The sequence below is a fragment of the Cygnus olor genome, chromosome 4 (genome assembly GCF_009769625.2).
Source record: "Cygnus olor isolate bCygOlo1 chromosome 4, bCygOlo1.pri.v2, whole genome shotgun sequence".
NCBI lineage: Eukaryota > Metazoa > Chordata > Aves > Anseriformes > Anatidae > Cygnus > Cygnus olor.
The window spans coordinates 29,840,851-30,417,566 of record NC_049172.1 but is presented as its reverse complement, the minus strand read 5'-3'; the positions used below and the strand labels follow the sequence as shown (position 1 = coordinate 30,417,566).

Sequence of the window (576,716 nt, the reverse complement as noted above, 5' to 3'; positions counted from 1 at the left end):
TTTTGCCAGTTCAATTTGTAATAAGATGTCTGTTAAACAGTTACTTGAAGCTTGGATACTTACCATGTTGATTTTTTGATTAGATGAATATCTATTAATTTTAAACATAAATAAATTATTTTAAAGCTCTTATCACTAAGTATCAGGCTAGAAAATCTGTACAATGATTTTTTATTTTTTTTTTTGAGATTAGGCTTGAGGTAGTTGGTTTTAGTGGCTGAAATATGAATTCTACCACATGGGGAAACAGCTCCAACTATCATGATGAGCACAGCAATGTCAGCCTGCATATGCTATTCACTTCATAGTTTCATAACATTTCAGGACAGAAGAAACATTAATTCATCTTATTTGACATGTAGATCATAGGTCATTGTACTTCACTTAAATAGAATTCAATAATTTTATTTAAACTATCATTTTTCAATCCTCCGAACATTTTGAATGACAGGTGGAGTGTAAAAGAACACAGTGCTTCATAAGCATAGCCTGACTCAGAAGTACATCAGGCCAGCTCAGGGAACAGCTTACTCACCACTGACAACCCATTTTTGCTTTTGATAAAGCCCTAGACCTTGAGAGAAATGTGAAAAACTTTTGGGCAATTGCACGTCATCCTGTGTGATCCAGGCCAGCAACCTTCTGCAGCACAAGACTTCCACAGCGATGCAGGCACCAGCAGTTTGCGGAAGCATCTTTTGTAAAAGCTTCTAAAGCTTCAGTGGTATAATTACAGTTAAAGAAAGAAAGAAAGAAAAAAAAAGGGGGGGGGGGGGGAGTTCCTAGTGGCAATGAAAATTGACAATCAAAAATATGGCATAAGATACAAAATGAATGAATACTACATAGAATCATAGAACCATAGAATGGTTTGGGTTGGAAGGGACCTTAAAGATTACGTGAAATTCCAACCCCCTGCCATGCGCAGGGACACCTCCCACCAGACCAGGTTGCCCAAAGCCCCATCCAGCCTGGCCTTGAACACCTCCAGGGATCGGGCATCTACAGCTTCTCTGGGCAACCTGTGCCAGGGCCTCACCACCCTCACAGTAAAGAATTTCTTCCTAATATCTAATTTAAATCTACCCTCTTTTAGTTTTAAGTCATTACTCCTTATCCTATTCTACACTCCCTGACCAAGAGTCCCTTCCAAGCTTTCCTGTAGTCCCCCTTTAGGTACTGGAAGGCCGCTATAAGGTCTCCGTGGAGCCTTCTCTTCTCCAGGCTGAACAATCCAATTCTCTCAGCCTGTCTTCATGGCAAAGGTGCTCCAGCCCTCTGACCATCCTCATGGTCCTCCCCTGGACTCACTCCAACAGGTCTGCATCCTTCTTATGTCAGGTGCCCCAGAGCTGAACACAACGTTCTAAGTGAGGTCTCACGAGCATAGAAGAGGGGGAGAATCACCTCCCTCAACCTGCTGGTCATGCTTCTTTAGATGCAGCCCAGGATATGGTTGGCTTTCTGGGATGTGGACAGTGCTGGCTGACAATGAGTTTGATGTGTCCTTGATATACCTTACTGCCAAGTATATTTTGCTCTCTTTGCTCAACAGAAGAAGACAAGAAGAAATAAACTCCATATTTCCATGCAGAACATACATTTGTGATATTTTTCTCATTATCAATCCAATTTCACACTTACAACCAGGTCTCATGCTGCAGAGAAACAAAAACTGGTGTTTTCCTGGCAGCTAGTTACAATTTCCTTCTTGCTGCAGATTGGAGAAGTTTGAGGGTTACCATTATGCCACAACCAATGTGGGAGAAGATTCCTGGTTCCCAGAGTTTATAGCTCCTTAAAGGAGAGGAAGAAAGAGAAGCAAAAATTAGGATCAGCAAGGAAGGCTCCTCATAGCTGTCACTGTACACTGAAGGAAAAAAAAAAAAAAAAAGAAAGAAAAAAGGCCTTGATGTCATTGCTCTGCTGGCTTACTGAGTACTCTAAACTCTAAATTTATTCTTTCCTGTTTGCATTGTCATACTCCAGTTTTGCTCCACTCCCAAAGTACTTGTCTCTATTTTTCTCTGAGTGTCTCTGTATTGCATATATATATATATAGTTGAAAATACAGCAACACTTTCAGCTCTCTTTTCTTTCTGTCAGAAAGAATTTATAGCTATTTACAACTTTCAATTCCTTATAATGCAGTTTTCTTTTTAAAAAGGCACCGATATTCATGGAAGAGCACCCCATTAACACTAATTGTTTTTAAATGACTAGTCTGTTTTAAAGCTCATGCAATTATTAAAACGTCAGTTCATTCTCTTGGATTATAGAGGGAAGACATTTTAACCACGCATACAAAATTCAGTACAATAAGCCACTGCTGCTTGATTCAATAATTTACGAAACATACGGAGTGCAAAGGTTTGCCAGGCTGACCAAAATTTTGGATCTGCATTTTGTGTTATACTATAAAATCTGCAGTCTATCCAACTTCTCATTAGGATAATTTGCTATCATTCCCTATACCCATGTACAGAGCTTTTATATAACGAAAATTTACTTGTTTACTTAGAAATATTACTGCCAAATTTAACTTCCTCTGTCAGAGTGAGTTCCTAGGTTTATGGATTATTTCTTTTTTTTTTTTTTTTCTCCTGGAAGAAGGTGCTTGCTTTTTAAAACGTTTTGCCTCAGATAAGCAATTTCTTTGTCCACAGTTAGCTTAAAACATGGGCCTTACCATTGCAATGATTTTAATGTTGCCATTACAGGGCATTTCAATAAGGGGTATAAAAACAAATTTTTGTTCAAGTTTCAACAGTGCTGAAAAATGTATCGGCCTTTCCTTGTTAATCAGCATGAAACATATACGTGCTAGGAAATGTTGCAAGTCTTTGCAAAATCTTTCCAGGCTCATAGATTTTCATAAGTCATTTTATCATCAGAGGAATGTTTAAGCAACTCTGGCAATATAGTGCTTGTTCACTTGCATAAGAAAATAGCTAAATAAAATCTAAATAAAATGGGATCTTTTCTAAAAATGCAGTTTAGCTGCCTTAATAGCTGTCAAACAAAAACATGAGCCATTTTCTATTGCCTTTTGTAGCCCATTTTGCCTGGAGCTGTACTATTAGTGATGCATGCACAAGATAGATTGTGTGCCTCATTAGGGGCAACTTTGCATCTCAGATTCAGACACTGATCTTGCCATATCAACCGCAGTTCCTTTCTTCTAAGAATGAGCTGCCTATGCTATTTCTCAAATAGTTCTTAACAGTGTTTGCTTGGTTGAGCAAATATCAAACAATATAATCTGTCTCTTGAGAGTTAAACAAATAAAACCGTGTTTAGGTATTGTCTGAAATAAGAAAGAGAACTTTTATCTCATGAGTAAATACTTCATAAATACTTCAATTAAGCATTGTACCTCCAAACCAAGAGGGTGTCTATCAAATTCTAGTGATCCCCATGTTCTTTGGCATTCCTCATGAATACCTCATGTAGGACCATGGCCACATATGACAGTTCAGCTCCATTCACAGATTAGAGCATCAGTTTTGCAACTGGGCCTTGATGCCTGGCAGAAGCTATAAGAGAGTTCATTCATTACATTAACAGTACTCTGTCAACAAGCTCTCTCTGCCTAAACTATATGCCATACAAAAGCTGCTTTTGGTTAGCTGGAGAAATGTTTACCTCACTTGCTTTTAAAAACACTTCTGATAGGGCAATTTTCACCCGCTGCACTCGTGTGGAAAAAAAAGTTCTGTTTCATGCCCATGAGGGAAATTTTACAAGGACCTAATGTCTATGAGAACAAAACTTTTCCTAGCCCTTTGGGCTCAGCAGGACATGGATGGCAGTTCCAGAGTCCTCTAAATATGTCTCAGGGCCCAGAGTTATCCAAACACGAAACTTTTACTTGTCTTTGAACCCCTGAGGTAGTAGGGTACCCCTAGTGGATCCATTTTCATTTGGCTTGTTCTGAAAGCTGACAGGCTTAACTGTGCCTCTCTCTAGCAAAGCAAGGAGTTCCTGATGACATAGTTAGAAAACAGAAAAATATGATAATAAAATGAAATTCTAGATTATACTTTAGAAGGTGTAACGATTTGATTTTCTGTGTTTCCTAGTCATCTATCTGCAGCTTCAATGGCTGACAAATCTGACACCTCCTTTTTCCCTTTAAGGCTCTCTCCACTTCTCCTCTATTCCCTCCCTCCCCGCCACCGCCCACGCCCCCAATTTACATTGAACTTCTCTTTCTTCGCCATGTTGTGACATCTTTAAGGCTGTTACCATATTTTCCAAGTCATATATCAAAAGAAGCATTTACTATTTACACACCTTTGGAAAGTCACAACCTATTAGCACACTTTTAGTTCCCATCCAGGGAGGCCGCATGTGACATCTGAACTGCACAGATGGAGATCTGTCATACTGCTCTGTTTAAACCACCTCTCCTCCTTTTGACCCGGCTGCGTCACATGCTTTCCCACTAAACTGTGTTTTTTTGACAGTCAAGATACTGCGAAATGCTAACAAAAGGTTGTGGGAAAAATGGGACAAAGTAGAGTCCAGAGCTCTACTCTTTTGTAGCCTAGAGGTACAACAAAATTGTGAGGAAAATGAGAGTCTTTCCCTTACAGAAGGGAATATCATCAGTGAGACATCAGACTGAACGAGAAAAAACTGTGTAAGGAAAATGGGGAAGGCACCTAACCTGATGAGGTTGGCTGCATCCAGAAAATACAGCCTAAATTTCCTCTGGGGTTAAAATTTCAGTTTACTTCTTACTCGCCCTACCCCTGTGTACCTATACAGCTGTGCACCTGCTGTTTCTGAACAGAAGGAAAGGAGAAATGACACCATAAGACAGTTTGCTTTTAATAAAACACTTCTGTTGTCATAACAAGAAAGTCTGTTCCAATGATATTTCCAAGTGTATTACAAAGCCACAGGGTTCACAACAAACATCAGGAAAAAAAAAAGAAAAGAATCAAGCATGATAATTGATTATTTGAAAATCAGATGAGGTATAAAAGAATAAATGCTACCTTTCTTTTTTGAAGTTGTTTAAATTTAGCCCTGTATTGTATATTATATAATACCAATACCAGTACAAATTTGAAGAAAAAAAAAATTAAATATCAGTAATTTTGCATGTGTTTGTGCTAAGAAATTCTGACTTTGTCCTACTTATAAAGCCACTTCAGATAAGGGTAGCCTACTTGCATCTTATTACTTTTCCAAAATGGCACAAAGAAAAAAAAAATAAAAATAAAAAATAAATAAAAGAAAAAGGACCAAATAGGAAATGGAATCTCTTTTCTCTTTCCTGGAAAATTAGTCCAAATGCAGATAGAAGGGAAAAAAAAAAAAAAAAAAGCACCTACCTAAGGAAGAATACCTGGATTCTAGAATTTCTTCTCTCACTCCAACAGTCTTACCTGCACCAGGTCTAGGGAAATAAATACAAGAAATTCCAGAGAAACTGTTGAATACAGAAACTTCAGAAATGATAACTACACATGGGAAATCCACGAAAGCTGACATTCTAAAATTACGTCAAACCGCACTAAACACCTTCTATAAATATGATTTATCTCCTCATGCTAGGTTTTCTTCGAGAAGGCCATAGCAATAGCCAAAGATTTCTTCTTCAAAGCACTGAGTTCTAATTCCTGAAAGAACATCTAGGAAATAAATATATGTTTTGTGTACTGCTATAAAGTCTCTTTACCCTGCTAACACTAAGATCACTTATGAGTAGCATTATCAGAAAGAGAAAAAAGATTTATTCTGATTTTTTAAAATAATTTCTCTACTAGATAAATGTATTTTCACAGTAATCTGTTAATTTGTCAGTCCCAAGACAGTGTGAGATGCAAAAATCAATTTAAGATGGCTAGTGGATGCAACAAGAATGTGGATTGTACAGAACAAGGGGGCACAGACTCTAGGGTGAATAGTTTGGTATGAGTACATTCATCTAATTCTTTCTGTGCTTCAGGTAGTTCACAGATAACATCCACTGAAAATTCAAGGCATTTGTCTTCTTTATTCAAGTAATGGATCACAGCCAAGCCAGATGTTTTCATACATGACTATTAAGATTATGGATTGTTTGTTTTGACCCAAACTGTATTAAGTTGATTAATTGACACTTCTGAATCAGTAAACCAGACCCCCTTAAAAGTTCAGCCACAGACAATAAACATTTTAAATGTTCACTAACGTTTTTTATTTTTTAAGTTTTTTTCCTATTTTGTTAATTAAAAATGAGATTTACCTTAAAGAAAGCAGTTTCTCAAAAAAATAGGAAATGATATTTAAATCAAATAGTTACATTTTTCTATAATTCCTTGTGATAAATGGCCTAGGAAGTAATAAATTTCTAATCAAACATATTTGGCTGAACTGAGTAAATTAATTTACAACTTGCTTCCTCTAAATAAATTTAGAAATCCTGAACTTCAGCTAAACATTTCTATCATAGTCGGGTAAGGAAAAAAAAATGTCTTCCTTATGCAGAGATGTTTTTCAGACAGAAAAACAGAGGAAAAAATCTATCTGTCTCATATAAATTTAATTTCTTTGGGGACATTTAAGCCATACGTGTAGAAAACAAAGTTTGATACATTCATTTCCTTCCCATATTCTTCATCACAGACCCAATTTTAATGCCATAATAAATATGATACAGCAACAATTCCATATAGGTATCCAGGAAAGACCATTTTTCCCTCAAGCACCTGATACAAGCATTAGACTTGCATAAGGAGAATGCATATCTAATTGAAGCATTCATGTTCACTGCCAGGGGGTGCTATTAGTCACCACAGTAAAAACAACCAGAGAAATTAAGGTCTGTATTAACACAGATAAGCTGTAAATCATCTCCAAAAGTCACTCATCCAAACTCTTCAGATCAGATTTTAGAGGGGCCTGAGGTTGTTGGTTTTCTGTGTTTTGTTTGTTTGTTTTTAACACCCCCAAAAAAAATCCTTAAATGGCGTGGGTCTGAAAGTACCCTGTAACTTTTAGTGCTCCTCAGTGCACTTTTGCAGAACCTCACGCTATTTACAACCCTGAGTAGGTACCTGCTTTACCACCACTATGCATAGAAAGGATGAAGTCCCATAAAATATCATTGCTCGTGTAAAGCAAACCAACCTTTACAAGAGCCAGCTAAGCTACACAGAATGCTGATAGGAGATGTGGTGTAAGTTCCACTACTCCCAAGGATTTAAGCATTGGTTCTGAAACAGGCTGTGAAACAACTGGTCTTTTTAAAGCATTGGACAATTGGATTTGCCTTCCATGTGGATGTGTAGGGTGAGGACCTTATGGTGGAAACACAGCCCTTCACTTCACCTCCCAGCTCACTCAGGTACCATTACCCTGGGGCTCCTTGCAGAGGGTGACCAGGGACGACCGCTGTGCCTGCTGCTGCCAAGGGCAGCATTGCAAGATGCCCCAGCAGACACACTGCTGGCCCACTCCAGCCAACGCTGCCCCCCTGGCAGAGAGGCTGGGTGCCAGCAGATATCTGGGCACCACGGGCTGCGAGAGGCTGCATATCTACAGTGCCAGCACGCAGGAGAGGGCAGGCTGCTGGGCTCAGGCTTGGGCCATAGACAATGACCAGTCACAACTCAGAGGCTGCTGGGCTTGCAGTTTATGAACATGCTTGTAGGAGCTTGTAAAGGAAGCACAGCCCCAACAGCACCCTTGCTGTGAGAAGGATGGTTACTAATGATCTCCCTGCATTTGACACCACTCACACGTTTTGCCTCTTTTTCTCTCACCCAGCGTGTCTGAATTAGTCAGACTCTGTCCTTTGGTATACTAGGCTAAAACAAAGGAACTCCAGAGATGATGAGAAGTTACTCCAGGTGGTATTTGAGGGCTAATAGAGTAAAATTTGCTTCTGTGCCTGCAGCTACTGCTACTCATCTGCTTAAGTAATAGAGCCTTAAACATTTAAGTGATGGATGTTAGTGCATGCCAGCTGCAAACCAACATAGCAAGCTGTAAACACATTTTACTTGTTTCTCTCTCTCTCTTTTTTCTTTCTTTCTTTTTTTTTTTTTTTAATGTGTTTTTTCTCATCTGAGATCCACTCGCCTCCCCAGCATTGTATCACACTGACATGAACAGGCCCAGCCAAGCAGGGTACAGAGGTACAGCCTAATATGACTCACAATGTTCAGCAAGTTTTAGTCATCAGGCTTATGGTGCAGCCACGGTGAGCACCCAGACTGCAGCATTTCACCCACTGCAAATTTCCTCAGCTGTTCCTTCAGCTGGAAAAAACCCCTATTGTGTATCTGCAGGATTTTTTCATTAAGCCTGCTCATGTGCGAACACTTGTAAGTTTACATATCTTTCAGTAACAACAGCAAGAGAAATGTGTTTCCAAAACAGTTAGATCTGAAAACTGAAGCTGCCACATTTGTGGAAGTGATTTGTTTTGGAGATTCAGGTATCTGCTTCCTCACGGGGCAGGACTTGAGCCATCAGAGCCATCCTGGCAAAGATCAATTTTCTGCCCTGTATTTGATGGGGTTGTATTCCAGAGATCTGACTGATTTCTGTTTACACAAATTGCTTCATCACTAAAAAACCACATTAGGTATGCTTAAACCAGGAGCATGGGGAAACTTTGCTGTTTTGGATTCCAGCTGTGCACTTAAATGACATCTCCAACATACAATCACCCAGGCCCTGACTTGAGTCTGTTTGTTCTCCCCCATATGTGGTTGTTTAATGGATAAAATACCTTGAGGCCCTGAGCTCTGCAAGAGGCCCTGATTGCCCTGAACAGCCTCACCTGCGGCTCCTACCCACACACCCTCTGCCGTAGGCCTTGGTCACCATTTAAGCTCAGGCCTGGGCCCTCATCCTTCCCTAAGCTATAGGGCTGGTGGTATTGTCCCATAGCTCTGCCTCTTTTCCATTTTTTGTTATTCCTGGCTGGACCCTGGGCGTGGTCCAACCCCTCTGCTTGTCTGAGGAGGCTGATGGGTGCTGTTATGACTCCTGGTGCTGCCTACCACCTGTAGATGTGGGGGACAGTGCCATGGGTGAAGGCTCTCAGCTTCCTGGTGTCTTAGGAAGCAGCTGGCCCTTACTGCACCCTGGCAAAAACAAAGCTGGCAAAGGACCCCAGGGACAGGCTGTGAAGGGCTGCAGGTAGGTTTGCTTTGTAATTGTAGCACTGTCTGTGCTGGTCCATCCTTCAGAGTAAGCTGTATGAACCTTGGAGGCAAGACTTGTTTTTCTGGGTAGCCATACATCTAAACAAGTGGTATGCCAGAGTGCCCAAGGTCTGTGTTCAGATGAAATGATGACAGCAAAATTCAAGCAAAATGGCTTAATTTCATTAAGCTAGTCCAACTAAACATCCATTAAAAGCAGATTTTTTCATCTTAACAGAATCTTCCGCAGATGCCCTTTACTGTTTTTATATACATTCTTCTTCATATGTATCTTTCAACTTCATACGTATCTTTCAACTGCTAACTTCCAAAATTAAAAAATGAAATCAATTTGTTGACAGGGTTAACTCCTGTGCAATTCTAGTGGTTCCTATCTACTTTGCTCTCTGCTTAAACTCTGAATTGCTTGTGGTGTGATAGGTTAGTTGAGTGTTGAGGTGTCTGATGCTTAACCACTCTCTCACTGGGATCCCAAAGTATAACAAAATTAATTCTAGTGCATCATCACTGGCATTTATGATTTCCCCTTCCTACATCTGCTCTTGAAGCTTTTCAGAGCTCTCTGCCCTGAAAGCTTCTGACTATCTGTAAATAAGGCTGGTAGCCTAGCAACATTGAGTGAATGCATTTCCCTTGCTGAATAACGCTGGGCATAATCAGATCAGCTTGTTATGCTATCTGCAGCATTAACACTGTAAGTTGGAGACAATTACAAATATTTTACGTACATGGACACTGTTTTGAACTAGAAAATTGTTTCTGATCCATCAAAGACCCATAAAGTGAATTAAAAATGCTCCGTTTAGTAGCAATTAAGACAGCTCCAGAACCAGATAAAATAGTCAAATTGAATTGATTGAATAACCTGACCCCTCAAGGAAACAGGAGACCATCTTTGAATGCTTGTACTAACCAGCACACAGAAGAAGATAATTTGATGCTACCTTAGATATCTGGCATACAGAGAACTGCATTATAGCACATAGAAATGACATTATTCTCCTAGGCAGGAAACAAGTCCATGTCATAAAAATTGAGCAAGCACCTCCAAAAACAGTCCATAGCTTGGTCTCTAGTCCATACAGTTGCCTTGCTCTGAAGGGAAAACTTGCACTGTCAAATTGCATTTAATGCAACATATTTCATGGGTGGAAGCAATGCATGTCTTCTCCCTACTGTCATCCTTACATGTGAGGAGCACTACTGACTCTGAAGGATATTGTCTCTTGCTCTTTCCATGCCTTGCAGTGTTATTCACCCTATTGTGAAGAAGGATGTCATAGGTGGTCTTTGGTCCCTGCATAATCAAAAAAGAGCATGAAAAGCTTATTTTTATACCAAAATGATGTCAAAACAAATTCTTCAATTTCTAGTGATCTATACAGACTTGCCATCTTCTTGAAGACTATTTTATTTGAGCAGAACTTTACATTTTCCAGCTGCTACATCTCTTCACTTCAGTACAAGGAAATCTTTCTTCTGCATCTTTAGCTGACCTTTTTAGTCTAAGCAAGTTTGATTGGGCAATGAATAAATGGTTCCAGCATAATGTTATCACAAGACAGAGTTTGTGATTCCAAGCACAAAATAGCTCTGGCTTTTTTCCTATTCTCCCCTTCTATCACTGATTAGCTCAGACATTAGTAGATAGCATGAAATCTGTTTTTATTTAGATTTTATAAGCTTGAGTACATTTTTTTCATTGGCAGGAAAGATACCTAACTCTGAAATAAAAGTAAGCAAGTGGATGAACCAGAGAAACTAAATCCCTTTCAGATAAGGTTCAAATAGAGAATTCATTCTGGTATTTTGAAAGATTATTTATCCTGATAAATAATTTCATGCAGCTTTGAATATGAAATTTTATTTCATATTGATATAAATATTGCTGAATCAAAATAACCTTTTTTTGTATTCAGTTCTAAGTAGCATATATTGCTGAAACGTTGCACAGAATGTGATTTACAGCCACAGTAAGAGTTTGGTTTGGTCTTCGCCACAAGTTTAAAGCACATGTAACTGCTTTCTTAACTTGGTACGCAGCCCAGTGTGAATGGAACTGAAGATCATAGGTTTGTAAGACAACTGCATTTATTTCCTGATACCTCGCTCCAGGAGCTAACACTGACTGCTGTAAGTAATTGTACTTGCCATCCCTTTTTCTCACAAGGTGGCAAAGCTTTTTCTGCTCAGTAAAATCACTGCTTGCCACCCAGAGACAGACCTAAGATTCAGGGGTGTGTATGGTCTGAGGTTGTTGCAACCTGGAAGCTAAAATGTGATCCTGTTACCTTGGATGAAATGGTTATTTGGAAGCAATTTCACAGAAACCCTAGGAGGTCTATCTGCCTGTTCCTCCCATTAGCACTGCAACCTGTTTTGCACCACAGTTCCAAGCACCTCTGAATGTTTACTTCTCTTGCTGTCAGCCACCCCTTACCTAATAACTGATGAGAGACCTAAGCAGAGTTATTAGGGGAGGACTGCAGACAGGCAACTCCTAAACAAAGGAAGATGCCTCTGACTTTAGGGGGATAAAAAAGGGGATGGGGGAGGGCACAAGGATGAGATCAAAAGTAATGACTTGATGTAGCTGGAGGATTAGAAATGGTAGGTGATGGTGAGACTCTAGCAAGCAAAAGGATTTGAGGGGTAAGGGAGAGTGGAATCCAGCAAAATGGAGGATGAAGGACAGAGCTGTAATGCAAGGGGAATAAGATGTAACAAGACTTAGAGCAATAACATGGAAAGTGACAGAATAGCAATATATTAACATCTGAGTGGAAGATAATTGAAGACTGGAGTTGCAAAGAAGTGTAAATGCTGTGAGTGGGAGTAAAAACAAGAGAGCTATATTCTTGATATATGTTCTGACTGCAAAGGTAGAATGCCATCACACCTACCACACCATCTCTGATTCGCTTCTGAGATTCACAGTGAAGATTTCTCTTAATCATCGTAAATATCCCCTTAAAAACATCCCGTTTTCACTACAGATAAGCTTTTCTTGGTTTCTGTTTCTATGCTGGTTTCTTAAGCAGGGAAGAGCTATCACCCCTAATGAGATTCTCTCCTTCCCTTCTCTGTGGAGAGATGTGGCTGCTCATAAAGAGCTAAAAGACTTGGCTGGAGGAGGGAGAAAAAAAAAAGTAGTGTGGTACCAGATTCTTTCAGGAAAATATTACTGAGCTAAATAAAGAATGACCTTATCAAGGTCTTTATTGTGGACAGACTGAATAATTGTAGAAAACTGAGGCCTGTTCCCCAGCCCACCTGGATGCAGTATTTCACGTGGTCATAATTAGCTGCCTATTGTTCATTAAAATCTCAAACATAGATATTTTTTATAATGTATTACACTATTTGCTTATTCAAAGAAAGTGTGTGTACTTGATAGGGAAACAGCACAGATCTGCAGCTACACAGCCTGCTTATATAGAGGTTTGCTGAGACCTTCAGAGGGCTGTGTAAAGCTGTAACCCTTCCAGCTGAAGGGGGACTGAGCAACACGGTAAGGAATGATCAAGTACTCTGCTGCTTTCTGACCCCCTAGCCCCTCCTTGTATCTGCAAACATTCATTATTTTCTGGAAAGTCCTTCGGAAGCACGTTTCTTTCTCAGTGCTGCAGTGCCCTCCAGTGCTCAGAGAACGTGCTGTGGCTGCCATTACCAGGAATCCAGAAGATACAAGACACCATTTTATATCTTGTAACAAGACTGAATTCTTCATGATACTTCAGATCAAACTCGACGTTGGTTTCCAAAGCATAAAGAAAATGCAGCAGCTCTATCTATCTACCTCTGTCTGGTGTTGCAGTCACTGTGATCCAGCCACAGTAACTACCCTCAGAAATACTGTGTTCGGTTTTGTGCCCCTCACTTCCAGGAGGATATCGAGTTGCTCCAATGTGTGCAGAGAAGAGCAACAAAGCTGGTGAAGGGACTAGAGAACACGATGTGAGAAGAGACTGAGGGAACTGAGGTGGTTTCATGTGGAGAAGAGGGCTGATGGGAGGCCACATCAACTTCCTGAGGAGGGTGTCAGTCTTTTTCCTCAGGTGGCAGCTGATAGGAAAGGAGGAAATGGTCTCAAGTTGCACCGAGTAAGGTTTAGATTGGGTATTAGTAAGAATTTCTTCACAGAGAGGGTGGTCTTTTCCAACCTAGCTGATTCTATGACAACTTCCTTCTCATTAGATACCTGCTCTAGAAGCTGCAGAACACCAGGCCTGAATCCACCTGCACTGCAGCCACAAAATATGGCAGCTGTTCTCTGCCTAGTGCATGTGGTTTGTCTCAATGACCTGGAGCATATGCCTTTCCTTCAGGGCCACGACCAGCACTGCCACCCACCAGCTTGCAATGGATTTTCTTTTCCAGGGCATCTCTTTTAATGCTTGAAATACTTTCCACCATAAAGAAAGCTGAGGTGACTTATTGTCATGCAAGTGATGCATTCCAAAAGAGGTTAAAATGCTCTTCTACCAAAAGTACTAACAGTGGTATACACACTGTAGTTCAAGGATGATGTTCAGAGTAGTTTTTTCCTAAACTTGAGGTTGCAGGTTATTTTAATGAAAAATCCTGATTAAGGATGAGTTAGCAAGGCAGAGTGCAAGCTTGTATCCTGTTAGTTATATGCTTATATATTTCTAGTGCAGAGATTTATTAAATTCCAGCACAGGTGCTTTCCTAAAAACAAGTGGGAGAATCTGTACTTCCAGAGCAGCTCAAAACAGACACCTGAGCAGGTTAAGTAAGAGCTGATCACAAAAAAAAAAAAAAAAAAAGTATATTCCAATAAATTAAGTTTAACAGGGTGAATCAGCTATGCATTCTATGTATTTTTCAGTCAAGATGACATCTTCTGAGAAATTGCCAGGTGGCCTAAATGTTATATATAATGATGTAATGATATCCCTCCCACTTTTTTTCATTTTCTTCCAGATGCGAAGTGTCTGGCCAGCACAAAACCAATGAACTTCGGGTTAATACAGCCACGTGCAGATCAAATATGCAGCTTTCTGCTGTGTGAGGTGAGTCAAATAAGAAACAGGAAAAGAGGGGGTGGCAGAGAAAGAAGTATGCACAAGGACATAACTAGAAGAAAGGAGGTCAGAGATGAAAATGAGTATGTATGCTCATGGGAGCGGTAAAGGATAAGGGAGGCTATTAAATGCTTTGCATTTTGAGACTACAATCTTCAATCTTCCTCTGCATTTTGTATTTGCAATAGTATTTTGTAATATTATGACCAAATAATAGGGGTCAAGTAAAAGTCTTGCAGGGAAAGATTTAAAAATTACTTTCCTCTCTGCAATTGTACCAGAAATTGAAAGCAAAAATATGAAGTTGAGTATCACTATTGGTCACCAGACCAGTACTGATAGGTTTGGGGACTAAGACTCTTTTCCCCAGCATTTGAGTGATTCTTATCCTAAGAAGTAGCTGTGCTTTCAAGGCACATTTTTTCAGCAGACTTAAATACCCTAAAGAGAGCCTAACATAAAGGGGCATGTTGGTGTTCACAGCTGATTAGGAGCAGATGCTTGAGATTTGTAATGGACTATATTTAGCAAGTAATTATGCTAGGCAGGCCCAAAACTTATAAATCAAGAAGAAAAAAAAAATGCATAGTCTGACCTCTAATTTGGGTTAGCACCTGGGTTATCCCCCAGTCTGCAAAACATCTTCTGTTAAGTGGCCTCACCTGGGTGCTGGGAGCTTGCATCAGGGCTGAGTTGTTAAGATTCTTTATATGGAGATGTGTGATTTTGACAGAGCTGATGGGTGTTTACAGGAGAATGCTCTCTGGCTACAGTTTTAAAGTACCATTCATGTGGCTCTGCCTGTACCAAATCTGCGAAGCAGTAAGGTTCCTGGTCAACTTAAAATAAAGTCTGCTCTGATCCAGACTTTCAAGGACAGTTTCAATTATGTTGCAGACCAAGCCCTGGCTCAACATGGCTGGTGAGTCACAAATAAAAGCTGAAAAGGTTTTAGTAGGAAAGACTGTTCCCCAAATGCAGATTTTCTTCAAATCTTTGAGCTTGAATAGCAATATAAAGGGTATGCTTATTCTGTTAGTAGCATATTGTATAGGTAAATTCCGCAGGCACTCTCATTTTCCTGCTGCAAGCATCCTTGTCAAATACTTTGTCCCAGGATGCATGTTGAAGGATCGGTTCTGAATTGTTATGGTAATCACATACATACCTGGGCACCATTGTACTGACAGATTGTTGTGCTCACTTCATAATCATCAAATTTAAACTAAGGTTACTTTAGTGACTCTTCTAACATAGTAATACCAAATTATCAATCATTTTATTGGATACCAAAAATACTTTGCAGAAAAATTCTTAGTCCAAATATTTTAGTTTTACACTGTTGAGATGAAGTGTATTGTTACATTTATAGTCTTCAGATTAGTTGCCAATAGCAAGAACATTTTATACAAAACTTGAGTCTGGAAGGGTTTAAGATTTATAATTCCAGTTTTTATAACGGGAATTAAAACTTATGGATGTAGTCTGGTCTTGTACTGTAGCAGGAAAGCTGTTACTATCACAGTAACTGAAAAAATATATTCACTGGACTCTTGTGCAAAGATAGACAAATGCTTCTAAAAATTAGGCTAGCTATCTTACCTAACAAATATTTTTTTATTTAATGTTTCGCTAAGCATCTCCACTGTATCTTTTTAGCTAGGGACCTGAGTCAAAAATTATTCTAGATTTAAAAGGGGTTCTCTTCCATATAGTGGTCCGTTCTTACTTTCCAAAAGTAGATGTTGATGCATGTTCAAAAAGAACTTGATAGCTGCCAAATACTGAACAGGCATTTTCCATCTCCAAAAGTTTTGGTGTGACTGGATGGCTTGTAGTCAGTCAACAAGCAGAGACAGTACACTGCAGAGCAAAATGTGAGGGACGTACCTCAAGTTTTATGAACAAAACTAATCACAGTAGGTGAACTTAAAATTTTAAAATGTTTTGACAAGACAGCCTCATTTTAGTTTAACCAGTAGGCAGTATATTTGGTGTTTGCTATTTCCATGTCCCCCAAATCTTGGGATGCTCCCAAATAACAATTTTTTTTCCAATAGCTCTGTTTAAAATAACAAAAAAAAAACCTGCATTCTAACATCCCTCTCCAGTCCACACTAAATGGTATTTCTTAGCGCACTGAAATAAACCAAAACTCAACATTAGGGTCCTGCAGTTACCACTTTCAAAGGACCTGCTGTGACAACAAGTAAGCTCCTGAATTTATTTAAAGCATCATTTAGTTAATCTTGCTCTGCAGAGTCTGCTGCAGAATAATGTACATGTATGTCCTTAGTTTATCTTCTAAAGCAATTCGTCAGCTAAAATGGTCATTTTTACAGATGGGAAGCAAAAATAAAGACACTAGGTGGCAGCAAACATCTTAAAACTGAGTTCTGTCTGTAGTCTGTCCCACATTTGACAGATGTAGGTGGGCGTCTATGTGGTAAATGCCTCTGGGGACTTCTTCCATGGTTCAGCGGCCTAACCAAAAAAAGCCCGTGTTTTCTCAAGCTCATGAAATACAAATTTAAAGTGGGTTATTTGCTGCTACTGCTTTCTGGATGGAAATACGAAATTCTCTTCCATCCCCACCCTATTTCCTCCCTATCATATACCTTAATTTTGTGTAAATTATATATAACTGAGTAGGACTGAGTTCAAATGTTATCTCTTGACAGACTAAGCTGTAAACAGATGTGGTGACTTGTGCTACTTGCCTGGTTGAAGTCCGTTTCACATTCAGTATCAGCTCACACTGTTCAGTATCATCACATTTGCATAGCACCCTATTTTCCCCACTGCAGCAGACTTAGGCACACTGAGTAAACACAAGCATTTTTCCAGAAATTTTTATCCGTCACTGCAGGTTTTCTGGTCAAGATGATTTCTAGTGCTTTATCAAAATGCTCCTATTTCAAGGTAACAAATACTACTTAAGCTACTGAAGAGGGAGTTAACCATAGACTTCCTACAGATTCTGGGAAGCCAGATGTTTCCTAAAGATTTGTTTTTTCTTTATTAGGAAAAAATGGATAATATAGGTTTTGTATGGGCCTTTGTAAAGTATTCTTTCATTGAACTGATTCATTAGGCAAACTTCTCAGAGGCTATTTTTATGTATGTGCAGCTGTAAACTAAGGACATGCAAGGTACAGGAGTGACTGTTTGCAGACCTTGAAATGTTTGAAGACTTTGCTTGCTTCATGAGGATGGAATTTGTGCATTAGCGTAGAGGCAGATATTGAAAAAGCACTGAAAGATAATCCGAACTCAGTTCCACAGAGCTTTTAAATCTGTATGTACTCACTTCAGACTTGGAACACAGATTCCTGCAGCCTACTGCACTACTATACTGCTCAAGTATATGCAGAAAAGTGTTCAGGCTCAGCTTTCATCATTGAAGACAGGTGAATCCATGAAATATCAAATCTTGTGTCTGGGTGATTCTTATTTCATGAGTTTTATGTTAATTGCCTTCTTAATAGGTAAAAATGGAGAGTCTTTAGCTTACATAGTCTAAAGAAAGTGTAGGCCTATGAAATGGGCAGAAAGGGTTTACAGGAGGAGTAAGACCTGAGCCAGGAGGCTGGGTATGAGCCCAATGGCTTGTTTTCCTGCTCCACAGGAGCATCATCCATGTTTCTGGCAGCTGAGACTTCAGCTTTTCATTGCTCAGCTCAATTCTGTTGGGAGCCTTTTCTCCCCTTCAGTTTTATTTCCCAAACACATTTTTTAGCTTTCCAGTCTCATATTTTTTCATGGGTCTTTTTTCTGCTCCTTAACGCTGCTCCCTTTTGGGTTAATCTTTCCCTCGTTCCAGTTATTTGACCTACTGGTTCTCTAACAATACAAAGCATTTTCCATCATTTTTCTTTCCTCCTCACTGGGATCTTATCCTGAAATATTCCCTTTTCCATGAAAAGAGGAGCACTTCATGAAAAGGGACTTGGGGGTGGTGTTTAAAAAAAAGTCTAGTTAAATTATTTTGTTGAAATTACCAAAGCTCTTAACCTCCAAAGAAACAAGACAATGTTTCATGCTATGTTATGACTGAATCTAGGCCTTGGGAATAGCTCTCAAGGAGTATGATGTCAAACATTTGTTAAACGTTTGAACAGTTACTTTGGGTCTAAATTCAGAGGCAATATCAATCAATGCAGTATACAACTTTTCAGCCCTTTTCTGCAAGTCGGTTGTTTCTAGAATTGCTGTTCTGGAAGAAATACTAGTCAGCTGCAGCAAATCAAAAATATTTTGTCAGACTATGCAATTAAGTATCATTTCTATTATCCTGTAAATATGTGTATAGAGTAACACCCGTTAGTAGACTGTATGCTTTCTTATAGCTGCAGTTCTTCCACTGTACCAATTTAGCTTACAGAAATAGTTTGTGATGCACTGAAGTCATAAATTACAAACTCTTTACATGGTTTGTTTGTTAACCATTATGAATGAACTTTATAGGGTCTGTGAAAGGAAGAATCCATTTCATGTTCAGCATTACCAACCAAAGATGTTTTTCTCCTCTGCTTAAGAGGAAAAAAGTAGCAATAATAAAAAAGACAACCTTGATTTTATCTGAATGTAGTGAAAGGTTGGAAACTGTTTGCCAAGTTAAGCTTGTTCCCTTACAAGGAAATGCGGTTTTGGGAACAAATAGCATTCCAATCTTTTCCCCAGTGGGCATTATGCCATTGTACTTACAGACATTGTGTCATGGAAATGTGCAAGAAGGCCTGAAACAGCTAAGAAATGCATTGCCTAGTTATGTATTTTCTACTACTTAGAAGCTACTGTCTAATCTTTACAACAGAAAAGGAGGCAAGCTGAGGCTTGTGAGTTACTTGTTTTCCTGTTCAATTGACTTGATATGAAAAGCCATCTTATAACTTTCTGAAACAGCTAATAAATGCAAAATTTGTTCTTGCTGAAATATTTTAACATTGATAGGATTTTTAAGCAGTTACTTCTGTAGGTGGCTTCCATGGTCAGAGTTGAACATTTTAGCATGAACAGGGAAATCCTTCCAAATTAAAAACCAAATCTTTTTTGCTACAATATATAATGAAAATATTTTTAGATACAATTTTAAAGAGACTTCTCTTTTAACACTCCCTGCTTTTAAAATACACTTGAGAAACTAATAGCAGCTGCTCATTGTTTCTGACTTTTAAGGTAACTGTCTTATTAGTGAGGTATATCTGTAATTAAAAGGGTTTTACAGTTACTACTGCTCTTAAATGAGTCTTTCATAGAAAAATACTTTTATAAATGTATGATTTCTGCTTGGGGACCTTTTTCTTCTGTGATACTACCCAGTAGAAACATGTTTTTGAGTCCACGTGAGCATTTTGGAAGTTCATTGTTTTCATTGGGCAAGATAGTTCTTTTAATGAAATACAAAATCCTTTATAGTCCTCTAACTTTTAGCAAGCAACAGAGGACATTAGTTCAAGTTTAGATCTTAAATTCTTTTTTCAGATTACTTCTCAGCAATGAACTGTTTCCTGCCTTTTCAAGAGTGCTCCTCTTTGCTTTTCCACTTGGGAAACAAATTTCCACATAAACAGGGTATTCCTAATGTCAGTATTCTCTGTCTTGCTTACAGATACATTGGAGATAAGGTCAAGAGTACCGGCTCACAGATAACTCCCATAACGCTCTTGTCCCACTTTCAGTGGAAGCATCCATATTTTCCAAGGCATGAAAGCCCACATCAGGAAGAAATTCTGTTCTGAAGTGTACTTGAAACTTCAGGATTCTTGGTACCAAAGGAGTATCACTCAGTGATATTTAAGTGAACGAAGAGAGTAGATTTGGTGAATTTTATGACATACAGTTTGTTTCCAAGTCAACTGTAAGAATGCATCAAATAAGCTTTGAGCAATATTTGAGAACCCTCAGAGGCATATATTTTTATTGCTTCAGGAAAGGATGATCTGTGCAAATATTACATTCCTATAATCACATCACATATTGCATTAAAGCTGAACTTATCTATGCATTCTATATGATTAATCAACAGTGCAATGCATGGTGATCCATGTGTGCATACATGAGTACAAAGCTTTAGCAAGTATTTGACCCTTCTCAAACAGGACTTCATACTGGCTATTGGAAAAAATTAAAGCACCAGCAAGAAATCACTGTACCTTCTCCACTACAAAATGTGCACAAACAGTATTTCACTGATAAGATGCATGTTAATTTATTTAATTATACTATCAAAGTCCTTGCACATTTTTCCTATTAATCCACATTTAAATGTGGATATGAGCTTTCCAATTCTTTAAAGTTTTGCCAAGAACAAAACAAGAATAGATGAAAGCTCACAAAATCCCATGGTTAAAGTTTACATTTTCAGTGCCCTGCTTTATGTGGCATTCAGAGCCTTTGCATGCTCAAGGGAAGAAGTGATGCTGGTGGACATTTCAATTGTCAGTACTATTTTCGGCTCAACTCTTGTAATGACTTGCAATTATAGCACAGCTTCCTTAGGAGGGATGTGAATGAACATGTTTCCTTTTCCTTAAGCTTAATATTCTCTTCAACATCATGGCATTTTTGTATATATTAAGACCAGTATTTTTAACTATTAGAGACATTCAGAAATTTTCCTCAGTTCAGCCCACAAGTTTCAATTCCATGAAGAAATAGCTCTGAAAGTGTTGCCACAGAAGCCAATACTTCACTTTTTTAATAACTGCTATTTGTTAGATAAGTGTTTTTACCCCCAGTTTCTTTTTTATGACAAGATGATTCTCATTCCACCTTAGTAGCTTGGCAAATAAAGAATGCAATTCAATTCATGCTGCTCTAATTGCATATAGTTTTCAGACTAGGCCCTCTGTGATATTATGTAAAGCAACTATGATGACTTTGCACAAGTTACTGAAGAGACAATTACAAAAGTGTTGCAATGTTCATAAGAAATTTCTCATCCTTTTTAGCTGAATTCATGTTGGCTTTACAGCCTGGCTTCTGACACCCAAATTCAGCCGATAATAGATATCAAGATAATCAAAGATGATCAAAGATGTTAATCCATTTTTCAGAGAAATATTTTGATTTCTGAGTCTCCACCTTCTGTTATCAGTAAAAGAGCTGAATTAAGAGAACTCGTGGAATAGTCCTTCTTACTAAGCTTTTCTAATAGAAATAATAGTAATTTATTATGGTAATTTGTACACTCAATGTCAACTACAACTTTCAGTATGTTATTTTTAATCTACAATGGCTTGTCTGAAGTTTATTTTTTTTAAATCAGCTGAAATTCTTATCTGTGCTGTCAAGCAACAAATAGGGTTTGTAGATGTTTGAAAAATGCATGTGATTGAAAATTTCCCTGCTCTCATAGGAAAGGAAATTAATGTAAGTTGCTGAATTACCATAGGATATACAAATGAAATTAATCAGAATAGAATAACAACCCTATTACAGATCCAGAACATCTCTTCTGGTGGCTGTTCAGTGACTATTTAACAACAACTTTACTGCACACACACGAAGAGTAAAGAACAGAAGCATTTATCCAACTGCTATATCTATTGTGAATCACTACGTTAAGTTTGTAAATTGCCTTTAGTGTGTTAAGGTTTGTGACACTTGTCGTTGTTGCCACTACTGAGTACAACAAAGGTTTAAAATGTCACCACCACAGCAGAATACCTTTTTTAGAAGGACGTTCTGTGTTTCCGTGAGTAAATGAGTATTTCCAGATCTGTCTTCTCAGTCATCACTCACAGCCAACGAATGTGTTGTCAGACGACAGCAGTCATTCAGTATCTAAACATAGTCTTGGGATCTTGCAAAGCTAAGTTTTCTCTTCCTTATGCGTGCCTAAAAGAGCTACATCAGTCCCTAGAGCTTAGATCCAAAAGCTGGGCCCTATATTAGGGGTGGGCCACACCCTGGGAACTAGCTGACAGAAAAATAGCAAGTTGTTGGCAGCCTTCTAAGTGTGAGCCTGGGAGGCAGGGTCACAGACTCTGCTTCACAGGCCTCATACACTCGATATAAAAGCTACTTTATAAATTCTTTCATTTTTAGCATTTAGGTCAGTAGCAATACTGATTAGCTACATGGTTGTGGACAGTAAGGCTGAAACCACTACTGAAGAATCAGGAAAGGCTATTTTTAGGCCATGTTTGAGGTGAGGAGAAGATGGTGCCAGCTCTCACATTCAAATAAAATGTTTTCATTCTTTGTCTCCTTTCTATTTCCCTTCCTACAATCTTGGTATAGTTTTTCCTACAGCAGAACTCTATCCTGACAGCTTTTCCTTTTTTTTTCTTCTCCAAAGTAATTGCTTTTATGGTTTCCATGGACAAGAAGCTTATCCATCAAAATTCAAGCACTCACAAATCCAGGGCTTTCTGCCTTCATAACTTTCCACAGCTTCAGGAAAGCAGAGCAGTCGGAGGGCTAACACTAACTTATTGCCTTAAGCGGGTGCTTATTTTGTCCCTGTAAGCGCCACAGGGAGCTCTGCATCAGCTCTCAGTCAGCATCACAGGTTCCCCATTCCTCTCCTAAGGCACTCTCACAGGTGCCTTAGCAGGCTTTTAGGCTGCCTCCAAATGTATCTGCAATATAATTATCAGTGCTGTCCTGCCTCCACTAATGGCTTGCATGCAAGTTAGGTGTATTTAAAGCCCTACAGGCAGTTTCTCAGGCAGTGTTCTGACCTGGCAAAGTAATATTATGAAAATTTCATAAATGTGATGAAAAATGTATCATCTTCATAGGCAGGTGAGCTCTTAAGATACAATTCACGAGGAAGGGTTATTTTTTCTTATGAATTTTCATGCTTATTTGTCAAAATTAGTTCATACTTATAGGCGCCTAATTCAGTATTTAATAGTTCATGCTCTTTTGCTTTTTCTTCTCTTGTCAATCCATCAGTAGTTCTTTCTAGCAGTTAAAAGATGAATTACTTCTGATAGGGAAGATGATTGCTCAGCAATTCAGCCTCATGCTGGGCCTGACAATAGTACATAAAGAAAATTTCTTGGAGCTCTTATGTGCTAGCTGAAGGGGAAAAAAAGCATATTTTAAAGTCTTGTCACAAGCATCTAAAAATAACATTGAGACTTCTAAACAAAAGATTTTGGGGGGGCTGAAAGTGAAGGGGACAAAGGAGTGGATAAAATGAGTGCAATTTTAAATTACATTTCTATCTTTTCTTTCACAGGTGTCCATTTCTAGAGTCTGAACTGCTTTCAGAGTATTTTCCCAGTGTCTGATTAAATGAACAGTGATCATAAAATAGAAAAGCCAGGGCTTCTATCCTGTGTATATACTTGGACATGATTTTCGTATCTGAGCACACTTCCTGCCTCCTCTGAGTCTTTCCAGCCACACCAGAGTAGGAAACACTGCAGTGGTGTCCAGATTTAGGACAGTAGTTTGTGTACTGTAAGCAGTCTCAATTCATTTACTGGCTGATTGGGTATGTCTCAAAAAAAAAAGAAAATGTGCAAACTGTATTTAGTTACAGGTTTCATAACATTATCTTCCCAATAATTTTCCAAGCAACCTGGCCTAAAACTGTTGATTGGCCAATGTAATACTCTTCTGCAGTAACATCACTTTGATCAAACACAGACCTGACATTGGCCACTTGCCTAATTTCTGTCAGCTTCCCTAACATATTCTTAAGGAATCTGACCTCATCAGCTTCCTATGAAGATATGATAAAGCTTCCTTCCTATCTACTTTGAAAACATTTCAGAACATAAATGTAAGATTAATGGCTCTTTCACTCTAATAATGTAAACCACATGACTTTTTAAATTAAAGTTAGTAGTAATCTGTGTATTCTTATGTTCAAGATCCGGAAACTGTTGTATCTGTCATCAAAATGTTAAAAACAAGTTGGACCTCTCAAAGCATTAACTGTTTTCAATGGAATGATTCCTATTGTATAAAGCCATAATGAAGTATACAAATATATTCAGTATCTTTATTAATTGTCAATATAATCAAGCAGTCCTTGCATTCTGAAACTCTGAAAAAAAATTGAGCAATCTTATTTCATAGCCTATCATAACTACTCTGAAATCTTTTTGCTGTATCATTCAATATGGGCAATTCAAAAATGGGAGGCATTATCAGTATGGACAGGTAGTCATTTTCATTTTCCATTAATTTGTAAACAAATGGGTGTCCAAAAGCTAACGTCTGAGAATTCAAACAACGTAATGTTATTCTTCCTATACCCTACATTTTTGTATGTTCCTATTGTAGCTTTACAAAAGTCTTCGGAGTAATAGATTATTCCCTCAGTTATACAGTTAGGAAACTGACAAACATTTTGGTGAATCTTTGATTTAAGACACCACTGGCCACAAAGGAAAACATCTTTATCTGCCAATTTTTGTTTCTTCATCTGAGAGATAAGCTAATATATTATTGGCGTTACATAAATCTCAGTCTCAACCAAGATGTATCAAGGTTAGTTATAGAATCTTGGGGAACAAAAACACATTCTTCATTGTCATAGCAAGACAAATTACCTGTAGATAGCACTGGTATGCTTTGATTACTTCAGAGGCAACCTTGTCGTTTTCTGTACTAGTCACATTTCTCTAAAAAGAGCACCTTAAAGTTTTATTTTTAAAGCAGTTCCAGTCTCTCTCTCTCCTGAATGGTGTTTTGTGTTGACAGTTTACAGTCAGCAAGTAAAGGACTTCCACATAAATCTCAGAAATATCAGCAGCAACTATTATTCATTCATCAGCAAAAAGTGAGTTCACTCTTCTGGAACACATCTACCTTTCTGTCAGAGGTTGCACTTGGACTGGTGGGTGGCGTGTTCAGTGCAGGTAGAGCTTATTCTGAGGCACTGTCTTCTGAAAATATTTAGTTCACGATCAGTAAATGATTTTTAAAATCACCTTTAGATATTACCAAATATGAAATATTGAGAGTAAATTCACTGCATACCTTATAGGTAGACTGAAGATATTCAATAAATACGTTTCAGTGCTGATTGCTGACATTTTTGAATCATGTTTGAAGATGCATGGTATAACTTATTTTATGGTATAATTATGGTATATAAGAAGCATGGTGTAATTTGTTTTTTAAAGTTCGAGAACTCAAGCAAGCTACAGAGGGTCAAGTATGTAGGACTTGTATTGCAACAGGATAGTTTAGGGAAATGAAACGGCACAGATTCACTTGCTCAGATGTGTGCCTCAGAGCCAGTACCATGCTTGCTCCTTACCTGTGCTGTGACTACATTTTTCAGCCTTTGCAGACAGTGCCAACATTGCACATGGGGGCAATCTCTGCCATCAGTTAACTGGTTTGGTTTCTTTAGGTGGAAGGATGGGGAAAGGGAAGACTTAAATATATTAAATTCCTCCTGACTTCTCTTCCAACATTCTTACCACAGCCTTACTCTAAGCACCTGTTTTTGTCAACAGGCTCTAAGGCTTTCCTTCTACAAATCTCTTGCACAATTTTGGTTGCATGAAGTATATGTTACATTAAGATTCTGTGGGACTAGAGGTCTGTACGGTATATAATCTACTGAGCCTGGATAAATGTGTCCAGGTAATACCTCTGCCTGGAATTTTCCATACCCCACAAACCTGGAATTGTTCTCATATCTTGAAGACTACACTGTAGGCTTCATTCTCAGAACTGTTGTGACAAAACATACCAGTATACCTACCAGGCCAGAATTATCTGATAACCAATTTGTAGTGAACTTTTCCAAAAGTTTCCCTCTTTGTACATCATTTCCTTTAGAACAGAGGTCAATGTGTCAATGTTTTAGACAAGTTTGCTTTTTCAAAGTGGTTTGAGAACGTTAGCAATGCAGCCTATAGACACTACATGTGGAGTCCCTGTAGTGCTTGACATCTTATACCACCTGATATCCTGCAGAAAAGACAGAATTTTTTCACAGGCCGGAATACATCCTCCAGAATGGCTCAAAGCAAAATCAAGAAGTGATTATTTTCTGTTTTCCTCAGTGGCCCTCATCCAAGTTTGCTGAATGCCCATCTCTTTCTGTTAGCCTCGACAGGCTTTCAAGCAGGTCTTCATGGACCAATGTGCAATAGCACTTAGGATTAGTTTCAGAGGACCAATTCAATTTCTTTCTACCTGATCGCACTGGTCTTAGTGCTTTAGAAATTGCAGCTACTCAATGTGTTGGTGCTGCTACAGCAGAATTTCCTGTGTCCTCACATCATTTGCAATGCTGTTAATACACTATAGTAAGACGGAATGGGATTTCAGGAACAGCTAGTGTTTACCCTTAAAAAAATTCATCCTGGATTAATACTGTCTGCTTCACTTCGCTATGCACAGCTAGCTCCTGGGAAGGACAGCAACAAAAAGCTCTGCTAAGATGAAAAGAACCCATAAGTAACCCAAGAACTGAAATAATTACAGAGTTTGTGCATCACTGCCCATAAGTATATAGGTCAAGATGCTCCCAAAACTGTTCTTTAAGTTGAACACTAGCTAAGCGTTGTAATAAGCAAGTTTTCAATCCATCTAATTTGTATAAACTCAAGTATGTATCTTATGTTGATAAAATTATTTTCTGCTTTGTAAAAGTGAAAGGTAGAAGCATGATCACAGCACGTTACCTATGTCAGAAAGACTCCTCTGTGTCAATTCTGAAGTATTGTCCCATTACCCCTCCCTCTTGTTTAAAATTTTTCTACCAAGTTGTATAGCTCCTTAGAAGTGCAATTAGCTAAACAGAGGTTTGAAAGCGACATGCATAAGGCACCACTATGGGTTTTTGTCCCCATACAGCATGGATCGATGCAGAGGTAGTGACCCTGAATTTTGAAAATTTACATCTTTCACTAAATGAAAAGAGATTATATGACTTTTATGAGAGATCTGAGAATGTTCTCTTTTTTTTTTTTGCCTGCACTGATTTATGAACCTTCTTATTTGTAACAGATGTGTCCAGCCACACAGGAAAAGTTTGACTTGTGAAAAGCATTTCTATTTTGATTTTTTTTAATGCTTCATATTTTTGCATACAGAGTGTGACCTCTGTATGAAAAGTTGCTAATAGTTTTCTTTTAAATGCATTTTTTGAGTGGAGTTGTCCCCACCACAAACTGTTATGCACTTTGGTAAAATACAAGAGCAGCAAAGGAATTACAGGATTTGATGAAAAAAATTGAAACAAAACAAAAAACTCTACATGTAGAGGGGACTTGGGTGAAGCTACAAATATTACATTGATTTCTGCTCTGTCATGTCAGCTATCTGCCCTGCTGACCCAGTCGCAGCGTTCACCCTTTGACATTTACCAAATGGTTGCTAAGCTGGCCAAATACCTAGAAGACTTCCAAGACATCTTCAGAAGATCATCGCTGATATAAATGATAAAGATACATTTGGGGAACATAATTCTAAGTTGAACTTATTCACTAATTAGAACTTTAAAAGTCTCAGAGCAGGGAACTAATAAAAGGGTTCTGTGTTCTGTTTGCTCGTATGAAGAGCCTTGTATTTCATATACTTAATTTAACCTTTAAATTAAGAAATTAGTTATGTTACCTGTAGGTTTGTGCATGCAGAAATCTGACAAATAATTCGTGATAATGTAAGAAATACAATACATTTACACATCAGAAAGGACTGAGATGGAAATGGCCTAAGGCAGCCCTCTAGCATATTTATTCAGCAGGACTGTAATGACTCTTCAGTCCCAAAAGTTTATCTGCAGTTAGGGCTGCAGGATCAGAGAAGTGTATACATTTAATGTGAAGCCATCATCTCAGAGTTATTTAATGTACTGGCATAGCTGATTTGTCTCTTTCTAATGAGTACTTATCCCATATCTGACCTCAGCTAGCATAATTAGCACCACATATAGCTAACAGTTATTGTTAAATGCTGTAAATTTCATTTCTGTTTTTCTTGGAATTGGTTGTTTGAAAGTAGACATACAAAGAGCCAGAAACAAATGCTCGATTCTAATAAATGTTGAAGCAGAAGCAAATCTTGAAGTCACAAAAGCCTTAATCTTGTGGTGAGCACTATTGGCAACATACAGTATGGATTAGACCGTAGTCCAGCTCTGCATGAGACCTGAACTCCAGGGCATTTTACACAGTCAGAAATCCTTTCAGCTATCATAGGCTCCCTGAAATGGAGCAAAATGAACTCTAGGAAACACAGTTTGTGAGAGACTTACTTGGACAACTGTTGGGAAGGCAAAAATATGTATGAGACCTCCAGGCTTTTCCAGTAGGATCAATTTAGAGTTAAAGGCAATGTTCCCTGTGTATGTAATTTTTCAAATTTAAGAATAGCTCTAGTTTTCTATTTTAAACAAGCTGTCTTGCCAAGCCTTTGGCTGTTTGCTACTGAGGCACTGTTTCTGTGCAGGGTAATCACATGAATTTCCAAGTCAAAAGGAGATATTCAATAACATTAGCAATAACTATCCATGTTAGAAATTTTAGGTGAATGTCACTGTGCTCTCCTGCTTTTGTTCTGAGAATGTTTCCAAGTCCTTAAGGGATTTTATCAGACGTTTGTGCCTCCAATCTCCACAGAAAAGTATTTTTAATCATCTTTCTTCTAGGATTGCATTTCCTAACATGCCAAAAGTTCTCTTTCCAGCCACAGAGCAGCAGTGGCTTTGTCAGCCAAATACTAACTGAAAAGTCTGCTAATGAGGTAAGATGGCAGATGTGCAGCACCATTTTATTGCCATCCGAGTCCCATTCACAGAGGTATATCTATTGCTTTGGGACAGCTCACTCAAGCCCAGGGGCCCAACTGCATGGTCTTACTGAAGACCCTGAAGTGTTACAGGCAGACTTGCATTCTGTGCATATAAATATTATACAGCCTAGGGGGCTATTTTAGACCGTGCATGTAAGTCATAAGGAATTAACTGAAACTAAGCCAGTGTGTCATGAACATGAATAGACTGCTGTGTCTGACGTGAAGCATAAACTTTACAGAAGTTCACACACATTAGTTTACTGCATTTAGTGCAGCTTGATGTATTGCCCCATGACACAAGAAGGGAATAGAATGCATACTATGACTACATCAGACATTCATTTAAACATCAGTTAACTATCATAAAGAAATTAGTACCGGAGGAATGGCACCATGGAGCATGAGCAAGTCACTAGTGTAGTTGAGTATCTAAGAATTCTGTCCAGAGAATAGTTTCAGAAATGGATATGCTCAAAGAAAGGAAGGCAAAAGTACAAAAGAGGTTCTACTCAAAAACTTTCATGACAGTGACTGAACCAAACAGTTTTTAACAGAAAGATGCATTGTGGGCTCTAACTAAGGTAGTGGGGAGGGGGGCTAATGCGTAATTAAAGAATTCCATGCTAATTCTAACATTGAAAGTGAACTGAATATTGGCCACCACATTTATTTTAAATGGCATTGTACTGCCCTATACCTTATACCATTTATTCTCTAGAAACATGGCTCTTGATATCCATGTGGAGGCAACAAAAAGTAGGGAAGAGACACATTGCTTCTCTCTGTCTCTCCATGACACAAGTTTGAAGTTTCTTGCAAGTCTGATAAAAATAGATCAAAGAACTTAGCACCTAATCAGATAAACATTAAACCTGACTTAAAAAATCAAAAACAATGAGACAATCTGATGGGCAAATTCACAGGAAAAAAGAACACTGAAATGAGATCAGAGTGGACTAATGATGTTTGTCTTAGATCTGTATTTTGAAGGTGAACCTTTGATAGAACTTCAAAAACTTTCATTTTCACCCAACACAAGTCTGAAAAAAAGACATTAATATTAAAGAGCCCAACATATTTAAGGTGTTATTTATCTACGTTGGAATTGTCTGTTCTAGTCTTTTTTGTGGTACTTCCTTTTGCAAATACCAGGGAGAATGGTCCATTCCTTATCTTTACCTTTTCAAAAACAGATGTTTTTAACTTTGATAAGTGGACATGTATCTGCTGACAAATCCTGTGCCATTTTTTCCACCACCTTAATACAGAACCTGTGATGATAAGTGACATACGTACAGCTAATTCAACAAAGTAATTTCTGATTTATACATGCCAGAGACAAGAATTCAGTGTCTTGATTTTACTATCTCTTTCCTGAATTGACCTATTTTAATTACAGAAACCCAAGCAAAATTAAAGTAATCCTACCTTGGTATGTGTCCTAGATGTCACAGAAGTCTAGATCCTCTTTGTCTAGGTGGAAGTGTTTTTACAAATTGTTATGGTATACTAAAAAAAGCAAAGTAGCACATGTAGCAAGTGAGATGTCCAAGCAAGGAAATAGGAAAAAGAAAAATAGGGAAAGTTTGATTTAGGGAATTATCTGTAGCTGGGTACTGTATTTTTTAAGATGGAGAGAAAGAAAAAAGAGAAAGTGTGACTTCATGCTAACTTCTAAGCTCACTTGAACATATGTAACTCTAAAAATGCCTTACTAAATTCAGAATGGATTTAACAGATATTAGGTAAACCCATACCCCTCCCTGGTCTTCATTTTCTGATAGTTAGAAGCAATACTCTGAAGTGTGTTTTATGTGCAGATTGTTCCTTTCACATACAGCAAATAATACAGTGTTTATATAAATGATATTATTGTGATTTTAGCTCAGTAAAGGGCAATAAACAGTGACATCCAAGTTCCCTCTGAAAGCATCATTATTTTTTATCTCATGCACTCAGTTTTGTATCTTCAGATCAAAACCTAGAAGACACAAAGTTTTTCTAAACTTGAAATTGGCACTCCCTAGTCATTCCTGAAAAATGCCATCATTTTGCTTTTCTTCCTGCTCATTAACTGAAGGTTACCTCAGAATGGTAATAGAAATGGCTAAGCAGTTTTTATAAAGTAAATAAGAGGAGGAAGCATACAGCAAGAGTGGATGTAGATATGAGGCCACTAGTAAGTGTCTGTAAAGTCACTGTCTCGTCACTTGACCTGCTCCTAAAATATTTACTAACATTGAAAGATATTTCCACTTTTATAAAGGGACAGCTCAGCATAAGGAAAATAACTTGCTGTTCATAGGAGCACAGCCAGGGAAGCAGCTACTTTGTTTAGAGTTACATGCCAGATGAGGGAGAAAATCCTTCTTACAGAACAGGCAAGGGGTACTAAATCCCCTAATATGCTGGGTAACCCAGTTAGCTCCATTTCCCCCTATCCCTCCAGTCTTTCATGCAGTAATAAGCATTTTGCTTAAGAAAAGCTTGTTATCCTAAAGCTTGCTCTTTCTACATTTGGATAAAATTCCCAATTCCCTACTTACCAGAAACAAACAAACAAAAAGATTTCAAAATGTTAACTCTTTCCTACTAATTCAGACTAGTTAGTCTGTTCCAGCAGCCTGTAAACAAGACAGTTTGCAATATGTCTCTAAAGACTATTCTACCTGTTAAGAACCATTACAGTACAGTAAGGGGTGAGTACCAATCCACAAGGGAAAGGCTTTATAACAGTCTCAGTCGAATCTGAGACTTCATAATTTAATGAAGCTGAATTTCCAAATGCCTTTTATAATATATATACTAATTGCTTCAGTTAAAAAGATTCTTTTATCCAGTCGTTATAGAAATATATATATTTTTTAAAGTGGTTAGAAAATAGAATTATTGTTTGCAGTCAGCTGATAACTTCAGCAAACACCAGTATTTTCCATGAAAGAATCCTGAGTTAGAAGGAAAACAGGCATACTAGCCTAACAGGGTTTCATTTCTGTGTATCATAGAACACTGCAGGAATCTCTTAGCTAATCTTTGCAAAACCACTGCTAAACACAAATGCTTCTATTGTAATACTACAGCTATTTTAATTATAGCAACTAACAAAGCTTTGTGTCTTCTGTGCAACCACCCAGTTCATATTTTCAGCAGAAGACATTTCAGTTCTGGAAAAGATAGCTTGATGTCAGGATTTTTAAAAATGTTCTGAAGTTATGAAGATTCCCTGTTATTTCTGTACATTTACAAAATTTATTAAGATATTCTGTGGCTTTATAGTTGTTAAAGCTAACAGTATTTGAACATTTGCTCTCGAAGTTATAAATATCTCTTAAGACAATCTCAAAAGCTTCTTTTTAATAATTAGAACATAATGTTTTCTTCTGGGTGGGTATGAATTTGTGTCAGCTTTCCTCTTTTGTTAGTTTGTAATGGCCAGTTGACTGATATCATAATCTATATTAAGTGTTCTAATTTAAGAAGCCATATATTTGAAATATCGGAAAACATATAAACTTTTAAATTCAAAGTGATGAATGAAAGACCAGTGGGATCTATAGAGTGCTTAGAGAAAAGGAGAGAGAAGACGTGTAGGCAGATGTCTGAAAATAATTTAGGAGACTAATTTAGAGCACTCCTAGGTTTGTATTTTAGACCCCTCTTTTTTAAAGAAAGTTTGCATCCACAACCATAACAAAATACAGTCGTGTTACCTGAACATTCAGGCTTAAACAAACAATGTATTTTAAAAAATTCTATTTTAGAAATGTCTTTTCTTCCTAACCTGCATTGAGTGTTGTCAAGTAATATTTATTGCTTTTTTAAGCTTGTTGTTGTTGATTTGAGTGACTTCTTTCATACATTTCCACCAGCCACTGCACTTCTAAGGCCTTAGGAAGGTCTTTAATCTTCTTAAAGAACCATCACAGGGTATTGTGAAGACTTACCTACCTAGAAGACTGAACTTGTGCACTTGTGCATGTAGTATAATAAACCTCAAGCAAATAGATTCCAGCTCTGTTTTACATAATAAATTTTCTCTTAATGGGTAGGAGTTATTTTAGGTATGTGTTATTCTGAACCTAGGGACTTATAAATCCAAATATCTTAACACTGTAATGATAGAAAAAGCACTGAAATATTTTTCCTCTATAAAGAGTAAACACAAAACACATTTCTAACTCTGCAGCTTCCTAATATCCCAAGAGAGATTTTCATCATTAGCACTGATACTACATTTCCAGCAGCTGTGGTAGGACAGGTAGAATGCACATTTGTTTCCAAAATCTCATTACTGCAGCTCTAGTAAAGCATTCTCTGATGGCCACAATTTTGAACTTCTACTAAATGATCAGTCATTATAAGAAGCCCTTTAATCAGAAGCAAATTACAACAATGATACTACTTAGCTCTTGTGTGTCCTTTCTGCCCCTTTCACCTCTTCCCCCAGCCACTAATATTCCCATGGTTTTCTTTGGCACATGCCATAGATACTTCATTATTTCCTGTTCTTCATTCCCCTGTAGACTTTGGGAAAAGCTCTCATTTACATTGCATGGATATAAAACAAACCACCAGCAGACAGGCAGTTATTGTCAGCAACCACTTGCATCTATATATTGAAATTTACACTTCTGTCTGAATTGTGCAATGGTTTAAAGTCAAAAGGGTATTCCTTTGGTCATTGCTACCGCCAAGGAAAAGTTTGTATTCTAATGTCTCAGAGCATTTTTCAATGAATTACAGAAAAGTTCTTTCATTAGGTAAACCTGAAGTTTCTACAGTCATTTTTTTTTCAATTCAGAAGTTTTGTGCAACAAATAAATGAATGAGCATTTAGAAAAAAAAAAAAAAGTGAAAATTTCCCGTTTCTTTCAAGCTTACTCATTCAATATAAGATAGGGAATTCACAACAGAGAGAGTGAAAAAATATCCACCAGCCATGGACCACACATGCAAACAACATATCCATCTAATGTAATCCAGCAATTTCACTTGCCTGTACCAGATTATCAGGGAGAAGGTATAGGAACTAGTTATACCTAAAATAATCTTGGTATAGCCTCCCATTTTCCAACTGCCAGCAATTTACGGACTTTTTGAGCAAGAGGCAGCATCCTGACTACGGTGTCAACCAGGCACCAGTGAGCCCACCCTACATGAGTGCATCTTACCCTTCAGCTACTTGATCTACAAGCTGGGCACAGAAGAGAAGACAGAGGATGGCAAAAGGGAAGATGAGTGCAATACAGAACTGCTTCCCAGAGAGACAGCTAAAGCTGGCAGGAGCTTTGGAGAGACATGGGAACACTACACTGATGTGAAAATTGGGAGCTACACAAGGTCTTCTTAGCCTTTAATCTCTGCTCTCTGTCAGCTTAACTTCAAAACTGTTTTATTTCCTGCACATGCAGGGTGGATGGCAGCCAGAGAGGAGGTACCAAAGGCCACTGAATCAAGGGTTGTGCTGATACAAACACAAAACAAGCAGGATTTAGGGTCCTCTGCTGAGGTCACATGAGACAGATGGAAACATGCGGGAAATAAAATCCTGAAGGAAGAGGATGCTAGTTAGTCACCAACTCCTTGCATTGTATTTTATCATCATATTCTGACCCATTACTTATCACTTTTAGGACTGTAGCATCTTATGAGACAGTCTCACTTTCATCCCCCTAGCCTAAATTTAGACCTTTAGGCTATCTCAAGTAAGCCCAGTCAGTAGACAATGGTACTGCTGTATCTGAGTCAACTGGTCTAATTATTTCTTATGGCTTAGCAGGGATTTCAGACATTCACAGCTGCTTACACAAGACATCGCCGTTTTAGTACAAGAAAACATAATGCTAAAATTCCACGTGATTATTTCAGCTCGGGCTGGTATGCTGCTGTTTTAAGACTGGTCACGTATTTGCAATTCACCTTGCCCTTCTGCATCCCTGTCCTCCTCATCCTAATCACTGCTGTTATAACTCATGTTGCTGTTTGCCCCAAAACTCAAAACACACCCAACTATATGGTCGGTATGTCTGTCAGCTGGAATTCAGGTATAAGCACCTCAGAAAAGATTTGCAACTACCTTTTGTAACAGCCACACTGTTCTTCAAATGCAGTTCAGCCTTGCTGTTCTCTCTGATTTAGGATTTTTCTTCACATCTTATTAACATAATTCTTTTCTTACTATATATGTAGATAAAACCCTTACAAAACTCCTCTTTTCTCCAAATAACTGATGTTAAAAATTCATAATTTTTATAAATATATTAGCCTACTTCTTTTCTACTTGGTAACATTATTTTCTGTTGGTGCTTGTTAGTCTTAGATTTTTGTGCATTTTCCTTGTCTTCATTGTTGTTTCCATTGCTTCCAATCATCATTTACATTTTAATTAATCAGGGGTTTTTTTGGATATTTTAATTTAGATCAACCATTACAAAATCCATTACATTTGAGAATTAAGTTACTGAATAGGAACATCTGGGAAGAATATAAAGCACATATAAATTATCCCCTCATTTGTCTTTCTGTTTTCAAAAGGGTAAAACTGCAGAAAGGATTCTCAAAACAAGGACTTTTAAGAACAGGATTACACTTTGCTTTCAAAGTATTAGCTCTGGATTTGTTCTTGAGATAATTAGGATTGGAGCAAAAAGTCCCAAAAGATTAAACAATACAATTATCAGTCTTTTCCTCTGTCCTAATAGCAACTAATGAGCAGTTTTCTGGGATAATAGCAACTCTTATACTAAACCCACAGCATAAAGTGGGAGTGAATGTTCCTGGTGAGCAGTTAAAAGGAGAATTAGATTAACAAAAAAAAAAAAAAAAAAAAGAAAAGAAAAGAAAAAAAGAAAAGAATTACCCTTGGGAGAATTTCTCCATTTAAGTATTGGGAGGAAATATGGAGTAGAATAGAATGGTAGAGATTCATATTTTTTTATTGTCCATGGCTGAAAAGGACACTCAGAGATTGGGAACTGATGCTGAGATGGAGGCAAATAGATGGAGTCAACTCTACAAAGCTAAAATTTGTTACCAACTCAGCATCCAACTATTTGCAATCTGAAAATTAATCTCTGCTGAAATGAGCGTGTTGTGAACAACTGTAAGTCACTGAAAGCATTTGTAAGTGTTCACACACTTCTGTTCATTAGAAAACAACACATAACCTGGTTACCCCAGCAGAATATGTCATGCTTTAAATGTATGCATAGAGGTGGAAAAGAGAAAGTTAAAACCCAGCATTTGGCCTTGCCTGTGTGGGAAAGCTTTCCCAGTATTTATTATGATATGACTTTACGTCAATAATTAAGGCAGGAAAACCATGTGGCTTGTGGCATGAACTGCCATATTTTGTTTTGGCTTACCCTGTGTCATTTCAAGAGGGGTTTTAGTATGCACAGCTGTGCACCTTGGCTCCAGTGGTAATTATGCTAGTATAACTGACAAACTTTTTCTTGCGGGCAAAACCTTGGTTTTCCTAGATCTAATTCGCTGGGAATAGCTATGATTTCATGCTGAAGCAGTCATCCCAATAGATCTTGCCTAAACAGCATTTTAAACTATCTGCTGGGACACGTTAACGTACCACTTGAATGTACTATTGTGACCATTCCAATCAAATCACAATAAAGTAATTCAGTGAATAGCGTTGGTGTGATGCCCTTCCGGTACTGCAGTCCTACTCTTCCTGTGGGCCTCAGCAGATTTGTGCCTGCTTGGATGAGCAGTGAGATTCCGCATGAGGGTGTGATACCTTGGTATTAACAAGTCCCCTTTTCCTCACAAAGAGGAAAAAAAACTCTCTCCATTTCTCTGGCAATTAAATGCCACTGCATATTTTTCTTATACATTCGATATCCATCGTTCAACTTTTCCAGGCTTTCCAATGTATTATACATGTTTCACTAGATCAGCCTCTGCTCTCTTGCTTTTGACATTTCAGCATAAAGAAAACGTCAGTTGTCAGCCTTAGCCTTCCTGTATTTTTTTTCTTCTCTGTGAGCAAGTCATTACAGTATGTCTGATTATTAGGAACAAGGAACAAACATTTCCCCTCTGTGAAGAACAGGAAACAATGTTTGGAGAACAATCAAGTCAATTCTCCATGGAAAAAAAATGTAGCAACAGGGGAGAGGCTTGACCTTTTTCCAATTAAAAAAAAAAAATTCATCTGAAGAAGAGGAAATCAGCTTATATATTTACCCAGTCTGACCTCTTTTCTGATGATGTATTTAATTATAAAGTATATTTAAATACCAAGTATATCAATGAAAGGAAACCAAAACACTAGGAGTTTTAGACTAAGTATCTTGCTTTCATCTTGTGAAATCCTTGTTTACATCTGTCTGCCATTGTAAATTAAGTTTTCAGCTGAACACGAAAAAATGCACAAGATGCTAAGAGAGGCCGTTCCCCTTCACAGAGCACACAGGAACATGCACTGCCACCTGCTCACAGCTGTAGCTTGCATGGGGGAGTTAGCCTGGGAAATAACATCAGCAAAAGCAAAGCGACTGCTCTGACCGCAGCCCAGCTGCGATCTTGTAAACATCAACAATTCTCTTCTCTGGTTAGAGGTTTTCATTTTCTTCTGTATTTTTTTGTTTATTAAAAATCAGAGGAAAAAAAGGGGAGAGGGGAGGCAGGGAAGAGAGGAAACATGCGCATGGCACTGGCACATGCTTTGGCCTATTCACTGATTTTCTTAATCTGATACAGTTTGTGGTCACACACGTATGTATGCCTCATGTCTCATCCTGTCGCATGTCATACTCCTGATTTTTGTCGTATCACATAGTGTTCCATTTAGACACATAACTAATTCTTCAGTGTGGGGCACTATGCAATTTTGTTGCCCCAGCAGCACGGAAGACAGAATATTGTTCCCATTTTGGCCCAAAGGGAGGAAGTAATAGATGCCAATTTCTAACTGATGAACAATACTTCCCTGTGTGTCAGCTCAGACATGTGGTTTGTGCATCTGGGAGCTAAGCACAAGGTTTGAATGTTCCCACTCGCACCCCACACACCAGAAATTTGATGGAAATTTTTCTCTGCTCTGTGCTGTACAACAGCTGCACTGACTCGCTCAATACTGCCATTAAAAGCCTTGGGTCAGCTCAGCGTGCCCTCTCTGGCCCCAGAACAAGTGCCATGAGGACACCATAGTCTCATAACATCACATTTCAAAAGAAAATGCAAGCTTACCAGTATATGCAGCAATGATTTTGCCAGAGCTAACAGTTCTAGTATCAGTTTTGCCAATTTTTGTTTATTTCCCAAGTCATTGAGCAAGAACAGTAACTCAAGGAAGGGATCATTCCCTTTTGTCTTGTGTTTTTAAAGCATATTCCTAGGTCTTTTGGCTAGGAAAAAGGGAGATAGAAAAAATGAAGCAACCACATTTGTTGGAGCACAGAAACAAGGGGCCATGGGAAAGAAGCAAATGTTTATCTGTCATGTTTTTGAATTCACTGTTTTCCATCTGAACTCATGATTTCCATGGACAAAGCCATGATTTTTAGAAAATGGCAAGTGCTCCTTGCAGTCTCTCTGCACATTTAAAGCTGACACATTTCCAATGTTCAGCTCCCAGACTCCAGGCTTGCTTGACAGGAGCAACGTAGCCCTTCTCACCTTGCCATGTCCAAAACCAAGACACTAAGAAAGGGCAGCAGGAATGATGAAAGACGAGACCTGCTCATTCTAAGGAGAGAAATGCACATGGCAAAGGCATATGCAATGAGTAGTGCCTGTCAGGTACAAATTCCTGCTCAGAACTCACAAAAGACTAAGGAAATGATATTCTTTAAAAGGCTGCACACTTTAAAATTGCCATGAACTGATAACCCATGAAACTCATTGCTCTTACATGCTACAGAGCTTATAACACATCAAGAAAAAGATTAGATGCATAGGGGGGAATTCAAACAGTGGCATGGGCAAGGACGCAAAGAAGGTGGGTAGAATTTGACCTGGTGAGTAGGGGGGGGCGAAGCAGTACCTGCAGTATGCAACAGTTATAGTTTTTCACACAGAAAATAATGCTTCATTGGTGCTTGCCAAAGGCACTCAGCCACCACCTGACATCTGGCTGAGAGCTCGTTGATTAATATGTGTAGAATAACCTTTCTGGCACATTTCTTTAAAATTACTGGTTGCACTGTAGCTGTGTTTCAGATTTTACTCCCTTTAGAACCAGACAGTCTGTCAAATGAGTTCAGCAAATAATATGTTTACTGAATTTCATGATGTATTAGAAAGCTATTATTCAAAGGAATGTTCTCAATGGTTCATTCAGCTCTGGTCAAGGCTCTGCCATATGCGCTGTTGTTCACCGAATTTGCAAATCCTCCTACACATGCAGCAAAATACCATGGCATCACAAGAACAAGTTGACTTTATAAATCTCACCACCTTTTCCCTTTCCTTGAAACACTGCTGCTATTGTCTTATTTGCAAAATTCCTCTTGGCATATAGTGATATTTAGTCCCAGCATACCACAGTGTTTTTTCAGTTTGTTTGCAAAATTAACATATATATAGCAATTAGGCTTAGAGTTAGTTCTCAAAATGTTTTTTGTCTCAGATTCTGGTGTCTGGGGGCTAATTTATACAATGCAAGGAGCAAGTTCTGTCAGTAGTTGTCTCACTGTTGAGCAAAAGACTGAAAACCTTATCTTAGAGATTTAGCTATACATTTATCATGAACTATGGGAATAGTCTAGCAAGCTATAATTAGCATTCATTAATCATGGAAATGGCTTAATTTCTCTTTTCACATTCCATCCAGGTTTTAATGCATATTATAGACTGGATTCCATGTACTTTGTGGATCTTTTCTGCTTTAACTCATTCCATTTGTACATTTAGAGTTAAATATATATATATATATATATATATACAAGTTGGCAATTGTATGTTCCTTCATAACTCCGTAGAAGTACTAAAGAAATTACGTATTACCCAAAAAGCTGACTTTCCACTGGCTGTGGAAAAGTATTTCTAAATTAACCTTACAGCAAAAGTCATTGTCATTCTATTTTACACTGTGAAGATTTACAGCTGGATGTGCAACCCTTTCAGACCAGCAGAATACTGAATCCACTGACCAAACCTATTTTTACAATAATGAGCCTTGTTCGTTCTGTACCTCCTGCCAAGTGTCAAATATATCTTGCCTCTTTGTACGGTACAGCATTAGGGCTATCTATTGACCTGCGTAAGAGGCAACCCTTAGTGAAAACAATATCAAAATGATAGTGACACAAACACTGTCACCGTTTCTAGTCTGTCAGTGTTTCCAGTCAGAGCCTGTTGATTTTGGCACTAACACATGATAGAATTTGTCACAGGAATACTCCATAAAAGGTCCTGATAGGGGAGACAGTGTTTGCATTTGGTGTGTTAGGGAATTGAAGGTTAGTAGTGAGATCCAAAGAGAGATAAAAGATCATAATCTTTGCTAGCAGTGTTATGAATGGCTGCAACATTGCAATTGGCTAGCACACCCCAGAGAAAAGGATGTTTCAGGACTCAGGACCTGATACGAGACTTGTAGAAAACACTTAGCTGTTGGTGGAAGTGAGAAGGCTAAGATGCTGAATGAAGATGCCTAAAGATGCTGAATGGAAGAATTTCAAAGGTAAATTTGACAGCGGAGTGGCAAGCCTGAGTGACAAGCTACCTATTGATGTTGTCTGCAGTGACAGACAAGTTGTCTGTGTGGATTCGAGAAAAAAGATAAAGATCTTCATTGAACTTTAACTGCTGGCAAGAAATCCATGAGATGGTATCAGAGAGAGAGGCCAGTCAAAACAAACTAGAGGCTTGGTGTTTCAAGCCAGTTTAGAAAATGCAGACAATAAGGAACTGTTTGAAACAATGGTGAACTTTCAGATTCTTTTTATAGTTTGTCTTGATTTTTTCCCAGAAGAACAGCATGAGATCTTGGTGTGAAAAGTGGCACACAGAAGTGAAAAATTCCTACATTTATGCATGTTCAAAGAACACAAAAGGGAAATGAATTCATATGTATTTGGTGCTAACTTCTAAGCAAGGATGACCCATCTCTAGAAGGAGTTATATTAAACACATTATGATTTCCTTCAGCCTCCTGTTGAATTCCTTCAGACGTGTAGTGTATCTAAATCTTAATATGTTTTACTATTTACTCACTATCATGACTGAAGATCCTTCTATAGCAAGAACGTTACTTCACCTTAGAAGCCTTTTGATAACAGCTGTTTCCAATATTTTTCTTGTTTTCCCTGCCTTTCCCCATCTTAGGTTTGACTTCAGTCCCATATCCTCATTTTGCTGTGCCAGGATATGTGAGGAAAAACATTTTATATAGGGCAGCTGGAGCAGAAGAGGAGATAGAGACAATAAAGGTCAACTGAAAGGCTGGGAGGGAAAAGAAAGCTTTATCTCCTAAATTCTTTTGCCTTAAAAAATTGCACCTCGAATTTGCCTTAAAGGAACTGCATCTCCAATTCCACTGGTGAGCATGACTGCCAACCACAAGCTGCTGTACCCCCTCTTGCCCCAATGCACGCACCCTTGAGCCTCCCCTCCACTCCTCCACAATGAACCCCAGTGTCCTCCCATTTCACTGCCTTCTCCCAGCAGAAACTTACAGACTTACGTGTTCTCCCTACCTAAACAAGCTTCCACTGGAGAATGACCTTGCCTGAGCTACACTGTGCGTATGCTATATTGTGTACACACTGTGCTTGGCCTTGCACTTGCCTGGTGACCATGTGGACTTGACTGGTGGTCACTGTGCTGCAGGCTGAACCTCGTTTCACTGGACCTGCTCTATCCCTCCTGGGGAGGGATGGGGACAGCACTCTACTCCCAGTGGCCACCCTCAGCTCATGGCTTGCCTCCACTTCCACAGCTCCCTGACAAATGGTTAGGATGGTCTAATCTTCCAGTGTTCCTCCGCATCGTTTTCCTTGTTCTTAGCAAATCAATTCTTTTTCTATAGCAGGTATTGGGGACCTGCCCTTCAACACAATGTATTCAACTGAGTTGTGTCAATACCCTTAATCTTGCTCTTTATGTTTTCTACTTGGTTCTATTTTTATGTTAACTCTATGAAAGTAGCCCAGCCTAAATAAACAATCCCATACATAATCCTTATCCTAAAAAAGATAATTGTTTCCCAGTTCCTTTGTGGCTGGATGGTTACACAGATGGTGTGAATGTCCTTCTGTATGTAGATTTTGGCTCTGGCACTGTTTGTCACAACTGAACACTCCTGTCCCACTATGTCTCCTTCTTTTACATGAAATTGTTCACTGGAATTACAAGGTCACGCATTCAGTGTCTCCTTCCTTTTCCAGAAGAGCAAGAGACTCAAGAAGCATTACTGATCACTTCTGCTTAAGCGAGGGAGTTTTCAAGGAGTTGCTTTATGGTGTTCTTTTTCCAGTTGCTGACTTGACTCACCATGCTCCATTAAGACAGTCTTGTGTCCTAAACGAGCCTCAGAAATGGAAAATTGTGTCTTACAGTAATTTAGACTCCCCCCAAAAGAGAAGATTAATTCCTATAGGATATGTGCTGGCACAGTTCCAAGCAGCTGGGCTTGCACAAAGCAGCCTTTTTTTCTTTGATAGATTCTGGCCAAGTTTTGTCCCTGTCCATAAAATTGCCTGTATTATCCTGAAAATAAAAGCTCGGGAATTGAGCCTTCCCTGACCTGATCTGGAGGAAACATTAAAAAGTTCATTTTGTTAAGAAACATAATTAATTAACGCTCTTAAAGATCATCAGAAAAACTTTGTTGAAAAGCATTTGAAAAAGCAAAGGAGGCCTCAAAAGTGCTGTTACTCACTGTCCACTGCATGGGTATTGCCTATTATGATTCTTTAGGAGTACTGTGCAAATCTGCTATGTGCAACAGTTGCACAAGAGTACTCAGTTACAGGATTTCCTAATATTCTCCAGCTTCATTCTGGAGAACTACTAAAAACACTGTTACTCTGATTTTCCAGGATACAAAGCTAGGTTTGTAGCATCATCACATTGCCTTTGGAAATGCTGGAACAGAAGCCAGGCTGCCCCGTGTCCTAAACAGAGATGCTCATCCTGCATTAGAAAGTTATTCTGCACCAAGGCTTATTTTTAAAAACAATCTCCCTTTGTTGAGTAATGAAAAGACTAAGGGTTAAGAGTTTATTTACTTTTCAGTTAAAGCTTTCATCCTCTTTTTTGTTTTGTTTTCACTGAGGTCAACTTGAAAATGTTTATAAAGTTAGCTTGGAAAGCTCAAACAGTGATTTCTGTAAGGCTGAATTACAGAAAAACAAATGAAACTAACAGAATCTACCATAGTTATCTATCTGTCCTCTTGTTTGCTGTTTGTTTTTAATAGCCTATCTTCAAATTATTGCTCTATTTTGAAGTGTACCTCTCTTTTGAGCAATGGATTTTTAATATCTATCAAACATTTGTTATATAAGATCACTAATTTTAATCTCAAAATTGTATATATTTCAATCCCCCACCAGCTCTATCTTTATTTGATGAAAATATGAACAATTGAGTTTAAGGACTGTAGAAGAAGAGGTTAAGGAAACAATCACAATGTAGAAAGAAGTATAAATATCAGACATATGGTTCCCATTATCATAGTAAGCATCTTGATTTTTGAGCAAAGCAGTTTACAGAAATAGGCAATAACTTTTAAGAAAATGTTTTTGCTTTTAAGAAAATGTTTGATAACATTTAGACAAATTGAAAAAATGGGCAGGAACTCTAATCATAACTGCAATGGTGCCTGCGCTGCAATTTCTAGTGTGATTATTCTTATCATAGCAAGGCAATGAGTAAGCAGGCAAAAGTCACCATTTTACTAGCTGTGAATCAAAGTACATAAGGAAATAGGTAAAGGCATGGCTATCCAAATGATATTCATAAGAATTAGACACTTAACTGATACATATGTGTGCTTTAGAGATCTGTTGCACAGAGATATTCAGGACACCTGAAGTGGAAGAGAGACCCAAATACTTGTACTTGAGATGGACAACCATTGCCACAAACCCATAACATAGTCAGGTCTTTCTGCCAAGATTTTGTATAAACATGCAATTATCTTGCACCCCGCTTTTGGGCAGTAGCAAAATGCTGTAGAACAATTGTCTAAAAAACAAAGCCAGACCTCAGACAAACTCTACGTGCAAACTGAATCCTAATCGGAGCTAAGGACTGTTTTGAAAGCTCTCATAAAAAACATCTAATTAAATGTAATTTTTAGAGTGCTCTGTTTTTTCAGTCCATCACATTTCATAAATGTTCTTTCATGTATGTGAAATGTTTTGGGTGTGTGAGAAATTTTATACATTTGAAGTTTGAAGCTGTATCAAAACCTCAGGAAACAGGCCCATTTAAGAGGAGATACTTCTGTGTAGGTGTAGATAAACCATCTGACAGACAAAATATCGGCAAATCGGGTGTTGGGCCTAAGCATTGATGTTCCTGATTTTTGAAACACACTTTTGTCTGCTTTCAGAGCTACAATAAAATATATTTGCTACGAGAAAGTTTCTGTCCCTAAAGATACAGGAGAAGAAACCCACAAAAAAAGTAGATGAAAGGGAAATTGATGTTGACCGGAGCCAGTGGAAGCACACAGGGCTTCGGTAACAGCCTTCTGGTCTTCTGGGGGCTTCGTTTCACAATCCGACACCCTCCCAACACAATGAGCTGGCAAGCATCACTGGTTCCAGAATTTGGCTCCAAATTAGAGTGGCGTAATTACTGATTAATGTTCTTTGCTGGAAATTAATAACTGCTTTGCATCTCTCAGAGAATGGATTGAAATCCTTTCATATTTTACAAGTAAATTAAAGCTGTCTAATTGGATTTCAACTTCAGGAATTGCAGGTATTCACCTGCACATCCTGTAATGATGATTTTAAAGCTGATTTGAGGCCATATTGTCGTATGTGGGCATATTGTCATCATCCCATTGATTCTCTTTCAAAGCTGTTATCAGATCCTGTCAGTCAGGTGTAAATCACAGAAATCTAGGAAATACTTTGCAGTAGTAACATTAGATTTATGAAATATCTTCTGATTAGTATTTTTTTAAAAAATATCACCCTCACAAAGTGAGAAGTTAAAGGGAATCCAACAGTTTCAGTGTGTCATACTTTTACAAAAATGAATCTAAAATGACAAGGTAAGTAATGCACATTTTAAGAACTTGCTTTTTGCATCATTTTCTAACTTACTTTATTTGATGAGATAGCTAAGACTATCTCTTCATTAAAACAGAAATCAAGCGAACTATAGGAAATGAACCCAGAAAGAAGTTTTATGAGGAGGCAGCATCAGATTTGATGCTCACTTCTGCCCTTTGTTTTTTTTTTTTGCTCTGTTGCACCAGGCAGAAATAATATGCATTTTAGAATTGAAAGAAGTTTGGCTCTCAGGACTCATCACGATGGTCACATACACGTTGTCTGTGTTGATTTCATAATAAGCAGGAAGAAAGCTTTCACTTTCCAGATCCAGTCTGATCACTCTGAAAAATTTTAATTGTTCAGTTTCCCAACATCTGTGTGTTGTAAGAAAACTGACCCATAGAAAACTGAGCTTTCTCCAAGAAAAATGACTAATTTCCAAATCTGTTTCATTCATTCATCTTTGTCATAATTACATTTAAATTCAGTTTGCTGCATTATTTTAAACATCTTTTTGTTTGTTTGTTTCATTTTATTTTTTGCTTTGATTGTCTACCCAGTGAATTTCTTAATGATATTATTCTACATTGGAAATCAGAGGACTAACACGCCATGCTGGGAAGCACAGATTATCCTGACTCTTGCATGCCTGAGCCAACAGTTACCATATTCCCTAGGATTGCTGCCACAAGGTCTTCAGGGATTATCCTTCCAGATTTTAAATGAGGAATAACCTTTAGTTAAAACAGAAGCATCCAAACAGATTAGATATCCTGTTTTACCTGGAAATGTATTCTAGGCCAAAATGATTTGGGGATCTTTGTTTTTTTTTTCTGACAAATATTCTGCTATACTTGTTCCTTATTACTTGGCATCTCAAAACTGCAGCTTTATGTAACAGCTAGCATGTCCAGTTTAGTAGATTTGGAATTGATCATGAAACCTGAATCACTAGAGAACTTTCCTCAGACAAAAATTCATGATAGTACATATTTGTGTGAATTCAGAGGTGAATTATTTATCAGAAAGCACTAATGTCCTTCCTGACAAACCATATTAGCAATTTCAAATCTATCATATCCTTCCACACAGGAGGCTGTTAAATTGGTTTTAATGTAAAAACAACTATTAAATTGTACTTGAAAATTGTGTGGGATAATACTTAGATTGCTTTCTAAATGAGAAGTATTGATAATATGACATGAACCACAAGTGAAAACTTCACGTGCAGATAAAGGTATGATTTGTTCATTAGTGCTTTTGCAAGACCCTTGGAGAGCATTCACAAAATGTCTCTGATGGGTAGGTTTTGTATCTGGCATTAATGGAAAGATGCGTCACACCATGTCCAGTCTAGAAGTTCATCATTATCTACTGTGCTTCTGGAAAGTTATTACTTATTTTAGCAAGTATAGAATATACTTAGGGATCATTAAACATGCTGAGGAGCTAAAGTTACTGTGAAGAATTTGCTTTTAAAAAAACACCAGTATAAATAAAAATCAGAAACCCATTAGGAATACATAAGAAGCTAATGCAGATAATTCAGAGTTTCCATCTTTTGTGAAGTCATCCCCAGGGGTGTATTTAAGCATTGTTAGTATTTAGGGAGGAGCTGGGTAAACGGAGAGAACCTAGATACAACCTCACATTACCTAATCTTCCATTAGCTATCTTCTTTCCAAATTAGCCCCTTCTTTCCCCATGATTCAAGGTGTGAGAGAGGTGCCACAAAACACAGCACGCTGACTGGGCAATCTCCTAACTTAGCCAGAAAGAAATGTTGAAAGCTGGACATCTTCATGTGGACTGGAGGAAACCACCTATTTCCATTGGGCTTTAACAGCTGCAAACTTCACCGAAGTGGTCCATTTCCAGAGAATCCTAATTACAGCACAACTGTGGGTTGAAAAAGCACCTGGACTGAAGTCCTCCTCTGTTAAACAGTATTTAGCACTAGATGTCCTACATATAGCTGTCCTCAACTCAAATAGGAACCACTACAACTGCGGGTTCCTAGTTTTTTGAAATAAATATTGCGGAATCTCTTTTTCTGAACCTGTTCCAACTGGCACTCAGAAAACTACCATTCACTAGAAAACTTTGTAGGTCAGAGCATGTCTTTGAAATGCAGAGAAATCAAGTTCTGGTCTCTATTATATTCGTCATCCGTATAAATACTTGGTTCCACTGGGCTGTAAACACAACTCAATAGCAGACTAAAGGCTTAGGTTTACGGAAATTTCTGTAAACAGAATAAGTTTTTTCTCCACTGAAAATTATCAAAGTTGCATAATACATGCTTCATTTCAGTCCAGAAGGCTTGAACAGATCTTGGTGGTAGCTCTACACCAAGCAAGAAGTCAAAAGCAAAGCTTGGGAATAGAATGAATAACTACAGAAGTTTCCCTGGAACTGGAGGTCAGGTTTGAGCTTTACTGGACTCAACCTTTGTTCCCATTAATGCCAGTAAGGACTTTGTTATGGACTGAAACATACTCAAGAACGGGGCAAAATCTAGCAAAATTAACCATAAAGGGTTCTGCAACATAATCATGTTGTGGCTCCAAGACTTGAGGCTGTTAGAGTGGTCCCCAGGGATGGAGTGCCGGGGAGAGGAGTTGGCCATGTGAGAAACGGTGGCCTCACTGGATCCAGCAGTGAAAGTCATCCAAAGTGCAGGACTTTTCCAGGCTTTTGTCATCATGTAGTGACAGGAAGGATGACAGCTCATAAAAACTTTTGTTTGAGGAAATTCTCTCGATTTTCGTAAACACTCATCCAGTCCCTTAACAGGACAATAGCCTTGATAGCGAGCTCCACAAGTTGTTTTTGTAAATCTGAATGAATATCAGATCACATTTTCAGATTTACACTCTATGGAGCACACTTTTCTCTGATGATTTGCAGTGCCTTCTAACAAGGCACATTTACATAGCTTTTGGCAGGACTTTCCCTGCCGAAGGGGAAAAGTGATTTATTTTTCCTTGCTAATTACACTTGTAACTATACTTAAAATCAGGGAAAGTGAACGGGCTGAAAAGTTGACCCTAAACTATATGTGGGAGGCAGGGTGCCAAGAAATATTGAAACACATGTGAGTTGTGTTTTCTTAGCAGGAAAGGCAGCAATTGTGAACGCTCGAGGATATCTCCACTGGGTGGTAAAGCTGACAGCAGAAAATCAAAGAAATCTTAGCACTAAGGCAACAGTGTAACAAAAAAATATGCAGCTCTCAATGGCCATGCAGATTATTGCTGAGATAAGACTGTGATAGAGGTTAAGAATTCTTTCCCAGTATGGTGTTGATATTGCAAAAGCTTTAATCTGTTGTTCTTTGCCTTTTGGATCTCTTGCTGCAGAACACAGACACTAACAAGTCGACAAAAGCTGTGTTTGCACATGATGGCCACTTGCAAACTAGCATTTTAAGTTCAAGTTTAGACATATGAGCATGCAAAGGAAAATGAAGTGGAAAGCTATGATTTTAATGGGGATTTAATCTCTTTTGTTCTTTGACCTTTTGTGGCTCTCAGAACGCATCAACACTTCTGTCGCATGAATTGCCTTGTTGGCTTAGTTCATGCTGATTCAGCCAAGCAGGCATTCAAGTGCATCTAGAAGTGTACATTTTGATGGCATTTTGTACTCTTCCTAGCAGCAAGCACTGCTTGATGGGGTATAAATCCTGTGAATCAGCACAGGCCCCAGCTGAGATCCCAAGCGCAGTGATCCCAGCAGCTGGGTGGAAAGAGCCTCATACCTCAGTCAGAAAGCAGCTTGAGAAAGCAGCCACTCAAATTGCTGGCAGTGCACTGAGTCTAGGGGAGCCACCAAGCCAGAGGAGCACCTTCTCTTCAGAAGGCCAAAAAAAGGCACTTGAGCAGAGCTATAACATCCCATAATAAAACCTTCCCAAATCTGATTTATAAGAAAATAACATACTGCAGTTTCTCTTATATAGGCATTTTTCACTCCTTAACAGGCATGCTTTACTTCTTCTTCCCTTTTATGCCATGAAGTCTGCTCAACCAACAGCCCTACAGTGGCAGTCTCCTAGTTAAAAGTGCAACAGAAGCTGAGTCACTGCAAAAGGAACCCTCCACAGAAGGCACAAGCTGGCTGAGGCCCTCTGCGATGGTGATCAGGCAAGGTGGAGCCAGCAGCAACTTGTGGATTAGCTGCGTGATGACAGGTCTCACATTCTCTCACACCAGACTCTTCAAAACAACCAGGTTTCTGGGATTTCTCATCACAGTCTATCTCCCTTCTGTGCCCTCCTCTCAAAAATTCAACAATGCCTTAATGATACACTAAAATAAATTAGGAGATTCTCTCCAGGCATTTGTGTATCCAAGCTGCAATTTCAGATCTGGCTATTAGCAGGGATATGTGCTATAACAAGAATATTATATAGAAGAAAAAGGTCTGGTAAGATAAAAATAGGTTAGTTTTGTATTTGAAAGCTGAAAGATGATTGGTACAAATGTTTCACATCACTGGAGATCACAAAAAAATAAAAAAATAAAAATAAAAAAAAGATGAGTGTTTACCAGCTTTAAAAAAGATTTACAGCTTGTAAGGTTCAGGTGCAAAACAAAAACTGCAGGTGTAGTCTTGAGAGTTTTTCATTTAAGTGGCTCAGCTCCAGAGGGAGGAAAGGTTAAATCTATTACATGGAAAGAATCAGCATGATTTAGGAATATCCTGCGTACAGAAACTTAGAGAGCTGTCTGAGTTCAGTAGCATTCGTGTCACAGGCCAGTGAGAGATGTGGGGGTAGAATTGTCCACGTGATGATGAAAAGAGGTAACAGAATGAGTGCATGGGGGGGGGTGGGGAGCTGTTACTGCCATGTGGGCCAGAGTATCCTACGTATGATAAAATGCCTTAGATGCTTTCCTCACATGGTGAAATTCTTAAGGCTAGATCTTATATTTAGCAGGACAAATCCTTTTATTCTCCTTCAGCATGATGCTTCTATAAGGCAGCTCCAACTTCTGTCTGGGTATCGCCACCTCCCCATGTTTACTGCAACTATGCCACAGCTGCCTTCAGAGCATGCTTTGGTCAGTTCTCATTTTAACTTTTTGACTGCCTGTTTCTTTTTATTTTATATTTTCAGAAGTACTGAGGCAGGAAAAAATTAGGTGACCAGAAAAGAGCCTATCTTAGGTATGTGATATACACACATCTATCTGAAAATTAAGACATATGACCTGCTGTTGTTTCGGAATTCCCAGGGCAGAGCAGCTCACTGGGCTGCCAGCTTTTGCCATCTGTCAGACATAGTTCTCACACTTCATAAGGCTGACTTTCACAGTGGTGCTATTTTCCTTAACAGTTAATAAATTCCGTCCAAATCTCAAAGTGTTTCACATAGTTAGCTGAAGAATACCTCTGATAAGGCATGCTTGTGTAGCTTAACAGACCTCCGAGGAATGAATGCCGTGCCAGCTTTTCCATTGAAGGAAATACAGATAATGATCCTGAACAGTGAATGCTGAAACCATGTGATTAAATAAATGAACGTACTGCAGAAGGCTAGAAAGGAAATAAGTACTGGAACTGAACTAATTTTTAGAGAATGTCAGCCACCTATTGCAAGTTGTATTTCACTTAAATAATTGGATTGGTATACGTAGTGTTAAATACAGATGGTACATCACAGTGGAAAAAAATCTGCATTTTGTGTGCATTTCATCTCTTGCAGAAGAACAAAATTCATGGAACTGCTGTTGGAAAACCATCATTAGGCACTAGAAGATTGCCATCTGTTTTCTTTCTTTTCTTCCAGTGAAGACAAAACATACTCACCACACCCAAGCATTTCCATCCTTCCAAATAAAGATAATTTTGTATATTCTTATACATAAGGAAAAGGCTTGAGTAGCCTACAAGATTGCAGGTTTCTCTCTGTTTGAATCACCTTCAAATATAAGAATACGTGGGATTCCCTTCTGGGTCACACCCATGGGCCACTTAGCCCAGTAGTACACCTTAGACTGTGGCAATGTGAGATGAGCATGTGAACCTGGGGCAATATCTGTAGTCCCTTTCCCAGCATCCAGAATTATTGTATTAGGAATGTTAGAGGATGAAGGCTTGCCTACTCCTTATAAAGTCCATGTATAGACTTGCTGTCCTTGAATTTGTCTAATCCCCTTTGACTTTCCTGATAGTGTTTCCACAGTTTCTTGTAGCAGCAAGCTCCAGAGTCGGAGTACCTGCTGTGTAAAGAACTTTCTTTCATCTGTTTCTTTAAAAGAGATACTGGTTTCACTGGGTGCTCCACACCTTTGGTATTGCAGGATTTGTTGAATGACACTTTCTGCACTCACCCCATTAATCATTTTCATGATTTTGTAAACCTGACTTACCAGCATCACAGCCTTCCCTTTCACAAACTGAAAAAACCCATCCCTCTCCTTACAAGACAGCCATTTCAGTCCTCTGATCATTTCACTTGCTCTTCCCTCAACTGACTTTAGCTTCTGGAGATGTTGAGACCAGGCTGCACACACAACCCAAGAAGTGGTCTCTCCAAGGTCAGCTAAGTGAAGCCTTTACATTAATCTATAGTGAAGCTCATCTCCCAAGTTTGACCCACTCAGTTTCATGACGTTCTTGCAGAGTTCTTCACAATTTCTCATTCTTCATATACCATGGAAAATTAATACCTTTAACAGTGTCATTTTTAAATATAGTTCATGTATTTCATGACAGACCAAAAGAAGATACTGCTGCACAGCTTATTTTATTTTGATTATTGGTCTCAAATGTTTTATTTGGCTAGGGTAGGGCTTCCCACAGAGATACAGGTGGAATAGGCTGATAATCTTCAGGAAAATCTTGTTGATCCTGCTTGGAGCTCACAGATGTTTGTTTAGAGAATTTACGTTCCAAGTTCTATATCTGTGCTATACCTCAGGCAACTCTTCATCTTAGTTGTTTGTCACTCTCCTTAGGTCTCCTTTTGACCTTAGGTCTCAGTCTTCCTGCCTCTGAGAATGTGGATTGACCTAACTGACCTAAACTGTTTTATCTGGAAATAGGACAACTCAGCAAAATTGTAATGAATTTACACAAATGTATCTGAGATTATTTAGCCTGAAGTATGCAGTAATGTGCACAATAAATAATGTTTTCATAAAACAAATCAAATTACTTTGTACAGGAAAGAATGTTTAAAAATGTTTCAACATCTTTGTGTTTCTCATTAGTCTCTCTTGGATCATGAAAAAAATGTAAACTTCAGAGACTAGAAGTTCTGAGGCTACTTTAACTCTGTGTGGGTCTCCATGCCACATAGATTTCAGTGTCCTTCTGCTACTTCTCTACTTGCTCGATGTCTGTTATAAAGTTTACTAGTCACTGATGAATACTTCTCTTCTGGCATCATAAATGGTCATGGCCTTTTCTGCTCAACGTCTGTGTAAGTTGACATTGTCACCATGGCTAAAGAATACAGTAATACTGCTGATGCAGAGATCAGAAGCTCCACAGTCACACAGAAACAGCTTAGTTAAAGTCTCGTGAGTAAACAGAAAATATTTCCACAGGAAGAGCTTCATACTATAACTTGGATTGTTTCTCTGAAGACGCAGTTTCAAGGCCATAGTTCTCTTTTAAAAGTATCTATTAATCCATGGAGTACTTTAATATGTATTACAGTTTTGTTGTTTCAGCTTAGAGATCTGATCTGAAAACATGATGAAGACACTATTTTATTTTGTATATTCCTGGCCATCATATGACAAAAGCAGCAGAAAGTCAAACAATCCATTACTTGTGATAATGCCTTTACTGTTACTATAAAAGGACAAACAAGTTGATTTTTAAAATGCACAAGTTTCAAATGGAAACTCAGTATGCAATGTAAAAGACATTAAAACCCCTCACATTTGCTATCACTCTGCTGTCTGGCAGTTTAATACAGATACAAACATATTGCTCTTTTTTGCTACAATTGTAAGCAGAAAACTTTTTATATTATATAGATGCATTAGCAAGGGAAGAGTTAATGCTTTGAGAACAAACGTTGCATCCATAATAAAGTTTTGTTTAAACTTCAACTTGCGTATACCCAAAATTGAATTTATGCTCACAAACAATAAAATTATACATGTAAACAGCAAATTGCATAAACAATTCACTCTGTATGACCCAAACTTAGCACTTTGTAGGAAAAAAAAAAAAACTAAAGTATATTATATACATATATATGTATGCTCATATTTGCATACACACACATGCAGGAAAGCGTTCCCAGAATTGCTACTGGAAGCTTGTCTTTTAATGTACCCTAAATATGTATTTCCATTTTTAAAACCATGGAATTTACCTTTCTTTAATACAGTGCATTATAGAATATAGAATATGTATATATAATATATATATATATATGTATAAAGAGGGAAGTTGCTCTCACAGTGCTCCACAAAAGTTTTCATGTCCTCAGCTTCTGAAACGTTTAGGATTATTAACTTGCTGGCAAGCTCCTGAGGAATTTCAAGGCATCTGTGCCTGCGCTACTTATTTTAAGCTCTGTCTTCCAATGTTATGAAATCAGCAAACCCTCTTGACTTTCTTAGTAATTCTATTTTATGTGGTTCTGGCTTTCAGGCAGATTCAAGAATGACATAATCTTCTTTTCCCACCCACAGATTTTGGACTGTTGCTGCTGGTTACACCCTTCCGAGTAATGTGCAACATGAATCTGTCTGATCCCATATGCCCATAAATGGAAGGCAGCCCAGCAAAGATGACTAAAACCCAGTTTCTTGGCTTTCTGTTGATCACCACCATAGGTAGAGCAAGGCCTCTTCATTTTTTTTCCTGTCTGTTAATATTATTTAGGTTTCTGTGCCGGAATGTCAGTCCGACGTCATGCTGTTTTAGAAGGAAATGGACTAATTTTTCAATACACTTTACTCCTGTTACCAAGGGGTGAGCAGGTATCTTGAATATAGTAGCAGCGAATAAACAAGCTATACAAAGTTCTTCTATTGCGTTTTTTACCGGAGCATTTACGTAAATGCACTCAAAAAGTAGAGAATTCTCCACTTGAGTAAAAAAAAAAAAATAGAACTTGGCTAGTATGTACTCACAAGCACTATAGCAATCATACTTTGTATTATTAGCAGTACTGGATTCAAGTACCAAGCTATGTAGCAACAGGATAAACATCATAAAGAAAAGGCACTTTCTGAAGTTTGTTATCAACATTATTGAATTCAAAACATTTTACAGTGCAGTCCCAATGCCAGTCTCAGCAAGCCTCTCCCGACTTCCTGAAGACAACAAGAGTGTTTGTAGGAGTAGGAAATACGTTTTTATACAGCAGAGACAGCAAAGCTTCCAGCTATGCATACCACAATGCTAAGACATGATCATAAGGTGAGAGCAGGATGCAGCATGCACAGAATGCCTTGTCCTAGACCCAAAGCCAGAGTTTCAGAGAAAGAAGTACTCCTTGGCCCTTGGAAAGGGCAACGTGTGCAGCACTGACACAGCTCAGCTTGCCCTGGTCATTCGCCCTGGGCTCATGGGTGCCTGCAGAAGTTCTGAGAAGACATTATATGCCTCTCTGGTCCGTATAGGATAGAGGGTGAGACACCTGTCCATCCCCTTGTACTTTCCACAAAATCTAGACATCATTCTGCCCTGCAGGTTAGCTCTAATTACAACTTGGTCTCTATGCCTCTGCCACAAAAAAAAAAAAAAAAAAAAAAAAAAACACCATTCCTTTCCAAAGGCAATTCATCTGCAGCATTCATCTCCACAAGATCTCGTCTTTACAACTATGTTTTTTCATAACTTGGTCATGCTCTTAAGGACAGCACCATAGTTACTTGGGCCTCTTAAGTTCAAGTCTACCAAAAAACTTTGCTCTAAGCATAGCTTCAGGGCAATTACTCACTCTGTGGCAATTACACTGTTGCTTTAAGAACTGACATTTACTGCCAGTCAAATAAAAAAAGTTCATATCATACTCAAGGAACACTAGTCCATGTCTAGAAGAAATAGAAAAGAACATATAACCTGAAAAGATAAACACTTGACTTCTTTCTACTCTTGGGTAATGTGTCAACTCTGAAAAAAAAATGGTTATTCTGAGTCAATGAGTTTGCATCAGGATCACAGAATCATAGAATGGTTTGGGTTGGAAGGGACCTTAAGGATCATCTAATTCCAACCCCTCTGCCATGGGCAGAGACATCTCCCACCAAATCAGGTCGCTAAAAGCCCCATCTAACCTGGCCTTGAGCACCTCCAGGGATGGGGCATCCACAGTTTCTTTGGGCAGCCTGTGCCAGGGCCTCACCACCCTCACAGTAAAGAATTTCTTCTTAATATTTAATCTAAGTCTACACTTATTTAGTTTAAAGCCCTTGTCCTATCACTACACTCCCTGTCAAAACTACTTGTTAAAACCCCTTGTTCTATTGCTACACTCCCTGACCAAGAGTCCCTCCCCAGCTTTCCTGTAGGCCCCCTTTAGGTACTGGAAGGTCGCTACAAAGTCTCCCTGAAGCCTTCTCTTCTTCAGGTTGAACAACCCCAATTCTCTCCGCCTGTCTTCATGGAAGAGGTGCTCCAGCCCTCTGAATGTGTAGTCTGAGATGCAGAAAAAGAGAAGGTAGAAGACAAAGTACTCATGGGACATTTTTCATGATCAGGTAGACTGCTACATCTTCCCTTGTTCCTCTTCTAAGTTCAGTGCAGGTGAAAGTCATGATTTTCACTCCCAGCAGTGTGTGATAATCCAATTGAACATGTATATAGCAGGAAGAAAACTGTGAGATAGGCTAGAAAATGGGACAAATTGATTGTAACAGTCACCAAAGACTGAAATTCATGATAAATACAACAGGAATTCCATGTGAAATGGGTTGAGAGAATTATTTCTTTCTCTAGGCTCAGGTCAAAATGCAAGCTACAGTAACATCTTTATTTCAGTGATAGAAATTACCTGGCTAATTTGTTACAACATTTTAAGAAAGGGATAATATGAAAACCCTATACGATTCTACTTTGGTGCAATCAAAAAGTCCAAGGCACTCTAAAAGATGGCCTCTCAAGGTAATTGGTAAGTTCTAGGAAGTTTTTACAAATGTATCTGCCCTTTACTGACAGAATAAAATAAAAGATTACTTAGATGGCCAAGCTCTTAATGAGATCTATTTCTTCTAGTAATGCAATTCTTGTTAATAGCTCTTTTGATACTAAGAATGAAAATCTGTTTTAGCAGCAGTGGAATTGTAGTTATTTAAGACATTAAATTCACCCAACCACATTAACATGAATATTAAACATTTTAGTTTCTCATAATGACAAACAATAATATTACACAAGCATTTTCAATAATATTTTTTAAATGTTATACACCTTATGGTTTTTTTTACTATACATGAAGACAAGAGTAGCTACGAAACCATTCAACTTCTGCCACCATCTCATGGCAAAAAGATAATATATATTCCTTTAGAAAGACAGTAAGAACTTTTTTAAACAGACAGGTAGAAAGTATATGTGAGGACAGACTATATCAGTTGATATTTTACTTTTGGAACAGAGTATTTGCTGGAACAGATTGAGGCTAAGAATCTAAAGTGCTTGTCCAAGCTTCTCTAACAACCTTACCTGTATGAAAACTTGGGGCAAGTCATCAGCTGGAATCATCACCCCACAATGGTCAATCTTAACAGAAAACCTGAGCCTGAATTGCTGGCAAGAGCTGAGCAAGGAGCACAAACAACATTTTCTGTTCTGATTTTAACAATGCTCACATCATTATTGCATCTGCCTTTCGTTAGTATTCTAAAAAATCATGTCAAGAACATTGCAAAACCAAAATGTGTATACTTACTTTAGCAACATATTTGCACAAAGCTAAAGCTAAATAGCTAAAAAAGAAATGGTAATACTAAAGGATGATTCTGTGAGTAACACCTAGCTAATCAATAGACAGAAATATCAGACAATCCATCCACACATCAAACCAATCCATACTGAAAATAGTACGTTGTAACAAATGACTCATGACAAAGTGTACTCCATACTGTACAGGGAAAAACTGCATTTGTCAAATTAATTATTATTGTTAAAGCCATGCTCTCCTCACTCTGAATCTAAATTTTATTCACATCCAATAGAAATATACCTGCATTTAAAAGAGTTGAATCTAGTCCTTAGATTTCAAAAGATCAAAATAAAATACATTGGGAAATGCTAGAATTTTAGTGTTCTTAATCAAAAAGATAAATTCCTGTACTAGGTATGTTTCAGTATGTAGATGTGATGGCAGTTTTCATCTGCGTTAAGTGCCTTAAATCTATGTTCCCATTTAAATTTGCAATAAAACTTTTACTGACTTGAATGATGAGAGTAAGAGTAATCCAGACTAACGTACTGAAAATACTGTTGCTAATTCTCAAACATATTAACAGAAGGAGTGTTCATGGTGTGTGCACATTACTACATCATTTATTGTACTATTTGACTTTTCATTTCATTTCATTTCACTGGTGACATAGAACCGCACTGTGTTGAGCTGCAGCTGACATTTAAATGATGCTTTTAAACCATGTAAAACTTCTTATTTAAAAATAAACTTGAAAGTTTGGAAAAATAAAAATTAAATAAGCCTATGAAGTAAATCAATTTTACTGTCAGTTTTTGCCTCACACAAAATTTTTTAAAGACTGTCCCTCAGAAGCTCATTCATTCATGGGCAGTACTTTGGCTCCATGTGCATTTATATAAGTAAGAAGAATTTTGGACCTCCTTTCTATTACATCAATAAGCTTTTCAATTCCTTTCCTGCCTCCTTGGCTCTCCCAGTATACTTTGTCAAGGAACAAAGACTGAAGCAACTTCTCCCGTAAACGCTGGCTCCTCAGCACTGAAACTGCAGATTCAGGGAATCTGGAAAAGCACAAAGAAAATCATCAGTTTTACCATCACTCTGAATTGCAATAATCATGTTGTGGTTTAGCAATTGATCTTATGAATATAGACTGCGACTCAGGAGAGGAAGTCCATGCATGACTAATCATATGCATGTTAATTGTATCTTTTACACAAGTAGAATTACTCATACATTTTTAGACATCCTGTAATTCACAAAATGCTTCATGGGCTGATGATATTTATTACAGTAACTTAGTGTCCCTTGCTTTTTGATTATAGTATGGTAACTCAGAGTAGTGCAAATTGCTTACAGAAGAGGTTTCCACAGAAACAAGTTTACATTAGTGGAGTTCAGACTTTCCTGTGTTACATCAGTCATGCCTTTATAGGTAAGGCACGAATCTGTTCTGTAAGGCCCTGGCAACTTGCAGATGCTACAGGTAATAAACTGAAAGTGTGTTTAGGGTAAACATAACTAAGCTTCACTGACAAATTAGATCTCCCCACAGACCTGGCAGAAGAAACCTGGAGTTAATGTAACACTGACACAGTAATAGTATCTGTCACACAGCTTAGGGAGCAGGACAAATCTCTTCTACACCAAGTACCCAGGCACCCTTTGTGAGCAGTACTTTATTCCTACTAAATGCTAAGGAGAGATTTTCCTTCCAACTGCAAAACCAGGAAGAAATTATCCATCTTTTTACAAAACTAATAACTTAAAACTTACTCATTGATTCCTTGCAGTATTTTGAAGTCAAGATTGTCCTCGCTTCTGTCAAAGAAACCATTATTGTCTATAAAGGCCAAATGCCTTCGGTCATGCCTTCTCTGCACTATGTGTGTCAGGTCGACAGCATCCTGATTGCTGCATTTCAGCGTCAGCCCTTGCTGCATGCAGGAATCTTCCTTCAGAGGTTTGAATCCGCAGCAGTTTCTGTCTAGCCGGTTATAGATCTAAAACCAAGCACAGCAGAGCGCCGACTGAAAACAACTTCAAACAATTTGGGGCACAGTGCCACTGTCAGACTTCGCTCACTAACCCAGCTGGCAGGAAAGCAAGCTCAGAACAAGCATAATTAAAGGGAGCAGTGAAATGGCATTAAAGACCTTGTCCCCAAATTTCATATACTGTTAGAAGCAATTTGTCAGGCTACATATTGTATCCATTTGATGGCCATGATTTGTTATGTCAGTAGACATTCCTTGAAAATAATGGAACAATAGGACTTTGTAACAAGATGGGGAATACAATTCAAGTTTTTACCAAAATGCTATAGCTTTTTTTTTTTTTTAAATTTTCTCTGTGAGCACAATAGAAATAGCACAACCTGACATGCACGAAGGGCCTCTATTTTGTAGACTTTATCAGACTTATACATGCAAAAAAAAAAAAAAATATATTGAAAAGATGAGCAAGGGGAACATTAAGTCAGTCACCAGAAGCTACCAAATGCAGGAATGAGGAGTGCATTTCTAAACACAGAGAAGCCTCCGTGAGCTGCCCTGTGGTGCATACTTCAATGACATCATGGCCCAGGCTATTGTTTCACACGCAAATGCTCGCTTATTCATCACACAGCACTTAGCTGGGAGGAATACATCTGGTCTAACTTTAGCGGTGTAAATGCTAAGCATCTCTCCTGACCTAGTCATTTCTGTTTCTTACGTAAACAATGACAAGTACTAGGCACCCCCAGTGCAAAGGATGCCATTTTAGGATAACTGTCTTGCATGGGAAGGATAAATCACTCTTTACAGGTACTTCTACCCTCTGGTGTGTAGATGAGAATAAATGCCCAGCATTTCCAGGGCCCTGAGTGCACAGATAGGCCTTAATTGGCCTAATCAGCCTCACCTGGGACCTCCACACCCACACCTACCCTCTCTCTGCCCATTGGCCCAGGAGCTCTATACAAGTTCAGGCTCAGGCCCTTAGTTCTCCTCTGGGCCTTGCTGTGGGAGCACCTGTTCCTCACCCTGTTACCTGGTGCTCCTGGATTGTTGCTCGGTGGCCTTGGAGCTGGATTGCCACCTTGTCTCTGCTTGATGCTCACTGAGCTACCAGAGGGACCCACTGTCATTCCTTCTGGGCTGCCTCTTGTGCCATGGGACCAGCCATGCTGTGTGGATGTCCTGCCCTGGCTTCCCCTGGGGAGCAGCCCTGTTCTTGCTCACAGGTGTTTACAGAGCAGAAGACAGGTAAGATGCCTCCAAGGCTTAATGAGTATTTAATTAATGTCTTTTTTTTTTTCCTCTCTTTGTTCACTGTGTGCTGCTAACTCTTAAAACTGCTCTAAGCATAAAAATAATAACACTCATGTACACATGAAACCTTCTAAAGTTAGTCTTATTTTTTGACACCCCACTGAAATGAAGTGTTGTGACCTCTTATGATTTAGAGCTGTGCTTAAAGTTAGAAAGGCCTCCTATTTTTTTCATCAGATGAAAGTCCAAGAGTTGTGTTCTCTTATGTAGCACTATTGCTACTGGTCTTGCTGGCAGTGTTTATTTTCAGCTGAGAAAATCCTGAGGAAAGGAATGGATTTCTCTCTCTTCCTTGCTGAGCAGCATTCAGCGTCTTCAAGCCCAAGAGCCCCTGTTGTTTGCAGTGTTGTAGCTCATTTCTCATTCAATCTATTCTAAGTTTTGCCAAAAAGTGAAGTAGAGATTTACAGACTCCTTTGATGCATAGCCGTAATTCGTCTTCACCACACCTCATTACATGCATTAAATAGATGAGGAGATCATGTTCTTGCAGACAGCCTCTTCATAATGCCTTCTGTTAGTGTTAAGGCAGAGCACTGGGATACTCTGGAGCTGATGTTGCAACCTTAACAGTTTAACACTGATTTCTGTTATATATTTATGTATGTACATGAGTGCTTCAAAACCCCATAATTAAAAAAATAACTTTTACTTTTAATGTCCTTACTTCACCTGAGTTCTTGAAGACAAGTAAAGGTCAAATACAAGCATTTTTCAGCTTGCTCCGATGTTTTATATTTGTTATTTGAATTCAGAAGATAGGAATCTCTTTAAGGGCACCAAAGCCATTCTGATGGAAGCATGTTTAACAGGGAATACTTCTCACCAGTACTCGTTCTGAAAAATTCATGAAGCAGTTTTTTTCAACGTTCTGTAGTTTACCACACTAGACTTTGCACTGTTAAAGTATTTTTATTGATATTAAGCTCAGTTTCTGCTATGATTAATTTCAGACTATTATAATCAATGTCCTCTGAATATCTTGAACACTATCTTGTTATCTTGATGTTTATGCTCCTCAAAGTCTAAGCTGTTTGGTTATCTTTGGACCACAGTCATGGTAAGCACATTGCAACATGTGTATTTTAATGGTTCTTTAAACTCTCTTTAGCTTTTTCTGCATCATTGATTCTGGTTCAATCTTATATGTGCATGACGAGAAAATTCACCTGCAGTAGTGTATTCATGTGGCTTTTCTGGGGGAACTGCAGATCCAGGTAGGTTCCATGGAGGTTCTAATTACCTTGCTGATGCAGGCAGCTTTTTAACAGGATATTGCAATTAAGACCTCCTGGAGCAAACTCCTAACTAAGAACTTTGATTTTTTTGTACATATGTCTGCACAAAACCGTACATAAGAAAGGTGTTAGGTTTTTTGGCTTTTTCCAGTCTAGAGGTGTGCAGATCAATATGGAAATAACTAGAGACAGGAAAACCTCTTGGTGCATAAAGCCACATATCCTTTACCATAACTGAAGACTGGAATCATTGAAAAGCTTGAAGTTTTCCACTCAAAACTAGCTACCTGGTGGTATAAAGCAGCCCAGGTTAGAAGGGTCCTCAAGAGATCATCAGGTCCAACATTAATATGTATGATAACAGTATAAACATTTGTACCCACAAGCAGCATTTGCAAGATAATTAGTCTATTAAACAAAGTTGCTTATTTATTTAGACTATTAAACAAAACTACTAGAATCCTGGCTTCTATTAGGGCTACACACCATAGCTTGGCATTTTAAACTTGGAAACCCTTCTTAGCATTTTTCATGTTAGAATGCTCTAATATGCTGATAGACTAAAGTCTGAGAGCATAGGTAAAACTTTAACCTTTGAACTGTAAGACCTTCTTTCACTCACTTTCTGGTATGTACAATCTTCTTTGGTATGCAACTGGAAGTATAAACTGATACCAGATACAACTGAGGGCAATTTATTTTGTGTACAGTTCTATCCTGTTGTACTTTATTTCAGCTGACCTTTCCTTCCTCATTAAGTCTAAACACTAAGTCACTGGTAAATTTTTTAAAAGGCAGAAAATTTACCACTACAACTATTGTCTTGATCCATATTTCAGTTGACTAAAACCAAGCAGCTGAACCCTTTCTCATCATGAGAACAGAGCTTTGCAGTTGTGAGCAGTCAAGGACCATATCCAGTGAAAGGAGTCAAGGAGAAACAGTATGCATGACTCAAAGGTGAAATAAAAACAAGATGTTTCAAGACAAAAGCCTTTACTTCCTCTTCTGGAAAATGAGTTGGTCAAGTTCCTGATCTTTCCATGATTACAAGCTGAGTTTTGAACATTTTAATCATAAATGACTTCAAATTGTGCAAATTCATCTTTCCCAAATCTTAAAACAAACTAAAATTACTTTTCTAAGAGTCCCGTGTGCTCATGTGACTTTTGAGGCAGATAACTGTGTTCTATAAATGTTTTACCTGCAGAAGAAAATCAAAGAGTGCCATCTTGGACCATTCATGATGGTGGATTTCAGTACAGCCCCACTCAACTTTGGGAACTTTACCATTCTGCCAGCATTTCTGCTTCAATAGTTGCTGATATCTCCCCCAGGTTAATCTCACTGAAGAATGGGTATTGTTATCTGTTGGACTCAGTGAGGAATCCCAGAGAATAACAGGACAGGCTTGACCGGCTGAAAAAGGAAAAACAAATAATTGCTATACTGGAGTACTGTCAGACTTGCTTGATCTTTCTTTAGACATTGCCTAAGCATCAATAATTATAGCATTTTACAGATGTGGCAGAAAAAAAATTGCCACAGACAAATAACTTGACTTCCTTTGGTTAATGTGGTCTTATTCCACATCTAAAACCAGCCACCACAGGAATGGACAAAGAACAGACATTGTAACTGCCTTCAGTGTACAGAAGGCTTTTTTCTCTTTGAAGCAGGAGATTAACGTAAGAAGTCACATATTAAACCAAACTATTACAAAGTTCATAAGTAGATTTAGAGCCTACAGTGCTGTTGTGAACCAATGCTACAGGTTTCCCTCACTGCAGTGAATTGATGATGGTTCACAAGAGCTGATAACTTCTCTCAAAGGGTGTTTTCCTGGGTAATGGGCATAAAAAGATTACAAATCCTATACTCAAAGTGGATTTATACTGTTTTCTTTTGGTATTGTATGCCTATAATGTATGATTTCACAATCCTGAAATGATGTATGAGAATACTGTAGAATATGAACTTAGCATGAATAAACACTTTGACAAGTATTTTTTTATTATACAACTATAACATGAGCTAGCTTTTTTCTACAATGATTATGGCCACATTCTTTAATTCTTTTTCTGTGTAAAGAATACTCCACTTTCTCCTGAAACTGGTAAGTCAAGTGTCTTAGCTTTGGTGAATTCAAGTGTTTGTAGTATTTAGTGGGAAGTAGCCTCTGCAAAGAATTTAAAATATGCTAAAATACATTTCACTCAATATCAAATAACAGGCATGTGTATCCTCTTTAGCAAAGTGGAACTTTCTATTTCATTGCTGACTCAATGCTTCTGTTGCTGCCTTAAGCAGTCAAGGATCCAGGACTGACTGCGGTTTGTACACACTTTAAAACAAAGAAAATATTTATATTTTTGGGTGTAGACAGAAGGCCAAGATACAATGTCTTGGTATGGACAGGAGGAACCATTCAACTGCAGAGCTGTTAGCTAATAAATAACAGGTGTTGGAACATGTGCAAAGCTTTAGAATTTATTTATATTTGTCTCGAATGTCAATAAACCTAAACACCACAGTTGTATAACTCATGGGATAGTTATATGCAGCCCGTAGAGAGACAAACTGTGTCTTCTGTATGCATTTGGACCCAAAGATGCATTTGAAAAGAAGCTCTCAATCTCCCATGAAAGCAATGAGCTTCACGGCAACTTCTCCAGAGGCAACCTGGACAGATGTCTGTACAGAGAAAATTGGCATCTGTGACAAACAGGAAGGTTTTAAAAAAAAAAAGCCAATGCAAATGTTCCATCTGTAAGCAGCATGAACTGCTGATGGATCTCCACTGAGTTGAATCAAAAAGCACTTTCTTCAATGGATGCAGACTGATCTGAAACAGGTAGGAAATTCTTTGCCCAGAATTAGCAGTGAATCATATGTGAAGATCTACCTTTTTGTTGCCAAAAAAAGCATGATAAGACCCCACATGCAGTCAAGCTCAAATGTGTTCTTTTTCATTAGTAAAAATAGAGAAAAGCAAAATCTTCTCAAACACTAGAATGTACTTGATGATCTTCTCTCTGACATGTGCATACAAGGTAGTTCTCAAACTAAACCAAGATGCAGCTATCCACCTCTTCAACTCCCCTCCCCATTGCCTGATGTTTCCTTAGGAACTCAGAAGGTGTCCTTTTGTTAGGAATATCAATCTCTTTCACTATGATCAGTACTTCCTTTATCAGCATTGTGCACCAGCATCTTTTCTCTGGGGGGGGGGGAAAAAGAGTGTTGAGCACTCCTGAAAAATCAGGCTCCTCTACTGAGATGCATGAATACGCATTTAGGAATTTAAATTCAGAAACCCTGGCCGCTTCCCAATCTCTCTCTCTAGCTCCATCACTGACATTGTAGATGACTTTAGCCAAGTCAGGTCAACTATTAGCTAAGCTACTCTTCCAAGCCAGTTGGAGAAAGCCTATACAAGCAATAGGAACTGCCACCAAAAAGCAAAGGACAGTGTCCTTCAGGACCAAATCTGATCTTTTATTTTTGTATCTCTGACAGCAGCTTATGTAACTACTTGCAAAATTTTTCCACAAGCCAAACACGTGAACTGTCTTCTAACAAAACAAACATCTCCTGTCTATCCAAAAGGGACATGATAAACAATAGTAATATAAATACTTGAAAAATATGAATAATATCTTGCCAGTTTCCATTAAGACACAAAAACAATTTTAAAAGACCAAGGCTAAATGCAGGAAATGTTTGCATTTCAGAGGAAATGGGAGCAGAAAAGATGAGCCAAAATAAAATCTTTCAACTCTGTAATATAAATTGAATTACAGGAATATGAAACAGCAGCTTCAGTAAAGAGCAGTGACTCAACTTTTTGACACTGGCAGGAAAAACATGAAGACGCTGAATTAAAGCAGATAAGGGGGTTGATTAATAGCTGCATGAATTGGCATGACCACAGCGAGGTAGGGAGAGTTGTTCTGCTTCAGACCTCCCAAGCGTGGGGCTGAAGTAAACTGAGCAATGGAAAGCAAGGCCTGACCAGGAGCTCCCAGTCTGACACAGCCAGAACTAAAGGGGTCCAGCACATGTCAGAATATGTCCAATTGTTCTGGGAGCGCCTCTTTCCTCTGCAGTTTTATATGGTAACACAGAAGGTTAATGCTTTGCTGCTGCTGCAGCTCCAACAACCAAGGATGCTACTGCTGCCTGTAACTGAAGGACCTGGGGTCTGAAATAACTTCTGATAAACCCACCATGAGAGAAGGAAATACTGTGATAGCGCTGGTGAAGCTTGACTTCAAAGCGGATTGACTTCATTTTCTTTTCATCTGCTGTTTTAGACCCATTTAACCAGTTGGCTACCTAAAGATGAAAAGATTTGCAAAATTTCACGGAAAAGTCTTTTGAAACTTGTATTGGAACCAGCTTCCTAGTAATTCATATGGATTTTTCAGCACCAAAATATTTCTAAAAATTTCTTTGGCCCTTAGGATCCACTGCGTCAGGGAATCCTGAGCTGAGTAAGCTAACACAAGGGAAACCTCAGGTTGCTGAGGCTAGACTGCCCCAAGGTGTTCAAACTACTTCATTCACAGTTAGGTAATGTACCCCGGCTTGGCTTCTGTATCAGTATCATCTTAGATATCCAGACACCATATCACTTTAAAAATGGTCTACATGCTTTTTAAGCATATTTGCATGGATACTCTTGCAAATGTTATCATACCATATTGTGTACTAACTTATATCCACAGCATTTTTTCCGACTTTGAAAGAAATACTTTCAAACATTCCCAAGAGAACTTCAATAAAGAAAGCAGGTCGTTCGTGAGGTGCTTAAAGCCCTTTCTCGAGCTCATCATTGTTTGCAGTGATGCAGTGCAGTTTACCACTGCCACACTTGAAAGGAACAATTTAGTTGCCCACATAGTATCAGGAAGGGATAATTTAGTGTAGAAAGCTGAGGGGGACTGACACAGAGCATTATTTGAACTTGAGAGTTTATTTTAGATTAAATTCTGAGAGCAAATGCAAAGGACAGAAGCAGGAAGAATGGAGAAGTTAGGCCATTTATTTTTTCCTCCCGCTGCACCTTACTTGCAATGTTTCTGTCCCATGTGCATATGGATGTCCAAATTAAGGAGTTCATGAAATCTGTTGATCTCTAGCCTACGGACTGCACTATTGCTTATACACAGCCTTCTCTACCCAACAAAATACTGGAAATATACCCGCTGGTACTCCTCTGAGAGGTACAGCATTATGGCATAAGTTGTTTGGGTGACGGGACAGACAAATTGAAGCGCTTTAGAGTATTCTGAATGCATAAAGCAATGCCAGATTTTTATTACTCCCTATTTTGCCTTAACATTAATGATTCATATTACCCTTACCTGCTTTTGCACAACTCATGGTGGGATGGCCAAGGCAGGCAGATAGTGCAGGGTATAACAGGAAAATCTATGGCTCTATTTATCACATGGAAGCCAATAAAGCAAAATGACAAGTGTACCCAGTAGAGCTGTCTATCAGTGTCATTCGTCTGTTTGCACTAAACTAACCACGAAGGGTGGTTACTCAAAGGAAGAGCTTCTTGCACTTTTCAGGAACAAAAAGTCCTGGCAAATAGTCAGCTCGATCCTCAGATAAGAAGCCCCACTGGACTGAATATAGCTGTGCTTGCTCCTCTCGGCACAGGATCAAACATAGCCACATTTACCATATCAGAAAACTGGGGGGGAAGAGGGGTGGTAATCGGCATGTGGTAGCTCAGGCCTTAAGCAAGAGATGCAACAAAACTGCAGCAGTTGCTGCGCTGTGTACCAAAAGCTGAGCAAAGACCTCAGCCTCATCACTAACGTGCAAGGAGCCCAAGTCCTCTCCCTTTGGTGGTGAGCTGCAGAAGAGGAGCAAACCCCTCCTCCTGTGTTACTTCATCAGTGACTCGTGCCCTGGCAAACCCTGGCATCGTCCTACGCTGCTGCTGAGCCAGAGGCAAGCTGTGCAGTCATTTTACTTTGCTTCTCTGCAAGGTGACCAAGGTTGGTCTGTGCCACTAAGCAAGGTCACTGAAGTCTCCTCTATTCCTTAGGTTAGGACCGTCAAATAATAAAGATTCTCCATCCTGTGTTATTAATGTGACCATACCAAAACTCATTCACACAAGAGCCATCCTCTGCTTTCTCCACAACAGATGGAGCTTTATGATAATTTTTGGTTGCTTTACAGGCTAATCCTTTTTGGTTTATAGGTGTTTTGGAGCTCACAGCATGTTCATACCTTGTAGTTAGCAATAGGAGTAATGAATATCTGCTTGTGTGCACCCAGACTCATGCTCTCTGCCTGTAAGACTGAACTTGCAAGGGCTTTGCTCACCTGTACTCCCCAGGCTATTTACGTTAGATTAATTAACTGCAAAAATATGAGGGAAAGAGTTACCATGCCCGATTTTTCCATCCATGATGGAAAAAGAATATAGACCATAAAAACATCCAGATAACACTGAGGAACGTTTACAATTAACTAGGAAAGAGAAGGGCAGTAGCCAGAGAAATTGCATACAGTATTTCGCTAGGCTTTTAAAGAAAACACATCAGTGAGGGAATTGTGGGAATAAAGGAAACAAAACCTCTACAGGGATTTACTAAGTGGTTCTTTGAAACTGCTCTGACAAGTGTATGACAGTTTTGAGAAGCTCATTTTTTAAGATTTTAATGCTACATCAAACATGTCCTGTTACATCACATCACAACTGAGGCAAGATAAAGGGAGGTGTCGTGGGGAGAGAGATGTCAGCCCAGAAGCTGTGTACATTTGTAGACACACAATCTCTACTCCTGCACTGCTCTCTTTCCCATATGAATAACCATGATTATCAGAAGCTGCTCTGCAAAAACCATTGGAGAGCCCACCTAATCTTAACCTAAACGCATGCAAGTAAGAGAAATAAGCTCACTAAGTGTTCATATTGCTCTTAGGAATATGCTTTTGTTCATTTTCTCAACACAAAGATGTTTTCAAGATTATGCTAAATACAAGCATGCAAATGCTTGTAATGGGCGCAAGTAGCTACTAGGCATCTGAGCTCCAGCATATTTTGAGGCTAAAGAAATGGAGAGAGACAAGGTACGGCAACTGTTCCAAATCCTCTGTTCACCCTTTAGCTGGAAAAAATGAAGTGGGACCAAAATAATGTTATTTCTCTTCTCATCACCTAGCAACACTCTTCTTGCTATAGGAACATAGCCAGTTATGTGGAAAAGAAAATTAAAATGAGCAGAATGACTCTCTCTGTCCCAGACAGTCCAAAACATGCTTCAAGGTGACAGACACCGGGCGACACAATGCACAATTAGCCTAATGGGTGCTCACAGGGGCTTGCGGTCTGTCAGCTCTGCAGCCACACCGGGCACAATTCCTCCAACCGAACTACCTTAACTCTTCCTGACAGCTCTAGAGCAATAAATCTCCTGCCTAAAAATAACCTAGGCATAATGTATCTTCCATGCTCTGCAAGTATGAATAATATTCAGAAGCCACCAAACTGTTATTCCTAGAGATTCATTCACACAGTTGCACAGGCTGCCAAAGGGAAGATTTACAAAGTAGGAACAAATCAGAGATCACTAGGTCCTCCTCCTGCTGTCAGATTTCAGAAAGTCATTCCTGAATTACTTGTTTGTTGTTTCTTTTTTTTTTTTTTTTGACAGATGGATTGATATAAAAATATTTCCTATAAGCTAATTTCAGCAGCAAGAAATGAACAGCAAAAACAAATAGCTGGCCACTTCAGCAATGATTCATTAAAATGCAACGTAGTCCTTTAGGGTTGTGATTTGCAACTGTACAAAAATAGCAGTTAGGCTGAAGACGTTTAACAAGATGGCTATGTTAGAAGTAAACTTCTAACTGACATTACGTCTGAAATCTATCTTTAATTTCACTATAGCATAGAAAGCAAAAATTTGCACTGAAAATTGTTTAAACCAATCATGTAACAGGCATACTGCGTTATTTCCTGTATATATTTCTGTCTGCATAATATATAATGAAGGTACGTGTAATGAGCCTCAAAATGTCAAGCTGGATTCACTGAGATGTAGTAATATTTTTTGAATTATCAGGGGAGAGGGAAGAATTTTTTTTTGAAAATTGACAGTTTCCAGAGTCAGTAGTAGCATTAAGCTTCTTCAGGAAGTCCCCTACTTCTCCAAGTAGGTTATCTGACAAAATACAAAACACCTTTCCTGCACCATCTGTTTGAGAGATTAATTCTTGTGCTCGCTTTCAATAATATCTTATTGAAGTCAAATCTAAGAGATGAGAAAACAAAACAAGACAAACAAAAAAACAGAAATGCTCATCGAATCACCAGGTAATCTTCTGGAATTTCTTTCACCTCTTTAGTCATTCTATACAATGCCATGTGATCTACAGATGACTCCCTCTCTTTTTTCGCATTCCATAGTCTCATGGACAGTGAATCGTTAGAGCAACTCAATTATTGTATTTATTCTAAATTTCAGGGTACAGTATCCTTTGGACGGGACAATTACATGGAAGAAGTTGCAGACAGATACCAGCTTTACTCCCCTGCAACGACTGGATTAGTTCTCAGACTAGCAAGAGTTAAAGGCTGCTGCTGTCCTGCAGTTAATGTGGGAAGGGGAAGGAAACCTCAGCACCCCATCTGGAAGCTGAAAATCATAGGAATGTGTTACCTTGGAAGAACTCCGATTTCCTGCTTACAGAAGGTAAACTCCTGTTTAGCCCCAAGATCCTATCCAAATGAAAGGCAAACACTTCGCTCATGTCAAGAGGTCGTTTGATGATGGCACAGTGCCCTCGATTACAAGCAGCTTCTGTGGTGCTGGGACCCCTCTCAAATACTACCAGGACTGCTTTCTGAGAAGGTACTTCTTGGATGCTCTCTATCGGAGAATCTGCCAGCATACGCATGCTTAGGATATCTTCTTTGCTCAGCCAAGAGGGAGAGCTCTCACTGTAAATCCTGATATTGCTCTCCTCAGCCTGGCGCTGTTCCTTTAGACCTCCAGAAATCCCCCCAGGTCTCTGGTGACCTCGCTTCCCGATTGCCATGTCTTTCTGCCTGTGTTCATCCAGGTGGTGCTTTCCTGCCTCAGGAGCTATTGCTGCTCCCTTTGCGCCTTCAGCACGCGTGGCCCTCCCCGGCTGCTGGACAAAGGTCTCTTCCTGGCCAGTGAAAGCGGCTTTCGGAAAGTGCTGCCCATAGGACAAAGGGATTGCATGTTTCTTCCTGCGCTTTGGCTTCACCGTGCCTCTGATGTTGGCAGGCTTGCTGCGCTTGGACCGCAGGGTGATATAAACTACGTTGGGTGGCACCGAGGTCCCATTGCCACCAAGCTGGGGTTCCTGGAAGCTGGGTGGTGACAGGGTGCCATCCAGTGGGATGCCCAGAAAAGGAGTTTGAGCTGCATCTTGGAGACTTCTGGAACTGATTTTTTGGTGTCCTCCTTTGTGCTGGGGTAAAACGTGACCCACTTGACTGACAAGGAATCCCAGGTAGATCACACAAGCAGTGCCCACCAGCACATTCCTCCTTGTCCTCGGTCGCCTGCAGGTCCACAGCCTCAGCACCCGTGGGGAGCAGAGGCAGCAAATAAACAAGTTTTTGATTTTACCTGGCTGATCAAAGAAGGTCATTTCTCTAGCAAATCCGCATGATGAAAACAGCATAAAGTCTTCCGTACATTCCAGCCAGGATGATGATGATGCATGATTTCCCTTCCCCGATTTCTATTTCTCCTTTTCCAAATAGCTTCCAGCATGGATGATGGACAGAGGCTACTGATATGCCTGGGAATGTGTTCAGTACTAAGGATCCAGACACTCCACCTCTACAAGCCGTTAAATACTTATCAGCCACCACGGGGCAAGTGATTGGCTTCAGAGAATGAATGGAGCCAGCTACGTAAGCAAAGTTTACTGACTTGTAGCCTAAAATATCTGAAGTTCTCCTTTGCAAACTGCAAAAAGAAAAGAGTTGAGCTGATAGTAGCATTTCATTTCATTACTCCTGTACTGTATCTGTGGTTCTATATTTTAAGAGACAAGTTCTAGGTGAGACAGTATACATAAATCCAGAAACATGCCAGAATACATCTTTCACTTTCTAATTATAATACAAATTAAACACCAAAATCATGAAATACAGGCTCAATTTGCAATCTCAGCTAGATGTATTCCATCATTAGAAGAAAAGCTTTTCAAACCCAGATCATTATCATCTTTTTCTTATGAGACAAGAGTCTTTACTAAAACCCATGTTATGGAAATGCTGTAAATTATAAAATATTAACCACCAATAACTATAGCAGTTAAATATGCACATATTCTCTAATACAAAAAGAAAGTAGCAGTGCCACATGTCTAGAGTTTAATAGGAATATAGTTCACATAATTCATAAGCCCCCATTAAAGAAGAAAGATGGTTAATTCTTTACACTCTCATGAAGCCATAAAATAGGATCTAGATATAGTTTTTCAAATAAAATGACAGTGGCTTATACATCCTTTCAAAGAAACAAAGATAGATTAAGTGCACACTGTATACTTACTGCTATAAAAATGTAAAATTTAAAATCTCTTACCTATTCAGCTTGACTCATCCTTTGTTCTGGTAAACTCCTTAGGTTAACAAAAATAACTTAGTAAAACTGACATTCTCAAAGTATGCTAGCACATATTTCATTTTTAAATATGGTCTACATGTAGGTATTTCATTACAAGCTAAATACTCTTTGGAGCCTAACTGTACTGAGAGGTTGTTTGCATGTGAACTGCTATAAACTTACATGAACCTCACGTTATAAAAAAAAAAAAAAAAAAAAAAAAAAAAGAACTTCTATTTTAAATTCTGTAATGAAAAGTCCTGTGAAGTATGTGCCTTCCAAAAGTGCATTCCATCCATTTCTAACTCCTGAGGGCCCTCTAGTGCACTGCAGGCAGATGTACTGAAGAAATTCCTGCTTTCCACGGTTTTCCCTTTTTAAAAAGAGGGCCTTCTGAATTTTAGATCATTTGAGAATTGTATGTTCTTGTGAGGAGAAATGAAAAACAGACCGTGGTTTTAAAATGCTGTTAACATGCTATTAAACAGGAGCATGTTTTCTATTTGTGCTTTCCAAAATGAGGCACAGCAGTCACTATGCAGATGGAAAAGTCAAGGCAGTAAGATGTTAACAGCTTGTGAAAAGTTAAGCAGTGAGACAATGGCGCAGCTATGACTTCTGACTCCTTGCCTAGTCCAAGTACAAAATAACAAAATCTCTGTTTACTGTAATTTAAACTAAAAGAGACATTCTCTGCTCCATTATTAATACTCTAAGGGGAACAGATTGTTTAAGGAAATGCTTTCTGTTTCAGATGGGTCTAATTTGAATTTATAAAAGTTTGTGAGTGGATTTTTTTCACTGACCTCACTTTTCTTTACTTTTTGTCTAAATATGTACTACCAAGTTAAGACGTCAAGATCCCTAGCCATTACTAGGAAAAGAGCTTTTTCCAAGTCTGAGTTCTTGGAGGAATGGAGATTATAAGAAATCTCTCTGGCTTTTAAGCTCTTCTCTCAATTTTTAGTTCAAATTCAACTGCAGGGATGTATCCCCACCCCCCCCCAAAAAAAAAAAAAAAAAAAAAAAAAAAAGACAGAGAGATTAATTGATTAATTTTAAAAGCTCCAGACAAGTGTATCAAAAATCTCAGTATAGATATGGCTACTGTTGCTTAGTATCCTTCACACTTTAAAGAAGTTCCCCAATGCAGACATTATTAGATCAGCCTTAGATGCTTGAGGGTCTTGCTGAAAGATGGATGGTTGTTAGCTAGAGTTATCAGCTTTGCAGCCCCTTTGGCCAACTGTGACCATAAATCACTTACAGTGAGGATAGCCTCCTATATTCCATTTAATATCAGTGCAAAATATCAGCAAATTATGCAGATAAAATCAGGGCATGGAGCATATTTACACATACACATGCAATCTTTTGAAATGCTTAAGATAGGCTTTCCCCTTTAAACATAAACAATGTAAAATAAACAGATCATTTAATTACACCTTTTGGATTTTGTTTTGACTTACTGGTGATTTTGAAAGCAGGCAATTCATCATGAAGCTTATAACCACTGCACATCTTCCAATTAATGCAAAATTTTATTATTATTTTTTTTAACTTGCATTGCTAATGGCACAGAGTTGCTTGAGTTGGTAATGTAACACACTGCAATAGCTAATTTTGAATGTCCAGTTCTTGCATGTAGACTGTACCATGACCTGTCCATGGCAATCAAGCAGTTCAGAAATACAGTCAATTTCAGTTACTAACAGCTTTCCTTTGGTATGGCATTTCTTTTAACTTTTGTAACCTATACAATCTTCCTACAGCAATTCTTTAAAGGTTATCTAGAGTAAAGTATAAAAGGATTCGGAGTATTTTTTTTCATTCCTGATTCCCTTTGTAGCCTAGAAATTGAAATGCAGTGTACCCACCAATGTACAGTGTTGACTGCTAAAGTTTTTTTTAGGCTTTAAGTGATTATAGCAATATAATTTCCTTTATTTTTTCATGTTCAGGAAAGAGAAGTCTTTTTCTAATGTCATCCTGTTAAATTCTTTGGAATGCCTTGTTGCAAGAATTCAACTAAATAGGATTTAATATCCTGTTAATTTAATAGATATTTGCCTCTAAAGTTCATATCTGGATCTTTAAAAGATAACATATTAAGACATTATTTTTTTCAGCTCTTGTGTACAGTTCCAGTGCCCTACTAGATTTCACAAAATAATCAAGACTGGAATTGCTATGGACTTGGTTGGAAAACAAACTCTTTGTTGTGTTTCAGGATCAACAAGGAAGTGTTTGCTGTTCAGGTTGGTAGTATTCTTTTTTCTTCATTTCTTACTAACCCAAAGCTGCAGCAGGGCACTAAAAGGGTGGATGGGTGGACCAAGCCAATGGCCACAAGTCACAAGCTCCCGCATCCTGACGCTGGTGTTGGCAACCACCAACAGCACCATCCAGTTTTTTTAATGCTCAGCTCCATTTTCAAAATGAGAAGACAAGGGTAACCCATTTTTTACGGAGATAACAAAAATTTACTAATTCACCTTGAAGTTCTCTAAACCTCCTGTTCACATGGTTTTACACATAAGTGATCCTCCCATATGCAATATCCTATAGCCTTTCACCTTTCTCATCCTTCCTAATTCTAGCAGTAAAACCTCTTCCTTCTCATCTGATGTATTATTCATACTATTTTTATATGACATCTTTCCTAGGTAGTCTTCTTTAATCTACACTAAATACAGCCCTTCACAGCAGTGAATACCATACCTGAAAAACTAAAAATAAGCACAAACTACTAAGAAAAACATTTGTAACAACAAAGCAATGCAATATTAATATTAACACAAAAAGCTTCTTAGTAGCTAGTGTGTTTCCCTCCAAAAGGCCAGATTACATCTTTATTTTTTCATTTTATCCTTCCTTCTTGCACCATTTGGTCATTTCAGTTTTAAGAGATATGGATTTTAAATAGGAATAATTTTTTAGCTTTCTAAGATGTCTCAGTTTGGTTCCTTCCACTATAGTTATGACTGCAAAAGTTGCTGTGAATAGAGAAATACCAAGAGTTGGCAAAGAATAAAATATTTCCTATGCTGCCTTGTAGAGCATTTTGCAACGAAAGACAATCTATAAGCAGACACCTGCTATATTCAGAGAAGGCTCTGAAATTTGAATGTTGCCGTTTTTGACTTTAGCAAATACTTTGCATTCATGGACATCCTTCCCCAAACAGTGTTCATCTCCAATAATCTATGACTTCAATGAAGCCAACCACTACAAATCAATGAACTGGAATCTCTGCATAGTTAGTAATAGTTTAATTTGTACCATTAGTGCTCTTTCAACTATTTTGTTGATGAGAAAATGTTCCAAAACCAGAATGCTTTGAAGAAATAGCACTGAATAGAAACAGCGAGGAACAGGTGGCATCAGTTCCAACCGGTCACAGACAGTGATTAGAACTGATTACTGATCTCTCTTTTGAGATCTGTTCCTCCAAATGAAACCAGAGGCAGGATTTCTGGTAAATATATTTTGTTCAACACCAAAATATTTTGAGGTCAAAACTCAATACTCTTTCTCCCTGGGCACTTGCAAGGGTATATGTAGTTCCAGGTTAGGCTCATTACTGGATGTGCACTTGTTTTTTATGTGCAGCCAATTAATGGTTATAAAGATTAACATTTTTTCTTAACATTTTCTTTTTTTCTTAATAAAATGACATAACATGTAGACTTGCATTGCCTTTAGAATAAAAAGCACTTTTTTTTTTTTTTTCCTGGGCTACGTTTGTGACTTAGTATGCGATGTTGTTCCTCTTGGATGCACCACAGCTAAACTGTCTCCATTAGAGATATTCTGCTGTTCATCTCTCAGTGTCACACGGACAGGTGTTTTATGTTAAAATGGCGGATAAATCGTGCAGTCCTGGCTTTGCAGAGCCTATAGGGCTGAGAATTTATGCTGCAGGGGAAAAGAAAAAAAAAAAAAAAAAGTGGAAAAAAAAGTACATCATTATTATGGATAATGCAGATTTGATTTTCAAAGTAGAGGGCACTGCTTTAGAAGACTCATGCTGTGTTTTTTTTAAGGAGGTCGATCTGAGTTGGCATCTGGAAACTGTAGTCCAGCAGGACCGAGAGAAATGTTTGCTTCATGACTAAACATGCTGACTAATAGTCTGCGCTTTAATTGGTCTGGGTCAAATCCTTACAGGGAAATGGGCAAAAGTCTCTTCTTGACCTTGGTGCAGAAGATTTATCGCTAGGGTTTGATTTTTGAACAACCTGGGGGCTTCCAGGAGGACATGGAGGTGATTTCTGTACTTAGAAACAAACGCACTCTGCGTGCTGCCTGCCCAACCTGGCTGCCCCCCAGTTAGCCGGCAGCCAGTCGCCCATCCTTCCCATGCCTCGCAAAGCCAGCGGCCTCGCTTTTAGGGATTTCAAGCCGCCCCGAGGGCAGCCCCTTTCCTTTCCCCTGGCCGGCCCGGGGAGTTCCCCTCGCCGTGCTGAGGCGGCCGGCACCACGGCTGCTGCTGGAGGCCGGCCGGGCGAGCGCCCCGTGGGGCGGGCGGAGGCGGGCCGAGGCGAGGGGCGGTGTCCGTGGAGGGCCGGGCGGCAGCGGCCCGTGAGGTATCGTGGAAGGGCTGGGGGCCGAGGGGACACAGCTGTCACCGGGAGCTCAGGGGGAGACTCCAGTCCCGGCTGCGGGCAGCGGCCCTGCACCGCGGGGCTGGCTCGGCCCGGCCCCGGCCCCAGTGGGAGGGGAGGGCGGGCACGGCCGGGCAGGCCGCGGAAGTGAGCCGGGGGAATGGCGCCGGGGGAAGGCGCCCCGCTGGAAGGGGTTCGGAGCTTGTTCCGCCGAGCTGCCGGGCGTCTGGCCTGAGGGAGGGCCGGGGGGCTGCCCACGCTGCGGGTCGTGGCTCCCGCAGGGTGCACGCCTCTTGGGGCATGCTGGTGTAAACAGGGGAAGCCAAATCTGGTTGGGTAGCAGGCTGAGCTGCCCCTTTTTCCATGCGGTTTGATACTGCTTAGTGAAAATACTGCCCGAAGAACATTTTTCAAAAGTATTCATGTCCAGGAAGAGGAGAAATATTTCTGTAGCAGCTAGTCGGTGGGCTCAGAGTCACCAGAGGTCATCACTGTGCCACCACGCCACCACAGAACTGACAGGAGTCACCTGAAATAAGGATGAAAATACCCACCCTTAATGGCAAATAGAATATAGGAGAAGCATGCAAATAAGCCATGTGACATGCAGCCTCTAAAAATACTAGCTTAATGAGCAATTTCAGATCTTGACAGCAGTGTGGATCAGCCTTGAGTTGAAAGCTCTCAAGGGCAGGTTTTTTGGTTTCATAGCTGTCTGTAAGGACTGTAGCAGCATGTTGCTGTTAAGTGAACACAATTACATCATAATTTGTCATCTGCAACAGAACATGGTGGCGCTTTTCTGAGGAAACAGTGAAAATGCAGAACAAACATCTAGTGAGATAAACCGTTGAAGTTAGTGGGATAAGGCCAATGTATACCAACAATATTTTATTTACTCTGCAGCTCAGAAACCCTGAAATGTCAGGAAGGGCTACTTACTGAAGAACCCCCATCAGTAACAACGATTCCACTTGTCTCTGCTTCAAGTTTCAGATACTTCTGACATCCTGGCAACTTCAGTAAGTGCTTCTGGTTTGGCATTTGTTAGCTGTAAGCCACTGGTGGCACATATGCTGTTAGTTCATCTGGCAATTCTACAATGAAAACAAAAGGCGGCTTTTAGTGAACCCTCTGAAAATCCCAGAACAAGACAGAGTTAATGCCCAAGTATGTGCAAAAAAGTGAAGTCGATTTAATGCTGTGTACCAGTTCATTATTTGCTCTCGACATTGGATCATATAATCATAGAATAATTTTAGTTTGGAAGGGACCTCTGGAAGTCATCTAGTTCAATTCCTCACTTAAAGCACTGCTATCAGCAAAGTGCATCAGGTTGTTACAGGCCTTGTCCAGCTGAGCTTTCTCTTGAAGTCATTAAAATTGAGTTGAAAGTTGGCCCTGGTATTTAGCCAAATTTGGAGACCAAGTGCCCAAAACCTTGGAGAGTTGCAGAGTTTTCATCAGCCTGAAAAAGCATACTCTCCCTCAGTTAATTGAAAGTTGTGTTTCTTTTCCATTTTTGGTGTCATAATTCTAGTTTTCCAGCTGTGCTAATCTTAAATGTGCACAATATGGAGATTTTAGAGATAAAAAGCAGACAGTTATTTTGCCCTTCAGCACACAGATTTTCTCTTAGTAGGTAGAAAACTGAAATATTTTTAAAGTTTATCTGTGCATTAATGAAAACAGGCTGATAAACCACTTTAAATTTGAAAGGATATTAATACTTTACCTGCATAAAAACTCACTTAAGAGCTAAAGAAACAAGTCAGGTATTCAAAATGCTGCAGTGTAATCAGTTTTATTACTGTCTTTGACAGTGTGTGAGGGTTTTTCTTGTGCAAAAGCCACCTCTTGTACATTACTTGTCTGCAAAAAGAATTTGGTATATTCACTCAGTGAATCAAGTTTGATGGAATGAAGATAGCTAATGTAAGCCTTTATCTGTCTTCATCATTATTGTGGTATCACAGTGTTTCTCAGCCTTTGAAGAAATCTTTGTTCAACAAAGTTCAAAGTTTGAAGTTCATCTTTGAAGAAGTCCCAACATTATTGCACTTCAATGTGTCTGTGGGTCCCAGGCAAAACAGGGCCTTTCCAGCTTCTGAGACTGAAAAGTAGGGTCCTTTAAGTTGCAGTTTTCTGAATTAGATTGGTATTAGTTAATACTCTACATGTTTAATTCTGCTCTCTGATTTCAGAGTCTGTCAAGACTTGCAGCAAAACAACCCAGCAAAAAGAGACGCCTTCAGAGCAAAAATGATCATTGGAAAAGTTTACAATACCATTAACATCAGCAATGGAACAGATCTTGCTATTGGATTTACTTCTTCTGCAGTAGCTGTCCTTCTCTTTGGGACAAACTTTGTGCCTGTTAAAAAATATGACACTGGTGATGGTAAACTTGTTTCTATTTTTACTTATTTGTTTTTTGTTGGTGTTTCTATTTTGGTGGTGCTTGGGGTTTTTGTTTTGTTTTGCTAGTTGGAATAATATTTTACTAGCACATGTAATTGTTTCTATAAATAGGTTTATAATATCATCACAGTCTTGATCCATGGAACATGTTTCAATTTTCTCTGTTCCTGTTACGGTATAAAGAAATAAGGTATTGGTTCTGGATATGGCAAATCTACTTTTGCTGTATACTTCAACAGACACAGACACAGATTTCTAGGTTGGAAGAGACCTCAAGATCATCGAGTCCAACCTCCGACCTAACACTAAGTACTCCACTAAACCATATCGCTAAGCTCTACATCTAAACGTCTTTTAAAGACCTCCAGGGATGGTGACTCCACCACCTCCCTGGGCAGCCCGTTCCAATGCTTAATAACCGTTTCGGTAAAGAAGTACTTCCTAACATCCAACCTAAAACTCCCCTGTCGCAACTTTCGCCCATTCCCCCTCGTCCTGTCACCAGGCACGTGGGAGAACAGACCAACCCCCACCTCTCTACAGCCTCCTTTAAGGTACCTGTAGAGAGCGATAAGGTCGCCCCTGAGCCTCCTCTTCTCCAAGCTGAACAAGCCCAGCTCCCTCAGCCGCTCCTCGTAAGACTTGTTCTCCAGACCCCTCACCAGCTTGGTCGCCCTTCTCTGGACTCGCTCGAGCACGTCCATGTCCTTCCTGTAGCGAGGGGCCCAAAACTGAACACAGTACTCAAGGTGCGGCCTCACCAGAGCCAAGTACAGGGGCACAATCACTTCCCTAGACCTGCTGGCCACGCTGCTTCTTATACAGGCCAGGATGCTGTTGGCCTTCTTGGCCACCTGAGCACACTGCTGGCTCATATTCAGCTGCCTATCAACCAGTACTCCCAGGTCCTTCTCTGCCAGGCAGCTTTCCAACCACTCATCTCCCAGCCTGTAGCTCTGCTTGGGGTTGTTGCGCCCCAGGTGCAGGACCCGGCACTTGGCCTTGTTGAACTTCATACAGTTGACCTCAGCCCATCGCTCCAGCCTATCCAGATCCTCCTGCAGAGCCTTCCTGCCCTCGAGCAGATCGACACACACACTTAGCTTGGATGTAATGTAATGATGATTTCATGAGCGTGTCACAATAGAAAGCAAAATGTCCTTTCTTTTACCATCATAGGGATTCTCTGACACATACGCTGTTATTTATACTGTAAAAGTTGTTGGACTTTGGAGATTACTGCTCTTCAAACATGGACCTAGGATAATATGAAAACAATCAAAAATGGAAATGTTGATATTTTTATCTAGTTAACCCAGTAAGAGGAAATATCACTTCTATTTCCTACTTAGAATTTTATCACTTCATCATTCTAGATTCATGTTGTGTTTGCATGTCTATTTGAAGCATAGTCAATTACCAGATCCCTAGAGGAATAAATCTGCCATTATGTTATCGTAATACTAGTATCTGCATTACAGACTGCAGAGCCTCTCTCTCTTCTTTGTGCCAAATACAGTCCTAACAGGACACGGCTGGTTTAAAGAGAAAGTGTTAGGTCAGCTGGCGTAAAGTTAAATGATCTGCTTGGTTGACCCGTAGAGAATCTATAAATATAGGAGAAATCTGTCCAAACTCTGTCATTCTCAATGTTTTGGGTTGGTGGAAAAGCCTGAGCTTGGAGCTTTGAAGGAGTTTTGTCTTGTTCAGTCATCTGTGCTAGCTGATACTGGGTTAGTGAGAGAAACTTGAAGTAACTTAATATCCTCTTTGTCAGAAACACGTCAGAATTTTCAGGCATTTCACTATCAGGGCCTGTGTAAACTTTGCCCAGCAAAGTGTCTTCTGTATAAAGAGTGCATAGCAGGAAATAGGTTGACCAAATTTTAACACCCAACCCTAAAATGCATCCTTTGAATATATTGTAACATGGTTCCCTGAAGCTCACAAAGGAGGTGTCCAAGTTCATTTTTTCTGTATCATTTAAGCTAAAATGTACTATATTAAAGAGGTAAGAGACTCACACTTGCAGTGTTCTATTAATTCTCTCTTGTGTGCATTTGATTTTTTCATAGGCATGTTTTTCCAGTGGATTCTCTGTGCTTCCATATGGATAGTTTCTTTGGTGGTCAATTTAATCCAGAATTGCCCTCGTTTTTGGCCTCTGGCTATGGTTGGGGGTTTTGTGTGGGCTACAGGTAAGGATTCTAATTCTTGAAACACAAAGTAATCCTAACTCATCGTAAAGACTTTTCCATATATAAGGTAGTTATTTGGCTTTTCCAGTCTTGGTATTAAAAAAGCTTTACGCTTACAGAAAATATTATTGTGATTAATGATGTTCTCCATGTTGGATGGCCCTACTTAATGTATTTTTATTTATAAGCAGCGAATTCACACCAAAAATTATTTTTAAAATGGTTTAATTTAATTTTTAAAAACTCTATTGCCTACTAACTTGTAGTTGCCTAAATTGTTTTCCATTCTGAACAGTCTCAGAATCTAAAGCTAAAATAAGCAAGACCACAGTCTAGCTTTTGACTGATTTGTTTTATTTTATTTTATTTTTATTTCAGGCAATGTTACTGTTGTCCCTATTGTTAAAACCATTGGCTTAGCTCTTGGTCTTTTGATATGGGCTTCTTTTAATTTGCTGACAGGCTGGGCGAGTTCAAGGTCAGTATGCTTAAGTCATACATTAGTAATGATTCCATTTTTTTGCTAATAAAAAAATATTAATCAATAAAGAGGATTAATCATACATAAAAGGTATTTTTCCTTCTCATTGGAAAGTACTCAGGTTAATTATTTTATCTTTTTGTGTTTCCTCTGCCTCAATAGGAACAAAAATGCCCAGTCATGTTCATTAACATATTTGAGTAAATAAATAATGTATTTGTTTACATCAAACTAGTACTAGTATTTTTTCTTCTACAGCATGGGCTGATAGAATAATTTAAATTAGCCTTGATTTTTAAATACCCAGATTCAAAAAAATCAATCTCAATTAAATTAAAGACTTCTTTATTTTTATAATAAATGTAGTTTTTTGCAAGCCAACTGATGCAACAATCCATAATATAAACTAATATATTGCTAATATAAACTTAAGCAGAAATATTTCTATGAGTAAAGATTTTCAAGACTATGTTATAATTTAGGTATTTTGTATGCAGTCAATGCAGCTATGTGTAACTAGTTAAATATTCCAGATTTGGTTGGTTTGGAATTGACCCAGAAGAGGTATCAAGACCAGTCTTAAATTATATTGGAGCTGGGCTTTCATTATTAAGGTAAAAACTTATAATTAATTTCTCTAACATAATTTATATTTAATAATCAGAGGAACAATTTAACCAAAGTGTAAAAGTATTGAAGTACTTTTTTTGCAAATTGATTTACAACAAAATTCATGAGTTGTCTATACCAAGCTTGTCAGTGCTACATTTCAGAATGGAAACATGCACATTTTCCAGTATAGTGGTGAAATGATTATTAATAAACATAGAAGTCTGTTTTTATGCTGGTAGGCACGTTCAAGGCAAAGCTGTGGTGCACTAATCCTCTCCCTAGCCAGATTGTTCAACTGGTTCACTTCAACCAAAGTTTGAGAGGGTGCTGAAACTAACTAGAAAAACCTTGGTGAGAAAACATCTGTGAGATTTCTGTTCTGACTTAACTCAGTTGCCAGTACAAATTCTTCCTCTTAACAGGAGAATATCCCCCAGATCCTTTCAGGTCCATAAAAAGCCAGAGACTATGCCTTATTTCTTGTGCTTAGTAACTCCCTGTCTACCTGACCACCACCACCAATTCCCAAATAGTAACTTCATGATCTTCAGAAGGACTTCTACTTATTATTTGTTTACTATTTGTATTAGTGCAGATTTTGGCCTAAAACACAGAGGAAAAAGGGTCTCTGTTATATAGCAGTGTCCTTGCTTTCCAGCTGGGTGACCAGGGAGGTCTTTCCAGGAACAGAAAGGTGGCCCCGAATCCTAGGGACGGTGGACAGTAGGCTTTCCGTAAGCATGCTAAGCATATCCACAAAATACTTTCAGGAAAAGAAGAGTGTTAAGACCATGGAACCCATTCTTGATGGCTAGGAGAGAGTTGCTGCCCAAGATTGATGAATTTCACTTCCACTCCTCCCTGAGAATCTGTAGCTTTTTACCCATTACCATTATATTTAGGGCATGATTTTCAGAGGTACTCACAAAATAGTAGGAGTGCTGTTATTCCTGCCTGATGAATTTATGTAGCTCACCAGCTGCTTCCTGCCTATTTCTGAGATATCACAAAAAGTGATCAACAAGGAAAAAGATCCTGACCAAACATGCTTTCCTGGCAAAGCTGCACGTGTTGCTCTGTAGAGCTCAGAAGCCTGTTTTTTAGTTTTAGCCTCCTGTGCGGGACCTGTACATATTTGCCTCGTCCCTCTGGAGGAAGCTGGCACCTTTTTGTATCTATCCTTATTCCTTTAGCAGGAGATGAATCACTCTTCAGATGGAGGCATTTTGCTTATGGCTATACAAAGAATTAGTAAATCATTAAAATACCTTGCTTAAAAATAAAAACCGGAATCTGTCAGTTCTGATTACACACACACACCTGATTTCCAGGAGTGGGGTGTAAAAGCTTTCTTCATTTTATTAACTCAGTGCACTGGAGCAATCAATACCCCTTCTCCTTCCACATATGCATGAGGCCCTGTGGGAGCAGTGTTCTCCCACTTGGATACAACAAAAAGCTCAAGACTATCAGTTTTCCCTGAGCACAAATCCAATTCTGTGCAGGTTTAAGTTGTTCCATATAGAATTTTCATGCAGATGTTCGACTATATGTGGTTCAACAAAGGGCACTGTTAATAACACAACTGTTGTTAGCACGTGGCTGTAACTACACACCATAAAAAAGAAACATTTCAATCCTATTATATAGAAGAGAGAATTATAAAGTGATAACGACTAATCTGTTTGTTTACTTTTGCTGAAGTGGTTTGTTAAGACTGTTCAGAGCAACTGCATTGTAAAAATATATTGAAGTAAATCTCTGGACACTAAATGTTATGTCCTCATGAGCTGACTTGCGGTATTCATTGATGTATTCTTTTCTTCTGAGTGCTGTCATATTTCTTTTTATAAAAACTGAAGTCCAGAGTTCTTCAGCTTCATTAGAAAGAACGCCATTACTGAGAGAAAGTGTAAGTACTCTACAGTTGTTATTCTGCAGCTGTGAAAATACACATACATGTTAAACAAACAAAAATTGCTTAACGTTAACTGGTTTTCATAGGATATTGATTGTATTTAATTTGTGGATCTTGTATATTTAGTTAAATGTGAACAGCAGAAAAGGCTTTCCCAAGTGTTCTTTCTCTATTGTCAGCCTTATATGTGACTTGTAAGCCCTTATGGCAGAGGCTATATTAAAGACAATGTGCATTTTTCCTTTCTGAAAAGAAGTAGTAGTTTTAGAAGAAGAATTTATTAGAAGAATAGGTTTTAGCTATAAAAGTAGGAGAATGCTTAGAGGAAATGCAACAGAGTGTACAAGTCTTATCCACCAGATTTTTGCCTTGTTCCAGAGCCAAAGGACTGTCAGAAGTCCCTGGTTCTCAGCATTGGCTGTGGCACTGGTTGGAGGCCAAAGACAGGTGCCAGACTGGGCTCCCAAAGAAGTGACAGCCAAAATCCACAACAATAGCTGGAAAACAGGAGGCTCCCAATAGAATTCCCTGTTCCTGCCCTTATTCTTGTAGGTCAGTGATGCATCAAAACTCAATTGCTACCTGAACATAGAGCCCCTGAGAGTTTTCTTGCTGTGCTTGGTGATCGTGATCTCTAGAGGTCCCAATCTACCAGAGCACATCTCAGAAGATAAACTGCAGGATTAGAAGAAAGGAATGTTGCAATCTCTTTACATTGCAGATCAGGGTATTATTTTCTCTGTTGGCAAATGGTCCTAGTATTCTGACAGTAACACCAGAGCTATCAACAAAAGGCAAAACTGCATCATAAATAAAATCTATACATTAAATCATTCATCATATTTAGGGAAGGGCAAGTTTTGAAAGGCAGACCTGCATGTAGATTTAAAAAAAAAAAGTTAATGAGTGCTCTATTATGTAGTAAACCCCAAATACATAGCCAAAAACTTAGAAACTTTGTGGTAGGTAGATCCAATTATTACTGCTTTTTTTATTTCCAAACTTATTTTTCTTTTTTATTCAGAGCATTTCTGTCAAATCTTGTTTCTCCTTCCATTATCGTTTTCTTAGAGCAAAACCACTGTATTAATACATTTGAGATGCTGTTTTTTATTAAAAAAAAAGAAAAAAGATTGAGTGAAACCTCTTGTTTTTCTGCAGTCTGTTAATGCTTCTGAAGAGATCTCTGATGAGTCATGGGTGAGCAGACTTTCTCCAGCAAAAAAAAGACTCATGTAAGTCATTAGCAGTTCTTTTACTGATGCAGGTCAAGTAGCCAGAGAAAGTAATATAACACAGAGTAAGAACAGAATTTGCCTTCTAGTTTTCCTAGCATAGACATGTGTTCATAAATAATAGTTTTTAAAATACTAGCATACTATGCGTATCTCTGCGTATCTGATTAGCTGCTCAGCTAGTTGGATAATTTTCTTCTCACTGTTCAGTGTGCTATACCTTACCAAAGAACAAGATGTGCAAAGTAAATAGCAATAGCATTAAGTACAGAGCTGTTTCATAGCACCTGGTTGATTAGCACCCCAGCATAGAAAGAGGTCATGCTTCCAGGTGTGGCTTCCAGGTGAGTACACACCTGGAAAAGGTATTGCAGCATGGTTAGGAGACAGGAGAAGCGATCCAGGGTGGAAGCAGCAGCTAGCAAGGAGACAGTGTGGGGACTGGCGACAGCCAAGGACACAATCATCTGGAGGTGGAGAAGGGGAGCAAGGAAGCAATGATACTGGAAATCATTATAAAGAAAGTACGGACTGAAACAATGGAGCTGAGAGTGGGAGCATTTTAACTATATTTTTGTTAGTTTTCTCCCAGCTTCTCTCTTAGGCAGTATTGGTTAGTTATGTCTCTTGTCATGAATGTAGATTGCAGACTACTGGGGCAGGAGTTGTCTGTGTTACTTGGACACAAAGTGCAGGAAAACCGAATTACTGTTTTGAAAATTTTCTACACTAAAAAGTGCTAAAATACATCGTTTTTATAGCATTGCTACCAATTTTTGTAAGATTTTCAGGTTTTAACTGCAATACTGTATGTCTTGTGTATTGTCTACTTCCCTAATTAACAGTAGGCTTTTTTCTCTTTTTTTTTGCTCTTTTCAAAGAGGATGTAGCCTAGCTGTAGTGGCTGGGATACTCTATGGTTCCAGTTTTGTACCAGTACTTTACATCAAGGACCATGGAAGAAGAAATGAAACTATATACACAGGAGCAAGTCAATTTGGTAAAGGCTAATAGGTCACTTTTACTTTATTTCATTATTATGTTGTGGTTTTCTGCTTTCATAAAGGCACAGAGTGAAATTCTTCATACTGCTGGAAATACACAGTGGCAACTTACTAGTTCTGTACTATGTTACATGTTACTGAGTTGTTATTATAATACTAGCACTCCCTTTTTCCAAAAGGTGTATTAAACCATTAAAACAACGGTGGTAAACAGCCCAGAAGATAACATATTTATCTTATTTAACACCTTCTGAAACGTAGCTAACACTCTCAAAATACCAAGTTCATATGTTAGGAATATGAGGGGCAAAAGCTTATCGGTTGCTAAATTAGTAAAGGAAAAGGTTGAACATGATTGAAGAGCAGAAGAGAGATACAAAAGTTTAAGTAATTAAAATCATGTCAGTTTTGTAGTGGAAGCCATTTAATGTAGGTGTAATAGCTAATTTCGAAACATTTCTCAAGAAACATTTTCCTTAAGATTTAGGATATAATCTATCAAGTAATACCAGTGGCAGCTTAAGGCCCACATTCCACTGAGACAGCACAGTGCTGCCATTAACAAATGCTTATTGTAATGCATACAATTTCTCTTGGATATAGCAACTTACACATTTCCAAGCAAGACAAAACAGCTGTTATCATTACTGTATCTGTCTTTCCTGATGAGGAATTACAGGTCCAAGGAGATAGAGATCACCTTGCTACATGGCTCTGTTCTATCATGTTGAAAATGCTCTATTTAGTGCTTATCAAATCCATAAGGGATTTGTTATTGTTAATAAGTATAGTGGTCTAAATTATGATGCATCCTTCAAGATAAGGAAAGGACAAAACTGTGCTGTGTTTATCTTGCTTCGTATGTGCAGTTGTCGTGCCTCTAAAAGTACAGCATAAAGAAAAGAAGCAAGGCTTTACAACGAATGTAAATGTAGATAGTTAGGAGAGGATGTAATTATGTAAAACCCCTCCCTGCAGTTTTGTAGCTTCACCCAAGTATTTTCTTATGCTTTTAATAAATGAATTCAGTAGCTTGACTAATAGAGTTACAAAAATAACAACTAGCAGAAATGCATAAAAGCTTATGATAAATGCTAGGGTCAATGTAGCATTTAATTCATGTTTAATATGATATGTATGATTGACAAAATCCATCCAGAGCCAGACTGTTATCTGGGCTCATAACCACAATTGAATTTGAATTGTGGCATCTTACATGTGTTTTTTTTGTTTGTTTGTTTTTGTGAATGCCATCAGTGAAATAAATTTAGCTAAAATTATGAACTGATGTCTTAGACTAATACGATTTTTGCAATTTCTCCTTCAGATTTAGATTATGTTTTTGCACACTTCAGTGGAATATTTCTTACAAGTACCATCTACTTTTTGATCTACTGTGCCATCAGGAAAAATAAACCTATAGTTTATCCCCAAGCCATACTGCCAGGTATGTTTGTTAAATTAGGAATTCATTTCGGTTACTTCTTCTGATTCTTTTGCAGTGATTAGTTCAAGCTATATAAAGGAACTGTAGTTAGCCTCTGAAGTCTCTTCATTTTAATTTTTGTCTGTTCAGAAAGAGCAGTCCTACTAGGTTAATTAAGATTAGGAAACAATGATATATTCTTGTTCTAATCTGAAACGTGACATTGCAAACAATGCATTTTCAAAAACTCACTCTGTCAGAGAGTAGAGTATGTTGCCCAGAAAACTGCAATCTTTAATTATAATTTCCTACTTCAGTTGGAGTAGCTGATTTTATCCCTTGAGACTTGGTTTAGATTCTCAGAACCAGCTTGTTAAAGTAATTAAATAATAAACTATTCAATTTCTGTATTATGCTATTAATACAAATGTTTCACAGATTGCTGTCTATACTTTGCTGTACGTGTTTTTGATTTGGATTTATTTTTCTAGGGTTTGTTTCTGGTGTGCTTTGGGCAATAGCCAATTGCTGCTGGTTCATAGCCAATAACTATCTCAGTGCTGTGGTCAGCTTTCCAATAATTACCGCAGTAAGTACATAAAAAAATAAAATCTGTGACTAGAAATGCAGATCCCCACCCCCCACCCCCAGTAGTGAAAATTAAGTTGAAATTTTGACATGTCCAGATAATTTTTTTTCCAAAAGTATACATTACATGTTCTTTTGCTTGTCTGCGCTAGCATTTGTTTTTTTGGGGAACTTAAGAGAATGCGACAAGCACCATCTTGGCCAATGCCAGGCTTAAAAAGCAGGAGCTGAAAGTGTCGGTCTTCAGGTTATATAAAAACCAGTGCTCTTTGGCCAGAACTATTGTCAACTGAGGTGATAAAAAGAAGAAAAGTTACTTGCTTTCATCCCAGCAAGTATCTGTAGTTCTGGACTTTTTTGTTTGTGATTTTTATATTTTATCAGTCATTTTGCTTAATTAAGTTAGCTATTTTTTATTGTCACCGTTTTCAAATACACCAAACATTCTGTATCGCTGAGAATAATTTTCTTACAAAAACACAAGGAAAATAGGTTGGCCAATTTTGCCTGTGTTATTCCTGCTTTTGATACTGTACCTTTAAAACACTGTTAATGTTCAGAAGCCGCGTGAATTCCATCACTATGTAAAAATAAATTTTGCCTTTATTCTCTTGCCAGTCTGCTAGATGGTGCTGCAAAGCTAGATAACTTCTGGCAAATTAGAGTTCATGAGTATCACAAACAAAGTTCTGCTGAACAGCTGTATTTTGGAAGCAAACTAATGAAACAACATTAATAGGGATTAAGCTTTGCCTCAAGATGCAGTGAATCAGAATAAACTCTGCAGTATGCAATGGGAAAAAAAAAAAAAAAGACTTGGGATCATTCTAATTAGGAACTGAAGGATTAATAGAAAGCAGCTTTAGTAACTTTGTTTATCAGTATACCTAAAGGAGAAGGATGTAAAATAACTACATGAAAAATTGTAAGGACAGCACTGATGAGAAACTGCTTATCTGTGCTGCAGTTTTGGAACTCTTGCTTTACTTCACCCTAGAGAGAACTTCAAACAACATCCCTTTAACAATTTGCTTCATTTTAAAAATGCATTCCTCTAGCAGTGTAGGCTATCTAGAAAGTGAAGTAACACCTTAGTTGTTATTTAAATAATATTTGGCAATTTCACTAAGTGGCACGCACAAACACATTCAACATAATATTCTGTTTCCTGCTGGCCTAAATTTATGTCCCATCGGGTGTACTGAAGATGGAGGAAGTAAGATCACTGTCCAGACATCTGTCAAGTGTTTCTGAGAGCAGAGAGTTTTCGCTTCATATTCAGATAATATTTTCTCATCGGTCATGAGAATTCAGATCATTGCTCCCACAGGAGAAAAACTGTATTACTGGGAGTGCCTGGAAATCATCACTGTGTACCTCTTGTTTTCTCTTAGCTAGGAAATCTGTAAGACACCATCACAGATAAACAGCAGTTTTCCTGACCTGTCTTATCTGTCTGGCTTTGCGCTTTGTCCAGATGGCTGAAATACAGGAAATACATTTATGTTCCAGTTTCTTGATATCATACTGAGCAATAAAATCAAACTTTGTCAAGAGTGGTTAGTCCTGGTAATAGAGGAAACATTAGCAATATCCATGGTGGCTGCCAAGAAACCTGAATAGACCTCTGAAACAAGGTAACAAATGAAAACCTGTGGAGTTTGAACTGGTGAGGCCTATTATTTAGAGCCTGCTAAAAGAATGTATAACCGCCAGTGCAGACTCCACAGCTTAATTTAGGAAGAAATTATGCCCTCTCTTAAAAAAAAAAAAAAAATCTCTTTAGCCCTTCTTGGAGAATTTATTGTGTCTTACTTCGTAAAGACTTCAGCAATGTATATGCTTTTGCCATGAGTGCTGTACAGGATGGAGAGGCCTAAATTTGCTATCCAGATGAAATACAACTGCCCTAAAAACAATAATAGGAAGGTGGCACATTTTACATTTGTAATATACAAGTGAATTTTATTCTTTAGGGTCCTGGCCTTGTTGCTGCAGCTTGGGGAGTCCTCGTATTTAAAGAAATCAAGGTAATCTTACTAGGTTTCTTACCTAGTCTCTCTCCTCCTTGTCTCTAGTTCTCAGAACAGCATGATTTGGTATATAGCTGTATCTGTTAGATTTCTCCTCCTTACAAGTACTACATTATGAAGCTGAAAGTCATGTCATGCAATGCTAAGTTTTCCAAGAAAGATGAACTTTGAACAATTTTTACAGGAATGACGATTTGAATTCCATGACTATTAGCAGCAGTGGGAGTAAATAAAGACTGCAACGGGGTCAGGATGCCAAGCATAGCCTGAAAACAGTATTTATTTGAGCTAGCTTTCAGTGGGGGCAGGGGAATGAGCAGTCGTCCCAGTAATCACGTAGATCAGTAGTTAAGGAATTTAGGGTCAAATTCTCGAGAGGACCAAAAAATTAGGCTGAGGACAGTTGAGCCTGCTGATTACAGTACAGTGTAGAGATTGTTAAACTGATATAGCAGCGATAGCACAGAATGGGGTAATTTACTAGATGTTAACATGGCTAAAATTATTTTTCAAGTGGAATTTGAAGCATAGCAGTGTATGTCTCAGGTTCCCTTAACTAGTCTGGCCAAGATCCATTGATATCTATTTTGCCATTACAGATTATATCTGATATTTCTGATGACTATGTAAAATGCATTAGGCATCCTTGGAGCAGGAACTAGAAGTCCCCTCTCCCTCACTGCAGACAAATGTTGCAGCACACTAGAAGACTGTCGTGTTCATTATCCAAATCTTTGTGACTCACTCGGTCTTTCATCTTTTTCATACATATTAGAATAGTCTCAGCATAGATGCTTACTATTTAAATATCATCTGAAAACAGACTGAAGTCCTTTAAAAAGACTAAAAAAGAATTGATGAATTAATTTTATGAATGTTTATGAATGTGCATGGCATCATAGATTGCTTGTATTTAATTGTTTTGAACAACAAATGTTTCAAATATTGTATGAAATAAAATGCTATAAAATATGTTGTATGAAGTCAAATGCTAACATTTCATATAACGGGTGCGTTCATTTTGTCATAAATTAAATGAAACTTTATTTTACTTTTTTTTTGTGAAGTGGTACCTATTATGACATGATATTTTTCTTTTTCTCTCCACTTGGCCGTCCAGGGACTGAAAAACTACGTGTTACTCTCAGTAGCATTTTGTATCATTTTGGCCGGATCACTCTCCACAGCTTTTTCTAAAGTTTGAAGGGATCTTCTTACCAGTAGATGGTGCTACTGTCTAGTATAATCAGAAGGACACTGATGGTGTATCACAATAGGTATTTCCAAAATGTATGTCCAACATTTACCCTAACTTTCTTTGGGCAGGTAATAATCATTCCCACTTAGCATGAAAGAAAATCTGGAAATGTTTGCTTCCGCATCTTTTGCAAGAGCGGTTGTATCAAAGGTGTTCTTTTAAATAAAGCTCAGTGATTTTATACTTATGATTTTTCTGGTTTAGGTATGAAGCTTGCATCATTGTAAGTTCCAGTTCCTTTCTATGATGATGGATTAAAGGGATATTGATTCTTAGTCTGTTAGTAATCTGTATAGCTAATTCATTTTATTCCGAAATTCTTTCTTGATGACTTGATTATAACATGTCTTGAAATATTCTTTTTGGAACTGATACAAAGATGTGAAACAGTTTTTTGTTTTTTTTATTTAGAGGCATTGATCTTTAAAGTCACCATTTTACATAAAAACTTTATCTTCCAATCACATCAGAATTTTGAAGGAAATATGGGGGAAAAATGATAAAAATGTAACATAAATTACTAGTGTTTGCTTTAGATGCAAGAACATTATGTTGAAATCATGACCATAATACAAATAGTTGGGCATTTTGTTGTTTGTTGTTTTGTTTCGTGTTTTTAATTTGAGTTGTATGCAATTTTGCAAATAAACACTTCTTTTCTGAAACCAGTTATATTGCAATATGAGCTAAGCATGTAGTTCACAGTTTGTTTCCAGATCATTTGGGGCATTTTCTGAATACTTATTACTTATTTTTCTTTTCCATGTAGCACGATCAAAGCTTAAAAATTATATATGGTGAAGTATCATGCTAAGACTACCAAGTCTTTTTGCTACCCAAAGCAAGGTCATCTATATCTAAATCACTTCTGACAGTTGTTATCAAACTTGTTTATTTAAAAATAAGAAAGTGGTTTTACCATCTTTTTAGACAGACTACCCAGTTTCTAAGTATCTTTCCAGCTAGGAAGCTCTAATGTCCAAAGATGTCACTGTGAGCAGTGTTATGTCTGCTATTCAGTGACCATTGCTGACATGGAGAACCATTTGTTTTCTTACTCATCACAGCTTTCACACATGCAAAGCATGTTGTCTGAACCCACCCTTAGTCTTCTCTTCCACACATTAGATAAGTCCAGTTTCTGCACTTCTCACTTGTTTGGAATATGTACATCATTCTTTTTACTTCTTCCCAAACTCACTAAGTGGACTAAATCTGCCTAGAAAAAAACAGACGCAACACTCAGACTACAGTCATACAGAAAACAAGAACAGCAGCAATGGGATTTTTTTTTTTTCATCTAATTTACAAGCTGTTCATGATCATATATGATAGTATGACACTTTTTGCCAACACAGCTTGATATTGTAAGCATGTCTAGATTACATTCATAATTTCACCTTCCTTCTTTTCCACACTTCTTTGTCTACTACTTGGCAGATTTTATCTTAGAAGTGTTGCTTCACCCCCTTTTTTCCATCCTATTCCTATCCGAGTGTCAGAACGTGGTGTCTGACAGGCTTTTTTTTTCCCATCAGGCATTTCTCCAGTTTTGCTCCATATGTTAAGTCTGGCCTTCAACAAGTTTGCAACATTTTCCAGCCTGTTGTTATTTACAAATTTAATAAATATGATCTCTTAATTACTCTAAATCATTTATGAAAATGTTGTATGGTATTGGCCTGTACTCTCTTTTTTTTGGAATCTAAAGCAATCTTTTGACTCTGACAGGGAATTAATTGATTGCTCTCGTGAGTACAATTTCTCTTACTGTGATTTTATTTAGATTGCATTCTCCCAGCTTATATGTAACATCTGATACAGCTGCTGCAGTCAAGATGTATAATGTGTACCGCTCACAAGCCCTGCTATTACAGAGAAAGCAGGTCAGTTTGACTCAATTTCTTCTTGACAAGTCCTTCTAGATTGTTACTTACCTAACTGTTACTGTATTGACTCTGACAAGGAAGAGTACTTTGTTCAAATGTTTTTGAAAGAACTTGAATTAAATTGGACATTTATGATTTCCCTGGATGTGCTTCCCTTCAACTCCTGTATTCCTGGAATAACCCCCTATGCCAGAAAATTGCTAATAAAAAAAGGATTGGCAGAAACAAAAGACTCTGTTTTCAGGCTCCTCTGCTTTACAGGCATACTTTAATATGTCAGTTTTTTGCCAGTCAGTATTGAGTTCTTAAGTCAGCATTTGGAATTGTGTCAGCACTGACCGTGATCTGTTCAAGCAGGACTGAAGGAACAAGGGTGCTGGGCACTTCAGTTTGTAATGTCATTTTTGTATAGAGACAGATTCTCATTTATTTCCTAACATATTTATGAACACATACAAAAAAAAACAAGTAACTCACTATTTTGCTAGAATAATTACAATTCATTACAATATTTATAAAGAGAGCATGATTTTAGCACCAGTCCACCTTGACATGCCAATGGAATTGCTCAGGGAGGCTCACCTGTTTATTTTACTGCCTCTAGGTCACCTTCCACATTCAATTGAAGTCTGCAGGTACAGTCTACGCTATTCAATGAAGTATGCTTTTCACTAGTTTATGTTAAGTGAATTAGTACGGCCGTAGTATGGAAAAACGGTGGAACAATGTTCAACCAGACTTCTCAGGAAGGAGAACCGTGTCTGAATGGACTTGGACAGTGAACTAGCGTGCTCACACTACTACTTTCTGGGTAGAACTGGCTTTGAAGGAGTGTGTAAGACCAATACTGTACAACAGGTCTATCAGGCCCCAGAGATCCCTACAGCAACTTCAAGGGAGAAACAGGAGCAAGTAGGGTAAGGACTAAGGTCAAAAAGTCAACGTGCAAGAAACGCATTGCATGAATAAAAACTGAACTAAGCATCAGAAAACCAAAGATAGATTTTTGTAACAGAGCAAAGCTCTGGTGGTAGGAGAAAGGAACAGGGGCATATGAAGCTGCGTGAAGTTGCATCGAGTTCAGGTCCATCACATTGCAGAAGCAGTACGGTGCCTCCCAGTCACCTTCTGCAGCTGGGCAAGTCACAGTACCTGCTGAAAAGTCAGTGCAGAGGGACCATCATGCAACTGCTGGTCAGCCTGCACCAGCTCTGCTCTGCAATCTGTCCTCAGCTGTGCAAGGAATAAGCAAGCAGTGGTGCTTAAGCTGAATCACTGTGGGACCTAGTTTATCCTTAACCATAACCAAATGCATTAGGCTTTGGCTACCTCTGCACTATCCTGTTTTCTTTGGTGCTGTGAATATCCTGAGTGAATATATCTTGGGTTCTTCAGATTTTTATTCGCTCTCTTGAGGGATGCTCAATGTTCATGTTCATACATGATACAATGTTCATACCAGATGGGCCCAGCATTTGATTACTGAATATGATTTGATTACTGGATACGATAGGGAACAGTTAAATCTAACAGGGCAGAAGCACCTTTAAATTTCCCCGTTTCTACAGAGGGCCGGTCGGCTTTCTGAAACAAACCCCCCAAAAGTTCTCTCCTGTCCACAGAAATCACCATGTATGCAATTTGTTGCAGTCCCCAGTCTGTAGCAGATATTCTATTGGATTTGTCTTGCCTATAGGAAAAAAAAAAAAAAAGAAACAAAACAAAAAAAAAAAAAAGAAAAAAAGAAAAACACCTCTTTGCAGCTCTTTTCTGTGAAAAATCCCTTATGGTAATGCATCAGGATTTATGGTTTAAATATGTATTTATTCCAAAATATTTTCTCCTGATGTTCACTTGGAATATATTGGATAAATATTCCACTCATTTCTGAGATTTTCTTGTTCTTGAAGTTTTGAGTTTGAAGTAACATTGGTAGTGCTTTCATGTTAAAATGCTGGATTAACAGAGATCTGTTTATAGAGCTGTTTATACGCGACAGTCTGACAGCAAGTGTTTAATGAGAGAAAATTCTACAGCTGATACAAATGATCATGGCTCTGTTTATATCAGCAAAGCTGTGTGTTTTCATATCAGTAAAACAACTGGCCCAGAATGTTCCTTTTTTGTTGTTGTTTAATTTTTTTATTCGTAGCTGAAGGAAAAAAAAAAAAACAAAGTAGGACCAAGATGGAAGAATCATGTTTCTTTAAGAAAACTACAGTTTCACATACTTGTTTGGTCTGTTTAATAATTTCTAATAATATACTTCAACTTGCTCTAATAATTTTTCTCTGATCATCCTTAAAAGTGAGCTAATCTTTAAAATACAGGTAGACTGGGAGCTTCCAAATAAGATTTACTTGTTTATTTTGTGCATGGTGTTGGGAACCAGGAAACTCAGTATTAACTTTTTAGATTTCCCACAACTGTTTATTACCTTCTCTATATTCATCATCAATTCATTTTCCTGAGCTCAATGCCCTTCTTCCACTTTTTTTTTTTTTATCCCTTCACATTCTTAGTAAAAATGATTATTATCTGGAAAAAAAAATTAAATACATGGACTCCTATGTCTTTAAATGCAACCAGTGAAAACCAGCATTTTATTACCTCTATAGACATTTATATATTTTATCTACATCAAAATTTTATTTTTCAACCAAAATTCAAAGTTGATTTAATACCAGTTCAATGGTCTGACCTGATCTCTGAGTGGTTTTGTATCTGCCATGAAAGTAAAATGACAGTCAAGATGATGCATGCTAGCAATTATTTTTAATTTTTTTTTTGACCCCTTACTTTCAAATAGAAGGCTGAAGTTGAATGCAGTATTCCATAAATGCAGTTTGACAGATGGATTCCACTTTCCTCTAGCTAGATATGTAATGCTGGGAGCAAGTGACTGTGAAGTATTGTATTTTAGCTGAAGAGATGGTTCTTAAATGTTTGATGTTTACCACAGAATATTTGTTTAGAAACCTAGAAGATATCTTCTCTTTCAGCACTGAAGACTTGTGCTTCTTATTGCACCAAAGGGCCTGTGTGAGAGCGTAACCTGACAGACAAAATAGGAGAAAAGGAGGTGGGACCCACGGCAGCCCTGCCAGTATCAGTGATTCAGGCAGTCTGACGCCACCCAGCACCATTTTCAGATTGTTAAGCAACTCCTCGTGATCTTTGTTTTTGTTATTTGTATAGCAGCCAATGCACTTATAATGAAATAAATTATACATAGAGATACATTAGTGCAAGTTATTTGCCTCGTCCTGGTATTTTTCATGCTGTGGGTCTTCTAAAAACATTTTGGGTAGAACTGGGAGACAAACTGTGCTGCTCCCAGGGCCAAGGCATAAAATGGGAAGGAGAGGGTGTTCACTGTGCTAGTTAACGAAATAGAAGAACCGGTGGGAGCAATATCTCTGTGTCCTGAGGTTTGCTGCAGTGAGGGGAGTAACCGAGCTACTCCCACCAAGCCCATAGGCAAGCTTCAAAGGACATTGTTAACATTCATGGACCAGGGAAAATGGTGGTCTCTAGCAGAGTGGTCATTTTTTTCTTATTTACAGATGGGAGGAGAGCACTTGTTGAGGACTTGCAAAGCAATAGCTGCTGCCCAGCTGTACTTACACACCTGAGCTTTGATTCAAGCCAAGGGGGAGCCTCAGGAATGCAAAGGCCACAAGCTCCAGGATGACATTTGGGAGGAAGGCTGGTCTGGTACCTCACTGGATAGTAATGTTTCACATCAAGTGGTGCCTTGGCTCTGTAGTTTCCTATCGACTTTGCACTCAGTTGAAAGGATGGAATTTGTTGTATAAAACCATGTCATGGCGTGTATTCCTTGAAGCATGCTGTGCCCATCAAGCTCAAAGGAAACAGTTTAGGCTGTCAGCTTGCTGTGAGTTCCCCAGGGATATACTTGCAGAGAGCATGCATAACCTCATCTTCAACTTCTGTTTCAGATGTTTGTGTCTAGCATTTTTAAGTGAAGTAGTTGAAATTTAGTTCATAAACCCATACAAAGGCTACTATTTTTAGATAAGTAAAGCTGTATGTAACAAAAATATGTCTGTTTGAATATTTTTAGAAGTTGGCAGTATTTCATATTATTTGGTGTTTATAACATGAACAATAACATTTTAAAATACTAAATTAAGCACTTGAAACTTGTGGCTCTAGCAACATACACTGCATTTTCTTGCCTTTTGAGAGGCTCGTCACTGCAAACATTTACTGCACTCTTCTGACTTTGTAGACACCGAAGTGAAGTGCTTGCCTTCTGTTTTTTCTTCTCCACTGGTTACATTTATTGTAGCTTAGTGCCTGATGCATTCATTTTAACCTAATAAGCAACAGTCCATTTGATGAAGTAGTAGTGCATTTCACAAAGAGGAGGATATATACATGTATATATTTATGCATGTACAATTTTTTTTTTTTTGTGGTATCAATCCATGCTATTCTTTAGCATATCTTACCTTTTGTTTTAAATTACTTTCATTGAGCAACTGCCAATTTTTCCACATACACTGCACCTACTTTAAGGAAGTAAGTTTTGGCATCAAAACAGACCTGATCCAATTAATAGACTTCTGCCATTTAACTGTGATTTCACCCATGTTTCTCATAATGTGGGTCATGTCAATTTAAGATGCTGTCACAATTCAGCTGTTTGCTACTACCAGACACCTCATACCAACACCAGTGGATAACATTGTGAGGTTTTTATGTACTTATGGGCAAAAAATCAGCTATCTTAACTTAATTCTCTGTGAAAAAGTCATGTGAGGAAATTCTGAAAACAGTTTATGGTGCCTCAGTGTAGCAGATCAAGAAGACTGTGTCCTTGCTACTTTGCATCTGATTGTTGTGACAGAACTGCTGTTTCTTAAAAATTATTTGTTTTTCTTTTTGCTTTCCTTTGGTGGGAAGATTTAGCTTTAATTTTTACCTGAAGATAAACACTTTGTAAACATCTATAAATATTTAGTGCCCTACTCAGCTTGCAAATTTATTTGCTGTTTGTCATATTTAGTCTAATTTCCTTGTCTTTATAGGTAAAAATTAGAGTTTACTAGAAATTCAAACTCTTGGCAGCTTTAAACACAGTTTTGCATATTATTTTCTCTTTATAAGCTATGCCTTAAATATTGAATGTTAGACATTGTCTGCTGCACAGACTTTGTGTTCCTTCATGGTTAGGACTGTTTAAGTAAGGGATGTGTAAAGTTTAATGGTCTCTTTCAGTTTTAAGTCTTTGTAAAATGTCTGTGTGATAATTGGAGCTGAAAACACAAGAAAATATCTGTTCCCTGAGCTTCCATGAGATATGCCCAGACCAGGATTTGGCGACCTCTTAAATCTTTTTCGTGAGGGAGAATAGAAACATCATGGTTGGACTCAAGCAGGTGAGCTTCTGTGTAGTTAGAATGCATAAAGAGTTGCTGCACCATGAAATCACTTCTGAAAACTTCAAAGGAAGAAAACATTTCAGCAAAACTATTCCACTCTGTCATATATTCATATGCTGTATCTTTGTATCCATTGCCAGAAGTATTAGTTTATAGTTTACTGACAACTTGCTCATGGAAGATTATTCAGAATATCAAATCTTAGGGCTGCTGTCAAAGCACTGCAACAGATGTCAGCAATCCAAGCGACTCAATAGTGTGTGTTTGTAAAATGCAGTGACCCTAGCTTTGTAAATATTGATATGTGTGTGTATAGACATATAGGGATACACTCTAAATGAGATACTTACAATTAAAAAGTTCTGGCAGTCATTGCAAGTAGCTGTCTGAAAATGTCAACTCTGTGATTAGCAGCAGTTGAAAAAATACAAGCATGTTAGAAATTATTAAACGGTAAGTGGAGCAACACCACTATGCCAGTGTACAACTTCAGCTCACTGATCTCAAAAATAAATGTACAATAACATTTTTAAAAGTCATAAAGAAACACTATAATTTTCCCTTGTACTGTATAATTCGTTATTTAAGTAGGACTCTTCATCCCGAATTAGAGAACCAAAATGGAAAAATACTATGCCAATAAATTAATTATTGATATGAAGCACATGAATAAGGAATGACTAATTGCTGTGTTATAATTCAGGAACAATTGAGCACACAACAAATTTATCAGAGACAAGGTTTAAATATGAAAGAAAGTGACTTCTCAAAGAAAGCATAATCTACAGTTTGAAACAACTTCTTAGATGTTATATAGCTTAGTGTTACAAATAGGTTGTGAAGTGATTCATGAAAGGCAAGAACATTGCTGACTATCAGTCACAAGTGGTCTGAAAGGAGCCTCTGACTCAAGCCTTTAAAGCCACCTGACTTCCAGAAGGAGGTATTTTGTGACAGATTTTTTTTAATCCCAGACATAACCACTCAAAGACTAATAATTTGCAGACTTCAACTATTCCAGTACATGTACAGTACAATTGGTATTCATTTCATTAAGGTGACCATGTAAACTTCTTGTCTGGATTAAGTATATAAGCACCTTTTCAGTGGATTTTTTTAACAACCTGGAGTGTTCCCAAACAGTGCAAATGTTAGCTAGAACCGACTTGCAGTGCTTAAAGTAGGCTGCTATGCTATCATTTAAAATCTGTTCACATTGATCAAGAATGTTAAAATAAAAGTCAACCTTAATTTTACTAGAAACTCAGAAACAGCTTCTGGTTATGGCGGGTTCTGTGTTAGAATAAGTATTTCAAACAGGTGTGTGCAATTCAAACTGTACCATGCCTACAAATTATTATACTGCTTGTTTCTACAGTATCTGTTGTGGCCTCTCCTTTTTGTTAGTGAACACTGGAAACTTCATGCAAGGAAGATCTGCCATGGACATTTCTCAGTGCAGGTGGGGAGCACTTTTGAGGAGGAATAGTGGCTTTTTTCTGTAACTTTGGACTGTGGTCTGAATATAAGCTTGTGTTGGCTTGTGATGGTAAACACAAATAAGAGCTCAAGTCATAGGACAAAACTCCAGAAAGCATGAAAAATAGATAATTGAGAAAAGCAGAAGGAACAAGCTTTTAATTAAGATATGGGAGACAGGCAGGGATTCAATAAGTACGGATGGCAAATCAAGCCAAGAGGAAGCGGTAATAAAATTAAAAAGCAATGAAGCTAGAGTGAGAGTTTCTCATTACCTGGGTTGAGGGGACTTTCAGCAAATTAGCCTGAATCTGGCATATTGAACTGATTAGGCTTCTAATGTAGGGACTGTGTCATGTTGGAGCATAACTGGACTCGGATAAGCTGAGAACCTGTCTCTTCCAGCCTTACACAGCCAGGTGCAGAACACTGAAGGAAGTGTGGTCTTTGTTCACTGCCGCTGTCTGAGGAGGCGTGCGGTATTCACCCCCACCGCTGCGGTATGTCATCACTAGAATTTATCTTCCGAGTTACACAAATAAAAATACCATTATTTCTCCTGGCGTCTGTGCTCAAAAACAGGACTTGGCATGAATTCCCATTGCCTTTTAGACATTTCCTTTAGAAATCTGTAGGCACTAAGGCTGACTAATAATGTTTGAACCTATTAGAGGAAGGACACAGCAGAAAAGCAAAAGTGTTTTGGTCCTCTTATGACTACTTGAATGACAATCTGAAGCAAATTTAATTTGTTTAGAAGAATGTTTTTGTATGCAACTGAAAACTATTCATATTTTAGTAATATTTCTGTCAGATACATAATGGAATTAAATGCTCTGCTTACTTTACCAGGAAAATAATCTTTCAATTTACATTAAGTACATTCCTTAACAAAGACTACTAAACTGTTCCATATACCATCAGTTCATTCATTAAGCAGTATTTCACATAGTGTCCCTAACATTATCAGAAAAAAATGATGACGAGGGAGAAAATAATTCTACTACTGATGCTATGATCCAAGCTGCTGCTTTTTAAACACAACGCTATGCATGATGAATGCTAACCATTCATTTGTCAACCTGCCATTTCTTTTAATTCAGACTCTATATTTTCTGTACTTCTGAAGTTGTTTGGCAAAATTTCTAAACATGTAAGTCCCAGCCCATTGTCAGTTCTGGGAAACAGCAAATATATGTCTATGTACCATATTGGTGCCAGTATGGAGGGATTACTGTGTTTCCCAGAATCTTTTCTTCCATTTTAAAATAGGATTTAGAAGTACATCCTTCAGCTGGAGGGATTCCACAAGAGGAGCCCTGATCTGGATGAGCCGTGTGAGAGACACACCAGTGGATGGAGCTGCAGCCACCCAACTGTGTGCCCACCGAGACATTAATAACAGGGAATGAGATGTGACAGTCCTGACAGGAGATTCAGGTGGACAAAATGTATGTGCCTAAAGAGTTCCTGCATGGTGGATAGGAGTGTGGGAAGAGAGAAAATAATTCCCTGAGAAAGGGCTTTGAGGATGCTGTCAAAGTAACTGGGCAGACAGGAAGCAAGAGCTAGGCGATTTTTAATAGTAACAGTGTGCTTTGGTCAGGAAATAATAAAATCTCTCTCAGAAGCAGAGATGCTTTAAACTCTTCAGTAAAGTATTTTTATTCTGCCAGGACTGCTGTCGACAGACCTGGGCAGGTGCAGAAGAGAAGGGACGGGCGATCTGCCTGTTCCCAGAGCCGTGCCCCTGCCCTCACCCTGTTGCCTGAGCGCCCTTCTTGTACAGAAGCCTGAACAGCTCCTAGGGTCACCGTCTGTTTCTAAAACAAATCTTAAAGAGGCTCTTTTATCATTTTGGTTTAATCTGATACCTGCTCCAGTATTTCCATATGAAACATGGAGAGGGAACAAATGAAGCGGTGCCATGAGAACAATCATTGTTTTTCCCAACATATAGGAACCTGTAAAACTCAATGAGGAAGTTACTATGATAGAAGTTGTACCTTAAAAACAAACTCATGATGTTTGTTAATAATCAGGCTAGAGAGGAATAATAGTTTCTGAGAGGTGTGGTATATGTTTAAGTAATACATTCTTGTAAAGCACCTTAATGCCATCTCTGTGTTCTTTATAATGCCCCTATTGCTTGCAGCGCGCTACAAACTCCTGCATGCTGTGCTGATCTCACTGCTCTTCTCTCATTCTGTTACCTCCAGAACAGTTCAGCAGTAAGGATCTTCAGCAAGGGAAAGGTACTCCTTCGGCTGTGCGAGAAGAGCAACCCTTTTCCCTTCCCAGGACAGCTTGCCTTCCTGTGCTTTAATCAAGTAAAATCTCAGTGAAATTGGGTTAAGAAGCAAAAAATTACTAGTAACTCTGGTGTGTTAACAGATATATCTGGAGGTTACATTCTGTTGAATAAAATTGCTGAATAACATTAGTTACAAAAACAACCTGGCTGTACCCTAAGTATTTATTTATTAGAGCCAGAGGTGTAGTCATCCAGATTAAGCAGCTTCACAAATCTCTGTCTCTGTTATTTTTAGGGCACTAATAAGAAGAAATCTGGCTGCAGTAAAAAGATGAGACAGTCTGTTAAAACCACAATTTAAGTGAGCTGCTAATGGTACAGTTTGCAATCAAGATTACTTCTCAATTAGTCATTTATACACCCTTTAATTTTTCTATTTCATTGCATTAAGCAAGAGGGAATAAGTGTTACCTGCTGCAACACTTACTCTATATTTCAATGTAAAGATTTTTCTGTCGATTGCAAATAATTATGGTTCAGAGAGTTTGTCTCATACCTTAATCTGTGCTGAGAGTATGCAAATGGCTAATAATATGAATGATGCAAACCAGAAACATGTGTTTTCACATTTTTTAACATTTTTTACATTTCCCAGATTTATTTACCTTCTTTTTGAAATCCATGGAGAAAGAACTGAGAAAAAGTACAAATGTTTATACAGATTTGTATAGAAAGGAAATCCATGTGCTGTCATGATGTGCCTAAGCTGCTTAAATATTCACTCAAATACAAAGAAAACAACTGTCTACATGTCAAAACTAGCAATTTATTGAGCTAAGAGAATGTTTACATGTAACTTACTCCAAAATACTGCTACAACTTCAAAAATGTCATGGTGATAGAGAACGATGTTACTGTAATGTAGTAAATTCAATTATCATTAGAGCAAGATATATCAGAAGCTAGAGATGAATAGAACATTCCTATATTATTGTAGTTTTATAAATAATGCATGTTAATCATTTTAGGTATTTAGGGCTACCACTGCTGGCTGGTACTCCTGCTTCATGGATGACTTTCCTGAAGGCAATAGGGCCAACCATTTGTGTTTACATGCAGTGTAATTGTATAAAGTGACAACTTTAGAAGTCACATTCAACCCAAGAGCCGATACGGCACCATTGCCAAAAAGGAAGCACTGTGTAAAGATCTGAAATATTCTCATTTCACTGGGATTCTCAGGTGCCATTAGTTGGGTGAGTGCCTGAAGGGCAATGGGCACAGACCCTTGCTGTTATGTGATACTATGTTTTCCTTCAAATTTATTTTCTCTGAATAATGGTATTTTGCCCAGTGGAAGTGCAATGTTCACTAGCTGATTCTGGTATTGTCTCTAACAGAGAAAAATGTTGAATGTGCCAACATTGATTTAGACCTATTAAGATAATTGCCATGAATATTTAGAAATAAAATAAAATAAAATGTTAACCTAGAGAGAAGGGGGACTGTAGATTTTCATCCTGAGATAAAAGTGAGCCAGGCTCAAGGAGGCCAGAAAATGATCTCTCATTTCCTTAAATTGCCACAAAAACTGAGTTAGATTTTTCTCAGCAGTGCCAAATAGCAGAAAAACACTCAGGAATAGCTCTGGGAGCGCAAAGATTGAACCGTATAAAATGATCTACTTTAGGTAAATCTTCTTGAAAATGCAGAGGAAGGGGAAGGAGAAACTTGTTGCCATCTAGAAAAGTTTATTGCCTTAGAGTCTAAAGTATTCAATTCACACTGTGAACTCAATAAGATGCTTATCCATACTGCCTGAACAGAACTGAGAGTGTATCTGAAACTTTTGACTGTTTTTCCTGCTAGGAAACAGAAGAAGAAGGAAAAGGAGGAAAAAAAAAAAAAAAGAAAAAAAAAACAACTAATTTTTAGACAAGACTTACTAGAAACAACAGAGAAATAATTGCTGATGGTTAACTAAGAAATTGAAGCAGCTGAAAGCTAATACATGAGCACTGTTCACACTTTAGAAAAGAGTTCTACCTGCAAACTGATCTTGTCTGATGACTGTGATTAGTACTATACATCATTAATTAACTGTAATAAAGGTGTTGGTAGTATAAACTGGGAAACTCACAAGAGATATGACATTTGAATTTCTGAGGTGTTTGATATTCTGCAATGATCCTAAAAATTAATTAATTAATTAATTAATTAATTAAAAAGAGGATTTCATTCTATCTGTATTTGGCCAGAATTTTATAAATTGGAGGGGTAGATACATCTGAGGTAAAAACAAAGGATTTAAGCAATTAACTTCCCTGCTTCTAACTGGTAGAAGCAGGTGATACTGGGTGCTGAAATCAACAGAAGAGTCTAACATGCTCTGATACCTCAGAAAATTGTAAGACTTTATACAGAGATAAGTGCTTAAATACCTCTAAAAACTACCCCTTTTCTCTCTTCCAGATCCTAAATCTATTTTGTAAGTGTGATTTATTATGAATATTTGTTTAAATGTACTTCAAAATTTTCTGCTTTAAAATTGTGTTTTAGAAGACTGAGAGAGTGACAAAATATCTGATGATAAAATGCTCAATTAAAAAGCTGCTTTTCATTTTTATCTAATCAGTAACTTGATGCCAAATCACTACTATTTTCAGGACACAAAAAAAAAAACTTAAAATAATAGAATTAATTATAGCCTGTCATCACTATATGAATAGCAGCAGTACAATGCAGTGCCATAGCCATGTTATTAGTACATACTGCCTACTCAAAGCAAAAAATAGCAAAATAACTAAAATCTCTTTCAAACTAAATCTTAAATTTCCTTTGGCATTTGGATATTAAATTCCTGGTATAGTCAGTAAAATTATGTTGTTAAAGAAACGGGAATGTCCCAGAGCAAGTTTTCTAGTTTCCAGCTGTTTTGTTTTCTTTTTTGTACTTAGCATGCTCTGTAAAACCTGAAGGGAAATAACCTTCAATGTTGATTTTTTTTTTTTTTTGCAGTAATAGATTTTCTTGACTCTTAAATCCAAAGAAATAACAGGAAATGATCATGTGAAGAAAAAACAGTATAGTTACAAATGCTAGTTAGCATGTCTATATTATTATTGATACTTCACAAGGAAAACTTTGACAGTTGTTTGCCTCTTCTGAGGATTAACTGATAAATATTGGCAACCAGGTCAATTCTACTTGAATTTTCCTGCTCAGATAAATGTATAATGGAAAGAAACAACAGCTGCAAGGACTCCTGTGATTAATTATGCTTTTATTATTTTTACTTTGAAGAAAAATACATCGCTTTTCTGAAGCATATTGATACTGAGCGTGCTCTACGTTAGAAAAAACAACACTGCTAGCCATTAATGGAAAACAGAAGTACAGGGTTTTTCTTCGCTGAGATTATTGTCCTGCCCTGAAGCTAGCTAAAAAGAGTGGTGGAAAGGCATTTATATTGTAAAAGACATTAATATATGGACAGTATTCAGAAGGCATCCATAAAACTCAGTATTACAAGTACTATTAGCTCATGTTCAATCTTTTCATTTTGCTAGATGGAGAAGAGAAAGGTGGGTGAAAGTACCATCAAGGCAGGACATTTTTCCTGGAATACAAAAATAAGTGAAGTCATCAGGTTTTGGAATGGGTCATAAGTTATACATTATATTGCTGGTATTAGTCAGTCGTACTCTCAGGAGAATTGTTTTGAGCATTCTCCATGAAATACCTTTACTTGTGAAATGTACACCCATCTTCTGCCAGAGTTGCTTTACAAACCTTGTGTTTCCTAGCCCTGTCCCCCATCGTAATATTCCAATGGAGGATTGAAATATTGCAAGACCAATAGGTTTTCAATTGTCACATTAATTCTATTTTTAATTCTAGTGATTATTATTATTATTTGAATTCACATACAAATATATAGGCAGTATCAGATATTGCTGTCATCATAACAAATCTATAATTCTTCATGAAATATCAGTATATTCTACCCTCCAATGTTCATGAAGGTTTATTCTAATTTTTTGCAGTTACCCAATAAAGCAGATTGATGCAGTATAGGATGACTCCTTTTAGAGGCTGACTTGTGACTGGTGGATATCAGACCCTATTGAATGAAAACATAATGAAATAAATAGGTATGAGGCTGTGTTTTGTGGTGTGGGCAGTATACTGTCTATGAAGAGTTTCAAGAAAGTAGAAAGTGTACTGTCTTATAAATGGTCACACACTGTCAAGGAGCACAGAGGCTATGTACTCTACTTTATAGCCCACTGGCTTGAATTAGTTAAATAACTAATAGTTAAATAACTAGGAAAGATGGGGAAAAGTATCTGCAAAAAACAGAATTTCTAGATAGATAGTCTCTGAAATTACTTGCTATCCAGATTGCCTGAGACTGTAGGAGTCCAGTTCTATACCTAACAGGATGACATGGAAATTCCACAAGGGTATGGAAAGGGGAAAACAAACAAACAAACAAAAAACTATTTTTGCTAGCATATACGGAAATTCCTGCTGGCATCAACAATTCACTCTCACATCCTGTAGACCCGCTCACGCCCTCACTCACTGAATGTTAAAATGGGGTTTGGATGTATGCAGTACCCATGCAAGCCATTGCTTTGTTTCTAAGGAAACTGTGGTAGGTAACAGAAGGGTAGCTGTGATGGGGGAATCGGGACTGCATTTTGGGCCATGCTGATGTTCAAATCTGACTGTTATCTTAAGCAGTTGACAACTCCAATATTTCTATCATTCAAATAATCACTCACAGATGCTGTCAGTAAACATGCACTGAGAAGGCTGAAATTTCAGATGTAAAGTTCCCTGTCGATCTAAGTGCTCTGCTTCCATTAACTGACTTGTAGACATTCCTTGAAAAAACAATGATTGAAACAAAATGCATTTTTGGGTAAAATAAAAGCAAAAATCAAACTGTCTTCAGCAAAAAGATGTCTAACCACTAAGTTTTGACACATCCTTTCTCATTCAAAAGTATCATCTCGAGAAGAGAATTCGTTAAGCTACTGCCTCTTGCTTCTAAATTTTTGCAAGTCACAGATTCCCAGATGTATTCCTCTACAGGATTTTCCAATTCAATAACTTTAAAATGATCTAATTCTGCACAAAGCATGAATTTCCAAGGACGTATAAATTACAAGAGCTCTTATAGTGGAAAATATTCACTTCAGGAGATTTTCATAAATAGAACATGAGCACTTAGCAAAAATCAACTGCATTCATGTCTGCTTGAAAAATCTATGTTTCTGATTTTCACCTCCAGTGATCTTTGCCCTCATTTCAGTTGTATCTTTTTTTAATCTTTTTGTTTGTTTTTGTAGGTATGGAATTTGGTTTAAGTTCATTTAAAAGGATGTAGGAGAGTTTAGGGCATCAAAAATGCACTGGAAAACTGTTGGGATTTTATGTAACTTAGATGCAAATCAGGCTTGTGAAGTAGTGTTGTTTGTTGAGCTTCTGACTGAAGGGAAGCATTGTAAAATTGTCTGCTAAGGAAACATAGCATTTTAAAGCTGAAATCTCATAATGCAAGTCCTGACAAAGAGGGAAGTGTGTGAAATATGCCTTCCAATCTGACTCAGGGAAGAAGAGGAATTTCCTGGGGAAATGTAAACTGGTACAGGGTAAGAGGCCAAGGCAAAATTTAAATTGATATAGTAATCTTTGAGGAGAGATGACTTCCCTCTACTCCCATGGTTTAAATCAGTTAGTGGAAGGGACATAAAATTAAGTAGTGTAGGGTACATTTCAGAAACTTCTTTACCTTTCTGTCTTTCAAAGATGCATAAATTCAAAAAGATCCCTTTTAGATGACTCTTGTAGGATTTTTTTTTTTTTTTTTTTTTTTTTTTTTTTTTACTTGATGCAATACCTTGATTTCTGATTTCTACAGTACCTGGACTTTGATTTTTATTTTATTTTTTGAGTATCATAGAAGACTTTCTTGTCTAGACGTTCCAAATTTAAAAGCTGTTTATTGTGTAAAAGTACTGTGTACTTTTCAGATTATCATATTAAAAATGCTTTTTTTGTAAAATATGCAAATATATGTGCATTTATGATAAAGGAATAGAGATCATTATCCCTAATAATATTTTATTTGAATAATGTATATAACTATTATTACAAAGGGAACTACACTGCATGTCTCATTTCTTTTTAGTACTTTGAAGGAATGCTTGAATTATTCACTGCAATATAGAATAGCTCTGCTATTATATTTTTAAAAGGTGTATCAAATTGCTTAGATGAATTCAAACTCCTGACGTTATGCAAATCTGAGACAAAACCAGCCTCTGCATTTCGAATTAAACTTCTTAGCTGATCCCTCTTCCATGTAATTAATAAAAAGATTAAATCTGGACTGCCTCCTAAGTCAGTTCTCTTGAAATATCTAACAGGGACCTATCTATAGTGCTCTGTGACAGCACAAGATATTGTTCCACAAGTGAAAGTATTTCACCCAGAATTGGTGCACATCCGTTCTAATGGTTCGTACGGTATTGACTGAACTCAGTGTTAGCAATAGGGAACCATTTACTCATGAATGACAGAGAACGTTACGGAAAAAAAGTTTACTCCAGTATTTCAGAGTGAATGCTCACAAAATAGCATAACAGAGTCATTTTGTTTCCTTTTTATTCAAAAGCATTAGCAAATAATGGTAAAATTGGTAAAAACCCAAGCAAAAGAAAAGGGAAAACAACTTAATGAAGTTGAATAGACTGTTTTAAATAACTTCACGCCAAAATTAAGAATGCTGTAAATACAAAAGTTGCCACTAATTGTTCATAAGAGCCAGTTACTTTTCCTGAAAGTTCAGAAATCCTGCTTTTCAAAAAATGTAAGTTGCCGCTGAAAACATTTTTCATTCAGTAACCTTGAAAAAAATAAGACACAACTTTAAGCCTTGTTTTTTGACACTAGTTTATAAAAATTTAATCCTGTTTCTGCTGATTCCCAAGCATCATGGTCTTTAACATAACAAGAGCACACTTGAGCATGTTCACTGATTTATTTATTTATCTATTTGGGTGCCACTGCAATAAAAATGAAATAAGAGCTCATCTGCGATAAATTTAAAGCATGCTCTTTGTGCACTTCTCATTCTCATTTATGATCTAATATGTTCTCCTTTGTAAATTTAGACTGCCTACCCCCACCAAATATTAAATTGTTACATCTCCTTTGAGGTCGATAGTGCTTTACAGTAATGCAAACCTACCTCAAAGATGTTAGATATGTACAGAGTAATCATTATTACCACTTTAAAGCTTTAAGATTAATAAATCTTAAATACAGCATTTGAGAAACAAAGTTAAACAAGCTTTTTTCTATAAATATTTAATTTCTATTTTTATTACACTGAAATAATGATATTGGAGTGCAGTGATACATTGTCACCAAAAATAAAGTTTACCGAAATATAAAGATTTGGGTTTTGTTTTAGGTTTTTGTTTGTTTTGTTTTGTTTTGTTTTAAGATTGGTAAGTTCTTTACCATAGTTCAGTCTATACTAGATAAAATAAAAATAGTCTACATTCAAATGAGAAGAAGCCGTTTCTCTAAGTAATGACTTAAGACTCATAATGCTGAATCTTAGGTAACTGATGATAACTACTCAGTCTTTTATATACTCAGATTTAAGGCAGGGAGAATCAGATGTTAAACAAATGTTAATTAAAACTGCTGAGTTTACTGGTTCATCAATGGAACTGCATGGGGTAACTTTTGCATCCATCCATTGCAGGACTGGGCAAGTTCTGTGGTGAAGGGGAAAAAAAAAAAAGTGTAGAATGCTTTCCGTCCATTGTAAAACACTTAAAACCAGGTAAATAACACAGGAGCTGCTGCATCTGGTCCAAGAAAGGTGACATTCAGTACCATTCAGAGCTGTTGTCCTATTTCAATATGTGTGTCTACCATCAAAATACCCAGCCAGATCCCTCCCTTCTGGTCTAGCAATACAGAAGTAACACAGAAAGCCAAGAATTTTATTGCCTTTATGCAATTTTGCACTTTAAAAATGTTTATTTTGAAGGAATGAATAACTGTGAAATACTTTGAACAGCTTTTTCATTAAGGTGAAATGTCAGGGGGGAGTATTACTCAAACCAAGCACAAAGAAGAAATTCCTGGCACACTACATTCTTTTCAAACATGACATAAAACAGTGTTTGATTGCTGTGGCTTAAATTGTATAGAAGGCTTACTTCGCCAAAGTTATTTATAGAGCTAGATATTATTATTGTCTTTGGCTTTGTAGTCGAAAATTAAGTCACTGACATCATCACTCCATAGTCCTTTGATGAATATACTCTAAGGTCTTCCAGCTGCATAATGTTTAAGCATTTTACCTTTGCATATATCACAATGAGTCAGTCTCTCGAAGCTGAACTTTGTTTAGACATTTATTTCAAAAATGTTTTCCAGGAATTTCTAAGACAATAATTTAAAGTGAGTTTTCAGACTGATCCTTTCTTTCAGCCTCCTGTTCCAGACAAGTATCTACCAGTAAAATCTACAGTCAGTGTTAAGTGTCAGTGTTAAATTTTGAAACACAACACCAACCTGAGGAACATCAAACAAGCAGAAACTACTCAGGTCCTACCTTCACTTTAGGACTCTTGAAAATATACAATTATTCACAGCTTTTTGCCAAGAAAATATTCACACTGATAAGTTGGGTGGCTTTGAATAGTGAATTAAAAGTAGGGGAAACAAAAGACTTAAAGATTAAAAAACACAGTGATAGTACTTCCCTCCAACACAAAACTATCCTTCTTCAGTAGATTTCCAATTCTTTTTGTTTGGTTTGGTTTGGTTTGGTTTTCCCCAATTTTTACTTTGTTTCACCTTCCTAAATCGAGTATTTCTATGATGTCGAAGAGATTGTTCTCTAAACAGGACAAAATTAGGTGTTAGAAATCAGAAGCTTGATTCCACTCTGGCCATTTTTGAACATGCTTAAAATTTTTAGAGATTATTCCTTTATGATTTCAGCATTCATCACAGCCCTATTATTTTTACATAGGATTTGGAGCAGCTTTTGTCAATAATTTTTCTTGTGTGCGTGACTATTTTTTTTAAACACAGTGTGGTTAGAATGTTTTGAGACTGTGGTCCTTATAGCTAAGAGCAAAAGAGGAAATTTTGTCTAGGAAATTTAATTCAGACAAAAATTGCTATTCATAATCAATATGAAGTTTTTCTCAAAAAAAAAAAGGAAAAGAAAAAAGTATTCTAGCTTGTCACAGTATCAAATGAGTGCAAAGAGAGTTTGCAGACTTGTCAGGTGTTCATTGTTCTTGTAGTAAGAGTGAAAGGTGAAGGGAGGGACACAGATCTGCAATGGAAGTTAAAAATTGTAGCTTAAGTCTTTTATTCCTCTCCACAGAGGGACTTCTAAGTGTGTTCAGTGTGAGGAGAGCCCTCTTTCTTTCTCATCCCAGCACAGGTTTTTGTTTTTGTCTTGGCAGGATTAATCACAGTTTACCAAGGGGAGATGAGAAACCTGGCTTTGAATGAACACTAAACTTCTCATTGCATTACCAGATGTAGCTAGTCGTCTCTGCTGCTGTCACACACTGAGCTTCAATAAGGCTAAATGCAGTTTTGATCTCTGATTTTCCTGAGAATGTATAGGAAAAGCTGGCACAGCAGCTTCCAGTGCTACCTCATTTGGAGCTTCTATCTAGTCTCCCAGGGCACTATATAGAAGTGATGAGGTTTCTGTGGCAAGAGCTGGATGAGCCACATTGGTTGGGTTTGGAGGCAGGAAAAAGCAATCACCAATAAAAAGCAGAAATCAAGGAAAGGTGATTTTTGTCCAGTAAAAAATCAAACTCATGTTAACAATTTCAAATTCTTAGGAAAGATTTGGCACCTGAATGTAATTACCAACTTGCCTTTACTGGCCTCTTTAATTTTGAATATCAATTACAGTACTAGGGTTTCTTTGTCCTGATGTTATGTATAGTGTCAGTTCCATTCCTTGACAGGAAATCTGACTGCATTTTTCTGACAAATATTTATTCTACCTTAAGTACGCTATATGCCAGAACTGGAATAACTTTACAAGCACAAAATATGGTATGATCAGAAAAGTAATAATGTTATCTGTTATAAAAAGAATAACCCTGCTGAACTCTAGTACAATTCCTTCTCTATTCAGTCAGTAAATTGTATTATTACATAAGGTAGATTTATATAAGTATGTGACTTCTCCATCAAGCAAGCAAAATTCTGATGATTTTTCAAGTTTAAACAATGCAGCTTCAGCCCTGCTGTTTGCGGTGTTTTGAGTTCATCTCACTGACTTGGGTTTTGTTAAATATTGTGCTTGGGCAAATTAAGATCTGAACAGTATTCAGTTGTAGATCTGCAGAGTAATTCGCTACTAGCTAACAAATCATAGTTACTGCTGGGAAGGTGTTGTGTTGTTAAAGTGAGACTTGCAGTAGGTACAACTGCCGAGATAGCTATAATTTGTAACTTGAAGCTTATGGATAACCTCAGTACAAACATGGATAGCTTAGGTTTTGAGGCATTTATTTTAATCCATACATAAGAAATAGAAATGTTCACATGCTCATGCAATTGGTGTATATATATATATAAATATATATATTAAAAAATAACAGAACAAGAAGAAGAAGAAGAAATCTTGACTGGGTTAATATAATCAGGTAGGTAATTGGCAAAATAAGTATGTCCCCATTATGCTAGGTAAGATGCTGTGCTAAGCATCTTCTGTTTCTCCTGGCTTAATTATACATTTCTGTCAAAGTGTGGTCATACTTGCTTCAAATATTGTGTATCTGGATGTGCCTTGGGTCAACAGTAAAAATAGAGTTCCTAATCAGGTATGATAAAGAATAGAGTAAAAATTACTTTCAGGAATAAAAAAAATGATCTGTTCTACTTTTAAAGTATTTGCATCTGAAGAGGAAATTCAAATTTTGGCCACTCAGCAGTGGTAATTCGTAATGGAGGCATGGCCAGGCCTGGGGAGCAAGAAGAGCTGGTGGCACGAGGGGTCAGACCGGTGAGGTTGATGTGAATAAACTGGCCCTCTGCGAGGGCTGCTGTCTGGTAAAGTAAGAAACACCACAGCTTTGGCTTGTAAATATCATGCTCAGGATGCTTTTGGTGAACTGAGCTGGTGCTAGGGCGTGAACCAAACACCACGGTAAGGCACCTAATGCCAGTTGTCCCAGGATCAGTGCTGGTGCAGGGACAGATAAGGAATGGCTTGTGGTGCAGCTTCGCAGGCCCCTTGTAGATCCGCTTGTGGAAGCAGGCCTCTGCCCGATGTTCATTGATTCTTCATTAATTCTTTTCATATTTAAGCACAAATGTGTGTTTAGTTTACCTCAGGGAGTACAACAGAAACTCCCAGTCGGTTTGGTGTCAGGAGTGGGGTTGCTGCTCGCTGGCAGGAGCCGCCAGACTGGGGCCAGAGGGGAGGCCCAGGCGGCACCACCATCAGATGTGAGTGATCCTTGTCGCCTTGTCTCACCAGCAAGTGATCTTCGCCCCAACCACATCTCCAGGCTGGCCATTATATCAGTGGTAAGCAAACTGCCTGTTATTTTGGTTTGTGCTTATGATATAAAGATCAGAGGAAGATGAAGGGGATGACTGAAACTGAACTAAAAGGACGTTGTTTAGCCAAATGAAAGTGGGCTAGGTTTGAGGCAGCTGAAAGATCCAGTCAAGCTCCAAAGTCATCTCCATAGGTGACAACGAGTTGTCTCATGTGTGGGGGGTCAAGTTTTGAAGGGATAAAGTCAAAGTTTTGTCTTCTTGGTGAGAGCCAAACCTCTCCTTGTGTCCCTTTGCAGTGTACGGGCCTTGGCTTCATGCTGCCTCCATTTTGTGGGGCCCAGAAGCCACATGGTGTAGGCCCTGAAAGCTTCTTGCCTCAGGGGGATCGAGGCAAAGCTCGCTCTTCTGGGGGACACCCAAACCCTTGCTATCCCCTTGCCATGAACAGGCCTCAGGTTTGTACTCCTTCACAGAGAAAAGACAAAAACAAATTGGGAAAATGGGTTGAGCTTCCTCCTGTCCAGATCCTAAAAGCCTGTTAGGCACCATGTGCCACAATTAGGGTTCACGACTGGCGAAGAAAAATGGGGGCAGGCAGTGGGCCCCACTTGCCACCAGCAGTACAACTCTGCTGGCGTGTCCAACCATTACAGCAGCTTCCGGACGGGGGAGCCTTTGACCTGGATGAATTAACTTGCCTGGAACATAAATAAGCTGAAACAAATGGATGCTTGATTTTCATGCAACAAGGAGGCAAACAAAACCAGCTAGCTTATTATAGCTAGCTTACAGGAAAATAATGCAAAAATGAAAGAACAAATTGAAAATATTAAATCAGGTGAAAAATGAATGTAAGGATCCTTCAGCTGCAGCACCTAAGTCTTTCTCTTTTCTCTTACTTCTACTAAGTCTTTCTAAGTTTAGTATCCTGGTCCTCCGGTGATGCCAGACACCCCAACTTTATTACAAGGCTAAGGCATAGTTCTCTACAAATCGAATTTCCAAATTTGTGAAGAATCAGGTAGAAAAGGGAATAACTCTAAATGAGGCCAAACAAGTGTTTGTAAAAAGAGATGAGAAGAAGCATAAGGAGGCATTTTAAAGACTTGTAATGATGAACATTTGTGAAGGGAAGAAAGGAGAATGAAGGGGAACTTCAAATCGTAACTGCTCAGCAGCGGTAGTTTGTGACCAAGGAATAGCTTGTGACACATCTTCACAGACTTCTTGTAGAACCACTTATGGCAGCAGCCCCCAGTGGGCTGTTCGTTAATTCTTTTTGTATTAAAGCACAAACGTGTGTCTAATTTGCCTCAAATGGTACAATAAAAAAATCCCCAACACATCATAAATCCAATTGCTTTTGAGAGTTTTAGAAAAGTCCTTTGTGATGAGATGGGATTTCTTAGATTTTAGCCTTCTATTATCAGATATTCTAACAAAATTAAGTCAGATGCTAAGCTAAAGTTATATTAGGAAGTTCATAAATTTGAGATGTAGAAATGTTTTTGCAGGTCTGGTTTCGCTCTAAACCATTTCTAGTGAAACAGTGGGGCAACTTCTCCCACATAGCAAATGAAAGCAAATTCCGTACAAAACTAATGTGGAAAATAATTCAAGCATAGAATTTTAATTGTTTACCTAAATTCGTATTCCTATCTGTTTAAATTCCATACAGTATCATACAAAATAATTTGCAGCCAATATTATTTATGATGCTGTGATAGGAGTATGCAAATAACAGTGTAATGTGCTATAAACTCTTTCATCTCCCAAGCAGAGGGTTTATAGGTGGGACCTGTAGTGTATCAATCCAGCTATGAACAAAACTTCCCAAGCAGCTCATGTGGCCCTTTGTGGAGGAGCTTCTTTCTCAAATAGTTTACCGACTCAATCATTTCTAGTGGCAAAACCTGTACTTCCAAATGTTATTACAGTCAGTGAATATCATCAGTCCTAGAAGTTGCTCTCTGTAGAATCACCTAGAATTTTCCATTTAGGAAGAAACAGTGAAAACTTTCAAAGTAATTCCTCATTTGCCCTCTTTATCCTTCTATAGAACGTCTCATACTAGAATGATGCAGAATTGAGCCTCAAATGGCAGTTGATTCCTAAATCTTTGTCCTTGGAATCCTTCTCCCCTAAAGATATGTGGGGCATGACTGTTTTCAAGAGACTACCTAGATGCTTTTTATCTAGAATGTGGGAAGCTAGAAACAAAAGATATCTCCCACCATTGTTACAATTTATGTTTGATTAGGAAATGTGTACATCTTAGCTCTCAAATATTGATAGTAGAATGACCATTTAATCAACTACTTTCACTACTTACTCGACTAAAGAACATGGTGTTCAATTTTACTCTGTGTGTGACAAGAAAAATAATTTATTTAATCATTGCACTGGGAAGAATACTGGGAAGGTAAATTTGCCAGAGGAATATTAGTCTTTCTTGTGTTTGGGCCCAAACACATTGAGCCTACAGATACAGACTGTAGATTTTCAGAGAAAAGAAAACTTTGTGCAAATTCTCTACATCAAATATGGCAGTCTTTTTACTAACAGATTACTCACTCATTTCTATAACATAATGCACTATGGAAAAGCAGAACGTTACCAAAAGCTATTCTTCTACCAAATGTTATATGACAGGCACAATGAGAACACACAAGGGAAGAGCAACAAAATCCAAAAAAGAGAAGTTCCATAGAGCTTAAATATGGACATAAAGTGTTAAACATGCCTGATCTCATGCTGAATTTAAACATACCAGAGGGCTGACAAGAAGGTCCAAAACAAATTGGTTATTTTAGATAAATTTATACTCCAACATTTTGCAAACAGATTTGCAAATCTTGAAAGATCTTGAAAACTTAGGCCTTCTCAGAGACAGAGGAATATGACCATTAATATCTGTGTAACAGAGAATTACGTTATTTGTGATATATTCAGTTGTTGAACTGTAATAAATAAAAAGGTACATTTCAATTAAATTCATAAAAGGGAAATTACATTAGTAGAACACTGCTGTGTTTTGCCAGATGTAAGGAAAAGCTACGTGTTTATAGATAATTTTTTCTTCTCAAAGCAAAAAAAAAGTGCCTGTTTTGGCAACTTGACCATCCTTGTTTCTAGTTCCTGTCTTGTCTTCAGAAATCCTACATCCTTCTTGAATCATCCTCCTGCCTTTCCTCTTCTAATCTAAATTAATTATGCAATTTTATTTTGTGACCTTGCCTTTTTAACCTTCTAGCTCCAACCTAGGGCACGCTAAATCCTCTTCAGTAATGAGCTTCTAACTTTCTGCTGAGTCACCAGGAAACTGAGAATATAAAGGTATCGTGAAAGCAGAATCAATTTGTTTCATAAGGCAAATCTCACGAGACAAATTCCCAGAGTAGTATGAGAAATCATGTTGGAACACTTCTCTATCCCTTAAAAAAAAGCTCTTTATTAATATTTTTGGTTATTTCACACACCTTTCCAAACAGGAAAATATTCCACAGCAAGCTGTCTGTTACTTTGTAAGCTGACTCTCCAGGTTCCTCTGTGCACCGAGAGAGACTTTTACTAAGTGCAAAATGGACTTGGACTCTTTGTGCTAAGGGATAATTGCAAGAATGACTTTGACCCATACCATCCATTTGCTTATGCATTCCTATACAATATAGTTATCTTTCTGAATAAAATTAAACTCCTCAACTGTTGATTCCTCAACCCAGCTTTGTGAATTTGTCCTTGCTAAATTTTTATAGCAAGAATATGTTCAAGTTATGAATTTACATAGCCTGTGTGTTATGTTGTAATTATAAGAATATGACCTGCAATTAGGCTATACGGAAGTCTCAACCAACTTAAGCAATATAATCCAGCTAAAGGAGAAATAATATAAAATAAAAAGGCAAATGAAATACATTTAATGTATTTGTACAGGAAAACTGTGAGCAAAAATAGATCAGGGAGAAGTGAGACTTTCCCTCTCAGAAACTGAGAACATCTAAAAATTTTCAAATGTTGCTAGTTAATATTAGCAATGGATACCCTTATTTTTTTGTTTGTTTGTTTGTTTTCTTTTGTTTTTCCTTCGGCTAAAGTTCACAAAATCATCAATATTTTTTTCAGGGAAAAAAAAATCTCCTAATATCCACTTCTGCAATTGACTTCAGTTGGACAATTAAAACTCAGTTAACATACCAAAGACCAGTGTTATTAGAGCTTTGTAGGACTTATATTTTCTCCTCCAAAGCTAGGCTAAGATTAAGAGATCTGTGGTGAGTGGGGTGGCCAAAAGGAAGGAGATGTATGAAGGCCTCTTTACTGACAATGTGAGCTTGTGAGTACCTGTCACCAACACCTTTGACTGAAGAGCAGTGCACATGGGCCAAAAAAAAATCTGAGGAGGCATTGTAATGCTGAGAGTAAAGTGGTGTCTGCACAAGGTGATTTGATTATTTGTTGGAGAGTCCAGAAAGAGTATGAAGAGGCAGATGGAACAATTTGTGAGAAGCAGGAAAAGGAGGACACGAAACAAAAGAGAGAAAAGAAAGAGTGCTGAAGAGAAGGAGGAACGGTAGTTAGACATGGGAAAGAACAGATGTGAGAGTAGGAGAGGAAGTAAAAATTTAAAGAATAAAAATGATGGGTGCAAGTGTAAGGGTAGAAAAGGGGAGAAAATAATCAGAACCAACCAAGAGGTGTTAAGTGATATAAAGAACAAAACTAGGAATGAAAAGGAAGCAAAAGGTGTCAGGGTAAAGAGGGGAGGAATGTTACAAAGAAGAAAAAAGAGAAGAGCAGAAAGGGGAAGGTGAGGGAAGATAACAGGTGGAAGGTGTGAGGGAGTTGTGCTAAGTATCAGGCAAGAGAATTTAGAAGCACTAGCAGGGTTGTTTGGTTTTGGCACAATGCAGCACAGCAGCGCACGTGTGTTTGACAACATGGGTAAAACAATCAGCACAAACCTGCTTGTCCCATAGCTCTACTTAAATTCTCTAGAGACTTTCAGAATGGGAGGAAGAGGCCAGAGTTGGTGGGAAATGATAGCCAGAGATCTGGACACAAGTGCTAGGAGACCCAGGTCTGCCCTGGCCATCCCTCGTACCACCTTGGGCTGCTAGAGACTGCCAGCACCTGAGATTGTTCTCCCAGTCACTTTATGCTCACTCACTGTAGCAATCTGGCAAGGAAAGGAGAAAAAACTACATGGAAAAATGAGAAAGAAACATCAAAAGCCTGTCCTTTCCATTTTCATATTGCCTAATTAGAACAACAGTATTTCTGGGGATGGGAACAGAAATGGAGGCTGGACTGGGAATGGGCAGCTGTAAACATTTCTCAGAGCATCCGTTTAGAAAAGGTCAAGCCTCAGAGGGCCCTGTGTCTCCTGATGGTTTCAGTGTTTCTCCAGTCTGGTGGTTACCACAGTGACATAACTATTTTGTTGTGGTTTGCTAAGGAAATAAATTATTTGCTCTCAGTAAATCCCAGTTACCACCTCTTATTCTTTTTTGTGTCAACATGATCTCTTTCCTTCGGTTATTTGAAAATTGTTTGAAATTAAATTGAAGAAATAAATGTTTCATGAACAATTTAATTCAGTGTTGCAAAGGGATACAGAAAGCGTGAACCCCCGAAATACATCTCAGGCAGCATCTTCAGGTTACTTTTCAAGAACATGAAGGAAATTCACGACTCAGAATTATTATGGGTTCCTTTGCAACAGTTAATTTTCAGATTTTTATTATGCGAAGTAGAAGTATGTCCTGTTTATGTTAGCAATGCTTTTAAAGGTGAACAGAACTTTTCTTTTGTCCTACCACTGCATATTTCCCTCCTTTCTTTTTTAGTCATTTTTCCAGGTTGGCAGCTCAGACAAGCTCAAATGAATCCCATGCAAGTCCTATTGACCTGACTTCCCTATGGCAGTGTATAGACATAGCTCTCTAACACTGAAACAATCTGATTTTAAGTTGCAATCATCAGAAAATAAAGAAGTGGCCGTGTCTCTAAGCAGTATACCATCTTTCTTCTGCTTTTTGCATTTAGCATTGCTTACTGTACAGTGGTTAGGTAAACAATTCCTGATATCTAAAGCAATAGGTATGGAGAGAAAGACTTCTGAATGAAGTCACATTCCTTTAGTGTAAATCTCTGAAACTAGTGAATTTCATAGCATGCCAGGACTTTGGGATCATTTCATGACCTTTTTCCCTTCTCTTTGCTTTTTTACTATTAAAAAGCAAATGCCAGCTTTCTCCAATAGCTGCAACCTGTGTGAGTTCAGCACTTCTCCTTTATTGACAGCAGCCTTAGGCTGAAAATATCTGCAGGGTGCAAAACCTTGTGATCCTTGCTCAACAGAATTATGCCAGCAGAAGTCCTTAAAATTGACACATTACCCAGCAAAGCTGCATTTTTCTCAAGTGAGCTCACATAACCCATTTACCACATCGTTACAGTGTGATGTCTTTACTACACACCTTCACTTACATGAGGAGCGTTTTGCTACTGCAGTATCCAACTATGCTGGAGTAGTAAAGCATTACTGAACACACTGAAGAACACAAACGCATGCTATTTCACCACCTTAAAAGCGTCTATCTGGGTGGAACAATAAGCTCCATCATAGGCAAGTCAAACAAAAGGTATGTTTCCCAATTTATTCTAATTTTTTTTATGTTATCCTTTCCTTAATTTACTGAATTTTTAGTTGTGGTAGTATCCCTACTAGCATTATTGTTGTTGTTGTTATAACTGTTTGTATCATGCTCACATTTTAAAGGAAAACTAGTCTAAATGAGGATTCTGTCAAAGAGATGATATCAACTATCAATTAGCTTCTTTCCCTTCATGCTTTGAACCAAAGTTGGCTTTGAAAAAATCTTCTCATTCTGCTAAAGATAATGTTGCAGACTGTCACAATCTGATTAGTCAAAGCAAGTTAATTAATCTTCAAATGCATATTTAATCACACGTCCTATGCACCTCGGCACAGTTCAAGCATTAAGTACATTAGTCATTACTTTTCAGTAAAAGGTAAAGTGAACAACATCTAAGATCTGCAAAGTACAAATTTTAATCAAAAGTGCATTAAAAGTATATCATCTGGGGATCTGCAAGGATGAACCTCCAGATGACTGTCCTCATGACAGAGGAATGTGGATGAAAGTTTTTATTACGTGACGGTTCCTCTGTGTCTGATCTGAATGGGCACAGTTCAAATACAGCGGCAGGTTTCTATTTCACAGTTACCACTGAGGGGCACACATCTGTAATTTACGTGGGCAATTCACTCTCCAGGCCAAAGATCAAACTAAGAGCAGAGTGGTGAGACACCCAGGCAGGGCAATCTGTGCTGCCTTTCCCTGTGAGGCGTTTTTTCTTTCAGAGTTAAAAACACAGAAAACTTTTCAGGGAACTTTGAAAACTCCTGAGATAGATCTCTCTCTTCAATTCACATTCACAAATTACATTACATTCAATGTCCATTATCTAAATATCCATTTACTTTGTTCATTTGCCTTAAACAGGGATGTTTCTGCTAAGGCTTGCTCTTTTGTTGCTTCTTATAATCTTTTTACTATTTTAAGGAGATATTATCATTTTGTTATTTTTAATGGGACCAATTTATAAACTCAGCATTTAGACAGAGCAACCCTTAAAAAGCAGGTGTCTGTTTTAAGAAGCCAGTTATAAAGGTTTTTTTTGTTGTTGTTGTTGTTGTTTTTTTTCCCTTTACCATCTTTTTTTAAGTGTAGCAGCTGTCTGTGACACTTTTAACTAAATAACAGGAATTTTTGATTTTCTGCTCAATGGCATCCTTCCTAAAAAGTCAGCTTTCAACTGTTGCACATTTTAGTGAAAGCGTCACAGCATTTTCCATAGCAAGGTGCTGTGATGTCATTATTGTCGAGTTTTGATCATCGCGGAAGACTGCAGATTGAGAAAAACCTCACAGGCAAAGTAAAACTATAGCTAAACACATTTTAATTTGCACAAACGTACTATATTTCATAATTTGTTTCTACATTCAAGTTTTTCTTTAACAAACATACAGCAAATGTGTGACATTGATGGTGAAAGATGTGCTCATTCTGAGAGCCATGATGTTGTGTGAATCAACTATTTCTTAGCACAGCTGTTCCTTTAACATATGAAAGAAGCTAACTTTCTCCACTGGCAACTGGAAAGGAGTTAATTGGATTCTAATCCACCTGTAGAGCTAATTAAGCAATTAGTTATAAATAAGCACTTGACAAATGCAAGACTTAGACCTTCTCCAGATGAAAAGTTGCATAGTTGTAGCTTCTGGATGTTTCACAAGCCTTTAGATGGTTGGTAGCTATTGTTTAAAAGGTACTGTTCTCAATTTAGGTTATGTTGTACTGATTTTTCTGCTTAGTTGGTAGACTGAGTTATTTCAGCCATAATATCATTGTTAAAGTTCTCTTAGGAACCTTTTCTATGTTACTTATATATTATAAAGAACCTGAAAACTGTTTGATGCAGACCTAAAATAACTAATTGTATAATAAATAAGTATTGAGTCCCTTAACTGGCTTCTTATCCTTGCCTTAAGGAGAAATGAGATCTATGGGGATAAAAACTGAGAATGCTTTTAGTATTGTTATCTTAAATTTGAAAGGGAACCACTATTGTGTAGATATGACTTTTCCTTAGAAGCGAGGAGAAGGATAAAAGTAAAATGCAACAAATGCTTATCTTTGAGCAGAGTGGACTTCAGCTAATAATTAGTAATTGCAAAACCACAGCCCTTCTGCTGATTTTGAAGGTTCTGTCATTAGAAAGCTACAATGGGAGAAAAAAATGACTCTAAGAGGACAGTCTTTGAGAAGGATGAGTTAAAGAAAAGTTTTTAGTGACAGTTTGTGCTGCTTATGTAACAGGATATATTTGTCATGCGATGTAATTTTTGCGGAATGGTCTTTCACATCTAAACAGTTTAAAGAACCAGGGAAGACTAATCCTGTGTGACAGCTAACAGGCATAGCCAGTGTATTCATTGTCACAATACTTTTTTAATATACAGCTTTCGTTTTCATTTCCTTGCTGTCAGTCTAATCAGGTATTTTCAGGCATAAGTAGTAGAAAATCTGGATTTTAGAAACTGACAGCTTTTTTGTGAATGCTGAGATTAAAATTATCATATAATTTGAGCAGATGTGTAAGATCATGTACATGAATTTTGGATGTTACTTGGAAACTCATTTGGAAGCAGGTTATTTAACTGATTATGGGAAGATTTCTTCCCTTCGTTTTGAAATATCTGGCGCTGTCCGCAGAGAAGCGAGTATGAGCTTGACAAGATAATGGTATAATTTAATTAGACACTGATTTGTGTGACCACGTAGTGTGGTCACAGTTCCTTCTTTGAAGAACTTCTTCCTGCTTTATAACTACCATTCTCTCTGATTGCTCGAAAATCTCTTCTTGCAAAAAGTGTGCAGCTTTTTAAAGTTGAGCTGGGGATGAGTCACAAAGCACTCAAATCTATCTTCTCTCCTACCAGACTGCTACACGTCAGGTGTAATTGCATTTCTTCCACGTGAACCTTCTTGTGGCACGTGAATCAAATCTCTGGGATGCGGGGGGAACTCAGGCAGGAGCAGTGTGGAACAAGCAGTTTGATGTTGACCCTGGGAAGGTGGCATCTGAGTTTACAAAGGGAATTTTAATACAGCAGCAGTAAAGTCCTCTGTGAGTGTGATCCATTAAGAATGCAAAAACCTTTAGGTTTAAGATCTGCTATTTTTATTTGTACAGGGTAAATGGGATTTTATTTAAAAATCAAAAACTGGTTGGTTCTAAAGCAGATAAGTATAACTTCAAAAGCCCATGTGATCCACTTTGACAACTCATGGAGGTCACATAAGAAATTATTTTTCTAGGAATTGAATGTTGAAAGAAATGTTTCTTGTGTGTTTTGCTTCTGCATTTATTAACCTTACAGTAGGATCCCACAGCTCTCAGCTGGAAGCTATTGTAGCATTGTGTCTCTATGTATAGAAAACACGTAATCAGAGTGAAGCAAATAAATTTTTATTAAGTTTTGATGTAGGTTAAAAGAATGATTTTGGTCTACAAAAGACTTGTAGGAGAAGAGATCGACTCTGTATAGTGTTTAGACAGTTTTTATGAATCACTGTTTTTACTGTTGTGCCATACAGGATAACTCAGGGAACAGACAATTGCCGTGTTTAGTCTGGGAGACCACCTAGTTTCAGCTAGGCAGTCTTGCCAAATGAAAGTTGGCAAGTAAACCATTACAAGTTCTGCATGAAATTAATAGGGAATTAAAAAAAAAAAAAAAGTATGAAAAATTGAAAGTTGTATTTGAATATTTATAAAACCATTTGTTCTCACCAAAGTATTGGATTTATGGCTATTAAATCACCTAAAACCAACCAAGTCTGAGCAGTTGGAGTGAAACATTTCTCCAGACTTCTAAGCAGTCACAGCTGAAATACCGGTGCCAATGCAGCCATGTAAACATTGAGGTGCGGGTAACCACGGGCTTCCTCTTCTATTGTTTAGTTCTAGAGTACAGCTCCCATTTTCAACAAAGTTGGTGTTACCCAGCCAGCCAGTCAATCACTTCCTTTGCCAAAGCATTTTCATTTTGTTCCTCCCTCCATTATCAAATGGGTAAACAAATTTATCATGTTTATGGAGAGCGAAGGTGCATTCTGTTCTGCTGGTTACCAGGACAAACATGGTACAGAAGAATCCTTCAAAGTATCCCCTGTTTGGATGAAAGCCCAGGAGCATGAGAACCGATCCTCAAGAGCCCTGATCTCAGCCTCTTTGGTACTTAACAGCCAAGTTACAATTCCCGCCAACAGATATTATTCAAAGACCACGTTCTGAATGACTAAGAGAAAAAACACCCCCATCTCCAGGCTGCAAACTGGCTGGAATAAGCATGGATACATAAAGGTATTGTTATTTAAGAGCTCTGCATTGCACAGGGCATATTATATGAGAACTTTTTTTCTTTTATCAGTAGCCTTCTAATTAGTCTCAAGTGATTCAGATTGCTCCTTCTAAGGGTATACACGAGAGAGTATTTCAAATTTACAAGGGTATACTCCAGACCATGGGCTTTATACAGGTGTTTGTTGAAAGGCTATCTTTCCCTTTCTCAAGGTAAGTGTAGAAAGTAGTAAATTGCTAACCAAATATTACTTGGAGCATACTCCTCCTCCTCTCTGCTAGCTGCCCTCTAGATGAAGGGGGGGGTGTTGCCCTTAACACCACCCAAAAGTGCTCTTTCCTCCTCCCGTGGTTAGCAAAAGGGTCTCTCTCTCTCCCTGCAGAACAAAAAAGAGAAAGAAGAATTACTGGGATTTTTTCTGCTCCCAGAATTTTGTGCTCAGCTTTTGCACAGAAAGAAATCAGAACTGGGTTCTTCCCCATGGCCGACGTGCATTCTACAGTAGTCATAGAAGCCTAGAGTTCTTTACAATAGATCTTGCTTTTGCTGTACCCAGTAGGGAAACTCCCATGCTTCCAGTAATGGAAGAACTGGGTCGTTTTGATTTAGTAACAATGCACATTGAACTCTATATATTTCAGTGGCCAATCCTAGTATGCAACTCCCATTTTTCTAGTAAGTGTTGGCCTTCCATAAAAAATGTTAGAAAGATGCAAATGAGAAAACAAATTCTTAATCAGCAGTTTGGTGCATAAATGCTTACTAGGCTGAAGATCCACAGAAATTACTTCAGGTCATGCAGATACAGAACCAAAGCATTATTTCATACCTTAGCAAGCTAAGTGAAAGCCTTATTCACAAGCCCAATCTTTAACTGATATCTAAACATTAATGTAAGACAACAAAAGAATTTCTTGGTCTCAAGAAGTGTAACTGAACTTGCCAGAAAAATATATTAATCAGATCCACCTCTGAGCTAAGTTGTTGGGCCCTGTGTTTACCCCACTGCTGTTTGTACCACTTTTGGATTACATGTGAGGCTATAAGAGAATAGGTGTTTTACAAGATCCCTTTCAGGGAAAAGATATCGTCCTTGTTGCCAAAACAAACAAAGCTACTAGCAATGTAGGATAAAAATATGCTAGACAGACTCTGGAAGAGTATTAAATGCTTCAGTCTTCTGTTCCTCCTTTGCGTGATACCGACAAAGACATCTGTTTCAAGATATGATCGTCTTAACACAGGTCCTATTTTTGCTACATGCTTAGATTGCCATCCTGTTTTCAGGACTATTTAGGATTTGTCTGAAAAAATACCAAAGATGGGAAAACATGAAAGTAAAAAATAATTTGTTTACCTAGCAGAGCTATGTTGAGGGTTACTTAACTAACAAATATATTAGCTTAAGTCTTTCTTCTGTCACATTTTAATTAGTCCCTTCTGCTTCAAGAGAACATAAATACCACTGTTTGTTATCAGAGAGGAGAGAATATTGGCACCACGAAGGCTCAGCTGTAAGGCTTATCAAAGCTAGGAAAGTTTAGCTGATATAAAGCAGATTTTTGCTTCTGGATCTTAATTTTAGAATGTGTTAAATGTTGTAAAAGTTAGTCAATCGTTTTTCTGTACGATCTGTAAAGCTCCAAGTATTAGGTAATAGTGTAACATGGGCAAAATACTAGAGTCCAGATAGGACCTTCAACAGCACATTTATCCAAGAGATGAACGGGATTAATGTAACTTTATAGTGTAAAGAGAAATATTAAATGATTGAATTTTCTTGAAATTCTTTCTTAACATTTTTTTTTTCAATTTAAATCTGAATTTGTTAGCTTATATTTCAGGTTAATAGAAGATATGAGTAGAAGATACAAATCCCAGGCTGGTGTCTGTCTTGGGGTGTGTTCTGATCCACATAGGTTCTCATGCTAGTTGGGTTGTTTTAGCATTTGAGTGTTTCCCTGAAGTGTATTGAAATACTTTGTCTACTATGTGATTACTAGCACATCTTTTTTCCTAGGGGAAGGAACAACATGTAATGTAGTTTTTTTTTGCTATGGAGCCCTGGTTTTGGATGTTTGCTTTAGTGTTGTTGGTGCTGTTTGTTTTTGTGTGGGTTTTTTTTGGTCTTTTTGAGGGATGAGGTTTTCCTCTACCATCTTCCTTTCTTCTTGCCTCCCCTTTAATTATTTAATTATTTATTTTTGGTACAACCCACTGCTATGCAGCAGTTAGACACACACGTACTTAGTCCTTGTTGAGTGGCTTTGGCATAGAAGTCAAGAAAACAATCCACTGGTAAAGGTGCAGGGCTGTAGATAGGAGGAATGGCTAAAACCCTCCTAGCCTCCTCTTAGGTTAGTCCTACTCTACTATTGTGTGAGCATGTTGATTTTTGGTGCTACTATGAAAAGATCAGTGATCTGTAAGTAGCTTACTTTGTGCAGAGCTCCATCTGAAACCTATAAAACAACCACTTTAAGCTCTTTTTTTTCCAAGAGGCCTCCCTGAAAGTCTCTTAGGAGGTAGTTCAGGAGGACTTCAAAGAAAGAGTGAAGAATTTCTGGTCAAGGAGATCTAATCTCCAAGTGCAGAAGTACATTATGATGTCTTATTTTGATGTTAAACATCAAGATATGCTAAGAATGATAGTAACATCCCTAACAAATAGTTCTTAGTTGCAGCTTGCTCAGAGACTCAATGGGACAGCAGCTAGACCTTGCTAGCTGTGTTGTACGGTGCAATGCAGGCGTGGAAAACAAGCTGAAGGCTTTTCCCAAAATTTCACCAAACCAAGTAGACCTTGAATTCCCAAGCTCCTTTGATGTTGCAACTTGCTAAAATAATCACTTTTTTTTTTTCTGTATTGTGCTTTTGGAGTCTGTTTACAGTAGGATTTTAGTTCCTGTCCAGAGCAAAGCAAATCTTCCTGTTGTCCCCTGACAACACAGATCAGTCTTGAAGAGTGCAAACTGGATTACTTTTGCCCTACAAGTGATGCACGTCAGTCTGTAGGGGCAGTCTCAAGCTGATCTGAAGAAAACTTCACCCCTGAAACACACACAGCATGTTTTGGTTCCACTGCACAATCTGTTCTGCTCCACAAGTCTACTTTTACCTTATAACAAGAAGTTAACAAAATAACATAGATACAGTCTTAGTCTTGTGAGAAGCTGAGCTCTGGTTGGTTTGGCCAATTGCTTTGGCACTTCCCAGACACTCCATCAGGACAACCCTTTGAAGAAACTCCAATTCTTGGCACCACTGTGCTGAAACCTGTAATCAGAAATATGAGAAAGCAGAGAGTAAAGTAGATTCCTGGTGTCTTTTTACCCAGTCTTGGCAATGGAGAAACATGGTTGGTCTCCATATTTTTACGTTTAAATAGCAATGTCTGTAATTATAGTCACAGCTCTCAATGTATTGAAAGTAATTAAAGCAGACAATTTTAGCTGTGAATGTAAAATACAAGAGGAAATTCTCAATAACATGTATTTATATCAGACGCACTAAGATAAGCAATAAAATAAGTACATTTGTACAGATCCTCAGTATATATCAGCATAACTTTGTTCTTTGCAACAATGATGGATCAGTCCAGCTCACCCCATAATAAGAGATCTAAAATGCAGGTTGACAGTAAATGTTGGCTCCTGTTGGGTCAGTGTTTTCCAGAATGTATATTCTAATATGAGAAGAGAGTAAGGCTGCTTTAAGCAGTTGTTGGTGTGTACCCTTTAATGAAAGGAAAACGATGCTGTCTTAGACTGAGATATCTGGGAAATATTATGCCTAAGTGATTAAATAGTGGAGGAAAGGCATCTAAGATACTGGAAATTCTGTCTTCTGCAAGGTTACTGCTTGTTAATCTGATGAGAATGATAAAATGCTAGACCTTGATTCCTAAGATCTGTGAATGTCAACAAAAAAATATGCAGCATTATTGGTCCCGAGGGCTTGGCTGCAGAGGATAAAGTAATTTTTGCAAACAAAGCAACAATAAAATATTAATCTTCTGAAGGAGGCCTTGCAGTACCTAGAAACTGGCTTGATATTTGTTTTTCTGGAGCTTTGTAGGTTTACTGTTCACAAGTGGATTTTCATTTTTGGTAGATAAATAATTGACCACCAGTCAGATTCACACAGGAGAGAAATTACAAATTTTCTTTTCCTTCCTTTGATCTGAAAGCTGGTTCAAGGCTGCCGTGATCCCAGCCCAGTTCAGCTCATTTGATGACTGGCTTCAGCAAGCCCATTCGGAAGCTGAGGGCAGCCTCAATCCATTGGCACATTTGCATCAAAGGCTCTCCACATGCCAGAGCTGGAAGACCACAGCATAAACACTGACTGTGCTGCCTGCCTGCTTCCCCGGGAGTCTTCTTAACTATGGGAAAACCCAACAAACAGAATAAACAATCTTCTGTTTTCCATCTACCAGTATACAGATAAATAATTAAATACTAGAGAGAAAAATTAGTTTGTGATCTGAAATACATGCTGTGGAAAAATGCTTTTCAGTCTGTGGACCATTTCAAAGGCATCTGTGAAAGGCAACTACTTGCTAGTAGGCTTAAATTTGCTCAGATTTACACCTTCACTAGTTAGCACTCCACAAATCCAAAAACTGTTGAATGCTTCCACGGAGAGATTTTGTGATGCAGGGAAGGGGCAATCTGTGGGAAGTGGTTTGGTCCTGGATCAAAAGAGAGATCACTCTGCAGCGCATCCCTGTTGCTGGCATGTAGTTTGGGTTGTAGATACACAAATAGATGCACTATTTTGAGGCATGGCAGAGCAGTTTCCAAAAAAATGGCCTAAAAGTTTGAGAATATTGCAAATATTCTCTCTCGAGAAAGCAAACAATGTATTCTCTAGAGGTGTAGAAAGTTAGTCACTTGCAAGAAAATAAAGATGTGAAGAATAGTATAGTAAAAAGAGCTAAAGATGTCAAATGCCTGGGGATACAGCAAAATAACAAAGTAAACGCTGCTTTTTCGAATTGCTGGATATTGTGTCTTTGTGCAGACAAGTAAGTGTATTAGTTTAAATAATGCATTACCTTTTGCATAAAGGGAATTGTCACTGGAGGCAAAGAAAATAAAATCACCTCAGAAGTGTTGCAAGGATGTGATCTACAGTCAGCTTTTGAGCGAGCCACTACAGCCCAACAGCCAGTAAGGTCCCTCCCTGATGGAAAGCATGCTCTTGTGGATGCCCAGCGATAGGTGAGCACAGGCTAAATTCTTTTCAGAGTTGCCAAGCTGTGAGAGTACGTCCTGCATGAGAGGACACTCAGGAGCTTAATGGTAGAGGATATTCAAGGGTTATTACACCACTCTGCTCCCTGCCATCTCACTAGGCTAGAAGCAGTAACTGGATCGTTACAGGTCAAAATCTGTTTTCAAAAATAATCATTTCTCTCCTTGGCAGCCTTGTCTGGGTCTTTCCTGAGACATTAAAAGGAGCGATTTTCAAAACTTGCTGCGAAATTCTTAGGGTAGATTTGCACCTGGACATCGCGAGTATATCAGCCGGAGACTTTCAAGATGTAATATTTCACCTGTAGTGTGGGGGCAGAGGAGGAATGATGAATTTTTCATGATTTATAATAAAATTCCTGAGAATTAGTCTCAAATGTCTCATTTCAGTGGATTAATGTAGTTGCTCTAGCTTTCCATAGAGCTGGTCAGAGAAAATTAGTATGTATTTCACACATTTAGGATACAGGGCCCAAGAAGGAAATGGGAACTTGATAATAATTCCAGAAAGTTGGCCTTCAAGTTTCTGCAGCAAAATATGCTTCGTGTTGGAACCTTCTGTTTTCCAACATGCACTTGCTGTTGGTAATAAGTCTAGAGATGCCTTGTTTATTTTTTTTATACAAAGCTTTATCTGTTTGCTTTTTTAACTACTTTTTTTCTGCTAGTCTGTTTTGTGCTGGTCCCAGTCTTCATGACTCACGTATCCAAAAATATGGTGGTGTGCAGAACTGTAAGTTTGACCCTGTGTTCTCCTGCTAATTTTTTATCACTTTCTAATCTACAGTTAAATGATTGGAAGAGACTGCTTTGCTGGCAAATACAAATTAATGGAAGACCTTCTAAATCATATTCTGATTACAGAGTCTGATCTGGTCTGTAAACCATGTTCGTGTTACACGTTGTAATCTGCTTTCCATTCACTCCATTCTTTCAGACCAGTTTGTGTTCCTGGAATCCAGGCCAATCCTGAAATAATCAGACAGAGAATGTCTTCTTGGCTGTTGGCCACTAAATGGTGGACAATGAAGCCATTTAAACAGAATGAGGTTTATCCACATAGTACAATTTGTGATGGAAACCAGATTTATTGCTTAAATGACCTGACCCTTCTCACAGTTGGGCCCAACTTGGTTAATTTTGTGAAGGACTGTACATCCTAGGGCAGCATGTCCTGTGACAGAGTAAATGATCTGTCGTATATTTTAGATATATCAGAGCAGCATTTAATTAAAATGCATACATTCTGTGTAATGTAACAACAGAACTGAGGCCAATCCTGGCTCCCAAGGAAATTATCTACGCTAACCAAAAGTAATTTTCCCTCCACACTCTGTAAGTGTTTCTTTTCTTAAACTTATTAAAACCATTTTCAGCTTTGATGTTCTGCAGCTTTTTGGCTGATGTTTTCATCAGACAATATTCATCCTCCCAAGGAATACGTTCTTCTTTCAGAGCAAATACTGGCACTACTTAGTAATTTTCCAGTTTTAAATTAACTGCATTGAAAGTGTTTTAAATTGACAGACCTGGAAATGCACTTTATCCACAGAGCAGAAATGGCACAAGCTGCAGTACTGCCAGCTCCTCTTCATTACCCTGTGCTAGCACCTGTTGAGAGAGATGGCAGCCCAGTTGTTATGCTCACCGAGTCCTTCTTGTGTCCTCCTCAGCCAGAATCGTCACCAGTCTCCTTTCCTGTTCCCACCAGTTTTAATGATGCGTTGCTTTGAATATGCTTATACCTATTCTGGCTGTGAAAGTTCATCGGGGGTGTGGGTTTAGAAGCTAGTCCTGGAGGATGACTCCTTGCTTGCTCTCATGAATGAGCATGATGGAGAGAGTTGTAGGGAACTGATTTTAAGACAAGTTAGTAAAGAAATTTGATGCAGTTCTTGGAAGTAATCATTCCACAACGAGGACCAAGAGAGTCTTGGAAGCAATATGAATAGAGTCCTAAGATTACTTCAGTGACAAGAACTGTGTGCTTGACTACGTGCAATGACTGTTTAAGTGCTTGTTCATTGTCTCTTTTACAATTACAAAAAAGTAATAGTTAAAATGTGCAGCTACATAGTATAGATGCAATTTTTAAAACATCAGACACTTCAGATATTGTGGGGGGATAGACTTCATAACAGACTTCCTTTTTTCTCTTTCAAGCACTGTTAACAATAAAGCAGCTTCTTTAGACTGGCATTTTCCAGTACCCTATTATCGCATGAAACCGTGTCATACTATCACTTCCAAAAACATAACAAGTACATCTTGACTATAATTAGATTTTTCATCTCTGCCATTTTTAACAGATAGAAGGTTCCACAGCATTTTTCTATCATGGTTAGAAACTTTCTTCTTTTATCTGTCCCAAGCATGCATATGACCCCCATATGCTCATTTATTCCTATGCCAGTACTGTTGTATAGCTGTTTCCTCTCTTTAGTTTATAACCCAGTGGATGTTAAACCTACAAAGATGAAGTTTATTCCCCTTTGGGCTCCATTTTTTTTCCTATCTCTAATTATCCAAACTTCTTTTCTATCCTATTATATGAACAGACTCTCTTCTACTAATTGTCCTTACAGACCTTCCCTGTTTACACTGGCAATGCTTTAAAAATTATTGTCCCGAAAGTTGGATGGTTATCACCTTTAATTCTGTGTTTGCAATGGAAGTAAACTCTTCATGGGGTGTGTGAACTGAGAAATGGACAGCAAAGGATTAATAAACTGCTTAATGTCCTAAACTGGACTCATTAATCTTAAGAAAGCGTCGGATCTGTAAGTTAAGGAGGGGACAGAGCAGCTCTCTGGAAGCTGAGCTGGGAAAAGGAAATAAAAAAAAAATAGTCTAGCAATGCTTCAGATAATTTGCTCTTCTAAAAGCGCAACCTAGCAGAGGCTGGGGAGCTTCTGCTAAACGTGTTCACTGAAATTAGCTGCCCTAGCTGGAGTCAGTCTGAGAAGCTAAGTGATATGAACCAAAGTTTGCACATTGAACCAAGGTAGCTTTCTGGTTTGAGGTTTTTCTAGAGCCGAGCTATGACCCCAGGGAAGAAGCAGCTCTTCATGTCTGCAGTGAAAGGGTAATTCTGAAAGGATTATTAAGACACAGGAAACATGCAAAAGCACAACATGGATTTTGATATTTAATGTACTTCTACATTTTTAAGTTCACTTAAAATAACACATCATGGGGAGTCCCTGGTGGGAAGGAGAAGTGAAATTGAATGTGGGTAGTTATTTGGTCTTGTTTGGTCATAAATATTTTTCCTTAAGAATAGCTTAATAAAATAATCAAAACATGTTTGAACGGTTCTAGTCTTAGACCACAGTGTCATGGCCAAATTCTAACTCGGGCTGTTAGCATTGACACTTTCCCTGTAACTTGCAATGGAAGCAACAAACTTCCTAATTTGTCTTAGATATCTTGTGGGCCCAGCTGAAATCTGCCATATAATGTGCCAATAATGTGTCACTGAAGAAAGGCTGATGTACCTATTGCATGCTGCTGTGATGGAAGATGAGCTCTTTGAGAGGCATTTATGTAAACATTGCATAAAATGTGAAATGGTATTTTCTTGTTCTCAGGGTAAAAAAACATTTTAAGCAGTATTTATACTTTGTCTATTGAGAAATCTACCCTTTAATTACTGGTATGTGATAAAGTTAATCATGTTCTAGACTTAGGCTGAAGGTTCAGTGGATGTTTATATTTCTATCATCCATTTTTATTTCTATTACAAAATGTCACAGATTTTGTAATAGAAGTACCTTCATTGCCACAGATGCTGCTTGTAAACTGCTTTGATTGCTTTAAGATCTACAGTTCTTAGAATCACAGAATGGTTTGGGTAGGAAGGGACCGTGAAGACCATCCAGTTCCAACCCCCTGCCATGGGCAGGGACACCTCCCACCAGACCAGGTTGCCCAAAGCCCCATCCAGCCTGGCCTTGAACACTTCCAGGGATGGGGCACCCACAGCTTCTCTGGGCAGCCTGTGCCAGTGCCTCACCACCCTCTGAATGCAGAGTTTCTTCCTTGTATCTAATCTAAACCTACCCTCTTTTAGTTTAATGCCATTGCCCCTTGTCCTATCACTACACCCCCTGACAGAGTCCCTCCCCAGCTTTCCTGTAGTCCCCCTTTAGGTACTGGAAGGCTGCTGTAAGGTCTCCCCAGAGCCTTCTCTTCTCCAGGCTGAACAACCCCAACTCCCTCAGCCTGTCTTTGTAGGAGGGGTGCTCCAGCCCTAGTTCCAACAGACAGAAAGAAAAAAGAAAAAGAAAAAAAAAAAAAAAGGAAAAAGAACAGTGTATTTGTTTTTTTTCAATATTCAGGGTAGCCTTGGTAGGAGATGCTTTTCATTGGAAGAATTATGTGAAAGCTGCCGTATAAATGACAAAACCAGGGTCCAAAGTGGCTGGTTATATTGAAGAAAATACATGATTATTGACTCTCCGTATACAGAAATGACACTGAGTTATGCTTGTTCTCTTATAAGGCAAACTGTCACAGCTGGGTCCTCTTCTTGACTTAGTTCTTTTAAGTTCGTCTATGGGAGTTTTGTTCTGTGACCTACAAGGAATTCACGGAGACAAATTCTTAGTCCTCACAAAAGATAATATACAAACAGATACAGGGGCAAATAGCAGGAGACAAGCTTATCAGTGGCTAATCCTTCCACTCACTCCCCCACTCCCACCAGCAGGTCTTCAGAGTTGAACTTTTTCCTGGCATCAAAATTCCTGGTGCAGCTTGGATTTCTGCATATGCATCCTAGATCAATAGGGTATGAAACTGTTGCTCACACTCTGGGACCTTAAGTACCTATTACAACAGCATTAATGTCTTTATGTGCCTGGAAAAGAAACAGACTGGATGAAAGCGGAGCTCAGAAACGGTCGGCTGCCTTCAGACCTGCCCGCGAGCCGTGTGGGGACCGGTGTGATACCAGCTCTTCGCCTCTGGCAGCAGTGGATACAGAACACATGGGAGGTGTTTGAACAGCCATATGCCTGTCGGTCTCTTGTTTCCCACGCTTCCTATTGCTGCAGAAGTAAGAAGATCTCTATATATGTATATGTATCTGTTCATGAAGTCTGTTTGTGCTGAGTGTCTCTGCGGACTAGGCGGAGGCACCAAGCATGTTTTCTGCTACTTGTCTCTTCAGATAGTGTTGGCTATCTTCTCCTCTGGCTGTTGCTCCCCACTCACACTGCTGCTTGTGGTCTGAGAGTACTAACAGCCCTCCAACATTTTGACCTTTTCTTCTGAAAAGAAGGTTCATTTCTGAAGAGCTAACAACAAATTCTTCTTCTATCATCTAAATAATTCTTTTCCAAGACACTCTCCTATTCTTTTTTTCCAAAGAAAATAAACTGTCATCTTGCTTTATTAACCTCTCATCATTCTGATCATTCTCTTGGAGTCTCTCTTTGTCTTTAAAGAATATATTTCAAACTGAATGTCATCTTGCCCACTGAGATCCCACCAGTATCAACTAGAGTAAAAGATGAACACCTTTCTCATATGCTTATTAATATATCCTGGCACATCGTGTTGTCTTTTCTGCAGCAGTGTTAGCTGGTTGATTAATTGGATTTTTTTGATTCACCATGACAACAAAATTGTTTTCTACTATACTGCTCCTAGCCAGTTATTCCCTCCCATGCACACTTCATCTGTGCTTCTGTCTGCTTCTAAAGTATAGTTTTAGCCTCTGCTGGCTTCCACCTTTTATTTCTGGACCATCCGTCTGACGTAGCAGTACCCTGTTGGATTCTCTTCTTTGGAATGGTTTTGCAGTATCTCTAAACGTTTGCCTGCTTGTTCTGAGAGTGTGCATCCCTTTCATATTCAGGTAGTGAATAATGGGAGATCATGAACATAGCCATGAACCAATAGGACAGCTAACTATGTTTGCTTTACTTCATGATGAGACTTATACAATAACGTTGCCCAAGTCTTTCTACTTGCTTTTAAGAATGCGACAGAGAATTGTACAAAGTCTTCCTGCAGTCAGGGTATAGCTACAGACATGATCATGCATTGGTTGTGATGAGCAGTCTGTTTGAGGTGGAACATCTTGCTTGGTTCTTTAGCAGGAATTAGGAGGTATGAGACTTCATTACGACATAAAAGACAAAGAAATGGAAATAAATTCAATGGTAATGGTTAACCAGAGGAATAGTGTGTTTTGTCTTAGAAACTTGTTCTTGTTAGAGTTAGGGCATGTAATACTTCAAGTAATGAAGAATTCATGGAAGAAAATCCGAATATTGTAGATAATTTATTCTTTATTCATATCTGGTAGCATTTCAATATTAAATATCTCCTGTCATCTTCTAGGTTTGCCAATGAAGTCTGTGAATAATGATAACGCACAAGGATGTATTTGCGGCAAAGAGGTTGGAGCAAGCAATGCTTTCCCGTTTTTTTGTGTGTGGAAATCACTTTATCAGGAATTTCTCTTGGTCAGTTCACTTGTTTTCTGGTTAAAGATATAAAAAGCAATTCTACAGTGCTTAAATGAAAGCTCTTACCTGATCAGATTCCTACTGCTCTGAGGGTATGAGTAATTGGTGAGACCCACCTTGAGTTTCTGTTGGAGCTGAGACTGATGTAAAGCATAAGAAACTTGAGAGAAAAACTTTCTACTCTAATCAAAGCCTGTTTCAGCCACTTTTATTCAGCTGGGTTGTGAAGACTAATCCAGTTCTAATATAGCGTGCTCTTGTGCAATACATTTTTGTTCCCAAGGCTTCTGTGAAGACTACATGGAAGCGATATTGTTAAGGCATTATCACGTAAAAGTACTGTATATTAGATGTACATTGAAGGCTGGCATGTTATGGTTCCCCAGTAATTGACACAAGCAATCTTCAATGCAGCAATGAATGGGGTTAGGGTGACACTCTAAAAATCTCCCATTTATTTTTCTATAGGAATTTGTACCAAGCCAGCTGTAATTTTTGAAATCCTAGCTGACAGAAAAATGTTGTACCTTTACAGGTTCTATCATTACGGTATGGGTATGACTGAAACTAAACAGTTCAATCTTCTGTCTGACCAATGAGGAACATGCTTAATTTTATTGAATTACAAAACTGCAATTATTTAATTCAAAATACTTATTCACAACTGCTCAAAATTCTTCAGATAAAAATGTAAGGTTTTTTGTTTCTGTTTGTTTGTTTTTACCTAACCCAGCTTTCTTTTTTTTTAATGAAAAAAAAAACCCAGCTTAAATACTTTAAACTTCACCTCTATTTCTGCTTTAAGTGAAAGTTTAATGAGATTTCCCCCTTTCTGGAAATTGTATTTCTCCCACATTGAAAATAACAAGCTAGAGTTGAAGCCTTATTAGTTCATCTTGTTTGCTATTCGTTAGTCACCAAGAAGTAACTTGTTTCTCAAGTTATTTAGTTCTCTTCTAAGTTTCACACTCAATGGGCTGAACCTGATACTGAAGTAAGTCCAGGCAATTTAATGTTCTCTGTACCAGTTGTGTCTGGCTGGTGATTTAATAGCTAAAGCAACCCTATCAGAATTCTTGCTTTAAAGTCCCAGCTTGAAAATTTACCATTCTTTAATGGATTAACGAGGACAGCATGTTTTCTTGTACCTTGTCAAACATCTACTCAGACCAACACCACTGAATTTTCAAGAGTCTTAAACCATGAAAGCACTGTCATCTGCTTTGTTTCAAAGCCTTTTTATGGGTTTTAGCACAGAGGACGGTTTCCTGGAAAAATGAATATGTAGTTTTAGCCTGCTCTACCCTATGAAGATCTAGTTTGAACTCCAGTAGGGTTAATGGTGACAGTTTTCTATTGCCTTTGACAGGGACTGGATCTCATCCCCTCACCCCTCCTATTCCTGCCCCAGAGAGAAGGGTCGTGAGTATGCATAAGGAATTGTTGTCCTCCTTCTGTCAGTGATGTTCAGGATTTTACTGCACATCTATGTATTACGTAGTCCACTTGTTTATGAGTGAAAATGTAGTTGTATCCATTGCCTATTCTGTGTCATGAAGCGTTCCTTCTACTGAAAAGTAAGTGGCTCTTTTCCTGTGATTAATTGCTAGCAATAGGGTTGCTACAGAACCTTATGCAATGTCAGATGACGAAACGTTGTTATTGCAGGTATCACCATGGCTGCTCCAAAAGCAACACACAGCACAATTCCGTTTGTATAGTTCTCTCATGAAATGGAGGAAATGCAATGCTATTTTTAGTTCACTTCAGCAACTATGCAAGGATCTGAAAGAGTTCACTAAAAAAAAAAAAAAAATGCATCTCCGGAAGGATTTGCTATTCCTAGCAAATCACACTCCTTCCAGCATGTTTTGGCATGCCATTGGGTAAAAAACCAAATCAGTATATTACACTAAGATGAAAATCTTCTGAAGCAATTGCTCAGCAAATGGTATGGCTCAAGAAGACAGCTTGATCCCTAGATCCTGCAGGAGGGCAGCGTTCTTTCCAGTAAAACTAGTAAAAATAGCAAAACGCTAGAGACTGCAGGGATAGCTAGGTTACAAAATCACAGTTAGGCATATGTTATTGTTAAAATGCTCAGGCAATTTCTACGTCAACAAGGTGAGTCAGCTGCTCCAATGCTGGGAAGCTGTGCTGCTCACCTGGTGCAGCCCCAAAGCCGGCTGCTGAGGGACGTGCAGGCTGCCTTACAGCCCCTGCATGCACGGGTTGAGCCAGGTACTTTGGCCAGTTGTCTGAGGTCTCCCTTCTGTTTCAAATGCAGCAACCTCAGATTGATACCCAAAGACTAATACCAGTTCAAGGTAAAGGTGCAGATTTACTGGGGGTCTGTCTTAAGTTTCTGTGGGGGCGTGATGTTATTTTCACTTGTTGCTGCAGATCATCTAGTTGTTGGCATATTGGCAGTAATGGAAGTGATACTGTAGAACAGCTAGTCTTGGAGATATTTTTGCTCAAATCGCTGTCTCTTTTTAACTTCTCTTCCTTCTACCACAACATACACAACACAATTGGATTTGACATATTTGTCTTCCTTTCTTCTCCCTTCTAATTGTATTTTGGCTGAAGCGTATCTAGGCTCCTTTTTTCTCCAGACCTTGGTTTCCACTTCTGCCAAACTAGAAATCACACAGAGCAGCTCTACAACTTATGAGAAATGCATTCTGTGCTTCATGCGCCATATTTTCTGCTTAACAGGAAAAGATTTTGCTGCTATATGCTGCCTAGAAATGCCCACAAAATTCTTCTTGTTAGTATCTGTTTTATCTAGTCATACAATAAAGGTTGTAAATAATTTTTACAAAGTTCTCAGATTAATTTGAAGAACACAAATCTGGGTACAATTATGCTAGATTTTTTCCATGCTAGCCAGTTGCTTACATGTTTCCAAGCAGGTTCTGGAGAGGAAAATCTTAAACATCATGCAAGGTGTAGAGATCATCTCAAAATACACGCAAGCTTCTATGTGCTTATGTTGTTGCACAAGTTGCTCTGTTCTTTAGAACACGACAGCCTGTTTCTTTGAGTGCTGCTGGCTTGCTCTGTGGGTTGGCATAAGGAAAATAAAGCCATGATCCTGCTTCATTCTTATTTTCTTTGGGTCAGAAATCCATTTGCATTATACAGGTGTATCACAAGAACATGAAGTTTTCCCCTCTGTTCACCTCCCATCTGTCCTAAAACAGTGTATAAGCTCAAATCCTTTATGGTCCATAAGCTCAGATATCCTGCAACTGCAATTATTGCCAACTAAGGAACCTCTAGTCCTCTGCTTTTGTTGACTCTCTTGAGTTTTATTATGGATCTTGTAAGTGTTGAATGAAAACTGTGAAATGTAAAGTAATGATGACTTAAGAATACAGAAACTTGAAATGAAACAACCAAAAAAAGCTACATTTTAAAATCAATTTCTTTCTTTTTCTCTCTTTTTTTTTTTTTTAAATTTATGATTTCTGAATACTAAGGCTCCTAGTAAGAGAAGGAACAAAGGGTATACAAACTGTAAAACAGAACAGGTGTTCAGTCTGCAATGTGTCATGTCTGCCAAATAATTATAAGGCAGAATACTGAAAAGTAGAATAGAGGAGAACCCTAGTAAGTTACTGGGAAAAAAAAAAAAAAAAAAAAGGAAAAAAACAGCTGAGAAAGAAAATGTTGATGGTTTCTTGTCCTAAAATTATAATTGTCTCTGAATTTCTGTTACAATGACCATTGCCCAAAGGTGGTCATTTTAAAAAGAAAGAAACAAACAGATAAATCCCATGCCTATAAAGTGCAAGCTGAATTCTGTCCCTAGAACTTTTTCTTTGTTTAGACATGTATCTTGACCACAGATTTCCTTCTATTCTTGTAAATTACTGCTTCACAAAACTATGATCTTGCAACCCTGCTGCCCAAGGACTGCTGCTGGCAGTATCCTTAGCACACTGTTTCCCATGGCTACCACCTTATGGGCACTTAAGGTTTGTAAGTCTTCTGTATGTGGAAATGTCAGGATTTAGTTAAATAAGTGCTTCATTGGTAGGCTTTGAGCACAACTTAATCACTTTCTTTAATTCTGAAAGTTATATTAACTTTTGAGTTATATTAACTTTTTTCAGACGTAATCATTCCTTACTCAGAAGGAGCAAACCTCGAGGAATACAAAACATCCATGCACATTTCCCTGCATCATTTCCCTGATCTGCTCTGACCACCTGAGACAGGCCAGCCACCAGACATCTCCCCTCCCACCTGGGAGCCCAGCGAGGCGCTCTTCTCTTTCTGCAGCTCTGGCTTGGTCCCTTGCTTGGTTTCATGGTCAGAACAGATGCCTGTTGCGAAAGTTAAGCCTCACACTTTCATTCTGTCCCTTAACACTTGAGACTAACACTTTTCCAAGTGTGTAAAAATGAAGGTCTCAAAATCCTGAATTTGTCCTGTTTCCAAGGAAAAAACCATGGTTTTCTAAAGACAGATGAGGTTGGACAGGTTTCCCTAATCCCAGCCATCCTGTTGTTCACATGCATCCTCCTAACAAATGCCCGTGCTTCAGTGACCTTTGTCTTTCCCTGGTCAGAAGAAGATGTGAAAACAAAGGGTTGACTCCGTATGCACGAATGAATTATGCATTTGATAATGAAACAGTTTAATAACCTCAACTAGAAGTGATAAACTGCACACAGGTGTTCTTTTTAACTGACAAATCCTCCACGTTAACTACTCAGACTTTTTTCAATAGTATTCTGTTACTGTGAGAAAAAAAATTGTCATTGGAGTTTATTCCATGTTTAGCTAGATTTTACAGTGAATTATCTTAGATGAGACAGTCCCTGCAAAAGAAAATGAAAAAAAGTTATTAAAATCATGTCTACAGCCCTTTAATGGATAGATATAAATGTACTAATCCCTCTAGTTCCAAGAACCATCAAAGCAAACACACATCAAGTAGCAGAGGTTCATAAGGCCTCGATAAATATCCCTTTCAAATATTCTGTTAGCTATATATATAAATTTACATTCTTAAATAGGCTTATGTATGCACAAGGAAAATAGATTCAGCTCTGGCTTATTATCATGAAACATTGTGACACATCTATTAGTAGAAAGTAATTTCAATATCTATTTATCTAAAGTCAGTCAGTACCCAAAGAAGACACCTTTAACACAGCATGCTTAATTAACAGTGTTAGCAGCATGGATCGTGGATGTGAAGGGGCTTCTTGTCTTTTTCTTTTCTGTCTTGGGGTACTTTCGCAACATATAGGTGAATGCTGGACTTCAGAACAATGAAATAAAACATCCTTCATTTCCATATATTTATCCAAGAAAGTTTCTTTGGAATATTTTTCTTGGAATTTTATGGGATAGATTATTTATGATCATGATTACGTCTGAATATTCAGGTTATACATGAAAAATATATAAAAGAGATCTCTCTGCCACACACACCTTGACTTTTCAAATTAGCTTTATTCTGGGGCTTTACAAAGACACTAGCTGACCCGGTTTGATCAAAATTCCTTCATAGACGAGACCCTGCAATACTCTGCTAGACCTACAAATGCATCTGCATTGCAGTAATATGAAGAACCTTTCCTTGCAACTGAATACTGATTGAAAAATGAGACCATATGCACCTGAGATACATGCTATAGAAAACCTGAGGGTAATAAATTCATCTGTTTAACACAAGTGCCTTGGAAGAACTTTGATGTAATAGGAAACTAACAGCTTAATTCTTCTGCTGTTACCCAGACAGTGTATTTTCACAGTGTATTTTGTTCTGCTGTAAATATTCAATTCTTTTTATTTTGTAGTTCGAGGCAAATTGTTATGTCTTGTATTCTAGTCCGAAGAGTATTCTTCTATTCTGAATGGGAAAGCTCCCAAACAGTTCACATCTACAGAATTATTAGCACATGCCTGTTTCCACAGTATCTATAACAACACAGCTGGTTAGGACAATGAGTCAGAAGGGCAGCCTCCCCTTTGCTTTCAGATTTTGATGAAATTCATAAGAAGACACCAGGGAATTTTTTTTTAATTCATAAATAAGGAATGCCAGAAGCAAATTAACTTCAGTCAGTCTCTGTTCACAGTCTCAAACCCTCACAAAAGTCATCAGGAGTATCTGTCCTTAAGGAAAATAAAGAATCTTGTTTTATAGTTTAAAACCACGTTAAAGCATTTAAAAAAAAAAAAAAAAAAAAAAGCTTTGCTATTTTTATACTACTTTAAATACTGTACTATTGTATTCCTTCAGACAGTAACAAAAAGTAGCCCGTAGTTCTTAATGTTTAAAGGTAGCTATTGTCTACTGTTTCTGCATCCCTTTTTGTAATTTATATCATAACTAAACTATTTGAGTATGCATACTATTTCCCTGTCTTAACTACTCTATTACATATTGTCATGCTCTGTGAACAATCCAAAGGGGACACTGTTAAGCAATAACACCCAAAATACTGCTTAAATCTCCATGTCCCCTTATGTCTTGTATAGTTGTGGTTTTTTATTATTATTATTCCTTTTCTTTTGAGCTACTGATAAATATTAGAGTTCAAAAGAAAACCTAGACGAAAAGCCCTGGAAAAAAAAAAATAACCAAATATTTCATAAGTATTTATGATCTGTTATTAATTTCTCTGACCAATATTTCTGATGAAGCAAATAACAAAATCCATTCCATAACAGTCAGTTTTCATCTTAAAACTACTTTGGTTCCCACATTCCTCCTTATTTGTAAGGCAGTTTTAGACACTCTGTGGTGATGGTTTGGTACCTTTCAAAGAATCACACTGTTATTTCAATTTACACCTTTTCATCCTAGCCATTAACCACATATTTTCATGTTGGTGTGGTCTGCTCTTACCAATCTTTAACGAGGACTTCCACCCCCTTTTCAGCCACCAATTATTTTCAGAACGTAAACCCCACCTTTATTCTTCCTTTCATTTATCAGGCTAATAAGTAGGCTCTTCTCGCCTTTTTTCCTAAGAACAGGCTTTCCATTCTCCTGACTCCTAGTAGTTTTTCTGTGTACCTGAATCTGGATGACTTGGACTGGTACTCAGGGTACAAGAACTGCAGATAGCACCACCTGTAAGAGTATTAATATTTTCATGCTATACTAGAAAAAAAATACCTCTGAGAAAATCAAGAGGAAACAAACAAAACCCCTATAATTTCAATTTTTTATCAAAGGTGTGTTGTTCAACATTAATAGGAAAACTGTGTTCCTGTTTGTTTTTAAATGGTCAAAGCATGCACAAATTAAACTCAACAGCAATATCATTAAGTTCACCTGATTCAACATATTTTAAAAATTCTCAAAATGGACACTGTTAAAGGTTGGGTAAAAAATACCTTTTTCTTTTACCGAAATTCTAAACATTCCGCATATAAATCTACTGACCAAAGAATTTCATTGTGTTGATTTTGGATGGAATGACCTTCATTTCAGCCAAATTTAACATGACCTCAATAGCTGTGGTGTATAACGTGTCTGAAATTGGCCACAAGTTTATTCTGTGTATCTGTGAACAGAATGGTCAAAGTAATGACTTCATATGTTCTGAAATGCTGAAATTGCTGGTGGAAAAGACAGCAGAGCTGTGAAGCTGATGAGAGTGCCTCTGCTGTATTTTATTTTTCCTTTTTTATGTTGTGTGACCTTGCCTTCCTCCAGAAAAGCCATTCTCAAAAGCAACGAAGAAGAGGAATTTCCTACAAGAGAGGAAATAGCCTCCAACTAAGTTGTTCACTGTTAATTGTGCAGTTGATTTTCTTGTAAAACTTTAAGCTGAAGTTGCTTTGGAAACTTCCAGACATTCTTCATTTTATTTATTATCTTCTTCATCCTTTTCACATGCAACTTCTACACACCTATAAATTGACTAGTCACCTCACAAATAACTCTGGGATACAGTTACTGTGTTTTCTGTACCAGATATAACACAGTGTAGCAGAACACATTGTCTCTAAAACAAAATTAACTAAAACTCATTACTCCCTCAAATGGGCATTATTATTTTTTTGACTCACGAATTACTGGCCAAGTGGATGATCATGAGTAAATCATCAGTGTTTTCTGCAGGTCTGTTTTAACTGGCAATGGCACCTCAAGAATTACTGTCACTTGGCAAGGTGTTTTTGAGTCTGCAACACCTCCTTGCTGGAGATCTTCTCAGACCATGGCGGTGAAAAGAGGACAGGGCATCGTTGCTGCTGAAGGCAGGGTCAGGGGGGATATCTGGGGCAGAAGATCTAGAGTAGAGCTAGTGAGGAGGAAGAGAGCCTAACAACAGTGGAGAATTATTCAAAGTATGAAGTGCTGTGAATATAGACAGGAAACCTAGTATCTAGGGAGATAGAGGAGTAATAAGAAAAGGAATAAGAGCAGGTAGCAAGAGTTAAATATGATAGATATTAGGTGCAGACAAATCATTTGGGGAATTCAAGGTTTAGACAAAATAGATGAAAATGCAATGAGGGACAAATTTAGCAAAAGATTTCACAAATAGAACAGACAGAACACCAACAAAGGTATTATAAGATAGTGTCATTTTGAAGGAAACTGGTGGAGAAGAAGAGACTTTTTCAGTGTAAGTCATAAGCAAGGCAAACAGTTCAAAAGTAACAGAAATTTTTATTTTTATACATTTTTATAAAGATTTTTATTCTACGAGAAGGACATGGTGAATTACCTTAGTGAGAACAGGCAGAGTGACAAAGACAGAAGCGTTACTGGAGAAGAAGACAGCAGAGAGTAATTATGCACGAGAAGTAATTGGCATTCTGGGGAAAGGAAACAAATAAAACATGGGCTTGTACAGGCAGGTAGTGTTAGGAGGAAACAATGTCAAGGTATAGATAAATATGGAGTCAAAATGTGCAGAACAGCAAGGAAAGGAAAGGGATGTGGCACCAGAAGGAGCAGCAGAGGCAGCACAGAAAGAAACATAACACAGCCCTGGGCTAGCAGAAAGAGAGGGCTTGGGTGCTCTGTTCACAGCATATACACCAGCTCCAGGGACTCAGCCCCAAAACATGGGGAAAGAGCAAAAGACACCACACACAAGAGACTTGTTCCCCCCGGGGTGTGAGGAGCAGGCACCCCTCAAACCACGTCTAGGGGCACAGGTCCCAGGAGAGCAGCAAACAGCAGATCCTGACATGTAAAATCTGGAGGGCTACAGGAAGGAGCAAAGTGGGTTAAAAAAGGAGGGATTAGAATAAGGAAAAGAGGGAAGACAGGAAAAAACAACAGGTTTCAATGGTAGAGTAGTATTGCTATAAATACTCTAAGAACTGTAAGAGAGCTCTGAGGAACACTCTGTGCTCTGCTGTATGAGAGGGAGAAGGAGCTGAATAAAGGGAAAATTAATCACTCATGAAATAAACAAATGTTTTATTCAAAGCACAGAATTATAATAAATGGTTTCATTAAATGTTGCTCACTAGATATCTTATGCATGCGAGACGTACACAAGTCCTCCATATCTGTAAACCGTTTTGTTAACCAGTTGTTAGCTTGTGACTCTGTTAGATACTGAGAGGTAATATTAAAAAGGAATAGGAGACAAGACTTATCTGCCGTGCTGGTGCCAATACTCTGTTTAAAGCTCGTTGCTGACATTATAAATTGCAGGCTGGCCAAATGGCAGCTATGCCTGGTCTTTTTGCTTTCCCCCTCGGCTCTCCCCATCCTCTTAACATTAGCAATCACACAGCAAATAGACTCAGCAGAAGGATTTGATTACTGAGGCCACACTTTCATACCACCTCATTAGTTCCCACTCCTTCTGAGAAGGTTCAGTGAGTGCTGCAGAAGGTCAGTACCTTAAGAGAATTGTGAAATGCTGTTAGGTCCCACTGCTAATTGTTCTGTACCTGTAAGCATCTAACAAACAGCAAGAGAGTTTATTACGGACTGATTAATATTTTATCTTGTGAACTAGAGTGAATTTTGGAGTGAATATTGGTTTTGCACGTGTAATTCCATTTTTAAAACTCAGTATTTGGAAGGAACAAAAAGTATAGATTCTAAATACATGTGTTCATATTGCATTGCCATTACCCCATACTTCAAACTGTTGTGCCAAAATGCAGCTGCTGCGGTACACATTTTTTTTATGCTAAGCTTCTCCATCTTTTCAATGGGGTCAAAAGAAAAAGAAGAGAAAATTAAATAGTTATCTTCGAAGCACACCTTGCACTGAGCCAATATTTGACCTGAAACCTACCTTGAGGGAGTTGCTGAATCAAAATAACCTCAATTGCTTAGTATCTATTTCTTAAATGTAAAAGAAAAAAAAAATAATTATATAAGACAGTATATGCAAATAAATATAATACTATCATTTGGTATGTAGACAAATGGAGTAAGATATGTATACTCATAGCATTATTTTATGACCTGAAATCATAGAATTCATTATGCACATCCCAGATGAAAAAAGTGCTTGAGTATATGCCTAACTATAATCATGCAAATAGTTCTATAATATTTGAAAAATTCAAGACACAAGGAACCAAATACACATTAGAATATGCATTATGCAGAAGTATTTTCAGATCAGCATTTGTTGCAACTCTCCATCTTTGTTAGCAGAGACATTCTATGAAGTACAGGCAGGCTGGATTCAGAGCCTGAATGAAAGTGAATGCTGAGAGAGAGAAATGTTACATCTTTTATGTCTGTCCCACCTATAATATAGCAATCAGTGAGGTAGTATTATAACTGTTCAAAATATGATTATACCATTTATCTGGAGTCAGTTAAGTTCATTCAGATGAGTCTTTCATTCCAAGGATGCCTTTAACATGCACGAACATTTTTGGCTGAGGTTCTTGGTATTCTGTTCACTGTTGCACCAAGGTAGCATAAATCATAACTAAGTGCATTAATCAGAAGTCTTCATCACCTACAGCCCCCATCTCTGTTCTATTAAAAGAAATGACACAGAAGAAAGTGCTAAAGGACATTCTAATTATAATTAGCACACCTGACAGTGACAGTAGCATGAAGTTCACACTAGGATTTCTTGGTTCACACCACAGGCTCACATAGACAGCTGACCATCATTATAATCAACTCCCTAACAAAGGTTCTTTGTCATTTTAGTGCACAGGCAAATCCTTTGTTGGTTACAAGGTTCAGATGCTTGTGTGATATACCTGAAATTGACACCAAAAAAAAAATTATTTTTTTTTCTTCTGGATGTACAAACAAGAAGGAGAAATAAGGTTTAGAAATGTAAAAAATTTTAAGGCTTAGTGTAGATGGAGAAAGCTCCATGTCTGAAAGACACTTTTATATGACTGGTGAGGTAGAGAATCATCAGTGAAAACGAATATGAATCCTATTCAGCTAACAGCTAGCAAGATGCTAGTGGCTTTGTGTAGGTGACAAGGAAAACAGAAAACAAATCTGTTAACAACGGAGGAAATACTATGGAGAGATAAAGGTGGAACAAGGTGCAAAAATAAGAAAAGTGATGAGTTTAGATTAATGCTACCAAGTAGGCTGTTAGTAATTGAGAAAGGGATTTTGTTGTTTTAAGGGAAATTTGCACTAACTGCAGATGTTAATATGCACTGAAAATGCTGCTGTGTCCCCAGAAATGAGAGAAGACAAGACTTATTGGCAAAATGAAAGGAGGCTCACGAGTGCCAGAAACTTCTAACAGGTGGCTAGAAATTCAGAAAGAAATGGAAAGGACACATTTTTTATCTTGTCTGATTTCAGTACCTTAACTTAGTCAGAAAGAGCTCAGAGACATTAAACAGAATTTCTTGGAAGAGCAAGTGGAAGGAGCTTTACTGTTCCTGGCCAAACTTCATGTTAATTATAAGAAAAACTTTGGGGACTGAAAATCCATGAATCGTTTAGTGAAAAGGTTATGATGGAAAGAAAAAATAACATCCATTCAAGAAGAGTTTTGCAAGTCTGACTGCTCAAATCATTGAACTATTTACTTTTGTTCTCTTTGCTTTTAATGACATATTAAAACTTTATAGTGCTGTGGGATCTGTATAATTTTCATATGCTACTTCAGAGAAGTGATTTATGGGAATATCTGAAATGAAAATTACTGTGTAAATCAATGACTTTCGCCTCCTTTTCTTCTACATAAGTTAAATTATCACATAAATAGAATATACTTTGAAATCTGGCAAAACCAAGGATAGGGCTAACTTGTGGAAGAGTAGTTCAAAGTTCAAACCAGAATTCCTCCTATTCTTCTGTTATAACAAGCTTTAATAGTTTGGTGTCTGCATGCAACCTGGCCCACGTTTCAGTCAGGAACTAGAAAATCGATCTTCTTTCCTTGTGCAGCCATGTTTAGGCCTGGCTTAGTTGCCTTTTCTCATTACCAGTTTTTCCTATACTACTAAGCTGTGTCAGCTGCAAATAAAATTAATTGAACTGTCTAGTAAGAACGTACATATTGTTGCTGTACAAATAACTAACAATGGATAATTGTGGCCATAGCTTCCGTGGGTAAAGATGGCACCTTCTGGATAAAGTAGTCATCATTGCTACTCTCCAGTGAACTGTGGGGAAGAATCAACAGCACCTCAGCTAAATAACATAACAAATGTAGTTTTGATAGCTACGACTGTGCCCATCACAAATATCTGTGCTATTGTGTAGGTAGGTGTGAAAAAAATATTCTTTCAGAAGTATGTTATTTTTATTCTAATCACTTACAAAGCAACTATACTGCATTACTGGGTTTCTTCCTACACACCAGAACATTTATCTTCTATAGAATGTTGGTCTAGCAAAAAGTAAATTTTTAAGTATCTTTAAATGACATCTCTTTTTGTTTCAGGATTCTGAAACAGTCTCAACTGCTGTTTCCCTAAGCAGATGGTAGAAAGAGAGCTGGTGGGGCCACCAACCATACGCACAAGGCTTTAGGGTTCATACTTTTGCTCTCTGATCCCAGCGGCTGCTGTGCAAAATGCATTTTTCTCCTGTCCAACCTCTAGAAAGGTCATGAAAGGTTTTAAGGAGTGGAAGTTTGCCTTAAATCCCTGTGAATGAGCTACCTGCAGTCGTGATAGCAACAACCACAATTTTGTTAAGAACCCACGTCAGTACTCCCGATTCAGACTCTGTAGATGAGTAATGTTACAAGAACAAGGACTGCTTGAGAAGGCACTTACGTTACTACCTAAAATGTTAGGTGACACCAGTAGCTATCTACCACAGACAAAATCAATCACTTTTCAAAGCAACAACCTTCCTTAAGATAGCAGTTAAAGAAAATTTAGCAATGGTCATCAAAATCAATGTAATAATTTTGGATTTAACAATTCTAAGACAAAAAATAAATAAATAAATAAAAAGGGGCAGTGCAATTAGCAGATGCTCAGCATTCCTGGCTCCAAATCTTTCATTTTAATTCATCTCTACTACCAGAAGTTATTCTGTTTAAAATAAATTCTGATATCAGGCATTGTGCATGAGACGGCTGTTAGAGATCTAAAAGCGGAAGACAGTCACTAAATCAAATACATGAACATTGTCAGTGACTTAAAGCAGCAATTGTCCAAACATTACAACAGGAGATACTCAAATAAACTGTATTGCAGGGAATGCCGGAGCCATGTTGAAGGAAATACTCATCAGGAAAGAGTTTTCTTCAGTCTTTTTCCTGTCTAAGAATTCCCAAAGTAATTATTCATCTCCAGTGGCTTAGCTTACATGTCAATGGAAAAGCACCTTGGTTTAAAAAGGACTTGCATTTTAATGCTGTAATTTTGCATTCAAATCTTAAATGTGTTTAGCATTTCACGTCCTGTTTCATTCTTTCCCTGTGGTCTGAGATAACTTCATTACTTACATATCGAGCATATCTTGCTATTATTTAACATACACTTTTAAAACTAAGCAGAAGAATGCTTTATTTATTTTAGATCTCTGTAATACTAAAAATATGTAAATATCTCTCAGTGTAGGTGCCTCTTTCTAGACATTGTCCTCACAGTCCAGACTAAAGAAATGCTGTTAGCTTAATGACAGACTGTTACTCAAAACTATAATAAAAAGAAGAAACAGAAGCTTTAATTTGACTTAACCCAACTATTTAAAAAAATTAGAAATGGAAAAAGAATAGGATTATCTGTGAAATTCATGTAAATGTTTGTTGTTTTTTCAAAGGAAATTTTTACTCTAATTTCCTAAACTAAATTCCTCTGAATATTTTTAATCAATATGAGATAGATATGTACCTCAGCTTTCACATTAAGATTAATTTGCTAACATTTTTAAAGTGATTGGTAGCTAGCATTAGATGCTGAATTTTTTTACACTTACCAGTTAATATTTTATTTGAGGCTCAGTACAATTTTTCATAAACAACATTTCCAGTGTTTTTGTTGCAATGACATGCTCAGACATGTGGTATTCTGTATTTATGAAACAACTAAATATTCTGTCATTCTCTATTAAAAATATAGCACAAATGCATGGAAAATTTTTAAAAGCAGTCAAATGATAAAATCTCAAAACAGTCTTAAAGTGTCTTTTTTTTAACTCACTTTCTTCAGGGTGAACTTTGTCATGTAGTCCAGTTGAAGCTACTACCACTCTACTCTCCAGCTGGTTAACACACACGGCCTTGAATCACAGCCCTCAAGACAGAATCACGGTGAGTTGATTTTTGATCAGAAAGAACTTCTACTGTATACATGGAGGCAAGAAAAGAGCATATTAATTAAGAAGATTCTGTAGAAAACAAAGATGTAAGTAATAGTAAAAGAAAAAAGAAATGCCAGCAATGTCTATTTCTTTAAACGGTAACAGAATTATAGAAATAATCTAAGAATAAGGAACATGAGGAACTATTTACAAATATTGTTGCACATTACAATATACTTGCTATCCTTCTGCTGCATTAATACAATAAAAATGTTGTTTCCTGAGTTCAAAAAACTGGTCTCCAAAGTTCCTTAAGATAATGATTTTTATGAAACCTGAAAGTTAAACTGAACAGAAATTCCTTAACTCCTTATAATATTGTAAGGTTATAATTCCAGAAAGACAGCAAAACAAAATCAAGGCTTATTTCAAATCTCTGCCAGAACCAGAGTATATTTAGCTATTAAAGCCTTAGTACATCAAGTCTGGAAAAGTGATGAATGAATCAATAAATACTGATTGCCCATCTCTGTCAGTTCTGACTGGCCAGCATACCTAAAGAGAGACAACATAGTGATTTTTCTTGATAGCTTTTCTTCAATTTTAGAATCAATTGACTGAGAAAAATGTCTGCCCAGGAGAGTGCTGGTCTTTTTAAAGAGTTCAAAACAAATCTATTTTCCAGTTCTGCAGTTTTGTAGTATTGCCCATCTATGTGCTAGGTAGAATTTTATGCTGCCAAATCTGATTGCGGGATCAAAGTCATAATTGTTTAACTTTCTTCGCAGGAAAAGCACTGCACAAGATGTAATCTTTATCCTACCATCCTTTGTACTTAAAATCTCCAGAATCTCCAGAGAATTTACTGCAGCTCTTGAGGCTAAAAATTTCCTTCATTAAGTCACAGTGGCTCGTAGCCTTTTTCACCTGCAGACCCCAATAGTGTCTTAAGTAGCACCTAATACTGTTGCCATGGCATGTTCTAATGGGAAGCGATTGCGACTGGTGTGAGAGTCAGTCCTCCCTTCCCCCTACCTTTTCTTACTCGTACTATATGCTGGGGGACACAACAAAGAGCTGAACAGAGAATAAAACACCTGCACCTGATCAAAGTGGCATTTGAACAGGTGATGGTAGAGACTACGTGGATACTGTGTGAAAAGTGTCATGTGGGGGGATGTGTTGCACTGCAGAAGACACCCACAGAGGGACTTCTGTTCAGGAGTCTCAGCTGCTTCTCTTCCCAAGTAGCCACTGGGGAGAGTTTTCCTTTTTCTTTTCTTTTTTCCTTTGTGTTTGGTTGGTTGTTTTTTTAAACAAACAAACCAAAAAAAAATCACCATTAAAGTATGTGTATAATCAGCTATGAACCCCTCCAGTAAACCTTTCTGCACATAAGTCTAAGAAATAAATTAGAACACAGTGCAATCACTCTCTAAAAATCCATCTTGACATGCCTTAGGGCTATTCGGTAAAACTACAAGATAATACTTTTCACTGGCAAGTGAGAGCTTGATGTTGAACTAAATTTTTATATTCAGGTGTACTCTGAGGATAGTAGTTTTCCTCTGCGAGTTATATGACATACATCTGTTAGTTTAACCATCATTTTTGACTTGTAATGTAGCTGCTGTGAGTGACAGCTACAAAAAACATGAAAAGTGCCTACACAACATGAAAACATGATTGCCTACAATCCCATATACCACCTAAAGCTGCAGATGTCAGGGTAACCAAGCATGTGTTTCACTTACTTTTTACTGCCACTTTCTCTCTGAGTATAAAAATCAAAGTAATATTTGAAATACAAACAATCCGGGGAACAACATTAAATAAAAATCACATGCTTCTTTTATCAAGGTTTAGAGACTTAATTGAACTATATAAACTCGAATATTATTTATTATTGTTTTTTAATATACTGACTGCAGGCTTTCTCATTGAGGGGATGAAAGCACACAGATACAATTAGAAAAAGATTCAGCTGGAAGCAGATAAGTTATATGCCCCCAGCACCCTATTATTCTTAACAAGAAAATATAGAGGAAAGCATTGCTATTCTTACATTCTTTTATTACTTACTGTTAAAATAACTGTGCCCATCTAAATACTCTAACACTCAAATTTGAATGTTATACTCGTGTATGTATATTTAGAAAAGAAATTTAAAAATAACTCAGTTGATTTTTTTCAAGCAATATACTTGATTTAAAAGTAGTTATGAACAAGACCTTGTATCATTTCCAACCCAAGGAGACGATAGTGCACCATACTTGCTAAGCAGGAATTCTTTATACAGGAACATACAGCTGATGTGTGAGAAAGGAGACCATTGGTGGAGAGAAGCAAAAAGGAAGAAACATTGTCATAGGAATGCCAAGGTGGTTCTTTTGATCAAGTAGATTAACTCAAGCCATATTCAAAGCAGTCTGGCAGACTCAATGTGAGCTGTTAGCAATGGTATTTGGTGAGTATGAGTAGAAATGTAAACACAGTTAAATTTTACTTTACTCTTCAGCAGTCTCTGGCACTTTATAATGGATGTTTAGTGCTTCTGGGAATGCATATATAGAAGCTAAGTCTAAGTAACCACTTACAGCTCTGCATAGGCAGTTGAGGAGTACAAGAAACTTTGAATAATCTTTGTATTGGATACACAGGGACATGAGGTTCCTATTATAAACATTAGGTCCCTAAAGCTGGAATATGTGAATTGCCTTTCTTGATTTCATTAATTTGCATTATTTTTGCCAGGAGCTATTGAGATGTCCACACAAATAAACAGTCTTCTCGCTATTATTTTACTAGTGTATAGGGATGTTAGGATGTAGTAAGTGATAAGACCTCGGGGAATAACATAAAGCTTCATCAGGGGAGGTTCAGGCTGGATACTAGGAAAAGGTTCTTCACTGAGAGGGTGGTTGGGCAGTGGAACAGCCTCTCCAGGGAAGCAGTCATGGCACTGAGCCTGACGGAGTTCAAAAAACTTTTGGACAACACTCAGACCATATGGTAAATGTCTTCTGTATGACTTTGGCATGCTGCATCTTTCAGTGTCTGTGTTCTCATAGTAAGGAAGCCTGGGAAACCGGCATCCAATATAATAACACGGGCTTAATGTCTCAGAGTGGCAAAGGATACAAGAGATGCAGCTGTCCATGCCACACAGGGAGATTTTGAATGATCAGCTACTATGTCACATGTCATTTTGTTGATTTTGAAATATGGTGAAACACATTGTACTAATATTCCTCAGAGTTTTAAAGTGCCTATTGAGTGTATTATCTATGCTCCTACAGAGAGGGAACTGCTAATCTCTGTGGGACATATTGTACCTGGTTAATTTATAGACCACATTGAAGAGGGGCTTATGTCTTTGCAGAATAAAATAACAATTTAAATGTAACTCTCTGCTTGTTAGTCTAGAAACATGGAATCACATTTAATTGGCTTGCATTGACTGTTTGGAAGTGCTTATTAGTTTAATACAATGTTTTGACAAAGTAGTAGATTTCTGCTTCCTTTCAAGTAAATGGAAAGAGAGGTTACTACTAACACAGAATTCAACTTTTCCATTTACCAATATATGTATGTACAAAAAGTGCATTTATAAACTCTGAAATTTGCTCTTTTTTCTCTATAAACAAATTGGAATGTGAAAAAAGAAAATGTGACCAAAAAAATGCATTACTTGTTTCTTCTTTATAAAGTGCTTGATCTATCTGTGTTCCCAGGAAACTCCAATGATTTTGAACAGAGCTAACAGTAGTGCACCAAGAGAATGAGGGAATGGGAGTCTGCAATACCCCTTATACTCATTAAGCATTTATAAAAGGTTATGTGCAGCACTGTAGGTAAATGAAATAGTTCCTCTATCTGTATAAAAGTTTTTCAAACCTGTTGCTATTATTAGTGTGGTGTTCAAGTAGATTGCCTTGCCATCTTAATAAGCAACTAAGTATTCTGCAAATAGCACCTGCCAAAGTGGGGAGGAAAAAAAAAAAAGGCAAAAAACCATAAAACCACTGAACTAAGTACCACTTGATTGGTTGGACTTCCTTCAGTGTCATTCTCAAGAACCTCTTCAGAAGAGGAAAGAGAAAACTGGTCTGAACATTGCCACTAATTCATCTTTGGAAAAGTTGCAATACTCAGGAGTTCTGCTGGAAAAAAAAAAAAAAAAAAAAAAAAACAAGGTCTGGTGACTGTTTCCAAGGAAAGGAACCACTTCCTTGAAGTCATGAGCTCTAACTTTGCAAGTACTCTATTGTATAATCCCTTCATCATAGTGTCATATCACAACCTTTTTGCTTAGGTCTTTAGGTATATACAAGAGTACTGTTACTTCAGTGGTTAATAGGGATTGTCAGAGCTCTCACCATAGTAAGTTCTGCAAACTTTCTGTAGCAGTACTGACTTGTGTCGTTTGTTCTATTTTTACATCAGCTTTGCCTGCTGGCTCCAAATAAATTACACATTCACACCTGAAAATGCCCCCATCTTTTTCTGTCTCTTCTTCACACTTTTAATTGACATCTCTTTTGAACTATTGAGTAACAATATCCACTAAGCTGTTATGTGGACTGTACTAAATTTTCACTCATTACACTATGAAACTTTTAGTTTCATGTGTTTCACGTACTGGGATGGACCTTTGCTGGAAAGGACTTTTCATGCTAAAAAAAATAGAGTTCATTGAAGTAGGACTGTTGTGTTTTCTTTCTTTGAAATAAAGGAAGAGAGGTTTTCCAAATTCTCTTTGGAAGTATCTGTGGATGAATGTGATTCTGCATTATAGTATATATACAGCTATATAGCAAACTATATAGCGTGCTTGACAAATGTTAAATGACATTTCAGGATTTTATAAACCTGTTATAATCCAAATAAATTGCCATCTCTTGGCTGGAAAATAGTCAAACTAATTGGCTAATAAGTAATAATTGTATATTCTCTAGTCTGAGATGTAATCTAGGGCTCCTTCATCGTAGCATGAAAACATGGTCCCAAAAGAAAACTGTACTAATGCCATTGTTAATCTTGTGGATAAATGAGAAGAATTTCATAGAATTTCATTCATTTTCTGGTTATTTCATAGTCAATAACTAGAGGGAAGAGGGAATAGAGTGTGTAAAATCCTACAAGAATTTCCCCCATTTGAGCCCAAATTTTAAGTGTGTTGACTAAAGCATGGCTTATATAGTGCTTCCTGTGGTAATTTATCCCCCTGATTAATTATTCTCATTATTAAAAAGCCACACATTATTTCCAATTTGTGCTTGTCTGGCTCTCAGCTCTTTACTGCTGCTTCATATTATGTCTTTCTGTTACATTAAACAGTCCATTAGTACCCAGCAAAAGTAGCTGCATGAAAGTGTTTATATACCATAATCAAGTTACCTTTTGATCTCTATTTTGATAAACAACAGAGAATGAGTCACTAAAGATCTTTAATTACTTTTTAGTGTTTTCTCAGCATAATTTCCTGGTTTATAATTCCCTTTTCCACAGATTTTAATTTAAACAAATGATCAGGAAAGTAGGTCAAGTATTCATGGGCTGGCCTGTCTCCGAAGATAACCATTAACCTCTCTAATCAACTTAGCCAGAAGTTCAAGGCACTTTAAAGTGAAGATTATTGGGCCAGGACAGCAGGAAGGTATCTGACTTATTTATATATATTCCAAACTGTTATTTACCTTCTTGACTGGAGATTTTGACATTTTTGTTTGCTCTTATGTTTGGCACCTGATAACCTTTAACTTCTGAGTGAAAACATCCAGAAAAAGAGCATTAAGCACTTTAAATGCAATTACATACCAGACAGCCTTCACAATACATTTAACACTAAGCACAGTCCCAACCCTATCCTTTGTTTTTCAATTATGTGTCCAAAAATTTCTTTTTCCCATCAACGTCCCTTCTTTGTTGCACCTCTTTTAGTCCCTTTCCTTATTCCAGTTTTGGGCCTCAAGCCTGATATATACCTTTGTACTCATCTTCTGCAATCTGATTTCATTTCCATTTCCAGTACAGTCTCTTCTTGTATTAGAGGGCAACAAAAAATACTGATTAAACCCAGCTGATTTTTTTATTACTCTGCCTTTCTTCTCCCTACAATAGCATAGTTTACACTTTTATTCTAAATACTTCATCTGTAAGTAAGGAGTTGCCAGATTTCTTCAGCTTCTTTTTTCTTTTTTTTTCTTTTTAAACAGTATTCCAGAAAAGAGTTCACCTACACAACCTCTGATTTATGATGTCTGCTTTTTTGAAGCCTGCTATTTTTATTTTGTACTGCACCAGCTTTTCAAGCCAAAGCTTCCCTGCAGCTGTATTTTCTCCAAACATGTCAAAAGTTTCAGACCATTTCTGTTACGGTTAAATTACATACAGATGCTATAAGAAAGCAATAACAGTCTGGCACATGCAATAAACATGCAGGGAACAATGACTGCCTAAAGGTGGTAGCTTCTTTGTCAAAGTATTTCATGTTATTTTTTTGTTTCATCCCATGGGGAATAAACGGGAGAGGAACACTTGCCCCAGAGGAGAATCTGCATGTCATTGCAGCAGAGTTGAAATACATGCAAAATGTGCATGCAGTCACATGGCTAAAATTACATGAACTGAACTAAATGGGAATCTTATGCCAAAAGAAACACAAAATTCATTCAAAGCAACACAAAAATTCATTTTAAAATTTTAAAGAGTAGTCTGTCCCATCTAATGACTTTTCATGATTGATGCCTGAAGAAAACTTCTTAAAAAAAAAACTTCTCTATTAGGTTATTTTAGTAAAAATTACTCAACTTCTGTCTTGTTTGATGATGAGATGTCTTAGAACAAATTTCATCTGTAGCACCTAACAATGAAAAGGGTTCCAAAGAAATAGAATGAGCAGATATATCATGCAGTATCTTTCACCTGTCATTCATTTAAGCAGATTTTGAAAACTTGAGAATAACTGCTAGAAATCTACTGAATTTCTTTTCCATGATCGCTGCCTCATACACACACACACAACCCCAACGGTTTCCTAGACTTTGCAACAGTTACAAAGAAGAATTCCAAAAATCATAGTATCATAGAATGGTTTGGGTTGGAAGGGATCTTAAGGATCATCTAATTCCAAGCCCCTGCCATGGGCAGGGACGCCTCCCACCAGACCAGGTTGCCCAAGGCCCCATCCAGCTTGGCCTTGAACACCTCCAGCGATGGGGCATCCACAGCTTCTCTGGGCAGCCTGTGCCAGGGCCTCGCCAACCTCTGAATACAGAATTTCTTCCTTGTATCTAATCTAAACCTACCCTCTTTTAGTTTAATGCCGTTACCCCTTGTCCTATGCCTACACTCCCTGACCAAGAGTCCCCCCTCCAGCTTTCCTGTGGGCCCCCTTTAGGCACTGTAAGGTCTCCCCAGAGCCTTCTCTTCTCCAGGCTGAACAACCCCAACTCCTTCAGCCTGTCTTCGTAGGAGGCGTGCTCCAGCACTCTAATCATCCTTGTGGCCATCCAATGGACCATACTTCTTTTGTTGGGGACCCCAGAGCTGACCACAGTACTTCAGGTGGGGTCTCATGAGAGTAGAGTAGAGGGGGACAATCACCTTCCTTGCCTTGCTGGCCACTCTCCTTTTGATGCAGCCCAGGACACGGTTGGCTTTCTGGGCTGCAAGCCCACATTGCTGGCTCATGTTGAGCTTCTCATCAACCAACACCCCAAGGTCCTTTTCCTCCTTCCCTTATTCCATGTTTGACAATTCAGTCTTTCAGCCATATGTAATAATTTTGATGCTGTAATACTTTATCATTTCCTGAGGGAAGCTTCAGTGAAAATACTCTAATTTCCCAATCCAAATGTATATTTTCCTTCAAGTTGCTTCAGTAACAGGAAATTATTTGTAAAGGCATATAATTAGGGGACAGGGAACTATTTCCAAAATTAAAGACAAAAAGAAATGACCCATGTGAACTAGACAGTAACATGGGACTGAATGGTATCCAACACCACTGCATTTCTACCACAAAATTCTGTGGGTTTGGCCGTTTTCTTTCAAAGTAATAAACTTCATGTGAGTGCAGGATGAATTAGCTTAAGCCAAGTAACATCCCCAGCTTCAAGACAGAGGTGTTATTATTAACAGCACAGATAAAGCTGCAACAATTTGTAGTTTATATAGGGCCATTTCCAAATGCTGTCTGCATTCCTAGAATCAGATAAAGGATTAGATTATCAGTGCAACACTTGCAGACATCTATGAAAAGAATTGTTCCATCTGTGCTGGAAAACAGAATCATTAATTCCTACTGGTCAGCTGCTCAAGACGGGGAGAAGAAATTCATTAATGAGTCATCCAAATTTTTACTACTTTCATATATTTTGTGTTGCCTGGTCCATGAAAGAGGTTTTTTGAGTCAGTTATTAAGACCACTGGGAAAGGAAACCAAAGAATTAAAAACTAAATGCAGGTTAAAATACAGGGAAAAAAATAGTGAGCTTTTGTTCAGGACTTGAAAAAACTATTATGTATTTCACATTCTGAAAATTAACTTCATCATTTCATCATTTCTTTCTAGTTTTCCATCCTCTTATGTTCTAAAGAGGTAGAACAGTAGAAGGATTTTATAGTAAAGGTCAGCTAGGAATAAACTGATCATCACACAAGAACAACCACTTAAAACTCTTCCCTCAGAAATCTGTCTTTTGGCAGGTGAAAAGGTGTTATTCTCTCCTTTTGGTTTTTTATGCTGTACTGAATTATGACTGTTGTATTTGTAACTGCAGGACAGTATGAAGCATGTTCTGCAGCCTTCTTACCCAAGGAAGAGAAGAATGGTGATAATCTGGAGCTGTGCTCATGCTTCCTACCTCCTGACTGGGCCCCAACCTGAGGTGGAGCTAACTGACCAGGACACATGAAACTGCTGGACATGACATGAGAAATTGCTGGCTGTGAGAGGTGACATTGTAAGCAGCTGCTGAATGTCACAGATAGCCCCCTGAGGGATGGCTGGACTTCGTGGGAGGGGACGATCAGGCATCCTGACCTCACCATGCCAGAGTCTGTGCCAGGCACCTTCCCAACTACTTCCTAAGGTAAAGAACTTTCTTCTACCCGCTTCAGAGGTGCTGGTCTCAATGGGTGCCCAACACCTCCAGTACTGCAGGATTCACAAGGCAACGAGATTTGAGTTTAACTCAATCATACCTTGGGGTAATACACTATGCTAACTAGCAAGTGGCTGGAGAAAGGGATAAAAACATGCGCTTTTCCTTGAGTAGTTTCATGAAGAAACATATCATTTCAAGTGAGATTTGGGGTAGTAAGTGTTGCTCATGCCAGCCCTCAGGCAAGACAGTCTACAGGGCACTACCTTCTCCTCAGCATGTCCCCATCAGGACATCCCTGCCACGGGTTGCCATTTTTACATGCCTTCATCTCCCCATATATTTCACAAGGCTGTGAATGCCTAAAGATTGCAGTGGCAAAACAATAGCGCACTGTAATTCTTCAGTTGTTGTAGGGATGTGACATTAGCTGTCACAAAATATTTTCATGAGATTGGTACAATGCAGGCAGTAATCTATGTGGCAGCCAAAGGTGCTGCTGTAAATTGTATGGACCCACGTAAGCTCCGTAAGTCAGCATAAGTGTTGTTAGTGCTGAGTCTTTGAGAAGACACACCGAATCAGTGATTCCAAACAAAGGGTAACTGTTATATGTTGCAGCTATTAAAACCTGGCTATCTGATTTTAAAATCAGGTCTATGTTTGTATGGCTTCCCACCACATTTGTAGATCACAGATTACAAATGCTTGTTTTAAAAGTTGCAAATTTGCTTTGTGTTCTGGAAGGGTGTCAGCAGCTGTGCTAAATGTAGATGGTCCTTACACTGAATGCCTTCTGCTCAGGGTTTTGGATTTATACTCAATATTATTAGAATTCAATTATTTACACTAAAACTATTTCAGCACACAATTATTGATTCATCTTTTATAATTAAAACTAAAAAAAAAAAAAAGAAGACTTTATATATTGATAGAGAAATACAGCTCTGGAGGAAGCCAACACTACGACCAAAGCATTGAAGTGGTGCCTGAATCAGGCATGCATAGATCAGAAATGCAGTAATTGTTTCTTAGAACTCTGTCCACATGTTCCTGTTTATTTGTTTTAACATTTGGGACAATTACAAAGTCAAAAAAGAATAATGACTGTTAATCTGTATTTCCTCAGAGCTCTGAAGATAAAAGCAAATGGGTAGAAGTGTAAGTAATCAAAAAATGTACATTCAGTCCTCTGAGATCAAAACCTATAGAGAAGTACCACATCTTTTAAACACTCAATAAGGGCTAAAACTAAAAATAGTGTTAAATTATCAAAATCACATAGTTTCTATACAAGTAAAAATCATTGCTGCATTGCTGCTTCCTAGTTACGGGAGACACTGTTTGTTATTTTTTAAGTTAAAGTACCTGAAAGTTGTATTTCACTTTACTTCAAGAGGATCCAGAAACTAGGCATTCATCTGCTTGAGCCTTCTGAAGACTTAATTTCAGAGCATACCTCTGCACCAAAATAGTCAGCCTCCATACAAAGCATAATGATTGACCCTGCTGTTTCCTTTAACATAAGTGTGGGTCAGAACCAACCAGTTTTGATCGTGTTGCCTCTTTTCATGTTGTAGCCCAGCGCTTAAAGCTTTTGAGCAGGATGTAGAAGATTTGGTTCAATTCTCTCATGTCATAGAGGAGCATACAAGGGATCAAGGGGAAGAGAATGAACTATTTCTCTTACTGAAGCTACATTTCTGAACCAAAAATAATCCCAGACTGAGACAGAAAGAGAGCACAAGATGCAGCATGCCACTGCAAGGCTAGTGGTTCAAGCACTTGTCTAGTGTTTTTTTCTTCGTATCCCTACCATAAAGATTTTTTCTAGAATTAACATAGAAATCAGCCTTGGATAAAATGAAAAAAAAAAAAAAAAAAAGCCTTAAATGAAGTCTTTAAAGATATCATACTATTCTTTAGGATTATAATTTATATTCTTAATGGTATTAGAAAATATAGTTACAATAAAATATCACCGATGGAAAAAAAATATATTAGTCATCCAGACGGTTGGGGAAGATAGCAAATATTTTAATTTGAATTGTTGATTTTGTAAAGCCATCACTCAGTCTTGCAAAACTAGCAATTTCCACTATATTTAAAAATAAAATATGAAAATAAATAAGAAAAAAGTCAGAGCTCATAACTTCCTATGGTATAGTATATATACCTATAGGTATACCTTGAAAATGTGTTCTCTACCTGTATCATGCACAGTGCTTTTGAACTGTATGATTAAATTGAAATCAATTCCTCATGTTGGCTCAAGCTGCTCATAGAAATATTGATTTTTTCATGCACAATTTAGTTGGAGGAAAGAAAGAAAAGCTCACCTGAAATAACTAACTAACTAACTAAATAAATAAATAAATAGATAAATCTCTTCTAATGTAAACTCCTTCACCACAGGCTATCAGCATGACAGATGTTCCAAAAACCTACATCTTTCCTAGCTCTGTCAAGCAATTTTCATTTTATGCTTCTCAAAAACTGCAGTATTAGATAGAGATAAATGTTGTACGTTCTTAGCTGATTGAATCAAATGTGTACATGCTAAAGAACAAATCGAAATACCAGCCCAAACAAGAATTTCAAAGCCCCAGTGATTTTAGGTCCTGAGTATTTATTAACAGTAAGAGAATTTTATTTTACTGGTCACCTGTAATTATATGGTGATAACATTGGGATTTCTGAATTTCACAGCTCCCCTCTGCTCTTTCTGTTCTGTTTTCTGTAGGCTGTTGCAAAAAAAATCAAAATTAGAATTGTAAATTAAGCTATTACATAAAAGCCACTGGATTAGAAATCATACCTGCTTTACAACAGGTTGGTTCATTTTACAGTTTTATTTTCTTCACAATAGTGCAGTGGCAAACTGTGGTATGGATATTCCTACAGATAATTCATCATTTCAGCAGCTCCTACTTTAACATGAGCTCCACATACATCCGTGGATGAGATAACCTTGACTCTCCTCTGATCTATGTTTGCATAGGGTTATATATACACAGACAGCATTTTTTTAAGAGAAAACAAATTATAGAAACCTTCCTGTTTTGGTTCTCCCTGTTGCTTGAGAGAAATAATATGCATAATCATAAATTCAGTAGTAGATGGTTATTAACTTAAGCTGAATCTAGACAGATATATAAACTAGTGACAATATTTAAGTCAGCTGGTGGAAGTTGGACAGGGTTTTTGCCAGTGGCCCTTAAAGGCAGTGCCTTCCTCATCCATGCATTTACATGTGAACCCACAACTTTCCCTGCATGATGTCTGCCTTGCTGGGATTGACCATTCTGCTACCACGCAGATATTTCTCTCCAACTTTGAAGCTGGCTTTGATAATTCTCTAGCACAAAGTTTCTCATAGCTGAGTTATTGAAGTCTTTGCTTTTCCTCCTCAAAGCTTTATAAGCTGCATGTTCTTAGAGCTCATTCTCTCAAAGTATGACATAACTGTCCACAATTTTATTTTTGATACTATCTCATGTTAAAATATGTAATTACATTGCTAGTGAACATTTTATGAATTTCACATCTTCCAAAATTGTATATTCAGCTATTTTTATTTGGGAAGTTTGCCTTTGCAACTAGAAGCTTTAGTGTTTAAAAAATGAAAAATAGAAAAAGCGTAATCCCCCGAATACGACAGAGATAACTGGAAAAAGAGTCACCCTGAAAAGCTGGACATTGTATACAATTCGTATGAGATTCCCAAATGGTATAGTAATTTACCAAAGACATTGACATCACGACTGTAAAAACACACAATCATAGAACTACTGTTACAATCTTTAATTAATCAAAAGACTAGAAATGCTGATTAGTCAAAAATATCATTGACAAAGCTTGTATGTTTGGTTATTTTGAAAGAAATGTATCCTACATTCCAGCAACAGCTTTGAGGCAAGCATGCTGGTGAGCTACCGTTTTGTTCAGTCAAAACAGCCAACTAGAGCTGATATCTGGAGAAAAACAGGGGAAATGAGGGAGGCAGCGAGGAAGTTTGCTCAGACTGAGCACCTTCCTCCACCCCAGCTAAGGAAGGTAGCTGGACATAGTCACCAAACCCTCTGGCAGCACAGGGTGCCTTTTGCAGAAGAAAGGAAAGCATTTCAGTAAGCTCAGAGCTAGCTAGATATACTGCTTGTACACCACCATCTACAGCCAAGCTAGTGACCCATTTTCAAACAGAAAAGGAGCTGTAAAGGAAAGTAATAATCCCTGAGTCCTTCCTCCCCTTCTCTCTGCCTTTTTCCTACAGAAACTGAAACTCATAGTCCATGTTCCCCTCTGCATTTACAGCGCTGGACCTAGTGAAGGAGTTAGGATCGCATCACAGCTGGGAGGTGGCCTCCCTTATAGGGCCTTGGGAAAGCAAGAGGTACAAGAAGGGTCCTGTTTGTTGGGAGAACAGATTAACTGACTCATTACTGACTTTTTCCTCTAAATTTCTTCCTCTGTTATCTCAAACTAATCTTGCTCCGCCCTGTCTTTCTTCTGCACTGTTAGAGACAAATTCTGGACAATTGCTTTAGCTTCAAATTATGTTGGCAGAACTGGTATCTGCCTCTTTCTGTTTTGAGACACTTGGTGGATATACGTATGTATCAAAAAATAAATAAATAAAAATTTAATCTTTACTATATCCCCTTCAGGAGAGAGCCAGCAGAGGAAGGTCTCTGCCTCCAGAAGCAAATGCCAGTAATCCCAGCTCAGCTGTGACTGTGCTGATAAGAAGGTCCGGAGAAGGAAGTGAGAAGTTACGAGATGTTACTGCAAAGGTCCCTGTATAGTTAGTCTGGACCATTAGGTCAGCTGTCCCACACTCTTCAGGTTTTGCGAGGTAAATCCTATTAAATCTCTGCAATTGTGCAATAGGGAACAGTAACCTTTATGAAAAAAATAACACATTCCAACAATACTGATTGAGTCACAAGTGTATGAGATCGATAAATGTACTGAGTACAGCTTACAATTTGGGAAGAGTTGCTGTAGATGAGGTCTTTTCTTATCCTTCTGTGCTTACGCTACTTAAATGTTCAGGTACTTTTTCTAAGAGTTGCTTTACTCTGAACTTGGGGAGTTTGGAAGTGTTAAATAAGGAGTATATCCTCCAAAGGTAACAGTTACCATGTAAAATATAGATGTCTTATTCTCACTCACACTGTCTGCAAAGCATACTGATGGAGCTTTGAAAGCAATGCAAATTAATTATAATTAAGCCAATTAAGTTCATTTGCACAGTTAAATCTTTGGGACTGTAGGATTGACATATATAATGAAGAATTTACATTTTAAGTGCTATGTTCTGAAGCCTTATCTGTATATTAATTACTCACTTTGCTATAATACAAAACCTAAAGTTTGTCCATCAAATAGCTGAAAAAGCAAAAGGTTTACTTTCTGGGGCATCATTTCTGTATGTGAACTGTATTTTCATGACAGTGGATGGCAACATGGGCCCAACTTTGCTTTCAGTGATCATTCTGCACTTCGAGTGTTTCACTCAGGCAGCAAAACAGCTGACAACAGCTGACAGTATTTTCATCTGAAGATTTCCTTTGCTTAATGAGCAGCTCTTAGGGTTATAAAATCACCATTGACGTAACTATTGTGGGTCCTTGTTTAGATACACAACATAATGCATCCTTGAAACTACTCTTAATTAAACCAAGGAAAATTCCCACATTAGGAAAGAGCAAAAATAACTCTAAGTAGGGCTGTAGTACTTAGATCTGCATTGTAACAGGTAGACTTTATATACATCTATCTGCTCCGTGCCCCATAGACTAAAACTTAGAGGTACCGTTCCTTCCTTCTGTACTGGTGAATCTGCCTGAAGCTTGTCAACTGTAACATTCAACATGTTACGGTCAGAATTTGAGGAAAAATTATTAGTTAACTTCCTGAAAGGCTGTAAAGAAATTCTAATTTATTTCCGTGGGGGCCGATGATTTACAGGTTGTTTTGTTGTGTTGTTTGTTCGTTTTTTAATGGTGATCCTCACAATAGTGATGCTTACAGGTATGATTTGTTTACTTGTATGAAATTCCTTCTACGTAATACCTAATGTGAACTGTAGAAAAAAAGACTATGAAGTACTAGAACTACACCAACAATGCTTATCTAATAGTGCTTCATAATTACAAACATTTTATTCTAAACCCTGTATACTTAATTTGATTTCTAATGCTTTTTAACAGAAACATGAGGCGACTCTTCTCAGTAAAATAAAAGCCATAATTATTTGGATTTAGTGAAACAGTTCATTAATGACTTCTGATAGTTGGTGGCACTGGTGAAACAACGTTAGTTGAATGTTTGTTTTTTTTTCCCCCCACAAATAGGTTTCAACAGTTTTAAAACTGCAGTTTTAGACCAATGCCAGGTAGCTGTGAAGACAGAAAATCAAACAGCTAGCATATGTATATGCTCAATTAGCTAATATAAATCATATAAATATTATTATAAATATAATTAATATTTTAATGTGATATCTCTTTTTTTTCTATAGGGAATAATAAGACTATTGTTTTCTTGAAAACAAAATTCTAAAACACCAACATTTTATAGCTTTTTATGTTTTAGGCAGGAGGAAAGTCCTTATTGCCCTTCAAATGCACACACACACAAAAAAAAAAAGTTTTCAAGTAAGGTAAGCCTAAACTATTTTTCAAAAACTAATAATGTCTACTTCATGTTTTGTTATAATGATGAGCTTCCATCTCCTGCTTTTTCTGCTCTGTATTCCAAGTGCACTTGTTTTTCTCTCTAACTGTATCTTCTTGGTTGGAATATAATTGCACTGAGAGAATGGGCATCTCTTTTTTTATGGTTCTCTCCTAAAGGCTGGGAACTTTTGCTGTTTTATGTATTCTTATTATGAATGTATAAGAAATGTAGAATATGAAAGATCTCAGTGGATTTTCCATACAGTAAGTGTTTGCAACAAAATTAACTTTAATGAGTATCCTTGCTAAAGGCCCTTGAAAAAGAGGAAGGCATTAGCTGGAAGTGACAATCCCCATTGGAGGCAGAGCATCAGAAAATATATGTGGGTGGTATGTGTTGCATTTTGGTGCTTTTCTGCTTACTCTGAGGTAGAAAATCTTGACTTTTTTTTTTTTTTTAGCAGTGGGTCAGACTTTTTTTAAGAAACAGCTCACTTATTTCATTGTATTATCAGGTTAAAATATTCCAAAACCATACAAATTCCAATCTTAAATGGAGGTGACTAAATCAGAAGCAGAAGGCCACAAAGGAAGCTGTAATAGAAAAATATAGAAAAATAGAAAAAAAATATAGAAAAATAGAAAAAACATTCTCTGGAACTTTTCTCTAGAGCATCTGTTCTGTCTCATCCTGCAGTAAAGAGGTAGAACTTTTATTTTATTTTTCCAATTATTTTTATTGAAAGTGTATTTCTGCTGTTCTTCATGTTCCTGGTTCAGTTTCTTCCTCTTACTTTCCCACCTTGAAAGTCCTTTTTAGAGTAGCAATTTAGATGTCAACCCTTGAATGGTTGTTTCTATTTGACGCGGTCCAAAACTAATCCCCACCTTATAAAGAAAATATTTCATAGGTCCCTAATCCATTTAATCCATTTTTATCCCTATGCTGCCTAATATTAGTGTTGGTACAGTGGATGCCAACAGAATTTCGGGGTCTTCCATAGACAAGAACCTTTTACCCGTTCTACATTCTGTCTTCCTTTATATTGGAAACCAAAAGACTGATAGCTCATAAAACCTATTTTGCAGACAACTTTGCCATAGCAACAATGTGGTCTTTGCTTTTTACTATGATAAAGATTTTTTCCGATTCTCTAAACCTGCCATTTCATATATGTGTCCATGCATGGATGTTTCCATAGTCTGAGATGCTTTCTTCCTAAGTACCTGAGGTAGCTGCTGGCATGTTACCAGTGCTGCCTGACCTGTGCCATCCTGGCAAGCTGTTGAAACCATCAAGATTTAAAAAAAAAAAAAAATCTCTTTGAGGGCAGATGAAATTTAGCTCCACCCCTTGAGTTCACCTCAATGCACTGACTCTGTTTGAAATATATCTTATTGTGCTGATGAGTGTTAGCCTTCACATCATTAAAAGAGATTTATAACCCTGTGTGAGTATATATGTGATCAAGTTTAGATAATACTTGCATGATCTACTGGAAACAGGGCCAGAGAGGAATGTCTCAATGTACTTAAATAAGAAGAATCTGAAAAATCTTAGTCCCACGCAGTATATGTTTCTGAACATCCCTCTTTGCTCCCTCAGATTGTTTCCTTTAGCAATAGTCATGAAGAGTGGTTAATGTGTAAAAATACTGACATGCTGTTATTGGAAATAAATTACTTTGTGCATTTTTTGTATTTCAGTGAGGGGCCGGATGGTTAGAAAGGGACTGTTTATAAATTTCACTTCCCCTTACTTGAGAAACCACCAGCTTTTATCTAAACTGTACAAAATGTTTAGCTTCAAACAGATTTGCCTAAATAAAATCGTACTTCTTGAGCCTCTTGAAGTATTGCAACTTTAAAAAAAAAAAAAAAAAAAGGGACTATTGATGACAATTCTCTGGATCTGGTTGTGTTTTGTACAGCAGCAGCTTTCCCTAGGGTGGACCTGTGTCCATGCACACAGCCCAGCCCTTGCCTGCCACCAGACAGAGCAGACCACGGCATGTAAAGAAGAGCCTGAGGAGCTGGGGTGCCCCCTGAAACTTTCTCCCAGATCTCTGCTGCGGGGTTTGTGTCTGTGTGCCAGGGAGGGGGGAGAGAAGGAGACCTAGTGCAAAGGAGAGCAAGCAAGGAAGCCAGGAGAGAGAAGGGAGCTTGCTTCATGCACTGCTGAAGACTGTCAGAGGCAGAGCGCACCAGCAGCTCACTGGCTGGGGTGCAATTTAAGGGACGCCGTTTATTGACTTTATTCATTAAATTGCTGAGGGACAGATATGACATCTGACTACTGCTTCTATATATTCTTGCTTATTGGAACAAAGGGTAAGTACACCTGGCTTTTTTTCTTTGAACATTGCACAGAATATAGCTAATAAACTTTAGTAGTAGCTTTTTTAAACTATAATATCCCCGTGTTATTTTACAGTTGCTCATGGCGATTATTCTTTGATAAAATCTAAGTGTAATGCAGTCTCTCAAGGTTACTAGCTGCATGTAAGGATCAAATATTTTTGTATTTGTTGCTTTGAGAATTGCCATTAATAGTTATGAGCTGAAATTCAAAAATAAGAAACAGTTTAAACTGCATAAATACTTGGTGTAAATATTTAATGAAGGTACCTATAGAACCAACTCATTTCAGATGCCTTGAAATCTACATTTTAGACTTCATCCAGCAGTTTGTAGTGATACTGTGCAATGCTACTAGAATTGGTAGTTCTTGCAAAGTAGATTGTGTTCAGGTAGCAGGATTTTTTTACCATCTGATTTGGTGTGATAAGCAGTGTAGTATGCAGGAAGTAGACCAAATAAAATTTCAGTTTTCTTTCAGATGCAGACCACTTCAGTATGGTGGGAGTTTCACCTGACCTTGTGTTTGCTTTAATAGTGTTTTCCTCATTCCAACTGAGTATCCCCTTTGTAGGTGCTGCTTTATACTTGGGTAAGGCTGATCCTGTGCAGCTGCTGATACAGATCTACATGTTGGATTTTTGATGGTTATCATTCCCTTTAGTTGTCATTTGTATACTTAAATTTGCTTGTTGTTGCACTACTTAGATACTTAAGTAATGGTTTAGTAAATTTGTAACTGAAATTAACAAATTTGTTGATTTTTTCCAAGGGGTTGCTAACAATGTAAGGTTGAATTCTGCCACCTTCTTTTGTATTGAACAATGACTGACTCTCTGTTGCTTTTAAATTAAACCCGTTTCTGTTTACCTGTACATACTATGCCATGTAACATAAGATTTATAAGGGACATTGCCCTCATTATGAGTGGGAAATAGAGCCCCACTTGCAGTTATATTGATGGTTGCAAGGCTCAGTTAAATTTGTGGGAAAATTCTAAGCAGTTCTATTATGTTTTGGAAGAATACATAATATGCTAGCTGCAAGCATGAAAAAAAAAAAACAGTGATATGAATGTATTTGGAATTAAGCAGGCAATGATAATGAGATCTTAACAAGCCTGTAAGCAAAGTATGGCTTCATATGCAGCTGTGCTATCCATGAGCAGTAATCCAAAATTTCAAGGTAGCACTTCAAGGTATGCAGAATAAAAGCTAAAGAATTTCAAACAAATTAAGCCTTTCACATTACTGTTTCTTTAACAAAACAGGAAAATGTTGAGACATTTATACAAGATGTGCAAATTATCGTAGGCATAATTTCTGCTGTGTTAAATTCATCTCAGCTGTAGAATTTAAAAAACCTATCAAAATACATCAAAGCATATTGCAAAATAGGACTGCAGGTGAGGGCTGTGAATGACTACAGGCCTTCTAGTATTGTAGTTATGATGGCCATTATGTTTTTAGGTATTTATTTGCTCTTCATTTATAGAGTACTATAATCACAGAAGAAAACTGCATGGCTCATCTAGGTTTGTTGGAAAGAGAGAAGCAGTGCAGTCACAAATTAAAGAGTGTGCATGCCTGGAGACCCTGCTGCCTGCTAGTGCTCTGTTTTGCACCAAAATTACTTCCTGCTTAGTGCCACTTCTCCTGAGCTTGCTCAAAGCACAGCTCACAGCTTTGCTGCCTTCCACAGTTTTGGCCAGCAATTCGAACTGTAACCACATTTACAAGTCAGTTGATTTCATCCGCACAATGGATTTAAACTTTGCTCAAGTCTTTAACTGATATTAAAACAAACACTCCTGAAGCAAGTATAGCTGTGCTTAGAATTTGAATTTGTAGTTTATGGGCTGCCAGAAGCTCAGCTGCAGAGATTTATTTATTTATTTATTTATTTATTTCCACAATTCAGAGATGCTCCTAAATCAGTCAAATGAGAAAGAACTGTCCTACAAAAGTTTCTGTTGCCTGACATCCCCATAGCCATTAACATCTGCTTAACTTCCCATTCAGCAGTTACAGTTGCACCCAAATAATTTCAATAACTGTTTTATCTTATCCTACACCTTTAAGTTCCTCATTAAATCTTTATAGATGAAAAATTTATGTTCCTCATAAAAAAAAAAAAGAGAAAAAATAATTTAAAAAGGCAAACAACTAGTGGAAATGTAGCTTTTTATATACCAGCAACTCTTGGTAAGTGCCTGCATGCAGTAGAGTCCTATGTGGACTGTACTATACCACATCGAGGATTTTCTTTGAAAACAAAGCAGCATCTGTACTACGCTCTTCAATGGTGCAACAGCATCAATTTTACCATGGTAAAAAGCAAATGTCAGGGTCAGGTTCTGGCAGCATTGCACTGCACCCTGCCAGAGTGTTCGCCCCACTTGCAAAGCTAACGGGCTGCTTAGGCACGTGGCTGGCCCCGTGCTGGGTGCTGCCATATCTTCCCTGTTAGTAAAATAATCAGCTGTAATCACCTCAACCACCATAGTGCAGGTGCCTGTCTTTAGAGTCACTTTGATTAACCTTCTGGAGACAAAAGCTATTTTGTCCTCCTAGACTTTGGCTGTTAACTGACCTTCAAACAATTCATTAAGAAAAATTGAAAAATAGTATTTAGAATTAAACATTAGTATTTAAATTGAACATTAAAATTAAAATGGAACACTAGTATTTGAAACTAAACTATTCAAAGTGAATTGCAGAAGAGATCGTTACTATTCTAAACCTGTCTGTGTGCTCTGTGCTCCTACCTGAAGTTTTCCAATCCTATTTCTGCTTGTGCCTACAACTCTCCCTCCACCTCCTCTCTATGTTCTTCCTTTTTTATTTATTTTCCCTTTCCTTACCCTCATTTCAAAATGACAAGGAAACCTTTATTAAAACCATCTGAAAGTTGTTAGCCCTTTTTGTGCTTCATGCACATAACAGCTGTTTTCAAGGCCAGGGCCTCTTATACCAAATACTTTCTGTCAAACGCGGGACAGAGACCATCCCAAGTCTTCTGGAGAAGTGCATGTTTATGATCGTGCTCTCGTTTACATCTTTTGTAACAAATTTTATGACTGCTTCTAGATTTGTAAATAGGAAAGTGAAGTTACTTTAGCCATTGTACGAGCTCTAATAATCATTGTGTAATAATGATTTTTGGTTAATTTCTCTTTGCTTTCACTTAACTTGGGCATTAATCCAACTGGCCTCCCTGTGATTAGAAGAAAAATGTGCTTCTCATATATCGATGTGTATAACACAAATTAATGTCTTTACAGAAAATCAGGGATGAAAACAAGATTTCCTGAGCAAAATTTCCCCTAGTTTCAATTAGTCCATGCAGTGACGAAGTGAAGCTCTGAAAGTTACAGCATTGTCATCTGCACAGGCTGGTCTGCCTGCAACTGCTGTGTGGGCAAGGCTACTTGCACCTCTCCATTTATAACTCGCAGGGCTACCCAACTTGCCAACCTGTCTTAACTCCTTATAGTGACTCTACCAGGCTTTAATCATGTGCTCTGAAATTTAACGTGCAGCAAGGACTTTTTTTTCCACCTTGAGAAAAAAAGACACTTGTGTAAAACTTTACTAAAATCACTCGAATTTTTCAAGAGGAATTGGTACTTCACCTGTGTTGAGTGCTTCCAGAAATCCTGTGCTAAGCAAATATCATACCTTTTGCTTTGAATCAGGTGTTTGAAATTTGTTGGGGAAGGGAATAATCTTGCACCAAAGTGTACCTTTAACTTTCTGTACAGAACTTAGAGAAACGGCATGCCTACTATAAAGATTTCTGTACCTCTGTTATCAGAAATTCAAGTGTTCTGTGCTTGCTAAGCAAAGCCCAAATATGAATATAGCAATTTTCTGTGCAAAGCAAATTGTCAGTGCACCATCTGCACAGTATGAACAATGATACCAAATCTTTTTATGTCCACAGGTACTTTCTCTGTTGCTTTGTAACCACTCAGAACTTAAAATTTCTGAAAATATTCCCTTTCTTTAGTGATTGCAGTAGAAAATCACTTTTCTTAAAATAATAAGGGCTTCTGCGGTATTCCCCCACAAAATCACTGAGAGACAGTGCTCTTACAGGCCATCCTCACTAGAGGGGATGAGCCTATTCAAGCCTACTTGCCATCATGTAAAAATGAAGCTTCTCCAATAATTTGCCTTAATGCTAGAGACCAGCGTGAAGCTCATCAGAGAAACTGCCGCCAGTGATCGGAGGGAAGGTGTCCTGGCAGTGCTGTGTGCCCTATTCTTTTAAGCCATCAAATCAGACTTTGAAATGACTTGTTCAAGGTGGTGGGGTTGTACGAAGCTGAGAGGATCAGGAAGACATTTCTGGTTGTGACAGAAAAGATGAAAATGTATTGGGAAGGACTGAGTGAGGAGACTTAAAGTAGAGGCTAAAGGGAGAGGGAGGTGAGACAAGGGAGCAGAGAGGTGAAGGGAAAAGCTAACAGTACTTAGAAAGGGAAAATGGAAATCAGAAAGGCTGTAAGTCTGAGATGGTAGAGGCTGAGGGAAAGGGCAGTGTAAAAGGGAGCCAGCAGGGAACAGTGAATTAATTAAAGGAAAAGACAAGGAGCTCAGAGAGGAGACTAGAGTGCCTGAAGAATAAGGTCAGAGGCTGAGTGGAAAAAGGAGCTGTGCTTGGTGGAGTCTCTGCTCCGCTACAAAGCCTGGAAGGAAGCTTAGAATTATCACATTGCTTACTGTCTCGTTGCAAAATGTCTCTACCTCCTGCATAACACCTCTGCTCAGGGGTTGATAATTAATGCTTTCAGGTCCGTAGAGCTAAATGTTCTGAACTAGTGGTGCAGCGTGGTGTCATGTTATGAAATGTGGGAGGAAAACTGATTTCCTCTTTAAGAACCCAGGACATTACCTACATCAAATAACATTATTAATTTTACAAACTCAGTGTTGGCATCGTTCATCTTGATTCCTAAACTTAATTTCGCCTATGTGCACGTAGTACATTTTCTTCATGCTGTAGCTCCCCAAGAATTTGTGCTCCATGGACTGCACTTGAAGAATGAGTGAGAAATGTGTGGTGAATTATGCTGTCTGCGTGACCATGTTAACTTGTGGCAGAAAAGAAAGGTAAATTGGGAATGAGGCTGGAGATTGTAAAATGATGTCCATGTGATGAAGGCAACTGAGCTCTGCTGTGGAAAACTGATTTCTCTTCCTGTTTCTTACTCCCAACAGGGATGCTCTAAATGCTTCATAAAAGGAAAATAATTATATGTCAGGTTTTCTAGCTGTCATCTTGATAATCCTGATGTAGCAGTGATCGTTTCACAGCTGCCACTGAAATCTGTGAAAGCTGTGCTTTAAGTAATCTATGAAGCTGATTCAGAAACCTAAAATTAGCGGAAACATTTGCCATACATATGCCAATGTCTCAGCTCCCCACCTGAGTAATAACGCCTTAACCTAAACTGTAATCTAAAGCAATCTGTGGGGACTTGAAAAGGGAAAGGACTACCTCAATGAATCTAAAAGCCATGTGATTGTAGGATAAACATCTTGACTAGTCTGGGAAAATTAATAGCAATACAGTTGACAAAGATGATTGCATTTTTAGAAGTTTAGTCAGGAAGGCTCTTCTATCATGAAAGTACACTTCGTCACGTTGTTTTCTTGTCTCCAGTTCCATGGTAAGACGTGAATTAACTGTTATGAAGTTTTACCTAGGAACTATAGACACTGATTTGCAGAGACCTTGCTTGTATTCAAATAACACTACAAGCCTCTAGTCTCTTGGTATTTTCTTCAGATTTCAAAACTTGTTATATAACAAAATTAGTTTTAAAGTGTTTCTCAACTAATTCCTTTCAAATCCCTCCTATGTCTGGTTTGAAAGTATTTTCACTTAGAAATCCTGCTTTATCTTTGGTACAGATTTTCAACATCATGCAGAAAGAATACAACCTCTTCCTTCTTTCCAACTACATGGCAGAAATGGGTATTGAACAGTTTGGATTTTCTGCACTTCTAAGGCTTACAAGTCATGTGAGGTTTTTCCTTTCCTGATACATTTCAGAATTTATTTTTTTTATTAATAGCTGATGATTTCTCTAGCATGCCCATCTAGATATTTCTTAGGTTTTTTCACTGTTTGATTTTTGTTTTAGTTCTTTTTCTTTTTAAATCATGTACGTACTCACTGGTTTCACATCACTTTCTAGCCAGGTTGGCTTCTCACACAGAGAAATAGTTCTTGTTTCTGTGGATCTCCAGCTTTGGAAAATATAAAAGATATTTTTAAATACGATACAGCTACAAAGGATTTGACCTTACTAGTGAGTCCTGTCAAAAACTATTTTAAGTACTGGAACGTGATCTTGTAAGTTACAAATATACTGTTACTGATACAACTGCCATATTCAACCTATAAAACATAAATGTGGCTGGATTGAGATCTCTAGTGAAACAAAAAATCCTTTTAGGAATTAAATCTTCATTGAAATAATGTATCATAATAAAAATTTTCCATTTTAGCATTTATTCTCCAGATATGTCCAGCAATATTCTGTATATTGTATATAGGGAAGCATTAGGAATTAAAAATATTTAATGCTTTCACTGGATAGGCTACAGATAATAGTATAGGGTCAAATGCACTTAAGGTCTTCCAGTTTTGTTTGTTTGTTTTCTGTTTGTTTTTTTAAAGTACATGTCACTGTCCTTAACATGATAAACAATAAAAGTAATCCTGTATACAGATGCATTGATTTTACATGATAAATATCCTTTCATATCCTGTTGCCTGTGATTTAAGATGTCTGTCAAAGCATTTAGCTACAGAAAGCCTTTGGCAAACTCTGTGTTGCAATACTCTGCCTTCTCAGTCCCCTATCTAATGGTGTGATACAGCTATTGTGCTTGTGTGCTAAAATCCCTGCTGAGACCAGGGATGCCTTTTTGCAGGCACCCTTCTGAATGCCATGCCCCAGAAAGCCTGCCCTCCAAGCAGGCATGTCAGATGTGAACAGAGACCTGACAGAAAGGTGTGTTGGGATTAGGGTGGTGGAGCAGATCATGGTCTGAGCAAGCCTCTCCTCCTCCCAGCCCTGTCTCCTGTGCCATGCTAGAGGTGGGCGACGGTAGTACTGCTCTAATTTAAGCTCTTTCCCAGAGCGTGCTTTCATGTGTGTTGACAATGAGAAAACATTCAGTGTCAGGAAAGGGCTTCATAATGTGTTGATTCAGTTGGACTGGGGTCGAGAGAATGGAGGTAGAGACAGTGTGGGGGCTACATCCATCAGAAGCCCATGCAAATACATTGTTTTGCCAAACTGCATCTACATTGGAGACAGACTTCTCGGTGCAGTTGCTCATTATCTTTTCTAACTTCATTGTGAACAATTAATATCCATGTAACTTACACCTATATGCTGCTAATGTTCTATTTACATTAATGATTTTATATAATCTAAAGGTTCATCTTGAAATCTTAATCTGCATGCACATTTTTAGAGTCTGCAAAAGAAGAAATAAGCCAGATGTCTCTGATCACTGGTGAGCTAGCTAACACTATTCACTTTAACAGTAAGAAACCCTATGAGCTTGAGATAACTTCTGATTTATAGCACTTTAACTGGAGCATCACAATTAATAGTGGTGAATGATGTTTGCTCATAATAAAAATATAGTAGACATTGGGTGATTTCTTTAAATTGAACCAAATATTCATGAGCTGGAATCCAAGAATTCATTTACTGAAGCACAGTGTCCCCAAACGTATTTTTCTCAAAGTAATAACATGAACCCATGAAAGGCAAATTCCCTAAAATATTTTCAATTTGTTTTACTTCAGAAATAGAACAAAAAAGAATTGCATTTTATAACACTTTAGGAGGATGGGATCACATAGATTTATAGCAACCTCCTAAATCTGAACTTGTATTTCTATATTAAATTTGAATTCTTAATAGTTATAAATTGTTATTAGTAACAAAAGTATTTGAATAAATAAAGTATATCAGATAATCCTGTCTTGGGCTCACCAAGAAAGAATATGTTTTTATTGTTACAAAATTAGTCTTAAGTATGCTTCAGAGCTTCACTTTAAGTTATGCTGGCTTAAATCCATTGTAAGAGCTATCATAAAAATCCTTTCAGCTTTTCTTAAAGGCACAAGGAATGAAAAAAACAGACTATGTTTCATATTTTAAATACTTTGGATAAGATTCCCAAAACATTCTTTTTTTCCTCTCACTCTCTGGAGTTCTAGATAGGGAAAGCTTACCTGAATCTTACCAGAATTACTAACTCTATTTTAAAAAGATTTGTTTCAGTTTGTATTACCTGAGAGAAGACAAAAAGTGTTGTGACTTCTGAAAGTGTGGCTGATGTGCAGCTTTCCTGGTTCAAGCCGCTGTAGAAAAATAAGGGACTAAAGAACTGTAGGAGATGGAGAAAGAAAATAAAATCTCCTACCACCCTTCCTCAGGTTCTTTCCTTTAGTCCAAAGTAAGGCTGGCTGTCCTCAATTTTTTTCTCTTTTACCAATATGACAAGGTATTCATTATGCCAGTCTTTTTCTTCTTTTTTTTTTCTATCAAAAAAACGTACCAAATGTGGACAAGAAGTTACAGCTAAGTCACAATTTTCAGTTGGAGGGGGAAAAAAAAAACAACGAAGACAATTTTTCCCATTTTGACCTAAGACATTAGGCAAAACATTAAGACCTTGTAGATTGTTTTCTGTTATGAGGAGCAGTTAATGACGGTCACATAATTCTTTGCTCTTCTGCTCATTTTCAAACAATGGATTCTCAGACCACTGTACAATTAGAGTATCAGCAAGTAAATCCCCTGTTCATCGCATTACTGATTTCATTCACTTTTTTTCTTGCAGCTTTCTCTTAGGACTTCACTATGAGTACTTTTTCTTCATCTCCTAGTTTTCTTCTTTCTTCTGTGCATGCATGGGTGCACCCATGTACAAAATTTTCTCCCCTGTACATAACAGTGTTTCATGAAAATCAACTAAAGCTGCCTTTTCTTTATGGAAACTTAACAGCTCTATTACAAACATCTGTTATTTGTTAATTTGAATGGTTTGGTTTCCACTAATCAGTATTTCACTTTTGCTTACTTTACAATCACTTATGGCTGATCAGGCTGATCAGGTTAATTTATGCAAAGCAACACATCTGAAGTGAACTTCTCTCCAGTAATCCCTCATCACTGTCATTAGGTATTTAAATTCGGAGTGCTGGTTATTCAGATGTCATGAGTGATTGTTGCTTGAGGGACACTAATTTATTGATAACCAAGTGTTCTTGATCCTCTTGGCTAAAGTACATTTCAAATTATGTGATTGCTGAGATAAACAAAAAAAACTTCATTAGCATACCATTAGGCATGGTAGGAGTTAGGAAAAATGCTGCTAAATAAGAAGCTTTTTTTCCTGGTATTACAGAGTATCAAAAACACTATTCCTGGTGCGAAGCCTAGAGAATTTATTTATTTATTTTTAATGTAAGTGTTTAAACTCATAAATAAGGTGTTGCAAAGGAGGAAAAAAGTGATTATTTGAAATAGATTTTGGGCCTTGCAGAACCAACCCAAATCTGCTCCACGGTGGCTGTGAGACAGAATCAGTCTCTGAGAGGGGACTTGTGTCTGATGGCTACCTAATGCCTTTCTGGGTCTTTCAGGAGGGATGGTGCTACCTGGTGCAATATATTTAGTACACTTACACTGGTACCTTCATTTTTGTTCTAGGCCTAAAGCCACGCAAAGAAAACCCTAGTGTTTCATCTGTCCACACTTGATACTGCACTACTGTGAAACAGAAATTAGTGACACCACAGGAATTATACCAATGCAAAAAGAAACAACCAAACAAAACCAACCAAACAAACAAAACCAGTAGGGCAAATGAAAGCCTACCTTGGAAACAATGTCAAAAACCAGAAAACTCATTGTTTACCAAAATAATAGTCAGGCATCATTTCAATTCTGTGTATTCAGGGAGAAGAAGAGGAGGGAAAGGGGGGTGACAGAGAGGCTTGTCTCCGCACGTTAATTTGTGTCTGTGTCAGACATTGTGCTGAGCCTTCATCCTCTGGGAATGCCTTACAAAATTTGAGTTTCCAGTTAAAATTCATTATACTACGTTTTGGGGCTTTTTCAGATAATAACAGCTTTTTAAGCTCTTTTCTGTGCATTAGAGTCCTTTTGTTCTAAGTTCTCTGTAAGCAGAACAAAAAAGACAAATTAATAAAAGGTGTAGAGCCAAATCCTCTGGCAAGGTGCCATGTGACCAGCCTGAATTGCTCTGCTTGCAGTTTCTGGCCCTGAAGCTGATTTATCTGGCGGTTCGACAAAGAGGATCTTCCAGTGCTATAGCTGGATTAATTAGACTGAATTAGCCGTGGCATAATTGATAACTAGCTTCAGTAATGTTGCTATGAGATTGGAGTCTATATTTTGCAAAAGATAGTGCAAATTTTGTGCAGCTTTGGAGGCTGCTCTTGAAATGAAGGCATTCTGAAATACACAGCAAGATGTAAAGATATAATATGAAATTAAAATCCAAGATAATGACTGGATCAGCATGCAAAATAGGCAGTCATAGTATATGCATCTTTTCTGCTAAACTCCTTTGTTCTATACTGCGTTTAGTGAAAGCAAATGTTTTGTACAGTTAGTTGTTAACTTATGTGTGTGTAATTCAAGTACTGCACATTCCTAGAATGACATCTGATACGGTCAAGTAAACATAAATGGACTGCAATACAACTGAAAAATGTAATTCTGGTAGCAGTAGCCAAAATATAAAAAAACGACTAGGGTTTTAGAAATGAAATTGTTGCAACCATTTGAGATTCTGAATAAATTATAGACATCAGGACTGAACAATTAGCAAAGGGGAAGAGGAGCAAATTAAGGAGAAGGCAACATAATGATAACAGTTTGATTAATATTCCAGTGGAGATCTTGTACAGACGTTGAAATCTTTTAAGCCACGGATGTTTTGCCTCCAGTATTAATGTTAAAGTATCTATCATCACTAGAACAAGGCATGTATTAGTCAACAATTTTTGCCCAAGGAAGTTACTCCAAATGCATATATTAACAGCGCGTTCAAGTGAGTAAACTGTTTTTTAGTCTTATATGAAAATATAATCTGTTTTTAATAATTACTTACTGATTTTTATGTTAATAGCTAGAATTTTAATAGGATAGGATTCCCATCACACAGTGACAGAAATCACTAGTAACGTTTTCCTGAAAAATTCTCTCCCAAAGTTGATACCTCTTTAAAATTAGATGCTGAAAAAGATGCATTCCGCTGAGAAAGCTGTAGTAAGTTAAGTAAAAGCATAAAAATGTTAATTTCATCCTTTATCCTGAAACTGGACTAACTTCATCTTGGTCTTTGTCATAAATTGATCCAAACAATTTCTTGTTTAATAGGAAGAAGCTGAATAATTTGGAAAAAAATAATTAATTAGATATGATCTACTTCTAGATGTTATTGTGATGAAAATTCAGAGAATAAATTCAGAGAACAGTTCATTAAAAAAAAAAATCTATTGTCTTTGTAAGATCTTCTTGTATCTTTTTTCCTGTCATATAGCAATTCAAATGCTTCTGTTTGGTCAACAACTTGTCATTATTATTCTTCATCAATTATCAATTACCCCTTTTTCAAACTAAAGGAACTCAGTTATAAACCTGTTTTATAACCTTATTCTGATGACTTATCTTTGAAAATAAAGGTTACAGTCCTATGAGCTCTCCTCCTCTATATCACACTAAAGGTTTTTGAAAGCCAGTTCATGGGCCCTTCAAATAACTTTCAGCAGAAAAGAATTTTTTTAATCTCCTGTCATCTTGAAGTGCCCAGGCTAGAACAAAAATGACAGGCAAAATCAATTTCAACTTTAACATTTTCTTTGTTGACTCTTCTGTTTAAGACAAAGGAAATATTCTGTTTCAAAGCAGCCATTTCAAAATAAAATGTTCAGATTTCCCTTGCTCTAGCCCATTTGCCATTGGGTATAGAAGTACAGTACTAGTAACAGATAAGATAGGTTATGGGGGGAAAAAAGCCTCCCCATTTGATAAAATTACATTAGGCTGTGAAAAACTAGGGCTTTTGTAGCCCTAGTAAAATAACTTTCCATGATAGTAAGTACAGGGTGTATTCTTCAGCACCATGATCATTTGTCAGTCCTTGTAATCTTTTCAAACTTTTTAAAAATAGTTGGATTTCCTCACCCTCCACACTTTCAAACTGATAATTTATTCCAAGTGAAGACAAACATATTAGCTAACTTGGCTGATAGCATTTAAGAGTCATTTTGGACTCCTGACAGTGGGTCTTCAGTTGATTATAATTTTGGAAAATATAGAAATATTTTCCTGCTATCATGATATGCCCTTATTTGAACCTCTAGTAACACAACTGAGACTCATGTGACTAGCAAGTACCAAGCAGTGAGTCACGCTGCTTTCATTAGTTTAACTGTTCTGTCCAATCAGCCCAGTCTTTTTTCCATGACCGAGTCACATTCCCTTTTTTTATGGAAGCTACGAGTGACTGCGCTAACTACTTCTTCTAGTGCACATCTCTTACTTGGCTTCTCAAATACCATTTGTGACCCACTACCTATTTCCAAGAGTTCATGTAGTGTTGTTTTTTTAAAGAATGCACAGAAATAGTGAGCTAGATGGATCAATTCATTTTGAAGGAAAGCTGTGTTCTCCTGAGAATATCTTGTTCTTTCCCAAATATGTTCTCTTCTTGGTTTCTTTGATCTTAAGATCTTAAAGAGGGGCTGTTGTGTTCTTTCCTCAGTGATTCTGCATCTCTAGAGGAGACAGTTTTGCCATCTTAACTAGATGACAAGCCAGCTTTGGCTTATTCCTTTTAAAAAAGGAAAACTTCGGCAGTGTTAAATTAGTCTCATGTTTTCAAGACCAACAGAAGAGTTATCTGCGTTCTTCAAGGTAAAGGAAAGGTCGTGGATGAGTGCCTTAGCAATAAGTGCCTCAAAACAGCAGGTCTGGACTAGCTTAAAAGGTGCATGACATGTTCTCTTGTTTTCTTTATTAAAGTTTGAGAAGAATTGGGACTGGGGGCAGGGAGGGAGACTGCAAAGTACATGACAGTCAGAAACAGATTTGGATTTGCAGGATCATGAACATGCACTAGTCTCTGGAACATTATCCTGTAAAGAGACGGCAAGCATCTTGACAGGTTGTTTCTGGTTTTGCCATTTGTATTGATACCACTTCACCTATCTTTTCCATTTGTTCTAGGAACATTGCAAATATTTTAATATTTACTCTGATCATTCTGAGAAAAAAAAATGCTGAAATATGCGAAATTATCTCTATGTCACTGGGAGAGCAAGAGGTGGTTTTACGTAGGATATATGATATATATATATTATTTTCTTGGAATATCTGTAAAAGCAATCTTTTTGATGTAATCAGGTCAGCCACAGATGTATACTTTTCATCCTCACTATTGAGGCCTAAACAAATTTGTCCTGAGTTCCTCTTTTTATCTAGCTTTTACTTTTGTAGCTAAATTCTTTATACACATTTAAAAATTTTTATCTTCCTGTATCTGTCTGTCTGCCGCACAGTTTGCCATCCTTCTGAAGGACACCAGTCCTTCTCTGTCAGCAGTGGAAGATCACAATATTATACCAAAATTGCTCGTTATAAAACAGAATTTTTTTATATTTTTAAGCCAAGTTAATTTTTTATATGCTTTGCTGATGGTACTTCTTTTGTGTTATAGGGGGTCACATGCCTTTACAGTGCTAGTTTGGCTGTAAGAAGCAAAGCCGAGATGTTCTATCCTGGATGTGAATGAGAACACATAAAACATTAGGGGTACCTTTGAAGTCTGATACACATATTTAGTAGAGACATATGGGTTAATAAAAGGAGCACAAAATAACTTTCCTTTTTTTTTTTCTGATTTAACACTCAGATAGCTAGTGACATGCTGAAATAATCTTTAATCAATAATTTTAGAGCTGTTCTATCGGGAAGTTTAGCAGCTAAAAAGACAGGTCAATGAAACATAAGCTATCAGAAGAGTGGTTCAATTTTCTCGTATTGGAAAATGAGTAACAGGTAGTAAGGTTGACACCTTTAATATTGCATGATAAAGACGGTATGATAGATCATCTTGACGTGATAAACTCCGGTGTCAGAACAGTCTGTATGTGCAAAATAAAAAGCATAGATTTTTTTGTTGCTGTTGTTGCCGTGCTATCTTTATTTTACTCACATATAAAACACTGTTTAAGTTTCCCTAATCCAAAAGATAAACATTTGAATATTGTCTAGCATTTTACAGTGGATTTTACTTTCTTACCTCCTCCCTACCTTTGTCAAGTTTGCCAAATATTTCCTCAGAGGCTTGGGGGTTTTCCATTCATAAATCTGCTGTGATCTGCAGGGCTCAAACTTCTGTCTTTTTTTGCATAAACAAAATGATGTTAACAAGTCAGTGGACAAAGACCAGTACTTTCAATAGTTAAACTTGGATGATGCTGTTAAGTGTTGATGTCTTGATATCTTCCTTCCTAGTCAGATATTTACATGCCAGAGTAATCCTCTGTAGCACAAAACAAGTGATCCAGAGATTCAGAATCGGTGTCATAAGGTTATGCATTTCCAGAGAATTCATAAAATTACACAATCCCTTACTGTGTTTACTCTTTCACAAATAATTATTTTTGAACTGTGACAGAAAATATTCATTAATTCATTCAGGAATTAATACCATTTAACTAAATAATACTTTCTAGAAAACTCTATGAAGTCCATTGAATGCTGCTGTGAGAAGATAAATGCCATTATTTGCAATTTAAACTGTATAGACATCAACCCCTGTAAGTGCAATGTTCAGCTCAGTCCCAATGTCTCCAGTGTGTAGTGAAGAAAACTTGACAAAATGTAGAGGGTTGTTTTGTTTTGTGTTTCATTTCCATTTGTTTTTTCCATGTTGGTGTTTCTAACCAGGTATCTCAGTTGCTCAAATTGTGACAGATAACTGCACTGAAGCGAGCCTCAGTTGTCTGTGATTTTTATCCTTTGCCAGCATGAGACTTTAGGCACTAAGCACCACATGTGCTTAATATTATATCATTATATCAACATAAATTTTTTTGCTAATTATTGTTGTGTGGAAAAAGTTAAACAAAACGTTATGAATATGAGCACAGAACTGCAGGGAACAATGCGTAATGAATTCATGCTGGGATTAGAATACAGCCTTATTTTAAGGTACCTGTGTATAGGAGGGAGAGGGACCCAAAGCATAATTCCTAAAACATTTAAGCCATTACGTAAGTTATAGAGTGATGCATAAAAGCAAAATCATTCAAATTTCAAAAACCTTACAGTGATTGTTAGCTGGAATATAGGGCTTTCAATGCAGGATGCTTCTAATAGCAAAGACAACTCTGTGCATATGTGAATAACAAAATATTTATCTCAGAATTTCCTCCTGCTACTGCTCTTGCGTTTCAGTTTTCAACAGTTGTAAACATTGTCAAGGGCTTAACAGTTGAAAGTTCTTCCAGAAGAGATTTCTTATGAATTTGAAGTACTTAATTTATTTTCAGGTGATTCCCTTAGTTTAGGAGAAAAATGAGGACTAAAATTGGATGTTGTACAATAACACCTTCCTTGTTAAACTGAAAAAGTTACATAAAAGATTCATATTTTGTCTTACGAAAATAGCCTGGAAAAACAGTTGCATGTTCAAACAGTATATTGCCACTTCTGAAACAAGCATCCCATCACAGCTGGTGAAGTTTGTATAGAGTGTTTCAAGTGCTCTAAGATAGCAATGGAACTTAAAATATAATTTGTATGGAACTTGAGTCCTTTGTTACAGCATCCACTAAGTCAAAAGTTAACTATAATGACTCTCTGGTTTTATTTTATTTTTTGAAAGTACTTCAAAATTTAAATAGCAAACCTTTGCAGAATGGTACTTCAGTGGTTAGGGTTGCTGAAGGTCTGGAAGCTGGAAGAGCACTAGGTAACATTGTGGGCTGATGATGCTTTTCTCTCCTTCCAATATATTGGAAACTTAACCAATTGCATTCTAGAGCAATTTCAAACCCTCTCCATCGAATGCTCATGGAAAGAGGTTGATCTTGTACATTAGGAAATTCAAGCTGACACTCTGCAAACCATTACAAAAGCAGCTTGTAGACCAACTGTGCTTATCATGGAAAAAAAATGTTGGTGGCAGCAGAATTTGTCCCTCGGTTGCACTGAAGGGACTGGTAAGGCATCATGTGTCTGCAGATGTGAGGAACTGAAGCTGCTGGAGTACAGAGAGCAGAGGAATGGGGGACCAGAAGAATCCTTAGTCGTTCTTCAACAAAGCTATGTCACAGATTTGAGCTTACTTTCCTTGTGCTTTGATCCTTGATCAGTCTGCATCCAGTAATTGCTTTAAAATTAGAATACATTTTAAAATATATAATTTTGACTTCGTATAAAAAGGACTTATCTATCTGGGGCTGAAATTTCAGCACAAATTAATATAATCCATATCTACATAGCTTATCTGGCTTATCGCTATAATAAATTAATTTCTAGTGCAAAGCAAAGCTATCCGTTTAAATAGTGGCCTTAGGTCATTTCTCTTGTATGATTAGCACTTCCATCTTATTACTAGGATGCATGGGGAGGAATTACCTGGTTGCTTTATATCAAAGCAAATATTAATTAACTTACGATATAAATGTTTCTTGCCAAGTTAACAGTACTTAATATACTCTTGTAATTGCATGTCCAAAGAACTAATATGTATTTATCACTTGATATTCACATTCAAATGCAAATGAGTATTTATAAAAGCATAATCCCAACAATCTTTATATATTAAGAGCATATCTTGAAGTAAGCATATTCTTTCTGTATCTGTTTAGTCATTTGTGACTCCTTGGAAGATCATGTTTCTGGAGGCGGTGCCACCTGCCCTCTGGGCTATTTTCCATGTGGCAATATCACCAAGTGCTTGCCCCAACAACTTCACTGTAATGGTGAGGATGACTGTGGGAATCATGCTGATGAAGACAACTGTGGTACGTGGTTAAGACTTTACTTTGTTTCTGACAGTCACTGAAACCCATACACTGTTCATATCAACTTGGGGTTTGCAGAGTATTAGCAATAAGAAAGTTACATGCATTGCAGAGGATATAGCAGGTATTTGCTTTAGCTGATAAAGCCACCCAACTAGCCATTTCCTAGGAAGAAAGGACCACATTTTTTGTTTGCATCTTATGTAAGTTTATCCAATTTTATCCGTGCTTTGAACTTACTTGGATGTATTGTTTTGAGTTGTACATATGTGTGCATGTGATCTAGCAAAGATCCCTGCTGAGGAAAGGTGGACATACGAGCTGACAGAGTTTGTTATGCTTGACAGAACTTAAAGCTGTCTGGGAAGAGTAATTTAGAAGAATTTTCAAGGTTTGCCAAAAAGCTTTCATGTCCTAATGCAGGGGGAAAAACAAAACCGTGATTGTGTGTGTTCTGCAAGTTACACTGCTACCAGGCTTTGTGTTTTGGAAATGTTGAAATCTGAGGAAATGCACACAAACAGGCCACTGCTGCCTGCCCGTGTCACTCCTGGCCCTGCTGGATGGTAGCCATGAACCCAGCTTGGTTCATGGGCTTTACCTCAGCTGCAAACTGAGCAGAGTCAGGGCATGGGCTCTGCATAGGCACTTGCCATGCTGTTTATTTGTGAGCATGGCCTGGACACAACTTTAGTCTGTGCTGAACAGCATCTCTCATGCAGTGGCTGGACACTGTTTGGAGGGTAGCACAGGCCAGGGATAGTCTGGGAAATGCTTCTGTGTGTTTTGTGAGAGCTTAGGGATTTGGTTGTGAGCTATGGCTGCAGGGAGAGAAAAGCAGCCCTAGCACATCTTCTTGTCAACTTAATAACAGCCTGGATGCTTTCAGAGCTACTCTCCAGAAGTTCTCATCCCTGGCAGATGGGGAAACCAGACTTCCTATTCCTGAGTAGCTTGCCTGTAGCAGTGGAGGGCAGCCAGATGTACAGTGCTCTACCACACACCCTGCCTCCATCTCCACAGAGCGAAGCAGGTGAACTGTCTGTCTGCTTCAGCCAGGCACACTGCCATCAGAACTGTGCATGGAGCCAACAAAAGAAAAAAGAAAAAAAAAAGATGAAGTGAAATTTCAAAGATATATATACTAAAAGAAATTTTCAGAAAGATAGAGTTAGAAACAAAATGTGGTAAAGGTATTTTTCATTAACTATCTCAGCAAAATCAATGGGATTTTGGAAATAGTGTCACTTGTTCTCATTGCGTATTTTTGGAGCTGATTGTTGTTGTGTGTGGGCACATATTCTTAAGCCTATCAAATTCTAGCACATTACTTCATGCAAATGTGCTTTTAATTCTAATCCCGTGTAATGGACCTGCAGCTTTCTCTAGTTTTATGTCACTTCCTTCTACCTTAAACATACTTTTCATCGCCAATAATCAAAATCCTAACAAAATTGGTTCTTGTTCTTTTATTCTTCTGTGCATAAGTCACCTCTTAAACAGTTAGTTTATGCACGTTCCATTTCTTTATAGTACCAGAAAGTCTGCTGTGCAAGGACTTGCTGAAAGTGTACAGCTTGATCAAGTGGGGATTAGGATAGACACAGTTATATGGGATATACAGGACAGCAGAGCCTGCAAGACAATTCAGCTGCAATATTGAATCCAATTCTGAGTATAGTAGTTCAAGAATGAGACAATTTCTGAAAGCCTAAATAATAAAAAATGAACAGTCATTGCATTGACTCCCGGAGAAATCTATGCTATTAGTGTTATTCTTGTATCTTGAACCCATATTCTCATTTAGAAATGTATGCCTTGTGTAATGCATCAAGGTCATATTCAGCAGTATTGTTTTCTCAAAAACTGGTGTAGCAGTCAAATTTTATTATTTTTGTAAGGGAAGAGTCACTACGTTGCCTGAGAATACTAAATGTTCTGTTAAGGTGTTTGTAGCACTCCTACACTGCAGTACATGTGGAAATCTTTGGGGGATAGGTCTCTGTTTAGTAACCATTCATCTTAAAATCCAAGAAAGGAAGTCCCCTGATTAGCTCCCAAGACAAAGAAACTAAGCAGCTATTTTTCTGCTGCCATTTCCCAGGACCATTTTAGTATGCCTGCCCTCCGCCAGGAGTAATATCTGGTTCTTTCTAACCTTTTTTTTTTTTTTTAATTTGCAACTAGTTTTCAGTTGAAGTCATTGCTCCTGGTTACAGAAAAGCAATTCAAAATTAAATTATTCCAGTGAAGTAATTGTTCTATGCAGCATCATTGGAAATTGTAATCTTATCCACAAGGTACTCTAATTAAGTAGCTCAACTTTTAAATTCTTGTACACTTCCATCTTGCATAAATCTGACTAAGAGCTTTGAGGTGGCCAGTCTACAACATTCAACACAGCATATGTGGGGATGGAAAAAAATCAGTATGGACGCTCAAAGGTATTCAAAAATTATTTGTATATATACAAATATATATATACGTGTGTCTCAAGTAAGGCTGGCTACAACAACCACTTCACTAATGATGTCTTCATTAATGATAAAGCACTATCTTAAGCCTACAGAAAAATATTATAGTGAAGACTTGCATGTATCTTAGACCAGTATTATAAAATAAGGAGACACAAAGCAAAAAAATTATGAACAGTAGTCTTTTCTGTGATGGAGAGGACAATACTGATGAAAAAGAAAAGGAAAAAAAATCACTTCTTTTGAAAATCATAATACTGCTATTGAAAAAAAAAAAGTACAATTGTTTGAAAAAACAGGTACTCTGAACATAAGAAAATCCAAAGTCCAGCTGTTCAATAGTAGCCTCAAAGTGTGCTGAATATTAATAGCAACAGCAATTACTGAAATAGCACTTTTAAGAAATATCAGTGTATTAAAGAAGCAGACAAGCAACTAGCATGAAAAGCACACTTAGATCATCCGAGAGAGAGTTGCTTTGTAAAAGTCTTTAAATGTCATTGCAACAAAAAGAAAAAGGTATAGTTTCTTCTTCTATGGCTGGCAATTACAATGTGATTCAAAAGCTGTCTCAGTATTCTTGTCTTGCAAATTAATTACTTAACTTGGAATTTTAGAGCTCCACATCCAATATGGTTAACCAGCAACACGGTTTACAATCTGCCCAGTAACCTACTGGATTACTGCTCATTATTATTTGTTTGATCCTCATTATGCAATGAATGAATTATACACTGACATACTCTGTGCCCTAGATGGATACGTTGAATGCATACCACAGACATTTGAAAAAAGTAAAGATTTCACTAAATATTCCAATTATCTTGTAGCAATCCTGTCCATTTCCTCTTTTCTTGAGTAAAGTTCTGTAGGTCCCCACTTCATTCCTATAATGATATTTATTGTTGTAATCTTTGAGATTTGCAATATTAGTCCTGGTTCATGCACTGCATACCCCATAACAGTAAAACGTGATAATAAATATTTGAAACTAAACTGATTCCTCATTGATAGATGTTTTCAGATGTGCAGTAATTGCAGTTCATGTTCAACCCAGGTACAGAGAAGAGATGTGACATAAAATTAGGATTGTAGGCAGAGTCAGAAACAGATCTGAGACTGCTATGGTAGGGCTTAACCTCAGGGTATGGATAGCCTACTGGCCAGGTCAACTTCACCATTTCTTCCACTTCCCACCCCTTCTGGAAAGGGGGGAACTGTAGCCAATAGGTTACAGTAGAACGAAGCCACTTGTGTTTGAAAATTCATATGCCTTTTTCACCCAGTTGGATTTCCAGCCAATAAAATAATATGTGTGATATTCTGATGGGAAAGAGCTTGAGGCAATATAGTAAACAGCAATAAGAGGAGAGTAGCAATTTATCATGCCCCAAGTGATGAGAGGTTCTTTTCAAACTATCACTAGATAACCTTAAACATGCATGGAAAATATAATCTTAGCTTTTGAAATTGAAAACATAGTCCATCAAGTCAAAGCGGGAGGCTCTGCAAATTTGCCATAAATATATTTTTAAATAAAAATGATTTATTTAAAGTTTTATCATTCCTCATAAAAGCTTATGGCCTTGAGGAGTTTTCCTTTCTAAGGCTGAATGTGGCAGTAAACTGTTCTCTGCTCTTCCACCCCATACTAATCCTTTCTGAAGCATTGAGTTCTTCATAAAATGGCCAAGTGTGATGTCTACCAGTTCAGCCTTTATCACATTTCACTTGGGGTTATTTTTGTAGCAAAACCTAAACTGTGGAAAAAAGGTAGCAATTCCAGCATCCTTCTGTGCCCAAGCTTAACTAAAGCTCAAGTTGGCAAAGCAGCATGAGTTTGAGAGTATTTGTCCCACTGAGACTGTTTGATTTCAAATGTAATGGCTTCAGCCTAATTTTCAAGGTGAGAGCTGTTCCTATTTATAGCTGTAATATTTGGTTTTGTGGCTACTTGATTTTTTTTTTTAATTTTCACTGCTTTTTTAAATAATTAGGAAGAATAAATACTAGGCATAATCACCAATTCTGCTCAGCTAATACTTTGGTAACATTGCTAAGTGGATTGTTCCTAAAACAGGTAGAATAAAAAGTATTTCTCACACTGAAGACTTTGCTGCAATGTTACTGCTAATGTACCCTAACCTAGCTCTGGGCAAAGCTCTTTGAAGCTCTATGGCATATTAAAAGTGCCATATTACATATTCCCCAGTACTTATTCGGAGAGAGAAGCATTTTTAAATCTCTGGTCTGAGAGTGATACTTAATGATAAGCTAAGCAAAACCAACAACAGCAGATAAAAACAGCAGTTGTTTAATACAAAAAAAAAATAACAGAACAGCATTTGTGATGTAGTTTTCACCGAGTCCACGTTTGTTTATATGAACAATTTCTGACATGACAAGTTGCAAAAACATATGAAAAGTTAAATCATAACATAAATGTACTCTATAACTTTGGACAGAAGACAAGTAAAGTTGCCAGTAATCATCTATGGATATTTGTTTTCAAAATACAAACTCTCTGAGTATCTTCAGACATTTTTTTCCTTAATCTGCTCCCCAGTTAAGTATTTACATTTAGAAACATATTTAAGCACTTCATATATATATATATAAATTCATTAGTCTTCTGTGCACTTAGAGGGCTGAATGAGCAAACTTCTACCCTAGATAAGAGTCAGCTTTCTCTGAATAAATATTCCTACTACATCATTATGTAGTGATAAAAGTGTAATGTTATCAGTCTAATAACTTCTGCGTAATCATCTGCTCTAGATACATCACTAGGTCAGTTATCATTCTGTACTCATATCATGTTAATTATAAAGTGCTGCAAAAATTATCAATGCAGTTAAATTTTAAATAATTGTAGGACTGAAAATCTGTTCCTCCTGTGTGATCTTCTGAGATCTTTGTTGCAGTTGACCATAATATTCCCCCCATAATCAGCCTGATTTGCTCGTCATACATGTAAACTAGTTGTTTTACTAATATGAAGCCAGTGAATGGAATAAGTTGAGAAGCCTTACAGTAAATAATAACCATGCAGCTTACCTTAGTTTTCTTGTTCCTAAACCAGCCACCAGTGCTTGAATTTAGTTTGGTACAAAACTGTACATGGAGAAATATAGAAATGTAATCAGATCTCAAAAGGTACTGAGCTTTTCTCCTTTCAGAGGAAACTCTGAATGTTACATTCTACCTGGGCAAGTTGAAAGCACATGTTATGATATTTTTTGAAGTCTAAGAGGAAGCCCTACTGGTTTGTCTCAGATACATTTAGCACTGTGTGTCAGCGTCCTGTAGTTACAGGCTCTGAAAATCCCTTGAATACAAAATACAGGTGCACTCATACCTTTATAAATAGTCCTTCCACTTTCAGATTTACAACTTTTTCCTAACTTCCATTAGGGTTTGATAATGTCCAAACATGCAGTCTAAATCTATGTAGTTATTGGATTTACGATGTTCTGTTCTAAATTTAAAATGCAAACAATAAGACCAACATAAAACCTTCAGTCATACCTCCTGGGCTTTTGATCACGACATGTCTTATGAAATAAGGCTCAGCCTGGTGAGAAGTGATCTGGACTGACTCCACTAAAATCAATGGAAAGGCTCCCACTGACCACTGACATCAGTGAGCAAAGATTCATAACTTACCTAAATTAGGAAACTAATAAAAAGCTCAGATGTTTCAAAAAAATGTGTGACTCACGTGCTAGCTTTTCTAAATAGCACTGGATAAGATTTTTGGAAACGCTGTTCTAGCAGTGATTTTTTTCTCTAAATGGGATGAAGTCTAGATTGCGATCTGCAACCTGTCACAGAAACAGCAGATATAAAATACAGTATCTTCCCATGTAGTCTGTGATACATAACTCTCATAAATAAATGCCTTAATTTTTATCTTAGACTTAATTTGTAATAGAGTGGATATGCTTTATACTTTGCTTAAAATTAGGTTTACTGTTGTTTCACACTACTGAATAGTTCTTATATTCCATCTTGAAACTGGTTGTTGAAATGGACTCTTAATTTATTACTAGCAAATCTCTAGACTAAATGGTTATGTGCGAATACCACAAGTAGAATAAAAAATATTTTAAAGTAAAAAATGTTAAAAATACAAACACTTCAGCAATCATATCCACTTAAAACTCTGCATGCATTGTGCCTAATCATTTACACCTCTGTAGACTGGATCTTTACATCATAAATGGGGCATTAGAAAAGCATCAGCTACTATCGCATTTCTGACTATAACTTACTAGCAAGAATAAAAAGGAAGGGAATAGAAAGAACACCATGCTATGGTGTTTTATCTTTTTTTCACTAGCAGGGTCTTTAATTATGTAGTACTTAATAGAGCAAAGTAGCCTGAGCTATTTTGAGAGCACAAGTTTCCTCACTGTTAAGAAATTTGGCTTCTGGACCATTTTGCTGATAGTTCTGCAAAACTGTTTTTTTGGCAGTTAGGCAGTGATTGTAGTACGTGTGCATTTGTTTTTTAATCACAGTGTCATAGCCACATTTTTCCAGTCCAGTGAAGCAAGAACAGGCATGCAGATTTAATTTAAGATGTTTTGTGACTCTCCGGAGGAGTTCTTCACTGGCTAAATGCACTTACCATTGTTTTGCTCCCAGGCCTAAGAGGTCTCAGAACAAAAGGCAGCATTCAGCTCCCCAGATCGAAAGTTCACTTATAGATGTTCGTTAAGGTCTCTGTAGCTCATAGGCTGCATATACAATGGAAGTCACAAATGTGAATTTCAGAAAGAACTGGGGCAGCAAACTGTTTGAAGTCTGGCACATATTTGCCTCTAAAAAGTACAGGTCTCACCTGTTACTGGGGACAATGCAATCAGCAGGTGACTGGTTGCCTTGTTAAATAAGTTATACTACCTCCTTTAAAAAGGGCCTATAAAATTCAACAGGATGAAAGTAATAAAATTCTGTATAGTTGTCATAATGTTTTCGTATGTGTTTCTTTGAAGGTTTATAGAATTTTGAACTTTGAAGTTTTATAGAATTATTGCAGTGCTAGAGATTTGTTAAATCATATTTTACATTTCCATAGCAGAAATCTAAATTTGTACGGGATGTTTGAAACCATCTATGCAAAAGATATATGTTTTAATATTACAAGATTGCTCGTAAGGGATAGGAAATTTCAGAGAGCATAAGTTTCCCATTTTTGCCTCAAAACATTGCAGGCAAGCTTGACAAGTCTATTTTTCAAATTAAAGCTAATAATGAATGATCATATACTTAGTCTCATGTTTTCATGGCATGGTATTTTTTTTCTATTGTACTTACATTTAAATCTCACTTCTTAATTCTATGAGACAAAATTCATGTTTGAGCCCTAGATTGTAAATTCTGTTTATAAAGCAAAAAGAAAACACTTGGAGGTCAGCAGCATCTTCAGAAGGTATCATATACTTGGCAACAGATCAAATTTTTGAGCTTCACGTGGAAATGTTTCATATATGTAGTTGTATATAATACAAGAGTTGTATATAATAGAGCTGTTGACATGTTGCAGGGAAGGGATGCCATCCAGAGCTACCTTGGCAGGCTTGAGAGATAGGCCTGTCTGAATCTAATGAGGTTCAACAAGACGAAGTGCAAAGTCCTGCACTTGGTTCAGGACAATCCCAAACACAAATACAGGCTGGATGGACAATGGTTTGAGAGAAGGACCCGGGGGGTGTTGGTTGACGAGAAGCTCAACAGGAGTCATCAATGTGGGCTTGCAGTTCAGAAAGCCAAAAGCACCTTAGCCAGCAGGGTGAGGGAGGGGATTGTTCCCCCTCTACTCCACTTGTGTGAGACCCCACCTGGAGTGCTCCGTTCAGCTCAGGGCCCCCAGCACAAGGACATGGACCAGTTACAGCAGCTCCACAGGAGGGCCACGAAGATGATCAGAGGGTTGGAGCACCCCTCCTATGAAGACAGGCTGAGGGAGTTGGGGTTGCTCAGCCTGGAGGAGAGAAGGTTCTGGGGAGACCTTCCAGCAGCCTTCCAGTACCTAAAGGGGGCCTACAGGAAAGCTGGGGAGGGACTCTTGGTCAGAGAGTGTAGGGATAGGACAAGGGGTAATGGCTTTAAACTAAAAGAGGGGAGATTTAGATTAGATACAAGGAAGACCTGGATCCATACAAGTCCATGGGTCCGGATGGGATTCATCCCAGGGTGCTTAAAGAGCTGGCTGACGTCATCGCAGGACCTCTCTCAATTATTTTTCAATGATCTTGGGAATCTGGAGAGGTCCCATTGGACTGGAAGCTGGCAAATGTTGTGCCAATTTTCAAGAAGGGTAAGAAAGAAGACCCTCGCAATTACAGGCCTGTCAGTCTCACGTCAGTGCCTGGTAAAATTATGGAGAGGATGATCCTTGAAGTTATTGAAGCGCACCTGGGAGACAATGCAGTCATTGGTCCCAGCCAACATGGGTTCATGAGGGGTAGGTCCTGCCTAACGAATTTGATTTCCTTTTATGATAAGATCACCCATCTAGTCGATCAAGGGAAACCAGCTGATGTGATCTTTTTGGACTTCAGCAAAGCTTTTGACATGGTTTCCCATAGGATCCTACTGGACAAAATGTCCAGCATACAGCTAAACAAAAACATCATACGATGGGTGAGCAATTGGCTGACGGGCAAGGCTCAAAGGGTTGTGGTAAATGGGGCCACATCTGGCTGGCGGATGGTCACTAGTGGGGTCCCTCAAGGCTCCATTTTAGGGCCAGTCCTCTTCAATGTTTCTATAAATGATTTGGATGTAGGACTAGAAGGTGTTTTGAGCAAATTTGCTGACGACACCAAACTTGGAGGAGTTGTGGACTCGGATGAGGGTGGAAAGGCCTTGCAGAGAGATCTGGACAGATTGGAGAGCTGGGCGATCACCAACCACACGAAGTTTAACAAAAACAAGTGCCGGGTCCTGCACCTGGGACAGGGCAACCCTGGCTATACGTACAGACTGGGCAACGAGATGCTGGAGAGCAGCCCCGCAGAGAGGGATCTGGGGGTTGTGGTTGACAGCAAGTTGAATATGAGCCAGCCGTGTGCCCTGGCAGCCAGGAGGGCCAACCGTATCCTGGGGTGCATCAAGCACGGCATTGCTAGTCGGTCGAGGGAAGGGATTGTCCCGCTCTACTCTGCGCTGGTGCGGCCTCACCTCGAGTACTATGTGCAGTTCTGGGCACCACAGTACAAAAAGGACATTAAACTGTTGGAGAGTGTCCAGAGGAGGGTGACGAAGATGGTGAAGGGCCTAGAGGGGAAGACATATGAGGAGCGGCTGAGGTCACTGGGCCTGTTCAGCCTGGGGAAGAGGAGGCTGAGGGGGGACCTCATCGCAGTCTACAACTTCCTCGTGAGGGGGAGTGGAGAGGCAGGTGACCTATTCTCTGTTATCACCAGTGATAGGACCTGCGGGAACGGTGTTAAGCTGAGGCAGGGGAAGTTTAGGCTGGACATCAGGAAGAGGTTCTTCACCGAAAGGGTGGTTGCACACTGGAACAGGCTCCCCAGGGAAGTAGTCACTGCACCAAGCCTGTCTGAATTTAAGAAGCATTTGGACGGTGCACTTAGTCACATGGTCTAAACTTTTGGGCAGACCTGTGTGGTGCCAGGAGTTGGACTTGATGATCCTTATGGGTCCCTTCCAGTTCGGGATATTCTATGATTCTATGAAGACATTCTTCGCTCAGAGGTTGGTGAGGCCCTGGCACAGGTTGCCCAGAGAAGCTGTGGATGCCTCATTCCTGGATGTGTTCAAGGCCAGGCTGGATGGGGCTTTGGGCAACCTGGTCTGGTGGGAGGTGTCCCTACCCATGGCAGGGGTTGGAACTGGATGGTCTTGAAGGTCCCTTCCAACATAAACCATTCTTTGATTCTATATGGCCAATTATTTTTTTTTTCTGTCATCGCCATTCATTCACATTACGTGGCACTGAAATAATCAGATTTACTGATGTACTGATGTAAACTATCAGCAAATTTAATAGCTTTGCTGAAGCTCTTGAGGCTTTTAATCAACTTCTTTGCTCATATCTTTAAAGATTGTTGATAACAAAGTGGAACTTTATATTTCACTAGACTTTTGTCTCTTCTGGTCTCCAACGTCATGGCTTACTGCTAAGGGAGCTTTTGAGCAACACAAGGTTTTATAGATATATTTATGTTGTTACCTTATTTACTTTGTCACATTTATTTCAAAAATGGAAAATAGTTCCAGAAAAACAGAAGAGAAAATTGAAATAATGTATTTAGATCAAAGGTACTGTTATATAAACTAGAAAACTTCCTTTGTGCAAGTGTTTTACAGGAATAAAGGTACAATATTGAGAAGTTATTTATCTTTTGGAAATTTGAGCCTGCTTATTTTCTTAAAAGTTGCAGATTAATTAAGTTATCTTAAAATCAAGGATGAACTCATGTGAGCAGGAAATCTAGCTCATCCAGAAAAGTGTAAACCTTATTTGAATTGATTTAATTCCTGTTGTTGGGGTTTTTTGTTTGTTTGTTTTGTGATTACTTTGTCACATATAAGTAGGCAAGCTAGTCTTACATTAATCAGCAGGTGCAGGAAGCAGTCAATGTGCAGTAACATAAATTTTGGTATGTGCTAAATTGGCTTTGCCTTGACGAGTAAGCATCCAGTTTTTAGGTACTCCATTTTCTCCACCTGGGTATCTAAACTGGGGGTGTGAAATTTACTCCCAGAGTCAAATGTTCCAGACACTGCAACACTCCTCTCTGTAAAATCTCAGTACAGTTTTGGTTTTACTATAATTTATTAGAATGTATCAGCATATGCCAGCATTAGAAAAGGGCAATTATATTTCTTCATCTGTGAATGTTTTAAAAGGCATTGCTCCTGCATTTTTGTCTGAAGACTACAGGTTTTCCTCATTGTACTAAAAGGTATTTTTATGAAAAGCCTGAAGTAATTTCTTACAGCAAGAGAAAGTATATTTGAATAAATGCAGAGAGAAGTACATCTATGGGTTGTGACCATCAAAAGCAAAGGCAAAATTGAAGGGTAACACAGTGGCTCTTTAGAATGGCAGGCAGCAGTGCTTATGCATTTAACTGATGTGACTTCTCTGCATAATAACCCATGAAGACATGGCCAAGAGAAAGAGAAAGTTGTATAGATAATGTTCTTTTTACAAGATCCATACTAAATAATAAGAGTTGTATTTTTAATTGAGCAAAACAGATATTCTTATTGGATTTGTCATTGAAAGGATTATTCAAATGTGAAGTTTGTCAGGATTAACATACTCTCTCATTCTCATTCCTATCAGAAATGGTAATTGACAACTTCTAGCAAGGAACAGTGCAATAATCTGTATTCAGATAAGTCAAGTTTACAATTACTTACTTCATTTATTCCACATGTGGAAGATTCACTGATGCCTTGTTTTCTCAGATCTCATTTTTACAGAAGTGCAGCCAACATAATCTATTTTAGAACTGGCTCAGGAAAAAGTAATTTCTCATCTGAGCTGTACTCCCCCAAACGATAGATTTGGGATTTCAGGACCACTACTATTACCAGTCATTTCTTAAACAGTTTGGAGAACCTCATCTCAATAGTGGTAAACAGGTCACAAACCTACCATATAAACCCTAAACAATCACAAAGTGATTTACAGTTCTGGCATTCAGTGCTTCAGTGAATGGTTGTACTAAATATAGTTATTTATCTGTGATTCAGTTCACGTAAAATAAAGACTGTCCCACAGTCCGGCACAAAACTTGGCCCAAACCAAACATTTTTGAGGGTCAGAAAACTTTGAATAACCTGTTTTGTTATAGTCAGACTTTCCTTTGTATTTCTAGTAAAAGGCAGGTAAAAACAATGCCATAAGAAAAGCCTATTATTTAAAATGAACTGACCAGAAACTCTAGACAGGTGGAATGGTTCCAATACAAAATAATCCATCTTCTCTCTTATTTTTGCTTTTTTTTCCCCCTTTTCTTTCATGGCCACCCAAAAATACACAGCTGTCTCCTGATTTCCTTGAAACCACTAGTGCACTTCTACTTCATAGCAAACTGCTCCCTCATTCCTGTTAGCGCAGGAGGCACTGCTCATGCTTTCTCTCTGCAAATATGAACTGCAGTGATGGTCACCTTTTGTAAATTCTTTATCACATGGCAAAGCATTTTAAACATGTTAAAGGGTGGAATAAAATATCATCTATCCACTCTTTAGCATCAGAAGCAGGGAAATACAGAAAAAAAAATGATGCTTTATACATCCATTGGCTTACAAGAGTATTAGCATTTATGGCTTTTAACTATTTATTCAGAATCTAAATGGTTATTTGTCCAAACTTTACTATAATTCTAATTATGGATTAGAAATTCTGTATTTTGAGACGGTATTCCTGACAGCAAAGTATTTATTTGCTCTGATTATACTCTGAGAATAAAGTCATTTTTAATATATCTTTACAAATCTCTATTTTAAAATCTGCAGTGAGATATTCATCCCAAATCTTACCTCCTCTGCATGCATAATATTCCCACCTAGGTGCTTCACATCCCAGTTGCTGGTTTTACAAATGAAAGTCAAAGGATGCATTCCTTAAAAAAATATATTCAGAAATAGTGGTAGGGAAGCCCCATTACAGCCCTAACTACAGGACAGCAGGTTTATAAGACACTGCTTGACGTAGGATCTGTTTTTCTCATTTCATCAATTACAGATTCCATATTACAAGTTTGTAAAGTAGTCCTAAAACTGAACTTCTACTGAGTATTCTCTGCAGAGCAATGTATCTGCAGATTTGCAAACTGCTTTCATTTTGTCCAAAATGCGTTAGACTGCTGCTGAAAATCAGCTTAATGATCTGACCTGGCAAAATTGCTAATGGATCAGCGGATACCAGGTGCTTTCAAGGAAATTAATAAAATGTGCTTAAGTGCCTTCTCCGGGTGGGAAGTTGACATTCTTGCAGGGCATAGTTTGGTTCACATGGATTTTCAAGTTAAGGCACTTTTCAAGTCTTTTCTCTTAATAGAGCAATTTCTGAAGACAGGGATTTCTTTCTGCCTCAAATCTTCCATCTATTTAATTTATGCATAACAAGTTAATAACTAGATAAAAGATAGTTTGCCTGAAGTTCCTAATCTTTCAAAATATCTATTAATTAGAATTTATAGTGCATCTTTTCAGCTTAGGTAGTCAGCTCTCAGCACAGCTCCACAGGTAGGTTTAAGGAGATGCTTTCAAGGTAGAATAATTTCCCGGCCTATCTGAGGAAACAGTTGAGTTGTAATGTGGCATGAAGAATGAGATGCCATTTCAGAATGAGAGAACAAAGGAATGAGGTACAAAGGTATGAATATATTTCATTTCTGCCTACCTATTTTCAAGATACAATAGTAGTGCTTACTTGAATATAAACATTCATAGATAAATGTCCATGAGGAATGGTATTTAAGTATAACTAAACTTTTAATATACAGGGGGAAGACCATTGCTAGCATATTATAAAAGTGAAACTAAGACAGTAATGACAAGCTCAGCAGAGCCCTTCTCAGGGTTTTCAAACAACATATTAATGTTGTTTGACAGCAGGTATCATTACAAAATAATGCTTCCAGTTACCACTGATGCTTCACCTCACCAGCTGGTGAGTGTCGACCTAGGGAGCATTTCTGCTACTGGTGCAAATACATGCAAACTCAAAGGGTATGGACATTGTCAGAGCTGAAAAGTTGGTGCTCTGAAAGAAGTGGTCAAAATCATAGTTATCATTTAAGCTTTCCTGGACGAAGTGACAAACCTGCACACTTAAGGAGGTAGGAAAATAAGATTGCTTCCTGTTATTAGAATTCTGTGTAGACAAAAAGTTCTGAAGTAATTACCTTTTTTTGTGTGTATGCAACTGTCACAGAAATGCTGAATTGTTGAAGGTATTAGAAGATGCTCCTACTGTGCAATTTTTAATCTCAGTACATACTGGTGATTAGACAGCCGTATTAAAACAAGGTCATTTACTGTTCTATTAAATCTTCTGGAAAAATTATGTTGTTGAGATAAAAACTGAGAAAAAAAATAGATGCTACTAATCTTAGTGAAGCTATTTTTCTAATGTGTGTGCTATTTTTTTATTAGAAGACAACAATGGTTGGTCTCTACAATTTGACAAGCATTATGCAAAGGACAAGTACAATAAAATGAAATCTCTGTATGCATTTCAGACCAAGACACCTGAGTGTTGTAAGTAGTTATTACTGATAATTCCTGGAAATAAATACATTGCAAATATGCTTATCAAAAATAGAAATACAGTGTGGTTTCATTTGTAGTAAAATAGAATTAATGTCTCAGACTAACAAATGCATTGAAGCTAATTTCTGTTCCAATAAGAGTGACTCATTTTCTGAAAAAGGTGTGCCAAATATACGTCAATTAGGAGGGCAATATAAATATTTATCTAACTATATTAATACAGCTGGAAAGACTATGAAACACATTTTTCAGAGTGAAATAAAGGCAACATTCTTTCAATTCACTTTTTCGCACATCAAATGATTCTTGAACCCTAGTCCACATCTACAGTCTTTTGTCCATTTGTACAGATTTTCTGACGGTTGTCCACTACAAGCACTAAGTTAAAGAACTGTGCCCATTCTAGCAAATATAAAAGGACTGAATAATCTGGGGTCATAAAAATCTGAAAAAGAAAAAACAATGGTATCATGCCATATTCCTGTATCAAGCCTATAGCTCAGCTGTAAAAGTTCTTTCACTGAGGTCAGGAGGTGACAATTTTTTATGCTCCTTTATGTTTAATGCTAGGGCATTCCTAGATCTAAATAAATTATGTAAAACCAATGTATGCCTTAATTTAAATTGTTTAACATAGGCTGCTATGTCTGCCTTTGAGCTCACTGTTCTTTTACACTATATTTCTTTTCTCCCCATCTGATCGTACCACCCACCCAACCTTCTTGCTTTCATGCAGTGGCTGGTGCTGTGCCAGCAGAATGTGTGTGCCAAGGGCTGGAGATCTTCTGCGATGCTGTCAAACTGCGTGCTGTCCCTTCGGTCTCTTCAAACATAACTATGATGTAAGTAAAGCAGAAATGTGGCCTCTTGCTCTGTTTAGGCTTGACTATCAGTTCTACAACCATTTCACAACTCCAGCCATATAGTTATGACCAGTTGGCTCAGCTGGTGTTTGTGAAAGCATAGTATCTCACTGTTGATAAGTCCTTTGATGTTTAAAGTACAGATTTTCACTGCATAAAATGAAAGAAAAGAAACTAAAAAAAAAAAAAAATTTTGTGAAATGGTCATTTTATATTTGTAACAGTGACTTGCAGTAGCAACAATTTCAGAAAACCTAAAGAAATCTTTAAAATAAATGTTTCCTTTTAGGACATAATGCTTAGGACCTTTTCATTGTTCTATGATTCTGGCAATATTCCTAGTCTATAGACTGATAATATCATCATTAACCTTGATCTTAGTAGAACCACCTGGTTGAGCAAACCTTTTTAGTTCTCATTCAATGTCTCTGAATAGGCCATTATTTATAAGGGTTTAATCTCAGCTGGGTCGTCATACAGATATGTATGTGCAATCCAGACTTTCTGAAGAGATCTGCAAATGGTTGATACTCTTTGTTTGCACACAACTGCTTGAGATGCCATTTTCTAAAAGGTGAATAGAGGGCAGTATCACCAGTCCTTACCTGAGGATCTTTCCTATAAAGCAAGGGTACAGACCTTTCTGTTTGGTTCTGTTTTGTGTCCATGCGTGGCTGAGGTTCTTCTTGCTGGGTCTGTGTTCAATTACCACAAAACTTCAATTTAAGTTTAATGCAGAATGTCATATGTATTTAATAATGTATTTAAACTTGCTGTTGGCTCAGAGTCAGCAAAGACTTCAAAAGCAATGGCCCAGTCCTAGCTTGAGAAAAAGCAGTGAGTCAGGTAAGCTGGCTTTTGGGCTAGACTCTGTTCTAGTCCAGCTGTGCCCTAAATTATTTTTGTCCTTGTCAGGAATAAATAAATTGAAATAAATCTGTGTTTTAGTTTATACCCAAATATTTTCAATTCTTGGATTTAACTATTATTTTGTCAACTGCCCTGAGGACATTGAAAAATATTCTTTGATGATAAAGTATTGGGCTTATTGCTTAAATAGGTATGAACATTGAGATTGTCATGTTGCTTTTATTATCTAGCATTAGCAAAGATGCTCTTACTGAATAACAAAAGTCACAGCACTGCAGGAAGCTGGGAGGGAGCACTAGGCTCTCTGAGTCCCATTGTAATGGGCAATTGCCTATTGCAATTGTTGGCTGCCAGGAGGAGAAAGCAGAAAACAACTACGGCCTGTACCACCAATCCCTAGAACAGCAAAATGGCAGACAGTAGAGCATCCCCAGCTCTAATTTGTTGTCATATTCAAAACTAACCCTATTCCATAATCAAACAGCAGCAACACCACTTTTCCTTTCCTTGAGGGACGAGGCGAGGAAGCGTGAGGCAAGGCTGTGTGATGGTGCCCCATGACTACAGCTGTGCTTCATGGCCCACTGCATGGGCTCCACAGCAGGATGGTGTCGATGCTGGGCAATGCAGTCTTCCCAATGCCTCCCAGAAAAACACTGACAGATCTTTACCTGGTATTTATCTTTATTCACTGTCTACTCAAGGATGAGACTGTAGCTCTCTCCATTCCCAGGAAACAGGCCTTTTATTTTTCCCGCCAGCTACCTGTGGCTGTCTGGGCTGACTGAGGACTGCATCTAGAGCAAGTTTCCGAAGGAATCTTCTTGCCTCAGAAATGAGGAGTGTGATTTTTTTTTTTCACTTTGAGAGGGAAAACTCTTGCCTTTCTACCTTGATCAGGAATCTAGTGATACTCTTGGTCTCACATCATTAACATTAATTCATGCTGTTTTAATCACATTTTTAATCGTCTGGAGAGGGAGGATTGGAGGGGTACTGTCCGTATGAAAAACGGAAAATGGGGACAACAGTAGCTTCCAAAATTACAGAAATGGGTAAGATTATCTTACCTATTTGTCTTTTCATGTCTTTTCACGGTCTCCTCCTAATCCATTAACTCAAACTCACTTCTAGCTTAAACTCTTTACTTGAATTGATCAGTGCAGTCAAATCTGATTGAATTTAATGTACTTCAGAAACAGAGTATGACAGCAAAGAGCTGTTCTGTTTTTGGTTAATAAACCATACAGAGACACTCCTAAATATTGATCCTTCTGGAAATATCTACTTATTCCTGCCAAATCATTTGATTTACTGTGAAAATTCATTAAACACAGTGAAGTCATTCGAATTGCATGAAATAGGATAAATTCACCTACAGAGTAGTTTTATTGTGTGCATTCATTCCTACAGGTCTCTTCAGAGGAATCTGCTAAGGAAACTTTCTGCTGATGTTTTCAAGAAATACCGAGACCTTAAAAATCTGTAAGGAAGCATTTCAGCTTAAAATATCTATTTAAGAGCTTTAAATATTTGTTCTCTCTGGTGTCTGTCTCTCTCACACACATACATACACACAAAGCTTAACATCTGAGTGACAAGTCTCAGTTTACACTCAAAATTCTGTTTTGTCTTACTCTTGGGTACATCAGGTAATCATGTAACCCTGTTTGGCTCAATTAGCTTGACTTGACATCCCTCTTTGAGCAAAAACATCATTTCTGCATATTTAATTTTTATTATATTAATTGTTTTATACCAGAAAAATGCTAAAACTTCATCATGTCTGAGCAAAGTTAGATTTATAATGAATAGCAATATGACAAAAGAAAGGAATGTATGAATTCATTTACTCTGCAAAGTGAAAGTCTAAGTTCACTTAGTTTTTTCTGCTGTTATGGGAAGCTTACTCACATGGCACTTGGTTTTGCTTCTATATGTCTGTTACCAATTTGATAATGTTTCAAGTAGTCAGATTGTGTTTTATTATGTCAAAAAATATGTTGTTCAAAAATCATAGCCTTTAATGAGTTTGACTTATATAGAATCAGTGCAATTAAGAATTGCATGCAAAATTCTAGAACAGGGTTCTTACGTTCCTAGAAAACATAAAACTTTTATGGAAACTGCACTGTACTGCAGCACCATCTTGTGTTCACAAAGTTAAGTACCATTACATTAAAGTCTTGGAAGATGTGTTTTCATGAAAAGAAATAGTTATACCTCCCTGTACAAAACATTTGTTGAATTGATGACTATATGTTTTCAGAAAGTTATTGAACAGTGTTTGACACAAACCCATTTTCTAAAAGCTGATTTTTTTGTCACTGTTTGTAACAGGAATGCATCAGAACTGTATGTATCGTTGACTAGTTTAATATAAAGGATTTCTATTTATAGATTTCTCAGAGAATAACACCATAATGCTTTAAAATTATTTTTTAATCATTTAACATTTGCACATTGTAGTATTTTTGATCTTAATATTTCATCAAAGTAGATGACGAAAAACAAGAAAAAAATAGTATTCTTTATTTTACAGAAAATCAGCAAGATTCATTCTACATTATGGTATTATCTTGAAGTGAAGTGTTTTGAAATTTCTCTGGTAGTCTAAAAAGAAATGTCAAAAACATTTGTTTATTTGACATTTGCCACACAAAATGCTCTTGCTTGTAGTGGAGTTCTGGCTAAACATAAAAGTCAGGTCACAAAGGTAAGGACTGAAAGATTGGAACCTAAAACAGAATGTCAAGTACAAGCATTTCTTTGTTCATCTTAAGCAAACCAAGTGTCTCTTTGAATGAATTTTGTAATTTTGCCATGAGTTTTTATTTCTTTTAAAACATTTTTGCAATCTTTTCAACAACAGCTATGAAATTATTATTGTCACATTTAGGGTGTAACAAGTTTGACAGCTTCTTTTCCAGTGTCACATGTAAATTCAATGTAGTTGATAGATTTTAATTCTTTATTTATGATTGCTTTGACTGCATGCCTGAAGAAATCAATTATTGTTATTGTTGTATCTTCTTAGGTATCTTCAGAATAATAAAATCAGAGCTGTGTCCAAACATGCTTTCAAAGGTTTATACAACTTGACAAAACTGTAAGTATTGCTTTAGGACTGTTTAAATGAAGAGCATCATGAACAGCTCTGAGAATTGCTACAAATATCTCTCTTATTTGTTTCAGTGTTAGGGAATTGCAAAATGATTGGTGATATGATTGAGAAAATGATATATAAAGAGCTATTTGTGCTATTTCTATCTATTTGAGTTTATCTGATAGGACAATACTTTGAAAATACAAGTGAGCTCTATACTATACTCCTATTCCCCAACTATGTGGAATGGAAGAAGGAGACAGTGTGGTAGTTACTTTGCATAAAGGCAGAAAGAATGAAAAAGAAGTGAAACAAAAGCAAGAATTTGCATTGAATGGAAACTGTTTAACATGCTATTCTGGTTTACAGAAGCAAACCAAAGCAACCAGTATCGGTAATAAAAAGAACGCTTTTTTTTTCTTTATTATGCAGCAGCTTTTTGAAAGGTGTTTTTAACTTTTAAGGAAATATTTCAGTGAAAGAGATGATACATAAATTACATTGTTCTGTTTTTTGTTTGTTTGTTTCTATAGTGTTTTTTAAGGTTTGTGGGTTTTTTTCTGTTCTACATTTTACTTTTCCTTCATGAGTGTGGTTGATGATTATCTGTTATTACAGCTGCTGTTATTACCTTCCCAGACCATTTATAGTGCCACCCTTCATTTCTCTGGGTTTCCTTTCCCATGATTCTGGTATCTACATTCATGACTAATGTCCTTAGCAAAGACTGAGCATGATCCCAGAAAAATTCATGGAACTAATCACTCCACAGAAGGAAATTGGAATGGGCCTAAAACGTGGCAATGCTCAACATTGCTATTTTCTTATAGATAAGACAAAATGTTCCACATAATTTTTCCAAAAGTCCTCACTATGGAGAGTTCAACTTAGCTCTGGCATTTCTATGAAAGACACATGCCTGGACATCCCCTGCTGTCAAAGAAAATTGGCTTTCTTGGGGAAAGAGAGGCTGGAATCACATATGAGGGGGTGTTTTGCTTAATAAGTGGGTTATTTTTCAAGTAAAGGCATGAATATTGCGATAATCAAAAATAATAATTGTAAAAATTAAATTAAATTAAATTAAAAAAGAAGGTGTATTCTTATAAGTTATCAAGGAAAGATCTTGAAACTCATTTTCATGCATCTGATGCATCCCATTTATCTTTTATTGATCTTGATTCAGATACCTGAGTAACAACAAGTTAACCAATTTGAAGCCTGGCGTCTTTGAAGATCTCCATAAACTTGAATGGCTGTATGTTATTTTCTCATTTGTATGCTTATTTTATCAAGGAATAATTGAAGCAGTATAATAATATATGGACTGCTTTCATTTTTGTGTGTAGCAGTACTTTTGTACCAGCTAATAATTAAGGAACTCAAGTTACACTCTGTGAGAGCAGAGTCTCAGTTGTCTGACTTATTTTACAATCCTAAATATTGTTATTAGTAATTGCTTATTACATATTATTACATTAAATAACTCAGTCACTACAAAAGTGGAAATTATTTTGGGGCAGGTCTTTACCTTTAAGTAGTACTTGAAATGTCCCAGAAAGAAAATGACTTTATCATCTGAACTATTGATTTATTGCTGCATTTTAGAAAGATGGAAATTAAATACTATTTTGATTCAGTAAAATTATTAAAAATAAGCATATAACAATATATCTAACATTTTTCTGTGTTTTGAACTGATGGATTACCTTGGAACACTGTTTTGTACTAGTGCTTTGTTTTCACAGAGAATCCATTCAAAGTCTTGATCAAAGAATTTTAAAACAAGCATGAAAACACCCTTTTCCTAAATTGAAAGCAATTACTTTCTCTAAGTTTAAAATTTCTAAAAAATATTTAATTCTTCTGAAAGGCAATTATTTTGGTGAATACCCTGACATACTATGTAGTAGTGTGCCAATTTTATTTAAGTAGCTTGAATGGGCATTTGAAAAATATGACTTCAAAGTATATTATTTTTTATCATCTGTTCAATTTAAGACTGTAGTCAACTATCAATCTGATACATGCTTTGCTGTAATTTATAGGATAATTGAAAATAATAGAATAAATCGGATCTCTCCATTAACATTTTACGGACTCAAATCACTTATTCTCCTGTAAGTATGGAATAAGAACCAAAAGTGTTATTTAAAAGAACAGAACAGGAAGGACAGATATATTTAAAAACAAACAGACAAAAACTTTTTATAATGACTGTGCTTGCTCACCACACTATATTGTTTGCTGTTGTAGGAGAGCTTCTATTTCAGAAACCTACCCAGCCCCTGTGGAGCCCATCTTTTCAGTCCATTTTACATAGATAAATGACCCAAATGCAGCTATGAACTACCAAAATCAATAGGAACACAATTGCTTTTCCTAAAGGCACACAAGAGGCCAGACAGGATGTGTGAGATCCTACACTTTATAAAATGAATCTACAACTAACATCCTTGGCAAGCACTGGGCTCTCTCCCAGGAAAGTCTGCAAAACTTTCCACTCCACGTATGGGAGTGGGAAACACCTAAATGAGGACGGTAAACATGCTGCTGCTTCGTGCTGCCAGGTGTGACATGCTAGAGTAGGAGGATTTTGGCAGCAGCAGAAATATGGTATCTGGAAAAGCATAGGAAGATAGTTGGGGGAAAAAAAAAAAAAAAAGAGCAAAAAGACTATGGCACTGAGAGGAAAAGAACATGTCAGCTGCAGCAGTGGGTGCCAGTTGCCCACAGGAGGTAGGGGTATGGGTAGCCAGCGCTGCTCCACAGCTCCTGCCTGGCCCTTGGCAGCAGCCCATCTTCTATCTCCGAGACCCTGTCCATAACCTGTCCTTGTCCTCTCCAGCTGCCAACACAAGAGACCCCTTCCCCTGCAGCCGAGAGGCAAACCTCCTTCTACCTCCCCCTTCCTGCATCACTGATAGAAATTACATGTCATGACAGCATAGTCAAAATATTCAAATTGCTTTGTTTTATTTAAAACGCTATGGAATGGGCATCTTCCCTTTACCTGGTAACTAACAAGTCAAAGATAAAATAGTGCTCCACTGAATGCCATAGGGAATATATGGAAGTTTAAGAAAATAATACTGCCTCTAAGACTCTGAGAAATGAATCAAGCTTTGACTGCCTTTTTCCAAAAGTACAAATATAAGAGAGAAGAATTTTTTTCTATTAGGTAATTTTTGGCAAATATAGTCAGCTATAATTTATTTTACTTTTTTTTTTTCAGAGAAATGATGAATAATTCTCTTGCTCGTTTGCCTGACAAACCTCTGTGCCAATATATGCCAAGACTAAACTGGCTGTAAGTCTACCTTACATTTCACTAGAAAAATAATATTTTCTTGTCTTTATATTGTACTTCCATACCACTTTTTCTAATGGGCACTGGAATGATCTTACAGAGTGCCTGCTGGTTCACTGCAGGGTTGATGACCTGGAGTCATCAGCCAGGTGTGTAGAAAAAAAATAGATGTCTGGTTTCTGTTCTCTTTTGTGCAATCATGGCATTCTGGTAGTATTTTTCTTTAATTAACTTAGAATAACTGCCTGAATGAAATAAATTTATTTTTTGGTGATTAATGTTTTGTTTTTATATCCTAGAGACCTTGAAGGCAACCATATCCATCATTTAAGAAATATCACTTTTTTCTCCTGCAACACTCTAACTGTACTGTAAGTAACAGGATACGTTAGCCAGCCCGAATGATTTATATTTGAGCTAAAAGTTTCCTGACTGTCATGGTTATTTAGATGCCAAAGAGACTAAACTAAAATGCTCAGTTTAAAATGAGCACTATACAGTGGTTACACTGTTTACATTTATAGCAAAATTTGTCCTTGATGTATGTAACTAAACTTCACTGAAGTGATTTTGACTGATAATAAGATTCAGAAAATGTCATTTTAACTTTTTACTTGGGAGAGAAGGAAAAATGTTATACTAAAAAGAAGCAAAAATACAAAATAGGTAGCTTATTTCTTTATTTTAAAAAGTTTAATGGCCCAGTTGGTTGGCCCATCAATTTCAAAATTCTCATCAAATTATCTTCAGTGATGTTGTAATGATCTTCAGAAAATCCAATCTATCTTTTGATTGATTAGTATGCTACATAGTAGTTGTCACTTTTCAAATTGTTAAATCTTCTGTGGGATCCACATTCTTGGCTTTCTCTTTGCTTTTAAAGTCCAGCTTGTTTATTTAAGGAGAAAGCACAGTGACAGATGAAATATGACTAAAGGAAAAGTTGCACAACTATGTGCTTGTTTCCAAGGTGCTGTTAGGTCCCAAGCTGCCTAGCCCAATTTATCTTTCTCCTGATCTCAGAAAAATTATATTGGCCTCCTATGGATAATGGAAAGACTTGAGTGAATAAAGAGCACTAGAATGGCAGCGTGGCTAAATGAACTTAACTGAAGGAATCAAAGAATCACAGAATGATTTGGGTTGGAAGGGACCTTCAGGACCATCCGGTTCCAAACCCCGCCATGAACAGGGACACCTCCCACCAGACCAGGTTGCTCAAAGCCCCATCCAGCCTGGCCTTGAACACATCCAGGAATGGGGCATCCACAGCTTCTCTGGGCAACCTGTGCCAGGGCCTCACCAACCTCTGAATGAAGAACGTCTTCCTTGTATCTAATCTAAATCTCCCCTCTTTTAGTTTAAAGCCATTACCCCTTGTCCTATCCCTACACTCTCTGACCAAGAGTCCCTCCCCAGCTTTCCTGTAGGCCCCCTTTAGGTACTGGAAGGCCGCTGGAAGGTCTCCCCAGAACCTTCTCTCCTCCAGGCTGAGCAACCCCAATGCCTTCAGCCTGTCTTCATAGGAGAGGTGCTCCAACCCTCTGATCATCCTTGTGGCCCTCCTGTGGAGCTGCTGTAGCTGGTCCATGTCCTTGTGCTGGGGGCCCTGAACTGAATGCAGCACTCCAGGTGGGACCTCACACAAGTGGAGCAGAGAGGGACAGTCACCTCCTTTGACCTGCTGTCTGTACTTCTTTTGATGCAGCCCAGGATACAGAGTTTGAACATTCAAATTTTTGTCAAGAATTAGTTTTATTCCTTAAAATATCTTGAATTCTCAAACAGCAGTCAGCCGTACTACTGTGCTATCATATCCTTCTGTTCTTGTTGGTAGGTACCAATACAGCTAAAAGAGCACACGATATACACGCAAATGCATGCATAGACAACAAAAGTTATTTGTGGAATTGTAAAACTTAAGTTTCTATATCGATCAGCTTGTTAACTAAATTAGTGAGGCAGATATTTGAAGATCCAGCTAAGAAAGAATTTTAAAAGTTTGTGAAGTATTCTTCAAAAACAAGTAGTTTTCAAGCAACAGTAATATGTTTGTTTTCTCCTTTCAGGGTGATGAGGCAAAATAAAATCAGCTCTTTAAACGAAAACAGTTTTTCTTCTCTCCAGATGTTAGACGAATTGTGAGTCAATTTCTTCTTTTACTTGTAGAACAAGTCACAAAGTTTTATAATTTATTTTGCATATGTCATTTAACATAAATTTAACATAAACTCTATTTCACATGACATGCTCTGGAAATAGCACCTATCCTCAGTTTTTTCCATATATTTAACAAGGAAAAATGAGGCAATAAAGTAATACTCTGAGATTCTCAATAATATTGTCTTTTTGCTCATAAGATCATTGAGGTCATTGCATTACCTGAATAGAATCATATTAATTAATCTTAATTATTAATAATTAATAGAATATCACCACACTCTAGGCGCATGTGTGCATTCATTGTCTTTTAGACTGGTTTGCCGTTTTACTTCTCTGTCCACAGTGATTAATACTCTCTATGTTTAGTAAAAAATAACAGCAAGTTAGAGAGGAGAACTAAGGGAAAGATGTAGCGTTGGCTAACCTGTATGAGATGAGAGACGATTCCCATCATGAAACAATATGTTTAATTTATTTCTAAATTCCTGCAACCCAAGTTAAGTGTATTTCAATTTCTTTTTCATGTACATATAATGATAATAAATTATGTATCTAATGACATATTTGAACTAGGCTAAGGGAAATCTATTGAATCTAGCTTTCCATGTTGTTTTATCAGCATTCTTTAACAGTCCAAGTTTCTGATAAACCTATATAATAAATAATATTCTAATTGGCAAATAGAATAAAACTGCGTATCTTGGAATTACAAAACTCTTCAGCTAAACAACTGAACCTAGTAGGAACTTATGATATCCCACCTATGGCTGTTTCTGCAGAGACTTGGCTAGCAACAAGATTGAATCACTTCCTCCATATATATTTAAGGATCTAAAGGAGCTTTCACAACTGTAAGGATTCTTGATTCTTCTTATTATTATTATTATATAACTGTGTATTACTCATATAACACGCTTTCAGTCATGAATGCCAGGAAAGAAAAGAACATCTCTGTATGCATCATATTAGTTCTGCCTAAAAACACTTAAACCAAAAGAAAAAGAAATGTATATACCATTATTTTGATATTAGTTTTGTAAAAGATGGATATTTTCATGTCCAAAAAGAGAGCAAGTTCAAATTCAATCTTTTCTAGATCTTGTTACTATATGAAAAATGAGCTATGCTAGCTGTATCAGAACTTCATAATTTCAATAGGAGTTTTTAATGTGATATAGCGATTTGGCTCTAAAAATAAATGTTTAAGAGATTCATACAGATGCCTTGTTAGCAACTGCTTTCTTCTTGTAAAAGAGTTCCAAAAAAAGCATAACATTTTATAAAACCAGAAAGGTATTCTTTCTTTTTCCATAATATGTGCACAGAAAAATTCAAATGCTGTTGCTGGAAAGTCCCAGTCTTTCTCACATAATCTGAAAGAGACACTAATCACAAAATTGAAGAATCTGCAGAGCACAAGCCAGCACATTTTATCCTGCCTTTATCCTGGATTTTGATTTTAAACCAAGAAGATGTCAGGGCAGTAGCAAGGCTCCCCAGTGGACCTAATAGCTATGTATAACCTATGTACCTTTTGAGAAAGTATTGATTTTTTGTCCGCTGCTGTGAGCAACTGTTCCACTGGAGCTTAACCTTCCTGAGCAAAGTCCCTGTGTCTACCTCTGTCAGGCACAACTGAAAAATCCTGTAACTATTTATAACCAGGTCTCAGTATGTACAGTAACTTATTTTTCTGATTTTCCAGCCCTCTTGGGATCAGTCACAACATACTGGGGCAACTAAGTGTTATCAGCTGCATATACTGTGTTTGCAAGTTTCAGTTATAGCATCAAAACAAAAACATAAGAAAAAGTTATAGGGAGAAGAAATAGGGAATATATCTAGAAATACTCTTGTGCGGAATAACAGCATCTAGCACTATTGTCTATTTTTACATTCCATTGCCTCTGTCTCTTTTTGAACTCACACAAATCATTATGAAAAGATGGATTTTATCAACAATAAAACGAAATTTTAAATTCTGTTTCTAAATGCATGCAATTCAACTACATTATTTTACTTAAAAGATAACTCCTAAAAGTTTAATACCGAAGTATTTCTATAGTCAAAACCTTTAAGTGTCAGGTTGGGAGATACGGTGTGTGTGTGATGTGTGTGTGTGATGTGTGCATGTGTGACGATTGTATGCCTGTGGAGCATCTGACTACTCTTTCCACTGGCTTAGCAAGCTGAATAATGCTAAATGAATGATACTGTTTGCAGTTTTAACTGCCGATAATACGAGTCCTTCCTACAGGACTGAAAACACACATGAATTATGTATTTTTACTTTATCTTTGGAACAGGCTGTAAAGAAAACGTGCAAAATTGCTTAAATCTGTGTTGTATTTACAGGAACCTTTCTTATAACCCAATCAAGAAAATTCAAATAGACCAGTTTGATTTTCTAACTAAACTCAAATCCCTGTAAGTATCAAGTATTTTTCTGCAATCATTTATTTTTATTTACTATGTGATAATACACATCTCCTTCAGAAGGTCATAATCCAAAATATGTTTTAAAAGAAATTGCCTTTGAAACAAGTTTTAGTTATGATCCTCAACAATTTCAACCTGGAAAATAACTATTAACAATGTTTCAATTTACCTTCATATAAATACTGGTATCATAATGGAAATTTCTCCAACAAAAAGAGATCAAAAATTCCATTTCTTGAAGAATGTTGTCTATTCCACTATTACAGAGAAGGATTAATGCAACCCTACTTTGACCTTGCACAACTTATGGCACAATTCAGTTGTCATGTCAGAGGGGATGGGACTTTTGCAAATCTTTTTGAAGAGTTTAGGGGTAATTTTTGTGGCTGAACTAACACAGCAGCTGAAACATGAATTCTGCCAGTAGAAGCCTTGCTGAAACTGAGTGATGGTGCAGTGACAGTCTTGCAAAGCTGAAACTGGTCCTGTGGTAGATTAAATATATCTTCACAGGCAAAGGCATGTCTGCAATAACCAACCAGCTCAGTAGAACACAGCATTTGCTTTTCCCATTTGTAACTTCAAAATGGCCATGGAGATCCAAAAATATGTTTCCTTGGAGAGGGGAATAACTAGAGTTTGTGATTTGACCCCAGAGTTGCAGCCAGAAGCCACAGCACATGTGCCTTTGTTGATCAGTCCCATTTCCTTACAACAGTTTGGACTCAAGTGGCCAAATTCAACTGAATTTGGCAAATAGCTAAAGGCCTGAAAATACTAAATCTGTAAAAGATACATGAAAATAAATAGCTGAGCACAGAAAATAATTACCTCCATAGCAGTCAAGCTGCAGCATAGACTTTAGCCATTATTTGACACCAAAGGCTTCATGCAATGGAGTGGTCAGGACCTTCTATATTTTTAAGTTAGGAAAGTTGATAAACCCGGAGACAGATCTGTAGGAAATGGTATGTTTCAGCACTCAGTTTGTAGAACATCCATTGCCTCCTTCCTATTTTGAAATGGTAGGAGTAGTTAGGGAAATCATGCCCTGGGATTCATTCAGTGCTTAACTAAGACTAAGAAGTTTCCATATTTGGGGCCTTATTCCTGTCTCCAAGCAAAACTGTCCACTAGCCCAAAGCAAATAACCATTAAGACTAATACCTTTCTCCACTTTTGCCTAAATATTTTCAGAACTCACATGAATATTGCACTCAAAGCATTGAACAGTAAATTCAAATAAGGCTGCACACAAGAACAACCGAAGCCCTCTTGACAGGTTGCACTCTAGAAGACATGGTGCACATCTAATGCACCATAAAGAATAGTCCAAAAGAATACAGAAACTGAAGTTCTAAAAGAACAGTTTACACAGTTACACAGTACTGATCTAGCACTGCAGGAGAATAATAGTGCCATTTTCCATATATTAAAAAATAAAATAAGAAATCTCACCTATGTGTCACCAGAAATCCAGCATTTTCCCTTACATGCCAAGTTCTGTGTACCAACTTCCTGCTGATCTTGACACAATAAAGACTGAATTCCTGCAGTGGTTTGTTTGTCTAGCAAAGCACTCCCTGGGACAGAAATGTAAAATATTACTATTGGAACAAGTTATTATTTTCCCAGAGATGATGAAAGAACATGGGTAGAACAATACTTTGGAAGGGCAACATAATAATCATCGATTGCACTGCTGAGAGCACTAAAAGAGCCTTCTCTGTGATTTTGGAAGATCAGAATGCTTATTAAGAGTTAAGTGAGATTCATTTTGTTCCACTTTAGCTTTCATGTAGACTTTCTGTTCAAGTTTCAAAGAGCGACAGATTAGAGGCAATTAAAGTTCATCTCTAGTTTCATATAATCGTAGGAACACAATTAAATGCTCATTAAGTTTGTTCTTCTACTATTGAGTTTATATTGTGTTTTATTAAGAGTATATTGTTTACAGCAGCTTGGAGGGCATTGATATTGCAAACATCCAGAGAAGAATGTTCAGGCCCCTTAGAAACCTCTCCCACATGTAAGTAGTTTATCCAGTTCACTTTCTTTGGTCTGAATTTCACGACTTGCAGAACACTGAATAAGTAAAAACAAAAGTGTCTGAAAAGTGGCATGCAAGTAGTTGTCAAATTTGACAATTTTAAATTAATTTTTCTTCTTTCAGAATGTTTTCTGAATATTTACTAGAGAGTTTTACTAGAGCCATCTATTTTCTGTTTTGTTTTGTTTTGTTTCTCGCATTTAGATATTTTAAGAAATTCCAGTACTGTGGATATGCCCCTCATGTGCGCAGCTGTAAGCCTAATACCGATGGGATTTCATCCCTTGAGAATCTCTTAGCTAGCATTATACAGAGAGTGTTTGTCTGGGTTGTATCTGCCATCACTTGCTTTGGAAATATTTTTGTTATCTGTATGAGGCCTTACATCAGATCGGAAAATAAGCTCCACGCCATCTCAATAATGTCTCTCTGCTGTGAGTATTCTGTGCATAAAAGTAAAAGAATATTGCTTTAATCTACTGACAGTGTGTACAATATATGTCTGATATTACAATATAGTGACATATTTCCAGCTCTGGATTAACTGAACTTTTGTGCTCTTGTGAACGGTAACACAAAATGCTGTATCTTACACACCAGGAAGTTTGTTAGATGCTGCCTTTGTTCTGTAACAACAGGCAGTTGAAAACTTACAAGGGTTTCATGTTTGATTCTAATGATGGAGATATTGTGTCAAACTCTCACTTCCTTCAGCAAGAAGAAAAAATAATAATAAAAAAATTCAAAGGCCCATAAACCTAAATACTGGTATGCCCTTTTGAGTAAATAGCAATTTGTGTGTGTAAACATTATTGCGTGTAGTTATTCAGTTTTTTTTTTTTCACAAGCAAACACAAGCAAAAATTTATTTAGACAAATATAGAAATTCTACCACTCCTAGCTCCTCAATATTAAGAATTATAGTTTTTTGTGTGAGATTGTATTACAGTCTCAAGTACCCCTTCTCAATACAAGACAGTCTATCTAAACTTAACTATTTCACAAATGCTGTTAGTTGCATTTTGAAATGTAATTGTCAGCACTGTATAAAATAGTTGGAACATTTCTAAATATCACGTCAGTGATTCTGAAACTTTGTTATTTAACCATTGGAACAGTCTGTGTACCACACAAAACTGGTCAAAATACCTGAGAAGGCTTCAGATCCATGTAGACAGCTTCTCTTCACCTACTAGTGCTATTAGAGAAATGTTTATTAAGCCTTTTCACAGAAATCCCAAGTAAAATGCAATAGGGGAAGAGAAGAGGGATCATGATATTTCAGTATGCTTAAAAATTGAACAAGGCTCATTGTCTTCCTGGTTGCAGAAGACTTGAAAATAAGAAGCAAATGCAGGAATTAAATAATTGCCAAATGTGTCATCTCTAATGCTCATGGTTTTTAATCCAACATCATCATTTTGAGGATGGGGCACATGTCTGAACTTGTGAGGACTGTTGAGACTATGTTGAGGGTCTACAACAGAAACTCTCTTTTGGATGCTCGAGAAGGAGCTCAATGAATGTCACAGCGATGCCTCTTGGTGTTACCCCAGGCTTACACAGGAGCTTCCCTCTGTCTTTTGCCTTTCCCTGCTAAGCTAATAAGGAGCAAGAATGATGTTGTTTGTATTTGCTGACTACTTTCAAGTCTTAGTAGAAGCCTGTGCACATCAGTTTTGAACTATTATTAGGTGGACAAATAAAAACTAAACTTTGAGTCCAGCAGAGATGCTTTGCTCAAAGCAAACTATCTTAAGCGAAATGTCAGTATCAAAAAGGAATAAAATCTAATCAAAAAAAAAGGTTTGCAATGATATTTCTATAAATTAAAATATATCTCTTTGCTGCTTGCAAACCGATTTTATTTGAGCTTCAATAAATCAGTTTGAAAACAATAGCGTTCTGACTATAATATTGATTTTATAACAATGTATTATTTGACGTAAATATGTACTGATATATACGTGTGTATGTCTCATTTTCAGTAGACATATACACAAAGAGAATGGGAAATTCAGATGTGTGAATAATGATGTTAAGCACTATGCCCACAGGTGCTGACTGTCTGATGGGAATATATTTATTTGTGATTGGAGCTTTTGATCTTAAATATCGTGGAGAATACAACAAGCACGCTCAGTTGTGGATGGACAGTATTCATTGTCAATTGGTGGGATCGCTGGCTATTCTGTCTACAGAGGTGTCAGTATTACTATTGACATACCTGACTTTGGAAAAATACATCTGCATAGTTTATCCTTTTAGGTGTTTGAAGCCCAGAAAATGCAGGACAATTTCCATTTTAGTTCTTATCTGGATAATTGGGTTTGTTGTTGCTTTTATTCCACTGAGCAATAAGGAATTTTTCAGGAACTACTATGGCACCAATGGCGTCTGTTTTCCTCTTCACTCAGAGCAATCAGAAAGTACAGGAAGTCAGATTTATTCTGTTGTCATTTTTTTAGGTAAGTTCCCTTTTTTCCTTATATACATTTAGAGCCTTCATTTTATATGATAACAAACCTGATTTTCAAACAGATATGGCAGCTTTGCTGTGATGTTCACATCTCATACTTAGATGCACTTGCAGACTTTCCAGCCTGAGAGTTTTACTATATTAGATTGGTACTTACGTATCTTAAAATGCATGAAGGGCTCAGAAAGCAGAAAGAAGTTAGGACCATTAAATTCCTGAATGAATAAATTTTGTCAGGGAAGTAAAGCAACGTTAAGACTAGAGAAGAACTACATAGTTTGGATCCAATGGCAGCCATTTGTCAAGCAATGATAATTTAAATACTGGAGTAGAGGCAGTAATTCAGTGTTTGGATGAAGACCGACTTAGATTGTCTGGCCACTTAATTCTATGGGACTAGCAGTTTAGAGAAAGGATTTTTCTTTACTATTCAACTTGCAAATAGGTGATGTTTAATTGCCATTGTGCTGTTAAATCATAACTAATTTTAACTTCTTCAACAGGTGTAAACTTGGCTGCTTTTATCATCATTGTGTTTTCCTATGGAAGCATGTTCTACAGTGTTCACCAAACAGCTATTATGGCTACTGAAATTCGGAATCATATCAAAAAAGAGATGACCCTTGCCAAACGTTTTTTCTTCATTGTATTTACTGATGCGCTATGTTGGATACCCATTTTTATTTTGAAACTCCTTTCTTTACTTCAAGTAGAAATACCAGGTATGTTCTTCCTTTTGCAGCTGTTTCAGCTGCGTCTGTATAAAAACCATTTCCAGTTTAGAAGAAAAAAGAATTGAACATATTGAACTAAATTATTATCCTGAACTATATGCTATTTATCTATATAGATGCACACACAATGCATTGAATTATAGTTTGTTTTATTACTGCATTGGACTATATTACTATCATCATTAAGAACTACCTTTGAGTCAGCCAAAACAACAGAGATTCAAATCTTTAAAGTCTGTCTCCACAAAATATCTAGGAAATGCACGAAATAAACCAAGTTTCAATTGGAATGGCTTTTTTCATGTGACGGCTTTTGGTGGTTCTGTTAACCATGGCTAAAGACAACACAGTGTTTCCTATCTTGATTTAAACGTACAATTCTTACCCTGAAATAACTTTCTTTTACAAACTGATACTTACATTTCACACAATAAGTTATGTACAGCTGTGCTTAACCTTCCTTCATGCTAGGAAAAACTTTCCCATGTAAATACAGTGTAACTTAAAAGATTAAAAATCACAGCCTATTTCTTTCCTTCTCTTTGCTATAAGGGTACATGCTAGAGCATTAGTTTCTTTATGTAGGGCTTGTAAACCATGTCAGAAAGAACATGTTAGCACAAAGAGTAGCACCAGCATCCACGGAGTCAGACTCAGCATACGGTTGTATGTGACAATACCGTATCGGTGAGAAAATATTTTAGCTCAGAGTTTTGTGCTGACCAGAAGTGTTGGGAGTTACCTTTTCAAAGTTTTGACTTAAATGTTAAATATCTGATAGTTATGTTGATCGTGTCAAATATTTTTCAGTTATATTAAACCTTCTAAAATGCTTCTTGATAAAGTTATCAAACCATATAAGAGATTTTAAAGAAAATGTTGTGAAAAGTAGAAGCAGATGTATTCTGAGTCAGGAAATCTATAAGAAATCCTGCTAAACCACAGGGTGATCTTGGATTCAGCAAGTAAACATTCTGCGTTACACGTATTGGGCTAAGTAGTACTAACCCATTTTGTAAAATTAAAGACAATCACAGATGTTTGTCTAAGTTTACAGGAGCTTTAAACTGTACTTCTTTTGGGGGGGGGGGGGGGGGCTGTGACAGCCTTCGAATCATGCATCAGTAGAAATGTATTGATATTGCAGAAAGAGGATCGAGCCAGAAAGCAGGGGGGAAAGGCAGCACGTATAAAGCTGTTTGTACAGCTTGGGACGGTTCTGCAATTGTTTTATAAATCAAACAGTGCAGCTGAGGGTGCCCATGACCATCTTTCAGCTCTACAGTCCTGTCCCTTCTCTGCCTGCCTCTCAGCTAACAATCCAACTTCTCTCCCAAACAGTAAGGATGAAAAGGGGGTGATAGAAAAAGGCACCCAGACCCTGATATAGGCAGGAGAGCAGGAAACTGTGACTAAGGAGGGAGGTGTGAACATGGAGACCCTTACCAACAGGGCAAGAAGGAAATAAGGATGTATACAATGCCCTTCACATGGGAAAGAACAGAGAACTGGTGCAGAGGAGCTAAACCAGCCTCTGCAGGGAAGAAGGGGCTGGAGGATATTGCTTTGGGGGAGGACAGGACATCAGGGACATAGATATGATTGCCTAGAATTCATTATGGGAAGAGGATGGCAAACGGTGATCACAGTAAGAGACAAGGGAGCAAAGCAGGGAGAAAAAGATGTGGGTCAAGAAACTGGGGCTCAGCCAGAACAAGAACTGTGCCAGCCTCTTAGCGGGTAGCTGTGCTTCATAAGCATGAACTGCTTGCATTAATTAATGTGTACAAATGCTACTAAAGCTTCCTTTCTCTTTCCCTCCCTAAGGTACCATAACGTCTTGGGTGGTGATTTTTATCTTGCCAATAAATAGCGCTTTGAATCCTCTTCTCTACACTTTGACTACCCGACCTTTCAAGGAAATGATTCACCAGGTTTGGTATAACTACAGACAGAGAAGATCCAAGAGAGGCAAAGGCAGTCAGAAAACATACGGCCCGTCATTCATTTGGGTAGAGATGTGGCCAGTGCACGAAATCACACCAAAGCTAACAAAGCCTGTGCTTTGTACGGACTCTTCTGATGCGTCTGTGACTACACAGTCAACGAGACTAAATCTGTACATGTAAATACGTTTTGAATCTTTACAGTGACATCTGCACTGTTAGCTTCACATCCGTGGACTTGCTGCTTTACAGTAATGAGTCAAAATGAGGGAGGTATGATGGCTGGACTCCCGTGCACCGGAACACACAGCAGGACGAAGTGAGAGCAGTGTGGCTGCTTGCAGGTAGAACCAATAAAAATAAAATTATTTTCATCTTGCAACAGTTCCTGACATTTTGACAGCTCATCCTGGTTCAGAATCAATCTTTTTTTTTTTTTTTTTGCCTCCAACAAGACAGAAGTGTGGAAAAAAGCATGAACTATGACTTAAAATATCTCATACTAAAATCAAAATGTTTCAAAATCATCTCTTTGAAAAAAAAGGCTATTTTCAATAAACTTTTTTTTTTAAATCCCCATTTCACCAGCTGTTTTTTTCAGAGTTGATTGGTTTCATCATTCAGAAAATTATTTTCCCTTTAAAATTTCTGACTGGCAGACTGCATACAGCTCTTAAAAGCTCTAGGGAACAATAGCACTAAGAAAATATTTTTATTTCATAATTAGATGAGTTTATTGTAGTTGTAAAAGCCAAACAAGTGAACGTTATTCTTTTAAAAAATATATTAACTATTTTAATCATATAAATGATCCTGAAATGGTAACAATTGTTCTAATTCAAGCAGAACCAGAATTGTTTTTAAAACAAAATGAGTTTCTCAACAGTGTCCTCCAACTGTAGCTGGTGGAAGTTTTTCCTTCAGAAGAGCATCCTTCCCCGGGAAGACCGGAGTGAGTATCCTTCCCAACATCTTGATGCTGCTCTTTTCCTCACCACTTCTTTATGGGCTTCCCTACGTAGTTCCCCACAGCCTGCACACTTCAACAGATTTTAAACTCTTTGCATATTGAATAACAAGAGTGTCAAATAGATGATGATCAATATTAATAGGTGTCATAACATCTACACTTTAATCGCCTTGTACATCTGATTGGATGCAGTACGGTTAAAATAATTTTGGAGCACCGCCATTCTGCACTTTTTGGGCAGCATTGGGCTTCCCAGTGTAAATATTTTTTCCCCTTTTCCCAAAGCAAAATGATTTTGTCCCACATGAAATGAACCTCTATACCAAAAAGAGAAGTGCAAGGCAGAGGCAGTTCCTTTGCATATACTTAGTGAAGAGAATCTTTTCTGTTATGAGTATGAATTCCCAAGTTGTTGTAGTACCATGCTCACAACCCAAAGGCCTGGAGCCCAAGGTGGTGAAAGAAATTCTTTTGCATTGATGTTTTGAAGCTTTTTAAAAGATACTTCCAATGTTTGCACTTAACTTCTTAATAATGTAAGAAGTAGAACTAAAAACAGTGTGACGCACACTTTGACTGTTTACAGAACTTTGGATTATCTTGAAATCAAAAGTTATTCATCCTGTTTCCACAACTGTACGTTTTATTGAAATAATAAAAGATTATCTGCTGATCAAAATGACTTGTTTTCCAAGTTGTTTGGCAACATTTTTGGTTACTGGGAAAAAACAGCTAAGTGAAATCCTGCAATGTGGATTGCCTTTAAGGGGCAGTCAAAACTCAATTCAAAAGAACTTGTGTACTCATGGGGGGCAAGCCTTCTCAATGAGCAGGCTTTGACAGGATGTCTGTCCTCATCGTTATTTTTGTTTTTCATGTAAGTTGATTATGGATATATTCAATGTTATCCTTGTTTCTATGAGTAACCAGAAGACACCCATTAGTCAGAATTTGTTGCAAAAACTTTATTGCTTTGATAACAAAATTACAGTTTTTCTTTTAAAAAAGTCCTTCTAGCAGAGGAAATTGGGCTAACAGTGCAGGGTACAGCTACCTTCTCCTGCTGGTTCCCACTGCACTTCAGCATTCCCCCAGCTTTGGTAAGTGTACAGGAGTTTCAATACAGGTATTTATTTCACAGCAGTGATTTCAGACCAAAGGGTTGTGGTAACAGTAAGCCCTGGACTAACTAACTAGTAACTGCTTCAGGCAAGATATAAAGTAGGACCAAATACAGGAAAAGTTCTTATGTGCTTCCTTGAAGATGGGAGAATATATTTCACAGGTTCTTTTGTAACTGATGGAAGCTTTTACTAGTCGTTCACAGCAATCCATCCTCTAGGTAAACACTGCTGCTAAATTTCTACCAAGGAGGGATATATGGTCCGTCATAAGGCACTTTATATGCATTACAACAAAAATAATGTAAAAATTGTTTGCAGTAATAAAACTTACTGAAAAAAAATGCAGTTTTATAGGAATATATTGCAGTATTGCTTAAAATAGCAAGGCTTGGGATGAGGACGGTTATCCGAAGCTTGTAAATAAGCCGCGACTTGCTGTATTATCCCATCCTCGACGTGTAGCGAGGAAGACCGAGGTTATCTCCACAAGCTCTGTGGAGCCGGCAGGCTTCCTGCCGGCGGCAGTTCTTTAAATTGAACACACGCGTAGAGGGCTGTCCAGCGGCGCGTCCCCGCGGGTGCCGCCGTTCGGGGCTCAGCCGCTGGGCTCGAGCGAGCCGTGCCCGTCCCTGAGCAGGCCCCGCCAGGTGCGGAGGCAGCGGGCGTTCTCCGAGCAGCGCGCCGCCACCGCCTCCACCTGCGCCGACACGGCGCCCGTGGCCGCCAGCACCCGGCTCAGCGACACGGCCGCCTGAGAGGGGGGGGAGACGCAGGGAGAAACGGCTCAGGGACACGGCTGGGGCCGCCCGGACCCACCTCCCCGCCGCCGCCCCCCTCGCACTCCCGTCGCCGATCTGCATCTCCCCCTCCTCCAGCTGCCGCTCGCCCGCCGGCCCCGACGCCCCGCTGCGGGCTGCCGCCACCCCCGAGGGGCCGCCCCGGCCCCGCCTCGGCCATGGCCGCGCCGCCGCCCGCCCGGCCCCGCCCTCGCCCCCGCGCAGGCGCAGCGGGGCCGCGGGCAGCTGCTGCGGGGGCACCGAGAGGGGTCGAGGGCGCCGCCATGTTGTGGTCGCGCTGCCCGCCCTGCGCCACAGGTAACGCGGCGGGGCGAGGGGGGGCAGCGGGACCAAGCTCGTTGGGGCTGTGGTGGAATAAAAAACCCCCCTCCTGTCCTGTCCTGTCTTCTTCTCCTGGCCGTGTGTCCCGGCCCCGGTCCCGTCAGGCTCGCCCAGGGCCGGCGGCTGCTCGGCCCCGCCTGTGTGAAGGGCGCCTGGGCGCGGTGTCCGTGCGCTGGGGGGTTGCGGGTGAGAGCTGTTGTTAAACCGGCACGGCTGGCACCGCCGTCCTGCCTGGCGCCGTGCGGGGCTGTGGCAGAAGGGCGGCCTGCCTGCTGGCCTCGCCAGCGCCGCTGCCAGCACTGCGTCCCCGTCTGGGCCTTTTGCTGCTGCGGTTTGGCAGAAATGCCGTGTTTTAAATACTGTGTTCTACCTCTTCGCCCCTGAAATTACAGCAGGGACTCTGTAATGGAAGGAAAAATATCTCTCAGGGTGCATTATCTCACAGATTTGTACACTAAAAGTAGTTATGGTGCTGCATTTACTGCTTTTCTGAGTGCAAATCACACGTGTTTTTGTTTTTTTGTGAAAAGCGGAAATTAAAGCAAGTGTTGTGGCGTGTTGTTGGTCTTCTGGATAGAATCCTGTTTTGATCATTTAGAACTTCAATTCAGTTCCGTTTTCTTAATAAGAGAGCCAACTTCGTTGTTTAATGTTTCTGCAGCAAAAGTAAAAATGAACTGCATCTACTGTGCCTGGCTTTGGCTACACTGAACCTAGCTTTAAGTCTGAGCTTTTGCTGTAGGCTGTGACGTTTTAGATGAGCTGCCTCCTATCAGTAGTCATGTAGGCTGTATATCTCAGCATGTGTTGGTGTCATGAGGGGTGAACTTGAATGTCCTACACCTGCAGTTGTTTAGTCACTTCTCATGAAGTCTGAAGTAAGTCTTGGAGTACAAAGTTCAGCAGGAACTTAAAATGCATTTTCCCCTTGTATGTGTGTGCTATCCCATGTCAGCTGTCAGAAATGGTTGGCCAGTGCAGGGAGTGATATCATGTGAAGAATGCTTAAAGGTGAAGCTCTCTGTTTGTTTGTTTATTTTTTTAATATAAACGATACAATGTAATTGTAACTATTGAAACTTTTAAAATCTGTGTCTATGTTTCCTCATCTTCTCATCCTGACTGCCTTCTTGGGGGACTGTCATACTGGTTGTGCCATGTGTTTCTGAAAAAAAAATGGAAGACTGAGGAAGGAATGGTTCATCAAATCTGTTTCTTGTTTTTGCAGCACGTCAGTGCTTTCATGCTCTTAAGTTGATAAAGAGAGACTGCCTTCCGTCACTGCACGCAGCAAGATGTGCCTCTACTGCCGTTGTGCCTCGCATAACTACGCATTACACGATTCATCCACGGGACAAAGACAAACGATGGGAAGGTAAGTGGGAAAAATGCATTTTTAAAAGCTTTTTATTCTCGTTGCTGAGCTTTAACAACACTGAAATGTGTTGCTGTTTTTTCTTTTTACAGAAATTCTATTCTCTTAAATACAGGACTGATTTTTCAAATGAAATTTAATGGTTGCTCTCTCACAATGAGTGTCTTTAGTGCTATGAAATGAGATCAAGAAAATCTATAAGCAACTTTTGCAATATTTCTGGACATTCCAATCTCTATGTTTAGCAATTTTAAAGGTTTCAGTTCCAGAAAAGTCACTGATTAATTAGTGTAAAATAAAGTAACTTGTTCTGACTATGGATCTTGTTTTCTTCCTTCTCCCTTCCCTACAGTTTCACCAAGTGTCTTTGATGCAGCTAGCTAACTGGGCTCTTAATTAACTTTAACTTTCTTCTTAACTTCTGAAGATGATATTTCTGGTGTATATAGACTGTGTATATGTTTTTGTGGCATATCTTCTTACAACTTATGAAGAGCTAATTTTGTATTGGAATGCTAATGTCCTTCTGCACTATTCCAAGTACGGAAGTGGGCATTTTGTTAGGTGTTTAGCCTCCTTTTATGGCAGGTAATACTATGGGGATACCCGGTAGTCAGTATCACAGAGCAAGGTGTAGGGAGAGAGATGTTGGGGAGAATTGGTGATTAGTTTATCTTACTATCTTTTTTTCTATTAAAGGGGTAAACATGGAGAGATTTGCAGAGGAAGCTGATGTTGTCATTGTTGGAGCAGGCCCTGCAGGTCTTTCTGCAGCTATTCGACTCAAACAGTTAGCTGCTGAGCATGGCAAAGAAGTACGTGTTTGTCTGGTGGAAAAGGCTTCCCAAATTGGTGCACATACACTGTCTGGTGCTTGTCTTGAGCCAAGGTCCCTGCAAGAACTATTTCCAGACTGGAAGGAGCGGGGGGTATGTATGAGCATACAAACACATTGCGAGCATGTCATAAATTCCTGTATCTGACTCATTTTGGTGTGACTTAGTAACTTGGTACCTTTTGGTGCTTAGTACCATTTAAAATACGTTGATCCAGTAAGACAGAACCACCTGTTTTCTTTTTAGTACATTTTCTCTAGTTCAGCAGTGCTAAACGTGTCTGCTGCGGCCTTTGCTCTTCCATCCAGTGGTCTTACAGCATATACACAGGATGCCTGCCAGATCCCGGAGTGCGCTACATCTCCTGCATTTGTACAGAATCCAGCTCCTGTGCACAAGCAGTGAGGTGGTAGATTGATAGCAATGTCAGACTTGTCGCTTCTGGGCGGTACCTCTGACTGTGCTCCGCTGTGTTTTGTGCAGACGTAATGTAGCTCAGACCTGAGGTCGTTTAGGAGGGAGGACAGCAAGAACTGAGCCACCATCCGTGCCAGGACAGCCATCTGACTGGCAGCTGGCTCCCTGCTGTCACCTGGGAGCTGCAAGAAGCAGGCCATTGACTAGTTGTTTTGTCTTAGTGGGCTGAACACACAAGATGCGCTGCCTTCTTTAAAAGCGTTTAGAGTATTGATGGAGTACAAGCTGAAGCACAAACTATAGCAGGGATTTGCAAGGCCCTGTTCCAGTTTTTAACCTTTCAGTTGTGTTGATTCTTGTCTCATGACTGTTTTCATAAGATATTTGATCTTCTCTCTGGTGATACTTTCCTATAGAAGTGCTTTATTAGACATTTAAATGACTGCCAGTTCATTTTTTTTTTTAATTATTTGTGTGGGTTTTTAATTTTTTTCTTATGTATTTTATTTGGTTTGGCTAGAAAAACAACTCACAGGCCTGTTTCTATTCCCTTTTCTATGTAGGCTCCGCTTCATACTCCTGTAACTGAAGACAAGTTTGGAATTTTAACGAAGAAGTCTAGAATTCCAGTGCCAATTCTTCCAGGTAAAGTTTAGTGAGGAGCTCTTTGTACCATTTTTTCAGTGTGTTTTTCAGCTTTTCTATGAGTCAATCAATCTTGATTCAATGTAGCACAGCAAGTGTATGGAGAATATAATAGCCTGCAGCAATTGTGTGCTTGTAGATGATGGCTCTAATCACACATGATGTTATTTTTTTTGAAGATGGCACTTATATACATCAGAGGTATCTTTGTCTACATCTTATACTTTGCTTAGTGTTCTGTGTTTTAGGTGTGTGTGTATATGTTTGTGTGTATATTCTTTTTGCCTAGGACTTCCAATGGTTAATCATGGGAATTACATAGTACGTCTGGGACACTTTGTGAGCTGGTTAGGTGAACAAGCAGAAGCTTTGGGTGTTGAGTTGTATCCAGGCTATGCAGCAGCTGAGGTAATAATGATATCAGTGTGTATATGAAAAGCATTTTTGAAGCCCCTTTCACTGCGCTCCCAATTATTTGTACAGTCACAGCATTTGTACAATCACAACATTCCTCTTAACAGAAATGTATTATGAAAACCACGTTTCAGTGGCTAAAATCCTTGGCCCAGATCCAGCAAAGCACAAAGTGGATCATAAAGTACGTTAATAATAACATAACCTTCCAAGTTTGACCAATAGACAGCAGAAAGACTTGGTGCTTGTAAGTTCTGTATTGGGACTTCATGAATGGATTAAAACGACTAATCGTTAAAATGTTCTTTTTGTTTAAACATTTTCAAAGGTTCTTTTTCATGAAGATGGTAGTGTGAAAGGGATAGCTACTAATGATGTGGGCATTCAAAAGGATGGAGCACCTAAAGTAAGTAGCTATGTTTTCCATAACTGGAGATCTAATTTTGGAAATTGTGCTGTATCTGCTTCTAGTGGTATCAGTAATCTTGCTGCAGCCTAAGAAGAAATACAAAATTTAGTACCTGTTTTTTCCGCTCTGTATAAAATTGGTCAATTACACCTGAAAGTTTTGGTCTCGGGACATTGTAAACTCCTTGTGAAATTAGCAAATGAAGCCTTCGCAGAAGGGAGGTTTCTCTGAGGGTGATTTGAAGGAAAGACTGCAAATGTGTTTTGACATACGGGAAATCAGAATTAAAAAAAAAAAAAAAAAGGAAAACTCCATTGAACTCTCTCCAAAAAAAAGTGTGAAGGTGAAATGGAAAGTTGTTGTCCTGCTGGTAGCTAGCAAAATGTAAGAGCATGCTTCTGGCTGGCTTCTTCTGTACAACTGCAGTCACATTTGTTGACAGTCCATCTACCTTGCTGGGGCAAGGTACGCGCTGAATCTTTTTACTGTTTTGCTGGTTGGTCACACTGCTTTATCCAGAAGGTGACCCCCTGCCCTAAGTGCTGGACTTTGGATGATTTTTAGTGGAATCCAGAACCTGCTGTAAGCATGTCACCTCCCTGCGCAATACGTAGGGAGAAGTCAGTACCTCAGAGCAACTCGGAACAGCTTCGCATAATTATCAGGCTACAGAAATTCTAGGTACAGTTCTTTTTTTGTTGTTGTTTTATTTTCTTCAGCTTTCCTTATATGAGGTTTCTTACTAGTTTACAAATAATTTCAAAGAAGTACTTACTGTGACGTAAAAGTCTGGTCTGTTTTTCCAATTTAAAGCAGAGGTTGAGAAGAAAAGACTCATTCTTGTTTTAAGAAAATAAATGTAATGGAGGAAAAAGTGATGGCAGGGAAAAGTAATATATTTTTCCTGTATAATATTGTCTGTCTCCCACAGTGGATGTACACATGCTAATTTTCATGTGTGCATTTTCTCCAGTAGGAGGTGCAAGTAATACATTGCAGTAATAAATGGCTTTTAATGCAGGTTTTTTGTTTGTTTTTGTTTAAGTAGGGAGGAAATATGAATGTTTTTAAAGCATCCTCAAAACCTAATCTTTTCTCCACATACTCTGGTAGAATGTGTCTATTAAAAACATGTTGTCTGTTGACTTCTTTGATTTGTACAGAAGTAGGGTGCCACTACTGTAAACTGAGTATTTAAACTAAGTGTTTTAGTTGTCCGTTGGTAGTACTTCCAGTGAATAAAGGTAAATAAACATCATTTGCGTAACCTTCAAATCAAGAATACCTTCAATGTGTTTGTTTATACAGAACCTAATCAAGTGGTGTGGTTAACGAGTGGAGTTTCACCTTGTAATCAGTACCAATCAAACAAAAAACAGGAATGGTGAATGGTTTACCTCTGGCAGGTTTCACTGAAAACTGTTCTCATGATCTTTTTCAGCATTAAACTTTCTCAATTCAGGCTTCTTTTTTTTTTTTTTTTTTTTAACTTTTTTCCCCCCTGCAAGGTTATGTATATTTAGAATGTAGTAATGTAGTATCCTTACACTGCGAATACAACCTACTCGTCTATTGTAGCCTAATGCACATGTGTGTGCAAGTGATGTGCTCGTACATGAGTATGAACTGCTGGTATGAGCCTGCTGGTTCCCCCTATCTTACTCTGAATCACGTTGGAGTTCTTGATGAGAAATTCTTTTAAAATGCCACAGCAAAATTACCCTAACGGTATTTATGTTTTAACATGCAATATAATATTGGTGTAATATTTATTGTAACAATTTTATTCTGAATTCTGAAGTTGCATGTTCTTGGGGGGGGGGGGGGGGGGGCGGGGGGGGCGGTGGACGGGATGGGACAGGACAGGGGGACAGGACACTGATAAATCTTTTTCTGACCTGGAGTTTTATTAGGCCTCCGTCACGTACATATGTAAGACAATATTTTATTGTAATGTGACTTTATGAGCAAAAATTAAAGCGTGAAGTTACAGGTTAAGATTCTTTGTTCTGTTGGGGTTCCTTTGCACCGTGTGAACGAGCAGATGTGATGGTAGAATCCTCTGACCTGGAAAAGAATCGCTCTCAGTACAGAATGGCGATTCACCGTGGTGCTGCTCTAATGGAATCCCCTTGCCAGGTTTGCTGGGGGTGTATCATAGTTTGGTTCTACTCCAGCTGTCTTTTCTGTCTTAGCTTACAATGATTTGTAGGCTCTGGGCAGTGCTACAAAGTAGTGTAAAATCACCTTATTGCTCTACGTTTTCTTTCTGTGATTTTGATGGGACACAGTTGTAACTGCTGATGAAATCCTCTACTTTTGCAGCCTACCTTTGAACGAGGCTTGGAACTCCATGCTAAGGTCACAATCTTTGCTGAAGGTTGTCACGGACATCTGGCCAAACAGCTGTACAAAAAATACAACCTCAGGGAGAACTGTCAAGCCCAGAGCTATGGCATTGGATTGAAAGAGGTATCATCTGTAGAATTTCAAGCGTTAAGGAAAATACTGTAAAAATGTAAGGTAGTTCGTATTCAAGCTACTTTATATAAAGACATTAGAATGATAGATTTTGAGTTACGTTTTCAGACTCTAGAATATTTGCTCTTCTGAAGCTGATAAGACAAAACATTTCTGAATGTCTTGACTCTTTTGTTTGGAATGCTATTACTCTTTAATCTGTATTTAGGAGTACCTGTGAATCCACTTCTTAATCTGACTTCAGTTATTCTCATTTGTGAAATCTGTTTTCAGTACTTTTAGTAAACGAGAGGGGGATTCATGCTGCCTAATTTTAGGTAGTTTTAATACCTGAGGAGGGGAAGAAAGGCTTTCTGTGGGTTTTCTGCATGTTCATTAGAGAGAGGAAGGGGCTGTCATGCTCTCTGAAACACCTGCATGAGCTTTACATACACACACCCTGATCCCTTTGCTGGGCTTATAAAATTGGGATAGGGATCAGGCGTATAAAAAATATTTTATACTCAGGAAATACTAAGCATGAAAAAAGACCTGTTTGTCGAGAGTATGTCCAGAGTTTGACTGTAACATACTCTTTTTGATTATTTCTTTAAGCATGTGCTTCCAACTACAAAGCATTCGCCAAATTTATTTGGCCATTTTAAAATATTTTCACCAAAATATTTTAGATTTCTGTAGAGAAGAGGCAACTGGTGAATGTTCCTTTGCATGACATAGTTAAAATTTCTAATACCTAAGTTGTAGGTAGAGTAGAGTACAGTCCCTTTGGTACCAGATGAGACAGGTTTCAATATGACCGTGTCTGCTTTAGCAAATAGTACAGTCCAATAGGAATGGATCTGTAAAGTGAAATAGTTGGTGCTGATGAGCTGACATCCATGCTATGCACATTTCAGGGTTATTTTTACTTTGGGCTAGCTCTATTTGAGTCCCATGGACCGAGTACCCTTTTGTGACTGGAATGCTTTAGACGGGTTTCTGGAGCCAGGCAGAGTTGGGTTTCATGTGAAAGGAATCCAGTTCGTGCCTTCCGTGACTGCTCTGTAATGTGAACCAAAGCGTGCTGAGCGGGAGCAATCTGGAGTCCCACTCAAAAACGTGCTCCTTAATCCAAATAGAAATATTAATGTAGATGTACCCTCTGTGCTTGAGAAGATCTAATAGTGTCTGATGGGTGGAAGGAGATAATTCTACTCCCCCTCCATCCTTAGACTGCCAGGCACATCGCTCTGTGATGTTTTGTGAATTGAGTGGAAAACTAACCCACCAGTAAAAATAGGAAAATGCTGTAAGTTTGCCATGGGTCAGGTGAGTACTGGAAGTTTGTAGGAGAGAGAAGAGAGGACGACTTGTTTGGCAGCAGATACTTAGATCAACTCTGCTGTATAGTTAAGCCTGATCATGAGAAACTTGTGAGGAAATTGTAATGATTCATATGAAAAAAATGTGTTTTTTAAAGAAAAAGTGTCAACGTAGTTGCATTCGTTAGCAAAAATATCTATCAAAGTAGCTCATAAAAAGGATCATGTTGAATGAAAAATTTGGGTGTAATGGTGGAGTCTGCCACATTTTCTGACGTGTGGCTTGTCAAGGAAAAACGTTGGCAAATTCTTAAATGGTAACCCAAAAAAGTATTTGTACATCATAATCTGGTCTTTAGCTGGATGAGTTCATGCATTGGTCATAGCAGTAAATTCATTTATCATCAATAGTTTATTTTTATTATTGAAATGCCATTGCTTTGCAATATAGAATAATTTCTGGCGATCTTCATTTCAGTTATGGATTATTGATGAAAAGAAGTGGAAACCAGGAAGAGTAGAACATACCGTAGGCTGGCCTTTAGACAGACATACGTATGGAGGATCCTTTCTTTATCACTTAAATGAGGGTGAACCCTTAGTTGCTCTTGGATTTGTGGTAAGTGAAGTTGGTTTTTCTCGTGTGTGTGTGTTGTTGTTTGGGTCTTCATTTTTGTGCGCATTCTCTTCTCTGTTTTAATGTGAAGATAAAAAACACAAAAATAGCAGACCAAGTTTAGTGCTTTCATAGTCTTATGTGCTCTCATTCCCATATAAGGAAAGGTAAATTTGTCATTAATCTGTCTTTTATTTAGCATCTTTTATTAAGAACGAAGTGGAAAACTTACAAATACGTTCTTTTGCAAACCAAACAAATTTTGGTAAAGCCAAAAGCAGGTGATTAACCAAAACTGCGCTCGCAAAATTTTCACAAAATATTCAAAAGTTAGGAAGTGTCAAAATCAGTCACTTTTGCAGCTTTAATTCAGTTTCCTTATTTGTGCGTCAGCCTATCATGCATATCCAATTTTATGGGAGAAGCATCAAAGTAGGAACACCCTGCATTCCCTATCTCCTGTTCAGATAGGAGAAAAAACACTTCTGTGTGCACGTACAAGCACTTCTTTTGTCTTTGAACTTTACACCTATGTCAGTCTGAGCTGATTCTTGTAACAGACATCAGAATGTGTCTTGTACATAATTTGAAAATCCTTCATGAACTTTAGTAATGGAAGTAGATGCAAGCAGTGCTCTAAAAGAACTGAACAGCCAGAGAAATCGAGGTACTGTTTGTTGCTGACTCAGGATATATTTTGATAATTTTGTGAAATAAAGCTTACAGGAGCCAGAAATTATTCCTTTGGACAAAACAGAAACATATCTCAGCAACATCTGTCTTTCCAAGAGTATGTTAAAAGTGGGAAATGTAGGGTTTATCTTTGGGCAAGTTCTCAAATGAATAAGATAAAAATCCTGGGCAGTCAGCCAACTGGCTAAGTCATTTTTTCCCCCATTTTCTGTTTTTATCTTTGTTCCCTGGTGCTTTATTACAAAGGCTCACCTAATTGGAAATAATTGACTAAGCTAAATGATGTGAACTGGTTAAAATATGTGAGTGCAAGGACATAATAAGTATCTAGAAATAATTGTTTACCTCTCCTTCCAGCTTGTGTAGGGCAAAGAGCTTTTGAAACAAATTTCAAACAAGTTTTCTCACTTACCTACCATTAAATCATGCTTAATTTAATTCCACTGCTTTATTTCAAAGTCATATGGAAGGTGGTTACAATGCAATTAAGGATTTCCATGCTTCAGGTATAGGTAGGACATAGTCTTACGGCAGCAAACTCTCAGACGTGCTTGTACTATACTGTTAATACAATGTAGTTTTGGCAGTAGTTTCTTGAAGTAGAAAGATCTTAAGGTTGATTTAGTATGAAATAGACTGAGGAGTTGATCTGGTAATACATGGTTGTTTTATTTTCTAACTTTTGTTGACATTTCATACTTTATTTTCATTAATGTTGCGCTTTTTTATTTTTTAAGGTTGGTTTAGATTATCAAAATCCCTATTTGAATCCGTTTAGGGAGTTTCAGAGGTGGAAGCACCATCCGAGTGTAGAGCCCACTTTGGAGGGTGGAAAAAGGATTGCATATGGTGCCAGAGCATTGAATGAAGGCGGTCTCCAGGTAACATTTTCATGAAGTTTTTTACTTTCAGTTTTCCATAGCCATGTTTGTAGTATTACAGATTCAGGTTGCATGCTGTTGGGAAACAGCTGAACTATAACAAAGATGAATAAGGCCAGAAGTTTTGCTAGACACAAAGACTTTATTTTCTTGCTGGAGACACCTGCTGAGATTTGCTAGGCTTAGGTTCTGTAATACCAGGAATCTTCTGACACAGTCACTTTACTTTTGAAATTACATGTGGAGTTTATATTGCAGGCACGTGTTCTGCAGCAAAGGTACAGATAATTCTTTGTTTGGCCTGGAAACCTTGGGGGGTGGGTGGCACCAGTCATCTGGCTCTTTTGGGGGGGCGGAGGAGGAGGTATTTTCCTAAATGCTTGTGCTTTTGAGTGCTTGACCCTTGAGTCAGTGATGGTGCTGCAGTTACGTACTTTGGCAGTTAAGTCCTCGCCTCCTCAAGTACCTTCAGTATTTTTCATGCACAGCTTTGAATTTCTCGCTTCTTGGGAGATAGAACACCTTGTTCATTTTGTTCCCTCAGGGAGTCTAAAAGATTACATACACCAAGACTTAAGGTCAATTGAAAGGGTTGGAATAACTTGCAGGAGAAATAGTCTAAAATACATGTTTAATAGCTCAAGATCTTTCAAGTTTTTAACCTCTTGTGGGAATCTTGAAACACTTGAAATCTTGAGGAAAAAATAAAAGCTGTGTGTCCTGGCCTGCCACATCCATCTTCTTGATGCTTCTTTTCGGTTTGGAACTTAAAACCAGGCTGAGTGTTCGTGATCTGTGCAGCCTGTTTGTGGGGCCATTCACCTCTGCTCTCTGACACCTTTGTCTTTCCTTTTTGAATCTCTTCTTTAATATAAATGTGGCCTCATGCAGCTTTTGAAATACAAGTAGGACTTCAGCAGCGAGGTAACTGTCGTGGTAGTCTCCTGGAGTTAGGCTTTGCTGCAAGTGTGAATGCCTGGGACTGAGTAATGTGAGTTCATGATGCAACTTCTGGGTTACGCTCGTGATACGCATAAAGTCTGCCTGCTGGTTGATCACCTCATGCTGTCTGAAGTAGAAGTATGTCGCGTCATGTTCTTTGTATTCAGTTCATGATAACGGCTGTGTTACTGGTTTATCTCAGAAACCACTGTTGGGCCATTGTTAACACAGATAGTATAGAAAGTACCAAGATGCTTTAATTTGGGCATGTTTATAAGAGGGGCTTCTTTTTCCAGCACGCTGGTTTCTGTATCACAGTCGTTATTGAATTTCTGGCCTGGCTGAAGCAGTCAGATTCTGACTTCAATTGCATGTTCCTCCTCATCCTGCTCCCAACACACAGCTGAAAGAACACGGTAGTTTTTAAGTCACAGGCATCATTTGCGCTGTTGCACAGGTTGTACAGCTCTTGCACATCCGTCTCCTAATCTTTGGACTTGCCAGGCTTAAAACATGTCACTTACTTTGCAATGTTTCTAACATAAAAGCATGTCGCATGTCTAACTTTTTACTTCCTCTAGTTAGAATTGTCTATTTGATCATGAAGTTACATTTTTAAGTAGATTTTTTATTATATATGATTTCCAATAAAAAAAAAAGCCTAGCTGATGAGTCACTTGGGAAGACTTTTTAAAAGAGTAACTCTTCCTCTGCATATGTTGTTTGATAACTGTAGCAGTCTGACTCATTTCCATCACTGGAGTATAGGAATATTTTCTTATGTAAGTGGCTCTGTAGCTCTAGTTCTCATTTTGGTGACAGTATTGTATGAAATACATATATAAAATTATCACTGATCTAAGATTTTTTTTTCTATTATCTACAACCTTATGACCACGTTCTTTAGTCTTTAAAATAGCTTTGTGTGAAAGAGAGAGAGAGCAAGCACTTAGGTATTTCCCTGTTTTTGTAGCTTTTGGGATATGTGGAGGGAACGGACAGAGTTTTATAGATTCCATCTACATAGCTGTTATTTCTTCTATTAAAATTCCAAAATCAAGGACTTGCAAATTCAGAAATTCACATGCAACCTCTGTTTTGCCTCTGTTTCATCAAATACTTTGAAAAGACTTAAGCGTTGTGTGGGGAAAATAAAAGTAGTTACTGTTGTTGAGCAATGTATTGTTATGAATATCAAAGAAAAAAAAAACTTAGGAAATTAGTCATGTTGATGACCCATGCAAGTGTCAAACATAAGTCTTGCTTTTACAGATCCTCACCCCTGAGCTGAGCGAAGGGAAAGAGAACATCAGGTTTCCTGTTTGCTAGGGGCAGCACACACCTTGCCTTCTGTCCTCCAAACCAACTGTCCTTGCCTTTTCTCTGGCAAGAGGGTGGTGGCTTCTCCAAGTGCTTGAGGCTGAGCTCAGGATTTCACCATGTGTCTTGGGACACGGAGTGCTTGTGCCACCCCAGCCTGGTGTCTTCCTTCACATGACTGTGGACTGGCTGTGAAAACAGCCATGAAGTTCCATACCTCTTGTAACAAGAACTGCTAACAGAACTGGGATGCATGCAGCCCTTTCTGTTACGTGACTAATCTTTAATCTCATTCATACCTTGGCAATATGCTGGCCTCTGTATGCCTATTGAGTGAAATAGATGACTTAGAAGGATAATAGTGGATGTTCCTTCACCATCTTTTTATATAACTTGAAGAACCAGTCAAGAAGTCTATGATTATATCAGTGTTGCATCATTGCATCCTAGTAGATAGGTCAGAATTACTCTCTTCAGTCACCTGTTTTCAGCCAAAGGTCTTGTGGAAGGAGAAGACTTCCATCCTACTACCTAATTCCTTTGAAATACTGTCATATAACTGAACTTAAGACTTGTAGTCATGGAAAAGTAAGTTAAAAAGTTGTAGTTGTGTTTTTAGCCTAAATTATCTTTCCTACGAACCAAATTACTGTCTGATTCAACAAATTGCCCAAAGCACAGGGAAAATGTGTGAAGTACAACTCTTTTGTTAGTGACTGTTGTATGGATGTTCAAGAGTAGGCAGCCCTGCCTGAGTAGTGAACAGATAGCAACTGAACTAACAGAAGAAAAGAAACGTGTTTTTTTTTTTCCAAATTATCTTGAAAACCAGGGGATACTTTTTTTTTTAATTTTTCTTGAAATAAAACTACTTCTTCAGTGTTGAATTATGTAGGCTGTTCCAAAACAAATTGTTTCAAGCAGCTTTAAAAAAAGCAGGATGTTGGATTCACAAGCCCTCATCAGTACAAAGAAAAGACTTTTTGAGGGAGGCTGTGTTTGTAACTTGCCTCCAGCAATTTCAGGCCTATATTTATTTGGTAACAGCTTTCTGCTCAGAGTGCTGTAGTTGGTCTGTGTTTTGAAGCTGTTCTCTGTCTAAAATCCTAACCTCATTGGATGAGGGTGAGAATATCATGGTAGGTGAGCTATTCCTTAGTTAATCTAGGAGGATAATGTGTATTAATAAAATACACATGATGTTTGCAAATTACCTGGCTGTCTTGTGTACTTAGGTACAGTCTTTGGCTGTATTCAAAGACATTATGCTTCTTGCAGAACAGGAGTAAGAGAATGATTTAGCTCCAAAAATGTATTTGTTGGATGCTGAAAAACATCTAAAATAAGTGGAATTTGGGGGGAGGAGGGAGGATGCTGCGTGGCTTGACAGAAAAGATTTGTCAAATGGAAAAGAAGGAGCACCAACTAATAAACTCTGAGATGGGACTGATGCAACTTACCATGTTGAAAATGGAAGCACAAACGTCTTTCAAAGAAAGAATTCACTTAAAATTGAAGGAGGAAAATAGTATCAGTGGATGACGTTACCACAGTCTTTATAGATAAAGCAGTTGGAGAGAGGATATAGGGAAAATGCTGTCTCTTCTCAAACCTAGTACAATGTCTGCATTCTTATTTGTTTACGATGCCAAAGTCATTTGATTAAATAGAATAACTTAAGTCAATGTATATTTAGATCAGGCACATGCAAGTGTGAAGGACACTCTAGTCTCATGCCAGTTTGATTTCCAGCATGTTATATTCACTTGACAAAAAGGAATTTTTTTTTCCTCTTCAGTCAATACCCAAGCTTACCTTCCCAGGTGGATTATTAATTGGTTGCAGTCCTGGACTCATGAATGTTCCTAAGATCAAAGGGACCCACACTGCAATGAAAAGTGGCATGTTGGCTTCAGAAGCCATCTTTAGCCAATTAACGAATGAGAATCTGCAGTCAAAGACAATAGGTAAGGTCGCTGTGCTCTCACCTGGAGTTACCTTGTGTTCAGTTGGAGCCACCAACGGTTTAGCTGTAATTAATTTTCTGATGGAAATGCAAATCATGAAATGAGTGTGGTGGTTTAAAAAGATATATACTGTTTGTTTACTATTTATACTGTAAAATGATTTAAGAAATAAAGTCTTGCTTAGCTATTCTTAAGTATTGATCCTACCGCTAGGACAAAAATAAGCCTCTAATGAGAAAACTAAGCTTGCACTTCCTGTATAAGCAAACAAGAATAATATATATTCAGTTCTTACTGTTAAAAATTTTAGCTTTATCATTCAAAAAGTCTTACTGAAAGACTGCAGTCAGAAGGCAGAAGATTAAAAGGAGCTGATGACACGTAAGCAGAAGTGTGAGATTTTTCAAATTTACTTTTCACTGTATTGTTGTTAGTAGGATCCTTTTTTCTGTCTTTATAGTCTTCTCAGTGTGAGATTGCGTATTTCCTATTATATGTCATTCAAATGCATTGGGGTAATCATCTGATCCTGACTGCATTGTAGTGTTATATTTAAGCCTTGCTTGTTCCCTTAAATCTGTTAACAAAGGCTGTACAGGGAGATAACCCTGCTAGAATTTCAGCCACTCTGGAGAACCACTATAGCCAGGTGCCACGTAATTATTCTAGAAATCTCTTCTCTGTAGTGTTGGAGTCACGTCTAGTGAGCTCTTCTGCAAGAGAAACATGCAACTGAAGGTGGCACAGAGGTGTGCTGAACAGATAAAGCTCCTAGTTTACTGTAACACGGTAGAGCGATTAGAGCCCTAGAACCTGTCTGAGATAATAAACACTCTATTAGTTTAGTCTGCTGCTCTTCTTTGATTATCAGCTGGTTTTATAAGCTGTTAACAGCTCTGTCAAGACAGGTTACAGCCCAGCTACTGCTCTGTACACAGCTAGGGAGTTTTTTCAGACCCTTACATGAGGCAGAAAATACAGACTGAAGTAGGTTTTTATGTATAGACAAGCCCTTAACATGTTTATTTAAAAAATCTATACGGTAGTAACGGAGATTGGTGAAGGAGAGGAAACTTTCATTTGAAGAAACTTTTTTTTTCTAATTGCTTGGCTTTAACTATATTATATTGCAGGAGATGTGTCTAAGTGTGCAATGTCTGTAGCATTTGTAAAGAAAACCAGAAGTTTAGTAAAACACGGCTTGATAACTTGCTGGTTACAAAGGGAGGAAACGTTGTCTAGCACTGGTGTCCTCCACTGGGCCATAGCCATAGTTACTGAAATCAAAATGCTTATGGTTGCCGAACTTGTAAAGGAAAAGCTTTTAACTTGACGATTTTAAAATTGAAATCCTGGGTCTTAGACCACAGGTAAACAGTCCTGGTCAGATCTTGATTCTGTGAGAGAGGAGAGGAGCTGTTTTCTGGTAGGGATGCCGCTGTAGCCACCTGGTCTGCTACCTTTACTTTTTTGCTGAAGTTTGAGGCAATGTATTGCTTCTTGTGGCTTGTTTAAAGAGGTTACAAAGGAGCAGTGGGTAACCTGCTGGCGACTGCTGAACCTGGTTTCTTCAAGAGACTGAAGTATGTAGTTTAGTATACTCTTAGCGTACTATGCTGAAATTCTTAATTTGCTCCCTTCATTGCTAACAATTGTCTTTATTCAGCAGGTTGTTTTGGTTGTTTTTTTTTTTTATTGTTTTTCTTTTATTTATTTATTTCAAGGATAGTCTTTATGTACTGTAGGTATCTAACAAGTAGTGTCCTTCCGTAGGACTTGATGTGCAAGAATATGAAGAGAACCTGAAAAAGTCCTGGGTCTGGAAAGAGCTGTATGCAGTTAGAAACATCCGCCCGTCCTGCCACAGCATACTGGGTGTGTATGGAGGAATGATTTACACAGGGATATTTTATTGGCTACTGAGAGGAAAGGAACCATGGACATTAAAACATCCAGGTAACTTATTAGTTCCTGAAAGAAGATATTAAATGTACATGTCCTCAGTCTCTTTTCACAGTCTCTTAGTTTAAACTAGACCGTATCTGGTCAAGTGGTGGTGACTTAAACTATAGAAATTGATGATAAAGTGGTGAAGACTTGTAGATGAGATCATTAAAACACTATTCTACTTAGCATAGATCTTGTCCCATGAAAAGATTTGTCTCATGAAAACGGCTAGCTTCTATGAAATACTTCATTCTGATGAGGAGGAAAATCAAAATAGCTTGATTAAATTGTAATTCTGCAATGAATCTTATTTATTAAAAATGTATTTAGGACCAGATTTCGCTCAGCTCAAGCCAGCCAAAGATTGTACTCCTATCGAATACCCAAAGCCTGATGGAAAAATCAGTTTTGATCTCCTATCATCTGTGGCTTTAAGTGGTACAAATCACGAACATGACCAGCCCGCTCATTTGACTTTGAAAGATGACAGCGTCCCTGTGAGCAAGAATTTGGCTATATTCGATGGACCGGAACAAAGATTTTGCCCAGCAGGTGGGTAATAGAAATGGAGCGTGTGAGAGAGATTTTGCAAGGTGAAAAACTTAAGTATTTCAAGAGGAGTCCACCTGGCCTGCTACTTTAAATATTCTGTCCTAGTTGTCTTCCTAGAAAAGGGCTCACGTAGAGGTCTTCAAATTTATTACGTTAAAAATACATTCATGACAATATAATGGGTAAACATGGAAGAAGGCAGTTGAATGACACTGGTACTAAGAGAAACTGGTCAGAGAAGTCACACACTCTTGTGCTTTTTCCCAGGTGTTTACGAATATGTTCCTCTGGAAACAGGAGAAGGATCAAGACTGCAGATAAATGCTCAGAACTGTGTCCACTGCAAAACGTGTGATATTAAAGACCCAAGTCAGAACATTAACTGGGTAGTGCCTGAAGGAGGAGGAGGACCAGCTTATAACGGGATGTGAAGTGGCTGAGAACTATTCAGTGACTTCTGATCACCAGCAGAAAAGTTGGAGTATTTTATGCTGCAGTGTAAAGTACAGCACTGACTTGAATGTTAGAGAGTTTTGAGACTAACATGCCATTCTGAAGTTTAGGTATGACCACTGCATTAAATGGAAGGTGGGTGCATTCTGGTTAAACCCTAGCCTTATTTAAATAGAACTTCTTTTCAGGAGTTGGGTGGCAGGAAGAAGAAAGTTCTTCTTAGGACTGACAGATGCATTTTGGACCTTGGATTTATTGCTGAAGTTCAGTGATGACAGGAGCCATATCCAGAATCAGGGGTGTAATGGAAAAGTTTAGTACCTATCCTTAAAAAAAAAAAAGTGTTTGTCTATTGGAAGTGCTTTACTATATGTAGAGTCCTACCTCACAGTAGGGAAAGTACATCATTCTAGAAAACCGTCACTGTTCTTAAGTGTTACACTTTTTACATAAAACACAGATTATTTTTTTTTCCTGATGATGACAGGGAGCCCATCTGTAATACAACTGTAAAGTGGTTTAAAAAAAATGGTTTAATATTTGCACCTTCAGGGTATATGTCTGTCAGCACTTTTTATTCCTGACAAGAAATCAGGCCTGCACTAATTAAAAACAAAAATAAAAATAAATCTAACAAACTGCTTAAATGGCTTTGGTGTTAAAACCAGACTTTTTAGGAGGCCCTAAGTATTAAGCAGCAAAAACGCAACCCCTACTGCAAGCAACATACCTGAATCACAAAGCAAGTTCTTACACCTTAAAAGAAGATAAACACTTCACCTTTGAACAATGTCTTTATTAGACTTTTTAAGTTGTAAACACCAAGAAGTGCAGTACAGGGCAAATGAAAGAGGGAACAGTCGCCTCCAGCTCCATTTTGTCTTTCGCAAGAGTTAGTGCATAGAATTAAAAGCTTAACAATAAAAATATCAAGCGAACATTTTAGCATAAGCTGCCTTCTCTTTCTCCTTTTGGGCTTTTATCTTCTGCTTGATTTTGAGTGTTTCCGTCTGGATAGCTGTTTAAAAAGAAAATCCATGATACAGCGTCTTTAGGTTATATTAGGTTTCCTAATATGTCAAGAGCAGGTCTCACTGCTGCAAATTACCCATATTATTTTGTACACGATGTTTGTACACTAAACTGCATTTGATCTTCTGCTAGGTCAGATACCAGCAGCAAAAAGGCTTTCCCTTTGATTTACCTGGAAGGTGACCATGTAGGGGAGGATGTAGGAAGCATAGTATTGATGTCCACTCAGAATTTATGATCTAAAAGTCTTAACCTGTTAGGTACTGGTAAGACCAGAAAATTAGTATGACCACTTAGAGCATAGCTGTAAAACTATACCTACGTAAGCAGTTGCCCAGGCTACCAGACACATCAATGCTGTATAAAAACAGGTGTTCCATGTCAGTGGGCTCTGTGCTCAATAAATCAGCTTCTAAGTTTCAACAGTTATTAGAAGCCATCATTTTAGGCATCACATTGGTATGATTTCTTATGTAAGTATTACCCTGGTTACATTCTAAAGTATAAGATCTGTAGAGAAACGGCTTTATTTTACCTTTGTCTTCAGGGGCTATTTCATGAGCCTTCTTAAGATCAGCCTTAAATAAAAACAAATATAAATGAATGTTCTGATGAAATATTTAGATATACCCCCCAAAAAATGTAAATATTCTAATCATTACCAGTGCCTGATCGAGATCTTTTATTCCCTGCCATCCTTGAGCCCGTCTGTAGAGAGCTTTAGTATTTGCTGGATCTATTTTAAGAGCCTGTAAATTTAATAAAATTGTCACATTAACATTTAGCATACTTCACAGCCTCCCATCTCTGCAAATGGCAGTTCCCACCAGCAGACAATCTCCCTATTTGATTTGAGGGTGAGCTGTCAAAACATTAACTGCAAAAAGGGATGCTATAATGGAGCACACTGAATGGCTATCTGATCGCTTTCAGTACTGCTGCACCACAAGTGGGCTTCTGTCAAGGGCCAGCATACATTACAATGAAATGGAACCTGTACTGATCAATACAGCTGTCAAAGCAAAGCTGCTGCTGCAGCACAGGTTATCCTAACCTTGATGCTCACTGTTCTGTATTGCAGCTCCTCCCTTCGCACCAAGAAAACCCTCTACAGCAGCATCATAAAAAAAAAAACAACCAGGGAATTTTCTGTAAAGCTTTTTTCACTGCAGAACAGAAAGATGCAAGCGCTCCATCTTGTGATTCAGGAACCTTGTCACATTTCAGGTATCATCCCTTTTCTGACACGAATGGTTTCGCTAATGTGTATGTTCCAGCTCTAATATGACAATACCAAAATAGGAAATACAGTGACCAGGTAAAGAGATTGTTCCACTAGTCGAGTCACTCACTAATTATTTTTTTCAAACTACCTCCATTAATTTGGATAGCTCCATTCTCTTCAGGAGCTTTTTCTTGCCTGTGAAAATCCCATTGTTTTTTTCTTACTGCAAAGATAGAACTATATTATACTTCTTTTTTTCAATTTTAAGAAATAAAAAGTTGTTCAATGATTAGAGGAAATCTGTGTGAATGTGGAGCTTTGTTAGTTTCATTCATTAACTTTAACTCATTAATTAGGAATGCTAGACGCTAGAAGCTGTGTCTAGATTTTTTAAAAACACCTCAGTATTGGCTGTTCATATAAAGTATTGCTCTGAGAGCTTGTCTTGATCTATCTGCTATAAGGCCTTGAACCTCTTCTCTGTCAAGAGTTAAAAACTTAGGTGTCTGTACCAGGTGCACATAGCATTCCTCGTTTTCAGCTGGACCAAGTGTGCTTACAGCTATTTTAACACAAGGCTTGTTTGAACAGGTTCAGCTCTCTGTAACTTCTTATTTACACCAAACAATGCATGTATTACAGATTGGTAATTAAAAAAAAAAAAACTTTTGGCCTTCGGAAATCATTACTGAAACTGTATAGTTCCTCATCAACAATTACTTGAACTCTACTAGTTAGTCTTAGAAACTGGTGGTCTAATTAAAACACTGATACACAGTTTAACACTTGCTGTGATATCTAAGCTAAATGCATTACAGATGGCTACTACAGTTAGGGACTTGCTTTGATCTAACAATTCTATAATAATTTAAAAAAAATAGTTTTTCCACATTTGCAAGTATTAGGATTATCAATTTCTGTGACATTTAAACGCTGTTTCAGTCGATCATTTTCGAGAGGACAGATGCCATGTTACCACTACCCTACCTGAAAGGGATTTAATTGGAAAATTCATTTCAGTGAATGAAATTCAGGCCCATCAGATTTGAAAACAAGTAAAATGTTTTGCTTGTACTAGTCTTTTGTCTTCCAGGAAAAAAAATACTCTTCTTTCACTGAAGACTCTCTGTAATTTAAACATTAGCTCTGTTCTTAGGAAACAGAACTGACAATCCCAGTATGTATTTTCTCTGGCAATAAGCAACAGAAGTTTTGCTTTTAAATTCCTTTTCAATTTTGAAATCATTTCAAAAAGCCACATAGCAGAAGGTTTGTGATAACTTCACAACCAGCCTTCTACTTCATACTTTCAAACCTTGAACTTGTTGGAAGAACTTTAAAAAAGCTTTGCAGTTTCAGTCTCCATTCTCGACATAGGCCAATTGCTAATCGAATTACTTAACACTAAATTTACCTCCGAACAACTGTCAATGGCTCCCTGCCAGTCGGACAGTTTTAGCTTACAGGCACCGATGTTTAAAACACAAGTCAGCCCAATGGTCTTCAGCTTTGGCTTGTCAGCCTCTTCTGCCACCGTTTCAGAAGCTTCTACATACCTGGAGAAAAACAGGTTTACAAAGAGTGCGCGTTAGTGTTGCAAATTCTGTTTTCTTCTGCCCTGAGCTATCTTTCCACAGGTAAGTGCAAGCTGGCATTTGTAATGCAGTGTCAATTCCACTATTACAAGTATTTATTTGTATTTGTGTATTTAAAAAGATGAATCAGTGAATGTTTTCCTGTAGCTCAGTAAGTATTAGACCAACGGAGGAAAATACTCCTATGCCTTTACTGTACTGACGGCATCTTTTATTCTTAGACAAATGCACTATCCTAGATGGCATTAAACCCATTAGAATTTATCTCAGTGCTTATTCCCAACAAACATAATGTTCATCTGTGGCAAAAAGCAATGCCACTATAGCACCTTCCACATTCATAGGAAGCTTCATCTCTTCTTCAGTAAGATTTTAGTTAATTTAGGCATTTATGGTGAAAAGCTAAAGCTAACTTTACTTTGTAAAGGCAAGAATGTTATTAGTTAACTCCACCTGCTTTCCAGTGACGACTCTGAGGTGCGTTTTCCTGAATTTCAAAACTGACCCTGGTTCAGGATCAAGGCCTATCATTTACTGCATCGCTGCCTCGCAGGTAAACTGACAGACAGATTGTATCTCATTCTTCTTAATTTACACCGTGTTAATGCTGGCAGCTTTTTATCTCAAGTAGCAAAGGCCTGTTGTGGATATAAAAGTTCTATCTCTTTTAAGGGCGTGCTTACAGAACTTCTATTGTTTTAATTAAAAAAAAAAAATCAAATTTACCAAAATTGTGTTTGCATACACTCACATTTTAAGCATGCCATTATTAATGCAGTTTTCACAGATTGGTGCTTATGGAGTTTTAATTTTTCATCCCTATCTTTTGAGCGTTGGATGGTTTGTATACAATTTTGGAGTACAGAAATAAGCGATACTTAAAATGTAAGTTAGACATAATCCCAGTGATTTGTCCACTTGCTGGGCATCATGCAAGAAATAAGAACCAGAAGAGAGAAAAAAGGGTAAGGTAAGAAGCTAAGGAAAATAATACGTAGTGAGTTATGTTCAAAACAAATAGAATGCACCTATGGTATTTATAAATCACACCAAAACATGACAGACTTCAACCATTCTGGAAACAAAATCAGAGCTTCCAAGCCAAAGAAATCCGTAAGATGAATATGAGCAGAGACAAGGGAAAGTAATGCATTTTGGACAAGAAAGTATAAATTCTGACGTGAAAAACAACTGGTTAAGCAGCAATAAGGTAAGAAGAACTGAAGGTTATAATAGAATATAAGCATTAAAGAATGCACAATGCAACGCTGATTTAAAAAAAAATGTAAAACCACCGGATGGTTTGTTTGCTAGGCGAGTTGTACAGAAGACATGGGTGATGCCCCCGATAAGAGCTACTCCTGTCAGTTCCCGAGAAGTGCCAACCAAAATACTCCATCCTACTTCAGGGACAACAGTGGGCCATGTCCATTCAAGTATGAAAACATGACCCATAAAGAAGAGCTGGAACAATCAGATTTGTCTAGTTTAGAAAAGCTACTCTCCCTTCCATCTGCTAGGACAAACAATGAGTATCAACAAGAAGCTGTCTACACAAACTGGAAGAGCCTTCATTGGCTCATCAGCTTAAGAGTGAGCAAGACAACTAATTGTGAGGGATGGCAAAATTATACCTGATACTTGATTAGTTACTTAAAGATCTATTCCAGCCTTTTTTCTGTATGATTTCTCAAGGGTTTACATATCAATCCTATTTATTTCAGGTTTTAAGTTGTACTATGAAAGGATTTTTGAAGGCAGAGGGAGAGGTTGCATCTTGGGTTAATTATCTGTATGGATTAATTTTTATGCTTCAGAAAGACATCATTTGTTTGAAACTCAATCGGTTAAAACACAGCTGAAGCATTAAATATGCCTGAATGTTTTTTCTTCCCTTATTGTCACTGCTCATTAACCAGTGATCATAAGGAAGGTAGGAAAAAAGGTCAGTATAACTTTAAAAAGTTAACGGGAGAACCACATACACACAAAGCAAAAATCGTGAAAGAAGAAAGGAGCAGTATGGAAACAAAGATCGTGATTTTAAAGGCAAGTCTGAATTATACATGGAGACAGGACAATGGCACAATGCCTCAAAACAAAAACTAATAACGAATTAATAAGCATCACATTTTTGGGGGTGCTCTCTCTTGAGCCTACCCATCTCCTAAAGCTACTGCTTATTCGAAATCTGACAAGTATCTCCCTCCCTTCCTCTCCAAATACACAGTATCCTGTTGTGCTTTTCTTCCCAATTATGCACCAGCACAGCAGCAGCATTAATAGAGGAGCATTTATTCAATTCAAAACAATACTTCTTGCCTATAGCTCTTAGTCTAGCAGTAAGTAGAAGACCTACTTGTATTGGTAGCTAAAGAACAACCAGATGTTTTCTAGACTCTGAAAGCTATTTTTTAAAACAGAAAAAAAAAGAAAAACACAGCAACAGGCATTTTTAAAATGCATGTATAATTGCTTGATATCAGAATTAATTTGGATTACAGAAACTACCTCATTTAATGATGATAGCCTTACCGTAAACTTTTACTATACTTTTTAGCTGCCATTGCCCAATTTTGCGATTTGAAGAAAGTATTTCCTATATTCTTTATGTCTTCTGCTATGGCCACAATCTTGTCAACCTAATGAATAGATGGAAAATATAAGGTATAAATTTACTTATGAGAGAAGTCTTGGTTTACTTTATATTTAACAGGAGGATCTCATGTCCATCTTCTTTCAAAGATCTCAGAAGTATTGCAATTTTAGATAAATACTAACTTCAAACCACTTCTGTCATATTCTATACTTTAAGAAATGCAATAGTCTGAAAGATGAAATTACTAATGGGTTTTCTACAGGATTAAGAGTAAGAAAACACCAGAGACAACACAGCAGTACAATTCTTTCCCCTAAACGCTGCTACCCACACAGAAAGCTATAAATAAAGGTGTTGACCATTATTCACGGAAAGGAAGGCATGCTAACAATGGAAGTATTCAACCAAGACTGCCTTATTCACAGGAATATTTCATCTTCTGCTTCTCAAAATGGTACTAGAGTCACCTGAGATCTGCACGTTCTCAACAAAAGTCATAGCAACACACATCTTTCTCTCAAAACGCTTCCAACATCTATGGAAGAAAAAGAAAACTGCCAGCATGCATCAAATCCATCACTTCTATTTCCAGAATGGCATGTACTTCAAGTGTTAGGTTACTTTTCCAGTGGCAAGAAACAGTTTATAGTTACTGCTGTCTGTACCACAGTTGCCTTCAGATCTGTCAAATGTATGTATTGCCATTTTTAAGACTATCGGTTTACACTTCTACCCAACTAGAATTAATATCCTTGAAAAAACTTATCATCACAGCAGAAGATGAATGTCACCATGGTTTCTGCGGTTAGTTTGTATAAACGTGTTTAAGGGAGGCAGGCATCTGCCAAGCTCAGATCTAGACCACAGGAAATGCCATCCAAAACCTCTTTCACCATATCAATAGCCAGATGCAAGGAGTTTCTGGTTTCTAGCTGTAAGGTTTTTGTTTCTTACTATTCTCTCCGTTTTGAATTCTGTATTTGGAATCTACACATACATCGTGGCCCCCTTTTTATTCCCCTCTCACAGTGTTTGATTTCCACAGCTTATCTATTTCACTATCAGGATAAAGTAAGAAGCTGCATAAGAGCTGCTTTCGCCAGCCTGCTCCCTAACTCTCGGCAACCAGTCTTCCTTCAGTTTGAACGACCTGAAAAGCAAACAGCTACTGGGAACTGAGAGCATCTAGCATGGATATACTAAAAATATTGTAAAAGTTTTATCCTTTATTATTTTTAGTAAGTGAGGCAATTTTTAAAGGATGAATTATGTTAAAGGTTGTACAGAAAAAGTATGCATGTACAATACTTAGTCATCTCTGGGATGGAGTTCTCATAATTAACACTTTGTCACTACAGCACAAGGAAAAAATGAGTAAAAAGAAATGGACAGGAAAAAAACTATTGTGGTTTTAGTTATTAGGAAAAAATCAGTTGTAATTAGCACTTAAAAAAAAAGATTGCAATCTCCTGCCCCAACATTCACTTTCTTAAAACTAAACATTACCACTTAATCTTCATTGATTTAAAAAAAAAAAGGCTCAGTGAACATCGCAGATGCCATGTAACTCAGATTGCTTACAAGTGTTGCATTCTGTAAAATAAGTACCTTAAAAGAAAACTACTTACATCTTTTAAGTCTATATCTGAGTCTTCAGGAAAATCTGGATGAGCATCTCCAGAACCATCCTGGGGAACAATTCCCCAGTCATCTCCTTCCTTTAGCTCTCCACATTCTGCAATGACGCACAACTGAAAAATAAATAGCAGGTTTGCTTATTAAGACAACTTTGGAAAAAAAAAAAAAGCCACAACTTCTATAGACTCTTTAACACTCAGTAGAAATGCTTTTTCATCTGTTGTTTGGGTGCGTTGATTTCAGAAGCCCATCACGTAATTAGCCTATCCTCATCAAAAGGCTTTTATCACAGAAAGCACTGCCTTTGGGAAGCAGCCTTCCACCAACACCATACCCACGCTCTACAAGGGGGCTGGAAGAGGAGCTGACAGCACGCTGAGCTTCAGCAAAACACAAACCATTGAAATTTCACTACTTCAGAGACAACAGATCTTTCTCAAACTGCCAAGTCTTTTAACATTACAGAGGTCTTCATTTCTGAAGCAAGCAAAAACTGGCATGACCTACAACGACAGCTTATCCAGAAATAAAACTATTTCTGACCTAACATTCATAACAATTACTTATCAGGTAGGTAGGGCTTTGAATTCCACCTTCTAGTTCCACCTCACTGAAGTTTCTAAAACACTTCAAAATGTGTAACCGTTTTAATAGGTTTCAACCACAAAATAACCGTTTTCCCTTCCCAGTACTTTCACGAGACATGTTATGTTTCAGATTGAAGAAATCAGACATCCTCTAATATTTAAACTAGGTACCATTGACAAGACTACAATAGGAGAATGGGAGGTAATGTTTCAATATTTTCCCCAAAGCAACCTGTTAAAAACAGGGCCTTTTATTGCTTTGGAAAAAAAAAATATTTAATCCTCCTCAAAAAAATAAAGGTCAAATCAATTTGGTGACTGCATAAAACTTCATATACTAGAAGAAAAACCACCACCCCTAGGTGCCATGAGTTTTGCTTACCTTAGCAGGATTTTCTCCATTTACTTCGACGTTTTCTAATATTTTAACAACACCCATTCCTTTGATCACTTGGCCGAACACCACATGTTTCCCGTCCAGGTGAGAAGTAGGCACCGTGGTAATGAAGAACTGGGAGCCGTTAGTGCCAGGTCCCGCGTTTGCCATGCTCAGCAGCCCCGGTTTGTCGTGCTGCACATCAAATCACAACCAACATAATCAAGATCTGTTATAACATTATATAAAGAACCCAGTCTCCTAGCAAGCAGAGCTACATATGCGACTTTGCACTCTGAACATTTCCTGTCCGCTTCTTCTTCTACAATCAATCCACTCTGCAATGGTCAGCTACCAAGTTGGGACAGATCACCTGAGAAATAGGTAAGTTTTCACCTTTTTTTTTTTTCTTTTTAATTACAACTAATGCTAGACAGCACTGGTCTGTAAACAGAGAGCCAAGGAACAGTAAGCTCTGGCATTGCCTTACACATGCACGTGTTGTCTGTAAACATTCAGAAGAGAAGCCACAAAGTAAGAGCCAGAAGTCTGGTGGCTCTGATCTTCAGAACATTTACATGCGACTCCATTTTGCTTGGGACCAAGTCTCGGCAGCAGTCCCATGAAGTGAGTCATATTTATTAACAAAACTCCCGGTAACTCAGGTGCATTTTCTTGCCACAAAATTGTTTTGAAAAACGTTGCAGATGAAGTATTTCTCCCATGATATTTCTGCTTGTCATTTGGTAAGCTTACAAAACAAGTAAAAAAGTCTGGAAAAATCAGACTGAGAAATTCAAGGCTTGCAAAATTGGCATGGTAACAACACTGCTTGGGGACTGAGTAAATTGGGTGTTTCACAATTGTACAGCCATTAGCTGGAGAAGTGACACCGAAAAAGTGGACTGGGAGTGATCTGATGTGATAAGCTGACCACTGGCAAAGTCTTGCCATTTATTCCAATTTACAGGTAACCATATAAACACCGACAGAACAAAGGTGGACCTGCTGTACAGTACGGTAAAAGGCAGTTTTCTTCCCTTTCTGTCTGGAATACCCATTTTATATAAAGGTAGAACTAAAACTTCTTCTAAAAATGATTTAAAAGTATAGAAGAGAAACATTTCTTCTTCAGAAGAAATGAAGAAAAAGAAGTCAGTCTTATGTCAAAAGACAGACCCCTGCAGCCATCAACCAAACTGGATTTTGATACCAAAGAGAAGCCTGAAGAATGGCAATGGGCATTTTGAAGTTAATGCCAATTCCCCAGGAAACAAGGAAAGGTACAGGACAGATCCTGACACAAGCAGTGTTCAAGAACTGTACCTGTTAATTGTACCTGTTTGAATGTGTAAGGCACATGCAGCTACAGTCTCCCTGGTATCACTAGACATTGATTTTGGGGACAAAGATAGCTTTGTAATTTCCTACTCTCACAGTGTAGCTCCTTCCTGCCATCCTGCAGCAGGGTGAACAAACTTGCTACACTATAAAAAACATGAAATAGCTCGTTTACAAGATATATTTTTTAATGTATAGAATGGATCCATGAACAGTTGCATTGGTGCTATAATTAGTGAGCCCTGATACAGGAGTGGGAATAAATAATGGGGGGTAGGAGTTTCTGAAGTTAGCTCTGCCATCAAAGCCAACATCTCTTAAAACAACATCCTCAAATCCAGACCTGTACGTACTCAAAACCCTATTTGTCACTCTTTTACAATAGTATCCCTACCTCCTTCAATGGAACAGAAATACTGTTTCAAATTAATTTCTGATGGTGCAATTAAAAAAAAATGTAGACCATGGTTGCCCTTTCTTAGTAAGGTGGACCCTTTCTTCTGTACTCAATAAAGACTATAAGGACGAACTAGTAGGGGGCTTTTTGGCTGCATTCATTCCACTGTTTAAAAATACATTAACAGTGGACTAAAGAGTACTAGTGCTGAACTTGAAGAAAACTAAAAATCACTGAAACTTCAAAAACTGGATGCAATTACTATTTTTAATATTTTACCTTATAATGAAAGTTTTCATCTTCAAATTTTTCACCATAAATACTTTCTCCACCAGTGCCATTTTGATTTGAGAAATCTCCACCCTGGACCATGAACTGCTTAATAACTGTAAAAGAAAATAATTACAAAATATAGCAGCAAGGCAGGAAAGGCACTGCAGACCAAACAATTCAGAGATGACGAGCAATCCCAGTCATCAGCACTGCGCCTAAATAAAATGCAAACCACATTTTAGTTATCCTCACCCACACACTCCTTTTCTATTCAGTGAACGTTATTTGAAATTTGATCCTTTACCTGAAAACCACTTCAACCTATTTACAACTCAAATTAGTTTTGCTAATTTACTGATGAATTTATAATGCAAATTTATTGACAATGCATGGCAGACAATATCTAGAGATTAGGAGGATCAAAAAGTCAAAAACTTAGTTTCAGTCGTTGTTTCTTCAACAAATGCTCCACAGTAACATTTACCATTATTTCAAATATTGATAATGAAGGATTTCACAGAACTTACTTCTATGGAAAGGGCATCCTTTATAATGGAGAGGTTTTCCAGTTGTGGGCCCTGTTCCTTTCTCTCCTGTACATAATGCCCTGAAGTTTTCGGCAGTTTTAGGTACAATGTCAGCAAATAATTCAAAGACAATGCGTCCAACTGAAATGACAGAAAATGAGAAAATGTTAAGTCCTGGCCTTGGCACAGTGATTTATCGAGCATTACAGGGCAAAGGAAGTCAATGTTTCAGATTTTTTGATCAAAAAGTTTATGTCAAGCATGTAAACCAACCTTACTCCTCATTCTCTTAAGCTCCCATTTTACTACAATGGAGTAATGCTGAACTTGCAGGCAAATAATGGCTCTGTACAGTTACAGGTGCTACTAAGCAGTCCTTACACCTAAAAATGTACGGGAAGTGAAACCTGGGAAGATCACAGACCCTACAAGAGTGGACAGATGGATTTTGTGTCACTGTCATCTTGTCACAAGCTGGCTCCTCACGGCGCTGTCCCCCCTTGGTGCCGCCATCAGAGGATGCTCCCCTCTTCTCCTCAGCCTAACAGCCTCACTCTCCCGGACGCTGAATGTAAATATACTAACTCTAATTAACGCGGGAATGAAATCAGATGGCTGGAAGTCAGTACAAAGCAGACCACCTCATCGTCCTCATTCTTCCAAACAGCCGCACGGCGCTCTGGAGGCAGCACCGTGCCAACGTCGGCTCTGCAAACCCACGCCTCCAGGCACTGCCCCGCCGCCCTTCCCCGTCATTTTTTATCCCAGCTCCGTCCCCGTGCCCACACCTTCCAACACCCCCGGCGACACCGACACCCGCGGCCGCCGCCAGCCCGGGGCGCACGGGGCCGGCCCGGCGGGGAGCAAATGGCGGCCCCAGGGCCGTGCGGGGCCGCAGCCGCCCGCTGCGCCGTGTGGGGCGGCTCCGCCCGGCCGCGGGGCTCCGCGGGGCCGCGTCCCCCCTCCCGGCGTCCCTCTGACAGCGGCGGAGCTCCGCGCCCGGGGAAAGCAGGGCGAGAAGCGGCGCGCAGGGCCCGCGGGGGCCATGTTGCCGCCGTGCCCCCCCGCTCCCTCCCCGTCCACACCGCCCCGGCCCACACCGCCCCGCAGGCCGAAGCCCCGGCCCCACCTCGCTCGCCCCCGATGTCCACATCGAAGAAGGCGCGGGGGTTGCGGGGGTTGCCGGGCCGGGCGCTGGGGGACGGGTGCGACATGTCGCCGCTGCCCGCGCTACCTCCCTCCCTCCCTCCCTGCGCCCGCTCCGCCCACGGGAGGCGGCGCGGTCCCGGCCGGGAGGGTCCGAGGCGATGGGCCAAGGGAGAGGGCCCCGGCCCTGAGGGGACGCGCGGTCATGGGGAGCTGGGGGAAGGAGGGGATTTGGGGTTTCGTCTTGGGTTTGGCGTTTTATGTGAGCATCGTGCGCTGACTGGCATCGTGAAGGCAACGTAGGTCTTCAGGCAACAGCAGAAGGGGCAGGAGAGTGCCAGGGTCTTCCTCTTGCAATATTGCAGCCCCTTCTGGAAATGCTCCGAATCAAAACGAGCCTTTCTGTTCCCTGCACTTCTTTAAAATCCAACCCAGCAACCTCTGTGTTCAGTCCTTCATTCATTGTATCCTCCAAAGGCTTTCTCCCCTAATTCATGTCATCTCTATGCATTTGGCCTTGAGCTTCATCAAGCTGGTTTTCATCTCTCTCTCTCAGTATGTCCTCAATATCAGGCATGTCAGAGGGCAGCTGTAATTCCCAGATGGAAAGAAAATATAAAGTAGCATTGATATTAATAACCTTGCGGGCCATATACTGCATGGCAATCGCTTCCACAGCCCCTGTACAGATGTCAGACGGAGGAGGTGATCGGCATGGAGTGCTGTTGCATATCGCATCTGGGAACCTTTAACAGGAGGATCTGCTACCAGCTGGGAGCACTTAGTGAGGAATTAGTGGAACCACACTGAGGCATTTCTTTCTCTGAGCCAGGTTACGCAGCTGCGTCAGGGATTTCACATGCTCCACAGTGTCAAAGGCCACCAGGGCTTTGAGTCATGCGCAAGTCACCAGGCATCTAGCCATGGTCACAGGCTGACATTTTTTTCATCATTACACTTAACACAGGTGTGGTGCAGGGAGGCAGGAGAAATGGTCTTCAGTTGGGCAGTACGGTCAAGCCATGCAAGGACGGTCTCAAAGAGATTTCTTCAGCAGGCATCACATCTTGCATGTGTCCTCCGCAAGAGCTGCTGGCAGCTTCCACTCTGGAAGAAGGAGTGATTCATTCTTCCAGCAGCAGACTTACGCAGTCCCTGCAGCTTTTTTTCTGGCCAAGTTGGAAGAGTTTAGGTTCCAGATTGTTAATTCATGTTACAGTAGTTGCTCAGAAATCCCAATGTGCAAGGTACTTCAGAGGTGCAAAGAAAGAGGCAATCCCTATCCCAAATAGCTTGCAATCTAACCAGGCAGGACAGGGAAAAATTAGGAGAAAATAAATACTGCTATGCTAATTTTAAGATGTGAGTTGAATGAGAGAGAAATTAAGGAACTTTCTCTGTGTTGTTAGGGGAGACTGGAAAATATGTGAACTGTATGAATGCCTCCCAAGCACTGCAGTAGTATAATTACTGTAAGAACCCATGTATAGTTATTGACAGGTTGAAAAAAAAAAAAAAGCTATAGCATGACTTCTGTCAAGAATTTTCAGAGTGATTTTATGTTCAAATGAATATATTAAGTTACACACTAAATTGGTAGGTAAACCTCTTTCAAAGTCAGATATACTTTATAAAATCCTCTAAACTCTCTGTTTTCAGGCAGTAAAATAATTGACTGTGATCCTCTAATGCTTTGTGATCTTGTAATTTAAAAACATTTCCTCTTACCAAAGTATCTCCTCTATTTAGACACTTCTGATAGTTTGCTTAGTAAATATTTGTAAAGCATTACATTGTAAATAGGAGCTACAGCTGAACTGCTTGTTAAACTTTTTAATTCAGATCTTTATTTGTCTGCACATACAGCTTCGGCTACCCAGTAAATTAGTTGGAGTATTATCATTAGATAAATTCGTGTTGGGGGTGCTAAAACCTTGAAGCCATTGCCTTCAAGCACAAGTCTCCCCTTTCACTACTGAATAAGTTGTCCTTGCTAGGAGGGTAGGATGCTGCAGCCGAATACAGAGCAGTCAGAGCAGGGCTTCTTTCTGTGCAGCTCCCACATATCCAGCCAGTTATAAGATCTTGGTTTTCACCTCTTCCCTTCCTGGCTAAAGAAACTATCACTGATAAATGCATATAAATGCATGTGTCATCCTAATATTTGTACTCTGAGGAAAGACACAATGAGCAAGTAAATTTTGTTATCACTCTAGCCTGTCAGATACCATTCCACAGAATAAAATGTACAATAAAGATTATTTATAATTGTTGCTGATTGTGTAGGTTGGACAAATATATACACATTCACAGTAGGATTTTTGCTTATTATTTATTTTTTTATCTCTTTTCACCTCCATATTGTATTTGAAAATAGAAGCTTTAAAATTTTCATTCCACCAGAAGATGAACGCTTTGTCTCGGTGCAGAGCTACTCTGTCTAGGGATATTAAATGCCATTTTGGATTGTGTAAGAGTAATGGTATGTTTGTGGGTTTTTCACAGAATTGAGTTGTAACTTCAAAATATGGCCCAGTGGAGTACTGATGGGATCCAACTGACAAGAGACTGCAACACACACATCATCGCCTTTTCGGAACAGCCATCGGGAAGCCTCCAGTGACGCAATTTTTGATAGCAGTTTGGGTAAGGATGATTTTGCTGCTGGCTGTAAAACATAGCAGGCGCTCAGCCTTTCCCTTGCCATGTGACACACACACACTGTGCATCATGTGCTGTTCCCATGTGACCTTACACACCAAGCCCATCACCTTTGTCAGAGAGACAGCAGGCAGGTTAGAGAGAAATAAATCTGGTTCCTCATCGTCCCCATCTGCACCAAATCTTTTTCTGCATAAAGCTGAATAAAGAGGTCCCGGATTAAGCCCATACTGAGCAGTTATTGACGCTGAGCTGATTCCTCTAAGCTGAATTGAAATGCAATGTTAAACAAAGGAAGAACCATATGTTCTTGTCTCGCTGTGTTTGAAGAAGAAAATTGTCTACAGCGCTGACATAATATGCCAGAAATTGAAAGAAAAGTTGGGCATGTAGCCATCACTAACTTTGAGATACGCTGATCCCTAAAGAAATGGCTTAGATAAGAACCAAGCAAAGCCAAGAAGACTTTTTGGTCTGTGTATTCTGTCTGTGCTTTGAGCATGTTTTAGAGGCAAATAGCCAGAGTAATGCTTGGAAGCAAGGCAGAGCTCAGGGAGCTGGGGGTCGGCCTCTTCTCACATAACTAGTGATAGGGCTAGAGGAAATGGCCTCAAGGTATGCAAGGGAAGGTTTAGGTTGGAAATGAGGAGACATTTCTCCTCAGAAAGAGCAGTCAGGCATTGGAAGGGGTTGTCCAGGGAGGTGGTGGAGTCACCGTCCCTGGCGGTGTTCAAGGAAAGGTTGGACCTGGTGCTTAGGGACATGGCTTAGTGGGTGACGGTGGTGGTAGGGGGATGGTTGGACCAGATGATCTGAGAGGTCTTTTCCAACCCTAATGATTCTGTGATTCTAAGCCATGACTGGGAAGAAGGAAAGGCCCAGACTGTTAGCTGGCCTCTGCAGGTGGTGCCGCCGTATTGGGGTGTGATGCTGCTCTTGTAGCTGAACTCTGGGCCCTCACTTCCCATACAAATACACGGCCTGCATATTACTGTAAGTACACGTAAGTGTATGATGCTACTTACTGTAGTTATCACTAAAAGGCATTAAAATATCCTATTTTGATGGCTGTTCTTTATGATATAGAAAGCCTTTTTGGTCTGCATCTCATACGGGTAGGATGGAGTCCAAGATGAACCACGTCAGCACAGATTTAAAGACAAGAGCACCTGCAGTCCCACAATGGATTTTGCCACTGAAAATCTGGAACGTGAGGATTTCCTGATGAGTCCCAGGCAGGAGGCTGAGAAATATACTGACTCTGACAATTGTGTTGTACAGAGGAACCAAACCATGTTCTACACAAGTGTTTGAGCATAGAATCAACATCCATAGTTACGTACATCTTCAGGTTCTTCTGGAAGAAAAAGTAGTGTACCTTCACTTTCGGATACTTCACAGGATACATAAGGAACAGCAGTGATTTCAAAAGACTATTACCTTTATGCAATCCAATTCTTACCATATTACTCAATATTTATACTGTGGTGATTAAAAGAAGAAATCCCTGATCTGACCTTTTTCTCTATTTTCAACACTAAAGGCTGTTAAAAATCAGAAGTTTCATTACATACATTAATACTTAGCAGTAACTTTGAAACAATTCCCATAAATCATTCTCATTAAACTGTCTTTAATTTTTTCACTGACTCTATCTTCTATGTAAAAAGACAGCAAAACTGCTTATCTATATTAAGGCAGCATTTTTGTGGCATTTTTCAGGGGCTGGGAAAAGTTGCTGCAGCAACAGCACACGTTATGTAACGCTTCATTCAACGAAGGATGATTAAGCTGGTTTGCAGGGGGCTGCAGTCCCAAGCTCTCTGTTGCTGTCAGTTTCTATCCCTGCCCGAAAAATGCAATATATTTTAGTATAGGTTTTTAAAGTTCTCTGTAGAGAGTTATTTGGATTTAGACTAAATAGTAATAACAATATGTAGAGATGATAATTCTAGACGTTTATTGATACCATATTTTTCTCAGCATGTTTGAAGTAGCAATAAAAACCTTTTTTTCTTTTTTTTTTCTTTTTATTTTACAGAGTCCAAAATGTGGCCGATGCTTTACAAAGCACAGCAAGACTTAATCTACATTCACGCAGCTTCATGCAGCACACATCACTACACGAAGCAGTAAGTAATTACCAAGCATCCTGGATTAGCAAACTGTTTGTAAACTCTTGAGAGCTTACATGTTCTGGCTTCTGGCTTCTTTTTGTGGTTCCTCCAAAGCCTAGTTCTGACAACAAAGATTTAGGAGCATTTTGGATTTGTCCGTTCAGTACTGAGAGGGATGGAAAGGAAACAGCTGTAAGGGAACTCGAAGTTTCATCTGGGTCTGAGTGATGGGGAGGGTAACTGTGACGTAGGAGACTTGGGTTTTAAGCCAGCTTGTCCTGGCTATAAAACCGAGTTTCTACATTTTCAGGAGAGAATCTTCAGAGAGATTTATGGTCTGTGAAACACAGAAACACCCAAACATTCAGCTCTTCCAAGATTTGAATGTTCCTTTTACGTATTGACAGCTTTCTAACACAGTCTCATATTTTTCTACCTTTAAGAATCTGCCTCCTTTTCTGCCCTAAGTTTCAACAGCTACATTGTCTTTCTCTGTTCTTAAAGAGTCTGATCCTTAGTAGGTACTGTAAACAAGGTTTTGATTCTCACATGCCCCATTTTTATTTCATATATTCCTAGGAGAGTGAGGGCTGTCTTGCTGTAAATGGTCTTTGCTTGACAGATGGTATGGCATTTTTCTTTACATCTGCTCGTATTCACTCATGGGATAGTGAAAAATCACCGCATTTGCTTTGCCAGGTGTTCTTTGCAGCCAAACTCTGTCTGGGATGGGATACTGCATACAGACTGTGAAAGTTATTTCGTAGTCCCTTGCTGATTATGCTGTGTTTTCGCCATGATTTTTCAACAATAAACTGAAAAACTAGTGTTCTAGAAGGAAGCAGTGTCTTAATGTTTTGTTACCAATTTCAGACCATAGTGACCGTCAAACACGTTAACAGAAAATACTGGGAACTGATGTAACACCAAGCATCAGCCAGCGTGTAGGGTGCATTTACATTACCATTTTTGCCCAGGTCACAGGAGCATTTTTGAAGCGAGTCTCCCAGTTGTGCTCACTGACGTTGTCTCGCTTCACATTTTGGAGTGGCGTCTGAGAGTACAAAGTGGATTATTTTCAGACGAAACTAAACCAGATGTTTTTTTTGCAGAAACACATTCAGCATGCTCCAGCCACTGGCAGTCATTCTGCCCGCAGGAACAGATGACAACCAGTCCAAAATAAAACCCTGTAAAATGTTCATGATGCAGACCTCAGGCTCTGCCCCTACTGCTCAACACTGCTTGCTAACCCAGACGTAGCCCTAGGGTGGCAGCCATGATATTTGCAACTTTTAGGTTTCTCAAGACTGTTCTATGAGATGTGCAGCTCACTGATTATTTCTGGAGCTGGATGCCTACTTTCTCATTTACTGTGCTTACTCAGTCAACCAGGGTGTCTTTCGTCATGTCCAGGTGCACCCCAATGCTCACTTCCCTTTCAAGGTGCTGTCAGTGCTGTGCCCTCATTTTTCCAGCCCTCAGCTGTCATCTGCATCAGGATCTGGTGCTGATGGTGGAAATGGATGATCAAGAGCAGTGAGAACATCTGAGCTGAACAGTTTATATCGGGTATTCGGTGTCACAGGTGAAGTGGTCGAGAGCCTCAAGAAGATGATCCTTTCTGAGAACAGACCTTCAACTGAGGGCCCCCGAGCGTTTACAAGGTTAGATCCTGTGCTACAGAAGGAGGAGCCAATGGGGCCGGTAGGCAGTCATCTCTTGGTTTTCATTTGAAAGAGAAATCAGCATCTCCAGCTGCTGAAAAGCTGTCTCCAAAGCACCAGCACGGCGTTCACTTCTGCTGCTGCTAATGGATGTTGGGTTTGCCGTCAGCAGTTGTGATGCTCCTGCCCTGCATCTCGCCATTCTCCACGGCTTGCCTCCTAGTTTCCCGAATAGCAGCGGGCTGCTGGCGTGACCCCGCTTTATTTGCCACTGCCCGGCCGGCCCTGCTGCCAGCTCGGGCTGGGGCGTGGTGCTGAGGGCCCGCATTCATGCCGGGGTCATCGTTACAAAAAGGCATGCACACGCATATTGCCACGGGTATAGGAAATATAAAATATTTATATATTATTTATATATTTGTATTTATATTATACATATGTATTTTATTTGTATATTATAAATATATATATTTATTTTTATATATTTATATATTTAGAGGAGTAAGGAATTAAAGGGAAGAGGAGCATACATCCATAAAAGTGGCATCTACCTCTTTTTTACCAGCTATTTTCTTAAATCCCTCTCAGTTTATTAGAAGGTGGTGCGTTTTAATATTCGCTGCACATTTTTAATGCCCCTTCACAGCTGGTACGTATTGGTGCGTTTCTGCAAGTATGCGCACGCAAGCATGTACTAACACGTTCATACATGCATTCTGAAATGTGTATGATATATAGAAACATATTTAAACATAGCTGTATGAACATTTAAATTAATATTTATATTTTATTGAGAATAGTTTTGCATTTATTATTTATATTTTATAACCGTCCACATTTATATTTTAAAATCGTTTTAATACTTATATTTTAAATTCCTTTTATATTTATTATGAACAACACACGCACGCTTTACATAAAACAACACATTTTTACACAAAAACGTGCGGGACTGGGGTGCCTCCTCGCGCCCCTCCGCACGCTTCGGCGTGTGGTGCGTGACGGGGCCGCGTTGGCGGGAGCAGGCCGCGCGCGTGCCTCTTTAAGGCTGGCTCCCGGCGCCCTCCCCACGTGCTGGGGGCGGGCCCGGCGGCGCGGCGCAGCCAGTACGAACCGCCCGAGGGGCGCGGCGCGTCCGCGTCCGCGTCCCCGTCGCGCGGCTCCTCGCGCCGAGGCCGTTCCGCTCGGCGGGCGGGGCGGGCAGGGCGGCGGTCAGGTGACGGGCGGCTGCCGGCAGCGGGGCGGGCAAGGCGGCGGCCCCTGCCTCGCCTCGCCTCCTGCGGGCGGCTCCTGCGCGGCGGGGAGATGCGGCGGCGCCCGCCGCCCGCCGCCAAGTGAGGCGCGGCGGCGGCAGCATGGCCCCCACCCTGCTCCAGAAGCTCTTCCACAAGCGGGGCGGCGGCGGCGGCGCGGCGGCCCCCGGCGGGCGGGAGGGGCCCGCCTTCAGGTGAGGGGCGGCGGGGAGGAGCCGCCATCTTAGGCGGGGGCTTCGCACGCAGCCCCCGGGGAGCTCCCAGCCTGACGGGGGTTCTGGGGGGCTGCGTGCGGGGTGGGGGGGGAAGTGGCACCGAGGGCTGGCAGCCCGGTCCTGGGGAGGTGGCGGGGCTCGGGGTCCCGTCAGGGAACGGGGCCGGAGGGTTTGGGGCGGCTGCGGCGTGTGGACTCTGTGCCTGCCGCTTACCTGCTGTGGCACTCACCGCGTAATTATCTCTCCCTTTTAATTTAGAAGAAAACGTGTTTTCTGCATCTAACCCGAGTGGTGGTCTCTCAGCAACTGTTATTTTGCTTTGTGCTTAAAATCTTAGCAAGTGCTTTCTGTCAGGGTCCGAGGCTGCTAATTGCAGTTGTAAAGGTCTTGGATCCATCAGGGATCTCCATGGAGGCAGGTTCCCTGCACAGCGTGTCCCCCATTGCAACCAATCCTTGCTCAGTCTGGAGCATTTTGTGAGGTTAGGCCCTATATTCGTTTTTCTCTTCCTTGGGTTAGGTATTCTACACTCCATCATCAGTTTCAGCAATGTTTAAATGATACAGTTCTTTAAACAAAAACTGGCGTAATTAAAACATCACTCCAGGTACCCATCATTCTTTTAACTCCCTATTCCTCTCATCCTGTCCTTTCTGATTAGTTTTTGGCATATTAACTGTTAATAAATGTATTTGAAGGGTTTTGCATTTTGGGTTTTCTTACATGTTAATATTGCATTAAATTTCTTCCTTATAGCTTCTAAATGTGCTGCAATACTCTTTCTTTATTCCAGTGATCTCTTTGTTGCCCTGCAGGAGCATATTCACAGGGTCTTATAAGCCGTACTGCAACATTTTCAGTAGACTTTCTGTTGAGCAGAAAGAACATCTGTCTGAATGGACATACAGGATTGGACACAAGTAAAATGCCCAAATCCTTTGGGAAGTTAGGTATTAAGTGTAGGTAGCTGGTCACAGTTAGAGTGGCACAACTGCTTTCTGCTCTAATGGCACGCCTATGTTTTCAAGGATTTCAGCGGTTTTTACTCCCTCTTTGTGTTTTGGTTAGCGAGGTCCCTTCTAATTCAGTATGCACATAGTCCAATCTGACTGTTTAAGAGAGCTAACAGTGGTCTGTATCCCCGGATATCAAATTGTTGCAAAACACTTCAAAGCCTGAGCGTCTTTATGTACCCTCCTCACCCAAAGCAGTAGCCCTATCACTGGAAGAGTCTCTAGTAGAAAATGTCTCCCCAGGCTTGTTTGGTCTGACAACTTTTCTTTCAAATGCGTCATTAGGAAGCTTTGCCTTTTATAACATTCCCAGGAACACCAGGAGAAGCTCTGTGGTAAAGGACCATGGACCAGACTCAAGGCTTGCCTGTAATGAGCACTGTTTGTGCTTGTTCTGTTGCCCCTCTCCCCTTTAACTGGATAGAACTTGACCACACATCAGAGCTGGTTCCTCTCTTTGGCTCTGAAGAGAAAAGCAAGCTGCAAGTTCCATGCTGCTTACCAGGATGAGCTGGCACAGGGGAGAAGAGACACGGTGCTGAGCTGAATGTCAAGCCACAAGAAATGGTTTCTTGGCTACAAGAGCATTAACATTTTAATTTGGATCAGGAGCATTCCTTTAAAGAAAACCTCTCAATTGTCTCCACTTAGTGCACTTTGGTTCGCGTAGCCAAGTGGCTTCGGTGTGCAAACTGGATTCCTGGTGGATTGAATGAAATTAGAAAGTGTGCTCTGACCACAGGGCATTCAGTCCCTGGGACCAGGCTACAGGTGGTCAAACATAAAACCCCACAACATGCATCGTGTGGGTGTCAGGTCCTTAGTGCCAATTATTTCATTTCACTCTGTGGATCCGGTCCTGTTGGGCTGCACGGCATGCTAATGGCAGCACAGCCCTTACCTGCTGGGTGAGAAGAAAGTAAACACGAGGTGTAGGTTTTAATCTAGTGCCATTAGGGCAGTAGGACTTTCTGCTGGCCTGCGCCTCCCTTCAAAATGATGGGAGTACAAGGTGGTGAAAGGGCAGTATTAAGAGCTGCGGAATGTCTTATTTCTTTTTAAAATGAGAGATTAGAAACCGGCTGGGAAGCAGATGGGTGCTTGTGACATATTACATTTGTGCTAAGCAGTTTTGTGCACACATCTTCAGCTTCTGGTTTTTATTACTACTGCTTTTTGCTTCCCCTAACTAAAAATATCTGCATGTGCATATATATACATACATATGCAAATATACATATAAAATATATCTGTGCCTTCTAACAGAGAAGTTTGAGTTTAGCCTCCAACACTCTGAAGAAACCCTAATTACTTTGTGTGAGAAATGGGCATTGGTGTGGCTGAATTCTCTTAAAATATTTCTTATTTGCTTATCAAATGTTGCTTCCCTTGCAAGATTGATTTAGAGTAGTTTGTACAAATTTTGGAGTGCTACCAGGGTCATGTGCTTGGCAGGATGGCAGCTATTACTGCAAAAACAAAGCATCTTCCTCCCCTAGAATTTGAAATTTAATAAGCACGCGGTTTGTCTCAAGGGTTAGGCATATATTTGAGTAAGGTACTGGGGGCTGACTTTAAGGAAATTAACTATTGCAGATAGCCCGTGCTTAAGTTTGCAGCAATTTGACTGTAGTTGTTCTTGCCTGATTGTGGAATGAGATTTCACATCAGAGTTTTGCTGTACTTGATGTGGAAGATTGAAGTCATCCTTAAGTAGAGGGTGAAGGTTTCATGCAAGTTTCATTCTTTGTTAGTGTGGGGGATTTGTTGTTGTCTTTTAATTGCGGAGCACCTGTACCCAGGGATGTAAGGATGGAAAGAAATACCTTGTGGTTTTTGGAAGACTGCTCTGGCTGGTGAATGTGTAACCTGCATTGCAGCCTCTGATGAGATTTTTTTTGCTATTGGTATGTTTAGCGAAGAAATGCTGTAAAATAAGGAATAATTTCATCTTACATGTGATCTATAAAAAAGAAGTGTTATTTCAGCTGGGCTTGAAACTTGCAAACAGGCTGCTGCTTCAGCTTTAAGTATCAGCTGCTCCTTCTGGTGCCTGTAATGGAGCGGATGTCATGCTGTACTGCAGGATGTCTATCTGGTAGCAGTTTGTTAGTGTTGGTATATGAGATCATCCGTCTGGCAGTTGATGCTAGTAATTCCTTTGGTCATAGCACTGAAATGCTTGGTGAGAGCCTATTTGCTAGGCATTATTTCACAGCGTTTATTACCAGCCTTGGCAATACTCCACCTTCTGAAAAAGGAAAGAAAGCAGTTCTGAGCTTTGCGTATGCTTGCATGTCAGTTTGTTATATCTTTGTTAAAATGAAACACTCCCTGGTAAATTCTTGGAGCCTAATTGGGTTTCTCTTGAGCTTATTCCAGCTTTGTAGGCATCCATGAAGCTATAAAGATATTGAGCACCCAGGTACATCTCTGAAAATGGAAACAACACAAAAATCTGGTGGTAAATGCTTTTAAAAAGCATTGGTGGGGTTGGAGGATGGGTATCATATGCTGTGGGAAGGGAGATGCAGCCCAGGGCCAGCTGTGAGCATGGGGACAGCAAGGGTTAAACAGTAAGTCTCGGCCTCCTGTCTCTTCGCTGACAGCTGAAGGTGCGCCTTAAGGTGCAGCTTTATGCCTCTGTTCTGGCCTCCTCCGCCTTCCTCAGTAATGGGAGCTAAAGAGCAAGTTCTGCAGAGAGAGATTTATTACGGCAGTCTCAGTCTCGCTCAAGAGGCAGCTTAGGGAGGAAGTGATTGAAAGTATGGTCTTTTGACATGGAAACCACACTTCCAGCCCGGGGCTGTTTTGAAGGAAAACAAACAAAACCCAAGTCCTCTGGCTTCTGAGCTTTGCAGGAACCAAGGCCGTTCTCCCTCTTAAGTTGCTTGGATTGCCCTTCCCCCTACGTGCTTCTGTGAGTGAACAGGCTCTTGGTTTCCTCTGGCTCTTGCTCTCTGTTAATATTGCAAGAAGACATCCTCTGTCTGGTGTTTTTTTTGGTGGTGGTGGGGAAAAACACAGTGTGGCTGAAATGGAAATGTATAAACTGCTGACGTTGAGAGGGGTGGATGTACCTTGGTTATTTCATTTACTTCCATGAAAAGATGCGTTCTTGTTTGACCAGACAAATTGGTTTTGTCAGTGAGTTATGTTATTTCTGATTTACAGGTAGCTCAGCTGAGTGCCATAGCCAGCTAATAGTGCGTTTCCTACACGCTTGACTCTTAAATTGAGCTGCAACTGGATAACGGGTGCTTGAGGCTTTATTCTTAGGGTACTTTTGCTGTTCGCATGTCTAAGAATGGGTAGGTGAGTACTCTGCCAGGTGCTGTGCTCAGCAGGGAATGAAGAGGGCATTGTACCAACAGGAGGCCTTCTGAGCTTCTGCCCTTAGTAGCACAACTCAAAGCAGAATACACTACAACCTAAAGCACTGGTGCTAATGCTGTAGGAAAATACTTGTTGGTGTAAATGGATTGATGCGAGTGAGAAAACAGCTGCTCTGGGCTGAAAAAATTAAATGTTCATTCATAAAAGCTGAATTTATAGAGGGGAAAAAAAAAGGGTGGTGCAGACAGGCTTCACTAGGCTCTGAGGTAAGCTCAGCTGAGGTAACAGAATAACCTTATTAAAACCTGAGAGGGATGGAAGATGGCAGGCATTTGACAGAAATGTAGTAGTCATTAGTTGTCATGTCATCCCAGCTGGGCCAGAAAACAGTAACTTTTTTCACAAAAAGCCATTTACTACTTGCTCTGGCGTTTCAGTAGCACTGAAGCTGCTCAGAACTTCTTGGACCAGTACTGGCTGTGTGCTACAGACCTCAGTGACTTACCTGTTCCTCCAGGTAGTCCTGCTGCTGGCAATCCCCTGCTTTTATCTATAATCTGCTTTGTGCTTCAGTGGTGTTCAGGGGTGTCTTCTGAAGAAAAGACTCAGTTTTAGAGCCACGTGTTGTGTGTGTGGCCATCACTTGGTTCTAGTAAACACCTTGCTTAGGAGAGTGGTGTGCTGTCTTGCATGCCGCTTGGACAAAGCTCCATGAGAAGCGTGTTGGGATGCTAGCCTAATTGCCAGTAATTGCAAGCGGGGGGTGTCTGTGGGTTCACTTGTTAGGCAAAACATGAGGAGGAATGCAGTTCTGTAGGATGGCGGCTGACAGGCTTCTTAGAGAGAGTAAGTGAGAAGAGGAGGGCTTTCCAGTGGGCATTTTGTGTGTGGAGGGAGCACATGTGGCTGCGGATGCCTTTCCACGCGCTTGTGTGATAAAGCGTCTGATCAGCGCTGATCTGGCTAACCAGCGTGGAGGTGGTTATTCATTTGCCTGTCATGAGTCACCTCCGTGCGTGTGCTCTGCCTCCGAGTCGTCTGTCTTAGTCTTCAGGCTCGGGTTCTTTGTTCGACTTTCTCCTGGCCTTAACAGTTCTCTCTGCCTTTCTCCCCTCCCTCCATGTGCCGCGTGTGCATGTGTTGGCAGCTGCAGCATGTGCAGCAGTGCCATGTTTTACATCCACGATCGAGGTCGCAAGACAAGCCGCAGCACAGGCTGTGAGGCAGAGCGTTCCTCCGAGGCACTGAGAGGGCTGGCTTAGGGGTTTCGGTTGTAGTGCCTGTGCCTTTCCAGCTGCGATTAGGGCAAGTACCGGTGTTTTTACATGACCACAGCCGAAATATTTCTGCTTTATTGGTCATCACGCTTCCTGGATAGTGGTGAGATTCTTAGAATTGCACTGATTGATGGGCACGAGGGTTTTAAATCCCATTTACTGTTGCTAAAACTGACTCATGGTTTTCTTTCTATAGGTTCTGCTGAAGTGAAACTTGAGCTGTGTGTGGTGTAATTACTGAATCAGTACGGAGCTTTCTCTGCACTGTGTTCTCACCTAAGTGTAATACAGTTCAGCTTGTCTCCTCCAAGGTGCTCAGTGGAGTTTCACATGTGCTAATGAAATCAGCTGTATTAAGTAAACAACCTGTCAATATTTATTTGCTTCTCTAATAGAGGTGCTAACGGGCTGAGTTGGATATTAGCACTTCTAAATTAGGGTTCTAAATGATTTGCTATAGTATATTTTGTAAGGAACTCAGGAAGTTTCTTACGTAGTAACTCTTAGCTTTTATTAAATCTACTGGATTTTATGAAATAAAACAGTGGCTTGAATGAACTTGGTGCTCTGGATTTCTGTGCTCAGTCTTTGCACTGAACTCTGAATCTCGATATTATCTGACACCTGAACTTGCTCAACTTTTGGGGCTGGGTATGTGAGTACACAACTCGAGGGGTACAGGAAATCTGAGCAGAGTACACCAGATAACCTTTTTGAAGGAAACCACAGAGAATGACATACTTCTCTGTAGGTTCTTTCACTAAATGTGGATCGTTTTGAGATCAGACAGGACTTTAACATTCACATTACAGCATTATATTAAAGTCTGTAAAAAGACAGTTATGCAGATTTTTCAAAATCTGCAACTCATGGTTTAGCTTATGGTCACATAGGTTTTGTGCCTGTCTTCACATGTCCACGCGGAAACAAAGAACTCATTCAACCATCACTGATAAGTTGAGTGCTTGTATCTCTCACCTTTCCTTGCATTTCCTTTACCATTCCCCCCCAAATTACCTAAAGTCTTCATTCATAATGCTCTGCTCTGGCTTGTGCTCCATCTAATGGGATCTTTTTTCAAAAGGGTCCTACTGTAGGAAAGATAGCGGGCCTCTCATTTCCAAAGTCATGGCTTGTTTAACGTGATTGGGTTAAATGAGCAGGGCATGACCTGCTGAGCTCCCAAGGAGGAAGCTTGTTAACCTCTGGTGCAGGCACAAGGAAGAAGAAAGCTAGGTGCAGAAACAGCTTTGCCCAGCTGTACATCAGCAGGTTTAGTCCGTGTGTGTTAAGGCTCCGGTCCTGGCGAGTGGCTGCAGTGATGTGTGATGTTAGCACCTTCTCCCATGCACGAGTTGATTATGCACCGGGCATTTATCACTTCCCCAGCAGTGTTGATAGGACAGAGTGTTGAAGCCCTCCTCAGCCCTGTCTGTATAAAGGTCACTAATACAACAACGATCTCTTGCAGTAGGTTGTGTGAAGCTATCAGGCTTCATGCAGCAATGGTTACGGAGGGCTCATGTTCTGGTCCTCAGCTGTGTTGAGAGGGCTGTAATAAAGAGCTGGGAGTGGGTAACCACTTCAGTTTGCTTGGCAGGTAACTGTAGTGACAGGCATCTGAGCTCTTACTGGATCTTGGCTGTTAGCCTGGAGGAAGGTTGCTCTCACGTGGTAGCCAGTTGAAATGGATTCAGGAGTGCCAGCTTCTGCCTTACCAACCATTAAATAAACGAGTTTCTAAATCACATCAAGCTGAAGAGTTGGAAAAATTAACTCTGATTATCAAGATACCACTTACAACATCTGGCTGTGCTTACTAAGCACTGAACCATTTCGGATGTGATCCCAAGCCCTACAGGGAGATGACTGACACCTGATAACACCTGATGACTTTAGTATTTCAGAGACTTGAGAATTTAAGTCTCATCTGCTGTGGACTGGGTTACAGTACTGTTCGTCATTTTGTGGTGGCACACAATAACTTTATAAAATGGCTCTGTATAGTTGGACTTGACAATGAGTCCAGGGCTGGATATGCAGTGGAGAGAAAAAGGGGAATTTTTTTTGTCAGTCACCTTTGGTGAACCTGTGTACACAGTTGAGACTGCAGCTGCCTGACTTCTTTGTTTTTAAGCGAAAACACCGGGGTGGAATATGAAAGATAACTTGAGCTTCTGAATTAAACCCTGCTTACTGCTTAAAGAAGTAACTGCGTATTTGTATTGAAATGTATTCTCGGCATGTGAACTAGAAATCTGATTGAAACAAGGGCTTTTCATTCGCATTACTGAAATGCTTAAAGTTGGCTGGAGTATAGACTTCATTACTGTGTACCACTGGGCACTGTTTTGACTAGAAGAGAAAGTAAGAGTTTTGTTTGGTTTTAATTGAGTTGTCCTGAATCTGCAGTTGTTGAGAAGGTTCCTCATGAGTCTGCTCTGGTCGGTTTCGTCTCAGGAGAAAGTTAGGTCCATTATAAAATACTTGCTCATACAGTGTTGTACTGAGGGTTGCTGAAAGGGCTTGACCAGTTCTTACCTGCTCACAAGAAGAAAGGTATTTAATCTGTCTAAATAAACAATTGCTACATAAGTTTGCTGGTATCTCCGAAGTTAGTTTGTTTCTATCATGAAATCTTGCTTCAAATGCGTAAAGCGTGTTCCTATTGCATGGCAAGGTTGCACCTGGCTCTTTTGTGTTTCTTGATTTTGGTCTAGATATTTCATGGCTGACAAAGACTACCACTTGCCAGCTATATTTTAGCATGTTACTGAGCATGAACAACTCAGATTATTTATAAATCTCACTGAATAAACTTTTAAATCTAATATGATACTTTTTTTTTGAGAAAATGTTCAGGAACCTACGCAAGTAGTTAGAGCGGTTGGCGTACTTTAAGCAAGAGGCTATTTCATAACTTAATGACTATTTATACATTCAAAGTCCTAAGCAATCAGTGGTAAACAAAACGTAAGTCTCTTGCAAGGTGCCTTGCAGTAAGGCTAGGTTTGGCCTTGCCAGGCCGTGGCTGAAGTGTGGTTTGGTTGTTTTTGTCTCTCAATTTCATTGAGAAGGTGTTATGGTATGAGTGATTTAACTACCCTGAACAGGGTTCTAAGATGTGGCATCTCCTTTGCTTTGCAGTGAAATTTGAAAATAAATACATGTAAACCTTCAAGACTCAGTGCTGCAAAGCTACTTTCAACTGTCTGCAGTAGAGGGTTAAGGAAAGTGTTTCGGTTGGATTAGATGAATTATCATAACAACAAGAACAAAAAACATATTTTTGGCTATAACTAGTGAAAAATGCCGGAGTTGACGTTATATCCGTCTGTGTTATCACTTCATTCAATCTAAGTCAGGATTTCCTGGCATTCATCTACACAGAGACGATGGACTTTGCTGTTCATGCTATTGCAACTTTTGGGTGGTCAAGTATGGCTTCTGGGGTGTGTGTTCTTTCCCACATTCCTGCCAGGTGGGTAAATCAGGCAACTTTCATAAATACTCAACATACTTTGTTTGAATTCATTCCTTTCCCATTATTGCAGGTTAACTTTTCAGTCATTTCTTCATTCTCTTTTTCAAAAAACGTCTTTCTCTTTCAACATTTTAACATAACTACTTACAGAGGCTCGGCAATGTTTTGACAGCTGATCAAAAAAATCAGGTCGCTTCTGCTCTCAGCACTGCTGGAGCACCACACCTGCTATTGTTGGTCTTATACATTACAAGTGTTAATAAAACTGAAAAATCAAAATCTTAAAGCCATATGCTGAATAAAAAAAGTTGGATGTCAATAATTTAAAAATCTGATGATATAGCTTTGTTACTGAGCTATATTCTAAACAGCACCTTGAATTTGGGAGCATGCACCTAGAAGCAGGTAAACTTTGTTTGGTGAGATCATACGGCTGAAAATTCACTTTGGGGTTAGTTGAAACCAAGCCCTTCTGAAGCAATTTCCCTTGGCAGGAGGGCGAGCGTCCGTGGTGCTTGCTCCCAGCTCTGCTCGAGAGCGTTCTCTAGTGAGGTGGGAGGGCGTGCTCCGAGCGAGGGCGAGGAGGGGATTACAGGTGCCTTCCACAGCCCTGTAAAGCCCGAGAGAGAATGCCGTGTCTTCTCAAGTGTACCAGAGCACTCCTGTAATTGGAGTGGTTTTTTAGCAGAAGTGGAAGAAATCTGTAAAGGCAATGTTTTGGTTTAATAGGTGAGCATTTTTAGTTACTTAGAGTTGAAGGTGTTTGTGTTTTATATCAAAAGTACTGTTCAGCTAACTAGTAAAATTTTGGAATGCACAAAAGTGTTGTTCGTCTCTGTATCAGTTGGCATTAACATGTATTTATTTATGTCTAATGAGCAATATTGTTTCTTAGTTGTTTTATTTTCATATTCTAAAATTACTCCTTTGAACAAGGGCTTGAAAGCTGCACACAGACTTAGGAAAAAAAAAGAGGGGGTGTTACAGAAGACGGCAAAGGAACAGGAAAGAGCAGGCAACCAAACCCATGCCTCAGGATGCCGCCCGTAAGGTGTGGTGGTGGTGTCTGTGCTGGCCTGCTCGTTTACGTAGGAGATACTAAGTGCTGAGCTCAGTCAGTGCTTTCACACAGCCCCGAAGTGCAACAGGAGCTGGTGTGGTGCTGCAAATACCAGATTGTGCCCTGCACTGCTGCTCAAAGCTCTTCCTCCCATGTGCAGCGTGTAGTTCTCCTCCCTCCTGCTCCAGAGGAGGGGGCGAAGGTATAGATAGGTAGGAGCTGGTAGGATAAGAGCCTTCTATTCATCTCGCTTTCTGGCAGAGGCAGTTCTCCGACGTGCCTTGGCAGTGTCTGTATTTAGTAGCTGTGTTCCTGGACGCCGGCCCAGTCACATGGCGCTGCTGGAACAAGTGACACGGGAATGATGCCTCAGCCCCGGCCTGGCGCGCGGTGCAAGAGGGGCTGGGCTGGGCTGAGGTGAGCTGAGGTGGGCCTGCTCCCTCCCCTGCGCTCCCCGGGGATACTGCAACTACCCGTGCTCCCGGCAGGCTGCTGCCGCTTGGCTCGGCCCCTTTGGCTCCAGCGACGGAGTTTTCTCTAAAAAGAGAAAACAGAAAAAGCCTAAGGAAGGTTAAATAAAGAACGGAAGGCTGGCTTGTTTGAAATGATCGAGATGGCTGCTGTAAAACAACTTGTGCAAAATATTTGACTAGGTTTTAATGAACTGAGATCTCCTGGCTGCTGGAAACTACTGGGGGCTGCGGAGGGTGGTGGGAGGGGAGAGGAGGGAAAGCCGGTTAGGACTGAGTGGGGATCTCTATATAGAGAAAAAGACTGCTATGGATGTAGGAGCTAACCTTTTTGTGTGTTTTAATTGTCTCCAGGTTTGAAGTCCTAGTTCAAGGAAAAAGACACTTTTCTTAATGGTAAAACACAAATACGTGCAGTTACTGGGCTTGAGCCCTTTCACATTGCTGGCAAGGAATTCCATTTTGGGGGCTAGCAGCTGGAAACACTGTCCTGTGCTGTATGTGGTTCTACCTCAAATACATTGTTTTCTGTTTTTTTTGTTTGTGGGTTTGTTTTTCTTTTGAAACATTATCACTGAGACGTTGTACGAAACCTAGTTCCCAAACTTCTGACTAACAGCCACTGAACAGTGAGTCCGAACTTAGGGAAGCTGGCTGGGTTCCGACACGCTGCTCTAATAAGCAGTTCTTGGTGGCTGTGAAAAGCTGAGGCATGCAATTTATCGCGACTTTAACTTGGTGTAGAACTGCTGGTTGGCCTCTATCAGGTGTGTGTGCATTTCATGGTCACTTTTTTGTGTGTATGTGACAATACTGCCTTGTAGCAATGAAGATGATGAAAAACGGTTGTGACCTTGCAGAAATTCAGTGAGTTGTCCTTCACAAAGTAGGCAGTCTGGGGAGTGCTGTGTTTGCAGTGAACAAGGACCCCCAATGTTGTGTTCCTTTTCATCCAGTAACATAGGCAATTATTTTTAAAAAGGTAACATTTCTGTACAGTGATCTAATATTGAGAAGCGTTTTTCTCCACCGCAACTCTTTTGACAGGAAAACCCAAACTGAGGGAGAAGTACTGCAAATGACATGTTCCTTCACTTGTTGCATGACTAACCTGCCATATATCCAGCCTAACGTGTGTGAAACTACTAACTATGTATCATGCTGGAACAAGGTGGTTCATCTAAGGTTAAGTAGTGCTTTACCATATTAGGACTACTTCAAATGATTGTGGAAAAAGAATGCGGCGTGGCATCAGCACAACTCTTCCAAATCCAAGGCTGTAAAAAGAGGAGGAGCAATGTCGGGCTCTTTTGGGGGAGAGCGAGGAAGGGAACCCACATCTTCTGTGGAATCTATTTAACAGGCCAGAAGAGGGAAATTCGTCGTTAAGCAATCCAAAATAGAATCTACTTTACCTATAAATATGCTTTGGCACTCATCCTGAATGTCTGGGTTGTGGGTTTTTTTTTTGTGTATCTGTTTTGCTAAGTGTGTGTTTCACTAAAACAAATTCTCACTGAAACAGCAGGTATGATTCAAACTTTGTTTTCCTCTGTTTCTGTAGACTATTTCTAAAAGATATTTGGAAAACAAAACCTTACTGGAGATTTTGCAAATATACTACTAGATTTGAAAACAGTGTATAGATTTTGTTATAGCTGTAACTTACACAAAAAAAAGTCTTAATTAGGTAACTCCCATCATATATATTCCCCCCCCCCCCAAATTCTCTTGCTGAAGTGTTAACTCAGGTTGGAGTCGTTTATGCAATTGTCTGAAGAGCCGAGATGAAGGGCAGGAAATGACCTACAAACAGAGCAGGTGATGTGCTGTCACGTAGCCTAGAAAAAGAATGATTTAACTCTGCTTCCCAGAGGATTATTTCTGGAGGGCAGGACACTTTCTTCCATTTTCTACACTAATCTGCTCCTTGGACTCAAGGTGTTTTCCATGTATGATTTTCCATTTTTGTTTTTACTTTTCAGAAACTGTTTTGTGTATTTTCAATCCTAATTCCTCAAGTGTTTTAGGATTTATAGTATTCTACAGATGAAGTATTTTTGTGAAGCCCACCAGCTATTCAGTAGGCTTTCAGGTGTTCCTAGTTTTAGTTTCTGACATGAATCCCATATTTAACTGGGATTTAACTGAATGTTTCAGAACTTTCTTTCCTTTCTGTGTGGGGAAAGCATAGGACAAGTGAATGCTGTCAACTGCTGGTCCTAGTGTAAGTGCAGTAAACTGGCCATCCATTGCTTGGCTCATTCATGCTTCAGAGACGAATAGGAACACTGCTGCTGAAAGCAGTCCTCAGTGAGGTGAGGAGGAGTCACCCTCTGCTAAATCGTTTGAATAACCTGAGAACAGACCAAAGCTTTTCGCCTGTTTCCCTCATTTGGGAAGAGGAGCAATTGTGATCTAGCTTTTGCTACTACTCTGGGGATTGAAACAGTTTTGGTTTTTACTGCTTTCTTCTGTGGCTGAGCAGGTTGTTGTGTTACCATGCTCTAGTTGTCCACTTGTCTTTTGTCCAGGGTTTAGAGGTTGCGGTTTACAGAGATGACAAAATTTTCCTGAGGAGGATGCTGTGCTATTTAGCAGGTAGCATGTGGCACTGGGTTTTGAAATCTTTCTGTTGTCTGACTCTGCTGCTGTGTTTCTGGGTGGCCATTAGTGAAGTTATTTTCCCTTTTTAATCTGGAAGGGAAATATCTCTATGGCTGTCATCTTATAAAGTGTCTAAAACTACTGATTAGAAAAAAATCTATGTAAGAGGTGAGATATTGGCAGCTGTGTATGGGTAAGTTGTGTGGGTTTTTAAGCATGGATGGGAAAGAAGACTTTGTTCTCCTGCGGACTTACTGAGCCTGAACAAAACGTGAGGTTCCTTTGGTCTGTTTAAAAACTTAGATTATCTTGGTCAGAAGTATTTTATTAGGTATTTGCCACCAGTACTGCCATTAAATTGTTTTAATAGGCACATGACTGTAAACTCTCATAAACCAACGTAATGTCTGTGACAAACTACTACTTCTTGTTTTTTTGCTTCTTTTTAAAAGCTTTTCAAAATAATATTTTCAAATTCTCGGCCAACCGTAAATACCAGTTGTCCTTAAAAGTAAAACCATTACAGAGCAGAATAGCCGGTGTTTCTCGGTGTTGGGTTTTTTCCCCCTGATAACCATATGGCAATGATGACAGATTCTTATTTGCTCCCAAGCCATATGAGGTTGCTAGGAGTTGTCAGATGACACTTGCTCACATGAGAGCCATTAACAGGGTGTTGTAGCCAGTGTTAGAACAACCTTGCAACGAAGGGCGAGTCACTGCAAAAGCAACTATGCTTTTTTTTTAAGAGGCCATATGGTTGGGTCTTGTGACTACATAATTGCCAGCTACCTAATCACATACCAGGAAACAAACACAGTTTAAGTCAATATTAGCTGTTGTATCTGCTACAGCTTTGCGCCAGGCTTGGTAGAAAAACTCTCACAGCAGCCAGAGCAAGTCTATGATGGCTTCTGAAACTTGAAAGTCATGTCTGCTCCTCTGTATGGGATAACTGCAGCAGCACTTTGGCTACAGCTGCCATTCGGCTTTAATGGCGTGTAGAATATATGAAGATCTCTTTGCCTCTTTTTCCCCCAGCAAGAAATCCAGCAGGCTGTTCCTGTGTAGGGAAGAAATCTGATAGTAATTGCCATTGCTAATGGTTGATCTATATAGTAAGGAGATCTGCCTGAGGCTGTGTCACTTCAGCGGGTATTCGGCTTTTTTTTTTTTCCAAGAGGATCTGTAGCACAAGAAAATGTGTGGGGGCACACCAAAAGCTACAAATGGCACAGGGGGACAAATAGAAAGGGCAAGAAAGAACAGCGATGTGCCACTTGGAAGTAATCTCCCTTGTGCCAAATTGGATGAAAGGATTAGAAAATCTCGGAGAGACCGAAGTGTCAGCTGTGTGAGCAGAGTGACTAGACTGCTGCAAAACAGGTATGCAAGTAGCTTTTTTTGATATATACAGTTTTTGATGGAGGATGAGCATTTTGGTTTGATACTAGATTTGTAACCACGTGCCTGAAAACTAACCTGTTTGGAAAGCTCTGTAAGGAGGTCATTCTTGCTGCTGATGGTGACTGATACTGTAGAAAGTCTTCCCTGTTGTTTGAAATCGAATCTACATTCTTGACTCTGATGTGTAAGGTTTGTGTGTATGCTAACTGAGGTCTGAAGGATAATTGACTTTCTTTTCAGTTAAGGTAAAATAACCTCACCTTCTTTTTCTAATTAGTTTCCCTCTTTTTAATTTTTTGTCACCTTCTGCATTATTGGGTCAAGTAGTACCAATTTGCAGAGCAGGCAGGAGGGAATGCTGTGGAGTGAGGGAGGAGTGGAGGGGGCGACTCTGCTTCCCTTCTAACTGATCTCTAGGTTAAGCATTACATCAAAGTAATCTGGAGTGTGAGTGTTGTTTCTTCAGCTGCTTTTGTTGTGCCTTTTTCAGGTGTGTGCTGGTGTGTCTCCAGTGTTTGAGCCTGCTGCTATGTAACTGTGTGAAAACATGGTTCAGGGTAGTCTTTTCCAAATTATCATAAAGGATATCAGAATAAATATTCTGTGCTCGGTATTGCCTATTTAAAACACAGCTAAATGATGCATAGATTTCAGGCTCTTTATTTCTCTAGCCTGTGGTGGTTGTGCTGAAGCAGTGATTAGTCACTTTCTAAAATGTTCTAAGGTCAGCTCAAGTAGTCTTCAAATATAAATAAATAGGTCACATTTCAGTTATTGTGTGCATGCTGGTTGTTATAAAGGTGAACCAGAAGCTTTCTTTGTAGATGTAAGGGTTAGGAGATCTGTATTAACTGAAAATACTGATTCAAGGCAGAATGGGGCAAGCTTTTGTGGCTCCTTTACAGAAACAAACAATTCTGCTTTCCCCTAAGTAAGAGAGATCTCCTTGCCTCGGTGTCGCATATCTGTAATGGAAGAAATGCTGAACAAGCTCAAGGTCAGTGATTTATATGCCACCTGAGGAGAAATAAAGCAAATTTAGACTTAATCTGGAATCTGAGGAGAAACCCTGGTAGAGTATCTTTTAGCTATTTATGACTTTTGTGTCTTTCTTACAAAAAAAAGTTATAAATACTGTTGTATATATCTAACAGACCTGTTCCAGGTACAGAAAAACTGTTTTTTGTTGTATGAACATAGCAAGATCCCCTCCGAAGGTGAGCTTAGACAAGCTGAACTGTTCAGACTGCTGATGCTGAAGGGGGTAGTCACGTTGCCTCTTCCTTTGCTTTCTGGCAACATGCTCTTGTCCTTTTCCCCTTGTGCTGGCTCTGGTTGTTCCAAACCTTCTGGCTTCCCTTAGGGAGTCAGTTCAGCTCACTAAGCAGACAGAAAACTGGCTTGGAACAAGAAAACCCAATTAACATTCTAACTAGCCTCAATACTTACTTGAAATGGATAGGGAATGTTTTCTTTGTGCCCTTTACGTAAAGGTGTATAGCTCCGTGGGTGAAGTGAGTTAGCATAACTCATGCTGCCACCAAGAGGTGGAGGTCCTGCTGCCTTCTGCTTCTTCCTTTTTCTAGCTACATTTCTGAGCCACTTTCTTTTGCTGTGACAAATGTCTGCTGTTATGGAGAACTTGGCCAGTTTGCAGAAGGGTCCAGCAAGTACCAGAGCTGACACGTGAATAATAGGAAAGGTCACGCAGTTAGAAAAAGGGGAGGAAGGCTGTGTGGGGCTTTTATTGCTGTGATAAAGAAAACTGTTCAGTCAAAATAGCCATGTTCAATCTGAAATAGGAACACATGCACAAGCTCACATTTGTTTACTGATTTCAGCAAATTGTTAAGAATATACAGGACCTAACATGATACATGGTTTGTAAGCCAAAGTGACCCACTTCACTTAGGCATCAGTCTCCTCACTTTCTTACTTTTCTAGAGCATACTTTTACCAGTACTCCTTTTTAACATTTTGCAGTACCTTGGCACTCAGGTGGCTTCAGAAAAAAAACACTATTTTGTTCATTGTACTGGTAACATTTACTTTGAGTCACTTAGCAGTAAGCAATTCTTTCAGCACAGAACACAAATTGTCTTGGTGCACAAGTTTTTAGCTTTGTTTTACAAAGTAGTTTTCTAGCAGGGATTGAAAATTTCTTATAAATTTTTTCTTGTTCTACTTGCATATAAACAGGGCTGAGGCAGGTGATGTTTCAGTTGGTGTTTAGTAAAAACTTTTTTTGGAGGCTTTTTTAAATGTGAGAGAAGCAGCAGCAGTTATCCAAAGGTAGTGGGTTGTATCACGTTTATTCTTGCTAAGGATTCGTATAAAGTGTGAAGGGTACACTGGGAATTAACTTGCTTCACGGTAAGTGATGCTTTCCTTAGTAGATGTATATGTAAAACTACTCCTATTACAGAAGTTTCACATAATTTTCTTTGGTATTTAACACGTGGCTAGGTGAGCCATTTTAGAGAAGGGAACAAGTGTGCAAGTTTAGGTTTTACCAAATAAATATAAGTTTTAAGACATGAAGTCGGAGTGTTGGAAGTAGTGGTGAAAAGCTGAAAAGCCACTTCTCACTGGCTTAAAATTAAATATTAGTGACTGGACACAGAATTGACTCATAGTGTGCTGCAGCCAGGGAGCAAGGGGCTTTTTGTAAACGTGTTGAAGGCTTTCTAGTCTAAAATCAGAAGAACTAATGCAGCTATTGTTATAGCTTGCATTTGTCAATGAAAAATGGAAAACTTAATCATGTGCAAGCCTTGGTGTCAGTTTTTCATGTAACACTTCCAGAACCTTTCCCCGCCTTCTACCTGTCCTTCACAAATGCATCACGAGAATTTTTGTGGCCTTGAAGTTAATGTTAGCTTATATTGTAGCTTTGGAGTGGGAGGGGAAGTCCGTTTTTTCCTTCACTATTTATTTTTGTGAAATGCTTAGAAATGTATGTCCTTTGGTCAAGCTTGATGGTTGGAGTTGATTAATGAATTAGTAAATAATTAGTCAAGGTGAGCATACATGTATACAAATTGCCTGTGAGTGTAGGAGCCTTTTTACCATAGGAAAAGCAGGCTGAAATATCTGTGCTTATTTTGGATATTTTGGTCTGTCTTTTTTAGAAACAATTGATGCGAAAGTGACAGGGTTTTATAGCTTAACACTCCTTTAGATGTTTAACTCTGCAATGCAGAGGTGTGCTTTGTTTTCCATGAACAGATATTTTGCATAAAAAGAATCTTACCTCTCTTTATAAGAGGTCATGTGAAGAAACAAACAGCAGCATGTCTTTCAGCATTGCTAAATAAGCAAGAAGCTAATTTAAAGATAAGTAATGGTCTTGGGGTTTTGGCTTTTATATGCATGAAATCAGAGCTGACCAATGAGTCCGTGTGCCATCTGTATTCTTCAACGCTGTTTTTAGGAAGTGGTTGAAAATGCTGTCCCTGTTTCAGGGGCTGTATGTTATACAAGCTGGCTTAAGCTATAAAGGGTGGAAGGACTGTAATCAGTCTGCTCATCAACTTCTGTGTAGGGGAGGGAATAATCCCGGTCATCTGACTAGTCTTGTGCCTGGTGCTAGCTTCCACGTTGAGGTAATGAGCCCATGCAGTTGTATGCCTGTATAGCTTGCCTGTGGGTATGCCTGATCTTATCAAATGACATTTTAGTAGGATGGAGAGTTTCTGTAATGTATAAGACTGCTGCAAGGACTGCATCTCTGGTTTGTGCAGTGCAAAGCCTGGAAGCAAAGACTTCACTGAAATGTCTGATATTTGGTTAGTAGTGCAAGAAGCATTATCTGAAGTTATTTCCCTAGATTGCTCTGTTAGTCCCATAAAGCTCTGATATGTTTTATGCTGGTTGCTGTCTGGTAGTAGAATGTGTTTAAAGTTCTGAAAGATTGTAGAGATCCTTATAGAGATAAGTGCTTCATGGCCTGTGCCCCATGGAAAAGGCACTTGAGCAGGCTGGTGAACTGGCTGCTGCTTCGGGATCTGTTATAGAAGAACCCTGCTCGCTTAGTCTGAAGTGGGCACAGCACAAATGTGAATTTTGCTTTAGTGCAGAGCATGGGAGCTCACCTGTTCATAAAGAAACCTAAATTCTTGCAAGACAAGTATCAAGTGTGCTTTTAGCATTGGTGGTTGGGTACAGGGCGGTGTTGGCAAAATCTGTGCCTGAAATGAATGAATCTTTTTCAGTTTAGACTTTCAGTCCTGTGGTCTGAACTCCTGACTCTATTGAGCCAGTCCTGGAGGTTTGTGTGGTGTTTTTTCTTTTTAAAAAAAAAAGCTTAACTCTTTAAATTAAGGATGTAACGATGTACCCTTCCTTTGGAAGGCTGATCTGCAGGCCGTTTTAATAAAGCAGCATGGTTACTTCAGGTATGACTGTGGTGCTGTCTGCTGCAAAAAGTGTACAAGTAAATAATCAACTGTGTATCTGAAGAGATATTAGAGTATATGGTACAGAAAAGAGTGTCCAGTTCATGAGGTAGACCAGCATGAAGCCTATTGATGGCTCTGACTTTCTTGCAGTCTGTATAACTGAATTTTGTAATAGTGGTGCATAGGCAGTGGGTTGAGAAACTACTACCCGACTTGTAAAACAGTGTTCTCACAGCTCTTTGTGGATGCGAGGTGTGTAGGATCTTTGGGCAGTATCAGCAATGGTATCAGGTCTGGTCTCACGCAGGTTACCTTAATGCTGTGATTCCCTTTGAAAGGGGAAACTTGAAAAGAAGTGTCTGGCACTCGCGGTGTTTTTGAGGCAGCATGCTACAAATGCATCAATGAGTTTCCTCACTGTTGATGGCAAAACAGCCTTTAGCAGTGTTCCCAGAGCCAGCTTTGGGTGCTGGGCCCTTACATGTTATGTACATAGAGTGTACTTGCATCAGAGCACTTCAAGTGGAGATAAGGATCAGGCTTATTCTTTCCAAAGGTATTTAAAACTAGAGTAAAATCTTGCAGATTGAGGTACTTCAGCCTTGGAAAAAGATGCTTCATTAGCCTTGTATTTCTTCCTAACTATGTAGAAAGGGGGATTGATCTCTGAAATTCAAGATGAAGTACAAAGAAGAAATTATGCCAGCTTGACTTGTACTGACTTTGCAAGTCTGAGTGTTGCCCATGGTTACCTTGCTGACTAGCAGGAGCTGATGACATTTACCTTGTTATTTATTTGTGGCTGTTGGAGCACAGCATAAAAGAAATAGCTTCAGAAATTCTCATCTTCCAGCTGTACAGAATTTCTGTGCTCTCCTCTCAATTCTCCACCTTCCCTCTCTGTAAGGCATAGTTTAGGAAAATTCCGATGTGAAACATCCTTTTGGGTGGGAGATCAGTGTAGCCTTGACTGAAGTCTGTTATGCAATTTGTTAAACCAACAGCTATTAATAACAGTTGTACTCTTACCCCTGGATATGGTCTATCCAGGTCAGGGATGAGGCAATATGACTGAGCACCAGGTTACCACCAGAGCTGTGGGGCAGTGCTTTACACAGTATTAGTTTCTGCAATTAATTCCAGCTTGTCAGCTACAGAGTATGAAAAACATCTTCTGTAGCTGAATCTGAGGCTAAGCAAGCCTCCATGCTCCAACATGTATGCCAGCTCTCTTGGGAATTAGGAAAGAATCTCTTGCCTCTGCAGCCATGATCAGTCATGCTCTTCAGCTTCGTGTGGTAGCTTGAGGAGGCAAGTCGTGTGTCACGGCGTGTCTCTGAGGAGCAGGCAGGTTCTAGGTTCAGAGACTCCTTTTACTTCAGCTACAATCTCAACAATAGAATCACAGAATCATTAGGGTTGGAAAAGACCTCTCAGATCATCTGGTCCAACCATCCCCCTACCACCAATGTCACCCACTAAGCCATGTCCCTAAGCACCAGGTCCAACCTTTCCTTGAACACCGCCAGGGACGGTGACTCCACCACCTCCCTGGGCAACCCGTCCCAATGCCTGACTGCTCTTTCTGAGAAGAAATGTCTCCTCATTTCTGACCTAAGTGTCTTGGTTTCATCTACTAAACGAGTTTCATCGTTGCTGCAGATCAGGTCTCAGTAATCTATGATAGCTCTTAAACCTTGAACGTCTCCAAAAAGAGGAAAAATAATACTTGGTCTTTTGGTTAAAATGGTTAAATATTGGAGAAATCATAGCTCATATTGACAGTAAAAAGATTGAAAACAATTCACTTTTTGTTTAGAGAAGAGAAGGATGAGCGACTGTGTAATCCTCCCAGATTATGAAAGACTGTTGCAGAGGATGGAAATCCATTGTTCTTCATTACCACTAAGAGTTGCACAAAACAGTATGCCTAACTTTCAGTAAAGGTGATCGAGACTGTATAGAGAAGGGAGTGTATTTAAGAGTAAAGCACCGGATTGCTGAGGCAGTTTTTTGTTTCTCTTCTGGAAAATTTTGAAAAATGGGTGCATGAAACTTGGTCTGGCTGTGCCAGCCTGTGTCTGTCCTTTGAGTTCCTTCTCAGAGTTCTGCGATTACAGTCTAATTCTTGTAAATGTTGAGTAAAAGATGTATTTGCTGAATACCTTTTGCTTTGCTTAAATAAGCTTGCAAAGTGAGCACGCTGTTTTTAATATCTTGCTTATAATCTACAGCTGGTCCTCTTCAGAGTTTGACTTGAAAGAAATCCGACTGATAGTTTACCAAGACTGTGAGAGAAGAGGCAGACAGGTCTTATTTGACTCCACAGCAGTCCGCAAAATTGATGAAGCTGTGATCCAGGTATGAAACGCTAACTGTGCTTTTGTCCTACTACTCTTCTGTTTGCCTTCCCAAAAGCAGGAATTTTCAAATGACAATGTGAACTTCATAATCTTATTTGTGATCTTTCACTTGTTCTGAGTTCTGTGATAGCTGCACTAAGAGCATTAGACGTGTTTAGACTCTTTGGAATCTGTTGTTTGGTATTTTTAAATATAAACATGGTATTGGAACTTAACCAACTTAAGCCCGACTTACTTTCAATGTGATTGTTTTTTTGTTGTTAGCTGTTTGGGCAGTCCTATTGTTCTGGTGATGTCTAGCTTGTCTCTAAATGTGCTGGTCCTCCTTTAGTGTTTGCATTAGTAAAGTTGTTGGCTTTATGTAAATGAAAACAACTCTATTTTGTCTAACCACCTCATCGTGTGTAAGACTAACACATGGCAGTGTATGGCCACATAACTTCTGATGATACAAATAGAGGCAAGAGTAGGTACTGGGAAGATGCAAATTCTTTGTTCTGTTTTCCAGGCACACACATTGTGGAATAATGTGTCTGGCGAACTTGGGTGATTTAAGACAAGCAAAACAATATTTTTTTCTGCCGTACTAGCTCTGTTTCTTTTCTGCATTGAATTATTTAAAGTTTTTTTCTGAAGTCTTTGTTACAACCAGTGGTTTTATCCTGGCAGACCAGTATGATTGTAGAATCCCTAGCTATATACAAATAGTTGTGACTTGTTGAAATTACTTATGCAGGTGCTTTCAAAAACAGACAGACAAAAAATTACAGCAATTTCTATTTCAATCATACTGCAAATATATAATTGTTCCAAATGAGTCAGACTGATGAGCAGCATCAGCTGATGACTGATTATGAGCTTATAAGGGTAAATGGGTCAGACTGATCTGTTAATCCCTTCACCCACCACCCCATAAAACCTAGTGTCAATGTTCTTATTTTGTCTTAAAGCTGGTTGTAAACACAACAGCATGTGAGGACAAAATGCGTGGAAGAAATGTTTCTGGCTCCGTTTAAATGTTCAAAATACTCCGTTTGCTTTAACACTTTAAAGGTGAACTGCAAGATGACCTATCAGAAATGGTGCAGCACTGGCATAAAACAGATTAAAACTTCCTTCATGGCATATTGTGAAGGATATGATCTGTTTTCCCAGCAGATGCTAGTCTAGGTACCCTTTTAAAAAAAAATGTCAGAGCACTTTGAATGATGAGTAGAGAGAACATTGACATTAAGTGAATGATATGCTACCAGTAAGTCTAGAACTTAATCAAATTTAAGACAGAATTGCTATTAAGCTGTCCTATTTAAACTGAAGTTAAGGGTGTTTGTGTGTATACTGTGCGTTTATCCACTCTTCTAGAATATAATACATGTTTTATTTACATCATATATTTAAAATACATTGTCTTTGAAACGTGCATTAAATTTACCTGGGGGAACTAGCATTCCATTTAACCATGTGTTTGTTTAATGTACTCATTTTTTTCAGTGTTTTTAATCTAATCTCCCATTCTTTCTGCAGATGGTGTGTATCTGACTGTTTTTTATTTGGCATTTTTGTCAATAGCTTGTTAAGAACGTAGCTACTAACACTTGTGCATTATAAACACCTAATGACAGTGACAAAAGTAGTTAAATAAATAGTAGGCCAAGAAAAAAACACACAAAAGGAGTGCAAATGTGGGATAAAATACAGAAGAACAAGACTGTTTTTTTATGCCAGGAGGTTTATTTTAAATCAACAGGGGTGTTCTACCATTACTGTACTCCAAACTTACAAAAAGGACAGATCATCTGTTCTACTTCTTGTCTCACTCTTCCCTCTTACTTTTTCTGCATCCCTCCTTTTGCCTATTTCATCTCCTTGTCATCATGATTTGAGTATTCTAAAGCTTACTACAGTTACTGCAGTGTAGTATTCAGTGTTTATCTGAAAAAGAGTCTTTCTTGTGGAATATTGGATTCTATTTTAATTTAATTTCCTGTTACAGTTCCTTTCCCAAAATACAGGACATAAATTTGGCTGTGGCTGGATTTCACTAGCCTCTTGGTTATTATAAATTCTTTTTGTCTGCTGCTTTCTTTTCTGTGAAGTGTTATCTACGGTTACCTTGGTCACGTTAAAATCTATCTTAGCTTGAACTCTGCTAGTGCATGTTTTCCAGTGAGGTACAAACTGGTACAAAAAGATTTGTTAAAATGTACTTCGTTCTGATGTGCGCCAAAGGAACAAAGGCTTACATTAATGCATGTTGAGTATATGTTCAGTAAGAGATTTCAAATTTCTTAAATGTGTAGCAAGTTTAATAGCGTGTGATGGTCTTAAGGCTATGTAAGCAGTCTTCATTGAAGGTTAGTTTTGTTAAATGAGTTAAATGCAGCATTTCGAATGAAAGATGTATAAATAGTATTAATGTAATTAATATTTTCCAAGGCCTCCTTTCCATCTCTTTGATCAGTTCTACAATGTTGTTAAACATAGTGACTTGAGAGTAAACTTTACTTAGATCCAGATGACTTTAATTAATTAGGTTGTTTTTTGCAACTCCTATACAGGTTTAACTAATGAATTTTATACCCCGCTAGTTCTTTCAAATGATGCATTATTTATTCCTTGATTTTGTTGGCTGTTCTTCTGGTTAAGGATCTGATAATCAGTTGGGGAGCAAAAGTAATATGTGGTTTGACTAATTGTGCAAATGGTTACAGAAATTGATTTGTAAGCAGCCTACAGGCAAGATTTGTTTACATAAACCTTGGCAAACCTTATGCAGATCATGTGTTTGTAACAATTGGGGATGATCTTCCAGTAGAACTTTATCTGACTAATTGCTCTGTGTGATACTGTTGAAACTTGTCTGAGGATCTAAATGTGAGAGTAATTGTGTATTTTTCTCTGTCATACTAGCCTTTTTTCTTATAAAATCAATACGTGTTTTGAACCAAATAAGTGTTTTTGATTCTGTTGCTGAACTGTATTTTAAGAAAAATCTTGTCATGGTATTTTTACAGATGACAATCTTCATATTTACTTCAGTTGCTCTTATTATATTGCTTTGCTTTGATACAGAAAATGGCAGAGGATGCTCCTGTAAAGACTTCTGTCAAGAACTGCCAAGCAGGCAATGGGAACAATATTTCTTCCCATAGCCCCTCAATAAGCTGTATGCAAAATATCAAAGAGCAAATACCGAAGTATCAGGTAATGTTATTTTCTTACTTTTGTCTTACTTGAGAAACCTTAACTTACATGTGCTGAATCACTAGTTAAAATTCTAGTATTTTCAAGTTAGGGTAGATAACTCAAGCTTCTGATTATATTTAAAGTGTTGCAGAGTAAGAATACACGGGCACATCTTAAGCTTTTATTCTATCTTGACCTCTTTGAAAGCATTAGAAAATAATAGCATTAACAACTCTGAAAGTCAAAAGCACTAAACAGTTCCCTCTTCTAGTTATAAACATGACTGTCAGTCATATCAGTTCAGTTCTGAAGAAGCTATTGAACATGGTAGATAAAAGGGACTAATGCCTCATTGTAACATGAAATTTCTAGGAACAATTTTTTGATACTCTGGCTGTCTGTGTGAAAGCATAAGCATTTCATCTAGAAAAAATAAAATTTGAAGTGTCTATAGAATAAGGTAGAAGAAAAATTATATGTAAGTAGGAGGTAAATCAGTTCCTTCAGAACTGATAACCTCAATATTTGTTGTTCATGATCAGTCTTTTGAAACATAAGAAGAAATCGGTCTGATCATTCTTAGAAATGCAGTCTTTACAAATTATTTTCCAATAAAACATACTGCTGAGAAGCTTTCTGTAGGGGCAGAAAAGAACTTACAAATTTGAATTGCGAAGATAGTTTAATGCTTGTAGCAGTCTCTCTGAGCAAAACCAACCACATCTTCCAGCTGTCCTTGCTTTTACTTGCATTTTGTGTGTCAGAACCACACAGGATCATAGTTTACATGAAAAAGCAGAATGCATTCTCCGTTCAAAATGCAGCACTATGTCACTATTCTCAGTTGAAATAGTATGTCAAGTCATTACTGATTTTGCTATTCCTTTCTTCTTGTCTGTGTAGTACACTAGACCAGCCTCTGATGTCAACATGCTGGGAGAAATGATGTTTGGCTCGGTGGCAATGAGTTACAAAGGCTCCACCTTGAAAATCCACTACATACGGTGAGTGTCCTTTTCTGTGATGCGCTCCCCTGTCAGGCACTTGGAACTGATGACTCACTGAAATGACTGTTTATCCTTTCAGCTCTCCCCCACAACTGATGATAAGTAAAGTCTTCTCAGCCAGGGTAGGAAGCTTCAGTGGAAGCAACAATAAGTAAGAACATCTCTCTTCTTCCCCTCCATACCCTCCCACCCCTGTTCTCCTCCAATACAGTTGTCTTTCCCTTTTTTTTTTCCTTTCGTAGGCCTTCTGTCACTGCTTTGAAATTTGACTTAGCTGAAGTGGAAAGGTCTAGTAGAAAACTGGAAATGGAGGCTGGGTTGTGGTTAAGTGTTAACTTGATAAGTCTCAGCCAGGACATTCATATTTCAAAAAACAACAACAAAAGAAACCACCACACCTCCCTGAGTTTCTGCTCCTTAATTTGTCAAAGGCATGCCATAAACTTCAGAGGTTAGGTACTTTGGACATGCAAAACATCTACCCTTTCCAGCTGCCAGAAGAGTGCAGCAATATAAGTTGCAAGGAGCACTTCTGTTTCCTTCAGCAATAGCAAAAGTTACTGTTTCGCATCTATTCTCTTCTTCTCAAAAATGGGTAACTTTGAATAAACTGAATCCTATGTGTGATATACAGAAGCCTACAACAACTCAGGGAGTTTATATAGAAAAAAGGGACTCCTTCCTTTTAAGTTTCAGAAAACCTACTGGTCCTTTGAATGTAATTGTAAAGTTAATCTTCAGCTTTCATTTTTTCATAAAATGAGTGTAATCTTCAAGCTAATACTAATGACTATTGATCAAGTTAGAAACACTGCCTTTTTCTCTTTTCTTAGCTTACAAGATAGCTTTGAATATATCAACCAAGATTCCAGCTTGGGAAAGCTGAGCTCTAATCAGAATGGTTTGGGAACCTGTCGCAGTGGAAGTAATTTAGGTAAATATTTGCAGGTTCTGTCTTTCTGAAAGTGTGACACCATCTGTTCCTTTAGTTTGGTTTCTTTTATTTTTTTTCCTGTGCATCATCTTTTCCTTTAATTTTTTTTGCGTTGCATTTTCTCTACATTGCTTTTGTTTCCTAGGTGTGTTACAGCTGTGTAGCAGCAAACTGCTGCAGGGTGTGTCTGAAGGAGGTCCCCTCCGCCTCATCCGCAGTGCTTCTTTCTTTGCAGGTTTGTGTGGAATGCCAACCACAGTGTGACCCATCCATATGCGCACACAAATCCAGCTCCTTCTGAATTCTTACAAGAGAAACACAATTACTCTCTAGAAATAGAAAGGGCTGAGATAGTGACAACAGACAAATGTGGCTTTATACTTAAAATCTTTCTTCCAAACAACTGGCTGAATTAATTGCTTTTTGTTGATTTTCTGTTTCTAATTCCAGTGCTTAATTTTAAAAACATTTTTATGCAGTATGTTTAATAATACATGAGCCCTTATATTTCTTAGAGAAGTTATGTTTCTTGCCTTGCTGATTTCTTGCTAGTGTGGAGGTGTACTGCTGATAATACAGCTTTTTCTTTTCTTATATCATACTAATTTTCTAAAAAATAAAAAAAACACCTTTCAAAACTACTTCTTGAGCTAAGTCTGAAGGGCATTAAATTTTTTCAACAATATCAATTTCTTTAATTTTTAAAAACTTAACACTGCTTTACATAGTCTCCTTTTACAGGCATACTGATGACCCATGCAGGTGGGTAGATATTAGGCTTAATTAGTTCTGTTAATTAAAAAAAATGAACTTGAATACCAATGCAGTTTCTTCACAGCCTTTGCAAATTTTGCATGCTCTGCAATTTCAGTGACTGCACTACTAACACTTCAGTGTAGTACATCATAAGCTGAATGTTTCTTACCATGAAGCTTTGTAGATAATAAATCTCTGCTTGGGGAGTAAATCAGAAGCTTGAAGGACATGTTTGACTATTCCGTTGTAATGTTTAACCTTTGTAAATTAATAATCTTGCAAACAAAGTTGAGTGACAGATGGTAGTACCACCAGTTCTCGTAATCAAAAATCGGATGCACTTTGTAATGTAGACTGTATTCACATTCTTAAGCTTCTTAGAGACACTTTAGATTGGGCCAAGTAACTAACTTCCTCTAGTAACATGACATTCAGTATAGACCTAGTGTTTGCTACCACCTCTGCTCACGCAACACTGCTTATTTGGAGTAATGGTACAGGATGTAACTTTGGTGTTTTATGACCTTTAATCTCAAGCATTTTTTTAAATGCTGACAAATAGTATAATGAGTTAAGTAATATTTTCTATTGATCTGATCTGTTTGTTTTAGCACACAGTACACCTGTTGATATGCCCAGCAGAGGACAAAATGAGGACAGAGACAGTGGCATTGCTCGGTCAGGTATCTGCTGTTTCTCTTGTTTGCCTACTTTTGTAATTGTTACAGTTCTTTGGCTCAGCGGATCATGTGGAATTTAGGCACCTTTGTGACAAAAATCCAAACTTCTTTGACATCTGCTAAGCAGTTTTCTTTCTGCTATTGCCCTAAGACTATGCAAGAATATTTATAGTGATACTCCTTGTTTACAGTCATTGTTTTGTTTTTTACCGATCTATAAGATGGAGGAAGAACTGGTGGGTCCTTTACCTATAGCAAGGGAAGAGAAGAGGTGTTTGCACTGAGTAGAAAAAGAAGGTCAAGAGACCAAGAGGTATATCTAGTGTAATGAGAGAGCAAACACATCTTATGGCAGAATGCTTTTAATGAGAATAAGATGACTTCTAATGTGTTCTAGGAGGAAAGATCCCTGTCTTTATAAGAAAATAATACTCTATGGCAAGAAGAATTTTTTAAAATAATTGTGCCTCCTGTTGCAAGCGAGTTACATGAAAACTGCTCTAATTCTCTTACAAAGAGCAGCAAGCAAGAACAATGTTTATGTGAATTTGTTCCCAGTCAGAGTATAAAGAAAAGCATTTAACTGGCACTCAGTATGTGTGTGTTTTTTTCCTTTTTTGATAGCATCTCTCAGCAGTCTTCTGGTCACTCCTTTTCCATCTCCAAGCTCTTCATCATCATCTTCTAGCAGCTATCAACGTCGCTGGCTCCGAAGTCAGACAACTAGTTTAGAGAACGGAATAATTCCAAGGTGGTGAGTGCAACACCTTTCTGCTTACAACAGCTGTTTGGCAATAATTTAAGCTAAGTAGAGTTTAAGCCTCTTTTATTTAAAAGGATGAATTCTGTCGTGAATGCTGTCAGCTCATTCTGATTTCTGTGCATGTTAGGTAATATTGCCAGTATGAGGGAAGATCAAGTTTTGGCTGAGTGTGAGCTACAAGGCCTGATCTGACATACATACTGAATGTAGAGTCAGTGTCTAAAGACCCCGTCCTGAAAAGCAAATTAAACTCTTCTCTATTTCTGAAGGAGCAGAGCAGCCTGTTGAGATGAAAGAGACTGTAACAGCACCACTGTCATAATAACATTATACCATGATGAAGTCTTGACTAGTGAGCAATTATTGAAATTGTGGAGTAATAGCCCATGACAACTCTCTTGGCTAGCACTGGGTGTTCCTGATGTGACTTCTGCTGAAACAGGAAGAAAAAAAGGGCTGTGATCAAAAAGCTTGGCTTCTGTTTTGGAATTTTATTAGCTTTTGTAGCTCAGTAGCATAACAAAGCATGGAATGCAGCAGACCTTTTGTAGCTAACAAGCAAATTTTTCTGTTGTCAGTTGCAAAATAGTGAATGGGTCTTGATTATCTGCTCATATGTACTCATCCACCTGCACCCAGAAACAGTATGGAATTAGTGGAGGACTACAAGAAATTTGTACTGTGTGGCCTGTGTTACTCTGCACTTTCTTCAGTTTGGAGAACCTTAGAAACTGCCAGTTGAAATATGTGGTCTACTTCAAAAAAAATAAAAAATAAAAACCCACTCTATTTTTGATAAGCCTAATTTCAAATGTTATAATTGTCTCAACTTCTTTCCCTAGTGTCAACAATTGAACGTTTTCCCTGGGTATTTTTGCAGAATCATTTTTAACATGAATCATGCAGTTGCACTTATGTAGCGGTCATGATTTCTAAATCATTCCGACAGTTGAAAATGAGTTAGTAAACATTTTGCTTTCAGTAAATGGAAGTACTTTCTAGTCTAGTTTCCTAAAGAAATAAGACAAGTGTGTGAAGATATTATAACAGTGAGGAGGAAATAAGATAATTTCAGGCAAATTAAAGTAGCATCTGCATTTTGACAGCTAGAAAGTTCTTCGAAGTGTTATGAATGTAACAAATTGTTTAAAGGAAAGTAGCTGTACTGGGCTTGTAATTCACTGGAGGGAATAGCTTGTCTTTTTTCCTCATGGGAGAATCCGTGCTGTGGAAAGATCTTGGAAACAGGGCATTATTAGTTCTGCTGTTTAGAACTGCTTTTGGTTTGGGGTTCTTTCTGAGCCAAATGGCCTCTTCAGATACTTGTTTTCTGATCGCTTGCTGGAGAAACAGTAGGTTTCCGGCTGAATACATCAGTGACAGCAGAGTTTGCACTTCTGTTTGTACAGCCAAGACTCCACCATTTTCATGACTAATGTCTTAGGCCGGTAGCTCAGAGAAAATGAGATGTATAGCTGGAACTTCATGTAGTCAATTGGCAGCCAAGCTAGATTAGTAGCTTTGTTGAAAAGGCTTTTCTTGCAGACCACAGTTCTTCAAATGCTGTTCCTGAGAAGCAGTACAAAAGCTTGTCATGATTCTTAGATGCTGACTGACCCATCCTTTCCAAACTTCCTTGGGAATTTGTCTCTGCATGCAAGTTCCTGAAGTTCAAATGAGGTTGTGTTTTTGTCTTGAACTCTGGTTTCCCACAAACTGTTTTTGCTGGGGTTTTGTTTATTTTTTCCTGTATTCCTGGACTTGCACCTCTATGATGAGAAACTTTTGTGTATATAGTTTTGTTAAACCAATTAAACTGTAAAGCGTTTATTTTTAGAATGAACTTAGAATGAAAGCTTAGGATTCAGACTTTCCTCTTGGTAATTGCTTCATAGGGGCTTACAAATACCACAGGTTTCATTTCAAGATAATTCTGATACAAAAAGCTTTCAAGCATTTAATTACCACTCACTGATATTGCAGACTTAATTTATGAGAAAAGTCCGGAAGCAAGCTTTCTCTGAGCTGCTGCTCTGAATGTGTCCGTTTTGTGTTCCTACAGCTTTTTCTTGTCTGTGCTTATCACTCACTCCTTATAGTTCCTCAACGTGGACTGAAAGCCATTATTCAATTAAAATATTGCTTTCAAAAGAAAATTGTATACACTACTTTAAGACGTTTTTCAGTTAATTCAGAAACTTTAAGCAAGAAAAATATCTTTGCAAATCCAGTAACATCAATATCTATCACTGCAGTGTGAGTATTTATAGAGGAATAAAGAGGGGCTGGGGGTTGCCACCCTTTTGTATAATGACAGAAAACCTTATGCTGGGAGATGCCTGTAGGTAGCATCTAATTCAGTTACCCACTCAAAGGACTAACATGGAATTTAGATCAGGTTGGTCTGGAGCACATATAGTTGAGTTTTGAAAATCTCCAAGGAGGGGATTCAAGAACCTCTCTGGGCAACCAATTTGTGCTTTATTTTTTCTGTGAAATTTTTTCACTTATAACCAGAAATTCCCCTGCTGCATCTTGTTTACAGCCAAAGGTTGAGTGAACCTGTTCACCTTGAAGACTCTGCTTCTATTTTCTGGATAACTACCCACTGGTTATTAAGAGATAGCAATCAGGTGTCCCTTCAGGCTGAACACACCTAGCACTTTCAGACTTTCCTTTTGTCATGTGATCTGGGTTCCTTACCTTTTTGGTATTTCTTTGCTGGCCTTGCTCCAGAACTGGACACACTTCTTCTGAAGTAGCCTCGTAAGCTCCCAGTAGAGGGGAATGATCATTTGTCTAATGAGCTGTTGACTAGGAAGACTCTTGCCTAGTCACCTCAGCAGATACTTAGTCTTCATCAGTGCCTGGGTGCACTACTGACTCATGTTCATCTTGTTCTCCACCAGGATGGCCAAGACCTTTTCTGTAGGATGACACCTGAACAGTCAACACCTGAGCCATACAGTTGCATGGTCGTTATTGTTGAATTTCAGGAGGTGTCTGTTGGCCTGTTACTAATTAAGGTCCTTCTGAGTTTTCAGAAGGATACTCTACATGCTCCAGGTAGTGTTGCTGCAGGTGTGTTCTGATCCACAGGCCAAGTTGGTGAAGACACTAAGCAGTCTTGATCAGCGTCAATTGATGTGTAATACTGAAAGCTGGCAACACTTATAGAAGTTATGTGGCAGAACTCTCCAGTGAATAAACAGAGCTTGGGAAAATAGTAATGATTACAAAACAGCCACTATTTTAATTTTTTTAGCAGAAAACAAAGCATTTTAAATAGAAGTGTATCCAACTGATATATTTGTAGACATTGTTTTCAGTGATTAGTAAGTGGTGACACTTTATCTTTAGTTTTTGTTTTGTAAATTTCCTTTAACCTTTTCTTGTTAATGACTTTATCTGTTGTTTTTGTTTCCTTTTCTTAATCTCCCTTAAAGATAAATCCTAAAGATAAATCCATAAGGAGGGTATCTGTAGTAGTTCTGTTTCACAGGAAAGTGTTCACCCAATGTTAATTGTTAGCCTCTTTGAGGGTTGCCTTACTTTTGATCTGTTGGAGTAAACGTCTTATCTGTCAATATGCTGGGTATCCTCTGTTTATGGAGATGTGACAGAAAAGTATTATGTAGGCAGTAGAAGGAAAATTATTCTTAGATTTCCTTTTTCTATATATAGGGATAAATAGAAGACTAGTCGCTGTTCTGTGCATAGCTAACTGTCCTAACAATCTGTCTTGTAGGTCCACTGAAGAAATGTTCAGTATGGCTGATGAAAGCTGTAGCTCCAATCCTGCAATGGTCCGGAGGAAAAAAATTGCAATCAGCATAATCTTCTCTCTGCCTGAAAAAGAAGAAGCACAGAGAAACTTCCAGGATTTCTTTTTTTCTCACTTTCCTCTCTTTGAATCCCACATGAACAAGCTGAAGTATGCAATAGAAAAGGTACAGAACACTGGTTTGGTTTGATGTGGAAATATAAGTGTCAAACAGAATTAAGTATTTAAGAATCATAGATGAAGAGTGGGAGAAGGTGTGTGATTTGAAGCTTCCTTCTCTCCTTACCACACACAGTCTTGAGCCTAAGCCTCGTGTTGGAACTCAGCATTTGCTGAAAAGAAGCTGTAGTTTTTTCTAGTCAGAAGGAAAATAGAGATTTACGCTGTGTGGCTTTTCTTTTTCTTTTCCTCATATTTCACTACGAGTTTGTCCTGACTCCCTAGAGATTGTGGAAAGGACAGTATTCTATCTTTTTTGTGCTGCAACTAAATGAGTGGTAACAAAAGTTTGTCTTCCCCTTACTCTCTCAAAAATGTTCTCCTGTCTCTCCATGTTTAGTTTTAGGAGTTGGTCCTTCGTCATGAGGTGGAGGGAGGTTGGCAGCTACTGCTGTCCTGAGCGGTTGCATAACACTTGGGCTAGATCTTAATTATTTTGATGTGTTAATGAAGCTTAAAAAGATGAAGAATGCGAGTCCTTTAAGAAGTTGTTTTGTGTCTTTAACTCTTAATTAAGGCCATGATCTCATGTAGAAAAATAGCAGAATCCAGCCAAAGAGTGCAGGTTTATATCAGCCGAGTCATGGATGCCCTGGGAGAATTCAGGTGAGTTGATGGAATTCTGAATTACAAGGAGAGTTGTTCTCATGAACCTCTAAAGATATTTGTCACTTTCAATTATAAGCAACTGAATGCAGGGTTTTGTAATTTAGCTAGTTTTAAAGTTAGTGCGAATGAATTTTCTGTGCTGGGTATTGGGTACATGTTTTCTAAGAACTTAAGCAAAAGTAGCTCAGCCATTTTCAGAATGAAAATAAATCGAGTACTTTGTTTTGCTCACTTGTGCTTTGGACTGTCAGTCTTTAAGACCTCGGCAAGAGTTGGATTCTGCTGATGTCTGTGCAGGCAAATGGATTGATTGTTATATTCGGGCAGTTGAGTTGTCTACTCCTAAGTGTAGATGCTGGACAGTGAAATTGACAGGAAAGTTATTGTCAAAGGCACTCTTTTGTACCTAAAAGAGGAAAGGATGACAATCCAAGAAAAGGGTTACCTCCCCCCACCAAATAATTGGCACTTCTCTAAATAAAACTACATAGAGGAATGCAAGAAAGGGAATGATATGCAATTCATATGAGGACACTAAGTTGCTGGTACACTGACTTAAACAGGCTAATTTTGTGGGACACTAGTTGGAAAACTTCTAGACACACTAGTTTGCTTAGTCTCCTAGCTCCTACCTAAATAAATGCATAAATAAAAATCAATAGACAATAGAAGGGAAAATAGGCTACTTGTATTTGCAAATCTGAAATGTATGTGTTAACGTCCATCTTTGGGAATCTTCTTTGAGCAGAATTACCATCTGGAACCTATATTCTGTTCCAAGGATTGCAGAGCCTGTGTGGCTTAATATGATGTCCAACACCCTGGAAAAGAACCAGCTATGCCAGCGTTTTCTTAAAGAATTTACCTTTCTGATAGAACAGATCAACAAAAACCAGTAAGCTTTCATTTCCCTCCCTCTACCCAACCCCTTCCCCCCCCCCCCCCCCCAAAAAAAAAAAAGTTTCTTAAAAGCTTGTGTGCTTCCCAGAGCATGTGGGTATGTTCTGACACTTAATGTAATATTCTTTTTCCTAGGTTCTTTGCTGCTTTGTTGACTGCGGTGCTGACGTATCATCTGGCTTGGGTGCCAACAGTAATGCCAGTTGACCATCCTCCCATAAAGGCCTTCTCTGAGAAGCGCACGTCACAGTTTGTGAACATGCTGGCAAAATCCCATCCATATAACCCTCTCTGGGCACAGCTTGGTCAGTAGGAAATTGAAAGCTTTCCCTGTATCCACTTCTCTTACCTAAGCTACTTGGAAGTATGCATTCCTCTGTGCATAGTTAAAATTGGATGTTGTTTCTCATGGTAGATCTGGACTAGTATGGCTGAGCTTTGCAGTGATAGCTTTTCTGCCACTGGCTTGAGGTACTTGACTGGTGGTAGAACTCTGGGTGACATTTGATTTGCCTTGGTGTAAGCTGAGCAGAGTTGCCAACAGATGTCCTGAATTAAGCTAAAGAGTATTTGGAGGCCTGTTAGCATAGCCTAGGTGCTCAGTTCTTCTTCACTGGTTCCTTGTTGTCCTCCAGTTACACTGCCTGGTTAAGTAGTTCTCTATAGAAATCTTAAGAGGGTGCAAATACTGTGAATGACCTAAGCAGTTTGGGAAGAATGAGGGGAAACAGACTGGATGGAGGGAATGTAGTTAAGACTGCCCCGGCTGCCTTCATTTACCTCTTCTTCACGGAGATACCATGGACACAAAGACAGCAGAATAAAAGTATGGCAAGTAGCAGTGCCTCCGTTCATTCGGAGTTATGTGAGTGGGCTTGGGACAAGATTTCCTCTTTATTCCAAGCTCCTCAGGTTGTTCTCTAACAAAAATTATGTAGCTTATGTTATAGTGGTACAGGGAATTAAATAATTGCTATCAAATGAGTGGGTGAGAGAGTTCAGAACAATGCTGCCAGTGGTAAAATCCTTCAAAATTTTTCCTTGTCTTGGCAGCAGGTGTGAGTTTGGTATCAAATCAGCCTTAACTTTCAATGATACAATATATTGACATACATGCACACTAAAACAGTAATGTGACTTCTGCACTGCGATCTTGGTCATGTTTCTTGCTTATTGTCTAGCTTAGCTCTCCACAGTCTTTAAGAAATTACGAATTGCTACCTGGGCTGTATAGTTGTAATAGAAGTTTCCTGTTTTAGCATGTCTTTAAAAACTTATGCATGGGAGAAATGGGTTAGACATCCAGGAAGGGAAAAACAGAAACATGCTTAGGGTGTTAAGGACAGCCAGGCTGTGGTTACAAAAAAAGGAGCTGGAGTGGGAGGTGTAAGATAAGCAGTAGGTCTTGTGGTACCTCCCAGGAGCTGCCACTGGTGACTGGTCAAGAAATCATTTCTTCTTTTTGCCTTCCCAGGCTGTGTATTGCTACCAGCACTGGCCCAACTGAGTTCTGAGTGTCTGAACTCAAAATGCTTACTGGTTTTGTTTGGTTGTTACAAAGCCCAAAAGCTAGTATCAGGTGGTTGCAGTAACTGATGTGCGAAGTAAGATGTTGCCCTCTGCTGGTCCCCTTCTTTAGAAAGAATAAAGTGTCCGTGTGCTTTAAAATAGAAATGACTTTCTATGAAGCGTTGTGCTGTAAGTGGCTTTCCACCTCCAGAACTATGTTCTCACTAGATACTACATATCAATTACAATTACATAGATGCATTCGTATTTAATGCTGTAAGGAAGGCATACTCTTTTAAACATGAGCTTCAATCTAACGTGCTTAGCAATAGCATGTTTTGAGGACCACAGTTGTGACTTTTTTTTACTGTTGCATCAGTAATGTTGTATTTAAAGTCAACCATGCAAATGAATGCTTAGCCTGAATCCGATTTCTTTAGCAACTGTGCTCAACTTGAAAGAAAAGCTATCTTCCCATTTCCTTTCCAAACTGCTAGTCCTTGTGGCCCATCAGGCACTGAGGTTAATGGAATTCCACCTGAGCAGTCTTCAGCTTACTTGGTTACTGAGGAATGAATGTGCTGGCCTGTTAAGCCATCAGACAGGTTGCAAGGGTGCCTCTAACTGGGGGAAGAGAGTGTGCTCATGCCACTGTGCAGCAGTCTCTCTGGTGCATCACTGGCATCGTGGGAAATGACAGGTCTTGGCAGGGAAGACAGCAAGTGAGAGAAGTGGAATTACTGTCTTGTTGATCCCTGTTCTGCAGGACTAGAGTCAGAAGTGTTATTACTTCTGTGTGCAGTGTGGCTCAGAGGAGGATGGGCGTGAATTTTGTCTTTGGCTGTTCTCCCCTTCTGATGCTGAAAGCAGGCTTCTCTTGCTCTTGGTAGAAACCTTTCTAAAGCTATGATTGTTCCATATAGCATTGTTTCAGGAGGCTTGCACAAAACTCTTGATGGGATGCTCAGTCCAGAGCATTTGAGCAGCCCTCAGTAAGGACTTAGCACCTAGAAAAATGTGTTAGATTAGCAGACAGCTTATAATGCCTCAAACCAGAGAAATTAGCTTTCAATGTGAGTGCTTATATTGGCTAAAGAAAATTGAGCTTTTGGTGGCTGCTTCCCATCTGCTGGTGATGTCAGCCAGGGTTTGGTTGGGCAAAGACATTTAGAGGGTGTGCTCTAATGGGTGTTGAGTGAAGACAGCTGGGTTAACCTGGTAATAGCCAGTTTTTGAGTTAACCCATCTTTGTCTCTAATAGCGTGTGCGAACTTTTCTGTACCATCTGTCTGTTTATTTCTCCCAGAATGTTGGGTGGAAACCCTCCAGCTGACAGAGCGTGATATGCTGCTGGAAAATAGATGGCTCTTCTCAAAGTAGGGTATAGTGGTTCTCCAGGATAAATGAGCTAGCAAATAAGCAGTTCTAGGGAGACTTAGATTATGCCCTAGTACCTACTTTTCATATTATGATTGTGTTTTAAATAATGAATATATTTTCTAGTCCTCCCCTACTTCCTACAAAAGTAAAAGGTTAGCGAGGTTGACTCCCAGTGTACAGAAGTGCACAAGCCTTGCACAGTAAAGTAGTTGTATTTTCAGAACCACATTTATTAAGCTGATACTGCACCTTTTCTGCTGTTTTGAATATCTGAATCGTGAAAAATACAATTTAGACTACGTCTGTATTAGAATTTGTTTAACAGAAAGGAGAAGAAAAAGTGAGTGCAATTAAAGAGAATATTTTGGGGGGAACTAGTACAAAATTAGAAAACAGTATCACGGGTTTCAGAGCTTTGGATATATATTCTTCAGCAACTGTTGTGTCAAATTCCAAGTGATACGTTGTAAATGTTTTATTATTAAAAACCTGTAATCGATTTGAACTGCAAGAAACTGAGTAGTAACAGTCAAACCTTCACAAGGACACCAAAACCCTTTTGGATGTGAGTTGGATATAAGAAATGTCAGGAGATTTTTGTTATTCTGGTATTTTAAACTTCTATGAATTTACCATGAAAGAAATGAAGTCTGCAGTGAATGCTGTTTCAAAATGTGTTGAATGTAAGTGGTATAGCTTATTACAGCCATGTATAAGCATGTGAAATTCTTGTTTTCCTGTCTAGGTGATCTCTATGGTGCCATAGGCTCTCCGGTTAGGTTGACTCGAACTGTTATTGTTGGAAAACGTAAAGAATTGGTGCAGCGCTTGCTGTATGTCCTAACGTACTTCATTAGGTGCTCAGAGCTACAAGAAAATCAGCTGACTTGGAGTGAAATGCTTGGGGAAGGAGAACAAGTGCTAAATGGAAGCAAGATCACAACTGCACTAGAAAAGGGAGAGGTAGAGGAGTCTGATTATGTGGTTGTCACTGTCAAAAATGAACCTGCTCTTGTGCCTCCGATCCTACCTCCTAAGAGTGATGGAAGTAAGAACAACAGTATTGCAGGGTGGGTACATAACCCAGAAGGCACTTGCACTACGCCAGATTCTTCAAAAGAAAAGAAAGAAGCAATAGGAAAAGTCAGTCAGAACTCTGACATAGCTGTCGACTGTCTAACTAGCACTTTGCATAACGGAGCAGCTGATGGTAGGAAAAGAACTGTCACTGATACAGGGACTGGATCCTACCACTTTGAAGAGCAATCAAAGTTGGAGAATTTAATGGATATAAGGAAGAACAAGAACCAGAATGAAAGGAAAGTGGAAAAGCAGTTGTCTAGCAGGTCATCTGCTTTACCTTGTCCTGAAAGGTCTGGCCACAGGAGTTCCCAGTTGGAAAAGGTCACCTTTCGGATCGGAAGTTCTGCATCACCAGAGTCAGACTTCGAAACTCAAAGGAGAGAAATGGAAGAGAATCTGAAGGCATTTAGAAAAAATCCAGAGGTGGTAATACATTGTGCCTCAAGTTCCACAGATCTGACTGTGGATGTTTCCCAGAATCAAAAAGAAAGTTGCGAAGCTGCCTTTTTGCCCTTCAGTAAACACAGTATTTGTTATACACAGATTCCACCTTGTGAGGGGAAGGAGAGTATGCTTAACCAACATATGGAAACTAAAGGAACTGAAATAAATTTAGGGAACACAGTATCTGGTGAACCACTTTTGTCCACTGGTAACATAGAAACTGTAACATTGCCGAGCTTGAAAGAAACTAGAACTTTATGCTCTGGCAATCTGGAGAGCTATTCACCTGAGTGTGTGGAAGTAGGTTCTGCTGTCAGAAAGGAGTCCCCTAAAGTAGGTGCTAAAGATGTCCCCTATGGGGATGCTGGAAGGAAAACCCCCTTCAGAGTTGAAGGGGACATTCCAAGGAATGAGAGTTCAGACAGTGCTCTTGGAGCCAGCGATGAAGAAGGTGATTGTTGTATTCCTGACGAAGTTCATCATGATAATGTCAGCAAAAGACTTGAAGAGTTTGCGGAAGTGGAGCTTCCTTTACCAAGGTAAAGGAGTTTAACTTAAAACTAAACAGTCGAAATTTGTTGCAGTGTTAGAGATGTTTAGAATTTCAAGTCTGAAATCCACTGGGATCTTGATTGAGTTCCTTGCAAACAAATTCATACCAGCCACTAGTAGTGTGTTCAGGATTCTTAACAGAGTTGGCAAACAAAAAACCGAAAAGCTTTTGGTACTGAAGTTTGGTAACAAAGGTTTTCTTCAAATGTTTAATTAAAAAAATCTGACTTTTTAATTGCCTGAAACACTTTGTGTAAACAATTGTCTGAGGACTAGCAAAATTTCATCTTTGCTTAAACTGACAAATACTAAACAGATTTGAAAAATAAGAGCATCTTATTTGAAAACTTCTGAGCTTTACAGGTGCACATGGAGCTTGCTGATGCACATGTTAAGTAGATAAGTTTTTTGCTGCTTGGGCTGAGTGCGAGAACTCAAATTTAGCAAACCTGTTAACCACAGAACAAGGCCGGGGGGCATATGTACCCCAGGCTCTGATACATGCAGACTTGCCTTTTCTGAAATTTGAAGGAATCAACACAATGTTAAATTTTTAAAAATAAGTATTAATTAACTTTTTGTAGGGGTAGTAAATCAAACATATTCATATCATCATCTGAATGGAGTCTGTCAAGCAAGAATCATACCTGCTTTGTATTTCTTTATTTCAGGTCAAACACAATCAGCAGTCAGTGTGTGAAAAACTTTGGAAGATCGCTTCTGGGTGGCTACTGTCACACATACGTGCCTGATCTAGTGCTGCATGGAGTAAATAATGATGAAAAACTCAAGCAGTGTCTACTAGCAGACCTCCTTCATGCGATACATGTGAGTTAAAGTACTGTTGCAAGTCATAGTGCAAGTTGTTGCTATTACTGAGAAGCTAAAGCTACAGAAACATGGTAGTTTGTACTTTAAATAAGACCTGTTTCACTGTACTCGCTGGTCCTTAACAGCCACACCTGATGTCTGCTTTCTTGAAAGAAAACCCCTTAAATGACTGAGAAGCCTGTTCATGCAAGAATCACTTTTCCCCTTTATACTCTCTTCAGTCTTCTCTTGAAAGATGAACGCAGAAAAATGTTTGCAACTTGAAGTTACAAGGAAAAAAACTGCTTCTTTTTAGTCACAATAGCACAGTCACAATAGCAGACAGTTACCTGTATTTCATAAAAATGGTATACAAGTTGTTGGAAACATCTTAGTTTACCACTTAGTGGCATGCGTTGCAAGGGAGATGAAGTCCTGTGGAAGCCTGTGTTATACTAGGTTGTAGCAGAAATGACTGACTGTATAAAGTAGTTAGCTGTAGGTAAGATCTTTTGTGATATTCTTACTATACTTTAACTACACCAAGTAACTTATAACAAATCTTTCACTAAAGGAATGTAAAGTGTTTAGTCTGTAATATTAGGTGTTTATCTAGTGATTGTCAATTGCTTCTTTCTATAGCAATCAAGAATCATTCTGTAGGAATTAGTTAAACGCTGTCCATGATGGTGATGCGTGTGCAGTTGTTTAAACACCAAATTGTTCTAATATGATACTGTCTTTTCATATATACCTTGCCATCATTGTGTGTAGTGAAATCCCTTACAGTCAGTATAACCACTCACTGAATCAGTGTAATTAATACTCTTGTTTTGGAAGAAATTTAACCTTTGCAGGAAGGCTGGAATATTGCTAGTGAAGAAAAAATATCAGAGTAGTGATTCTGAAACATTACTCAAAAAAAAAAAAAAAAAGAATTAAGTGCCTTAATCAAATTGGCAGTTTAGGCTCCACTGACCTAACATTACTGGATGTCAGCTCTGTCTCTGAAACTGGTATTCTGTCTCATTTTTTGAGATGCCTTTGGTTTTCTACTGGACAAAAGCATTCATTTGGACTGTTTTATCCCCTGCCTCGGAGTGAATAAAAGTGGAGCCTCAAACTAGGTTGTGGAAATGCACATGAAAGTTTTCCATAATATTTGTCTTGCATCTCTTGCAGCATCCAGTGCTAGATGAACCCATAGCAGAAGCTGTCTGCATTATTGCAGACACAGATAAGTGGAATGTACAAGTAGCTACCAGCCAGAGAAAAATGATGGACAATGTGAAGTTAGGCAAGGATGTCTTGGTCTCAAGTCAAGTATCCAGTTTACTGCAGTCTATTTTACAGCTTTATAAACTCAATCTCCCAGCTGACTTTGTAAGTATTTCTTTACTGAAAACTGAAGCTAATGAAAATTGTTTAGTTTTAAATAGCAAATACAGAGTTTTGCACACTGTGTATTTTATTGGGTTGTTTCAGATATTATTTTATTGGTATAGCAAAGTTGGTACAATGTATTTAAAAGAATGCATGCTACAGTCCAGTTACAGATACTGTTTTTAACTTAGTTTACTTGTAATAGACCAAGATTAAAGTCAGCTGCTCCAAAATAAGACAGAACGAAAGTTGCTTAGGCAACTTTAGCGTGATTGTATTTATGATTAGAGTTGTGAAATTTGGCTTAGATTTTGTTTAATTTCCTCATTCTCTACTTTTACTACCATACAATTTTTTATTCTTGTTTTGTTGTTTTTTTACCAACCTCACCTAGTGGATGCCTCTTCTCTATCCCCAGTTACACGTGTATTGGCATGTTTACTTGACCTTTGTGTTTTATGCATAGTCTAGCCCACCCTGTCAGCCAGCGCTGTTTCAGACCATCTGGCAGACATGCCTACAGCATTCTTGGGAGGAGACTGAAACCTGAAACACTTGGGGTTAGATGGATTGCAGCAGGGGATGTTACTTTCTCATAGTGCATGCTTCCCATCCCATAGCATCCTTTTCTCTCCACATTAGTAGTAGAGTTCATCAGAGCAGATCAGTAATGCTTTTTGATAGCTGTTTTGGCTGATTACAGCAAAGTTACCCACAAGTCTGGCAGCAGTAATTATAACACAATTTTTAACACAGTTGTAGCTGGGGGGAAGTTGTGTATCTTTTTTCTGTAGTCTTCTTTTGAGTAAACAGAACTGGCTTGGTCTTCAGCAGATAGCCTTGAGAAACTTTATTTGTAGGAAGCTTGTGTAATGACTGCTAGCAGACAGAAGAGGAAGGTGGAACTGAACATTAACAACTGAAAATAGTATTAATTGATGCTGCTTTGGATAAAATTAGTGGTATTAATTTAAATACTTGAAGTCAAGTACTAGGGTCAAGTACATCAGTGTCCTTTCTGGATACTTTTTTATATTGAAAAACATGCAACTTAGGTTAGAATTATATCATGTTTGCATGGGAACACCTTAAATTTTGGCATTTTTGAACTCATTAGTTGTTTCTGCAGCTGAAGTACTACTTCCAGTTCTGCCCTAGTATATGCAACTTCTGAATGCTTCGTGTGGTGTAGTGGCTTTTGGAGGTGGAATAATTTTATTTCCTTCCTTAAAAAAAAAACAAACAGTAAAATGGCAGTCCTAGTAGCTCGTAATTTTTGTTTTTCTATAATCCACATTGAAGACACTTTGAACCTTCTGTCAGAGTTTGTAGGTCTTTGTTAACAGGAACAGAATAATGGATGAATGGAAGGTGGGTGTTCCGTTCAACTCTTGGGGGAGAAGTCCATTTTTTAATGGTGATTCTATTTGACTTAAATTTTGACAAAAGCATATATAATAGCATAGGTCAGAAATGCGTAAGGCAGTATGTATGAAGATTAAAAGTGTATGTTTCTTGATCTGCAGTTATTGATCAGAAGAGTATTTTTTTATGGCACAACAAAAAACAAAACCCAACCTGAGACTGGATAAAATACAAGTGCTGATGATTTTGTGATGCTTGACTGGCAACCTTACTGCAGAGTTGTGTAGTATGCCAGGGTGAGAGGGCAGTGGAGACGGCAACTGTTGCTTGTCAGCAGTATGACAAAGATTTTACCTGCACCTTCTAGCTCATTTTAAGCTACTCCTCTGATTTTTGACTTCATTTTTTTTCCTGTTCAGTCAATGAGAAGTTGCAGAGGAAGCTAGCATCAACTTTTTTTTTTACTGCTCTTCTGTACCTCACTGGACATCTTGAACAAAATGGATTCATGTAATGAGCTTGAGGAGGAAAGTCTTTTGATTCTTTGCTGGCTTTCAGGAGTAGCAGATAATCTTTTCTAAAGAATCTTAGAACAATGTGAAATTCTTCCTTACTTCCTCTTAATAATAATAAAAAAAATAATCTATAGTCCTTTAGCTTATGAGTAGTGGAATTGAAATATGTTGAACTGTCACTTTGGGAATCAGCTGCATGCTTACCTGAACCACCGGGGAAGTCCTAACAGGCTTTTTGTATTAGTTACCTGTAGTAGAGAAGGTAAGAATGTTTTCCTTTAGGCTAGAATCAGAAGTGTTATGATTATAATGGCTTTAGTGAAAACTCGCTTGAAGCAAACAGATCAAACTACTCTCAACAGCAACTTGCTCAAGACCATCAGAAAAATGTATGGTAGGCTACCCATGAGCATGAGTCTTTTTTCTGTTTTTTTTTAATTAGCAGAACTGCTTGCACAAGATTTCATCTTTAATACTTATGGTTTCCATTAAACTTAAAATATACACCAGACGATGGCCTGGAGGTATTTGCTACTACTGATTCTAATTGTTGTCTCCGCCTGCTGGATGATTAAATATTTGATACTGAGGTTCTGCACGCGCTTCTTGTTTTTGTCTTTGAAGTGGTCATCCCTGTGGAAAGAAAGAATGTATTGAATTGAGTTACCTTGTGTTCTGGAACAAAATGCCTGATAAAACAGCCTGCCTACTCACCTAATGAAGATGTCCCGTGTACTCACCTTGTGTTACTGTTTTTTAAAAAAAAATCTCTTTGAAGTTTTCATCTGCTCTCTTGCAATTGATGTATGAGAAATTATGTATCACGTGACTATTTTTAAACAAAAATTCTAGCATGCTACTGCTGAACAAAATTGGAGTAATTAAATTGGTATTTCAACTTGAACTATTACCTTTTGCAAACAACATCAAATGTTTAAGAGTTTTAAACTAGAATTATGTAGTATTAATTAAAAACAAATAAAAACAAAATAAAAACAGACAAAGACCAAAAAAATAAAAACAAAAAAAGGATTTGTAACCTAGTTTCTCCAGTAAACTGGACATCAAAAGCGGTATAGTTTTATGATAAAGATAACGGTGTCTTTCACTTATGTTTTAGTTTCTTGAATGGGACTTCTCTGGTGCTGAAGAGAGTGCTAATTTTAGGAACTGTGGTGCTTTCAGGAAAAAGTACTGACTTGTAACAGACACGTTTGTTATGTATTCTGGTTAGATCTTAATAAGGTGTCTTGAATGTCTTTGAACCTGGTTAAAACTTATGTCAGTAGAAACACTGTCTGACTTGAAGGGAAATTGGATGGTTTTCTTTTTGACTTCTGCAACAAACTTGCTGCACAAGAAAACCGAAATACTCCAATTCTTTGAGATAGTGTATTTTAAGCTAGTGTATTTTAAGTTGCCAGCACAACTGTAACACATTTACTTCTTTACAGATTTTTGGGGGGAGACTTAAAGGTGTTCTGGCTAAGATACGTAAACATATCGTTTTAGCTATCTTTGTAATATATGCATTCAGTTCTTTTAAAGCCATTCTGAGGTTTTTGGTCTGTATTTACAGTGCATAATGCATCTTGAGGATAGACTACAAGAGATGTATCTCAAAAGCAAAATGCTTTCAGAATATCTGCGAGGACACACAAGAGTGCATGTAAAAGAACTAGGAATTGTGTTGGGGTGAGTATTGCAGAAATCAGTCTTATTCTACCTCAAAACTTGAGGCAGTTACTTTGCTTTGCTGAATTACTTTCTGAGTGTTACTTTTCTGAATGTAGTTATCATGTTCCTGTGGGGACTTGCTACTTATTCCATGTTTATTACTCCCTTCTCTCTCATGCACCTGAAGTGTAGAAATGGGTTCCAATGAGCCATCAGGAGACACAGTCCAACAGGAGCAAAATCATTTGTTGTTCTGAAATCTTAAGAATGAAGAAAGTTTTGATTTTGGTTACTTTGAGGTCGTTCAGTAATAGGTTGTGTTCTAGCCAAGTACTTTATGGATGCATGTGCTGTGAAAGCAGAATGAGAGGAAGAAGAAAGAAATGAATGCACTTCCAAGAAGAGATGGTTTTTAAGCACTGTAGCTGAAACTTAATTTATCTTTATACCTGGCTGCTCAAGAGTTCATACTGAGAAATGTAGTTTAAAGTAATGAGACCCTAAAGTAAACACTTGTGTGTATATATGTGTAAAAATGTATATAAGCTTATGTACTGGCCTTTGAGGAGTGTTCTGTTGGAAATGGTTGGAACTGAACATTGCATCTGAGAGACATTGTGCTACTCTTACTGTCTAATAATCGATACTTCCAGCTTTTGGTCATTTTTGGTAAGAAAGTGCTGCTGCGTGGTGAACTGAGTTGTATTCAAAACATGAAATTGCAGTCTTCCATAAGTTGATGTTCAGTATTTTCTTTGGCTGGGCTTATTGATGCCTGCTGCCTGCAAAGACTGCAAGCTAAGGGTTATGGATTAGCGAATAAATCAGAATTATTCGTACCACAAAAAAATTATAATACCACAAAATGTAATACTATCTTTTTCACTTAAATGGTAACAGCCCTTTTTAAATGTTATCATCTAATTTTACTGGTATAGTATGAACAAATAATTAAACGATGATTATAGCAAGACACTTTCAGTTTCTTTGAAGTGAATGAAGAACAGCCTCTTGTGTTTATCTTTTGTGAAGGTGATTGTGTATTTTAAAGTCTCTCTTTTTTTAATTTCTAGGATTGAATCCAATGACTTGCCTTTGTTGGCTGCTATAGCAAGTACTCATTCTCCATATGTTGCTCAAATACTCTTATAAATTAAAATCTCAGGATAGTCGTTCCCTTAAAGTAAAAGAAAATATGGGAATGTTGAAAGAAGAACAGTTGCCAAACGCTGATAAAGGGGAACACTGAGGAAAGCAGGTGATGACTGTACATTCTACCATCTTCCGATTCTGGTTTCAGCTGGATGTTTGATCGGAGGACTTCAGTTTACATAATGTAAAAGGCATTCAGGTTTTTCTTACAATCTCACTTCTGACTTAAAGTGACTGCATCCTTGCATTTTATTTTTCTTCAATGGACAAAAGTTAACACTATGTGGCAGACTGTGAGCTGCCATCCAAAACGCTGCTCAAAACCATGAAGTAACAGTTAAAGAACAAGTGGGTTGGAATGGATTTCCTAAAGTTACGCTCGTGAGTGTGGTGTGGTGTATTTCTTTGCTGGGGAGGAGGAGCTGTAAACTATGTATATAGCATTCCTATACACAAGTGTATTAGATGGGACATGATTTTTCTTACAGAGCATAAGCATGATTTTGTGTAGTAGAAAGTGACCAGCTCAGAACAAGAAACCTGGATTCAGCAGCCGGATGCTAAGTGGGAATGGAGGTGAGGACAAGAGATTAAGCAAGCTATGGTTGCTTCTCTTTTAATGAGGAGGTATTCAGATGAGCTCATGACTAGAAGTAATTCTACCCTGAAAATGGAATGAACTTCTGAGGTGGGTTTTTTGTGGGAAAGCCTTATGGAATTTCTGCTACAAGTTTACATTTGTTGCTGATGCGACTTCAATAACTCTGAGTTTCTGTATGACTGTAGTCCTGGGAATTAAACCTGTCTTGGTGTCATCAAGTATTACTATCTCTGAGGAATATGAATTTGACAGCCTTCTGTATGATACCAGTGCTATTAGGGCATATGTGTGCACATAGACCAAGCAATTGGCACAAACCGAAGACAATCTTATTTGGGTGGGGTCACCCTTACTGAACCTTCAGTTGGATGTATTACTTTTTTCTGGCTACTAGTTGGTCACTATATTAGGTATAAAAGAGGACCATTGTCTGAAGTGAAAGGAAAAGTAGGGGACAAACACCAATATTTGGTATTACTATGAATGTTCGCAATTACCCTTTATGATTCTACCGAAATCTTGAACTATCATCCCGGGTGCCTTTCCATAGTAGACTAACTGTTTTGAGACCAGAAACTACTTCTCCATGAGTTGATACTGGCCTTCTGTGTTTCTAGAAAGCAAAATAAAATTTTGTATTTTACTGTTTTCATGTGGTTGATAACGTGAATGTAAAAAAAAAAAAAAAACCACCTTAATTTTTGCATAAAGCACTGTTGAGCTGGATGTGAAACTATGGACCAGACTGAGGAAAGAACAAAGGATCAAAACAAACATTCTTAAAGAAAAGGAAAAATGAATATTGGACCTTTCTGTTGTGAGCCAGCATGAATGAGGTGTCTGAAACTGACAGTTTGCAAGCAAATTGCTAGCAAAACAATTGCTTGTGAATAGTGAATTCTGATGAGAAACTTCTGGTCACCAGTTATGCGTTGTCCTCATTGGTGATTACAGATTTTTAACACTGAAGGGACACACTTTTATTAAAAGTGATTTTATTTCATACTACCTGGATGTTTGGACTTTTCTACAGTAAACTTTCAATGATTTGAAACAATGAAATGTGCATATTGTGAGTTGTTTAAATGTGATTGGGGTCCTGATGAACATTGTGTTGCTTTTTTGAGGGGAAATGGGTAGACTGACTTACTGTGAAGAGGGGTTGTTTCCAAGTGGAGGGATAGTTAATATTCTGATACAGTGCTTCTAAAGCTGATCCTTATATGCTGCGTTTCTGATCTGACGTTCCAGATGTTTCTTTTACTGCATTTTCATAGGCTTGTCCCTGATATTCTGCCTACAAAGGCTAAAATCTTTCTGTGGTTCAGGTCTTCTCCTACTGCTAATAATTAGGTAAAATTTTCATATTTTTGGTCTGAATTCTTCTGTCTGCTGGAAAGTAAATTTACCTCTGCATCTAGCTGTTAGCAGCTATCGCTTTCTGTTTCACAAGGTTAAGACAAAGTGAGAACCACAGAGCAAGTCACACATTCCTGACCTATCCCTGTAATGGTGAATGTGGGCGTGCATGTGTAGAGCTTTGAAACTGCTTCCCTGAGTGTATATAGAAATTCTCATGTACTTTATTTCATGTCGCTCGTGAATACTGGGTGAATTTATTAAAAGACAATTTGCTTTCTCATAAAGCATTAGTTGGGTTTTTATCTGAACAGGTTGATAATTCTTGAAAGAGATGTGCAGAAACACTTTTTGCTCTGTGTTCTAAGAAACCCAAAGGTCAGCCAACATTCAGTGATTTCAAGGCTAATGCCATAACAAGTAACATTTGATTTTTACTACACCTACTAAAAAAACAACAACAAGCAATCAAGAAAAACTGCCTTCTGGTAAGACGTTAAGCTAGGGGCAGCATGTGAGCTGATGGTCGAAGCACTTGGACTTTCTTCAGCCCAGGCTAAAACTTTATAGTTCTTGCTGCTTTCTCTTACCATTTTGCTGCTCCTGCTCTTCAGAAATCATATGAAGAACTCTCTTGTTCTGACAGTTTTAGTGGGGGAGGAAGGGAGGGATTGAAATTAAATCCCTTTATTGTTAAAAGGCTTTAGCCTGAAGAAGGTTAAATACCTATCTTTCTCCTCCACCAAAGATACTACCTCATTTGATGGGATTCCACCTTCTAGGGCTTTTTTGACTCAGTCTTTAACTTGTTTTTGGTAGCATCTTGCTGTTTGTGTAAATTAGTATGGCATGACAGGGCAGTAGGTATTTACAGATGTTGTGTTAGACCTCTTTAGGGCATGTTCCTGTTTTTATTTTAAGTGAATGAGAAGTGATATGAATGTACAGAGGTGTTTAAAATTGATAATGTAGCTTAATTTTCAAATATTCCAAAGTTTTTATCAGTATTATGTAGTTTTTGTAAACTTAAATGCATATTTTAAGTGGGAGTGCACAGTCTTTCCAAAATCCCACGTAACTGCAGTTTACACAGTGCAATTTAAAGAATGTATTCTTTTTTTCAGGCAAGACTAGACCATACTCAGAGGGGAGGAATGAACTATTAAATTGTAGTATTTAATTGAACTCCTTAACCTAAAACAATACCAAGAGTTAAACATTTTTAATTTAAATAGGTACTTTCTGATTTGATATATGCAGCTGTCTTCTGCCCAAAAGAAACAAATACACACTGATTCTGGAATTCTTTAATTCGCATGTCTAATGACATACTCTAGATGGTCTTCCCCACTCCCTACTAAAATGCATCTTTTCTCTAAAAGTCAGAAAGCCTTTTCAGAAACAAACTGCATATAAATTTCACAAAATGATCACTTATCCCTCAAGTATAACCTGTACTTCAGTTAAGAGGCCCCAATCAAAACTGAGTCTGAACTGCTGAATACACTCTAGATGTTTTTTTAGGTCAAGTGTGTTAATTTGACATATATAGCAGGCTTTCCATAGCTGATAAAAACATGTGTTGCTATTGCATGTTTGGAGAGCAAAGGCTTTTTTTAGGAATGACTGAATACCAATGTCAGACTACATGTTTTTGGTGTTTTTTCTTATAGTTGTTTGTGTATGCTATCATTTTGGTCTTTCTTTGCGGCTTTTGGTGCAATAAACTTTCTGAAATGAATGTGAGTGGTATTTGGTATCTTCCTTTTTAAAATTTATTTCTCAATGTTGTTCTTTTTTTTGTAGCCGATACCTAACAGTGCACGGATGTCCAATAACCAATTAGTGGAGTAAGTGAATGTTGCGAGAATCTAACGGGAAGGCTTCGCAAGATTTGAAATTTAATTGAATACTAATCACATCTTTGGAAGCTTTACTCCAATTATGCATGTAAACAACAACTCTTGTAGTATGAAGTCTAACTGCAAGGAGTAGTGGAAAGTGAGGACCCTAACTGTTGGCATAGGTCCTGCAGAGCTTCCCCGTGCCTGTGTGACTAGCACTGAGCTCAAATGCACATGAGAAGAGCTATCTGAAGAATGTTGCTGTTGTATAGTACATCCATTTTTTTAAATCTCTCAACGTAAAAGGAATGAGTGACACCTTGTGAGTACTAGACTATAACATTGTTGATGGACTTAAATTAGTTTCATAAGGAAGTCTTTAACTTTTGTTAAACCCTCCATGAACTAAACTTCAGTTTAGTATTGCAGACTGAAAAAAGCTGAGTTCATATTATGAGTGCACACATCTGTTTTTCAGTTGTGATATTTGCTTGGTTTAAAACTGTTAGCTGGGCGTTACCTAGAAGGCAATGAGCAGCTTGAAACACTGGAAGCCTAGGATCTGCAGAGCACTTTAGGTTCTGCAGCTTATTGGAAAGTCCTCATAAAATAAAAATGGAGAAGAAAGGATCACTTGTAATTATGCTTAACATCTTTGAACAGGTGGGTCTTGCTTGTACTGTGTAAGTGCTTATCTGTAGAATGAAATTTCTGAGATTCAGTTGTTTGTCAGGCTAATGAGGATTGCATATAACAAAAGTCTACAAGCTTTGATGTCGGGGCTTTTCACTGTTCTCTGAATACAATTTCTGGCTTTCTGGTCTTGCTGTAGTAACTATCAACTTTGAAGCCTTTGGAAATCGAGCATAAGAAAATAAGTAGATCTAAGACACTAAATGCTTGTGTACACGCAGTTGAAACAAGGAGAAATGTCTGCTGTGCTGTCTGCTACAACTCCTGTGTAGTTTGTGCAGGAGTACTAACAGAAACACAGTGACCTGCTATAGCTTTAGCTAAAATTAGTGTCTGTGACAATGAAGGTTTTTTTTGTGTGAAAAGTACATTGAAATGTTAATGCTGTGGTAAGCTGTAACCTCAGTCCAGCTCTTGCCAAATTGTGTAGCTGCCTCCCTATTCTGCATTTAAGTGAGAAGGTTTGAAATGATTAATAGCTAATGCCTGTAACAAGGTGAAAAACCTGTTACCCCATCCAGTCTTTCCTCCTGTCATACTGGCTGCATCTGCAAGCTGCTTGTGCTGTCTCTTGCTCTGGTGTTCATTGGCTTGCTCATGTGCAAGTGCAACATGTTTCAAGAAAAAAAGGTTAATACTTCTCTGCTGGGTTCACAAGTTGAATCTGGCTCCAATGAATTCCGATAAATGGAAGCGTAGGGCAAAGGAAGAGGGACAGGACCCCCATCAGCTAGGAACAAAAGAAGGAATGAGTTGGAAATCCAACTCCTGATGTCTCCGATGCTTGTGGGTCAATGTATTGGCTCGGAGGGGTGTGCTGTGGAGCAACCTTGGTTTCCGCACAGGGTTTGTAAGGTCCCATGAAGTTCTTGTGCTCTGTTTTAACCAATCTTTTAAAAATGTGGTTATGCTGTTGCTCTTCTCAACTGGTTACACTTTTTTCTGAAGTATGCTTAGCCATTCTCTTCTAGACTTTGTATGATATGGACTGTCTGGCAAGTTAGCAAGAGGCAGAGGAACAGACTGGTGTAAAATAGCCAAGCACTGGGAAGGGATGGGGACCTGTGGTAATAAATACTTTGTGTCTAAGAAGACTGCCAATGAGCTTTTAAAATTGACAACTCTGTCAGTTATAAAATTTGTCAATAAACTGCAGTAAATTCTGTGCTTAGATCAAAAAATGTAACTCAAAATATTGGTGAATAACTGATTTAACCCTTTTTCGTTTTAAATAAATGGCAAAGAGAAATACAGAACCAATGAAGAGACTCTCCTTACATTTAATGAGGAATTCAAGGTTACAGTAGATATAAGTAAACATGAGCAGTATCACAAGGCAACCGTCTTGTGCCAGTATTCCACCGTAGTCTTTCTCACTAAATGAAAAAGTTTTGTTAATCATCCATGCACCATATCCTTTGAATTTCCAAGTATTTGCAGTCAAAGAGAACACAACTGTCAATGTTAAATGGGATTTTGGATATAAGGGTTATGCAGCTGAGTGATAAACCATGAGACTGTGACCTATAAGTCTTCCAATCACATATAAAATTAGCTTAAGTAGCCACATGCTAGTAATCCACATGCTGGAAAATTACTCTCATAATAGTTGCAGTCAGTTGTTGGTTTGGCACAATCCCAGAGCTAAAACAGTTTAAGTAGTACAAGTAGAGTAGCATCTTGTCTAGAAATCCTAAAGGTCAACATAAGGCCAAAGGGCTTAAAAGTGACAGCCAAGCACTCAAAAATAAATATAATCTCATAAACTGGATTTCTTTTGTTTGGAGTTGCAGCAATTCCATTTGTGATCTGGCAAAAGGGTATTTGAGAGAGAACAAACTCCTGTGAGGAGTTTCACAAGTAAGCTCCCACTCGTAGGGGAAGGGAACTGTTTGTGGATGCAGAAATACAGATCAATGCTTACGTCTGCTTGAGATCTTCCCGGGTTGGTTGGTGCTGTCTGATAAAAGTGCTGTGGAGTCAAGGACTGGGATAATGGGCTCACAAAAATGTTTTCCCTTCTCACGTGGATTCCAAGCCTGTATATAACATGTTTGTCTCAAATCTGTCCTTAATTTTAACAACCATTTAACCTTATTTTACAACCTCATATCTTTTTCCCCAGGTAAATAAAGCCTAGGAAGTTTTCTCCTCTTTTCTGCTTGTTACTCTCATGTAAATGTTTTTCACTTTTCTTTCTTTGGTGTTTTATGGTAGTGTAGCACTTTTTTTTTTAAGATTTGCAAAGGTCATTTTAGCCTTAAGATGGACAAGTCTAAAATTCTTCACGTTAGCTTTGAAAATTATAGGTGTTTTGCATTGAGCATTTTTGAACTGTTTTTGATTTCCTGGAATGTGTAAAGTTTTTGACACTTACTCATGGTGTGGCCCTGCTTTATGTGAAATTGAAAATCCTATGCCACATTTCCAAACCAATAGCTTCTCCTTCCTTCTGTAGGTGATGGGTGGCTGTAAGGGCTACTGCAGCCTTGGTGCAAGCACTTTAACTTTTCAGGTGTGTTTCTAATGGAGAAAACACTTCACCTTTTGATTTGGGAAGTGCTGGTGACTGGGCTGCCTGAATCACAGCTGCCCATTTGCTGTGTGGGTGAAGGTAGCCTTCATATCTGCCCAAGTCCCAGGTGAGCCTGGCCTGTGGACCATGGCCTTGTTGTTTGAGAACGTAGGGAGTGGGCTGCCTAATGTGAACATGAAACAAAAATGGAATTAGTGCTGAGGAAAAAGGTGTGTTTTTCCTTCCCCCTTAGTCCTGCTTTTTACAGTAATGACTTCATCCTGTAGGGGCTGGATGTCTCCAACATAAAATGGCAGCTAAATCTGGAGGCTCGTTGAGCGGGGTCTCCCGCATGCCTACCTGATGCGCCTCACAGGGTAAGTGAGGAATGGACCTAACTATGTCAGCGCTGTACAACGAGGGATGTAACAAACACCAGCCTTTCAAGTGAGTTTGTCAGGCCCCTGGTATTTAAAATATTTGTGTTAGGCCTAGCTATGGCTACACCCCCTAAGGTAGATAGCCTTCTCTGGGTTTTCATGATGCCACTTTCTTGCCACAGGAATGCAGTGGTCTTGCCTGTTGCCTAGTACTGGGTAAACATGCAGGGCTGAAGATGTAATGCCCATTTGTAGTGTCGCTAAATAAATTCTGAGTGCTGTGGGTAATTTGTTGGCTACTGGGTGTGGCTGGAGGAGTAGCTGTGTGCTATTACGTGCTCGCTTCTGTGCTCGTGGTAGCTGAGGAAGCTGGTAACTCAGGAATGCTGTTTCCATCTTCAAAAGGCTTCCTCTCCAGAGCTGCGTGATGCTTAAACTACGCTGCTGCTAAGTAGCTAATCCAACTAGTTCATTGCCGGGATCATACTAAGCTTTATAGAAAAGCTGGATTACCCCTCCCCCCTCACTTCTTAAATTAGCTTTCTCTGCTTTTGATCAAAATACATAATGCTGTTTCTGCATGTATTTTTGTTGATAGCAGCTGCTCTGCTAGCCCCGGAGAAAGCGAGTATGGAGGTTGCGATTGGAGCTGTGAGGAGACTTCAAAACTTCAAACCTTGGTATGGTCTGAGAGCTGACAGCTGGGTGGTTTCCACCCCAGGAGACCAAGTGCTTGAAGCAGGAGTCCTTCATGATGGCTGTCCCAAAGAATCCAGGTGGAAAACCTCACCTGTAGGTGTTGCTGGTTGCACAAAGTCCCACTCTTTCTTCAAGAAAAGGGGACTGCTAAGAAGCATGTAACTACAGTTCTGCACACAGAAGAGCTTGGTAGCTCTCTGGGGTGCCATATCTGGCAGCACCCCACTATGCTTTGCATTGTAATGCTTCCCGTAGTTTGATGGTTGGCTGCCACTGTGCACGCTCTTGTCTCAGCTGTGATGCTGGGCTGGGTTACACTACAGTTGAGGTTGAAGCATGACAGTGAACTTTAGAGTGGACTTGCTGAATTTCAGGGCACTTTTTACATAATCTGCAACAAGCATGGAGCGTCCGGATAGCACAGCTTGTAGCCTGCTAGCATAGTATAGTACTGAGCAGCAATGCTAAGATGGTCTCTGGAGTCACCATACCTCTCTCTGGTCACTAACATACCTTAATCTCAGTGCTGTGCTGAGTTAACCACACTGATTAACCCCATTCCTAATTCTTGATGAAGTCAGACCAGTGGCAGAGCAGGAATTTTCACCCTGTGCCTGTGGCTCAACATCAAAGAAACTCCTGTTTGTTTTCCTAGCATTTTGGTAATTACTGCAATTCCTTACAGAAAGGTGGTGTTTGTCCAAAGGCATGCAGGGATGCCATGGCTGAGGTTAGTACCTGATCTTCTGAGTCCCAAAATAATGCATTTGTCATCTGACAGTCCTGCTGGCCAGGCTGGGGAGGAGAAAGAGGAGTAGCATACTCCTTCATTTTCCCTTCCTGGCAATTCCTTTAAAAGTCAGAGAAATAGTGTCTGGCATCCAGGCTTCTGTCCCTCTTTCCCAGAAGAAGAGAGGAAACTAATTCTCTAACTCTTAAACGCTGCCTTGAAAGCTCATTGTGTATGATCACAATTGTGTCTGTAAGGGTAGAGATTTAGCTGAAAGTATTTACCACGCAGGTACTGCTGAAGAAATAATTTTTCCAAGCACCTGCTTCTTTACTAGTATGCATCTTTATTCTTTGCTTGGGATGCGTTAAAGACATGGAAAAAGTAACTCATGACAAGCTGTTGAGCAGCACTTAGAAGTAGCAGCAGTTGGCATCCACTCCAGAAAAGTGCTAGTTTTCAGGCAAATAAAGGCAGAAGTGAAAGATGAAGCTTGTCTCTGAATGAGTTTCTCATTTGCAGCAGTGGGAAGGTGTTAGAGGCAAGCATGTGGAGTGTACAAGATGCTAACTTACTGCTTCACAGAAGCAGCGTATGCGCTAGCTTTTACAGATTGATGGGCAGGTAGTTGAGATAAACGCTGTGTGGCAATGCAGAATCTTAACATCTTTCTATTTCAATATAGGAAACTGATATAATGCAGGTTTCCTCTTGAAGCACACTGCAACCAGTGTAAATAGCTTTAAACTATGTGAAAGGGTAGGGGCAGGAGGAAATGCAAGAAGAATGAGCAAAAAAAAAAAAGTAAAATTATGAGTCATAAATTCCAGTTCTCTCCACTGGTGTCTGTTATGAGTTCCTAATTCAGTCTTGGTGCTGCTGATTTTAATCTATATGGTGGGAATCAGAAGATCAAAAGCAGCCCTGACCAGGCAAGATGTGACTGTCACTCTCGGAGGGGATAAGTTGCCATGGCAGTCCTGGCAGTTGTTCCCAAGGGGCGGCCTGATCCTGGCCAGCTGCTGGGCAGCTGAGGACAGAGGGTCCCTGTGGGGGGAAGGTGCCTTTGGGATAATTAGACAAACATAAACTGCATCTCAAAACAAAGGATTTTGGATGATTTCTTCCTGCTGCTGCAGATTAAGTAGCGGCTCTTGTTGCAAAAATGATGTGCTGAAAGACACCACAAGTTGCTGAAGAGAAAGGCAAGTGTCAAACCCGGGCGTAGCGTGAGTTATTCCCACCTGCCAAGGGGAAGAAATGCAAGGTTCAATGGCAAGAGAAGGAATAGGCTGCGTGCCTGCTACAGGAAGGAATACACATGGCTGTGGTCTTTGCATTCAGTGGACTAGGTTCCTGTGAGGCCAGATCTGAGCTCACCATCTGGGCGCCTTGCAGCAGGTGAAGGTGACCACAGGTCTGTGCTCTTCAGCATGGTCCCCTTCACATGGGGATGGACTGGGAGTCCTGGGCCGTGGGTTTTGCATTAGTTAAGCCAATTGACTGCTGATCCCTTGTTTGCCAGCAGAAATCTACCCTCGTGTAAAATCTTCCTTTGTGTACTTTCTTGAAGCGGGGTGTCAGACCAGAGCTGCTACCCCTGCCTTGAGCTTCTGCAGCCAGGTGCCAAGGATGAGGGGGAAGCATGGCTCCCCTTCCCACCATTGTCTACTGTTACTTCAGCTTAGCTGTGACAGGGAATCTGGATCCTGGAGGAGGGGCGAAGTAACAGCTACATCTGGCTGTAATACAGAAATGTGTTTTGTAGCACCAGTGCCAATTCAATTTTTCTTTTCCCCCAGCTGCAGTCAGTGTAAAAGCAGGTTTCAGCTGGCTTGCCTAGCTCCAGCAGGGCATCAAAGAGCTCAGCACTGCAGCCCCTGCTGCCCTTCATGGTGCATTGTCTCAGGCCTGGTTCTTACTGCACTGGGGAGTGCCTGAGGCCCTTACAGGCCTTTGCCCCCACTGCAGCCTGCTGTGAGGGTAGCTGCCACTACTGCTAATTGCAGTAATGTCCTAAGTGGTAACTTCTGGAGAAGTACAGTGCAAATCCATGCAGTTTCCAGTCTGTGACAGCTTCCCGATCATTGGGGTGAGCCAGGGGGAGCTGAGCGTCTCTCCTGGCTGTGAGGCCTGTGGAGGACACCACGCAGCTCTGCTCGCTTCAGGAGGGGACTTGCCTTTTGTATGAGTTATGACCATGACTGTCAAGTGCTCTGAGCACAGGTGAAGGAAGCTGCTGATAAATGAGGTGTAGCAGCTGCTGAATTGCTGTCATGCTGGCTGGGGAAAGGCGAAGTCACCAGAGAATGAAGATGAAGTGCTAAGCATATTTTGCACTCGGAAGGCGGCTCTGTGGAGATGATAGGGAAGAAAGCACCATGTAAAAAGCTTTCTGACTTCTGCTGCAGCTGTTGTTTGTCAGGCCTGATATTCCTCCATGCAAGGAGCTGCCCCTGCTCAGCTTCTTCAGATAGGATCAAAGGGGTCAGCTGGAAAAATCCGTAAAGAGGTGGAACAACTTGAGGAAGAATGCAAAGGGCTTGAGCAGTGGCTACTAGGAAATCGAGGTCAAATAATGTCCCAGTGGCTGAGGCTACACTCAGAAGTCTGAAATCTCAGGACCCATCTATTGTGACTGGGTAAAAGATGGAGTCCACACCTCTTACTAGTTAATGTCTAGTGTGTGAGAAGTGGCTGTGTGCTGACATCTGCAGAGAACAAGAAAAGTTGGTTTCTTCTTCTGGTGCCTTTGGCTCATGGGAGCCTGGGGCTTTGCTCTAGGCCTCATGTCCGAAATCAGCAGCGCTCTGCAGTAGCAGCAACCATTCAAACTGTGCTGCAGTCGAGGCATGGGAGCCCAACTGGAACTCAGCCATCTCGTTAATTTAGCCAGAACTTTAATAAGAATACAAGCTTTTGGTTTTTAGATTTGTGTACTCTGAACTTGTCCTCAGTTATTTTGCTTGTCCCTCCCTCCCTCTGGTTCAGGGCTTGTGACCACTAGTGCTATTTGTACCTTTTGCAATATGTTATTTCAGTTATACGTTAAGCATAGTGGATGTGCAGTTTCTGTAATTTATTTAACATGAGCAAAGGAAGCTAGATGATAACTGGCAGCTATTGAAAACTTCCCTTAAAACCAGCAACAGAAATAAAGCTGCCTTCTCTCTTTTACTATTGCTGGTACCCAATGCTTCCTGGTGCGGTAAAAATTCAATTTAAAATTTTCTGTAAATGTGACCGCTGCACATCTGAACTTTGAAACTTTAACACTTTGAATTAAAAGCATTTTGATAGTGTAACTCTGATACACTGCTGTCTTCACAAATCACTCAGACCTAAAGACCCTGACTGGTCTGCTTTGCTGAGCATCTGACTCGAGCCTAACCACCACAGACTAGATGGACGTGCTGTGTTGCAGCTACTATCTGCCAGAATCTGCTAGAAATCATATAGCTTCCTACACTTTTAAATGGAAAGCTATTACCACAATTGACTAAAACTTGCTTCTAAAAATACAGTTCTGTAAAATCAGGTATATCATCATCGGAACCGATGAATGAGGTATGATTGTTTAGTTTCTGGCTAAATATCTTAATACCGGTCTGCACAAGCAAGCATCTTCTCTGCTGTGCCCTTACAGATGCAGTAGCCATATGCAAATAGTTAAAACACCTGCAGAAATAAGTTTTTTTCACTCCATCTTTAGAGTGCTCCTATTTACCTTTAACATCAGTTCTCTCTGCATTTCTCACTCTAGAGGTCATGAGTGAGACATGGTATCTGAAATGAAAAAAAGGAACTTTTCTATCTCAGCTCTTTTGAGGATCAGCTGGACAACCACAGCCCCTGTTAACAGTTTTCTCCTGCTTGTTGTGGACTACTGGCAGTGTGGCCCATCATGAGGGTGCTCATGTTTGTTTTCCCTGTCACAGTCCCCAGATGAAGCCCCTCTCTTGATTTAGCAACACTGTGCTCCCTTAACACAAAGAAGCAAGGGCAATCCAACCGCACGCGAGTGAGTGGTGGCTTCCAGAGGCACGTGAGTGAAGTGGTGATTTAGCCTTTCAACTTGACAGATCTGGGCTCTTTCACCATCTCTGTTTGCCCAGGCATTGTGAAACCTCTTAGCACACTGCAAAATTCCTCAACTGTAATGCCTCTTTCCCAAAGGTGCAATAAGGTGAAAAGTTGGCCTCTCAGCCTGTCGTTTGGCATGCCTGCCGTGAGGTTGTAGGGCAAAGTACATGGCTGATTCATTTCTCTGCCACAAGCCTGCCTGTGCTGAGGTATAATGCGGCGGTGCTCCCAGGGGCCCCCAGCTGTGCTGAAGCTAAATATGTGTTTCTTGACCAGACTGATTTCAGCAATTTCTGCACGTTTTGCAAAACAGTTGACGGTACCGCTGAGCAAAACTTACAGCCAGAAGCCTCAGCCCCTTCAGAAAACCAAAGAGGGGTTGCAGTGCGTTGTGTGTATTTCAATAGTTAGTTACTAGGGGTCCTGACATGCACGTTGAACTGATGCTAATGTTAACGGTGTCTTTAATCATCCTTTGCAGCTGAAAAATGCTACCATGCCAATGAAACAAAAAGCTTAACCTGCAGAAAAGAAGGGTCTGCAGCCAGCAGTTTGCCTACTTAACAAACTCCTCCGGCTCCCAGCCTGTATCCGTGCTGTCTTAGTATGTGAAAAATGCTCTCTGTGCCACAGTGATGTCATGAGCCCGGAGCTGATCGCTGCTGATGGGTTCCAGCTGGGCTGCTGATTGCTGGGAGGCACTGCAAGCTAAGCACATCCTGCCCTGGTGGAAGAAGCATCCAAAACCTACCTCATTCCCAAGGTCTCCTGACCAAAATCCCTGATTAGTTAGGAAAGTGTTGACCTCTGTTATATCTCAAATGCAGCAGCTTGCTGCTCATTTTTGAGCTCTCCCTACCTGTCCTCTCGCTGATTGCTGCGTTGGCTCCATGCAGGTGTCCACTATCTCAGCTGAAATCTGTATTAATGGAGAAGTTCTCATATTAAGCTGGCCAAGAGATAGGGGCCGTCTTTAGAAAGAAATCTTATTTTGACAAGAGGAGACACTCTAAAGAGATGCTTAATCACTGAACATCAAGTGATAATTAAGGTAAAGTTTTATATTATTCATGTTAGTAACAAAATGGCACACTGCATAAACATGCACTGGTCAAGTTACTCTATTCTCTTCCTAACCAGAATCCTTTCTCTGCTGTCGCTTCCCTATCCATAATATTTTTTCCTCCTGTTCATCTTGGCATATCTAAAATTAGATGAACAGCTTTCCCAGGCAAGCACCTGTCCATGCGTATCAAGTTTCTGGTGTACTGTTTGAAGGCCACAAATAGATTAGTTAGCTCTTTTCCTTACTGTACCATCTCAAAAGGGAAACTGCTGAGACAAGGTCTTTCAGGAATGTAAATGGCTGTCTATCCTACAAATGAAGAAACAAAGATAAATGTCAGCCACGTGTGACTCCTTGGGAGACGACTCGTTTCCAGCTGGATTGCTTTGGTTCAGACATTCCAAGCCAACGCTGTTTTCACTGTTGAATTAGGAAATCAGGGATTTAACTGATGAATCTGGTGCATGTATTTTCAAAAAATTGCATGTGTTTTAGAGCTTCATCTACGGTACAGGGTTTGGAGATTACTTGCGTGCTTCTCCCCTATCTGAAGTCTGGATTCAGTGCAGTAGAAGACTGCAGGTGAAACCTGTTTTTTCCAGGCTGGGTGACGTGAAGTGGGCTCTGTGCAAGCTGGGCGCACGCATGAGCAGAATGTAGTACACGTATTTGCACGCACGGCTTCTCAAGAGTTCTGGCTCTTTTGTGGTGAATGCTCTTTGCTAATCCTTCTCACTTAGGACAGAATAATTCCTGATGTTTGTGGTTATTCTTCTTTCGAGGCAGGTTATACACAAACTGCGGTGGCACATCCAGGCTACAGTTTCAGAAACACTGCTTGAATTTAGTGTTGATGAAAGTCTGATGTTCCAGCTTTGAGTCAACGCGTCATGTGTCAGGCTTTCAGCAGCATTAACTTGCCAACACCTATAATAAAATCCTTATCCATCTGGCTATCCTTAACCACAAAACCAACAGAAAATCTCAGTTACTATCCAGCCCCAAACCTGTGTTCTTACTGAACCAATCTGGATGTGTCACAAGCCATTTAAAAGCTCATATCAGTAATAATCAGTGGTTTTGTTTGAGTATTTTGCAATTTAGAATGCTAATTCCCTCTTGAAACTTTCCTTGAGTAAGAAAGCATTGATTATGATTTTTTTAATATATATATCAGTTGCATGGATTGGTCCTTAATTGATGTTTGAGATACAGTTATACAAATAAACCTGTATGTATCAGGATAAGAAACTCACGTCCACATACCATTTATTCTGTAAGGCAATCAGCATTTCTAGGTTGTCAGCTCTTTGGTTGATTATTTGCATTCCTACCATGCCTCAGCTAAGAGACAAATCTGATAATCCTTTATGCTGCTACAGTAATGATTTTTTATTACATTGGCAAAGAGAAATTAAAATAGCGTTAAGGTTGCAGAGGGCAGCATTCACTGGTAGGAAGAGAGGTGAACGAGAAAACGTGGTTTTACCCCATCGGGTTTTAAAGCTGTTTGCTGGACAGCAAAGGTATGTTGAGGCCCAAGAGCTTGTCTGTTCGTTTTCAAGTTCTGAACCAAAATGTGTGTGGGAGAGGACTGATTAAAGAAAGACATCTCCACCTCTCCAGCTTCTGCTTTTGTCTCTTCCTGCCTTACAGCCTTTTCCCCATCTTCTGTTCCTGTTTAGGGGCCCTCCTATTCCCATCTTTTCCTGTCTTCATGGCTACCCTCTCACTTCACAGTTTTCATACCTTCTCACTTTAGACCTGGTCTGCCCTTTAACTGTTCAAAAGACCTGGAGCACATGCGATGCCGGGGGAATATTCACTGAATTTATATAATACATTATTATAGGTTTCTTCTGAGGATAATGAACTGTTGTGCCAAGCTGTAGGACTTGGTCAGGCGAAAACTGCTCACACACAACCTCATCTTGGTGGCAAGCTTGAGAAATTTCAAGTCCTGTTTCCAGAGGTGTGAGAGCAAACAAAACCCGTTCCTTTTACTGATTTTATTTTTAATAAGGGAAAAGCAACATAATTCCTCAATTCTGAAATAAAGATGATCTGTTATAGCTGAATCTTTTAAAAACTGAGACTGCCCATCCACCACCAGGCATTTTAATGGAGTGGTGCATTTGGAAAAGATTTAAATCACCAACAAGCACTTTGTTAAAAGGAACGATAATTACAGTGTTGCTGCCTCTAATGCTTGGCATACAGAAACCTGACCTACTTTTAAATATCACTCAGGACAAAAATGAGGAGAATGAACATCACAGGTAGTACTGTGTTCCGTCTGTCTGGACTGATGAGTATTCATCTTTTTGCTTGAACAACATTTTAAAAAGACAAAAATTCAGCCAATGCAATCAGCAAAATTCTCTTCCTCATTAACTAAGTGCCCAAGAGATAAATGGCAAAGAGCTAGGCTCATCTAGTCAATACGAGGTTGCAGATTAAATGAAGCAATAAATTTACCCCGGATTAAAAGTGAATTTTCTTGTAGCATAAAAATCACCTTCCAAAGTTGTTGGAAACTTTACAGAATGCAGGCCACAATTATAGGAAATAACACTTTGGAGCTATAGATGAGAATACAAAAGTGGTGTACATCTATTGGAATGCCTACAGTCACTGGAACCAGGGTGCTGTGCTGCAGATGTTTGGGTAGGGAGGAGAAACTCCCTGAAACTGCAGAAATATTAGTTTGTGTTAAATATTCAAAGTTTAGTGCCAAGTAACTATCTCCTAAATAAATGCTGAGGCATGTTATGTACAATTAGTCTAAAACCAATGAAATAGTCTCAGTGTAGTTATTGCTTTCTTCAATATTATTTTTTTTCCCCGAGGAGACTTTTAACAATGCATTTCTCATACATTATCCACTTTATGGAATTATATGTCTTATTTCACATGTGCCTCCTTTAAAATATTCAGTAGTATGTTTTTTAATTTATGACTGAATGCTTCAGCATCTGAGGAGGCAGGTAAATACTGTTTGTCTCATTCTTGTAGTTAAGGCAGCTAGGGAATAGGCAAGTCGATGTTTTGTGATATGATGTATTGGCGTTTTGCTTGTGACTAGCAGCCTTCTCAAAACTGAAAGCATGACCTTTTGTGAAATGGCATTCTTTTATTGAACAAATGTGTTTTTAATGTATTCTGTTATAGCTGCTTGCTGTTGTGATTATATGAAATTGAACTGCCTTTTACAACATTAAAGGCTAGAGTGGGAACAAAGGGACTGAGCTGGGTTTTGTTCTTTATTCTCTTCTACAAATCTGCAAAAAGATTTGTTGTAGCCCGTGCTGCAAACATTAGATCTCAGCTTCTACAGTTTTGCTACAGGGTAGCCTGAAGTCATGAGTTAGTGATATGATAAAAGGTGGAAAACTGAGCTGCAGGGTTTTTTTATCACGTGTTTAAAAAAAGTAAAAACGTTTAGTCAGGCTGACTGGATCTTCTCCCATTTGCTTGGAGCTTTAACTGGCACTGTAACCAGCACTGGTTGGGAACAGGTTACGTGAGTTCTTTGTGAAACCCCTTTATGCAAGAGACAACATCCTCTTTCCTTCAGCTGAAGGCTAAGAAAACTGCAGGTCAAATTTCTGCTTATGCCAAAGCCACACTTCTCTGTGGCCCTGCAGCAAGCACAACATCAGCAATTGTAATTCCTGACGGTTCTGAACTTGAGGCGGGGAGTGAGAAGGGGAGAGGAAACCTATTTATTTTAGAGAAATACGGAAGATATGTTCATACTGAGAATGTATCAGCAGAAGGCACAGACAAGAAAACAATTTTTATAGTTCACTGTTTAAAACAAAAACGTCCTCTAGGTCTTGGACGTAAGGAAAAAAAACTATATATATGAATCGGTGTGCAGCTGGCAGCATGAAGGTAGGAAAACTGACTTCACCTTTGGGAACAACTTCACCTTTGTGGACATGACAACTAGGAGCTGGAACTATCACCTTCATCTCTGAACATGTCCACATTTGGAACAGTTTTGCTGCTGCTCACTTTGCCTAGGTGCTTAGTAATATCTATCAAAGCTCAGAAGAACACCATCGTAGCCTTACTGTTAGTCATGGGTGCATCCATGGAGATAAAAGCTGCTGAGAAGGTAAATGGCCTCTTTGTTACAAAGAACTGCGAGATGTTAGTTGTTGAGATATTTCTTTTTGTCCAAAAGGAAGAGAGTAGGAAAAATGCATTAACACTGGGAAGAGAAAGACCTTCATTAGTAACATCTGGAATAAAACATTGGGGTAGACTATTCCATTAACACAGATGGTGGGAAACACAAGTCCGGAGGGGCCCAGTAGGCTCCCCATGGTGTTTGTAACTTGAGAGCCACTTGGGACATCGCTTGGAGTGGTTTTTGGATCTGCTTCTGAGGGTGCAGAATATGTCCTCCTTTGACAGATCCTTTCCTATCCTCATTCAGCATAAATTGTGGTCTATTTGGGGAGTATCTCCATGGTGTAACTGGTCTCTGCAGAGGGAGGCAGTTGCAAGCACTTCCTACAGCAGTCATGCACTGGCTGGGTGCAGTTTGGTGGCTCTGCGTGTCTGACTCATGGTGGATCTGGGCCTGAGGTTTTGTGGGGGGGAGGGGAAATGTTGTTTTGTTCCATTTTTGTGTTTGCGTCTAAATTAAATGCTAAGGAATGATGAAGGAGGAGGATGATCTTGCAGTTAAATGTATTCAAGTGGCAAGCTGGAACTGGGAACTGTTTCTGGCTCCACCACATCTATGGACAAGGGCAAATAATTTGAAATCTCAGGGTTTTCCCATTTATAAGATGAGGATGAAAGGGCCTTGTGAGAGTCTGAATGCTTGAGTACTTTGCTTCCCAACAGAAAGAGCTGGAGAAAATAAAATTACGGTTTTCAAATCAATAATAAAAGCAGACAGCAGATAAATTTTCCGTCGCTGCCCCTTCCCTGCTCTGGCAGTGTGGTTCTGGCTCTCGGGGGGCTCTGGGGCGAGGAGGAGGATGCCCAGCACTGCCTGACACAAAGCTGCTCTGCTGCATGGCAAGGCAGGCAGGCTCTGCCTCACGTGCCGGGGATGGCAGACAGAAAGTGATATACACTAAGGATAAGTTTATCTTTTCTGTGGTGTATCTGAACATGTAGTTTATCCTGTCACATGCACAGGGACAGCGCTGCACAAGAACACAAGACGATATATCTCCGGCTGTCTCTGACTACTCCGATGGGCTTCACGGTATGACTCCGTTAATAACAGAGGAAGGGAGAGTTTGTTCTGACTTTGCTTGCTCTAATGGGAAGTAATTCCCCTGAAGTCAGTGGGATCGCAGTAAGAGCTGTATCAATTCCTGCGCCCTCAGGCTGATGAGAAAAGTAATCTATGGTCATACTGCAGCAAGCACATTTTAGATATAGAAACAGCCCAAGGGAAGGAAGCGCTCTGTAAATGGTATCAAAGCAAGGCATTTAGCACACTAGCATTCAAAGCACGGGTGTCTGAGGAAGGCTGCCTCTTTGGCCAGCATATGATGGCTGCTGCCCAGCCAGTTTTCTCTTCCCAGCCTGTTTCCTTCACTGTCTGGAAATCAGAAAACACTACCCAGTCATTTCTACAGAGCTCTCCCTAGCATTTTGCCTTCCCACATCAGCAAGAGGTTATCCTCTTCCACCCTCCTTCACCAGCCACCACCACAGGGCCAAAGAATTTCACAAGGCCAAAAATTTTGGTCCCCAAAACAGGCATGCCAGAGAGGTAGACGGAAAATGGCAGCCACAGGTTTTCTGGTGAGCCCAGTTTCAAGCTGCTTGTGAGAAGACAGACTAAAAGCATGAGGAAAAAGAGGATGCAGTCTGAAGAACCAAGGGGACAAAACCTGTTACTGCAGCTGGGACAGCCCTGCTGTGGGGCAAGCTCGGAGCACAAGGCTCGGCGATGGCTCCTGGCCTTCCCCAGAGCTGCCCTGCGGCCCTCTGCTGCGACACTGGCCCAGCAGCTCGAGTGATTGAGCAACGGGGGGGAACCGAGAAAGGAGGGTGGGGGGAAGCTGAGAAACCTAAAAGGAGGTCAATGACACAGGTACTTAACAGGGAGGGAACAGGATAGTTTGGGGTGTTTGGCTTTGAGATAGCAATGTGGGTCTAAAAGGAAAGGGCATCTGGTGTGGTCTCCCTGCGGTTATCAGGGAGAAGTGGGGTGGGAGGGTGCAGATCCTGGGAGCAACCAGCTGGATGCTCATGTCCGTGGGGTGACTGAGGAGCGAGCAGGCAGCCACAAGAGCCCCGAGGAGATCACAAAGAAGTGTTTTTTTTGTGTGCTGCCCCGGCTTTAATGCAACGCAGCCTGTCTTCATCCTGAAAGGGTGGCAGGCTCAGTGGGAAGAGAGAGGGGAGGCCAGAAGGAAGGGTTCACACCTCCCTTTCTTTGCAGCTGATCAGTCTTTTTTTCCTCTATAATAGAGTATTTGGGTACATTCCACGTACAACTCACACCTGATTAGTTAAAGGGGATTATATTAATTCAACTCAGAGTGTAGGCAATCTTAAATCAGCTTTAACTTTACAGGAGAGTATTAACTGCCGTGATTTATTTATTTTTTTAATCACTACAAGTATGTCCTCAGAGAAGATTGCAGCAGTTTTACTGCAATAGCTGAAACCTTTGTGAGCTTTGTAAAGGAAAACCCTGCATTTGCCAATTTCATGCCCTAGTCAGGAAAAAAAAAAAATCACTTCTTAATTCAAGCCCAGAGAAATTCACTGAGTAAATGGCAAGAAGAAATAGGTTATTTTGAGTGGTAGCCACAGGAAGAAGGGACAATTTGCTCCAGATAGTTGAGGCTGGAAGTTCCTCATTGCAGAACTACCGAGGAAAGTACCAGCTCTGGGAGGAGAAGGGGGGAATCATTTTAATGTATGGAGGGAAAAAGGGGAGCAAGGCTGGGGAAGCAGTTTGGATGGAGGCTGGGGATGCTGGTGGATACCTCAGCAGCTACATCACCAGGCCAAAATATCTCGGTTACTAAAAACTGCCTACAACTTGAGTTATTTGCTTTTTCCAACAAGGAAAATATTATGTCTTGTGGGAAGTCATGAGGATGACATAACCAAGAACACTGCATATTTGATCACTAATAATATAAAGTAAACATCTTTTAAATATTTCCAGCAACATCTGTCCTAGTTTAACTACTGGTTCATGTTGCATTCTTTTATGGAATAATATTCATCACAGAAAGCAGAGCGTGTGTCACCGCCATCCATTACAAGAATTAAACTTGTGGGATTTTCCCTGTTGAAGCTGATTTCCCTTCAACCTATAAAAAAATGCTTTCTTCTAATTTTCCACCATTGCGTGACCCTGATTCTCCAAAAATTTGAATGCTTGCCTATGATCTAATATATCTAATACTTGGCTTGGATAAAAAGGGAGCACGATGAGATACTGTTTTAACTCATACAGGGTGTGTGCGGGGGGAAATCCAGAAAAAGATGCTGCAACAGTTTAATAAGAATATGAGCTTACCTTTCTGGAGAGAAAAAAAAAAAAAAAGTACCTTTGAGCAGCTATAAGAGATTAGCCTTGTTCTGCAAAGAGGGAAAAAAATCAATGTTACATAAAGGCAAAAATAGCAAAGAAAAGAATAACAATGAGGAATGTGGACAGAACTCCTTTAGCCTCGGATGCTGAGGTCACCTGAATGAGGCACATTTGCCTAATACTAAGATATATGGATTATATGTAATAGAAACTAATGCATTAAGCGGGAATTTACATTAGCATTTGGGAGGAAAACATTTTTATTGACAAGCACTGATTTTTTTGGTAGAAAGAGAAAAAAAAACCAACCCTATGGATTATATAAATTAAAATTTACTATTTTTTTACAAGAAAAAAAAAACTTTTTTTTTTAACAGCTGGACTTCACAATTCATCCCACTTCTGAGTAAAAGTGTAGGCATGTCACAACTGAAATAATTTTTTTTTTTTTTTAAAGTAACCTATCCATGAAGAGGCAAGGTTTTTTTTTGTTTGTTTGTTTTGGTTAGACTAAAAAAAAATAAAGAGAAAAAAAGAAAAAAACTTTCTGTTTCTAGAGTAGTAAAATTCCAGCAACATTTAAAAATTTTCCATGTGAAGTCTCCATGAGTTTGAATTATGCAGAGAAGTCTTTGGTAGCCATGAAAGACAGCAGTATATTAGCCCTTGAACTACTTTGGAAAAAAAAAAAACCAAAATTTTCTCTCCCAATATACAAACTGATTAAGAGAAAGCAAACCAAAAAAATGCAAGCAGCTCTGCACTGGGTCAGTCAGTGCTTTAAAGAAACCAAGGTGTGTCAAGTACCAGTTTCTCAGCAGGGTTATTTCTCTCTCTCTCGTATCATCCTTACAGTGTTGCTGGACCAAGTTTGGGTAAACTATAAGAAGAGAGTAAATGACTTGGTACAGAAGGAGAAAAGTTGGGCAGGAGAGGGGAAACCCCAGATTTTGCGATGAAGCAGATGTTCCGACACAAGATGGAGCCAACCAGTTTCACTGAGATGGCACCAGCTAAATCCGTCCCATGGCAGCAGTGCCTCTTGTCCACACAATTCTCAAGAAAAGGACAAGCAAATCATCCCACTGCAAACCTCTGGATTGGGAAAGAGTTGTTCAGCGCTTCAGAGCATCAGTGAGCCTTCTGGCTTGGTCACCCACCAAAGAAGGAGAGCACAGCTCTATGAGGCAGGGCTTCCCCATGGGGCTGTTCAGCCCTGGATGAGCCCGGTTTGTGTGCTTCATCTACTGTGTTGATTGTCCATGCTAACAGCATCAGTCCCCTCATTTCTAGTTGGTATCAAAACCAGAAATCTGGCATTGAGCTGCTGGTATTGCAGCCTCCCTGCCCTGTAAAGACTGTTGGACTCTGCCTTTGGCTATGGAGGTGACACAAAGGGCAGTGAGGAGTGGGACTGAAACAGCAAATGTAACTAGGCTTGTATCTCTCTCTCTCTCTCTCTCTCTCTCTCTCTCTCTCTCGATTAGATGCAGACTCTGCAAATCAGAGATAGCAAGACTGTCCTAAAGATACTGAGTTAGTTTCCATAGCAATGAGATCTATGAGTTCTCAAAATATTCAAGACTCTATTAGGCTAGAAGCAGATAAAAATAATTTGCTTACATAAGGGATTGCCAAATCTCATCCAGCAAAGCACTCGTTTTTAAGCACATGAGTATCAAGATATTGGAGCTCCATCTGTACCTGGCTGTTTCACTTGCCTGGGAAAAAAAACACTCTTGGTCAAAGTGCCTTTTTCTACCCAGGTAGCTCTTTCTCAACCCTGACACCCTGCCCAGGACCCCTGTTTCCTGCTGTTGAGCCATCTTCAATGCAGACTTTGGGGTTCTCCATGTGGCAGATCAGTTCCTCTCCATCCTTCCTCCATCATTCTCCTTAGCTCAACCACGGGGCCGCCACATGATCCAGGTGAGTTCAGAAACATTTGCGAAGAGGAAGGAGCACCCTCTGAAAATACATGTACTGAACAGGTGTGTGCTCATAGGATGTCTCCTCATCCCTGCTCACTGTGCTTCTTCAGCAAAGACCAGATGAAGTTATAAAGACATTTCTGATCGTGCACCACATTTCCTAACCAGAGGCTCTTCAGCATCCTGACGGGGACAGCGTGAGAGGATGGGGAGTCTCTGCCCCCACACCACATGGAGCATGCCGCTGTGGCACGTGTGAGGGAGGTGCTCCTGGTGACTCTGTAGCTATCCTCAATAAATGCCTCACTGCCATTAATTAACATAATACAAGTTGGATGGAGCTCATTCAGAGTAACATTGCGAGGGCAGTCCTGCACAAAAAAAACCCTGTGACTTCCACCTTTTGTTTTCAGTTGCTTTGCCGTAAAAAGGCGTAAGAAGCTACCAGTGAGTATGTTTGAGTAAAGCCTTTTTCTAACCAGTGAATCTACTAAATCATATAACATCTCATCAAACTGATCTCTGAGAACACCATGTTCCATTAGAAAAATCTGAAATATGTTCCTTGCACTCATGAATTTCACCGGTTATTTAGCTTAGAAATACTTTTCACATATTAGCACTGATTATAAGACTGAAGAGAATCAGGACTGAAAGGTATAGTAAGGAAAAGAGGCTATGGTGAAAAATAATCCCCTGTATATTTCAGACTATCTTAAAAAAAAAAAAAAAAGACAGTGTTAATGACTTAAAGAATCCCAGCGTACCAGGAAGAGCTAATTTAATTTTCTAATAGTGCCCTCATTGTGAGACATTACATTAGCTAATTGAATGCATTTAATTTATTTGTTTCCAGCTTGGGTGACTTTATTTTCCTATCCACCTTTCTATGATGAAAAGCAAATAAAACATTCCCCAACAGCAAGCTGCTGCTTCTTTGTTCAATGATCAATTTAAACCAGGATTACTTTCAAAGTGCTTAATAAGGTGCATGCTTTATGAATGCTTTACAAAAATGGCAAAGCTGCAATGCTGCCTGACAGCATTGGCTGTCGTCCAGGGATGGACTGTAGATATCGTTGGATCAGGGATTTTGTGGTAGCGCTTTTTATGTTGTAGCTTGTCACCAGCCTACACAAGTCTCAACAACACACTACTGTAATAACCAAAATAAGCAGTAAATTCATAATGCTTTCCTACTCCTGGCACACTAGGGAGCATACCCATGCTGTAGTTTAGGGAGCAGTTACAGCTTTTGAAGACCAGCTGGCCCATCTGTTCCTGGTAGTGCTGCTACTACCAGCAACGTGGAGTTCAGCTTGGAAGAGCTGCCCTGGCATCTGAGGCAGTGCAGGCGCCGATACGTCTGCTGAGCAGGGGCAGGATGGGTTTCGGCAGCCCTGGGAGCAGGTGGACACATGCGGAGACCTGCTGTGGTGGTGGATGCACTTCAGTCATCACCTGCTGCTTCCCAGGCTAGTTCTAGGGAATTTAAGCATGTCCCATTTTCCAGTGGAGGTCATTGCCTTGCACATGTTAATGTACTCTATTTCCCAGTGGGAAATTCTGGGGGGAAGGAGAGGAGGTGCAACAAAACCCCTGGAGCTCTCCTTCTCCATAAATGCCCTCAGTCCTTTTCATCTCTCCATGTTTAACCTGGGTCTCCATTATAAAAGCCTCAGTAGTCAAAGCTCCTGGTCATGGTGGACCTCTGGAAGTCTTTATATTGCTAACACAATACAAGCTCTTTCCACATACATGGTTTTGCTGGAGCAGCTCTGCAAGTCCCATAAAGGCTTTTTTCTAGTATCACTCTACAATTTCTGTAGCATGTTCCCAGCTGAAGGTGATTGTTGCTAATCACTGCTTTATAAACCTGTGATTTCTTTCAAGATGCATTAACTAAAGTAAATGGAGAAATTAATTCTCATTGAAAAGCGAATGGGGTTCTGTGAAACAGGGCTCTCTCTTCAAAGGGGATTAAATATTCCCCTGAGAGCTCTTCCAGTTGCTTGAAACACATTGTTGTTTAGCTCTGGAATACTCCTATTGGTTTTTGACAAAATATCAGCCACATATTCTATTCTCAATGGTTTTCTGCAGCAATGGGTGCCAGCAGTAGGCTTTTATTAGATCTGTTGGGCTTGGCAGTCCAGTATGCCAATAATTTGCCTATTCCAGGAGTTCCTGAGGAACATCCTTATACAGCAGCAAATAGAGTGAATTTTCAACAATAAATAAATGGTTACCATGGACTTTGGTATTGGTGTGTGGCTTGGTCTTCAGCAGACTGCCAAATGGGTCCTCTCTGTCAAAGAGAAACAGAAATGAGGTACAATGTTAACCTTAAGGCACATGTGTAGTACCAGGAAGGAAGAATTAGGTCCACTTAGGTGGCAATGTGACAACAAAGCTAGAGAAAGCAAAAAATGGCAATCATTACTTGTTTCCACATTCTGCAAGGGCTGCAGAGATGAAGAGCTTGACGGCAGTTCGACTCCTTTAAATTTTTGCAAGGAATTATCAAGAGAGGTAATAAAGTGTCACTTAGAGAAATGTGTCTCTGCAGCTGTTTTTAAGCAGAGGAACAGTTGTCAGAAAGGTAAGGGAGTATTTGAAATGCATCTAAAGGACACAAATGGGAAACAGAACAGGGATAATACGTGACTTAGACTGTGCCTATAGACTGTGCCTCTGAGATCATGGGGCACAACGCAGGCAGGGTAGCAGATATCGCTGTTAAATATGTCGAGGCCTGACCACCAAGGAGAAGTTATTTTTTAAACTTGCTTGAGTGAGATGGCCACGTGTGTTACACTTGTCTTGGGGAGGGCAGCAGCATGGCACAGCGCGTGTGCTTGCCAGCAGCACCCACACCCTGAGCAGTCTTTATGTAAATTCGCATCCAGCCTGTCTGAGGGCAGGACTTGGACCATACGTTGGGATAAAGTGGGTACAGATAGCTGAATCACAGCTCCTCTGAAGTTCAACAAAGCAGGAAGGCTGAGTTGTTCTCTCTGACTTCTCGGCTTTATTGGCTCTGTGTGGTTGCTCAGGTCTTGCCTAATTGAACAGCAAGAATGTCAGATGTCTACAAAGCATTGGCAACTGTTTGGGCAATTCCTTTTTCCTTCACCCATTAGATTCAAGCAGGATTGAAGCTGTAGCTCGTAATTTGTGTTGGCTATACTTAGACCAATGAGCTAGCCCATGTCCTCCAGTTTGCCTCCCCTCTTACAAGTGTCATAGAATCATAGAATTATAGAAACACAAGGGTGGAAAGGACCTACAAGATCATCTAGTCCAACCATCCTCCTATCACCAATACTACCCACTAAGCTACTAAATCATATCTCGTAGCACCTTGTCCAGGTGCTTCTTGAACACCGTGAGGGATGGTGACTCCACCACCTCCCTGGGCAGGCTGTTCCAGCACCTGACCACTCTTTGAGAGAAATAGTTTTTCCTGATAGCTAATCTAGATCTCCCCAGGTGCAACTTGTGGCCATTTCCTCGAGTCCTATCATTAGTTATCTGAGAGAAGAGGCCAACCCCCTCCTCATCACAACCTCCCTTCAGGAAGTTGTAGAGAGCAGTTAAGTCTCCCCTGAGCCTCCTCTTCTCCAGACACAACAACCCCAGTTCCCTCAGCTGCTCCTCACAGGACTTGTGTCCTAGGCCCTTCACCAGTTTTGTTGCCCTTCTCTGGACACACTCCAGGACCTCAATGTAATTCTTGTAGTGAGGAGCCTGAAACTGAACACAGTACTCGAGGTATGGCCTCACCAGAGCTGAGTACAGGGGGACGATCACCTCCCTGGTCCCACTGGCTACACTATTTCTAATACAGGCCAGGATGCCATTGGCCTTCTTGGCCACCTGGGCACACTGCTGGCTCATGTTCAGCCGAGGATCAATCAATGCTCCCAGGTCCCTTTCCTCTTCACAGTCTTCTAGCCACTCTGCCCCAAGCCTATAGAGTTGCATGGGGTTATTGTGGCCAAAGTGCAGGACCCGGCACTTGGCCTTATTAAACCTCATCCCATTCACCTCAGCTCAGCAGTCCAGCCTATCCAGATCCCTCTGAAGGGCCACCCTTCCCTCAGGCAGATCAACACTACCTCCCAACTTGGTGTCGTCTGCAAACTTACTGAGGGTACACTCAATCCCCTCATCCAGGTCATCAGTAAAGATATTAAACAAGGTAGGCCCCAGTGCCAACCCCTGGGGGACACCACTTGTAACGGGACGCCAGCTGGACTTAACTCCATTAACCACTACCTGCTGGGCACGGCCCTCCAGCCAGTTCTTTACCCAGAGAAGAGTATACCTGTTCAGGCCACGGGCAGCCAGTTTCCCCAGGAGAATACTGTGGGAGACCGTGTCAAAGGCTTTGCTGAAGTCTAAGTAGACTACACCAACAGCCCTTCCCTCATCTACCAGTCTGGTCACACGATCACAGAAGGAGATGAGGTTGGACAAGCACAACCTGCCTTTCGTGAACCCGTGCTGGCTGGGCCTTCCCTTCCTTCTTGCTCTGCTGTTCTCCTCTTTCACTTTGTTTTCCTTAGGACTGTGCTAACACAGCTGTGTCTGTCTTGTGTTAAAGGACTCAGAAATACACTTCAAAAAATAAGCATTCCCTTTCCTAACCAAAGGCTGAAAACAGACCCCTCTGGGTGGGTGAATGGGAACCAGGGCCACGTCTGCAGCACTAGCACATCTGAACCTCAGGGCAACAATTGCTGTGAAGGACAACTGCATTTCCCTCAAAGAGCTGTGGCAGCCTGGTTAAAACCTTTATGAGGAGGTCATTGTATAGACATGGGTGCTTGGACTCCAGCATATGGATTTATCCCGTTTGCTGAGAGGGATCGGGGCTTGCCAGCACTTCCCTGGCTGGAAGGGGGACAGGACTCTCCTTCCTGCACCAGGTGCTGCTGCAGGCTGCAGTGCTGGGACCATCTGTCTCAGCAGTCACTGCAGCTTACATTTTGGGGGATGTGCGTGTGTTTTTTTTCTCATGATAAGGTGTGTAGAGAGATAAGAAGAGCATGTAGCAGCTCTGTTTCACAGAGATGCCAGGGGAGATAAACCCGAGCTGTTCTGTGGGTTTCTCTGGAAGACACGCACATTTCAGTGTGAAAACTCTTGTAAAAGTAACAGCAGCACATCACTCTGAAAACTTTATTTAGATTTGACTGCTCCGTACCTTTTGCACCGAAGGGAGATAATTCCTGCCTTGGGGAGGCTGAAGCTCCCAGGTTACCTTTGCCTACCCCAGCTTGAGGAACAGAGCACTTCAGGCACACCTGCCCTCTGTGTACCAGCTGTGCCTGCTCAGGCTCAGCTTCACACAGTCACAAGCCTCAAACCAACTGAATTCCTATGGCCTTCAGGGTCAAAAGCACAAGTCCCTGGTACCACCTGCTCTGTGCCCACATTCCTGTGTCTGGAGAGGCACTCTGGCTGTTTCAAGAAATTGCAAGCAACATCAAGGATTGGGGGATATGGGCCAAGCATGAGGCCGAAGCTAACATGACAGAGCAATCAGCTAATCAGCTTCTGAAATCAGTGGCTGTTGAGCATATCTCACCCTGATGCCACAGTGATGGGCACGTAGCAGTGTTGGTGGGAAGGGTCTGTTATGTGAACCAGCAACTCCTTGCTCCAAATGCAAGGTATGCACACATATACACACACACAATCTGCCTTCGGATGTAGCTGGGGGCTTATCAGGAGTCACATGTGGGAAACTGACTGCAATTACATATAACGAGCCAAACTCCACACCTGCTTTTGACCAGCAGAGGCATTTCATACTCAGCTACATTAGACTTAAATACCCTTCATCCAGAGGTATAAACTTTGTGTTTAAGTCTCTTTTTGTATTAAAATGAAGTATGAATGTTGCTATTATATTTAGTTTTCCTTATTAATAGTGAGGGCTTATGCAGAACTATGCATGTGCATGATACTTAACTGGTCAGAGAAGTTGCTTCTCTACAACAATCGCTCAAAGAGAGAACAAGAACTTGTGATAAGGTTGTGTGGCACAAAAGACAGTTATCTTTAGAGTTGGAGGAGCATAGCCTTCCTGCACTTTCTGCATTGATTTTTCTTCTCTATTATGAAATAAGTTATTTCTGTAACAATTTTATTTACAGGAAAGCAGCTAATGATGTTCATGAACTTGTGCTCACTTTTGCAAACTTACGCAAAAATGGATGTAACTGGAAGAAAGAAAAATGTTGTAAGAACAGCTTTAAAACATCTTTTTTCTTTTATTTTGAAGGAAAAATATGTGGTTTTGGTTTCCCATTCCTATAAAAGTGTTTTTTGTTTAGCCAAAGTATTTTCTCCCCTGTATCTTCAAGTTCATTGGACAAATGCAAGTAACAGGTTCTTTCATTCTTTTCTGTGGAGACAAAGAGAGTATCTGTTCTGTCCACTGATCATTTTAACTAAAGATTTTCCTTTGCATTTATTCTAGCTGGTTGTTTTCTTTCTTTCATCAGAAATGTTACTGTATTCTTTATCTTGAAAAATTCACTGTACTACAAAATAATGTTTATGTCCCTACAAAGATATTATTCCAAACGTCATCTAGAGAAATCATCCTCAAGGAACCAAAAGTATTTGTCTATGAAGAGAGCACATTTGTTTGGTGCAATCAAGGAGATATAAATAAGGGTTGCGAAGTGTCATCTCTATGGTGACAGCATTAAGACCATTGTTCAGCATGCACTGTGCTTTCACTTTCTGAAGTTTGGGGGTCTTAGCTCACAATGCTTCTGCCAGTGTTAAGAATTGCCACTTTGTATGATATGTTTGAAAACATTATTCTAATAAGGCTGGATGTCTCGGACATGCTTGGTTAGATTATCTCAACAGTGTAAAAGACAGTAAGCATAAGCACTGGATTTTAGCTTAAATTGTTAAAGATCTTATGATAAGCAATGAACTAAAAGCTTTCTTTTTCCTATTAAAAAAAAAAAAGCTATTTATTACAACTTCACTAAACAGATTTTATTTAATCTGTGTTGACTAATATCTGCAGATTGGGAATGTGAGAACTGAAATTATTTGCTGATGCTTAGACATTTGAGAGAGACTGCATGTCTGCTATTGATTTGATGTGAAGAAAATGGTTTGGAACTTTTCATCCTAGAAAAAGCCCACTTAGAAATACAAAATAGGCTATAAAATCTGTTAACTATGTTAAAAAATAACAACAGTTGAATGCTTAAAAACTCATTCTATATTGGAGAGTTCACTCTTTTTTCCATTATCAGCTATTAATAAAAAAAAAAGTTTTATTATGCTAAATGTAACTGCTCTTTGCCACCCAGGGAAGGAGGGGTCAAAGCAGGAGGGCCTTAGGTCTACTGTGCAGAACTCAGCTTTTGCTGGCCTCTTGCATGACCAGAGCAGCAGAGGGTGTCGGGTTTTAAGAGCACATTTTTAGCAGCTTTCTCCATTAATCAGGCAGACCTAACCCCTCCCAGCTCTGCTACTAAAATCTGGACTCTGTGTTGGCATATGGCATTGCCCTTGGGACATACCTCCTCATGATGGATGAGTCTTTCTTAAATGGCTACTGAAGAACACGTGGCTCAAAGCTAGTGTGCCAGCGTGCCCCTCTTTGGTTAAGATGGAAGAGAATTCAGCTGTGTTTCATTGAGTTCTGAAAAGTGGTATCACAAACCTAGTGTGTGTGTGTATGACTCACACCAACACACACAGGCTATGAATGTGTGTAATATGTGTTCACACCCTTATTTGTGTTGTCACAAGCTCTGACTCACACCAGGTCGGTTTCGGCGTGGAATTTGAATAATGGCAGGAGGTGTTAGTCAATACAACGACTCTTCCCAGGACTGTACATCTCTTCAGATTTCTCATAGGAGTGATTGATTAAGATTCAGGGTTTGACCCAGAAAGGTGGTGCACAGTGAGGGCAGAAAGGGTGTCCTCAGGGATGAAATGAGGCTTGCAGAGTGTTTGAATGCTGCTGACATTTATCTCCTTGCATTTCATTAAAGCACGAAGGACCAACTCCTAGAAACTAAAGATTTATCAGTTTAGCACCAGCTATCAGTTCCTTTCACATGCATCTGATAGTTAGGCTTTTTAATGCCAATTGTTAGGTAACTCAGCCAAAGCAGCTCCATCCACTTGTTACACTTTAGCTGTAGCTACTTCCATGCTGTGCTACCGACTGCATTCCTTTGTTGAATGGCTGTGAGTAGGGGAAAATACACTGGAAAATACTCTTCCCTGCTTCTAGGTGGAAGGGCCAAACAGGAAAATCTGTCCATCTATCTTGCTTTTCTCTCTGGGGAGGTAGTGGTTGTGATGAGTAGTTTGTATGTTTGGGAAGAGAAAACAAGATCCCCCTGAAGACCTAAAAAGGCAGCCGTTCACAGCTGATAACCCAGGGGCCTGGTCACTTCTACTTGAGGGGACAACAAATCAGCTACAGATTCAAGGTGGCCCTACAACTTCTCTTCACAGATGCTCAAGAAGCACAGAAAACAAACTCAGAAACTGGTTTCCCATGAATAGATTTTAAGTCAAGGCAAACTTCACAACTGCAGAAAATTCAGATAGAAAACAGACCCTGAAGGGATTGTTACACACCACTCTGCCCATGTGGGGTGGGTCCTCTCTTTTAGCTTTGTTCCCAGTCTAGAAACCTTTTGTCAGCTTCCTAGTGCAAAAGCTAGATGCTTTCCTTTGGCTCCCTGACAATGTTTCTCTTTCCATCTCTTCAAAAGCCTGTGTATCTGCTGTTCCTAGCAGTTTCCTAATCCTTGTTGTACCACAGCTTTCCAGTTCCTGAGCCTTCTCTTTTTCCATTTACTTCTTCTAGGTGCCTTGCTCTGCCCTCTGGGAGCTCCCTCCCTGCCCCACAGGCTTGTTTTCTCCTAGGAAGGACCAATTTCTCTTCCCGTCATTGTCTTCTCTTATTGAGTTACTTGTATTTTCGTCATGGTGTCTAACACACAAAGAACTATGAATAACATAGATACCTTCTGAAAAAGTAAGTGTTAACTGGATTTTTCAGAAGGGTATACTTGAAAGGATATAGCGTGCAATGGGGGCAATGCAGCATAATGTAAGAGTACCTTAGATATTGAAAAAGCTTGTTTTAGGGCAAAAACACTGTTAGTATTATGTATTCATACAGCCCTAAGCTAATCATTTTGGGCTCAAGCCCATTTTGGGCTTCTAAAATTGCAGCACAACAAACATAGAAATGTTAAAATATACTTGTATCATCATATGTGAATTTGTGTGTGTGTAAATACAAGAAATATATGATGTATATATATATTAAAAAAACAAAACAAACAAACAAAAACAAACAAACAAAAAACCAACCAGCTATATTGTTTTCAGAAATCAAGCCATGGGACTTTTAGTTATAACCTTGTGCAAATGAGAATTACCCTGAAGTCATCTGTGGCTGGATGTGTAAGGGGTTCAAAACAGAGAACATGAAGAAATTCAGGTGTCTGAAGTTCCTTAGCTACTTCTGCTTCCCAGGTTCTTCTTGGGACTGAGTCACATGCGGGTTTGCAGAGCTACCAGATGTCTGTGAGCATGCAAGCCCTGCAGGGCTCTGGTCACACAGAGGTTGAACACCTGATGCTTCATGTCTCTGCAGTGTTTGGGAACTGGCCAGGCTGCGTCACTCGATGGCTCATATCACATTAGAGCTTGCTCCTTCAAGCAGCTCCCTCTGCATCTCTGCTCTAGCCATGTGGAAAAATCCAGCCCTTTGAAGCATATGTTATATTATTTTAGGATGTTTAATCAGGTTATTTTTCAGGCATCTGCATCTACCTAGGAGCCTGAATTTGGGCAAACTGTTCCAGAAATATGTCTAGAAGCTTCTACAGGTTGATGTTTGGCTTAACACAGTCTTTAATCAAAGTACTAAATTCTCTCTTGTTCCTTGCTTAGGCCATGAATGGCCTCTGCCTTAGTGACAATTCAGGATGAAACTGCAAAACAGAGCACAGCTTTGTTCTGCCTTCTGGAGTTGTGGTATTTTCAGTTTTGACATCTTCCTTACCTTGATCTGCACTCCGCTCTGGAGATTTTTCCTGGAGAAATGGCTGAGCTCTCTCACACCCCACCCAGTTTCTCCAGGGCAGTCAGATCTGCGAGGTGGTGCACATGAACAGGAGGCTGGCCGCCACAAGTAGTTAGCATCACTGGTACCCTCTATTGCTGGAGATGTCTCTCCTGTGTAGTGAGTGTGTTCAGCCCTCCTTGTTCTGTGATCACGTATGGCATCTGGGCCTTAGAGACAGGAAAGATGGAAAAAGTAATTATTTAGATAGCATACTGAAACAGTTGAGCAACAAAAACTTTATTTCCTTTTATCTTGCTTATAATGCAACAATCATATAGGTGTTCCACTTTGCAAGGATATCATACTGGTTATACATTTGTTAGAGTGTCTCCTGGAGTGGGGGTTACACAAGGCTTTTTTTCACTGAAATATTTCCTTCTCCTGCTCTAAAAACATGGCTATTGGAAAAGGAACCTGACGTGAAACAAAACAAAAAGCAACTTTTTTTGATTGGATGCCCACCTGTGAAAATGGTACTTTAAGTTTTACTCATACAAATGTGCCCATGAAATGAATATATATTAGCAGAAGATGTGAATATAGAGTGGCTTTGGTTTACTAAATTAAGTCACTGTAGGCTTTCTAATCCAGTATTAAAGTAGCTTTAATTCATTTTAATCGAGTTCACTGTCAAGCTAAAATGTCATTAAGTGCAAAGACACATGAAATAATGAAGCCCAGTGATTTTTAAGTGACACTTCTAAGGTCATTCAGAGATGTGTCTACAAGGAAATCTATTGAAGAATTGAGGAAGGGTATGCCTTTATAAAGCAAAATAGGTGTGAATATATAATACAGGTGGTCAGGTGTGAATCCAAGTGACACAGCACAAGAACAGTGAAGCAAAGCTATGCTCCATGTTCCTGGTCCTCTGAGCCTCCAGGTGGGACACCTAGCTGGAAAGCATCACAGTTCCCAGCCAGCCTGAGTACCTGAGTTTTCTTTGGTTGAAAATCAAGACGGGAGGGTGGATGCTAAGGCTCAGAGCTGACCTCAGTGTTTCATTCACTCTGAGGTTCACCAGTAGCCTCCACACCACCATTTCACTGTCCATAAAACAGAGGCTATCATGTCCTTAGCAAGGGGTGTTGTGAAGTTCATGAGGTGTTGTTTAGACTTTATGGACTAAATATAAACAAGTAAATCATGTATTTTGAAAACTGCTTTCACAACATAGATATCTGGAAACTTAACCTGAAGGCTTATGATTGCAGGCTGTGCCTCTCAGCTGTGCAGACAGGGCAAAGGAGTGTTATGGGAACTCATAAATCACCAGAGTCCTCGCAGCATTGATTTACAGTCTGAGATTAGTATTGATATTTTTACTGCCCAAATTGAGGGTTGTTAGATCTTGTCAGCATATGAAGACAGTGTCTGCCTTAATGGTTATTACAAAGCATTTGAATTGTAGCTTCAAAAAAGATATCCCAAGTTTATCATGACTAAGTTGTGAAGATCACAGCTGACTGAAAGGACACTCTTGTTACCGTTCCCACCATCACCTCTATTATTTGGACTTTGTAAGGATTCACCCACCAAATATCATTCAGCCAGATGAACCTCACACAGGTTGTCAGCTGAGAAGCAAACACCTGTTGTATGTTTGTTAGGAAAAAAAAATAATAAAAAAAAGGAAAGCTCTAGAAATATTTAATGTTTATGATGGAGGACAGGTTTTTGGGTATCAAGCAGAGTTCTTACACCACAGGCTCAGTCCTGGAACTGTCGCAAGGAGAAATCATAAAGCATGGGAAGTCATAAAGCAGAGGAAAGCCTCTGGAAAAGCCACAAGCCATGTTTTTTGTTAAAAGGACAAGCCATTAAGAGTGTGCTGACACAGTCTCCTACTGGAGCAGCAGCTGATGATGCCAGATAATTTCATTGCTGGTATAGATTTAAACCAATTCCCTGCTGGTCTACTGATACTTATGCTATTGCTTTGGCTATTAGCTATGTTGATGCAGGCTGAGGAAGAAAAAAAATACATCCTCCAAACTACTAGTTGGCAGAAAATAAAGGTGCAAAACAGAAGGGTGAGTTTTCACATGGAGTTTTTCCCAAGCAACTACTGGAAATGAAGCAAAACAGGAACAGAAAGGAACTCCTTTTGTGAAATGCCTGGGGAGTCATTCCAGAATAGCTTCTATAATTATATGCTAATCCAGTTGAACTTTCAAGTGTAGATAATACAGGACTCCTATCATAGGCAAGGGATTCATTTCCAAGCCATATGTCTTCTCAGGATCCATATTAACTTAAAATAGATCACTACGTGCAGAGACAGTTGAAGCAAAGACCATGATAGTCCAGTTAAAAGTCAAGTTAGTCTCTCAGTAAAGGCTGATAATTTTGTTTTGACTGCCTTACCATGGAAGGGCACCTTTTAAGACCAGTTTCAGACCTATTCAGCCTGGAACTACACGCTAGGCATGGGTAGCCCATGCTCTGCTTCCTTTAGCATTGTGCCCATGTTTGCATTAGCTAAACTCTGCGAAGCAGGTATAAACTGAGTTAACAGCTGATGCACTGTGTGGCTCCACAAGCTATGCATGACAGGGCCATGATAATTTATGACATTGTTTCACTAATTAAAGGTGACAGGGAAGTTTTACTAAGTTGTTTCAGTGGTCCAGTTTACAGCACAGCCCCCAAACAGTCACATTGGCATGACTGCAGAGGCAGTGAACTGTGTCATAGGTGCAAAAATAAAAAGCAGGAACCTCTTAAATCTACTTTGCTGCCAGAGAAAATATAGGTTGGAACTACGTCCTGATTTTTCCATTGGGTTTATTATTTTTCGTCTCCATAGCCTGAACTCTCATTTGACAGTACATTCCACTTTCTGCAGAAGAACCTACACTAATTGCATGTGTTATTGTTCATCCGGGCTTCAGAGGAAACAGTGTCTTTGGATAATCTGTAGAAACTGAACTGTAATTCAATAGAAAGTCAAGTAGTCTCTCAGTGCTTCCCACTGTGATTAATGCTCTGTAAGGAATGCCTTCATGTTTGTCATACAGAAAGCAGAGTTTAGACTTTCTTTCTTCTTTGCAGAATAAGGGAAAGAGTAAACAAAGAAATCAATTAGGAGTGTTCCGTTAATAAGGATGAAGATGGAATATATCTGTCACTGGAAAAAACCCTGGCTTCACTCCCGAGGGACTGCCTCTCAACAGTTTTGGCTTAGCAAAGGCGTTTGAGCAGGCTATTCTTGGTCAGATAAAGAGAGGCGCTGCTGGCAGTGCGTGCTCTGTGGAGACTTGAAATTTCTGCAGTATGCTCCCTCCCTTGGTCCAGATGCGCTGATTCTCTAGGCAGAGTGAAAGACATATTTATTTGATCAAGGTTTTGGAGAAAGATGTGGGTAGGTTCCCAGAGCGATGAACGGGGGGAGAGAGCGTGGTAAGAATGACAGTTATTCAAATAACACTGAGACTGGTTTTCCTTTTTGGTTTTGTCGTCTGTTGAAATATTAATTATAAGTTAGGGCATCAAATTGTATTATTTTAGTGTAAATAAATAAATCACTCCTAGCAGTCTCATTCCCTAGCAAGCACACATGCTAGTTGGGTATGTTTAAAAACATGGAAAACCTAATCAAAGCTAAACCAGCTTTCTATTCTGTCTTAAAAGTGATAAGCCAAGTCACACTGAGTGCTAGATTTCTTATTTGCAGATTATAATTTCAAACATTACTCCAAATGCGAGCATGTCTTTCAGGCTTGTTTTATTTCCATTATTTTCTTCAGAAGGTGGAGGAAGAGATTCAGCATCATAAACTGCTTTCCATCTTTTGTTCACTAAGTATACCTCCTCTTGAGAAGCACCAAGTAGTAACAAGTAATTGGAGGTAACCACTCGTGAGGGACAGCGGAGGCAGAAGACTGTCTGTCTCCCACTTTTTTTTTCTTCTATTTTTTGCACCCAGCCAGGGCTGGATGTAATGCCACACACCTTTTATTGGCACCAGTGAAGGCAGCTTCAGCTGCTCTGCCTGCCTACCCGCGGCTGCCCATTGCTCTGAAACAACTGTTTCTCAACCACATGGTAAAATGCTTTTTTTTTTTTTTTTTTTTTTTTCCTCCCTGGTTATTTTTAACACACATCAGTTCACTGATCTCATTTTCCATGTGGCCTTGGGAGAGGGAAACAGTTGTGCCAAAACAAACAGCGCGAGATGGGAACCAGTGGCCGAAGGTCAGGAGCACTGAAGCCAGCATCGCCCCGAGGAGAACAGGGAGCAGCACCGGGAGCTGTGCTCCCGCGGGTTCAAATGCCTCTGGGTCCCTGGTGGGGCTGCCTGCAGGCCTGGGGCCAGGGCCATCAGTGGAGGAAGGCAGGTGCTGAAGGGTGGCTCAGGTCTCCCCATCTGAGCCTCCTGGAGGATCTGAAATCACAAATAGCTCATGCTCTGTGCAGTTTGTGAGTTCAGTCCCTCGGTAGTCGTGTTTCTTCTTTAGTACTTTCCTTCCTTACATATATGCTGGGAAGATAATGAGGCACTTAGACACAAGAAGTGTCATCTTAACACCCTGGTTAGATATCTTCCAAAGGTGACATATACCAGCTGAGCATACTTCAAGTAGTATTTAACTCTGCTTTTATTTGCTCAGCTTTTTCTACTGACTGTGATTCAGAGCCTGTGGCTGGAAGAGAGCAGAAGAAATAAAAGCTAACTTTACTTTTCTGTCACCTCGTTCAAGCAGTTAAATCAGGATTCTCTGCAAGAAAGACTGAAAAGATACAGTGAAGAAGTCCTGCTAGGTCAGGTTTACCATTTGTTTGTCAGTTTTATCATCTTTGCTTCCTTGAGACAATGGTTTCTGAGGCTATGAGATAAGGAGAAACCCCTTTTAACCTTCGGGCTAGTTGGGTCAGGAGACCTGGTTTGAACTGGTAGAAATGCTAGGACATAACTGTGGAGGTATGTGAGCATGCTACTTCTGAGAAATCAGATCATGACAAAAGAGACAGCTATTTTGTTGAAGTCAGAGTGAAGAAACTTACAGATACTATTACAGAAATAAATCCCATTTTATTTTTAAGGAGTTTAGGTAATTAAAAAAAATCTAATTTTTAAACCATTGGCAGTGGAGCAGTAATCATAGACCTATCCAGATTATTAGGGACTTGAAATGTAGGTGTTTGCTTCTTTATCTCAAGAGCCATATAATGCATATGAATAACATGTTAATTTTGAATCAATCTGCTAACTTGTAAATCTGCAATAACGTGCTTGTTTCATTACAAGCACCAGAACCCTATAAATAATCAGGTGCAGTTTGCTTTTCATTTTACAAGATATCAGTGTCACTAATAGCAAGCTGTGCATTCTTGATTGGCGATTATGTTGCTACGATTAAGTTACTTCTGGTGTTTTAAAAATAACCTTGACTGTTACTCTTGTCTCAGAATTGCCTGGCAGAAATCCCTCACAGGAGCAATGCCGGTGCCACACAATGCTGCTGCAACCTTATTCGATTGAGGACAGTCAGCAAGAAGGGTCCAGAGCACTCTCTGAGATTAGTTTCTGAGGAAAAATGCTTTCTGCAGAAAACATACGCTCCTAAGAGATAATAATCCACCATCCACTGGGAGTAACAGCAATCTTACCATTAATTTCATGATATTAGATAAAAAGACAGGGTAGAATAGCTCTTTGGTAGAAAAAACTCTTAGTTCAGTAAGGAGCACAGAGGCTGGATTGAAATAGGTTTATCCACCATGACATTTTTCTAAAACTTGATTTTTTTTTTTTTTTTAATGGTATTAGCAATACTGTAAAAGAGCTGAACAGATAAGGCAGGCTGTTCTCGTCACCAGTTGCTACTTGCACAGCTTACGCCGTGCTGTTACACCACTACCTGCTCCTTCTGACAAGGAGTGGGGATGGTGTCGTGCTGGGTCACAGCAAGAAGGCAACTCAGCCTCCAGGTATTGTGCCACTGAATATATCAGTGCTGCACCTCTGTCTGGAGTATTGTGTGCTGCTCTGCTTCCCCATTCTTACCAGTCCCAGGAAAGGATTTCTTAAAATGAGAAAAGGTACTGAAAGTGATTGGTGTGGGTGTACGTATCTGCCTGTGCCCTTCTGTTAATCTTAGCAGCTGATAATTAACAGTAATGTGGAATCAAAGCAAATGGATTTGACTCTACATTTTCAAGAAGCCTGAATAAATTTTACTCTCTCCTGCTCTCAGAAGTGACTGAAGGGGCTGTAGTAGAGAGCTATTAAATAATAACTGTTCTGAAGGGGGTGAATAAGGAACAATTGCAACATTTCATAAAACAAAAACTAGAATTAAATTGCCAGGAATAGATTTAAAACTTCAAATGAATTTCTTTTTCACAGTTCATGGTCAAACTGAGTCACCTTTCACTGCAAAGAGGCTGTAAAGCAAAAATTGTGACTGAGATTTAAGAGCAGTTTTGGAAAGGATATTGGATTATATAAATTCTTGATCTGACCCCAAACTGCAGTCTTTATATTCCTATGACTTGTACCCCCAGAGCAGAAAACTACTGCAGTGTGTAACTTGAAGGGCATATACCCATACAATCAGTGATAATGACATGAATATACTGTATTTTGACACTATATATGCCACCCAGATATTGTCTGTAGTATTTTGGAATTTGAGGAAGAATGAGAATATTGACGTAGTTTCTAACATCATTGTTTAATTATTACAAGATTCAAGTGCACTGAAATGTATCGTCTCTAAATTTTTACTCAAAAATCAGTTAGTGATGGTCGTGATTCACACTGTGATTGAAAAACAGGCCCCAAGACAAATTCAGATACAAAAAGTACTTTTTTTTTCAGTCCATCAGCTTTGTTCTTGAGCCTGCTCTTTAAAGCTGATATGCTTGAAATTCAGAAGAGGTTGTAGTAGGAAGACATCTCAGTAATTGTGGCTAACCAGGAACACGGGGGAATCCTTGTTTGCTGTCAGCAGGAGGCTTTCATTCAGACCCCCAGAAGAGAATCACACTCTCTTCTCCAGCCCAGAGAGGGGGGGTTTCATCAATAGGCAGGTGCAGGGCATGCTTTTAAAGTAATGAATGAGAACTGCTGAGCAGAGCACAAAAGCTACAAATTGAATAAGTCTCCAGTTCACATCAGCATCTCTGGGTGTGTGTGCACGTGTGTGTCTTGTGCACAATAAATAATCCCTTATGCTTGAAAAATACCTACATACTTGGTCTAAAATATGTAAACAATTAAAGGACAGAGATTTCTCTCTAGGTTTCAAACTGTCCAATGAAATAAAAAGTGTGGCACCTGTTAACAGACCTTTTTTTGGGGTGGGGGATCCTGGCATCGCGACCTACCTGAGAACACCATCCTCGCATCCACCAGCGCCAAGCCCCTGGTGGCTCTTGTAGGGGATGGAGGCTTGGAGCAGGTTCTCCCTGCCTGGGGAGGGTCCCAGCTCCTCTGCACCTTGGTTCCTCTGCCCATCGTGGTGACAGTGGCTGGCTGTCCCCTCTGAGTGCTGCGGATGGGCGCATTGTGACGTATCTTCCCCCAGGCTCCGATGAGGTTCCTGACACTATGACGTCAGGACATCCTCAGCTGACACCTCGATGGGTGCAATAAGTCTGATGGAAACTGCCTGCTAACAAGTAAAATGATTTGTCTTTAGGAATTTAGAGTTGTAAAGACCCTGATGTTCTGGGGGTTTTATTGCCATTTGCTGCCCAGTGGGTTCTTTCTCTAAAATGATGGCAACATCACTTATGACTCTTCAGGATGCTCCACACCATGAAAGTGATCTCTGTAGGCACATGCTGCTCTTTCTCTAGAGCTCCTTTTCTCTGGTTCACCCATTATTATTATTATTTGTGTGTGTGTGTGTGTGCTGGCAAAAGATACGGAATAAGACTCCCAGATAAAAGTCTCACTGGCGTGCCTGTCAGAGCTGCCTTATTTCCTGCAGATACTCCAGCTGCTGATTCCATCTGCTGTCTCCTCTTTTTCCTTTCGTTTGTAAACACCTTAGGGCACGAGCCATTCCTACGGGTGTGTGATCCCAAAGGGACTGCGATGGTGTAATACAAACCCTCTCTGCCACAGCAATATGTGTAGTATTAAAAACACTCAGCAGAGACTTCCAATATGTCTCCAACCACATCTGAACTGATAAGACTTCTAATTAACAAGTAATCAAGGATAACTCAGCGTTCGTTGACACTCCAGTTAAACATGTGTGACAGCTCTGATTTGTGTATTGAGGCTTTCTTTTAGTATCAATAAAATAGCTTGCTTTTTCGCAACCTTCCCTACAGGGTAATGGGGAGTATCTGAGAGTGTGATTGGAGATGCTTGTTGGTGCATGACTTCTGGCAAATTCTGATGTTCTGAGTAAGACCCAGGCTGGTGGACACTGGGCTCTGAATCACCCTGGGTTACTTGCTCAACGGCATTTTGCTCTTGGCTCCTCCTCTCGACTCTCCAGCTGCTCCTCCCAGCCTGGCTTGTCAGCTCTCCCCTCCTTTCTGAGGCCTGTTCTCCCATTCCTCACTCCTTCTCCTCCTCCCTGTGCCTCCCCTGCAGCCTTTCCCTGGAGCCTTGCAGCCAGATGGCTTCATTCTCCATCACACGGGTGGGGGTGCACCAAGCCTCCTCCTGGCCTGGCCAGGGCCTCCCTGGGTGCAGCCTCCAGTTAGCGTCCGCACTGACTGGTGGTGGGCCGCAGTACCTTGCCTCTGGGGTCAGGCTCAGGGGTTGGCTTTGTCTTCCCACTCGTCTTTGTGGAAAAGTTTAGCCATTTCAAGTACCAGCGTAGCTGAAGAGGTGTTGTGCTTGCACGTGATGCTGCGCTTCTTTCCATCTGCTGAAGCTGGCATTGTTCAGCTCCCTACAGGAATGGGGATAGCCTTTACTTTTCTTGTGCGTCTTTACACTGTACAAACTTCTTTTACAGTCAATGGTATGTACCGATTTAGGAGAGTAAAAAATCACCCTTCTGACTGGCATAGATATATTTTGTATATAAAAAGCCTAATAAGTCATGGAAAGATAAAATACAAGAAAACACAAGTGCCTTATGGTTGGTGGACTACAGATTAGATCATACAATTTCAAAATCTTCAGCAATGACAAGAATACTAATTTCATTAAAAAGGCTTGCAAAAGTGCATCTAGTTTTGAAGCAGCCAGACGGCAGGTGTCAGGACTCCCTCAGGCCACGCAAAGGAGCCACTTTGCTGCAGGGCTGTGTTTCTGAGATGGAGGCAGAAAGGAGGCAACGCTGCAGCATGAGTTCTGCCTTTTCTGCCTACTTGGACCTGGTAAGTTGTTTTGTCTTAAAACATTTCTAAATGAACTACTCTGGTAGCTGGATGCAGCAATCTATGATATAAAAGAATGCGTGAGCTCGCTGATAGGGTTTTCTGCTGAAAGCCTGAAAGAAAACCTGTATGTTTTGCTTACTGGGAATTCTTGGTAGTAGATATCAATGTTGCTATGTATTTTGGCCCGGCTCTGTGCTGGAGCCACTGTCTGGGTGCAGCGTGGTGGTTTCGCACCAGTGGGTAGCTCCCTCACTCCCCTTCCTCCAAAGACCAGAACGCTCCCACCAAGGTGAATCGTTCCTCCTGCAGTCCGCAGTGTGGCATCTCAGCTCCAGCTGCAAAGATTTGGGGTTAAGATGCCAGACTGGGGGCTGGAGCAACTGAGCTGAGGGCTCGTGCTCTTCTGCCATCCCTGCTGTGGAGGGGGAGATCAGGACATCAAACGCTGCAGTTAGTAGCACAATATACCACAGCAGGAAACCTCACTAGGACTCATCTGTTGTATCCTCAACACTTCTGAGAGCATATTCCATTTAAAATTTTTTTTTCTTTTTCATTTTAGTGGACTAAACTCTTCTATGGAGCATGCTCTGGTGAGCCCCAGCTCACCCGTGGGCTCTCGGAGCAAACTGTAGGAAGATGCAAGAGGACTCTGAGAAGCCTGATGTAGATGATGTACAGCCACATTAATTATTGATCGTGTTAGTTGATGAGTTGTGCTGAATTGATCTGTGGCAAGATAATGTGAATTAAAAGCCGCTTGAATATTTAATTCTGGGCTTTTTGGATATGGCAGGAATTTGAATGAAAGAAAACACATGAGTCATGAGTGGAATCAACTTTTCAGTAAAGACAGGCTATTAAAATAAAAGGTACTACCCAAAGGTAAATTCCAATTTATTAGAGGAGAAAACTCTGGCATGTAAACATTTTAATGGGAGACTAGAAAGTTTTCCAGATGAAATTCTCTAAATAGATGATGATAGATGGAGATTTTCTTGTTATTAGTTTAATTCCTGCGTATATGACTTAATTAAACCTTGCTGCATCTGAGGTAGTGCCTGAAGCATCATAGGAAAAATGCGAGACCGAGATGCTCTGGGAAGTGAAGGAGGGCTGTTGGCTGAAGCTCTGTGTTTGCTGCAGTACAGCTGGGGCACAGCCTAAGCGAAATGAATCCACACATGACTGGAGAGAGGAAGTAAGGAAGAGGGTTTTCTGATGATTCTGCACACAGTGCTAGGGGAGGACTCAAGGAGTCAGTGCCCTGCATGCTAGCAGCACCAGTCTGGCAGTGAAGGAAGTCCTGCTGAATAAACAGGTCATGCCACCTGAAGAAGAGCCATGGGGGCCTTCTCAGGATTGTATTGCATTGACCCAAAAACCTTTCTGAAGGACTTTGTGGTAGCATTAATACACTGTTGGAGGTCAGCATGCATTCTTGGTTGGCTTAGGTGCTGCAGCTCCAAATAAATCCTTCCCGGACTTCTCCCAGCCTCTCCACAGAGAAATGTCCTTAATGCAAAGCAGGCCTGGTCCCGAAGTAGAAATGTGTTTTGTTTCAGTGTTTAGGGCATACAGGCTAGCGTTCTTCTTAGTGAGAAGAGAGGGCTCCTGCCTACTGCCGTTTCTTCTTCCCCTTCCATCTTGCTTCATTCCTCCATGTACCAGGGAACACTTTGGCAGCCAAGGGTGTTTGCCTTATTTTTCTCACCCTTCACAAAAGCTGCCCTCTGCTTAACATGCGCATTCCTTTCTTCAGAGCCATTTTCCTCTGTGGACTCTCAGGGCTGGCCAGCGGCCAAACAGTAGGGTGAGCTGCATGCAAAAGCCTTGATCATTGACAGGCTGTCTTACAATTTCTTTCTTGTATTCAAAATGCAGATGGATGTTATTAGAAAGGTTTTTACTTTGAATGTGCACAACTTGTCCACATGCCTGAGATTAGCGCTCAATACTTATATAATGCTTTTCATCCTCAAAAGGGCTTTACCAGCGCGAGTCCTCAGAAAGCTCCTGTGAGGTGCATTCATTTTGTTATATGCTTTATAACAAGGAGGGACACATGTCAGTGACTTGTTCAAAGATGTATCACTCAACAAGCATTATAAAGGAAGGAAATCTTTACACTTCCCTGGTGTTCCTCTCTGATGTTTTCCTGTCAAAAAATCATAGTTTCACCATGACAGCATGTTTTTCTGTATGAAAGAAGTGATTAGTGACATCAAAAATTAAAATGTATCTCAGGTTATAGTAATACTAGATAAATACACAGCATTTCTAAAATTTATGAGGCCAAATTTCCTACTGCACTAAGCTTCAATTAATAAAGCGGAACAGGAGCCGAAAGGGATCATCAAAGAGACCCAAGCTTGACAGAGGATTTGGAGCGCTTGCCTCAAACCATACTTCAAAACAGAGGGAAATGATTTTAGGAGGAATGATGAAAAATGCCTGTCTTCTCAGTTGAAAGGATAGTGCAAGATTTTTTTTTTCTGCTTTAACTGCATGATTATAATTAAAACTGCTACAGTAACAGCAACAGCCCCAGTATGAATTCAGCTCCACCGAAAGTTCTTGTAATATTGCATCTCATTTCAGTGAGGGGGCTGAAATAAGCTATAGCTGTGAAAGGCATCTTTATAATTATGTATTCTTGCTGAGCTTTTACTGGCATGACTGCCTTGGCATGCTTTACCTCGCACAAGCAAGCCAATAAAAGTTTCAAGTGTCGACCAGCAGATATGATCCGGCTAGGGCCAAGATCACTCTGTGAGATGTAGTTTCTAAATCAGGTCAGTAAGCCCTGGAGGGGTGTCTATCTGCATTAGTGGTCTCTGTACCCTCTGTGAGCCTCCGTATGTGCATAGGTAGCTGGTGGCAAAAATTGGCTTAGAAATCAGTAGTCACCTTAGCCCAATAAGGAATTCTTAAGAGATGGAGAGGTGCTTGTCCTAAATAAACCATCAGGAGATTTCAAGGGGAAGGGTCGACTTTATAGACATACACCTACTTCATGCTCCCTGGGCAAATAGGTTGTGAATAGCCTGTCTAGTCCAAGTCATGAAAAGGATAAAGCTAGACAGGTTAAAGCAAGTATTTATTTTAGTTCTGCTCCAGCTTCCTTCTTTTGATTAAGCCTTGTTTTCTTCATTTTTTTTCTTTAACTGGGTAAGTAATCATAGTTATGTCTGGTGAAAATAGGGCTCTGCAGCATCTCAGGAAAGATGTTGAAAATTAGTTACTGAGCTCTCTGGTGTGGCAGAGAGGCCCATCTTCTCATGCTGCATAGAGTAGGGTGAAGGAGTGGAAGTGAATAAGCTAGTCATGCTTTTTTAACCCTACAAAAGGATATTTTTTTCCCTGAAAATTCTATATTCAGATCTTATCTCCCTCTAGCTGCTCTTGGAAGGGTATCTGGCCCCAGAAACTACTCTGGAGAAATGGGAAACGTGAGCTCTTTTCTGGTTTTCTGACCACCATACAATGTTTCAGATGAATTCATGGGAATGATGTGCAGAAAAAGTCATGAAAATTGCTGTTTGGGAAATTACAGCTGGAACAAGTTATCACATTTTTATGGATTCCACATCCACGGCCTTTAATGTCAGCTACCTTATTTTGCTTTATAATTGTGTAAGTGACTACATCTGGGCCAATTAAGCACTTTCATTTGCCTTTAAGAGTTGGAAGACACTGCATGATTTAACCTTTAACATCTGGGGGAAAGAGATGCTCTACCAGGGCTATGCGGTACCTGCATGGTTTTGATGACAAAACACATGTATGCTCATTGCAAAACCACGAGGTGTAAGTTACTGCCTTAAAGCTATGTAATTCTATGGATGTGTTCAGCACTTATATTTCTCTTTAAATCTTATGAGAACAAAGAGTTGCAGGGACTGCGGTATGGGTTCAGGCAACCTGTGGACTGGTCTGTAACAGATGCCTTCACATCTCCACCCCTCTACAAATACCTTTCTTATTTCCCACAAGACTGTCCTTGAAAGCGTCAGGTTTGAAGCTCTCACAAAATGAGGTGCAACTTGACTCCCACATGCACAGTTTTTTTAAGATTTAACCAATGTAGGGAAATAATTCCCCTCGGTTCAGTGCTGCTCTCCAAGTTCAAACCAGCTGAGTATCTGCACTGCTACCACTAGTTTCAAAGAAAGTGTGATGCTATTGCTTGAAAGGCCCCTCTTCACACTTTGAAGATGTGCTGATGTGTGTTTTAATCAATTTTATTTACACTGCCCAGGAGTATCAACCCACTGTCTGGCTCACATTCACATATGTGGTGAGTGGGATCCTTAATAAAAATGTATTAGTGAGGAGTACAGGTTAAGAATTACAGGTACTTCAAATAAAACTTCAGAAAGTCTATTTGCATATAACAAATATCCGTGTGAATGCTTAACTTCAGGAGCATTGGTATTATTTCAGAAGCATAAGGGACCAAGACAAATTAATTAAAGATGAAATTTTCTCTTGTACTTCAGCTCTTTTCCTCCACGACAAGAAGAATCTAACTTCATCCTGAAGGCAAGAGTAATGAGAAGGCTTGAGGCAGAATTATAAGCTACTTGCATGCATGGAATGAAGTTACACAGCTAAGTTCAACCTGAGAGACTTATCATTTCAAGAGTCTGTGCATTGCTAACACGATACAGATGTCGCCATTGGACAAACAGGCACAAGATTGTTTTGTTGTTCGTTATGCACTCCTTCCCGGCGGCACTGCCGAACACAACTTAGAGAGGCCGCTCTTTCTGGGAGTTAAAAACATTATTTTTTTCATTATTTTTTAGCTGGAGACGAAAAGGAGTATGTCCGTCCTCTGTTGCAACACCATGGGAATTTCCAGCAGCCCCAGCGGGGACCAGAGCCAAGGTGCAGATCCTTAGCTGTTTTCAGCAGGCAGAAGCCAGCTGATCTCCTTGAAACACAAAGGTTGTTGTTAGACGAGGACCTGGGCTGTAATATGAAGGTACACAGAAGCAGGAGAAATGATCCACCTGAGCCCTGCCTCACGTGGATGCTGATTGCACATGCACCGGAGCGTGTGGATTCCAGTCTCCACCCTCCATCATATTTGAAGGAGGATATTCCTGAAGTATGCCAGGACTTCCTTGTCCCAAGGACTAAATACATTTGGCTGTCTCCATTCCAGCTAGCTTGAGCTGAAGAAAGAGAAACAAAAGCTAAATACGGGTAACACAAGGGTGTTTTTATTGCAGCAGTGTACAGTGCTTTTGTCGTGTCAGTCAGATGCCAGCATATGTCAGCAGTATTTCAAGTTGTTAATGCATTGAAAAAAGGGGAAAATTCCGAGCAAATAACTTCCCTGTGACAAAATCTTTAAGGGTTCACGTGTCTTTTGAAATGAATGTCTTCCAAAGAGTCACTTGGTTTCCCACAAGATGGTAATCTCCATCCCTACTACCTCTTTCTGTACAATTGCTTCCCACATTTCAGTTTCTATTCCTGACTTAGCAAACACACTTACAAGATAAACTTGCTTGGCTGCAGACCTCCCGTTGACAACTTCCTCTAACTGTAGCAACAAAGAGAGGGGCAATTTTCTATTTTTATTTTCTGTAAACTTGTTCTAGAAGCCAGAACGATGTTCCCATATTCTTGCAGCAATGGTATAAGAGACTGATGGTGGATGTTCTGGGCACAAACCAGTTGTTACAGAAGTAGGAAGATTTATCACAGATTGCTGCTGAATGTTTAAAGAGTATTATAAGCATCTGCTTAATAAATGGAACAAACGGTAAAATTTATACACACACACACACACAAATGGAGGGAAAGTGGTTATTGGAGTGTGTCTTAGAAATAGATCCAGGTAGTACAAATAACGCATTGTGTAAACTTCTATCCCATGGTTAGTAACAGCTCACCTGTGCAGTGGTGCTTATTTTTGCCAGTTCCTTCATGTCACTGTTTTCATGTTAATCAAGGATTTCTTGCTGTAGATGAATTTCATACTTGGATTTATCACTATGTATTTTCACAGAGTTAGCTGGAGGTGGAAACAGGAATCTCTCCAAGTTTCCTACAAGAAGAAAGCAATAGAAAGTCTTATTTTCCTCCACTGGCATTACTGATAATCATAGATTCTGTGGAAAACACGCTTGGTCATAACAACCTTTTGACATATGATCTAATACAAATATTCTCGTTTGATGGATGCAGCGGGGCACTCTGCATACACAAGGTTAGGCATATCGTCATTAAACTGTCAGGACCAATCAGGACAGTTCCAGGATAGGCTTAGATTGCCTTGATAGCTTACCTCAGTGTCGGTCTATCTGGAATATGCTTTCCTGGGACAAGGAAAAATTAGATTTTAATGCTGTTTTATTCCAGGTACTAGATGGTTTCTTCCTGGAAAAACAAATGGAACGTAAGTTGATGGAGTGTGATATCACTGTAAGTAGCAAAAATATTAACTTTTCTAGATTTTACTGAACTTAAAGCTGATTTTATCTACTTAAATTGGTACCTAGTACTTGTCACATTATGATATAGGTGTGAATATGCTTTGCCAGGATATGTATGAATGGCATGGAAACATTCACTTAAGCTCACACCCACACATCCCCATATGCTTTGAACAGATCTAAGTGGTGACTGAAGGATGAAGAAGGCTGAACCACACAAACACGCTACACAATAATTATTATTTCTGAAGCAGTGGAATAATTTATAAAGGTCACTAGGAAGCAATGGAGATGCAAATGCTCTTCTAATGAGTGCCGGTAGTATCACGTTGGAGCATATTCACGATGCAATGTAGTGCGCAGGGAAGAGCGCAGCTGATTCCTATAGAACATGATGACGAGTAAAGAGGTGAAACATGACGGGAATGCAGCATTCAGGGTTTCATTCCAAGAAACATTTCCAGTACAAGCTCATCGAGCAGCGCAGTAAACAATGCTTGGTGGCTGACTGAGGAAAGGCAATATCTGGAATAATTAATCAATAATTCATTACAGAAGAATGCTACCAGCTGTAAACTTAATTTATAGAATAATGCCCCGCAGAAATGCCAAAAATTATAAATATATTCATGTTTTTTGAAAGGGCTAGTATAGACCGAACCCAAATATGTCAATCGTATATAATAAAACCGATTATCTTAAACGCTTTTTCTGATGGTAGACAGTGAAAATTAGGCAATCAGTATAGAATCCTAATAATGAAAATAGCACATTTGCAGTGAAGGGTCTTAATAACAGAGTTAACAATGTATTTTTCTCTTATGAATATTTCACATCTTTGTGCAGAAATAAAATTCCCACTTCCTTTGTGTTTCAGTTTCCTTGCAGAGAATTGCATGCTTTATTTATCATTCTACATGATCTATTATCAGAATAGATTTAACTTTGTCAGCTTCTAGTGTTTACGAAAAGCAGTATCATTAGATATTAATGATTATCTGGCTACCTATTGTTAATACTTATGAGTTGAATTCTTTTAAAGACTTGGCCAGCTTTGAATAAATAGTAATCCTGTCTAGATTGGCTTCTAGACAATTTCCCTTTTTCATATTTCAGCACAACCATGTAATGTTTAGGTTGTAGAAACTTCAAAAGATTATTTTAAACAACTCAATTACAGTTATTTTAGAAAGAGTAAGTTTGTGTTTTCTTTCAGGAAATATACTGGTTTAAAAACAAAACACAGAAATGTAAGTTTGGGCTCTAACTTGTCCAGTCATGAAAACATGAATAAGAATGAGGTATTTCTTTCCTTATTTTGGATGCTACTTAAATATAGTATTTGAAATATATGTGGCACTGAATATATAGTTCACAAAACTGTGATATAATATACTTCAACAGCTGAAATTGCTCCTATATATATCCTGCTTATATTAGATTGTGGATGACTATTTGGGAAGGAGTAGACTGCATTTTTTACCTATATCAATCAGAAAGTGTCATCTATCCAAAAGGAACCTGTTTTTAATCTGATAGTTTTGTTGCTGTGTAGTGGGTATAATCCAAGAAACAAAATGGGGTCCCTCTCTCTCCTTGTGGCAGCCTGTTCTGGAGCCTACCAGCAATGAAGCACAGACTTACTCTTCTGTGCTTTTTGTCATCCCATGGAAACAACCTCTTTCACTACAAATCTTGAAAAATGGCAAAAGATGCTACTTGACCGTTCCACTTTACAATGGAAGTGGAATTGATACTACTCTGCTCCTACAACTAGCATTTCCATGACTGAGTGATAATGGGCACATGTGCATGATGGTCACAAGCATGAACAAAGCTTGTGTTGGACCTACTTGAGCTTTCTCCAGAAACTCAGGCTTGACCTCTTGAGAGTTCATGATAATTTGGTGTTCATACAGTACCTAGCATAGTGGTGTGTTGTTGTGCTTCCAAGGTGCTCCCACAATACAGATTTTGGCTACTCTTCCCTTTGTATAGTTGCTTTTATCAGCATGGTTGAAGGGAACACTGTGTGGGCTGTGAGTTCTTCTCAAATGACCCTAAAAATACTTGGACAGCTGGTTCGTGCTGGTCACTGAGCTGCCACTGCTAGTATTAAACTCACTAGTTAAAGTTGGTTTAGATGGATATGTTTGTGGGTACAGCAGAAGTTAAGTGACAAATACTCCCAAATGCAGTGACATATTCCACATGCAGTGACAAATTCTGAATAAATGTATGAGATGCATCATAGTAGTCACAAACTCTTCTCTTGTTCCTTGTAAGAAAAAGCAGAAGACAAATTTTGTTTAGTGCCACATGCCAGTCTCTTTTGTACAGCATTTTGAATTTTGTTCTGCCTTACATGTACAAAAGGACCACAAAGCAATGGTAAACGTTCAATTTTAGCATGGACCATGTCAACTCACTGATATCTTTCTATCCTACCCTTTTAGTTCAGGGATAGAGAGTGGTGGTTATGTACTGTGCTTGTACACTGGAGAGCTCTAGTTGAAAAATAGCCATGTAGCTAGAGAATGCGTTAAAAACAAAAACATGTTCTTTGTGTTGTAAAAGACAATAAAAAATGGAGTTGCAAATAGTAATGATCACATCCATGTATAAATTCCAAAAGAACAGCATTCTTGGAAATGTTGTCATCCTCAAAAACTGAGCATAGAGGCTAAGCTTGTTCAAAGGAGATGGCAGTAGCCTTACTTGTACCAGAAATCATCCATCCTTGTCTTAAAATCCAATAAAATTGGATTCTGCCCAGCCCAATGGGAATGACTCCTATTCCCAAGGTCAGCTATGGAGTGGTTCGTCAGATTGGCTCCACTTTATGTTCCACCAACACAGTTATGAAAGTAACTTTTTATGCTTTCAGGGAAGTGGCCAGGAGAGAGTTGGGAAGAAGACAGGCAGTTCTGCATACTGGAACTCATCTGTGTGAATTTGTTTCAGCTGCCACCCAATCTTCAGAAGATATATGAAAGTGACAATTTACCCAAAGAAAGGAGATCAATGAGTTTTTATCCGCACTGACTATATACTTTACTGAAACTGTATAATTTACTGAAATCCCCAAAGAGACAATGTTCTATTTCCCTATCAGAGCAAGATGGCCTCTGCTGAACAATCCAGGTATTAAACTCTTGGTGACCAATAACTGGTGCCACAAACTAAAAGCTGCGTGGCTCAGTCAAGTGCAAGCCTTTGAAAACGAGTGTCTTTTTTAACATGAGGGTCAGCTCACAGAACTGCTGAATTTTTTCCTTGGCATTTTAGTAACTTAACCGTTTCAATTTATCCTTTAAAGTAAACGGAGATATTCGGGAAGACACAAACTCTGCAATTTATAAGAAAAATACTTTTCCTGAAATGTTTTAAAATGGCAACTAATTATAGCTATAGGATAATGTTTCTATTTCTTTTACAACATAACACAACTAAGCGATATTATATCGAGCTGTCACATTTTGAGTTGCATCTTCTTCATATGGCTGAACGACCAGCAATGTATGTACCATATGCACTGTACATGGTTAACTCTTGATTTTCTATTGTTCAGTGGGGTAGGAAACCTATGTAGAATAATGATGTGACCAGTCCCCCCAAAAAAACACCAAAACGCAACAAAACATTGTAAATCACGCTGCTTAATGTAGATAGACTAAGGAACAACCAAAAAGGAAATGCAGAATGAATGGCAGATCCTGATATATGTGTATATTTAAAAATGTATTGATCTACTGCTGAAGTCAGAAAACAGGAAAGACAATGAATGTGAAGGCTGCAAAAACATTTGATATTGTATATTGTACTTCACTGAACATTTGCATGAAAAATAGTTTTTTTTCCAGTGATTAAAAATTGTGTCCTTTAAAAACATTTTTCTGTGTATCTTGATGATTATTTTGATGATTATTTTTGATGATTATATATTCCCCATTCAGATGTAAGAGCTATTCTAATATCAGGAAGAAAAGACAACATAGATGACAGATTTGTATCCACCATGGAGATAATAAAAAATCAGAAGCATCTGCATAATACAAACATATTGCTTACAGACAACTAAAGAAAGTGTAAGTGCAACATATTCTTAAATACTATTGAGGAATTATTGAATGTATGTTTATGTAATTCTTTAGCTTTCATCCATTGCCATCTCCATTGTGGTGTGTGATAGGCCTCTGACATACATCTATAGCCATCAAGATTTGTTACTCTGATCAGCGTATAATCAGCTCCCCCCAGATCCCCTCAGCTGAAGTTAAGTATCATTGTGAATCACAGGTATTCTGTTAACAGATAACAACAAAAATGAATCAGAGTGAAACCCTTCACTTTATGCTGTTAAAGCTAACAGGTCTGAAATTAAAGATAATTGCATATTAAAATAGAGTGGGTAGCTCTGTTTTGATTTAGAGATACGAACATGTCAGGCAAGCTCGTCTGCAACAGGAGAGATTCAGTGCCCCGAAGTGATGGAAGAGAAGAGCCCAGGAGAGCATTCCTTGCATTCCTGCGGCACTCGGCGTGTACATATGCCCCACAAAAAAAGAAAATCTTAGCACTCTGGGTTGGTATGCTGATCTTCAGAAAAGCTGGTACTTCCATATAGCTGCAGGCTTAATTAATTTGAAGAAATGATACTCTCTGGATGATGAATGTGAGGCATATTTAAAACTTATTTTTCAGGGCAAAGGACATTGTATGTTCAATGCTAGTTAAAAATAAAAATAAAATTATTCCCCGTAAGGACTACTAATAAGCAACCAGTAGCAAAATATAGCTGGGATGTGGAGCTCTCCCTGTTTCCCATGGTCTGCCCAGAATTATACCCCGCATATGAGTGGGCTTAGCCCAAAGAGTTATCTTCGTTAATGAACCAAAAGCAGGTTTCATTCAAGAGGTTTAGTAGACTACTATTTGAGGACACGGCCTGCTTGAGAGTCATCCATGTCTAAAAGCATACGGCTTTGTCTCCTGAGACAAGAAGTGTATGTCATGCAAGACAAAAACTGTTCTCCCTATGAATGTTCATTGTTTTTCACAAATAAAAACAAATGTGCTACCTTACAATAAAAATGTGCAAACCCGTATTAGTGACTGAAAATCAATCAGATTTCTTCATGTCAGTATTATTTACACTGCACAATACATAGCAGCAAAGGGTACACATTGTTTACAAAAGCAAATACAGTAATAGTTCTACATTGCCACTAATGACACATTAATAACAGCTCCCTGCTTAGCATTTCTTAAGCTGCTGCTGTGCCGTGTTCAGTGTCATGGCAAACAAACATGACCAGCCATGAGATGAGACCTTTGTGCTCTCAAGACTGTGCTCAGGTGAGAGGACAGAGACAAGGGGAGCCCCCCAAAGTTCAGCCTATCCCCCCGTTCTGCAGCGAGGGCGGCCGGCCTGGGTGGGTTTTGGGAGGAATGGCAGCAGGTGGCCTGCCCAAGGCCCCCAGCCACGCCACCCAACAGGTGGGGTCCCAGAGCTTGGCGGCACCCTCGGGACTCTCACACCCCATCTTTTTGGGGTGAAAATCCCCCAGACGACAGGCGGTGGCTCTCGGGGCAGGGCAGGCTTCCCGGGACGGCTTGCAGCAGGGCCGAGCTCGACCCCGCCGCCCCGGCTCGGCGGAGCGACCACCGAGCCCGAGAGCCCACCTGGGGGCACCAGGACTGCACCGAGGGCCCCACCGGGACCCCACCGGGGGGGAGCCGGGCACAAAGCGCCCCCCTCGGCCCGCCCCGTCCCGCCCCGTCCCGCCCCGGCGCTCCGCCTCCCGGAGCCAGCAACTTCCCCGTGGCCGAGACGGGCGCGGAGCCCCCCAGCAGCCCGGATGGGAGGCGGAGGCGCCCGGGGGGATGCGGCGGAGCGGCAGCGGGCCGGCGGCAGGCGCAGGGCCGGCTAGAGCGGGAGCGCCCAGCTGCCGCCGCCAGGCGCCCCCAGCCCGCCGGGCGCCCCCGCGCCCCCTTCGCCGCCGGGGCTCGGCCTCGGCCTGCTCCGGGCGGCGGCGCTGCTGAGCCTGCGGTGCCCCCCCTCGCCGCCTCCTCCTCCTCCTCCTCCTCCTCCTCCTCCTCCTCCTCGTCGCCCCGGCCCGCAGCGCCAGGCCGCGGCCGGCCCTCCCTCCTCCTCCACCTCCTCCCCTCCCTCCTTCCCCGCCGCCTTGCCGGCGGAGAGGGGCGCGATGGCGTCCTACGTGGATAACAGCTTCCGCCAGGCGGTGATGAAGAACCCGGCGGAGCGCAGCCCCCAGGTAGGCGGCACCGGGACCCCGCGAGGGAAGGGAAGCGGGGGACAACGGCTCGCCCATGGGGAGGCAGGGACGGGGCGGCCACAGCCGACAACTTTCCTCCTTCTCCCCCTTTCGCCCCGGGGGGGTCGCGCCGGCTGCTCCCGGCCAGCAGCGGGGGCGCACCGGGGGGTCGCGGAGGTCCCGAAGCCGCTGGAGGCCGGGGCCGTGCCCGCGGGGCGCGGCGGGGTGAGCGGCGCCACGGGCGGTCACCGCCCGCTGCCCGCGGCTGAGGAGCTTTTCGCCGCGCCCCCCGGCTGGCCCTGCGGGGGGCTGCTCTGCCGTCGGCCCCGTTTTCCAGGGGCTCCCCCCCCCCTTGCGCCCTGGGAGCTCGGCGTGCTCCGGGTTTTTAGGAAGAGATGTTTTCGCTGATTATTTTGGCACGGCGCTGATTGGCCCGTGGCGCTTTCAAATTGGGGGCAAAGAGGAAACCTTGACTTTCGGGCTGCACCCAGAAGTCATTCCTCCTACTAGAGAGACGTCATTGTGGTAATGTTATTTTTATCCTCGTGGAATACGTGTGAGAAAATAAAAGCTCCTATGGAAAAACACGCCGGCTGCATAGGCATCATGCTTAGCATGTCTCCTTTACAAGCCTTCCGGTCCCCCCCATCTTATTTTTTTAAAGCTTCTGGAATGTGTTTTTGTGGTGTTAAAGTTGTTTCTTTGTCCTTGTTTGACCTTTCCAAATGTCTGTTCCCGAGTGTTGAAGCCGGTCCTTCAGCGCCTTGTGGAAGCTGGAGGAGGCCGAGCGCCCTGTCCTGGGGAGGATGCGGTTGGCGAAGCCGTGGTGAGAGCCCTTGCGCTGGGAGAAGCACACATCCCAGCACGGGGAGCCGTGGTGGCCGTGCCCGACCTGGGCAGACGGCTGTCGAGGGATGGCCGGCTGTCTGTGGGGAGTGACACCGGCAGTTGCTCAGGAACCAGTCGGTCAGGTCGTGGGGCCACCGGGCTGGGCTCGGGAGCCGAAACTTCCCCGTGACAGCTGTGTAGGTCTGCGCCAGGTGAAGCGAGCTGGCCAACTTGTGTCCCTGCCAGCCAGCCCTTCTCTCTGCAAGGGGTAACCAAAAAAATAAGTGGGAGTAAGAAGTGACGCAGTGAAAAAAAAAGTCAGCTTGAACGCAGGGACAAAGCTGGTGTGAAGGGCACAGAGCAGAGAGCTAAATTGGGAACGCTGGGGCTGCATTAATGCACCAAAACTTCAAAAATCAGCAGACTGAAAGCCTGCTGTGGCAGTCACCACAGGAAAAGAAACCCATCCTGAAATCCACGGAGCTGATGCTGGCCAAAATAAGCCGCAAATACGACCAGATTGGTGGGAAATGTAACGTGTCATTAGCGCCGGGAATGCTTGAAGCTGGTGATCAGGCTTGCCCTCCTGTCGGTGCTGGTGGGAGCAGGGCTGCCAGAGGAGCAGTCCCCCTGCCCTCTCAGAGCGGCTCGTCCTGAGCCATGCTGCGGGCGAGTATTCTAGTGCTTGCTTTCTACTCTGGAAGTTGTCTCAGTTTTATCTTACGGCGGTATTGGAATTTGAAAGATATGTAGCTATGCGTGATAGCTCTGTAATGCAGTTATCAAGTGAAAAAAAAAAAGTTTATATAAAGACACCCAGACCTTGTTTTTCCATCCTCCCCAAAAGCAACTTTTTACCATCCTTATTTTCCTTTCCCTGTGTTTTCTTTCCTTACTATTGTGACCCTGTAAAGGTAGCTGCTTATTTTTGGCTTTTGAGAACTCGTTAGGTGAAGTCATTTAGAGTCGGCAGAGGGTTGGAAAGAGAATATATATATTTATCATACTCATGTCAGTACAGGAAATAACACAAGAGGAGTGTTAGCATATTTACTGCTTACTTGCGTTAACAAACTCAGTGGGGCTCAGCTTCTCCCAGATGAGGGAGGTGTAAACTTGTGTTTGACATTACTATTTTGCCCAGGATTGTCACGGTGCAAATTTAGCGAAGTGACTTCACTGCAGGCTCAGATGAGAGGAGTGACAGCAACATAGGAAGCTCTTAGGCACATGTACAGTGCCGATGTCTGTTAGCTCCGATATAAATCGTTGGAGAAAGCAAACTTAGCTTTGCATAAACGTTTGTAGTGCAAAAGTCTCTTGGTAACTTTGGACAGGACTGATCTTTTTGGGGAAGGTAAACTATTCTGTGGCTGCTTTGGGAAACTCTTAGTGTCATACCTCTTTCATGTGTCCTTGTTTAATTTTTTTTCTGAGTTTTGTGAATTACAGCTCAACGCTCCATTGCCAAAACCTAAAAAATAATAATAATTAAAAAATATATATATACACATAGCCTGTACTAGAGCATGTCTGTTGTGTAACAGCTCTTCTCTTTAATTGCTTTATTAAACTATTCATTTTCTCTTTAAAGACTTGAACTGGGAAGTTAATTTAACTGCTTTGGGGAATCTGACTTCTAAATGTTCATAAATTACAAATGGTTTTATGCCCTTAAGCTGTGAGTAATAGCAATCTACTTTTTTTTCTCCAAATGTCATCTTGTATGAAATTTTATAGCTTTAAGTCTTATCAAAACTGTTTCTTATCAACTTCATAGACCACCTTAGAGAGCATGATGTTTTTTTTTTTTTTTTTTCTGGGGTAGTTTAATCAAATAAAATAAATACGGCTGCTTTTGTTTTCCAATAAGAGAAAATGAGCCCTAATCTCCCTCTTTATCTGAACAGCTCATTTGCATGGCATGGTATGTGACTAGCTGGTTACTTCGGAAACTCCACATACTAGTTCACTGTGTTCATGCCACATAGTGACGTCTGCGGTAAGAATTTTTAACGTATGCCTTAAATATGTTGGGTGCCGAAGGTTGTCTTCTGGAAACAGCCATCTCAGCATGGCAGTGGCTGAGAAGTCACAGCATCAGCGGGCACCTAGCAGGAGAGGGGAGCCCTGCGTTGCTCCCCTTGGTTGGGTGCTGGTGCGTCACTGCAAGGCCCAAGACATCTAAACAGGATGCTACTGCTGGGCAGATATTCCCTTCTCGAGTACTTGAGGGGAACAATGGTTTAATTATAGGATGTACCTATGCTTTTTCCAAATAAACTTTCAGCTTGTTCTCCAGTTGTGTTATTTTTAGCACGTAGTCACTGATAGTGTGATTGTGTGCAAGCGTAAGATAAGCCAGAAATGAGTGTTTCCTTCTTGCTGTAGTGATCTCTTAGCAAATAAATAGGAGGCCCTTTAGTTTAATGACTGTAGAGAAGAAGTGTTTCACATGTGAGTCCAGTGTGAGGGTTTATCGTGTGTGTAACTAATAAAGTAGAAGTAGTTGTTAACACCCCCAGAAAATGAAGATCCAGTGTCTGATGAACCGACGCTGTCTTCTGGTGTCTCTTGGGCTGTAGCTGAGGCAGATGGGTGCAGGCAAGATGAATGAAGTTGCGGTAGATGTGTACCTCTGCCATGGAGGTTTTTCTTGTCCAGTTTCAGCATTTAACTGGGAGAAAAAAAACAACGAAGTAACTACTGGGGAAAAAGTGAGACCTTTACCTGACAAAGCAAGTAATGTGTGCGTTTAGCACGGAAATAGCTACAGAATATATCTTTGAAGTAAGGATGCATTTTTTGCTCTTAATGTTTACTCTTGAGGTAGTGTTGGTACACAGCATAACTTCATGTTCAACAGACTCAGCTGTAGAGTGGGCTGCTTTGTGCCGATAACCCAATCTGAGAACCCTTGCGTAGCTCAGATTCTTTCTTGCGACCTCTCATCTCAGTCTGTCAAAAAAAAGTTCAGGAATGTCTGATTCAAAGCTTCCACCATAAATTTTCATCTGCTTCCTGAGACTGAGGACTGGCGCTTTAACAGGCTGCTCGGTGTTTTGCTTGTTCTGAAAGAAAATAGGTTTATTTCCAAGCTTTTCTGAAGGAGGGTGCGTTTTCCCATAGCCATTCACATCTCTGTTGATAAGGGCTTTGGGAATGGTGAGAACGTAGAGGAGTGAAGTTGTTGCTTTTCTTTTTTCTTTTCGCATTACTCCTCCCCTGTAACAGGGCGAGTACTCTGTGCATTTGCAGGTTTCCCTGTCTTGTAGGAGTGAGTTTCACCGATGCTTGCAAACACCGGGGTGTGACGAGGGAGCCTCCACCTGTAGAGCAGAAATAGCTGGTCAACACGTGCCTGCTTTCTCATTGCATCAGGAGGTTGCAGCTGGGTTAGCTGTACAAATCCAAGCTAATTGGAAACTCGGTAACTTGGAAACTGCCGGTTTAACTGTAGCAGCGATAAGCTCTGTGTAATTTCCTACTTCATTAATCGCCTGTTTGATAGAGCTTGCTTTTGAACCCCGCACTGCTGTGGCTGCAGGAGCATCTGGAGCTGCTTGGGGCTTGTCCTGTCCCTGTGCGTTGCAGGCGCGCTTGTGACAGCCCTGTGGGCACGTGCTTCTACCCGTAAAGCCGGGAGCATCGGCGCTGCCTTTCTTTTCTGTGGCACGCTTGCACGGAGAAGCTCCTGAAGCGAGCAGCTTGTGCTCGCCGGGCCTGCAGCCCGGGCACCCACCCCTCAGCCCACGCTGCTCTCGCCCGCTCGCTCAGAGCCCCGTCCTCGCCCACCCACACCCTGCCTTTCTTGCGGTCTGTGCTGCTCCGCCGCACCGAGTCGGAGGCGAAGCCATCAGCCGAACCACTGAGGCAAAAAGGACGTGTAGTTCTTGCTTGCCGTGGGAGCAGAGCTAGAGCAGTAAGCGGCGCACAAGCGTTTCCCCTGAAGTCACGTTTCCCCTTCGCAGGGAGGCACGCTGTTCGCTGCGCTCTCAGGGCGTTTGTGGAAAACACTTCGTACCCTGGGGGAGAGCTGAGGGGAGGAGAAGAAGATTTAAACATAATCGCAGAAGATGCTCCATTTAGTTTATACCAAGTGCAGGAGAGGTTAGATAAGTTTTTGTGGAAGGAGTTATTGTGTTTCAAATTCCAAGACTTTGAAAGTCTGCATGCTTATGCAAATTATTGAGTGGTAGCTCTGATTCATTCTGATGAATTACCGATTCGATTTTGATAGCTTTTTTCCTATATCAAGATGCTGCTACTTGATCTGTTAGCGCGTTTCGAGAATAACCATATGTATACCAAACAGACATTGCAAGAACTTTGACTTCCTTATTGAGGGCTTTTTGTACCCTCATGAGAAAATATATTTTGGCTTGTGTTTTGGGAACTTTCCCACAGTAGGAGATCTAATTTTTGCAAGGTATTGTTTGGGAATTGAAAGGGAGCGCTGGCAGAAAGATAGCTCCACAAAGAGCCTTTGTGAAGGGCGGCCCAGCCTGCGCGCGCTGTTTGCTGCAGCCAGTGTGGCTGATTTAATTTGCTGGATATATTTTGCATGAAAGGATGTATTTTAGTAAGTCTCGAAATGGAAGTGGCGTTCCAGTTTGCTTGCTCTGAACTTTGTGAAGTTCAGAAGAGAGGAAGCCTGCTGCAGTGCTTCTTACAGCTTTGTTTTGGGGCTGAAACTAGCTGTTTATTCTCCGTGCAGCTCTGTTCTGCACACATATCTGTGGATGTATTTCTTTGTGCGTCTCTGTATTGTCTGACCTGAATAAAAGTGATTTATATCCCATTTTCAGCAGTCCCAGAGAATTCTGGCTAACAACGATGGCCAGTATGTATATCATTACCTGATTAAAACAGTGAAGGAAAAGGGTGAAGTTAAAATATTTTAAGCATTCTTGGGAGGGGGAAAAATCATCTTTACTCTCAGTCACTGACAAAACAAAGGTGTTTTGCTATACAGAAAAATACTGATACAGGAAAATTTCCCTATTTTTGTCTTAGTTGCAGGTACTCTGATAAACCCTTAAAAGGACACAGTGAAAATCTGCTATCAGTGTGAATTACCTGGGAAAAGGGATTAAGTTTCATGGAAGACATGTTGGCGAAGCATATCTGTTGCCTGTCTTTACTGGGCTGTTTGTTTTTGTTTGCTTGTTTGTGAGTGTCTTAAAGTTAAAATAAACTTGGTTTAATAAGTGAAAGTGCTTATTTAATAATTATTTCTGGTTTGCAAAAAGGGGAGATGCGTCCTGTTCTCCTTGGGATGATGCTCTTAAATTTTGGATTTTTTTTTGGTGGTTTGTAATTGCAGTTATGCTTTTTCTTTTTCAAGGGTACTTTTGTCTCCCATCTGTCTTACTTTTTCTGCAGTTGGAGGGAGAAATAGCAGTACAGTATTTTCTGTTTGAAATTAGTCATTCAGATGTCTTGTCATATTAACCAAAAAATAAATACAAACTTAGCGGTATGAGATAGGATGTTACGCAAATGTGGTCTGTAAGCAGCTGATGGAAAAATAAGGCTGTACCACCAATACCGCTGGAAGAAGCTTCTGCTTGAGATTTGGCTTGTTTAAACAGAAGGCTAAATCTTTTATGGCACATTGTATTTTTCTAGCAGCAAAGCTTGTTTAAGAGCTTTGTTTCCCATGCTGATGTCTTCTGCTGCTTCACTTGTGCTGATCCAACTGTTTGTGAGGCTACAACATAAGCAGGATAAGTGATACAATCTTGTTAGCTGAACAAAAGAAAATGACTTTTGAGAGGTAGGGTGTGAGGTTTCTTCTTTCTGAAATCTGGGTGGTGCAATGGTCTGCTTTAGATTATGGCTCCACATGGCAGTCTTGGTGCAACTGAAAGCGTGAAGATCTGTTTTATAAAGTGGAGAATAAATGCGTATGGTTGTGCATAGGATCCTCTGAACATCTTGACCTCCGTGTATGGTGCTGTGTTATCAAACACTTCCTTAAAGTATAAAAACATAAATGGATAGTATGTTACAAAAGTATTTACCCTTGATGAGTTTGCTAACATGAGAATGTTTTAACCAGTGATGCGTATGTGCAAGATACTTCTTGAGAGAGGGGTCTTCCATTTTTGTTTGTTGTACTAGGGATTAACGTCAGAGAAAACTTTTGTAATAACTCTCTATTTCTAGGTTCTTTTTCCCCATTAAAGTACAGCAACGGCAGGAAAACTGGGTAGGCAGGAAAACTGGGTAGCGACACTATCTTTATGTGCACTGAGCTGGGTGGGTAAGAGATGTTAACGCCTGATACGTTTCTGTGTGCTCAATGTTGACTCTTGTCTGTATTTGCGTTGCTTTGTTGTACAGGGTCTGAGAAATGCATGCTTGTGTGGTTTCTTCTTAAGGGAAACAAAGATGTAAAGGGAAACTTAATTTTGTTGGTATGCAAGTTAAGAGGCATGCACGCCTTTTCCATTTGTTATCTGTTGGGACGTATCTACAATACATACTCTACAATGTTTTTGTTTCGATTTTGAGGTGAGTGCTTAATCTTGTTAGGAAACCTTCCCTTCACCTGAGCAGAAGACTTCGTTAAAATACTTGACCGAGCTGAACTCAGTAGCACGTTGCAGTTGTGTATGTAGCCAGCAAGAACTTGACTGGCTGTGTGGATTTTGGCTTTGTCAAAAGAAGTATCAGAATACACAGCATACACAGCAGTGAGTATTTAAGTGTGCTTTGAATGGAGAGAGCGTGCCTTGGCCGTGCACTATTACAGATTTCTTTGTATGTGGGGATCAGAAATGTCCTCCCTGGCCTTCGCGGGCAGGAGCCACTGCCGCAGGCGCGCTGCCCGATGGCTGACCGTGTGCTGTCGCTGGCTTGCTGTGAAGGTGGCGTGGCTACGGTAATGAAGAAGCAGCAATTTCGTTTATATAGCCATGTCAATAGTTTGAAGTCCTGGCATTTTGCTGTATTGATTTATGGTGGCACTGAGCGTAGAGATAGCTCCGGTCTTTCCAGGTTAGCAACTACAAAATCAGACTCTGGTTTAAAAGGTGTTAAGATGTGGTTGTATCGTCAAGGAGGAGCATGGCAGGCAGAGCAGGCGAGATGGTGTGGTTGAGGTATTACTGGATCCTATGGCAGTTGATTAAAAAGCGTTATTAAAAGAAAAGACAGACACCCCTCTAGGCCAAACTCCAAAATTTCTGGATGTGAGATTTACAGGGCTGTACTGAAGAGAGCGTTGAGAGCGATGCAGGAGCCTGGTGCTGCTGAAGCAGGACATGTGGCTGAAATGCTTTGTACTGCTGGGCTTGCTGTTGGAGCCCTAACAAGATGCTGAAAGCTGCAGAGATGCCATCCGTCGGTCTTGACACAAGTTGTGATTTCCTGTTGAAGGCAGTTAACGATTGGCTGCTTCCCCAGTGAAAGCAGTAAATGGCCCATTGATTGAAATTACATTAGTACTATGCCTTTGTAAAATATTAATTTAGCTTGTGGATAAAATGCATGTTGGTTTATTGCATCGCTTCCTTTCTGGCTGTAGTCTCAAAGGAGTAAGTAACAAATGCATCTTAAAAAGGGTGAGGTATGGCTTGTGGAGGATGCTGTGTGAAACAAGAAATAAGATCTTGCGCCGGTGTGCTATGAGTGCTGGTTACATGGCCTGATTTATTAAACTCTTTTTTATTGGTGCAGTAGCTAAGTAATTTCTGGAATATATTGCCTGCTACAGAGGTAGTGAGCGGACAGCAAGCACTCGGAGTAAAGCAGTTTTCACTCTGAGTTATGGAAAGGCAATTGTGAGGATCTCGGTTTGAGTAGCACTTCACGCTCTGTCGATCTGTTGTATATGCTTCTAGATGGTGCCCCGTGCGCTGGGGGCCTGTGATGAGTCCATTACACAAAGCACCCAGAAATCCTGCCTGAGAGCTGCCCAGAGGGGTCTCCTCTGAAGACTGAGCGTTTCTGTGCATTGCAGGCGTGGATACACACGTGGCTCTGTGAGCCGCATGCTGACCAAGACCAGGCACTTGTAGGAAGGAGGGTAATTGTGTTTCCATCCTTGTCATGGCTTCTCTGTGCCTGCTGGAAGCTGCTAATTAGGGCTGATGCCTTGTTTTAATACATGATGATTTAGTGGGAAGACGCCAGCTCCTTGGTCACAGGCCACCAAATGACTATCAGATGGCAACACAATTCAAGACTAGCTATTAAAAATGATTTGAAGTAACAATGTCAAGGAAAGAATAATTGGTGCAGAGGTTTTCAGAGGTGGAGGAGAGGAGTTTATTGCATCTCTGCTGTATCTGAGGCAGCCATCTATTTTAGTGCAACGAGCTCTTATTTTACTAGACAGAGCGTTGATGGATAGCGGGTCTCCACTACTCCTAAATCCTCTTGGAGAAGCTTGTAGGGCTTTTATTTAGGGTGACTCTTAGAAGAATCTCTCCTCAGCTGTTGAAAAATATGTAGACAACTGGGTACTGCTGGAGAATGATTATGTACGTGATGTGGTGCACAAATGCTTTGTTAGCTTTATGAAGCAGTTGTCAGGAACTGGAGCAAAGAAACCTGAGCTTTGCCGTAGCGTGTGTTATTGGTCCGCATGGGGAGATGGGGTATTTCTGAATGCCCAGGTGAAACATCAATCTTTTTTTCATTTCTCCCTTCTCTTACTCTTTGTACCTAGCCCCGTACTATGGTTTTATCTCTGTCCTGTTAATCTGATGTCTTGTAGTTTCTTCTTTTCTAAACCTGGGTTGGTGGTTTTTGCTTTTGTGCCTTAAGGTATTCACCTCAGGTATTTTTCTTAGTAGGAGGAGAGCACTTAAAAATGTGTATTAATTTCAGAGTGGGAAGTAAATTCCTATTAATTTGCAAAATACAATACATTATATATTATTGTTGACTTGTAGAAGAAAAAGTAGAATTACAGAATGTCCTTGTTTGAGTTGGCATAGGCCAAACCTTTAACTTCACTGGGTTGACAAACTAACGTGGCTATTTAAGGTCTAACTTTCTAATGTGAATGGATATTCTATGTGAGTGTAAAAATAAAGACAAAATAATGGACTTTTCATACCGTCTGTCTTAGCTGGGCAGTAAGTGAACGTGTGGCTGTGACGAAAGTAGCACAGTTCGTAGTGACACAACCTAAATAAATCCAGTCAGGTTTTCTATTGACATTGGCCCACGTTTCAGCATAGGAGTTACCTTACACGTCTCTCGAACAAAGGAGGTTTGTTTGAAGCAGGTGTTCTAATGGTTACCCTGGCCTTTACAAATAGTTTTTCGGTGAAGTATTACTTCAGTTGACTGTGGGTAACTTCATAAGGCATCTTGGCGTATTGCACGTATTTTCTCAAAAGGGCCATCATGGCAACAGCTTCATGATGCTTACTCCCTCTTACATGGCTGTTTATTTTTAGAAGGTGCTTGTCACAATTTGTCAGCCACATGCTGGCCCGTCACCTCTGCTGTTAGACAGCTGCTAAAATGCAGTTCCCGGGACGACTTTGTAAACCTCACATAACGAATTAATACCTACCCCGATTGTTCCAGGGTAGTCTTATTTTCACTAGGAAATATGCAACTTGAGCTTGCCAGCTCTGCCAAACCCATGAAATGGTAGAAAAAAAAATAGTCTTATTAAATATTGCAACTATACCATAACACATTAAACGCAATTAACGTGGTGGAATGGGTGTGAAGGTATCTGGTGAGTTGCCTGAGCATGTTGGCAGACTTGGATTTTATTTATTAACAGCAGTGAAATAGGCTTCTAAATCGGTTTGTTGTGAATAGGGCTAGGAGGTGGTGAAGAAGTAGCAGTGGCAGTGCCTGGGCTGGTAAGACACGACTACTTACACGCTGCATTGCTTTAGGAAACTGCTGTCAGGCTTTTAAAGGAAAAATGAAAATCCTACTTTGTACAAGTGACATCTGATCTCTTCCTTGATTTCTTTCCTGTTTCTTCTATTTATAGATGTCTTGTTTTGGATTTATCTAAAAGCCAGGGTCAGGAAGTACATTCCTTCAAAAACGCTACTTGTTGTGGGTTTCTGGCATGTCCTCTCCCCTCTCCGTCCCAAAAGGAACTGTGCAGAAAGTATTTTTCCACAACGAAGCATGGATCCTCAGCTCTGCAGACTTCAGGTTTTGTTGACTGTGGCATGTGCTGCTTCACCTCCAGACCCAGAGCTGTCTTGTCTTTTAATCATCCCTTGATGTCCACGTCAGTTTTACAACTGATTAAAATGCAAAAGACATTAACCGCTTTATTGGGAAGTGTTACTGCTTTGAGCAGTGTCCACATGTGGGTTGGGATGTGGGGGCAGAGGAACATGGGCTGTTATCTTATTTAGCAGGGCTAATTTCCCGTGTGGAGGTTCAGATGACTAATGACTTTATTTTAGACTGGGGAAAAAAAAAATATATATATACACACGCACATCTGGGGGAGATGCTCAGCCTATGCTTCCACCAGCTGTTTAGGGGCATGGTCTTGGTGCCAACATCACTTTGTCTCTCCTGTCTTGAAGGAGAGGAGAATAAAAAGCCCAAGGTCATGAAATGCATGAAGCCTTTTGCTAATTCTGCTGTAGGAAGAGGTTTTTCCCCGACTTGGAAACAAAAGGCAATTTCTTCAACTAGCCTTCTGAGAGAGTGTGGCAATTCTGAGGGCAGCAAAGATGTGGGATAGAAGTTCAATGAATGCTTTTGATGAAATAACTGCTTTTGTGGTGGCTGGGGTTCAGCGCAAGGTCTTAAATTCTGGCCTGATTTCTCACAAGCAGCACTGCTTAGTCACTCACGTTTGAGCTGTTCTGTTTATGCAGGAAAGTGACTGAACTTGTATGCTTCTGGCATGACCGCTTACAGCAAGCAGGACCTTAAAGTACTCTTGAGGAATAGGTATTGCAATAAGGAATTTAAAAGTAAGCTATAATTGAAAACAACATTACAGCCTTTAACTAAAGGACCCTGCCACCAAGTCTTCCTGTGATGGTTGCTTTTTTCTTTTCCATTTAAACCTGTGTATTTACTGAGACTGCTGATGACCAATAACTCCTTTTTGTCATACACATGACTGTGTTATGTTGAATTATTTGTACCCTGTAATGACTGTTTGACCGCTTGACTTTGTTTTATTTTGTTTTCTACTTCCATGTGCAGTAAACTGTTTAAAATCAGAGCTGTCAACAGTAGCTGAATGTCTTTGTTAACTTCAGGTTCCTGTATCTGGCTGTTGTATAACTTTGTATAACGGACCTGATTTGCGTTTAGTACTTTGTGTTTACTTTTAAAGAGACTGCAATCTGTTGCCTTGAACAGGTTTCAAGAAAACAAATTGTGAGTTTAATTGTCACCGCTTAACAACCTCATTCTCAGTGTGCAGTGCCATTGGAAAGAGGTTTATGAAACCAGCTTTGCGTGTCTGAAACTTTTCTTAGCTGCTAATTCTAAGTACTGGACAGACTGACTTGAATTTATTCAAAAAGGTGTTACGGCATTTGTTAAGGAACAATTACGAGCAAAATTTTATACGTTCTAACCGTTTTGGTGCCCTGTTGGTCATGATTTCAATTTTAATTCTGTATTTAAATAAAAGGTGAGATAAAAAACAAGTGTCCTTCAGATATGAACCCCAGTGCTCAGAAGGCTTATGACTGGTCCTGCTCCTCTTTTCTTGGGCAAAAGTTCCCATACAATCTGCAGAGGGAGAGTAGCTTGTGTGTTTTCACAAATTTACTTTTTATTTCCCATTCTTAAATTTTCACTATAGCAACTAAGGTGCTTTCATGTTTTTCTTGTATTCCTAATTGCTAGCCCTGTAAAATAATAGGGGACTACACTTAAGGCCAAAAGAAAAAATATATCTTACTATCCTGTGCCTTATTTTCCAGCTGTAAAAGGCAGAAGGCTGGTAAGCATCTTTTCGGGTGCTCTGATGTCTGTTGAAAGTTGGCCTTGCAGACACTGTTGTCAGGGTGCCTGTAGAAATGAGCAATTCTGTATTTAAAGAGTAGAATTGGTAGCTGTAAAGTAAGGTACGATGCCATGTGTTGAGTGTCCACTACTTTGTTTCATAGTTTTGTGTCTAAATGCTCTCCAAAATGGCAGAAGGAACACTTATCTTTTAAGATGGATTTTTTTTCAGAAGATGATGACGGAGTAGTGACTATACATAAGTAGTCATAAAAACAAGACCTAGCTGTTCTGTAGGTGAGCTATTAATGCATCCAGTGATAGACCATTGAACATGGTGGGTGGACTGTGGACACCACAACAGTGTTCAGCAATGACCTGCTGAGGCATTTGAGCAAACGCCAGGTCTAACAGTATGGCCTGTGAGATATCTGCATTGCAGCTGGTTTGGTGGAAGGATTTGAATAGCCTGCTTAGAGCACACCTGCAGAACTCGGTGATGCTGCAGTCATGAGTCATTGAGAAAGTTTTAGTTAAGAGCCTACCATTAAGGAAAATGCATTCATGTAGCGTAGCTTTTCAAATAGATTCTGAGTTAATTCACTCATGAATTTTTTAAGAATATTAAAAGGAAATTTCTAGGGAATTAATTCACCATTTCAGTTTACTGCTTCTCAGAAGGTCTGTGACGAACTTTATTTTACCTCTAATTTATTTAAAAAATAAAAGTGAGACCACCTGCGGGCCAGAAGATTGTCTTTCTATGCAAGATAGATACAGAAAATGGGGTGAGAAGCTTCCAGGTAGGGGCTAAAATAGTGACCTAATAGAAACCCTGAAAAAAAAACAGAAAAAATGCTGTACTATTAAAAGCATCACCCACATAGTGGGTCTTTTGTGTGTGTGTGTCAGCTTGCATACTATCATCACCTAATTCTGTTTCCTGGATGAGCAGGAGGTTTTTTTCCATTCTCTAATTGAGAATCTCCAGGTTAGTACCAACTGGGAGTTTGTCTGCTCATTCTGCTGTTTGTTCTCTGTTCTTCTCATTCTCTTCAGCCATCGGTTTTTCTTTCTGGGGATCTTTATTTCCCCTTTGTGCTGCCAGGATTCAGCTTTCTAAAATTCTGAAACTATTCACTTTGGTAACGAACAATGCAAGAAAAAATGCTTTAGGGATAAGTAGGAATTCAGTCTGTCATAATCACTAAATTGTACTTGCTGCTTATGGAGATTCCTTCCCCAACCTCAAAAAATGCTTCTCGTATAAATCCCATATAGTGTCAAAATCTGAAGGATGAGATGGTGATTGCACTGACATCTATTTGTATGATGAATTCTTTTTAAAGAAAAAAAAGCACACGAGTTATTTTTTTGGCTTGTTACTTAGGAAGTCTCTGTTCAATCAGTAGTCTGTGGTTTACATTTGCTTTTTATTAAAAAAATAAAGTTCCCAGTAATAAAAACATGATACTGAAATGACACACATTAGAAATGGTTTCTGACTGCTTATATTAAAAAAATAAATAAAAAAATCTATTCAAACATCTGCTTACACTTGTATAAAATCAAGAAAATGTACTCGCTGTCCTGTGCAGTATGTGTGGTTTCTTGGTTTTTACTTTTTTTGGAATTAAGAATAAATGAATTATTGCAATTGCAACTTAGCTACACTTAGATGTTATTGATTGATAGTACAAAGTGTTTGAAACACGAATATGCTTTAAATGTTCAATTGTGGAACACTTTCTTACGATGATGTCTTTTTCTAGTTAGCTACATTTGCTTTTAATATAGATATAACGCTTCATAATTATCCTCAATTTCAACAAATAGCGTGTTCTTTAAAGAAATGAAACAAAACTTCTCCACGTTGTTTAGGACTGTAAAATACCGTAAATGAGTGTAATAGAGACATACTTTTCCAACTGGTATTTCATATTTGGGACGAAGGATTGAATAAGGGCAGCAGTTTTATCAGTTTTTCCTCTGTTTTATTAGGGATGCAATCTATAAAATCAGCTGGCAAGTAAATTATTCAAACATTTGTCTGCTTTAAAAACATACTTTGTGTGCAAAGTACAAATGAATATATATATATATATATATATTTTGTGTGTGTGGAAATAAATAAGCTTTTTCTCATGCTTTTTCTGTTAGTTGCTTCTCGTTTGGCACTTCACACAGTAGTGGTGGGAAGAATTATGGATCTGGATCCTAAGAAATGTTTTTATATTGAGTGTAAGGTTGGAGTGAGGGTAAAAAGGTATTTTTATATAAGAAAGCAAATATTTTAGTGGTAAACTGCTTTGTTCTCTGTTGTCATTACTTCTGGAAGAGCGGGCGGAGCACTTGAGTGCTCTTTCTTCCAGCCAATTTGATTTCTTGTAAATGAACCCTCTGGGGTGTATTTCTGTGTCCAGCTCCTTCGAGCATCACTGGAAGTTGCTTCTACTGCCAATGATCGCAATCTGGAAGGAAGGCTTTTTGTTGATTCTGCCTTACAACTTCACTGTTCTTCTGTAATTTTTACCCTGTGGACAGTTGAAGGACATTGCCTGTTTAACAAGGCATATCTTCAGGCTTTTCTCTTTTCTGTTGATTGGAGTCGAGTAGGCTGCTATTTGTGGGGACTTGCTAACAACTGTAGAGCCACGTAAATGAGTGGAGTTATTAAAGTTGATTCCGAATCACCACAGTCTCTTTATCTGACCTCTTCTGTCTTTTTGCCACCCATGTGCCCATACTTTTAACGTTCCCATGAGAAAATAATGTTGTATGTTCTCTAATTCAAGGATGGCAAAAGCTGGTTCTGATGCCCTGCAGTGTAACTCGCTAGGTGACGGTGTAACCATCACGGTCCTCAGTAGCTAGGGCAGTTACACCGTGTGCGTAGGGGGTTCGTGGGTCTCCATGGTTAGCCCATAAAAATACTACAAATTGTGAGGATGAGGGAAAAGCTTTCACCAATCAAACTTAGTAGCACCAACACTGATTATTAATGAAATTATCTTTGCAGTTGGTTAGAATTGAGCAGACTTTTGATAGAGTCTGCTACGGTTTTGGGTGACTTTGACTGTCTGTTACTTAGAGAAGGGGGAGTGCTTAACCCTGTTTGTGTGCAAAAGAAATGCAATGGCAAACTTGACAGTGTGCATTGGATCATATCTTATGAGCAGGTGCAAATTATTTGAGAATTACACAGGCAATAATTGCTCTTGCAGAACTTGGAAATTGTAGCTCTAAGTGTAATATTAAAATGAATAACCTTCAGCCTACAAGTCCAGACCTGGACAAAGCTTTCTCAAGGTTGCAGAAGATGCTAAATAATGACGTGTAATGAGGCTCAACAGAAGTAATCTAATAGCCAAGTAGATACTGTGTATTATTTTAACATGCAGATGAACATTACCTATTTTACCAGAACCATGTCTTTCTAAGAGCTTGGTGGTTTTTGAAGGCTAAACCCTGAACGAATAGTGTAGGAAAAAGAATAAAGTATAAAAGCGTAGTGGGTCAGAGTACGTGACACATGTTTCCAGGTAGCTTTTTTACCCCTCTGTTAACTGTCTCCTCCAGCGACTTGTTATTTGATTTGTAGTTCTTTAAAAAGCCATATTGTTTCATTTACCGTAGTCGCAGAAGAAAATAACTTTCAGAGAAAGGTTAAATAAGGAGAGTGTGGTGGACTTTGAGGTCATAGTGGCTGAGCCCAATTTTTGCTTCAACACATCTGACTTGAGTTTAAGATAACCTAATTAATTCTAACTTACATAAGAAAATATGTGAATATCTTATTGCAAGGGTGAAAGGCTTTTTCAATATGACCAGCTTTTTTTACTTGTTTTTGTTCCCCTCCACCCATATTTGTGGCTTTCATTCAAATCTAGGTAGAAGCGTGCTTCAAATGCACTCAGATTCTAGCAGCTCCTTGATTTAAATAAAAGGTATCTGCAAAGCTGTTCCTACACTGACTTAAGACAATACAGTGCCATAATTGCATGCGGTGCTACAGCTGCAGGAGTTTTTTTTATATTTGGACTGGGATTCTCTCAAGAAAGTAATGTCTGTGATGTTTTCCTGTACAGTAGTACCAGTGTAACTGATGCTCCGATCAGTTTTTCCACCAGCAAAAAATGCTTTTGATCATTTCATATCACCAAATACTCATTTTGTTCTGAGAAGCGACACATGCGGTACTAGCAGAGCAGCTTTTGCAGATGTCTCCCCTACTGTCAGCTAGGTTTGAGTGCCTTCGTAGGCTGTTCTTTTTATAAAACTGTCTGGAGAGAGAGAGTGTAGGAGTGCTAATAGCAGCTTTCATTTTCATGAAATTTAGTGAAGTGTTTGCAGTCTCCTTGATATCTTCCTGTACAAGTATTACTTCACCAATGAATTAAATGACTGTTAAGCTAACTGATCTGCAGGTGTTCCTGCATTTTTGGACATCTGTGATGTTGATGGATGTGTCTCATCTCACTGTGCTTCTATTTATAAAAAGTACCAAGAGAAGCTGGAAACAGTCCTCTGTCTTTCTCCAATAAATTACAAAAATATGGTACAACTTGTTAGAAAGCCCTTTTTGAGAGCAAAAAGGGGGAGTGAAGAATGCTGAGATGATGAATATTGCCGTATGAAACACGAAACCACTAGGCAGGCTGACTTGAAAGTAAGGTTTGGACTACTGAGTGTATTTCATATTTCAGGAGGATGTGCAGGGGCACAGGATGATTAGGTGTTTTGTAATATTATTTCCGATCTTACTAGTCTGGCATGTCATACAAAGGGAAAGTACTACTATTGTAAAGAGGGGGAAAAATTGCAGGTTGCACAGATTCACCATTGTATAGCTATTTGATGTGTGTAAGCAAAATTTTCCTGTGGGAAGACTGAATATAGTTCTAGTGGAATGAGTAACAAAAACAACCTTCCAGTAGTTTTCTGCATGCCTACGAAGTGGTGTTTTTGTAGGGGGGTAACCTGGGCAGCTGGCTAACTTATTGTCCCTTTTTCTTTGACAATATGGTGTCTTTAAATACACATCTGTTGCTTTAAGTTCTTGTTGCTTGAAAAATTGATTGTGACAATTTGAAGTTGAAAGCTACCCTGCTAGTATAAATTAAAATGGGAAAGAGCTTCAAATGTCTGGAGAAGCATACTTACATGAAATGTCTACGTTCTTTCTCCTTTACTTAAAAACAGGCAAACCAGAAGGAAACTGAAGGAAGTTATCCATGCTGGCGCTGGTGAGCATACCAATGCCAGCATTGGCATATAAAAGAGTTCAGAATAGAAGCAACATCTAAAAATAATACATGAAATAAAACTTAACTTGCAAGCAAGAAGGAAGAAAGTAAACAAGACTTTTAGGTTTCTCTCAATTTTTTCTTCTTAAAGTAAAGCTTATTCTCTTTTATTTGCATGCAGAAGCATAACCTAAAATCTCACAAATACTGTCATCGTTTTGTCATCATCAGAAGTGGTTTGTATGCACTCCTTGATATTTAAGATAGCCAAGCAACTTGTATAGCTTTAAATGGTCTTGAAGCATTAAGAGTAGGATCTGTATTTGTGTTTGGGATGCTATTGTTCTCTTAAAGTCTGTGTTGTATGCAGGGGGAGTGAAATAAAAACCATAGCATAATATTCATAAGTAACGTTGAAAAAGTTTTCCTTCTTTATTTCTGGTGTGAAACTACTGGAGACAGACGTATTTTGGTAATCTGAAAACAGAGCTGTTGCCATCATAGCTAAACAGTAATTTTAGAGACAGTACTGGTTGGGTAAACTGTAGAAGCAAAAAATAGACTTCCAGTAGTCTAACACTGACTTGTTTTTCATGGCTGCATTGTTGCTCATAGGAAGATTCATAATTTAATTCAACCTTGCTCTGTAAACAATGGAAAAAGTTATTTTTTTCTATTTGCTGATTCTTTTTATATCCTTTGAGAACTGGCATGCCAAACTTGACAGTAAAACTGACTCTTTTTTACATGTTGGCTTGTTTTTTTCACATCTGAAGTTAAGGAGCAACTTCTTTAAGTAGTCATAACCTAGATTTACCAGACTTAGAAGTGACTCATTTTAGCACTTCTGACAGCCTGCATTTAACAGCACGTGTCATGCGTAGCAAAGAGACAGCAGCAAGTAGATGAGTGGTCCGTCAGCAGCTGCCAAGAGCGTACACTGGATTTAAGCCATAGCTATTAATCAGTTCTGCTATGAACAGGAAAAAAATGTATCAAAAGCCTTTAGGGCATTGGGAGGGGAAATTCCTTCACTCTACAAACAGGAAAATACACTTAATGTAGTCATGCAGGGCCTTCTTAAGTTGCCTGAACTAGCAGAGTTGCCTTTAAACTGTTTTACTTGAGTGGAATTCATTTTTTGCAAGTGTGCTAATAAACAGCATCTCTGAACACTCAGCTGAGGCTATCGGACACTGATCAGCTTTTAAATGGCTGCAAAGATTTTGTCTATTAAATTCTCCGCATATGTGTGTTTTCACAGAATGGAGAAAAGAGGACGTGAACCAGAATTGGTTCTGATGCTTTTGTCAGGTCTTGCTAGTTCACTTTCCCTATGTTCCTGTCTGAAATCTTTTTTGAGGGCCAAGAAGATATGACTATCATATTCCTAAGTTATAAACCATACGACATCAAAAATGAAGACGCTCTTTACTTGTGTGCTGTTTCTGACAAAATGTAAGTTATGCTGAGTTGAAGGTAGAAATCCAGAAATTGGTATATTTGTGGAACTTGAAGGGAGTCTTTCGGATTTATATAAGCTACTCATACTGCTTAACTTCTTTAGCTGTAAGGAGATGTATCCAGCAAAACCCCCACAGTGAGTCACAAACACTCTTCTCTCAGGAAACTTTGAATGTTCCACTTCAGGAAATGGAATATAAATAACCTTCTGTGAGAAGACCAAAAATTATTTAGTTTTTCAAATTTTAATAGTAAAAATTGGATTAGAGATACTTTCAAGGCCAAGAATTAATCAAGTGTGAGCCAGTAGTAGTTGTGCAGGCTTTGAAAGTTTCTTTCATGTTTTTTCTCTATCATTAATGCTAAAGTAGTTGCAGAAATTGGGGATGGGTACAGCTAAAATGAGTGTTTAATTTGATTCACTTGTCTAAAATTTTGAAGTAGGGGGGTTGGAACAGGAGATAGAGCTATTAAAAATAGATGACTTAATATGCACCGTTTTTTTCATGTATACTTGAATCATGTAAAAGCTGAATTTTTCTTATAAAACTGTTCTTTTTAGGCTGAAAATTAAAGCTACTCTTGGGTCACGTAAGGAATGGCTGCCTGTCCATTGTCAAAATGTCACTTCTGTTGCATAGTGATTTAAAAATAAAAACCTCAGGAAAAAAACTCAGAATCTTCTAATGTAGATTATAACTTTGGAAAAATACCTGTTCTGCAACGGTATGTAGCTGCTGAATCACTTACATGAACTTGAGTATTTGCTTAAGTGCTACAAGGAGTATTATTATTTTGCACAGGATAAACCTTTAAATTTCTAAACTTGTTCTAAAATTTGTTCTCAATATGAAAATACATCTTATTACAGGTATACTCATATTTCTGTCGACTTGAAAGGGAACAAGTCAGTTTCCCAGTTACTACTGTAGTAACTTAAAAGATCCTTACAAAAAAGTAATGTCTCCAGTTTGTGAAGATAACTGGACACATTTGACAAGGTAAAGCAATTTTTTTTTGTTCTGTGTTGTCACAGCCTCAGCATTTCTGCAGCTGCATGTAGCAGATTTTTTTTTTTAATACTGTGAGAGACAAATGACTTGGCAGCAGTGAAATTAGAAGAAGAATGCCATACCTTCAGTTAGATGTAGCTTCATTAAATGTCCACAGAGGTATATATTTATTTGCTTTCAGACTGAGGAGGGGACGGTTCACCAGGTAAGAAGCTAGGAAAAGGGATCTTGGAACTAGGGGAAAAGCTGAACCTGTTTCTGCAAGAAGAGGCTACTGTTAGTGAATGGAACCACAGCTTTATTTGGAAATAGCTAGGAGTGGTACAAAAGCAACTTATTTCAGAGTAATAGCCTTTTAGGTATTCTCAGCCTTCTTTTACCAATTCCTTGTTTTGCTGCAACAGCGTCTGGAGGGGAATCTTAATGAAGGAGAATCTTAAATTAGTACCAAAGTGTGCAGTGAGGAATGTTGCCGGTATCTCTTTTTAGTCCTGACCCTCCTCATGTTTTTCACGTTCTGTTTAGCAATTATGCTGTCAAGGATGCTAGCTGATTGACAGCTATACTTTGCATATTGGACAAGTGAATGACTGGAACAAAACAGCCTTTGTGGCTTTGAAAGAGGCCTGCATTGTGTTGGGTGGAATATATGCAATTTTATGCTGTTATTTAAAATGCAGGATTCAATTGAAAGAAGTAATGCCAGTTCACTTATGTAGCAAATACGAGGGAAGTAAACATAATGAAATAAGTATGCAGATGTGGTCTTGTGTCTTTGTGTCTGCCAAGTTCAAAGGCTTAGCACTGTCCTTGCTGATACTGACCTGATGATAAAGGCCTTTCTTATGGTAACTTCCATATATTTGGTAGTTTTAGGAGGCTTAGCTGAAGTTTCTGTACTTCAGAATGAAGTCTCAGTTGAGACTGTTCATTGTATGTGCTTCTCCTTTCCATCCATCTCCCGGGTGCAGAGCTTCCGAAGGTGAACTTCACAAGTTATCACGGAGTATGTGGGCTGGAAGCGGAGCTCTTGAAAGGCCCGTGGTGGTTTCCACCATGAAGGCCATGCTGCATCCCACAACGTGCATTTCTGATGTGCGTGATACTGATAATTATTTCTGAACCCATTTATAAGAAATATTTTAAATGTATCACAGTATATAAAACAGGCTCCCTGACAATTTCTCTCTATATATGTTTCAAGTTGACTGGAAACCTTTACTGGTGATTCCTTTGAAAGGAGCTGAGGTTTTCTTGTAATCACTTGTAATAAGGATTCTTGCACTCTACAGTGTGATTGCACCAATCTATTAAGCACAATGTTGTTAAGTAAAAAGGATGTGAGCAGTTTGTGTAATGTAATTAAATAAGAGCTAAAAAGATAACCCTCTTAAGTCCTGATAGTAAGATTGCAAAAGCTAAAACAATTTTAGTTCAGAGACTTCTGTAATGCTTTGACTTTGTGGTATCTGCATGGCTTGCTTGGATCCTTTCAACAGTAAACTTGTAGTTCTGAGTATATAAACTATAAATTCTTGGTTGGTATCTGCCATCTATCACCTTAATCTCTGAGCTTCCCCCTTCACAAAAACTGCCAAATACTGTCTGTTGAGGAGAGTGTTTTACCTGATTCTGTAGTCCATTGTGGATACTGTGGGCCATGACCTGCAAGAATTTATAATACGGTGCTTTATAGCCTGTAGCATGATTTCATGGCCTTACTTTATATAAAATGATGTAAAAATAAAGATTTTAGTTGTATCAAAAGAGAAAGTGAGATCTTACACATTTTGTTTGGAGTAAGTTATTCATGTTGTTTGAGAGAACTTGGAGTTTGCCTTGTAAATCTACAGGTCGTCAGTCAAATGTCCAACTTCATGGCTATCCTTGTCATGAAAATATTTTCACATCACTGTGATGCCTGAAATTGTGACAGTATTTGCATATTTTTATGCAGTTCTAAACAAAAATGCATCCTGTTGATTGTGTAAATATATCCAATGGATATCTACTTCAAAAAAAAAAAGGCAGTTTTCTTGAAGATAAGAGTTAGGGTCACCCATCAGGAAGAGACCTTGTTTGTAGACAGGCACTCTGATTTTTTTTTTTGGAAACAAAGACCTATCTTTCAAGGAGGAAGACTCTTTTCTTTCTGTTTAATGAAAGGTTGCTGGAAGGCTGTGTGTGTGATGACATTAATCAGGATAAACACATAGTTGTAAAGAAGTGTTAGAAACTCTCTGGAATCTCAAATAATAGAAAAACTGTTGGTATATGATACAGGCTAGTGAGGAAGAGGAAACAAACAGTTCTGGCAATGTATTTCAGTGTATCAAAGCCTCACTGTCAAAGTAGGTGAGTTTATGACATGCGTGCGGTAAGAGTATGCACAGAAATTGAATTTCTATGGAGCAAAACAAAAGACCACTGAATCTCATCTCACCTGAATATGTTGCTGCCGATGACAGTTCTGCTGATCTATAACCCTTCCTAATAGTGGTCTTCAGGGGTTTGTCTAGCTGTTATCACTATTTCACTTCTCACCATCTCATCAGGACCTCTTACTTGCTTGGACTCTAACTTGCATTTGCTGTGACCTAGTTGATAGTCCTTGTAAGGTGTCCCCAGGTTCCTTCTTTCAGGCTTGAAGTTAAAGGAGGTAAATATGGGAAAGATTAATTTTTGGATGCTTAGCTTTTAAAACATTTGTGTAACTTGGGTGGGGAGGAAGGGGAGAAGGAAAGGTGGTTGCGATGACTTGCAAATGTTTCCAGGCCTTGAGTTGAGAAAATCCTAGGGAGGGGAGTGGTGGAAAACAGGGTATTTGTGGTATTGACGAGAAGGGGGAGGAAGGCAGAATGGAATCAGAATATTCAGAAAACACGTTTCTAATAATGAGATATTACACAGAGGAAGTTTCCTGGGGAAGGTCATCAGAAACCACACTGAGTCGCTTACGACTTGGTTGCACAAAGTAGCTGAGGATATATTTATTGTAGAGGAGATTTGTGTGCATGAGCTAGCAGGAGATGTGCCCGTTGATTTGGTAGTAATCTTTTTGGCTCTTCGTTCCTCTGATTCAGTGTTACAGCACAGCTGCTGTGTGGGACTAGCTACTGTGCATGACTGCTGCAGTATTTATGAAGTGCAAATGAATGGGAGTCGTCTTTGTTTGCAGCAAGGCAGGTTAGAGATAATAAATGATAATTGTTTGGTAATGAGAGAGATGTCACTTTGCAAATGAGCTTAAACTGCAGTTCTCTCTTAAGCAATTGCAGTCTTTTGTTTGCTATAGCAAATGACAACTTTTACATAACAGAAAAAGATGGTGTGCAGAAATTATCCTAACACCGAATAAATCTGTTAAAGTATGATCTCATTCGGTTTCTTAAGGCAGCTTTGTCATTACCTAAAGCAGCAGCTAAAAAGTTTAGCAGTATGATACTAGACCCCTGTCTACCATGAACATGCTGTGGCGTATTTTGCTCTCCCCCGAGCCTCTTGAAGCTTTTGCCTGCTGTAGGACTTGTTTTTTTCAAATAACCCAAACCAAAACAGTTGGTGCCTTTCAGATTTTAGTGAAACTTGGAAAAAATGGGATAATGTGTTTGTTAGAACTGCTAATTCTGGGTAGTGGGATTCGCCACTCCATAGCTAGGCAAAGGATAAACAAAATGCTCTTACCGTCAGTGCTTTTAGAGCACTGGATACACTGTGAATGCTACTTAATGCTGAAAAATGAATTTAATACAGGAAATCCTGTTTGGGTGCCACTGGGAGGATGACAAAGGAATGCGTTTCAGAAATGGACTTATTTGGCAGAGCCAACAGCTGGTTTTGAGCCCCGCTGGCAGGCATTTTGATGGCTTTGACTGTCTGGGTTTTTCTTGTTAATGTTGTGGCTGCGATTTTCCTGTTACCTTCTTTTTTTTGTAGTGCTTTTCTTTCTCAATGCCATTTTCGATCAGTACCCAGTGGCACAATTATGTAATTACCCCCCTGCAATCCAGATCACAGACTCCTGCGAAACGAAAATGTCATCTTACAATTTTGTGTTGCTGTTTTCCTTTCTTTTCTCATGCCAGTGTGCGACTGTTGTGTGTGTTAATTGGGGTGTGTGAAGGAAACATATGGGGAAGGCCAAAGTTCTGTTGGAATGATGCTGGAGTACTGCGTGTCTGATGTATGCATCTAAAAAGGACGAACCAGAAGGCATTCGGGGAGCTACCTGAATGATCTGAGCTGTTGGAGACTTAGATTTGGGGTAAAAGCAAGGTTTGGGGATTTTGCTTCCCTTTCCACAAACTTCTACTTTTGTGGGGAGATAACTGATTAGCAGAAGCCAGTGGTCTCCTTGGTTGTAGTGCTGCTAGATTACAAGATAGACATAAGAAGTTCAGAATGTAAATAATTAAAAAAAAGTGTTGTGGTCAGTGCTCGAGGGAGGGTCCTATTGGGGTCTGAGTAGTTCCTAATGCTTGAAATCAGAAACTGGCTACAATTCTGAAAATAAGTGGGTATAACATAGGTGTGCTGGTGTGGGTGCCGTATGTGGTCTGCTGCGCAGGGGCGATCAGACTGCCAGTGCTGCACTCGCTGGTAAGCAACACGCTGTGGGTTCCAGCTCTTGCTACTTCTGGAATGTCTTGAGGCATTTGGCATGACTTGGTTGCAGTCCAGCTTTATGCCACAGAAGTGTTAATGGAGATGGATGACTGTACTTGGTGTATGTTATCTTGATGTTCTCTAAAGAATCTCATAAACCAGCAAGGTTTGTATTAGCTGGGGTCTGGATTTAGTGACTGACTCTGAATTATACTCCTAAACTCCCTTTGGATTGATGGACTCAGTGCTTGCAACAACACAGAGCTTTCATTAGCAGCGTAGTATTTTAAATATAACTTTGTTTAGCTACACTAGCTTTTCTAAGTTTATTGTGTGCCTGCTCTCACTTGTAAGTGCAGAACTATGAATTTGCACCTCCATCTTCCCTCCTCTCTTCTTTGAATCTGTTTATAATTCAACAAAGCAAATAACCTGCCAGTGTAATTTTTTTTTGAGCTGTGCAACTGCTGTGAAGCATGAAAACTGAAGAGTTGAGTAAATATTCAGAGTTGCTGTTCTACTAACTTTGGTTCTGCCCTTCTCATTCACTACTTATGAATGAGGGGAGTAAATTGAACTTCTCATTTATAATAAATGCATTCAATAGGGAAAAATAAAGGGTAAATCAGGGAAGTAACTTTTCATCCTCAAAGAAATTTTGAGGGTTTTGCTTTCTTATTGACTGTGGTGAGTTCCTTGAATGCTGAACTGCACCGCAGTTGTTAGTGAAGGAACCCTATTTCCACGGTCACCTCAAGTGCTGGTCAGGATACAGCTAAGGATACGAGCTGTGTTTTGTTTCTGCATGAACAAATGTTGCTAAGTAATGCTTGAACTAAAGTTTATGAAGAACTTAATATTAAATACTATTCTTCTGCATCTCTGTTCAGAAAGTTGGTTGTGGGCAGCTTAATTTTTTTGCTCAGTAGTGGAGGCCTGAATACTTAGCTTTTTTTTTTTTAACATAGCAGAGTATCTTCAGGAATACGTGTATATTAAGCTAGGACATATGGGTTTAATAAAACCATAACCATTTCTGTATTCTTCTGAGGTACCTTAAATAAGCCCAGTGGTGGTGGGAGGAGGAGAGAAAGAGGAGAAAGTGGTTTTTTTTTTTTTTTTTTCCCGTGATCCAAATTGAGCAGCAGATTATGATTGCATGCAGTTTGAGAAATACTAATTGTGTTGGTCTTCCGAACATGGAGCTTTAATTATACCCTCTACAGCTTTGCTTGTTCTTGTTTATCTTGGTCATGGTTTTTCAGATAAACTTTCCTCTCCAGCATTACTCCAAGTTTTGAACTAAAAGAGCATGTTCTCCTTTCACAAATGCAAGTGTATTTTTATATTCAGTGTCTTACAGCATTGGTGTTTGTTCAAAGTTGCAGAGAAAGGAGATAAAAATGCTTGGCACCCAGAGTGCATCTTGGATCTGGCAGTTGCTGAGTAGTGGTAGTGGTTGGGGAACAACCCAACATTTTAATCTTAAAATCCTGCTCATTAGAAGAACCTTTTAATAGGTATTGTGGAGTGAAAAAACACTTGTAGGCTTTACCTTGCTCAGTGATGATAGCTTTAGGTCATACAGAGACATTTTTGCTTTTCAAACTGTTCTAGTTCAGTGGTTAGTGTAGAGTATACAACTTTATTTTTGTTGGCAGCACCAGGTAGACACAGTTTATTTAAAATGGTGCATTCAGAAAGCTTTAATGGCAAGAAGCATTCACCTGTTTGTAACTTGTGGCTCTCTCTGTGTAGGTAGGGGCTGAAAAGGGACTCCGGCTCAGGGGTACACAAAAACCACAGTTTCTCTGATTCAGCTTGTGGAGAAAAATGATGCAAGGTTAATCTTGTCTCGTTCCTCCTCCTTGTTCAGATGCTGTCAGGTAGGAAGGGAAGGATGAGTGCCAGAGCTGAGATGGGTATCGAAGAAAGGTTCAAGAGTCCTGAAACCAAATGGAATACCTTGTCTGGTCCTTAAGAATGAGGAACTGGCGGTATAGCTCTCCTTGGTATTAACTTAAGGGTCAGACTGACACTTGAATGTAACCCCAAATGTTTACCACTTGTTCATTCCTCTGCACGTCCTCTTTCATAAGCTGGAGTCAGTCGGAATAGCTCGGGGCAGGCAGTGGGCAGGGAGATGGAAGGGTGGGCCGCAGCCTGTGGGAAGGGGAGGGCTCCGAAACACGGCTCGGCGAGCCCGCAGTCAGTATCGCCCTGGTGGAGTTGCACAAGCTGCCTCACCTGTCTACCAAATTATGGGTACCGTTCCAGACAGGAATGTATGCGACTAAAAAGCCTCACCTGTTAAACTGCCCTGTGCAAAGAAGGATGCTGGCCTATCTTTTAATAGTATAGAAGGAATGAATAGCTTTCTTTCACACAAATTGCGATTCTGAGGTGGGTTGCAGCATGAGGCTTGAATGAAATAGTCCTCACATTTATTTCACTCCAGGTGTGGTTTTTTTTGTCTTTAAGTTTTTAAATGACTCTCCCCAGCATTATAAACGAATGAATAGACTTCTTGGGAACAGTAAGGATTGAACCCACTGTGCTTACTGTGCTTTGACATACTTGATAAAATGCAGGTATGGTCTCCATTCCTTTTCATTTTATGGTGAAAATAACCTACACCTTGGAAGCTAAACATCCTAGCTAGCAAGGCAAATGGTTGAAGTAGCCACAGCCCCATGGGGCAGAGTCTTTATACCTTCTCCAACGGGAGCTTTCTGATAAAGGGCAGGTGGCTGAAATGTTACTGGCTAGTTAGGGATGACAAGGTAGGGAAAGGCCAATGTAGCTTATTGCTTCTAGAAAATAAATTGAACTCGGTGCAATCTCATTCTCTTGAAGGCTTATACCTTATTTCTATCGTTGCTAGAACCTTGAAAAGATTTATTTAGTTTTTATTAAAAGAAATATTAAGCAATAATACAAGCCAGAAGTAGTACCAAATCTAAGCAATCAAAAATTGTGTGACAGGCTTCTTGGACTATGAAACTGGATTATTAATGAAAGGGTAGGAGAGAGTTTTTGTTTTTCTAACATAATACACTTGAGCCTAGTTTTACGACTGAAATAGGAGACACCCCTGGGTGAGTGAATCCATCTTTTGCAGTTGCAGGCTATTATGCAGCAGAGTGCCTCCTAAACTGTTTGTGTTCCCTTCCAAATTCCCATGGCAGTGGTGTTCACGTTATTAAGCCAGCTTTGTCTTTTAATTGTCTTCTGTATGTTATATTTTGCTTTGTTTCTAGAGAGCTGCAGTTGCCTTTGGCCTCTCCTGTTGTGCTAACATACCCAGCTTCTGGGGAGTTGTTTCTTGAGGAACACTCTGCAGTGTCTCTGGTATAGGATTAATTTGAACAAAATGAGTAGATAGTCTTAAGAGTAGTTTGTTGAATGGCATAAATAGTTCTGCTCTTATCTTATATTTGACTTCTCTCTTGGCTACGTTATCGGCCCTCACAGCTGTTAATGTTATCAAGTAACATGCAAGTTATTTTTTATTAGTTCAAAAATGCTTTTGCATCATGGATCACTGATTTTTTTTTAAAATGTGATTAAAGTCCATTAGTTTAGATATGCTTTATTTGTCTTCTGACTGTGCCTTCTCAGTTTTGTACCTCTAACAGACTTCTTTTTGCCACAGGCATAAATTTGTAAAAACATTCAATAATGAAAAGATTAGAATTAATATCGTCCCAGAAAGGTAGTCCAGTAATTCCTTTCTATAGTACTATCTGTAATACTTTGCTGTATTCCCTTTATCTAAATCCTCAGGTTTTTTGTTTCTCTATAAATGGTTATGTTCTCCAGCTTTACTAGTTTTCTACGTGGCACTGTATTCAATATGGTGTTCATTAAAAACATCTAATCTTTCTGGATCTTGTCTTAAGAAAGCAAAAAAAAAAAAAAATTGCACCCAAATATAACCAAAATGTAACTAAAAATCTGGTTTTGGTTATATTGTTGACTCTGTGTTGTAATGGCTTATATTTTTCTCTCTGACTTTAAAATTCGTTCAAAAACCTTGTGTGCTTGGATATGGGAGAAACAGTTGAAGAGCCTGGCTTCTTATTTCCTGAACCTATTTAATGAAAATAGGTTAAATGAACCTGTTACAGGTGTTGTTTTGTTCTGAGTATATTTGTCCATCACTTGACAGATACACTGAAAATCCTGGCATTTGAGTATTGTGAAATGAAAATGATCCAACCTTCTGATTTAGTATGTTAACTTTTTCCCATGTACAAATTCAAGCAAAAGGTATCTTACACTCCCATATCCTTTTTTTCATTAATGAGTCTCTTTTTCCCTCTTATATCCTGCGTTATATTTTATTATTTGCTATTTATAAGGATGCAGTTAATTCTGAAGACGCCTGTATTTTATCTCCAATCACAAACGTTACAGAACAAGCCTGTTTCTTCTTTTGCTGCTCTCTATTAAAGTGCTTGAAGCAACTTCGGATGTTTAAGTTGCCTGGCGAGCGTTGGCTCTGTTTGGTGCTGATCACGCTTTGTATCGCTGCAAGTCGTGGTGCCAAACTGTGGCCGCTGTCATGGAGCGAGCAACAAACACAGCGGTCAGAACAAACGCAGGCTGCTGCTTAGCAAAGAGAGGGGAGACGAGCTCTTGGGAGCGTGCTGAGATGGTAAAGAGGCATAGTTTAAAAAAAAAAAAAAAAAAAAATACCCCTCGAGATTTGTTGTCATTGTTACGAGGCGTTGCTATAAAGAGCAGGAGTCCTTAAAGTGCCTTGGTAACATCAGAGCAGCGAAACGTCTGCAAATGGATGTCAACACGTGCAGCCCGAAAGTAGAGCGATCCCTCCAAAGGAGGGGAGGGAAAGCAGCGTTTCTTGTGTTTTTCTTGATATCCAACAAGCTCGTTCCCTTCATCAGAGGCTACAGGAATGATTCAGCTGCATCTCTGTATGCCTTGGCCGATTGTAGATAAATCACTGCACCTTTCTGAACAAGGCGCATTGATTGTTTTCAGTGAGATTTTACAAAGCCACTGTTATCTAGGATCTACTATAGACAAATTATTGTTGCCAGGGTCACGTAACAGAAGTGTCGGCACTGGTGATGCCACATAAGAATAGTGTAGACCTGTTCACACAAATGTTCAATTTGAAGTAAAATTATTTGTGACTTTTTTTTTGCAATCTAGTAGCTGTCCAACCTTTGGCTGGGTAGGTAAAGAGAACAGCCATATGTGAGTTGCTTGTTGAAATGATGGTTGTCCTTGAAGAAAATGAAAAAAAAAATAGAAATCATACACTTTGTTGAAAACAGGTAATTGTAATTAACAAGGTGGATGTAATGAATCTGTAATTCTCATGGTTCCAGGCTCAGCATAAAACTGAGTTAGTTGTAATCCTTTCCATATTGGTTATTGATTACCTTTGTCAAGCTACCTTTCCTCAAAGTGCACTCCTTTGAAGTAATGGCAAATATGATATCCTAATGTTATGCTCTTGCAATCTGTGCTCCAGAAGAAGAATGGGAAGAGTAATATTTGAAGATCTGCAACACCATGTTCAGGAGATAATGTCTCTTGTGCTCAAAAAAAATAAAGAAAATGAATTATTTTCATAGAAAAAGAATGAAGGAAGCAAGTTTTGTTCTTCTGGAATGCAAAGCTTTCTGTTTATCTTAATAGGTCAAAATTATTCAATGTCTATTTATTGTTAAGTAATAACCATACAGAAATATAGGAAGTGCAAATGCTTATTTGCCATAAACACGATGAAATGTAGAACTAGTAATCATCTCTGTTTTGTGCACAGCGTCAGCATGCAAATCTCTAACCCAAGTACAGAGCAGATCTGATATTAATGTTGGTGCTGTTTGAAAGAAGAGGCAGTGGTCTGCTTTTGTTTGTTAAGGCAGGACTGAAAAAAACACGACTGTAAAAGGCTGGCTGTATATCAACAGGCCGCTTGTGTAGCAAGTGCCTGCCGTGGGGAGGCCTGCAGAGGAGGGGAGGAAGGAAAGCTGTGGCTCCCTTCGCTTGCTGCTGCTGGGATACCCTTGAGAAATAAAAAGGGGAGAGAACAGTGTAGGTCATGGTCTTTCCTGATCGTATCTTCGCTGTGGCGGAAGCGTTCAGATGAGCAGTACCGCTGTAGCTGTTCTTCCTCAATGTTTGTTTTGCTGGGAAGGAAGGGATGTTTCCTTCTGCAGTACCCCCACACTTGGCGTTCCTGCTGCAGCTGGCTTGCTCAAATTCTCCTCCTCAGTTTTGAGCAACTCTTTCCGTTGTTGCTTTTTTCTTTGTTAATCTGGTGATGCTTTCTGCTGTCAGTAGTGTGTACATAACAGTACAACCTTAATGGATATGGTATATGGTCTGCCTACTTTAAACGTATGTTGGAGTAGGAAAAAGAAATCAAAACCAGAGAAAGAGGAGTTGCTTTGTACTGGGGCACAAGAAATACCTACGTTAAAATCTTCTGTCCAGAAGTCAGGTGGAGATTACCTGGCACCTGTAGACTTGGATAGCTGGAAATGCTTCTTCCAAATAAGAACTTTGTGCAGGGCTTTGATACAGGGAACGGGCATATGCGAAGACTTCTAGATACTCAGCTCAGTCATGTGTGGTACTTATTGCAGATAATAAACCGAGTGCTGCTGTAGCTTACCTAGTATTCAGTTTAAGTAGATCTAGTATACCATTACCTGCCTTTAACGTGCTAAAGAAATTGTTTTCTCATTTTGGTTTAATGCAATTTGTTAACTTGAGCTGAAACTAGAAAAGTACCCCTTAGCTATCTTATGCTATATGATGCTTCATAAGCTTTGCAGTGTTGTTTTTTTTTTTCTGTCACTTTTTATTTGGGGAAACATGTAAAACGTAGTTGGAAAAGAAAAACATTGCTAGATTTGAAGAATGGAGTTTTGAAACTCTGTCCAGAGTGGTTTTTTTTCCAAAAGTAAGGCAATGCATTTTTCAGGAAAAAAAAAAAGGTAAGCGACAGACTTAGTACAATAAGATAACTCTGTAATGTCAAGACTTTGACACATTGCTGTAAAAGTTAATGTGTTTTTGACTACACAGTTGTGTATTTGATGAATTTGTTATAAGCTACTGTATGCTATGTTTTTAATATCTGGAAGCTATCTGAAGTCTTGAAATCCTTTGATACTTAAATGTTAATTTTTAAAGAAGAGTTGGAAAAAATTAGTCCTTTCTGAAAAATGATGTAAAGACTTAATTCCATGTTGCATCATGTGTGTAGTGTCTCCTTACAAGCTAATAAGTGACTTAGCCTGTTTTCAGATGGGGTTTTATTGTAGTTCCAGATGTCTGTAGACTTGTGTGATTCAACAAAAGATTATTTGGAAATGGTTCTGGCAGTGACTACAAGGGAACTGGATCATCAATACGCTAAGATTGAATTGATGCAGAGTTGATTTAATTTTGAACCTAGGCTTGTTTCTCAGTTTGAATATTTGTCAGAGGGCTGAATGTGTGGCAGCACAATTTGCTCTAAACAATCTAGAGTGGTTTTCCTTAATATAAACATGCAAGGTAGTTAGCTAAAGAATAATGCACTTGATGAATAGAGTTTCACTTCGTTATTCCTGATGGAAATAGCATTCTTCTGCGGGACACAAAGGAGGAGTCACTAATTGGTCCTGGAAGCCTGTGGCAGCACGCAGTGTAGAAATAGGGTTTTCCTGCTAGCAAGCACAAAAGAGCAAGTTTCCTTCCACATAATGCATGAAAACTTCTGAGATTAAAAAGCAAGACAGAGTTGTTCTTAACTGTTGTTCCTTCACTTATAGCAACTCCACTAATTTTAAAGCATGTTCTACTTTCTGTTGTGTTGTGCTTTTACTCTGTTAGCTATGCTTATGGTTTTAATTCTGACTGTAACTTGTTTCCTTAAGTGCTTCTTCTGTCTACCCCTATTTTTAGTTTTCTTTTTTTTTTTTTTTTTTGTGGGCATGCCTACCTTTCATGTCTATGTAGACAACTGAAACTTAACTCCAGATTTGCTACAGTGGTGTGAAGCTCAGTGCAGACAAACTGCCAAAGGTTGTATACAGCTTGTCAGGAAGAGAGAGAGAGAGATATATATATATGGTTATTTTTAAGCTGTGTAGGGCAGGTGCAGACTTGATCAACTTGGATATTCCTGAATTAAGAGCCTGCCGGGTTATATTTACCTGCCTGGCAGACTACGTCTTGCAAATGTGTGTTGGGAGATAGAAACATGTTATTCTGCAGGGTGTGTTTTCTCAGTGGGTACCAGTGTGGGACCCTGGGGTGCACCCCGGTGGTAGCAGCTTGGCCGTGCTGGAGGCTGCCAGGAGCCTCTGAGAGGGGCAAGCTGGAGGGCAGCTTGGCACGGAGGCTGCCCCCAGTGACCGCAGAGCAGCCTGCCATGTGGTGAGTGCAGTACTGTTGTCGTAATGTGCTTTCTCAATGAGAAACGTAAATTATGCTCTTTTGAACTAAGGATGCTGATGAGATATCTAGGTATTCCTAAAGGAATTTAACCGGTAATAGTACTAATTTGGGCCAGTGTTTAGAGTAACTTACTGTAATTGGTGCCATCAGGAAACCGAAAAGTAGTACATCAGAGAGGAAATCTCTGACGTGGGTCAGCGAAGTTTACAAATCTGTCATGAGGGGAGGGAGCGGCTTTCTCCTTTTTCCCCCCTCATTGTGGCTCCTCTACTACTTAGGACATGGGGATCCATCCATAAAATGGTGCTAAAGGCACTTGGTTTTCCTTGTCTCTCCCTTCTTGTGTCTCTACTGGTCAGTTGGGGGTTAGCTCAATGTACTTGGTACCTGCTGGTTGGTTTGGAGGTTGGTATGCAATAATTGCTTCCTGAACTCATTCTCCTAATGCAAGGTAACTCTTTTCTTGGTTGGCCAGCAATACAGGCTTTTATACTAGCTTCTTCTATGTCCTTAAAAATTTAGGGTGTGATTACAGTACAGGTACGTATGTACTGACAGACCTCCCAAGTACAAAAGCCTTAATGAAAACTCAGACTTTACTCTTAACTACAGGTGCTGGATGTACAGAGTGAACGACAGCTCCATATTTCAAGACATGTTAAAATCCAAAACCATAACCACCATTCAGTAGTTTGTAATTATTGTTGAAGTTTCTTTTACCTAAAGAAGCTAGAGTGATGAGAGGTCACTTACATAAACTATTGCATTTCTCTTCTGTTTGCCTTTTTGGGTCCTTTTATTTATGTATTCTTAGGATGGAGGACCTTCCAATTCAAAGAAAGGAGGAAAAAAAAAATACACCTTGACCCTTGCTTATAATCTTCTCATGTAACTGATTGACTGCTGAAACAATAGCAGTCACATCTGATACAACAACATCTTATTTATAGATGGAAACAGCTGCATCCTCTGTCTTTGCATGCAAGAAACCCTATTGTTCTCAAGTCACCAGGTTAATGAGACTGTGGGAAAACAAAGGCATACTATAATGGTATTATTAAAGATAATTATTTAACACAAAAAGGAAGGGAGGATGTGGCTGATATGATGTGCTCCTAAAACTGAGTTAGGTGTGGTGTAGGTGTAGAAGTTATCAGCACCGACAACTAAAGGTATAACACGCCATTGGGTTCCCAGGGGTTCTTGTGTCACTCTTCAGTTCGACTGCGCTGAAAGCATCTGCTTCCACAGCTCTGCAGCTTCTCGTGACTGACAGCCAAACTCTAAATAACAAGTTCAGTATGCAGGGAAAAGTCCTTGCTCCTTATACTCTCCCACCCCAAGCGCCTTCTGCTCTCGGGCTCCCCTCAGGTGGGTTGTGTGCCTGGGGTGCCCCGAAGCACAACGTGGTTTAGCAGCAGGTAATGTCAGGCTGTCCTGACAGGGCTGTCGGGGCAGGGGATGGCTGAGGATGCAGCAGGGAGTGCTTAGCACTGTTTGGTGTGATGGTTTGCTGGAGCTGGGAAGTATTCCTCTGGGGATGGTGGCCAGCTGGCCAGCAAACTGGAGCACCGAGTTTGGGAGCTGTAGTAGTTTGCTAATCCCTCTGTTGGATGCCCTAGATGGAAGAAAGGATTTCTTCTTGTGCGTGCTGTCCCAGGCTTAAGAGCATCTTGAGCTTCTTTACGGGTCCATGGAAGTCTGCGGATGAGCAGCCAGGACATGTTTCCCGTTCCTGGTTCGATCTTATACTCAGTGGTGGCAGTGTGTAAACCAGAGCATGGGAAGAAGGAAAGAGCCCAGTCCAGCACGCACTCTGTGCATCACGTGCACTTAGCTGGAAGGTGTTTCTAGTGTTTCTAGTCTACTTCATGCTGTATGAATGTAAAAATAAAAATAGTGCTAAGTGGAAAATATTGGATGATAGGAGCAGCAAGGGTGAGCATTTTTACATTGCAAGCTCAAGTGATAACAGTTCGAGGCTGGTTTAAGATTCCTCTTGTGAAATACAATTCTTTTCAAGAACATACCTTTAAAGCTTGTACAAGTAGAAGTCTCTGACTGAATGATCAAGAATGTATTAAGATCAATCTGAGTTTCTGTACAACGTGCACAAACGCCTCTGGCATCTTCTGCACCATACCTGTAATTTATTGCGAATGCATCTTCTGAAAGGTATCTGGTCCTGCTGTAAAGCAATTGGATTTGCTGGATTCTTTAGGTAAGCTGGCTGAACATTTAATAGTCTACAAGAAAAACAACAGACTCCAATAGCCCCCTAAATTCCTAGTTTGAATTGTCTTGTTCCAGGTTCTGGGTTATTGAATTTCACTCTACCGCCTTCTGTTAAACTATGATTTGGAAATCTGTCACATGGCACTTGCTTGTAGATGATTATCAAGTCTCAGTACCTTGGAGCCTTCCTTTGGTTCAGCTAGCTTGAGCTGATGAGCTTTTTTTTTTTTTTCTTTTAAGCTCAGTAAAAAGCTTGTATTCTAGATCTGACGGGTTATTTTTCCTTCCCTTTTAAAGTGGTTACAATAGCTTTAGGGGAAGAATCCCATATCCGAACTGTGAAATACACTGAATAAATTGTGTTTTTACAATTACAGTTGAGGATTTCTTTTTCTAAGTTCAATTTGGCTTCAGTTTACTGATTTGAAACATTATGCTGCTCCAAGATACGGAATCTTTTTTTTTGCGGTGGTGGTATTATTTTGGCATTCTTTCTTGATCTTTAGATGTAATGTTTTTTTTTTTTAAAAAAAAAACCAAACTCGTCAACATGTTAACTTGGCCTGTGTTGTGTTTTATTGTAATTTTGGCTCTTGATTTAACTCATCTAGACTGTTTTTCTAAATGAGACTTTAGCAAGGTAATCTCTGGAACATGTCTTTATTTTTAGAAGAAGCCATTATTAGGGAGATGTTTTGCAGTGTTCAGGTCTCTTGACCCTTCTTATCGCGTTGAAAATCTAGCTTCAGTAATCTTTTGGTATTAGACTGCTTTGTTGCACAGATTCTTTGGTAAATAGATTAATCTCTGGGTCTTGTGACTGTATTAATCTTGCTCTGCTGCTTAGGTTTGTTGAGGGATTTCTAATAATTAGGGCGTCTTTGTGCTACTTCTCAAAACACTTAGAGTGTGTCGTGGGGTTCAAATGGTGAAGTAGGAAACAGCGCAGACAGCCAGATATATTTTAGCAGTAAGAGGTTCTTTGGTTAATTTTGCTTGCAGTGTTGTGTAAAAAGCTTATAAATATTTGAGTAGTTTTTGTAAGATACTGACCCGAAACAGAACCTTCTAAAATCATGCTAACTGTGGAACTCGGTGGTAGTATTGGTATGCTCATGTAGGAGAGAAGTTAAAAGGGGAAAAAAAGATACTTGTTTAAAAGTGCAGGCACTTTGTTGCATCTTCCGATACTTCACTATTTGTGCTTGTAAACTGTGGACTACTACTAGGTTAAATGAAGTATTTTAATAATGCCAAAATGTGTTTATACAGTAACAGGATTCTTCTTTAATGGCATCTGGGATTTTAGACTACTGCATGGCGTGATTTCTTACAGTAAAAATCTATACTTACCAAATGAGCTTGTTTGATTTGCCCCCTAATGCCTTTGTTAATAAAACGTTCCGGATAAAGATTTTGACACCAGAGGCAGGTACTAAGAGGCAGTGGAATATGTCCTGGGAAGGAATGAAAGCTTTTGAGTTTTGTTGCATCTCTGCTTTGGTATATTTCTTCCAATTACTTAATTTTCACAATTTACTGTCGCTTCACAAACTGTCTTAGGCTGCTCTTCAGTATTAAGCAAACAGTGAATACAAGAATCCTTTGTTTGCTTTGCACAGTGCTACTTGGTTAGTTAGTTGTTTTTTTTTTTTTTCTTTTTGGGTAAGTAGCCTTACCCGTAAACCTTTTTCCATATGTGATGTGTGTTGTTGTTTAGTAATGCATGTGCTCACCAGCAAAACACACTCCCAGAAGTAATCTGGAGACATGTGAGCAATGTCTGTGCTGTGAATGCGTTCCAGGCTTCTTGGACTTTCCTCTGCTGGCTTGAGGTCAGAAATAAAACTTATTCTTGGTAATAGTCATATTAAGCACTCAAACAGCAGGCTGTTCCAGTGAATGAAATGCCATTAACCAGAAGGGCAATGGGAGCACTTCTTGGTTTTAATTTGCTTAAGAGAATGAGATTACAGCCAGAAAATTGTCTTGTCAGCCAGCCAGATATTGACTTCTTGGTCTTTCATTGCCAAATGATCAAGCTTCTCCACTCCTCTGCCAGCTCACTGCAAGAGCCAAGAAGGAAAGCCTGGGCTATTCATTGCTTTGTTGGACGGAATGTTACCTATCAAAGATCTAAGCATTACTTCTAATTTATAAGATCTGAGAATTTGTGTAGGCCATTTTTAATTAAAAAACAACCAAGCTGTGTTTTTCTTGTAGTCATCTTTTATTTGAAGATGATATAAAAGTATGTTATAACTTGAAAGTGAGCAGCGTATTTCTAACACGTATCTTGCTTTTAGTAACTAAATTGAAGAGAGTTCAATATTAAATATTAACTTTAATTCAGAAAGCCTGGAAAAGCTGAACTTTGGATTCAGGTCAGTTGTTTTGGTATGAAGTACTTGACAGATTTTGTTTAATTTTTTAAAATGAGGTTATTCTGTGAGCGTAACAATATGTGTAAATATTTGTGTTTTCAAGTGTTTGATGTTCCCAGCTTGTGCCCTCTGTGCTTCCCAGCCCTTTTGAAAGCTTGTTGCTTCCAGTTTCTTCACATTTCTTGATTCTTCTTCTTTCTTTCCTGCTGTAAATCTCTTCCAGGCTGTCAAATTGGGTTAAGACTAGCTAGCAGGCTCATAAGTGATGAATATTGAGAGAAATATACATCGTGCACAAAAGCCTTCTGTTTTAAATCAGGAGAATAAATGTATTGAAGTAAAAGATGGGATCCTTGATTCAGTTGTTTGATTATGTACTTTCTGAAAAACTAGTCCTTTGGGTCAACCCTAGATGTTTCTGTCATTTCTCTGAATTATTTGTTGACTTTCATTGATCAGGTCGGCAAATTTCACCAGTTCCTGTAAAGCTGTTAGTGCAGTATTGAGTTTTCTGCCAGAGTATAAAATCAAGCTTAAAAACAGGCTTTCTTTGCTGACAAATCATTATCATTCCACTCAAATTACTTCTGTAAAGTGATTTTTTTAAACACTTTCCTAGATTTAATTTAATGAAAAAAGAATTATGGGTAGCTTTTGAAAAGTGTGTGTGCAGTCAAACCTTGTGCAACTCAGTTTATCACTGGAAGCTGTGCTTTCATCTTAGGCTCTGTCTCTTGATCAGTGGTGACTGTTTACTCCCCTTTCCCTGTCCTGAGAGAATTCTAAATCACTAAAAGCAAAAATGAGGCTGCCTGGCCTTAAATAAACTTCCATTGTTAACAAGAGAGAACCTGCGGGCAACAGAAGGTGTTCAGCTTGCCAAAACCTAAAAAGGAGAAGTACCCAAGGATTTTCTCTACAACACTGTAGCTCCAAAAATTACTTATTCTGTTCCACTGCTTAAAATATAAAAATAGTATAATTAATTCCCAAAGCGCTTACTATTTTCAAAGTAAATCCAGAAAGCTTTATACATAGCATAGTACAAAACTGACGTGTAGATTCTTTTCTTGCAGTAGCCTGGATAAAGCGTTGTCTTGTCACATGTGGGCACTGAAACATTTCAAGGGTTTCCTGGAGCGTGGTTGAGAAGCAATTCTATCCTTGTGATTTATTTTATTTTTTTATTTTATAACCGAGTGAGGAAAGGTTCTGAAAAATCCCAGTGATCTCCTTTTTCAGGTCCGTGCTGCTGTCAGCAGTTGGTTTTCATCCTTGCACTGCTTATAAGCCTCTGTAGGAGAACCTAAAGGAGAGGCTGGTCTCAGTCCTACCCGACTGAAGGCTGGTGTGCATACAGTCTCCCTGCACCTTCACCATTGTGACCATTCCCACAAACACTGAAGGAGCCCCCTGCTTTCCCCCACCCCATGTTATAGTTGAGCCTACATTGTTGACCCTAAGCTCCCTGGAGTTATCAGCTGGTTCACAGAAGGACAAATGTCCTTGTGTATACTTCAGTGGCCAGCTGTGCTCTGTACTTGTACCATGTGTGACTGCAACCTTAACCTGGTAAATAGCTAACCTCTAATAGGCAACATCTTACTTCTTACTCAGCTTGTATGTTCTGTAAGTTCACAGTGCAAGTTAATAATTTCAGAGAGTATGCGTTCTTGCATTCAGTCTCGAGTTCAAACTTTTTTTCACATGACATTGAAAACAAAATCAAGATATGCTTGGATGGGAACTGCTCTGCAATTTCAGTTTCTTCGGGTGGAAATCCATGATTTCTTGATATACTAAAATGAAAATGTAGCATTTCATTGCTTAACTCCCTTCTCCGCCCCCCAAACCAACAACACAACCCCAAGGCATTTGTTGTTCTTGACTTCTGACTTCATTCAGAAGTCTTCCAAAAAAAGCAAGAAGCACACAGGAGTGTCAGTCAGTGGTGCAAAAAAAAGGAAGTGCAGAACCATCCTCTCTGGGTCAGACAACTGTACAGAGTCAGCTAAATCACAGCTGTAACACTGGGGAGTGTCCTCTGGCAAAACTGAAGGTAACTTGAGGAGCAACTGTCTCTGTCTGTCCTTCAGGCTGTCCTTTATCTGTACAGTGCCAACTGAGCAGAGCTGGCAGATGGGCATATGTTGTGCTGCATCAGTATGTAGTCTGAGGCTGTGAAGTGGTCTCTGGCAGGCTGCAGAAAGGCATTCCCAGTTCTCAATTTTGGAATTTCAATTTGGTGGTGTTGGTGGGGTAAGGGCAGCGGTGGGTGCAGGTTCCCTTGAAACTGCATGCTTTTTCAAGGCAAGTAGCAGATTTGGGGCCACTGCAAATCTGAAGTGGAAGTAGTGAGTTAAAGTTTGTTGGCTAAGGGCAGGTAGCAAAGCGAGTGGTGGCAGTCAAAGTGCTGCAGTGCGTCTGAGCCCTGCATCTGTTCAGCAGGGGTGTCAGCATCAGGCCAGGCCTGCAGAGGTAGAGCCGAGGTGTGATGTGAACTGCGGGCAGCTGAAATCTGCTGCTTGTGAGGGTGATCGGCAGCCAAGTTTTGCTTTGTGTCTCAAATGTTCAGTTGTAGAAGAATAACTAACTATCAAGAACAAGCAGTGCAGTCATGGTGTTCTGCACTCCAAGTAAGGAGAGGAAAGAACCTGTGGGGTCGCCTATGTCTGAGGACAGCCATAAACAAAGTTTTCAAGAAAATCACTGCATTGCTGGTTGTTTTCACAGAAACATCCAGCTGATGTGCTTGTCCTAGAACTCCCAGCTGCCTTCTGCAACTCCGCAAGTGCCAAAAAGCTTTAGTTAGCAGTACAGCTGAAACCTACGTAGAACTTTTACCAGATTTTGCAGGATTTGGCTGGCCATAAAATGTGTGGGGCCTTGGAGCTGCTGCTGCATTCATTCAGTCTTCTTCTAGCATCTGAGACTGCCAAGAGAGGTGACAATTTCTTTCCTCCGCTGGTAGTTACTTAAGCTGTGTGTTTGCCCTGTAGCAGCTGCTTCAAGGCCACTAATTCATTTTTATGCTGGCCATCAACCATGTTTCTGCCTGCTCTGGCTAATGCTAGCATTACTGAAGCTGTAGAAGAGAGTGTAGTAGAAATTTTACCGAACTAATTTATTTGAATTAAGGATTAAGAAACAGAAAATAAACATGCTTGCCAATCTACAGCAATTGCCAAGTTCATGAAGGAGCAAAAAAAAAAAACAAACTTCAGATCTTTATTAAAAAGTGGGACAGGAGGAATGGCGTAAAAATGTTGGTGAGGGAGGGAAGGCAGAGGGTAGAAACTTCGTTTGACAGAAGTGCTTGCATGTAATGCTTGGGCCCTGTACATAGAAGCAATGGCTGAAAGTACTGCAGTTGTACTACCTGTTGTGAATGAAAAGTTGACAGTCTGGCTGCTGTTTCTTGAACCAGTTTGCCTGAGGCTATTAATCATTTGCAGATTAAGTAGATCAAATCAGACAGACAAGCCACCCTTTGGATATGCTGGTCACTAGACATAATGATAATCTGTGTTCAGCGTCACAGGAGGAGGTTGTTTTAAAAGGGAGAAAGTCTCCACCCTGCATGGTTCCCCTGTTGGTTGCTATCTGGATTACCCATGCTGTGGTGATCTTTCAGAGAGGTCAGGTCCTGCAAGATGCTTGAGTGAGACTGTGTGGAGGCACAAGGAGTGCTCTGAGGAAAGCTTGTGATGATGTAGGGACTGGATGAGTTACTCCTGAGCCAAGTTTCTAGACCTGGGGGCAGTGAGCAGGAATACAGAGACACCCAGGGTTTCTACAGGGTGAGTTTCCATCCAGCTCAGTTGCTCCTGAGTTGATTCCCTATGGATCCACCTTCTGTACCTCGCTATCCAAGGTCTCTGTGGCTTATTTCACCAGTAGAGAAGTGCTGTCTGAACGTGTGGAAGCTGTTCTGGGTGTTGTCAGGTTCCTCACCTGATGAGCCCTGTGCAGTGGGGTTGGAGGTTGAGGAGCAGAAGCAGCAATTAGCTCTGCTGGTGCCGGTGGAGGCCACAGCTAATGACAGGCCTGCCTGCATCTCAGCTCCTCATGCCGATACCACAGGACCATGTCTCGCCCTCCCAGTGCTCTGCAGCCCAGGAGACCGTGTAACTCGGCCACTGTGCCCAGCCTTTGTAGGAAGCCTCTGCTTTTAATCACGGTCACCAGCGATACCCCTTCCTGTGTGCCCAAAGCTCGGGAGTGCTGGTGAGTGCCATGCAGCCATGGGTCCCACGGGCCGCTCCCAGAGCGAGCCTCCTCGGCTACTGCCCGATTCCTCCCCATTTCTTGTGGGCTGCCCTCGTCCTGAGCTGTGGTATCATTGGGAAAAGTTCGGTGCTGTTTGGGATTGTGTTTGTTACTCCTGTGTTCATGTGTCAGACTCAGGAAAATGAGTGGAAAGATCTTAGTCTCTTCCTCATTTTTAGAACATTCTGGGCCTGTGCAAGCAGGTGATTAATATTAGTCACATTTCTTAGTACGCTCTTAGGAATGTATGTACATACTGATGTGATGCTTGAACCTGTTGGGTTTCTTGTGGCATTGTAAGGGCTGATGCGGGGCACTGGTGGGAGAGAGCTGGCCTACTGTCCATCAGGACACTTTGGGGATGGGAGTGATGTTTCACTGGGGTGCTGAGCTCTGCTCGGAGTTGCTTTCAGTGTTGAAAAAGTGAGTTGTTATCAGTAATCTGCTAACTCAGGAGATCAGAAGTCTCAAATAAGGAATGTGCATACTTCAACATGCAATTTTGTAGTTCAAATGCATGAACTTAAGCTACTGTAAAGGTATGTACTCAATGTTTAAGAACAAATGTTATTTGCTCATCAGTTGATAAGCAGTATCTTAAGATTTTGTAAATTGACGGCTGTCATATGCCCAGTCTAAATCAGTCTGAAAAACAACTGGTAAGCTTTTTTGTATCAAGACTGGTTAAAAGTTCATAAACAGTGACACTTGAGGTCGTTGAGAAATACTCGGTTACGAAACCAAGGGTGTGCATTTTATTATACACGAGGAGTTCAGTGTTCTCTTCAACTCTTTGCTTTGTTAACTTATGCTAAGAATATAACATCTGGTTCCACTCTGAGAAGACTATGGAGTTTCAAAACCTGTTTCCCTTTAGTATGGGGTGGATTAAGATCCTGGGAGATTGCCTGCTGCTGTCCTGCCTGGGGTTTTCAGAGGGTGGTGTGCTGGGTTCCTCCTTTCCACAAAAGTTGCTGCTGGTCCTTCGGCAGCTTCACCACTTGTAGATGTCTGTGTCTGTTGGAGCTGGAGAACTGCAGGTTAGAGGAGAAGCTAGTATAGCAAATAGAGGGATGTACTTGGGAAACTTAAATTAAAAAAATCCATTGTGACATGACAGCCAGGCATCGTTAGCAGTTATTAGAAATTAAACTCGAGTTCAGTAGACAGCTCATAGACCAGATGTAAACAGTTGCTGCTGGTGGACTGTGTTGGGTTCTTAACTGAGAATCGCCTGTCACAGAGAAACACCTGGTGGTATTGCTAAGTGAGAGTTAGAGCTGTTGGGCTTTAACTGTTGTTGAAGTTAGTGAACAAAAAATCCAGAGCCAGCCAAGTCAGGTAATGGGGTAAGTAATAGATCAGCTTTATTCACAGCTTCTAGTCTTTTCAGGATCTTGTGAGTGTGAAAATAATGTCTGTGTGGCTCTGTAACCCGTGGTACCAATGCAGTGGTTTAAGGCATGGGATTTGAGGTTCAAAAAAGTATAGGTGCTGGGTCTGGGTTTTGAGCTGTCTGCTGCAAGAATCGGATTTGGATCTGTTGGTGTGATGAGATGAAAGGGATTTCAGAATGCTGTGAAAGAGCAATCTAGAGCTGCTAATGAGGAATGCTAAAGAGAAAGGGGTTTCCAAATTCCCTCAGAATTTGACTGTACAGCTAAACAAGCTCAGACGACTTGTTCCCTCTACAAGGCAATTTTGCCGGTCTGGCAGAGCGTTCCAGCAAAGTTACGTCGCGTGACTTCGCTCTTATGTTCTTTAAGCTTCTGTGCTATTCCTGATGGTTCTCCCTTGCGGATGTAGCTCCGCGTTAGACTGAACCAAGCGAGCTAAGTCCTTCCCCTTCAGGGCAGTGATCCGTTTTATCGGCTGAAGCTGCTTGGTGTCGTTTCATCTTAATGGACACAGGCAGAGCAGATGGGCTCATCAGGCTGGCCGGCTGCCGGGCAAGGGGGGTCCTGTCTGCTCTTTGTGCCGTGGGCAGCCTCCTGTGGTCTGGATGCGCCTGTGTGCGTGACCTCTGCTCACCGGACTTGGACCATGAAAGGGTCGGCACACCTGACCTTTTAAGATGTGGGGTTGGCTCACTGAAGACTCAGACACTTGCCAGAATAAAGTCCAGGTTTTGGCAGTGGAAGGCTTTCTTTTTTCTTTTTTTTTTTTTTTGTGTGTGTGTGTTTGTGTCTTTTTTATGATATTCAGAGCTGCATTTAGGTGCAGAGTGCTGACCTATGAGCAGCCATGCTTCACCACCATAACCCTACAGGTGCCTCAAATCTGTGTGTTTTTTTAAAATTTGACTTGAAAATGTCTTAGGCATTTGGCGTTCTGCTTCTAAGTGTTGAATAAACCTGCCCAGGCTGGATCAGAGCATGTCTCCAGTAAGCCCATCTGAGATATGGAAGCTGATACATCCCCAAGTTATATTAAAAATGAAATAAAAGAAATCCTTTCAGAATCCTACCATTCCTTATATGAAGGGGGTTGGGGAAACTAGCCCCAAGCCCAAAAGATAAAAATATGGAGTTATTAAATGCCGCCTGTGTTTCAGGATATATCTGAGCTGGCAAATACATTTAGGCTTGGAGATTGCTCTGTGGAAAGTACTTCAGCATTTTGCTAACGTTCACTTCATTTGCACAGAGGGGTAATCCCAGCTCTGGGAGGATGTGACCACTAGCAGCTTTTGAGGGGAATTTTTGGGTGTGAATTGATTTGGCATGCAAATACATACTTTAGTATGATCATTTGCCTGACAGTTTGGGAATTATTTTCATGCGATCTACTGTTGTTTCAAAAAATATTAGTAGATTGGAAGAAATGCTCTGCAATATGCTGCTGTAAGTTCAGCTACTGCTAAAAAAAACAAAACACAACAACCCTGATTCTTTGCTATCTCCTTTTAAAACAGGAAATCAAATGAGAAAGCCTTTGTTTAAAGTATAAGCTGAACTAAAAGGAGTTGTATGTTGGAAAAAATGTCAGCCTAAATGAATTTTAAAGCTTTGTTTAAACATGATATCAAAGTTGTGTATTGGGGTATAAACATTCTTGAAATTAGCTGCGGTATAATCCTTTCTCTCCCTTTCCTCATGCTTTTATTGTATCTGCATTTTTTTTTCTAAATGTAAAGAAACTGAGAAATACGATTTTTCTCAAGTAAAACTGAAACTGTCCAAGCCATAAAGGAGCTGTGCAGTTTTACTTCTGCGAGTACCGACAGTTGCCTCAGCCGTTGGAAAGGAGAACTTTATTTTTGGTTTGTTTTGTGTTTTTGTTTTGGTTGTAAGCCAGCAATATAGAATGCTTGTAGGCCAGCGATGTAAACTAACTCACTATTTTCTGTTGATTATAGTACTGCCGAGATATTTCTGTTGTAAGTTCTGGCAGTGTGCTGCTTCCAACGCGCGTTGGTTTCTTTTGTTTCTGCATGTGAGTTGTCATGGTAATCAGCCAGCGAGCTCACCAGCTCAGCCCCTGAGGATGCTGATGTCAGTCTGCAACAAAAACCTTGGGAGAGGCTTTCGGGGTTACCAGGGTCTCCCTGGGGGACCTCTAGAAAGCCTGATTTTACAAAACAGGGATGCTGTTACGCTCTGGGTGATGTTGGAGTTGGTGCGCTGCTGACTGGGTTGGCAATTAATTGTTTTTGGGAACTGGTTTTCTCAAGGAGTGTGTGAGGTTTGTGTCTCTGGGCTGGTTTTGTTTTTGTTTTTTGTTTTTTGCTTGGCAAGGGAAAAATACAAAAAGTCGAGGGTGGAGTTTACTGGCTTTCAGCACTCAGGACAGTGCTGAAAAAAAGGCTGTGATTCACAGCCAGGATTCTGAGTGGCTACAGCACAATTAAGCTATGCAAAAGTTTTGGTTTAAAAAACAAGGGTAAAATGCTAGTATTCTAGAGAAATTAGGCAGAACAAGCAGTTGAGACAATTGTGGCTTTAGATGCAGACAGATGATAGCAAGTGATTGTGCTGAGATGGCTTACCAGGTTATCCGTTCATCAGCTGAACAATGTTGCCTTCTTAGCCTCTTAATAAATTTACAAAGGTTGTTTGCAGTGATACGTATAAAATGTTCACGCAAATGGTTATCACAGATCAGCTGGCAAATGACTGCTCTGTAAGGTCACTGTAGTTTATTTGCTTGTGGCTTGGAATGGTTGTCCCTTCCAACAAATGGGATGCACCGTGAGTACCAGTATACAAGAAAATGTAAGTTGTGATGTTTATCTGTCACAACAGTTGTAGAGATGCATTTGAAGAAAGAAGACTGTATAGCCATGATGCTGAAGTACTGTGACCTAAGCTTTACAGAAATTCAGTTTCTCAGAAAATGGGTTCTTCTTGCCCACTGCAAGAAAAATTGTGTCAGGATCTCATAAAGACCAAGTCTGGAGCGATGTGTTTCCTCTGTGGTGATTCGTTTGTCTGGTTTGGTTATACCTAGGTTGTCTGGACTCTAGTGCTTGTGGGTAAGCTAGTATCATAGGAATCATCTCTGGCTGCTTTGAAACCTGTAGAAGTACCCTTAACAAAATAAAATAAATCAATATATCTTAATCTTTCCCTGTCAGCTCCTGGGGAATCCTTTAAGCACAGCTAACTGTTTTAAGCTAACCCCCTTTTAAGAGGGAAATCCTGCTTGATATGCTTTGGTCTCCTTTTCCTGGCTACCACCCTAGTTACTCTTAGTGATGGCATTCTTCGGGCTGAGATCCTTCAGAAGTTCCTGTCACAACCAGGAACCACCTAGGAGCTACTTTCTGGTGGTTTACTCTAGTATTCTTGTACATTCAGTTTACTTTCCCTGTTTTTTTAATAAAATCTGTTGTCCCAAAGTTGCCAGCCTTTATAGTCCTATCTATTTAGATACATTTATAGAAAACACATTTCTGCTACAAGTCATTGATAAAAAAAAAAAAAAAAAAAGTTCCACTGTATGTAGTAGCTGATATTTGTTACAACAAGATTGAATTTCCTCTAGTAGGTTATTGAATCTTATTGCATATAACTAATGGAAAACATGGGACAAATAACACTATCTCAGAACAGTTTGAGGCCCTCCTTATCATTATTAAAAAAGCAACAACAAACAAAAAAAAATCCCACCCATCCCTAGGAACTGGTGTAACTACAACAAAAAATGTGAATGTTTTTGTGATGAATGTGAAAATGGATAGAACAGCTTCCCACTGTTGGCTATAAATATTGAAAAGGCGCAGAAAGGCAATTATATATATTTGAAATGGTGAATAACTTTAAGTGCCTTTCATAATTATGGACTGTGCAGTGAGTAGGAGAGAGCTTTTGTGGTGAAACCGTTTTGTTTGCATTTGGACATGCGACCAAAGACTGAATTTTTGACTACAGAACTTAGCTTTTGTATTAAGCATTTAATTGTCTGACTTCTACGAGTCTGGAAAGCAGGACAGAAATGCACAGCACTACCCTGTAATTTCCTATGCTCATTAGTTTGTGCACTGACTTCTACGAGATGGCAGGCTTTAATTTCCCGTCTACCCTTTCCACGTTTAACCCCATCGTATAGGATGGTTATAATCATGACTGTCTTAATTTCTTTACTTTATTTGGCTAAAAGCGTCATGACCAGCAGGATATGTTGAATCGATTGTATTCATTTTGAGCTGGTGTTAAAAGTCTGTTCCTGTGGGGTGGGTCATTGAACCTTCTAGTTCAGTCTTATATATTTGAGCCGGTTCTGCTGGCAAGATTGAAAACCAGGAACTGTTTATATAATTTGTGAATCTGTGAGGCATTACATAGAAGTAGAGGTTTTTAACCCAGTTTCCATTAGAAAAAAGATGTATAGTGCAAAAATAAAGATAAATGAGATTTTATTTCCAGGGGAGCTTGTTTAAATAAAATATACTTGAAAGACAGGAGGGCTGACTGAAGTGTCCCATTGAAACATCCTGTTTCTCCACATCTATTTTAACACGATCCTATTGTGTTTCTCCATCCTCTGAATTTTAGAGGCAGTAATGCAGCTAAAGATTTTTGAGAAGCATGTTTTTGTTCTGTACTGGAACAATTCCCAGTTAAGACAGACCGGGAAAATGAGAATTTTCCTTTTTCTTTAGGAGGTTTTGGAGTTGTTCCTGATGAGCTTCACGTGTGGGTGCTTCAATTCCAGATTGAATTTGCCTGCTCCTTCTGTTTCCAATTGGGTTTGAAAATTCTTTTCCTAACCCAGAACAAATGTGCCTGCCTTTAGTGGAACTAATAATAACAATTCTTTTGTGTGTCAACAAGTCTAAACAAGATCAATACAGTTTCTAGAGTTCTTTCCCACTGCCTGGTTGAAGTAGAGGAAGTGAAGGTTTGTGCTGGGTTGCTGCCCTTCTGGTAGAGGCTGATTCCCAAGCTTAGTCATGCCTGATGACTGGAGTAATGTTTTGTCATAGGTTTCCTGAAATACAGTACGTGCTAGTTGAGACAAATTCCTGCAGGTTGAGGATGGTAAATTTTTTCAGAGCTCTGGCCACAAGTTTTAAAGTAACTAATTTAGCATTTGGTGGCTCTAACAGACCTTTAAATTCAAAAGTTGCCTTTCAATCCCAGTTGCCCATTTTGAGTATGGATAAGGAGGTGTGTTTTTAGAAACTCCTCCATGCAAATTGTCTCCTCATTGTCTTGGGGAGCTGCAGGTTTGAGGAAAGCTGAGCTAGTGCCTGGAGCAGGCAGTTCAGGAAGAGGCAGAATAAATAGGCAGATGGGTGACAAACTAGGGACAGCAAAGCTGCTTTGCTAACCAGCGGGTGTCTTCCTACCCTCTGTATGTGGCTTTGCACTCCACCTGTCTCCAGTGCCACTTGTTCTTGCTTCCCACCCCTCCGCTTTCTACGTTTTTCCTGTGTCAGGCAGAAGAAAAGGGAGAAATTACGATGGCACTGTGGGGTGATGGTGCTTGCTGGAGCAGCTCTGCTGAGCTGACTCCCTGTGCATCTGTGTCAGGAATTTTGAATTTCCTGATGAGCAGCTTGTCTGGGAGGTGGTGGTGCTGCTCCTTCAGAAGGGGAGAGCTGTGTTGGGCTGGTTGGTGTTCTTGTCATCCTAGATAACACTTGGAAACTGAGTATATTAAGATTTAGAGATTTTATTCTATGTTCAGACACAAATTATTAGTTGATTGGTTACTTTTTTCCCCCCACAGTTCAAAATAGTATCTATGTAGCTGCCAATTCAGTCACTTAATTCTGTATTGAATTGGTAAATTGCTTTCTATTACTTTGGCTCTATTTTTTAATGCAACAGATCTCTGTGTAGCATGCTGTGCAGTAGTAGGAATAACTTGCAGAAAAATGCTGCTGTGGCTTGCAGTGAAGTTGAAAAGAATAATTTATCTTAAATTTCAGTGTATTAGTTTGTATTCTGGCTGGCTTCCCATGTGTCAGCACCCCAGCCCTGAATATGAAGGCCCTGATGTGAGGGAAACAATGTCAAAACTCTGTCCTACATGACAAATCCTTCATTTTAATCTCCTCAGCAAATTACTGCTGGTATGGCTCACTGATAAGTCCATGCATACCTGGGCATGCTCCTGCACAGCAACTGTGAGAAAGTTTATTTTTTCTGCTGCCGGGAAGCTGAAGGTAGAGTACTTCATCTTCATTTGTGTACAGCAGGGATTTCGGTATCAGCAGGACTGGATTTTTGTGTCATGCTGTAAGTCTGTTCAGTCTGTACCTGGCTTTGCTCCTGACTTTGACAGCTTAATATTTGCAAGGTGTGAGCTCACTCTCAGAGTAAGGTTTTGCCCTACCTTTGGTTTTGTCTTGCCTTTGGGTTTGTCTGGGATAGCTGAACTTGCTGCCGCCCTGTCTGCCCTGGTTTTCCTTCAGAGGCTGTGGTCTCTGAAGGCAGGGCCGTGTATGTCCTCCGGAGCTGCTCTTTGTGAGAGCCTGGCACGTTCGTGCGGACTGGCTCAAGTACACAAACCTGCTCAGGAGCAGACGTCTGCTGCGGACACAGACTTTTCTGTTTAAGCCAGGTGAGTTGCTGCAGTAGTTTGGCCTGTTTCTTTTGGCAATGCTGGCATTGCTTTGGCCTTAGGGAGCAGTACAGGCAGGTGCTAAATTAATGATAGAGAAATAAATGCTTGGTATAGGTACCTGAATTGCTGAGGGCCAAATGATTTCAGGTGCTGGATGCAATAAAAAAAAAGGAAAAGGACAGGATCCTACAGCTACAAGGAAAGAGACAAGACAAGACTTCAGCAATGTTGGTTTTGATTGTGGCTCGCTATTCCTCACTAGGAAGAAAAACTGTGCTTGTTAGTATACGATTTGATGGGGTAAAAAAGCATTAAAATACTTGAAGGGGAAAAGAAAGGTTCCACTTTAAGCTAAAATAACCATTCAGGCAGCGACATCAAAACTACACGTGCCCCTTCCCTGCTAGCAGTTTCGTAATGCACGTAAACAAGCAGAAGGCTTTAAGGTCCCGCCTTCATCTCCCTGAGTCGGACAATGTGGGCCTCGTGGTGATGTCTCGAGCAGTGCTGAGCATGCTGGGGACAGCAGGCGGGGACCCGCCATTTTCCCAGCAGTGCAACCAGCTGGCTTGGGTGCCATGCTGGGCCTGAGAGGTGTGAGCGGGCTGAGACCGCCTGCACCATGGCCTCTGCTCGCAGCCTGTTTCCTCCCTGGGGGTTTGCTCTCAGGTCCCTCAGTCTGAGCTAAAGATGGGTTATTCTGACAAGGGCTGGCCTCTCAAACTGTAGTATATAGACAGCAGGCAGGTAGTTTGGAGCCTGAGGTGAATATCAGGTGCTTTGAGAAACTCCTCTTTTTCCCCTCCAAGGAAGTAAATTAGGGAATTAGCTTGTATTTTTTTCTTACCCTTTGATTCAAAATGAAACGAGCTATTGTAAGAGTAGGATGAAAGCTTCTCTGCGCTTTCTTTCCATGCCTGCGCAGAAATGAGTGAATTTCTCGCTATCAGAGGAATGAATTTCTCAGACCAGCATTTTGCTTTTCAACTGTGGCAAGGATGATAAATGGCTGAGTTAGGCTGGCAGTTTCACATCTTACTACAAAGCAGGATGGAAAAAGTACAAAACTTCGAGGGAGGCTTAAATTTTTCAGTCAAAAGTAGTGAATTTCGAGGTGTATCTATCACTTCAGTAAAGTGAACGTTTCTTAAGCTGCTGTGAATTTGGGGGCAATGTTCTGGGTTTGGCTTGTGTAACTGACATTACGATGTTTGAAACAAATGCAACACCTGTACATAAACGCAGATTTTTATTAGAAATTTGGAAATTCCATTGACATATTTTTATAAACTGTTGCCAAGATCTTTATGTAGATCTCAGTTCTTGTAGCAAGATCAGCCAAATCTTTACATTGTCATTGCAATCATCTTTTTTCAGTTGATAAAGTCAGAAAGCAGAAAGCTGGTGGTTTCTCAGTACTTTTTGTATAAATCGCCCTTGCTGTGGCAGAGCGTTTAACCAGTTGTATTGGTTATGGTGAGCTTTGCTCCTTCTAACTTACAAGCTGTTATAAAGTATTGGATTCCTTTTTTAAATAAGAGAAACTATAAAGAATTACTTTCTCTGAACTTTTGATGGCTCAGTCTGCCACCTTGTGGTAATTTAAGTACATCTATTGTAAAAAAAAAAAAAATACATCAGACTGCTGCCATTTGTATGCTTTTATACATTCCGGGGATTAGTGTTAACATGCTGTGGTCCTGAAAACTACTTATCTCAAAAGATGTTTAAGTCCCAATGTTGCTGACTTTAATTGCATCTTTTAAGGATTTTCTCACCTATTCTGCATAAATATAAAGACAGATCGTGTCCATGAAAAAGAAAGTTCTTTTCCTGAGAATTTTGAATTTTTAGCTTTTTGGCAATTGTCTATAATACCAAAATTGAAAAATTTCATAGCCTAAGTTTGTGTGTACGTGTGGAATTTTTTTGGGGGGTAAAGGAAAAGGTGGCTTTTATTCTGCCACTGTTTCAAACATTCTGAATTTACTTAGGATTTTAAAAGACGTGGTGCAAATATTTCTGAAGGACTCGTGCATTCCATTAACTCACTTTTAATCACGACGTTCAAACACTAAAACATCCATGTTTGATAAAAATGTTTGCTAAGTAAACAAAGCATAGCTTTTCCAGAGATAAATTGAAAACGGAGGTGACTAACAGGGAAAATTTATTAATCTTTAGATTATTTTTTTCAAATTGCTTTCCTACTTTTTAATGCTGCAGAATGGGAGTGTGCAGTGCCTACTGGCAGTATATGAAAATATATTCAGTGCTTTTGGCTGGCTCTTTTTTTTTAATCTTGCACAGTTATGCAGAATTTAATGACAGGGTTGATACTTGAATTTGTTACTTAAATTTCAGTGCTGAGCTTTCGGTGCTAGAGGGAGCTGTTTCCTGTTAGACACCCTGTGGAAAGGTTCTGCCTGAAGAATGGGCTGCAGCTCTTGTCAGGAGCTGTTGTCTGATACAGTGCTGGTGCACATCACCTGCAATGCTGAAATGTCTGTTGGTTTCAACAGGAGAACTAAAGGTCTGTGGATCCCTTTTACCATGCACTTTTGCTTTTACAGCTGTGGGTCCATGTAACCAGGCATCTTCAGTGGTTCTTCTGTTAGTCAGTGAATCCTTCATTGCATGTAAAACCCATGCCACTCTGGAGAAACCTCAGTGCCAGTGCTGAGAACAAAGGGTTATTCTCCTTTTCAGTGCCTGCCTGTTGTTGCACAGGCTTGCTGAAAACAACTTACAGCAGCACCTTCTGACCAGGCTTTTGCTAGTAGCAATGTGTTATGTGGAAGTCTGATCCACAGTGATCCGCTCCCTGGGGCAGCTGGTGGCTTGGGCAGCTGAGGCACTGCAGTGCCACTAGGACAGACGGGCTTGTGGCTCCTGGGGGTCCCTGCAAGACAGCAGCAGACATGAGCTTTTATATGTTTTTATTAGTATAAAATGGGGGTGTGAGGGAAGGCGTAGAACAAACCTGCAAGTAGCTGTTTTTTTTCTCCTCAAAGCTGCATGTACAAGGTCCCTCCATCCCAGATCATGCATAATTGTCTTTGTCCTTCACGCGTCCTCTGCTCCTTGCAGGAGGATCAAAGCCTCCAGAGGACAAGGGAACAGAAGGACCAGAACAGAAGTGAAATCAAAGTTTTCACTTGTGCATTTCTTCTGCTTTTTCAAACTGAGTTTTTCCTTTTATTAGTGTGAGGAAAAAATCATTCTTTTAGGTATTGAATGAAAGACATTTATTTAGTTTCAACCACTGGCTGTAACTCCTGGTGTCTTTTCTTATCTGTAGAGTGGTTTAAACAAGTACAGTAACACTTGTACAATAATATACTAAACTACATCATATTTTTATTTTTCTTAATTAACATTAACTTCTCCTGGGGGAATTCAGAGCTCAAGTCTCCTTCTGAGCATCTCACATGGCATTCTTTCACTGTGTCTGGACACTGAAGTATCTCTGTACTCACATTCAGTTTTAAATAAAGTTTTCGCAGTGACAAAATATTTCACAAATTAATAGTTTTGAGACACTGCATTACTTGAAAACATATTCTTATAGTGAGTTACAAGGGTGTTAGTTTATTCTCAGCTTTCTGTCAGCCTCAGCTAGTTGTTGTGAGCTACTGGTTTGTTTTTCAATGAACCAGTTTAAAAAATGGATGGTGAAACAGTATCAAATCCATGAGCCAAAGTTAAATCATCATAGATGTTGTGGGCTGAAATTAAGCTTTCTTAAGTGTTGTAGTGATCTAACATCAGCAAATCCTCTAGATTGATGTTAATACTTCCACAGTTGCATCTTGGGAAGTTTTAGTCTTTAGGTGATGTTTTCATCTCTTTATTAATGTGTTTTTTTTTTTGGTCTGGGTTTCAGAGTTCCACAGTAAATGTAAAACTGAATGTAAAATTTGTCATGTAATTAGTATTTAATTTATTATTATTTTTTAGTTATTTCATGCCAATAATTGTCTGTTCATGCTTTTTTTCTCACTTAAGCTTGTGGTTTAGCTTCCATTTGACAAAGGTATAATTTCTTAAACATTTACACTGAGTTATTTTGCAGACTATTTTTGCACTTTTTTCAAGTTCAAGGGAAAAGAAAAGACTATTTTCTTGTGAGCTTGCTTTATGGAGTAAATGGAAGTTCTTGGGTACACTGGCATTGGGAAGCAGGGCAGTTGCACCGTAGCTCACTGGAATTCTGGACCAGGCTTGTTTACTGAACATGAGCAATGACGGCAAAAGCAGAAAGGTTTTCTGTGTTTGAATTTTATGATGTGGTCATTAGCACCATCCTTCCCTGTGTTAGTTTCCAAAGTAGAATCGAAGGTATTCATGCAGATTGCGTTTGATTGCCTGTAAATGTGTTATTTCCAATATTCCTGCTGCCCATAACAGGAAAGCTTTAGATGCTTTATAAAAGCAGCATTTTAACAGCTTGTACCAAATTGAAAATCTTAATAATGTTTTCCATATGTTTGCAGGATTTGGAGATTGTGTATTCCTATTTACATGGAATGGAAGCCTTGTCTAATCTGAGAGAACATCAGCTAAGGTATGATGCTTTATAAGAGCTACTGCTTATGTGTGGAAAAAAGGTTTACACAGTTGTGTAGAAATAAACATTTCTTACAGACACAATCTTCTATTTAAGGTATATTTCATAGAAAGCATGGAAATAATATTTTAATAGATGTTTGTCACTTGCATTTGACACTTCCATCAAAAAGCAAGAAGTTGGCTGCCAGAATTTTTATCATCTTTTGATTTTATTAAAATGGAATTCCATGATTTATATGAAGGAGTACATAATTTTTATTACAGACTTTTTACAGAAGTTTTGAACTTGTATGGTAGTAGGTATAATCAAAGTTGAGTACAATAAAGTAGAAACATTACCACTTTCTTCAGAACATTTTCAGCTGAAAATAGTTTGTCGATGTTTTAAACTCTTCTCACTGAAGCTTCTTCTATCATTGGGTATGAACCAGCCCTGAATGCCTGTAGAAGGGCTACATAGAAATAATTTTGAATTGCTTCTGATAGCAAGGTGAGTGTGTAGTGTCTTGCTGCCTCTTGTTTGCGTCTCTCCATTGAAAAAGGCCTACTGAAATCCACTATGTACCTCAGTCTCCAGATCTTGTGTCACCTTGAGTGTCTGGACAGCTAAGGATTTTGTATTGGAGACACTCACTATACTTTAGACTGTGTCTTTGACAGACCTGCTACTGTGGTTATCCTTCTTGTTTCTTAATAGAACTTTATACTGGAAGGTTTCCAATAGAGAAGCAAATCAAAGATAAATATATGCTAGTCTGGAAGATTGTTTGGGGAGCTGTATGGAAAAGTAAAGAGGATAGTCTTCTCCCTGAAAGAGAGAAAGTAGAGCTGGGCAGAGGACAAGCACAATTTACTTTGGGTTTGCCTTTGATATCAAAATTTGAAGCTGAATTTTCCTATTGCCATAGGAGTGTTTTTTACACTTTTTATCAATTTCCTATCCAGACCATGCATAATTCACACCAAATCCTCATTGTTATTGATTTAAAAAACGTAAGCTTAATCCTCAGTGACAATCAAAGGCCTGGTAAATTCTAAGTTAGATACTTCATTGTTGCATGAATATGTTCATGATGGCAGACATGACAACATTTAGAAAACAAAATTCAGTTAAAACAAGTATGAGAATGTTGCTTTGGCCATAAAATAAAATTTCTTCCAGGAACTGTCAGGAATTCAGCTGTCAGGAAAACAGGTGATGGTTTGAATTTATCTGCCATAACTGAAATAACATTTTTTTTTTTTAAACAGTCACTTTTATTTCATTATTTTTGAAATATTTAAGGCATTAAAATAGTATACATTAATGCATTAACAAAGTAAAGAAATAGGAGGCTTGGTAACTATACATTGCTCTTGTGTACCATACCTTGAATTCAAAAGCTGGCTATCACTGCATCCATTTATTACTTTATTGTCCTAACGCTTTCTTCTTGTATGTGTGCATGTATGTATCCCTATATGCTCCTTCTGCTTTCTGTTATGGGTGGGTGTGTTTTCTTTTCAGACTTTGAGACTAAAAATAAATGCTTTATGTACAATGTACAACTTCTGGTCCTGAAGGAAAGTCTGCACATAGTCCAAATCACTTAAGTAATGCAATAATCATGGAAGCAGTCTATTATTTGGGTTCTGTTTCAGTTTGTGCTTCCTTTTGTGCAGAAGTTTTAGAAAAATTATGTGCTACACATGCAAATGATACTTAGTAAAATAAACAAAACATACAAACAAAACAACAAACTAATAAATGTCATCATCAGATTTCTTTTCCCCATAAAGCACTTTAATAAACTTTAATAAAGTAATTTAAATACAAACTTCCAGATGTACTTTATATTATTTTTTAAAGACTTGCATTTATTTGATTTTAAGTCATTGTTTCAGTTGTCTTCATACAAATATCTTACTACCAGCTGAGTCTTCTAAGAGTATTTGGACATCAGTGTGTTTCTGGCAGATATAAAAAGGAGGCCTGCACGTCTCCTGTATGCTCTACAAGGAAAGAGATTGAATTACTATTATTTTGCATCCTGGGGCTTGCCAACATTTGCCACATCTGAAGATGCTGAAGCAACTTTAACTTGATTAATGCTCTTTTAAGTTCTAATTTCTGGTCTCTTGCTTCGTCATTCTGTCAGAGTCTTCATTCCCAAGCCAATGTCCTGTAATTGTGAGAAAATAAAAGGTGGAGTTTTCCTTCTCCCAATGTGCTCACGACACATTCTGCAATATGAATGTTGACTTCAAAGTAGCCTGTGTAATTACTTCTCCTTTGAATGTAATCCTGGCCTCCTTCCAAAGTATTTTCTGTTTTGCTATTATATGCAAGAGTTTCAGAATATCAAGTTTTACATAGCTGGAGTTGAGCTGATGTTAACTTGTTTACAAAGATCAAAGCATGCACATATGGTTACATGGTATGTTGATTTGTACTTTTTGGCTTCCTGTTCCGAATGAGGTTCTTGCTGAGGAATGTGTGGAACTTGGGCTAGCTCTTCCAGCACACTACGTTCCTAGAAGAGAGCTTCTGTTTGCAGTGCCGTACATGGAAATGGCTGGATTCCCTGCAGATGTGGGACAAAAAGCTTTTATAGCATCCTTTAGGAAACAGCATTTCTTGTGGCTGTGGGATGCCTCAAAAACTTCTGAGATGCATTAAAACTATTGTAGTAAATACAGCTTTCAGTAGTGAATAATCTACCTTGTGGTTTTCTGATGAGCTCATCTTGAATTTATTACGTGTGTTTAGGAGATGGACAAAGATCACATTTGAGTGCAAATTCAACAGCAGTATTGACTGGAACTAAATCAGTTTTTAAAATACTTGAAGAAATAGTCTAGTTTTTACTGTAACTTACAGTAAGTGCAATTTCTAACTGTTCCAGTTTAACACAAGAATTGAAATGCTTGTCTACCTTCTGTACAAGGCATTTTCTCCCCTATTACCATCATAATAATGGTACCAAAATGCTCTAAAACTCAAGAGCCAGTGGTGAACTTTTGTGACTTTATCAAGAATGTACTTCCTCTGCTTCAAATTCATATGGGAACAAAACTTGCTTGTTAAAGTGATTCTGTTTCCTATAACTCCTACTCTTGGATGGCCTGTTGCCAGAATCTTTTCAGACCAGTAGGGTACAGACTATCGAGCATGTTCTATAAGCAGTATTTTCATTTTAAAATTTGATAGCTAACAATGACTTTTCATTTTCTTCTGGTATGTTGTCACCAATAACCTCACGTCCACTTGTAATGAACCTCTCAAAGCAGAGGACTGGTGGGAGAAGGTGAGGAGCCAGGCACTGGAAGCAGACAGTAGCTTTTTGGTTTCTGTATAGTTTTGGCAAGATTTGCTTCTATGGTGGGAAATGGAGTCTGAAAAAGAGGAAGCTCTGTGGTTCAAAAAGCTTCTTGCTGTGCAAGGAAGACAGATTTTTCATTAGCAGAAAGTTGTATACAATACATGAGACTTATTTATATACAACGCAGAAATTGCTTATAAGAGGAGTTCTCGGAGATGGTCCAAAGACTAAATCCAAAATACCGTGTGTGGGTGTGGGTGAAGGGTGAAGGTGATTAAGCTTGATTCTTGAGCAAATGGAATTAGGATCTAAATTCTTTATGAAAAATTTCTGAATTATCAAGGTACCACTACAAGCCTGTCACTTTTGGACAGAAAAAGCATCTTTTTTTAGTGAGCAGACGTAAGTAAAATCCTGAAAGAGATGAGGGCTGAGGGCGAGGGAAACTTTTAGCAGCCTATTGGCTATTGAAATGAATAAATTAGGAAGTTAGTGTAAACAGCGATAAGCCTTTTAAATAGCACACCAAACCCAAATCAGCTCTTTTGGACCTCTTGTCAACTTCTTTGAGTCTTGCTCAGGCACTTTTGTCTGCTTTTATGATACTGCTATGGATAGCGATCATTGGCACACTGAGGTTCTGAAGACAAATCCTGCAAGGGATGAGAATTTCTTTTCTAAATTTAAATATAGTTTCTCATTTGAATGTTCATAGAGCCTCTTAGGCAAATCTCTGGCTGACTGTCTGTCAAACAGCCTGTGTGTTTGTGGTCAGTTTCAGTGTCCTGGGACGTCCAAGGGAGGCAGTGGGTTTTGTTTCCTTCCCACCCTCAGTAAATTACTGCGCCCATTTCCTTAAGACAATAGACAGAAATGTGTTTTTTTTCCTTCCCACCAAGTTAATGTTGTGTTTCCTAGTATGTGGTAAGGCCTATTATAGTTGCTCTCTGTTATGCATTCGCTATTTGCCTGACAAATGCGGCATAAGTGTTTTAATCCTCCTCCCTAGACAGAGGATTTTCCTACAGGAAATGCTCTCCACTTTGAGCCCTCTGGGATTTTAGCATTAAAATCTGTTGGTAATTTTTTAAGTTAAGTTGCTGAATTCTAACAAAATGATTGTTAGAATTGATTTACCATGATTCTTCACATTGATTTTATCATGCAGCATAATTTCTTGTATTATCTATTGAGCTTGAATGTGAGCTAATGCAATGTGATCGTCTGTTTTTTTAAAGGTTGCATTGTTTCTTCATAAAGCAATGTATTTTTATCAGATAACTTTATAAAATGAGATCAGTATCATTTTACCCACTTTATAATTTTTTTATGGGAGCAATTACATGTAATGTCCTAAATTAAATCTGATCTTGGATAAACTAATAATGCTGAAGCTTAGACTTAATGATTTATTCTCTTAAATTAAGAAATTAGCTAAGCTTTAAAATGATGGCTAATTTCTGTAAGGGCTGGAGGCAAATGTGAAGATGCTGACTAACTTCAGAAAGTGAAGTCTTTTGTGACACTGATACAAATCGTAATTAAAAATGACTTTTCTCTTTCAGACTGATGTGTGAAACTGTTAGATATGAAAGGCATGAAGCAAATGAAGTCCTGTACTAGTAAGTGTTTCTTCTTCCCTTCATATGGTGTTAATTCTAATTATATTCTGAGTAATTCATTCTGAAGTGTGTTAAGGACAGCATTTAATGCCATCTCCCTCCCCCAATGCAGAGTCTGTAAATATCAGTAAGCTACTCCATTTTCATCATGAAACAATGGAGAAATTTACTGGTTCTGGGGAGAGAGCTTCTAGTGACTTACTTGCTGAAGTGTATTATATTTTTTGTATTCAGTGAGATTATACAGAATTAGTATGTGGGATGTCTCCTCATTAGAATAAGTTGTCATTTGGTTTCGCATCAGTTTTGTCAAAGTAGTAGTGACCAGCATCTCGCGCCAGAGGTGCCAAATCGACAAATCTAACGTGGCTTGTAATTAACTGGGATGTGATCTAATGTCATCTCAGATTTACAATAAACATCTGAGAGCTGCAGTTTCTTCTTTTATACAATCAACTTACTGGTTGATTTATACAATCAGCATTTATACAATCAGCTTACTGGTTGATTGTATAAATGGTTAAATAGGTTTATCAGATTTTCATTCGCTGCAGCTAGTCCAGGCTCTAAATGAAGATTTGCTGGGTTGTCTGGTATTATTTGAATATTAATGCATGCAAAGAATGCACCTGTGTGCCTCTTTTATGCATATGTATTTTTTTTCCTGCATTGACCATCATAAGGAAGATGTGATTGAACGAACTTCAATGCTAAGCCTTGACTATTCCACAAGGTTAAATTAATGTCTACTGAAACATATTAATCATTTACGTATGGGAAATGCACAAGGTCAAAGTCTGTAGATGGGTAGATTATTTTGTAATCAGATCAATATAATCTTTGTAATTAATTTTACAGATTAATTTGCCAGTGACCATTGTGCTGGTGTTTTGTCCTTCTGTAGCCAGTTGGGTTTTGTGTCCATTACGTGTCCCAGAGTTTTTGTTTAGTTGTAATGTCTTGGCTCATTCTAACCATTTGAATTATATGCTGAATTAATCAAGGCTACTACTTACACATAAAAGCAAAGCAGGGAAAGTTATCAGGGAATACATGTCTAAGAAAATAAAATCTGCAAACAGAAAATTGTGAAATCAGGGTTAACCTGAAGTGCTTTTTGCCAATCCTTTGCATTGATTCACTTTGTCACTCCTTTCGTGTGACTTCATCTTCACCTTGGTTGTTTGCCTGTCATTCCTATTTACTCACTTCTTGACATTTTTTTTTCTCCTTGATTTATTCGGTAAATTTAATAGGCAGTTTGGCAGTTTCTACATAGAGATGCTAATGCAAAATGCACTTGCTCTAGCATTTCACATCTCTGAAAAAAAGTTGATAAAATCATTCAGTGTTATCTTTTGGGTTCAGCCTATTAAATATTAGATCAATGTTTTGAAGTCATGAGTGTATATTATGTCAATCTGAGTTGTAGGTTTATATTTTGTTTTAATGGGCAACTTGAGATCTGTGTGGAGAGAGAATCCCTCAGACCCCAAAATCTAATTTCAGCATTCTATTTTTAGTACAATAAACCTGGAGAGATACCTTTTTGTGCTGCATAAATTCAACGTACGTACAGGGAATGGCATTCTTCTAAGCAGAACTCCAAATTTATAAAGTACATGTTATGAAAAACTCTTAGAGTACTGCAGGGGATAAGCAATATGATAAAGGTTAGAATCAATGCGCTTGGTTATAAGATTTAGGAAATGAACTTGGAGCACAGAACCTGGTCGCTTGCATTGAACGTGCCAGAATTCTTCACTCAAAGTTCTTCTTTCATTCATGGAGGCTAAGGGCTTTTTTGTTTGTTTTTCAGTTTAAATGGGAAGTCTAAGTCAGCTTTTTTCCCAGCAATGATATGATTTGCATGGAAATTTGAAATTGGGTGCTAATCTTCTGTGTTCATTAGAAAAATCTATTAAAATAGCTGCAACTGTTGGAGCTGTTAATTGACCTGTGTGTGTGACCTCCCTGAGGCACAGCTTAATGTCTCAGTGAGAATAAGCTAAATTCTTATCTGTAGATGCTGCTTATTTTATCGAATTTCATTCATTCTTAAAATTTTGTTTCTATATGCGTTGTCAGCTGTATTTATAAAAATGGTAAATTTCTGTTGCATATAGGCAATGCTGAAAATAATAGTCTGCATTCGGTATAAACACAGAAAACTTCTTATTTTCTGTTTTTAAAGTAGTTGTTAATGTTCTAAGTATCTCTGTAGATCCTTTTTTATTGGCCAAAGGGATAAAATGGAGCACGTTGTTTAAAATTGGCTTATCTGCATTTACTTTACTATCAGCGGGTGTGCATGGTAGTGACAAATTCTCAAACCCTACGGCCATATCCCTGTTTAAATGGAAACTGGGTTATTAAGAGTGGCAGTTCAGCTCGAGTTATTCTTCATTTGCCAGTCATCCTACTACTTTCATTTGATGGGAGATTAATGATAAAAGGGCTTAAAACCTTCAAGGCAAAGTTACAGAATTGAGATTTTACTTGACACACATACCTGGCTTTTTTTTACCTGCTTCCTTTATTCAAATCTACCTAAAAATCCTATTTAAAAATATTTAGTTTGGTCACTTGATGCATATTTTGTGGGTAGTTCAAAGAAAAAAATAAGTTTTTTTTCATAACCATGTAATAGTCACAGTTGTCATATCCAAAAGTAAGTTTCTAATTAACATTCTTCTTGGAAACCAAAGTTTTAGGAGATTTGTAGATAGATGGTGCATGTACCTTTGGAGAGTAGAACAGAATTTTTCATATCAAAATTTAAATGTTTGATATGGTAGCAGAAAGGGACCTTTGGCAATAAATATTTTACTTCTAAGCTTTTGATTTTTTTTCCTCCCTCATTAGTCATACAGTGGCTGGATTTGGTTTTAAGCCATGCTGTTCAGTATTTCTGTATGTATTTGAAAGTGTCTCTTTTGCTCGAGCCTCCCAAGTCCTGTGTGAGGCGTCCCCAGTATGCACCTGGGTTCTCTTCCTGCAATTTTTACTGTTGCTGTAATTAAAAAGCATGACCATTTGAAACAGAACTTGTCATCTTCTGTTTTAGATGGAACAAAGTCATTGCCCTATCTAAAGCCGTGTTTTAATATTGTGCAAAAATTTTCTCGTATGTGGTATAGGAGGATTAGGCTGACTGTGGGAATGCCTTAGCAGAGATGTTCCTTGGTATCTAGATCAGTGCATCTCAGTGCTCTTTGGCTTACTCTTTGTGTAAGGAAGTCTTGTATATCTTTAAGCTTCCCCGTTTTCCTCACTACAGATATCTGACTGGCAGAAAATATTTGTTTCGATGACCTGCTTTCCGAAGTCACTCAATGATAACACCCTCAGTGTTTTGGAATTGCCGTGCCACAGCACAGCATGTTTTTGTGCTTGTCTTCTCTTTGGCTCCTGTGCAGTTGAGCCTGGAGCTCACTCAGCTGCTGTTTATGTTGTTTTAGAAACAAGCAAACGAACAAAAACTCAACCCAGGTTGTTGGGAAGTGTTTTATTTTTTTAGAGAAATTTTCAACCTGATAGGGATAAGCTTCTACCTACCATGTGTCCTTCCTGAGGAGATTGTGAGATGCTTAGTTTGAAGTTAAGCTGGTATCAGTAACAAATCTCTCAGTCTGTAGCAATTTAGTAATATGCCAGTTGTTTTGATTGCGTTGATCGTTAGAAAAAGACAAGTATTAAAGGAACTGTATTTGTCTCCTGTGCATCTTGAATTTTAATGTTAAGGTCTGTGGCTGGAAGCATCTCCCATTTAACACCAAAGTTTTTGTGTACTCTCATGTCATTCAGTTGTGCAACCTCGTGTCTTTTAATTTTTTTTTTCCCAGTGGTCTGTATTGTGAAACAAAAATAGAATGTGTACTTATAAGCTGGAGGTGGGAGAAGGAAAATGTTAGCATAAAACTGAGTTATTACTACAGAGAATGTCCACAACTAAGATAAGAAACGACAGTCTCGGAGTTTCTAAATTTCTGATTAGGTTGGCTGAGTTTGCTAGTAGGTGGTTTTACACAATTATATTTTTTCTTGCTGCTTTCCTTATTTTCTTGTTGTCAAACAATCATGTACTGACATGAAAAACATCCACTCATGCCAAGACTGCAGTGCTTATGGTGAGGCTGCTAGTTGTTAGAATATTTTAGTTGATAAATACAGTCTTAATCTATAGTAATAAAGTTTAAAAATCATTGCTGGGGGGAAGGGTATGAGAAGCGGAGAAGGCTATGAAAAGGCTAACTTCAAATTCTTTTTGGATATTTTCAGGTCTAGTTGCTGTATTATCAGCATCCACTCTTAGACAAGTTTTCTGAGTTATATCATTTTCGAGTTACATCACTGCGGCAAATCTCCAGCCCCCAAATCCTTGGTTTGGGCTCGCTGTGAGGAGGTCTCCAGCACCGGCTTGGCCCAGTCAGCAAAGCCGGAGGTGATTTAAATCTGGAAAGGCAATAAAGGAGAATGATTTTTTAGTTGCTGCTAAAATACTTAGTTTTCTTAAATATAAATGTTGACATCTTTTTTTTAGGTGGAGAAGAACATTTTAAGAATACTGGACGGCACTAGCTTCGTGTAGTTTTGGGGCAGATCGTGTTAGATGGTTGCCCTCAGGAGCTGGGAAGGTGGCTGCAGAGCAGAGACTGCTGGGGACATCCTCGGCAGGCTGCTCTTCTGGAAAGGAGACGGGCTGAGATCTGCCCATGGGTTGTGCATTGCGCACACAGCTGAGGAAGGATTCTGGATGTAGTTTGTAAAGTGTCCCGGTGTGTCTTAGCCAGACTGCTAAAACAGAGTTTTGTTTGCAGCTGTAGGTCTATGTCATTAACACACAGTTGCTCTGTGAGAGACGGACAGCTGAGAAATGGATCTGTTGGATTCTTTAAGAATGGGAACCTGAGAGTTGATTTTTGAAGTCCTACAATAAGAGTGATGTTGAGCAAATTCTTGGATCTCTCACACTAGAATATTGCCTGAAGACTTTCAAAAGGATAGAAGCAGCAAAAAACCAACCAACAAACCAAAAAACCCCACAAAGTGGCTCTCCAATTATGCATAGACTTACGTAATTGTGCAATGAAGCATAAGAAAGATGAGCTAAAAGGTTGCTGGTTAGCTATTGGTGCAGGATCTTTAAGCAGAACAGCTCTGCAGAGCCCGCCTCACGGAAATTGTCTTCTGACACTTGTGTTAGGGAGGTGTGCTTGTATGTTCTGAATGTGTTCACGAAGGTTTATAATGGTGGTATCTTAAAGACAAGTTATTCTGTATAGATATGATCTTTATATATACAGTTACATTTTTTAAATATTAAGCTTAAAGCCTACAACGTTCCAGAAGTTACTGAGAGGAGTATGTAAGGATCAAGCTGACATTTCCATTAGTGATATTCTTGGTGATCAGTAATATTTGTTCTCTTGTATTCATAATGCTTTGCATGTAACCAGAATTTTTGATTTTGAACAGGATGTACCTGGTTTTAGAGACTTAGGTCACATTTCTGCAGTTACTGCTTTTTTTTCCTGAATGTTATTGACTTCAGAAAATCCCTACAAAAGATATCTTCCTTGATCCTCTTAGGAATATGAGACATTTTGAAAATGATTTAAAATGCTTTGAATGAACAGTAAACTCAGAATACATCTGTTTGAGGAATCTCTCTATATCGGCATCCTAATTTTCAGGTAGACATCTTCAGGCAATATATATTAATTCTGCTTATGCATCCGTAGATTTCTGTGGAAGTCATACAGTAGTTTAATAATGCAAAGAACTGCCACAGCATGACTGGTCTATTTTTTTTCTTTTTTTCCCCCTACCCCTTAAAGTATTCCTAAAGGTGCATTATACCTGCTTATAGTTGGGCGGTTGCCCAAGTAGTGTTGGGATACTGCCAGTTCTGCACTGCAGTAAATCAGGATCCTGAATTTATACATCTTCTTGTGGATATGTTTTCCATGGGGAATATCTTAGGCAATGTATATCATTAAAACCAATAAATTCAAGGACTTGGCAGTTAGGTCTCCGTAAGCAGACACGGGAATCAAGGCTTCTTAATAGTGTCAGTGATCGATGTTAGTCTGTTGGCTTTGCATAGTCAGTTCCAAATTTGTGTTATTGTTTGACCTGATTTTGAGACTTTAAGACTAAAATGAAGTTTTTGAAGGGATTTTAATTTGCAGCTTCCTCATGGTATATGTTTTACTAAAGGCTATCAAGTTTTTATCATTGCTGTAATTTTGAGAATAACAGCCTTGATTTTTGGAGAAATATTGTAAAGAATAAAATTTAATAGCAGAGTTGTCTGGCTAGAATGACCACAGAATATTTTGGTTGCAAGATCATACTATTTTACTACAACTGTCATCCTTTTCCTTATGATTTAGGAGACTCTATTTTCTTTGGACTGAATTTCTCCTCTCTGACATCAAGGAGCAGTAATTCACTGTCCGATTATGACACCAAGAATTCAATGACAATAGACCAGCTAGATTAAATATATTTAAACATACAGTTGCAGTATGTATTTAATAATCTCTTTAATCAGCTAAGTCTAACAGACTGGTACTTGCTAACGAAACTGCAATAATCTGATTTGATTGAATTTTCTGTTTGATTTTTACTGATATTCTATTTTAAAATGGAAGAGATTACAAACAAATGAAATACTCTGAAGAAAACCATGCTCCTCATGATATGCTTTCATATACACTGAGGAATTGTTTCCGGGACTGAATGCTTCATTTATTCTTTGTTTCCCAGTCTTGCTACCAGGAGACAAGACACCAGTTTTCATCTAATGTCCATTAATAAAAGATAACCACAGACATAAGTTGAAATGTGCACGCTAAGATACTCATTTAATGAAAATTAGAAGCTCTAATTTGAGTTAACAGTTTTATGACTGGATATAGTTTGACTTTCTTTCATTTAGAGTGAAGATATGGAGTAAGAATAAACATAGCTTGAATGTGTTCATTATTTAAAAAAAAGGAAATTTTATGTGGCAGACACATTCAGTATCCAACATGTTTTATTTCTGTGTTTGGGATATACTTAATGTCACGAAGCATATTTAAAATGCTGTTGCAGATACCAGGTATCTGCATAACTAATTAATTAAGAAAGATTACAGACGATTCTGACGATGAGTAAATGATTTTTTGATTGTTCTGAGTATTGCAGTGACGGAGTGCTAGTGGGTAGGCTCTTTGGGCAAAGAGATGTCTGAGAGAACTGTTTAACTGGAAGACATGTTTAACATACCAAGCCACTTCAGTGCTGAAAGTCTAATTGTGGCAATGGTTATTCAATTAAACAAATGCTACACTATGTATAGCTCTCAGCATACAGAGGATAGTTCAAATGAACAAAGAGAAACAGACAGATTAATCTGCTGAAACAATATCCTATGGAACATAAGCCTGCAGAGCAACGTTCCTTCTAATTTCTTCTTGTGTAGCATTAAATGCCTGAAGGAGGTCCCAGTTCTGACATGTCAAATTTCCTTTGTTCCTCAAGTGGAGACCTGGGAGTACGAACAGTGTCTGTTCTGAGTTATTCTGTGCTTGCGCTCTGAAATTTATTCAACTCATATTGAGTATGAGTTCATAAAAGTGTAATCTGCTAGGTACATCTTGGTTTGAGATATAATTTCTTTCATCAAAATAACTACAAAAGTTATAGCTGTAAGAGCAGTACTATATACAGTTTAAACAAATCTTGAATTGTTTAGTAGTTGAAAATTTTTTGATCCACAAAAAAAACAACAAAGTAGACCTTCCACAACCAAGAAAATGTTCTTGCCAATTTCTCGATGTTTTTTGTGAAGTAGCTTGGAAAATACAGGATCGTACCTCTGAACTGGAAGGTAACTTCGTTGGGTGTTGATGTTTGATATAGTGGTGTTGCTGAGCACTGGATTGAATATCCAGTGTTGAAGGGAGAATGACGCTTCTGTTGTCAGAGCTCAGCAGTAGTTACATGCAATCAGTTTCCGTGCTTGCTTCCATTGAGTCCTGTGTACTCCTTAACTTCTTTGCTGTTTTAAATGGGTCAGCTGAGAAATATGATGAGAAAGTGGTCGAGGCAGCAAAGACTTCTGTTTAGCATATGCTTTCAAGTCCAGCTGCTGAACATTGCCACTGAAGTGATGTCTCATTTGACAGAAATAAAGCATGTTTGACAGCAGCCATCACAAAGAACTGCAAGTTCTCACCACTGTACGTGTGTGTGACATTCATCGTCCCAGTGAAACCACACGCACTCAAGTAGTCATGTGCTGAGCATGATTTGTTGTTCCAGAGGTTTTGGAGTGCAACATCTCCAATTTGAGGAGAAGAGAGAATTAAAGGGATTGCAATGGCCCTTACGTATAGCTATTTCTAAAGACTTCTTAAAGAAAAGTCATGCATCAGGACTTGTTAGGTATAGCATAGGGGAGGATTTACTTGAGACAGCGTGGAGATTGGGATTCATTGGGTCTTTCAGTAGGTTGAGTTAAATCTTCATTGTTTCTGAGCATTTTGGAAGTTTTTTCACTACCTTATTTGATCAGGAAATCCAAAAGCTAAAATTGGAAGAACTCTGCTACTGTATAATAATGCCCTTCAGAATCGGTACATGTGGGGAACGTGTATTGAAACAAGTTACATTTGTGCATTTTTTTTAATGTTTTGGAAACATGAAGTTTCCAGACTGGATGGTTTGAGTGACAACTATGAATTTACTTTGCAAAGTTCTTTCTTCAGCTTTTTTTCCTGACAGTTTTGAAGTTGAGAAGTATGTTGTCTGGCTGCAGGTTGTAGCTGTGTAAAAAGGACTATGGCAAGGAAGCTAGGGAGGAAAATTTAAGGGGAAGGTATTACAATCCAGTCTCTGGATTTCCTTTTCTCATTCCTGAATTCACGTAAGTCATGCTCTTCTTCATTCCGGAAAATTAAATATAGATTCTCCAGGAAATCCCCTGCCCTCAAGCGCTGTAATATTAGAGTCAAGGTTTAAAGTAGCTTTATTTGGGTTTTATACAGCTGATTTAAATGTAGATTATGAAAAAAAAGTCTGCATAGTGGTCACTATGTTGGCATTGGCCTTGTCTTGCACCACTTTCAGGTGCAAATTTCAGGACCATTAAATTGCGGTACCTGAGTCCTTTTGTTGTCTTCATGGAATAAAAATCCTGTCTTCCGCTAAAGACCATTTCTTGTTCTTGTTTCAGATTTTCCTCTGCACTGCAGCTGAGTGCTCTTAAAGGATGTAGACCCATGAGCAGTAATGTAATCCTAGTGTGGTAACACAAGTGTAATTGTAGAGTGACTGGTATCCTGCCTATAGCCCTGCTGGTTCTGTAAAGCTTGGATGGGAATCCCCAAGGTTTAATTGGGTTCTTGTTGGCTTTGACATAGCTAGGACAGAATGACTACGTGCGTTAATTTTCTCCAACTGCCTCTTAAGATTTGACTTTTTGGGTTGATTTAGTTCTGATTCTCAGCAGGATAAACTGCCTGTGCCATCTTTCTTAGTAACAAATCTTGTTTTCTGGTAACTTGGGGAGGTGGATAGCTGTGCTCCATTTAGTAGGTACTGTAACTTGAACAGTTCTGAGTTTCATCCAGATGAATACCCAGAACAGTAGATGAGCTGGAAGGAAAAACGAGAAACTACACACAAAAAAAACCAACCAAACAAAAAACCACCAAAAAAATAAAACCAAATCTAGAACAAAAGAAAGAAACCCCCACAGTTGTACATATTTGAAGCAATGTATGCCATTGTTTAAGGCCAACAAGTGGAGCCATTTCTTGCCTGCAAAAGATCAGTGAATACCTGCTGGGAAATGTACAGTATGTGCCAATAACTGTCCTGATTTCAGGTGTTTCCGCTCACTAGCGGGGAGGGAGGGAGGAACTCCAAGCTGTGTGGAAGTGCTGCCTGTCCAGGTTGGGAGGGCTTTGCTTTCAGGCTGGAGTAGATCTTCCACTGCACTTCTAGTCTTGTAGTGCCAGACTGCTGCTTTGTCACCAAAGGTGGTTGTGTTGGCCAGCACTGGCACCTTTAGAAAACTCAGTGTTGAGAAGATCTGCTTTGGGCAATGCTGGATGAAGTGCTTAAGTGCAGTTAACACACTCTTGCAAACAGAGTCAGAGATGTCCTTTCTACAAAATCCTTTTAACCATAGTTTGTTGCCAACCCTTTGATGCTATCTTCAGGAAGACAGTTTCTCTGTCTACTGTCAGTGGTAGGCAGAATTCTAGCAGTTAAAGAAAGCTCAGTAATTAGGCTTAGGCTTCTTCTCTAGAATTATTATTCTTTTGTTTAAAAACAAAATGTAAAATGTGATCGCAGAGAAAGCCTTTAAATGAGTGTTCTGCGTCTGCTAAAATGGTATCTGCATGAGTCCTCCTGTGGCTTGAAAAAGTGCTTTTGTAGATCAATACTGCAGTTCCTCTGCAGTTTCTTGTGTAGTTCCTTGTAGGCATAGAAGTCCTGAGGAACGTAGGATGTCTTATTGTTGAACGAATGTCAAGCACGGCACAGAAAATGTGGAAACTCAATGGAAAGCCACTTCATGTTTGAATAGTGTAGTGAAAAGCACAGGATCCTTAAAATGAAAAGATTGTACATGGTTTGTGTAACAGCACTTTCTAGCAAAACAGCTGGCTGCCAAAATAGCTTTGTTAAGGTTTAATTCAAAACAAGTGAAGTGCAGCAAGTGTTGAGGAGCACAGGAGTTAAATATACTTTCATATAAAAGGAGTAGATCAGTCTTGCATTTGTCTGTGCCTTAATTTGGAGGGAAATGTGTGTTCTGGGGAAAAGAATGTGTTTTCGGCATGTGTGTTTTCTTAAATGTTTTGTTCAAGACTATATTAGAAGAGAATGAAAATACATCAGTGTTCTTGCTCTTGAAGACTGTCTTGGAGATATTTATGATGTTTTGTTGGCTGGCACTGAAAGCTTATAAGAGCACACAGTATCTTTTGAGGAAGGTATCTTGAATGCATTTATCTTCTGTAGTAAGCTTCCACAATTACGGTGCACCAATATTAAAGATGTGTATACAGGTTTGTTCAGATAATTAAAGAGTTTAACACAGTGGAATTGTTTTGTTTTGCATAACATGATGCAGGTACCTTAGGAGAGCTTGGAGATTAACAAATATGAGTATAAAAGTGGCTATCAAAGTGCACATAAAGCGAAAGGAAAACAAAACCAATCAGGTAACCAAAATTAAACTTGAGGAGATAGTATCATCACTCTCGGCTGTCAAATAAACGTATGCTTTTTTTGATTATATATAAAGTGGACAAAGTATGGTGCTTGTGACAGATGAATGAGAAGGAGCAACAACTGCTCCTTTCAGGGAAAGTGCAACGCGTAAACCTGTGAATTGGCACCAAAAAAAAAAAAAGAGTTGGATGATTAACTGAGTGAAAAGTCATGCTCTGTCCAATCTGGTAAGAAAAACTTAAACCGCTGCAGTTAAATGTATACTTATAGCTATTTGTTAAGTAACTGGAAGTTAGACTCAAAAGAAGCATAAGGATGGACTTGGATATTGAACATATTGACTGGTGCTTGTGAAAACCAGTGTCTGTCATTCTCTTTCGAGTTAAAGATGCCCAATGAGAAAAGATAGCTAAAGCCCCTTATGAATTGATGGTTTGGCAGAGGGATTTAAATCGATCATTGGCCTTTGAAGGAAAAAGAAAAAGCTTGTGTATTACAAGGTTTTGCACAATTTGAAATATTTGACTGTTGGTTTAAAGGCATCTTTTATTCTTGTTTCAATTCTTGGAAATGGCTTTCTGTAAAAGTATAAACAAATAGATTTTTTTTGCCTTAGGGTCATAAAGTCACTGACCCCAGCTGAGTTTATTTTTTTTGTCAGACTACACATTTATACTTAGTCAAATAATTTTTAGGAAAAGGAGGAAAAAAAAAAACACAAAACACTTCCACCAACTTAAGTGATAATATAATGCACTGTAATATGTGTGGAAAAATTATCATTGAAATCCTAATAGAGTTACTTCCCAGGAACTTGGGAAATCAGTTTAACAAATCAGTCTAGCAGCCTTTGCTGAAAATGACTATATTAGAAACTTTCAAGTATGCCGATTGGTGCAGATTATTAGTATTTAGAATGGCATCCATTAAAAAACAAACAACGAAACAACCCAGCAGACTTGAAGTTCAGCAGCAGTGCTGGTTATATGCGTGTCAGCTTAGGACTTTTTTTTTGGGGGGGGGAGGGCTGTGCATATAGATGTGTGATTTTACTGAGGTGTTTGTTTATGCTTTTAAGAGCTATGTTGTCTTTTGAAGTGCTGCTTTTCTCTGCATTAATCTGGCTCTCTGTATCTATGTGCAATGTTGATTTTTCTGGAGTAACAAGTTTGAGGGCAGTATAGATCCATATGAGAAACAAGCATGAGAAGCACATTTCTAAAAACTCAGACTGAAACACTTCAATTCTGTAAATCAAAACTGTTCGTTGTCTTAACCGTGATGGCATGTGAGTGCTTAATTTCCTATTGTCCATCAGTATAAAGTAGTATTTCCTGAAGTCTTCATTTTGAAGATATTAAGTGTTCACTCCCCAGAGAAGACTTTCCTCTCTTTAACCTAGATGAGTTTCTGCCCTTGTCAACTGCAGGTGTTTTCAGTCTAGGTACTGCATCTTTTTATGCAGTAAGCTTTTGTGTAAATTCAGCAGCAAAACATACTGCCTTCCAGAGAGCTTTTGTGCCTATTTTTCTTCTTAAATTAGCTTCTTGACTGTGAGCTGTGAAGTCATTTGTGAACAAGGTACATCAGAGGCTGTTATCTTCTATGACTTGCTATGGTACTTGTTCTCAGCAGAGGTGTTTTGCCAATTTATTTTTGACTGGCCTGTAGAACTGCTTACAGACTTAATGTTTGATAAACTCGTGTATCAAACAAGTAAAAAGCCCTGCAACTTTTTACTGAAGCTTTCCCGTGGACAAACCCAGGGTGGAATGTATGGTTGCATTTCTAGGGAAGTACAGGTGGGGCATGTGCATACACAAGGTCTGTAGAGGAGCACTGGTGTAGCTTCACTTGCCAGAAGCTACTGATGTAAACTTCTAGATCAGTAAAAACACAAAAACTTTGAAGACTTGGTTGCTGAACCCAAGTTCATTCATGTTGTTAAATCAGTAGTAAGAGTAATACGCTCTCTGAGGTGCTTTTAAAATTTATTGTTGTGTTTGTATTTACTCTGCTTGCTTCTTTTTAGAGCAAATACATATATGTATGCTGCATATATGCATATATGTATGCTGCACCGCACAGTCTTAAATGCCATACTTGTTTTGACAGCTTGGTCATAGACTGATAGAAAAAGAAATATTGGCTGCGTCATCTTTGTTAGTTCCAGGGTTTTTGGACATAGACGATGTCCTCAATTTCCTCTGTTAATTCTCCATGTTTCTGTTGTTTGTCCCTTAACTCATGGTTGTATTGCACAGTGTAAAATGGGAATAGAGTAACTTTCTGAATTTTAGAGTTCGCCGTTTTGCTCTTTGGCTATTTTAGGCCAGCTCCCTTTCTCTTTCTAACTTCATCTTTTCCTTTAGAAAGCACAATACGGTCAGTGTCAAGGAAATGGCATTCCTGTTTTGAGGACCCTGCCAATGCAGGTGCTTTTAAAATCTTGTTTCATCACATAAAAAACATGCTGCTAACTGCACATAGCCTACTTACATTTGAGGTTGGGTTTTAATACTATGCTGTCATCGTCATTAAAGGATGTGGGCTGTTCTTGCTTGAAGTTAGAACTAATTGTTGCTAAAGACTTGAGACATGTAATTTTAAAAAATGAAGGTGCTACAGATTAATTAAGTAATCTGCATCTCTTAGAGTGTCACTGGGGACATAGTTTTCGGCTAAGAACACTAGCACAGTTACTAATTGGATTCAAGCATGCCATTACTGAGCTGCTTTGGAAGAAGCGGTAGGAGTGGCAAAAACTGAAGTAAAGTACAGGCATTCTGAGTACAGGCTGTTGAAGTGGCACAAGATTTCTACTGCAGCTATTTCTAGTAACCTTAAGAAACTACTTTGTTTTCCTAACTAAACATTACTTGAACTTATCCAAGAATCTAAGCCTATAAGAAAAAATTTGTATTACTCAAGTAGCAAGTTCTCAATCTACGATACGATGAACTGGGACTGCACGACAACATCTTCATTTGTGTCCCTTGTTGGTGAGAGGAGGGACAATAAACTTTTATTAGCAATTTATTCTTGGGCTGTGAAGAAGCACAAATTGGGAAGTAACTGGTAGTAGCAGTAGATAAGGTTGACTACAAATCTTATGTAGGTTTACCTCTGCAAATGTTTCCAGAACTCTCTTACTGTGTGGAAAGGCAGGATGATGCCGAGGGGCAGATTTCTTGGGAAAAGGAGGGAAGATTTCTAGAACTGGGAAAGGAGGAGGCCTTATTTATTTATAGAGTGAAAGATGCAAGAGGAAAGTAATGGATTCAACAGAATACAATGTCATGTATTTACTGTAGCTTGATTTCCTTTTGTTAACTTTCAATTCAATTTCACTGGATTTTTGTGCTGTTACCAAATGGATAGATACACATTTTAAAAAGTGAAATATGTGGAATGAGGCATTCTAATAATGTATATGTTTGCAGGTAGAAATTGAACTAGTTTGAAGAAATTGTTCTGTAAATGATGGAACTTAGGATCTTCTCTTGGAATTTTGAGTATTTTTGGCTCTTTGTGATGTTCTTGCTACTGGAAATGTGGTAGTGCTATCAGTTGCTTCAATCAAGTGTCTTACTCTGTCTTCTTCTTTATTGCAGCCCTGATGATATTGGTACCTGTTGGTATATCTTGCTGTCTGGTTCAGTCTTCATTAAAGAATCTATGTTTCTTCCAAGGAGCAGGTATGTCAGCTATGAATAATCTGCATTTAAACAAAACTCATGTGTTAGATGTAGAGAATTTTTAGAATTAAAAGGCAACTTTTATGCTTAATAGAAGCGCAGAAGTATACACGTGCTTTTCCTACCTTTACTGGCTTGTTGTAGTTTTATGCCTGCAGCTAGAGTTGAAAGCCTTTTTTTCGACACTGTACAAACACCCAAAGCATCATCAAAGACTGCTAATGTAAAAAACAAACACAAAACCAATACAACAACAACAACAAAACACCCTGTCCCTAAACCCCCAAAACAGAATGAAGTACTGGGTAGACTGTTCCTGTGAGTAATCAGATGTTAAGCTCTAGTGCATCCTATGATTTATGTTGCTTTCCTGAGGCTTTACTTTGCACAAGACTTCAGTGCATGTTTTAACATATGCTTAGATCATGTTACTGCCAGTTTTGCTACTTTTCTTTAAGGTTATGCTTTGTGTAAATGAATTTGCAATAAAAAGTGATATTTTACTTGGGGAAAAAGAAAAGTTTAAGTGTGAGACTGTCGAAATTTATATCACTTCAGTAAAAAAATATAAAATATTATGAACTATGGAAAAAATGCAGAAAAACTAGAAGGATTTTAGTGGAAGCAGAACAGAATCACTTTAAAATGCTGGTTATATGCATATTCATTCAAACTAGTATAAAAGGTTCCTTTAAAGTAAATAACGCATAGTAAAATTTGTGAAAGGCAGAATGAACGAATGACCCCTAGAAACTTCCTTACAGCTTTTAAACAGTGGGAAGCCAATTGAAAGCTATCATTGGTTGGTATACGAACAATTAAATATTCAAATCTGCCTTTCAATGGGAGAAGGACGCTGGTCTTGGGACTTACATTTGATGATGATTGGTATGTTTTTGGTGTAAGCAAATATCTTCCATATTTAAGAGGACAGGCATTGCAGATAAAAAGGCATATTTGATGTGCCATCAAACAGCACAGTATATGCTAAAGGTGCAAAATTGGTTATTGTAAAAAATAGCACAACAACAGATTATAGGATCCCTGCTGTTGGCAGATGGAAGAAAATTGTCCCATATGTCATCTCTAAAGAAAAAAAAAAGCTGGCAGAAAGTGCTACCTTTAGATGCCAGGAGAAGGGATACGTGATATCTGAATTAATTTAGGGTGGTTGCATATAGTCTGTCACAGGAATCCTCTGTTCCTTTGAAATGCAGCAGTACTTGTGCTTCAGGCATTTTTTGAGATTTGATAAGAGGTGAAATTTTATAAGATAAACAATGAGCTTGTGATTCTTCCTGGGAGAATGAGCAGAAAAGTGCAGATCCTGTCTAAGAAAAGCATTCAAGGATTGCTTGCCTGGACAAATGGAGGAATGTTATCTGGGACAGTGTCTGAGTCTAAATCAGAGATTTCATATTGGTGAATTTCAAGTATGGAATGTGGCATTACAGAGTTTTATAATTGTGGATGGAGTCAAATAGCTGCCAAAGCCGGTATCTTGGGAAGCAAATCCAAGAGAGATGATTTGTTAATTAACAAAGATAGCATAACAAGTCCATGAAAGGAAAATTAAGAAGCTTGAATTTAACGATGTGAGATAAAGTATGACTGGAGAGCAAAAACAGTCATTCTAGTAAGAGGATTTGCTCGGCAGAGAGGTTATGGTTATTAAGAGGATAGATGAGGACCTTGTTTAAATTCAGTACAAAGCTTTTTTACATTGTGAATGAGTAAGCAGCAGTATCTGGGCCTTGGACCTATCCGTGAAGAAGAAAGTTGGGGAAAGTGAGAGAGGGCTTAAATCAGGTTAAATTTCTGACTTGGAATATTGGTGGGTCATAAATGATTTTTAGTTTTTTAAAGCAAAGGCTTGAGAAGAAGACTAAGTTGTTCGGCTTTACTTACGTGTGTAGTGAATTGCTCTTAAGGAAATAGTAAGCTGCTCAGTTATTGGGATTGGGTACAGGAGACAGATTAACAATGATACAGGAAATGTCTTATGAGTATGGAAGTAGTTGTTAAAGCAGTGCTAGTGTATAAGATAACCTAAAGGGGTTTGTACACAGCAGAAGGGGCTAACGTCAAATTTTATGGTGCTGTAGTAAAAAGGGGGTGAGACCTTCTCAAAAGGCTGCTGATGAGAAAGAACTAGTAGGGAAATATTTTGAAATCTAAAGAGTAGGGTCAAAAGTAGGCAAAAGGCAGTTACAGCATAACAGCTTACTTAAACTGACCTTCTACACATACACAGGAATGACTGTTTGAAGAGCCTTTTTGGTTATTGTGTCATTTGGGAGTCTTGATGTGTTTTTCCGCTCTTTCAAAACAAAACAAAAAACCCACAATAACAACAACAACAAAAAAAACATGAATTTGCTACATTCTGTTAAATGCGACAAGTTCTCATGAGTTATTGACCTCAGGTAATAGGAAGGGACAGAAATATTGTGGTGTTTGGCCAAAGCAATGTCACTTGAATAAGCTTACTGTAAATTCTTATTTAGACTTAATGTTTTTTTTTCCAGTTTCATCTCTTTCATCTTTGTCAGTTGAGAAAGCTGCTAGGAAATAATTTTGCAACATGTGCAGCTGCGAGTAAGGGAGGAGGATGGAGCTGAGGAGAGGCTGTGTAGGAGCAGAAAGCATGTTCTTCTCCACTAAATCCGAGTGACTCAGAGAACTCTCGTTCCTTAAACTTCTTTTCCAAGATCTCAGTTTAATCAGTACACCCTCTCCCCCAGCCCTTCCCATCTCCAAACCTCTTACCATCCAAAACCCATAATTTTTTCCTACTTCAGAATTATCCTCTCATCTCTGCAGTCTGCCCTGCGCTCCTGCAGTAAATCCGTTTGCCTGGGTTCCTCAGGCCATGTCCTTCCCTCCCAGGAAGGACCTCAGGGGGTGCCAAGGGCTTGTTCAGACTGCAGGTATCCCCTTACCCGCCCCTGCCATAGCCCGTCTTAGGCTGTGCTGGCATCCTTTAATCCCGTCTCTTAAGGACCGGCCACAGATACCTTTCCTTCCTCTTCAGAAGAAGCATTTAAGCCTTGATAGGAGGCTGTTTTTTGAAGAAAAAGCTTTGCTGCTAATAACTTACTCAGGGAGCACTGAGGTCAGAAGCCTGGAGATGTACAGCAGCCCTACACCAGCAGGGCCCATTCTGATGGTTTGGTCAAGCTCAGTCTTTGCTGAATGATGGGTGGGCAGTAGCTGATGAAATGTAAAATAAATAAAAAGTGGCCCCCTGCCCCATCTTCAATGAGTAGACTATCAAGAGAACATGCCGTGTTTGGTTGGATTTCTCTCTTAACATGTGTCTGTACGAGCCAGAGTGAAAGTAGTGCCTGGTTAGGATAATTCAGATAGCCCTAGTGAATACATCGGCCTAAAATCACAGAGGTGTTTTCTCTGTCCTGTGCTGAATCCCATCCTGCTCTTAACTTCAAGGCTGTTGGCATTTCAGCCTGTAAGGAACAGGATGAAGTGCTGTCTTCAGATCTATAGCTGAAACTTAGAAGTACTTCAGTGCATTGAACTGCACGTGCTCAGCACATTATTTACATCTGGGGCCTCTGTTAGCTAATATAGCTGCATTAATTTCAGATACAGCATCCCAAGGCTCATTGGTAGATAACACTGGAAATGCTGTTTTATATATTTTTCATGCATTTTGTGTCAGTTAACCTTATTTTTTTTCTTCCGTATCATTTCCAAGTCCAGTGTAAATAGTGCACAGAATTCTTTGGGGAGAGGGAGGTGATGACTAGGGCTTGCAAACAGATAACTTATAGCTGGGAAGAAGAGTATCTTAAAAAATAAATACATAGAAAAAAATTCAAGCAGCCTAAAATCATAAGAAATGACCATCCCTTTGCTTTCCTGCTCACAGCACAAAGAATAATACAGCACTCCAAAAATAACCAGCTTTGTAATGTACTTTATGCAGTCAAATAGCTGCTAGTTGAAACAGTTTAAAAAGAGCAGCACAGCTGCCAATTTTGCCGAAGTTATATAATTTACTGGGTGACTTATAAAACTACTTGCAACTAGCTTCTTGACAAGTCTTTAATTTAGAGGCTTTTTTTTTTCTTTTAAAGTTGTTCAAGATGGAATACATAACGTCCTGAATTGAGTAATTTGTTTTGGGGATTTTCATGTCTAAACAATGTCTGTTTTGTGAAAACAGTTACAAGTAAATCGCTTTATTTGCCTATTGTAATATAGCTTTAGCTGTATTTATTTCACTGCCAAGCTAGCAAATCGTGTTCATAAGGGCTGGATTTCATTCAGTTAATGTCTTATTTTGGGAAAACATACAATTCGGAGTTCTAAAGAATTTTGACCTTAACAATTAAGCTGCCATACTTGTGGTTAAATAAAGTAGAGCTTAATCTTGTTCTCCTATTTAATTTCTGTACATTGCAACAGTGAATTTTATTTTGACAGCTTCATGTGAGGAAGACATTCCCTGCATATTTTGCTATTATAATTTTTCATACCGCTTTTATTCACTTTTTAAATTAAACATACCAAGCAAATATTAGTTAAATTAACATTCCTTAACTGCCCCTCTCACCACAACCACCAAACTATCACGAATTGGCACTTTTTCCTTTCACCACTTTCCCTGAGCTTCTGTGCCCTGAAGCATTTCACATGGTAGAATGAGGTTTATGTATTAAGTCCAAAAAATAAATGAGCAGAAATAACAGTTCCCTGAAGGCTGTCCTGGCTTTCCTGTGTCTTCACGTGGTCACTGTAGGCAGTAACGTGACAGTCCCTCAAAATATCTTTGGAATTGCCTCCAGCATCCTTAGGTCAGCTCCACGCTCTCATCACACTTGCTCAGCTGCTCAGACTTCCCGTGTAGTTTTTGTTCCAGGACTTTGCTTCTAGTGGAAATTTTACCACGGTTCTTCATCTTTTTGGTTTGGAACTGCACTACAAACCTGTCTCCTAGATCTCCCAAAGCTAGCCTCATGATTCCCCATTGCCTCCACAGCTGGAGGACATAGCTGACTCTTAGCAGCAAAAAAAAACCCCACAGAATTGCTAGACAGATTTTTCTTAGGGAAATGCTTTGGTGCTTGGGTTTTTCTGCCTCTCTCCCAGAGGCCTTCAGAGACTCAAGTCCCCACTCTTCAGTTGCTGTAGCTTCTTATTTTCCTTCCTTACTGCCACAGCTACCCTGTTCTCCTCTCACCCTTTAACATAAGGCAATGGAAAGCTGTGCTCCTTTTAGCAACTTTACCAGTCATACATAGGAGCAATTATTTAAGCTCTTTCTTCTAATTAAAATATTAAGTTTTGCAGTTGAGAAAACATGTTTTTTTCTCTCTCCAAAATTAAAAAGGATACATCTATTTAAATATGGATGATTTAGCCCTCTAGTCTTTCCTATAGTAAAACAACTTGAAAATTGAATGCAGCATCAAGTTCTACTGGAGAGCTGATGAAGAAATTATGGACTTGCTTTGAATCTGTTTAAAGCAATAGCAAAATTCATTTTTTTCAGAAGTGCTTATCACTTTACGTTATGAATGGTTCATGTTGCATGCTTGCTTACCTCTTCTACTTCAGACTGCTGGTAGTGAAACATGTTTTTAACTTTATTGCATTTGATAGGTTTATTTAAAAAAAAAAAATCAAATATGAGCCTTATGACTTGTTAAATAGCTTTATTAGTCAGTGGAAATATAACTGTTGGAGGTGATAGTACTTATAAAACTAACTTGAGAACTAAACGGGCATGGACCTGGAAATGTTTCTTTTTTCTATTAGGAAAAAATAACCATTAAAAATGTTGGTATTTTTTGTCTGCGTCTCTTCTTTCTTAGGTAGAGAATATAACTTTAAAGTTCACTTTCTTGTCATTCTTTCAAGAACTATAAGGTGGCTTTTTAGGCTTCTGTTTTGTTTGTGACCATCTTTCAAATGGAAGAAAAAGTGAATTGGAAAGAGCACAATTTTAATATTTAAGTACTCTTGCCCAAATAATAAAGATCGACACTTTGGTAGTATGTGTATACTAATATTTTTGTATTAACGTATTTGCAACTCGTTGTTTATTAATAATGGCTACTGCTGGCTGCAACTTATGAGAACTTGGAATGAAACTGGTGACTTGTCTGAAAGACAGTGACCAGTGTACGCAAATACTTAAACCAAGATACTTATTGAATTTAACTAAGGAGATGATTTTGCCCCGAGCAGGAGACAGTTTTTGAAGGAAAGAAATAAAAAGATTTGAGGGAGTTGTACTTCTGGCAGGTGCTGTTTCAGTAATCTAACCTATGCAGGGAGTTGATACAGAGCTGTGTGGAGCTTGTTGAGCTTTTTCCTGTTTCTGAGTTTTGCTTATGGCTAAGCATTTTACAGCATCACAGTGAAAACGCAAAGAGCATGCATTGGAACTTTATAATGAAAGATAGCAGCCCAGGTTATGCTTTCGAATCTATTTAGGAAATTACTTGAAAATGAGTGATTTGGACTTAGTTTGATTTATATTAAACTATATTTTCTCCTAGTTAGTGCTGCTAGATTTTCCTGTAACCTGCTTGTTGCTTTGTTATTTCTGTATCCAGCTAATGCTGCTCTGAAGCCATGCTCATGACTTACCCGAAAGGCTGGTGGGAAGGTATTGGTGTGGGCTGACAGCCAGTGCTGTGTTTTCTGCTTGGTTTGAATGACTAGGTTCAGCATTTCAGTCCATCAACAGAAATTGGGATGTGGAAGAGATTGATCTCATGGGTTCATCCAGGGCAGACTGAGTTCATAAGCTGAAGAAAAGTTGGAAGTCGTAGTAGAGATGTCTATTTATGGATGAGTATATGTCTACCATGAATTACTCACGATGGATTTTATATGGACAACTGTTTTGTACCATCTGCATCAACCTAAAAGTCTGTGTATGTCCTTTTGGATGATGATGTTTACTGTTGAAAACACAGAATTAAATCGCAGTGCATGTGGCTGTAATTACTTTGGGACTCAAACTCCTGGAGAATAACAAAGCTTGGGTGCAAGAAGAAACACTTCATTGGGAATGCCTGGGCTGGCCATCTACCTTGGATGTTTGTCTCCAGCTGGTATCACGTTGCCAGTAAAGCCTGGAGCTCGCTGATGGGTGGCATTGCTGTCTTCCTCCTGTGGTGCCAGAGGGCCTGGAGCTGCCAAGGGCCTGTCCCTGAGCTCAGCTCCCTCAGGGCCGGCTAGCAGGGAGGGCATTTGGGGAGGCTGTCAAGCTGTCTCAGTCTGGCCTCCTCCTTTAGACCAAGCTACGGTCAACTCTGGTCATATCTGAATTAGCTGAGCCGTGAACTTCACTGGGTCTTGTATTCTCCTGTCATATGCTGCTTCAGCAACGTTGCGATGCAGGGCATGTGCTACTTGTACTGGCAATGTCATTTAAAACTATCCTTCCTGTTTGCAGATTTTAAAATTGTGAATACTTAATGTTTTTTACAGCTAAATGAGTTTGGTATTACGTACGTTTTGCTTTATCCCACCCGTCTCCTGTTCTGCTGAATAATTTAGAGCTCATTGGGGCTTGAAATTGGTCACTTTCCAAGTGTGCTGCCGGTATCTGAGGTGTTGGGAAATAGCAGAGGAGACAGTTCCAAAATGATGAGATTGGGTGGTGTCTGGCCTTGTTCCTGTCAAAACAATTATTTCAATGCTACTGGAGTTCTGTTCTCGCACAACTGATAAAAATGTTAAGGGACTTAATCTGTTACGTTGGCATTCTTTGAAAATAAAAATAGAAAGTCAGTGTAGTGGCGTTAGCGCTACCAGGCTTTCTTCCAAGTTTCTAATAAGGAGAGGAGAAGGTAACAAAAGCAGAAGGAGTCAAATGACCTGAATAACTTCTAAGGGAGCCCGACTACTTCTGATTCCTGTTAAGGCGTAGTGGGTTTTCATGGGTGGAAAGAGTGCTAGGAGAGAAGCAAACTTCAGAAGCCCTCACGAGCTGACAAATGCTGCCTTTTTACTAGTTTCTGGATGTGTGTCCTAGAGCCACAGATTTGTCTCTTTCCATACAAAAGACCTGAATGATGGACTCGAGAGGTTCTGGATCATCTGCTGATGCTCACGTGCATTAGTGGAATGATCAGAACAACTTCAAGTACTTTCTGTAGGAAAGAGACCATTAACTGATGATGATATACAACTTGTAGATTCAAGAGTCCTTGTTCTGGTCCAATTTTTCATTGCTTCGCACACTATAATCGTAAGTCATGATGGCATTTCTTGCCACTGTTCCTGCATTAAAAAAAAGTAAAAATCAGACTAGACTTTCCTGATGTTGTGCTTTTTTTCATGTCAGTTATGTCAGTCTTCCTTGGTGAGACCTCAACTGTAAAAATACTAAAAAGTTAAACGTATCAATGCTAATAATAAGACACTTAGGAATTTGTAACATGGAGCATAAAAGCAAATTATATAATAGTATAAATCTAAATAGCTGCTTTTATAGTGAGTCCCAGGTCAGTGAACAAATTTAAGTTATTTTTGGACTGTCTGTATAGAGTAAACACAGTCTAAGTGTTCAGTATGGTTTTATAGTCAAAGATGAAGAAAAACGATCTGAGACTACATGGATAATAGAATTTTTCTGTATAACCATGTATACAGTAAGTGAAAGGATTTTAAGGAAAAAAATAAATGAAAGAAACAGAGGTGCTAACAGACTGGGGATAGCCTTTTGGCAGGAGGAAAGCATAGGAAAGGAGAGAATCCTGAAGATATCTGATAGTAGATATCACAGATGTATTTCCTTTGTGAACGATACCAACTCACACATCCCATTTGTTAAATGTTGAAAAGTTGCAGTTAAAATTTTGGCTATTCACTGTTTGAAAACTATGCTGAAATTGTGATTTTTACTTTTTTTATTGGGAACGTTTTAGAATGCTCTATAGGATAAATGGGGAAAACATTCATTCCATTGAGAATTTGTTTTTCCTGAAGACAGGGACACATTCTCATTGTAGAAAAATTTAGGTGGGCTTTGGTTGATGCCTGTTTTCTAAAACGTGTTGAGACTGCCATACCTGGGTGTTTGCTACTGTGTATGTTTCTAATTAGATCTTTCAGAAGAAAACTCTTGCTTTTTCATAACTTCTATTGCAGCTGGTGAGGTGACCTACTTTGCAATCCCTTCCTAATGATAACTACTACTTAAAGTTTTGAGTTTAAATACAAACCTTCAAAATATCAAAGCATTCAGTTGCTTGAGAAGGCTGCGTTCTGCGGGTAAGAGACCTGATGTTTTGTGTGCTGTCAGGGTCTCTGTGCAAGGTAAAAGAGTATAATGAACTGAGAAGTTGTCTGGTCATTGCTTGCCCAAAAGGAATGACAAAGTGAACTGTGTAGAAATAGCATGAAAAATGCCAAAGAGGGAGCTGGATACTGCTTGGAGAGAGGGAACTAAGTGTAATGGAGAGCAGGAAGGCAACGATGCTGGCCTAGGTATGCTATGGTGGGAAAAAGGCTGTCTTCAGCAGCACAGTGAAGTTTTCACAGCAACACTCACAAGCTAGAGAGGTCCTTTTTAAATCCTGAAATTAGACATAATTTATTACTACTGAACGGTTGTTATATATTAAAAAAAGCACCACCTACAGAATGGAAGACTGTACTTTGTGTACTCTGTGGAAAAGTCAAGGGGTACCTTGGAATTCCTGTTGTGCTTACAAGTGCAAGACTCACAAGTTAGGTATATTTTTAGATATACTTGTATATATTTTTATGTATACACAGATATAATATATAGGTAAATATACCTAAGTATATTTTATGAAACATCCAAGGAAACTCTTGATGGAAGTCCAACATGAATATGTTACAGGATGGCTGTGGCTGTTGGGGTATGTATGGGTAAGAGCCTTTTCTTTGATTCGTTTGGAGCTCAAATAGGTGATCTATAATTCTATATATTTGTCTTTGGAGAATAAGCTTGATAAGATGAAAGACTTAGATATTTGCAGGACTGTAGCAACAGAAAGCTGGAAGGAATCAATAAGAGTATTTAGATTATTAGCATGATCCTTCTACCATAATTCTTCTACAAATAGTGATTTTAACAAAATATTATTTAGTACCATAGAAGACTTTGAAATGCCTGAGAGTTTTCATTCTGAGGTAATGCTAAGTTTCAAATGCTGCCAAAAATAAATGCAGGCACACTAGACATAATATTAAGTGCTAAATGAGCAATAATTTAGTTTCAAATTGTAATCTAAATAACTAAAACAAAATTGTCGCTTTTGTTTTATTTTTTAGCTTGTTTATTCATTTACAGTTATAGGTCACCTATTACAAAGATATCTTGAATGCATCTGCATTGTACTAATAAGATTTATGAAAAGTAGTTATTGAGGTCATGCATTTAGCTCTCCATGTGAATGAATTGATTGTATTGAATGAATTAGGCATATAAGTGAGGGTGGAAAGTGTCACTATGTATGGTCTTATTTTTACTACTGAAGAGCCAAATGGCATGTCAAGTTGCTCATTTTTTATTTTTTAAAAAGATGACAGTTTCTAGCACCTTAATTGTGAAATCTATAAGGGGACTTAAATGGCTTACTAAATATTTTACAAGGTAAGGAAAAAAAATCTATTCTTTTAGTATAGAACATCTGAAGGCTTTGTATGAGGCTGGAAAAATACTTCTCTGTTTTAATGAATTTCATGAATGTTAATTAGCCAAACTGTTCTGACAAGGTCTTGCCTCTTAAGTAATGTTCTCCTATGGCTTCTCATTCTTCGAGACTATTATATAGATCTTGTGATGTCACAGCAGTCTTCATGGCAACACAGACGTCATTAAGTAAGATGAAGTATAAACAAAGCAGTCTTTGTTCAAACCATTCATTAAAATATATATTTTTTTAAATTACAGAATTAAAAAAAAATCCGGTTTAAAAAAAAAAAAGCTCTGATCTTTGAATGTTTTCCAAGACAAAGTAATACGAGGTCTTTTAAAAGAATTAAAAATAAAATAAGGATTTTTTTTTTCCAAAGGGAGAACTGTTCTGTTAACTGCTCTGATGAGGTACCAGCCTTCTTGCTTTCTGTACTACAGATGCTGCAAAGTTGAACTGCTACAGCAAGTACAGATACTGAATATCACAGAGAAATCTCATAAATGCCCCTCTCTTGTTAGTGTGTATATGAAAGGGTCATAAAAAGAACCCTAAGTGGTATTGCAGTCTGAGAAGTATTTGTGATCACCTGCTGCTATAAAGGCCCTGAACATCTACCATCATCTACAGCAAATCTGTGAAACAATATAGGATTCTTTGCAGCACTTCAGGGAATTTCAGATTGGATTTTTAACTGTTTCAGCTTAACTTTAGTTTTAAGGTAGCATTATAAAAAGCTAAAGTGAAAAGCAACAAATTTGAAATTTGTGATTTGAAATCACAACCATACTCAATCTAATAACTGGGTAGGATTTTAAAACTAGGTAGCTTTTAAAAATAGTAATCTGTACTAAATTATATGAAATTCATCTTTGGGGATTGACTGAAGGGATTTTTCCCTGGAAGCAAACCTTCAGGATCTATCTAATTTCCACTTATTCCCTGTGGGTTTTTAGGAACTTCTTTTGAAGTGCTCTCAGTAGTCAGCTGTACTTTACCAGGTTAATGCTACCTCTGATCTGGGTTGTATGTGCATAAGAAATAAATGTTACTCTATTACGTAGGTAAAGTCTGTCATCTGCAAGGACGTTGACTAAACATGATCAGAATACTAAAGAAAGTCAGTAAAATTTTCAGCTTGTTCAAATTAATCTTCACGCAGTTTCACTGGGAATTATTTAAAGCATTAATATGCTTTAAATGTCCTACGTCAGCGTACTTCATACCACCTGACTACTGTCAGGCACTCTCTGTAGGACTGGCTGGGTTCATCCCTGCTTGACACCCCGCTGCTGTAGCACCAGGGTTGCTTACCTTGATACCACAATTCCTCTGGCACCACACAGACAGCTGGTAATCTGGGTCTCAGACAGAGCAAAGAGCTGCAGTGATGTTTGAGGCTTTTTTCCTTTCTTCTGAGCACCCCAGGTACTGTGAAGTGGCATGTACATAGCTGTGGCATAGCGAGTCCCTTCCCTGATACAGGAGCTGTGGTATCTGAGACTGTAAACATCGGAGTTATCACATGACACTGGAGAAGTCTAATCATCCTTATCCGTAGTGTGTAGTGAGCTCATGTCTGCAGGATTTGAAAACAGTGACAGGTCTGCAAATGCCTTTTCAGCTCATTGCAGTTGCCAACATCTCAATTTCCCTTTCAGCTGGAAAGCATTTCTGTAAAGAAGGTATTTGAACCTGCTGAAAAAGAGCCATAAATGTAATAATAACTGAATCTGTTATTAATCTGCGAGTCTGTTGATTTTGATATGCAGATGACCGTCACACTTTAAAATAATATTTAACACAAGAGCAACTTGGGGCTTCACTTTTGCATACTTGCTTACTTCTAAAAGACGGGCACTAATTGCAGTGAGAATCAGAGAAGTCAGCCTATATTATACAGGAGTTCAAATGATAAGATAACGATAACTGTCTTTCAGTTGACAAATCCGTGCTTTCATGGCTTCCAGTGTGCAGCTGTAACTGGGGAAGCCCAGTGCTGCCTTCCCTGCCCGCAGAGTGCTGCTCCCAGAGCTGCTCTGCATGCATGAAGGGCTCTGCCTCTTTTCCAAGGGGTCAGAAGCTGGCCACGCCAAATTTAGTTTCCTTCAGAACACTTAAGTGCTCCCCTAGGGATGACTTGTGCGTGTATATGCCCTTCTAAATCATAACTTTTTTTTCCCCTCTTCATCCCTGGCAAGGGAGAATTGGGTGGAAGAACGGTCTGGGTTTCATCTCATCTAACGTGCTGATGTGTGAAACCCAGCTAAACCTAGGAAGGTTTGAATAAGCTATTAAAAGGGGGCTGGTTTTTAAATTCTGGACAAATAAAAACTAGAAGTAGTGGTTTTAATTGGGGGGGGGGAGGGGGAGGGGAAGATGGGAGAACTTGTCTGAACCCCTTACTATCTTGCTAAGTGACAGATAGAAAATGGAGTCCCCATTTTTTTTCCCCGTCTAGACATCAAATAAATGCTGCTTTACAATATTTCATCCAGGAATTTAGTGTGAATTTAGAGCTGAATCAAACCTTTTGGCTTTGTGAGTCGAATGTTATTACATCGGGCTTTGACCTTGGGATTTGTCAGCTCAGCCACCCTGTCCGTGTTGGCGTCTGCATCACCGGAGAGCAGCTGACGGGTGGCAGCGAGCAGCTGCTGGTCTCGGTGAGGTCATTGGCAGGAGGGAAAACATGAAACTGTAACAGTGTTTTGCACTTAAAAATGTGCTGAAGCACATCGTGGCCAAAGTTGACATAGTGGACCGTATAGATGACCACCATAATTTGTGGAGCTTTCTTTGTGAAACTTAGATGTTGTTTCACTAACACAGGTAATTCATACATGAATTAATTATTACTGTAAGCTGATACAAGGCAATGAATACATGTATATGTAAAAAAGCTTTTATGATAGGGGAAAAAATGAAAGTTTTATATATCCTTTTTCAAAAATAGTTGTTACTAGTCAAACTGGGTTTTTCCTCTGACCAGTCTTTGGTCTCAAAAAGAAAGGGCAAAAGGATTTGTAGCTCAGAATCCTTCTCTTGGTGTTCGTAGTCAGTGGAGTTTTCTTCGGATTTTACATCACTTTTGATGAACGTGTTTACATTCCAGTGCCAAGAAATAACTTTCCATTTGGGAACTAGGCTGACGTGAAACCAGGAATGTGGAGGCCCGGAGTGAGGGGACGGTGCTGGCTGTGGATGCGGGAATACATCCTGCCTGGTAGCTGCCGCCCTTCCCGAGAACATCAGAAGGAGCATCGGTGTGCGTGAGAGGCCGTCTGGGGACCTGGGGAATGGAGGGGTCAGGTCTGGAGAAAACTGCTTTGTTCTCCAGTGTCATGGTAGCAGTAGAAAGGACAGGCAGGCAGAGCAAGTCACCCTAAATACCCACGGGTTCTTGGCTGTCTGTATATGTAAGTCCTTATGAAAACTAATGTGGTATGTTTAGCTTTGGATGTTTCAGTTAATGGAGGTGCTTTTTATTTTTTAATTAGTAAACCTAATAAATTTGAAGGGTGATCTTAAATTATTCTTATTTTGCTGTTAGCCACTGGCATATTTGCATTAATTGTAGTTTCATAATTGTAAAGGCTTTTTAATGAAAAATTAAAATATAAACTTGGGAAGCACAGAAAGCCTTAGCTTTCACTTGAAATTTGTCTTCTTTTAACCAGCACACTGTAAACTGTGTGTACACATCAGTCGTTTGTTGAGGTGTATGTCTTCAATATAAAAAGTGTATGTAGTAAGGTATACTTATGGAGAAAGGAACTGGCACACACAGTCGGTGTAAGCTTAATTTTAGAAAGCATGAGAATGGAAATGAAACTTCCATTGAAATGGAAATTCTGTGGATTAAGGCACCTGCTTTCTATATATAGAGAGAGAAAAAAAATTAATCATAATGAATTTATTTGGAGATCATGCTTTCGAATAGTCAAGCAGCAAATTAGACTTATGTTTTGTCAGTTGTTTTGGGGAATATTATAGTTAGGGAGTAGTTGCTTGGGGAGAATATTTACCTTTTTAAGAGGCTTTTTTATCACCCACTTTCAAAATTGCTATGCTGAGATTTACTGTAGATGCCTGTAAATAAAATTGGTTGGTATGTCTTTAAGTTTTTTTTTTTTAATGTAGATTTGTATTCACATCATGCATCTAGTAGCTTTATGGGAAATAAAAGTAACTGTGGTATAAAAGGACTCCAGAAGTGAAATTGCCTCCAGGACAGGTACTGAGGAAAGCATCTGTGAAGTTTAGCACTCAGGGGGCCTCAAGTCAGAACTTATGTGGTAGCAGGAAAGAAGTGTTGGAAGAACTGCTGCAAAACAAGGTTCTTTGGGGAATTTAGGTGGGGCAGCAATATCCTAACTCAACAGCCTTCTGGCTGTCTAAATTACTGTTAACCTCTGCATCCCCTAATGACAGCCACCATCCCAAAGGTAACTTTAAACTGCTTTAGCTTTCTTTGGTGAAATTATTATGGACATAACTGGGGTTCTCTCAGGTGCATCACTTATTTAGCTACAAATGAGCTATTCTTAGGAGTTGAAATTAATAAGGCTTAGGTAGGATGATTTTATCTTTATGTAATAAGACAATTTTGATTTGAAATGATTTAAGGAATATGATGCAGCCAAATGTGAAGTGCGTATGATGTAAAATGATCTAGTGCATTTTACACACAAAAAATGTGGTTTAACCTTAAGTTTCCTAATGAAATTAAATATTCATAGTCTTAGTTCACACTACAGTAAGGAAAGAAGTAAATTTGTCAAATCCGTAGTCCTTTGAAATCAGCTAATGAGGGCTTTCTACATTTTACTTCACCTAGCGAGTGTTCCTGTTGACTACCTAGATTTATCACCAAACATGCAGTCTAACTCATTTTATATGGTAAGTCTGGTCTAGCATCAAAATCTGGAGAGAACAGTACCTAGCAGCAGTTATTAAAACAGAGCCGCTATTGTGAAGATAATGTCAGCCCTTCCACAAGCTTTGTTTGCTGCTCTTTCTTTGCCATACCCAGCACCCCTCGAGCCGGCTGACGTGCAGATGCAGGGCAGTGACTGTCTTTGTGTGGCTCTGCCACTGAGCTGGCTGGATCTGCTTCTCACTTTCAAAGGGGTTCTTGACTGCAGAACCTATTAGTTTGGGCACAGAACCATGAAGATGTGCTTACCCACTTGGCTGCAGGCTGTTCAACCTGTGTAGGTCATGGTGGCTTCGTCCATGCAGTGGCTGGTTACTGCACGTTGGGGTTGTGACCAAAGGAGCGTCACTGTTTGGTCTTTGATTTTTGCTTTTGTGCCAAGCTCTGACAAAATAATTTTGATAAAAACTTACTTTGATATCAGTCTTCTGAATTGAAACAGTGGGATTGGCAGTGCTCTAGTATCCTGGTAAGATCCAGTATCCTCGAAGTTGCATGTCATCGCACCTTTGTGTGACTACGTGTAGTTACCCAAGTGGGGCTCTGTAACAGGTAGCGTGCAATCACTGGGATGGATGTCCTGCCACAGACAGAGCTGGACACTCTTGGAGTGTATAAAGTAGTGGGCAGCCACAAGAGATTGATTCCTCCTTTTCACTGGTTACGTGAGTTCCAGACTGATAATGTGTTTTCAGTAGTAGGTTGAAAGTCATGGGGTTTAGCTGGTATGTTGTGTCTGGGGAGAGACCTGCAACGCTTAAAATGTTCTCTGTCCTTTTTTTGGCCTTAATTTACTTGTCTTCTTGCATGCAATACTTAATAAAGTTTATGGTTTGTTTATAGTGTGAAGGGATTTGTGGTCTTTGGTCAAAGGCAGTATGCATGTGCGGTGCACTGTGCTCAGACAAATGTGGTGTTGCAGGAATCTGAGCGAAACAGCAATGACGTGGTTATTTAGTGTGCTTCTGGGAACAGAAATCTAGAGTTTTCTCTGCAGTAATTCAACGCATGCCTTCTGTCTTAATATGTTGGTTACCTGTTATGTTGTGCTGAGGGTTAAAATCCAAACAAGTTGGGAAGAGTAGAACAGGATGTCCCAAAATGCTACTTTTTCTTTCTACTGTTTTTGCTAAAGCCTGAAACTTTTGGATGGCAGCAGTGATTAGCAAAGTGCAGAAGTTTAAAGTTGATGCTTACAGACAGCAATAGGAGAAGAGGAAACTATCGGGGGGGAAGTGTGTATGCATTTTCAGCTGAAATTGGTGTTTTCTGTAAGGCTAGAAAATGTGCTGGCAAAAAACAATGTAGTAGCGCGTTCTAGACTAAAACTAATGGCTGCAAGCAAAGAGGGAATGAGCATCTGCAAGGAAAAAAAGGGAATATTTCTGTGGTTTTAGTTAGAATATCAAAAAAGTGACTTCCTAATCTCCACTTTTATTTTACTTTTTATTCTGTTTTTCAATCATTGAGATGATTTACTTTCCCCTTTCTGTTCCCTCCTCCCTTCCCCCGTGAGATTTTAAGGAAAAACTGTGTCTATGGATCAGGTTAATGACCAAGAAAATAAGTTTGTCACTTTTTCAATGGTCTAATGAATCAAGATAATGGCTTCATTTTCTGCTATCTTTAAAAGTAGCTGAAATTCTATAAAATTCAAGATGGCATTGTGGAGTAGAGCACCCTGTGTTTTGTTGGTGGACTGTAGAAGGAAGCATGTGTTTGCCTCTAGGAAAATATGCATTTTGTTGAGAGACTTCTTTATTGAGTGTTTCTTTTCAAGAGGCTTAGTATTCTGGAATTTTTTTCTATTGTAGAAGTCCCATGTACCATTAAACACGATTATTATTTTGATGAATAAGCACAGCTGGCATTTCTTTTCAATATCTGACTGCCTTCTTTTTGAGTTATAAACGTGCTGTTGTCAAGAGATTAGCCTTTGGGGTAGTGAGTTAAATTGTTTGTTTCCACTAATCGCCAGACGGGACAGGAGAATAGATATAAACTGGTTAGACGTGCTCATCTGAATGGTATATGAGCTTCTTCCGTTTTGCTTATCGCGATATATATATATTTAAAAGTTACTCACTGACAATTTAAGTGCGTCATTGTGCCTGTGCATTACGTAACTGGTTAAAATTCAAACTGTAAAATCTTTGAGTCTGGCTTGTAATAACGCCTTCTGAAGTTCTTCAAACCCTTTTCCTATGTCTTTTATCCTTGCATTCTCATTTATTTTTGTATGAAAAAATGGGTACCCACGCACACTTACCCAATGTGGAAAGGAGTATGGATATAGGAGAATATGGACAAACAAAGATGGCTTTTGAAAAGCCTGAGAAACCTTCAGAAGTTCAGTACGTAGCAAATAGCTCGCTATCTGCCCTGAACGTAGGGGTGAGCTGAAACCATGCCCGGTGAGCTGTGCATGGGAAGGTTTCACATGCCTGCTGCAGTGCCGGGTTGAAGAAAGGGAGAGGCTAAGTGGTTAGGCTGGCTCTTAGGAAATTTCAGAGCAGGTTTGTAAGGGCAGTCTACAAGAGGAGCCCAGAATTACCACGTCGCCTATCGTCTTGGCTGCAACAGGAGAGGTCTGAGCTAGCCAGGTGCAGAGGGATGGGGAAAAGCACACACTCCAGAAAAAAACTTCAGCTGGATATCTTTTCTTCCACCCTGACTGCACATCTAGCATAGGAGGGCTTGTATTTCACTGAATTATGTACTGGCTCTGTGCTGCACCTCTGCTGCTGCATTTCATGGATTCTTTGCGGTTGAGCCTGCAGAGAGAGAGACATTCGTTTAATAGAGGCAAGCACTTTGGAAGTAGAAACCAAAATAGCTATTTTATCTTATTGGAAGCAAAAACATTATCGTGCCTAATTATTGCAGTAAGGTGGGAATTTATAATGAAAGGCAGAACATACTTTTGCCCTCATTTATTCAATTTGGGAATACTCTTACATTCAGCATATTTATTTCATTAATTTATTTTGAGTAAAAAGGAACTATTTGAAGTTGATCAGTCTTTTTATTCTTGGTGTGCTAGTTAGCTTTCTTTGTAGAAATGCAGATGGCTTAGGTAACTTAATACTGTAATGCCGGAAGAAGACACTAGACCAAACTCTCTAATGTAGTTCAGAATCATCCATGCATCCTAAGTACCCAGTACTTGACTGACACTTGCTTTAGTGCTAATGGAATTATTTAGCAGTTACTCTTAGTAAACTATGTAAATCAAAAATACACTGCTCATGGTGTCCGTGGGTAACAGTTGTGTAGGAGGACATGCACATGGAACTGCATTGTACAGAGGTATGTATATTCTTTCTATGCTTTATCATTTGTTAAAATATAATTATGCCTATGGATTGCATTGCGGATCTGATTTCTGTTCTGATGGAGGTGTTTTTGTTCTTCAGTTTTGGCAAGCGTTCTGCAGGAAGCTTCAGGCGTGGCTGTGAATGCATTGTTCTAGAGCCATCTGAAATGATTGTGGTAAGAATATTTTTTATTCAGTTTCTTTCATTTTTTTTTCAGAGTAGGATGTTATTTTACAGACCAGCTTTGGTAACACTTCAGTTTACAATAAAACTTGAAGAGTTTTTTGTTTTGCCACATGAGCTTTATAAATCTAAGATATCGTACATAACTTTCTTGCCTTTTCTTGCACATATACTTCAATGGAGTGATAAAAGCATCTTTTTTTTTACTGTTGTTACATTTACTTTTGCAGTTTTCTTGTAAAGCTGTGAAGTTTGTTTTTTGCTAGCAGAATAGTGGATTAGTTTTTTTTGTTTTTAATGCTGCCTTACTCATTGGTAAGTGTAAATGCTTTAAAGTATTAAACTCTAGTTAGTTTAAGTAATTGTTTGACTGAATTAAATTTATTTTCAACTGTGAGGTTTTTAGGAAACAGTTTGAATATTTTAAAGTACTGCCAACTTCTCTACATGAGTTATTTTGTTAGTGGTGTCTGCCGTAGTCCAGTGGCAGAACAGCATCGTCCCTGAAGGCTCATGGGCTCACGAGTTTTTAGTCCTCGTTTGAGGGTCTATTATGTGAACAAATGCACAGTCAATGAGCTGAATGCTTTTTGCTCTGTTGCTGAAATAGTGATCATTTCACAGTACTGGTGTGACAACTACTAAGCCATATATAGATGTTAGTTCAAATATAGACTGTGACATTAAACATTTTCCTAAAAAGTGACAGTTTCTGTAAATCTTGGAGAAGCCCAGGAAGTTGTAGTATAGCTTTAGGCTTACAGAAGAGAGAAGTTACTTAATTTTAACTCTTAAAAAGTACTTTAACTTCCCTTCTTGTAAATGCAGGCATGATTTTGTAGGTTCTAAGCACTTTGATCTCACTTTAAACAGATAAAGGTGTTTGTATAATGGTAGCTTTTTGTCACGTTTTGGTCATGTCTCTCCTTCCAATTCTACCTCAGAAAACTGTCTTATGAATTTAATTCAATCCAGTGAGAGACATGGAAGGCATGTGTGAGAAATGCAAATCGCTTTTTCCTTATCCCTAAAGCTGTCGGCAATTCTACTTTGTTTAGAAGCGGCTAAATTATTCAACAGCAGCCCGTTATTATCGCCCTGTACTGGCCCCCTGATTTACCTTGCCAGTTTGTGTAACTGGTATCTGACCACAGGTTCAGGAAATGTTGTATTGTCCCAGGCTTGTTCTCTGGAGGGGTACAACTTAGTTGGTGTAGTTATGTGCATGTCTGACTGTCTTGTGCATTTCTACCTCGATAAGTTGTGAGGAAGAGGGATACAAAGAATGGGCATAGGGAAAGAAGCTGACTAAAGAGGAAGATAAAAGAAGGAAGCTTCTGTACAGACAGACAATGTTACCATCTCCTGGAAAACCAGAAACTGTATTTGTGCCCCCCCCATTGCTATGCTGAAAATTATGTTTAGTGACATGAGCTGACTAGTATGTGACGCTTCTGGTGGATTTGTTGCAATTTCTTGGGAGTTTTTGTCTATTTCTTTTCCGTATTGAAATATACCGAGGACCCTTGCTAGGTGCCTGAAACTCTTCTCTGCATCTTCAGAAATACTGTTTAACCCTGCAGAGTGGATCCGAACTGAAAAATGAGTTAACTGAATGTATGGCCAGTGCTGATTTTTTTTCTCATTTCCCTGTTAGTGTAGAGTAAGGTTTCTGTTAGTAGGATGAACCCAGAAGAGATGTTCACTTTCAGCCAAATTACTATAAAAAGATTGTTCTTCTCTTTCAGGAAAACCAGAATTCTCAGTTCAAAAATTTCCTTTACAGTGTGCTATTGTGTAGTAGCTTAGGACTATGCCTTTTGAAGAATCTGAAAATTAGAAGCCTAGCTTTATATTAGCATATACCTAATTGTTATTTTTATTCTTCCTGCTATTATTTTGAAATGATTTGGTTTTATGTAGATCCAATCTGTTAGAAATCCTTTTTATATGCCCTCAAGGTATTGAAGTAAATAATAATAAACAATGCTGCCTACTGAAGAGCAAAGCCTTTGCTTTATGTTGCTTAGGAAAGATCTCAAGGGACAAAGATAAGTCAGTAGGAAAACTACCAAGTGCTGTCCCATACAAGTTTTCTTTTCAAAAATGTATTGAGTGGTGAAGTGTTTATATCTGTGCAAGAGAAGAATTGAGAGGGGAGGGAGAAAACATTTTTTCCAAAAATGCTCATACTCAGTGCTTCTGTTTGTAGCAATACTTGCTTTTTTTTTTTTGTTGTCCCTCTGGGCATTTGATTTTCTTTTTGTTTTAGTAATGGCTTCGCTCTTTGCGATGCAGAAAATGCGAGAAATTCACAGCTAACTGCCCTGTTTGTTTTGTTTAAATAGGATTTGTTTCTAACATGGAGGAACAGTTTTATTTCTTGTGGGAAATGACACTTCCTTGCATCTATTATAGGTTGATTATATGGATGAAAATGAAGAATATTTTCAGCGCCAAGCTTCTCATAGGCAATCTCGAAGGAGATTTAGGAAAATCAACCAAAAAGGGGAGCGACAAACAATTATTGATACTGTTGATCCTTATCCTGTGGGGAAGCCACCTCTACCTAGAGGCTACCATACGGTAAGCTGCCTGTATTTCTTTCACAACAACATAAACAGTAAAACTACTGAAAATAAAAGTCAAAATGGCTAAATGTGCTGGTATTTTTAAAGATGTGTGTTTTTGCTGAGGAGTTTCCCCTTAAAATATTGTGAATTTGGCTCCATCAGCTTACATCTTAGTTCTGAGTTGAAAGTGTTTTTTTTGACTGTGAATGTCATGCATTATTTCTCAGTGTTCGAATCATTATTTGGAATTGTGAAAGAAACTGTTCTAATTTCCTTTTGATGATAGGTTTCAGCACAAACAGTGAATTGTGAACGGTGCTATTGGTCAGTTGGTGAAGCGCTTATTCATGTATATGATAACAGTTGTTCCCTGAAAAGGACTGTACTGCATTGCAGTAGGCCAAATTCTTGGATTAGTTCTGTTATTTCTTCTTGGAATCCAGAACTTAAATGTCAAATTAACCTTTATTGATGGTCTGCCTCAAGAGCCTTTTATATACATGGGTTTCAGTGAGCTACATAGTCTGCCCTTCATCAGGGAGATCACTTGGTCATTTTACTTGCTTTCTTTTATTTTGAGTAATCTTATATGTTGAAGGCTTGCAGGCTTTCTCTTGGGATCAAAATAATAATTAAATGTTACTTTACAAAATGTTTTGTTATATGGCTTTCAAATTGGGAAAAGCTCTCCTAGATTAATGTTTGGTATTGATTACAGATGTAAGCAAAGTACTGGAAAAGCTGTTTGTCTTTGACTCGCACTTGATTGCTTAAGCCCCCAAATCTTGAAGAACCATAAAGGCATGGGCATAAATAACTTTGTGCATATTTAATCTCAGTGAGTTCATTTGGCTCAGTTTTGCACAATGTAAGCCACATGCATATACATTTGCAGGATTAGAGCTTTAGTTTTTAAAATACCTTCTCTGATCCAATGCAGAGTTGTAGGCTTTCCATTTTTCCTTTATCCTTATTCCTTGATTTGTTTGCCAGTTCCCTGTATATTCAATGTGTGTCTGTAAGTGTGTAGATGTTTGATTACATCTCCTGTTAATTATACAGGCTTTTCCTCATGAGTTGAATGATTACGTCTTATGCCAACAATTTGTTTTTTGTTTATACAACAGCTTTTAATGCTTTAATTTTCAGTGCTGTTTTAATTGCTTCTAAATTTATTATGGATTGAGCCAGTTCACTTGGTTTGAAGATGAAACATTCTACTGATTTGTTTTTTGAAAAAATAAAAATGTGGAATTGTGCTTTGTAGGAGTTACAAGCACAGGAAGAATTTTTCTGTTGCTGTTAGATGTGTACAGAGCTTAGTGAGCCACTCTAGTGTGATTTTTATCGAATACGAAGGGTAATATTTAGATTACACACAGTGCCATTTGCATTAGTAGGTCCATGCCTGTTGTATAAATTTCACTTTAGGTATACATAATGAGTTTTTCCAAGTGTAACTTTAGTACTAAGAGCAAAAGCCCATTGTGTACTGTTTTGTTGTGTGAGTTCATAATGATTTTGTGTATGTGTTGGCAAATTCATTGCAAGAGGGATTTCATATTGAGTTGGAAGAGATTGCCAAATAAACTGTAAAATTTGTAATAATTACAGTCAAATGTTGCTTTAAAAATGTAATATGATGCGTATGACTCACTCTGCTTTTTTTTCAAAGCAAATATTGAGTCAAATAAAACTCAAATGAGTTTTACACTGTAGTGAAGACTGTCTCCATGCTGGCCCATTCCTTTCTATTTTTACAGTATTTGGTGATCTTATATACATTGTTCTCCCATTTACTTCTATTGCCAATACCTTTTCTATTGCTTCAACCACACGTGTTAAAGACTGCATTGTCTTTTCTCCGTTCCTATTTCCTGTCCCTTGACCTTATATTTTTTTAGTCTTAATTTCTTGAAAAATCAACTAAAGAAAGCGGATGTGTTGGAAACACGTAGGAATTCAAAGCACGCTGTAGAACAGATCTTGAGGTCTTGTCACCCATCTATCCATTGGTCAGCATCTGTCAAGGTCTCATCTTCGGTTCTACTTCTGAATAAGCAAAGCAGCATTAAAAATGTAAATGTAGAGATATTGCGGTAAATAATGTCAAAGGGCAGACTGAAAATGGATGAATACAGTGGATTTGTGTTCAGATTCGCTCTTCATTGTGTATGGGTTCTGGTTTAGGTGTTAGATATGTGAGACTCAATACAGCTGCTTTGATGGCATTCTCAAAATCATCACTGAATGTGTAGTTTTCTTTTTTTGTTTTATTTTCTAATCTTTAGTTACCATGTAGTATGAACTTTTTGTTGATTAAATTATTAATACTTTATTTCCAATAGTTTCTGAATGTTTTTCTTCAGAAAGTGTTTTCTGAGGAAAATTTTATGAAAATGTAGAGGGAAGTATTAAACTATCTTAAGTGGAAACGCATGGCTGTGCTTTTCAAGAAGTTAAATGCAGTGCTCTTGATTGTGGCATGGCTTTCTGCACATGAAGCCAACACGTAGGGGACTGCAGGCCCTCATTAACATAATTTTAACATTATCTTCATAGTGGTGGAATGTACTATGGCATGTCTGATAATGTTCATCTTTTCCTTTCCTCCTATATGGCATTCATTTCATTTTGGCTCACAGGAATGCACTAAACCTCAGGTATTGTAACTTACTGTGTATGGTCCACTAACAATGTACTTGTGGGTTTGCAGTGTGATGTGATGATGCTGATGCAATGTTCCAACTAAAAGTGCCTCCTAGCCTTTGCTTTGACGCTGGAGCAATTTCACTATAATATTCAAAACGTGGAGTAAGTGTGGAGTTTGGTGACAGCACAATGCCTCTTGCCTAGCCTGATTGACCTTTCTTCCTTGCTTTGCTGTCCTGTGATTTAGCAAAAACAGATTAATAAGCAAAGGGTATACATGAAATAGTTAATGATTGACAGACATTTTACTTATGTATTTCTCCTATGACATAGAGGACTTAATCCTTGATTTCTGATTCCAAAAATAAGGACCCTTGTAGCTGTTTTGTACCTTTGTCACTAGAACAGGGACATGGAGTGTGACAATGTGAGCACAAAGATAAATGTTTGCAAAAGTGACTTGTGCTTTTTTTTTTTCTGGTGATGTGTACTGATCTGGTAAAAAGCAGTCAGATTTTATAGACTCCTACCGAAGTATAATGTGGCCATTATTTGAAAGGCTAAAGGACTGGGCACAGGCTTGCCAAGTTAGGGGAGGAAAGTGTGCCCAAGTGAATAAAGTATTTTGGAATGGCACCAAAACACGTAAAGTACAGTTTTGACTAACATCAGATCTCAAATGCAGTCAAAGAAATTTGAGGATCTGAATCCCATCTTTGGCACTTGAGTTGCATTTGTCAATGCCAAAATAAGTAAATACTAAGCATCCACCAAATCCAACATTTGATAAGAATGTGTCTTGTCAAACTATTAAATGTCTCCACTGTTACACATTGAGAAATTTCTTGTGATAAAAAGAACTGAAAACAAAACTGTTTTCTTTACCTCCAGAATTCTTCCCTTCCCTCAAATATCACTTTGGTCAAATTTTCTGGTATTTAATCAGGAAAGATATTTGCTTCAAAAGTTTCTTCCATATCACGTTGCTCAATTAATTCCTTTGAATGACTTCAAAGGGTTAGATTTCAATATGGTTCCAGTATCATAGGCATTTACTTCTGTGCTGAAACTCGTTGTTCAATAAGTACGGTACCTTCTGTGTAGGAACCCAGTTCCTTATTTTGAGATCAGCGTTCACCAGTGTTTCAGTGGAATACGAGTCCTTAAAACATTATGGCTAGTAGTGACAATGTGCTCATCAAGTTATGATATGAATTTAAAGCACTTCATAATGTTTTGATAACTTACCCTACTGCTTGAAGGACCATTTGAAATAACGAGATTTCTAGGGGGGAAATCTGAAAATTGAGATTTCTAGGGGAAAAAAAATACAAACTTCATAATGTATTGAAATAACATGGTGTCCTTTATGACATCATTTTTAGTTTGGTAAAATTTATTTGTTATGGTAAGTTTAGGCCGAGCTGTTTCTACTTGAATCTGGAAAACCTTGTTGAGATTTTTTTGATAGAAAATAACTTTTTTGCTTGTTCTTATTGTATGTCAGAAACTGTTTTTATAACACCTCCTGACTTAGTAATAGGAATTGTATTTTAACTTTGAACGTGGATTGTCTTTTGCATGTATGTTTACCGAAGGCTGTTTAACCCTGTTTGACTTAGCCTTAGTTCTGAGGGACTTGACTGAAAAGGGGCTGGGCCTGATCTCCTGAGAAACTGTATCTTTCCTACTTTATGCTGATTTTTTTTTTTTAATTTAAGATAGCATGGTCAATTATAGGATGAATTTAAAACAGGGTGGACTTTTCTTGCAATATCTTATCAGCAGTAAGCTTTGTGGCTGCTCTGTGAAGACTTGGTCCTGCCACATCCGGGTGTTGCCAAGCTGGTGGTTATAGGCCTAATGCATGACAGATTTAGTGTAAGATAATGAAGTTCATAAAAGAAAAAGAACTTTGTTCAAGATGAGATGCTGTTCTTTAGCGGTGTAGAGGTTGTGAGTAGTGATTTATAACTCCCTGGTTTGTGATAATCTGTCCCTCCTGTGCCTTTTGATATTTAAATTAGGCTGTGGGCTTCTCCAAGGCTGTGCTGTAGTCTTCACTTTGCTACGGGTAAAACATCAGAGCTGACCAGGGGACTTTCAGAGAGGTGCTGATAGGCCTGTAGATATAATGCTGAAGCACCAGTGAAGAGTCCTGAACAGAAACTGTAGCGTGTGGCTTTTCCTCTCTGAGAATCTGTGCAGGTTTGAATTAGTTACCAGATTTAGGAAAATTGCTGTGAGTGCAGCCTCAGCCAGGCTTGTTGAAGCTACAGAGGTTCCTGCACAAGGCCCCTCTACCTTCAGGAGGCTTTCTTGTCCCATTCAGCTTGAGAGTCACGAGGGGACATCTGGTTATCCCCTGTCCGGAGGAAAAGAGCATCGATACGTGACCATTGATAACCCTGTTTTTTTCCACCAGGTTACATGCATGTTATAATTTTATCCTCTCAGGCTGTGCTGTGGAGCCACTCGTCCTGCCAATAACATTATGGGTAGACGAGTATTCTCCTTAAGGACTTTTTTTTGAATCGTCTGACTGAAAATTTGAATGAGGAGAGCTGGAGATGAAACTATGTCTGATGTGACAGTCTCATCTGTAGGCATGACTCCACTGAAAATAAGTATGTGGTGTTTTTCAAGGCTTTTGGGGGCTTTAAGTATTAGAACTTCCTCATTTGAAAGTCAGGAGCAAATGAGCAAGTTGTAGGAACCTTGCTTCCTGCTAATAGCTTATCTTGTAATGAATAATTATTGGCAAACTCGCCTTTTTTCCTGATGATATTTGCGTTCACATCATCCAGTGAGAGTCTAAAAGTCCTGGACTGAAAGTCTATGTTCAGGTGTTTCTATTTTATGGAACAGAATTGCCATTTATTCCTGAAAAATTGCATTAAAAAAAATTGGTAGTTTCATGTCATAGTTCTGTCTTCAGGAAGGATTTTTTAAAAACGTTTAAAGTCAAACTTTTCTGTCTGAATGTGATGCAATAGCCTAGTTGTTTTCCTTATTTTATTTAGTATGTGTGGCTGATTCAAATGGCATGGCAGTCTGTAAGATGACGAGCAGTGTTTTCTTGTGGTTAATACAGTAGGTCCATATTCGAAAGTGCTGATTCTATTGTTGTGACAAATGCCAATGTAATTTTGGGCAAGACTTGATGTTAAAAAAACAGAATGTTACAATTACTTCTTTGTGTGTGTGTTTATTGTTTATATTGTGTAATATACATTTTTGGTTCTTTTTCATGGACTATTTCAAATGATTATGAAATAACGTAATATGTGCTTGCTTCTCAACAATGTAGACTGTTATTGTGATATACCTTGCTATTATGTATTCTTGTTAGTGCATTGTATTCTATACAGTAAGTTGATGCTAATATATTAGTCTTAATAATATAGAATTTCAGTCATTGTAGTTTGAATCAGTTGGAACAGTTTCCAGATACCTTAACCACAAGACATTAGTTTAAAGGAATGCTGTTAATATTTCAAGGCTGTATATAGGTGCAGCTTTTAATGTTCCTCACGATTTTTAGGATTATCTTGCACTTGTACTAGAAAAAGTTCACTTAATATTGAAAAAATCAACACAACACACACAAACGAGGAGCTGATCACTAAGCAAGGAGAGAGGAAGCAGTGAGGGTCATGTTATGTGGCATATGCAAAATGAAAGGAAAAAGTTCTCCTCACTTAAAGTGGTCTTTTTAATAGTAGATATCATAGCCACTTAGGGTAATTGGTTTCATGTTTCCATTGAGGAAGACTTTTGAAAGAATTCTTAGAGCCTTTAAGAAAGATTATTTGGAGTTTTTCAGAGTAGAGCAAGAGCACACTGGAGCAAGAACCAGACTTGTTCTGTTTGTGGTTTTGAAACACTCATTTCAGTAATGTAAGCAGAGAAAGAGTCAAACCATAATTGTACTCACACCTAAAATTACAGTTTATTACCTATAGAAGGAGGCATGATATGCAAGTATTTAATTGCATGTTTGCACAAATAATACATGTATGCACAAATTAATTTGTATTGATAGAATCTTCAGTTTAAAATAACTTATTTTAAATAAATTCTATTTATCGCTCCTTAATGGAATGAAAAAGAAAGTCGCTAGCTGATTAATGCTGTCACATGTTATTGCCCTTTTACCAGGAGGGATATTTGTTCAGTTGCTTTTGTTGGCGTGCAAAATTCAGCATGGGATTTCAAATGATGCAACTCCTCTTGTTATTCCATGATGGTGGTACTCATGATTTGGAATGAGGTTAAAAGCTGTACGTCGCACTAGGAAGTAATACAAAATACTAATTGTGTACTTAGTCTGTATATGTAATATTCGAATACATGCAGTAATGCTAATTCCTGAAGTGTATGGTTGTATTATATATGAAAGGGTATTTTGAAGTGAGGCACATAAGAAAATATGAAAATTGTGGGGTAGTACCTGAAATACAAAATTCCTGAGAGAGTTTGGGCAGTGCCTGCTGACCTCTTTTGTACAAGGGTTGCATATTTCTTTATGGGAACATCCACAGATAATGCTAAATGACAATATGTAATTCCCATCCCTACATTCTGTATCTTGTGGCAAAACGCAGGCTCTTAGCCACACAGCTTGCTTCCTTCATCTGTGCTGTAAGGAACTGTTACTGTTTAAAGTACTTCATTATATTATGTGTTATTGTTAGTATATGAGCAACACATTCTATGTGGTGTAGCACCCAAAGTAAACCCAAATTGTTAGATCTTCCTCCTTTTAGAAATGCCTACTGGCAAACTAATGCAAAATTAATGACATGCAGTGTGTTATTTACTCAACTTGCAGCTTCTGTCAAAGGATGTCTATTTTTGTATATTACATCATCTCTGCTGCAGAACTCATGTATCCATTGGGATTTACTGTTCTTTCATTCCTTTTAGAAGGGCTTACATTGATATTGTAACTGGATTTGTAGTTGTGATTGGATTTGGAAATTCAAAGAGTAGTACACTTCAATTTATGTAATATTTTATGCAACTGAAGTGTCAGTAATTTTACTGACAGTTTCATTGTTTCAGATACATTACTGACACTGGGTCTTGTTTACAGTTCGTAGAGTCTGACAGTACTTTATGACCACACTCATGTGAAACTTTGGTTAATAATAGCATAATTTTCCAGTATAACATGATTTTTTTCTGCTATTTCTGAGTTGTGATGTGCCTTTTTTGTTATACGTAATACTGCTTTTCTGAGATGTAGGGTATAGGACTAAATGCAAGGTTTGTCATTAAAGCAGAAAGCTGTTCATGCAGCAGAAAAATAATTTTTTCATAACTCTTTCTTAAACTGATCGTTGCATAATGTAACTAATTACACATACGGAATTTCTACCACTTAAACTTGATTAGAGTTGAGGAATATTTAAAAACAAAACAAGAAAAACCTATGTATTCTTCAATATTTCTAAATAGAATAGCTTAATTAGCATAACTTAGTTTTAGAAATTGCTGCATATAGAGTGCATATGGGGAAATGGGACCTACATATGTATCATATTTGTGTAATACCAATACAAATCCTTTCAATATTGGCATCTATCTGTAGATGAGCATCATGAGTAATGCTCCTAATGTGGATATTTGCTCACTTAAAGCATAGAAAGAAACTGTCAGTTCGTTTTCCCAAGTACCTGAGCGTATGTTATGTGATATGTGTTTTAAATAGTGCCTTAAAGATAAACTTACTACCGTTTGGTGTCAATCTGTCCACAAAAGGCTCTGTTTCTGAGAACTTGTAAAGGTGCTTTTGAATTTTATTTGAATCTTTAAAAATTATTATTTTGAGTGCATCCAAACTGGTAAAAGTAGTTTAGGTATCCTGAGCAACTAAGAAAGTATATATAGAATTGGAAAATGGGAAAGATGGATTGTTGCAAATCCAGCAGATGAGTTGTTCTTTCACTTTCTATTTTGGATTTGCAAACGCTTTCTTAGACCACTGTCTGGCTCCTTACTGGTCTTGTGATTTTTCAGTTGCGGGAGGGGGGCAAGACTGTTTCTGCACATTTTGAAATATTGACATTATAGTCATGCTTAATGTCTCCACCAAATGTTGGAACCTATTCCAGCACATTCAGATGTGCCCCTTTCACCATGAGTTTTGATGTGTATCAGATGAGTTCGAAAAGGAAGAAACTAAAGGCGATCCAAGAATTTAGTTATCAAACAGGAACTGTAAACTGCAGCTCCTGGCTGCTGGTTTGGTGACTTAAATCTTAAGCATTAAATTGTAGAAGTAAATTAGAATAGTGACAGTAAATTAGAAGTAAGTTGTGTATAGTGAGTTTAGCGTAGCTTAGAATTTCATGCGTTTGAAGCTTTGTACAACTTGCAACTTCGCTATATGGAAATAACGCTGAAATTCCTATTTGACAATGATTTTAAGATTAGAAAAAAAAAAAAGTTGTAATCCTTAAAATTAAACATTTAAGAGCTGGGTTAAAAACATGTCCAAAGAGTAAAGGCATTGAGCAAGGCCTAGGGAAGCCTCTTTGGGATTGTCTGTTGTGTCTGCCATGGTAGTTCAGTGGTGATGGGTTTCTTGGGGTGACGGAGAAGTGAGGTAGCTTGGTTTCTTTAGAAGCTGTATTTGTTTAAAGTGAAGGAAATATATTTGTGACAGTGATAACCGGACATTCAACGTAATTGTTTCTAAGCTCCTAGCTGAGACTAAGCAGCTCGAGTTGCAGATACAAGGCTTCTCTCAAGTGCTGTCACAGCTGCTAATGAGGATGCAGCAATGTACATCACTCTTTCCAGGTAGCCTTAATCTTAAAATTTAAGCAAAGTTTTGTCTTGCCTGAAGGAGCTAGTTAGGAAGAAGGTGGAAGTGATCACATTATTTAAACATTAAAAAGTCTGAGGTAAAATCTTTGAAATCTGAAACTTTTTTTCTTTATTCAGTGGGTGTGTACATTAGTGCCCTGGCTAGTCCTTAACCTAGGTACGGTTAAGTGCTATTGTCCATGCTTGTATTTCCTCTTACTACGTGACAGCCCAGTTTAGGGCAGCTAACTCCTTAATAAAACGAGGTAGGCAGTTACCTTGAATTTGTTACAAGGTTTGTGTGTAAATTCTTTGTGTTTCCTTCACTGCAGTAGTAATGAGCTAATGTAGCCGTCCTCAGGTCACTGAGGAACTAAGGTGTTAGAAAAGAGCTTGAGCACTTTTTTTTAAAATTTCTGGAATTTACACATTTCTGGAATATTTTGTATAATGAAAAAAACTAAACAACTGTTGTTGCATTTTTTTAAAGGTCTAGGTAAAGTGTTAATATTATGTTGCAAGTTAGTAATGAATTTTGGGAGTTGGGCTTTATTCTGTAGCAGTTAGTCTTAATTATCTTTGAATTTTCAGATAGTGTAGTTTTGACGTACACCTGGAGCAGCTGGCAGTGTTATGTGTATTGTTGATATGGCTGGGATAAAAAATACACTGATTGTGCTCTTGCACTATTTTGCTTTATTTGTATATACATGTGTGTGTATGCACATGCTAAAATGTAAAATATCTTACATTTTCCCTTCACTCACTAAGTTATATTCCTCACCAGTGGGTCATTCCTCTCTTGAATGCTGTAATAAGAATACAAAGGCTTGCAGCTAACAGGTTTTAAAATCTGCAATGATCTATGGGACAGAAAAAATGATCTTGAAAGTAAGCACACTGTCATGTCTTCTGATATTAATCTCCAGATACAAAACAATGTAGAATTATTATAATTGAATTATTGGAGAGACCCAACCTGGTAGGTGCACCTAATTTTATTTAGCACTTCTATATTCATGTAATTGATCTTAAAGTTGCAAGGGGAAAAATGTAGTCCGAAATTGGCAAAATAGGACCTCTATCAATTGATTGTAGTTGGCTCCCTGATTTAATTGTGTGTGTGTGTGGGGGGGGAGGGGAAGGATGTTTCATAGAAATTTATACTTAGGTCTCTGTTTGAAAGGTGTAATGTTTTTTAACTTTTTCTCTCTTAAAATAATTTGGGTCATTTCGACGATTATTTCTCAAAAATAAGGGACAGTTGAAGTTGTATGGTGTTTGTTACTGATGTAAGTGAAAGATCTGGATAAATATTTTTGTACAGTTGCTAGAGCACAGAGCTCTCAGGGTATGATAGTGCATGGTGTATATTACACAAGGGAGGATATGCAGGCACACGAGGAGAGAGTTCTCCAAAAATAAAATGATCTTATGCTGCTAAACTGTGTTTTTTAGTGTTTATTTTAATTGGGAACCCCTGGAGTAGGGTCCAGGGAGATTCTCCCTGGATAAAACTGTGGCTGGAGACAAAAACAAAACTCATTTCCTTCTAACATAATTGAAGTGAATGGAAATCCTCTGTTACAGCACCTAGCCCTTTCAAAGTTCAACTTCCTTAAAATGCCAGCAATATGTAGTTAGTTACCTCAGGAGATGTCCAAAAACAGGAGGATGGACAGAAAGGACTTGACATCGCATATGGCAGCAAAAATGACACACGACTTCCATTATTGGGGGATCTGGAAATCTAGCAGAAAATGGATTTTTTTTTTGGCCGGTTCAGTATATGTTTGCACCTTGAGAACACAGTGATGAGAGTTTCAGATTTTCTTTTAAAGCTTCTAAGTAAATGCAAGGAAAAGTGTTAGAAACCAGTTTGCTTAAAGGAAAAATAACCTTCTACTGGTTATTGGCAGGAATAACCTGCCAAAATCTCGCAACGAGCAACAACAAAGAAACAAAAAAAAAAAACCCACCACAATAAACAGCTAGTATTTAGAGGAGATTGGGGAAAAAAAAAAAATCTGGGTTTTGTTTGGTTTTAATCCATTAGTGTTTAATACCAGAACATTAAATAATTGTTCCCCTGCCCTGGTGGTCTCCGATGCATTGAATTCTGTGCCAGAAGAAGCATCACAGCAGTTCGAACACGCCAGCTTGTTGTAAATAACTGTTACAGGACCCAATGGGGCTGGTAAAGAACATAATAGGCTAGAATTTGGGCAGTTAACTGACCTCAGAAAAATCCCTGAGGTTCGTTCTTACCTTTAATGACGCAGCGGTAGGATACATGTGAAAGAGGTATACAATTATCTGTCTTCAGTAAAGTTTTCTTGCACAGAGAACAGTATGAAATTTTGGGGGCACCCCACGTAAATGAACCAGTGTCCCTGGAATTCCTGCTGTGAAATTGGTATGGACACAATGATACGAGGTTTTTCTCGGATTTGTTGTTGTTGTTTTTTTTTTTTTTTTTCCACCGAGCTAGTAAGGAGATTTGTATCTCAGTAGTGAACCTCTGCCCGAGCAGGTATGGATGTCAAGGTATTGTTTAGACCTGAAAAAGGGGCCTTGCCAGCTGTGTGTCATCATTCTTGACCTTGGAAGTGTGTTTGCTTTTTTGTTTTCATGCTTTTTTTTCCACAGTTTAAAAGCAGAAGGCACATTTTCTTGTTCTTTGATTTGATTAACGTTATTTTAAACTCTTACACCAAAGTGAGAAATTTTTGTGAACGGTGAGAAAAACTTCAACTGTACCATCAGACTACATTTTCCACTCCTAAAGTACTGAAACAGTTAAGGAAACTAATCTGTAACAGTTCTGCCAATTGGAGTCATTAATACCTCAAATTTCAGTGTCTAATTCTTAGCATTAAAGAATGATAACGTGCTTTTAAAGCTGTGTTAACTGCATTAGACTTCAGGCTTATGTAACCAATAACCCTTTGCTTTATGAAAAACAGGTAAATTAGTTAACCATCACATTATAAAGTGACTTTGCAAAGGTGCACGATAAAAATATTTTCCATCTTACAAATAAGACTTAACACATAATGTTGTAGGAACACGAAATGTGTTCATTTTTCTTTTTTTTAAATATATATATATATATATATACAATTAAAGAGTAAATAAATATAGTGTCCAGAGAAAAGTTTCTCTGTGCTCTGTTACAGTGCTGGGCCTTGGCTCAAGTAGGCTTTGTAAGGTGATTTTGATGCTCTGAAAATGGGACACTGTGCCACGTTTGGGATGAGTATCCATCAGCTATGGTTTTTCTTCATGTCTGTTCTAACATAATTGTCACATGTCAGAAGAGACAATTTGATGGCAAGTATATTAAAAGAATTTTATAACTTGCGTGCCATCGATCTCAAAGCAGGAGCAAACAAACTTTGCTTTCCTGCTGCCAGAGCCGTGCACAGAAGGTGACAAATCAGTCTGCAGTCACAGGGAAGACTGGCAGTCTGCGGCACATCCACCCAGCTGAGGCACCAGCCTGCCTGCTCCAGGCTTGTCATTATTTTAAAGATCCGGATTATAGGTTCATCTGCAGCAACAGCTCAACAGAAGGGCATTAGTTCAAATGGTCTGTAACATGAGTAAATGTGTTATCAAAACAGCACACATCGGTCCGCTGTAATTGTTGCTTTGGTGTTGCCAGTGGTGTGGTGAACATCAGTGTAATGATGCTGATGCCACAGTTTTAGCAACTAAAAAGTTAATTTGATGAATGCTGTTGGTTTATCAGCGAAGTGGTATTTTAGTCATAATAATTCACCTTGGACAATAAATGTGGTAATTTTCCTTTATGCAACAGAGTTTTATTTAAAGTTCTCAGAGTTCTAGAGGGAATGCAAATAGGTCAGGTGTGTTGGTACGATCAGATGTCTGTCTCGTGCTGATAAACAGGAACTCGGCCCTGTGAAATTGGGTCATGTGGCTGGCAATTAAATTACTGGCAGTAAATTTGCCTAAATACACTAGGATAAGACTTTTGTATTGTATGGGGCATTTAAATGTATTGTGACACCCGGAGTGAGCTATTGTTTTGGGTTTACTGGTTTCAGTTGGTATCTTTAAATCCAACGGGAGCCTCAGAATGTTATTTAGCGGACTCTCTCATCAGGATAGTGGAAAGGAAAGAGCATCAACATTATAAAATTCAGAAGCATGCTCCTGGGAACTAAACAGTCTCGTGTCCAGCAGCCCTGAGCTTAAAGAACAGTTATAAATGTTTGTTCCTTTCCGTGAGAAGGAGGTGGTGGGGGGGGATAGTGAAGATGGCATCTTCTGCCTTACCTTCTTCAAAATTATCCTTTTGCACCCTTTGGTTTAGGTGTTTGTAGTCTACCTACACCATGTGTGGTATCTGTGAAATAGTCCTTTTGTTAAGAACGTTTTGGAAGCACACATAATGATTGTGGGTTTTGTGCCTTATTCTTTTTATTTTGTAGCTCTTTGACGTTTATTAATATATTTATTTTCAGTTTTCTAGCTACTGGAGTCATGATGTGACAGTAAATTTGATGACCCTAGAGTGTTTTGCTGTCTTTTGCCTTAGATTTTGAAGAAGGATAGTGAAGGAAACTCATTTATGTTACTTTATGTTGCCTTTAAAGGAAAGGGGAAAATATGCTAATATCTTCTGGTTTTGAGATACTTCAGGAAACTAAAGTTTTATGTGTATGCAATCTGTATAAAATTTTAAATACTCTTGTAAATAGTTGTGCTTTAAAATGACTTGAAATTGAAGATTTGCAGTAATGTATTGTTGCAGCATTTGTCATTAGCCTAAACCGGTTTAATACTCCAAGCACTGTTGTCACCGTTTAGGAGAATAATGTCTGTGAGAGGTGACATTCCGCAATGTAAAATAGTTTAGAGGCATTAGTCAGCTGGTACATGTTGTTGAGGTCTGTATCTATTTCTACTTTAAATTCAGAACTATTGTTTATGAATCCTGAATTCTGTCCAAGGATATCCTAACATTTGTAGTTATTTGTAAGGATTTTATTTATTTACTTATTTTGCATTTTTTATGAGGCTCAGGAGGAGAAGCCATCTTTCTTATACACAGAATAATTTGAAAGCTGTTGGGGATAGCCAGTCATGTCCATTTATTGCAGATCTGGTTCACTAGCATCTCACTTCAGTCACCTAAAATCATTCGCAAAAAGCTTTTTGCTCTTTTCAAACTTTAAGTCTAAGTAAGGAGTTCATACATGAGTTTTGAAATACATATGAACGTAAGGTTGTCTTTAGGTTTTATAGTAACTATTTGTACTTGTTTATGACAAACTTTCCAGGATACATTTTTTCTAGTGTCTGACTGATTTACGTTGCATTCATTCATTCTGGAAGGTGCAAAGATTCATTCAGCTTCTGCTTTATTAATTTTTTAATGAAGTATAGTTTATATGTAATTATTTTTTGAACCGATAATGGAAAGTACACCTGATTACATTGCACCACTGTACCTGAAAAGTGATGGAAGTGGTGGCAACTGAAGAGGAAGGAATAGGGGAATGAAATCAAACATTTATTTCTTGAGATTGTTTTGACTCACAAATTGCTTGAGTGGTGTTTTCTATACCTAATTACATAAATATCACTTTTCACATTCTGAATGAAGAAAGTTTTATTTATTTATTTATTATTCTGGAAAATCACCAAGTCTTCATCAGTCTGATTCACATGAACATCAAACAGACTGTTAGATTGCTCTACATTTTGTGTTCGGTATATGAAGTGTTCACTTAGTTTTCTGACAGCAGAGTAGAGATGGATGGTAGTGACCAGCACAAGTAGTAAGGCAGCATGTCAGGGTATTGCCACCTGGAAGTGCTCTGTCTTTTTTGTTGCTGTTTTTAGGTTTTTGTTCACGCTTTCATGTTGTTCTTCAAGGCTTATGCCACTGATACCTAGGGTAGATTTTGCTTGGAAATACCAACTGATGCAGGGTAAGATAAGCGTTTGTAGCTCAGTTAAGGACATAACGGAGTCCAGAAAGTGGTGTGTTTCCTTCCTACACCTGCAAGACACTTCTATCTTGGCAGAAATTCACTTCTTCGTGACATGAGCTTAAAACACCAAACACAAATTCTGCTCAAGATGTTAACTGTAAAGCCACCAAATTGAGAGGGTTTTAATTGTTAACTCTGTTAACTACAAGTACTTTTAGTTTTGTACTAGACAGGTTTTATCTGAGTTACCTGCAGCAAATAACTTCTATTTCTGGTCAGGACTTTGTCAGAGAATTGATGGTGCTCAGCATTTCGTGGTTTTACAAGGCTTAAGCATAATGTAATGTTTAAAAATCACCTGTTAGTTGCACTGGCACATCACAGAGACTTTAAAGATTCTGATTTTTGTAATTCAGTCATTTAAAGAATAATTTATGTTTAAAAGAAACCTTTTAGAATATACTAGAAAACCAAGGTCACAAGTGTCATTAAACTCTCATAAACATAAATATGTTGAGTTTATAGTGTGCTGTGTGTGTAGTGGTGTCCTTGGAATAACTATGGAAAAAAAAAAAAGACCAGATTCAGTTTCACTAATTTTTTATAGCCTCATTTACTAGCAATCACTGTCAGTATAGAAAGAAATCGCTGTGTAACAAACTAATTATTAGCGGACGTGTTATTTTGGCGAAACGCAGCTGCGGATTGCGTTATGTAGTGTTCGTGTTTATGCCTGTGTAACAACTGTTAAGTCCTCCCCGACTATTGTTTAAAAAAAAAAAAAAAAGACTTTGAAGTCGTTTTTAGCACAGATGGTCTCTGATTTTAAAGAACGTGAGGTGAAGGTGCTGAGAGGAGGGCTCTATCTAATGCTGGGGTCTGGCGGGTGGGAGGCCTGCTCCTGCCCGCCATGGCGGGCTCCCCGTGCCCCTCAGGTGCGGCCCTCCACAGCTGGCTGCCGGCCTCTTCCCAAGCTCGGCCCGCTGCCTTTGAGCTCCTCTGCAGTGTGGCGCTGCCACTGAAATGCTGTGGAGGAGTCCTGAAAATGGGAGGGACCGGGGAAATTTCCCAGTTTAAGATATGGTTCCAGGCAGGGTGTGTGTATTATAAAAGCTATATGTATGTCAACCTCTTCCAGATCTTGCATCCCCTTTTGATTTTAGGGGGGTTCGCATAGTCAGTGTATGCGGAGAAGCAAGATCTGTATTCGGAAAGACTTTAAATGGCATTTTTAAAAGGTTCGGAACATTTACGGGCCACAGTCTGTGGATATCTGTGGCCTGCCTAGCAGTGAAGCAGCTGAAAATTTGCAAGCACTCATCAAGTGCACTGTTTATAAATACTTGATAACAGTGTTTACAGCTCAGCAGCGGCACTCTTTTGGGTGGGGAAAAAAGTGGAGATGATGTCAAACGTTCTGCTTTACCCTCATCTTCATGAAAAGTCCTGATCAGCACAGGGTTTGTGGAGGTAAATGTTGGTCCTTGCTCCTGCCCTGGCTCCAGCGGTACCCCCAGGAGCCAGCCGCGAGTGCATCCCTCCCCTCTGGGGCTGATCCGATCTTCAGAGGCTGATACGATACAGGCAAGCGCTTGTTGTTTTCTCTGCATTGTCCACCTCTACCTTAATGAGTGAAATGGTTAAGTATCGGAGGGGGCGAGCCTCAAGGAATGTCTTCCATTTGACTTGAATATTTCGGTGGATAAAGGGAGAGGGAGGGAGGGAGAGAGCGAGTGAGAAATGCACTTACATCACTAGGACTGCATTGAGTGTGCCTGTGCAGGTTAAGAGACAGACTACAGTGTCTTTGCTTTCTGCAGGAAGCAGCAATGCCGTTTGTATCCTAAGAGGAATTTTTTATTTAGAAAAGGAAGCATTCTTTCTACCCAGGAAATGGCTTTCCTTGTGCGTTGCTATGCCAACTGCCTGCAGCCATGGTCTTCCAAAGTAAGCACAATAACGTAATTATATTGGCGTATTGCATTCAGACTCATGATTCTCTGGGTTTCTGTGTGTGTGTGACTGTGCTGTATTTCTGTTTCTGACTCTCTTGGCAGTAGACGGGCTCGTCTCGATTGTGAGGAGTGGGCGTCATAAAAATTAAATGTCCATCAATGTCACGCTGCTGAGATTAATTGTGCAAACTTGGTTAGCTGAGTGGAACAGAGATCACTGGTCACTACTCTGTCAGCATCATTAGCAGCCAGGGGAGGAGGTCCCTGTTCGCGTGCGCTGCCCTGATTTTGGGGGAGTGGAGGGTGGCGGTGGCGGGGGGAGGCTGCGTGTGTGAGTGTGTGTGGTTGCAAATGAAACAGGAGTATTAACAATGCTTGGCTGAATGCTGGAGGCTGGTTCCTGCACCCTGACTAATATAATACTGTATTAAGCCTTTTTGAGAGAGTCTCTGTGCAGTCAGCCATTTTAGCTTTTTTCCTCCTTTTTCTTTTCTTCCCATTCCTCAGTCTCGGGGAACGGTTCTGTTCCCCTGGATGAATGCTGGATATGTAGGGCTTCATCAGGCTCTGTGCATCCTGACATGCTTAGACTTTCAGTGTTACAAAAATGGAGACTAACGCTGTCGTTTGGATTGCTTCTCTGCACTACAAGTGTGAGGGGGTTTTTGAGCTTACCAGTAGTGACACTTTTAGCTCCAGCTTGGTTTACCCCCCTCCTCCTCTTCTTAATTTAATGCTGTAGAGGGTGACTTGCCATCCATAAGAAATTGGTACATGATGTGTAAATTCAGTTCAGCTTCTGTTTCTTCATTATGAAACCACTTGCAGTCCCGGCTAACCATGGAGTTATGGGCCAGCAGGAGAAACATTCAGTAAGTACTGCAAATTCTGTTTGTTCTATCAATAACCTGTCACGGGCGAGCTGCATGGAAATTGAAACTGCTTGTCGTCCTCCTCGTGTACTTCTCCTGATTTGTGAATTTAATAGGGGGGGTTTTGAGGGAAAGCAGTACCTGAGGTGGCATTAGAATCTGTGACTGTGTTTAAGATCGTTTTTAGCTTAGAAAAGGCAACTCTGTAGGTTTTTTGAATGTTAAAAATGTACTCAGAAAATACTGACATACTTTCCTTGGTCAAGAAGCTGTGAGTGTTCGGTTAAAATCTGTATGCATTTGTTAAAACTTTAAAGAAATATTTGAGCTGTATAGCAAGTGATTTAATTGTAGTTGGTGATAAGAGTAGATTTATTCTGTATAATGTATGGTGCTGGTGTGCTGTTGCCTTGTAGCATGGCGTTGGACATCTGCGATAGACTTATGCTGAAAATGCAGAAACTGTTAGTAAAACACTGCATGAACAAAAGGCATAAGTACTGATGCTTTATAATTGATCCCATGAGTCAGCTACACCTTTGTCATGCTTTAATCCCATAGGCTGTCCATGTTTATTGTTTGTGAAAAATGCATTCATAAGCAGAACAGCAAACATTATTTAACAAGGCCTCAGGTGTCAGAAATTAGAAATTTACATTTTCCTTTATAAAAAGATTCTAGAAGTACGGGTTCCTATCACTTAATTAACACATTTATATCTTCATGGTAGATTTTATATGGTTTGATATAATTTGCAGTTTCTTGAAAACCTCTCTACATTCTGTGCATAGAGGGTATGTACTAGAGTGCATGGGAATGTGGGCAGTATGTTCAGCATATACAACTAACAATCGTAAATATTGGAAAGATGTGATAGCAGGAACTTTTTAAAGGAGGAACATTTTCTTTACAAATTCAGTTTTGATTTTGTATAGAAATACAGAAAATAAGCTAGAAACATTTCAGAAAGTGTCTAGTGAAATTTTTTATGCATACAGCAGACATAACAGTTTCTAGTTGTAGACTGTTTTTTCCTTTCTGTTCTTCTTAATTACATTTTAAGTATAAAGCAGTTCATGTTACCAAATCGTTGGGTGTTCATGAAATATTTAGAACTTAATCTGAAAAAAAAAATGAAAAATGCACACACAAACCCCACACTTCCCTGCCTCCTGAAACTCAAGTACTGAAGGAGCTGAAATAGAATAGGATACCCTAAATTTGCAAATTGAAAGAAAATGAGAAAGCTGCATATGTGTTGTTTTCCCTGTTCTTTTTACTCTCCGGAGAAGGTTGATGAAAGTTTCTGCATTGATTCTGGTTAACATAAAGTCTGATTAATATGAAATAATAGTTTATAAATGAGGCAGAAATTAACTTGGTATATTAGACTTTACATTCCAAGGTCTGACGTGTTTTAGATGCATTACTCTGAATTAATTAAATCACAGATAAATTTCACTCTGTGGACCAAAATATAAGAATAATGAAAGAGGAGAGATAAAAGTATCACTTTATTTCTTACATTTTTCATATGTCAACATATATATAAGATAAAGAAATAGTATTATGACATAGGGCTGGCACGCAACTGCAGATTTTGCATTAACAAAAGCCATGGTTAAGGATTTATATAGAAGTTTAAAATGAAACTGTTAGGACACAGTGAAAAACTCTACTTTGGCAATGAAACTCTCTATGCTTGTTCTCCAGATAAAGGATTTTTGCTTGGAAAATGGGACTGAAAAATCTCAATTCTTTGCAGAGAGGGAAGGCAAGCTCAGAGTTTTGAGGTACATGGAATTTGTCTTGCTTTGACATAAAGGAAAACTTACTGGATTAATCATTTTTGAGAAGTTATTTTCATGCTAGCGTGTTGCCAGAATCCTAAATCTCTTATTGATGTCTGACAGATCTGATTTCAAGAAAAGAGCCGTAATTACTTCTGTGACATCCCACCTATGGTCTCACAGCTTGATTTGCTGGGACAATCTGGAAATGAATGCAAAATCTCCTGTGCTAGGTTTCACATAAAATTCTGTGAAACAATTTTAGCTAATGCTATTAAATCTTAATTTAACACTAGTTTAGTAGGCAGTGCGAGATATGGGTTAAGTTTACTGTTCTGTGAAAAATGGCATGCAGGATGGCCATTATGTCCGTCACAGATGGAATGGAGGGAGGAAAAGTGGAAAAAGTGTTACTCTTCCCAGATTCTTTAACGTAAGAAGTAAAAATCAGCAGCATCCATCAAGTGTACAGGTCCCACATGCCTCGTATTTCATAAATCGGATGGGTTTGAAGCAGCAGCCAGTATGAAGGTGGTGGTTGCTCTGTGGGTGATGTTCTGTGATACACAACCACCGTCATCCGCAACAGGGAGTGAAGGCATGCCCTGGGGGGAGATGGCAGAGAAGGTCCCCACAGTAGACTCAGGCCTTCTAAAATGTTCTTTCTATCTCATTCCTTCTTTCCCCTTATATGTGTTGTTTGTAGGAACTTTACTCAACGCAATTAAAAAGTGATAGGAATAATGGTTTTTAAATTGTGACTTGAGATGCATAGTTCTTTCACGAGTGTGTAATGATTAACAGCTCATGAATTGCACAGTGCCTTGGAGTCACTTATGCACAGTCTGTAAGAAAGGGTAAGTTACTTTTTTACTTTGGGTATTATAGAAATAAAGTCTGCAAATAAAGGGTATGTTTCACTGACAGCCTAGTGTCTCTCCTTTAGGGATCGTGTAGCCACTTCAGTCTTTTGATGTTCTTGACCTGTCTTGAATTACTGAAAGATATTGAAAGCAATAAGTCAAGTCTTTGGCTTGCTGTTGCAGTGCTTTAGTTCACGAAGATTTGTGACCCCATGCTAGGGCCCCCCTCGCTCCCAGGAATGAGATGAAATGAGTGGTGTTTTGAGGAAGAGCCTTGGGTTGTAATTGTGCAAATATGGCTACTTTAATTTGTTGTGCGTAAAGGGTGTTGATTGGGATGCTTGCCTAAGAAATGTAAAACTTTACAGAAGCATGGCTTTTCCCTTCTGGAAGGGATAATCAGTATTGGGTTAGAACTCAAACAGTAAAGGTAGCCCAGGATTGTTACTTGTCCTTTCAGAGAGCATCACGCAGCACAGGGAGGAAGGGTGTAATGGTGTGATCAAGTGGCTACACTCACTAAGCTGAACAACCTGAGCTGACCTCATACCTGGATGTTTTTTAAATATACCTGGAAAAATATAAATACACTATATGATTTTTTTCATGTGTGTATGAAAAAACACCTTCAACTTGGAAGTAACCTTGCTGTCTGCTGTAGCTGATGATGGTTGTGAGTTTGTTCATATTAATGAATTGCGTTACACTGGGAATTAATACTTTTTTTAAAGACACCTCTATTTTTGTTGCTTATTGAAAAACAAGATTTTGATTTTGCACCCTTCTGATTATTACTTTCCCTTCCATTAGTAAATTAGAATAAAAAATATTCTGCTCTCTGCAGACCAATAACAGAGTTGTGGATTTTTCACGTGATTAGGAATAATTATTTTGCCTCTTCATAGGTGTGTTATCTTTAATTGTGTGTACAATTTTCTTCCAGAAGATTCATCTCAAGTTAGATAGCTCTGGTTTCTATTTGATATTTTGCGTTAGCTTCATTGCTCAAGTGGCCAGGTTGTGTTTATGGCATACTGATCAAGTCCTACTCAGAAGATGAAACATTAATTTTTTCCTTCTCCGGCTTTTTGGGGTGTTTGTAATGACAGTGTTAATGTGATTCATTGAAGCAGTGCAGAGCGGCATTGTCTTCATTTTTCAGATAGTTCTGCTGAAGCAAATCTTTGGCAAAAAGTAAGGACAGAGTTTAGAAAACTTCACATACTTATTTCTCAGTATAGCTTGGCCTTAGTGCTCAAATTACAGATTTTATCTGACTTTTCTGTGTTTTGGCCCAGCTCAGGCACCCATGGTCTAATGATTGTCTGAAAGGTTGATTTTAAGTGACTTGCCTGGCATCGTACCAGAGATCTGCAGTAGAGTCTGGATAAATTCCTGTTCTCCAGGACAGCATTTGACTGCAAATTTTCTCAAAAGCTTATAATTGGCAAAATTTGGGTCATTTCGTATGAATGACAGTGAATGCATTAGTGACCCATGGAGATGGCAATGAAAACATCTTTGGCACATATGAGATGTCGTGCCATCTTTCTGTGACTGTTTCAAGGCCTTGAGGACAGTACAACATGCATTTTATTTTTAAAGTGTGTGTGTATATATGTGTGTGTGTGTGTATATATATGTAGAAATATATAAAATTCCAGCCACTTCTTTGTGTGTGTGTGTGTATGTATATATGTATATGTATATATGTGTGTATATATATATATATATATATAAAAACAATCTGCCTTCTTAAGAAGTAGCTGAAATTTTTCAGGTCAGCATAGATGGTTGGCATTGAAAATCTATAATTTGGAAAGAATTTAAAGAATTTAGAATGGTTTAGGTTGGAAGTGACCTTAAAGCCCGTCCAGTTCCAATCCCCTGCCATGTGCAGGGATGCCTCTCACCAGACCAGGTCACCCAAAGCCCCGTCCTGTGAACACTTCCAGGGATGGGGCATCCACCGCTTCTCTGGGCATTTCTAAAGTAGTAAAAGTTCAAAAAGAGCATGGGAAAACTAGCACTATCAATATTACCAGCTCTATTTTACATTCCTAAGTGACCAAAACTAGTGGTTGTGTTAAAGTGCTTATAAAGTGATATTTATGATGGTGCACACTGAAAGGTGTCATTTATATCCAGAATACAGATGTGAACCTGAAAAGGAAAGTCAGCTCCTTCTGAAATGTTATTTTAGACCAACCGACTAATTCTGTATGTTATTACTGAGTTGTAGGCACTCCTGCCTTATCTTCAGGCATGTTAAAAATCCAGCTAATATTGGGAGCTGATGATACCTAGCAATTAAAAAATAATTAAAAAATCCAAACCTCTGAAGACACAAAACAAAAAGACCTTAAATCCCTGAAGGTACCATTGATTTGCTTCTGATTTTACAAGTTAATAAATTCAGTGGAATAATAGAAGCTCTAAAGTGCAGAAGGTAATGGAATGCTGTGTTAAGAATTGTAGGTTAAAAATATCAGGGAACTAGGCAATGTGCAAATAGAGTGGCATGAAGTCCACTGCAACAAGAAGCGGGCATATTTAGCTATGAAAATCCTGTGCCTCTGTATCTCAAGCATCTTCCACCTGCAAAATATTGGTGCTCCCTTGCTTGATGGAGAGTTTTCAGTGATACTTGTGCTTGGACTTGAGCTATTTCCGGTTGATGTAGTCTGTACAGTTTAGCAAATGGACCTGTAAAAATATTTCGGCCAGATGGGGTAAGTTATATTTTTGGAAACTTCATTTTTAGTTATCTAAGACAGGAAATCTCAAATCGTGATATACAAAGAACTATGTGGCTTATAGGAGAACTGGAAACTGCTGCTGGTAGTGCCGCTTGTTTGTGCATTGTGATTGCCACTGGTACTACTCCAGTATGCACGAGTGAGGGGAAGTGTCTCGTGTTCTCTGCTCTGCTGCTAAGGTGACCTCAAGCTTTTCTGCACAATCCTTCTGTACGTGATGGTTTTACAGGTTGTCTGCAGAATCAGGGAAGTAATTATCTGTGTCAAAAAGATCACTGCACATGATTTAGCAATTAGAAAGCACGGTTCCCTAATGCTCAAATTTGTAAACTGGAATTGGGTAAACATTGAAACTCTGTTCTGACCATCAGCACTCTGGGATAATAAATGAGGCTGATGCTGGAAACTTGTAATATATAAATAAATAAAAATTCCAGTTTATTTGAAGTTTGGTTTTCTTCAACATTCCTATTTTAGGTCATTTTTATTCCTTGTTGTGTTCTAGGCTTTAAATTGCTACAAATTAGTCCTTAACAGCATCCTTGATGTCTGAAAAGCTGAACTAATTTTATTAGCCCTCTCAGGAATACACATTTGTGTGATTTTTACATGAAATAAATGCAGGATTTTCAGGATCATTTTAAAGTCTGATTTTAATTTTTTGATATCCTAGATGCAACAGTTGATATATAGTTAAACTTTTATTTCTTTTCTGTTACTATAACTGATGCATTCTTGTTAGCTTTATCTGAATTTAAAAATGAATAGAAGTAATACTATAAGGAAAAAAAAAATCATGGTAGGGTATTTGAAGAGTTTCTGCAGGGTAATGCTGAAGCAATGTTTCCAGTATTCTTTATTACCAGTGGATGACAAGTGCTACTGGCTGTGAAGGCCCTACACGATGAGTGTAGGCAATGTTAAGGCTTTGAGAAAAATGAGATGTCTCAAGATTTACCCTTGACCAAAGCTGCTTGTACCTGACACATCTCTTTTTCAGAGTTGTATTTAGAAGTGTCTGGTAGCTGTAGTGCAAGAAAAGCATGGGGTGACCTGTGCAGCTCTGCAGGCTTCTTAGGATTCTAACCTTGGTGTGCTTAACCTGCCAATCTGTCCATGAAATGTAAGTGACACTTGTACGCTTCCCCAGTAGTGGATGCTTGGTTGTTCTTCCAATTCTGTTACCTTGCCAGCAGTCTTTCTTTTTCTTTTCCTGCTGTTCATTTTGATACAGCGATGATTCAGCAGAGAACCGCAGGAAGAATAAACTGTACCGAAGGGGTATCTGATCTGAGCACTGCTCAGTGGGTTGTTTGTGGAGAGCTGATCCTATGCCCAGTAGCTGGAATTTATAGGAGCATTTGTCTTTCCTTCCTAAATCTGTGTTTATAGAGAGATATTAGGAGGGTAGATGAAGGACAACAGATTGCAAAGCTTTTGTGTGGGTGATGTTGAAGGTAAATAGCCTTATATTAACATATCACCTGACCCAAATACTGCTGCTGCATAGCTCCTAATATAGCTGAGACGTTTTACTGGATACGAGAGCTTTCGTCTGATTTCTTGCTTGGAAAAGATGAGCATCATGACAGTGGTATTTGGTGAAATAACTGCAAGACAGGATGAAATCTTGAGTAGGTGTAGTTTGTAACTTGCACTTGAGATGCTGAATGCAGCTCCTAGTGCGGTATGGTGATGTGCAAGAGTGGGGGTCAGCCTCTGGCCAAAAGGCTTCCTCTGTGTTTCTGAGTGGTGCTGGGCACCAATGTGAAGCTTACTGCTGTGAACCAACCTGATGGTATTTAGCTGAGCTGGCACTCTCTGCTCGGTCTAAACCTTAAGCCAGAAAAAAAAAAAATAAGGGCACGAATCTTTGTGATCTGGGGTCTCCATTGCAAACACTGGAGCACAAAACACTGGCACATCTAGTTCCCTTCTCGTGAGAAGTGAAGGAGGATTTTCCTAAACGGGGAGCAGCCTGCTAAATCTACCAGCTGGACTGGCTAGTTCTCCAGCTGTTCCTGACTCCTGTGTCACAGGCAGTCAAGTTGATCTCTCCTGTAATATGCTGTTCCCCCCAAAGCCAGTTTGGGGTGCCTTAAAAAGGTATCAAATAATTCGGTCTCTTTCAGAGCTCCACAGTTGCTCTGCTTTCTGGTCCTTGTGGCGGGTAGCGGCTGGGAGGGTGGGTGTCCCTCCTTGAGTTGGGAATGTCTTCAGAGTGCCGGTTTATCAAGCCACTGTAAATGACAACGGAAAGCTCTGAACTATGTGACAAAAGGCGAAGATTTTCCCTGTGATGTGAAGATGTCTCTGCTCAAATACATGAATGGCATTTGCAGCTTGTAATGGAGGTGACACTTCTCATTTGGACTGGGAACCTGAAGAAGGGTTTAACGCTAGCGTTCTCTTCAGCCCAGGCTTTTTGATGTGATTCAGGAGCCAGTTTCTTTTCCTTACAGAGGAAAAACAGGCTCACGAGCTGTAATGTTTTGCACTTGTTTGCATCCCATTATAGCTGCATTTAGTATCTGCTAATAAGTTAATGTGCTATTGCAGTCGTGAAATGTAGCTCCACATAGTGCTTTTAACTTGTGACCTGTAGGTATCTTGTTTCTTAGCTCTCTTGGTACTGGTGTCCGGGTGAAACCATTGCCAAGGTTTGGTAGCAGTAATGCATCTTCTCGGTGATGGCAGCCACCTGATCTACACAAGTGTATGGACAGCAGGAGGGGAAGCACGTTGGAAACCCAGACCATAAGCAGTGCTTGTGCTCACACTTCTCAATCTGTGATTTCTTTCACTTGCTCTATAAATATTGCCTCGTTTCATCTGAGGAGTCTGTCAGCTTGCTCTCTGACAAGCACAGGCGCTGTGCACTGGGTCATTTGGACACTGACTGGGTAGGATTTATTAGCTTACAGCTTGACTCCAAACTGTGACTTTGCAAGTAAGAAAAATGGATTAAAGCTTTTTTTCCCCTTCCGTGAAGAATGATTTCATGAAAATGACGTCGTGCTATTCTGTAGGTCTGCTGCCTTTGTGTATTTAGTCGTGTTGGCTTGCTTTATAGTTAAAAATAGGCTTTTACTGTTCTGTGCTGCTGTTAGTCCTGCAGAGCCAAGAAAATGGGAGCTGGATTGTGTTCTCAGGGCTCCATCCATAGCATTGTTTCCTAAATTCCTGCCACTGCTGCACACCTGCCAACCTCCTGAATGCTGTAGGAGTTGCACAAGTGTCGGGAAGGGCTGCCGTGGGATGTTCTGCAAGGGCATGGCAGAAGGGGAGAACGTGGCAAGGGTACTGGAATGTCAATTTAATCCTGGGAGTGGGATCTCAATGGTTTGAAATTGGGGTGGTGGAAAGCATCGTACCCGAAAGCTGGATGCATTTGGTTTTGGTTGAAAGTAATAATCATTCTAGATTTTGGGAAATGTAAACCAAACTGTGGGAATTATATTTAGTTAACTATATCCTAGGCTTGTGGACGCATCAGCCCTCTCCTCATTTTAACCCAAGTAGGTTTTCTGTGCTCTTGATTATTGTTATTATTTTAAAATTACACATAAGCAGCTAAAAGTACCTCAAAACTTTCATCGTACTGTGTCTGTCTCTGTTTCTTCCCTGATCAGGGTGCAGCTTGACCTCTAAATCTTAATTTACTCCTGATAATGAGCTAGAAAATAAAAAACCTTCCAAATACTTGGCAGGCATTAGCTCTCTGCTATTCCAGGTTGCTCAGGAAGGAGCCGGATGCCTTCCTGGTGTGTTTGTATTTTCAGTTTTGACTCACATCACCAGTGGATTATCATCTGATTTTTTGGCCTTTGAATAAGAAGTTGAATATAGAGGATCTTTCGTTGAAAGATTGTTGAATAATGGAGAAAGATTTTTTTTTTTTTTTCTTCACTTTTAAGGAACCATGAGGAAAAGGAAAATGAATTTATGGATTTAGGAATGTTTGTGAAGTGTAATTTGAATAATTAACTCTGTCTGGAAATGATGGCCCACTGATTTTTTTTTTTTTTTAATTTTTGCTAAAAAGTAAAGCTTTGACAACAGTAGGAGCAGAATAAAACACAAGCTAAAATGAAAACAGTGTTAGTTTCTGTTAATAACTGTAAAAGTCCGTATGGTATGTATACATCTCCTTGCCTGCTGGTGTATGACTTCAACAAACATTTTTTGTTGTCTGACTCGGGGGGTTTCTGTCCTGTTCAGTCTTGCTCGATTCCAAAAGAATAGGTTCCTTTAGTTACTAACATTTACTCTATTACCTTTTTAGTTTCGTGGGGAGTTGAGAGATTTCTCGCACTTCAGAGCAAAGGATTTCAGATAACTCAGTTTAGCAGAGTTTCTAAGGTTCCAGCATGCAGCTGGTATTCCTAAATAAATGGATACTAAAACACAGTTTCATGAACTGTGGAGTTCATGTCAGCAGTAGTGTACAGAAAATCTAGTTATCTGCCTCTTCCTGCTGAAGGAAGAGGTTGTTTAGACAGATAAATGTCACTCCTACACCTGCCACTTCCATTAGTATTGCACATTTCTAATCCTTCTGTGATGATGGTGCTCAGGGAAAACTAAATTTAGGAATTCCTGAGTTAGAGTAATAGGATTTTTTTTTTAAGTGGAGGTTTGATGTTTCAGCTGGGGTTTTATTCAGTTAAGCATGCAAAGATAACATGGTTAATATAGTAAATGACTAAAACATCTACCACGGTTATGAAAGAGTAACCTCCTTCGTCTCCGGTAATGTGAGGTGTTGTAGCCAAGACCATGCTGGCACTGTCAGAAATCAGTGGTTAGGATTTGACTCTCCAATTCTCTGGTTATTACAAGGTGACCTAATGAAACAGGTGATGTACATGCACACATCCAGGGTCTTTATAGCTTATCTTCTGATAAATGGGAGAAAAAAGATTAAAGTTACTAACTGTATTTGCAGAATGGCCTTCAGTCCTAGTATTTCCGGATGATTTGTGTGTTCTCTTATTTTTCTGCAGCTTGGCAATCCGATTTAAAATGTCTCTTCCTAAATAGGCAGCAATGAAATATATATTCAACTGATACCATGAAATAAGTTTCTACATGGATTGTTTTTTTAGTGTACTGTTTACCTAAGGAAGGAATACAAAGGCTGATTTAAACTTTGTATGCACGCCTGTACAGACACAAATGAATATATTTCTGGAAGCCACCTCTGAACATCAGCATTTTGGGTGGAATAACACGATGCTTAAATTGACTGTCTCCTTGCTCTAAAGCAGTCTTGGTTTTCGCAGACACCATAAAACTCCTTCTTGTTTTGCTGTGTTGTATAAGCCAGTAGGGAAACCATTATCTCGTGAGTGGGTTGTTGTGGACATTGGAAGCATTGGGTGAAAACAAGGCTGGGCTAATTGAACTTAACATTTGATATTACTGTTTTGAATAACACTTTGACTATAAATAAAAGCTCTGCCAGTTGTTTCAAAATTCAGTGGAAAGTACTCTTAATGTAAAAGATGGGTCTCTATCGAGTTGTGTAAATAAATGCAAGTGGCTCTGCACAGCTACTGCTGCACGGGGCTCCTGAATGGAGTGGAACACCTTTGGGAACACCTTTGCACTCACCTAAAGACTCTCCAGAAAAGAAGAAAAGTGGTCCTTTATTTTTGGTTCCCTTTCCCTACGATCATCATACACAAGGAGGTCTTTTGTCCAAATTCCTAAATGTTCACTGTCGTTCAAAGAAGCTGGAATCTTGTTCTGTGCAACAGAACAGAAACTGTAGGGTAGTTAGGACTGCATGATACCACATACAGTCTTAAAAGTTTGTGTCAGGGTGAAAAAACTGCATTATTTTTTTTGGGTACCATACGAGAGAAAATGTAAGCAAGGCTGGGGGTATTACAGCAGCATTCTCTGCCATTGTATTGCCATGGCATAAATACTGTTTCAATTTCAAAATTCATAAAATAAGTAATAAAGTTATTTGCCGAGTCAATGAGCACAGCATTAAAAAAAAAAACATTGGCAGAGTAAAAACATTGTTAGGATTTTGCAGCATTGGCCATGTATAAAGGGGAAAACTTGCCATTTAAAAATAATCTGAGTTGTCTTGCTGCTGTGCTATTTTTACGTTATCAGAAAAACAGTGACACAAGAAGGTAACAAGTGTTACCTTCATAATGCAAATATGAAACCTTACCTTAATCTCAGGGGTATTCTCTCTAATATGTTCTTAAGCAACCTTTCTTTTAAAAATCATCTTATTTTAAAAATAAGCTAGTACCCATAAGCAAAATTGTCTCCTTTTTTCAAACAATTTTTAAATTTTGGTTCGAATCATTGTTTTATAGTGCTCACTATTGTGTGATTAGGAATCTCAAAAATGTGAGTATAGGCACATACATTGCTGCTTTATATTAAAGAGTGCCACATAATATTCTTATTAAAAAAAAAAGGGCTTAACAGTTACTTTGCCCACTTGTGCATTGAGATACATATCTTATAATATTGCAATCCCTCAGTTACTTTGGGGGAATCTTTGTGAAACTGGGAATCTTTGTCAGATGAGGAAAACAGGAAACTATTGTAGAGCAAGCACATGCAAAACAAGTAGTCTCAGGACATGGTTTCTTATTTGTACATGGACATTAGTGGAAGAATTATGTATGTTTCTCTCCTATTGCCTAAGTTAGTGAAAAGCAAAATTATATTAGGAAAAAAAATATTCTCATGATCCATATTGTAAAGCAAAGATAATCATGTAGATAAAACTCAAAAGGTGGCATTGATATGCATGCAGACATTAAGTTTTAAACAATAATAATAATAATTCCAAATTCTTAGGTCAACTTTGTCAAATGTGTTTCAATTAATTCAGTATTTTATAGAGATAAAGCTGTGTATAAATGGAAATCTCCAGTTTTTGCATGTTTACGTAAAAATACTTTCCTTTGCAAGTATACGGAATACAGCTGTCTTTACTAAGAAGCTGCAAGTAATAAAAATCTAAAATGTTATAATGTTAATCATGTTGACTTTTGTGGTTTTCTTCTTCCTTTGGTTAGGCAGTTTCTGAATGAAGGTGTGACAAACCAAGCTGGCCTCTGATTTTTCTGCTTGGAGGAGTGACATGGATCTGGAAGGGATTTTCTGGGTCACTGCCATTGCACACTGCTGTTGCACAGCGCATTCATAACTTTGCCTAGCTTCAGTTCAAAACCTTCTCTGCCACAGCTCCCCTTGAGCGTGGTTTTGAGAGTCTGAGGTTCAATAGGCAGCAGCTTTCAACTTTCTGCTCATTAGTTTTTGCACCTGTATTGTCTCTTGCTCTAAATGTTTCGTTTGAGTCCTTCCTGTTTCTGGGTAGTGATGATTTCCTTTCTCAGCTCAGGCTAAATAACGGCATGCTAAAAGCTCCTCTTACACTTTCTCAATACTATTTTTTCCTCTTTTGATAACTCTGATAGTTCTCTGAATCTCTTAAAGTATATGACTTCAAGTTGGAAACATGTAGCTGGGGATGTGTGCAGTATTCCAGCTAAGGTCTCTTGGGGGGCCTGGGTAAGAGCCCCAGACTCCTGCATTTCTGGGTGCTGCATGCACCCATCTCATCAGGCTCTTTTTCTGCTGCATCGCCCTCACAGTTCAGTCACCCTCCGGTCAGCTACATACTGGAATTATTTTCAGTCATTTCTGACAAATAAGTTCACAGATTGTTTTGTTGTTCTCAAAGTACATGGTCTAGCATCTTCTTATGCTGGTACTCTCATGCTCCAGGTAGGCGTCATCCTGCTCTCAGGGACGGGTCCCGTTCATCCTTTGTACCAATGGTGCCTCATTGCGCCCTGTTACCAGCAGGCTTTGCCAGCATGCTTGTGATGCATCTCCATCTTTATCAACTTCTCTGTTTTTTCCCCTACTTAGAAAGATTTACTGCTTGGTCTTAATCTGTAAGTTTCCTTTGTGACTGGGTATAAAACAGAAAAGCAACACGTGGTGTAAGAAAGTCCTGCTGATGGAGTCTTCAGCACTTGACGTTGTACACATATCCTAGGTCTTTGCTTTAACCATTTTAAAAGTGCACAAGATAGATGTTCTTAGCTTTGGGCTAGACTCTTTGCTTGTCTGTAGTGATTTTCAATCCTGAGTGGTGCTTTAAAGCTGGAAATAAAATCCGGCAGCAGGTGCCATCAGTTTTTACCTCTGCTGGTGTAATGGCTCTTTTGTATGCCCCTCGTGTGCTTTTTAGAATGCTGCATAAGAAACCTGAAATGAGTCTGTATACAAGGTGTACTTGAGCATCCCATCATTTATTTAAAATGTTCTGCAGGATTTAAAACATCTTGTTTGAAAATGTTTGAATTAACATTTCCTGTAAACATATGTGTACACGTAAAACGTTCTTGAACTTTTCATGCTTTTCCATCCTTAGACATAAATCTTTTTCTGATTTCCTGTGGAAGCAAAGTTTGTAACCATGTTTGCTGTTCCTTCCTCTCCCATAATTACTTGTAACAGGTCAAAGAGTTCAAAATTTGCCATTACAGATCTCCAAAACTCCTGAAAGTGGGCCATATTGTTTCCAGTTCAGCAGCAGAAGTTAATATATTAAAAATCAAAAGAGCCACAAGAGCAAGTATTTAGAAGTATCATCAAGTGGAACATGCATTACATTAGTATGGAAATCAATTATTCCCAGGAGAGAAATCTCTGCGAAGCTAGGGCTTATTAATTTTGTCCTCCACATCTATTGCTATTTAATAACAGGGAGCTTTTGCTGAAATTCAGTAGCTGAGCTGAGTTCACAGCGAAGTAGAAACCTTTGTATGAGTTCCTGAGAATAGGATACATACTGCTGTACAACCTGCGTACGTGTTCCTGCTAAACCACTAGCTAGGCTGCTTGGGTTCAGAAAAATATTCAGAGCATTTTGCCTGATGGTCATGGGTGTACGGTTCCCCCTCAGTTTTACCTGTAGAGCAGTATGGTTTCTGTCAGAGTAGTGTATTTCTTCACTGTGCCAAGGGAGAGAAATAGAACACTGTGATTTTCGTGACTTTTTGGGTTTGTTTTACATTCTGCCACCATTGAGATATTTCAGAAGAAAACTGAGGTGCCTCAGAGTGGTCTGTAATTGCAGCTCAAGGGCCTCTTTGGCTGTCAGTCTTCATTATTTCCATGGTAGGAATTCCCTTCCTGGTTTTATTCGGTCTTTTTGCACAGCACAGGCTCTGGGAATAGTAGTGCTTGGTGAGACAGTGGGTTGGGTTGTCTCACCAGGAGTTGCGTGCTATGTCTCCGCAAGTCTGCAGGCATAAGAGTAGAGTTTCTGCATTTTACTATTTGAGCACTTGTTCAAGGTGACAAAAAATAGGACCTGATGTAAACTTTAGAAGCTTTGTGAAACAGCACAAACTGGCCAATATAAAATACCCAGTGCTGTTAAAGAAAAATACGGGAGGAAGCCTGGCAAAATCCTACGTACGCCATTCTGCAAAGCTTTGCTTCAGCTGCACTGTTTGGGTGACAGCTTCAGCAGAGTAAAAGTCTTGCAGAAATTAAGCTGAAGATGCAGACGGAACAACAGATCTTCTCAGTGAAGGGGATTTAAAAATCGCACACAGTGCCTGAGCAGTGGTGGTGTTGGCAAAATCAGCTTTGCTCTTAACTCTAGGTGAGGCAACATGACTGAAACGTTTTGCAGGACACGTTTCTCCATGCTCAAAGAGTTGTCTGTACTTAAATGTATATCCGCAGTCAAAACAGCTGGGAAACAGCCATTTGATATTGAATCCTTGCACAGCGGGACCACTCCAACCATCAGAGTTGGTATTTTAAAAGTACACAATTAGCCTTTGTTGCCAGTTGAAGAAGTTACACTTTTACCAAGTATTTTCTGAATGAGATAGACTTGTGAATAAACTCCTGAATAAAGATCTAAATAAAAAAATTCTCACCTTGCAGAGTTGCTGCTGCTCATTATAAATACGTTATGATGCTTTGTGCTCCAAATCTCAAGAACCTGAGAAAAGCTTTTGAAAACGATGTCCTCAAGCTTTAGTTCAAATCCATTCTGCATTTTTTCTTTTGTATTCTTGGTTCACTCTCACTTTAAATACATTGATACATTTTTTTTTTTAATATTGAGTTGTTGCCAATACATTTGTGTTTGCTGAAGGAACAGTACTTATGCCAAATTTCCTGAAAAAGAAGCTTGAATGTAAAACACTATATTGGATCTGCTGCACAAATGCTGTCCAAAAAAAAAAAAAAAAAACAAATACTAACAGAGCAACAGAGCTGGTTCTGCAACAGATGAGGTTAAGTTAAAGAAGAATGGGTGTGTGTCAGTGATGCATTTCATACTTTTCCTTTGAAAAGTGTTTTCCCTGAGAGCTTTTCTCCATTCCCCAAATACCCATTTACATTTCACCACCTCTGTGCCTGTGCAGAAGCCAAGAGTCCTTCAAGCAAAGGATAATTATGTTCTATGCATTAAACGCTCATAGGATTAGCTGCTGAGAGCTATGAGATGTACATTAAGTGGCAGGCATTGTGTGTTTTGTAAAGGAAACAAAATGAAGTTCCCCCACACGCTATGTCTTGCTCACTCTCTCCCCGAGACCAGCAGGTCACATTGCATTGGTTTAAGCCTCCAAACAGTTTTATGGGGGAGTACCTGCAGCAAATTATGAGTGCGGGAAAAGTATGAGGAGCTTGCCTGAAAAGTCCTCGTAATGCTGTTTTGCTTGTTGTTGTTAGAGAGATTCTACTGTGGGCTTTGTATATAAATAATCTGCTCAACAGATTGCACGAATGCAGTATTTCCAGAACGGGGGTTGTGTCTTGTGTTGTAATCAAGACGAAAAATGCTTTTAGGAGTAGGTCTTTGTGAGCTTTGAGTCACTGTTTCACACAAAGGTGTCTATTTGACTGAGGAAAATAAGTAGATTTAAAATACATGAGATACTTTTGCATAAAGTGACTACGTACAGACTGCATAATTTAAGTCGGAAGGTTTTTTCATCTGGTTTTAGCGCTTAACTCTTCTCTCGCTGAAGTTTGCAGAGAAAACATCAATACTTCTTAATGTTTTCCATCTCACCTCTACATAAAGGAAATCCTGCTTCTATGGGAATCGCATCCTAATTTGAGCTGTGCATAGCTTAAACTTTTATTTTAAATTTAACTCTGTGCTGGACATGTCAGCCTGCATCATGTCTTTAGGCAGAATCAATAGAAGTTACTTTATTATTCTGTAATTACTTAGATTGACTGCTGTGTTTTAAATCACTGAACCATAAAAATCTTTTCCTTGATGCCTCCCTTGGTTAGGGAGAGAATTATGTTGAAATAGCACATAAATAGCGCACTGATGAATGCCCACCATTAGTAGTAATATTTCTTCCTTTAGTCATTAAATATTGTAAATTTGAGTATATTATTAAAAACATAAACAAATTTACAGATGTTTAATAGAAAAATAAACAGTTACATAAACTAGTGAAATGAGATGTTAATGACTTGATAGGGTGCTGAAGCATGCTGGGTTTGTAATCTAGGCTATTCTAGTACAATATAACTTCAAAATTTTAATCTTGAATAAGGAAAAATGGGAAAGACTTAAGGCATAGTATTTCTTGTATTTTTATAATATGACGTTTATTATATTTTTTCATTAGTAAGCAGGTACAAGATATGTTTCTAGTAATAGTATGAGGTTACAAGAAACAGAACACCTTTCATAATATTACAGGGGTTTTTATTACATTATTTGATTAGAAAGCAGGGGTCTACAAGTAAGTGCTGAGAGGCATATGTTCAGAGGCTGAAGAATCAGTGTTCGTGTTTCTTCAATTTCAGAAAATGGAAGCATGTCATAAAAGTGATATTTTGTGTTGTCCTACGTCCACCGTGCAGTGGCACTTTATTGCCTATAGAACTGTTCATCGGGAATTGCTTAAAACCATGTCACGCCATTGCTCTCAAATTTCATATTTCTGTGGATGTTCTTCAGCCAGTCACTGTGCAGGCTTTTTGTAAATCTTTCATAAAGTGCTGAACGGCCTTCAGTGGAAGACCTTGCTTATAAAATGCTTACTGATGGGTTTGTCCTAAAATGAGCGGTGTAGTGGAACTCTCTAACCAGAGTTTCTCTTGTACTTCAAATGTATATTTTCATGTTTCTTTCCCATTATTGCATGTATACTTTTTCCACATAACACCACATTAAAAAAAAAAGTTAAAGAAATATCCTTTAACATATACCTTAAAGACTTTGATATATTCCTGTCCTGGTTTCAGTTAGGACAGAGTTAATTTTCCTCCTAGTAGCTGGCAGGGTGCTATGTTTTGGATTAGGATGAGAACAGCGCTGATAACATGCTGATGTTTTAATTGTTGTAGAGCAGTGCTTACACCAAGCCAAGGACTTTTCAGCCTCTCTCTGTCCTGCTAGCGAGCAGGCTAGGGATGCAGCAGAAGCTGGGAGGGGACAGACCCAGGACAGCTGACCCAAACTGGCCAAAGGGGTATTCCATACCATCTGACGTCATGCTGAACAATATATAGGGGTGGCTAGCCGGGGTGGAGGTGTGGCCGGCTGCTCGGGGATAGGCTGGGCATCGGTCAACGGGTGGTGAGCAATTGCATTGTGCATCACTTATTTCGTACACATTATTACTATTAATACTATTATTATTATTATTATTGTTGTTATTCTTTTCCCTGTCTTAATAAACTGTCTTTATCTCAACTCACAGGCTTCACTTTCCCGTTTCTCTCCCCCATCCCGGAGAGGGAGGGGGGAGGGTGAGCGAACGGCTGTGTGGTGTTTGACTGCCAGCCGGACTAAACCACAACAGCCCATTTGGCGCCCAACGTGGGGCTCGAAGGGTTGAGATATCGACAGATTTGACCAGAGTGTGTTAAACTAAAATTGGTATAAGTATTCGACCTGCTTAATAGTTGCTAGTCACAATGTTGATTGCCTTAATCTCAAGTCTGCTGTGCCTGTTTCCCAAATTGAGTTTTATAGCAAGTTACTTTCTGTATGTGCTCCCTGTCGTGCTGTTTACCCTTTCCGGGCCCTGGTTTAAGATTGTTATGGTACTGTGTGGTGTAACGATGGCTTATGAAATGATGAAGTATCTGGTCATGACTCTAACCTGGTATTTGTACTCAGCACTGTCGTCGACTCTATACTTCGGAAACCATATCTCAGAAACTATTAGCAATTACACCTATTGCCTTTTTTCATCAGGGAGTCAGTCTCTGGAGGGGACAGGGGAAGATATTTTTTCCTACCTGTTCACTCTCCCTTCCTCCTTCACCACCCTCTTATCCCCCGAGCTAGTTACGGTAGCTCTCCAAGATGTTGAATATCCTTGGGATACTCAGACCAGCATGTTCTTGTTGTTATGTCTCCTGAATGCGCTTCAGGTTTTGTTTAAGGTTAAACAACTACTTAGGAATCTCATCCGGAGATCTGTCTTGAGGCGGGATATTTGCGAGTGGCAGGGAGTGTGGGAGGATATGGGCAGGTTTCTAGGGCAGTGGGCACCTCCAGTGTTTTGGACATTCACCCCTGAACAACTGCAAAATCCTAAAAAACTGGTAGAATGCTTGAAAAAAAGGTGTCATGACTCTGGCAGTTCCAAAGTGACACAAATCACTGTGGCGTGCTGGGGTCTGGCTTGTGCCTATCGAGCTGCAATTGATGCTACTATCAACCTAGTGACAGACCCTGCGGCCGTTCCAGTCCCGGCTCCTGCAGCCACTCCAGATCCAGCTCCCGCAGCCGTTCCAGCTCCAGCTCCCGCAGCTGTCCCGGCTCCAGCTCCCGCAGTCGTTCCAGCTCCCGCAGCCGTTCCAGCTCCCGCAGCCGTCCCGGCTCCAGCTCCCGCAGCCGTTCCGGCTCCAGCTCCCGCAGCCGTTCCAGCTCCAGCTCCCGCAGCTGTCCCGGCTCCAGCTCCCGCAGCCGTTCCAGCTCCCGCAGCCGTCCCGGCTCCAGCTCCCGCAGCCGTTCCGGCTCCAGCTCCTGCAGCTGTCCCGGCTCCAGATCCCGCAGCCATTCCAGCTCCCGCAGCGGTTCCGGCTCCAGCTCCCGCAGCTGTCCCGGCTCCAGCTCCCGCAGCCATTCCAGCTCCCGCAGCCGTTCCGGCTCCAGCTCCCGCAGCTGTCCCGGCTCCAGCTCCCGCAGCCGTTCCAGCTCCCGCAGCCGTCCCGGCTCCAGCTCCCGCAGCCATTCCCACTCCTGTGGCTGGGTCAGAGAAACGAACTGTAGCAGTGCAAGTTGCCCCTGCAGAGGGTACTCCAACCCCTGTGGCAGACCCTGTGGCTGGGTCAGAGAAACGAACTGTAGCAGTGCAAGTTGCCCCTGCAGAGGGTACTCCAACCCCTGTGGCAGACCCTGTGGCTGGGTCGGAGAAACGAACTGTAGCAGTGCAAGTTGACCCTGCAGAGGGTACTCCAACCCCTGTGGCAGACCCTGTGGCTGGGTCGGAGAGGCGAGCTGTAGCAGTGCAAGTTGCCCCTGTAGAAAAGGTGAAAAAGTGGTATAGAGACTCAGGTCGTTTAGAACGCAGAAAGTCTTCTGCTAAGTCTGGGTCTGGAGAAGACGAGGCTGGGCCATCAAGTGTGCAGGAGGATGAAGATGAGGATGAGGATGTCAGTAAGTCAACAGTAACTACCCGAACCCTATACCAGCGTGAGCTACGAGATGTGCGAAAAGATTTTGGTCGCTGTATAGGTGAACAGCTTGTCACCTGGCTGCTCCGGTGCTGGGACACTGGAGCCAATGGTGTGAAATTAGAGGGCAGGGAAGCCAAGCGGTTGGGATCCCTTGCTAGAGATGCAAGCATTGACAAAGCAATTGGAGATGGAGCACGATCTCACAGCCTCTGGAGGCGTCTCCTGTTAGCTGTGAAGGGAAGGTATCCCTACAAGGAAGAACTTGTATGTGTACCAGTCAAGTGGACCACCATGGAGAAGGGAATTCAGTACCTGAGGGAATTAGCCGTACGGGAAGTAATTTATAAGGACTTAAACGATGCACAAACATCCACAGATCCAGATGAAGTCCAGTGTACTCGACCCATATGGCGGAAGTTTGTACGGAATGCACCATTAACATGGGCCAGCACATTGGCAATAATAACCTGGAAAAACGGTGAAGATCCCACAGTGGGTGACATGGCTAAACAACTCCGGGAGTACGAAGGAAATCTCTCCTCTTCCCTACAGGCCTGCGTCTCGGCTGTGGAGAAACTCTCTGAAGAGTTCCACCAACTTAAAGAGAATTTATCTTCCCCCCCACCTGAACAAACCAGTGGCCACCAACTAAAAGAGAATACTTTGGAGAAACTTTTTGAAGAGGTCCAGCAACTTAAAGAGAGTGTATTTTCTTCCCCACCTGTACAAACCAGCGTCTCGGCTATTAGGGGTAAACGTGCATCCATGCAAAGAAGACAATATGGTGGGTACACACCCCGCACCACCCTGTGGTTTTACCTACGTGACCATGGAGAGGACATGAGAAAATGGGATGGAAAATCTACTGAGACTCTAGAGGCACGGGTACGTGAGTTGCAAAAGAAAACAATCGGGAGAAAGGGGTTCTCTGAAAAGTTTGCTGCTCCAACTTCTAGCAGGCAGTCTTTTAAACACAGAAGTGAAGATTCTGACCAGGACTAGAGGGGCCCTGCCTCCAGCCAGGGGGAGGAAAGGGACAACCGAGTTTATTGGACTGTGTGGATTCGATGGCCTGGCACGTCTGACGCACAGAAGTATAAGGCTCTAGTAGACACCGGTGCACAATGTACTCTAATGCCATCCAGCTGTAAAGGGCCAGAGCCCATCTGTATTTATGGCGTGACAGGGGGATCCCAGCAGTTAACTGTATTGGAAGCTGAAGTGAGTCTAACCGGAAATGAGTGGCAAAAGCACCGTATTGTGACTGGCCCGGATGCTCCGTGCATCCTTGGCATAGACTATCTTAGAAGAGGATATTTCAAGGACCCAAAAGGGTTCCGCTGGGCTTTTGGCATAGCTGCCTTAGAGACAGAGGACATTAAACAGTTGTCTACCTTGCCCGGTCTCTCAGAGGACCCTTCTGTTGTGGGGTTGCTGAGGGTTGAAGAACAGCAAGTGCCAATCGCTACCACAACTGTGCACCGGCGGCAATATCGCACCAACCGAGACTCCCTGATTCCCATCCACGAGCTAATTCGTCAACTGGAGAGCCAAGGAGTGATCAGCAAGACCCATTCACCTTTTAATAGTCCCATATGGCCAGTGCGAAAGTCTAATGGTGAGTGGAGACTAACAGTGGACTATCGTGGCCTGAACGAAGTCACGCCACCACTGAGTGCTGCAGTGCCGGACATGCTAGAACTCCAGTACGAACTGGAATCAAAGGCAGCCAAGTGGTATGCCACAATTGATATTGCTAATGCATTTTTCTCCATCCCTCTAGCAGCAGAGTGCAGGCCACAGTTTGCTTTCACTTGGAGGGGAGTCCAATATACTTGGAATCGGCTGCCCCAGGGGTGGAAACATAGCCCTACCATTTGCCATGGTCTGATCCAGTCTGCGCTGGAGCAGGGGGAGGCTCCTGAACACCTGCAGTACATCGATGACATCATTGTGTGGGGTGACACTGCAGAGGAAGTTTTTGAGAAAGGGAAGAAAATGGTCCAAATCCTTCTGAAGGCCGGTTTTGCCATAAAACAAAATAAAGTTAAAGGACCTGCACGAGAGATCCAGTTTTTAGGAATAAAATGGCAAGATGGACGTCGTCAAATTCCAATGGATGTGATCAACAAAATAACAGCTATGTCTCCACCAACTAACAAGAAGGAAACACAAACTTTCCTAGGTGTCGTGGGGTTTTGGAGAATGCATATTCCAAATTACAGTCTGATTGTAAACCCGCTCTACCAAGTAACTCGTAAGAAGAATGCTTTTGAATGGGGCCCTGAGCAACGACAAGCCTTTGAACAAATTAAACAAGAAATAGTTCATGCAGTAGCCCTTGGGCCAGTCCGAACAGGACCAGATGTAAAGAATGTGCTCTACACCGCAGCCGGGGAGAATGGCCCCACCTGGAGCCTCTGGCAGAAAGAACCTGGGGAAACTCGAGGTCGACCCCTGGGGTTTTGGAGTCGGGGATACCGAGGATCTGAGGCCCGCTATACTCCAACCGAAAAGGAGATATTGGCAGCATATGAGGGAGTTCGATCTGCTTCGGAAGTGGTCGGTACTGAAGCGCAGCTCCTCCTGGCACCCCGACTGCCGGTACTGGGTTGGATGTTCAGAGGAAGGGTCCCCTCTACACATCATGCAACTGATGCTACATGGAGCAAGTGGGTTGCACTGATTACTCAGCGGGCTCGAATAGGAAACCCCAGTCGCCCAGGAATCCTGGAAGTGATTATGGACTGGCCAGAAGGCAAGTACTTTGGGATATCGTCAGAGGAGGAGGTGGTCCGTGCTGAAGAAGCCCCACTGTACAACAAGCTACCAGAAAATGAGAAGAAATATGCCCTGTTCACTGATGGGTCCTGTCGTATTGTGGGAAAGCATCGGAGATGGAAAGCTGCTGTATGGAGTCCTACACGACGAGTTGCAGAAGCTGCTGAGGGAGAAGGTGAATCGAGTCAGTTTGCAGAAGTGAAAGCCGTTCAGCTGGCCTTAGATATTGCTGAACGAGAAAAGTGGCCAGTTCTCTATCTCTATACTGATTCATGGATGGTAGCAAATGCCCTGTGGGGGTGGCTACAACAATGGAAGCAGAACAACTGGGAACGCCGGGGCAAACCCATCTGGGCTGCTGCATTGTGGCAAGATATTGCTGCCCGGGTAGAGAACCTGGTTGTAAAGGTACGCCATGTAGATGCTCATGTGCCCAAGAATCGGGCTACTGAAGAACATCAAAACAACCAGCAGGTGGATCAGGCTGCTAAGATTGAAGTGGCTCAGGTGGACCTGGACTGGCAACATAAAGGTGAATTATTTATAGCCCGATGGGCCCATGACACCTCAGGCCATCAAGGTAGAGATGCAACATACAGATGGGCTCGTGACCGAGGGGTGGACCTGACCATGGACACTATAGCACAGGTTATTCATGATTGTGAAACATGTGCTGCAATTAAACAAGCCAAACGGTCAAAGCCTCTCTGGTATGGAGGACGATGGCTGAAATACAAATATGGAGAGGCCTGGCAGATTGATTACATCACACTCCCCCAAACCCGCAACGGCAAGCGCCACGTACTTACAATGGTGGAAGCAACCACCGGATGGCTGGAAACATATCCTGTGCCCCATGCCACCGCCCAGAACACTATCCTGGGCCTTGAAAAGCAAGTCCTATGGCGACATGGCACCCCAGAAAGAATTGAGTCAGACAATGGGACTCATTTCCGAAACAACCTTATAGACACTTGGGCCAAAGAACATGGTATTGAGTGGGTGTATCACATCCCTTATCATGCACCAGCCTCCGGGAAAGTTGAACGATACAATGGACTGTTAAAGACTACACTGAAAGCAATGGGTGCTGGGACATTCAAAAATTGGGAAACACATCTGGCAAAGGCCACCTGGTTAGTCAATACTAGAGGATCTGCCAACCGAGCTGGACCTGCCCAATCAAACCTGTTACGCACTGTAGAAGGGGATAAAGTTCCTGTAGTGCACGTAAGAAACATGCTGGGTAAGACAGTCTGGGCTACTCCCGCCTCAGGAAAAGGCAAGCCCATTCGTGGGATTGCTTTTGCTCGGGGACCTGGATGCACTTGGTGGGTAATGCAAGAGAATGGGGAGGTCCGGTGTGTACCTCAAGGGGACCTAATACTGGGTGAGAATAGCCCATGAGTTGAATTATAATATGTTAATCATCATATAACACTGTATGTCACCGCTACCATGGTTGCTATATATCATAGATGAAAATGGTGATTAATTAGAAAGTATTGGAAAGAGTGTAACCTGAGCATGACATAAATGGTATGGAATAAGGGGTGGATATCTGTCCTGGTTTCAGTTAGGACAGAGTTAATTTTCCTCCTAGTAGCTGGCAGGGTGCTATGTTTTGGATTAGGATGAGAACAGCGCTGATAACATGCTGATGTTTTAATTGTTGTAGAGCAGTGCTTACACCAAGCCAAGGACTTTTCAGCCTCTCTCTGTCCTGCTAGCGAGCAGGCTAGGGATGCAGCAGAAGCTGGGAGGGGACAGACCCAGGACAGCTGACCCAAACTGGCCAAAGGGGTATTCCATACCATCTGACGTCATGCTGAACAATATATAGGGGTGGCTAGCCGGGGTGGAGGTGTGGCCGGCTGCTCGGGGATAGGCTGGGCATCGGTCAACGGGTGGTGAGCAATTGCATTGTGCATCACTTATTTCGTACACATTATTACTATTAATACTATTATTATTATTATTGTTGTTGTTATTCTTTTCCCTGTCTTAATAAACTGTCTTTATCTCAACTCACAGGCTTCACTTTCCCGTTTCTCTCCCCCATCCCGGAGAGGGAGGGGGGAGGGTGAGCGAACGGCTGTGTGGTGTTTGACTGCCAGCCGGGCTAAACCACAACAATTCCCTAGTAAATATTCTGAGAATATATTCATTTTCTAACATCCTGCTTTAGTGGGGCAAGCCTAATGACGTCCTGAGTAGAAGTTGGACAGAATGCAGAGGAGCTCAAGTGATACTCTGAGAAAGAGGATGAGCCCAGCACGGTCCCCATGGTGGCATGTAGTCACCGCCTCCTGTCATACAGAAAGGCGCGCCGGAGAGTAGGAGAAAATCATGATGCTCTTAAAATAGGAGGAAGATATTCAGAGCAAAATAATTGTTAGCTTTGCATGCATAAAATGGTGACTCACTTTGAGGGTGGAAGTAATAAAATGCTGCTTTTAATATAGGAAGATATGATATAGTATAAGGTGTGGTACATTTCAAAGCGGAGGTACTTCTGTGCACTTAAGAAAGTTTCGCGTAACGGTTCAAGTTTATATTTGTGACTTCCAAGAAGTAAATGCTTGGAATTTCCGGATGCACAGGTTTTCCTCCAGTTTCCTCTACATGTGTATAAACTGTTTAAACGTGTACGTGTATACGGGCACACTTGTCAAGAGCTACAAGTACACACACGAAATACTGTTTTGACCTCTCCCAAATTAAGATTAGATCTTTGGTGTTAACTATTTTATCGATTCATGCTCTGTTCTAAAAATTTATTTCCCCTGTTATGTTATACCTTTTTAGGTCTTGGCATATGTAGCCTTAATGTTTTTCACTTACCTAGTTTGTCCTTGAAATAGGTTATCAGGGCAGTTATCTGGTCCTTTTAATGACTCTCAATTATTTAATATGGTGTCCATGTAATACACTTTACAGTTACATTTACTGAAGAATGAATCATGCGTTTATTTTTCTAAATTACCCTGCCATGTTTTTACTCCATCTGCTAGGTCATTCCGATGCTGTGACTACGAGTGTTTAATAACAAAGTTAAGAAATGCTCTACATTGCTGACTTTGGCAAAGCTGTAGTTTAGTGTTTGGTGGTGTCACAGTGCTCTTCACGTAAAATATGCAAGTTGTGTTTTCCCCTTATTACTCTGAAGGACTCCTTAAAACTAGCCGTCATGTCATAAAAAAGCAGAAGAAGATAAAGTTGGCTCTTTGGTTCTGATGCCATCGGTGGTGTCTGCAGTCTGTCCCAGCTGATGCTCCGAGGCAAGCGGTATGCCCTTACATTTTCTGATATTACCGTGTGATCTGGAGGATAAGGCACATATTATATCTAGCCTTTATGCACTTTAAAACATTACAAGAAAACCTTTATTCTTCTGGGATACTAAATGCTGACGGCAGTCTTAAACTGTTGAATGGAATGAGAGATGAATGCAAGCACTGAGTGCTCAAATTTCACAATGAAGTGATGTTCGGTAGCACAGAAAATAGATCTATAATAGTGAAGTTAGGTGTCATGTCTTCCAAAAGCACAGACTGATGTTCCTAGCCAGTTCTTCACTGGATGTACAGCAGAGCTTCATGATGTTGTTTTCAAACAGTACTCTTTCGCACTGCACATAAGAAATGAGGTGCAAATACCCCGGTCTGAGCCAGACAGCCTTGTGCAGGTTGCTGGCACTGCTCAAGCTGTTGAAAGCTGCATTTCATTCTTGCACGGCTTGCTGGAAGCTGTTTACCTGACATTGCCCTCCACAAGGGAAAGGGGTGGCCTCTTATGTAGAAGATTTAGATGCCTGCTTTTGTCATTATCATCAGTGTTTTGCTTCTTTCCCATGGCGTGCATTAAATACTTTGAATAGCAGGATGCGGCCAAGACAGAAATGCATGCATTTCTCACACGCTCCTTGAGCTCACTATTTAGATGTTTCAGGTTTCGACTGTGTTTTATTTCTTGTCTCACAGCTTCTCACCTTAACTTATTTGAGGATAGGGCAGTTGAGTTGGATGTCGCTTTCGGGCATATAGCACAGAGACGTAGTATTCTGCAAAGATGTGAGCATGTGCTTCCTGCTTGTGAATAGTCCCATTTGATTAAGATCAAAGTGACTGGCTGGGTTGCCCTAAGTAAAATGCCTGCTTCTGATCTGCTGCTGTCACCGCTTGGCAAGCCCATCACATGCAGCATGGCTTTGACTTTAGGAGCTATTCTGAAACCGGTAGTCACCAGACATTCAGCTGATTGTCTACAGCCAAAAAAAAAAAATAAAAAAAATCAGAAGGCTTGCATTTATTTGCCTTGTATATTATCACTTGCAGTGGAAACTCCAGCCTCTGCCAATTGCCCGTGTAGGAGCAAAACATAAATCCTTGCTGTTCATTTAAAACACTAAGTGCCGCCGTTATATTAAACGAAGCTTGATTTCATTTTTTTCATATACTAACTGGGTTTGCTTTGATGTAAGGCTCTAAAGAATTGTTATTGCATTGATTAAAAATAAATGCAATTGTTAGTGGCTTGGAGATATTTGAAAGGCACTATGAAAAATGAACATGTTTGGCTGGGCTCAGGACTGTAGACATGCATCTCCCTTTGGAGGTGATGTTTATTTGTGACTGAAATAGCTACTACTTGATAAAATACAAAGCTTTCAGAATATTAGGCAGTATCTGCTCTGTGAGTTATCATTAGGCATGCAAATCATAGGTGACTTGTGTCTGCATGTTAAAATAATATATAGGATTTCTACTCGGAAATAACCCTGGACTACTTTAATTCTAGGAGACTGTACTTTCAGAAGTAAATGGAGTTTTCATCAACATCTTACAAAAGCTGCGATGACTTACTTCCTGTGCATTCTGTCTATGGGACATATACTTATTTGTAGAATGGTTTGAATCCTAATCAAAAATTACTGATATCCAGGCAATTATACTAAATACTCTGCTGTTTTGTGCTGGTGGAAACTTAAAGATTGAAAAGGGAAGTAGCAGGGTCAACAGATATTGTAACTAATGCATTTTTTCATCCTATATTTTCCCCTTTTGGTATGTCAACAACACTGGTGAACATAATTAGATTTTTCTGGAGGCAGCATCAATGGCTTTATACATATATTAGAGTATTGCTTTTGTTAATTGCCCTTTTGTTGTTGATTGGTATATGAAGATCAAATCTAGCTCTGGGCTGGCTGAAGCTTTTTAGGGTTATTAATGTCTGGTTCTTGGTTTTAGTTCCTCTTGCAGGTAAAATAGTAAGAATTTTTCAAAGCGTAGCCGTTTTTGCTGTCAATTCTGTAGTCATACTGCAGTAAGGAAGAAACCCTTTTTAGGTGTATTGGAATAGGAAATGCCAGTCAGCCTAAATACGACTGAGGTTTCCAGTTGGCCGTGCTTTCGCCACAAATGCTGAAGTCAGGGTTCTTCCAGGGCAGGTACCATACGCAGCTTTAAGCCAGGCAAGCGGCAGCAAAATCATTCAGTACATCTGTGTAGAGCTGGTCATTTTCTCAAGCACGGTTGCGTTTGTGACTTCAGCAGGCTTTTTGTCTAAAAATTTATCCCGATTGACCTATTCTGTCTTAATGCTGAATGAGTTCTTATTTTCATTTCCACCGGGGCAGAAGGTAGTAGCACCGGGGTACTGTTAACAACTGACATGGGTGGACACCCTGCACATGGCATTCTTCTTACTCTCTATTGAGGTGTGTTTGTATCTGCCTTGTCTGAGTTGGAGCAAAAAGAAATTAATGAACAAAGTTTTTCAACTATTGAAGTATTTATTGCATACCAAAATCGATACTTTAACATACTTTTATATATAATAGCTAGTGGTGGGATGCAAGCTTTTTGAGGAGACGAGTATTTTGCCCCTGAAATAGCATTTAAATATTGCTTCAGACGGCAAATACTTTCCTTTATCAAAGTTCACTGTCTACAGCCTGGCAATGTTGACAGTTCTTACAGATTTTCATGGGACCTGTGTGCGTAAAGCAATAGTAAAATATATGTCACAAATGTTTGGTGGATGATTGTTAAAAGATCAAATGTCCTGTCTTGTTTCATTCTTCAGTGAAGCACGTGAGCAAACTCATTTCAGGATTCCAGCTCATTGCGGTTGTGTCGGTTTTCCCACATTTCCTATTTACCATCATGTTATTTGGCTCCAAGTATAATGGATAGTTCAGTGCCTTGGGTTTTACTTGTCTGTAAAGTACCCTGTTGACTTCAGAAGCAAAAGAGTTAGCCAAACGCAGACCAGCGTTTGTTGTAACTATGTGACTTTACTCACTGTTGATCCTACTCTACAGGAAACCATTGATACTGAGGGCAGCACAATATTCATATGAAGTTTAATTCTACCCAAACTGTGCAGTAAGATACTAAAGAATTTGGCATAAGGGTTATCGCTTCATTGGTGTTTGTTCTCAGATTTTTTTATTTTTTTTGCATCTCTTCTTATATTTGCAGCACTTGGTGGTATATTGCTGACTTCTGCACCAATCTAAAAAATTGGAAAACTCAAACTTTCATGCTGCGTGCTCAAACCCCAATGGTTTTCTTGATGTAGTTGGTGCTGGCAGAAAGTAAAGTGTGACATACATGATTTAAATTCATTTTGCTCTGTATCTACCTCAAATTGTAATGATGCTTTTTCTGCTCCACCTATAGCTTCCTGCAGATTTCACAAAGCTGCACCTTACTGACAGTCTCCACCCACAGGTGACCCACGTTTCATCTAGTCACTCAGGATGTAGCATCACTAGTGATTCAGGAAGCAGCAGCCTTTCTGATATCTACCAGGTAAGACTGGAAGGGATGCTGATGGGAGGTGCCGTTTCAAACAGTTCAGATGTTAATAGCTGAACACCCGTGTTATCCTGTATTGTCACTTCTTGTCTGAAGAAGTGATCCATAGATTTCAAAAAACTAATTTTTGCTAGAATCAGGATAATTTCAGGGTTGCATCTGCTTCTTACTAGATCTCATGTTTGAAAACTCAGCAGGTAATCTGCAGTGCAGTAACATGACATATGTTTCCTTAGTCTGTCACATCCAAGTCAGCAGTGCAGAGGTGCAGTGTTTTTGCAACGTTTCAGGTTTCTACTTCATGAATTTTGTTTGTATTTTGAGGCTTTTTGGAGAGAAAATGTCCTGAATTTCAGCGTGGAAAGCCACTGTGACTCTTCAGTAAAGCTAACTTAGGAGGCAAAGGGACTTTGTTCCCTGACTCCAGCATCTCACCTCACCTTTCTGAGTGACTGCTTTGCCATTTGCAAAGAAACAGCTATGATGTTTACTGCTATTTTGAGAACACTTTGAGATCTGTTGACAAGAAGTGACCTGAGCTGGGCATTCTGATAAAAAGTGAGATGAGATTTTCAAAGGTATAGATTTAGAACTTTGTCAAATGGGGTTTTTTTTTTTTTCTTGGTGCTGTATTTTATAGTTCTGAGATGTATTGGCTTCCAAATCTGGCATACATCCAGTAGCTGGAAGAAAAAATACTCAGTGAGCAGCCTGTGCTGGCCTGACTTCAGGGATATATTCTGATTTCTCCACCCTGTAGAAAGCTGGTACTAGCCTCTTGGTAGTGCTTTTTCTCCTGGCTACCTGGGAAACATGGTGGGGCTTGAACTGGTGAGATTTCTGAAGCTATCACACGGCTGGGGGGCTTCTTGTTGCAAAGTTCTGTGCTCTTCATTTGGAGCAGAGCTTGCTGTGAAACACATCCCAAGGGTGCCTAGAACATTTGAGGTGTATGTACTTGTTTTAAATATATTTAAAAAATATAAAAATAATAATATGAGGAAGTCTATATCTTCCTCTTGATATTTTCAGTTCTTGCAATGTCCTCTGATAGGAAACTAGCAATTTATTTAAATTAGATTTGATTCACTTTTTCAGAATAACATTCTTCTCTCAAAAGGATTTTGAAAAAATTTAACAGGAACAATTCTACTTGAAGTTTTATTTACTAGAAAAGGAATAATTTTTGGTTTGGATGCTTTTAAAAATACAGACGTCCATTTAAATAATGGGAAAAGCATTATCTGCACAAATACATACAACTTAAGTTGTGAACATATTTGTAACATTTAGTCTGTTTTAGGGGAACAAGCTTGGAGACTTTCCTGTAGTAGGAGGTAGGCTTAAAAAAAAGTCTCTGTTCAGTTTAGATAATAATTGCAATAATGCAAAGACTTATTTTTGTGAAAAATATGTCAAAGTAACTGAACACTTTAGGCAGAGCATATGTCAGTCAAGTATATTTCTCAAAATTTCTTCTGAAGAGAAGATTACTTTGAGATAGGATTTATGTTTATACTGTGAGGGTGAAGAAGAGGTAAAATCAGCTTTGTTCTTTGTCTTCTATAGATTTTCATACCTTTTATTCTAAAGATTTTATCCTTAAGCATAAAAATACCAAGTACCTCTAGAGAGACACTTGTAGGTGGCATTTAGATGGTTATAGTCATACAGTTCATCTCTAGATAAGTTGCTGAAACTTCTTGTAAAAGTTTTGGAAGAAAACCCTTATAACTGTGAGAAGGATCACTGAGTTCCTGGGAAATTAAAAATACAATAGGGAAGCTTTAGAGAAATACTTCTTGAGTCACCAATCTGGTGTATGTCTCCTGTAGTAATTTTTTTTTCAGTAATGAAATCAACAGTATGGTTGGTGTTTAGAGAGAGTTAGTGATTTTTGTGAAGTATTTACATGGGGAATATTTACTTTAATATATTTACTTTAATATTTAAAATTTAATTTTTGTCTAATTAAAAAAAATGAGGATACTGTGTCACATGCTTTAAAAAATACTTTGCTTTCTTCAATTAATCTGCAGTTAATTGCTCATTTAAAGAATTATTGGCACAGGTGTATTAAGATCTGTGTAACTGCACAATGTCAGTGTAATTACTAAAATAACTTGTGTCCTTAGAGACATAAAGTATTGTAAGCATTTATTGCAGAATGCTTTGTTTTAGAACATACTTGAAGTTTTTATTTAAAAAACAAAAGCACACCTGAATTGATGAATCCAGTTGTAGGAATAGATAAAGTTGGGAATCCTGAAGTCTTGAAATTAACTTCGTGGTACCAAGTGCTGTCATTTTTAATAATTTCTCATATTGTCACAAACCATTAATTTCTTACTTCAGTTTCAGTTGTAAAAGAATATAATGTAGGAATGTTAAGTTAGGCTAAAGTACTGCAAAAAAAAAAAAAAGGCGACAACAAGATAAACAGCAGTAATCTGAATACTCTAGATCAAGTCTGGGATTAAGTAATCACAAATACTTTTTAAAAAGATTGGATCAGTCTTTTCACAATTATTTGCCTTTTAATTCTCCCCAAAGTGTTTATTCAAAAATGATAAACCATAACCAAGTCATCTACATTATTTTTTGCTTAAATTTTAATAGATCTTAGGCAAAGCTCAGTATCATCATTGCTATAATTCTGTTCCATATTTAAAGGCATCTTTCCACTCAGCAGAATGGACTTATGTTCATTATGTCTAAGTGGAAAGGAATGATTCAGAAAGATTGCCAACTTACCTTTTGATTGATTAAAAAAAAAAAAAAGTTTTCTTAAATTACACTATTAACTGGATCTTTACTGTCAATGTCAGAGTTAATGATATGTCATGTTATGCATCCTAGTAAGTTTTAGTCCTGTAGCCTTAAGAGCAGCTGTTTGCAGTAAAAATATGTTCATGGCCTTTTCAGATTTTTTGAATAAATCATGAAGCTGAATCTTCAGATGCTTTCAGCATTGAGCTGAGAATATTTCCTTTTAAATATTAATGCTGTAACTAAATTTGTCAAATGTTGCACATGAAAGAACTTCTTTTAGGCTAAGAATTATTTACCACAATAAAATAAATAATCCTTTGTCGTTATCCACCCAAGTCTAAAAATAAATGTCAGGTGCCCATCAGTATAGTTGTTAATGTTAGAACTTTTATTTTAGGAAATAAGTTCACCGTTGGCTAACTGTGTAACGGGGCTGGAGAGGAAGGGGATGCTGAGTGTTAGCTTGCGTGCGGGCTGGTATCTGCCAAGAACAATACTTTGGTCCTGCCTTGTGTTGACTTGGCAAAGCAAGTCGTTCACTGTTGCTTCTCATGTTCCGTTACATACCTCTTCCTATACGCTCCTGAACGCTTCCTATCCCTGACATGTTTATTACCAGCTGATGAGCCCGGTTTGAGAGTGGGGAGATTTAAGCCTGTGAATGCGTGTTATCCCTCCTCCCTCTCTTGGGAAGGCATTGTGTTGCCTGAGCTCCTTCCTTTGCCAGCCTTTCTTTGCCTTATCCTGTCCTCAGACTGGTGGCTTCCTGGCAGCCCTATGTGCCCGCCCGTGTCTGCCCCAGACGCTCCCAGCAGTAAAGGAACTGGGTAACATCCTTTCAGTGACCCTCCCAGGATGCGGGTAGCGCTGGGAAATTTTCAAGATGTCAGCTTTTTTCTCACGGGCCTGATAGGAGAACTCTTTGAAGAAAGGTCCGTCTTCTAGAGGTTTCATGGGCATTCACACTCTTCGCAGTACAGTTTAAAAAAATAATCTGACAACCTTAAATTTGTGTGAGATTTGTCTGCAATAGTTGTAATTGAATGTAACATATATTATCATAATTACATGACAAACAGATACATATTATAATTAGTTACATGGCTTGAATTCGATAGCAATTTATTGATATGGTAACCTTTTACCCAGTGAGTTGAAAGCTAATGTAAAACAAAACCCGAGCTGTGATTTCTCTCTGTGGAAAAGCTGGGTGCAGTGTGCCTATATACCGACAGGAGAAAATCTTTCAAACTAGTGGGATTTCTGTGAATGATTTCACTGAAGGTGCAGTGCCAGCTTTCTTGGTGTTTTCTATCAATATCAGCTTATAAATTAAGAAATAAAACCAGAAGATTTTTGCTGATATATATTCTTAACCTCCCCTTTTCAGTTTTTTTATAGCCCTTCAACCACAGTGATAACTTTAAAAAGGTGGATTTTTTTGAGATGGCTTGGCAGTTCTATTTACTAGCTTGAAGAGCTGCATCAGACACAGATGAACCTATTTCTGATCTGCACAAGAAGTGTCTTGAATTTTTTTTTCCAGTATTTTTCTCTTGCATACTTGGAGATTCTGTGGTTTTTAGGTGGTGGTGTTAGTCACAGAGGGACATTTAGTCTTCAGAATGGATGTATTTCTTCCTCAAAATGTTTCCTAAGGTGTTGAAAAAGTATTTTAAAAATTCTGTTTAACTACTGATTTCCTAGTATTTTAATGTGGTTAATTCTCTCTCTTTTATTTTCCTTCCCCCCCCTTCTATGTTGTCAAGATCATTTGGGAGCTTTCACCCCAAACCAGTGTAGAAAAGAAAACACTAATGACCACCCCAAACAAAGCCATCCTGGTAGGCAGTTCTCCAGGTCTTCCCACTTTGGGGGTGCATTAAACAGTGTAGCCAGGTGGTCAGAAGAGGCGATTCTCCCACTGTATTTAGCATTGGTACAGACTCGCCTTGAATTCTGTGTGTCATTCTGGGCTCCACTATATAAAAAAAGTGTTAAGGTCCTTGAAAGCGTCCAGATTGGGGCAATAAAGCAGACGAAAGGGCTGGAGGGCATGTCCTGTGGGGAGAGGCTGAGGGCACTTGGGTCCTCTCATCTGGAGAGGAGGCGGCCGAGAGGTGGCCTCCCTGTGCTCTGCAGCTCTGGTCTCTGCTCCCTGGTCACCGATGACAGGATGTGACCTAATGAAAATAATAGTTGCTTTTTTTTTTTATTATGATTTTTTTTCCCTTGAGAATCAGACCTAATGGCTAACCGAGGAAAAACTTACTCAGCGCTCCTTTATTTTCCGTCTTTTGATACTTGTTTCATTGTATTTATTTAATTAGCTGTTACCCCTCAAATTTAGCAATTTTGGTCTTGGAGGCAGTTAGCAATTGGAGCAACCATTTTTATATTGCTTCAGTATTAGTCTTACAGACACTGCTTAAAAATGGGGAGGTCTCCTTAGATTGTGAATGTGAACTAACTCTTCACCTCAATGAACATGTCACTCAGTCTCCTGACTTTCTTGTTGGTAATGTGACAAATAAAATCCTAGGCTGTCACTGTCACGCGATTCATTTGAAGCTTCAGCAAATTTCTCATGGCATCTTTTCAACTGTGAAGGAAAATTTTCATCGCGACTGGTATTTAGATTTTGGAGAGACAGTGTTTTGTAGTTTAAGCTGCAACCAGCCCTTTTCACATATAAATCCAAAAAGATTGCATGTAAGTAAACCTAATATTAACTTATTACCCAAGAAACAAACACAGCATGTACTTAAGAAAGCACTCATTTCTGAGGTGTATTTCTTCCTTGATAAACATTCACTGGAAATCTTTAAGCCTCGTAATTGACCATGGACAAATCCTGTAGGGTTTTCATCCTGTGTTTTGGGTTTTCTACTGCTGAAGCTTACAAAGACGCCCCTATCCTCAAAGGAGCTAATCAGGATTTTTCCTTTAGTCTTACACAAATGCATGGCTATTGTTGCCATAACTAAGGGTTCCTGTGCAGATGTGCTTGATTTTTCTAACCCATGGTGGAGTACAGAAGTGGACGTAGGTTGGAATGAAGTTTAATGTGTCAGCAAGAGGACCCTGAAAACTTCATGTCATATTTAATGCTATTAAGCCTAAAGAACCAAGCCATTTGCAGTGTTCCTGTAGATAAATTAGTGTGCATTTCTAATGTGAAGGCATATCCAATTATTCTTCACAATGTAGCAAAACTTGTGCAATGCTTTTTGCATTCATAAACTGAGGTGTCTTCGTCAGATGAGTTGCTTTATTCTTTCTTACTAAAAATGTGTGTTGCCTACATGGAAAGGTTACATATTCTTTTGCTAACTTCTGCATGATAACTGCGTGTTGCTTGAAATACATTTTTTTTTTTCTTGTAAGATAAAGGTGTCCAAAGTTAGTAAATGTTACTACTGCTCTGTGGATTACTGCATTCAATTCTGAGTTTGTGTTGCAGTTGTTTGGTTTTTTTTGGATAACTAGTAAGCAACTATTCCTGTACCTATCAATGCCATTGGTTGCCAAAAAGATCTAACTAGCTCTGTAAACAGTGATTGTCCCTCAGGAAATACTTGTAGCTTCTAGCTGCAATGTTTAAGGTATTTTCTGAACACAACACAAAATTGTGTTTAATTTATGTGGGAATTATTTTTTAAATGGTGTCATTTTTTTGATAGGGCTTCTGTCTTAAAGCAATAAACTAAAAGTGGACAGTCAAATAATTTTTTAAACAAAACAGTTGTTTTTTTTTTTTTGCACAGTATGTGGAATTTTCTTGGGTTCCAAAGTATCTCTTCTACGTTGGCATTGTGTGACTAAGTTTAATTGTGTATTTAGCTTACCAACAGGCTTTTGAGAAGGCTTCTGCTGGGCGGGTAGGAGGGGCACTCGTTAATAACAGGAAGGTTTGCAGAAGGGACTGATGAATTAGTCACACAGTCGCTGGAATTGTCACAGTTGGAGACTCATGATTCTGCCAGAACAGTGTCATAAGCCATGTGTCTACTGACTCATCACTAATTTTTCCACCAGTCTCATTTGATGAAAGCTATTTTGTACGAGTAGTTAGAGCAATTGTTTCAAATATATCATAGGGAATATGCATGTTAAACACAGCAAGACCACTAATGAAAATACTGCTAGCAGTATTCATTTTTTGTGATTTGTTTGTGTGGCAGTAACAGCCTTCTCTCCCCTGTTTAGGAAATGCTTGGCACTTTTTTCTTTTAAAAACAAAGTGAAAATAATTTGAATATCGTGTAGGTGCCGGTACGATGCTTTTCATGCTAACAGGACCCCATTACAAAGCTTCTGTGGTGCTGTAGGGGAAGTGTTTAGGAATGTTACTAGCTGACCTGATCCATCTCCAGCTGTATGCTGCCATTCATAAGGTGGCTGTGTATGATGGCATTAAAGTAACAGATGTCAGCCACATCTAGTCAGGCAGAAGTAGGGAAGATCATTCTATAAAAATACAAACATAATTTGTCTTACCTTCTCTGTGTTTGGAAGGTGACCTATTTTTTTAAACCAATTTATGGGAGTCAGATCGATCAAACAGGCTTTGGTTGCTGTGTTTGTCCCATGCAGGATTTTTAAAGTAGACATGACTGCATTGTTTGCATTCATATAACATCTGAGAAACTTGATTTGTCAAGCCATGTTGTAAAACTTTCATTAAAATCTTGCATTTCCTTAAAGATTGTGATAGCTGAGCCTTGGCAGCTGCTGTGGCATTAAATCAGGTTCTGAGAAAGAGCAACTTCATCAGCCATGACAGACAAGTGTTTGTAGGATTTACTAAATGTTCAGTCTTGAAACAGTATCATTAAAATGTATTTACCTTTAGGTGCTGTCCTAATGACCTTAGGCTATGTGTGGACTAGGTTTTCATCTTTTTAAAACAAATAACAACCGGCAGTTTTAGGTTACTGAGAGAACAAAATTTTTGAAGCATTTTGACGCAGTGCTTACTTCCCCAGACTGCCTACGTAAGATAATATTGCATTCATAAATGTCTGAAAATGTAATGTTGGGATGGGAACAGAATATGTTTTAAATTGTTTGTTTAAAATAAGTGATCTATTTCAAGGAGTAATTTATTGGAATAAACTGCCTACAATTCCCCCAAGACCTGCTAATTAAATAATTTACGATGAATCCTGTTTATGTATGGCTGATTGAAACATGTTAAAAGCCCTGTTTAACGTTGTTTTGGTGTTGGTAAATGGTTTGTTGTTTTAAAAAAAAAAATGTGAAGAAAAAAGCAACACAAATTCATTTGACAGATTAGGTAGAATTTTTCTGTATATTAAATAGGAATCTAGAGCAGTGAAGAACACATTTGAACACTTATTTTTTTGTTTATATGCATTAATTTAGGCTACAGAAAGTGAAGCTGGTGATATGGATCTCAGTGGGTTGCCAGAGACAGCAGTGGATTCTGAGGATGATGATGATGAAGAAGACATTGAAAGAGCATCCGATCCTTTAATGAGTAGAGATATTGTTAGAGATTGCTTAGAGAAAGACCCAATAGACAGGACAGATGATGATATTGGTAAGTATTGCAAAGTAGCAAAATGCCATCAAACTTGTTCTCCTTCACCAAAAAATGTATTTTTTGAGCTTGGGGTTTTATTTTGGTTGTTGGCTTTTGTAGTTGGTAAGTTTAGTGTGTATTCTGTAAGCTGATCTCTAAAGGCCAATGAATGAGTACAGCCAAAGAACCGGAAAATGCACAAGATATGGTGGAAAGCTATCAGTGCTGACCTTTTAGGTTTCAACACTCAACTTCTAATTGATATCAAGACTGGTTTATGAAGTAAGCATTGTTGCTTACTGGAAATTGTTAGAAATTTGACAAAATTTATGTTCGTGTCATCACTGGATTCTTACTAAGTTTTTTTGTTTTAAGTTGCGTTGGTTTTTTACATTTGTAATGAATAGTGGAGCCATAAGACCTTTACATAAATATAAATCTACTAAAACTAATTTGCTATGTTAATGTACAGACTAATACATAGAAAGCAAAGCTAGAATTAGAATTGTAATAATTACCATTTCTAATCTAATCTGTTTCACTGTCACAGGTGGTTTTTTGTGTGTGATTGTTTTGTTTTTTGTTCTTTTTTCTGTTCATCAAAGTATACCTAAATGATGATTTGTTGATTATGACACGATGAAGGGACTGGAGCATCTCTCGTATGAGTAAAAACTGTGAGAGTTGGGACAGTTCAGCCTAGAGAAAAGAAGGCTCAAGGGGAATCTCATCCATGTGTGCAAATACTTGAAGGGAGGGTGTAAAGACAATGGAGCCAGGCTCTTCTCAGTGGTACCAAGCAACAGGACAAAAGGCATTGTGCACACTGAAACAGAAGAGGTTGCCTCTGAACATCAGGAAACACTTCTGAACTGTGCTTCAGGTGATGGAGCACTGGCAAACACTGCCCAGAGAGGCTGTTGAGTCTCCTCCTTGGAGATCTTCAAAAGCCGCCTGGACATGATCCTGGGCAACCTGCTTAGGGTGTCCCTGCTTGAGCAGGGTTGAACATGATGACCTTCAGTGGTCCCTTCCAGTCTCAACCATTCTGTGATTCTGCATAAATAAAATTTTAGGAAAAAGATTGAGTTATATTGACTATTTCTAGTAGGTTTTGATGAAAACAAATGCAAAAAACGTCTAACCTCTAGGGCATATAATTCCTTAGCACGACTATTGAGAACAAATGAGCTCTGTGTAGCTATGGACTATATAAAACATCAAAATATGGGAGAAGCTCATAGTTGAGTATAAGTGCAACTCCAGTACATACGGAAGCCAGAACAGCAGTAGTCACCTGTAAGACAGTAATCCTATTCTGCCTGGCCCATCCTAGGGGATCTTTGTAAATGCACCAGATGACAACTCTTTTGTTGTTAACATGCCTAGACTGGACATGGAATGGATGGGTTTACCAAAGATGTTGCTCAATTTTGAGAAATTTCCCTCCTTAATGTCTTACTGTGTTTTATATAGGCCTATCGTAGTTGTAATGGAGTTATTGCTCTGGCTGGATGGAGAATTATAGTTTCATTGGCTGTGTTCAGAGCTCTTGATTAAATTACAATTCTTCTATTATGCTGACTTTTACTTTGCAGGGTTTCTATTGATGGTATGACCAGCCAGTCTGTGCCTACAAAATACCCAGTAATTACAACAGGCCACTGTACAAGATTTATTAGTATACAGAAACGATTGTGCTGCGTTTTAGCTTAAGTAGCCTTAGGCATCTTTCTGAAGAACTGTCTTTGCTGTGCTTTGTTGTTTTGACATGCACGACTCAGTGGGCTTTTTCTCCTTCAGAACAACTACTGGAATTCATGCATCAATTGCCTGCTTTTGCCAACATGACAATGTCAGTGAGGAGAGAGCTCTGTGCTGTAATGGTGTTTGCAGTTGTGGAGAGAGCAGGAACTATTGTACTGAACGACGGAGAAGAGGTCAGTAGAAGTTACTTCTGACTCTCCTGTTATACCAGACATCCCAGAGTCCACAGTGTTATGGTCCTGTTTTTTTTTTTTGCTTTAAAAAAAAAAAGTAACTTTGAGCAGGTAAATTAAGTGTCAAAATTAAGTGTCATCTTGTTCTTCCGTTGAAAGCTTTTGTTTAAGCCCTTGCACAACATTTCTTATTCAGTAAAAGCATAAGAAAATAATCTTCATAACATACATACTTCCTGTCTATTGGAGTTGATTTGGGAAATTTATTTCAACGGTTCAAAATCTAGTGTATACATTTTTTTAATAGGTGCCAAAAAATAACTCCTTTCCTTTGGGGGGGGGAAGAAGTGGGGATTGTATCTGTATAGCATGATATTACAAAGTTAAATGATTTTGTCTTCATGTATCCTGCAACATTTAATTTGTAGCTGGATTCCTGGTCAGTCATTTTGAATGGCTCTGTGGAAGTGACGTATCCTGATGGAAGAACAGAGATACTGTGCATGGGAAACAGTTTTGGCGTTTCCCCTACCATGGACAAAGAGTATATGAAAGGGGTGATGAGAACCAAAGTGGATGACTGCCAGGTAGAGTGTCCAACTGTAACACATGCAAAATTATGTACATATAGAAATAATACAACTGAATAGCCAGACAGTTTTTTTTCAAACTGAGTGCATGTGTAAAATCTGTAATGCATAACCCCATGAAATACTTGGGAGATACGGTTCCTGCTGTTTGTACTTACAGGCCGGGAAATTGAATTCTCTTCATCCGGATAGGGATTGTTTTGTATTGTTTGTGGGATTGGTTTGTCTGTGTGCTTTCTGCATAACTTAAGGCTTAGCAGCCTGCTGCATATATCCATTGCTTCAAAGTTTCCTTTAGTAAGATCTCAAGGTCCGTTAGCTATTACAGTCTCTCTTACTTCTGCAGGTAAAAGCCGTTCTTCCTTAGTGGACTCAGCTACTGAATCTTAGACTAATACATCTGTCCCATGATGAAAAGTAGAAGATGCTTTAGTTTCAGCCAGTCTGACCTTTCAATAAAAACATTTTGACCTTTGCTATAACACAAACAGTCAGTTGTAAAGGAGCACTTCTCATAGCATAAAACAGCTAGCCTAATCTGTATATGTGGTGGCTGCTTACTTCTTCCCATCCAGAAGACAATAGCCAAGCTCTGGGTGAATTAAGTGTTTTTCGTGGTCCTGATGGCTAATTAGCTTCTATCAGATGCCCTTTGAAATCGGTGAAAATGTGTTATGGAGTCTAACTTCCAGTAAGTGCATAAATCGTATCTTGTTAGAATAATGTTCTGCAACAAATCCAAACAGTAGGAGATCTGTTTCAGCTACTAATAGCTGCTGGAAATAGAAAAGTTCTGTAAATAAATTATGAAGAATGCAGAAGAAAATTCTGTCTCTGGGAATCTTGTACCTTTGTCCTAAGTATGTACATGATGATTTTGCAGCTTGTCAATCAAAAAAACCCACTAATTTCCATTCAGTTAATGGCCCAAGTTAATTTAAGGAGACAGTTTAATCTCAAGTATTTGCAATTCATAGTGTATGTGTATTTTTTTCCAAGTTGTAGTGGGTGGTCTTAATTATATTTGGATAGTGTAGGTACTAGGAATATTATTAAGCAGGGAGATCTAAGCAGCTAAGCAAAAACGGCTGGTAATGCTAAGTCATTTTGTTCTGATGAATCTTGGGCTCCTCTGATTACAAGATTGTATTGGAAATACCGTGTATTCATCTGCTTATTCCAGCTGAACTGCTGGAATAACAGATTTGGCCAACCGCAGGTTGAGAACCTTCTTTACCTTTTCTACTAATAGAATGCTTGCATCATAAGTCTAAATGGTTTCCTGAAGACTTTACCTTTTAATACTGGTGCGTGATGATTCTTTCCAGTTTGTTTGTATAGCCCAGCAAGATTATTGCCGTATCCTCAATCAAGTAGAAAAGAACATGCAGAAGGTAGAAGAGGAAGGGGAGATTGTGATGGTTAAGGAGCACAGGGAGCTTGATCGCACTGGAACAAGAAAAGGCCACATTGTCATCAAGGTAAAAGCAAAAGGGGAAGAGTCTTGCAAAGGTCTGTATTCTATAAACTTCTGAACTTGGCAAATAAGGCTCAGGATTAGATGAGATATATATGATAACATGTATTTGAAAGTAAAAATTTCTAGTTTTTCTACTTTAAAAAGTTATGCACGTGAGTAACGAAGTGATTTTTGTAAAACTTAATTACAGAAGCTTTGCTTATCTCATCAGTCAGTAGATACCAGTATTGTTCTTTCTAGTGTAATTCTTCAGTATGATACACGAAAAAAAATTTCATTTATTGAAAATGTATTTTAATTTTTAAGTGTTTTTTCTTTTTTAATTTAGGGAACAGCTGAAAGGTTAACAATGCATTTGGTGGAAGAACACTCTGTGGTAGACCCAACATTTATAGAAGACTTCCTGTTGACGTATCGGACCTTTCTTTCTAGCCCAATGGAAGTGGGGAAGAAGTTGTTGGAGTGGTTCAATGACCCCAGCCTCAGGGATAAGGTTAAAATCCCCTAAAATTTATACGCTTGTTATATGCATGAAAATATAAGCTACTAAGAATAAAATAATTTTTTTTTAAGTGACTCAACTGAATAAGACGCAATTTTAGTGACAGAATGCATGGATAAAACTACAGAAATATTTCTTCTTATTGTACTTTAAGTACAAACTTGTTCAGGAAAGGTAAATTAGCCATAATTTACCTTGCTGTGTTATTACTACTTAACTTAGTTGCTTGTAAGTATAGGGAAAGCTTTTTTCAATAATTAGCATTTTTATTTAATATCATTTAATGTAGTTCTATTGTGCCTTGAAATTTGAGCATGTAACTGAGTCCTGTTGTCTATACATAATAGTAATTAACACAACTTGGCAAACATTTGGTGATAATTTATCCTTACATAAAGATACTGTAAAATAGCGACACTGTTAAGAATCTAATCTATTGACCCTTACACAGTGTTAGGGGAAAAAAAAGAAATACAAGACAACAATCAAACAGTCCCTTCCCCAGTTAAAACTGTCATGAGATAAGAATGAGGCCCTGTGTATTCAGTTTTGGCACACTGATAGCAGCACACTGTCTGTTGAGACTATACTGTGCTTCCCACTGTAATGCTTTACTTCGAGTGTATATATTTGTCAAATGTAAAACACTAGTTTAAAAAAAAGTGTTTTTTTTCCCAAATTTTAAGCTAGGGGAATAATATTAAAATTTTGGTTTTCAACTTTTATTTACATTTGGGTATTTTTCTACTAGAAATGCTAGTTTGTCTGCACGTTGGAGAAAGGACCTTACGTTTGGCAGAGAGGCAAGGCTTTGCTTCAGGGAAATGCTCACTGTTCCTGTGAAAATCTGACTGCTATGTACACTGGAAAGCTGAAGCTAATATTGTTTAGCACAGACCTGCTAGAGCTTCAGATCTATAATACCATCTTTAGACTTATTTTGTTTGTCCTGCCATGGATAATCTCCATAGCCTCTAAAAGCATGAGCAACAACAGTTGCTGGTATCAGGTCTGGAAACAGAGCAGCTCTTGTTCTGCCATCTCAAGAGCCAACCCTTTCTGTCATCGATCAGTCCTGACAGAACCGCTGCTTGGTTCACATGCAGGAAAGGCAAGAATTAGAATACCTTGGGAGGAGCAAAGATAAGTAAGTGGGGAACACAGGACCCGGAAGATTCTGTCTGTCTGGTTTAGGGGCTGGCAAACGAGAGGGAAAGGGGTGAGAAAAACTTATGAAGCACCATCGGTAGCCAGTGATAGTCAGACTGGGACATTTGAGATCTAATCTTGCTTATGATTTTCCCTACAACCAGGGTGCTTGACATAACTTAAACCATTTTTTAGAGCTGCTCTCCTGGTTGAAATACAAGTAGTGGCATTCTTCTGGAAGTCACTGTTCAACTCTTTTCAGTGCAGTGTCTGCTGGGTGCAGCAAGAAGTCCCTACTTTGAAAGCAGCATTGATACTGAAGTATTTTAAAATATATGATGTGGTATGGCTTGCAAGTTCCCATTTTGCTAAAAATTGTAGTTGTCCCAAATTTCACTAGACATCATCTGAGTCTTCCAATGTGATCCGCATTTTTTTCATTTTCAACACAGATGTTTAACAGAAAGGAAGTTCATCTTCAGTTTTAAAGATGAAAATGTCTCAAATATGCCAGAAGTGCTACCCCTAGCCTACTTCCCTGTGGCTGGGAGCTGTAGTGCAGAAACTATGCTGTTATCTCCTTTTAGAAATCTAATCTCTCTAGGACTTCTATAGTAGTTGATTAGATTGGTCGTGAATTTCAGCAATTCTTCTGAATTCATTTGTTTTTCAGCACGAAAGGGAACCCGCTTGGAAACTGCATAAACACAATAAACCATACAGCTCCCATGAGGGTAGCAGAATTTGCTTTTGGATGCTTTGTCACAGATCTTTAGCATAAGAGGTTTAGGTTTTGTGCAGAGGCCAAGAACTGACAGTGGCTAGCTGTGTGATTAAAATTTATATGAGATTCTGTTCTAAGCTCCAGTTCTTGAAATGTTCAGTTTTTTTCCCTATTGACTTGGTTCCCCAGCAGAAGAAATATAGCTGTATTTTTGAGAACATTGACTGGAACCACCATTTTTGGTTAAGGAGCTTTTTGAAAATTGCGTGAATCAATCTTAATTCTAAAGGTCAAAAATATTCTATTTTGTCAGGACAAGTGCTGCTGATGTCCCAGGTCAAATCACATCTAAAGATCAAATTTCAGTGGGAGTATATATAAATAAATAAAAAAGAAAGGCTCTTGTTTTGTGGCTTTACTGTTCAGGAATATAAATTGATAGTAGAATATTAATTGATAGATTTTTTTTTTCCTCCCTAACAAACTGTAAAATACTAGCTAACATTCTTCTGAACTTGATAATCATAGTTGAATGGGGGAGCTAGGGGGTGAAGAGAAGGGAGGAGGTGTAAACCAAAAGATTGAATGTAAGGAAGAGAATTACATGTATTTGCTGTTAAGACCTCTTTCCTGCTTCTCACAATAGCTCCTTTTTCTTGCCTCTGTAAACATACAATAACTCTTTTACACAGGCAAATGCCTAATGAAGTTAATGGTGGCTTATCTCAACTACTGTGAGTTTCAAGAGCCAATAAAAAAAAAAAAAGGAAGCTTTGTAATCATGTGCTTGAAGAATTAAGGAGATTTGGAAATGTATGTGGACAGGAAATTGTTGTTACAAATCAGAAATTGATCTAATTCAGTGCCTCATACCTGTGTGCGCTCTATTCCCTGCTCAAACAACTTTGGTACAGCCAGTGTTAATTTTCTAACTTTTAGTAATCTATATGAAATACAACCCTTAAGCAATTTTTATTCTTCATTCTCTCCTCATGGTAAATGGTTGCATAACAGTGAAGTTTGGGTATATAGTATTTAGGATCCTGATGGAAGCTTAGAGAAGCTTTAAGCAGCAGTATTTTTAAAGGACTTAGCAATAGTGTTGATCTGGGCTTTCTTGGGAAATGCTTAAATTATTGATTAATTTTCAGGTTACACGGGTAGTATTGTTGTGGGTGAACAATCACTTCAACGATTTTGAAGGAGATCCTGCTATGACTCGATTTCTGGAAGAATTTGAGAACAATTTGGAGAGGGAGGTAAGAATGATTTTTTCTGACAATTTTAGATAGTGGGGAGCAGTCAGTCTATTACATATAACTCATTATGCTTCTCCTTTTTTTTATAGAAAATGGGTGGACATTTGAGGCTGTTAAATATTGCTTGTGCTGCTAAAGCGAAACGAAGATTGATAACCTTAACAAAGCCATCTCGAGAAGCCCCTTTGCCTTTTATCTTGCTGGGAGGGTCAGAAAAGGGATTTGGCATCTTTGTTGACAGTGTCGATTTTGGTAGCAAAGCTACAGAAGCAGGCTTGAAACGTGGAGACCAGGTATGTAATTTTAAAATGTTTTATTTTTCCCCTTTTTTCCCCCCTTTCTCTTCACTAAATAAAAATAACTACCTCTTTTTATTTTTAGATACTGGAAGTGAATGGTCAAAACTTTGAAAACATTCAGCTGTCAAAAGCCATGGAAATCCTTAGAAATAACACTCATCTGTCTATCACTGTGAAAACCAATTTATTTGGTAAGTTTGTGTGCACTTCGTTCTAACTTGTGTTCTAATTTAGATGGAATTTTTAATTTTGTACATAAAACATTTGAAAATGACTTAAAATGATTGTTTGAAATACTTCTGAGGTGGGAAGAATAGGAAAAGGAGGTTTGCAGCTTCTAAAGAGTCAGAGTTCAAAATTGTAGAGAAAAAATTTCAAATAACTTCCTATATGAAGTCACGACTCTCACAAGTGCATATTTTTGGATTAAGAGGAACTGCAGTGACCGTTTAGCTTTAAGTTATAAAACGTGTCCATATGTGTAACAGTCCTTCCTCAAGAAAGAAGCCTTTTTTGGAAGTTCAGTTGTTTGGTGATTTTAATGTGTCAACGGCGTATGCTCATACTTTTTCAGTCTGTGCCTTGTGAGTGTAACAAGGTTAATAAAAACTTTCTTACCAGCTAGGTGATGATAATCTCACTACCCTCCGAATCTTTTCTCTCTCTCTTACAAGTACTTACGAAGTCATGAAGGAGTCTTTAAGCAGCTCAGGACCTCAGTTACCATCATAAGAAATAAACAATTCGTTTGTTTTATTTATTTTTACCACTGGACACTTGGATTATTAACATAATTTTGTGATATGTTCCCGAAATACCTCTTTCAGGATGAGGTCTTCATTGCAAATAAGTAGGACAGAATATTTCCACAGGATGTCACTGAATTAATTGATGGTTAAATATGCTTAGATTATCTCCAAAAGACATTTGTCAAATCTATTTCCTGGGGATTTTTTTTCCTGTGCAGTAAAGATTCTAATGTTTCATCTGTATGTGCTTGTTTAGCAGTTATGTACTTGTTTCTCTATGTATGTGTTCTTTGTAACTCATTTTTTTTAGTATCACGTGTTGCTTTAGTCTAAAACTAAACATGATTTCTTCATAAATTGTGCTTTCTCGGTTTTTAATCTTGTTGCTCTGCTCCAAATACCGAAATCACAGTAGAGTATCAGAACAGAACAGTTACTTCCTGTGCATTGCATGCAATATTCCTTATCAACAAATCCCTAAACCAGTTTCCTATTTCTTAACAGCATCTTCCCACCTATATTTAATTTCTCGCTAGCCCCCAAACTCCTTTTCTGTACAGTATGGTTATTGTTTCTCCTTTGCTCTTCTTTAACTCTCCATTATTTTTGGCTTTTAAGGTCTCTTAGTAATTTGTTGTGTACTTCTGGAGGAATGGATGATTGTTAAGGACAAAAAGAATACATACATATGAGTAAAAGCCTTGCCCTGAATACTCATTCTAAGCCGCTCGCCATTGTTCTCACTTTTTCTATAATTCTGTATTTTTAATCATCAGTTTCATAGAGAATACCAAAGAAACAATGATTTTTCTTTTTGTTTTGTTTTGTTTTCAAAGCAAATTGCTTTTGTATATTTAACATAGACTTATTCAGTAAGTGCCAGCTGGCTGACATTCATTTTATTTCTTAGCTTATCTTCTCAAAACCCCTAGTATCCCCAACCCTATCCCTGAGTTGATTATTCTTTCTTTTTTATTACTCCTTCCCTGTCTTAATATGCGTCCCTGTTTTATGGTGGTTTTCCACTTATAATAAGGAGGGAGCTGTTGAGAATACAGAGGGCTTCTCTTCCTCCTAAAATGAAAATCATTCTCTCATTTCTTCAAAAACACATTGTACTATTTCTGTACAAACAGGTTATTCTTTATTGTACTATTTCTGTACAAACAGGTTATTCTTTACAAAGATGTGCAAATAATTAAGTTCTTCCTTACCTCAACATCCAACACACAAGATAGTACACGTATCACTACTTCTTGGTATGTTCTCTACTAGACCCATAGCAGTGGCCTTGTTTTGTTTAGAAACATTCAAAAAAAACCCTTTCTTATTGCTTCCTGAAATTCAGGAGTCATTTGTGCATACCTTTTATGTGGCCTCCACTATTAATCTTGTAGTCTGTCCTAGCACAGGTTCATTATCTTTGAGAAGTACATTCATCATTACAAACCAAATCATCAGATAATTTTCCCCATTTATCTATGAATACCTTTTCTCTTTCTCCGAATGTCTGACTTGATCACCAGATCGGTTTTGTTTGTATTTAAATATATTGTCACTTTTGTGAAGTGCAAAGTTGTAGAAGAACTGATTAACAAATTCATCAGTTGTGCCTGCCTCATAGATGACTCTTTGTTAGAGAGCTGTGGGAGACAACTGGGAGCGGTAATAAGCTCAGCCTTTTGAGGTTAGAATTTTGCTATACCCAGTCTGTTGGCCTTCTAAGACTTCAAGTTTTCTTGTACATATGGCAGGTGGACACAACAGCCATATCAAACATCCAAGATGTCTCTTAAGTATTCTCATAGTTTCTCATTTTTTGTTTGTTTGTTTTATGACTTTGTTAGTTTCCATTCTGATTTCTGACTTTTGATCCCGTTGCTAACTGTTGCCTGTCTGTGAGCTTTCATTGCTGGCCATCAGTTTAAATCTTTGCTTTACAGTGATTAATTTTCTTATGTCATTTTTGTCTAGTGTACTGTTTAATGCATGCTACTAGTCTGCAGAAGTCTATGTCCTTAGACTGAAAAATCAAATTCCTTCTGCTGACACCATCCAAGCAACCATGTGGTCATCTAGCGTATTTCTTTTCCAAGCTGGGCCAATTTCCTGATTATTACAGAAAAGTAGTGTCCTTTTTTAAAAAAATAAAATTTAGTCTTATCTCTAAATTCAGTTAATATGTGAATTAACAGAATGTGCTAAACATTTTTTTCTAACAGTTGATATTACACTGGTCAGGTGCACAGTCTTTTTTACATTTTTTTCTTCTTTCTACTCTTTTCTCTTGTGCAGTTTTTAAAGAACTTTTAACACGGTTGTCTGAGGAAAAAAGAAATGGTGCTCCCCACTTGCCTAAAATTGGTGATATTAAAAAGGCGAGCCGTTATTCTATCCCAGACCTTGCTGTTGATGTGGAGCAGGTAATAGGACTAGAAAAAGTAAATAAGAAAAGTAAAGCCAACACAGTTGGGGGAAGAAATAAATTAAAGAAGATACTTGACAAGACTCGAATCAGCATTCTGCCTCAGAAACCATACAAGTGAGTGTTTTTTTCTTAAATACTTGCATTGTGTTATGTTTTTAAAAACTTCTCATGATACCTAAAATTTGTTGCAATTCTTTAATTATTTTTGTTAGAAAACAAAAATTTATTTTGTTAAAGAATTGTTAATTCTTTAATTATTACAAAACACTTTTGTATCTTCTAAAATATACTGGAAAATGCTAGTCTGAATATTTGAATGACCATAGGCTGCTAACAATGCAATTTGTGACATCAATAGGAATATATTTAATTCTTATACAGCAATGGCATAAATACTTCTTGTTGGTTTGTGTTTTCTTTTAAGATAACTATTAACTGGAAGCATCCTGGGCAGTTAATTTCATACTAACTCCGTAAGCAGTTTTGCTTGCAAATTGCTGGTAGAAGTAGTAAATCCGATCTATACACATTCCAGTGGTCTATAAGAATTTATGCATGATGCTGTAAAGGAGACTGAGGTTAAAATTCTAACTTGGGTTCTCTGACAGAATAAAGCTAAATCTGGTTTCTGATACCTTTTATTCTATGAACACCTTTTAGAAATGGAATTCTAATGAGGAACTCAGAAACAATGAGCTTTATATGGTTTTATGGGAATCTGGTTCTTGTCCAAGACAGATGGCATCAATGGGAGGAACATGAAAATGGCAATGAATTGTAGAGGGTAGCTGATGTGTAATAAGTATTTTCTCTTGTATTTTCCTTTTTGGCATACCATTGGGGAACATCTATATTATGTAAACTCATGAAAAAGATACCTATACTGAAAATCTAGGATTTTTTCCTGCTATCATTAAAAAAAAAAAAGTTTATTAGGTATTCCCACTCAAAAAATTAATACTCTTCTGAAACTTATTAGCAACAGAATAAATAGGATGCTACTGACGTAAAGGTTAAAGGAGTGTAAACGATTATATGCAAGTAATGAATCTTTCTCAAATTGATGCAGATGGATTTCAGTAGAGGAGAATCTGTAAATCCTCATTTTATGCTGTTTGTCTTTACAACTTTCTTTTTATTTCACGGGTCTTGTATGTTTGTTCCTGTGATGAGCCATGCATCGTCTTGGATGTGATTTTTGCATTGTTCGCCATTATTCATAGCTTTTGCATAAAATTCTCGTGTTGGTTTCACTTTTTTCTTTGATTCCTTTCATTTTTGTGCACTTTTTCTGTTCAGGGACCTCTTTGGGTAAGAGTTAGAAAAACAGTACACTTGACCTATTTTATTTTCCTTTCGCTAGCTTTACTTCGTGCGTTTTATATATAGCAGTTTGTCTGCAAAGCTTGTTGACGTTCAGTTGTTTGTCTGCACAGTTTCTGCATAGAGATGTGTAGCTGTAGATTTGCCTATTTGTGCTTTTCTTCCTGTTCTGTAGAAACTTCCGTCTCGTTCTTCCTAATACATGCAATACCATTCATTATTAAAGGACTTTACCTATTCTCACATCTTCAAAAAATAAAAAAAAATAAAAAAAAATCAAGTGGGATGGAAAAGCTGATTTACTTATTAAAGTAGGTATTTAAAGACTTCATGAGTCAGCTGGCCAGCTTATGAGGTGAAACTGTCCACCTTTTCTTGAAGGTGAATGTTGCAGGTGTCTCAGTGTCTCTAGAACATATCTTAAAAAAAAAAAAAAAAAAAAAAGAATTAAGCTAGTGAGTTAACTCTTAGAGTTTGTCAGCTTCATGAGATCTTAAAGTAGTGAGAAAGACAAATTCTGAGCAGGAGATAATGCCTTCCTTCAGTCTTGCTTTTTAGTCTGATAACGTCAAGAAACTCTCAAAGTTGAGCAAATAGCACCATTTCCTCTGGAGCTACTGTGAAATCTTCTGTCTGCCAGCTCTGAGGCATCTCTTGAAGTGTGCCTCTGGCTGCAGCCACTGCATAAGCTCCTTGGCTTCTGTACTTGTTGCCTCTTCAGATTCAGAAGGTTTTTGCTTCAAATAAGGATTAAACGTGGCTCCCACCTCCAGCTGTAGCAGAGCTCTGCCTGGCCCAGAGTGGAGCATCCCAGACGAAGAGAGCGCCCCTCTCTCTCCTCTCTATTTGCAGCCCTTCAGTGGGATGCAAAGCATGCTTTATATTGAAGCAATTGGACACTTGCTATTTTGTTATCCTTTCTATCACATCGTTATTCAGCAGGAAAGTAATTTCTTCATGCTATCTCCCTGCATGGCAAGTGTATGCAGAAAGTAACAGAAATGCCTTTTCTTTTTTTTAAAAAAAGCAATTTCCTTTGACCCACAAAATAAATTAGACTGTCCTCATCACTAGGCAAAATATCTTCATGGGGTGTGGAGTCTTCTAGTGCTGAAATTTTGGGGGTTAATTTCTGGTTTGCTTAACTTGCAATCAGAGTCAGAGTGAGTTCTAAATTTTAAAAATAGAGTAAACTGAGTAGCTACTTTCCAGTTAAGTATATGGACACTTAAGGGGAAGCTAAGAACTTTAGAAACATTACTTTTTAAAATTTAAAACACGATGTTTGAATTTATAGAAAAGTTCAACACCTAGCTCCTCAGTGTCCTATAGCAGTCACTCTCCTTCACTTGCTGATTATGAGCTTCCAAGCAATAAGCCGATTAATTCCTGCTATAGTAGGATGATAGCTCTGTCTCTGATCCATCTAGCACTACTGACCTTGAGACTCTGCCTTTCACAATTTAATAGACAAAATCGTTCACCTTTATCACAGAATGCTTTATTTGCACCTGTTAGGCACTTTGGAGGGAATACCAGTAGCACCCAACTGTGGATATGTACTGTAGCCTTCCAAGTCGGCTGGTGTCATTTCAGTTACATTTAGTGAAGAGGAACTCTGAGAAGGTGATACAGGGTAGGAAGGCTGAAATGGATGAGCTCAACAATCCTCCGTTATCTGTCTGTTGAGAGATCTTAGGCTGCTCTGTGGTTACAGTAACTCCCGAAATACAGTTGCAAATCCTATCTGTGATGGGGTGGAAGATCTGTGAGATTCAGTTGTTGTCAGTGGCTTTGAGGGGACAGCAGTACTAGTCAAAGTTGGGGTGATGCAGGAATGATGATGCATCTTTTGAATAAAGATCTTGGCCCTTGTGATAAAAATAATGAAAATATGACAAGTGTAGCAGCTCCTCAGAGCTTAGTGGTGAGCATGAGCATCTGCTGTCAGTGTGAGCAGGCAGGTCTGATCAAGGTGAGTGGACATTTGGGTGCTGTTGACAAATCTAGACAGCAAGCACTGCTGTCTGCAGAATATTAACTTCTAAACAGCAATTCCTCAAAGCGTGGAAAATGTATTATAGAAACCCCCACGTGCCACTACTATAGCCCAAGCTCTGAATGTTTGTAAGTGCTGATTTTCTTTCTTTCTGGATGCAGTGACATTGGAATTGGCCAGTCTCAGGATGACAGCATTGTAGGACTGAGGCAAACGAAGCACATTCCTCCTGCTTTACCTGTCAGTGGAACCCTGTCATCCAGTAACCCTGATCTACTGCAGTCCCATCACCGCATCTTGGACTTCAATACAACTCCAGGTGAGGGGCTGTTCTACATCATAGAATTTACATTTTTTTAAAAATTATTTTTCTTGGGCTTCCAGAGCTTGAAGTATATATGAAGTTTTTATTAACTGTGCACTGTCACCCACAGATTACCCGTGTATGAATTAGGATTTGTTACCTTGCTCCAATATGCTTTACCCACATGCGTATAGATGAATGTTCTTGAAGTATGTTGTATACAGAATGCCTCTTACTGTCTTACTCTTGGCCAGTGAAATTTTTTTTTTGCTTTGTATTTTATAGTCTGCCCTGATAGAACAGTTTTTACAAAGACTGCAGTATTTTCAAACAACATGGGAGATCATAAGCTTAGATTAAATTGAAAGGACATTGGACACGTTGTTTGTTTCAGTCTTTTTCTGAACAGGCTTCTTAACTTCTTATATAATCTTGTACTACATCTGTAAAGGACAGCGTTTTCAAGTTGCCTTTTAGTTGCCCTTCCCCTGCTCTAGAAGAGTCTAGAGCTATATGCTGAATGCTTTGTATATAAAGTGATTTAAAATCCATTCTGAAATACTAAAAAACAAACAACAACAAAACAAAAAATCAACCACAGTATTTAGCAGAGAGGAACAAAGTATTGGTTGGGAGAGGAGTGAGAGTGAAAAAGGGGGAGAATGAGAACCTTGAGAGCTTTATCATATCAGAAGCGTTTAGCTGGATATCCTGGAGGGGGAGGGATTTGGGCTTTTAATCTGCCTGCAGGAAGGTTCTTAATATGAAACCTTCTCTGTGTCAGGTATCCAAATTTTTGTTGTTAAAAGGTAGCTGCTGGAGAAGGATCTAGTGACGATAGCTGTGCAGACACTTGGTAGTTTTAGTCTAATACTTAGGAGCATTTCTCAAAAACAGAACCAACAATTCAGTGCCTTCCGAAGTCTGAGGGATTTCAAACCTTACCTAAAATGACAGCGCTTAAATATCAGTTTACTTACTATCCGAGTCGGTACAGTTTTAACTCTTGAAACTGCAATACTGAGCATTGCTTCATCTCATTTGGGGGGAGCACTAGAGAAGACTACAAGAAAGTGGTGTGTGGTTTTTGTTTCATTTTTGTTATGTCCGGTGTCTAAGGTTGCTTCTGGGAGAGTGGGAAGATTGTTATATATTTTTAATCTCACAACTAGTTTCCAACACTGAAGATATTTCAGTAAGTGCGTGACTATTTAGTCAGCACTTTATCTATAAATGGGTGGAAAGTCAATTCTCCAGCTTGCCACTTACCTAGACTGGACCTTCTCATAATGTGCTGAATACAGCAAATGGCTCACTACCAGAGCTATGGGGAGTGTTTTCTCAGGATTCAAGCAAATCCGATTTATCAAGAAGAAAAGCCATTGCAGTTCTGAATATCCTTCAGTTGCAGATGGAGTTCAGAGAATTTTAATAAATAAATGATGTTTTACTGTTTGGCTTTTGCTTTGGGGAAGCAAGATAGAAAATGATGTAATGCCCCTGCTTCACTTATTACAGCAGCTTTTGCATTGTCTTTGTAGAAAATGTAGTAAGTAATTACTGCTTTTTTCTTAAAACACACACACATGTCCATGCACTGAATATTTTTAAAGGACTTTGTAAGTGTAATATTTTTTTACTGGCTGGGAAGCCGGGGGGTGGGGAAAGAGGAGTATGCAATCAAAAACATATACCTTAAGGGCTTTAGGGATGGTTGCAAGAGTTGAATTATACCACTGTATGCTTAAAGACAGAGAAAAAAAATAAAGCCTACAATTTTAATTTCTTTTATTATGTTAGCATAAATTAAAGCTGCAGATGGAGGCAGCTTGTGCTAAATTGAATGCACTGGAGAAGAAGGAGAATAGTAGTAGAGTGGCCATCCTTTGAGGCTTTGGGGGATATCCCTCGGGACAGAGAATAAAACAACTTGTTGTTTTAGAAGGATAGTCTTTGAGGAGGAAATAAGAACACTTTTTTTAGCTTGAAATCTGCAAGGAGTCATTTTAGTTTCTCTTCTGATTTGCACAGGCTTTTTTGAATATACTTGTAAAGGTTTATTTTTTAATGTTCAAACAGTCAATAACACTTTGATTTCTCTTCTCTGTTTGATTGGAAGTCAGAATAATATAGTAATGATGAGCTGTCAGTCATTGTTACTTTTTTCACCCCATACGAGCTATGTAAGTGACTAGATTCCTATCATAAAACATTGCTCTCTTCGTTCCAGTTTCCTTTTTTGAAAAGGAGTGAAGTGGATGATTACAATTCTCTTCAAGTGCTGATTTATTTAAAAAAACTATTGTACTGAATAACTTGCTGACATTGCTATGTCTGTAGTAATTTCTATTGCTTGTAAACTTCTCTGTATTCTGTGTAGTGCTTTTGCTACCAGCTGTGATAGGTTTGCATCCTGAGAAATTTGATGGTAATATACAGTAGAAGGATGATGGTACTCTGTTTTTCTCTACATTTCTTCATATTAACCTGCTCTGCTGGATCACTGAAGTTATTTTCTCTTTGCACAAAATACTTGCTGCTTGTGAGTATTGAGTGAGTTCCCACCTTAGTATTGTGTACAGAACTTTCCCATCTTTACATCATTCCTTTGAGTGGCAAGTATTTCTGTAATGGCAACACTCAACAGGATCTAGAGAGCATGCTCTTTTTAGTAGCTTCTTCGAATGGCTGCATCTTTGGCATCTGCCTTTCCCACAATGTCAAAAAATGTAGAAATGATTTCAGGCTCTACTCTGTATTCTTCTTCAGGTAATCAAAATTGGTTTAAAAAAAAAAAGTATTTATAGATTTGACTCAAGTACTTGGAAATGGCTAAACATTGGCCTACACTGATGCATGCTGTGTGTAAACTATAATATAATCACTCAGTTTTAATGTGCTTGAATGTTAGTGCTTCTCAAGTTGCAAACATACTCATGTGAGCTTAAAAGTTATGGGCGTAATGTAATTTGTAAACTGAAATGTTTAAGCATAAGTGGCCCTTGTGGCATGTAAGCCAAGTCATGTGAGAGAGATTTATCTTATTGCTTTCCAAATGATGACGTTGAAGACATGGAGCAGTAGAGGGATGACATTTTTGCTTCTTTTGTCACAAGATTTCTGTTCCTGAATAGATCTTTTTGTAGTAACTTAAACATGTTACCGCACATGTTATGCACATTCAGGTCTCTTTATCATAAGTTGTCAAATAAGATTGTGGTTGTATCAAAGTGAATGTTTTCATCTAGCAGCTGTTATTTTTTTCAGTATCTTTAAAAATAATTATCACTTCTGGCTGTAGATTCAGAAGGCTTTCTATTGTTTTCAATTTTTTTGTTCATATGACCTCTATGATCTTTATAAATAAATGTTAATCAAAGAAAGAACAGATGACCAGATATTATGCCAAAACCAAGAAAAGGTTATTCGTAATAAAGGGAAGAAATTAAAATAAATAGAAAGTACTTTATCTTGTCAGTTAAAAGTTTTAAAAATAAACCAAAGTCCACTGGTGGACAGCAGTACAATTTTAGCTCTTTGTTTTCTCTTTATAATACCATGATAATCAAGAAACTTCAGTTGATAATGCATCTAGACTTCAAACCATTAACAAGATTATGGAGACAACAAATACAACATTTGCTGTTAGGCTGATAATTTTCTAGGTTTCCTAAAAAACAGCTGCCTTGTAGGTGTTCACTGTAGGGTTTGTCATCAAACATTTGAAACAGTATTTGGAACTCAAATATTTAGAAAATTTTTCTATCTCTGAAAGCTTGCTCTCTGTGCCAATATTTTAGTAATTAAGAACTAAACCAATCTATTACATTTAATATTATCAGTTAAATATATCAAGGATTGTCTATTTTGGTAGTTAAATACTTGGATGCATTAATGCTACTGCAGCTTATTTATGTATACAGCTGGCCATTACACCCACGTCTTCCAGCTATTTGTATCGGTAATTTCTTCCCCTTTGTGTGTGGCACTGGAGCTGAGTGTCAGACTTGTAGCTAAGTGTCTTAAAAGCATCCTTAAGAAGACTGACACTCCTGTCACTTAATTTGATCATATGTCAGTGCACAGGGTAGTGTTGTGATTGTCCTTGATTTTTCTCAGGCTTGAATGAAACTTACCAGCACTGAACACCTATGAAAATTGGGCTGCATATTAGCTTATCTGTCCATACTTTGCAAATGTTTACATATTTTCATAGTTTGTTCCATTGATAGCCTAATTTCTTCTTCTTATCCTGGTAGCTTATAGAACTAGTCTTTCATTTCAAAACAACACACAGACAACAACAACAACAAAGTATTCCATTAGAATGGGAGAGGTGAAACAGTGATACTGAAATAAAGAGTAATAATTTATAATTTGATTCAATGTGACCAATATTTTTGCCTGTTCTTATACCGTTAATTTTTTTCTGCATTACTGAATTGCATACCTTGTATGTAATTGTTTTTCAGACTTACCAGATCAAGTTCTGAGGGTTTTCAAGGCAGATCAGCAAAGTCGCTACATCATGATCAGTAAAGACACAACAGCAAAAGAAGTGGTCATCCAGGCCATCAGGGAATTTGCTCTCACTGCAACCCCTGATGCATATTCACTATGTGAAGTCTCTGTCACACCTGAGGGTGTAATCAAACAAAGGAGGCTTCCTGATCAGTTATCCAAGCTTGCTGACAGGATACAGCTAAGTGGCAGGTGAGATTAGACACTGTGAGCTAAAGTTGACTATGCCAGTTTATTAAATTATGTTAATAGGAGCATTATTATTTATTAAAAATGTTAATAGGAGCATTATTTCATTACTGAAATTCTGTTTCTTTACAAGAAATCACCTCCTATGCTTCTAATTAATATCTAAGTGTCTTGAAATTCAATTTATTCTATGATGCCAACTGGTCATTAATTTTCACTAGTATTTGAGTATATTCGATCAAGTCTATTTTGGAATTTTGTTTTTATAGGTATTACCTGAAGAACAACATGGAAACAGAAACCCTTTGTTCAGATGAAGATGCTCAAGAGTTACTAAGAGAAAGTCAAATTTCCCTACTACAGCTCAGTACTGTTGAGGTGGCTACTCAGCTCTCCATGAGAAACTTTGAGCTATTCCGTAACATTGAACCCACAGAATACATAGATGACTTGTTTAAACTGAAATCAAAAACAGGTTGCACTAATCTAAAGAAGTTTGAAGAAGTAATAAATCAAGAAACGTTCTGGGTAGCTTCTGAGATTCTAAGAGAAACCAACCAGCTGAAAAGGATGAAAATCATCAAGCATTTCATTAAGATAGCACTACACTGCAGAGAATGCAAGAACTTCAACTCAATGTTTGCTATCATTAGGTATTGCACCTTAATAGTTGTAATTCTAAATAAAAACCAAAGCTTTATTTATGTCAGTTTTTAAAAAATGTATTAAACAGAGTAAACTAATTCATACTGCTAACCTCAGCACTTGACAATGCAATAAGGGAAGTATTTTCCAGAAATCTGAACTTGACATGGAAATGTTTGCTAAAATATTATTAGGAATGCTACTGTTTTTGTACTGACTGCTCAAGACAGTGAGGCTAGAGACACTGTCAACATGACAGTAGAGAAACTACTACACTTACCTAAAAACAAAGACCAAAAAAAATCAGGTATATGAAGAAGAATGATAACGTTACCATAAATGAATGGGTTATTTTCCAAAAGGAAGCTCGTTTTATAGTTCCCAGTATCTTGAATTCATTGAGACATGATATGTTAACTGTGGTTTTCTTTGTATCAGCAGTTTCTTGGATGAAACTCTGAATAATAGTCAATAACAGATCACAATGCTACATGATAAGCTGCAAATAAAGATCTTTTAATAAGAACAAAAAAAGTACTGAAAATCTCAAACAGAAGCCTTTCTTAGTAGTACTGTAGTAAAATAAAAAAAAGGCAAGAAATTCTAATGTTTGTGGTTTTACGCATTTGTAAAACATTCTCCTTTCCTTTGGAGTCTCCCAGGTTATGCAGGAAAAAGAAACCTAAAAAATTAAATACTGCCTCCTACGAAAAAGCTTGGGCAAGCTGCATTATAAATGATGATTTTATGAGTGTCTGGCAAAAGCCCATGCCACATTGAATCAACAGACTGACTGTGACACTTGTTCTGAAGATCATTGGGCTTGAATACTATCCAATGAAACATGGCAAACTCCAAAGTCAAGGATGCATGTTAATAATCAGTCAGCATCTGCCAGACATAAAAGTCTAAAGATTTAGCTCAGTTATTTCAGCAGGTGTCGGTAACAAATAAGCAGCCTGCCTACTAGCAAGAACTTGAATGAGGGAGAGGTTCTAGATAGCAGGCTTCTTGATAGTTAGAAATGAATATCAAGACAGGCTAGCCGCTGTGTAATATACACCCTTTGCTGATGTCATTAAGGGAGGGGAAAACATTTTTGTAGCAGCTACAGCTTTAGAATAGCCTCATATACAGAGTCTGTTATAACAATTTGATCTAGATACAACAAAGTCGGATGGATTATTGCAGCAAGAAGTTGGGTCACTGTGCTATCACCATCTAAATAGGATGTAGGTAGATTTTTTTCTTTCTGCCAGTCTGAGGTACTTCTGTATTATGATATTGTTATCCAATTCAGATGCTATTCCAAAGTAGTTAGAATAAGTGCAGGTAATTAAATCTTGTAGAGAATTTGTACAAGTGTAACTTTTATCTGCTTTTGATTACATCATACAGATACCTTCAGTTTTTATAGCTTTTATAAAAATGAGATTAATTGCTCTGTAATGCATGCTGGCAAAAGGAAGTTTTCAGTTCTGTTATTTTATTAACATTGCTGTGCTATACTATTCTAGATAGATGGTATTTTTCCCATACAAAATTCAACATGGCCTTTTCTAGGATTTATTTTTTTCTTTCTATTCCTCTTTAACTTCTTGTACTTTTTTTTGTTGTTTCAAGTGGCCTGAATTTGGCACCAGTTGCAAGGCTCCGAACTACTTGGGAAAAGCTTCCAAGCAAGTACGAAAAACTGTTTCAAGATCTACAGGACTTGTTTGATCCATCTAGGAATATGGCAAAATATCGTAATGTCCTTAACAGCCAAAACCTGCAGCCCCCTATTATTCCCTTGTTTCCTGTTATCAAAAAAGACCTTACATTCCTTCATGAAGGTAAAAGCAGAAGTACATCATCTTTTACTGGCTAAGGAGAACCAACTTTGCTACGTAATAAACGATGATCTTAATTGTTGTTGATTCTAGGAAACGATTCAAAAGTGGAGGGCTTGGTCAACTTTGAGAAGCTGAGAATGATTGCGAAGGAAATACGCCATGTTGGTCGCATGGCATCTGTTAACATGGATCCTGCTTTAATGTTTAGAACTAGGTAAGTTTGTTGTGTAAGGCAGAGCTTTTCTCAACTGAGGGAAAGCTAGGTGAAAAAGGTGCTTTTCAAATGCCCCTCTATGTACTTGGAAGAAAAATTATATTAGTTATTTTCCTATCAGCAGGCCCTCAGTGGTAGTTCAGTGAGCTCTGTATGCACAGAAAGTTTTTCAGTTTCGTGGTTGGCCTCTACCTCTTTCGTGCTGAATTGGATTACTATGAGGAGTTTTTTTCTTGTTAACAAATTACCAAGATTGTGTATTGTATATATCAAAGCCAGGTCTAAAACTGGAGAAATCACTGAATTCTGTGTTTACGAATATATACATATAAATAAATGTTTTATATTATTTCTTAGCTGCTAGTTATTTTATATATATATAAAATAACTATAATAATAAGAGCTTCCAACACTGGAAGGGAGAGGAAGACACTCTCCTGAACACATGTATTAGTCTGTTTGAAATGTCAATGTGTGAAAGCCTTATTGTTTTGATTAAATAGAAATGGGACTGTATCTGAAATAGTTTAAGCTAGTGTTGTTAGAAAATGTGGAGTGAATGATCTTTGGCTTCATGTTAGACCAGCCTATTGCATATTTTTTTTCTTAATTTGAACTAGAAGAGTTTATAATATCTGACTGCCCAAGTCAAGGCTCTTTTTAACGTTTGTGGGCTTCCAGAACTGCTTGTCCTTGGGTCTGGTCTTTTTCTTTCTGAGCTTGTGATCTTTCTCTGTCTCTTAAACCCATGCTTTACTCTTCCTGGCTCTCACTTGCAGGAAGAAGAAGTGGAGGAGTTTGGGGTAAGTGGTTGGAGACAACACACAGCCCTTATCATTTTCTTCCCTTATCATTTGCATTGTTTCCTACTTGCTATCTTTAATTTTCTGGTGCTTTGACATTTTTTCTTTCATTAACCCACTTTTTTTTTTTTTTTTAAACTGATGGTATGTTTTAGGCCAGGATTGCTTTTGCTTTTGAGATTAAAACACAAAAACTAGAATATTTATAAGTGATTGTAGATATCAGTGTGATGTTCTCCCCCCCACACTTACAATTTCAATTGCCAAAGAAAATGACTTTCACTAGAAGGGAAATTATAGAATTGCAAGTTTGCAACAGCTGAAAAATTGCTGTTGACTTTCTTATGCCTAATAAGCACTTAGCACAAGTACAAATGCTAAAACTCACAAATCTGCTAAACTAACTTTTTTCGCATTACAATGTAGCCATCATTTTTACACTTAACAATTCAGGAACAGTGCATAGTTTTCATATAGACATACATACATGAAAATGTGCATGACTTTTATTTCATCATGAACTAGCTGATCATTTTATTTACCAAAAAGCTATTTCAATGTATGAAGTTTCAAGGAAGTTTTATTCCATGAAGCTGGGCTATGTGTTTTGTATATGGTTTGATTTTAGAAGTATTTAGGGAGCTTTCAAAATGCCTTCTGTTATCTGTATTTAAATATGAACCTCAGCTACAGTCTTCTGTCAGCATTGCCTTGCTGCATGAGCTTTTCCTAATGCTCCAATCTTCTGAGTAACTGGCTTATGTGAGAGAACTAGCTTGAATGCTTTTCTCAGTGTGTGAAGTGATACTGCCTAGTTGGAGCAGAACAGGTTAAAATATTTATGTAATTTAAATAGTGCCTGTAACCAAGTAGAAAGATTTCCTGACCCACATCCTTCTATCTGTTATAGCTGTTTGACTTACTGGAATGAGGCATGTGAGCTTTGACCATAGACTGACATTCATGCAATCTTTTGCATGTTTCATGTTTGTTAAGCGATAATGTGTTTGGACTAAGTCACGCTTTTCCTTTCTTTCTCCCCCATTCCTTTGCTCCAGGTCTCTCAGCCAGGGCAGTACGAATGCAGCTGTGCTGGATGTTGCACAAACAGGGGGTCATAAAAAGCGTGTCCGTCGCAGTTCTTTCCTTAATGCTAAAAAACTGTATGAAGATGCTCAGATGGCACGGAAAGTAAAGCAGTATCTCTCAAACTTGGATCTGGAAATGGATGAAGAGAGCCTCCAGACTCTATCTCTGCAGTGTGAGCCAGCCACCAACACATGTGAGCATTGACATTTGGCATGGGTTGTAAGGAGGCTGTTAAATATACTTCTGTTTCTTCTGCAAGGAAATCATTGGGAATGGTAACTAGACAATATTACCATTGAAAATGATGTCTATGAGACATCATGAAGGACTGTACCTGGTGGCAGCTGGAAATCAGTTGCACTTTAATTTGAGAGAATACTGTATCTTATGTCCTTGCTTCAGGGTAGCAAAAAAATTGCTAATTATAATGTGATTATATACCCTAATTTTATAACAGCAATTGTGCTTATCCTAAACAAATTGTCATCCTTATAATAGCTCAGCTTAACTTCTGGTCACATTTTTGATAACTACATCAATAGTCATTGTATAAGAGTTTTATTTTGAGAAAGTTACATACGTTAAAATATGTACAATCTTTGATAAAGTACGTATTTTAAATGGAGTTAAATCTCCCTCTCTTTTCCTCCTCTTTGGTTCTCTCAAGATACATCTAAGATACATCTAAGATACATCTAAGATACATCTAAGATACATCTAAGATACATCTAAGATACATCTAAGATACATCTAAGATACATCTAAGATACATCTAAGATACATCTAAGATACATCTAAGATACATCTAAGATACATCTAAGATACATCTAAGATACATCTAAGATACATCTAAGATACATCTAAGATACATCTAAGATACATCTAAGATACATCTAAGATACATCTAAGATACATCTAAGATACATCTAAGATACATCTAAGATACATCTAAGATACATCTAAGATACATCTAAGATACATCTAAGATACATCTAAGATACATCTAAGATACATCTAAGATACATCTAAATTCATTAATTCAGTATATGAGCACATTTTAATTATTAATTGGAGGGCTTTACGTTTCTCAGGTTGAAACTCACACTATATTTGTAGCTAGTAGTCATTCTTTGCTTTCTGCCATTTCTTGCAAAGTGCCAAAGAATGCAGGAGACAAGCGATCTGGAAAATCCGAAACATCACCGGTGGCTCCCCGGGCAGGAATCCAGCAGAAAGTGCAGCAGCAGCAGCAACAACATAAAGTAAACCAAGCGTTGCAGGTCCCTGCTGTATCTCTTTATCCCTCTCGCAAGAAAGTGCCCGTCAAAGACCTCCCACCATTTGGTAAGTCAAACAAAGAAGCGTTTGGTTTAATTTGTTCATGTCAGAGAAGTACTTTCAGTCAAATCAGATACAGACATTTATTTCTAGTAGTAGTGTATGCAAGTTATGCCAGTTTCATGCAGTGTATATGTAAAATTTTCTTCTTTGGAAATGGGAAGAAAGAAATCTGCTAGGAAAGCATCCTTCTGATTTAACTTCCAAATGTGTGTTCTAATATATGCATGTAACATGTGAATCATTAAGAACTTCCTACGTACCACTTCAAATACTTTTAAAAGCTTTTAATAAGTATAAATTGTATAACCAGCCCTTCCCTTTCCCTTATATGATGGTAATTTAACAAGAAATGAAGTCTGATTTTACCTTTTATTAATTTTACTTGTGCACTGCTTAGACTGTTGGAGAAGAGATTAGAAGCAGCAAAATGGGCAAGAAACAATTCAATCTTCATCTAGTTCTTCTTGATTTTACCATTAAATTTTAATGTTAAAAGGACTTTGAAGCATTTTTGCTTGTGGTGGGAAAGTTTCTGAAAACTGACTGGGTTATGCTGATGAAGGATCTGTGAATTATTGATATTGTGATCCAACAGATCAAAGACAAAATCTGTGGAGTGCTTTAAAATAACCTCTACCACAAAAATTTGCAAAACTGTCAAGAGAAGCTCCATCTTCACTTTTAAGACTACGCCAGGGAGGGGAAGAGAAAAGTAGTTGTTGCCTCAAAAAAGCAATTCTTTATGTCCTAGATCTTTACATCATACATCATCTTCAGGATGTTGTTACTCTTTAGTTTGCCAAAATAAGCTGGTGCAGAAATAGTTCTCTAAAGGGAGAAAGACAACTGCAGGATGGCCTTGTTTTGTAAGCCTAATCTTATTAATCTTTCTGGCTTTCTTTGCCCTTCTAGACTGCTTTGTGAATGGAAAAATTTGTACAATGTAAACCTTGACTAAACAGTGAGATTTGAGGGTCTTGTACGTTCTCACCATTTTAGTTCAAGTTTGCCAGTAACCACTACTATATGTATTCCTGATTTATAGATTGTATAGGCATTGCATTGTGAAACACCAACTCTGGATTATGTTTTCTGCCATCAAATATTTATTTTAGTTGGCCAAAATAAAACACTGATTTCACTAAAATGCAAAAATAAAGCACTATATTTGAACAGGAGTAGGTTTAAAATTTGTTTCATTTAAGCTGATGTCAAAAACTCACAAATGATGAAAGGGGGAGGAGGAGAGGGGAAAGAATGTTTTTTTCCTATATGGTGTTCCCTCTATAAATGCATTGTGAAATGGGAAGATGTATTTATATTGGACTTAACGTCTGCCTACATTCATTCTTACTTAAAGGCATTAACTCCCCCCAAGCTTTAAAGAAAATTCTTTCATTATCTGAAGAAGGAAGTCTGGACCGTCACAAGAAACAATCTGAAGACACAGTATCAAGTGCATCTTCACAGCTGTCTTCTCCTCCCACCTCACCCCAGAGTTCTCCAAGGAAAGGTACTAGACATGCAACATTTCTCATTCTGTTTCCTGAAGGTCATAGACTTTGGAAACTCCTGGGAGAGGATTTTTATGGTCAGGATGAATTACTAGTGCTCCTACTTGGGTCACATGTGGTCAGCAAGAGAGGAGGAGGTAGTGCACCAGTGTAATAACTGAAAGTCCTACTTGTTAGCAAATGGCAGGAAAGAAAGCCTGAACTGATACAGGGTGGTGGTGCATTAGGTCACTCTACAGCTGCTTCTGACAAAAATATTCCAATTGTCAGTGTCTTCTGCCAGTAGAATGCAAGTTGGCAGTAAATGCAAGTTGCTGTATCAAGATACTAACATTGAGTTCATTAACCTATTAAAAGAATTATTTATTGTGTTATGCATCTAGATGGGGTGTGACCTATGAACGATAAGCAGGCTTCAGATATTTGGGATACAAATGACTAACAAATAACATTTTACAGGCAGCATAACTAATTATTCAAACAATGTGTATTTGTACTTGAGGAATGGTATTGCACATTGGAACTTTCTTGATTAAGTTCAGTTTTAATGATTTCACACAGTTATTTTAAAAATGAATTAAGGATGTTCAAAAAGTTTTTTTTAACCTGTTTGCTTTTTCATTTTGCTTGTTCTGATAGTAAATCGAAGAAACAGAATTTTCTTTTTGTTTAAACAAAAAGTCACTTGGGAAGTATCATAGCCTAGCTGTATTGCAGACAACTTCTAGTTTATTCTCTTTTCAGAAAATGATTAATGTTGAGTTTAAGTTATATAATACGTTATGTTAAAATACATATATTGGGATTCAGTCTCCATAATAAAAGTTCAGACTGCTAAAGAGATGAGTGTTTTGGAGACTTTCCTGTAGCAATAACTTTCCACAAACTGCACAGGGATGAGAAGGATTTGAACCTTGTATATCACTGTATTTTACTTTCTTATCAAGTGGATAGCTAAACCCTTTACTTAACCTAGCAGGTGGCAGCACTTGTCAGCTGAGACCCTGTGGCTCCAGACTAGTGGACTTAACCAGTTCCTTTTCTCTTGGAAGTGAGAGCAGTAACAACTAACAAGTCACCATAGGCCTTTGGGATAGGTCCAATTGGATAAGACCTGAGATCTAAAAAGGGGAGAGATTAATATGAGAAGAAAATAAAAATAAATACCTATCCCAAATCTCTATTGAAGTGATCTTTACTAAGGTCAGATGGAGGAGGATGTTACGTAGAGGAGAGTTAGGTTATCATCTTCTGTCCTTGTAAGATCTCAGCATGATTTCTCTCAAATGCTTTATCAGCAAAGAGTGAATTTAGGTAACTTTGGTCAGTGCTGTGCATTTCTTGAAAAAGGAATTGGGATTCTGTCTGTGGCTCATAGTGAGAAAAGATATTTTATTGTTCAAAAAAGCAAATCATAAATGTGATTTTAAATTTAAATCAAAAAAAAAAAAATCCTCAACTTGGTGGTGACATGAAGCTAATGGTATGTTCTTTCAGAAAATTTGGCAGCAGTAGTTCCATATTCTCAGTGAGTGTGAATTGGGATAGATTACTTGAAGTCATCTGGACACTTAGTATAGACTAACAGCAAAAATTGAAAACTGCAGGTGTTTGTAGATGTGTATTGTTTAATGACGTTTAACTTTTAAGAGCATTCAGCACAAATTCTTCCAACACTAAAACAACAGCTAAATTTGCCTATGTGACATTTCATAGTTTGCAGATTTTATTGCAGTTTGGCAGTGTTAATGCTACTCCAAATCACGGTATAATTTTGTTAATACATGATTATTGTCTTTTGGAATATTATTCGTTAGCCAAGTACCACAAAGAAAGATTGAAAACCTTGAATTATTTTTTTTAAACTTCATTGAAAAAAACACTTCAGCCAAGGTACGTAATAAGCAGTCAGCCCAGGCATCTATGCTTCATGTTATATCTGTTGTTCATCTCTGAATTGTATTGTTGGGGAATATGTATGAAGTCTTCTGGATTACATTTAAGCGTTGATCTTGTCCAGTGAACAACTTCTGGTCCAGTCTTGGTGGCAGTGTTTAAATACAGGCTGTTTTTCATCAGAAGTAAGATTTCATGATGTAGGAACACAAATGTAATGCATTTGAAAATATTTTTGGGGAGGAAAGTAGAGAGTAGAAGGTGAGCAGCTAGTTTCTAAATGAGTAATTCATATTTCCACAGTCTTAAACCTCTTATTAAGAAATAGAGCATACAATATTATAAAGTTAGGCTGCTTGGTTTTTTTTGTCTTTTGCAGTGCTGCTTCTGTAAATAAAATGTTATCATACTTCTGATTTACTACTGCTACTGTAGTAAATATTGTCAGCTGCCTGGAGATAGCTGAGCAGGCTTCTAAGAGTCTGATTAACATCATGTTCCCTTTGCAGGCTATACTTTGGCTCCCAGTGGCACAGTGGATAACTTTTCAGATTCTGGTCACAGCGAAATTTCTTCTAGATCCAGTATTGTCAGCAATTCCTCTTTTGACTCCATGCCAGTCTCCCTGCATGATGAGAGGAGACAGAGGCATTCTGTCAGCATTGTGGAGACAAATCTTGGTGTGGGAAGGATTGATAGAAGGATCTTGATTGAACCTGATCAATACAGCTTAGGGTACGAACTTTATTCTTACTTTCATTATACTTGCATATAGTGTATGTGGCATGTTTTTTTCTATATGTCTCTCTCAAATATTCTAACCTGCTCTTAAATTCCGCTATTTAAATGCTGAATCGTGTGATAATGCTATGTTTTCTGACAAAAAAAATGTTTTGCCCTCCTGAGCCTGTTATGAGGTCTACAGCAGTAAGACCTAACTTCCAGTAGACCTTATCTGAGCGTTTAGTATTGCTGTAGACTGTCTTCTCATTGTGGCAGACTGGTATTCTAGTCTGTTTTTTTAGGTGAAGAATTAACTGAATTAGATGACAAATTATTGATACAATTATTCAGGGTTCAAGCTGAGAACAGAAATAGCTAGTAATTTTCCAGTCTGTTTTATAGATAAATCTCCACTTTTCTAACTCAAACATTTTACCCTAAATCTCTCTACTAGTCAACAATAATTGGAAGCTAAAATTCACACTAGGCTGCTGGTTTTCTAGGTAATTTTCTAGGTAATTAACTTCTGTAATGGTGGGTAAGCTAGTGCTGTGGGGAGTTCTCTGAATCTCTGTGAGTGAGTCTTGGTCTGAAAATAATTGGAGCTCTGGCTCCGGTTTAGTCACCAGTTGTTTTTCTGAGCTGTTATTTGGAAGCTTCAGTTCTCTGAATGGTTTCAGGGCTTTTAGTCCTGTGGGGTCTGTGGATGGCAGGCCCGTTCCAAAACGGGCGTACTTCAGCTCTGGGAATCCCAGGCTATGCTAGCTCTTTAATCAGATGTCTTAAATATTTGGAAGACCAGGATCCCAGTCTGTGTTGCAAGCTGCCCTGGAACCACAAATCCCAGGAGCCCTGATCGCAGCTAAACAAAGCTGACGCTTCGGCAGTTTCGCTGCTGCTGTGCAAGTTTATAGTGTCAGGCTTACTCCATCACTGAAAGGCTACGGAGAGCATACTTGTTCTAGGAAGTAATGTGTTTCCAAAACTAATGCTAAAATAAATTTGCTTTGCAAGAAATACTGTAAAGTTGGCATTTGGAGTTTCCTAAGCAGCAAAGGATGTGAAAAGCAGAAGCCTAAACCTGAATTGCAGCCACCTCCTGCTAAGGCTCTGTTTCTGACTTCTGATCCTTTGCTTTGCTTGTCTAGAAAAGCACTAGGAACCTATCTATCAGTGCTGTTTGCTTGCCTTAAAAGGGCTGCTGCAAAGTTAAGATTTTACCTTTTGAAATGGCTCCACTGAAGCGTTAAGTTTCATCAGGATAGCTGTCCAGTAATTATTCTTTTTGGTTTTATTAAGGATGAGCTTGAAGGGAAAGTTTTCTATGCTCAAAATTGAATTAGTCTTTAAAGCAAATAGAATATAAATTGCATCAAAACCTCCAATATGCTCGCTTTTTCGTTGATTGTCAGATTCTTTGTGTTTTGCAAGTGAGCTCCACTTTCAACACTGGATTTTTTTTCTCTTCAATGTGCCTCTAGCTCTTATGCACCGCTGTCAGAGAACAGAGGCCTGTATGCTGGAGCAACTGTGCTGTCTTCTCCTAGTACAGAAGAACTGTCACAGGATCAGGGAGACAGAGCTTCGCTCGATGCAGCTGACAGTGGCCGTGGTAGCTGGACTTCTTGCTCGAGTGGTTCTCATGACAACATACAAACAATACAGCACCAGAGAAGCTGGGAGACGCTGCCTTTTGGACATGCTCATTTTGATAATTCAGGCGATGGGGCAGGACTGTGGGCCTCAGGCAGTCATATGGACCAACTGATGTTCCCCGATCATGGCACAAAGTATGGCAGGCAAAGTCAAGGTAGGGAGGGCCTTGATCAAGCACAGTCCAGAGCAAGCTGGGCATCCTCAACAGGCTACTGGGGAGAGGACTCAGAAGGTGACACAGGTACCATAAAGCGGAGGGGTGGGAAGGATGTTTCCATTGAAGCTGAAACCAGTAGCATAACGTCTGTACCAGCAGAGGAGCCAAAACCAGCTCCCATGTCCACACACATACCGGCATCATCCAGCAGTACAAAGGGGCTTATTGGTAAGTTCAATTTTGTTTGCCACGAATTACTTTAATTCATTTGTCTATAGTACTTAGTATTGTTCTAAAACTATTTTTCTTTTGTCTGGTATGATTGTAAAGCAAAACTAAACATTTTGTAGTTTGTCTCAAATTTTGCCCTTTAACTGTGCTTTTATTGCTGGAGAAAATATCACTTATTGTTAATTCTCAGTTCTTGCAGCTCCTTTGTGTTTCAAGAGAGCCTGCCATACATCAAAAAAACTAGCTCAACTGCTGGACAGTGTTTTGAGAAAGTTGATGTATTTAGGTGTCTGTTCTGAAATGAGAATTACGCTTCGCAGTAAGGCTCTGTATTCTATATTTAGGTATCTTTATAAATGTGGCCTGATTTATTTTTTTTAGAAGTGTTTTCCTTTATACATTTGTATGACTTGTCTGATGATTCCTGACTTCTGAATGTTCCTTACTTCTGAAAATGGGGTCACTTTGTGCTTAAATACCAGCTGAGATGTTTCTTTAGGCTGATGAAACTTAAGAGGTTCCGAAGAAATTAGAGCTGAAATGCATTTATACACTCAACAAAGTAAAGATCAGATAAGGTATAAATTAATGTAAAGGGGGCTTTGGCAGTGTTTCACATTTTTCTCATATTGTTCCTTCTACACATCCCAGATATCCTTGGGCCATCTGAGACCTCTGCAGGTTTTTTTTTTTTTTGCTTCTTTCATTCCTTTCCTTCCCCTTTGCTGTGGGTGCCTTTCCTCACCTTAATATGAAGAACGATCTAAAAGCCATTTTACCACGACATAGATGAAAAAGTCTGCCAGATTAAGGTCACGCTGAGACCACTGTGATAAACTGCTTTTCCATTTTCAGCCAAAGTATATTGCTTAGCAATGGCCCATTGCCTCAAAGCTTGGGTGCAGATCTGAATCCCTGAACTATGAAGAGAAGGAAGATCTTCAGTTCAGTACTCGAGGTTCTGATTTGTGACAGTCTCTAATTTTACCCTTTGATGCACTTGGTTTCCACCCGAATGTGGAACAAGCATGCTTCCAAACTTGCCTCTCAAGGCAGTGCTTAGCACTACATTTTTAGACTTCAGAGAATGTGAAAGCGATCTGAAAATGGCAGCTGCATGCTTCCATGCACTTCAGTACTATTCACTATCCTGTAAATGTTGCTCTGGGTATCACTGATCTCTTGCTATACTTCAACGGATTTTTTTTTCCTACAGAATTTCTCCTGTATCAAAATTGCTTTTCAGAAATCTCTTTGAATAAAATTTCTCAGAATTTTTCATGTTACTTTGCTTGGTTAAAAGAATTTGTTCAAGAAATATATTTGGATTCCATTTGGATTTCCATTTGTTTTTGCTAATAACAAGGCATTTTTTTATCTCTAAAATCCCACCAGCCCGATAGCACCAGTCAGTTTTAAGCTTGTAGTGCCCTTTCAGTCAATTTCATACTGCATAATGCAGGGTGATATTGTCCTCATCACTTGTGCAAGAATATAGGATGTGACAAGCCAGGGAAAGTAAATTTGCTGTGCTAGCGTTTTTTTCCTGCTGTGTTTGCCTTTGTACTGGAAGTTAAGTGATCATGTTAAAGAGCTAGACCCACTAAAAGTCCTCAGGATTAAAGTCCAAATTAATTGGTTTAAATATATAATTCCAAAATACAGAGTCATAAAAAACAATGTCTATCTGCTCTGTTCCTAAAGGTGTTTAAAATTCTTAATCGCTCTTTCCTCCCTTGAAATTCTTTGCAAGAGTGAACTTCTAAGCATGCGCAGAGTTAAGTCTTATTCAGGTAAACTTAAGCCTCAGTGAGATCCACAAACTAATTGATGTTCTCCTCTTCTCCTGTGCAAAAGGTTATTCAATCATTGTTCTTATGGGAATGCTCTGAAGCTTTAATTTTGCAGAGATTACAACCGTATGAACAGTGGACAGCGAAAGCATGAGAAGGACATCCATTTCTATTATCTCTTGAAACTGTAGCTTATGTCTCATTTAGGAAGATTTTTATGATGAAGTAATGTCAGGTCCTTGTCCGTTTTTTTTTTTTTTTTTTTTCCCTGCAAGATGCTAAAAACAAGACATTTAGGGACAAAGCCAATCTTCAGGATTAATATAGTCATGCATTTGGGGAGCTGCCAGTGTTCCTGATGGCTGCCACTTGTGTGGACTCCTTGAGTTGTTTACATCACTGGTCTCTGTGACCAGTGGATGTCTTATTTGATGTAATTGGTGGAACAGCTTCAGCTGCCAAGTTTGAGCGAACTCCTCTTGTAATTTAGTGAATTTTATTGAACTAATACTTCACTACTGGAAGGATATCTATATCCTGTGTATGTTGTATGTTCTATGCTTTCTTGCGTGGTTTACTTCTCAAGATCTCATTATCTATTGTAGAGTATTTAACTTTTATCCTTCTTCAGGATTTTTCTTCCTGTGAACTTGAGTATGTTGCTGTTTAACTCTCAATGTTTATTTTTCTTTAAGCAGTTTTCTTATTATCTCTTAAAATAATGTTTGCCTTTTTTTTTTTTTCCTGCAGCACGAAAAGAGGGTCGGTATCGGGAACCACCTCCAACTCCTCCTGGTTATGTAGGAATACCTATTGCAGAGTTTGCAGAAGGTGTTTCCCATCCAACCAGAAAGCCTCCAGATTACAACATAGCACTTCAGAGGTCTAGAATGGTGGCACGGACATGTGAGACCCATGGGACATCAGCTCAACAGCAGCAGTCGCATGGCCATTCAACTAGTAGGCCTGTGAACAAACCTCAGTGGCACAAACCAAATGAGTCAGATCCACGTCTTGCTCACTATCAGTCTCAAGGGTTTTCCACAGAGGAAGATGGTAAATTTTTAATTGTTAGATTTTGAATGTGCTGCATGCAGAAATGTTCAATCTTTTCACAGACACAAAGCAGGTTACACAGTAGAAATTCTTGCCATAATTTGAGCTCTTCCATCTTTCAAACCTTGCTGTTTGTTTACTTTTGGAAGGGGAGAAATTGAGTTCATCTAAAACATTTAAAATTTGGAATGTAGGTCCACCTGAATCTTCTTGGACAGCCAAGCAGTTGACTTAGACAACTTCTCTGGAGGCGCCTATGTTCCAGGTAAAATCCTGGTTGCCATAAAAGTAAATAATGTTTGGCACTAGCTGTGCATTTAATAGTCAAAGGACTTATTCTGGTCTACAGAAATACCTGCCCCAGAGAGTGTCCTTGGTCAGGTTTAGATGGATAGTCACTCAGCACTCTAGCTGAAACTCTTACAGTTGTGGACACTGGGTATTCCATGTCAACTGCTTCACGTAACCAGCCCACTATGATTTTGCTATCTCGCTTGCCAAAGTGTGTTTGTATCTTTATGCTTTAGCTCGGCTATTGCGATACAAAGACTATGCAGACATAACCTTTCTGTTTTTCTGTGGAGTGTGAGTGTAGCTGGATTACATCTTCAGAGCTAGATGCTCACAATTTAGGAAGGGTAGTGCCCAAATGACGTGTCTGAATCTTTGATGCTTTGTTTTGCTTAATGGTAGAAAGGCTAACCTTCCCCTTCCCTCCCTAACTGCTTAGTTACTAAAGCTTTATGTGCAGGATGAACTCCAGTTGAACATGATGAAAAAGATGAGGCTTCTTTAACAGAATTACCTCAAACTTTGAGTTCCCATGGTAGTTTGGGAATTTTAATTGTTTTTTTTATCAGTAACAACTAAAGCTGTGCTCAATTTTTATGCAATCTTAATTTAAATAAATCAGTAGAAAATAGTAATTTCTGGCAGATATTTCCAGGGAAAAATATAGGAACAGCTTTTTGAAGCTGTTAGATATCTAGGGGTAGCTGTTGTGTTCTCAGGCTGAGGAACTGCACCTAGCTCAGTTAGAGCGATTGTCTCACTTTTTTTGAGAACAGAATTTCAAAGAGGTACTTTCATGAGACCTGAAATGTAAAGTTATTTAGATTTGTTTTTAAATATATACCTAAACGAAAGGAATGGAAAGCGCGTGAACGTAGTACAGGTTGTTTCATTCAGTAGCAGTCTTGTTCTGCGTGAACTAAATGATATTTTCCCCTATCCTATTGTGTTTGCAGAAGATGAACAAGTCTCTGCTGTGTAAGACTTGGGGCTTTTCTGGATCCAGAGTGAGCCACCTTAAAGGAGAGCACAAGAAGACGTCCCTAGAATAGGAGCCTTGGAACTATAGTTAAAAGGATGGTGGACCTGTTTGCCTCCTTCCCTGCCTTAAAGCAGCATGGGGCTTCTTCCTCCGCCCCTCCCCTCTGTCCCCTCTCCCCTTGCATGTGAAATACTGTGAAGAAATCGCCCTGGCACTTTTCAAACTGTGTTGCTTGAAATGCACAGTGCAGCAATCTCCAAGCTACCACTGTCGCTGTCTGCCACATCACACAGTATCATTCCAAATTCCAAGATCATCACATCAGGATGATAACTCTGGCTGCACTTCCCAATGCCTGGAAGGGTTTTTTAATCTTCCTTTTCGATTTTAATTGCAACCCTAGCACTTAGTCTCGTTGGGATAACGGGATAAGCTAGTTGTCAATTTACATTTGGCCTCTAACCTACAAAGAGAAAACGCATTGAAATCCTTCAAGGAGGCAGTGCTTATTTGCTTGTTTACAATGCCTTTGTTACAATTTTGTATGTTTGTGTTCTGAAATCAAATACTGCATCTGCATAGTAACTACAGTATTATTTTGTACCTGTAAGTAGGGTTGCCAGCCTGAGCTCCCGGACAGGATATTGCTATCACGTGGCCGAGCAGGGCAGAAGGGAAGGCAGAGGTTGCAGGACACGGCCTTTCCCGACCATCTCGCTTCACCCATAGTGTGCCCCACCCTGGGACCTCCAAAATGTGTGCCCGTTAGCAGGAACGGCACCAGCAGCCAGGTCTAGTGTCAGTGCAGCACCGCGCGCGTGCACCTACCTACCCAGTGAAGGACCAGAGGATGCTGTGTCTCCCATACCTGTGCCTTGTGGAATACAGGACGGCATGCTCTAAACAGCGTCCCATTCTAACGAGACAGACGGCAACCCCACCTTTAAGTTATATATTATTTTTATTTTATTTTTTTTACTATATAGTAGTTATATTGAAAGAGAAATTAACTGGATAACATTGCAGTGAAGGCAAGCTGGGATGTCACGGCTCCTGTCAGCTGTTAATACTGATTTAATAACCTCCACCTTGACTTTGGCATTAGGGGATAAACAAGCCTTTAAGTAAAGAAAAATAACCCGTTTAGATATGTCAGCCTTTGCAATGCAGAAATAGTCACAACTGTTAATGGCTTTGTGGAACACTGCATGTGTAGAGAAGGCCAATGTGTAGCAACCACCTGCTCACAGCTGCTATTAACCCTATATTGACTGAAATGACCCTCCCCTCTATTTTTGTGTTGTTTTTGCACAGACTCCGGAGAAGTGAAGGCTGCCAATCCGAGTAGTACTCAAATGTGAGGAACTGCTGGTCTTGGATTTTTTTTTTTCCATTGAACTCAGCTGATCATATTGATCAGTAGATAAACGTAAATAGCTTCAACTTTTAAAGATCAAATTGCAGTGTTTTTTCACTGTATCAAGCAAATGTCAGTGCTTTATTTAATTCTCTCTCCTGTAATCATAGCTTTTGTCTATTTGCTTATATATCACATTGTCAATTATGCATTTGTAATTTTACATATAATATGCATTATTTGCCAGTTTTATTCTCAAGGCTATGGACCTCATGTGCATATAGAAATACAGAATCCTAGCTCTATCACAAGTTGCACAAATGTTATATAAGCATTAAGTAATTGTAGACCATAGGACTGCTAATCTCAGTTCGCTCTGTGATGTCAAGTGCAGAATGTACAATTAACTGGTGATTTCCTCATACTTTTGATACTACTTGTACCTGTATGTCTTTTAGAAAGACATTGGTGGAGTCTGTATCCCTTTTGTATTTTTAATACAATAATTGTACATATTGGTTATATTTTTGTTGAAAATGGTAGAAATGTACTATGTTTATGCTTCTACATCCAGTTTGTATGAAGCTGGAAAATAAATAAATATAACATTAATGAAGTCCATATTGATTCTTATGCATTTTACATGTTCCACATACTTGAACAAATTTATGAAAAAATTTTACTTCTCTGTGTATTAATATTAAAGGGACATTGCCAAGTGATGTGGGCAAACTATTGGTGTGGAGTTTTTCTTCATGTAGTTACGCTGCTGTTGGTATGTGTACTGCTGAATGAGAGTGAGTGAAACGTTGTGTGTCCCCACCAGAAACATTTGAGAAGCTGAAAGGAGGAGTTCCTAGAGGAATGGTCTTACGTACGTATAGCATGTAAACAGTTTTAAAGGCAGGATCATGTTGATTTGGTATTCTGTATGGTGTGAAAGTAAAGAACGCATGTTGTAAAATGTGGGTAGGGAGAAGTATGGAAAATGATCCATTGGAGTTTTTACTGAAAAAGGTATTTCAAGTAATAAAGGTCACCCAGTAACCTCCCCAGTAATAAAAGTTCATGTTAAACACAATTCAATGTCAAATCTGTAGGTTTTTTTTTTCAGATGTTAGATTGTTTCATTATTTTCAGTAGTATAGGATACTGGTTTAAAATGTCGCTGCTAAAGCCTTTATCAGCTATATCTCACTTAACTTTAAAATGTTTGACAGGCATTGTTTCCAAGTTTAATTTATTGGGGGAAAAAAGATTTATATACAATAAATATATTTTTAGATAATAAAAAATATCCTCTGTATAGATTTAATTGTTTATAACATTACTCTAGAAATGTTCCATGCTTAAAGCAATGATAAGCTAGTTAAAAAGGATTGGGGGATATAGGACTCATATAAATACTCTCTTTTCATCACTGGAATCTCTAGTGCTGTAAGGGGAAGTTACAGAGAGTATTACCTTTGTGTGGTGTGCATGGGTGGAAGTAATCTCAGCTAGTCTGTGGTTAATGCTTGTTGGGTAAATTTCAACGATCTAGAGAAATGTCGTTGGTTATGATGTTAATAGAGTGAAAGTACATTTTCACATATTTTATCTGCAAGTTTGGCCTTTGGTAATACTAAAGGTGCATTGTTAGGTAAATAATTTCCTCTTGTCAACTATGAGGTATGTGAACTGTTTGCATGTGTCAACTTCTCTGGGCACTTCGTGTAACGTTGAATTAGGCAGCATTCCCTCTCCTCCTGCTTATGCCTGCCTTCTGTAATTCATCCTGTTTCATAATACTGTAATTCATCCTGTTTCATAATACTGTAATTCATCCTGTGTTTAGAACACATTATGTAGAGACAGCCTCAACACTCGTCCAGTACACGTGGCTTAATTCATTGTGGATTGGGAGATGAATGCTTACCACAGAAACCAATTCAGTAGAAGTGAAGGTATGAGTTGCGAGATAGATTTTATAGTTGCTCAAGAGCATTCACTCTGAATTTTGTACTTAACTGTGCAGATGCAGGAAGATGAGGAAAAGTGGACCACTGATTGCTGGAATTTGGTGTTGCATTAACAAATTGCAAAAGACAAATATAAGAAAAATTTTCTGTCTGCAGAAGTGTCATTCAGTATCTGTACCTTTTTATAACTTCTAACTGAAACTTGTTGAGGTAAAGGCTACATCTTTATTCTGTACATTAAACACTGGAGTCAGCTGTAAATGTCATGAAAGCTGAGGTTATTACATGTACTGCTTCACTGGACTAACCTTGGTCATCTGAAGTATGCTCGCTTTATTTTTATAAATCCGTGACTAAAATACTGGGTCCACCTAAAGTACAGAGCACTTTCTACTTAATAATAATATGTTTTTAAAAGATGATAACGCTCTGTTTGCTTCAAAGTAGGTGGGAAATGAAACAAGTTCCAGACTTCCTGTCTCATATGGACTGTACAATAGTTGAGATAAAATCAGCTCTGGGGAATACAAGTAATTACAAGTATTTGATACTTCTGTATTACCTGATACATGATGAAACCTCAAGAAGAATTCTGAGGACAACGCTTGTGTAGTACCACCAGCCTCTTTAGTATCCATTAAATGACACAGATCTATTGTGGAAAATATGAACATTGTTAAAATTACTCTGAAAATTGAGTCACTCAGGAGAAAGCAGCCATCTGAGATGATCAGTGTATTTTGGCCACCTATCCTTAGGTCATCCTTGGAGTAAGTTTTTACAGTCTTGCATGTGAAAATGGCATGCTTTGAGAGAAGGCTGAGAGTGAAAGTACGTTTATTACTGATGTGAAATGGAAGTCAATTACTTTGTTTTCCACTGAAAATGTGATAAATGAAACCTTCTAGCTTTTACTAGGATATGAAAATCTTTAAAGCTTAGTGTGTTCATATACAGCAGCTATCCCGAAATAAGTAGGTATGCCCTAGGTACAAGAATATCAGCTAGTATTTAAATTTCTAAATTGACACAATTATATTACAGGAACAAGCCAGGAAGCTATAAATCTTGAGGGCATTCAACTATTGGCAACCTCAAACTGCATAATCTAAACTGATAGAGTTTGAGGGGAAAAAAAAAAATCATTACTTGCCCCAGGGTCAGTAGCTGTAGCACAGATAAATTGCCTTAGGTGTTGTGCTCAATCTTTTTTGAGGCTTATCTCATCACTGGAGGGATATGAGGGATTTTTTTACTGGTTTCTATTGAGTTTTGTGTAACAAATAAGATCTTCCGAGCTGTGGCTTTGTCTAAGAGGAGGTAGTTTGCGTGACCCCATTATGGCATTGCTTCCTTCTTGTCTGTGGTCCGTACCCAAGTGAAATGTAGGGAGCTGCATTGATAAAAAGTAAATTTTAAGTCCTTGGGCCTGCTTTTTCAAAATCAATGTACAATTAGGAAGGGGTGTTCTGATTCAATAATGAAGGGAACCCTTGTGTAATCCCCCAAGACATGTTTGGTGTTGGGACGAGGAGGCCTCTGGTGCTGCTTTTCTGAAGGGGGAAGGCTCTTCCACAGCCCCCTAGTCAAAAGGTAAGGAGCATACATGTACCTCTTCAAATGCCTACGCTACTCTCACCTCAAGTGTTCTTTAAGCAGAGTACCTCTCTTCCTCTGTTCTTGCTTCTCGTCAGAATAAGCTAAGCATCAATAAGACAGGTAGGGGAGTGGAATCTCTTTCTGAATCTTGTACATTTTCAGTTTTTTACTGTACATGTCCCAAACTGCTCTTTTTAAGTGCTTTGTTGACTAAGGCTGGGTATCTTTGGCTGCTTCTCCTCTTCCCAGCACAAATGTGCTTTTCTTCCTCCTCCTGCCTCCTTTGTTGTTCTTCAGATGCAGTTCTCCTGCCTTGTTGACCTCTTCCTGTTGCTTTATTAGGTGCCTGCTCACAGCTTCTCTGTGCTTCCTTGCAGAACACGGTACCACCCATTTCCTTCCTTCCCAAATGGGGCCTGTATGCGGGCCTCAGAAACAATGGACGGAGGCAGCACTTCGGTGCTCAGAAAGCTTGAAAGGAGCACACCCTGGCAGGGCAAGTTCAGGCTTCGTTTCTTTGTGTGCATATACATAGCCCTTTTCCCAATTGTTTCCCGAAAGCTGGTTTGTTCAGCACCCTATAGATAACCATAGCATAATGCTTGCTTTGTACTTACAGTAGTTACGACCTGATGAATGTAGAACTGCTTCGACTTGCTGAAGACTACCAGAAACAATGAGAGGGGAGCTTAGGGCCCATGGAGGGAGCTGGGGAGGGGAGGTCAGGGGGTGCTGTGGTTCTGGCCAGGCTTCTCTAGTCCAAACAGGGACCTTACAATGTACAAAGCTCTGGTGTGTAATTAAAAGGGTCTAGTCTGATTCTTAAAAAAAAAAAAAATATATATATATATATATATTTCTGCTGCTTTTAATCATGTTTGACCAATATACGTTCTCTCTAGAAAAGCATGTTTCTTTCCAAATTAGTGTTGGAGAACTTGTGCTGTTACAGACCCGTACAGGACTGCAGTTCCCTCATTGCAGGTACCGCAGCATTTGCTTGGCTGGGGGGGTCTCCGCGCTCACATTGGCACCGCAAGTGGTCGGCCCTGCAGAGAGATGGGCAGTGGTGCTCAGTTGGGGTGAAGCTTTCTCCTTGGGTCTTTTCCCCTCTCTTTGCTGGACCTGGCACATAACAGGCTTATTTAATGCTTCTGAAGTCTTCTCGTATCTCCTGCAGTTCCTTGGAGGCTGTTTCTAGTTCCTGGATGTATAAGCCTACCCACCTGTTGGTGTGAAGGAGCCAATGGGATGCATCCTCCTCTTCTTGTGGCATACAAGTGGGATGTAATGTGCCAATTGCAGTCAGTTGGAGCAGCTTGCAAATCCTAATAGCTACTGAATAGCTGAATGAGTGTCTTTAGGTATTTAGTATTGCACATTTCCATTTCCTTTAGGGGATTGGGCTAAGGCTTGCAAACATCAGCAAGTGTCCTGTAAAGCAATATTGCAGCCTATTTTAATTTCATTTCCCCAGGTATCTCTGGCAGGCATTTGAAGTTATGTCTGCAGTTCCCTTCACATTACCTTTGCATTAGGCACATGAAAATGTCCTCACTGGTGGGCAAGGTTCGGTTAAAGACTTACTTTTATACCTGGTTGGCACCTTGAGGACAAATATTTTCAAAATCTCTCTCCATGTGCAGAGTGTAGTTACTCTCTTTATTCAGTCAGTTGATATCACCTGTAATTATCACTAACTGGGATGGGTTGGCTTAGTGTTTGCTTAAATTGCCTGGATCTGATGCAGACACTGCTTTGGTGTCTTTACAACTGCTGGCCTGGGGTTAAGTGCCTGATTGCAGCAATTTTGCCTTTGTTTTCCAGGACTGGTTTTTGTCTTTGAGGGCAATGAGTTCTTCCTGATGCAGGTGTTGTGCACTCCATCTTTTTAAATCTTTTCAGACCTCTGAGCTGCTGGGATGTCATGGTACGTTGTTTGGGTTTTGATTTTATTTTTTTCTCATCTATTATATGAATCATTTGTCAGGTTTGGGGTCATTGAGGTTTCTGAATTTGCATGGTTTAACTGAAATCAGGAGTATGTGCTGTAGTACCTGCAGTGTCAGCCTTTTTTCCCTTCTTGGTTGTGAATTTGTCCTTGGTTGTAAAGTTGCCCTGATGAGTGTGTCCTTGTAATTTTAATAGCTTTGGTTGAAATTTCATTTTCTTTTGCCTGCTGTTGAAGAAATCAGCACAGCTGAATGCATTTGCTGCCAGCTGTTGTGTTGGTATTCTGTTCCTCTGCATCTGGTGCTAGTCCAAGTGTCAAACATTTTTCCCCCGTTTTGAAGCAAGCTAATGCTATATGCACACTATACACTCAACACATAAATGGGCTTATCTTGGGCGTGCTCTAATTTGCAATAGTCAGTGTCTTCTGGCCAACAAGCAGGATATTTTCCCTTGAAGTTCGGTGATCTACCTTTATTTCGCCCCCTCCCTGATGTTGCGGCTATATTACCCAGTGTTTCAAGACTGTTTCATTAAGATGCAGACCTGAGTTGTATTTCATTCTAGTGAGCATTCCCAAGGACTACGTGACTCGCTATCTACTTTTCCCAGAGCAGAAAGCTCCAGTTGAACTCACCCCGCAGCAATCGGCGCTCTGTAAGTGAGAGGGTCCTGCCCTCAGCCTCCGTGGGCATTTATGAAGGTTTTCTCTTGATGTGGGTCACCAGCAAACAGCATCGTGCTTGAAAGCATGAGCTTTTAAGGATTTCCGATGCCCTGAAAGTGCATGTAAATAAAAGGTGGGGGAAGAAGGCAAATTGCTGGCCTGCTGAAAGCGGTCGTGTCCCCCCTGCCTGCTGAGCGAGCTGCTTGACAGTGGTTCAGGTTCCCATGGCACGAGGGGCTGCGGGCTCTCTCATGGGCTGTCCCATTTCCAGCACGTCGTGAATCCCTGCCAGTTCTGTGTCCTTGCTGAGGACAAGGGTACGGAGCTCATTTAGCCCAGTTATCAGTGGCGATCTTTTGATTATTCGTCTAGGTTCATCACATAAATTGTTGTTGCTACTGTTTGGGGCTCGTAGGTTAATGTTTTATATTTTATTTTACTGCTTTCCTTCTCCCTTTAGCTGTAGTTCTTAGGATCTTTGTGAATTTAGCCCGTACCAATATTTAATATGAGCTGTTGCTGCATCGTGTCAGCACAAGCTGCCCTTCAGTCCGCTCCCCACTTCACTTTCACTTACCACATCTAACCTGGGTGCTTAATTTAGACTGAAAGCCCTCTGAGAAAGGCAATAAGCATTTGTAAAATAATATCAGCGGATAACTTTTATTTATTTCCCTAACAAGGATGACTTTTTTCTTTCTGGAAGCATGGTCTGCATTGCCAAGGTTTAAAACATAAATTATTAAATTAAAGATACACACTTAAACAGTTAAACCAAAAACAAAACAAAAAACACTGCTTGCTCAGTGAAGGTCACCTTCTTTCACCTGAAATATTATTTCGTAAATGAAATGTGCTGGGATTTTAGAAACATGGAATTGGCCAGATGTACGCAATCAATACCTTTCACAAATCTGCTAAAAATATGTACTTAATAGAATGCTGCGTGCTGATGACATAGCAGTTATTCCTGTTACAATAAACTCCGCTTTTGAAGACGAATGTTCAGCTAAATTTTTTGACCTCTTACCCCACCTTATACTTAGGGAAGAAAAATAGTGACGGAATGACTGTGACTTGTGTTGTTACAGTGGTCTGGAGAGCGTGTACAGATATAATACTCGTTTCAGTCTTCACCTTTTACCTGTTACAAGCAATGACTTTAGCACTTCCAGCTTCTCATTACCAAATGGCATGTTTCATCTCAAGGAGATGGGTGTACAAGGAAGGTAATTAGCCCAAGGCACAGGGTGGACATCACGCAGACCTCACCTTCTCTCAGTAATCTAGGTACGTTCATGTTCTGGCCAAACCACAAACGCGCAGACCACAGAGAGTACACACAAAAAAATCTCAAAGGCACTTAGTTTTCGCAAGAAGGTTTGGCAGTAATTCTTTCACCAGTAGTGTTACAAGTGTCAATCAGGTAAGATCAGATGTCTTTTTTTGCCATAAATTAGTGATAAAAATAATCCTAAACTAATATATAGAACAAAATACAATTCAGGGAAAAAGGTATAAAAATGATGAAAAAATTACTCCTTAAAATGTGTCATGAGAAGTAACACCACGAGAACAGTTCTGGAACTTTGTGCTTTAAAATCAGAATTCCTGTGTTCGTAAAGATCAAGTTTGTTTATAGGTTGACAGGGTGATTCTGCCTGCTGATCATTACTTTGAGCCCTTTAAGGTCTTGCTGAGATAATATTACTTACTACCTAAGAGGTAGTGATTATAAACCATCTATGTCTACGGCATTTACAGATGGGCAGAGTGCAAGGGCAACAAGAACAAAAAAAAAAACACCTCTTAATTTCGTTTCTACAACATTTGCAGCTGAAGGGCTTGACACCTTGTTTCTGTCACCCAGCTGTTTCAGGGAGAGGTGAAGTCAGAGCCAAGAGGGTAATGCTGTTTCCAGTGTTCTAGGAAGGAAGGCTGAGGGCTGCGTCTTCGTGTCTGCTAGAGACATCGTGTGCTGATTCTGCGGTATTGCATGTCTTCTGGGGGTGCCTAAAAAGCATATTTCGTGATTTCTGTTTGTGGAAGTGTTGCATGTCTCTCATTGTGCACCCCCCCCCCCCCCAGGATCCTTCTTTTCCTTCTAATGATCCTGCTGGAAGATACTTTCATTTTTATAGCAATATTTTCCTAAAGAAAATTGAATTTCATCCTTCACCAAGGTAGGAACACGGCTAGAAGAAGAGCTGGCATTCTAGAAAAATGTGTTATTCACACATGGATAACAAAAACCTCCTGTTTTGCAATGAGATGTTGAAATTGTGTTTTTTCCTTGTGTATGGATTTTAGTTAAAATAAAAAAAAAATGTGGTGATCTTAGGCCAGCCCTGAGTTGTTGGCAATGGTTATTACATCCATGGAGAATGGAAGAGTTAAGGGCACGATACTGTAAGCTATAACCCTACTTAAGCTGTTACAAATACAGTCCAACTTTTCAACATCTTTATTATTCCATTTTGAGCAGCCTGCTTTCAAGCCCACAGAAACTCTGGGAGCACGTGTATCCTGTCTGTGCTTGGAGAATGTTTCTCTGAAGACGAAGCTTGTGACCTGAGATGAGTGAAATTGCTTTCTGCAATGGTTTACAGAAAACTTGGGTGCGGGTGGACGGGATGTCCGAATCTTATTGAACGAGCTCCTATCACAGGAAAATATAGCCACTAGCTAATAAGTAATCTCTGAAACTCATGTTTCTTTTCTGGAATGAAATATTGGTGTCTGCAAACTTATTTCAGTTACATTGACTTTCTGTTATAAATTCATTAATGTATAACTGCAGGCCATACACAGTTTGAAATTTTTGGTCATGTTAAGGATCTGTTGGATGCTGTTGTTGCACCACTATCAAGAGAGACAACCTCAAAACGGATCAGCAACTGAAAAGAAGTGTAGGAAACAAAATGCTTGACTTTTTATCCTTGTTTCCTGCATGGACTTCTCTGAGATTTGAAGGCCAATATCTCCTACAGTTTCTATGTGCCATAGGAGCACTAGTTACACATCGCGGGGATGCTCTCAGATTTCAAAGAGGTGTGAGCTGTACGTGAGCGCAATATTGTGTAGCAAACTTTGGTTATTCAGGAATGAAGGGCCTGTCTCAAATGCATTACGAGGGTTATAGAAACTTATGGATTTGCTTCAGTAATAACGGGTTGCCTTCTGTGAAGCATGCTATTTAGAAGCGTGTTTCAAGCTGCTTTATTATCATATCAGAAGTGGAAAGCCAAAATCTGGGCACTGGAGTTTTTTGGAAAAAACATGCACCAAATGCTGTGAGCCCTGTTTAGAAAAACAAAGTGATGAAAGCTGACAGCAGGTGGCTGTTTTCAATGTGATCCGTCAGCAACAAGTGTGGCGCTGAATGTTTCTTGGCGGTCAGCAGGCCATCTTGGATGAGAGCTGGTACGCAGACTTTTGGCAAACAGGCCAATGTTCCCACTAGCTTTGCTCCCAAGCTGGTGTTCCACTTGAGTACTCAGCCACTGCCTTTAGAAGAAAAAAACTTAATTTGCAAATACCTTTCAATGGTGGAAGACGCACAGTAACAGCGACCTGGTAAGTGTTGCCAATAGCAAGGCAAAAAATACATTGCTCTGGAAGGGACCAGCAGCTATGGCTAAACAGGAAACTTCAAAACCTGACCAAAAAAAAAAAAAAAAAAGCTGTAAAGATCTCAAGCGTAAATGCTGCTCAGCCAAATGGCTTTTGCAATACCCAGAGAATTCAGCTAATGAAAGATTTAAAGAAAAACTTGCCTCCTCAGATAATTAGAACTGCTTGTATTTACACTCAGTCAAACATAGATCTGCCTCCAAGTTTCTTCTTGACATTTGGAGTGTCGTTTCATAGCGATGCTTGCCAATTCCTTCTGAATGATGTTTAGCCTTGCCTGTGAGCATGTTTCTGTATGCAGTACTTGCAAAACATAGTTCGTCTAAGTGTGCACAGAGTCATAGAATGGCTGGGGTTGGCTCGGACCTCTGGAGGCCACCTGGTCCAACCCCAGCTCACGCAGGACCACCCAGAGCACGGTGCCCAGGACCACATCCAGGCACCTTTTGAAGATCTCCAAGGAAGAGACTCCACCACCTCTCTGGGCAGCCTGTGCCAGTGCTCAGTCACCTGTGCAGTACAGACGTGCTGCCTGGTGTTCAGAGGGAACCTCTTCCATTCCAGTTTGTGCCCAGTGCCTCTTGTTCTGGAGCTGGGCACCACTGAAAAGGGCCTGGCTCTGTCCTCTTTACAGCCACCTTTCAAGTATTTGTACACATGGATGAGATTCCCCTTGAGCTTTCTTTTCTCCAAGATGAACAGTTCCAGATCAGCTTCAGCCTTTCATGATAGGAGCTGCTTCAGTCCCAACACCATCTTTGTGGCCCATCTCTCCTGTACTTGTGAGCTTGGAACTGGACACAGCACTCCAGGTATGGCCTCACCAGTGCTGAGCAGAGGGGAAGCATATCTTCCCTTGACTTGCTGGCAGCACTCCTCCTTGTGTAGCCCAGGACACCATTAGCTTTTTTTGCTGGATCATGCTGAAACTGATGTTCACCAGGACCCTCAGGTCCTTTTCTGCCAAGCTGCTTTCCAGCTGGGTACAGCATATACTGGTGCATGGGGTTGAACCTCCCCAGGGGAAGGACTTTGCACTTCTCCTTTTTGAACTTCATGAGGTTCCTGTCAGCCAGTTTTGCAGCCTGTTGAGGTCCCTCTGGATGGCACCATGACTCTCTCTCTGTCATTTCAGCCACTCCTTCCAGTTCTGTGTCATCAGCAAACCTGCCGAGGGTGCCCTCTGCCCATCATCTAGAACATTAATGAAGATGTTAAGCAGGATTGGAGCCAGTATTGACCCCTAGGGTACACCATTAATTACTGGTCTTCAACTGGACTTTTAACCACTGATTTCTGCCCCCTGGTCCTGGCTGCTCAGCCAGTTTTCAGTGCACTCACATCCAGCTCATGCTCCAACAGTTTCTCTGTGAGGATCTTAAGGGAGACAATGTCAAAGGCCTTACTGAAGTCCAGGTGGACAACATCCACTGCTCTCCCGCCATCTAGAAGTTCATCAGGAAGTTTGTCATAGAAGTTTATCAAGTTGATCAAGCTTGACTTCCCCTTGGTGAAGCCATGCTGACTACTCCTGATGACTTTTGTGTCCTTCACATGCCTGGAAATGGTTTCCAGGATTAACTGCTCCATCACCTGTCTTCCCAAGGATGGAGGGTGAGGCTGACTGGCCTGTGGTCACCTGGATAATCCTTCTTCCTATTACTGAAAATAGGATTGACACGTGCTTTCCTCCAATCTTCAGGCACTTCTCCCAAATGGCATGATTGGTCAAAGATCATCAAAAGTGGCCTTGGAATGACATCTGCCAGCTTTCTCGGCACTTACGTGTGCATCCCATCAGGGCACATGGACTTATAAGTGTCCAGTTTGCCCAAGTGTTCCCTAACCTGATCCTTTTTCCACCAAGAATGTCTCCTTGTTCCAGATCTTTCACTTGTTTTTTTTGAGACCTGGGGCTCCTGCAGACTGTTCTTGCTGGTAAACACCGAGGCAAAGCAGCTATTCAGTACGTCAGCATTCCCTATCCTGTGTCCCCAGGGCCACTGCTTTATTCAGCCGTTCAGGGCCCACATTTTCCCATATTTGCATATGTAATTAAACTCCTAAAAATGTTCACAGGCAATATTTTCAGAGGTTTTACCTTTGAAATAATTTACTGTATTAACATAAGGGCCTTGCCACAAGCGCTGTGTACAAGCAAAACTCTCTCTTCTGTTCATGTATTAGCATAAGGGCCTTATTACAAGTGAACCCATCTCTTCTGTTTCACAATCTGTTACATTATAATCATGCTCTACATGCTGTTATTGCTGTTGGGGATAGATCCAGCTGGTACTTATTATCTCAACAGATTCAGAGTATAATAGGAAACTTCATGTACTTGTATCTGTTGTCTATAACCTACTTTAAGAGTAGAAAAACAGCCTATTTAGTGGGATAGCTAGCCTCTAAAAGAAAAGAATAAAAAATGTTCTGAGAAAATGAGGTTTATCTGGGTTTTTCTCCTCATTGGTATTCCTAGGATTTATTCAAGAATATTGTTTTTATACAATTTCTTTGTGTTGTGAACTGATAATTATTCAAATATCCAAGGAATAGATTTGTGGAATAACGTCAGCCAAGTTCAAGTGCCTTCAGTGCATGTTGTATGTCTCCATGTGCACAGCTTGTGATGTATGTGTGGAAGCTGAATGTGTGCAGCTGCAAATCTATGGATAGGTTTAAAAAAAGCTGCACTCTGTTTCAAAGTGGCATGCATCAGCAGGTTCATTTGCAAGCCTGAGAAAATTTCTGCCTTCAAGCAATATTTCTCATATTGTCATCATGTTAATGCTGGATAACGTAATAATACATTTTCAACTCTCAAATATGAGGTGTTAAATAAAAAAAGAAACAGCTCTATTTTAAGAAAGTGTTTTTTTTTGAAGGCAAGTTTCACACATCCAAAATAGTGCTTAAAGCAGTGTGTTCTTTCTGCACAGAGGTATTAGATGTTTTAAATGGAAAATATTGAGTTTTTCTTTCATTAGCAGTATCATCTTTCTCTGATTCTATTTCTCTCTGCTTCTTCCCCCTCCTTCCCTCCCACCTGCAATGTGCAGCTTCGCAGTGGTACTTAGGCCAATCCAAGCATCAGCTGCCTTGGAAATGGGCAGACCCATCTCTGGCAAGATGTTCCCACTCCGTGTTAGCACAGACACGTGATATGCCAGACACAGAAACTGATATGGCTGGAAGCAACTTCAGGGGAAAAAATATCTGGATCACTTTCCTATAACGAGTGGTGCTGCAGAAGAGAAGGCAACACATGGCCAGGAAGGGGAATGGAGCAGAGCAGTGACCCCATTTTGGCAACCGAGGCACTGGTTTTCACTTGCTCTGTATAATTCCTTATCATCGCAACTTTTGTTAGCTTTGTGTGATGCTGGCTGACTCCTTGGTTGCATGGAAATGTGCTTAACTTCACTGGTCCTGCCACCCTGTGCAGTTTTCTTCCTTGTCCCCATGTCCCCAGGCAGTCAGTGCAGCTAGCAGTCAGGTTTACAGGAGAGCACAGGATTCCCATCCGTACTACAGTCTGCTTGCTCCTGAGTCCTGTAAAATGCTGCTTTACATGATGCCACACTCATGCTGCAGCTAAGCCACTTACTACAATAGTCTTTTTTATAGATGATGTGACAATGCAAGTGGATCTTCAAAGAAGAGGGAGAGGAAAACTTGGTGCTGGAGGCTTCAGAAGATTAAATGTGATGTTGACTTTCTCCATTTAGACATTTAATGCAAATTTGGTGAGATATGCTAAGAGTCAACCTCTTTTTCTTATATTTTATTTGTGCTTTTTCCTTGTATTTTAGTTGTCCCTGTGTGCACATGTGGCAGAAGATATTTGTGCTCTGTGTATGTGCTTAGCAAAATTTGTGCTCCGCTCATCTGTGGTTCCAATGGTGGTGTTTGTTCTAGGAGTAAACTGGAGCAGCGTTGTTGATACAAGGACAAGTGGCTCAGCTTCCTTTCAGCGGAGAGGAATTCCTGATGCCACTTACGTAAGTATCTGAAGGGGGTTAGCAAATGGCTAATAAGTGACTCTCAGCTCATTAAAATATGTTTCAGGACCAATGCAGATAGAGGGATGAACACACACTTCCATTTTTTTCTTCTCTCACTTTAGCTTCATCTTCACTTCTTATACTATTTTTCCTCATATTCCTCATACACAGAGGCCAAAGTTAATTACACCCCCCCCCCAAACAAACAAAAACCCAAAGCCAAACCACAGTGATTCCTGAGTCTATCACACACACAGTCTTTGTCTAAATAAGGTTTTGTTTAAATTATGTGATCTGTGTATTAAAATGATCAGTTTTATTTTTAAACACAGGAAATGCATTGTAAAATACTTCTGGTTCTCCCTTGATTTACAGACACTGAGGGGTGCTGATCAGAAAGTGTAAGGAATGCTTTCAACTCTGAACCATTTACAGCATAGCTCAGCTCTTAGTTTTGGGTAGCTAGTTTCATAACGCTTAACTTCACTTAAGCGCTCAACTTCTAGGAGCTACTCCCTGCGTTTCAAGGAGGTAAAGAATATAGGCAAGCACATCTCATATCATGTCAAACCCCCAGGTTTTATTCCTCAAAATATTTTGAGGTAATGTAAAGAATTGAGGTGCAATCTAAGGAAATGGGGGTTTGCAAAGAACGTGCAGGTTACCTTTAGTGAACGCTTCAAGTGTGTGTGAGAATGTTGGTGTTCAAGCTTGTTCATTGCTCTCCATCTCCATCAGACTTTCTAATCTTCTTGACATTGCAGCCTCCTGAAATGACAATTTTCACCAAAATGGGCACATTAACCAAATATACCAGTACAAATGAGTACTACTTATCTTTACTGAACAGTTTGCAGAGAGGGTCTGCCTAGGGCCTGCAATGCCCGGTAGGGTACAACAGCCATACCACCTACTTTTTGCCCCTAGTTTAGAAGATGTGCATTCGGGCAGACTCAGCAGGTACTGCTCTGTAGGTACCTGGCGATGGGTTCGTTACAATGCCTGTCTGGAAGTGAGTGTTTATTAGGCTAGTTGCAAAGGCAACTTCATACCCCCTGAGGTCGTGGTACCTGTGTGTTACAGATGGCATTAAAAACATTTCTGCAAAGAGGTTGGATATAAATGCAGCAGTTCTTAGTGCCTGTCTAAGCCTGTGCAGAAAGCTGTGGCAACAACAGCCAGCTACGTGCCTTTAAGTTGCAGGTGGAGGATCTGTGCTTTCCTCTGTTGGACCAAAGGAGACTGCACTGGAAGATGGTGTTACAGTTAGCTGTGCTAGAGAGAGGCAGATGACTGGTTTTAGCACCTCACAGAAGTGCTGCTGTGAGAACAGACTACACGTGACATAGTGGTTGCCTGAACTTGGAAGGGTGAAATAGAATTTAACACTTTTGGGCTGGGTTTGTGTACAGCTGAAATGTATTCTTCTTCACTAGGGCCTGGAGTTTTCAAAAGGTGAAGAAACAATTGCTTATTTATGTCTCTACAGGCACATGTAGCACCATGTATACCTATGAGTTCCAAATTTATCTTAACACGCTTTCCGTAACGTTACAGATAACTCTCTTCAGCCCTAAGATGCTTGTCTTTTATCTTTAAACATCTATATTTTCAGGCAGAGTGAGACTTTGTTTTACTGCAACACAAATGAGCCACAGCACACAAGCTAACTGTTAAGACTAGTTAATAGAGTGTTAACCATTCTTCTTAGAACATGGAGCTTAGTAATGCTGGTAGTGTAAACACAGAGCTAGAATTCAAGTCTGAATTTTTGGGGTAAATTTTATTTGGTAACTGTTCTGGCTCATTCTTTTCTGTTGTATTTGATAATTCCAAGGTTATGGGGATTGCTTTTACTTTCAATATTTGAAACATAATGGTGTGTCAAAGGGATGTGATGAAAATTTTGAGAGCTTTTTTTGTTTTTGTTTCTTTTAGGCTTTATTTTTTACATATATATGTATTTTCCCTCTAGTTGATCTGCTGTTAACAGCTGCTTTGTCTTCAGCTTATCGGTGGTTAACAGTCTCCCCACAGTGGTGACTTGCGGTAACTGCAGACTAGCTACTTGCATAAGCACTTCCTCCGGTACACGAGAAATTCAAATGTAAAGTATACTATGATCCAGCTATATTTTAAGGATGCATGGTCAGGAACACGCTGTTTTATCGATTACCACTTATGCAGTCTAAACTTTACCCTTTCTGTAAGACTTCAAGTGCATAATTAGTCACGGATAGGTCACGTATTAAAAAGCTTACACCTGTAAACTACTTTAGATAACATGGAACATATGGTATGACAGCTACTACCATCTCTAGCTACTTCTGCATTTAGGTCAAAACTAATCTCATACTTTTGGATTATCTGTGGTCTATATTCTCTAACGAGGTGATAGTATTACAGGTCCACATCCTACACATGGGTGAGCTCTATGTATTACACTGTTTTACTACAAAATAATGATAGAGCAGTACTCAGAATACTTTCCTGGTGAGATTAGGTTATTTGATACTAACATTATTGTTTAGTGAATAATTGCATGGAGCTGCTCCCCATTCAGACAGCTGGATCAAGCCACTGCTTTCTGTGATGTAAGCTAAGACAAGTAACTTTCAGATACAGAGATCCTAAATGTAGGTCTGGAAGCGATCTCGCTCCTGAAGCCCAGTTCTGCTGTCCTCACAAGGGCATTTACTGGAGGTGCCATAGGGTATCATCCCATCTGGTCTCCTAATGAGATTCCAAAAGGAAATCTCACTCCAAAGGGAATCTGTTACTGGTACCTGGCTCTGTGGTGAGCATGTGTGGGCCATCCTCGGAAACAAGGTAGGGGCAACTGACTGAGTCCTAAGCATATTCCATCCAAAGTAAATATCTTGATTACTGCCTGTTCTGTGACATAATCATCTTTCTTCCTTTTCCTAGTCTTGCCTGAAATTCTTCCTAGCAGTTGAGAAAACTTTTCTGACTGAATTTGTTATATTTGTTCTAATATTCTATATCAAATTTTGATTTCAGCTACTGAATTCTAATTTTCTGTTCAAATACATCTTCAGCTACTGCTGAAATGTCACATATCAGTTACATATTTTAAGTTTAGTAAAAAATTAAAAAAAAAAGGCTAAAGTTTCAAAGGTCATTTTATTCTTTAAAATAGAACATTGAAAATATCTGGGATATAGGGATTTTCTTTTTTTTTGTGTGTGTGTGTATTATACTTTTAGTACCTTGGAAGTCTGAAAGAGAAATGTGAACACTGATAAGAGTAAAATCTGAAAAGAAACAGGTGAGTGTGGGAGTACCAGGAGGAATGATTGAAGGAGAAATGAGAGTGGCAGGCCTTGATGGCATTCATTCAGAAGCTTATCAGTGTCACAGCTCATGTTGAACACAATTCCTCAGGACAACCAGACTGTAGGGGTTTAAAAAAAAATAATTGTCTGAAATGGACTATACTTAGGCTAATATGAGGGGTTGTCTGAAGCTATTGATCGCAAGGCTGGAGCCATACAAAACCCAGGGAGAGATATGAAAATTAGTGGTTAAACCAGCTCTGTCTATTATTGACTCTAAAAAGTAGGACAGAGAATGGAGAGACAAAAAGTCAAAATCCCTGCAGCTCCTAATGCGCACACCCATGACCTGCACACTGTTACCAACCCAAAACCCAGGAGACATGAGGAAGACGGTGTACCTGGTGTCCCTTGTCCTTTGTGTCACTATAAGCTGTCAGGGTCAGACCACTAGGACACACACATCTTGGGGCTTGTGCACGTGTGGATAGGAGAGAATGAAAATTTCCCTACAAAAAATAAAATGGGCATTGCTACCTTAGCTGAGTTTTGTTGCTGTGATATTGCAGCATTTCAAGTTCCTTGTTTCCACAGGCTTTACTGCTCAAATGTGCCAAAGGTGACCTAGAAGCCTCTGATAACTGAGCAAGTTGATCCGAAGAGCTCAGGACTTGCTGCGTTGGAAGAAATGACTGACTGCAGGGATCTAGCATTTCTGTAGACAGAGACTGGGTTGATTGCATATACAGGTATAATATAGTGACACGTTTTTCTGAGTTATCCAAGCATAACATTCCACTGGAAAATGCGTTTACAATGTAAAACGGTATATGTACTCTTATGCTGTCATGAATCAGCATTGAATGTCGATAATTTAACTTACGTTTTTCTTTTGAAAAAGGATCTCTGGCATAGAACTGTCAAATGATTATTATCTAGTATTTATTGTGTGACAGCATCCAAAAGATCTGATTCAGAATGGATTACTTTGCAGCTTGTGTTGTTATTAAAAACACATAAATATAAAATGGCAATGCCTGCCTGAAAGGGGATCTAATGCTAAGTTCTTGATTTAAACAAAAGTTCAGCAGAAGTATAAATGCATTTGAGTGGGGAAGAGTTCAGTGTTCAAGTGCTAAGTTGACATTAGTGTATTAGGGAGTACGGGGGTGAGCTTTTAAAGTTGACCTGCTGACTGTTCCCCCATACCGTGCTTCAGTTTTTGTCCTGGAGCAGCCTCAGAGTGAAAGAACTGGATTCTCGCTGGGAGAAATGCTCCAGGAGCCACCTGATGGTCACCAGCCACAGATGGGTGTTCAGTTCACGGGGGAAGATGAGAGCTAGTCCAAAGTAAATAAGCAGACGGACCCTAACCATGTCTAGTGTGAATGGCAGGTCCTCAGGACCAAGAGGTTTTCCTCATAAATGTTCTCCTATCTGTCCACAGTACCTCCTGGTGGTCTACAATGCCACGCTGCCACATGCTGCCATGCTGCATAGGTGGTGTGCCACTCCATAAAATGTTTTCATGGCTGATAAGAGAACGGCTGCAGTGCTTGGAAAGACATGAAATTTCTTTCTGGTAAGTAGCCTGAAGCTTGAAGTTGGAGCTGAAGTCAGGGAGGTATAGTGCATGGGAGAGGGGAACCTTTTCAAATACTCTTTTCTAATTTAGTAGTACCTCCCATTTCCAAATGAATGCAGTGTCATGGGTTCAAAGCAGTGTATACACAAAGTTGGACAGACCCTTTCCCTCAGGAGCTTATGACTGCTAATATGAGCTTATAAATAACTTAAGGAGTGCCTTCAAGAAAAAAAAATCTTCCTCCTGAGCTAGAGAAATGTACTTTCAAGAAAGAAGTGTCTGTAGTTAGTAGCCTCTGCTGTTTCCACAAGAAAATTAGACATTGACTTTTTTGAGAGAGACCTTATATATACATTTAACATCAAATTAGTGACATTCTAACTGTAAATATACTTTTACTGGACTCAAGCAAATTGATCTGTGCATGAATGATGTTCTGTGATGCAATTACAATATATTAATAGTATCTTCTGTGTTACTTGCAATAACGTCATTATTGTAATAGGAAATTGTAGATATGACTGAAGGCATATGTCTATTATGGGTTTAGTTATACTAAAAATGAATGTCTGAGAGATGTTTTTATTAAAGTTTAATCTAGTATCAAAAATAGCAATAATATCATGAGACCTCACGGCCCTGCAGTGTAAATTTTCTGCTCACAAGACAATTTTTAAAAGGCATATGACTATTCTTTTTTGTTTCTTCTTGGCTAGTAGATGTTGTTCACATAAAACAACAATGTTAAGGATACATGCCCCTGCAGTATGATAAAGTTTTCTGCAGTGTTTCTATACAGCATATAACACTTACTTCCACAGATGCCTAAAATAAATGTCCAACATGCTGCAATTCTAGAAAAATAAGGATGAAAGTGTGTACAGTAGTGACTGCTGTCAAATTCTGTTAAAATGATGACAACGAGATCAAATGTGTCTGTATTTGCTGTGAAATTTGGCTGTCAGACCTCAAGGTATGTGACAGGAAACAGTAATACTATGTTGGCATGTGGGTAGGCAAGTCAATGATTAATCATTGTACCTAAATGCTGCTGCTAGTCTCTGGTCCCAGGGCCTACCTGAAACACACCTGGAGTCATTATCAATCTTTCAGTGCTTGGAAAATCAGTAGAGAGTGAGCATATGCATTTTGGTTCTCCCACATAATGTGAAAATACAGTCATGGTAGTGACTGTTCCCTGTATGTGCCACCCACGAGGCTGGTGGTGTGGAGTAAGCTGTACTTTTACAGATATGTAAAAAGATTTGTACAGATTTTTCTCTTTATTTCCCTTTCCTGCACAGAGAGATCATTTCTCTAAAATTACTAAAGGAAGGTGATCTCCACTAACCAGGCTCTCAATGATGCTGGAACATGAAGAAAAACTAGGAAAGCCCTACGATGGGAAAATGAGGCAGCTAAAACTTCTGCTGTCACTGAGATGCTCTAGAATTTGGTGGACAAGGGGAGGAAGAGTTAGAAAGCACTTGATTCTAATTGTAAGCAGTTGTGGCTACAAAAAAAAAAAAGCTTAATTTTTACAACAGTTGATTTTAGGCCTTTCCAATAGATAACAACCAAACTTCATCAGAAGAAGCTGTGAATAACAGAGGCTACAAAGTCCTGTTTGTTACTTAAAAGGAAATGAAGGAAATAAGAAAGGTTTAAGGTGTGAGTGACATTTACCTTCTCCAAGGTAGAGAAGTTATTCTTTTTCTGGGGCAGGCATGTGATTCGTGAGGGGGAACTCGAGCCTTAGAGAAAACAGATAGTTGAAAGGAATTAATGAAAGGTCACTGGAACAAGGTTCAGAGCTAGATTATGTACCCAATAATCTGACAAATAAAAAACATATGTCTTTAGGCACAATGCAGCCTGTGATTGTTAACACAATAGCTGAGAAATTACACAAAGTGATTAAGGAAACGTAAGAAGGTGTGTATTTATAACTGTATTTTCGTACCAAGCAATGCTGAAAGTACATGTTACTTCTTGCATGTTTGGCATGAGGCAGCTGTGCATCTGTACAGACTGCCCGCCCCTGCCAAGGACAGCATATTTCCCTTCTCTGTGGTGACTGCCACAGAAAGGTTATTTTGGGACAACTCTTAATTGAAAGGTGGGAATTCTCTTATATTAAACTCCAGCTAATAATGACATTGTAAAAATTCTTAAGGCTTTGAGACTGAATGAAGTACTAAAATCAAACAAAATGTTGTGATATTCTATAGCATATTTGGTGCTGTGAGAAAAAATGTTGCCAGCAAGATGGTAGATTTTTTTTTTATGGCAGAAAAAAAAGACCACAAATAACTCACACACTTGCTTGTGATACTGTTCTAATTTTGTTGAGATAAACTCACTAGAGATTGTTACAGCTAAATAAGTGTTCATGCTTAGTAAATATATATATTGCCATGCATTACATATTTTTTCAGCAGTAGCAATCTATGACAATGGGACAGAGCATGCTGAATTTGAACATAGTAAGTTTGTGGAAGAGGGGAGGTTTAGACATGACGTTGCTAGAGCCAAGTATTCCCAATGTAACAGCATATTGGGAAGTGGTATCAATTAAGCACATGCTAGAAAAGACAATAGAATCCCTGTGATTCGCATTTAACATTATTAAACTGCAGAGTGATATTAATGAAGCATAAGTTGTTAATTGCTAATAGTTTTGTTGCTACTTAGAAGGACGTCTGTTTTGTTTGAAAGTCAAGTTGGCATTGGCAGGTGTATGAAGACCTGTAAAAGGAAAAAAAAAATACCCTGTAAATCTAACAAAGTTTGGTGTGATTTAGGGTGCAGAGAGTTCTCCACATTTCATGAAAATGATGGTGTGAATTTATCTCGATGTGCATTGAAGCACTGTACAATTGTCAGGTCAGTTGTATAGAGGCAACCTCCTATAATCATGAAAGCTTGCATCTCCAGTTTAGCTATCTACCATGGACAAATAAACAGTGTTTTTACTCACGCTCCCAGAAAGGTGTAAGAATAAAGGTTATAACTCTTCCGTTTTGCCTGAGAAAGGAGCAGTTACCGTAGCGGCTATGTCTGCAGCCAGACTGGATTTAGGAAGAGTTAAAGTAGATCTGAGTGAACTGGTGTCTGAATACACAAAATTCCTCCGATTTCTGGAAGTGTCATACCTGTGTTTTGGTGGCTGTCTCTGCGCTACTTTGCTATCACTGCAAAGCTATTGGTTTGGGAGCATACTCGGTAGATGTTGCTGTATCACTTCTGATGCTGGGGCTGGTTCAGGGACGCAGGCACTGCTTTGTTTTGTGCAGCGTGGATGTGCCTTGTGTATAACTGCTGGGAAAGAAATGCCAGTGCTGTCAAAAGAAATAACCTTCAAAGTCTCATGACTTTGGCATCCCAAATAGCTACATATTTTGGGGAAATAAGCA

The 576,716-nt window shown here is 39.1% G+C and overlaps 9 protein-coding genes and 6 long non-coding RNA genes across 37 annotated transcripts; 10 read left to right on the top strand and 5 right to left on the bottom strand.

Annotated features, from left to right (window-relative positions):
• Positions 1-8,884: 8,884 nt before the first annotated feature.
• Positions 8,885-20,392, top strand: LOC121070129. The gene is made up of 3 exons (XR_005819915.1): positions 8,885-9,147; positions 14,121-14,209; positions 19,833-20,392. It is a non-coding gene; the product is annotated as an uncharacterized LOC121070129 (long non-coding RNA).
• A 36,060-nt stretch (positions 20,393-56,452) lies between these two features.
• On the bottom strand, positions 56,453-72,389 carry GASK1B (golgi associated kinase 1B). The gene is made up of 5 exons (XM_040555437.1): positions 72,176-72,389; positions 70,265-71,551; positions 62,773-62,987; positions 58,793-59,019; positions 56,453-58,077 (listed from the first exon to the last, which is right to left on the bottom strand). Exons 2-5 carry the CDS (start codon positions 71,259-71,261, stop codon positions 57,870-57,872), a joined length of 1,647 nt encoding a protein of 548 aa, XP_040411371.1. The 5' UTR covers positions 71,262-71,551; positions 72,176-72,389; the 3' UTR covers positions 56,453-57,869.
• On the top strand, positions 58,348-92,645 carry TMEM144 (transmembrane protein 144). 7 transcript variants are annotated; one of them, XM_040555438.1, is made up of 15 exons: positions 58,348-58,358; positions 59,682-59,683; positions 76,740-76,785; positions 77,710-77,825; positions 79,008-79,204; positions 81,300-81,422; positions 81,801-81,900; positions 82,437-82,517; positions 84,346-84,427; positions 85,595-85,668; positions 86,550-86,668; positions 88,000-88,119; positions 88,590-88,687; positions 90,663-90,716; positions 91,840-92,645. In XM_040555438.1, exons 5-15 carry the CDS (start codon positions 79,066-79,068, stop codon positions 91,921-91,923), a joined length of 1,074 nt encoding a protein of 357 aa, XP_040411372.1. In that variant the 5' UTR covers positions 58,348-58,358; positions 59,682-59,683; positions 76,740-76,785; positions 77,710-77,825; positions 79,008-79,065; the 3' UTR covers positions 91,924-92,645. The 7 variants fall into 7 exon arrangements, with proteins under 7 accessions (XP_040411372.1, XP_040411377.1, XP_040411375.1 ...); XM_040555443.1 differs by lacking the exon at positions 91,840-92,645 and adding an exon at positions 91,319-91,682; XM_040555441.1 differs by lacking the exon at positions 59,682-59,683.
• Positions 92,646-100,578: 7,933 nt separating this feature from the next.
• Positions 100,579-104,096, top strand: LOC121070110. The gene is made up of 3 exons (XR_005819899.1): positions 100,579-100,739; positions 101,162-101,256; positions 102,029-104,096. It is a non-coding gene; the product is annotated as an uncharacterized LOC121070110 (long non-coding RNA).
• A 9,964-nt stretch (positions 104,097-114,060) lies between these two features.
• On the top strand, positions 114,061-154,295 carry LOC121069985. The gene is made up of 4 exons (XR_005819802.1): positions 114,061-114,623; positions 130,626-130,778; positions 151,859-151,959; positions 154,249-154,295. It is a non-coding gene; the product is annotated as an uncharacterized LOC121069985 (long non-coding RNA).
• A 3,172-nt stretch (positions 154,296-157,467) lies between these two features.
• On the top strand, positions 157,468-165,908 carry LOC121069655. Its single transcript, XR_005819542.1, has 3 exons — positions 157,468-157,608; positions 160,736-161,047; positions 165,727-165,908. It is a non-coding gene; the product is annotated as an uncharacterized LOC121069655 (long non-coding RNA).
• A 2,021-nt stretch (positions 165,909-167,929) lies between these two features.
• RXFP1 (relaxin family peptide receptor 1) lies at positions 167,930-223,560 on the top strand. Of its 2 annotated transcripts, none has more exons than XM_040555183.1 (19): positions 167,930-168,446; positions 169,674-170,073; positions 187,057-187,212; positions 201,840-201,944; positions 202,693-202,798; positions 205,103-205,174; positions 206,727-206,798; positions 207,982-208,053; positions 208,844-208,915; positions 210,031-210,105; positions 210,405-210,476; positions 212,175-212,246; positions 213,048-213,119; positions 214,624-214,695; positions 216,668-216,736; positions 216,962-217,191; positions 218,815-219,225; positions 219,740-219,958; positions 221,798-223,560. In XM_040555183.1, the coding sequence occupies exons 2-19, from the start codon at positions 170,025-170,027 to the stop codon at positions 222,097-222,099; spliced, it is 2,298 nt and encodes a 765-aa protein (XP_040411117.1). In that variant the 5' UTR covers positions 167,930-168,446; positions 169,674-170,024; the 3' UTR covers positions 222,100-223,560. The 2 variants fall into 2 exon arrangements, with proteins under 2 accessions (XP_040411117.1, XP_040411116.1); XM_040555182.1 differs by having other exon boundaries at positions 167,932-168,446; positions 216,665-216,736; positions 221,798-223,559.
• Positions 223,561-223,562: 2 nt separating this feature from the next.
• C4H4orf46 (chromosome 4 C4orf46 homolog) lies at positions 223,563-225,072 on the bottom strand. Its single transcript, XM_040555373.1, has 4 exons — positions 225,067-225,072; positions 224,850-225,035; positions 224,342-224,761; positions 223,563-223,802 (listed from the first exon to the last, which is right to left on the bottom strand). Exons 1-3 carry the CDS (start codon positions 225,070-225,072, stop codon positions 224,606-224,608), a joined length of 348 nt encoding a protein of 115 aa, XP_040411307.1. The 3' UTR covers positions 223,563-223,802; positions 224,342-224,605.
• On the top strand, positions 224,971-242,704 carry ETFDH (electron transfer flavoprotein dehydrogenase). The gene is made up of 13 exons (XM_040555184.1): positions 224,971-225,104; positions 226,357-226,503; positions 227,203-227,432; positions 228,320-228,401; positions 228,691-228,809; positions 229,144-229,221; positions 231,550-231,696; positions 233,485-233,625; positions 235,053-235,196; positions 239,257-239,425; positions 241,199-241,381; positions 241,703-241,924; positions 242,192-242,704. The coding sequence occupies exons 1-13, from the start codon at positions 225,071-225,073 to the stop codon at positions 242,353-242,355; spliced, it is 1,860 nt and encodes a 619-aa protein (XP_040411118.1). The 5' UTR covers positions 224,971-225,070; the 3' UTR covers positions 242,356-242,704.
• Positions 242,705-243,156: 452 nt separating this feature from the next.
• Positions 243,157-255,249, bottom strand: PPID (peptidylprolyl isomerase D). The gene is made up of 10 exons (XM_040555185.1): positions 255,097-255,249; positions 253,968-254,108; positions 253,447-253,553; positions 251,436-251,624; positions 250,457-250,579; positions 248,765-248,871; positions 246,049-246,190; positions 244,072-244,158; positions 243,945-243,987; positions 243,157-243,395 (listed from the first exon to the last, which is right to left on the bottom strand). The coding sequence occupies exons 1-10, from the start codon at positions 255,179-255,181 to the stop codon at positions 243,307-243,309; spliced, it is 1,113 nt and encodes a 370-aa protein (XP_040411119.1). The 5' UTR covers positions 255,182-255,249; the 3' UTR covers positions 243,157-243,306.
• Positions 255,250-262,813: 7,564 nt separating this feature from the next.
• On the top strand, positions 262,814-312,848 carry FNIP2 (folliculin interacting protein 2). Of its 3 annotated transcripts, none has more exons than XM_040554963.1 (18): positions 262,814-263,005; positions 284,315-284,441; positions 287,516-287,647; positions 288,533-288,633; positions 288,716-288,787; positions 289,470-289,570; positions 289,716-289,805; positions 290,938-291,009; positions 291,631-291,760; positions 295,518-295,719; positions 296,290-296,378; positions 297,130-297,276; positions 297,417-297,586; positions 300,916-302,236; positions 302,921-303,077; positions 304,242-304,442; positions 307,902-308,017; positions 309,073-312,848. In XM_040554963.1, the coding sequence occupies exons 1-18, from the start codon at positions 262,914-262,916 to the stop codon at positions 309,149-309,151; spliced, it is 3,399 nt and encodes a 1,132-aa protein (XP_040410897.1). In that variant the 5' UTR covers positions 262,814-262,913; the 3' UTR covers positions 309,152-312,848. The 3 variants fall into 3 exon arrangements, with proteins under 3 accessions (XP_040410897.1, XP_040410895.1, XP_040410896.1); XM_040554961.1 differs by lacking the exon at positions 262,814-263,005 and adding an exon at positions 277,084-277,659; XM_040554962.1 differs by lacking the exons at positions 262,814-263,005; positions 289,716-289,805 and adding an exon at positions 277,086-277,659.
• On the bottom strand, positions 304,459-350,233 carry C4H4orf45 (chromosome 4 C4orf45 homolog). Of its 5 annotated transcripts, none has more exons than XR_005819294.1 (6): positions 350,069-350,233; positions 342,671-342,900; positions 334,836-334,894; positions 330,641-330,702; positions 316,193-316,347; positions 304,459-306,955 (listed from the first exon to the last, which is right to left on the bottom strand). XR_005819294.1 is itself a non-coding variant. In XM_040554965.1 (4 exons), coding segments are annotated over exons 1-4 (420 nt in total). In that variant the 3' UTR covers positions 329,151-330,701. The 5 variants fall into 5 exon arrangements, 2 of the variants coding, with proteins under 2 accessions (XP_040410899.1, XP_040410898.1); XR_005819295.1 differs by lacking the exon at positions 304,459-306,955 and adding an exon at positions 314,896-315,024; XR_005819293.1 differs by lacking the exons at positions 304,459-306,955; positions 316,193-316,347; positions 330,641-330,702 and adding exons at positions 331,461-331,535; positions 332,279-332,376 and having other exon boundaries at positions 350,069-350,198.
• A 31-nt stretch (positions 350,234-350,264) lies between these two features.
• LOC121069153 lies at positions 350,265-362,366 on the top strand. Of its 3 annotated transcripts, none has more exons than XR_005819297.1 (5): positions 350,265-350,362; positions 352,596-352,734; positions 356,845-357,247; positions 358,412-358,478; positions 361,373-362,366. It is a non-coding gene; the product is annotated as an uncharacterized LOC121069153 (long non-coding RNA). The 3 variants fall into 3 exon arrangements; XR_005819298.1 differs by having other exon boundaries at positions 350,267-350,362; positions 356,845-356,986; XR_005819296.1 differs by having other exon boundaries at positions 350,267-350,362; positions 356,845-357,023.
• On the bottom strand, positions 357,248-358,469 carry LOC121069154. Its single transcript, XR_005819299.1, has 3 exons — positions 358,338-358,469; positions 357,943-358,097; positions 357,248-357,761 (listed from the first exon to the last, which is right to left on the bottom strand). It is a non-coding gene; the product is annotated as an uncharacterized LOC121069154 (long non-coding RNA).
• A 2,165-nt stretch (positions 362,367-364,531) lies between the features above and the next one.
• Positions 364,532-555,321, top strand: RAPGEF2 (Rap guanine nucleotide exchange factor 2). 8 transcript variants are annotated; one of them, XM_040554941.1, is made up of 30 exons: positions 364,532-364,763; positions 419,669-419,739; positions 424,612-424,668; positions 439,524-439,607; positions 458,615-458,690; positions 461,117-461,284; positions 463,917-463,934; positions 509,103-509,234; positions 517,401-517,578; positions 519,364-519,500; positions 519,929-520,087; positions 521,419-521,571; positions 521,899-522,063; positions 525,097-525,204; positions 525,294-525,497; positions 525,586-525,694; positions 528,548-528,794; positions 532,164-532,321; positions 536,779-537,019; positions 537,286-537,669; positions 539,285-539,496; positions 539,587-539,710; positions 540,490-540,513; positions 541,572-541,795; positions 542,758-542,946; positions 544,304-544,456; positions 546,863-547,088; positions 548,558-549,117; positions 551,664-551,969; positions 553,217-555,321. In XM_040554941.1, the coding sequence occupies exons 1-30, from the start codon at positions 364,695-364,697 to the stop codon at positions 553,240-553,242; spliced, it is 4,962 nt and encodes a 1,653-aa protein (XP_040410875.1). In that variant the 5' UTR covers positions 364,532-364,694; the 3' UTR covers positions 553,243-555,321. The 8 variants fall into 8 exon arrangements, with proteins under 8 accessions (XP_040410875.1, XP_040410877.1, XP_040410879.1 ...); XM_040554943.1 differs by lacking the exon at positions 540,490-540,513; XM_040554942.1 differs by lacking the exon at positions 463,917-463,934 and having other exon boundaries at positions 364,533-364,763.
• The last annotated feature ends 21,395 nt before the right edge of the window (positions 555,322-576,716 follow it).

What these genes read in the sequence shown, in the direction of transcription:
- GASK1B (XM_040555437.1), bottom strand. Translation starts at nt 71,261, where the DNA reads ATGCTGTTTTCATCATGCGGATTTGCTAGAGAAATGACCTTCTTTGAT. An exon ending in TCTTTGATTTTCTTCTGCAG is followed by an intron (nt 59,020 to 62,772) that starts GTAAAACATTTA and finishes GCTTGGTTTTAG; the next exon opens with ATCTATAACCGGCTAGACAG. An exon ending in ATACTGCAAGGAATCAATGA is followed by an intron (nt 58,078 to 58,792) that starts GTAAGTTTTAAG and finishes GTGCTTTTCCAG; the next exon opens with ATTCCCTGAATCTGCAGTTT.
- TMEM144 (XM_040555441.1), top strand. Translation starts at nt 79,066, where the DNA reads ATGATCATTGGAAAAGTTTACAATACCATTAACATCAGCAATGGAACA. An exon ending in GGGTTTTGTGTGGGCTACAG is followed by an intron (nt 81,423 to 81,800) that starts GTAAGGATTCTA and finishes TTTTTATTTCAG; the next exon opens with GCAATGTTACTGTTGTCCCT. An exon ending in CACAGGAGCAAGTCAATTTG is followed by an intron (nt 86,669 to 87,999) that starts GTAAAGGCTAAT and finishes TTTCTCCTTCAG; the next exon opens with ATTTAGATTATGTTTTTGCA.
- RXFP1 (XM_040555182.1), top strand. Translation starts at nt 170,025, where the DNA reads ATGACATCTGACTACTGCTTCTATATATTCTTGCTTATTGGAACAAAG. An exon ending in GACCAAGACACCTGAGTGTT is followed by an intron (nt 201,945 to 202,692) that starts GTAAGTAGTTAT and finishes GCTTTCATGCAG; the next exon opens with TGGCTGGTGCTGTGCCAGCA. An exon ending in ATGCCAAGACTAAACTGGCT is followed by an intron (nt 210,106 to 210,404) that starts GTAAGTCTACCT and finishes TTTATATCCTAG; the next exon opens with AGACCTTGAAGGCAACCATA.
- ETFDH (XM_040555184.1), top strand. Translation starts at nt 225,071, where the DNA reads ATGTTGTGGTCGCGCTGCCCGCCCTGCGCCACAG. An exon ending in CTGCCCGCCCTGCGCCACAG is followed by an intron (nt 225,105 to 226,356) that starts GTAACGCGGCGG and finishes TTGTTTTTGCAG; the next exon opens with CACGTCAGTGCTTTCATGCT. An exon ending in CAAAGACAAACGATGGGAAG is followed by an intron (nt 226,504 to 227,202) that starts GTAAGTGGGAAA and finishes TTTCTATTAAAG; the next exon opens with GGGTAAACATGGAGAGATTT.
- C4H4orf46 (XM_040555373.1), bottom strand. An exon ending in TGCAGATCGGCGACGGGAGT is followed by an intron (nt 224,762 to 224,849) that starts GCGAGGGGGGCG and finishes CCCCCCTCTCAG; the next exon opens with GCGGCCGTGTCGCTGAGCCG.
- PPID (XM_040555185.1), bottom strand. Translation starts at nt 255,181, where the DNA reads ATGTCGCACCCGTCCCCCAGCGCCCGGCCCGGCAACCCCCGCAACCCC. An exon ending in AGGATGCCCTTTCCATAGAA is followed by an intron (nt 253,554 to 253,967) that starts GTAAGTTCTGTG and finishes TTTCTTTTACAG; the next exon opens with TTATTAAGCAGTTCATGGTC. An exon ending in ATGAAAACTTTCATTATAAG is followed by an intron (nt 251,625 to 253,446) that starts GTAAAATATTAA and finishes TTTGATGTGCAG; the next exon opens with CACGACAAACCGGGGCTGCT.
- FNIP2 (XM_040554961.1), top strand. Translation starts at nt 277,475, where the DNA reads ATGTGTGGGGGCACACCAAAAGCTACAAATGGCACAGGGGGACAAATA. An exon ending in TTCAGTGGAAGCAACAATAA is followed by an intron (nt 288,788 to 289,469) that starts GTAAGAACATCT and finishes CTCTTTTCTTAG; the next exon opens with CTTACAAGATAGCTTTGAAT. An exon ending in AACGGAATAATTCCAAGGTG is followed by an intron (nt 291,761 to 295,517) that starts GTGAGTGCAACA and finishes TCTGTCTTGTAG; the next exon opens with GTCCACTGAAGAAATGTTCA.
- C4H4orf45 (XM_040554964.1), bottom strand. Translation starts at nt 350,198, where the DNA reads ATGGGCAGAGGAACCAAGGTGCAGAGGAGCTGGGACCCTCCCCAGGCA. An exon ending in TGCGAGGATGGTGTTCTCAG is followed by an intron (nt 342,901 to 350,068) that starts GTAGGTCGCGAT and finishes CCTGTCTCTAAG; the next exon opens with GCCCAGATGCCATACGTGAT. An exon ending in AGAGCGGAGTGCAGATCAAG is followed by an intron (nt 334,895 to 342,670) that starts GTAAGGAAGATG and finishes TCTCTTTGACAG; the next exon opens with AGAGGACCCATTTGGCAGTC.
- RAPGEF2 (XM_040554941.1), top strand. Translation starts at nt 364,695, where the DNA reads ATGGCGTCCTACGTGGATAACAGCTTCCGCCAGGCGGTGATGAAGAAC. An exon ending in TGTGAAAACCAATTTATTTG is followed by an intron (nt 525,695 to 528,547) that starts GTAAGTTTGTGT and finishes TCTCTTGTGCAG; the next exon opens with TTTTTAAAGAACTTTTAACA. An exon ending in CCAGAGTTCTCCAAGGAAAG is followed by an intron (nt 544,457 to 546,862) that starts GTACTAGACATG and finishes TTCCCTTTGCAG; the next exon opens with GCTATACTTTGGCTCCCAGT.